The sequence below is a fragment of the Equus przewalskii genome, chromosome 1 (genome assembly GCF_037783145.1).
Source record: "Equus przewalskii isolate Varuska chromosome 1, EquPr2, whole genome shotgun sequence".
NCBI lineage: Eukaryota > Metazoa > Chordata > Mammalia > Perissodactyla > Equidae > Equus > Equus przewalskii.
The window spans coordinates 34,805,277-35,381,992 of NC_091831.1; the positions used below are offsets into that span (position 1 = coordinate 34,805,277).

At 41.4% G+C, this 576,716-nt stretch overlaps 4 protein-coding genes and 1 pseudogene across 16 annotated transcripts; 2 read left to right on the plus strand and 3 right to left on the minus strand.

Moving 5' to 3' along the window:
• The first annotated feature begins 22,442 nt into the window (after nt 1–22,442).
• NOC3L (NOC3 like DNA replication regulator) lies at nt 22,443–60,097 on the plus strand. Of its 3 annotated transcripts, none has more exons than XM_008532825.2 (21): nt 22,443–22,602; nt 23,635–23,842; nt 27,815–27,947; nt 28,710–28,867; nt 29,443–29,496; nt 30,292–30,422; nt 32,108–32,269; nt 32,456–32,549; nt 35,279–35,454; nt 35,871–35,999; nt 40,656–40,787; nt 42,756–42,836; nt 43,144–43,244; nt 45,811–45,883; nt 45,964–46,027; nt 46,112–46,183; nt 46,533–46,714; nt 48,007–48,135; nt 49,093–49,190; nt 51,410–51,494; nt 58,493–60,097. In XM_008532825.2, the coding sequence occupies exons 1-21, from the start codon at nt 22,594–22,596 to the stop codon at nt 58,619–58,621; spliced, it is 2,400 nt and encodes a 799-aa protein (XP_008531047.2). In that variant the 5' UTR covers nt 22,443–22,593; the 3' UTR covers nt 58,622–60,097. The 3 variants fall into 3 exon arrangements, 2 of the variants coding, with proteins under 2 accessions (XP_008531047.2, XP_070465893.1); XR_011537390.1 differs by having other exon boundaries at nt 22,453–22,602; nt 48,764–49,190; nt 58,493–59,073; XM_070609792.1 differs by lacking the exons at nt 49,093–49,190; nt 51,410–51,494; nt 58,493–60,097 and adding an exon at nt 48,759–49,038 and having other exon boundaries at nt 22,453–22,602.
• A 3,088-nt stretch (nt 60,098–63,185) lies between these two features.
• PLCE1 (phospholipase C epsilon 1) lies at nt 63,186–357,801 on the minus strand. 9 transcript variants are annotated; one of them, XM_070609747.1, is made up of 34 exons: nt 357,542–357,801; nt 322,793–324,338; nt 227,280–227,568; nt 194,275–194,591; nt 148,137–148,282; nt 142,430–142,688; nt 140,621–140,826; nt 130,731–131,406; nt 123,219–123,401; nt 121,677–121,794; nt 120,970–121,078; nt 117,984–118,106; nt 117,763–117,899; nt 115,404–115,642; nt 113,774–113,835; nt 113,527–113,692; nt 110,504–110,611; nt 109,021–109,137; nt 106,587–106,745; nt 98,495–98,624; nt 95,499–95,537; nt 94,466–94,587; nt 93,432–93,549; nt 88,837–88,968; nt 87,285–87,575; nt 82,191–82,354; nt 80,453–80,714; nt 78,306–78,424; nt 74,420–74,548; nt 73,114–73,323; nt 68,854–69,012; nt 67,186–67,404; nt 66,641–66,853; nt 63,186–64,607 (listed from the first exon to the last, which is right to left on the minus strand). In XM_070609747.1, exons 2-33 carry the CDS (start codon nt 323,984–323,986, stop codon nt 66,665–66,667), a joined length of 6,891 nt encoding a protein of 2,296 aa, XP_070465848.1. In that variant the 5' UTR covers nt 323,987–324,338; nt 357,542–357,801; the 3' UTR covers nt 63,186–64,607; nt 66,641–66,664. The 9 variants fall into 9 exon arrangements, with proteins under 9 accessions (XP_070465848.1, XP_070465840.1, XP_070465822.1 ...); XM_070609739.1 differs by having other exon boundaries at nt 95,499–95,540; XM_070609721.1 differs by having other exon boundaries at nt 120,922–121,078.
• Nucleotides 184,887–185,490, plus strand: LOC103559299 (phospholipase A and acyltransferase 1 pseudogene; annotated as a pseudogene).
• A 76,801-nt stretch (nt 357,802–434,602) lies between the features above and the next one.
• On the minus strand, nt 434,603–445,198 carry SLC35G1 (solute carrier family 35 member G1). 2 transcript variants are annotated; one of them, XM_008520683.2, is made up of 3 exons: nt 444,715–445,198; nt 440,183–440,363; nt 434,603–437,881 (listed from the first exon to the last, which is right to left on the minus strand). In XM_008520683.2, the coding sequence occupies exons 1-3, from the start codon at nt 444,890–444,892 to the stop codon at nt 437,143–437,145; spliced, it is 1,098 nt and encodes a 365-aa protein (XP_008518905.2). In that variant the 5' UTR covers nt 444,893–445,198; the 3' UTR covers nt 434,603–437,142. The 2 variants fall into 2 exon arrangements, with proteins under 2 accessions (XP_008518905.2, XP_070465489.1); XM_070609388.1 differs by having other exon boundaries at nt 440,183–440,360; nt 444,715–445,130.
• Nucleotides 445,199–515,220: 70,022 nt separating this feature from the next.
• On the minus strand, nt 515,221–552,612 carry LGI1 (leucine rich glioma inactivated 1). 2 transcript variants are annotated; one of them, XM_008520680.2, is made up of 8 exons: nt 551,726–552,612; nt 551,248–551,319; nt 533,358–533,429; nt 533,192–533,263; nt 522,388–522,459; nt 519,439–519,608; nt 519,003–519,167; nt 515,221–516,412 (listed from the first exon to the last, which is right to left on the minus strand). In XM_008520680.2, exons 1-8 carry the CDS (start codon nt 552,190–552,192, stop codon nt 515,577–515,579), a joined length of 1,926 nt encoding a protein of 641 aa, XP_008518902.2. In that variant the 5' UTR covers nt 552,193–552,612; the 3' UTR covers nt 515,221–515,576. The 2 variants fall into 2 exon arrangements, with proteins under 2 accessions (XP_008518902.2, XP_070465496.1); XM_070609395.1 differs by lacking the exon at nt 551,248–551,319 and having other exon boundaries at nt 551,726–552,478.
• Nucleotides 552,613–576,716: the final 24,104 nt, after the last annotated feature.

Consider the following 576,716-nt stretch of genomic DNA (forward strand, 5'->3'; position numbering starts at 1 on the left):
AAATAATATCATATCCTATTTAACAAAGAAAAAAATCTACTTTCAACGTGTAGTATATCCTTTTTGCGGTCCTTAAGAGTTTAACATTAAAAACTTTTGATACCATGTTACATTTCTACAACTTTAGGCATAAATAATATATCCTGGTATTCCTATAAATCAGATGAAATTATTATGATGAGAAAGGATATTCTCAGTCTCTGCTGTAAAATATTAATTAACTTAGTTAAAATATGGAAAACTATTGGTATACTTGGGTGCTTACATTTTCTAAGAAAATGTGACTTTCACAGAAATTCTCAAAATATGTATAATTGGTTATATTCTACGTGTATGACCCAATCCTCATTATTGAAGGGTGAAATATGGTACCATTACCCCATGTTATCATTTTGCTACAATTATACTCAATGAGAGTACAAATGCCTAAAACAAAAAGCCTCAAAACTCCTCCTCACATCTTTCTTTAATCCTCATCCTTTTCCTTGTTATACTGGGTTTCCAAAAAGCATTAAAATGTGCTTTACCTTCTATCGTGTTAAATCACCACCATCACCACCCACACACATACCCTTAGAGCCATGCTGTGGCAGCGGCTCACATAGAAGAACTAGAAGGATTTACAACCAGAATATACAACTATGTACTGGGGCTTCAGGGAGGGAAAAAAAAAAAAAGAGCAAGATTGGCAACAGATGTTAGCTCAGGGCGAATTTTCCCAACAACAACAACAACAACAACAAAAGCTACTCAAGTAATTCTAATTTACAGCCATGGTTGAGAAATACTACCTTATAGCTACAACCTTATCTCTCTGCTTCCCTGAACAAGCAAGCCTCTTTAAAAAGATGTTTACACATTGTATACCTCCAGATGCAATACCCTGAGAAGGACACAATGTGGCCAAGAATGTATAACCTCAATCTAATCGCACAAAATCATCAGGAACTCAAAATGAGGAAAATTCTATTTCAAAAAATGAAGTGGGAAGACTCTATTCTTCAAAAAATGCACATATCATAAAAGGCAAAGAAAAGCTGTGGATATGTTCAAGATTAAATAAGATTAAAACAATATGAAAATTCTACCCAATACTTGCACCTAAACTGGATTTCATACTAGAGAAAAGAAAAGCATTCTATGAAGGACATTATTACACCAGCTGACACAGTTGTCATATGCACAGTGAATTAAAAAAAGGTGTTGATGTAAATATTGATATTTACAATTGATAATTGCTGTATCAGTTCTATAAGAAAATACTTCCATTCTTAGGAAATGCATACATAAATGCATATTTAGGATACAGGGCCATAATATATGTAATATGCCCTCAAACGATTCAGAGATAAAAATTATGCATGCACACACATACACATAGAGCAAGTGATAGAGTAAATGGAATAAAATGTTGACAGTAGGGAAATCTGGGAAGGATGTATGGGGTGTTCCTGTACTATTTTTATGTTTGCAACTTTTTGTTAGTGTAAGATTATTTCCAAAAAGAAATTTTTTTAATGTCTCCATTTTCTCTCCTCCCATTTACTCCACTCTAGCTTCTGTCTGCAGTTCTTTACTCTCATTAATGACTTCCTTGTCCCTAATCCAAGAGAGAGTTTTCAGTCTCCATCTTGCTTGATTTTTCAACAGAATTTATACTGTTGATCACTTCCTCCACTTTGAAACATTCTTTCCCCTAGGTTTCAACCTTTTAAAAGAAACTTTTTCCTTAGTTTTCATTGCTCTGTTGTCTCTGTTTTTCTCTCGTACATTTTTGGCTGTTTTTTCTATGTACTCTTTGGGAAGGTTCTTCTTCCGTAATCCAAGTGTAGTGGCTTCCTATTCTCTTAAAGACAGAAACAAAATCTTTTTTGTGACCTAAAAAGCTCTTCATGGTCTGTCTACCTGTCTAGCCTCCTCTCCCACTTCTCTTCCAGACTCCCCGAACTTCAGTCAGATTGGTCTTCTTTTCATCCTAGCTGCTACAAAGCTCCTTCTGCAAGCATCTGTATCTAGGATATTCTCCATGCTGACCTGGGTCTTTGTTATACTGACTTTTATCTACCTCTCCAGCCTCATTTCACATTTCTCTTCTCCTCACTCACCGTGTTTCAGATACATCACTCTTTTCTCTGTTTCTGAAATTATGTGCTACGCCTCTTCTCCGTAAGGGTCTTCATGCGTGTTGGTTCCCCTGCCTAGAGGGCTCTTCCCCACTTTGTTAACCTAGCAAACTCCTACTCTTTCTTCAGAACTCAGTTTTAACATCACCTCCTCAGAGAAGCCTTCTCTGACCTCCCCTCCAATTGCTTAGACTGCAGTTATATAGTTTCATAATACTCTTTTTCTTTGTAGTCAGTCTCTTAGCTGTAATTTTATAGCTTTTTGGGCAGGCGTTTGTACACACACACACACACACACACACACACACACTACACTGGAGGCTCTGTAAGGAGAGGGAGTATGTCTGTTTTGTTCACCTTCTTAGCAATAGTATATAGCACAGTGCCAAGCACATAGTAGTTGTTCAGTAAATGTTTATTCAAGGACTACATGAATAAATGGGTGAATAAAACTACTATCAAAATACCTGTCTAGTCCCCAGGAAATTCCCAACTCAACAGAGTAAGCATATCTATAATCCTCAAGACCATGATTCAGAAACTGCTGTATGCTTATTCCTATTTATACTCTTGAACTCATGTAATTTCATCATTAATGGATGTATGTTTAACCTAAAGATGGTTTGTTTTGTATGAGTATGCACTAGGGAAACCTAAAATATCTGCAGATTGTCCTCACTATATACACATCTGAAAGCTCTGGATCTTTGATGATGAACTAATTAAACAAAAACGTGGTCAATATATCCATTCTAAAATTGTTTGACAAGACATGGAAGAAATTTGGCATCAAAATCCAAAAGAAAGTTCTGTAAAGCAGTGGGAATGGACAATCTTCTGTAGGACTATGCGACTTGGATTGCTACTGAAATCATCTTCAACTTCCACAAATGGTTTAAATTCCATGCATGCCTGATAAAGCCTCAGCTGGTCAGAGAGGGTGACTAGGACTAAGGTTGTGGATTATTGTTAGAAAACCAGTATTGAAAGGATGTGTATTGCAGATTAACTCAGCAGGGTGAGATATGTGTGGGAAATGAATGATAGTAAGATCACAAAGCAGCTGCCGTTTGGTAGACCACAGCAGGACAGCCACAAACCAAGAGACAGATGAAATGCTTTAGAAATGCACACTGATCCTTTGGGGAAGCAAACTGATGCCACACATCAAGAGGCACTGTATTCCTACTCCCTGGGATCTGTCAAAGGAAAATCATTCAAAAGAATAAAATAAAAGCTGTACACAGCTGTTTATAGCAAAGTGTTTAATTGTTAAAAATTAGAAATACCTAAATTGTCAATAATATGGGAAGTGTAGGGAAAACTAGGTATATCGGTGAAATAATATGAAGATATTCAGATGATATAAATGCAGAAAAATGGGGAAATTATTCAAAATGTTAAATAAAATGTAGAAATACACGATTGCATATCATCATTTATACAATGATGTATAAAACTGCATATCTAGCTTGATAAAGGTCACAAAGTTTAGACATGAAAGAAGAATAATGGAGTTTTTTGATTTTTATAGTTGCCCTTTTTATATCTTAAAAATTAAGTAAATAGCTCTTTAAAAGAATGCTCTGAAAAGTATTTTCAAATATGTGTCATAGCTATGAATTGTGAAGAAATAAAAGTTGCAAAATTGGTCTATGCTGCAAAAGGGTATTTAGCTACATTTGGAGGAAAAAGCATCTATAAGCCTACATTTAGCAAGTATAGACAGACTTTCAAAAACAATGACGATTCTGCAAATAGTTACTACTGCTAAAATCAAATGAGAGTTTTTACATAAATTCAGCATAAGGAGGACTAAAGTTTGTCAAGTGTAAGTATTTTCAAAAGCTTTTGGGGCAGACCTGAAGCAAGTTAATATTTTTTTCAGTGATCTCTTTATTTTGATTGCAAAAACATAACAGGAAGCCATTTTGCAAGAGAACAGAATATAGGCATTTTTTAAAAAAACTAAAATCCCGTCACCCCAAAATAATCAACTTTAATTTTAATTGTATATTAATTGATACTCTTTTACAGATGATTTAATTTGCTGTGTTGTTTCCGATTCTGCGGATGAAATAAAGTATATTTAACCACTCCCATTACTGGACATTTTGATGGTTTCACCTGTTACTGTTATAAACACTGTTGCAATTTAATTCCTTGTATATAAATATTTGTACATATCTTTGGTTATTTTCTCAGGAAAATTTACTAGAAATGGAACTGATAGGGGAAATGATATAAACATATATTTTATTTTTTTATTGGACTTGAAAGCCAAATATTTTGCATTGCTTTACATGTTTTCTTCCTATGTCTAATTAACTCTCCCTTCTGCAAATTTAATTCTCATTCATCCTCCAAAAGCCAGTTTTAAGCTTTATTTTCCATATAATTTCGGTGAATCCTGCAATGATCATTGATCTCCCACATCTTTTATTACGTTTTTATTTGTAATTTTAAAATAATTTGAGACTTAGAAAAATTTGCAGAAACAGTACAAACTATTTCCATATTCTCTTTATTTATATTTATTTATCCATAATCTTTATATTATTGACAAATATTATCTAACATAACCACAATAGAATTATCAGAATAATGAAATTTACATTGATATAATACTATCATCTAATCTACAGATTTTATTCAAATTTCTCATTTTGTCCCCCTAATGTCCTTGATCTGGTGCAGGATCAAGCATTCTTTTTAGTGTTCATGTCTCCTACCCCTCCAATGCAGGACAGTTTCTCAGTCTTTTTTTGTCTTTCATAACCTCAGAGCCAGCTTCATGGGCTTCTGGTCACACAAGAGTCTGCACATTTGATTTAATGTTCTGCTGTTGCTGTCTTAATATTCTTAATCATTTTTGAAGAATGAACGTCACAGTTTAATTTGAACTGGGCTCTGTAAATTATGTAGCTGATCCTGAATGACCTTGATGCTCCTGAAGAACATTGGCCAGTTATTTTGTGAGATGTCTCTCAGTTTAGGTTAGTTTAATGTTTTCTCATCATTAAATTCAGGTTATGCATTTTTGTAAGAATATCACAGAAGTGAGTGACATCAGCAACATGGCCACGTGAGCTCACCCGGGACTCTCTCCCCTCCAAAGTACAACCAAAAAGAGCAACTGCTTTCCAACCAAAAAATCAACTCTAATAACAGAAATCGTCAGAGACCCACAGCAGCCAAACGAGGAGGGTGGAGAGGGTGGAGAGGCTGGAGCTGCCCTCAGAGGAGCTGGAACCCGTAGGGGAGAACTTTGCTCCTGCCCCTAGAGACTGGGATTGCTGTAGCAGTGCAGGAAGGAGCAGGGGAGGGGCCGCGCATTGGGGGATCATCCAAAACTCCCACCACCCGTGCAGCGAAACCCTCTAACAGGGGAAAGCTTTCGCATGGGGGAGCCCCAGCAAGCCAGGGCCTGGGGAGACCAGAGAGTGAGAGCTGCTCCAATACGCGCGTTGGTGTGAATGAAAGTGCCCCTCCTCCCCCAACCCAAGCTGGGCGCCGCCATCTTGGCTGAAGGTGCAGGGCTCAGAAAACAAGCCTCTCGACCCCCCATCTAGTGGCGACAGGCTGTAATTGCAGCCGAATAATAGCATCATGTGCAAAAACCGCTCCTCTACCATCCAGCAGTTTATAAAAGCTCCAGTCCAAAAGGAAAACAATAAAAATACAGAAGTAGGTCTTGAGGGCTTGGAAATGAGTAAACTAAGTGAAGAGGACTTCAAAATAGCTATCCTCAAAATATTCAATGAGGTAAAGGGAAATATAGAGAAACAAGTCAACAAGTTCTGGAGTTACTTCACAAAAGAGATTGAAATTATAAGGAAGAATCAATTAGAAACACTAGAGATGAAAAATACAATGGATCAGATAAAACAGAATACGGATTCCCTGAATGCCACTGTAGACACCATAGAGGCGCAAATTAGCATAGTCGAAGATAGACAGGCTGAATGGCTCCACACAGAGGAAGAAAGAGAACTAAGAATTCAAAAAACTGAAGAAAATCTCAAAGAAATAGCTGACTCAATGAGAAAATGCAACTTAAGAATCATCAGAATTCCTGAGGGCGTGGGAAAGGAAAATGGAGCAGAAAGTGTGCTCAACGAAATAATAGAAGAGAACTTCCCAAATCTAGGGATTGAGAGAGAAATGTGTATGGAGGAAGCTTTCAGATCTCCTAGATTTGTCAATGTAAAAAGACCTACTGCAAGGCACATAGCAGTAAAAATGGCAAAAATGAAGGACAAAGAAAGAATACTCAGGGCAGCAAGGCAGAAGAAAATAACCTACAAAGGAACCCCCATCAGACTTTCAGTGGATTTCTCTACAGAAACCTTACAAGCTAGGAGAGATTGGAGTGACATATTCAAAACTTTAAAGGATAAAAATCTTCAGCCAAGAATACTCTATCCAGCAAAAATATCCTTCAGATATGAGGGAGAAATTAAATCTTTTCCAGACAAACAAAAGCTGAGGGACTTCGTAGTCACACGACCTCCACTACAAGATATCCTCAAGAAGGCTCTCATACCTGAAAAAAGAAAAAAAGGGAGTAAGGGGTCACAAAACACAGAGTAGGGAGACAAATAGATAGAATCTGAATAGGATAGCAAGTATTCAACTATAGCATTAGGATAAAGGGAAGGAAATCACAAAAGCAGAGACAATCTTATCACTCTAACCACAAACTCACAACACAAGTTGGAATAAGAGATGCAAATAATAATTTAGGAGGGGAGGAGGAAAGAGACTGAAACAGTCTAGGCTAAGGAAGTAAGAGACCACCAGAAAATGGACTATATTATACACAAGATTCTGAATACAAACTTCAAGGTAGCCACTAAACTAAAAAACAGAACAGAGACACAAAACATAAATAAGGAAAAGTCTAAGAAACCCAGCATAAGAAGTTGCAGAAGTCAATGGGTAGGCTAAAACACACAGATGAGAAACAAAGGAAACACAGGAAAACTGGAAAACGAGCAACAGAATGACAGCATTAAGCCCTCATGCATCAATACTCACCCACAATGTAAACGGATTGAACTCTCCAATAAAAAGACACAGAGTGGCAAAAGGGGTTAAAGAACAAGATCCAACAATTTGTTGCCTCCAGGAAACACACCTCACCTCCAAGGACAAACACAGGCTCAGAGTGAAGGGGTGGAAGACAATACTCCAAGCTAATAGCAAACAAAAAAAGCCAGTGTCACAATACTTATATCAGACAAAACAGACTTCAAGATAAAGCAGGTAAAGAGAGACACAGAGGGCCAATATATAATGATCAAAGGGACACTTCCTCAAGAAGAAATAACGCTTACAAATATCTATGCACCCAACACAGGAGCACCAAAGTTCCTAAATCAACTATTAACAAACTTAACAGAAGATATCAAAAATAACACAATAATAGTAGGGGACCTCAACACCCCACTCACGTCAATGGACAGATCATCTAGACAGAAAATCAACAAGGAAACAGTGGAGCTAAATGAAAAGCTAAAACAGTTGGACTTAATAGACATATATAGAACACTTCATCCAAAAACAGCAGAATACACATTCTTCTCAAGCGTGCATGGAACATTCTCAAGGATAGACCATATGTTGGGAAACAAGGCAAGCCTCTACAAATTTAAAAAAATTGAAATAATAACAAGCATCTTCTCTGATCATAATACTGTAAAGCCATAAATTAATTACAAGAAAAAAGCTGAGAAAGGCACAAGGATGTGGAGACTAAACAATATGCTATTGAACAAGCAGTGGATTGTTGAAGAAATTAAGGAAGAAATCAAAAAATACCTGGAGGCAAATGAAAATGATAACATGCCATAACAACTCATATGAGATGCAGCAAAAGCTGTATTAAGAGGAAAATTCATCGCAATTCAGGCACATCTTAACAAACAAGAAAAATCCCAAATCAGCAATCTTAAACTACACCTAACTGAATTAGAGAAAGAAGAACAAACAAAGCCCAAAGTCAGCAGGAGAGAAATAATAAAAATCAGAGCAGAAATAAATGCTATTGAAACAAAAAAGGCAGTAGAAAGGATCAATGAAACAAAGAGCTGGTTCTTTGAGAAGATAAAATTGGCAAACCCCTAGCCAGACTTACAAAGAAAAAAAGAGAGAAAGCTCAAATAAACAAAATGAGAAATGAAAGAGGAGAAATAACAAGAGACTCTGCAGAAATACAACGGATTATAAGAGAATACTACGAAAAACCATATGCCTGCAAAATGTATAACCTAGGGGAAATGGATAAATTCTTGGACTCCTACAATCTCCAAAAGCTCACTCAAGAAGAAGCGGACAATTTGAACAGACCAATCACAAGGAAAGAGATTGAAACAGCCATCAAAAGCATCCCAAAGAATAAAACCCCAGGACCAGATGGCTTTCCTGGGGAATTCTACCAAACTTTCAGAGAGGATTTAATACCTATCCTTTTCAAGCTATGCCAAAAAATTAGGGAGGATGGAACACTTCCTAATACATTCTACGAGGCCAACATCATGCTGATACCAAAACCTGACAAGGACAGCACGAAAAAGGAGAACTACAGGCCAATATTGCTGATGAACATAGATGCAAAAATTCTCAACAAAATTTTGGCAACCTGAATACAGCAATTCATCAAAAGGATCATACATCATGATCAAGTGGGATTCATACCAGGGATGCAGGGATGGTTCAACATCCACAAATCAATCAACATGATACACCACATCAACAAACTGAGGAATAAAAACCACATGATCATCTCAATAGACGCAGAGAAAGCATTTGACAAGACCCAACAGCCATTTATGATGAAAACTCTGAACAAAATGGGGATAGAAGGGAACTACCTCAACATAATAAAGGCCATATATGACAAACCCACAGCCAACATCATTCTCAATGGGCAAAAACTGAGCGCCATCCCCCTGAGAACAGGAACAAGACAAGGATGCCCTCTATCACCACTCTTATTTAACATAGTTCTGGAGGTCCTGGCCAGAGCAATCAGGCAAGAAAAAGGAATAAAAGGAATCCAAATGGGGTGGAAGAAGTGAAACTCTCACTGTTTGCAGACGACATGATCTTATATATAGAAAACCCCAAAGAATCCATTGGAAAACTTTTAGAAGTAATCAACAACTACAGCAAAGTTGCAGGGTATAAAATCAATTTACATAAATCAGTAGCATTTCTATACTCTAGTAACAAATTAACAGAAAAAGAACTCAAGAACACAATACCATTCACAATTGCAACAAAAAGAATAAAATACCTCGGGATGAATTTAACTAAGGAAGTGAAAGACCTATACAATGAAAATTACAAGGCTTTTCTGAAAGAAATGGATGATGACATAAATAGATGGAAAGACTTTCCATGCACATAGATTGGAAGAATAAACGTAGTTAAAATGTCCATTCTACCTAAAGCAATCTACAGATTCAATGCCATCCCAATCAGAATCCCAATGACATTCTTTACAGAAATAGAACAAAGAATCCTAAAATTCATATGAATCATCCTAATTCAACAAAAGACCCCGAATTGCTAAAGCAATCCTGAGAAAGGAGAACAAAACGGGAGGCATCACAATCCCTGACTTCAAAACATACTACAAAGCTACAGTAATCAAAACAGCATGGTACTGGTACAAAAACAGGTGCACAGATCAATGGAACAGAATTGAAAGCCCAGAAATAAAACCACACATCTATGGACAGCTTATCTTTGACAAAGGAGCTGAGGGCATACAATGGAGAAAAGAAAGTCTTTTCAACAAATGGTGCTGGGAAAACTGGAAAGCCACATGTAAAAGGATGAAAATTGACCATTCTTTTTCACCATTCACCAAAATAAACTCAAAATGGATCAAAGACCTAAAGGTGAGACCTGAAACCATAAGGCTTCTCGAAGAAAATGTAGGCAGTACACTCTTTGACATCAGTATTAAAAGGATCTTTTCAGACACCATGCCTTCTCAGAGAAGGGAAACAATAGAAAGAATAAACAAATGGGAATTCATCAGATTAAAGAGCTTCTTCAAGGCAAGGGAAAACAGGATTGAAACAAAAAAACAACCCACTAACTGGGAAAAAATATTTGCAAGTAATACATCCGACAAAGGCTTAATATCCATAATATATAAAGAACTCACACAAGTCAACAACAAAAAATTAAACAACCTGATCAAAAATGGGCAGGAGACATGAACAGACATTTCTCCAAAGAAGATGTACGGATGGCCAATAGGCACACAAAGAGATGTTCATCATTGCTGATCATCAGGGAAATGCAAATCAAAACTACACTAAGATATCACCTTACACCCATTAGAATGACAAAAATAATGAAAAAAATAGTAACAAATGTTGGAGAGGTTGTGGAGAAAAAGGAACCCTCATACACTGCTGGTGGGAATGCAAACTGGTGCAGCCACTATGGAAAACAGTATGGAGATTCCTTAAAAAATTAAAAATAGAACTACCATATGATCCAGCTATTCCACTACTGGGTATCTATCCAGAGAGCTTGAAGTCAGCAATTCCAAAAGTCCTATGCACCCCAATGTTTATTGCAGCATTATTTACAATTGCCAAGATGTGGAAGCAACATAAGTGCCCATCAACTGATGATTGGATAAAGAAGATATGGTATATATATATATATATATATATATATATATATATATATATATATATATACAATGGAATACTACTCACCCATAAAAAAGAACAAAATCATCCCATTTGCAACAACATGGATGGATCTTGAGGGAATTATGTTAAATGAAATAAGCCAGATAGAAAAGTACAATCTCTGTATGACTCCACTCATATGAGGACTTTAAACCTGTGGACAAAGAGAACAGATTAGTGGCTACCAGGGGAAAGGGGGGGGGTGGGGGGTGGGCACAAAGGGTGAAGGGTTGCACCTACAACACGACTGACAGACAACAATATACAACTGAAATGTCACAAGATTGTAACCTATCATTAACTCAATAAAAAATTAAAAAAAAATCAGAACAAGAATTCAATTGGCAAATAAACACAAAGCATAAACTAAAAAAAAAAAAAAAAAGAGTATCACAGAAGTGATGTTGTATCCTTCTCAATGCATCGTATCAGTAGGCACATAATGTTGGTTTATCCCAATACTGGTGATACTAACTTTAATACTTCATCAAGACGATGCCTGCCAGGTTTCTGCACTGTAAAGTTCCTATTTTGTCCTTTAATACGCATTTTCAAATTTCTCTCCAGAAAGGTTGTACAAGTGTACATTCCCCACCAGTACTGTATGAAAGTGCCCATCTTTCTGAACTCTCACCAAAGATAAGCTATATCTCTTTTAAAAACAATTTTATATGAGCAGAAGTCTTCTCTTAACTATTTCAAATTACTTTCCTTTGATTACTAATGCAACTGAACCTCCCCCACACCCCACTCCACTCCCATATTACTTAGCCATTTATATTTCTTTTTTTTTAAAGATTTTTTAAAATTTTTTCCTTTCTCTCCCCAAAGCCCCCCGATACATAGTTGTATATTCTTCTAGTTGTGGCATGTGGGACGCTGCCTCAGCGTGGTTTTGATGAGCACTCGGCCACGGGGCCAGCCCCTAGACACATTCACTTTTTATTTTTCTGCTTTCACTTTTGTTTCCTTCTCTTCTAGGTTCAATTAGGGATTGAGTTATGGCTCATTTCTCATCTGGCTGTGTCATTCCAAATTCTCTTCTTTCTCCTCCTTCCCGTTTCTCCCCTCCCTCTTCCTTTCCTTTAGACCTTCAGATGTACTGTCTATGTAAGCTACTTATCATCTACCTCTCTACGATCAATCGTCTATCAATCTATCATCTATCTATCTATCTATATTTCTTCTTTTGAGACTAAGTAAAAAATTTCTTTGATCCAACCTGCTTCCAATCCACCGTAGTGACTAGATAATCCTAAGAAATATTTGTGAATTGAAAGGGGCCTATGGAGAAATGTATAAATTATGAGCTAAAAGATAATCTCACAGTACTTTAAACATTTAGGATAAGACAACAGAAACCTCCTTCAGAAGATAGTGATTATCTTTATTATATATCTGTGTGTAGTGAATTCCTGAAGGGGATATGGAAAACTGGCTCTGGATCCAGGCTTCTAGGGGAGAACAAAACTCTGGAGGCTTGCTTACACTGGATTTGTGAAGTATAAAGAGGCTAAGTGAAAAAACAATTGAAAACAAGAATCCAGGATGCTCTGTGGGAGAGCAGTGGGGATGAGTTAACCATATCACAGAAAATCTCTGATAACTGCAGCTAGCATGACTTAGCTGGCCCAGCTGGCATGACTTAGTCCAAGTCCATGACTTGGGCCATGACTTAGGCCCAGCTGGCATGACTTAGTCAAATCAAGTGCACGCATAAACTGTGAACCAGCAATTCCACTCCTGGTTATGCCCTTCAAAGAATTTTCTCACAGTCTCTAAGAGGATATCTTAGAGGATGTTCATTAAAGTGTGCAGGTGGTGTTGTTGTTTGAAGTGGAATGGGATTGGAGGAAATCCAGAATTGAAGTTAAATACAGAAGAAATGGTAGATGAACCATGATGGAGAACTATGCAACAATTAGAAACAACAGATTAGATATACACAGAGCAACTTGAATGGATATTTAAAACATAGTGCCAAGGGGCATGCTCATCAGCATGGCCTAATGAGTGGTGCCATGTCTGTGCCGAAGATTCGAACCAGCGAAACCCTGGGCCACCACGGTGGAGCGCGAGAACTTAACCACTCGACCACGGGGCCAGCCTCACAAATAAATTTTTCAAATCTACATTAAGTCCATTAAAATAGTTGCCCATGGAAGAGAGGAGAAAGGAATGGCTGAAAGGGGATAAAACTGAATATAGTGACAAATAAAAAATGCAACAGAGTCTTTGCACGGATGAATGGCATTAATGTGTCAAGAACTGAGGAACGTGTTAACAACTCTCTGCATTCAAGGAGAAAGAAAGAAATGAAAGAAGGAGGGACAGAGAGGAGGAAGGAGAGGAGGGGGGAAGGAAGAGGGAGAAAGTGAGCAAGAAGAAAACTCTGACTAGTAATAAGCCTGAGCTCCCTTTAACCACAGGGCTTTGCACACTGTTCCTTCTGCTAGAAGTTCTAATCACCGCCACACACACACACACACACACACACACACACACACAGAGTTAACTCCTGTTTCCTTTGTAGCTCAGCTCAGTCATCAATCCTTCAGGAAAAGCCTTCTATGACCTCTCTGATGAGGCCATATCCTCTTATTATGATAGATCTTAACACCATATACTCTCTCCTTTTTGGCACTAATTACAACTAAAATTTTTAAAATTTGAAAAATTTTACATCTATTTGAATGCTTCTTTGATAAATATCTGCTTCCCACTACTAGACTATAAGCTTAACAAGGGCAGGAATAGTATCGTTTTCTTTTTCTGAGCCACTGACATGGTGGCTCATATAGAATAAGTGACCAATTAATATTTGTTGAATAAGTGTGTTCATAAAAGGATAAATGAATAAACTGAGGACAATAAGGAAAGGAAAAGAGAATCAAAGTGGGAGGGCTGTGCAAATAGCCTCACAGAAGGTCTTGAAAGTACGTGCCAGAAAGAGGAGGGGAATGTTGCTCAAGTTTACTACCCCTTTGCATGCCAGGTGCTACATATAGATTATCTCACTCATGGGTAGGCATTGTTATCCCCATTTTAAAAATTAGTAGGGGGCTGGCCCCGTGGCTGAGTGGTTAAGTTTTCACACTCTGCTGCAGGCAGCCCAGTGTTTCATTGGTTCGAATCCTGGGCACAGACGTGGCACTGCTCATTGAGCCATGCTGAGGTGGCATCCCACATGCCACAACTAGAAGGACCCACAGCTAAGAATATACAACTATGTACCAGGGGGCTTTGTGGAGAAAAAGGAAAAAAAAATAAAATCTTAAAAAAAATAAATATATAAAATAAAAATTAGTAAAACTAAGTCTTTCTGCCCTCAATGTTCATGCTTTTTTCCATATACCATTCAGGACGCAGGGATGGAGAGAAGTAGGAAAGGGAGATTCTTCACCAAGATTACTGACTAGGAAGGAAAGGTAAGAAGAGACAGAAAAAAAGGGTTTAGGAGAATGCAGTGGACACTAAACTGAAGAGGGAGATGTTTAGGTCAAAACAGTGCTTTTGACTTAAAGCCAAAAGTGATCTAAAGGAAACAGCTCACCCTTGGGATGGAGATTATTTTCCAATCTCCATTGGATGGATTTTCCATCCAGTCCTGTGTGATTAGAAAATAATTTGTATTTGAATTCCAGTGCCTACCCAGGTCCAAATAAAGATGCTGAGTAAAGGTTCGTTGAACCCAACACTGATGGTTTTTAAATATGTCCGCAAATTCTTTGATACTCCTCCCTTCAAAAAGTGAGCTCTAATTTCCCTATCTTTAAGTGTGGTCGGAATTAAGTGACTCACATCTAACAAACTGAATAGCAGAAGTGCTGACTTCCAAGACTAGCTCTTAAATGGCATCAGAGCTTTCCCCTTGCTCTCTCTTGGATAACTTGCTCTGGGAGAAGCCAGCTGTTGTGTCATGAAGACACTCAAGCAAGCAGCCCTACGGAGAGGTTCATATAGTGAGAAACTGAAGCTTCCTGCCAACAGCCAGTACGGAACTGAGGACTCTCGCCAAGAGCCATATGAGTGACCCATCTTAGAATTGAATCTTTTAGCCTCAGTAAAGTCTTCAGATGACTGCAGCCTTGACTGACATCCAGACTGCAACTTCCAGAACCAGAACCACCCTGCTAAGCCACTCCTAAATTCCAGACCCACAGAAACTGTGTGAAATAATAAATGTTTATTATTGTTTTAAGATTCTAGGTTTTAAGGTAACTTGCAAACAGAAATAGATAACTCATATACACACTGAAACTATCATTATATTATGATATACACATGCATCATTATGTGTATTATGTTTAAAAGCTAGCTGTTTTGGAGCCTGTCTCTTTCACTTACATCCTTCCTGTCCTCCCCTTCCCATTTTTGCCACCTCCAGAAACCACCAATTCCCCTTTTTTCTGGATGTTAAAAAGTCCTAAATAGGGGCCAGCCCCGTGGCCAAATGGTTAAGTTTGCTCGCTCTGCTTCAGCGGCCCGGGGTTTCGCTGGTTCGAATCATGGGGGCGGAAATGGTACCACTCGTCAGGCCATGCTGAGGCGGCATCCCACATGCCACAACTATAAGGATCCACAACTAAAAATACACAACTATGTACTGGGGGGGCTTTGGGAGAAAAAGGAAAAATAAAATCTTGAAAGAAAAAAAGTCCTAAGTAGAATATTAAAAAGTCCTTTTTCCCCTAGTGGGCCCAAGAAAGAGATTCCTTAGAGACAGAGCTTTATCTTCTTTCTGGTGTGACAGATATAAGAGGAGATATTTTGGATCATCCAGGCTTCTCATCAATCTATTCATAGATAACCACTTTTTTCCCTTACGTATCCATTTCTTCACCCAAGTGGATTTTAATTATAATCATCAGCAGCAGCCTGGAAAATGAAGGACAGCAATCAGAAGCATAAATGCTAAGCAGGTCTTCAGAGTGTATGTGGATATGCCCGGGCGCAGAAGTATTTCCAAACTTGTAACTAGAGGAAGGACTTGAGCTTTGGTGAGAGGTGGTGTAGAGAATATTAGAATAAGCAGGGGCGGCACTGTGGGAGATGTGAGAATGATATACATGACACCTTAGATGTTAGTTTCATTCTATGGTCTCTTCCCTGCTCAGCACATTTCCAAACAGCTTTAGAAGAGAGGCCTAGAGACAATGCGTCCTTGTTTTACAGAACATTTTTCCACAGAGAACTCCTGGCGGAGTCTGGTACAGAGAGGAGAGTGAGGAGCTATTGCTGCCAAAGGGACTATCAGAAAATGTACATGACATTGTGCCTGGAATCTACTTCCCCTTCCCTAGGGATTTTTAGAAAGCAATGAATAAATAAAGAACGGCTCTGAACAGCGGATACAAATAAAGACGAAACGTCATGTCTTACAAGTTTAAGTTATCAACAAAAACCTTAAATAGAAAAGAACGAATATCACAATCCTAGGAAAATTCCTCTTTAATTTTTTCCTGAGCTATACTATTGCATATTAGGAAAAGAGTTTAAGGCATTTGATCCCATTTGCTGAAAACCACTCTCACTGGTGGGACTGGCATCTTAATACATTTCCCACCTGGTGTAAACATAAGCTTTGCTGCACTATAATATCTAATTCTTAGATTCATTAACTTTAAAATGGAGCTAATATTTATCTCATAAGATTATTAAAGATAAAGAATAATTATACTTAGGGCAAGATAAAAAGCGCTAACTAAGTGATAACTGTCCTAGGTTGGGGTCCCCTGAATTTGACCCTGAGTGAAGGTGTTACGGGATGAACTGTGTGCCCTGCAAAAGATGTTAAAATCCTAACCTACGGTACCTATGAATGTGACCTTATTTGGAAACAGGGTCTTTGCAAACACAATCAAGTTGAGATGAGGTCATTAAGGTGGGCCTTTAATCCAGTATAACTGGTGTCCTTATATAAGGGTGACAAATAAAAATGGCAAGCAATAGGATATATTGGAGAATATGAGGAAGCCATTTGGTATAAACCTAATTCGGCCTGACCTTGTCTTTCCAAAAGGGCCTGACCGTGGCCGTTGAGCATGCATTGTATGTCTGCTTTACAGATTCCCTACGGCAAGAGCAAAAGTCCCTTGAGATAAAGGTGCAACTTCCCTCCCCCTCCCAACGTTGGCATCTCCTTAAGGATTAAGCATCTTTCCTTAGGCTAGAAACTGATTGCTGCGCTCACCTGTGACTGCCCAGCTCGAGACAATAGACTTGCCTCCTGCTACGCCCTATGAGATAGCAGACCCACTACCTGCTGTGTCCATCAAGCGCTGAGCTGACAGGGTAATCTTGTGACTATTGTGGGAGGGACATTTCAATCATATGTGAAACGTCCTGTTTGGGGGTATATAACCACTCTGTATACCTCACTTCTTCGGTGCCCTTTCTTGCTTTGGGAAGAAAGGCCCTGGGCCATGGTCCTCAGATTTCAGCTCAGAATAAATTCACCCAAATTTTCACTTATAGATTGGTTATGGATTATTTTCATTGACAGGGGGAAGATGGCCATGTGAAGACACAGAAACACAGAGAGAATGCTATGTAAAGATGGAGGCAGAGATTGGAGTGATGCATCCACAAACTCAAGAATGCCATGGATTGCCAGCCGTCACCAGGAGCTTGGAGAGAAGCACGGAACACGTTCTCTCTCAGAGCCCTAAAAAGGAATGAATGTGCCAACAGCTTTATTTCCAACTTCTAGCCTCCAGAAGTGTGAGAGAATAATACATTTCTGTTGTTTTAAGCTATGCAATTTGTGGTACTTTGGTATGGCAGCCCCAGGGAGCTAATACACAAGGATTTGAACACAAGTGGTTTGTTTTGAAGGAGAGTCCAGGAACCACTGATAAGAGTGGGGAAGTGAAACTGGGAGAAGGATAGTAGCAGAGAGAGCTGGTGAGTAGGCTACCCCTGCAGGTGGGGCTCAATCATTTTGTAGACTTCTGTGAGACAATGTGGAAGACGCTTCAGAGTTGTCCTACCTCTGAGGAGTGAGGACCCTGTAGAAATATTGGTGTATTAGTGTTCTATGGCTGCTGTAACAAACGACCACAAATTTGGTGGCTGAAAATAACAGAAACTTATTCTCTCACAGGTCTAGAGGCCAGGAGTCCGAAATCATTATCACGGGAATCATATGGTTCTTAGGGCCCCATTCCCTCCAGAGGCTGAAGGGGAGAATCTGTTTCTTGCCTCTTCCCTCTTCTGGTGGCTGTTTGCATTCCTTTTCTTGTGGCTACATCACTACAATCTCTGCCTCTGTGGTCACATTGCCTGCTTCTCTCCTATATGTGTGAAATCTCCCCCTGTCCAGCTCTTATAAGAACACATGTGATTGCATTTATGGCCCACCTGACAGTCTAGGATAATCTCCCCATCTCAAGATCCTTAACTTAATCACACCTTTGGCCCTTTAACATAATATTCACAGGTTTCAAGGATTAGGGCTTGATATTTTCAGAGGACATTTTTCAGCCTATCATAATTGGTATATTTATTCTTTGACTACTGTTTGTCATTGGTTGAAGGCTGCTCTCAGGGGTGAAAATTCCTTGGCACTTCTGGTATGCTCTTCAGGGGTGGAGAAAAAGCCCTCAGGTGAAAAGTTGCAAGCGTTTGCAGAGGACTTTTTCTGGCAAGTATGGAATGAAAAGTGCGGAGAGGATGTCGATGGGACAGCAGCATCATCTGCTACATGATTATTTTATTTTTTGTTATAAATTTTGGTTTCCTGTTAACTTTAATTGAATAATTAATCATTAGTTACAATTATTGTTATTAGCTATTTTAACCTAATTTCCAGATGAACCACAATATAAATTATTTGCACTACCTGTGTGATCTTGCTTAGAAAACATTACCCCACCTATTTGAACTTTGTCCTTTCTATAAGGGTCCATTTAAGTATACATTATTCTGTCATTTCCTCCAAAGCAGCTTTCTTTTATCTTTTTTAGCACCTATGCAATCTCTTTTATTAACCCCTATTTGGTCATGCATAATTATCTTTCTCAACTATATATATATTTTTCTCAACTATATTTTAACATTGTTAAAGGTAGAGGCCATGACACAAGTATTTTCAAATTCCCGATGTTGGGATTTTGGAGATTTACATTTATAATCTGGCACTATTTATCAATTTTTCATAAGGCAATTTGAGGCGTCCACTTTGAACCTATTATTTGCTTTCAGTTTCTTCAAGGTCTCTTGTTGTAATTTATATAAATTATCTTGTGGGAAGAGAATACCAGAAGCCTTATTATACCATGTCTACTTAGTGACAGTTTTCAAACCAGCTTGTTTATAGAAAACAAAAGAATTGTAATATGGTGAATGGTCAAGGAAGTCCCGCCTTGTTTCCAAAGATCTCCAGAATATCGGGATTCTGGCTGTGGGTAAATGAGTGAAATAGGGTATATTGGAAGAGGGACAATGAAAAAAATAGTTTAGTTTTGAACACAGTTATTTTAAATTACATAGTTACCATATGGAACTGTCCAGAAGGAGGTGGCTACAAAACTGAAGCTTGAGGGAGAGGCATGGACTGCACAAGAGATTTGAGAATCGCTTTGCAAAATAGGTAGATGGACGACATCATACTGGAAGAGCAAGTAGAATGAGAAGAGAAGTAGAAAAGTGGGCCAAGAGTAGAACCCTGAGAATCACCTGTATTGAGGCACGAGGAAGAAAGAGTGGAGGTAGGACAAGAACCTGGGGAAGAGGCTGTTAGGAAAGCCAAGGAAGACAACATTCTAACGTGAGAGAAGAAAAATGTGTAGCATCATATACAGTGGAGAGATCTAGAGAGGTGAAAAAAAGGGGAAAAGAAATGATGTAACTCAGTGTACACTTAAAAAAGAAAAACTCAGGGGCTGGCCCCGTGGCCGAGTGGTTAAGTTTGCGCGCTCCGCTGCAGGCGGCCCAGTGTTTCGTCGGTTCGAATCCTGGGCGTGGACATGGCACTGCTCATCAAACCACACTGAGGCAGTGTCCCACATGCCACAACTAGAAGGACCCACAACGAAGAATATACAACTATGTACCAGGGGGCTTTGGGGAGAAAAAGGAAAAAAATAAAATCTTAAAAAAAAAAAGAAAAACTCAGAATGATTTGGAGGTTCTTGGTGACTTTAATGAGAGCAGTTTCAGTGGAATGTTATGGGCAGAGCCAGATGGGTTCTTAACAGACCTCTCAAAAGGTTCATAGGAATCTCTGGGTACAATCCCTGTGAAGCTGGTTTTGGGGAGCCCAGTGACCCCTTTCGAGCCCAAGTGTCCAGGAAAGCCTTGGAGGATCCAAGAGGATCTAGAGCCCAAAGTGAGCTGAGCAGTGGATTGAGTGAAGAGGAAATGACACAAAGCTGGAGACCTCGGAATTGACAAGTCAGTAAGATTAAATTAGTAGGAATCACGTAAACTCCCATTTCTAAGTTTGCGTTCAAATAAGAGACTGCTCAAATTCAAGATGGAAGAGATTTAGCTTGGCAACAATTGCTTAAAAATGATCCAGAGATTTTAGTTGATCGTAAACTTAAAATGGGCCAAGCCTATGACTTAATTCCTAAAAAACCTAGTACAGGCTTGTGCTCTGATAATAGAGAAGAGGAAGTGGAGACACCAGGAGGATATTAGTTTTTTTGGAAGGACACGCAGGGAGGCAGGAAAATAAAACAGCAGTTAAAAAGAGACAAGGTCGTTAGAAAAGAAATTTAAGGATGGAAGAGATTTGAATATGTTTACAGGCTGAGCGGAAGGATCCTTTAGGGAGGGAAAGAACACAGGGGAGAAGGGATAATTAGCCAGCCATACAGGAGTATGATGAAGTTGGGAGAAGTTGGTTTTGAACTGAAATGGCGATGCCTCACCCTTGGAGAGACAAGAGGGAAGGCTTGAGGATGGGAGTGACCACAAATAACTTGCTATTTCGGAAGGAATTCAGGCACTTGGGAAGAGCACAGGCTAATGTTTTCAATTTGTTTGATGAAGTAATACTCCAGTGGGACAGGCTTTGCCGTTTCTGAGAGTGTGTGTGTTTAAGGAGAAAGAGCAATGGGGAAATTAGGGAATTGGAAAGGAGGGAAAGAAGAATTCCAGATAGAACTGGATTCTTGGATTTGAAGTGGGATACAGAAAATGGCAGGTTTCTTCTCAGTCTCTTTAACATGAACACTCACTAGGGAGCTCAGAATCTTTCGAATCTCTCCTGGCTTAGGACTGAGAGGTCAGGACTCAAGGATGTGCTCAAGAATCATGACTTTTTTTTTTTTTTAATAAACTGAAATAGAATTCTTAAATTTACTCAAGAAAAAAGTCTTTGAGAGACAGCATTTTGAAAAACATATTCTTACTCTTACAATGCCCTAAATCTTCCTGTTAAAATTAATGACTTTGGCAGAATTACTAAGCAGACAGTAGAATTTACACAAAGGTAACATTTGTAAAATAGTGAAATGCAGATGAGACGCACTGATATACTGATGCGGGGTCGGTGAGCCGAGGAGTCGAAACAAAGATTTCTTGGACTCTCAAGATCTGGCAGTAGTGCTCTTTTATTTAGAGAATAGTGTGGAACAGCATGGGGACAGGACCCATGGGCAGTCAGGCTGCTGCGTGGGGACAGGGCCCACGAGCAGGAGGAGCCGCTGCTGCTGCCGCCCCTGCTGCTGCTGCCCCTGCTACTGCTGCCATGGGGACAGGACCCATGCGCATGCAGAGCTGCTGCGTGGGGACAGGACCCACGGGCAGGAGGAGCTGCTGCTGCTGCTTCTGCTGCAACACGGCTGGAGAGCAAGGTACCTCTTTATCAAACAACGTTTGAAATTAAGGCAAAAAGTGTTTCAAAATAAAACATCAAGAACTATAGGCTTTCAGGCAGGCCCCGGCCAAGTGGTCAAGTTCACATGCTCTGATTCGGCAGCCCAGGGTTTCGCCAGTTCGGATCCTGGGCGCAGACATAACACCGCTCCTCCGGCCATGCTGGGCCGGTGTCCCACAGGCCACTCACAACTAGAATATACAACTATGTCCTTGAGAGCTTCGGGGAGAAGGAAAAGAAAAAAAGGATTGGGAACAGATGTTAGCTCAGCTGCCAATCTAAAAAAATAAATTAATTTTTAAAAAAATTATAGGCTTTTGAGTGCAGGAAGATCATTCCACAAACATGCCCAAAGATCCCATGGAGGTCCACGTGAGAGGCGAGCATTACACAAAAGAAATAAGCTTTTCTCTGCCCTCAAGACTTTACCAAGGAAAACAGTACAAAAATCAGTAATTATCACAGAAAGATGAGATAAGCTAACAGTGGAGAGGCATCAAATGCAGTAACGTGATTGAAAAAGATTAAGTCCTTTCGTCCTGAGAGGAGGAACCCGATTTCCTCTAGACTTTAAAGCAAATCCGCCGAAAGTCAAAAGACTCAGAAACAAGGGCAAGCCTCCCCAGCACCAACCGATTTGGCCTTGGCCGTTCTAGAATGCGTGCCTGGCAAGGCGCGCGCACGCCGGGTCACCGGTCGGCCCAGGACCGCGAGACCGTCACCGCGAGAGGGCGCGCGCCGGGGCCTGTATGCGGAAGTCCCGCCCCCATTTCCGACGGCGGAGGATGGGGAGGGGCTAGCTGCAGCTTCCGGCTTGCGCCGTGTCGTGGGTTCGGCACGTGTGTCATTCTGTCGGGATTCCTGGATTACTCCTGTACCTGGTGAACTTTTGGGGCTAGGACTCCCTTCAGGCTTAAGGATGAAGGCGGTAAGTGTTCTCAGAAACCGGTCCCCGCGGCTTAGGACCCCTTTGCCTGACAGAGTCGCTGCCTGGTGCAGCTTTTCGGAGGGTTTTCGCTGTTGTGTAGGGGGCGGTGGCCTAGATTCCGGGCTCCTTCCTGTCTCTGTGAGCTGTCAGCCTCCTGACTGTTCCTTCATCGCCCACTGTACGCGCGCTTGGCTTCAGGGGGCCTCGATAATACAGTCACCAAGCCTTGTATCCATCGGATGCCGGACGTTGACGAGTTCTTCAAGATCATCTTTTGAGCCCTTTATTTTAAACATGATAAGCAGGGTCCTACCCTCGGTGAGTTTATGAGTCATAGGACTCGAGAGAAGTCCATTTTTTCCCCCCCGAAAGAATAAGAAGATAAGAAAGTAAGTGATTTGCTCCGGTTCTCACTGAAAATTAGAGCTGGAATTTGGATTTCTGAATGAGGGGTCACCAGCAAGAATTGGAATCCAAAGAGTGGAATTCACTTTTGCCCTCCTTAATTTAGGGATCTTTGACAAGTCACAATCTCTCTGAGCCTTAGCTTCTTTATCAGTAATGTGAGAGTAACAGCAATTACTGCTTCACTAGGCTGTTGGAGGTAACAAGGATATTGGAGCATTTTGTAAACACTAAAGAACTATATAAATGTCACTTGTTATTTTAACGACAGGCAGCATTTTGCTCTGAATATGCCAAACTACAGGTGTTAAGCTAGGCTTGAATAACCATTTACCGCTAGATCAGTGGTTCGTAACCTTTTTTTGGGTTCTTAGACCCTTTTTGAGCAGCTGTGGATTCTGGTCACAGGAAGACTCTTAGTTGAATAACTGATACTCTAGTGCCATTCTGTAGGATTAATGCTATAGTTTGGCTTTAGCTCTTATATGCAAGATCCACGGCTATGAGATATTAAAATTGTAGAATTGGTTTAACAAAATTTATAATCAATGCTCTTTAACCTGAGTTTAAAAATAACATCATTTATGTTTCTGGGTATGCAGTGCTCCTTCTGTTGTTGTTTTCTAGAGAAGAAATAAAAAACAGATCCCAAGCTTTCGGAAGTTGCTAAAAACTAGTAAAGTCAAACTTGAAAACAAGCTAAAAAATAAGCAATTTAAACAACAAAGCACTCTCAAGAAGTACCGAAAAGAACAAAGGAAACTAAGACAAGCTGTAAAAGATGCTGTGTCTAAGAGACCGATTCCATTGGAGGACCCAAAGGGAAAACGACCAGGTACTTTTGAAAGCATTCATGGAAATGCTCTAGTTTCCGTTGATTTGTTCCGAAATGTTCTTCATGAAATAACATTGCTTTCTAGTAACCACTCTTCTTGTTCTCAGATCTTCCTAAGGGTAGGTAAGGATAGTAGTCCTATATGCTTTATCACAGTCATAAAGGAAACATTTCAATATAGCATTCATTGTGAGAAAGAGCTAGCCTCTGCTTTTAGTTTATCTAGAAAGCAAATCTGAAGATTTAATACTTGGGAAAATAAACCCAAAGTAGCCATATAAATACGTGTTGGGCAGCATGCTAGTGCTGCCACTTTCCCACTCACTGGCACTTAGCAAAGGTAAGAACATGGCTTTTTTCTGGTGCATTCTTCACAGTGTTGCCAAGGTTCACTTAGTTTTCTAAACTTCTGGCTTTCTTTTCAGTTGGAAACTTGAAGTGAAATTGGGCTGTAATTGTCAGGGTTATTCGTTTGTAAACCATCCAAAAACTCCAAGTACTCAAAACAAGTAAGGGATGTGACCATTTTGAGTCAAACCAGTTCTTTTACAATGTTACTAGTCCTTTCAGGGTATTCGTATTTGACTATATGTGACTAGTCAGTCTTCCCATGTCCATCTCATTCTCTTAATCCTGACCTGTTTACTTTGATCCCTTGGCAGCATATTATCGTGACATATAAAAGGTCACTGGACTGGAAGTCAGGAAACTTGGACTTTTCTCTCTCGTTTGTTGCTTTTGTTACTTACTAGCATGTGGCCTTAGTTGGTCACTTAATCTCCAGGTACTTCCTCTGTAAAAAAATGTGATGGCAGCTGCCCAGTGGTGTAGCGGTTAAGTTCATGCACTCTGCTTTAGCAGCCCAGGGTTCACAGGTTTAGATCCCAGGCACGGACCTAGCACCGCTTCTCAAGCCACACTGTGGTGACATCCACATAAAAGAGAGGCAGATTGGTACAGATGTTAACTCAGCAAGAATCTTCCTCAAGCAAAACGAGGAAGATTGGCAACAGGTGTTAACTCAGGGCCAATCTTCCTCACCAAAAAAAAAAAAAAAAAAGATATAGTTGAGTTAGATGCTTTTTTAAAGATCTCTTCCATGTAAATTTAAGTAGAATTTAAAAAGCGTGCTGTGTTAATAACTACATATTAAAGGCAAAAGATTTCTTCATTCTTACATCTTGAGCATCTAAATGCAGTCTATCAGGCAGTTGGGTGTAAGAGTATAAGGTTCAAGTGAAAGATCTAGGTTAGAGAGATTAGTTTTGGGAGTTATCAGCGTGTATATGGTAATTGAAGCCTTAGACTTAGGTGAAATCACTATTGAGACTGTAGCATGAGAATAAGAGAACTTAGAACAGAATTTTAAGAAACCCCAGCATTTAGGGAATGGGTAGAGGAAGAAAAACCTATAATGGCGTTTGAGGAGGAGCCTGAGAATTGGGAAGAAACCAGAATTGTACAGTGTCTTAGAAGTCAAAAGAAAAGTGTTTCAAGAAAGAAGGAAACTCTTTATGTTCTAACATGAACTAGTCTACAAAATAAATTGTTAGTCTTAAAAAACAAGGTGGAAAGTAGTGTGTATTGAAGCTTTCACTCACTTGAAATTATAGGCTATCACCACATGTATGATGTACTTTACACTATTTGAGTAAAAAAGGAAAAAATATATATTTATAAACTCATATAAGTTATCACAGGAGGGATTAAAAAAAAAAGAAATAGACTTTCCTTTGATCCAACAATCCTACTGCTAAGAATTCATCCTATAATTATATTTGGAAAAATTTCCAGGAATATATATATATGCCCAAGCATGTTTATTGCAACACTATGATAGCTTAAAAAAACCTCAAAAAAACACCACCACCACCATCAAAACCTGAAAATAATCGAAATGCCCATCACCAAGGATTTATTTTTTCCCCCTGAGGTAGATTTGCCCTAAGCTAACATCTGTTGGCAATCTGCCTTCTTTTGCTTGAGGAAGATTCGCCCTGAGCTAATATCTATGCCAGTCTTCCTCTGTTTTGTATGTGGATCACCATCACAGCATGGCCTCCAATGAGTGGTGTAGGTCTGTGCCCAGAAACCAAACCTGGGCCGCCGAAGGAGAGTGCACCAAAGTTAACCACTAGGCCATGAGGCCAGCCTAGGAATTATTAAATAATATAAATGTTGTATACATATGGTGAAATACTATACAGCTGTTAAGACTGAGGTAGAGCTATCTTCTGTCTCTATGATTACAAGGTCTGTGCAGCAAATGATACGATTATCATCATTTCCTACTTTCTTCAGGGTTTTTTTTTTTGGCAGCTGCATATTTTCCCCTTGAATGGAAGTTTATTTAACCAGTAATAGAATGCATTTTAAGTTTTGGTAAGATATTGACAAATTACCCGCTGGAAAATGACTTGACCATCTTAAAATGCTAATATGAAGAAGTCAGTAGATTGGAGAGTTTAAAGATACAGGGGAGAGTGGGCTGAAATGATAGAACAAGGCAAGAGAAGCCAAGAGTTTTTGGTATCCAGAGCACAGGAGGAGAGGCACCCCTTCCAATGTTATGAGAGGGAAAAAGGAAAAAATAGATGCAAATACTGTTGAATTCAGTGGGGGAATTGAAGGAGTTTCTAGTTTATAGCTTTTCTTTTCTCAGTGATACACGAAACTAGGTCCTCTGATGATTATGAAGTGAGGTAGGTGATGAGGTTGGAAGTGTGATGGTGGATAAAAGATTTGAAAAGGGGCCGGCCCAGTGGTGCAGCAGTTAAGTGCACACGTTCCGCGTCGGCAGCCTGGGATTCGCCGGTTTGGATCCCGGGTGTGGACATGACACCGCTTGGCAAGCCATACCGTGGTAGGCGTCCCACATATAAACTAGAGGAAGATGGGCATGGATGTTAGCTCAGGGCCAGTCTTCCTCAGCAAAAAGAGGAGGATTGGCAGTAGTTAGCTCAGGGCTAATCTTCCTCAAAAAAAAAAAAAAAGATTTGAAAAGGTACTCTAGGGAAGAGAGGAAGTTGCCCAGGGAAATAACCAAATGCTGGTCAGTTTTGAGAAATAGCAGGCTGATTTAAAGTAGATAGAAATTCCATTCTATGCAGTGTGTACATTTATATAGCAATGCTTACGAGTGTTTTTGGAGTCAAGGAGAATTCTAACTTCTGATAGGGAAGATGCTGAGGTTCTCTTGTTCATTGTTGAATCCTTAGCACTTAGGATGTGCTTGGCGCTTAATTGGTGTTCATTTTTTAATTAAAGAAGAGAAAGAGACAGAGAAGAGAAAGAGCAAGGGACAGAGAGAGAAATTATAATGATTAGTAGTTGGGGTTTTGTTGAATGTGAGTGCCAGACCTGTAGAAGGGAAAGGAGTTGAGGATATTGGCAAGAGGGTGGTTGAAGTGATAACCATGCAATTTAAGTGAGGGAGTGAAGGTAGAACATGTTGGTAAATAGAAAGTAGAGTGGTCAAAGGATTAAAGGCCTATATATTTGGTCAAAGCAGTGCAGTGGAAGTAACTGAATGAGAGGTGGAAGGACAGAACGTTGTGGTAGGAGAATGGGGTGAGCACCAAGGTTTGGGATGTGGCCCTTGGAGGGAGTGGCTGAAGTGGAGTGGAAGTGAAAGTCATTGGAGATCAGAAGGAGCTAAGGGGCTAAGCCATTGGTTCTCAAATGCTCGGAAAGACATTGCGGAATGTGTGGAGATACTGATTTTTTGGTTGTTTCAGTGACCTGGGAAGGCTCCTGGCATTTAATTTCAGAGGTCGGAGATGCTAGCATTTTGTTTATCTCAGGACACCCCAGTCCCACAAACAGTTGTTTAGCTCAACATGTCAGTAGTGCTCCCATTTAGAAACACTGGGCTAAGGTATTAGAAAAACACAGGCTTTTCCTATTATAGACATAAAAGTGCAGAGCTCTATATCGCTAATACTTGTTGCTGATATCTTTCTGATGGAACAGGTAAAAGGATTGAGAGGGAAGAGGAGGAAGAAGAGGAAGCCCTTCCTTTAGATATGATGGATGAAGATGACTTACAGTTAATGAAGGATTTAGGACAAAGAGCATCTTTTCTAACAAGAGATCTTTCTTCAAGGTACTACTTCATTTAGATTATAGTGATTCACATCCTTTCAGTGTTAAAAACTTTGTTGTGAATGTTACTTGGGTGGTTAGTGCAAGACGTTCAGCTGTGAAAGCAGCGTTAACAAAGAGTAAACCCTGTTATTCAGTTTATCGTCTAAATAAAGGAAGTTCATGAATAAAACAAGCTGATTTTATTTAGCGTCCATCTTTATTTCTTTTGAGTCTGAACAGTGAAGTGGAGTGCATGGGGGAAGAATGCTGTTCTCTGGAGAATTGGCAGAACAGTCCTGAGTTCTTTATGGCTGTGATCTCAATCCTTGTTCCCCTATTAAGTAGGTATTATTCCCATTTACAGAGAGGAAACTGATGCTTCCCCACAATCACAAGTAGTGAATCTGAAATTTAAACTTAGATCTTTTTAACTCCTGAATTCATACTATGCTCTGAAGGTTTTTGAGAAGGTAAAGTAGCATGATGTCACCCTTGGGTCTCTGGAATATTCTTTAAAAAGAATCTGCTTTAACTTTCACCTTTATTTTGCATCTAAAGGGAAAACTAGATGAAGCCATAGTTTGGTTCTTTGTGGTAGATGATACAATTCATTTGTTTACTTACTGTTTGAGTGCCTGCTATGTGCCTGGTCTAGGTGCTAGAATCTATATACCTATTGGAGGTTTGGCTAGGAGTTAATTTTTATGTACTTTTAAATGATAGGTCTCTAGGTTCCTTTTTAAATATATTAAAACTGAAAATTAAATTTCTTTTTTTGCAGTGAGCCTGTTCACGTCAAGAAACGAAAGCGTGAGCACGTTATAGAAAAATATGAAAAAATACCAAGAGCTCTGCAAACTGCACCAGAGAAGGAATTGATTCACTTGCTTCCTATCAAAGATAAAAGTGGTATAATCCCACAGACCAGGGAGAAGCCAGGTGAATCTAATCAGCCTGTGTATTGGTTAAAATTTTAGCTCCTTACTAATGTCACATTTTTTTCCATTGAAAATTTAATTTTATTTTGACTTTTAGCCATATCTACAAAATAGGGGTAGCCGCAGTTAGTCATATAGCAAACTTGATGATTTTGGCCAGAAAAACAGATGATTATCTCAAGTGTCCATTGTACTGCGAGTGCAGACTGAAGCCTATGATGTTAATGTGATTTTCTTTTACCAAATTCTCTTGTTTCTAAAATTAGGGCATCTTAGTCATCCTTTTTTAGCGTTTTTTTCTTAACATATATCTTTTTTCTTATGAAATAAAACACACAGAAAAGTCCAGAAGTCAAAGATTTCAAGTTACATGGTTTATCACAAAAAACACACCCAGAAATAAATACTGCCAGCACCCAGAAACTTGCTTTGTGCTCCCCTCAATCACTGATTTGCTCCCTCCTCATAGAAGTAACTACTTTCCCAAGTTTTATGGTAATGATGTCCCTGCTTTTCTTTGTAGTTTTGCCACTAAAATGTACTGTCACATTTTTAATAGATATATTTTTTATATAGTGATTGACAGTAACCAAGATGAAGAGGATCAAGAAGAGGTGGAACTTGAAGAAGGTAATGCGATACATCTTTATAGTTACTAAATTGTTAATTGAGAATTACATTTTTTTGCATTTTGTGGTATGAAATAATTTTGATTCTTTCTTAGAGCTTTTATACTTTATATATATTTTAGATAATTGGATGCTGGTTTCTAATAGCTAGAACAGTTCTAATCTAAGTTAAGCTTGTTCTTTTGTTTGAAATTATATTGGTTTAGAGTCTGTGATAGAATAAGATGGTTAAATTTTAGTTTGGCTTAGCAAACCTCATTAATAGTGTAGATGAGATTATAGTTCAGCTGTTTAACTGTTTTTGGTCATCCTTCGTAGGCTCATTATGGATTATGCTTGTGTGTTTATTAATCTAGTTCCTTATAAATTTCTTAAAGTGGAAATATTTTGTGTAGTTCAAAGGCCTGTATAGAGTTGAAAACAAATGAGAATATTCTGTACTTTTTAAAAAATTAAATTAGATTGCCTTTCCTCTTAATTAATAGGAATTATTCTGGTTTTACCAGCATAGTGGTTGCCTCAGTTTGAATCTCCTATCTGCCAGGTTTTGAACTTAGGGAAGTACTTTTCCTTTGTCTCAGTTTCTTTATCTACAGAGTGAGGCTAATGGTGGTACCTGTCTCAGATGATTTTCGAGAGGACAATAAGTAGTAATCTTGGCCCATGGCAAGTGCTCAGTAAAAGTTACCTATCATTGTTATTATCTATTACTACAAGAAAATTATTTTATTAATTAAAGTTCTTGGATACTTGTAAATAAAGGAACATTTAAGAGGGGAAACCTAATCTGTTTCAGAGATAATTGAAGATCCTGTTCGAGAGCTGACATTAGAAGAACATTTAACTGAAAGAAAGAAAAAACTACAAGAGAAGAAAATGCATATTGCAGCCTTGGCATCTGCCATATTATCAGATCCTGAAAGTAATGTAAGTAGTATTAATTTCTTTAGGCTCTTTATATTAGATATGGTGTACATGTCTAATATTTTAAGATTCTCTTGTTACTTACAATTCTCTTGTTACTTACTTACTACTTACAAGCACACACAAAAAGGAAAAGCATTAACAAAACATAGTAACTGAGTTAGAATAAGAGAGTAGACAGAATCTTAGCCTAATCCTATGTCTGAACTTAATTTCTTCTGTGATCTTAGAAGTCACTTAAACTCTGAGTCTTATTTTCTTCATCTCTAAATGAAGAAATTGGGTTTACTGTTGTAACTCTAAAAGTGGTAAGTGTGAAAATTAATTGTACTTGGGAAGAGGAACCTACTTACAAATTTGCTTGACTGATCTATAGAATTTTTAATAAAGAACATGCTACACAAAAGTCAATGAGATTAGTTCAGGAATGCTTGTAAGTGGAAAACATTTTAAGTGAAATAGACCAGAGAGTTATAATGAATTACCAATGGGCCATAGGTACAGTGGTGAAGGTGGTGATAGTTATAACATGGACTCAAGGAACCTGAGGTTCAGTCTTGGCTCCGCTAAGTACTATCTGTTAGACTTGGGTAAGTTTTACCTAGGGCTCATTTTCTTCATCTCTAAAAGAGGTAGGTACCTATTTTAAAACTTTGTTATGAGGATTAAATGGTAAAATATACATGAAGTCATATAAAGTGGTACTAATATTCTTGTTATATTGGTGTCCCCAGCATCCTAGTGTGACAAATATTTATTTATTGAATGATGAAATAGATTATTTACATTTGTAGAAAAAATTTCATGGAGTATGTTTTGGAGTAGTATTTGTCCTTTTCTAATAAAATGAGAGGAAGATCTGGAGCAGGATTGGGGAGGGGAATTTGGAATGTTTCTCACCTGTATTATCTCATTTAATCATTGTACAATCATAGAGACAAATGCTATTGATCTCTTTTTACACCTGAAAAATTGAGCCTTAAAAAAGTCAAGGCATTTGTTCTAGATTTTAATAGCCACTAGGTTGGAACCCAGGTCTTCTAACTCTGGAGCCTCTTGCTTATTTCATTCAAGTTAGAGATGGCAAATAGGTGGTGGCCTATTTGTCCTATTCCCTACTGTGGCCAACATTGCTAACCAACCAGAGCATTGCTTGTTAAGATATTGCTTCAGCAGGCAATAGTAGTTCATCAAAGCAAGCACATTTGTTGAAACCAATTTTTCACTTCTACATTACATCATACAAATGATTTTGTATGAGTCTTGTTGAAGCTAAAAGTTATGTGGATACATTATATTTAATTCCTGATTAATTCATGTATATGTGATTAATACATTTGATTGGTGTATATAATATATTTCAGAAAGTATTTTAGGGAAATAGGACACACAAGCTTTAAGAAAACCCAATGAGAAAAGAATTTCTAAAAATAGATAAATTAACAAATTTAAACTGTTTTTCTAAATCTTTATTTTTTATAACTACTTATTTAACAAAATATGATTAACTTATAACTTTAGTGATATATATGTTGGTAATGTGAGAAGTATCTAAATTGTGTGTAGCTTGACTAGACTCTGAGTCATTTCATGAATTCTGTTTATTATACGAGATATGAGGCTGTTGTCTTTTGTTCATAATTGTTTTGCCATAGTTTCTCTAGCCTTACAAGTTATTTCTTTAACAGATTAAAAAATTGAAAGAATTACGTTCCATGTTGATGGAACAGGATCCTGATGTGGCTGTTACTGTTCGAAAGCTGGTGATAGTTTCTCTGATGGAGTTATTTAAAGACATCACTCCTTCATATAAAATACGACCCCTCACAGAAGCAGAAAAATCTACCAAGGTAATGCTAGATATAAATACTATACAAAATAAACTGAAAATTTGGAGAGCTAGAGATGGGAGAAATAGAGTTTTTTTGTTTGTTTTTATAAGACTGAGCATATACTAGGCACTCCCATTCTGTGCTAATTTAAGGATTTCAATGTTTTGATTTTAAAATATGACTGATCTTTTTTGTCTTTTTCAGATACGCAAAGAAACCCAAAAGTTAAGAGAATTTGAGGAAGGCCTGGTTAGCCAATATAAATTTTATTTGGAAAATCTGGAGCAAATGGTTAAAGGTATATTAAACATATCTTAAAAGTATGTAACATACTTAGTTTTGGTCAGGAAGGTGAATTCTATATTCTGTGCTGTGTATTGAGAGTCAGTATGGTGTATGTCAAGAGCAAGTCTAGAGTCAGACTTCCTGGTTCAAATCCTGGCTCACCACTTAATACCTATGTGATGGGCAAATCACTTAATCTCTCTGTGCCTCCTTTTTTCTGTCTATAAAATGAGAATAGTAATAGTACTTATCTCATAAGATTATTGTTAGAAGTAATTTATAATATAAAGCACTTAGAACTGTGCCCAGCTTGTACTAGGTACTATATTTTATCAGCTCTTAGTAGTATTGTTGCAGTCCTTTATCTAGTAAGTAGTTGTATGTTTCTTGAATTCATCAGTAGTTGAAATTTATTCTACTTTATTTTTATTCGGAAGGGCTAGTCAGGAGAGAAGGATAACTTGAAATGGATGTAATGAGTGCCTTGAAAATGGACTTATGAGTCAGTCATTCAGGATGATAACCTCTTCTATCAAACTCTTGTTCTCTTTCTCTTTGTTCAGAAAAAGAAGGGCATACAGAAAATTTGGGCATGAAAGGGGAAGAGAGTCAATTGCCTAGGCCAGGTGCTTTCACTTGACTCAGTTGGGCTCCTTTACTTAGTGCTGGGCTTAACGATTACCCAGCTGCCATCTCAGCTGGAACAGGACTGCTGAATCTTTTGGCCCAATAAGAGCATAAAGGTGGTGGAGTGTAGTGGACGTGCAGGTGGATGGCTTGGATATTGATTCTATGCTCTGGCATCTCAACTGTAACACACTTACTAGCATTTATTCTAAGGCCTGGGAGCTTTATGTAGACTGGCACTATCCAATAGTACTGTAACATGAGACACATACGTATGTCATTTAAAAAAATGTAACCACACCAAAAAAAAGTAAAAAGCAATGAAATTAATTTTAATAGTAAATTATATATATATCCAAATTATTATTTCAACATATAATCAATTCTAAAAATTAGTGAGATAGCTTATGTTCTTTTTTTGTACTAGGTTCTAGATCTGGTATGTATTTCACGCAGCACATCTAAATTTGGGTTAGCCACATTTCAAGTGCTCAATTGCCACATGTGGCTAGTGGCCTCTGTATTGGATCATGCAGGTGTAGGCCTTTTCTAAGCAGATTGAGCCATTACAAAGTCTTTAAGTTTTAAAAGAAATCATAGTAAAATATATATATAACACAAAATTTATCATTTTAACTATTATAAGTGTACAGTTCTGTGGCATTAAGTAAATCCGGCGTTAATACAACCATCATCACCATCCATCTCCAGAACCTTTTCTTCCTCAACTGAAATTCTATAACTATTAAACATTAACAGATATAAATACTATTATATTTAATAGTATTTAATAGTAACGCCTCATCCCGTCCTTTCCCCAGCCTGTGGCATCCACTATTCTACTAATTTGAATTAAATAGGAATTCGACTGCTCTGGGAACCTCATATTATAAGTGGAATCATACAATATTTGTCCTTTTGTAACTAGTTTATCTTACTTAGCATAATGTCGTCAGGATTCATCTTTGTTGTAGCATGTGTCAAAATTTCTTTCCTTTTTAAAACTGAATAATATTCCATTGTATGTATATACCACCTTTTGTTTATCCATTCATCTGTCCAATTTGAAGTCTTGTTAACTTTAAGTAAATAGAAGATATGGTTCTTTCTTATAGTGAATACAGTCTGTTTGGGGAAAAATCATATATATGAGAATCAATTTTAAAATAAAGATACTATCATCCATACTCTCTCATCTCTGGCGGGGTGATGCAGAGGGAGGTGTTGAACTTTAGAAAAACCAGCATATTTTCATAATCAAGATGCTGTGTTATGGTAACACTATGTATGTAGAAATTTCTAGAAAAGAGTTACTGTGAATCTTTGGTTATTTTGAAGGAGAATTTAAATCTCTTCTGGACCTCCTGGGTAAAGATACCACAGTGAACATCAGCTAGAAGTCAGGAGAAATGATATTTTAGATTCTTGGGATTTTTGAAATAAAGGAGAAACTGGAGCTCAGAGAGTTTAGAACTTATTTATGTTCACCAGCCAATTAATGGATGACTAGGATTTGAACCCAGGCTTCTTATAATCTAGTGTTTTGGGGAAAGCCTTGGTAGAGCCCAGCCCAAGGATTCCTTTAAGGTATCCACTCCCTGACACCCCCCCCCCCCCGCCCTTTCTTACCCCACAGACCCTTTTCATTGATTGATATAACTTCTATTTATTTATTTATTTACGTTTGCTGAGGAAGATTTGCCCTGAACCAACATCTGTTACCAATCTCCCTCTTTTTGTATGTGAGCCACTGCCACAATGTGGCCACTGACAGAATAGTGCAGGTCTGCACCCAGGAGCCAAACATGGGCCACCAAGGCAGAGTGTGCTGAACTTAACCACTTGGCTACTGGGGCTGGCCCATAATGATATATCTTTTCAAATATATGGAAAGCCAAGATTCTTGTAATTGTGGTTAGAGTCAAGAGGGTGGAGATGGTAGACAAATTTCAAAGACAACATTTGTACTTGTGTCAACAGTAGACACAACTCATATTTAAGAATTTGCGTTGCGTATTGAATTTTCATATCATTGCATATTACTGTAAAAGAAAGCTAATTAGTTGAAGTTTTCACCAATGAATAAAAGAATAACTACTGTTATCTTTTGATTAGACTGGAAGCAAAGGAAGCTGAAGAAAAGTAATGTAATTTCCTTAAAGGCATACAAAGGACTGGCAGAAGTGGCTGTGAAGAGCCTCTGTGAGCTGTTGGTGGCACTACCTCATTTCAACTTTCACAACAACATCATTGTATTGATTGTCCCTCTCATGAATGATGTGTCAAAATTGGTGGGTTGCTCTAAATGATTGTTGCTGTTGTCCTTAACAGAAATTATAGACCATGTGATTATTTTTTTTCTCTCAAAATTCTTTTAGAGCTATTATTTATTGCTGAAATAGGGTCACTTCATTGAATACTCTCTCTAAGAAAAATTATTTGAACATGAGTTTAGTGTGGTGGTTCTGAGCAGGAGGCACTTTTGCCCTCCAGGGACTGTTAGGCTGTGTCTGCACACGTTTTTGATTGTCATGACTGTGGTAATGGGGGAGTGTTACTACTGGCATCTAGTGGGTAAAGGCCAGGGGGCCTCCTAAACATCCTACAATGCACAGGACAGCCCCCCACAACAAAGTAGGATCTGACCCAAAATGTCAGTGTGCTGAGGTTGAGAAACACTGGTTTAGTGTAACATTTTATTTTTCAGATATCTGAAATGTGTTGTGAGGCAGTAAAGAAACTCTTCAAACAAGATAAATTAGGCCAAGCTTCCCTTGGTGTAATTAAAGTGATTTCTGGTTTTGTGAAGGGCAGAAATTATGAAGTTAGGCCAGAGGTAAGCCTTTCCTTTCTTACTTTACATTTTATTTGTTTTTAAATTACAAAGTGAATTTTCAGTTGTTATGAGGAATTTATTCTTTATTGATGTATATAAAGTAGAAAGTGAAAGTACTCACCTACCCAAATGTAACCACTCTTATCACTTTGGTGTATATCCTTCTAGATATTTTCTGTGCAGATGTAGAAATATATGCTTGTTTATATATTAAAATAAAAAATGAGTTTATACTATGGAAACTATTCTGGAGCTGTTTTCATTTTATATATTGTGGGCTTATGTGGAGGACTATCCTATTCTTTTTAATGTCTGCCATCCTATTCCATTATGTGAATATATGGCCCCCAATTGATGGATAGCTTAGTTGTTTTTATATTTCTGCTGTTATAGTCAGCAAGGAAGAGAACATTTTGGCTCTATTATTTTTTCATACTTGTGTGAATATTCTGTGAGTTAAATTTCTAAAGTGTGGATACTAGGTCCAGCAGTACACACATTTAAAAACTTGAGAGATAATGCCAAATTGTCCTTCAAAAACATTTTATCACTTATGTTCCCACTAGTGATAGGACTGTCATTTCCCTACAACCTACCCCAAACTGAATATTTTTTACTATTTAATTTTTGTTAGTCTGGTAGGTAAAAAATTATGTATTATATGTGTATTTTTTGTTTTCACATCTTTATTAGTGAGGTTTTACTTTCATGCATTTAGTAGTCATTTGAACTTTTTACCTTGTATTGTTTGCCAGATTTTCTCCTCAGGTATTTGTCTTTCTTTAATGACTTGTAATAATTTTTTTATATTTATTCATTTCGATAAATTTGGCTGTGTACTAGGTACTGTTCTAGGTCCTGGGGACAACATAGTGAACAAAAGAAACAGCAGCTGTGTGTGGGTCTTCACGTCACATTGCGTCCTGAGGAGATTAAGTCTGATATGTAACTTGCAAATATTTGTTTGTTGTTCTATCTTTTAATTTTGTATTGTGGTCTTTTTGCTTTATAGAAGTTTTACATTTTAGTCTGCTGTCACGTTTTTTCCACTTTTATGTGAGGCTGTATTTTTGTCGTTCATAGAACTGCCTCAATCCTAAGAATTATAGATTCTTTCCTTGCAGAAGAGTTTTAGTTATATTTAAATATTTATATTTAATATTATATTTAAATATTTAATCCATTTGACATCTTTTTGTTTGTGTATGGTATGAGTGCAAAGCTAATAATAGATACTTTTTAAAGTGGGTAATTTGTTATTTCAATACCATCTTCTTTTTGCTGCTGATTTGAAATGCTGCCTTTATTATATGCTAAATTCCAACACAAAATTTTATTTTTGAGCTCTTCTGTTGATTTAGTTAGTTCCCTAAAATATACTATTTTAATTATTGTAGCCTTATATCTGTAGAATACAGTATATCTGTAGTATATTTGGATATCTGGTAGGATGATGCTGATCAAAATGGAGATAACTGATAAAAGCTATGGACCATTCTTTTTTTTTCCTCCAATATATTTTAAATTATTTTTGTATATATTATTCCAGAAGGAATTTAGAATCAAAATTTACTTCCCCATCCCCAAATAGTACACACAGAGAATCTAACTGGCATTGATTCAATGTATAGGTTAATGTGGGAGAATTAAAATATTTACAGAATTGATTTTTTTCTACTTAAGAATATCATACATCTTGCTTTTTGTTTAAGGCTTCTTTTACGTTCTTAAGTGAAGTTTTATAATTTTCTTCATTTGGGTCTTAGATATTTTTATTAACTTTAGTTTTGGTCATATAGTTTTGATTGTTAAGGTGATATTTTCTACTCTGTTTTGTTTCCTAACTTCAAAGTCTTTCTTTGCCATCAAATCCCTTTCATTCCTCAAAGCTGATAATTTCAGTTGAACCACTAAAATGATAAATGTTGGGTTTAAGTAAGAGAATATATTTAGTGTCTTTACTCAGAATTGTAGAGTGGTCAGATAATAAGGCTTAAACATGAAACTGAGCCATAGAGAAACTTTCATTTTAGTGAAGCTGGAATATAAACTGTGTTCTTTAATATGTTGGGGATTTTTTTGAATACATATTTAGGTTGTACAATGTAATTTTTTTAAAAAGAATATAATGTGATGATTTTGTATATACATTATGAAATGATTACCACAGTAAAGTTAATTAACACATCCATCACCTTACATAGTTACCTGTTTTTGTGTGTGGTGAGAATATTTAAAATTTCAAGTACACAATATCTTGGGTACTGTGAATAATGCTGCAGTGGACATGGGTGCAGATATCTCTTTGAGGCAGTGATTTATTTTCCTTTGGATAAATAGCCAGAAGTGGGAATTCTGGATCATATGGTAGTTCTATTTTTAATTTTTTGAGGAACTTCCATACTGTTTTTCATAATGGCTGCACCAATTTAGAGTCCCACCAACACTGTACAGGATTCCTTTCTTTTCACACCCTCATAAACAACTTATCTCTTATCTTTTTTATAATGACCCTCTTAACAGGTGTGAGATACTATCTCGTGATTTTGATTTGTATTTCTCTGATGATTAGTGCTGTTGAGCACCTTTTCATATACCTGTTGGCCGTTCGGATGTCTTTGGGAAAGGTCTGTTCAGGTCCTTTGCCCATTTTTTCTTTTTTTTTTTTGAGGAAGATTAGCCCTGAGCTAGCATCTGCTGCCAGTCTCCCTCTTTTTGCTGAGGAAGGCTGGCCCTGAGCTAACATCCGTGCCCATCTTCCTCTACTTTTTATGTGGGACGCCTGCCACAGCATGGCTTGTCAAGTGGTGCCATGTCTGCACCCAGGATCCGAACTGGTGAACTGTGGGCTACCAAAGTGGAATGTGTACACTTAACTGCTGCGCCACTGGGCCAGCCCCTGCCCGTTTTTTAATCAGATTCTTTGTTTTTTGCTATTGAGTTGTGTGAGTTCCTTATTTATTTTGGATATTAACCCCTTATTGGATGTATGGTTTGCAAATATCTCCTCCCATTCTGTTGCCTTTTCATTTTGTTGGCGGTTTCTTTTGCTCTGCAGAAGCTTTTTAGTTTAATGTAGTCTCACTTGTTTATTTTTGCCTCTGTTGCCTGTTTTTGATGTCATATCCACAAAAATCATTGCTGAGACCAATGTCCAACAGCTTTTCCATATGGTTTCTTCTAGGAGTTTTACAGTTTCAGGTGTTATTTTTAAGTTTTTAATCCATTTCGAGATAATTTTTGTGAGTGGTATAAGATAAGGGTCCAACTTTCGTTCTTCTGCATGTAGATAGCCAGTTTTCCCAGTCCATTTATCGAAGAGACTACTTTTCCTCGTTGTGTATTCTTGGTTTGCTTGCCAAGGATTAGTGGACCAAATGCCACATTCTTTAATTTGGAATTATTTTTCATTTATGGGTAATATTTTATGAGCATACAGAATACCTACAAAATATTCGTAATTGCTCTTTCTGATACCTAGGATGACTTCACGTTCACTATGTATGCTTTTAGTTCTTCCTTCCTCCTTGTTTTCGTTCTGTGCTTTAAGCCCTCTAATCTGAAATACTCAGCTTTCTTCCATACGTACATATTGGAAGATGAAGCTGTAGTCCTGATTTTTTTTCCAGGAATGCTGCTGTGACTGCAGGAAGTCAGTAGAGTGATTTCTTCCAGAGAAAATACTGAATTTTAAACCTCTTTTGTCTGTATGTGTGGATGGTTGCTGTAACACACAAAACACCAATTTCCAAATTAGTATCTGAATTTGTGAGTGGCTTAAGCAATAGTTTTCATTGTGGTCCCTGGACCACGTGGGAGTTAGAACTATAAATTCTGGGGCCCCACTCCAGACCTACTGAATCAGAACCTGGGGATGGGGCTCAGCTATTTGTGTTTTAACAAGTCTTCCAGGTGATTCTGATGTTTACTAAAGTTGGAGAACTATGGCTTAAAGGAAAATAAGTTGTCTTAAAATTAATAACACTAGTGTTCATGTTATTTTTTTACTGGTAAGAAGAGATAAAGATTGGAACTGTTGGGGCCAGCCCCGTGGCCGAGTAGTTAAGTTTGCACGCTCCGCTTCAGCAGTCCAGGATTTCGCTGGTTCGGATCCTGGGTGTTTGGGTACTGAGGCAGCATCCCACATGCCACAACTAGAAGGACCCACAACTAAAAATATACAACTATGTACTGGAGGGCTTTGGGGAGAAAAAGGAAAAATAAAATCTGTAAAAAAAAAAATTAGAGCTGTTAACTGAAAAACTGAAGCTGGTTTGGTAAATTGAAGCTGGTTTACAATTACCTAATTTATATCCTTTCCTCCCATTCTGGTCCAAACCTTTTTCTGGTCTGTCTACTCTTTCTCATCCTACCTACCAATGCCAAGTGATATGTTCTCTCTTTCTATACTCATTAAACTGCAAAATAACATTATGTGTATTTAACCAAATAATGGTGTTCTTTCATAGATACAAATTATGAAATATGTTCAGCAAAAAAATGTGGAACTTTGTGTAAAATGTGATAAAAGATGTTTTACAGCCTTTTTTTCCCTGAAGGAAAGGAATAACATTGTTAAATGCTTATTTTTCCGTATAAAGTTTTTGAGGGCAATATAAATGTGAAGCTTTGTATTTGTGTTTTCTTCAATATTAGATGTTAAAAACATTCTTGTGCCTAAGAATCAAGGAAATAGAAGTGAAAAAAGATACAGAGGACATTAATAAACCAAAAAAGTTCATGACTTTCAAGGAAAAGAGAAAAACTCTATCAAGAATGCAGAGAAAGGTTTGATTTATTTCCTTTTTTGTTTTATTTGGTTTTAGAATAAAATCATATTATGTGCACAGGTGAAAAATCATAGTTAAATCATAAATATAAATATTGTAACATCTAACATTTAGAGAATTTTATTTTTCTCAGTTACTGCAAAGAAATATTTTAATGAATTAGGGGCCAGCCTAGTGGCATAGTGGTTAACTTTGTGTGCTCCACTTTGCCGGCCTTTTGTTCGTGGGTTCCTTTCCTGGGGCCAGACCTACACACGGCTCATCAAGCCATGCTGAGGCAACATCCCACATACGAAAAATAGAGGAAGATTGGCAGAGATGTTAGCTCAGTGACAATCTTCCTCAAGCAAAACGAGGAAGATTGGCAACAGATGTTAGCTCAGGACCAATCTTTCTCACCAAAAAAAAGAAAAGAAAAAAATATTTTTTTTTTATTGAGTTATTGATAGGTTACAATCTTGTCAAATTTCAATTGTACATTAATGTTTGTCAGTCATGTTGTAGGTGCACCACTTCACCCTTTGTGCCCACCCCCCACCCCACCTTTCCCCTGGTATCCACTAAACTGTTCTTGGTCCATAGTTTTAAATTCCTCATATGAGTGGAGTCATACACAGATTATCTAAGAAAAATATTTTAATGAATCAGTTTAAACTGATAATTCATTGGCAAAGAGAGCAATAGATAAAATGACTTACAATCATCTTAGATTCATTGTGATACACAGATTCTGTCCTTAACAGAAAGGATGTATTCATGTGAAGTTGGCAACAAAGTGGGTGGTTGTTAATTGAATCATATTTCTTTATTGGTTTGCCTTTGAAACCTAGGTTGAAATTCCCGGCCTTTGTTTATTTACTATGAGACTTTGGAAACTTTTTTTTATTTTGAGAAATGGAGCTAATAATAGCACCTACTTCGTAGGGTCATTGTGCGTTTTACATGAGATGATATATGCAAAGCACTTAGCAGAGCACATAACACTGTGTGTGCTTTGTAAACATTAGTTGTCATCACCACCATCATTATTATTATCACTTGTCAAAACTTTTCTAGACAGTTTATTAGGGTTATCAAATTGCATATAAAAAAAAACGAAAAATAATTTCCAGGAATATCTGTCTTTGAATGTCTAATAAATGTTGAAAACATGACAGAAGTATCAAAATAGACTTAATAGTTGTAAACAAATGAAGGTAAACATTTTAATTATTTGTACCATACTGTCCTAGTAGAAGTTGGACAAGCCTGTTAGGAGCAGCATGTATGTAGCTATGGTGGGGAAACAGAGACTCAGTAAACAGCAGCTCTTTAACAGCTTCAGATGAGGGAAGGAAACTGTTCCTCAGTCCTCTGTGTCTCAGGCAGATTAGCAACCATTGTGTGCTTATTATTCCTTACAGCATAAGGAAGTGTAAAAAAATTAACATTTTGTTGAATTTCTACATGGAATCTGGTTTCATGCATTGTATGTAAATGGGTTTAGGAAGTATTGTTAATGAGTGGTTTCCATGTTATAGATGATTTAACAATAAGAATTATTTCTGCATTCAGCATGTTCTTCTGTTTTCTCTTTTTTGAAAATTTTAAATTTAATTTATGGAAAACTGCAGAGAATGATATAGCATATCCCGTGTACCCACCATTCAGAGTGAGCAAATATTAGTAGACTTATTTCACTTTTTTCCTTGAGAAGAAAGAAACCATTGGTGATAGAGTTGGAATCCCCTTTGTGCCTCTCCCTGCTCTTATTCTTCTGCCTTCCTCCTAGGAGGCAACCACTGTTACAAGTTTTGTGTACACTGCTTATCTGTGTTTTTTTTTGCTTTTGCTTATATTTGTATTCATAGACAATCTATGGTATTAGTCTGTGTGTTTCATAATATTTGCATATTAGGCCTCTCTGAAGCTTGCTTTTTTTATTCGGTGATATGTCCTCTTACTTTTTTTTCCACTCTCTTTTCAGTGGAAGAAAGCAGAAGAGAAACTCGAGCGAGAGCTTCGGGAGGCAGAAGCTTCAGAGAGTACTGAGAAAAAACTTAAACTGGTAGGCAGGTTCACATTCTCTTATGCTTGCAAAATGTTTTGTTAAATGATTTTAACTAGAGATTTATTGTTTCAACTTGTGGTTGTATAATTCTGCTTTATTTCATAAGGCTTATTTGTGCCAGAAACTGATGTGATCAATGCTACTTTTATGAAATCACAGGATGTACATCTTCATTCTGTTTTGTTGAAGCTCCTAACACTGAGGTTGAGCTTTAAAAGGTTGACTTTGAAAGTCATGGTTATGGTAACTCAGGAGAAAGTATATGAGGTTATACTAAAGTCGTTTTGTCTATTTCTTCTGCCAGCACACGGAGACTTTGAATATTGTGTTTGTAACCTACTTCAGAATATTGAAGAAGGCCCAGAGGTCACCTCTCCTGCCAGCAGTTCTAGAAGGTCTTGCCAAGTAAGGGCTGTGTAGGTTGACACCTTTTAGATTCTTTCTATATAGATAAGACCGAAGTAACGATGAATTTTAAACAGAGTTCATGAATGATGACCTAGTGTCCTTCTCAGTTCTCATTCCTTTTTTATTTGTCACAAGCCTTTTCTTGAAACTGTTCATAACACTGTGCTTTTTTGTTTTTCTCATCTCAAACCTTTTATTTTTTAAATCTCCTTCACTAACTCTTTGCTTCTGCTTGGTAAATTTTAGGTGTCCCTAGGGTTTATTTCTCAGTTCTTGGTTCTTTTTGCACTGTAGTTGGTTACCCACTATCACAGTTTGAGTGGTTCATGCAGGGGACTCTAAAGTCTGTTCTAACCCAGTTCACACATTGTTTCTTTAGTCCTAGTAATCTGCTCCTGTTAAGATAGATTTTTTTGTATATTTTATCAACACTAATGAACCTTTTCGGAGATCTGAGCTAGAATAATGGTTGTCATGATAGTTTTGCACAATTATTTGAGGTAGTATCCTATAGAACAGTGCTATCCAATAGAAATGTAATATGAACTACATATGTAATTTAAAATTTTCTGTTAGGCAAATGGAAAAAGTGAAAACAAATAGGTGAAATTATTACATTTTATTAAATTCTGTTTATCTAAAATATTTTGACATACAATCAATATTAAACATTAAAGAGATAATTGGCATTCTTTTTTTCATAACATGTCTTCCAAAACTGATGTATATTTTACACCTGGAGCACATCTCAATTTGGACTAGCCACATTTCAAGCACCACTAGCAACATGTGGCTATTGGCTACCATTGTTTGACAGCACAGCTTTAGAAATAGGACTAGTGGCTGATAGAGAGAAGGCAAGTTCTGTTCCATATAAGAAATTACTTTCTAATGACTGGAGCTATTTGGCGATAGGATGCTTTTCTTTATAAACTAATGTGGTCCTTGTCAGTGAAAGTATTCAAAGAGAGGTTGGTCAGAGGTTCAAAGAGAAAGGGTTGTTCCTACATTGGGCAGGACCTGGTGTGTTTTTGTTTGTTTTTTGTGGGGAAAGATCCACCATGAGCTAACATCTGTTGCCAGTCTTCCTCTTTTTTTTTTTCCTCCCCAAAGTCCCAGTACATGGTTATATGTCCTAGCTGTAAGTCCTCCTAGTTCTTCTATGTGAGCCATGGCCACAGCATGGCAACTGACAGATGGGTGGTGTAATTCCGTGACTAGGAAACAAACCCGGGCTGCTGAAGCAGTAAGAATGTTGAACTTTAAGCACTAGATTGTCAGGGCTGGCTCATGGTGTTTGTTTTTTTAATGACCAATTCCTTTATTTAAACAAGTTTTTAATAATATACACTCATTTAAAAAATTCAGATAATGCTATTAAAAATTTAAAAATTGCGAGTTCCTCTCCTATATATGTATGTAAGTATCTTCCTGCCTTCTTTCACACAAATGGAATTGTGCTATGTATGCTGTTTGGTAACTTACTTTTTTTTGATATTTACTCTGAGTGCCTTGTCATGTTAGCACGCATAAGTCCACTTTTTTTGTTTTTAAGTTCATAATACTCCATTTTATAGATATATAATACTTTATTTGGTCAGTCCCCTGTGTTGCACTGGAATATTGCCATGCATTTGTGTGTGTGTATTGCCAGGTCAAAGGTTATGCTCATTTTAAATTTTGATAAATATTGCTAAATTGCTTCCCAAAATGATTGTACTAACACATGGGAAATGTATCACTTCTAAGGTCCCTTCTTGTTATGAGATTTACAAAATGTCAAAGGCTCTTGCACTAATATTGAAGAGATATACTGACTTTAACTACCTCAGTGCCTAATATTTTGTAGTGTTGAGTGCTCTTTAGACAGAAATCAAAATACGATGATGTACACCTGAAATTTGTATGATGTTATAAACCAATGTTACCGCAATTAAAAAAAAAATGGGTGCTCTGACATTTAGTAGCTCAAGTGATTCTTTCTCTTTAATTCTATTGAGTGACCTCAGTTATTTGCAGAAATAGAGCCCCAGGACAGTCAAGTGACTCACCTAGGATGATATAGGTAATTCATTGCAGAGCTTGAACTAGACTCCAGGTCCAGTATTCTTTCCATTTTATTTTTAAAGCTTTCATAGTGTCCATATTCTTATAAATAGCAGATTTATACCCCTTTTTCCTCTGCCCGCCACCCTTCTTCCTAGAAGCTTATGATGCTGGCTCCTTTATGACTTAGAGCAGATCTGGACACCTGATAAACTTTCCTTGGGGGAAGTTGCTTGCTCTTAGCAACTTCTTCCTTAGGGCAGAAGTATTTTTGAAATATTTTTAGTTCGTTTAGTGCCTCATATATTCCTGCTGAATTTAGTGTCCAACTGTGGATGAATTGTCAAAAAGGCCAATCTGAATTAATGAAAAGTATCAATAATCAACATCATCCCCATCATAGCTAACATTTTGAAATAAGGAATATTAAAAATATGGTTTTAAAGTCAAGCTTAATTTTTAGCTGCTTTATTTCTGTTTTTAGGTTACCTTTTAACTAAGTTTTGTTTGATTCTAGGTTTGCTCACCTTATAAACGTGGAATTTTTTGATGATTTATTAGTAGTCCTACATACTCTGATTGAATCTGGTGTAAGTAACTATTAATGAATTACTTTTTAAGATGTAAATGATAATTATTCTTAATATCAATTTTTTCCCTTTTTTTAAAGGACTTAAGCTATCAAGAAAGTCTTCACTGTGTCCAGACTGCTTTTCATATTCTTTCTGGGCAAGGTAAGCTATTTTCTTCATCAAGTTTTGTTCGCTTTACCTTTGGAGGCTGAACATACCTAAGTGGTGTTTGTTGTCATTTCACAGGTGATGTTCTGAATATTGATCCAATGAAATTCTATACACATCTTTACAAAACGTTGTTCAAGTTACATGCAGGTATGTGTGTTAGATAATATGTCTTTGATTAAAATTTATCTTTTAAGAATATGTTGTGGCCAGAATTATAGTGAATGAAAAATGAGGACTAGGAGCTGGTCTATGAGATGCTGGCCTGCCAGTGCCACCCATCTGTATTTAACCCCATATAAGACTTGGAGAGAGAACTTCTGGAACTGCCTGGAGATGTGCAACCCAGTCCATGCCTCGAGCAGTAGTGCTGCTTTGTTGGGTAGGGAAGTGACTTGGGGCAGGGGCGGCAGTTCATCTTGGGTTTTTCTGGAGTCAGTGAAGTTACGTAATGAAAAAGTAGGAAGAACAGCCCTGAAGGGTATGTCTCCTGTTGTAGGTGCTACCAATGAAGGTGTTGAGATTGTCCTCCAGTGCCTTGATATCATGCTGACTAAGCGAAGAAAGCAAGTGTCTCAGCAGCGAGCCCTTGCCTTCATCAAGCGTCTTTGTACCCTCGCTCTTCATGTTCTTCCAAATTCAAGCATTGGCATTTTAGCGATTAACAGAATATTAATGCATGTAAGTAGTGAACAGAGCTAAGTTCTTGCTGTACAACAGTGGTTTGATTGATTTGTGTCTTTTCTCCCCATTTATGTTATTATTTTAATTATAAAAGTAGTTCATACTTGTAACAAAATCAGGTGGAGACAGAAAGTACATAAAATAACAAAGCATTCCACCCCAGTTGACCTTTTCCAGAAGTAACCGTTTTAATCATTTGGTGGATGTCCTTCCAGCAGACTTTTTTTTTTCCCAGTGAGGAAGATGGTGCTGAGCTAACATCTGCTGCCAATCCTCCTCTTTTTGCTTGAGGAAGAGTGGCCCCGAGCTAGCATCCATGCCAGTCTTCCTCTGTTTTGTCTGTGGGACTCCACCGCAACATGGCTTGATGAGTGGTGTAGGTCCATGCCTAGGATCCAAACCCGCAAACCCCCGGCCACCGAAGCAGAGCACGTGACTTAACCACTATGCCACTGGGCTGTCCCCCAGCAGACTTTTTAAAATTCATATATAAATGCATACACCAAACACCCACAAGCAACACAATTTTCTTTTTCAATGGAAAGGAAATTGAGGGGATTATGATATACATTATTGTTCTACAGTTTTTTTTAACACTTGATGGTGAACACATTTTTGTGTTAGTATAAATATAACTACTTTATCTCTTTAATGACTGTATAAGGTTATGTGTCTAACAAACACATATAGTTCTTACTGAGTGCCTGCCACTGCTTTGAAAAGTTAACTCATCTAATTTTCATAACAACTCTGTGAAGTGGCTACTATTATTATTCCCATTTTACTGATGGGGAAAATTGAAGTCCAGAGAAAATAAGTAACTTGCCTAAAGTGACACTGTTAGTCAGTGGCAGAGGTGGGATTCAAATTTAGGCAGTCTGGCCTTTACACTTCTTTGCATTTTTCTTTTGGTGGACATATAGGTTGTTTCGTTTTTTGCTGTTATAAATGATGCTGTAGTGAATATCCTTATATGTGTATCTAATGTAATTATTTCTATAGAAAAGATTCCTAAAAGTGGGATTGCTGGGTGAAGAGAATATTCTGTTTTCTTTTGCAAAATAAATCCTTTTCAAAGTGAGCCAAGATAAAATATTTTGCAATTGTTCTCTTATGGTATAACCTTAAATTTTAAAAATTAAAACTAGGTATAAAGTTCATGTGCTCATAATCCTTATATAACCATAGACTCAAATTTAAATATGAATAAAAGTACAGAACCCACTAACATTTTTTAAATTAACAATAGTAGTTTAATTAATTCTTCTTTTTACCTGACATTTTTGCAGACATTCCCCAAAACAGATCTGTTGCTTGACAATGAATCTCAGGGAAGTGGGGTTTTCCTTCCTGAGCTGGATGAACCCGAGTACTGTAATGCTCAGAACACTGCTCTTTGGGAATTGCATGCACTACGGGTAAGAGTGGCCTCCCACCCTTTCTTTTGGTGAGCAATTTTTTCTAGTTTTCCCCAAAGTAGTTTGCCAGAGTACCTAGTATATTTTGATCTGGTATAATTCCTCTTTCAGTAGTCTACGTTTCACTTTGCTCTTACTGTTCTTTAAGATGTTGAGATACATTTTCTAAGGAGGCAGAAAATGATGATAGTTTCATGGATAAAATTTATCGAACTCTTTCCCTAACACTGTTCACAATGGAAGATTTGTTATCAGGCTCATTTGTATTAGGTCCTGTCCAAGGAGACTTCGATATGCCTGCTCAATTTCAGGAGGGTTTCACCTATGTCATTATCCTACAGTGTGGGCAGAGTTAGAGTGAGACTCGGAGAAAATGTGTTTCAGGAAACCTCTTGTAAGCTAACTTTTTTCACTCTGAAAGAGGAATTGCTTTTTTGACTTTTCCTTTTCATATTATAAAATCAAGACTAAGCTACATCACTGGAAACTTGGTCATCAAACAGATTTGTGTTGTAATCCTGTGAGCAAAGATAGTATTTTTTCTGTAGGTATGTGGTTCTTATGAATTTCATATACATATATATTTTATTTTATTTTTTATTTTTTATTTTTTTTTGAGGAAGATTAGCCCTCAGCTAACTACTGCCAGTCCTCCTCTTTTTGCTGAGGAAGCCTGGCCCTGAGCTAACATCGTGCCCATCTTCCTCTACTTCCTATGTGGGATGCCTGCCACAGCATGGCGTGCCAAGTGATGACATGTCCGCACCCGGGATCCGAACCGGCGAACCCTGGGCCGCTGAGAAGCAGAACGTGCGAACTTAACCACTGCACCACCGGGGCGGCCCCCTCATCTACATATATATATTTTAAAATAGTGTTTATTAAAGGAAATCTGTGCTGTAACTAGTGTTTTATAATGACCTTGTGCAAAATGTGGGTGTCGTGTTTTCTCTTCAGAGACATTACCATCCCATAGTGCAGAGATTTGCAGCCCACTTGATGGCTGGAGCACCTTCTGAGGGTTCTGAAGCACTCAAACCAGAGTTGAGCCGAAGGTAGTATTTAGCATTGCCTTGTTATAAAACTGCAAATTTCAGCTGATAGCTGTTTACTATGAGAAGTCTGTTTTATAAAGTAATAGATTTTAAAATGTAAAGTGCTAGTTGGTTATCTGGATTTGGTCTCACTTCATATTCCTGAATTGTTCTAAAGAGAAAATATGCTGACTGTGCTTTTGTTAGTTTGCTTTGGGTAATGTAACATTTTTCTTTTTTTGGTCATAAAAGGTTTTATTATATGTATAAGTAGAAAGAATAGTGCATTCCCATATGCCTATGACTCAGGTTCGACAATTAATAATATAATGCCATATTTGCTTTATGTGAGGATCTATGAATCCAACCACAGTGATATTCCTTTATTTTTTATTTTTTATTTTGAGGAAGATTAGCCCTGAGCTAACATCTGCTGCTAACATCAGCAATCCTCCTGTTTTTGCTGAGGAAGGCTGGCCCTGAGCTCTAACATCTGTGCCCATCTTCCTCTACTTTATATGTGGGATGCCTACCACAGCATGGCTTGCCAAGCAGTGCCATGTCTGCACCTGGGATCTGAACTGGTAAACCCCAGGCCACCAAAGCAGAACGTGTGCACTTAACCACTGTGCCACTGGGCCAGCCCCTCCTTTTTTTAATTTTAATTTTAATTTTTTCTGGAATGGTCCTGCCAGGGCCAGAAAGGGAGAAATGAGGAGAGAGAGAAAGTGCTCTGGAGTACTGCCACCCAGAAGGGCAGCAGTTTCTCTACTTGGTCCTCACAGCCATCTCTGTACAGCATCTCTTGACTAACAAGAAGCTTGGACTGCTACTTCCAGCATTCACCTTACACTCTTCCAGATGGGGAAAAGGATCCTCCTAAAAGAACGTTCTTTTCCCCCAACTTTTTATTCTGAAAAATTTCAAAAGTACAGAAAAGTTGAAAAAACAATAATTACTTCCCCCCCCCCCCAAAATCAGTTAGGAAATACTTGAGTGGTAGAGAAAATGTAGTATAAAAGACAACCTTGTACCCACCACATACCCACCACTCAGAATTAAATTCACTGTAGCCTTTTCTCCTTCTTTGCAAGCCCACTGGTTTCTTTAATTCAGAGACCACAGATACGTGATCTGTAGGCTACCAGCTTGATTTTGTGGCCTCTTAAGAGTTTGAACAAAAATTGAATTGGTTGCTATCTTTTAAATATTGGAAGAATTCACCTAAAAATCACATTTCCAGCTTTTCTTTAAATACTGGGAGATTTGGCAAAGTGGGTCTATATTTTTAGATATATTTTAGATAGTCAACTGCCTCCCCCTCTAAATGAGGCATCAACTCTGTTGTTTTCTGTAAACCCTTTTCCTTCTGGGTAGGCTGGAGATAACTTTTAGTCTTATTAAATAATAAAATGACCATTTACTTCTTTCCTTCCCTCATACTCCCCACCTGTCCCCTAGCCTTGTTTTTTAAAAGGGAAAAAAAGGAGAAAACAATTCTTTGTCACTTTTCTTTTTTACGATCCTTTTCTGGCATGTTTTCATCAGCGATCTTGAACATTTGCCTCATTTTTGCCAGAGGTTTCCTTTTCTGGAGGAAGATGAAGAATGGGTTTAATCCTAAAGGCTTGAGAAAGGAGACTCATGATGATCTTCCCTGGAGAATGGAGCTTGGAATGTGAGCCTAATCACAACCCTTGCAGGCCCTTGCCCATCTCCTTTGGCAAATGTGAACCAACCCCAATTCATTAGGGATTCATTTACACACCATGTGTATAAACCTTTGTTCTCTCCTGAATGGCGTCTTCTTGCTTTTAATCAGGCCAGCAACTGAAGGGTTGAGCTGTTTGAAATTCATAGGGGATAACTCCATGCTTCACTCCTCTGGCTCCCATGAATAAGTTAAGCTTAGTTGTGGATCATTCGTGTTACTGGTTGAGTTGGGATATGATTCCATTGAGCTTGAGGTCTTTTGCTCAGCCTTTTCTCTATCGAGGCCTGTATTTCTAAATGTATACCAGACCTCTCTGAGGTGGATTTAGTTGGATAATGTTACCATTACATAGGAATTTAGGTTTTATTTTACATGTGTGTGTTGATTTGTTGGTTTCAAAAGAGGGATTAGGTTGTACCTTAATATAGAGGTTTAGAATACTGAGTCATTCTTTGGATATGATCTAATTATTTTCAAGTTATACAGATATGGTGATGTCTTTGCATTCTTATATTTGTGATTATAGGTCTGCTACAGAACTTTTTGAGACTTACAGCATGGCAGCAATGACATTCAATCCTCCTGTTGAATCTTCCAACTCTAAAAGGAAGGTATGTCATTTTTTTAATTTAATTATTTTATTAAGGTCATATTAGCTTATAACATTGTGTAATTTCATGTGTACATTATTATTTATCAGTTTCTGTATAAACTGCATCATGTTCATCACCAATAGTCCAGTTTTTATCAGTCACCATACGTATGTGCCCCTTTACCGCTTTTGCCTTCCCCTCACTCCCTTCCCTTCTGGTAACCACTAATCTGTTCTCCTTATCAGTGTTTATTTATCTTCTGTATATGAGCGAAATCATACAGAGTTTGTCTTTCTCTGTCTGGCTTATTTCACTTAGCATAATACCCTCAAGGTCCATCAGTATTGTTGCAAATGGCATGATTTTGTCTTTTTCTATGGCTAAGTAGTACTCCGTTGTATGTATATACCACATCTTCTTTAACCATGCATCTGTTGATGGGCACTTGGGTTGCTTCCATGCCTTGGCTATTGTGAATAATGCTGAGATGAACATAGGGATGCATAAATCTCTTTGAATTGTTAATTTCATGTTCTTCGGATATATACCCAGTAGTGGGATAGCTGGGTTGTATGGTATTTCTATTTTTAATTTTTTGAGAAATCTCCATACAGTTTTCCACAGTGGCTGCACCAGTTTGCATTGCCACCAACAGTGCATGAGGGTTCCCTTTTCTCCACATCTTCTCCAACATTTGTTATTTCTTGTCTTGTTAATTATAGCCATTCTGACAGGAGCAAGGTGATATCCCATTGTCGTTTTGATTTGCATTTCCCTACTAATTAGTGATGTTGAACACCTTTTCATGTGCTTGTTGGGCATCTGTATATCTTCTTTGGAAAAATGTCTGTTCATATTCTTTGCCCATTTTTTGATCGAGTTGTTTGTTTTTTTTGTTGTTGAGTTGTATGAGTTTTGTATATATTTTGGAAGTTAACCCCTTGTTGGATGTATGATTTGCAAATACTTTCTCCCAGTTGGTGGGTTGTCTTTTCATTTGGTTCATGGTTCCTTTGCCTTGCAGAACCTTTTTAGTCTGATGTAGTCCCATTTGTTTAAGTTTTTCTTTTGTGTTTCTCTTGCCTGAGTAGACATGGTATTTGAAAAGATACTGCTAAGACCAGTGTCAGAGTATACTGCCTGTATTTTCTCCCAGGAGTTTTATGGTTTCAGGTCTTACATTGAAGACTTTAATCCATTTTGCGTTAAGTTTTGTGTATGGTGTGAGATAATGGTCTACTTTCATTCTTTGGCACATGGCTGTCCCCTTTCCCCAACACCATTTATTGAAGAGACTTTCCTTTCTCCATTGTATGTTCCTAGCTGCTTTTTCAAAGCTTAGCTGTCCATAGATGTGTGGTTTCATTTCTGGGCTTCAATTCTGTTCCATTGGTCTGTGTGTCTGTTTTTCTGCCAGTACCATGAAGTTTTGATTACTGTAGCTTTGTAGTATATTTTGAAGTTAGGGATTGTGATAACTTCCAGCTTTGTTCTTTTTTCCCAGGATTGCTTTGGCTATTGGGGGTCTTGTGTTGTTCCTTATAAATTTTAGAATTCTTTGTTTTATTTCTGTGAAGAATGTCACTGAGATGCTGATTGGGATTGCATTGAATCTTCAGATTGCTTTATGTAATATGGACATTTTAACTACGTTTATTCTTCCAATCCATGAGAATGGAATATCTTTACATTTCTTTATGTCTTCTTCGATTTCTTTCATTAATGTCCTATAGTTTTCAGTGTACAGGTTTTTCACCTCCTTGGTTAAATTTATTCCTAGATATTTTATTCTTTTTGTTGTGATTGTAAATAGGATTGTATTCTTGACTTCTCTTTCTGCTAGTTTGTTATCGGGGTATAGAATTGCAACTGATTTTTGTATGTTGATTTTGTACCCTGCAACTTTGCTGTAGTTGTTGATTATTTCTAATAGTTTTCTGGTGAATTCTTCGGGATTTTCTGTGTATAGCATCATGTCATCCACAAACAGTGAGAGTTTTTCTTCTTTCTGTCCAATTCAGATCTGTTTTATTTCTTTTTCTTGAATTGCTCTGGCCAAAACTTCCAGTACTATGTTGAGTAAGAGTGGTGAGATTGGGCACCCTTGTGTTTTTCCTATTCTCAGAGAGATGGCTTTCAGGTTGGCTGTGGGTTTGTCTTATTTGGCCTTTATTATGAGGTACTTTCCTTCTATACCCATTTTATTGAGAGTTTTTTTTTTATCATAAACGGATGTTGGATCTTGTCAAATTCTTTCTCTGCATTTATTGAGATGATCATGTGATTTTTATTTCTCATTTTGTTAATGTGGTGTATCACATTGATTGATTTGCAGATGTTGAACTATCTCTGTATCTCTGGAATAAATCCCACTTGTTCGTGGTGTGTGATCCTTTTAATGCCTTGCTGTATTTGCTTTGCGAATATTTGTTAAGGATTTTTGCATCTATGTTAATCAGTGATATTCACCTGTAATTTTGCTTTTTTGTGTTGTACTTGTCTGGATTTGGTATTAGGGTAATGTTGGCCTCATAGAATTAGGAAGTCTCTTATCTTCCTTTTTTTCAGAGCAGTTTGAGAAAGATGTGTATTAAATCTTTGAATGTTTGGTAGAGTTCACCAGAGAAGCCATCTGGTCTGGACCTTTTTTGGGGGAAGGTTTTTGATTACCGTTTCAATCTCTTTACTTGTGCTTGGTCTATTCAGATTCTCTATTTCTTCTTGAATCATTTTTGGGAGGTTGTATGAGTCTTAAGAATTTATTCATTTCTTCAAGGTTATCCAATTTGTTGGCATATAGTTTTTCATAGTATTCTCTTATAATCCTTTGTATTTCTGTGGTATCTGTTGTAATGTCTTCTCTTTCATTTCTAATTTTGTTTATTTGTGGCTTCTCTCTTTTTTTCTTCGTGAGTCTAGCTAAAGGTTTGTCAATTTTGTTTATCTTCTCAAAGAACCAGCTCTGTTTCATTTATCCTTCTTCTGTTTTTTTAGTCTCTATTTCATTTATTTCTGTTCTAATTTTTATTATTTCCCTCCTTCTGCTGACTTTGAGCTTTATTTGTTTCTCTTTCTCTAGTTCTTTTAGTTGTAGTTTAAGATTACTTATTTGAAATTTTTCTTGTTTGTTGAGGTAGGCCTATATTGCTATAAATTTCCCTCTTAGTACCACTTTTGCTGCATCCCATAAGAGTTGGTATGTTGTGTTTTCATGTTCATTTTTCTCCAGGTAGTTTTTGATTTCTCTTTTGATTTCTTCATTGATCCAATCGTCATTCAGTAGCATGTTGTTTACTTTGCACATATTTGTGTCTCTCCCAGCTTTTTTGTTGTAGTTGATTTCTAGTTTCATAGTATAGTGGTCAGAAAAGATGCTTGATATGATTTCAGTCTTATTAAATTTATTGAGACTTGCCTTGTTTCCCAACATATGGTCTGTCTTTGAGAATGTTCCATGTGCACTTGAGAAGAATGTGTAATCTGCTGTTTTGGGATGGAATGTTCTATATATATCTATTAAGTCCATCTGGTCTCTTGTTTCATTTAAGGCCACTATTTCCTTGTTGACGTTCTGTCTGGATGATCTATCCATTGTTGTAAGTGGGGTGTTGAGGTCCCCTACTATTATTGTGTTGCTGTCACTTTCTCCCTTTAGGTCTGTTACTAGTTGCTTTATATCTGTTGGTGCTCCTGGGTTAGGTGCATATATATTAATAAATATCATGTCCTCTTGGTGAAATGTCCCTTTTATCATTATATACTGCCTCTCTTTGTCTCTCATTATCTTTTTTATATTGAAGTCTGCTTTGTCTAATATAACCATGGCTTCACCTACTTTCTTTTGCTTGCCATTTGCTTGGTGTATCCTCTTTTATCCCTTTACTCTGAGCCTGTGTTTGTCTTTAGAGCTGAGATGTGTTTCCTGGAGGTGGCATATTGTTGGTTCTTGTTTTTTAACCCATCCCTCCACTCTGTGTCTTTTGATTGGTGAATTCAGTACATTTACATTTAGAGTGGTTATTGATATGGGAGGATTTAATACTGCCATTTTTCTCCTGTCTTCCAGTTGTTCATTTCTGTTGTTTCTTTTTCCTTGTATTTCTTTCTGCCATTTCAGTTTGGTGGTTTTCTGTGATGGTTTTCTCAGTTTTCTCTTTATTTATCATTTGTAACTACTCTGTGCCAATTTTTTGTTTAGTGGTTACCATGAGGTTTGTGTAAAAGATCTTATAGATGAGATAATCCATTTTCTGATAGCCTCTTATCTCCATTAGCCTAAGCAGGTTCCATCCCTTTCCTCTTCTCCTTCTGTGTAATTGTTGTCACAAATTATTCTTTTCTGTGTTGTGAGTCTGTGTCTAAATTGAAGTGTTTTTAGTTACTTTTGATGCTTTCTTTCCCATTATCTTTTATGTTATAATTGTTTGCTAACCTATTATGGTAAAGAACTGCAATTTTCTGACTTCGTTTATCTCCTTGCTCAAAGCTTTGTCAGTCTTTGCCGTTTTGTTTCAGGTAGGTGGGCTCTCTTCATCATTTCTTGTAAGGCAGGTCTAGTCATGCTGTATCCCCTCAGCTTTTGTTTACCTGGGCTTTTATTTCTCCATCATATCTGAAAGATAATTTCACTGGATAGAGTATTCTTTGCTGATGGCTGATAATTTTTTCTTTCAGAATTTTTTTTTTTTTTTGCTTGAGGAAGATTGTCTCTGAGCTAACGTCTGTGCCAGTCTTTCTCTTTTTGTTTGTGGGATGCTGCCTTGGTGTGGCTTGATGAGCGGTGTGTAGGTCTGTGCCCAGGATCTGAACCTGGGAACTGCAGCCCGCCAAAGCGGAGCACACGAACTTAACCATTATGCCGCTGGGCTGGCCCCATGTCTTTCAGTATTTTGAATATATCATTTCATTCTCTCCAAACCTCATAAGGTTTCTGCTGAGAAATCCACTGAAAGCCTGTTTGGGGTTTCTTTGTAGATTATTTTCTTCTGCTTACTGCCCTTAATATTTTTTCTTTGTCGTTGATGTTTGACAGTTTTAATTGTATGCCTTGGAGAAGGTCTTTTCGCATTGATGTAATTAGGAGTTCGCTTCATGTATTTGTAAGTCCAGTTTCTTCCCCGGGTTTGGGAAGTTCTCCACTACTATTTCTTTAAACAAATTGCTCCTTTCTCCCTCTCTTCACCCTCTGGGATACCTATAATTCTTATGTTACTTTTCCTAATTGAACTGGATGTTTCTTGAATAATTTCTTTCTTTTTTTTTTACATCTTAGTTCTCTATCCTCCACCTGAAGCATTTCTAGATTTCTATCTTCCAGATCACTAATTTTCTCCTCCATAAGGTCTGCTCTACTTTTATGCTTTCCACATTATTTTTTGTCTCATTAATTGTGTTCTTCATATCCAGAATTTCTGTATGGCTTTTCTTTTTTATAGCTTCAATCTCTTTTGTGAAGTATTTCTTCTGTTCATTAATTTTATTCCTGAGCTCATTGAACTTGCTGTGTTTTCTTGTAACATGTTGAGTTTCTTTATAACAGCTATTTTGAATTTTCCGTTAATTAGATTGTAATCTTCTGTCACTTCAGGTTTGTTTTCTGGAGATTTGTCATTTTCCTTCTGTGGTGTTACTGTAGTTCTTCATAGTGTTTGATGAATTGATCCTCTGCTGGCACATTTGTGGTAGTGATCACCTTTTCTTATTTGGGTACAGCTTTGCTTACTTTAGTTCTGATCACCTGGGTCTTGTGCTCCTCCACTGGGTCTCTGTGGGCTTGGATGCTGCTGTCCTGTGCACCACTTATGCTGCTGTTCCTGGGTTGTCTTGGGGTGCTGGTTGTGCCACTGTCAGGGGTGCTGGGTTCACAGGTGTCACTGTAGCTGGCAGGGACATGGGGACCCGTGGACTTGTATACAGTCCCTGCTGCTGGTAGAGCTGGTGTCGGGGTTGGCAGCACTGGGGGCTGGGTTATGCCTTCTGCTGTGATTCCTGTTGCTTCTGGTCACAGATTCCACCTGGCGCCACTAGGGGGATGCAGGGGCTTTTTTTTCTGCTCCTGCCCAGTCTACTTGCAGTTGTGCTGGTTGAGTCACTCTCTGTTCATGCAGGATGGCCACAGGTACTTGGCAGTTTGTGCTCATGTGAGCAAGGCTGCTGTGCTCAGTGGGTGGGTCACAGCTTAGCTGCTGTGCTTGGCGGGTGGGTGGGTTGCGCTCGTGTGGGCTGGGCACCTTCAAGTGGGCCTGGCTGCTGTGTTCAGCAGGTGCATCCAGCTGGGCTGTGGTGCTCAGTAGGTGGGGTGCCTGTGCTGAGCCACTGTGACTTCGTGAGGAGCATTTGTGCAGGTAGGGACACCATGGTAGGTGGGTGCTCCCGTGCGTTGGGTTACTACTACAAAAGCATTCACATGCAGGCCGGGCTGTCTCCACATGCACTCACAGTCACGCTGGCCTCTGTGTGAGGGTCTGTGACGTGGATTGCTGCTCCTGGTGAGTGGGAAGAGTCTGCTCCTGTAGTTCCACTGCTTTCCGGGGTCCAGTCCACCCACCTTCAGATGTATAGCTACGTGGATCTCTCAGGCATCTTGTTGTGTAGGGAATCCTCTGTTGGTTAATGGATGTTTGTTTAGTTATTACTTAGAGGGGAGAGACGAAGGGAACAACTTACTCTGCCATGATGCTGATGTTACCTCATTATTTTTTTTAAGATGAAATAAAAACTAAAATGTCTCTTAATAACTGATTTGAACTTGCTTAATTGTTTTATAGGTGGACTTGTTTCATGTTCAAGGTTGATGGTAGGATGCAACTCTGGGGTTGGAATTCTGTAGACAGTCACGATACTCTTTTGTTCAGCATAGGATATGTGTGAGACCTGACCCAGCACAAACATAATAATGTGTATTATGTTTCACATGTTGGTTTGGTGTCAGCTGTTGCCATCTTCAGCTTTGTTCATAGCTTAGCTTTTGCTTATGGCACAAGAACTTTCAACTCATACTTTTAACTTTTTTTCAGGATAAAGTTATACAAGGGGATTCATTTTTGAATGAAGATTTAAATGAGCTAATCAAAAGACATTGCAATGAAGTTGGTACTCACTTGCCTCTGGATTTCACCAAATATTTGCAGTCATCACTACGGTAGTAGAAGAAAGAAGTGTCAGTGGACTTTCTTGTATATTTGCACGTGTGGGTGCAGATGCACATAAAGATATATTGTTAATTTAGGACCTTCTTTTTTTATACAAGGGAAATTTCCTAAGAAAATTAGCAGAGGAAGAAGAATTTCCCTTTGGGTGGTGCAGGTTCTGCCCTAATTTTGAAAATGTCATTTCATTAAGAAAGGGAATCTAGGGGCTGGCTCCATGGTCGACTGGTTAAGTTCGCACGCTCTGCTTCGGCAGCCCAGGGTTTTGCCAGTTTAGATCCTGGGTGCGGACATGGCACCATTCATCAAACCATGCTGAGGTGGCATCCCACATGCCACAACTAGAAGGACCCGCAACTAAAAATACACAACTATGTACCAGGGGGCTTTGGGGAGAAAAAGGAAAAATAAAATAAATAAACAAATTAAATAAAATGTTAAAAAAAAAAGGGGGAATCTAAAGCCTTTAACCCCTGCACCCACTATTTGGAAATTTCTTTCTTAATGATGTTGCCTTTTTAAAACTCCCTATGCATATTAAATTATAGTTTTTAGAAAATCTGTTCACTGAACTTATTGAAATGCAGTTGCTGGATTAAAATGAGAGCATAGAGCACAGAAAAATCAAGACCGTAAGGTTGCTTTTAACCATGTGGCTATTCTTTATAACCAAATACACTTTATAACCAAATAAATCTGTTTTTATTGCAGCACCATAGGTAGAAGTGAGAAAAATTTTAAATTTGAGTGAGTATATTTTTATGAAGATTTTTGATTTAAAAAAATAGTTTGAAATGAGATACCAGGTTCATTGGCTCTTGCTGGATGATGTACTTCAAGAAGTAAGGTAATTTGGCCTTTTTAAAAAGAGTAAGGGGCCAGCCTGGTGGTGTAGTAGTTAAGTTCACACACTCCACTTTGGCGGCTCAGGGTTTGCAGGTTCGGATCCTGGGCATGGACCTAGCACTGCTTGTCAAGCCACGCTGTGGCAGCATCTCACATAAAATAGAGGAAGATTGACATAGATTTTAGCTCAAGGACAATATTCCTCAAGCAAAATGGGGGAAGATTGGCAACAGATGTTAGGTCAGGGCCAGTCTTTCTCACACACACACAAAAAGAATGAGAGTGACTACTTTCAAAGAAAGTTTGAATGTGATTCTAGTCTCCAAAGTTCTTTGCATTTTCTGACATATTCTGGAGAGTGATGGGGGAAGCAGTGCTCCCAAGTGGAAAAACCAAGTCTGATATTTTACCATCCTGTTTTAAGGATAAAGGCTACCCAGTGAAGGGCTTTTTTTAAAAACACAGATAAAATGCCAATTCTTATGAATGTAATTAAAAAGCAGTATTTTATGTAACAGCCATTGCCATATTCTAGGAATGGCCTATGAATTATGTGTTTGACTGCCTAGGTTATAAATATTTCTACTGTGAACAGTTGAATAAAACAGCTGCTTTTTTTCTCCCTCCTATTCTTGTCAAGTGAGTATTAAAAAAAATGCACAGCAGTCCAACTAAATAGATCTGTGATTTCTTCAAAGCTATATAAGTCAATTCTTTTGATCTAAGAGCCTAAACCTCTTTTTTTCTCGTGAAGTAAGTGAAAATAGAAAGTTCCTCTATCAGTCCAGCAGAGTGGTGGCTATCAGCTCAACCGTGCATGTAAGTCTTTCAGCATATTCTGATATCTGATTTGAAAAAGTGTTTCTAAGATGAATTTTTTTAGGCTTGATTATTTAATGATGAGAAATGTATGATTCAAAATATAATATTGGCTTTTAACCCACCTTTTAGATATAAAACAAAGTCCAGGAATGTGATGAATAGTTATTTGGATGACTGGAGGGTTCCCCATCAGAGCATGAGTGACCAATACATGTCACAAATCATTTATTTTCCAAACATATACAGATACGTTTATGTTTCACTTTGGCAGAAGAAACTGTAGTTTAGGTGAAAAATCAGTTTTAAAATAGAAATTCATCAACTATTTCACACCTGTATTATGCTTTTAACCTTCTTGTTACACATATAGGGAATTGCAGTGGGACCAAAAATTATATATCTAGTATTTGAATATCCTATATGAATTTGAGAATGAAATGCCTTTGTGCCTTGTATTGATGAGTTTCATTTTCCGAACTAAATATTGTAGTCATTAATAATAATACACACACACCCTGAGGCTATACTAAGCTACAGCCTTAATATTTCTTTAACTAGACAAATATTCAGCACCTACTATGTGCTTAGCCCTGTAATTGGCACTTAAAAGTGAAGTGGGGTAATAACATAGCCTCTGTCTTCCATTATCTTGCATGCTGAGTCCGTTCAGTCACACATTTTTTAAAGATGGGACATTACCCAATTCAGTGTCAGAGTGAGTTGTTTCAAAGTTCAGAGACCTGTGTCATCTAAAATAGGGAAGGTTTCAGAGGCCTGCTTGTTGGCAGGTTTGAGCATAGTTGTGTTTTGGATCCAAGAGATGTACATGAATAGCTGGGTAATCCTGGCGATTCAGTGAGTATTTCAACAACATTCATTTCAGGTATTCCCATTTCAAAATCCTTAGCCATCAGCCAAGGATTGCTTTTAGGAAGTTGATACATAGAGATGGCAGAGGACACATAGATTGTTAACAATGCACTGTATTGTGGAAAGGTTGATCCGAGTATGGACTTTGTGTAAGAGGCAATCTCCCTTTTCTACTAACTTTTTGGAGGGCCCAGGTATTCACCTCTTCTTGCCTTGCTGCTGATGTGAGAGAAGCATTTGAAAGGGATCAGAGGCAGCCATCTAGAGAGCACTTTCCCTGTAGGCTGCCTCTCACTCTGCTAAGTATAAGATCACACACCAGCCAGGAAAATCCTACTTTTCTATTGGCATGGGAGCAGAGTTGTGGAGCTTTGTGTTTTAGAGTTAATTCAGTTTTACCAGACCAGTATGCAAGCTCCTGTTACTTTTCAGAATTAAGCAAGGCCTGTGGGTGTCCATCCAGATTGGGGAGGAGAGGTCTACAGAGATATTGGAAGCGGAGAGGACAGAGAAGGGGAAGATGTAGTTTTTAAAAAAACAACAGTACATGTGTAACAATAGGGGAGGCCCACTTTCATTAGTGAGCCTCAAGTGTCTCCAGAGCCATCCCCAAACTGTGTTAAAAACAAGGCACCTGACATGTACTTTTGTTGAGTCTAGACTCCATATTTACCCCAACTGCAGAATTTATAAATAATTTTTACTTGCTAAGGATGACATGAAAAGAGGCCTTCCCTCAAGAGGGCGCTTTCTGCCCACATGGTATTATTACGTCCTACAGAGTAATCCTCACACTTATCCTTAATTCCTTGACGCCCTCTTGTCATCTTAGATTATTTGTAAAACCGCCGGGTCCAGATGAACGGGTGACTGAGAGGAAGTTAATCTATTTCTTCCCGCGTCACACATCACACAGGATTCTGACTCCAAGCCTTTCTTGCCAGCCGTAGGTATTCTTAAAAGTTGGCCACTACCTAACAAGGTGACAGAATTCATGTTCCTTGTTTTTAGTGAAGCAGCTTAAAATATTTTTCCTCAGAATCTTGTAATAAACCCAGCTTGCATATTGAGATTCTTTTCCATATCAGCTTTACTGATAAACGTTTGCTACCTGGGTTTTTAGTAGTCTGAAAAGTATGAAGTGAAGTGGTGATGGGTATAGTTTGGGTGGCTGTTTTAGATACATTCTAAATAATAGGATAATTTCTTTCATTTGGTATACTAATATAGCTGTATAATGCAGATAAGCTATAAATAAAAATTTCATGTTTTTGGCAAACATGGGGTTGTGCTGGTTAGTTGTAATAGAAGAGCGGGACCTTTTACATTTTTGAGCAACGTATCCTTCCTAAAACCCCAAGAACTCAATACAATAGAATGGAATGAATAGCCTCAAAATGGAATGGCCAACCAAGTTGGGTTGCAACAGAGGCAAATAGGCTGTTGTTAAAACACTCACTTACTAAAACCTAGTGTCACGTTCAGTCTCCCGGCAAGCTTCAGATTTTGTTCTGTGGCCGAATCAGCTATGTTAAAGGCTGTGGGGTCAGGTGGGGAGGAGCTTGGAAAGAGTCAAGGCCAGATGATAAACCTGGAGAGACCCTTCTTGCTGTGCATCTCGTTACTCTGCATAGTTTTCATTTTGACTCTAGCCAGTTAGACCAGTAACTTGCTTTTCAATAGATAGTATGCCAAACCAGAGGAAAAAATGCCTCTGAGTTTATAGAAGCTTGATACAGTGTCTCTGGAATATTTTTAAAAATGGGGCAGCATTGTGCATTTGTTATACACTGATTGCTTTAAAGAAACCTGTAGCAGTGTACAAAATACATCAAACTGGAATAGCCTGCATTCTATCAACAAGCAAATGGTGCTTCTTCCAGCATTAAGACTTTGAGTCAGTAAGAACTTCCATAACATGAAAGCTGTGTGTGCTGTATTTTTAACACTTCTGTTTTTAGAATTGCAAAGAACTAGGGAATTGTTTACTTATTTTTATAATTGGCAAAAAACTTCTCAAAGCAAAGGTTAAGATTTTTACTGTGTTTTATAATTTGAAGAAAAATGTCTTGAATTTTAATAGAAAGATAAAATTTAGATTTTACTTCAGAGGAACACATTTCATTTTAAGTCTTAATTTGCTTCATACAAAGAATAAGAATCCTTTACACTTACATGATAGTTTTATACAGCAAGATTTTAAAAATAATTTACATTAAATGGCAAGTATGACTTGAATCAATAGCTCTTCAATTAATCAGAAATGCAAATGAAGCTTTTTTCACATGAAATTCTGGCCCATTTCAGGTATTCAGAGCATACATTTTCTTTTTTAGGAGATTTGTCTTCAAATAGTGAGACAGAACCACTAATATTTCTAATCCATAAGCAATACCAAGAAAGCTATGTATAATAAATATATAAGTACAGTGTCAGTACAAACTTTGAAAAATAAATAAACACCAACTCAGTCTACTTTTGCTTTAAAAAACAGGTTAAGTTTCTTGTTAAGATGTCACAACTCAGTAGATATTACATTATACATCATTCTAAACCCATTTTGTGAAAAACAAAAGTGGAATACTCTGTGAATATATAAGCAATAAACTTAAAAAAAAACCAACCCAGTATTATTCTGTATGTAAAAAGAATTCCTAAAGAAGAGTTCACTATGGTACACAATACAGAAACTACATTGAATTACTTTTAATGAATCTTACAGGACATATTTACATTTGCAATGCCCAAAAGCTTCCAATTCTCAGCCATAAAATGTGCAGCTAAACTAGCTTGCTTGTTTTCAGACCCCTGTGCCTCTTGTTCCCAATTTTCTAAGTCAGGTCAGCAAACTATGGCCCTTTGGCCAAATCCAGCCTGCCACCTGTTTTACTATGGCTCTTGAACTAAAAATAGTTTTCAAATGTTTTTAAATGATTGGAAAAAAAAAACAGAAGAGGATTTGTGACGTCAAGATTATATGAAATTCTAATTTCAGTGCCTGTAAAGTTTTATTGGAACAGAGCCATGCTCATTCGTGTATATATTGTCTGTGGCTGCTTTTGCGCTACAACAGCTGAGTTGAATAGTTGCAACAGAGACCATATGGCCAGTAAGCCTAAAATATTTACTATCTGGCCCTTTACAGACAAAGTTTGCTGACCCTTGGTCTAAGTCAATTATTGCTAGCTTAGCAATTGTTTTTTCCAACTGTTGACATTTGTAAAATGGCAATCTCCTGGGTTTCTTTGCTTCATTCATCAGGAAATTGGTTGGCAGCTAGCCCTGTGCCATTTTGCTTTTCCTCAGTGTAGACCTCACATCATGTGTGAAGAAGCCTTCAGTTCAGAAATCATCAATTTCCAGTTTAAGTCTAATGAAAATAAAGAAATTACATTTGTTTCCACCATGTTCGCTCTTGACTTTAACTTCTTGCCAAAGATATCACCTGTAAAGTTGTATACATAGACTTATTAGTACATTTAAAATGAAGGAGCAGAAACATTTACAGTGTAGCAAGAGTTTAGTGTTGTTCACCCAGCAGAAACCCACAGCTCTGGTGACTGCGTTTGGGGGAGAGACTATTTCTTATAAACTCACAAGGTTATAACATGATGTTCCAGGAGGTGGAAAGTTAGGCTATTTCTGCCCTGGAACACCACATTTTTAGAAAGATTTTTTTTAAAGCACAATCAAATAAACCGTTCAGCTTTTTAAAAAAGATGGAATTCCTTCAACAACTGTATTTATTACTTCAGATAACAGTAAGGTAGATAATTACTTGTTCAGAAATTCTTCGGTTATTAAGGGGTAACCCTTGAAACTTTAGAGGTGAAAATTTTAGAACAAATAACATGAAATATGTCACTCAGAAAGCAATAAAAATACTAAACTTGCTTTCTTATGAGCATACACAGAAAGGCCCTTGGTTTTTCACAAGTGCTCTTTCTTGGAAACACCATTTGTAAAGGAGTTCATAACATGGGATATATATTCCTATAGTTGCACCAATGGATATTTTTAAAGAGAAGCTTCCCAAGTTTAAGCCAAGCTGAGGTCAGCTGAATGCTTCCCAATGTCTGCTTGCTGTGGGAAAACTGAGTGCAAAGGCACTCATCTAGATCACCACCTCCCTCCCTACTCACCTAAAATTTAAGCAATTAGTAATGCTCATTATAGCAAGCATATTATTTTTAAGTCAAATTTCTAGTGGAGTTGTATTCTTATGTACTTAATGTAATCTGGTAGCACAATGAGGGCTCCTTAATGTGCAGTGTAATTTCACTTTATCATTATGGAGGTTATAATATAGAGGTGTGTATAACATTATCACACTTGTGATTTATTTGATGCTAAGCTCTTGATATAGAAGACAATACTTTAAATTTCTTTCTGATGAGTCTTTACATGTAGAACCTAAACAAGCTCGAATCTCTCAGAATAGCAGGATATGCAGACGAAAGGGGCGGTTTCCTGTGTTTGGCCTTGTCTGTTGTTTTGAAAGAGCTTTGTAAGTATAGTATGGAACACCAATTATTTTAGGAGTCCCTCCTTAAATGTAGAAACACGGGCTCGATGTATTAGGTCTTCTTTGGGTCTGTTACAAACCAAATTTGGCCTTGTCAGGAGGTATCAATTAATTCTTTAATTGTGAGCTTCTACAAGTCTATGTAAGGAATTCCTGATTTGTCGTGAAGACAGATGATGAAGCTCTGCAGAATAAGCAGCAAGGTCTCCCTATGCTGTTGGTCTCTTGTGAACTTTACATCTTAGAACTACAGAGAAACAGGTGAAAAGTCAGCTTTAATAATCCCTTGGGTTCGTTAAGAAACTAAGTGAACAGAAGAAATCTAGGTTCGGTTTCCTCAAAATTTTTTTTCTTTTTTAATTCAGCTTCCATATAAATAATTTGTTTTAAGATAGAATGAAATTTTCTCGGTACCAAGCAGTAGCTTGGCAACCAAAGGCCTCATTTACTGCAGTTTCAAGATCGAGGCTATGTTATTTTGCTTTTTTATTTTGTTTTTAACCAACACAGCCTGAATACCAGATTTTTATTTTTTAATTATGGCAGAAGAAGTTGAGGTTGTTGAGGCTAAATCAAACCTAAATTAAAATAACATAAAACTAGAAATCCAAAGGAACGAAAGCTGAATGACACAAAGCAGCCCTTCAAGAATGTTCATGTGAGTTGTAATTAAGCTAGGTCTATGTCTGTGAAATAAGGCTCTTGTAGTAGTTTGGTCAAGTTGGTTGTCCTCTTGGGGCCTTTGTTTAGTTATCTATAAAATAAGGAGGTCTAAAATGATAATGCTGAAGGTACATATGTCTTCAGAGCCCTTTTCCTGGTTTAAGGTACCATTCCTACTTGCCTTCAGGGGACATCCTCCTCTTGGAAAGACAAAAGATACTGTACAAACTATGCCTTGCGAAGTAGTTAAGTGGACCTGTTTTGGAATGGTGCAATGACTCAGTATATACCTGGGTAAAACACGCCACCCTTGGTCACTGTCGATAGTCTGTCGTGTCACTGGAGGACAAGCTGCCCACAGGCTTCTCCTCCTTGTTTTGGACACTTTCTGAGGCCAAGACCTGAGAAGGCGATGTGAGTCCTCGGGGCTGTTTAGTTGACTTGGTGAGCTTCTTGAATTCACTGGCAAAAGATATGCCTTTTCTTTTGTCTTCTCGGGATGCCTGTGGGAAAAAAGAACCTTCCACTGGTATCAGGTTAAAGCCAGAGTCCTCAATCACATGACCCTATATCAGAAAGAGCCCTTTCTTCTTCCCTCTCTAGTACGTAGAGCTTTGGAAAGAAGGGCTGATGGACACTCATCTCAGGACTCCTTAACCACGGAGGGGAATGCATTTCTTTTCACATAGTGAAAACAAAGCCAGACAGTTTTCTCCCAGCTAAATTCCTTGACTCAGAAACCTTCTAGATTTCACTAACTCCCACATTTGATTACACAGTGTAGTCATGAATATCAAATTATTTGTGAAGAGAGTGAAATAACCTTGAACTTTACCTGTACCTGCTCCTTTAGCTTAAGGATGAATTTTCCTGCACCTTTCCACTTGCTTTGTGCTTGAAACACACACTCCTGATCCAAAAGGACCCGCTGGGAGGACTTCGGGGTAGAAGACTTCTTGTTGGTCGTGTCTTTCACTACCTCTTCCAAAAGCACATAGTCACTTGGGTTGGGGTTGCTCAGGATGCTATAGGAATATTTGGCTTTGCATAAGGTCTGAAAGATAAGTTATGATCAACTGAATAAAGACAGTATCTCCAATATTTGGATTCATTCTCAATGAAACTTTAAGGGGGAAAAATGTCACCGACTTTTAGAGAAGGAGGGGATCTTTCAGGTCACTTCATCTCCTCCTCTTAGATTTGCATAGTTGTATCTTATAATGTACTTTCCCACGTTACTGCATTTAGCTTCACACCAGTCCATGATTTAGGTATTATCCCCATTTTCAGACAAGGAAACTTAAGCTTATAGAAGTTAGGCAGATTCCAGAGGATGCGCAGTTAATAAGTAATAGAATAAAGACTTGAAGTGGATTTTCTGCATGCCCCAAAGCTCAGACATGAAGGTCATGCAGACAGTGAGGGACGGAATCCTGACCCTCAGGAGTCTCTGTGCCACTTCATCAGTGTTGGATGTTGAAAGCATTTTAGAACTTACCTGGTCTCACTGCTCATTGAGTACAAGATTATCTTTCATTTGTGCATTTATTCACTCATCAAATGTTTAGTAAGAACCTAGTATGTCCCAGATATTGTATTAGACTTTGGAGAGACAAAGATGAACAAAGGCAACATATTTCTGGGCCTTCTTGGAGTTCAAAGTCTATTACTAGGCTAATATTAACCAAATTATCATGTAATAAGAATAGCAAATAGCACTTAAGTAGTCACCATATGCTAGGCATTGTGCACCTTACATATATTTACTTACTTAATCTTCACAACAACTCTGTGAAGAAAGTACTATTACAGTATTTCCATGTTATCTATGTGGTAACGTACCACATTCTAGTATGCTGGAGCCAACTGGAATGGGCTAGTGAAATCAGACGTGGTGGGAGTATTTGCACAACAGAAATTGGCAAATGCTACAAATCAGGGCTTCTTTTTCTTTTTTTAAAGAGAGCCAGTTTACCAGCTAACCACTGTTACTAAGGCACAGATGGTTAAACGACTTGCCCCAGATCTCGGAGCTAGTAAGTAGACCTGGGACTTGAACCTGCAGCAAGCTGCTCTAGAGTCTGTGCTGTTAAGCATTATGATATACCACTTCTCAAACGGGTGTTTAATGGATGCCAACCAGGACAAGGCTTCGAAGGAGGGCAGTACAGTTCTCTGAAACCATGTACACAAAGAAGCATGAGCTGGAGGAGGGGAGAGTATCAGAGTAGGCTTCCTGCATGTCCTCTGAAGGACTCTTGAGAGATCATTGGTCAATAATCATTAGGTATTGGCTTAGGCATTTCTGGGACAATGAAATTACTACTCTGCAGAGCCGTCTCATTAAGTCCATTATTATCAGTGCTTCATAGGTAGTCAGACTCATAGTAGTTCCTAGGTAAGTGAAGGAATGAACTAATGAGCTGTCAGCGCATAGACATAGGATCTGTCCCAATTGTTTCCACTGAGGAAAGGACTGAGGTGAGGAGGGCGAGGCCTTCACCTGCTGAATGACGTCCTGCGCCGTGCTGACTCGAGGCGCTTTGATGACTGTTCGAGGTTGCTCCGGAGAAACGTCGTGCACTTGGACAAAGAAGCTCTCCTCCTCCGAGCTCAGGATCACCTCCTTGTCCTCTGGAACAATGTTTTTCTCTTCTAGGTTCTATGTTAGAAAAGATTAAAAGTCTGAGTAAATGGCAAGATCATATAGAATAAGGAAAGAAAACTCTAGCAAAAATTTGAGATGGATCTTGGCAATGTGGGAACAACTTCTTAGCTTTAAATTTCATACGCTAGTTAATATTTCATAAACTATTTTAAAAGGCTTTACATGTCTTCTGAGAGCAAGAAAGGACTGTAAGTATTTCTGCTGATGTTGACAGGCTGATAAAGTCTGGCCCAGAACAAGCCAGTAGATCTCCTATTAGCTGTGAATTTTGTGTCCAAGTCAGCTGTAGATAAATTTGTAAGAAGATAACATACCATTTTGCCAATTACCAAAAGTCAAATAAGAACACAGTAAATTACATTTAAGAGAAATCCCACCCAGTCCCACACAAACCTTGAGTACTTAAGAAATGCTAGACATCTGAAATGTGAAACATGCAAAATTGACATTTCAAAACCTACAGTGAAAAGGCTAAAACAATGACTGGAGGTAAGTAACACTGAAATAAATATTGAAAAAATTCTCAATAGTTATGAGAATTGGTCATCAGGTTAAGTGGCTGTTGGCTTTTAGTGAATTTTACATATATAATTATACATATTATATATTTAGTTAGATATATCTATAGATACGTTCTTATTAAAAATTTTCAAACAGTAAAGAAATATATCAATAAAAAGGCAAACTTTCCCCCAGTCTCACCATTTTTCCTTCTCTCTCCCATCTTACTCTTCACAAAAAACCCACTGTTACTAGGTTATATATCGTAAACATCTGCTATGGATATATAAGTGTATTTTTGTGTATGTGAAGAAATATATACAATGATACCCAGTTCTTTGTTAGGTCCATTCTCAAATGAGGGTATTACAGTTGTCTTCTCCAAGGGGGAGGCATGAAGGGGAAGGAGAGGCAAGGCAAGTAAACAATAGGCAGCCTCAGCTCAGGAAGTGAGCATTTTGGCAGGAACATCCTCCGATCCCTAGCATTCTCCTAGCCTAATCTCAGATCAGGCCACTGAAAGGTGCTAACTACCCAGAAAAATCCAAGAATTGCTGTCCTATCCTGGAGGTTCCAACCAGCCACAGGACTCAGAATTGTCCCCATTGATATTAAAGGCAGAATGGATAACTGCCACCAGGTGGCGCCAAACTGCAGCCAGCACCGGAAAGAACTGGCTCCTGGAGCTTGCCAACCAGCTGCACAGGCTCGCCCCAATCATTTCATCAATCTTGTAATCATGGTCCCTACAATTTACATGACTGAAGTTTTTGGACCTCATTCATTATATTATGGGTTGGAGGGAGAGTTATTGTCTATTACATAAAATGAGATCATACTCTACTGCATATACTGTTCTACAACTTGTTTGTTCTCCCCAGTTAAAAGACTGTGGTGTTCATTTCATGTCAATTCCTGGAGATTCTGCAGCATAATATGTCACTGCACCGATCATCATATATTTAACCAATCAGAGAGTGGGGTTGGGTGGTAACTCACATGACGTAATATATAATCTCAGAGTCCTGAAAACCAGGAAGCAAGCAAGCAAGAAAAAAGCAAGAAAGGTTCTAAGTTGCCACATAAAATATCCCAACCCCCATGCACTAAGCATTACTTCTCAGAGCTCTTTAGAGCCTCACTCAGAGCTTATTTATTTTTAAGGAGTTTTCAGCTGCAATAGAAGCCACATATTATCATGACCATAACAACTCTTACTTGCATTGTCCTTTATAACTTACTAAGTATTTTTCTACGTTTTGTCTACATGTTTGGCATGAGTCTCACGATCATCTTTTTGAATCAAGCAGGGTAGTTTCCATTATAGATTTATGAATTAGGGACATTTACAGAAGTCAGATGAGCTGTCCAGGATCATCTAATTTGTGGCAGAGCCAGGTTTGTCTGATTTCAAGGCCAGCAGGTATCAGAGGGGGCATAGTGACTGTGGGAAGAAGTGATACCTGACAGCCTGAGAGCCCAGGAGACAAGAAAACTACAAAAAGAGGGCAGGAGAGATCAGAGGTCACAGATAGCAGTTTGGGGACTTTTAACACATGAGCAAGCTGCTTACATTATCTTACTAGTTCCACAGAGTAAAATGATGGAAATACATATAGTCCAAATCTATCAGCTATGCTAGTGTCTGCTAACATACAATAATTACTGAATTCATTTATTCAAGCAGTAAACAGTTATTGTGTGTTACTATGCACCAGGGAAACCTAGATGCATTAAATGTGGTTGGGTATCTTTTGAGCTATAGTTCAGTCATTTAAAAAATCTCCTCCCAACAAAGGCATATCAAAGAGAACTTGCTATATTCTACACATCAGAAAATTCTTGTTAGCCTTCCCTTCTAATTTGCTTTCCTTTTTCTCAAAAGTCTTCTCTTCCACCAGTTTTATTAGACATTTATTCCTGACGTCTCTACTGCCCATTGTCATGTACATTTAGAACTGCATATGGGCATCCCTCACCTCCCAAGGCCTTCCAACCATACGATGAAGTCCCTTTGTGACACTCAATAGCTGGCTTGTCTTTCCTCTTGCCCACTGCCTGGGTGCGGATGATCCACGAAGACTGACACCACTCCAGCCTGGGCAGCACAGGATGGTGGAAAGAACACTCACCTGGAAGCCATAAGACGAGTTCTTTCTACTACTGACCGTGTCACAATTTAACCTCTCTGAACCTCAGTTTCCTTACGTGCAAATGGTTTCCATTACTTCACGAGATCATTCAAAATAGTGAGTGAGGGAGAGCTTTAAACACTGTAAATCATTACGCAAACATATGGTTTAAAAAATTCACTTATTCACTGAGATTTTCCCATACTTTTTATACAGGTGCAAAAGACAATTATAAATAGGAAAAAAATTTAGAGAGAAATTAAAGATGGCTTCAAAAGTCCAGCTAAGCCCTCTGATATCTTCTCATAAAGCTATTATTACTGGAACTGCTTTTTCTCTGTCTTAGCAATTTGTATGTCTGATAGGGAGAGAAGGCTGGGGAGACACTTACATTTCTTTGCTTAAATGAAGTGTCCTTTTATGGCCTAAGACAAGGTTAGAAGGGAAGGCAGTGGCTCTGGTTCCCAGAGGAGATGTCGGAGTTCTGTAGAGGCTGCAGGCCATGTTCACAGTTAAGTAGAGAGTGAAAAAGTAACATGATGCTGAAAATAGGCTCTTTATCGTCTGTATTGTGTCCCAGCAAGCATAGGCCACCGATGGAAATTTTACCACTCAGGCTCTCTTACATGCCCAAAAGGAGCAGATCATGTGCCCAGAACAGGGCCCGGCACAGATGAGGTGCTCAATAAATATTCGTTTAATCAGACTGTTGAGCTGACTCAATTGCGTCACTATTGACATATCATGAGGCATGACTGTCTATGCTGGAACGATGACCTTATATGTCATTTTCAAAAATGGCACTAAGGGTGTTCTTATCAGTTTATTAAGAAAAAAAAAGTGCCCCATCAACAAACCCCAACAGGAGCCAACCCATCTGGAGCTGACAGGGCAGTTGTCGTATTGTTTCCTTTATGGGAAGGATCACAGGAATATTGGTGAACATTATAATTTTTTACAACTTCTGACAAAAGCTGAGAATGAGTCTTACTTTGTGTGAAGTTATGGAATGTTTTCAAAGAACTACTCTTATTTTACTTATAAGCACAGAACGTTTCATTAACTAAAACTTAAACAGGCACTAACAGGAAGACATCCGATCCCAAAATGCAAAATGCCTACAGGCTTTCCATCCCACGGTACTGTGGCCCGCACCACGAGGTCTTCTCACGCGCACAGACAAAATGCTGACCCAGCGCTGACGACATGCACGAGGAATCCTTTGAGTTCTTGCTCCCTTTGTTTTATAGGGGATGATTTTTAGACGGAATTTCTTTAACTTAGAGACAACATTCTGAATATGTGCAGAAAAATAAAATCATTCCTCCACATTCATTTAAGATGCATAATATAAACCAAGTTGCAATTACAAGGAATTCTGAATTTGAGGGAGGTGGCCAGTGGTGAGGCGGTTAATTACAAACCGAGCGTTACTGTGTAGGCTGCGCCAGGACACACTTACTTCCTGCTGGGTTTTCAAGACAATCCTGCCAACATATCCTTCTTCTGGAAACCAGCTGCTTAAAATCTGCATGATCTCTTCTTCTGGACCAATGGCTCTCTGGAAGGGTTGTTTCCTGCATTCATTCTTTTCTTTAGATATGAAATATTTTTCTTCCATCAAAAAATAGTCTGTGGCAATAGGTTTGGTGTCTTGTTCAGTGGCCAGAATCTAAAGAAAAATCAAAGGCAAATTTAGGCGCACCTCTGAGGAGTGGGCAAAACTTTAATTCAAAACAAGTCTACTGGGGCCGGCCCCGTGGCCGAGTGGTTAAGTTCGCATGCTCCAGTCAGCAGCCCAGGGTTTTGCTGGTTTGGATCCTGGGTGTGGACATGGTGCCGCTCATCAGGCCATGCTGACGTGGCATCCCACATAGCACAACCAGAGGCACTCACAGCTAGAATATACAGCTATGTACTGGGGGACTTTGGGGAGAAGAAGAAGGAAAAAAAAGAAGATTGGCAACAGATGTTAGCTCAGGTGCCAATCTTAAAAAAAAAAAGTCCACTTCCACAGTGTTCAGATAGGTTTGATGTGCAATTTATAAATGAAACCTACTCTGCAGTGTTGCATAATTCTTTTGGAAGATTGAAGAATTCTCTTATGTCCAAAAAGGATTGTTTATGTCCATTCTGGGCAACGACACAATTTATTCACAATCCCCAGACAGCATAACTATTTTTCCCAGTGCTGGAATGAGAGCTCCTACTGAATTAAAAACTTTAGATCTTTCAATCTATGAATTTAGCTCTTTGTAATCTTGCAACATAGGACTGAGGGCAAAGAACCTAGTCCAACTTTTACGAAAATAATCTCTTTTTCTTATGTTGGAAATAATCATCTTCGAATCTCATCTGATCTAAGTTCCTGAGAATTCTCCTTTCAATAAACTCTTGAAGTATGCCTAGAGGCCTGTTTTCTTTGTTGGCTACTGACGCTGGGCCGTCAAACAGAGTAGCTGAGACAAGGCTCAGGAGCCAGACAGATTTGGGGCTGAGGTCTGCTTTTAACACTTATTGGCTGTGAAGTGTTGGGTAAGATATTTAACCACTTGGAGACTCAGTTCCCCCAGCTATAAAATGGGAACAGTAAGACTAACAACTTCTTAATTTTGTTTTGTTTTATGATTGAGGCTCTGGTTATAAAGTATAACACGGTCACATTACAAGACTCAATAAACACTAGCTGTCATTATAGTTACTCTTACTGATGTATTCTTTCACACTCAGATTGTACAGGTTACTGACAAAAGGCTTAGTGGACTTACTTGCTGGAGAAGCTGCTTTGCCTTTGTGCCTCCATTTATAGAGAAAACAGTAAAGGGCTCTGGACCAGGGACCCCATGCACCGTGACTCTGTGAGTCTGCAAACATTTTCTTTCTTCTGTATTAAACATCTGTCAAGGAAGATCACATGGTTTCTCATTCATCCTCATTCTCAGATTATCTCTAGGCTATATTCAATACAGAGGTGTTAGTTCTTAGAAGTATGTACAGGGACATGTAAATGCAAAAGAATGGCATCCTTTTATAGCCTGATGCATCTTTTTGTGATTGAAGAGGCAATGGTGCGTCTTCCTTCATGGCCTACTGAGGATATTTAGTAGCATACCACCAAAATATTAATTTATTTTAAATAACAATGTCTCTTTCCATCATAATTAGGGGACATATTATCTGAAATGTATGTTGGTCCTTATTTGTTAACTGATATTCAGCAGTGTCTATTGAGTTCCATCTTTCTTCAGGGCATGGGGCTAGAATTTTGGATGGTAAGATGATAAATAAAATATTCTGGCCTTAGGGAGCTCACTGTCAAAGCACACAAATAATTATAATACACAAAGCATTTCCAGTAGGAAGAACTGGGGAGGTGTGTAACTCACAACTATTTGAGCATTTTGTATCTTAAGATACAGTCATTCATTCAAAACACAGTCATGTGTAGCTTAACAACAGGGGTACACTCTGAGAAATGTCTCATCAGGCAATTTCATCATTGTGAGAACATCATAGAGTGCACTTACACAAACCTAGATGGTATAGACTACTACACAGCGAGGCTATATGGTACTAATCTTATGGAACCAATGTCATATATATAGTCGGTTGTTGACCGAAACATCATTATGTGGCATGTGACCATAAAAAATAATTTATGGAGGGCTGATAGTGAATCCAGCATTATGCCTGGCCCTGGGGATTCAGAGAGAAATGGGACTTAAGGACTCTCAGTTGAAAGAAACAGCTAGAAGAGAAAGTGGACAATTGTAAGAAGCATGGAAGGTCCTTGGGAACCCAGAGAAGGGGTTCTATCCCAGGTTTGGAGGAAGTCAGAGTGCTTCCTGAAAATGGTATCATCTGAACTAAATCTTCAAGGTCCAGGGTGACTTGGCAGATGAAGAGTGGGACAAGAACATCCCAAATACTGGTGTAGCCTGTGTGCAAAGACTTAGAGGGAGCCTACAGCAGAGCATTCTGGGAACCTCAGTGAGTTCTGTGACTGAAGTGTGGGAGAGGAAAAGGCTGGAGATGCAAGCAAGAGCACAATCATGTATGTCTTTTTTTTCTAACTGGCTAGAAAATTTAGATAGAAATGGGCAAAATGGTCTAAGTGTTTTGTTTATCATACATTTTATTTTTACTTGGAGGGTGGGAGAAGAGGTTTGCTGTTTTGTTATGCTTGCACAATCTATTTTTATTATTTAATCAATTTTATTGAGATATGACTTGAATACCATAAAATGCACACATTTTACTTGTATGGTTTAGCCTGCATTATATTTTTAAAAAGTTGAAATAGTTGCGAACATTTACATAAATCCAGATGTCCTGACTCTCTGGAAAACCAAAAGATCTGGTGATGCTGCATGGCAACAAGCTGCTGGAAGTGAGAGCAGGGTAGCAGCTGCCCCTTTAAACAACCCATGAGCTCTCTGCTTTCCCAGTCTCTTCCAAGCCCACTTACTTATAAACTTTATCCTGAAAGCAATGGAGAACCAAAAAAGGTTTTTTAATAGACAAGTGACATCAGCAGATTAAGTTTGGGGTAAATCTGTCTAGGGGGCCCTAAAGGAGGACAGAGGGAGATTAGCTCAGAAGGGAGCGAGACCAGTTAAGAACCCACTGCCACAAACCAGGTGAGAATGAATGAGGGCCAAGGCAGTAGGGTTGGATAGACATGAATGGATTTGAAAGATACTAAGGAGACAGAATTACCAAGTCTTAAGTGGGGTGATGAGAGGGAGAGAGAGAAGTCTAGGATGATCTTCAGTTTTTGGCTTGAACAATGAAGGGTGATGACTTTCAATGTCAAAGACCACATGTTTACTAAGCATATATAATCCTGCCTGGGATATACCAAGGATGGCATGGTGTGATATAATAAAAAATAAATATTTGGTCTTTGTGGTTCCTGGCACACGTCTCCTAAAACCATTGGAATCTCTGGAGTGATGAGTGTTTTCTGTATGCTAATGAGATGACTGATGGCTGGAGGCCCCTAGGTAGCTCTAGGATGAGACCTGGTCACCAGAGAGACCATGGTTGGAATGTTCAGCCCCACCTCCCGATTTCCAGGGAGGGGAAAGGAGCTGGGGATTGAGTTAAGCACCAATGGCCAATGATGTACTCAATCATGCCTAGGCAATGAACTCTTCATATAAACCCCCAAAAGATGGGGTTCTGAGAGCTTCTGGGTTGGTGAACACATGGAGATGCTGCGAGGGTGGTAGGCCCAGGGAAGGCATGGAGGCTCTGAGCCCCCTCTCCCCCATACCTCGCCCTATGTAGCTCTTCCATTTGGCTGTTTCTGAGTTGTATCCTTTATAATAAATCAGTAATGGTAAGTAAAGCACTTTCCTAAGTTCTGTGAGTCATTCTACAAATTACTGAACCTGAGAAGGGGGTTGTGGGAACCTCTTGAATATATAGCTGATCTGTCAGAAGTACCAGGGATAACCTGGGACTTGCAACTGGCACCTGAAGCAGGGTCAGTCTTGTGAGACTGAGCCCTTAACTTGTGGGATCTAAGGTAGGACACTGAGCTGGTGGCAGAGAGTCAGAGAAGTAGTGTATGAACAGACATCACACGTTTGGTGTCAGAAGTGTTGTGAGGAAGAATGATTCATTCACAGCATGTGTAGAATCTTCAGCCCTATTAGGTACTGAGGGCAACCATCCCAGAATTGGGCAGTAAACCCTTTGTTGCCCTTCTGAAGACATCTGATTCCTGCTCTTAGGTACCAGGCACCCCGTGCCTACTTCCCTGTCCTCTGCACAAGGTGGAGGCAATACCTCCCTCCACCTTGGCCAAAGTGCCCTTCTCAACCTTGGCCAAGCATTGAAGGAAAAAAGAGGAGAACCTAAGAAAACAAGGTCAGGGACAGAGAGAGAAGAAACTGACAAGGTAAGTGAAAGAGAAGCAGAAAAGACAGCAGGGCTATTTAGAGGCAGCAGTGGCAGTGGTCAAGCCAGCACCACTTTGAGCATATAAGGCGCCTTTTCAAGGGTTGTTAGGACTACGTTGAAGCATAAGGTTGACACAACAGTGATCAGACGATCAAACATGTAAAGAGGTAACCCAAGAGCACAGACTCTGCCTCTCCCCACGTGCCGGGGTGCAAGGTACGTATCCCCAGCAGCACCTGGCTGCTCACCCCAACACTGCTCACCTGTGACATCTGCCCCTGGACCACTGAAGAAGCAAAGGATTTTCCTGGTCCAACCTGAAGTTTCCAGAAGTATCAAGATGCTTCCCAGAAGGCTTTGCTTAATTAGCCTTTTCCCCGTGTTGTTATTTTGCCTCACTTCCCTGGCAGACACTGTACTGTTCCTGTTAAGAGTATGGGCTTTGGCACTAGATGAACTTGGGTTTACAGCTATGTGACGTCAGATGTACTCAGCTCTTACCTTCCTCATCTGTGAAGTGGAGATGATACTAATAGCTATTTCATGAAGTTATTGAGAGGATTAAGTGAGTCAGTATATATGTAAAGAACTTAGAAAGTGTCAAGTGTCAGCCATTATTATTATGATTATATCCATAGCTACCTAATTAGTGACTCTAACTGACCATGTTCCTGTACCACCAGAAAGCCTACCTCCAGCGTAGCAATCCTCGCCAACATATTGAGTGAAATAGAACTTAATTACCAAAGAGGACGGCACAGTATTGCTGGAGGAATTTTCTTCCATCCTTCTGCTGTTTATGAATAAACTGGAGATCTCCAAGATTTCATTGTGGAGGTTTCGTAGCTGAAGATGTCGATATCCTGGAATAATGCAGAATTGGGAAAAGTTTGTTAGCCATGCACTGCAGAACTCTGCAAAGAAGATACCCCAGGGAGGTCGATAAATGACAGGCAGAAATAAGACCTTAAGGGGGGGCGGGGGTGGCAACAGGCATGCAGCCAACACATACATGCCTTTTCACCAGGAGAATGTTGCCCCTGGGGACAGTATTGGCCACCTAGTGGTAATTAACATCTTCAGGTACTGTTTCTAACTTAGGCTCAAACATAAAATCTTAAATTCAAACAAAATATAGTTAGAAAACCTGATCATTTTTGTATCAAGGCATCTCTACAGTCACTGTTTTACAAAATTCCATCTTAGAATAGCTTTAGTGATAATAAAGTATTCCAACTGCAGAGAGTTGGCAAAATAAGTTCCAGTGTCCGTGTTTGTACAAGTATAAAATGGAATAATATGCACCCAGTAAAAGTGATAATGAAGATATACAGCTATTAACATGAAAAGTTGTTCACTACATACATACATAGTGAAGTGAAAACCAGTAAGTTGCAAAACATTAAGATTAGTAGGAAGCCTATTTGTTAAAAATTTTTACTATGTGCTAATATGTATATACATGGGCAGAGAAATAAAGCTGCAAAAGATCTACACCAAAAGGGATTATTTTGGAGAGATGGAAAAATGGATAATTAAAAAAAATTGGTTTTGCTTCTCTCTACTTCCTCATATTTCTGTAATAACTGTTGTAACCTGAACTGTGGCCTCCTAAGATTCATGTGTTGAAGTCCTAACTCCCAGTACACCAGAATGTGACTGTATCTGGACACAGGGCCTTTAAAGAAGTAATGAAGTTAAAACGGGCCATTAGGGTGGGCCTCACTCCAATACGACTGATATCCTTAGAAGAAGAGACTAGCACACAGAGAGAGACACTGGTTGCCGTGCACACAGACTGAGGGGTGACCGTGTGAGAACGCAGTGAGTCGGTGGCCATCTGCAAGCCAAGGGGAGAGGCCTCAGGAGAAACCAAACCTGCTGACACCCTGATCCTGGACTTCCACCCTCCAGAACTGTGAGAAAATAAATTTCTGTTGTCTAAGCCACCTGGTCTGTGCTATTTTGTTATAGCAGCCCGAGCATACTTAGACAGTGACCATGTGCTACTTGCACAGTGGAGAAGAGAAACAGGAAAAGAAGAAAACATAGGGGACTAGAAGGTGCTTGTGGTGCTCAGAGGATGGCAGTCTAGGTGTGGTTGTGGGAGGAAGTACGCACTAGGACTCTAGTACTCAAAGCAGATGGGCAGGGTCAGCATCCCTGGGAGCTTGTTAGAGAGCAGAACCTGAAGCCCTACTCCAGACCTACTGCATCAGCATCTGCATCTTACTACCAAGAGCCCAGGTGACTCCACTGCACATCAACATTTGAGGAGCAATGCACAGACATTCTGGACAGGTGTGACAGGCTGAAGTTCCTGGAGGGCCACAGCAAAGCCAATCCGAGGTACTGACAATGTCCCTTATGAAGGACGGATCTGCCAGGCCAACAGCTCGGGCCTCTGCTCAGGGTTCTCTGCACCCAACACCCATCCTCAGCTTTCGACACTGGACTTCTGCCGGGTCCCGACTCCAACCTCGGCCCACTTATGCCACTACCACCCCCAACCCTCCCTCCTCTCCGTTTCCTCTCCTTCCTTCAGTTGCTGCTTTAAAAATGCTAGGGGTGTGGCGGGTGCTGCTTGGGAAGGGACGTGTGGGAATGAGAGCACAAGAACCCCTGCCTCGGACATCAGCAGTGGTGGGAGAGGCCATCTCTCCTAAGGGATGTCCTCTATACCTCAGATTTTAGAATAACGTAAAAGAAAAACCTCTTTCAAGACGTGCTTAAGCAGTATTCAAATTTGTATTATTTCTCCCTACCTCATTTAAATTTTTCGATATGAAAATTTCAAACATACCCAAAAGTAGAGAGAAGAGTATAATGAATTCTGGGGCATCCATCACTTAGCTACAAGAATTATTAAGATTTTGACAACTTTATTCTACCTCGTTTTAAAGCCTTGAGTGGAATGACCCTCTGAGCAGTTACCGCCGAGCTATTGTTTTCCACAACTGCAAAACGGAGAAATACGAGATCTTCAAAGTGAACCCGGAAGAGAAACTGTTCGTTCCACATGGGGTTCAGGGTATTTCGATGGATGGGCTTCGTGCGGAAGTGGCAGCTGTCCAGGGGCATGCCCAGGACGTCAACTTCAATACACGGGCTTCCCGTGCTGTTACTCGGGCACACGTTTTGACCAGAGACAATCTGAGGGGCGAAGAAAAGATCAAAGTCACTGAAGATGCAAAAGTAACAAAGGCAGCTCTGCACTGCACCTCCACGAAGAAACACAACGCTGGGTTGGATGAGGTGAATGATTAACAAAGCTGCTTTAGCTTTATTAAGAAGTAAACGATTGTGATCAGGGAATCGCGTGACTGGAATCAGGTGAGTCTTTTATCAACAGCATTCGCCTAACTATAACCTTTCAACTGTCAAAATGTTCAAGTATCTTCAAACAAGCAGTTAAGAGGAAATTAAGTTTCTCAAGAAGGCTCGAGAAAAGAAGACCTTAGAGATGTCATCACAGATTTGTTACGTTCTGTTCAAAATGTTTTAGGTGTATATTTTTTTTGTTTTGTTTTCGTGAGGAAGATTGTCCCTGAGCCAAGCTGTGCCACTCTTCCTCTATTTTACGTGGGACGCTGCCACAGAGCGACTTGATGAGCAGTGCTAGGTCCGTGCCCAGGATCCGAACCTGAGAACCCTGGGCCGCCGAAGTGGAGGGTGCGAATTTTAACAACTACACCACCGGGCCAGCCCCAAAATGTTTTAGGTGTGTATTTTACAACTTCAAAGTCTTTTTCTTGAATTGTGTAGTTTTGGAGCAAGTCACAGGGAATATTGTTAAAAATTAATTCATAGCCTCTGTAAACATGAAGCTATACTCGAGTCTAGCTAAAAGGGTCAGAGAGAAAAGGCACTACTGCCTTAGTCTTAGGGAAAGAGAAAAAGCAGTTTGGGTGGTAGGGAAATCTGTGAGTGAGGTTCTTCCAGGGGTTTGAGGTGTCATGGGCAGAGGCAGCTCGACATTCTTCCTTTGGAGGTAAACGAGCAAGATCTAAAGATGGACAGAAGAGATAACTTTGTCCCTCGCGTCTTTCCTATCACCCATCGGGCGTTTTTTGTGTGTCAGCTTAAGGGGGAGTGAAAGAACAGGGAAATAAAGTTGGATGATGAGCTACTGGGGCTCAGTTGTTAAGGGCAGCCTGTGGAGTTTTGACAATCAGTTAATTAGGCAATAAAAGGAGTAAGGCAAGGCCCAGGAATGATGAAAGTTAACTGTAAGGAGGAAAGATATTTAATTGATTTCTATTTTGATGCCTGTTTGCCTGATCTTATGAAAGCTGGTCAGAGGTTAAGTTGACCTGCTCCAAGAAGGAGCTCCCCTTCTATGGGATACACTCATAGTCATGATTCTGAGAGGCCTGGAAGACAGAATTACCAGCATCAGTATGTAGGTGATGCAGGGAGCTCCTAACCCCAGCTGTGGGCTCTGGCAAACACGGTGCCAGGTGACAGCGTACCTAAACCGTAGCCACTTCTGAGAGGTAGAGAAATTCTTTTGGGAACTAAATCTGCATGAACAAAACTGTGACATGAGAACTTTGTAATACCTTGAATTCAAAACCAGTTCATATTCAGGAAGGCTTACTGTACTCTGACACTGGGGGCCACACTCACAGATAAAGAATAGACAGCAGGCTCCATGTTGTCCAGGTCTCTTTCCAAGGGAGAAAACTTCTGATACATGGGACAGTTCTTGTCCCACAGAACTGGGGGTTTCAAAACATAACCACAGCCACCGTTGGCCTCAAACATGGCAGCATTTAAATGCAAAGGGAGATCTGCAAAATAAACAAAGTCAATATTGCTTGTTACTTTGTCACTGAAATGTCATCTTATAAGTTTACTGTAAAGTTCAAAAGAAGTTTGGATTGATTTTCCCTAGGCTTCAGCATGAAGAAGAGATAACAATTCATTTATTCCATAGATTGATTGAGTGCCTACTATGTGCCAGGTTATATTAGGCACCAGAGATACAGCAGGTAACAAGGCACAAAATCCCTGTCTCTACGGGGCTCATAGTCTACAGGATACACCCAGTTCCTACTCCAGCCCAGGTTCTGCCACTTAAGGACTCCTCTTACAAATAAAAATTTACAACATCCATCTAAAAAAATCTTTGAAAGACCTCATTTTGTACTGAATTTTAGAAAAGAATAATGGCATTTTCTTAGCCCCATAAGCCAAACCATTCAGACAATGGTATAACCAATTCTTGCTTTTTCGAATGTAAATCTTAATAATCTAAGAAAGACAAGGAGAATAGCCAGAAGAACATATCTTTTCCTTGAAATCTCAATTTCAACCTATAAATTGAAATACTTCTACCTCTTTTTTTATTGTAGTTAAATACGAAAAAAAATCGTTATCCCATGTGATTCACATCATGTGCACAATCCCCTCATCCTAACTTCTGGAACCCTCACAACGGCTTCCAGTCTTTTGAGGCCAAATTTTATCTGGCACAGAGTTTTGATGAATGATTGGATTCCTGCACTGTTTTTAGGCTGTTCCACACTCAAATGCTCCTCTGATGGCGCAAGTCTGTATAAAAGTTGTCCAGATGAGCAAAAAGTTTATGAGATACACCTGACAAATGTTCCCTCCGATCGATTCCTTCCATGTGCAGAGTGAACTTCGCTACATGGACTAGCATCAAGGAAAAGTGTGGTAAGCACCACGGAGCCATGAGAAGCTGGCCTCTGCTTGTCTCCTGTGTAAAATTATTCCGTGTATGTGGGGTTGGCAGGGACCATGTGCAGGAATTCCTGGGGTAAGATGTCTTAGACATATCAAAGCTCCTTGGGCCTCAGTCTGCTTATCTATAAAATTAGTGTGCTGGACCCCATCTCTCAGGTCCCTTGCAGCTCCTACATGACTGATTCAAAGAGGTCAGCTGTCTTGCCTGCAATGGGAGAAAATTCTCTTCCCAGGCCACTCTGTGACAGAGGAGCACAGACATGGGCTAGGATGGCTAAGAGAGTGAAGCAGGCTAGCTCAGACAGTGTGGGTAAGGGTGAAACGGATATGTATTACTGACAAAATTATAGCAGCTCACGCTTACTGCCCTTTTACTATGTACCAGGCCCCAGTCTAAGCACTTTACGTGCATCGGTGTCTCCCAATAACCCATGAGGTAAATTCTGTTAGGATCCTCATTTTTATAGATGAGGAAATTAAGGCACGTGAAGTGACAAAACCCAAGGCACATAGCTAGTAAGTGGTGGATGCTAGCATTCAAACCCAGACAGCCTGACCCATAGTTCCCAATCTTAACTACTGAGCCACATAATGTAGATCGCACAGGGATGTCATAAAGATCAATGAGATAATGTGGGAAAGTCCCTACCTCAGCATTTGGCACATAGAAGGTGCTCAATAAGCAGAAGCTATTAAATTATGATTATGATAATGCTCATTTGGGTTTGAAGTCTGATTTCATTAGCATTGTGTCTATCCTTGTAGCTTTGTAAAACTTTAAAGCACTTTTTCTTAATTAAAATCTCATTTCATGATGCCATATGTAAAACAGATCCATATGGAGCTGCTCAGTTTGGAATAAAGGTGGGACCTCAAATTTAGCCCTCCTACTGTCCCCCAGGGGTGCTCCCAGAACTTCATCTAGGGCTATAGTTTTGAAACCCCTGTTCTAACCAAGTGCAAGAGTGTGCATGGGGGCCGGCTCCATGGTGTAATGGTTAAGTTCAGCACGCTCTGCTTCGGCGGCCCAGGTTCACGGGTTTGGATCCCAGGTGTGGGACCTACACCACTGGTCAAACCATACTGTGGCGGCATCACACATACATACTAGAGGAAGACTGGCACAGCTGTTAGCTTAGGGCTAAGCTTCCTCAAGCAAAAATATAAAAATAAAAAAAAGTGTGCATGAATCTGTGTACCCCACCGCCCCTCTAGTCAATGCATGTGATGCAGATCAAGCATGTCGTTAGCTTTATGATCTTCTATTCATTTCAAAACGCTGCATTCAGTAGACACCATTCTCACAATAATTATCCCTATATTTGGGGGCTGAGAAAGTCATCACAAAGAGTGTGACAATTATTCAAGAAAGCATGATAAATATTAATAGGAGCTTTTCTTTTGACTGGGGCTGTGTGTCTACTTACTTGTTGGCCTGGGACATGAGGCAGGAATCATTCTACCCCAGGAGGAAAGAACTTTGAGGGACTGTCGCCGGCAGTAACCAGAGTCTGCATGCCACGCTCAAGTGAGATTCCAAACTCAAGAGCTGGTTTTATTGAGTGTAGACCTGGGCTACTCCTGGTTCCAGATCACTGCAGACCTTCTGGGAGTGATGGAACCATTGGAAATCCTGGGATGAGATGACCCTAAATCCAGGAACACCCCTTTGGGGCATCAGGGTCCCCTGAAATTCAGGAAGTGGTAAGGCAGATGACCCATGGAACATATTTGGAGGCTACAGGGACATTGGAAAGGGGTTCTCTGTTATTTGGTTGGGATGTTTTATGGAAAATCAATCTCTCCCTAACCTGGGAATTCTTTTCAAAAATTTAAAATTGACTCCAACCTTGACCCTTATCTGTCTATTTGGACTTGCAATTCACAGAGAAGTACCTAGAAGAGATCTAGATAAAAAATCAAGAACCACAGGTTCCACTTGCAGTGGGGACAATCTGTTTCAGCTCAGTGCAGCATGCATTTATTGAGCATCTACTGTGTGCAAGGTACTGACCAGGTTCTACGCTCAGTTTGTGGGAATGAAGACCATTTTTACAGACGAACACACTGAAACTGCATGTCGCTTGTGCTTTGTCCAGGGGAGATGTTTAATCACTGCTTGCTGCATTGAATCAAGAGAGGTTATATGGCAGCCCTCCCTCCTGGGTTGAAAGGTTGTAGAGAAACTTGAGGATGAAGCACACAACACAGCCATCTGCCTCCCTTGAGTGGGGCACTTGAACAGGCATGCCCGGCTTGATTGGGAGAGAGGCAAAGGCTTTAGGGGCGAATGGAGGTCAAGCTGCAGCCTCAGTGTGCACTTCTGGATGGTGGGGTGGCCCAAGGAGGGGCAATTCCCTTGTCCCCTTCAGCTGTGCCTCCCATTGCCATCAGTGGAGCCAGTGTGTCTGCACCAGCCTCGGCACTTCAGGAGAAAGGGCACATCCAAAACCAAATGCATTTCCATTTCCTTGAGAAAACCATTTTGCTAGTTATTTCACTTTACTTAAAATATTTTGGTATCATAATAACCAAGGGCGCCAGCGGACACAGGGCTACAGACAGGGCCAGAGATGTGAACCCACAAGTCACTTGGGACATATTGAAAAGGAATTTTTACAACTTTGAAAATATTTCATTATTATTTCCACTTGTGAGTCCAAATCATACTGTTTTCATAACTTATCAAAAACACTTAATGACAGTTAACGTTTGTGGAACGCTTTCTATGTGCCAGGCACTAGGTTAAGTATGCTACTTCACCTGCATTATCTTATTTAATTTCAATTGAAAGAAGCAAATATAACAAGGGCAAAAAAATATGACTGCTATCTCTAACCACACGTCTGCAGAGTCAGCCACAAATGGGTGCTGCTGGCGCCAGTACCAGGTGGCCAGCTGGTCCCAGAGCTAAAGCTGTGGTTTGACCTTGGCTGGAGGCGGGGCTCTGCTGTGGTCGGTGGGTCAGCACAGTTAGTTAGGATCTGGTTGAGTTCACGTGAGTGGAATGGGAGGCTGCTTGATTGTTCAAAGGAAAGACTGTTGTTTTTGAATGAGATTCTAGGAAACGTTCCTCATCATCTTCTGCAGCTCCCCTCCTCTCATAACCAAGTGGAAACAGAAAGCTTTATCCTCTAAACTCCCAGAGTCCTTGAATTCATTATTAAAATTTATTATTTTTAATATTATTATTAAATTTATTATTAGTATTATAATTTATTATTATTCTGTGGCCTTGAGCAAATTAATTGCTCTGTGGCTTGGTTTGCTCATCTGAGAAAAGGGGATCATAAAGGCACCACCTCAGGGTTGTTGCCAAGATTAAGTGAGATACCATGGGTCAAGAATTCTGCATGGGGCCTGGCACACAGAGCATGCAATAAATGGGACCTCTTCTCCTGGACTTTTAGGCCTCCTCAGTTACCCCTGTTATGAGCGTCTCATCGACCACAGAGAAACACCACTACTTTCCCTGTTCGGGGAATTCACGTCCTCGTTTTCTTTGTGTTGGCTACTCACAGAGAACTGAGTGCTGACCGTTACTCTCCATTTTAGTCTCAAAGGGATGAGAAGAAGCTAAAAAGGTTTTAACTTGCAAAATGTTTGGAGCGACACTACTTTTTGACTGCGAGAACAGTAGCTTAGCAAGACTAAGTGGTATTAGGCAATCTCTGCCCCAAAAGGTCTTTAAAAACAAACTGGACACAGCCCTATCCAGAGATGTCTTATGTTTAAAAAGTGCATTAAAAAGGGAGCGGGAACAAGAGCCTCTTAGGGAATCCGTCAAGGTTTTTTCTATCGCCTCAACTCTGAAACATCAAGGGCACAATTCAGTATCAAATTCACTTCTGCTTTCTGTCATCTGTATTTTTACCCTCACATATGGTGTACCCCAGTCTGGAATCCTGACCCTTTTAAAAAAACGTGGTTTGTTGAACTACGTTTACTGAAACATAAGACACAAAGGAGAGAGGGGAGGAGGGACCCGCGTGGGTGGAGCAGGCCCATTACCATCTGTCTGGTAGTTGAGGGCCACAAGCTGTATCCCATGGAGCCAGAACATGAGAGGATTGGGGTTGGACGAGTCGATGCGGGTGGCGGCCGGGTAAGTCCTCAGCAGCTGACAGGCGGTGTGCTGGATCAGTTTCTGGGAATACCTGCGACACAGACGCTTGGCGGCATTTTCATTCAGCGACGAGATATGGTAACATTTGGGAGTTCTAATGATAGCGCTGAGGGACGTGGTTGGGTTGAGGGGGGAAGATGATTCCTCCCAGGCCTGTCGCATTCCTTCATAGGAACCTAAACCCCCCAAAAGATTAGCCTCAGATTAGTGCAGAAAACGTTAAATATTTTAGAAAGATAAACCTGAACGACATCCCAGTAAACAATCATAAACAGAACACATCAGAAAACATCTGGAGTGTTACTTGTGAGCGAGTCCGCTGCCTTGAAACAAAATGATAGCTAGAGAATTTTCAAATGAGAATAGCAACACTAACTTAAATGACTGAAGTCCTTCGCCTCAGTACCTCATCTGTCCTGTGGATATATTTGCACAAATACACAACAATGTACGTACAAGGGTCTTCACTCTAGCATTGTTTTTTACAGCAAAAAAAAAAAAGAAAAGCAGGGCTGACCCTGTGGTATAGCAGTTAAGTTCGCACATTCTGCTTTGGCAGCCCGGGGTTCACCGGTTCGGATCCCGGGTGCAGTCTCAGGCACTGCTTTATATGTGGCAGGCATCCCGCATATAATGTAGAGGAAGATGGGCACGGATGTTAGCTCAGGGCCGGTCTTCCTCAGCAAAACGAGGAGGATTGGCGGTGGATGTTAGCTCAGGGCTAATCGTCCTCAAAAAAAAAAAAAAAGAAGAAAAAGAGAAAAGCAACAAAAAACCCAGGAAGCAACCCAAACTTTCTACCAGTGAGGAAGTAGTTAAATAAATGACGATATACCACACAATGGAGTACACAGAGGCATTAAGGAGAACGAGGTCGATATATGTGCAGAAAGCTATGTGAAAAGTTATAGCAAGTATAAAAGTTATCCAAGTATGTTGAGTTATATCCCATTTGGATTATCTTAAAAAGGATCTCATTTTTCTTGAACAAAACACAATAAACTTAGCAGTGGTTACCTCCGGGGAGTAGAACCGGGACATTGAGAATGGAAAGGAATTTTAATAATACTCTGTATTGTTTGAGTTTTTAACTATGAGTATTTATTACTTTTATAATAAAAAGTAATTAGAAATAAAATGGATATATCTTCTGGAGTTATAATGGTGAACAGGGCAGTTCCAAGAACCACTAGAATTTTCCAAGGTGGCTCCAATTTTTACCTTAGAGGCAAACACTGTTAGAACGTCTTCAGTGAAATGCCATTTTTTAGGATGTGAAAAGTGTAAACTGATAATATTTATATCATACAGATAATATGAACATTCACGAGAACAAAAAACGAATTAAAAAGTTCAAAGGAAGTGCTTAGACAGTAAAATATGGGAATCATCCAGCATGCAGAATCAAGCAAAGATACTGTCAGAAGGTGACTTTACTTTTTCCAGATGTTTTGTTAAACGATGCTGTCTCTCCAGGGCTCATTCTGCCCGGATTGTTGCCAAAAATGGACTTCCTGCTTTTCCTTTCTTTTCCTCTGCTAGAGCCAGATGCATTTAGAGTTGACAGGCCTGTTCCCATAAAATGAAAATAAATAAGCCAAAAACTACAGGCAAGGGAACTCAACATTTTCCATCCCTGTTAATGTTTATTTTGAAGTCCTACTACTCCGTCGTAACCTCATACAGAAGACCTACTAGCATTTTTAGCACCGATAATAATAGCATTGTAGGCAATTATAGCAAAGTTTTTAATCTCTGTAGGCAAATATGACAAGAACTGCATAATTAGGATGGAATGACCACAGAATCACCCACTTAATTGTGCACCAGAAAGATTTAGAAAAATTACATGAAGAGAAAGTGCTGCTGTCTATATGTAATTATCAGCCTCATTACTCAATTTGGAGAGATGAAAGAAAGGTTAAGCGCCTGAGCTTTAGGGTCATATTGTCTGGGTTCCATTCCTGCCAGCAGGAGCTTTGACTCAACATCTACCCTGTCTGTCCTCAGTTTCCTTACCTACAAAATGGGTCTAGTGATGGGAACTCACTCACAGGGTTGGTCTGAGGATAAAATGGGAAATATATTATGATGCTAATGATGTTTGACGGCTTCTCTTTCTCACTCCTAGTCCAGCCACTCCCTGGATCCTTCCTGTCTGGCACAGTGCCTGGTGCACAGCAGGAACTTCATAGATATTTGCCGAATGAGGAAATGAATGCATACCACGCAGGCCTGGCTCCGGTGCAGGGGGAGCGATTTAAAGGCACCAGGGAAGCCAGAGTTGTCTCCAGCCACTCCCACTGTCTACAATTGTACCATTAGAGTATTTTCTTCATCTGAAGCAGCATTCAGGGGGTCCTCTTTGAGATGAAAATACACCTTCCGAGAACATCATCAGGGAAGACAGGATAACAGAGTGTTTAATAAGAATGGAAAATTTGGGGTTTAAACCCTGCTCCTAGAGGTGCGCCCTCACACAAGTTACTTAGCCTCTATGAACCACTCCTTCCTCATCTGCAAAAGGGTTATGGTTCGGATTAAATGAGAGAATGCATATATATACATACTTCAGAGAGTATCTTGTTCAGAGAAAGTGCTGAGTTCATAGCAGCTGTGGGGCTTCTAAATTTTTTTTCTCTGAAGCATCTGAAACCATGAAGACATACAAACTTGGACTGGTCAGTTCTCATGCTTTATCTTAAGATTTTGTGTGAATTCTGCCCACTACACAATGAGGTAACAATGGATTTTCTCCCAGGTAAAACGAATGAGGGGCCAGAGTGTGGGGCTGCGATCCTTCTGGGGTTTCTGCACACATCATGGCACATGTCCACATCCCCCAGGGGTATGTGGGCCCTCCTGTGAAGAGCCTGGTTGCTTTCTTAGGGTGAGGCAAGGACGCAACAAAACAAGGGCTGGGTGATCAGGAAAGCGGAAGGAATCGGCAGAGGCCCAGAGAAGTAACCGAAGGAGCAACCAAGAACCTTCATCCGCCCCACAGGCCTGTTTACCAAGGACGATGACAACCATCACCATTTCCGGAGAGCCAACTGGTTCCAGATAGTGTGCTAATTACAGTCTCTACTTTACGGCTAATTTTTACAACAACTTTGCAAGTTGGGACTGTTATGTCTGTTTTACAGATAAGGAATGTGAAGAGCAGAGAAGTTATATAACTGCCCTAGTCAAGGTCACTGAGGAGTCAAGGCCACTGCCGCAGGTTCGTGATCTTGGGGAATTTACTTTACTTCTGGGGGAGGTCCTGCCACGTGATCTTCGCGGTGCCTCACCGCTGTGAAGACTTTTTTGCATGTGGCTCCTTGGAAGGGAACTGGGTTGGTGAAAGGTCAGCTAACGGTGATGACGCAGCAGACGTAAAATCAATAGCGTAGCAAAATGCACATTTTATAGTATTTTCTTCATGAGTGTCAAAACAAAGCATAATAATAAATATTTAGAAGGTATTATAACAATGATTCTGGCAACAGAATTTAGTTATTCTGAGAAAGGAAATAAATTTGGGGAAAGAAAAATGTAAGAAATTTCAATTACTAAAAAAAAAAATTAAAATATACCTATAAAGAATGTGTGCTATATAAACACTTCTGAAAAACAGCATGCTTGGAATTTTAAAAACAAGCCAGACAAGCCCCTGCTTAGCCTGCGCCTCAGATCAGAAGCTGGGCCAAATGACCTTTTGACGCTTCCACCATTCTCTATCGGTACAGAAACTTTATCTTTCATGGTGACTTCAACTATCTTTGGGAATTCGTGCTCTTTATTTACTCGGTGCTTGAGAAGAAAAGACAAAGCCAGCAAAATGGTTTGGGTACAGCTTCGGCTGAATTGATAAAGAACGAGAGAGGCAGCGTGTGAGTCTTGACGAGCGGTCCTCACGTTTGTTCCCATGATGGAGGACATGCAGGCCATGAGACTGACAGGAAGAGGATTCTACTCCATCCTAAGGACAGTTTCACTGGCTGCAAATAGGGTCATATTGTACTCGTGTGACAGAAAGTCACAATCTGTGAAACTAAACCTAAACGGCTAGGTTTTTGCGCTGCTTTGAAATCGCTGCTTGCTGCTTACTCATTCGCGTCCTCCGCAACAGAATCTGCTAGCAGATAAACAGCAGCAGCTGCCAAAAGTTTCAAAAGAATTCACAGGAGAAAATTTCAAATTGAGACAGTTCTATCTATGATGTTTTCACTTGGTGTGTGGAAAGATGACTATTACCTAGTTTTTAATAGCCCGACACCTCTGTCCTGTTTGCAGGGCAGAGTGTGAGAAATGGTGCTTAAGATAAGCCTCTGGAAGCCAGGAGCTGTTCAGACCATCTTGAAAAAAATGAGGGTTGGTATTTTAACTCCCCTCTTGAGGCCAAATTTATATACCCTGTTTACTAACATTTAGACAGATCTCCCAATTCCAGCTGTTTTCCTGTCCTCAGAAATCTTATGCAGGGGAATCCTTGTTCTTAGTATGAGATGAATTTTTCTGACTTCCATAGATTTATGGCTTTCCTGTCTGCCCTCCACCTCTCACTGTCCCATCTGTGGGACACGCAATCGGGTTAGCTCATTGAAGCACCCCTAACAAGAGAGGCAGGGTAGTGCAATGGTTAAGGGCAGGCAGGACTTTGGAGATAGAGAGGCTCTGGAATCATAGTTCTACCACTTAGTAACTGAAATGCACATTTTGGGGAGGAAGTGGTTTATCAGCATAAGTTCACTGTACTTTGTTATTAGTGCCATGGAGTGAATTCCAAGTCCTAGCGACCCTGCGGACAGCAGAGCAGAACCCTGCCTGGTCTTTTGCGTCATCCCTCATCTTCCAGTGCTCTGTCAGACAGTGCTCTGCTGCTATTCGTAGCCTTTTTATGGCCAATTTTATTGGAAATGAGTGGCCAGGTCCTTCTTCCTAGTCTGTTTTAGTCTGGAAGGTCCACTGAAACCTGTCCACCCTGGGTGACCCTGCTGGTATTTGAAATATCAGTGGCATAGCTTTCAGCATCACAGCAACACACAGCCGCCACAGTATGACAGCTCCCAGATGGGTGGTGCGGTTCCCTGACTGGGAAACAAACCTGGACCATGGTGGCGAGAGCTCTGAATCTTAACCACTAGGCCACCTTGTACTTCTAGAAATTGGGGAAATCTTCTCTCCCACTGAAACCCCATTCTTGGTCCTTGTGGTTTGAGTGGAGCTTCGCTACCCAGCTCAGGGATGGGACATGTGACATAGGCCCCAGACTGTCAGAGCACTGCATGCCCCTGGCCACAGGGCTGGTTCAGAGATGGGCAAAGGACCCACAAAAAACAATGAAACTGCTGCTGAAAGTTCTGGAAGAGACTCTTACACTGAAGCTGAATCTGGAAACACATAGTGCCAGCCTGCTGTGGCCACCTTGCAACCACAAAGGGAATAAAGCTAACACAGTGGAGGCAAAGTAAGAAGTGGGGAGAGAGGAAAGCCCTGGATCAAGCTGTACCTGAAACCTGTGTATCTCTTCATGTTTCAACACATGAGCCAATAAATTTTCTCTTTAAGTCCATTTCTGCCACTTTCAAACAAAAGAGTCTTAACTGATATACTCTGAAACCTTGGGGCAATTACTTCATCTCTCTCAGACTTTGTTTTATTTAAAAATGGGGATAAATCCACATACCTCATAGAATTATTATAAAGTCAATAAGATAATGTATGTAAAATACTTAGCACAAATCCTGGTATTTAACTGCTTAATAAATTTCAGCTATTAGATATTTGAATATTATTATCATTATTATTAACTGTTATGAAAATACATGATATGACCTGGAAAAATGAACATTTTATAGTATTTTCCTCATAGGCATCAATGCAAATAATAATAATAAATAAATAAATATTTAGAAGGTATTGTAACAATGATTTCAGCAACAGAATTTAGGTATTTTAAGAGCATTCACAATGCCCGATTAAATAAATAGCATATTTTTTATCTTTTGCTATCTTTAAATGTCATAGATGATATTGCCTACTCTTACCTGGAAATTTTACTGCTTGGCAATAGATGACCAGGTCAGAAAGCTCTGGTGCAATCTGTCTGCTTTCCTTTTTATTCTGAGGAAGATAAAATTCTTCTCCCAGTTCCATGTCATAAACCTATTAAGGGAAAAACGATACCAGTTTACACGGAAGGTGTATGCCACCCACCTCTGAATCCCCAAAGCTCTTTATCTGTTCCCCTCTCATGTCATCTGGGTGTTTCACCTTGCTCTATATTTGTCCTTACACATGTCGGAACACCTACCCTAGAACAAAAGCTTTCTGAGCAAGAGATGAGTCTAACTCACCCTTCATCTTCCCTCAGGGCATAGGCCAGTGTCTTAAATGTGGAACAGTCAAAGCATGTTTGTTGAATGAATAGATGATTGATTATGTATCTTCTGTGGCTCAAATTTTTGAGATATTTTATTATTTTGTTCTTCAACAGTGTCACTGTAATTATGTCTGTAGATTTGCTCAGAGTCTATATAATGTGAGGCACTTGAGAACAGGGTCTGGGTATTTCATTTCTCTTTCTATTCTCAGTGTCATTCCTCTGTTAACACTTCACAAGCTGGGCCCTGTTTATCTTCTTGGTCATCCCAAACAACTTTAAAACTTCTAGCAATTCCGTGAACGTACCACGCTGTCCTCTTGGCCTGAATGCCTTGTTTTTGTCTGCTTGGCCATATCTTCCTTCTCCAACATCATCTTCCCTGATGCTCGAATGACACTGTGTAATCATGCTCTTTGTACTTATCTACAAGCACTGTTTACATCTTTGTCTCCATCACCAAACCACCTCCTGCGCCACCTCAGTGCCTGCCACACAATGTACCTTCAGTAGGTATTGGTTGGATGAATCAATGACTAACCTTCTACAAATGGCAGGTGGGTGTCCCATATCATCACCATGTGGGCTTTGGCATCTAAGGGAAAGTGAGGGGAAAGGTGAAGGGAAGGGACAGGGAGGGAGTGAAACCTACAAGAGTACCGTGGTCCAAGTGTAATTTATCAGAAACCATTCACCTACCTTTCCTTTGTTGCAAGCAGAGTTATCTGCTTTCTTTATCCTCTTGGGGATTTCTTCATTATACTCAAACTGAAGCTTGTCATTACATGATTTATTTTCAGGTCTGTCTTCTAGAATGTTGTCTGAAAATGAGTTGGCAGGCTTCAGTGAACAAGAACCAAATGCTTCACTTAAGGGCTACGCCTACATCATTGCAAGGATACCCAGACACTCGTGCTTATCTGTCAGATGGAAGCTCTGGCTACATGTTACCAAAAGGATGGCTTAAAGTATAATTTTTTAAATTTGTTAAATGATATGTTTATTTTTTATTGAACGGACTCATTTACTGGTAGTTTTGGTACCATACAGACATAATGTAAAGGTGAAGGCTCATTTGCATACAGATGATTGGAACTGTGCCAACGTTCTGGAAGACACCCTGTGTCCGGAAGCTCTCAGCACACGAGTCTGGGAAGGATTTAGTGGTTGAAGCACTTCTGGATGGTGCATACATGATTTAATCACTCACTTTAAAATGAACCTATCAGCTTCCTTTATCTCTAGAAATGTCAAAACCAGGGGAAAAGAGACATTGTTATCTGCAATGCAATTATACTTAACTGGCAAGTAAAGTTTTCATAATTGTTTATCGATTTATTAAGTGAAAATCTTAAGGATAGGAATTAAAATATATCTAAAAAAACCCTAAAGGATGACAGATAATCTTATACTTTGCTCTTATTTTGATATTTCTATTCAAAAGTACTTTAAAGGTGTTAGAGCTATATTAGGATTATGTTCTTTTAAAATGGAAAACAAGAAAGCTCATTTCTCACCCAAGATTTACTATCTCCTAAGACCACAAACGCTTAGACCACAGTGTCCTTCTGTCACATCAGGGCATGCAGACTGCCAAGAAGTAAATGAGACCAATCATTTTTTTACATGTTTATTCACATAAGTGTCACAACTTCATGCTAATCAGGCCTAAGAAAATGGAAACAGAACACCGACATTCATGCAGTTAAAATGCCAGTTCAAATGGCTTTACCTTCCTGACTGTTAGGAGCAGGAGAAGCAGTAAGGACATCTGCTACAGAAAAACAGAATCAGAAAGGGATGAAAGTAAGGAAAATAAGACAAAACGCCAGGTAAATTAAACTAAGGTACAAAGCAAAGCACAAATAACAACAGCTTAGATTATAAAGTAAATGAAACAAGAAATCTTCCATCAATTTAACATTTTGACTATTAAGAGATGCAAGGGCTAGCTATAAAAGAAGTGCACACATACTAATGTTAATCAGGCAGCCACATTCACGTTACATACTTGCAGTTACTGACTGTCGTAATACTCCCAGTAATACATTATGTCAAATGCATAGAAATTGATTAATTTGTTAGAATCATGCAGTCTTATCATAGAATATGTCTATATTAAGTTGAAAATTCAAATCTATATTCCAGTGCATGTTCAAAGCTAGTTAGGATAAACAGCAAGATTGGGAAAAATTAATCTATATTTCTTTAATGAAATTTAATTAAATATTCATTAAGAACTTCTTGGCCAAAAAAGCAAGAGCAGCAGTTTCTGAAATACATGAGCCTCATTTGCAACTTACTTTAGATTTTCTGGAACTAAATTTGTGGTTAGAAATCATCACATTTTATAGCCAAAAGAGGCTTTAGACGAATTCTCTCATTTCATAGATGTGAAAACGGAGGACTAGAGCTTTCACAGAGATAAACTGGGACACCCAGATTCTAGAGACGGGTTTTTAATCTGAGATGCCTGCGAGGGCCTCAGAAGGTCTGTGAAAACCCCTGCAATTTTATGCAGAAATTTGAGACCATGTGTATTTCTCTGATCACAGCTTCCGTCTCATCCTCAAAGGGACCCATCATTACAAGAAGCTTAGAAACATTTGAGGTCTCCCTAAGAAGCTGGCAATGGTCCTACCCACAGCAGGTAGGTTGCTATTTTCTTCTCATCTCAGTTGCAGAAAGTGAAGATGGTAGAGGGAAGCAGAGATGAGTGAGGCACCACAAACCACAACCAAAAGTCAAGATTGAAAGGGCATTTAACAGTAGCATAAGGAAGCCTTAATACAACGAGCTTAAACAAGTCATGGCATAACTACAAGGCCTGTTTGGGAATCAGCCAGTCAGAGGAATCCTTCAATGAAATGGGAGATAATCATGTGGTGGTAGTGGATTTAAGTTATCACAGATCATAAATGTTAGTGCTAGAAGAAGGGAGACTATCAGTCAACGTGTAACAGAACCTGTTCATTACACATCTGAGGGACCTAAGGCATAGAGTGGTGACAGGACATTGCCTAAGGTCTCACGGTCCACTGGAGCAGAACCTGGTGGGAACCCTTACCATGTACCTCACCCCAGCACATACGGGTTTTAAAAAAGCATGCAACTATTAGAGAAATTCAGTGGAGGAGGGTTTAAATCTTACTCTGCTAACTGAAAATAAGTCAGAAAGATCCTTCCTCTACCTGTTCATTTTATTTGCATATCAAAAACTCCTATAATAATGCTACTAATAATTAAGAAAAGCCTTCACCTTTCTGTTCTCAAAAGTACAGAAAAAAACACAGGGGTACTTTATGATAGAGTGAGTTTATCTCCCACTGTACGAACTTCTTACAGGGGCAATGACATCTGGATAGATTCATTTCTTAAGTGTGGTTTTCATTTCTGATCTGAATGAATTTGTTCCTCTATGGGACAACATCACCACGACTGTAGTTGAGATTCACAGGGAAGAATAAGTCAGTATAAAAATATTCATATTCCCATAACTTTTCAGGAATAGGATACAAGAAATTATCGTGACTCTTCTTCATTTTCTTCCTCTCTCTAACTCCCCATTAGAGAATATGCCCCTTGTATTATGTGACAGGATTTCAAGTCAAGTAAATTAGCTTTTAGTTGATGGTATGACGCAATCAACTATTACTAAGGACGCATATTAAATGGACATAGACTAGTATCGTATTTGGGGGCGGAGAGAGACCGGACAGTAACTGCTGCCATGATGGCGGCTCGTGGAACTGAACATGACTAGGAGACCGTCCTGGAAGGTGAGAAGCAGAGAGTTGGAGGAGGGTAGCTTGGCTGTCTTAATGCCAATGGCAAATGATTGCTGGTCTGAGCATATTAGCATATTAGCAAAACAATTATCCTACACAGAAGTAATATTTCCTACAAATATAATGTTTATGCAAATACAAACTTTGGCATTTTTCATTACTACATTGTTTTCTTTTAGAAGTTGCCAAAATGAAACAGGCTATCATTAGTAATAGTACCTGAGAAAACATTTTGCAATCTATAAGAAACGACACTAATTTAGTGCAAACGAAACACACCTGAAACCTAATTCTCCTTCACCTATATTCTGCAGATAACATCATTCATGTGATTTTTTTGTATTGCACCATTAGCCAACACCCATGTTTTGTCCCTTTGGTGGGGCCAAAGGGAGATGCCTGGTTGGCTTAGCAATATGAGAACCAGGAAGGTGGGGGGTGGGAGAGGGAAATGATGCTCTTTCTTTTCCATACTCCTAGAAAGCAGATGTGAACACGGTGAAAGGGGGGGGCAGACAGCTCAGAAACGTGACGCTGCCCCCTGCAGGTGGTGCAGGAGAAAGAAAAGATTCACCACAGTCTACAATTCCTGCCAAGAGCATCAGGCATGCCAGAAACTGAAAAGGTGAGAATGGGGTCTCTCGGCTGTAATTCCACCTCTTCCTCTAGAAACTCACTTAGGGTGACCCCTGTGTTGCATCCCGCACCCTCCTCTTCTTTCCTTGAGTGGTGGCTGTAGTGGCTAACAGAATCCCTTTCCTTGCTTGGTCCTTCTCGCTAACTGGCAGGATTCAGAAACTCTTGGACAATATTACAACAATTTGTATTGTTAGTCTATGGAATGCCAGACATTTTTGAAAAAAAACATGACACCAATGAAACCACCAGAAAATCATCCAGGCATTTCCCTGTGCATAGCATAGGGTTCTGTTTCTCTTACCATCAGAGAGGGATTCATAGTCATAATCATATTCGTCCTCTTCATCTTCCTCTTCCTCATTATTAGCAGGTGGAGGGTTGGCATTCCCGCCATTATATGCCTGAGCTTGCATGGATGCTAACTGATGAGCCTGTAAGGTATATCAATAATTAAAGACTGCAGATGCTAAGCTACTGACCTTTCATTTATAGCTTTCAAATGACCATCGAATGCTTACCACAGTCATTAAAAGTGGCTTATCCTATTTTGATTCATTTGGGAAAGGAAATAAAAATCTAAATTCACCTGAAGTACAAGGTTAATACTTGGGTGAAAGTTAACATTCTTACAGGAGGAATCCTGGAGCTTTTAGAAACAATCACAAGGAATCACGTGTGGTGCCCAGCCAGCTGGGTTCCCTGGGGCAAACCCTCCAGGAGAACCCTTGGTGCTTCAGAGAACCACCACCAATCCCACATGATGAAGAAGTGAATTGGCCCATCAATTTTGAAAAGTAAATCTCAGCTAGGAAACAGTTTTTTCTTTCCTTCTTAAAATAATATCTAAAGGCCCCTGACCTTGAGAAAAATGTTAGAATCCCTATGGACAAAGAGACCAAAAGAATAGTTGGTTTAAATAAAGTTTTTCAACAGACTTCATCTAAACCATAAATCAGATGAACAAAATAGGCTTAGAAACTTCCAAAAACTTGATGTGTGCTGCCAGGGAGATCATGTGCCTCTGCATCCGACTAGAATTACTGTGACGGGATATCACAGGACACAAGAATAAATATAGGTCTGGGAACCTAGCTTAAGGAAATAATCTGAAATATACAAACGTTCCTTGCCTGAATTAAAAACAGGAAACAATTCAAAAGTTCAACAGTAGAGGAGTGGACTTAGTAAACTATGGTATATCTGCTTCAGAGAATGAGCCATGAAAAAAGAATTGTGATATATATTTACTGAACAAAGGCTCCAGAATTGTGTGTGTAAATATAATATTAGGCTCCAGAATTGTGTGTGTAAATATAATATTTATACATGTAGATATATACATATATACATGTATCTATGTAAATATATATACCATTCTATATTCTTTGTTCAGTATCTATATATATCTCTCTATGTATAATGATTGTACTAATATAAAATGACATGCTTCAAAAGGCTGGATATTAAATGTTAATATAGCAGGGATTCTTGTTTTTTTTTTACAGATTGGCACCTGAGCTAACAACTGTTGCCAATCTTCTTTTTTTTTGTCTCCCCCCTGCTTTTCTCCCCAAATCCCCCCAGTACATAGTTGTATATTTTAGTTGCGGGTCCTTCTAGTTGTGGCATGTGGGACGCTGCCTCAGCATGGCCTGATGAGTGGTGCCATGTCCGTGCCCAGGATCTGAACCCTCGAAACCCTGGGCTGCCGAAGCGGAGTGTGCGAACTTAACCACTTGGCCACGGGCCGGCCCCACAGCTGGGATTCTTGACCTGTTTTTGTGGCAGACCCCTCTGGCAATCTGGTGAGGCAGGATCCCTTCTCAGAATGACGTTTTAAATACATAAAATACATAAGATTACAAAGGAAAAAAGAATGTTGAATACAGTTATCAAATGTTGGAAAAAATGAATTTGTGCTATGGGAATATATGTTCCTTTATTAACACAGTAAAAAATGTATAATGGTAGGTCAAGTAATGTTTTTGAAATAGTGATTAACATAAATAATTCTCGGAAATATTAGCAACTACTGTGATATAATATGAAAAAGCTGTGATTTCTATTGGTGACAAAGACATAGATGGGTGCTGCCAACATTACTGTGGTTTGCTCCCTACATCTATAATCAGAAGAAATGCTAAATTTCAGAGAGAGGCTGGCGAAAATGAAGATGTAACTTTTTTTGTATCTAAGTTCATGGACCCCCTGAATTCTTTCTGTGGATATTACCAAGGCTAAGAATCCCTGAAATATAGGTTGTGTTTGGTCTTGGAATTATGTATGTTTTAAAATAATTCTCTGTTCCCTAAATTTCCTGAAATGTGGTTATATTACCTTTACAATAAAAATGTACACATAAGGAAGATACAATTTAGGCTATGTCTACAGCCAGATAAATATTTGACCATGCAGTCCACTCCAGATAACTGAGCATTGTCTAGGCTGGGATTTCTCAAAGTGGGGTTTATGGAACACTATCTCCATGGGTGTTAATAGCTGTTATGTAAAAAATGACAAAGTAACCACAAAACACAATGGAAGTTTGGAAACAGCAGCTTAAACAAACTGAAGCGCATTCCTACTACAGCGTTTCACATAGCCTTCATTTAATATGCTAAAGCACATCATGATTCTTCAAAGATCTCAGCGCAGCATTTCCCACGCTTATTGAACCAGGGAATTTTCTTTTCTTTTTTCAGAGTGTCTCATAGGATTAGCATTCTTCAAAAGTCTGGGAAATCTGCTCTAGGCACAAGTGAGCCACAAAAGCAAGGCTATTTGTCATGGACAAGAGAAAGTCCTTGACGTAGCGAGCATTCAAGGTAGGCCGAGTGCTGGGAATGATGATGCAAAGAGCTTGGTAGGCCCACTGGCAGAAAAGTGTGAGAACTGTATGCTAGGCGTGGTGCCATTCAAAGACTCACAGACTAGCAATGTCAGAAAGTGGAGTGCCAAGGTCTGTTAGGTGCTCAAATCCTTCCACCAGTGCAGGAAGTATGGAAGTATGGGGGAAGTGGCCAAATGAACAGCCAGGAGCTGACATCCTTATTCTTTGCAATATCCTATTTATTCTGAGGCAGAAAAACAGGACCCCAGCTCTGAATAGAAGCAATTCAGATATAAGTCAGGGGGTTAGAGTGAGGGGTCAGATGAGGAGACTGGCTCACATGGGTCTAGACAGGAGCCATGTCTTACTCTGCTCTGTTCCCCCAGCACGTAGCACAGTGCCTGTGATCTGGTGTGAACTGTTTGAATCTAGCAGAGTGGAAGTAGGGAGACCAAGGTGAGAATACTGGAGACCTGGTGGAGTATAGTTAGGGAGCATCTGTAAGAGCCTCAGCACTAGCCTGAGGCAGATGAAGGGCTTCAGAAATCCCGATCTGAGTCAGTCCAGCCTTGCTGAGGGGGAGTTCCCTGTGTGGAAATGACCCAGGCCTTCTAAGTTAGGGGTTCCGTCTGTGCACACCCAGCCTCATGTGAACTAACATCACTAGGTCCAGACCCACAACCTGCCAGGCAACTAAAAGGTCTTACAGATACGACTGTCAGTCCAGAGAGGAAATCATGGGGATTGGAAGTGATCTTAAACAAGCATCTGGAAATGGCATTACATTGTCCCATTTTTCCAGAAAGAGGAAGAGGTAAGTTGTGGAAATCATAAAGGAGGAAGTATCAAGGTGATATTGGGCAAAATTTCAGAATGAATTAATTAGTTGGTTGTGAGAACACAGAAAAAGAGGTGGTTAGCGGGAGTTAGCATGAGTTTACTAAGAACAAATCTATCCAGTAACCTATTTAGACTTTTTGGTTAAGGTAACTCACTTTGTGGGAAACAACAGATAAGCGGTCTTTCCAAACTTCCAGGATGATTAGAAGTATTTTTAAATAAACAGATTGCCAGGCCTTCCTTGTGGAAATTCTCATTGAGTTGGGCAGATTTGGGACCCAAGAATCTATGTTTTCAGAAGTGTCCCCGTAATTCCTATTAATGTATTCTGAAACCTGTGTTGCCTTTGAAAATGTCTTTCCTGAAGGTCTGAATCTGCCACTATGAGCTGGGTGGCTTTGAGAAAGTCACATAAGTGGCCAGATCTCAGTTTTCTATTTTATACCTAAAGAATTTGAAGTGGACTCTGGAGAAATGGGGGCTGTGAGAGAGCAGAGCAGTAGACAGGAGGGCTCATCACTTAAACTCCAGGGACACTCTATAAGAAGGGCCACAGGGCTCTCCACTTAGCTGCCTGGCTCAAGGGCACCTTGGGATGAAGGCACAATTTGAAAAAATGCAAATACACACATCAAAAATCAAAATTCACAAAGAACACTGTATGCTGCAATAACGTACCAAAACCAAGAAGAGCAAATATAACAGAGATAAATATGAGGCTCCTGCGCACAGAAGGTTAAAACTCAGTGTAGACCTGGGACAATGAGGAGACTAGACATAAGAACAGTCCATGTGAAAATAACTGAATACTTTTTGTTTTCCACAAACTCGACATGAACCTGGTGTGTGTTACAGAATTTTAAAAGTGGTAATAGTCCTAGGCTGCATTAACTGAGGTATAAAGTTCAAACTAAAAGAGGTGATGGTTTCACTGTCCTCATGCTGTCACAGACCCTGTCTGGAGCATTGACTTAGTTCTGGAAATCATGTTTTAAGATTGACAAATCCATGAATATCCACAAATTTAAGAATATCAAAATATTTTTAATGGAAAGTGAAAAGTCTTAGCAGCCACATCCTTTGAGGAACAGTTGACACAACAAGAATGTTTAGCTTGGAGAAGAGAAAAGCTGGTGGGGAGACACATGCTAGCTCTCTAGATACAGAATTAGTCTGTGCAGCTGCAGAGGGAAGAAGCAGTGCCAAAGAGTAGGAGGAAGAGGAAGGAAGATTTGGGCTCAACATAAAGGAGACTTCTGTCACAACACGATCTATTCATTAGTGGAAGGGAGGCTGCAGAAGTAACTGTGAATAACTATGAAAGGAATGGGAAAGGCAACAGCTATGAGAACTTCAAACACATCTGGAAGACCACAGAGGTATGCAAAGGGAAGCTCTATCTTCTTGGCAGTGAGGAGTGGGCAGTAGTTGCTGGATAAAGAAAACAGCACGGAGGAACAGTGTGGTAGAAGAAAGAGTGCCCAATGGGCAGGCAGTTACTGATGCAGCACTTCAGGAGGGCCAGGCATTAGGGAACACATGCTAATATTTTAGTCAAATGACTTCATAACACAGCCCATAACCATAGGTCTCATGGCCTCTGGAACCTAAGTAAATGCCAGGCCTTCTGCAGCAGCTTTGAGCGTACAGATTTGGACAAAGGTAGACCTAGCTGAGGCCTCAAACTGGAGGTCCTTGGGACTGACCACTTCCAGGCCAGACTAGTTTGGCTGGTGTCGTGTTTTAAAAAGAATTTAATTAGAGCTGTTCATTTATGAGGGCATGCACGCTCCACTCATGTCCTCACCACTTCCAACTGTCATATATCCAGCTGGCTCCTCATATTTATGTTTCCTGCTTGGCCCCTGAAGGTGACTGATTTTGTAACTCGTGGCATAGAGCTGTGTGTGATCTTCAAATGGGTCATGTGTACCTACAGGGTATGCAAAGACTTCTGGGGATGTGCAGGTTCATATATTTTTAAAGGAGTCAATTTCTAGACTCAAGATTTTCCACATCTATGTGTACTTTTCTAGAAATAATCCTGCCTGAGAACAAGCTTATGGTCAGCTGGTTCTCCCTTCGCATCTTTTCATAATTGCTCTTCTCCTATTTTACAAAGGAAATCATAACTCTCACTATCAATCAACAATCTTATTGTGATGCATGAGATGAAGTGAAAAAGCACCCAAGGCAGCAAAAGGACAGTTAAGAATGTAGAGCTCCTGGGGGCCAGCCCCGTGGCCGAGTGGTTGGGTTCTTGTGCTCTGCTTCAGCGGCCCAGGATTTCGCCAGTTCGGATCCTGGGCGCGGACATGGCGCCGCTCATCAGGCCATGCTCAGGCGGCGTCCCACATGCCACAACTAGAAGGACCCACAACTAAAAATGCACAACTATGTACTGGGGGGCTTTGGGCAGAAAAAGGAAAAATTAAAAAAAAAAATCTTAAAAAAAAAAAAGAATGTAGAGTTCCTGACAGACAGTCTTGAGAAACTAAAGATGGGAGCATTTAATTTCATCCAGGCACCAAACATGTGCAAGGCTCCATGCCTTATCTGTCTGTCTGTCTATCTATCACCTATCTATCTATATATCTTTCTTCCTTTCCCTTCCTTCTTTCCACTGTCTGTCCATCCATCCATCTATCTTAGAATTAAAATTAAAAATTGAGATGGTCATCATAGGGATTATAATACAATGTTTATAAATTGAAAAAATAAAGTCAGACTTTTTCTGACCAAAGGTAAGTCTAGCTGACTGGACTGATTTATTTATAAGGACTGTTTTTTTGTATATTATGTTTGTATGTAATTTCTGTTATCTATGATATATTTGTGTATAATAAATAATATGTTTGAAAAAATGTCCTTTGTAACTATTTAAACTTGTGATAAGATTTTTCATGTCACCTTAAAAATGTATAAGGGGGAAAAATGTATGAGAAAGGTACATGGTTTTTCAAAATTCTTTGAAAGGATCCTTGAGCAAAAAAAGTTTGATAAGCCTGAGGTACTCTAGTTAGGGCAAACCTGATCATAGGAATCTGCTGGGCTGAATGGGTTCAGGGTCCCTTCTGTAAATATCTGCTTTTCTGCTCAGAAGCGTAGGTCTCAAGATGATGGAACCTCTGGCCTCCCCTTCATTCTCCACTCTAGGGCATCTGAAGTAATCCGGGCTTTTGGTGAATCACCAGGGTTACTAAGTGATATAACATAAGCCCCTAACACTCGCCTGGACTTTGGGCCACCTGGAATCCTGCCGTGGGTGAGCCGGACAATCTGGGAATTCCCTGGTTCTTACTAGAACAGCAGATGACAAGATGCTCCAAAGGGCCTCTCAGAGAAGCAGTAATGTTCTAGAATGGCAAGAAACACTGGAACTAGAGCCAGAGAAGTGGGATAATATAATGTTTACAGAGTGGTCTGCAATTCTGACAGGGGTCTCACAATTCATCTCGGGAGAGATATTGTGAGATTTTAGCGTCAGAAGGGTTCTTTGAGGCTAGTTACCTTAACATTCCCATTTCATAGATGGAGAAATGGAAGCCCAGAAAGACTGACTGGCCCATGGTCACATGGCAGGTTTGTGACAGAGTAAGTGGCTAGAACCTGGCATCTTAGCTCCACACCTAATGCTCTTTCTCCAATATCACACTATATATCCTTTGGCTTTAAACTCAGGCCCTACCCGAGATTTCTATAAATTAGAGCTTTTAGACAATTTGATGATTGTTCCAAATTGACTACTCAACTAGGTCAAACGCTTGACTCAATTCAATGTGACATTTTTATTAATGACTTAGGGCAAAGGTTCCTAATATCTTGGGCTCATAGAATCCCTCTGCTGCCTTCTCTTTTCTCTGGGGACCACTAAAGCAGGACTGGAGCAGGGCCTGGAGGCTTAGAGGTGATGGCAAAGAGAGAAATTAAAAGTTATAGGATGCCACCTAGTTTTTCCTCTGGACTGTTCTGTGTCTGGAGCTGCACCATTCTACCCCTGAAGGGTGCTGAGGTTCATGCAGCTTGCTGTAAGCTTCAAAAGTGGTGTTTTACGGCCAACAGTGCCCTCTTAAATAGGACAAAGAGTTTTAGCAGTTGCCATTCTGGGGGATAAGTAAGTGCAACCTGGCATGTGGACTTGTGGTCCTGGACCTAAACTTTTTCAGGGATCCTTGGGCTGAGGGCCATCCTACATAAGTGGGTTTGTGGTGCTTGAGGTGCAGATCTCCATAGGTGAGGCAGGTATGGGAGTGCCTTGGAGTCCACCTGCCACAGTGATACACTCTGCCACCTTCCATGCTGGGACCACAGGGCTGCTGCTATTGGGGTTCCACCAACGACCACAGGAGTCACAGCCCCATGTCCAAGTCTCTCCCCACAGGGGGCTCTCCCTACAGGGCACTATAGCAACCACTGTGGGATTGACAGCCAGGAACCCAGGTCCAGAGACAAGAGTCACACATTATCCTGCTCAGAGTAAATTAAATAACAGAAGTACATTCTACGTGGGAAGTCAATTCCACAAAATAAAATTTAAGGTGAGTGGGATGAGAATATTTACTGGTCTATTAAATGAAAAGCCAAAAATCAAATGTATCATTCAAGGAAACTCAATCTTCAAACACTAGTTTCCCACCAGGTGATCCAAAAGCTTAGAATGACATTAATTTCTTTGTTCTGTGCACACAGCCTACCCCTAGCCGCTTTAATAACAGGAGAGTACCTTTTGCTTTAAGATATCCACTGGGGTCTGATGGGCTTTCAGCTTCTTATTTTTAAGAAGCACTTTTCTTCTAAGTTGGTCAGGTGAGGGAAGCATTGGATCATCTGAGAAATCACTCTCAAATAAGAATTTAGCCACCAGTTTTTCTCCAAAAACAGTCTAAAAAGAATAAAGAAAAACACATAAGCAATGCCTTTTATCTATAATTCAACTAGATACTTCAGCACAGTTGAATTGTTTAAAAAATCCTAGGAAGCGGGCTGGCCCCGTGGCCGAGTGGTTAAGTTTGCACGCTCCACTGCAGGCGGCCCAGTGTTTCGTTGGTTCGAATCCTGGGCGCGGACATGGCACTGCTCATCAAACCACGCTGAGGCAGCGTCCCACATACCACAACTAGAAGGACCCACAACGAAGAAAATACAACTATGTACCCGGGGGCTTTGGGGAGAAAAAGGAAAAAAATAAAATCTTTAAAAAAAAAAATCCTAGGAAGAAGAAGGAGGAAAGAAGCCGTCCCTAAGCCACCAGGGGGAACGTCCTGATGCCCAGGGACCGACAGTGCGTCCCTCCCAGCTTAGTTTGCTACCAGCTGATTGAGATGATTGCAGTCTAGGTGCCACAGGACGTCACCACTGTGGTTAATTTCATAAAAAGACTTTTCTCGAAACTATTCTATTTCATAAAGAGATGAAAAGTGACTATGAAAATCTCTTACACCGCACAGAAGTTCACACTTTATATCATGAAAAAGTAGTTAAAGGAGTATTTCTAAGTTACACATTTTTCTTTAAAAAAAAAAGTGTCCTAAAATTTCTGAATTATTCTGCGTTTGCAGTGGTAGCAATACTTCGTTCTTACCAGATAATAATAATACTGCAAATAATAAAATTACATTTAATCTGGTCTTGTATGATAAGGGTAATGTTCTAACATTCAGTGAGAAATTAATTGCTTTTTAGACAAAATTTGTGTTCTGGAAGGAGTATTTTAAAAGCAGATGTCTAAAAATATTCCCATTGTGATATGATTTTGTTGTAGGAAACAATGTATGTTAACATAAAAACTCTCATATATGCACACTTAAGAAACATGGAAGCAGACTTTCTAATGGTTAAAAAATCTTACAAATGAAGGGTTTTTGTGGAGTTTGAATTCATTTGTTAAAAATATAAAAGGCAACACCTTTTCAATAAGTTTCTAAGAAAAACTGATTGATACCAGGAAACATACAAACTGTCTAGCCAAATTTCAACAAAAACCTTCGCATCATTAATGGATTTGAGAAATGAGTACCATGATTTGGCAAGCACAGCTAATGACGCCCCTTTTCCATCTGGATACACGTATCTTTGTAAGGTATCTTAATCAGCTACTGTAGCTAGTAAAACCAAATACCAAAATGACAAACTAAACTTACCCCCAGACACCCAAGTCATTGATCACAAAGTTTAAACAAAAATTTCAAAAATAAAAAAGCATATTCAATCATATTACTCCCACTAAAAATTTAAGTAATAAATCAACAATAAATTTACTTCAATTTTTTTTGTGAGAGCAAAAAGGGTTTTGTACCATTAATAAATAATAGTATTAAAAATAATTCTTTACTTCATCTTTTCTATGCTATTCACTTTTATATTCTATTTTTTCATGTTTTAATAAATGTATAAAATATGTTAAGTAGGATATGTATATAATTTATAAATAAGTCAATAAATGTATAATAAGAATACATGCTATAGTATTTTACTGGCAGGGGTATACAATAAAAAAGGTTTAGTAAATGATGGCAAAGGAAAGACAATATGAAAGGCTAATTAGTTTTGTTGGCATTAGTATTTGAGGACACCTTCCCCTGGCAGTGCCCTCCCTCCCACTGAGAGCCATAGGTCTATAAATGCCTCTACCAGAGGGAGGGGGAAGTTCAAAGGAATACCTGCTCCTGCATCTGTCTGCATATAGTTCCCTTGTGTCAGGAAGGGCCGAGGTTAACACAGCAACTGTGCTGGCCAGTCTAAGGTCTTTGCCAATGTGGATCCCTCATCTGTAGTGTGGGCACAAGAAGATTTGACTTATTTGTCCTGGGATATTTTTAGCTTTCCTACATAAAACTGACAGGTGACATCCTGGCACCCCTGATTTGTGGTACCAGAAATGTTGGAGAGTTGGTCTGTCCTTATCTCCTAAGGCTTTCTGGAAATGGTCAGGAGACCACAGAACAATGCTCCTATCACTCCAGCTAAAAAGGTGGACCATTTGAGAGAGCCCAAGCTCCCAGAGCATCTCCATTTCTCAGGTCTGAGAGACCCTAATTGTATGTGCTTCATGGCTGAGGTCCAGCTGTGGTGTGGTCCACGGTGGCTCCATATAAAACTCAACAACAGCTGCAAGACAAAGGCCACGATGCCAAGATACATCTTAGTTAAAAGCTTACCTTGAAAATTTCTGCCATTTTTCGTTGCTGAGGCAATGAACAGTGGTTCTCAATTGATATGATGATTGGCAGGTCAGAGGTGATGAAGGCACTTCGATCAATGGCTTCAACCACTTCCTATGAGAGCCAAAACAGCTCATCAGAATTCAAGTATCTGTCCAGTGTGTCAGAAGGCAAGGTACTTATAGCCACAGAAAGCATCTAATTTGTTGTTTTCAGAAGACTCTGGCCAAAGCGGTTTTTACCCTTTTCAAACATATTTTCAAATTAAGCAAGAGAACAAGGCTATTTTCTATAAAGACATTAAACTGTTCATATTGAGTTTTGCTCACATACTATAAGGAACAGCTATCAGTATGCTGAATTTAACAAATCAACATATATATATTCAGTATACTATAGGTAAAAGACACTGGTTTAGTTACAGCATGAAAAATAATGAGGCATAAGATATTTTCCTACTTTCAAGCAGTGTATAATCTTCTTGGGGCAATAAGGCATATATTTATGTGTATATGTAAACCAGTTATCAACTCCCTCCCTCTATCTAGAGTACAAGAGATTTAACAGGGCTGCATAGAAAACTGAGTTCAAGAGAAAATGTATTTTAGCCACCATCTTCACAAATAAGACAGAAATAATAGTATGCCTTCCCAGCCCCACCACAGTTCAGAGAAAAATGATGTTACACAGCCAAAGACCCTCTGAAAGAGGGTAGTACAACGAATTAATAAACTACCTAGCATCTGAAACAATAATCCAATAAGACCAGTCTTCCTGGGTGACCAATTTCCCCGACGTGGAACTAATTCTCATTATTTTATAATTTTAATTATTTAATCATCTTCTAACAGGTGATGTTGGCCTTTGTCAGCAGGAAACCAGGACAAATGACCCTTAATTCCTATAACAAGAGAACAGCCCCTGCTGTTTTTGTTTTTTTTGAGGAAGATTAGGCCTGAGCTAACATCTGCTGCCAATCTTCCTCTTTTTGCTGAGGAAGACTGGCCCTGAGCTAACATCCATGCCCATCTTCCTTTACTTTATATGTGGGACGCCTACCACAGCATGGCTTGCCAAGTGGTGCTGTGTCTGCACCCGGGACCCGAACCAGCGAACCTTGGGCCGCCAAAGTGGAACGTGTGAACTTAACTGCTGCACCACCCGGCCGGCCCCAGCCCTTGCCTTTTATATGTCATCTTATGACATATGGCAACAACCCCATTACATGATAACTAATTTAAGGTAAGAGTTACTAAACTTTGGTTGGAGGAGAATCTAATGAGAGTTCTATAAATCAACTTCCAGAAAAATGAATATGTGCATATCCTACACAATCAATACTGCAAACAATCTCAGGAAGTCTTCAGACCCAGGATAGGAACACTTGACCTAAGGTATAATTTGATAGAATCACTGATTTAAACGATGAATGAAAACAATGACTTCATGATTTGATTTAAAGAAAGTTATGAAGTATTACCTTGAAGGGGATCTTGGTTGTCAGGGTATGTCCATGATAAATGATGGGCATCCCATCATCTCCATCCCAGCAGTCCAACTCTATGCTCCTACAGCCTTGCAGGAGGACCTGTGTGATCAATGAATGAATCCACCTCACATGACCAAATGGAGATAAAGCCTCAAATTAAACCCAGCACATGCTTCAACATATCAGTGTTCACATTCAGGGCTAACACAGAAGGGCATAAGATCTAAAAAAAAAATGCTGCATTTTGGCCACAGGCCACAATTAATCAGGGTAGAGAGAACAGATTCAGGTGGAAAGAGTGCTTATGGGAGCTGAATACTATTGGAAGGTAAAATTTGATAGCAAAAATATCTGACCATTTCCCCAGCAACTTTCGTCCCTCAAGGGACCTATACATGGCATATCCTGAAATGAGAGAGCCAGGCTAGTACTCTATCTGGGCAGATGTCAGTGGAGGTCAAGTTGCTGATGCTGCAGCCCAGAGGAAATGAGGCCACTGATTCCTAAATGAACTGGCCAAACATTTACATGAAGCCAGTCAGGATAAAATCCCCTCCATTTAGATCCAAACTCTGCCACCAGCTAATCCCCTTGCTATGACCATGTAGCATTTAAGAAGAGTAGAAACAAGGAGTTATCAAGGATTTGCTTTGCTGTCTAATCCCAGAACAGCATCCAGAGCAGAGATGGCAAATAATCCATAAACACCCCTCTCCCATTCACATAGCAGACGTCAGTAATCAATCACAGCACACCTGCCCCTAAGCTTTGATATATTCTCTCATGAACTCTTCAGCATAGTGCTCCAGGAAACACCACCAATGAATCAGATGGGATGATACCTATTTGCTATCCTAGATCTAGAGTTGGAAGCAGAGCTCCTGACACAACGTGCTTGGGTTGCAGCTTTGTAATGTTTGCTTGGAGCAATGTCTTCCTCCACAGAATCTATCTGTAAAAGATTCTGCATAGTGAAAGGGTAACTCAAGCCAAGAGGCGGATATATCTGTGAATGGGCTGACTCACTGATTTAAGAATCCACATAACTATTTCCATGAGACAGCAATCTAATACTAAGGGCTGGTGGCCACCGGACTTACTGCCACAAAACTCAGACAGTGGCATCCCTCTTATTTTAATATTTTTGATGAGATACTTGCTAGATTCTTCCCATTGCACAGTATGCAGCATCCAATGTTCCTGGGTGACCAATCTTCCCAGGTGGACTGATTCTCTCGTCTAGAATCCCAAGGCTATCTATCAGCTTCTTTCATCAGCTGGAGTATCTACAGGTATATTGCTTTGGCCTGGAGATTGTTGTGTAATATGACAGCTGGAACATGAGGCTGCTTCATCTCTATAGTGAGCCTGCCATACTGGAAAGAACATTCACTGACTGGAGGCAGATTGGATGGTTCTCCAGCATGAAAAGACCAAAGGTCTTTATCAAAGTCTGCATGACTTTAAGACCTCCATATATGGATAGAAAAGGGAAACCAGGGCTGAAACTTCTGGGTGAAAACAGGGTTTTTTCTCACTTCCCATTCTGCCCTACAGAGTAATGTTAGGAGGTAATTAGGAGGGCAGAGGGAGGGTGATAAGAAATAAAAGAAAAGGATCTTCATACTAGGTTTAATCATGTCTGAGTCTCTTTGAGGGGTTCTTGTGCCTTATTCAAAGGCTATGACAATCTCTACTTGGGATGTAATGTTAATGAGTTAAAAAAAAAACTCTTTGAAGTCATATAGGAAAGTGAAGTAGGAATGAAAGCGAGGACATTGGTCCTTGCTTATTTTCTTGGGAGCAACACATGCATGCATGCACACACACACACACTTCATTTCTTTCCCCTAGAACAATGGATTTCAAATTACTTTTAACCTTGGAATTCTCTGTGCAAATGCAAGGCCAATATGTACAGCACCTAAAAAAGCAGGCCTGCAGCTGCGGTGGGGGTAGGGTAAGGGACCCTTCCTACTCTACTGCTTGATCATCTCAGCATCAGCAACTAAGTCCCCTTGACAGAAGTCCTCTTTTGAAAATCATAACTACTCTAAGGACACATCATCATTTCATAATAAAAGTACCTTATATTTTAAATTTAAAAATATACATTCCATTATAGATACATATTCCATACTAGATTTGGGAAAGAAATTTGACCCATGCTTTGAGGGACATCTGGACTAACCTGGAGAACAAACGAACTTCAAGTCTGATGGGTTTGCGAAAACAATACAATTATCATTTTCACACTTGGACTCACACACACATTCACACATTTATATTCCCTAGACCTAGCCTAGTTCCTTCCCAATTAACTCTTCTTGTAGGAGTTCAGAAAACAGGCAGCGTAGACCAGGAAGTTGCAGAAAATATAATAGAGAGTCAACTGACATGCAGATCATTGAGAGTTGGATGTTTAGGTCAAAAGGATGTGCTTTTTCCAGTCCAGAGAACCTACTGAGTTCCCAAGGACATTCCCATGAATTTAAGCGTGAAGAAACACGCCTACATTCTGTGCAGAATTTTTTCTTGAGTTCGTTACCATAGGGAGGGATTGATTTTCTAAGAAATTGCAAAGCAAAACAAACAATATTTTGGGAATAACTTTGTAGAAAGTTGGATTTCCTACTATGCCTTCCCACTACAATATATTGATTTATTTAGCATTTAGGGAAACAATCAGAAAATCTTCCCATGGGAAAATCTAATTTTAGTAGGAGTAGGTCAGACTAACTTGGGTCTAAAAGCTATGAGTTTCAAACAAATGCTTTTTTTTTTGTTGTTGCCTAGAATAAAGGTTAAGTATAGATAGAGGGGGAAACAAGAAAACAAAAAGAAGTAAAGAAAACAACTGGAGGTATAGGCAGTTTTCCCACACGTCATGTGTCCTCACATTTCACATGTAATAGTTTATAAGTTCTTCAGAGTCTGGGGTCAGGTTTTTGTGACTTTGGGGGTTACATAAATAAGGCTTAATGGAAACCACATTCCAAGTGGAATCTTAGTACCTGGCTGTAGAGTTCTACTGAGGATTCTCCTTTGAGCTGATGGCCTGTGAGGTAGGTATTGTGTGAAGATTCAATGTAGTAGTAGGAGAGGGGCAGCTGCAATTCTCTACTGTTCTCCTGTGACTCGTCATTTTTTGAGGCAAAATTATCTTTATCCATCAGAAACCTAGAGGAAACAAATTTTCTTAGACTGCCTGGGGAAAAGAGACACAGTTAAATGATAGGCAAAAGACATTTTAAGAGTTACCTTGCAAATCCTTCAAACGACATTAGGCCCTGATGACACATACTAACGCTGGGCTCGAACTTCTGCAAGGGATCCAAAAAGAGTGTTATTTAGGTAAAGGAAACTAAGGGGAAAAAACCACCACATCATTTTTTAAAGCTGTTCTGTTTTCATCAGGAAACATCTAAACCAAATATTTGAACTAATTCAGTTATGTAGTGGTAAGATGTAGTTTTTTAGTCCAAAAGAAAACATTTATTATGTGTGAGTTTATTATACGAAGCATATTTATTTAAGAGAAAAAAGGAGAGCGAGAGAAAAGAATAAGATTGATTTATACGAAAACAAACTGTATCAGTTTATACAGGTGAAAATGGGGATAGTAATAGCAGCTACCAGAGAGTTGGTGGGAGGTGAAATGGGAGGATTTGCACAGAACACTTAGTACGGTGCTCGTACTCGATAACGCTATAGTGCGCACACAATCATGTGATCATAATCTTACATCTTTAGCATTTCCAGTGATCCAATCCAATTGCTGGACAGCTAAGCCACTGATTTCCAATCAGGTGACAAGGGAGGTTGAAAACCTAGACTATTTCTGTTCCATGTGCCGCAGCCACAATGGACGGTCTCACCCCCCTATCTCTTGCCACCCTCTAGTTGAAGCCATCACCTTCTCTAGCCTGGATTACTGTGAAAGCTTCCTGCCCATCTCTCTGCTTCTATTCCTTCCCCAGCACTGTTTATTCCTGCTTATTCTCCCATGGGGCCAGAGTGACCTCTTAAAAAACATAAATCAAATCATATTACTCCCCTGCTCAAAAGTTTCCAATAGCTTCCATTTCACACAGACTAAAGTCAAACTCCTTACCATGGCCTAAAATGCCTAGAGGATTCGGCCCCTGCCTCCCTGTGTGGAATCAGATCTACCATTGTCCCTCTGGTTCATGGGGCTTCCCTCACACCAGCCTTTTCGTTGTTCCTCATAAACCCGGAGCTGGCTCCTGCCTCGATCTTTGAGCTTGCTATACCCTGTCTGCAATGCTCTTTCCTTAGCCCTTCACAGGGCTTCTTCATTCAGGGCTCAGCCCATGTGTCACCTCCTCAGAGTGGCTTTTGCTTACTCCTCACAGCCCTCCTGCATCACTCCATCCCCTCACTTTGCTAGATTTTTTTGAGAACTCATTATTATCTGAAATTACATCTTTATTTGTTTATTGTCTGCCTCACCCACTAGAATATAAGCTGCTTTGAGGGCCAGAACTTGATTTTATTTACTGTTGTACTTCCAGGTCCTGGAACAGAGCCAGGCTCATAGTATGAGCTAATAAATATTTGTTAAAATATCAAAGAGGTCGGAAACCTAGACGACCAATCCTATTGCATGTGCTAGAACAACAAGAAGGAATCATGTACCGATTCCCTCTAATAGTCACTGAGTAAGAGAAGGATTGGGACCCACGTTAATTATATGTTAAATAAGAACACATAAATTTGATATTTCAAAAGAAAGCCCCCAAAACCCTTTATTTCTGCCCCAGACTTAAAGGCTTTGGAAAGAAGTGTAGAAAGAGTAAATGTTTAGCAGAGAATAATTAGAATAGTCAGAGGCTTTACACATACATGTGCACAGGAAAGGGGTACAAACCTGGATGATGCTGAGGATTTCATCGTAAGTGCAATGTTCTCCTTGGCAATTCACTAGGAAGTCATTGAGCTGGAGTATGCCTACCCCAAATATGCCCAGGGACGTGCTCTCGATCCCAGTGCCGTTTGTCACGATACTTGCAGCAGCAATGGCATCGGATATCTGCCTCTGGTTGTCTGACAGCTGCTGTTTACTCTTAATGAACAACCCCAAATCCGAGACATTTCTGGTCAACAAATCTGAAACAGAATCACCCACAGAACATGGACAAGCTAGCCAGCATCTTTCACAAAGTTTATTTTGGAGATATTATTTTATTATATTATTTTGTGGAATTATTAATTATTAACTCTTCACTAATTTGTCTAAACAAGCGATCAAACTCAGTGCTTATCCTGGCTTCGCACAATTGAAGGAATAAAATAGCGAATCAATGACTAAATAAAAGAAAGTAAGGAAGAGCCAGGTCGATGATCTTGAAAGCCCACAAGCTGTGGTATTAGATGGGAACTAAATGTACATTTAATTGGGGACTTGAGGCTGAATTCAGAGTCTGGTTTTCGAGAATAGCTACTTCTACATTCTTATGTTTGCAAAGACTGAAGATGTACCCTTAAAATTAGAGTTTTTCTGCACTTTAAAAGTGTAATTATAAACATAGTGTGCAGGTTTCTGAGTGAATACAAGTTTTCAACTCATTTGGGTAAACACCAAGGAGTACAATTTCTGGATCGTATGGTAAGAGTATGTTTAGTTTTGTAAGAAACTGCCAGACTCTCTTCCGAAACGGCTCTTCCATTTTCTTACCAACAGAGTCCTAGTTGCTCTGCATTACACCAACTTTGATACGGCCAGTCATTTTAATTCCAAGCACTTTGGAAGACAGTCTGGCATTTTCTTTCAGAACTAAACGTAGGCTTACCATATGATCCAGTAATTGTATTCCTAGGTGTTTATCTACATGAGTTTAAAACTTATGTCCACACAAAACCTGCACACAAATATTTAAAGCAGCTTTATTCATAATTGCCAAAACTTGGAAGCTACCAAGATGTCCTTCAAAAGGTGAGTGGAAAAACAAACTGTGATACAGCCATACAATGGAATATTACTCAGCAATAAAAAGAAATACGCTGTCAAGCCATGAATAGACATGGAGGAACCTTAAATGCATATGGCCAAGTGCAAGAAGCCAGTCTGAAAAGGCTACATACTGTATGATTCCAACTATATGACATTTTAGAAAAGGCAAAACTATGGAGATGGTAAAGAGATCAGTGGTTGCCTGGGGTTCAGACAGAGGGTGGGAGGAATGAAAAGCTCGAAGACAAGGGATTTTTAGGGCAGTGAAACTATTCTGTATAATACTGTAACGGTGGATACATGTTATTACACTTTTCTCAAAACCCATAGGATGTACAACACAGTGAACACTAATGTAAACTGTTGACTTCAGTTAATAATAACATATCAATACTGGCTCAATTATAACACTATACCACACTAATGCAAGATATTAATAATAGGGGAAACTGTATGTATGTGGGAGAAGGGTATTTGGGAAACTCTCTGTACTTTGCATTCATTTTTTTCTGTAAACTTAAAACTGCTCTAAAAAATTAAAGTCTAGTAATTTTTAAAAAGTGCAACTACTTGATTAATCCATAATTATGCACATTTTATGACTAAAGTTGAAAAAGGTTAATATTCTTAGCTTAAGAACAATATAAGTTTTTAAATAATTAGAAAGCCACTGCATACAAGAGGACAGTTTTTTTTGGTTTTTGCTTTTTTGTCTTTATAGTTTCCCACAAGAGCAGAGGAGAAAAATAATAGGCTTAAAATGCATGGGTGGTGATGGTAATGGTGGTGGTGTGAGTGGGACCGAAGAATTAGACATTCTGGTTTACATATTAGGAAAAATATCCTGGATAGGACAGGAATGCTCTGTTGAGGTCACTAAAGATTTTCCTTGTCAAAGGACAGACAGCTCCCACCCTGGGGTTGAGCACCCATCTGCCTGAAGAAGGCAGAGAAGAGACTGATTGTTCTCATCTGGGACACACCACACACCCAGTGGACATCTGGAAATGGGTGGGAAAGGGTTTTGGTTGTCAGAATGACTGGAGGGCTCTATTGATTAAATATTCTGAAATACACGGACAGACCCACACAATGATGAATTTCCTTGCCTCAAATGCCAATAGTACCTGTCCCCATGACACCATGAAATCATTCTCTAAGTGTTTCACCAGCCTCCAGGTAACAGCATGCCACGTGGGACAGGCTGAGGGTTTGTGCGATTGGATCACATGTTTAGATAGAAAGATCTCACAGCGAAATAAATTGTTATACAAACCTAGGTCAGGCTGAAGACCGCTGGTGTTTTCATCGATTGTGAGGTTGGTGTAGAGCGGGGCCGACTCGGAGCCGGCTCGGTTGCATGGCACAGCATAGATGTCAAAGAGATCCTTCAGGTCCTTGCGGCTCCGTACACTGCGAGGAATGGAAAAGACCTCACATTGAGTATTGTTATAAAAATGTGGAGCTGAGAAAGGGTGAGAAGAAAGCACGCCATACCTGAATGATTTGAACAGCTCAACAAATTCAATGAAACTCATGTTACTGTCTGAAACCATGAAGCTCTGAAAGCCCTTCATTCCTCCTTTGATCCGCCCGTGCCAGCTGCTGCTGCTCCAAGCACTGCAACAAAGACACGGCCTTAATGGGCAAAACTGGGGCCAGCCTGGTCATTCTGCCCCAACAGACGTTCTCTGATTAGCAATACGAGCAAAAAGAGGATTGCAAGTCATTTAAGGTTTAGGGTATTTTCTAGATTCCCTTTTCATTTCTCTCAAAATTAGTCTATATTGTGTTAGAGGTAATAAAATATATTAGATATTGAAACCACTTCATGTTTGCAGCCTATTTAATAAGGCCACAAGGCTGAGGTTAATATTCCTCTACTAATCAAAACAGTTCTTTGAAGTCACAGGTCAATGGGGGAAGAAAAACATAAATTCAGTGTTTTTGAAGAAAAGTCATCTAAAAAAAGTTCAAAATTAATCATAATCTGTGGAAAATTATGCAGGTTCTTTCTTCTATTCTAAATTATAGAAACACATTTAAGAAGAAAGTCTTGAACGTATCAGTGTCTTCTTTTCCAGTTAGATGAAAACAGGGAAGAGCTTTTAATATTAATGGAAAATGTGAGTCAGAAAAATATTAGGAATGGAAAGAAGCCAACTCTGCCTAGGATTCTATTTGCACCTGCCAAGGCTGTCTCCAGTCAACATAAAAATATCAGTCAACGCTGTCAAAAATGTGTGACACCATTTCTTATTTTCTACCCTGGTTCCCTGACGGGATAGTATGAGAAATGTTTCGACTATGGGGTTTTTATCAGTGAACAGGATCTTTCTTTTCATCTTTGTTTTTGTAATTTATTTTTCCCTTTAGAAATATTTCAAATATAAAAGCAAGTATAGAGAATATTGTAATGAATAAACAGTTTACCCTAATGCTGCTAACAATGTTTACTCATGGAAAATTGTTTTGTGTGGACATCTGAAGGTCACCTTGGTTACGGGAAGAGTATTACAGACGGATAGGTTTATTTTACTTGGAGGCATAGGATGTTGATGCCCAGTGCGGTGTGGGAAAGTGGGCAGAGGTTCGGGAAGAGGAAAAAGGTCATTTAAAGAGGCTTTATCACTTACATTTAAACATGTACATTCCCTGTCTGCCTTCTGTTCCGGCCTCAGCTGCTGGCTGCAGGCACCCATCTCCCTCTGACTTTAGGAAACTATTTGTCCACTCTTTCCCCTTCTAGGGCTCAGTCTTGCTTTCTCCCTGAACAGCATTCGGGCTGGTTCTTCTCCCCCTGCCTTGTCTTTTTCTTCTGTTTTAGAATACTTGCGGGGCATGGACCCCCGTCCTCCTGTGATGGGGCCCTGTGATCTTACATTTGGAGTGTTAGTTTCTCCACTTCTACCTCTTTGAGAAGATTTTCCTCTTACTCTGTCCTTCCTTTTCCTGCTCATGAGTGACTGAAACAAAGGGAAAGGCCACTTAACCCAAGTTTTCCGGCGATTTTATTTACCTGGGATGCTATACAGGCTGAAATATAATGTAAAGAATTCTGATTCTTTGTAGCTTTTAATTACATTACAAACCTAAACCTACAGAAAAGTTTCAAGAGTGTACAAACAGTTCCCATGTACCCTTGATTCACTTTCGCCAAGTGTAGACATCTGAATGTATAAAGCCTAAATTATGTTCATTATTCCCATTGTGAAAGAATGCTTCCTTATAAAAGATGAGTCACTGTAGGGCTCTTATCAATAGCAAGCTTTCTTGAGAGAGAGAGAGAGATTATATGTGTGTGTGTGTGTAATTAATGTTTCCAAAGCCACTGTCCGCACAGACCCATTTCCTCCTCCCACTCCTCTGTTTGATAAAGTAAAGAATGCTGCTTTATCTTGGTTCTGTCTGGAACCTCTGCATTTCTTAAACCTTAGTGTTGGGTCGAGGGAGATGGTGTAGTGTTCTGATTCCTTTAGAAGAGTTTCATTTTAATATTTCTTCTGAGAGGGCAGATGTTTCAAATCTGCAATTTGCATGGACCTTATAGAATAATTTACTATAGTGGTAGCTTTAGAATTATATCTAAACATACCCAACTTGCTGTAATACATTCATTTCTCTAGGCATGTATATGTTATATGTGAGAAGAGTATTAAATATATTTCACTCATTAGCAAAGGGTCAAGCAAATTACATTAAAACAATTTATTCTTCAATTTCGAGCTACGCAATGATAGAAATGTTCTATAGGGGGCCGGCCCTGTGGCCAAGTGGTTAAGTTTGCGCACTCTGCTTCGGTGGCCCAGGGTTTCACTGGTTCAGATCCTGGGCGCAGACATGGCACCACTCATCAGGCCATGCTGAGGCGGCGTCCCACATGCCACAACTAGAGGGACCCACAACTAAAATACACAACCATGTACCGGGGGGCTTTGCGGAGAAAAAGGAAAAATAAAATCTTAACAAAAAAAGAAAAGAAAAGTTCTATATCTGCAATGTTCAGTACAGTAGCCTCCAGCCACATGGAGCTATGGAACACTTTTAATGTGGCTAGTGTGACTGAGGAACTGAATCTTAAATTTTATTTAATTTTAATTTATTAAAATTTGAATTTAAATAGTTACTTCTTTTTTTTTTTTTCTTCCCTGTGGCTAGTGGCTACTATATTGGGCAGTGCAGATTTAGAGAGTCACTGCTTGCATTTTATTATTGCTACTGACCTTTGAAGAGTTGGTCTGTCAAATAATTAGGAGCAATTATAGTAATGTGAGAAGGTAGAAGAACAAAATCAGGAAAATTAGGAGTATTTAAGAATTTGGGGTTCTTCAGTTTTTAATGGAAGTGTTTTCCATAGAGCACTGGAAGAGGACGCCCTTCTACACAACGTGAATGCTGTGAAGGGTCCTTCTGTTTTATCATGTTAAGGCCCCACCTGGACGGGCTCTTGTTTGAAGAAGACAGCACAGGGGAGGACACTGGCCTGATGGGAGATGACGTCCCGGAAGCCAAGTTAGGGGACCCAGCCGTGGTCAAAGAGTGGGCTCTTCTGGAAGGGAGAGGGTTCGGAGGGCTCGTGATGGCATTCGCCTCTGTCAAAGTGAAAGGCAGAAGAGATAATAAGTCTGGTTATACTTTCCCTCAGAAATCAAATGAAAACCAAAGATGCCTCTGAATGTCTGAGCAAATCAATCTATGTAGGCAATTTCCATACAACAAGAATCAAAATATTCTGATGAATGGACTAATCCGGTGGACTCTCAACCCTTGCTACACATTAGAATCATCTGGGGAGCTTAAAAAGTATATAGATTTCCAGGTCCCAGCCAGAGGGTGTCCGAATTGGCTGGCCTGGGGTGTGGCCAGGGCGTCCAGATATTTTTTTAAAAGCTCTAATATCCAGCTGGGGTTGAGAATCACTGGTCTAATCCATCAAATTGTATCTTGTATACCTAATACCCCCTGTCAATAATGGCAAGGTAATTAATGAAACTTTCTCCCAAGTACTGTGCTTGCAGAAATATCTCTTGGGTTACACCATCTAATTAAAAACAAAGGTAAGTATATTTAACACGATAAAGAGTTTTGTTAAGGATGCCTACAATACTTAAGTCACAATTTAAAAGAAAACGCATATTTCTTCCATAAAATTAAAAAGAAAAACCTGTCAGATGTGAATATCCTGCTTACCTGATTCCTCTGGTTCGTTAGCATCTTGAGGGTCAGAACCGCTCCGGCTCCGACACTCTTTGTGCACTTTGACCTTGCGGGTGGCCATCTCATCGTCGGTTGCCTCTCCACTCTCACCCTGGGAACACGAGACTCACAATGTTTCTCACTCTGTATTTCTCTCCCAGCATGGCTCTAGTTCAGGCAGGTCTCTTCTTGCAGACTGAGCCACCTTCACACTGCCTCCCCCTGGTGAAGGCTGATCAACTCTGCTTACATGACATTATCCATTTGTTCTTCCCTATAAAGCAGCACTCCTCAGGGGAGGGGGCCGCCAAGGGGAGGCATACGATCCCTGGGATCTCCGGGTAGAGACAGAATCATGAAGCAGACGAAGGTCAACCTAGGCATCAATAGCCTTCCATATATAAAGAGTGGGAATTTTTCTAGATAACCAGGGAGAACATATATTAACATGTAATAATGATAACTTATAGAGTGCAATATATAATATACGGTCATAACATATTCATTATAGTGAAAAACACATAACATAAAATTTACCATCTTAATCGTTTTTAAGTGTACAGTAGAACTGTGGTAACTATATGTACCTTGGTGTACAACGCTTCTCTAGAACTTTTTCACCTTGCAAAACTGAAACTCTACGCCCCTCGAACATCAACTCCCCTTCTTCCTCTCCCCCGAGCCCCCAGCAACCACCATTCCACTTTCTGTTTCTAGGAGTTTGACTATTCTAGGTGCCTCACATAAGTGGAACCATGCAGCACTGGTCCTTCTGTGACTGGCTTATTTCACATAGGATGCCCTCAAGGTTCATCCACAGTGTAACACACGATAGGATTTCCTTATTTTTTTAAGGCTGAATAATATTCCATCGTATGTATATACCACACTCTTTATCCTCCATTTGTGGATGGGCATTTAGGTTGCTTCCAGTGATGATATATTTTAGACTGTGTCCTACATCTAGTATTTTCGCCCTCTAAAACCTTCATAACCTGATCCTCTTCCTTTCGAGTCCTTTCTCGGCCACCACAGAGCCCATGCTCCAGCTTGGGGCATGACCCCAGAACTACATGTGCTTCCTAGAACAAACCAAATCTTTCATGCCTCTCTGCTGCCTCCTTTGCCAGGGGCATTTTCCCTTGGGTTTTCTGTCTGGTAAACTCCTACATATCCTTCAAGACCCATCTGTCAACTTCTCTGTGAAGCCTTCCCTGCTTGCCCCTCAGCCCTATATTTGCCTTCTTTCTGCTGCCACAGCACTCTGTAGGCAGCTTGGCGATGACTCTTATTTAGATCTCACTGTGTTTGTTAACATGTCTGTGTCCCTCTTCGGACCCTGACTTTTTCCTGGTGTTGATTCAGCATTCGGCCTGGTTCCTAGCATTGGACCTGCCACACAGGAAGCACTTGGTAAGCCCTTGAATTTCATTTGTTTTATATCTCATCTTGTCCCTAACCCAAATGACCTAAGTAGACCACACCATGGTCCTGGATAGATTGGGTCTGATGCTTAGTAAACAAGCAACACTCTACCCTCATCAGGATTTTCTTCTTTTTCTTGGTGGTACTTATGCCCAAGGTGTTGTTTCTCTGCACGTTGGGCTTCTCGGCACTCTTTGCTGATGTCCCAGGGCTGGGGTTTCGAGTACTCCATCGTCTGCCACCAAACAACTCCACAGCATGAGCCAAAGTTGGGCCTTCATACCGTCCATCTTCCTGCAAAAGAACCACATGCTGAACACATAAGGGAACAGCAAGCAATGGGGAAGTTAATAGATTAATGACTTCCAGTAAATTCCCAGAGGTGGAAGAGCAAAGGCAGCCACCAAGGAATAATGATCTGGCCACCCAAGTGGCTCTGTTTTCTATCAGGACTCTCTGTTGGGGATTTCATCATGTCCTCTGCAGTCCTGGTCACATCCCTGCTGAGTTCCAGTGATGTGCTTTCATAGGGCCAAATTCAACTTAAACAAAAAAAATTTCCCATCCCAGTTTCAAAGATTATCTTCCAGAATTACCACTGTAGGAAAATTCATTAAAATGTACTTTGCAAATTAGGGCTTTGGAGGACTTGAGGGGTGTATGTGTGTATGTGTGTGTGAGTCTATTTAAGTAAAATCAAGTTCTATTTGTTATTGCATCATTCCAGGTAGATTTTCATCTATGTTATGCTTAGGATAGTCTGACTTGAAATATAGGGTATGCGGCATACATGAAATTCACTTGGGAGAGCTCTGGGGAGCAACTGAAATAGTTGGGCTGCCATCCTCTTGAGTGACTGGTATCCAAGGATAGAGAGCCCAGGGGACTCAGAACACCATGCATATTATGATGCTGTGAGCAAAAACACATGCAAGGGGCAGGTTATGGTTTACAATATAGCTGTTTCTCATAAGGCAACTCCATGTTACATGCGTTGAGCAGCAGTAGGCATTTATTAATTAAACAAAGGCCAGTGATTCTCCCAATATGTCAGGAAAGCCAGTTAATAAAACTACAAAAAGTCGAATATAAGTTAAAGACAATATTGATATTTCATAGGTTGTATAAAAGGGCCCTTTAAAATTAATTTCCATTTACTGTCTTTACTTTCTGCAAAACTTTAAGGCTGGTCTTTCTTTGCAGTTCCAAAGAAGTGCTTGTAAATAGATTTTGCTTTGTTGTAGATAATATGCAAATAATAAAGAGGCTCTGTGTATCTGTGCTTGCTCCTTTATCCTAATGTTCAATGAGTGTCTGATTTTATGATGAGTTGTGACCTCCCACTTCCTGCATCCTGTTACGGATCCCAAGATGCTGAGTAACTTGGATACTGGATGTGGGAAACTTTTTGGTGATCTCTGGTAGTGGATATTTACCACTTATTCCTGTCCATTAATTATTTCTCTCTTCTCTAACCATACCCCAATTTTACTTTATCTTTTTTCCACTGGATACAGTCTTGGGTCTGTCAATCAAGGAGGAACATCCTCCCTTGACCAATGGTTGGCACAGGATCCAAATAAGCCAATCAGAATCTCCCTCTCTGGAAAATGAATCTTGACTGCAGAGATACAGAGAATGAAAACAGTTGGAGATCATTCCACTTGACGCAGGCGAACTGAAGAAAGTCCCCTAACAAGTCACTATGATTGACTCCAACATGGAATAAACATTTCACGACACTGTTTCATAAATGGGTTTTAACTACCTTACTGAATAACATACTCTGAATCTGAAAGAAACTTTGTAAAATTTTATCTATGGATTTTAACCAACATATCTTTAAAAATTTAATAGACTCCTTCATTAAAATTTAAAACTTTTGCTCTGTGAAAGATGCTATCAAGAGGATAAGAAGACAAGCCAAAGACTCGGAGAAAATGTTTGCAAAAGAAACATCTGACAACGAACCGTTGTCCAAAATATACAAAGGATGCTTAAAACTCAACAACAAGAAAACAACCTGATTAAAAAATGGGCCAAAGACCTTAACAGACACCTCACCAAAGAAGACATACAGATGGCAAACAAGCATATGAAAAGATGCTCTACATCATATGTTACCAGGGAATGCAAATTAAAACAACGAGATAACACTACACACGTATTAGAATGGCCAAAATCCAAAACACTGACAACAACAAATGCTGGCGAGGATGTGGAGCAACAGGAGCTCTCATCCATTGCTGGTGGGCAGGCAAAATGGACAGCCACTTCAGAAGACAATTTGGCAGTTTCCCACAAAACTAAATATACCTTTACCATACGATCCAGCAATTGGGCTTCTTGGTATTTAACCAAAAGAGTTGAAAACTTAGGTCCACACAAAAATCTGCACATGGATGTTTATAGCAGCTTTGTTTATAATTGCCAAAACTTGGAAGCAACCAAGATGGCCCTCAGGGGGTGAGTGGATAAACTGTGGTCCATCCAGACAATGCAATATTATTTAGCAATAAAAAGAAATGAGGGGCCAGCCCTGTGGCTGAGTGGTTAAATTTGTGTGCTCCACTTTGGGGGCCCAGGATTTCACTGGTTCAGATCCTGGGCGGGGACCTAGCACTGCTCGTCAGGCCATGCTCAGGTGGCGTCCCACATAGCACAACTAGAAGGACCTGCAGCAAGAATATACAACTATGTACTGGGGGGCTTTGGGGAGAAGAAGAAGAAGAAGAAAAAAAAAAGATTGGCAACAGATGTTAGCACAGGTGTCAATCTTTAAAAAAAACAAAAAAGGAAAAAAGAAATGCGCTGTTGAACCATGAGAGGACATAGAGGAAAGTTAAATGCATATTACTAAGTGAAAGAAGCCAATCTGAAAAGGTTACATACTGTATGATCCCAACTATATGACATTCTGGAAAATGCAAAACTACGGAGACAATAAAAAAACCAGCGGCTGCAGGGGGCGAGGGAAAAGGGTGGGGTAGGGTGGGGGAAGAGATGAACAGGCAGAGCAAAGATGATTTTTAGGGCAGTGAAAATACTCCATATGATATTACAATAATGGATATATGTTGTTATAACTTTGTACAAACCCAAAGAATGAACAAAACCAAGAGTGAACTCTAAGGTAAACTACGCTCTTTGGGTGATTACAATACGTCAGTGTGGGTGCAGAAGCAGGGGGTTTATGGGAAATCTCTGTACTTTCCTTTCAACTTTACTGTAAACCTAAAACTGCTCTAAAAAAATAAAATCTTTTTTTTTTTTTTTTTTTTTTGGTGAGGAAGATTGTCACTGAGCTAATAACTGTGCCGCTTGATGAGCAGTGTGCAGGTCCATGCCTGGGATCTGAACCCTCGAATCCCAGGACCACCAAAGTGAAGGATGTGAGCTTAACCACTATGTCACAGGCCAGCCCCACAAAATAAAATCTTTTTTTTTTTAAATTAAAAATTTTTTTTTTTTTGAGGAAGGTTAGCCCTGAGCTAACTACTGCCAGTCCTCCTCTTTTTTGCTGAGGAAGCCTGGCCTTGAGCTAACATCCGTGCCCATCTTCCTCTACTTTATATGTGGGACACCCACCACAACATGGCTTGCCACGCGGTGCCCTGTTCGTACCTGGGATCTGAACTGGTGAACCCCAGGCCACTGTAGCGGAAATTGCAAACTTAACCGCTGCACCACCGGGCTAGGCCCAAAATAAAATCTTTAACAAACATTTTTAATAGACCTGTTGCCATGTACACATAAAAGAACCAGCACCATTCACCTCCACTGCTCTGATTTTTCTAAATTCAGAACATCCCAACATGGGGAAAGCTTTACTCTTAACGGAAATATTTTAGGTCTGGAAAAGGCAGGATGCCTTTGCTTAATCTTTAAAGGAGACTTTCTGGGAACTAAAATGTACTTTGAATCGTTCATTTTATATAAAACAATAAACTTGTTTGGTATGGGTGAAGGATATACCTTCTATTTTTAATTTGGGAGAAGGACTATTGTGAGTGAAGACACATTCTCAGTTTTAGAGAACAGCTCATGTGGAAGATGAGGATTAGAAAATTGATTCCTTAGAAAATATTCGTGCACTTTTGCCTCTTGGCATATCTCTGCAAATGATATCTTGAAGACTGTTAAACTAATCTAATCCTTTGAATAAATCCTTTTTCTCCTTTGAAGACAGATAGAATCTGTTTCTGTTGCTTACAACCATAGAAGTTTATCTGCTAATCCTGTATTTAGCCTTTTCAGCTTCCCAGGGATCTTTCCAAATACCCAGGATTAGGGGTTCTCAGCTCTGCCCCCGAGAAGCTCGAGTCAAAGCTCAGGACACCAGTCTTTCCTCCACAGCCCACATCAAATCTCAGCACAGTTTACTTTCTTTTATTTTCCTGTATTCCTAGGCTTTGTTACAAACGTCACTGTTTCTTCTTGTCTTTGCTTTATCTCCTGATACTATTTCCATTGGATTGATTTATCTTTACCAGTATAAAATACTTGCACTTGAAAGTAACTTCACATACATTCATCACACAAGGGGGCTCTGACATCACAAAGATTACTTTCTATATAAGCACTTAAACTGGAGATAAAAAAATATTGTTATAGAGCTCCTAATAGAAATTTGGAAGAACCCAAGACTTCTCATAAATGTCTTTAACTTATAGATATATTTCAATTGTTTTCTTTTGTACTTTAGGATTTCTCAGAGTCTTGAACATGCTAAGCTGCATTCTAAGTCACCAAGAAGGGCATTTAGCATGATGCCTGTTTGACCTTTTGTTCTCCAAGTACCAAATTAGCATCCTTTGGACGTTCCCTGAGACAGTTTGGGAACTGGTCCATATGATGGGAAACGATAAGTCCACTGACATTTTTCACTTTTTTGGGGGGGAGCTAACACCTGTTGCCAATCTTTCTCTTTTTGCTTGAGGAAGAGTGGCCCTGAGCTAACATCTGTGCCAATCTTCCTCTACCTTGTATATGGGATGCTGCCATAGCATGGCTTGATGAGCGGTGTGTAGGTCCACACCCAGGATCCGAACCCGTGAACCCTGGGCTGCTGAAGCAGACTACACAAACTTAACCCCTACGCCCTCAGGCCAGCCCTTCACTTTTTTTTAAAGAAAGAAATGGAGTGTGTTTCTAAGACACGTTTCCTGTCTTCCCGGGCGGCTCATGTAGAACAACGTCTTGAGGAAGAACATCACCCATGTTTTCAGAAGTGACTGGGGTACACGGAGCTGCTGTGCCTTTACAGTGTGAGGCTTGGTTCCTCTCAGAGGAGGAGGGCTGGGGGCTGGGGGCAGGGAGGCACGTAGCTGTGCTTGTAACTGGGCAGGACTGAGTCTGCTAAGGTCACTTCCTCTGGCTCTGCTTCAGCAGCACCTCTTACCTCTTCCCATCTGCTGGTTATGGTCTCACCTGGTGCCTCCTTCAGCAAACACTGAGGGTTGCCAGGGGAAACGAGAAATCAAGGACACCTTATGTGTTAATTCAGTTACTTTATGCTATAAGATTGGGAAGGAAACACATGGAACAAATACACCACGCAGGCTTTATGACAGGGATTGTAATTGAGCTCAAAGACTTTGCTTTACATCCAGGTTGAATGAATTTTCATCATTCTAGAAGACTGAGGAATGGCTGTAATTAAAAAACAATATTCTCAGAACTTACAACTAGAATATACAATTATGTACTGGGGCTTTAGGGAGGAAAAAAAATCAATATTCATAATAGCTCTGAAAATCTTTCTTCCAAGCAGTTGACTGCACTGAAAGCTCCCTGTGGAGCAGACAGGAAGCAGGTATTTTGGTTTCTGTTTTCGATGAGTTAACTAAAACTGGCTTGGTGTTGTGCAGCATTAGCAAAGTTGTGTCTATAGGCCTACGTGCTTATTAATTAATTACTCAAGTTAGTGACTCAGGATATGATCTCTACCCATAGTTATTGCATGGATGTGGGGACAGGAGAAAAAGGAGGCATTATATGTGCTTCTACTAACACCCCAGAGGGAAAAATGTTTTTAATTGTCAGAAACATGTTAGAACTGTAAAAAGCACAGGAAATCAGTCATTTGAGTATTAAGTCATCGTTCTATTTCTTCTGTGACACTAGTAAAAAAGATAATTTTTTCCCCAAAAGATCAAAAAGTATAACAAACAAAAGCTGAATATTTTCATACAACTCATTTGACAGTGCCATTTCAACAGTGTGGCAGGGTCTGCGACTCAGTTTCCAAGCAATCCCTGCCCTCCTTCCCCCACAGCATGCCACTCTGTCTCTCTCACTGTCTCATTCAGCCCAGTTCCGCACCACCCCTAGCTAGGCTATTAAAGTACCTGAACATTTAGGGTTAATAAGAAACTCACTCAGTTAAAGCAGCCCACTGTGAGAACTGCCCCCTAAAGGCTGCCGCCACTACAAACCTGGTTAGGAAGAGCTCCATGTATGAGTTCTCCCACATTCGGGTAAGCATCTTCTTTTTTTTCTTTTTAAAGATTGGCACCTGAGCTAACAACTGTTGCCAATCTTTTTTTTTTTTTCCTGCTTTTTTCTGCCCGAACCCCCCAGTATATAATTGTATATCTTAGTTGCAGGTCCTTCTGGTTGTGACATGTGGGACACCGCCTCAGCGTGGACTGATGAGTGGTGCCATGTCCGCGCCCAGGATCTGAACCAGCGAAACCCTGGGCCACTGAAGCAGAGTGCTCGAACTTAACCACTCGGCCACGGGGCCAGCCCCCTTGGGTAAGCTTCTTTTAATCTTAGTAGTTCTACAGTTAGGCAGCAATACCATTAAGTGAAGTACTATCCGTATTTAACACACATGCTCTGAGAGTCATGTAGCATATTAGGCAATGAATCGGAATTTCAATTTCCAAAGTGAAGGTTCCTAATGTATCAGCTAGTCCCTAATTAACAATAAAAGCATTCGGATTACAACACTTTCACCTGAAACCTGGAGTAAGTGAAAATGCTTCTATGAACTGGTTTCTTTCCAGAAGTGAGAAGTACAATGACCGCAGTCACTATTTTCATACAAAATAATAATAAGACACACTATGAGCCAGATACTATTCTTTATACATATGAATTTGCATTATGGCTTTACACATATTAACTCAGTTAAACATCACAGCTACCCTAGGAATAGGTATTGTTATTATTATTTTATTTTTGCTGAGGAAGATTTGCCCTGAGCTAAGATCCATTGCCAATCCTCTTTTTTTTTTTTTTCGCTTGAGGAAGATTAGCCCTGAGCTAACATCTGTGCCAACCTTCCCGTATTTTTTTGTATGTGGGACACCTCCACAGTGTGGTTGGTGAGTAGAGCAGGTCTGCATCTGGGGTCCAACCTGCGAACGCAGCCTGCCAAAGTGGAGTGTGTGGAACTTTAACCACTCATCCATGGGGCCAGGCCCTATTACTCCCATTTTATAGATAAGAAGCTGAGGCACAGAGGTTAGGTAAAAGCTGCCTAATATCACTCAGGTAGTGAGTGACAGAGCTAGGAGAATGAACTCTGATGGTCTAGTTGCCAAGCGTGTGTTTACAAGATCTGTATCTTGAGAATTATGTCACTGAGAAGAGAGGGAAGGCTGTACCCCTTACCTGATAGAGGCTGACGTATTGTTTCCGCAGCCACTGCTGTCTTTGGTCAGGGAACTTCCTCATCTTTCTTACAGCTTTCGTGAGTTCCAACAATCCGCTGAAGAGCATTTTAGCTGTGTGCTTTGGTGCCACAAAGTGCAATAACCTATTGTCCGTGGTCTGAAGCCCATAGAGCAGCGTTACACCAGTCTCTGAGAGAAGCATGCTACCCAGTTTGTTCTGAACACACACAGTGTGTATATCAATGCTAGGGTGTCCCATGTACACAGCCTTTGCTGAAAACAGATCCAAGACCCCCTCCACCAGGCTGCTTAATCCAGCACTGCCCAGTAACGGGAATTTACCAGGCTCAGACGTGTTACTAAGTACACCAAGTTTCGCTTTAGCACTGGCTGGGGAGGCAGTGGTGGGCTTCATCCAGGTCAAGGTGCTATTGTCAGGCTGAAGCCGGAGGAAGCAGCGGGCAGAGAGGTGCATGTCCTGGTCGTAGTGGATGACCGTGGCCCCCTGCAACAGGAACTGGTGCACATCAGCTTGGATAGACAGCACGTACCACGGGATGAGCTCTGTCCCATGGTCAAACGCCTTCTGTGGCTCTTCTGATCCATGAGGGTCCCATTCTTTGGGCTGCTCAAAGATGTCATTTTCAGAATCTAGCAAATCTCCAATTATAAACCTGATGGAAAAAGATACAAATTTGGTCTGTTTAATAATCAGAAGTGAGAACAACACAAATCCTTTCACTAGCTCTGGACATCATTTTTCATTCCACAGTGAATTCAAATTAGCATAGGAAACATAAAATGCTAAAAGTCAGAGAGTAATTTTTTATAGCTGTATTCTAAAACCTTATATACAGCAGTGTGTCTGACCACAGGCATAAGGAAAGGAACCATTAGATCAGTTATTGTATTTTTAATACCAAATACAATAATCTTCATTACGTATTTAGTTTTCCCTCTTGTGTCAGGAACTGTGTTAAATACTTTACATACATTTCCGCACTTAATTTGAGCTACTTGTGAAGTAAGTTTTCTTACTCTTTTTTGTCTATGAGGAAAGTGAAGTTCAGAAGGGGTGAATCACTTGCTCCAGGTTACCCAGCTCAGAAGAGGCCTACCCAACGCAGGACTCTCGTCTGTCTGACTCTTTAGCCTGAGATCTTTATCACTAGGTTCATCTGCGTTCTACTTGATCATAAACAAGAGTCAGGAACTGAATACAACAGGGCTAAAACAGGCAAAACAAGACTTAAGACTGCGTTGGGTAGGCCTCTTCTGAGCTGGGTAACCTGGAGCAAGTGATTCACCCCTTCTGAACTTCACTTTCCTCATAGACAAAAAAGAGTAAGAAAACTTACTTCACAAGTAGCTCAAATTAAGTGCGGAAATGTACGTAAAGTATTTAACACAGTTCCTGACACAAGAGGGAAAACTAAATACGTAATGAAGATTATTGTATTTGGTATTAAAAATACAATAACTGATCTAATGGTTCCTTTCCTTATTTTTCCTTATAAGTTGGCCTGAGAAGTGCCTCTGTTAAAAATAAAAAATGATTAGGGCAAAGACACTCATTGGGAAATACTGTCACGGTAGCCAGGCAAGCGAGACCAGCTCTCCTTGACTCAACCTTAGATTTTCATTGTGTGTGTGTGTGTGCATGTGCAAGCACATGTGCACATAAAGGACTTGTTTGCTTAGAAATTTAGCAAGTTGTCTTCCCTGAGTCAGGAAGCTGGATTATTAGGCCAGGAGGGTCTGAGGAGAAGGCTAGGAGACTTTATTGCTTCCTTTCTATCTGGCCACCTTGATAGAAATGTGCCCAAGAGACACTCACGCTCTTGGAAGCACGTAGAATTGTTAGTGGGATCAAGGTTTCTGCTGTTTGATCCATAGACATCACTAGCAAAGTGGTGGATAAAACTGAGAAGGAGCTGGTCCGTGCATCTCTGGGAAGGAACGCTCCCATCATCTGGAGGCACGTGGCGGCCTACTGCCTCTTGGCGAGGCATGAGCAGCAGCACTGGGCTGCTTGGACTCTGAGTCCAGATCCCCGTCCCGGAGCAAGAGCCCACTCCTGCTTTCAAACAGCAGGTTCTTCCTCCTTGCCTCCATAAGTAACATTCTTAAAAGAGAAATCTACAAGAGATCTCACAAATCTGATGGTCAGGATATCCTTTTCAGATAACCCACACTGGAAACAACCCAAATGTCCAGCAATATACAATAAAATGTATAAATAAAATTTGATGTATTCATACAATGTAATTCTGCAGAGCAATGAAAATGAACATGCAATAGCTAACTACGTGCAACAATATGGACAAATCTTAAGCAACAGACACAAGAACACTCGCTGTATGATCGCATCTACGTAAATGTAAATTCCAAAACCAGACAAAACTACACTACAGTGTTTAGAAATGTATAATAGTGGTAAACTTATAAAGAAAAGTAGGATGTATTATCATGAAATTCACAGTAGCAAATTTTTCTCTGCGGGAAAGGGAGTCACAGAATCGAGAAGGGAAACAAGGGGTTTACGGGTGCGGACAATGTTTTCACTGTGGGTGGCAGTTACACATGTATTCACTTGATGAATATTCAAATACATTAGTTTTTAAAAAAACTTCTAATTTTAGAATACAGCAGGTTTAGATTTGTAGAGAAATTGCAAAGACAGTATACCCCACATCCAGTTTTCCCTATTATTAACCTCTTACATTGGGATGGTGTATTTGACACAATTCATGAACCAATACTGATACGTTATTATGAAAGTCCATCCACTATTTAGATTGTCTTAGTTTTTCCCCGTGTGCTTTTTCCGCTCCAGGATCCCGTCCGGATACCATATTACATTTAGCCATCAGGCTTCTTTAGCCTCCTCTTAAACATGACGGTTTCTCAAACTTTCCTTGTTTTTGTTATCTTGACGGTTTTGAGGAGCACAGGTCAGGCATTTTTTAGAATGTCTCTCAATTAGAATTTGCCTGACATTTTTCTCATAATTCCACTGCAGTTCTGGGTTTTGGGGAGGAAGACCACAGAGGCAGAGTGCCATTCTCATCACACCCTGTCAAGGGAGCACCCTACCAACGTGACACATCCCTGTTGACAGTGACTGGCTGAGGCAGTGTTGGTCATGTCCACTGTAAAGTTACTCTTTTTTTTTTTTTTAACCCCTTTCTAGAGTGTCCTCTTTGGAAGGAAGTCACTACATGCAACCCACCCAAGGAGTAAGGAGTTACGTTCTACCTGCTGGAGGGCAGAGTATCTAAAGTACTTCTAAATTATTAAATTAGTTGGAATTCTTCTGCACGGGAAGAATTTGTTTATTTATCATTTAAGTGTGTGGACTCACGGACATTTATTCAATACTTCAGGTGATAATTTCATAGCACTGAGGCTATTTAAATTGTTCCAGCTTTGCGAGCTCTTTCAGTTGGCTGTTGTGTTCCTCTGACATAACCTCATTATTGTGTGTGTGTGTGTGTGTGTTTTAAATGTTTCTTTAATTTCTGGCACAAGATGCTCCGGGCTCATCTTGTGTATTCCCTGCCCCAGTCCTGGAATCAGCCATTTCTCCAAGGAGCTTTGCTTTCTTTTATTGAAGAATGTTATTAGAAATCAAGATCTGGGTGCTATGTGCAATTACATTCTATTTTACACACTTTTCTTAAAACTACATTTCACCTCAAGATGTGTAGAAAGAAAGAAAAAGAAAGAAAATCCTTATGTCTAATTTAGCTCCATCCCGTTGAAATTACTCTCAGTAACAGTGGAAACTCAACACTTATGTCCACTTATATGATACTTCTGTCCACATTTTATATATAAAACATGGTAGTTAGGAACATGCCTTCTGGAGTCACCCTGGGTTTAATGTTCAGTTCCGTCACCTCTTTGCTGTGTGACCTAGTCAAATCACTCACTTTACTTTACTTTACGGAGCCTCACTTTACTTAGCTATTAATGGAAAAAAGAGAATACCCATTTCAGAGAGTAATGGTGAAGCTCAAATAAGATAATACTTGTAAAGCACTCAGCACAGCCTTGGGCTCAGGAAAGTAAATGACTATAATTAAAGATAGGAAGGTGGAGGCTTCATCCCTGCCTCTTCTCCTTCCCCGCCTCCTTTGCACCAGGCTAAATCCGCCCAGCTGTTCCTCCGGAGGGGCTTTCTTCAGGGCCACATCCAAGCCCTTTAATCTTTTTATTTCCTTTCTCTGGGACCATGTCCACATTCTCCATGTCACACTTGTTGTTTTAAGAGCAAAAATGATTCAATTGGGAAGTGTCAGTATCCATGAAATACAGCACATGTTAATTTGGACAAAGAACTTCTGATTTTAATTTATAGCAAGAGAAATGGTGTTTCCCATATTCCATTTAATTTGACTTCTGAGCTCAATTAAGTATTTGCCAGTGAAAAACGACAGGCATTATAAATAATAGTGCCTGAAAAGAAAAATTATGAGGCTTTTCTGGAGCCCATTTCTGCTGCTGAGACATGAAGTAAGCTGGGATGGAAGGGACCCTGTCTTTCTTAGTATCAGTTTCTATTCTGGAACACCAGAACAACTAATGCTGGTGTTAACAATTCCAGTAAAAAGCATTCTTCCAGGGACCAATGCCCGAGATAAAACTGACTGTTTTTGTAGTGAAATGAGTTCATTTCAAAAAGGAAACTAATAGCTTTGTCTCTCAGATCATATAATGAATTTTATGCACTTTTGTGCTGGATTCTCTCCGGAGACACATTTCTGGGAGTTTACAAGAAGGAATATGGTGAAACTTAAAGGATTATTTAGGAACCAAATAACATTAACCAAGGATCAAAGATGTGGTTTACCAGCAAAGCAACTACCTTGTCAAACGTAGGTCATATGCCGAGAGGACCAAAGAGAAAAGAGAAGGAGGGTTTGTATCTGACCCCTGAAAAAGTTCTCCAGCATCCTTTAGTTAGAAAACATAAATTGACAGATAAACATTTTTCTAATGTTCCGTGAGGAAAATCTTATATTAGGGGACAAGTGGGCTATTTGTCAACCTGGTTATATATTTTTTTAATAAATGGTTCATTACTTCCTACAAATTTAATATGACTACATGAACATGATTCATCAAGTGATAAAAAAGCTCTAATTTAATTTTGTAAGATAGAAGAAAATGCACACCTTTTCCAAAGGACTACCTACAGCTGTTCCTTGTAATAAAATTTAGAGTTTTAAGCTTGCTTCTGGCAAATTCTTGCTTTTAATTAACCTAGCACTTTCCTTAACTACAGGCAGCTTCTAAATTACATCTGGGAGTATGTGGACGTTGGAGCCGGCCTGCCTGAGGTTAAATCTTGGCTCTGCAAGGTGTGAGATCCTGAGTAAAATGAACCTGCTGTGAGGATTAAATCATTTAATGTATGCAAAGTATTTAGGACAGTGTTTGTTTAAAAGTAGGCTCTTCTTAAATAATAGCATGTTAAATATTACTAACATCATTATTGTCTGACTTGTATTTGCAAAGTCAATATTTCTAGAACATAGCCACCCACACATTGCTTTTCTGTGAAAATGGTGTTCCAGTTTCAAGTCTGGATTCGAGCAATAAACAAGCTTAAACTGAATGTAGCACAGACAGTGGGAAAATGGCTTTCTTTGATACAGGTCACAGAAGGAGGACTGGGTCGTGGGTGTTGGCCAAGGAGACAGGAAGAGAGAGAAATAGAGAGTCCCAGGTATCCCCAGTCCCAGTTCCCTTCAGCAAAGCTGGCGAGGGTGGAGACCACGTTAAGGTTTGGGCTGAAGCAGGAAGCTAGCTGTGCCTGAGGCGGGTGTCTGTAAGGTTGGGACTTGTCTGCACCATCGTCTGTGGAGAATAACTGATCGGTTTCCTATCATTTTATTATCTTGTGCGTGCATGTGCATGTGTGTGTGTGTGTGAGACGAATCCTGGTAACTATTATCTTTTCTTAGATACGCTCCTTCCTTATGCATAGCTTTCTTACTTTCTACCCTTGTGGGGTTGGATTACTGTCCAGACAAGTCTCTAAGGAGGCTGTTGGGGTAGGAGGGCGCAGAAAACAGCTCTCTCCAGTAAGAAAGGGGAGTGTGACGGAGGGGAGCTCCTAAAATGATGACTGCTGCCAGGGGTGCCCACACCTAAGTGCTCGAGCCTCCAGATGCCTCAGCCTGGCATTCACAGGTGTGACGTCAGACATTAATTACAAGAGTCACCATTTATATGGCATTTGCGATGTAAAATTGCTTATTTTATATATATCATCTCACATAATCCTCATAACAACCCTATAAAGCATCACGATTGTCCCCATTTTATAGATGACAAAGCCAAGGCTTAGTAAAATTAAGTCACCTATCCCGGTGACACAAATAGCAAGTGGGAGTGGTAAGATTCAGTCCCAGGCAATGTGACAGCAAGGTCTGAGCTCGTAACTGGTTCAAGCAGCCTCCATTCTAAGGTGCTGTCTGTATTCATTATCTACGTATATCCAATTTCTCCAAATGTACAAATCCTTCTTAAGCCGCAGCATCTTAAAGAGGGTCAACAGAGTTGAAAATAAAACTTGCAGCTCTTCTATGATCCAACACTCTTCTCTACATACCTTAATATTCTTAATTTCCATTTTCCAACAATAGTGTCATATGCTATTCTTATGCCGCCATGACTTAAACACACTCACACAGGCAAAGCTCATTTATTCTTCACGCTGTTAAATTTAAAAAGTCATTGTTAAGGAGCTTTATTGGTCATAGGAAATGTAACTAGAATGTTTTTAGAACTCAGATATTCCTAATCTACAGGTACTAGAAATAAAAAGAAGCTGAGTTAGTCCCTGTACCGGGACAAGAAATGCCTTAAACGTCGCCGGAGAAAAGATCCTGCCCTGAGGCTGAACACGCGCTTGGGCTTACACTCCAGCTCTGCTGGGCGACACTTAGGCACGTGACTTCACCTCTCTGGGCATCACTTCTTCATCCGTGCTGGGGAAGCCAGACGAAATGACCTTAAGATCCCACTGACATATTGAGATTCTCTCAACCCTATTCCTTTCCTGTTGAGGTCTTGAACTTTTTATGGTCACTTCTCTGGGGTTTCTGTGAGTGCTTTGAATGAGTCTTTTTGGCAGGAGTAGCTGAGAGGTTTGAGAAAAATTGTAAGAGTGCCCTGCAGGCTGGGTGAACCAAAGGACATGAGATTGTCCCTTCTTTCTTTGATGTGATTTTCACAGGGCTGGTGGCTGCCACAGGGACAGGGGCTAGAGGTTATTGTTTATGGAGTCTTGGTTTTAGCCATATCAACAACAAAGCACGGTTCTTAGGGGTTTTGGGATCTGGAAATCCCCTTGCCGCCCACAACCCTGTGCTGGATATTTTCACATGAGGCTCTGAATCAGGAACAGGTTCCCAAGTCCTGGCAGATGGTCTCGGAAACAGTGCTGGCTGCTCTGGTTTCAGTGGATTCTATTAAACACTCCACCCCCATCTTTTGTGTGCAGTGGTTCTTTCCAGAGTAGCAGACACTTGGGGTAAGGAAACTATTCCTGGAACTGAGGTACATAGGTTTCAGTGTGAGGGTTTCAACAGGAATTCACAGGTTTGTAAAAGAAATATTTGCATTCTTGTGCTTTTTTCCCTTCTAAGAGTGCTCACAAGCAGGAACTGGAAAATGGAAGTGGAAGGGCAATGTTCTTAGGTTGTCAATGGTAACATGTTTAGAAAGAGGACAAGAGAATAAGCAGAAAATTGGAAATAAAAATTTCATGAGAGGTGAAGTGATGAGGTAAGAAACATATCACTTGAAGGAATCCCAGGCAAGAGAGAAGGATGGTAAAGGTAAAGCTCAGAGTCTGGTCTCTGAGGCTCAATGAAAGGTAGCATTCCTAAAAGCATTTTAGCTTTTCTAAAATGACAATGAAGTTGACATCTTCAAGGTACGCTCCCATACCCACAAACACACACTTGGCCCCCAGTGAAGGTTGTTATGAGAGACAGCCATGTGAAATTCATGATTTCATCTATTCAGGGATGGTGTATCCCTTATAGTAGGATTTAGGAAAGGAATTTGGCCAGATCTCAGTATAAGGAAAAGGCATGCTTTTCCCAAACACCTGTCCCACTTTTCTTACAAATACTGTGAAACTTGTCATGAATCATGATTCCCTTTTTCCTTTGGCCACTAAGAATTCTCAGAACGAAATTTACTCACTGTAAAGACTGTATGGTATACACTTCAGTATGTTTCATTTTTTCCTATCCTTTTTGCCTTTTTCCTTAAGATCCTCAATTATTTATGTCTATTCTTATAAACATCAACAAAATCTTTTGTGGAAGGAGGTAGATATACGCAGATGGGTAGATACAGGTAGCTATAGATTAACTATTTAAATGGCTATGAGATGCTTCTTGTGTAGACATGTACTTATTTGTACATGATCCTCTCTCTCTAGATGGATTGCCACTAACATCAGCAAGCTGCTAGTCAGAAAACTTTCAAATAATCTTTAATTCGAGGTAAATTAAAAAAAAAAAGACACCAATTGTAGAAGTTACTTGTGAGACATTTGAGCTTTAGGGCTGAGACATTGTGGGGAGGGTAGTACCAGTTAATCTTTGAGCACCTGGGTCCTCCATGGGGATGAATGAGGAAGTGAGGTTTGGAAGAAAGCCCAAAGACTTGGGAGAAACCTGCAATAGAGGTTTACCTCCTTAAAACATAATAGCATTAGGGATTCAGACACAAGGTGTTCATTTCTGTGTTCGCACCAATTCTAAGGATCTAGCACTACAATTTCAAAGAAACTATTTGCTGAGAACACTGTCACCCTTCCCAGTGTAGGCTCACACACACACAGAGACAACCAGGAAAGGCTTTTGCAAAACAAATAGCAATGTCTTACAAACGTACACATGTGTGCATAAGGACTACAAGACAACTGCAAGGTATGACTCAGGAACACTGATCACAAATAAAACCATTCGTGGCTCTTTGCAGACCTCACAGTTTAGGATGGCGCCAAGGGATTCCTCCAGCTGGGCCAGGCTCTACCATTTGAGTTAGGCTTGACCATGAGTAAGTGGCCTTGAAGAGATGCGACGCACACCCCAAGACCCCTGATTTCTGAACTTCTCATTTGGTTGTGGGTAAGCCTGTCTGGCTAGACTGCAATGTCTGCTGATAAAGCAGCAACTGGAACAACTGAAGAACTACAAAGCTGCGGATGCCACCTCACAGAGCTAAGATTCTGAAAGTGAGATCCTTGAACCACCTGACTTAGAATCACCCAGAGTTTTGGGGGGAGCTGCTAAAAACACTGATTTCTGGGGGCCGGCCCTGTGGCTGAGTGGTTAAGTTCGCATGCTCTGTTTCAGTTGCCCAGCCTTTTGCTGGTTCAGACCCTGGGTGCGGACATGGCACTGCTCATCAAGCCATGCAGAGGTGGCGTCCCACATAGCAGAACTATAAGGACCCACAACTAGAATATACAACTATGTACTGGGGGCTTTTGGGGAGAAGAAGAAGAAGAAGGAAAAAAAGAGAAGTTTGGCAAAAGATGTTAGCTCAGGTGCTAATCTTTAAAAAAACACACACACACAAAAACCCACTGATTTCTGGGTATCACTCCAGCCCTACTAAATCAGTATATGTGATTTAAAAATATTTTAGTACTTGTCCCCGTGCCCCACTCAGTGATTAATAAAAACTATTTTTAAAGAAGCTATGAAATAAATAAAATATCATGGTCTGATCCTGAAATTTAATTTGTTGAGTTTTTAGAAATCGCAGGATAGCTTTAATTTTCTTTTCTTTTCTTTTTTTAAGAGATAGAAAGAAGAAATGAGCATCCTTCTTTTTAAATGTGAAACTTACTGCCATCTGGCTTTATCCTTCAAGGAATTTTTCCTAGAGCTGTTCCCTTCACTGGGGCTGTCCTCCTCCTCGGTCTCGAGACTTCGACTACAGCTTCTGATGATCTGAAAGATGCTGTTGACTGTGGACTCCTTCTCTGAATTCTTTAAGCCATTTTGTCCCACACGTTGTAAGAAATTATCTTGTCCACTATAATCAGCTACAAACTACAGAAAAATATATCGAGGATTTGTTATCACAACTTCCCATACTACATCTAAATAACATACTTGGCTGGGGAAACGAAATCATAATAGTCGTAAATAATGGCATTTGTGCCTATTTTATTGCAAAGCAAAAAAAAGAACCTCCAGGAAAAACATTTTTTCGTTTCACCACAAGAAATACCAAAACTCACTCTTATTTCCACTAAGGCAACTTTAGTCCCCCTAGGAATCAGCACTCCACTTCGAATTTACAACACAAAAAGCAATATTATTGCAAGGTTCCCTAGGGAGAAGATTAGCCACTTTACAGAGGAAGGGCAGGGTTATTTTATCCTTGTAGTGAGAACTGAGAAAAACCATGACGAAGTCTATTATTCTATGGAACTGGCTAAAATTACTGGAGCCCAAGGAAAACATTGAGAGGGGGTGACGTTTTTCTTAATTTCCCATATATCCTATGGTGACACAGAGGCTTCCTGGTGGTTTTTAAGTGCTTATTGTCTACATTCATGATCAGGAAGTTTCTCCCACCAGAGGTAAGAGCTGTAGCCAGGCAGCAAGATGTGGCGTTCCTTCCTTCCAAGACATGAGGGGCCGGTGTGGGTGCAACTTGGAGGGCTTGCTTTAAGCTTTCTCCTCCATTTCTTGCCCTTTTATCCCCCTCATAAGCCAGAGAGATGCAAGCTGGCAATGTTGCCTCTACCCGTCAGGAGCTCTTAAGTCTCCCTGACACCATGTGATGCCTTTGTTCCCAGGTGACACAGAAGAGGCTGAAGTTCTAGGGAAAATCTTCCCACTGCCACCGAGAAGGGGTGTATGTGAGTGTGTGAGAGAGAGAGTGTGTGTGCATGTGTGTGTGTAAGATCAGTAGTGGGTGCTGTTACCATGGTTGAGAATGAGTCTAGATTTGGGTTTGGGACTTCCAGGTATGGGACTCCTCAAAATTCTCCATAAAGTTCCCCCCATTTTAGTCTCTTCTTTCATTTATCAACACCACATAGGGAGTTTCCTTATCTTCTTTCAGTTTCTCAATGCCCCTTCTCTCCAATGCCCAAGCCCTGAGTCAGAGCTTACACGGTCCTCTCCACTCTGGGAGTCAGGAATGAGAATCGATAGACCTGGGAAGACTGAGGCAGCCTTGATCAGGACCCTAGAGCCTGTCTTTAGATGAGGCACCAGCATCTCCAGCGGCCTCTCAGTAAGGATCAAAGGAGGGCAGCACTGACTCCCCCCCCATTCTTTCCTCCGTTGATTCAGAAAAGTTAATACTCTCGCTTGACTTCCCTTATCCCTTGCATCCAGACATTCCCACCCAATAAGAGAGAAGAAAACCCTATCAACCCTTAAAAAAAATCAGAACACAACACCCATTTCCACTTGTATTTACATATTGTCCCATTAAAGGCTAACTTCACAATGTTAAGCCCCAAAGAGGGCTAGTTGGCACTTTTCTTTGGAACTTTCAAAGACCTCACTGTTATCCAACACAACAGTAATGACTGATAATCCTGGGTTCAAGAAGTTATCTCTTCTCACTTTAGTGAGTGATGAGCCAGGCGGCAACAACAACTCTTCAGATCATGAGGATTTGGAAAGGCCTCACCTCTAGAGTTTCTTCCTGGGAATTGTACCTCGGGCAAAGCTTCATGAGGCCGGAGGCTCCGTCGAGCGCTTCACACAGCTCCTTCAGAAACACCCCACAGAACGGAACCACCTTACAGCCGGGGATGTGCAGTGCCCGCGTCACCACCTTCCTGTACTCACAGGAAGATTCGTGCTGAGCCATGGCATCCTTCAGGCTCCTCATGGTCTCCAGGTCAGACTGGTCCATGAACTGCCACATTTTTAAAACTTTTCTTGACCTATGGCAAGTAAACAACATTTCTTTAGACAGAAGGAGAATAACATAGTTTATAGTTTACAGTAAATAGCCTAAATCCCATACAAATTCATTCTTTTTTGTCTAAGTTTCCTTTATGTTTTAATACTTATTTAGGATACATATCTCTACCTACTTTGCCAGGTACATATCTCTACCTACTTCCCTAAATGATGTGATTATTACTTTTATAAATTGAAAAACAAAATTAAATAGGACAGATACAAACAAAAACACATGTGGAAGGAGTTAATTTCGGAAGGTAGGCAATGAACTTAGGTTTAAGCTTGTCTGACAGCTATAGCCAAAAGGGAAAACTAATGGATAGCATGGTTTATACAAATATTTATGTAGGATTGCCTGCAGAAACACTGTCCGTTCATTCCTCTTGATCTTGCAAGCGCTGTCCTTGGATCAAGCCAGTCCCTCAGTGATACACATGAAGTCTGTTATGGCTTTTGTGGAACTGCTATTGCTGAATCCAGCTTTGACATTAAACCACTGGTCCATCCTGAGGGGTATTATTTTCAAGTATTATTTGCATAACAGGATGTTGAATGGACTTTTCCTATTTTGAAATGGCTGCTGAGAACAACAGGTGACAGTGTACCCCATCTTCTAAAGAGAGGCACCAGGCCGTCACAAGGGGTGTCCTAACTGCCCTGCCCTCAGTGAGCTCTAACCCTCCATCTGCTCATGCAGAGGAACTGGAGCTGAGGGGCAGCTAGGGAGTGTTTCTTTGGAGAGAGTTGTCAGAGCACTAAATGTAGAACGAGAAAAGCCACTCCAAGTGCAGGGGGCTTGAAGTCAACTCCACGGAGAGGGTGACCTGTGTCCTGGGCAGTGTGTTGATCACATAGACTGGTGTTGACTCTTGCCTACGAAAGCCTAGGCAAGATGAGAGGCTGCCAGGAGCTGCCCGAAGGCAACATGAGGGAGAAGGTTCCTGTGGGCACGTCTTGCATGTGCAGTCTGGGAGGGCAAAGCGCTCAGTGCTTCCTGTGAGTCAGGAGTGGACACTGTGAGAGGCAGCTGGACCTGAGCTATCTTGAAAGGCCTGCCTGCCACATGAGGTGGCCCTAGTGGAAAGAGTCTGTGAGGGCAGCACTTCCAGAGTTGGGTCCTGGGGATGGAGGGTGCATTGCCTCTTGCCAGGTAATGGTGCACTGGGAGGTACCTATTGGACAGGGGCTGGGGGAAGATGGAGGGAGTAATTAGGAAGAAACCCTATAAGCACCCCACACTGCTCTCTGTGGGAGCATCTAGGCCAGATTACAACTGTCCCAGTCAAGTAAGACCTTCATACCGTTTACCCTCCTCCCTTCGCCTCTCCTGCTCACTTTTTCTGCAGGGACCTTGAGCTGGAGGGAGAGGGAGAGAAAAGATAAACCATATCTTCCCGTCCTACTGCAGGTTTCTGAGACTAGCTGGGCTGCAAAGTGTGGGGAAAAGGAGAAGCTTTAAATTAAATGAGAGATTGAAATTTTGATTTAGATCAGACTGGCTGAAAAAAATCATTATGTAATATATAAGATATCCAAAAGACATGAAGAAGTACAACATGACAAACACCCATGCCCCAACCGCTCAGTTTGAAAAATAAAACACTGATAATACTGTTGAGGCCCCAGTGGACTCCTCCATGGGCACATACTCCTCCCTCCTTCACCAAAGGGGACCACAACTCTGATTTCAGGGTTCTCGTTCCCTTACAATTCTTTATACTCTTCCAACATGTGTATATATCGCCTAGCAGTTTGTAGAACTGTTAGTGTGCTTTTCAACTGTATGTAAATGGTGTCACACTATAGGTACTCTTAAGGCAACCTGCTTTTTTGCTCAGCCTTGTGTTTCTGAGATTCATTCATGCTCATGTGCTGAGACAGCTTATTAACCACACAAGTGACTGGGAAAGCTACAGGATCTCCCAAGGTATAATCCAGAATCAGGGGAGGGACAGCCAATTGGGCATGTGTAAAAGACAGTGAGGTCAGAAAAATAAAATTGTTTCCTGATTTCACCCCACTAAGTCCAGCTTGTCCTACAACTGTTTTCTTATAAGGTGGTGAGAATCACTTTTTGGGCATGAAATGGAGGTATAAATAAATAAAGTGAATAAATACATGAGCTATGGTTCTCATTATTTGATCATCCTTCTTTTCATGAGTAATGGAGTAGTCCTGGTACAATTGGGAGCAAAAGATAAACATCAGCAAAGATCAAAGATTTTTTGTTAGATTGAGAATTGACACTATTTTAAAACTTTTATTTCTTTTGTGATTATAAAGGTACTAGATGCTCATTGTAGAAAATCTGGAAAATACCAAAAATTTAGAAAATCCACCCACAGTTCTACCATTCACAGACAACATTAGGCATAGTTCCTTCCAGTATTCTATTTGTATCTGTCTGGTATAAATATTTTATAAATTTTGTTGTATAAATATTGCTGAGGGTATTAAGTATTGACAGCTTTATTCCCAGATGTTTTTATGCCTTATATACTACTTGTTTTCCAATGGTATTAAAAATTTTTCATAAACATAATTTTGGGTGGCTAAATAATCTTCCATTGTATGAATGCATTACATTATTTTCTTCATTTTTCCATTCTTGTTCATTTGGGTTATTTTAAATTGACACCATGATTATGTGAAATGAATAATGGAAGCTTCAGCTAAATTGGAGTCAGGAACGCCTATAGGGGGAGCTCTCACCTCCTATTGTACATAGTCAATTACTTCAAACAGGAAGAGATGTAGCTTGCATCTTAGACAGGAAGGCGTTTGTTACTTCACTCTACAGCAGGAGGAAGATTTCTCTCCCTGCCCAGCAACAGCTCAGCCAATGAGAAGCACCACAGCTAAGCCAGTGAGAAGCTGTCACCACCCTGAACTCTCACTTTACTCCAATGAACTTTCTTTTAGAACAGTCCCTCCCTTTTCCTCTCCCCCTTTTGCTCTATAAAAGTAAGCCCCTTCCTTTGTTTCTCTGGATTTGCCTGTGGTCCACCCATAACACATACATCCCAAATTGCAATTCTTTTGGCTCTTCCTGAATAAACTTGTTGTACGGGTAAAACAATTGGATAATGTACTGTTTAAGTTGACAAGTAAACATTGTTATATGTAAATCTTCATATTTCTAATCATTTCCTTTAGACAGTTGAGAATTTAGTTTAAGGAAGCAAAATGTAAAATGTCCATAGAAAACTAAAGTCATTTAACAGTGTTTGCTCCCCCTTCACATGTACTTGCTTCAAAAAATGAAAAACTTTAGTTATCTTGATGTAGTTAAATTACTTATAATCGAAATATTTTCAAGCCTGAAATTGTACACACAAGCTCTGCCTCTACAATCATTCTATCATAAGAACATCTAGAAACTTATCTTGTGTATATTGTTCCAGCAAAAGAGCTATTAAACACGGTACTTTTACCCACATATTTGTAAAGATCAGTTTTAAGCCAAATATAGGAGCATGACTAGGTGGCAATAGGTCTGGGGTGTAAGACAAAACGCACAGGAATTACTGGTAAGGTTTAGCCTGGTCTGAGGTTATTCCTCATTTAAGGGAGAATCACCTGGCTCTGCGGTCTTCTTGGATTTTGAATCCAAACTTGGATCCAAACAAAGTTGGGTTTGAAAGTCACATTCACTCAAGGTCTTCATGGGTCATTGAGGCCATTCTTGTATCAAGAGAATCTAATACATGGTACGTGGCAGCCAGCCTCCAAGATGGCGCCCAATGATCCACACCTCCTGGTGTAGTATAGTCCTATCTACAATGAACCAGTGCTGGTGCTAAGTGACCAGTACAATATGGCAGAAGTGACAGTGTGTGACTTCTGAGGCTAGGACATAAAAGGCACTGCAGCTTCTGCCTTGCTCGCTTGGATGGTTCACTTTGGAGGGAGCCAGCCACCATGCTGTGAGGACAGAAGAGAGGAAGTGAGGTCCCCAGCCAACAGCCAGCACCAACTTGCCAGTCAAACACAGAAGGATAATCATTACTAAAACAGAACTATTTTTATCATAATATGATCATTCTTCTTTTTTTAAAAAAAAATAGAAAAGTAGCAGGTTCTTTGTAGAAAATTTATCACAAAGAGAATCAAATCATCTGAATATAGCCTTTTGTTCTCCCAGTATTTTCTCTATTTTTATCTTCTTTTGAGCCATGCCTGGTACATTTGTGTGATCATTTTAAATGCCAATGACATGATTATTTGAGTTTATTCTTAGTTAAGAAAACTCAAAAAGGACAAAAAAATTTCCACCTCTGAGAATTTTCCTCTCCTCCCTCAATCCTGCATCCCTATGTAGGGACATGGAGAATCAAAGAAAAATCTTGATAACGTTATAAAGCAGGATCTATTTATAGTGAGAACCCTCACTGGGAAGGTCAACAGACAACAGTAAGAATAACAGTAATAGGTTCTCTTTATGAAGTCTTACTATATGCCAGCCACTTTACATTATCTCACTAAATCCTACATGAAGAGATAGGTGCTTTTTTATTATAATCTCCATTTTGCAGATGAAGAAACTGAGACTCGGTGAGGTCAAGCCATTTGTCCAGATTACACAGGCATTCTGTGGGGGAGCCAGGATTTGATTCCCTGTTATTCTGACTCAACAGCTCATGCCCTTCTTCCTCACCCCACAATGCCTCCCACAAGAGTGAAGGGCAGCTACTTTATGCCAGGTAACTGAGGCTGCAAGGGAATAAGGCAGGAGACTTTATTGACAGCATGGTGATCTTATTATTAGGTTGATGGAGAAGACATGAGAGCAGCATATCACAGAGGTGAAGGGCCGGGCTCTGAAATCAAGGCTGCCTGCATTCATGTCCCACCCATACCACGTGACCTTGGGTGAATGACTTAACCTCTCCTACCTTTAGTTTCTTCTTTTGTATAATGCAGTAATAATAATAGCATCTACCTCAAAATATTGTTCAGAGAATTAAAAGATTTAACGCATGGAACATGCTTAGCCCAATGCTTGACACCCAGTAGGTGTTCAATAAAAATGAGAGCTAACATTACTGAATGCTTATTATCAATGTTAGCCACTGTCATGTTGGGAGCTTACAGTGCTGGGGCAATTCATAAGGCAGAGCTGGGAAGAGATAGAAGACAGTGCGATTTACAGGGCAGGAAGGGGAAGAGTGGGACCAGTAAAGGGGCTGATGGAGTGATGCAATCAGGTAATTTTACTCAGCTTGGCCAAGACACAGCTAATTCAGATGCTGAATTCTGCAGCATCTTTGAGGGACGGAGCTAGCAGAGGATAATATATTTCCTGAAATAATCACTACCAATTACCTGGTTTGGGTAAGTGTGGTTACCAGGGCAATTAATTCAGCGTCATTCAGCTGGTTAAGAGGAAACTGTGCCCAGATAATCATATTCCCCACCACCTGTACCTGAGGCCAGCCAAGAACTCCATGACAGCATTGTAGTTGCCCATGTTCCAGCAGCATTTGGCCACATGCACCAAATATGAGAAGACTTCCCGCTTCTCCTCCATGGAGCCCGCGGTGAGGATCAGCCACGTTACCCAGGAGCTCACCTGGAAAATGCAAAGAGGGGCATCCACTGAAACTTTGTCCCAGAAGCTTGGTAAATATTTTTTTTTACAAGAAAACGGTTTTTCTCTTTTTAAAAATCAGTGTAGGGTTAGGAAATGAAGGACTCAGCCAAGAGATTGACATGAAGCTCAGCTCCGTCACTGCTTTGCAGTGGGATTCTGGGAAACCACTTCACCTCTCTGTACTCCTCATCTTCATCTTTCAAATACGAAGGCTGAAAGGTAATTCATAAAATCCCTCTTGATCTATAAAATTCCACGAGATTAAGTCCTAAGGATAATCTTGATTTAAATATATTTGATTGATGGACAGCAAGATTAAATGCAATCAATGCACTTAGCACAAACGAAAGACCATTTATCAAGTAGTAAAATACATGAGATCATATATTACGTATTATGATACATAATATTATAATATCATATATGTAAAAAGGCAGAAATACATGTATTTTTGAACCGTCTTTTACAAATGCATTCTCTATTATGTTCCTCAAATGACTAAATAATAATGAGGGGAACAAACACTTATATAGCACTATGTGCCAGGAACTGTTCTAAGCACTTTACATAAGTTAACTCACTTATGTCTCACAACAATCCTAAGAGTCAGGGACTATTATTCTCCTCATTTTGTAGAGGAGGCAACTGAGGCACAGAAGGCCTAAGAGACTTGCTCAAGGTCCCCAACCAAAAGGTGGCAAAACGTGCATTGGAACTGAGGTGTGTGTCCCCGAGGTGGCACTATTCACCACTCACTCAATGCCTAAAGTGTATATGCCACCTCTACTGTCCTCCAGCTCTAGGCTTAACTTATTCTAATGTGACTTGTTTTTTCTACCACACAGACTGGAGTATGATATTAATAATAATCTACTACTACAGTCCCCCCTTTATGATCTGCAGCCTCAAAATCCTCTGCTGAACCTCTAAGGTTATTTTGCTGCTACCTAGACTTTGGTGCGTGGACACTCGTGTTCACTTAAGTTACTTTCTTTGGCTAATGTCTGGGCACATTTGTTAACAAACCAAAGCTTTGGTTTCAACCCCACATGGCCATTAGCTGCGTTTAGTTCAGCAACAGTGCTGAAACCCGGGGAACAACTCATTTCCCCGGCCTGAGCGTGGGTGAGGCCTGAACGCAGAGGTCATGGTGACCCATGACAAATGCAGGAAGAAAAGAGTTCAAGGTCTATGGCAGGCTGCCCCTCCTCCCCCAGTCAATAAAATGATAGGAATGAATGGTATTTAGTGTTGGCAGAGGGCAGTCCAACCCCACTTTTTCCAGATCAGGAATCTATGGCTCATGGGAGAGTGACTTTCCAAGGTCACAATTCTAATTGATGTCAAAACTAGGACTCCCACTCTGGTGCTCTTTCATCTGATGAAGGATGACAGTTTCTTTAAATTTGGCACTGCTTAGGTCCTTCTAAGCACTCAATAAGGGCTTCACATTTGAAGACAGAGCTGGAATAAAAGGAGAAGATACCGAGAAGAGTACCAAAAAATGATTAAAGTAGTGAAAAAAGCCGAACAGAAGAGACTGAAGCTGAACACCTCTTTCCTCTCCCCACCCAGAAACAAATAGGGAAATAGTAGCCACAGGGAGTTTCAGCGATAAAACAGCTTCCTACTCTGGTACCAGCCAGCAGCACTGCAGTAATAATCTGCCTCTTCCCTTCTGAAATCGGCTAAAGCAAAATGTGATGGGCTGCCTGCCACCCCTGAGGCCAGCCCCAGCCCAGTGGGCTCCAAGCACACACCTCTGATCTCTGCCGGCTCTGAACTTTGCTGGGCCCTCAGGCAAAACCAGGAGAAGAGGTCTGGACTCAGCTCCCTAGGATGAGCCCTGGTCCAGATACCCTGCAAGGAATTCAGAGCCTTTGGGGAAGATAACCATCAGTTCCGATCTCCTGTGACTGCTTTGAGTACACAGGAACCCTTGGGATTCCCAGAGCCAGCCGCTCTCGAAGCTATGGGCAGTCCCTTGCTCAGTGTCTCCATGCCTTGTCCTCTTACCCAGTTTACCCAGTAAACAGTCACCTCCGTGAAACTCTGGCTCACTAGAGCAAGACATTATTTGGCCAATAGCGACTGAGTGCCGTTAGTGCTTCTGTCCGAGTCTTCCTTTAGTGTGATCCGCTTTTGGTGAGCCCTATCATGCTGCAGGAAATCACCAGTGAACACTTAGAATCATAAAATCATCGACTCTTTGAGCTAGAAATTCAAACCCATCTCTTAACAACAACAATAACAAAAGAAATCTTGGAAAGTTCAAGTGGTTACTCAAAGATACCCAATTCATGAGTTCTTAAGGCCTATGGCTAGATTCTTTCTATGTCTTTAGCTCTTTTTCTGTTGAAATTGACGGCAAATCAGTGTCTCTGGAGTCATTGTTCGTTCAGGCTATCCTGGCACCACACAGTAACTTATTAGTCCAGGGGCCTGAAAGGGTTAAGTCATCGTGGCCTGGACAGGCCTGCGTCACAGAGCAGGTGCAGACCACCACATGTTTTGTGCCTCCATCCTGACCATGCATCCAGATTTATTTCCTATCAGTCAAACCATTTTCCATATACTTTCCCACAATGCTAGGAAAAAAATAGCGATACCGTATTTCACATGGAAACCTAATTTAAACCAACTGTTCCATCTCCGAGCGTGAGTCCCCAGGGCCTGGTTGTTGAGATCATGTAAGCACTCTTATCATAAACATAAACACACACACACACAGCGCCCAACATCTGCTTACCGACTTCAGGGACAATTCTCATCACAGCCTAATATTAGTCATAATTTCACAGGTATTAAACGATCAGAGTGTCATCACTAATTACGGAAAATAAAAGACACAAAAACGAAACAAGGATTCAGCGATGATGTAAAATGTTGCCTGAAGCATAAAGGGTGGTCACATTTACTAAGTAGAAAATGGGGTGTGTTGCCAATCCAGAAAGAATTTCAGGACACTGAAATCACACAGGAAAACAAAAATCGCATACATATAAAGTCCTACGACTCAGTCATAGGGAGCACCCCCAGAGTAGAAAGGTGTTAGATGTAACAGATTATCTTGATTTATTTCAACGGTCAGTACACAATAAAGAGAGAACCTGGCCCCCAACCTAAGTCTTCCAGAGTTCCTCTCAGAGGCTCTGTGCTCACCCTGACGACCCTGACCCCTTGGTACATGCCTATAACTCCTCCACAACTTCTGCCCCCAAATGTTTTTGCCTTCCTTCACTTGTCTTTCTCAGGACTCTTAGGCCTCGCCAAATGGAACAGCTTGCTCTCTCTCTCACATCAAATACCTTATTGGCAACACACAAGCTCAGTTTGGAAGGAACGTTCTTGCTCCGTGTAAAATGACCTTTCCTTGCTCCACCGTGTCTTGCCCGTGTCCTGTGTAAAGCTGAATTCTTACTTGGCCCACCAGGGCCCTGTCTGTCCTCCAACTTCACCTTGGCTCTCCCCACCATCCCTGCTTTTAGCGGGTGTCCAAGGCTTTTTCCCAACTCAGGGATCTTGTACTGGTTGTTCCTTCTATGAAGGCTTCCTCTACTCCCCCACCTTTGATTTAGCCAATGCCTACTTATCCTTTAGGCAGAACTGCCCTTAGACGCAGAAATCAGGATCCCTGCCCGGGACCCAGTGCTCTAGAAGGCCCACGCTGGCTCATTCAGCTATGCCCCTCTCCAGAGTGAGAAGCCTGTGTGGTGCGGGGAACATGTCTGCCCAGCGGCTGTGCTCCCCCTTCCAGATCATTCAGCCCTTTAGACTCAGGACTCCCAAATTCCCTCTCCAAACAGCCCCAAGCCCACATCTTAGCCTGCGAGGGGACTTTCATCTGGATCATTCCTCGTAGATCATAATTCTAGGCCTGAAGGCTGGCCAAGGGGCAGTTGTGTGTAGATGGAGTTTGAACTTGAGACCTGAGGAGTCCACACACAGGCATATGAGCCAGGACGGAAAGAGAAGGTGGGCAGGCCATGGGCTGGGGCCTCCTTTGTACTTCGTCCCAGCTCCTCTAAAGTCAAGGGCAGGGCTGTCTTTAGGGATCTGATGAAAGCATCACTTTCTTGAGTAGGCCTGCTCTGACATCCCACCTAGACTAGGTCCTTATGCTGTGCATTATGTGATGCCCCTATGTCTCCTTGACCGCAGACCTCCTGAACAGTTAGCCTTGTGTTCCCTAAAAGGCAGATATCTGTTCTGCTGTGCTCACCAGCAGCAGTATCCACTGCCAGTGCTTAATGAGATTTGGTGAATGAGTGGATGTGACCTCCCCTAGGAAGGCTTTTCCGATCGCTCACCTAGCACCTCCCATTCGACTTCTTCTGTTTCTCTTTGACTTAATGTTAGACCTTGAGTCCAACATTCCGTCTGCACTTGGATTCTCACTGCTGCATGGATTTGTGTCTGGTTTATTTTTGTTACATTTGTGTGCCTGACTCTTTCACATGGATCTGTTCTGTCTACCCCACCATCCTTACGTCCTCAAGGACAGAGACCATCTTTCCCACATCTCCAGTGTGGGGATGCTCAGTGGCTCTGACCGACAGGCAGGCCACCCAGAGTCCCAGGAGGCCATGGGCAGAGAGGATTCTCAGTCCCCAGATGGTCAGGGATTATATTTGGGAAAAGGCCTGAATGCTTCCTACTACTGTTCCCAAGTCCAGAAAAACGGGACAAATGACTTTCTGCCAAAAAGTTTTTTTTTGACTATGCTAAGCAGAAGTTGTCCTAGAAAGATGATCCTTTTAATGGGTATCTGGTCACCCTAACTGCAAAGGCTGGGCTCAAATGGTGAAATCTAAAGAAGACAGTGGTAGTCTAGACAAAGCGACTCTGAAGTAGTTTATGTGAGTACACATCTACACCTGCCCTCCATGGGGCTTTACTAAAACAACCCGTGAACTAGAGTGTGTGGGCATGCACATGCACACAACACATTGGCAGCCACACACACCCACCCCCGCCCCCCGCCCAGGCAGCACTCCACAACGTGGAGCACGGGCACCAGAATCTCTGGTGGTGGTAGAGTGTTTGTGCAAATGCAGATTCCGAGGTCTCACCCAGACCTGGAAACCAGACTAAGAGCGGGGCCCAAGAATCTGCATTTTTAGATGACTCCCTGGTATTTCTGACTCACACTTAAATGAGAAGTATCCCAGGGGTTCAGCGTCCCTTTCTGTACCCTGAGCCTCAAGTCCGAGCTCAGGCATCATGTCTGTCGTACCAGGCCAACACTGTAAGTCACCGGCTCTGTAACTGCACTGGAGACTGGGGTTGTGACCCGTGTGGAACTAGGAAGAGAAGCCAGAGGAAGGCAGCACCGCACAGCGGTGGAGAACACAGGCACCGGAGTTGAGAGAACCTGTGTTTAGCTTGGGTTCCACTGTTGCCTTGTGCATGTCCCTGAGGCAAGCCACCCAACCCATCAGTCTTAACTCCCTCTTCAGTAAAATGGGAATAATAATATTTTCCTCAACAAATTATCGTGGGGGAGAAACTGCAGACTGTTATCTAAAGATCTCAACATGATGCTTGGTGTGTGGTTAGGGGCTCAATAAATGTTTACTATTGTGACTGCTGCTGCTGCTACTACTATTAACAGTGTTACCTGAATTGTAAAGGAGCTGAATTCCAGGAAACAGAATACAGAAATCCAGAAGAAAGGAATGTCTAAGCACCAATTCTAACCTCGACAAGGCTGGACCAGGAAGAATCTGTGATTGCCTTGAGAAGGGTTTGTGCCCTGAGCACAGCCTTTCCTAACAGAAGGGTAACACACATTTCCTTTTCTTTTCATTGGAATCATAAACTGCAAAGATATGAGCCTGGAGCTATCAACAGCTGTCTTTGCCACAATATCAAGAGAGCTAACGTGAGAATGAAGCCAACACAAAAGAAAGATGAAGATGGATTCCTGAGGACATTAGTCAGATTCCTAGATCCAGCCATACTTGAAGCCCTCTGAAGATGCCATGTATATAAACCAAAAAATTTCCTTTTTTTCTGTTTGAGCAGGTTTGAATTGAGTTGCTGTTACCTCGCAACTGAAAAAAAGAGCCTTGACAAATATATCTTGGCTTGAGATGACCCTCTCTCTTCTAACAAACACTTACTGAGTAACTACTACATACTGTACACCATGCTGGATACTAATAAACAAGACAGACACGGTCTCTGCCCCTGGAGAGCTTGGAGCCTCATGGAGGAAAATAACATAAGTAATTAAATAGTAGTATGGTTGATATTATGATTGGGTAAGTACCAGGTCAACTTTACCCATTTATATCCTACCATCTTTGGAAGTCCGGTCTTTCTACCACTCCTTGGTCCCAGTTGCCTTCCCAAAGCACTTATTTATAACTCTATAACAGTGTTTATTCTTTCCACAAACAGTTACTGCATGACTAGGAATTTGCCAGGAACTATGCTAGGCATGGGGGCAGGAAGGCTGGGAGTAAGTATAAGAAAAGGAAGAGCATGCTCTGCCTTGCAGTGAAGTCAGTTGCATATATGTCCACCTTCTCTAAACTGTCAGCTCCTGAGGATAGAGTCCATAGTATTTGGCCACCTTTCTACTTTTTGCAAAATGTCTTGCCCATAGTTTGCAAAAAATACTTGTTTATTCTCAAATTCTTCAACTATAAATTCCCTAAATACTTGGAAATCAGGTTCTAAATTCACTGGAATTATTTACTGTTTTCAAATCAACTGGGGGAAATATTTTGACTTAGGTATGCAAACACCATTTCTAGTTAAATGGACTGCAGAGAATTGCCAACAGCCATATCTTCCACTCTCTTATCGTACTCAACTGAATGGATCATTCATTCTGGTATTCAAGAGTAAGCCTTGGGGCAAGCCTGGTGGCACAGAGGTTAGGTTAAGTGCAGGGCGGGCCCGGGGTTTGCAGGTTCGGATCCATGGCACCGCTTGGCAAGCCATGCTGTGGTAGGCGTCCCACATATAAAGCGGAGGAAGATGGGCACGGATGTGAGCTCGGGCCAGTCTTCCTCAGAAAAGAGAGGAGGATTGGCAGCAGTTAGCTCAGGGCTAATCTTCCTCAAAAAAAAAAAAAAAAAAGAAAGAAAGAAAGAGTAAGCCTCATTTCATGCATATCCTCCCCTTTTGTCAAAGTACTTATTGATAGCCCTAGAATAGAGTCTTTGTTATTTCATCCCATTTTAAGAATGGCATTAAAACCCATGGCTAGGAGTTTATATAAAAAATCTTGATAGAAGTGAGCTGTTAGCTCCAAACTATCGTGATGTGATTGTGGGGCCATTTATGAATGAATTTCTTTTTCTCTCTGCCTGATTTTAATAGTCCTTATCACAACAACAGCTTCCAAGTATCAGGCATGGAGTTGTGAGAGGGACACTGCTTATCCCATTTGATCCTCCCAGCCCTACACGGCTGGTACTAATCCTGTTCCCATTCTACAGATGAGGAAGCGGCTAATCCAACTTGTCCAAGGTTACACCACTAGGAATGGACCAAATCAAAAGCTTGTGCTTTTAAACTACCATGCTTTACCACCTTCCATTTTCTCTTGTGGGCATTAGACCAAAGAATGAATTAATTACAGCTTTTAGCCCTGATAGCTACCCTGATCTACTGAGCAAAGAAGTGCCTCGGTAAAGACTATGGGGAGCCCAGCTCAAAGGTCTGAGAGATGAGCAGAGTCACATCCCCTTTAGAAGCAGAATGTCAGCATCCTGAGAGGTCACAGAGAATGTGGAGTAGGTGCTTGCCGGTTCTGTCGCTCAGCTAAAATTCTAAGTTTTCTATGACATGCAAATAGGACCGAGTCCTCCTGAATTAGAGTCTGGAAATAGAAGGCATGTATGGGAGAAGACTATGAGAGATTCCATCCCTGTGGCTCTGTCATGGAGATAGCCAGGTTTCCCAGGCAGAGGTTTGAGAGAGAGTCAGGAGATGCCCCCAAGAAACCTGCTTCTCGAGCTGCTGCCACCGCTGGAGTGGTCTACCCGCTTCCCTTGGGCCCTGCAGCCTCTATGCTCCAGCTAAGCTGTGGGACCTTCAGCAAATATATACTCGTGAGCAGATCTTTATTGAGTGCCCACCCTCAAGGAGCTCACACTCCAGTGGGCGCTGCTCTGGACACTGGGGCACGCAGTTAGCAAGGCAGACACTGTTCCTGACTCCCAGGAGATGTTGGCATCTTCACCGCCCAGCACGACCGGTCCCTTCTTGTCCCAGCTGTGTCCGGCTTCCATGGGGGCTCTCCTTCACCTCTCCTCCCTGGAGATCTCAACTGGACAGTGCCAGTGGGCAATGAGAGGCTGACTCTGTCATAGGCTGTGTTTGCCCTTTTCTGACATCAGAAAGAATAATAATATCAAATGCTCTTATACAGTCTACTTAAACAGACTGTTTTAAGTACTTAATGTGTTAACTCATTTAATCCTACAACAACTCAATGAGGTATATGTCATTACAACCCCATTTTATAGATGAAAGGGAAGCACAGAGAGGTTTAGTCACCCACCCAATGTCAACAGCTACTAAGTTGTGGAGGTGGGATCCCCCAACCCAGGCAGCCCAGCCCCAGAGCCCATGCTCACAATATTGTCCTCTGCTGTCACAAGCTGGTTCTTGAATGCTGGTGTTTCTTGGGGCTCTTGGTTCTTCTTAGATTTCTTCTTGTGCTACATTCTCTCCCTAGATAATTTCCTTCATGTACTGAAGTTTTACCCACCTCTCTGCTGCTGTCTCTGAATATCCACCTATTGTCCTGTATATCCAAGAATTAACTGGACATTTCCACCTAGAGGGCCCAAAGGCTCTGAAAGCTCACCCCGACCCCAATCCTTGACTACTGCTTTACCTTCTGTTCCCACATCTGATTGGTTGTCAAGTAGCCCAGATGTCACGTCCTCCAGGAAGCCTTTCTTGAACCCTCATTTGGCTAACCAGTCCTCTTCTCTAACATAACTTTATCATTGCACTGTGACCACTTTCCCCCAGGGCCCAGCCACTGGAGTTTGAGCTCCTTCAAGGCAGGCATTGTTTTACTCATTCATTTCCCAGCACAGCTTCCAGCATGAGGGCTAGGTGCTCAATAACTTTTTTTTTGAGTCACATACAGAGGACAGCAGCCAACTCCCTGTTGCTGCTGCCCTTCTCAGAAGAGTGTCCACGCATCTGAGTGCCCGGGGCATACGGGGGCTGTCATAGAAGAAGTGAGGCTGACACCCCCATTCGATAATCATCTGCCAGCTTGCTCTTCACCCAAGAGGCTCAAGAGACTAGTGCTGGGGAAGGACATCCAGGGAGCCATGACATAGAAGGCCTGTGGGTAATTTAGCCAATGTCTGGAAGATTCCACTTTCCCTGAGATAATTGGGCGTCAGAGGATGAGGGTAGTGGTGGCCTTCTCATCTGCTCTGGAATGGGTTGGGCCCATTCTGAGGTACCCTGAATGATGGACAGGTGAGGTACCCTGAGTGATGGACAGGAAATGGCCTCCCTGGTGACTCAAGTCTCCTGGATGGGGAAGCCACTGGCCACAAGCCACATTGCTTGGGAAAAGGGGAAGAGTAAAGGTTGTCTTCCAGGGCCGAGCAGGTCCAGTAGGTTCTGAGACATGCCGTGAATCACTCTGGGCCCCAGCGCAGGTGGATGCCGGTCACAGGAAAGTATAAGTGAGCCCAGCAAGTCACTAATTTACTCAGAGAGCCCAATGGCAAATGTGTGCTGACTGCAATGCAGATGGTGAGCGGGTAACAGGGGACTAACAAGTAAACCAACACTAATGATCAAGCAGGAAGGAGAGAATGCATGGAAATAAAATGCTTTGCGTGTGTTGGCATACGGTCCCCTGAAGACAAATATCTGTGCAGAAACAAAGCATACTGGCACCCCATCAAGATCAATTACATCCTGGCCCTGCTGGACACTGGTAGATGTCATAGATCATTAAGAAGAAGATAATGAAATCTGCTGTCTGTGCAGTACACGTGCGGGGGGGGGGTGAGCTTCTGGGAATGAATCTTCTAGGGGAGAAATCTGATGAAAACCAGAATTCTGTCTCTTCAACTTCTCTGTTCCAACAGGAAGTGGTGGGAGGAGGGCATGTCATGGTGAGAACACAGGATTTGGAGCCAAATAAATGCAGGTTCTTTTCTTGGCATCGCTTTTCACTATTTCTGTGACCTTGAGCACGTTTCTTACCTTCTCTGAGACTCAATTTCTTACCCATAAAAATGGGAACAATAAATGTCCTAAATGTCCTGTATCCTAAGGGGTGTGGTGACTAACAAGAGAGACAATACATGGGAAGGGCCCCAGTGCTCAGAGCAGAGTACAAACTCAATAAATGTCAACTGATATGGATAACTAAAAAAAATAATAATAAGCAGCTCCTTCTCCAAGAGGCAGTCTTCGTAGAAGAGGTGGGTCTTTTTATCACAGTGCCAGCTGCCCTTCTCTGTTTAGCAGGGAGAGACTTACCGTAGACTAAACCCTCAGAAAGAATGATCCTTCATTTCTTTTAAAGAGGCCAGAAAGGAGAGGCAGAGGGAAGGTGGTAAAAGGAAAAGAAAAAATTCAGAAAAAACATTTCAATAGAAAGCCTAAGCAAAATTGGTGGGGAGGGGTGAGAATAGGACATGAGGAAGGAGGGCCTGGTGAGGCCTGAGGAAGCGGGGACATGTGGGGATGGTTTGCTAGAAGGGACGTGCTTGGAAAAATAGTAGTGAGTCATAAATAGGTTCTAAAAGGGCAGTTGCCCTGAGAACCTGGGGCCCTCTGTCCACGAAATGTCAGGTGTACTAGGCTGCAATTACATTTGACCAAGAGTAGGATTAAATGGCAGCATGTGACATCAGCCATTTTGACATCTTTCTCACTTTGTGAAAAGGAGGTCATCTTTTTTGGGGAAAGAATAGATCCCAATTCTGAATAAAACCCAACAGGGCTGTACATGTAAGGGAAAAATTCTAGGATGCCTCACTAACTACCTAATCTATAAAAATAAACGAGTGTCCTGTGATGATATCACATAACTGGTTGAATGGTAACTGCCCTGGTGGAGCAAAGCAAAGAGCTTGAGACTGACAGTTGAGAGCACAGAAATTCAATTCGGGAAGTCAAACAACTGCCCAGTGGCCTGGCTCCAGCACTGCCAAGCTGTTCTTGATACTTCATTTGTCTTGCTTGCCGACTGGCATGCTTATTCGTGTGTGCCAGCCCCTCAGCAGCTTTAGATTTTGAAATCTTGACTTGCAAGTGTTGATGTGCCAATTTTGAATTATTCCCATGTGTTCTGCATACCATGGGTGCTCGATAAATATTCCAGCAGCTGTCATTATCCCTTTCGGCTCTGAAGACCCAGATAGAGATAGATCAGCAATGTTTTGTGGTAATGTTTCCCAAACTGTGTTCCAGGCACATCTTCTACCAGATGTTAACTATTTTGTGAAGCAAGTGTCTGGGGCCATAAGAGTTTGGGGAATGCTGAGATAAATTAAGATTTCTTCACTGGCAGGATTTCTTGAAGCTTTAAACATGCTAATGTGCATGGTAAATCTCCAAGAAAGAGCTAACATTCAGAGTTCCCCAAATTCTTGTGACCATGTGATACATTTTTCAAAGGAACACTAACATCTAGAAAGACCCTGGAATATTGGCTCTGGGTCTCTCCAAGCTCCTTTAGCCTGGAGTGGATATAGCCAGAGGCTCATCTCCACTGGCAATTCTGGAGACCTTTTCCTGCATCTGCCAGACCTGAGAACACATCTCTTCATCTCTAGGAACTGCACAGCGGGAGTGGACTTTGAGAGGTGGACATAGTCAGAACGGCAGCATATGGTTTTATAACTGGTGGCATAAATTCAGAGTTTATATATCATTGGGGGAATTCTAAAACCAAGACACAAGGAAGATTTTCCTTATAATCCAAAATGAAGAGAGTAAGGCAGATAGGCAACTGCTATTTCATAGCCAAGGCTGTCATGAGGAAAAAGCCTCAGAGAGCAGCAGCTTTTAGCCATGTGGTTTTACTATATAATGTGACAAGTGACAAATCAAAGGACCTTAGAGGTTATTTAGCCCATTTCCATTATTCTATAGATGAAGAAAACAAGAATCAGAGAGGTTAGGTGACTTGTTCCAGGTCATCCAGGTGGTCAGTGGCAGTGCCAGGGCTAGACACCAGGTCCCTTGACCTCAGGACATCCTAAAGTCACAACCTGCTGGGCTTCTGTTATCTCCGTGAAGAGGATTTGATGCACTGCGGCCCCTCCTGCCCTCCTTCTCTGTGGGTCCTCAGAGGCAGGCTCACCTGGGTGAACAGGTGGTGCAAGCCAGGAAGGAGCTAACCTGGTCTGATGGTGAGAAGGAGGAGGAGGGCTGGGAGCTGTACGAATTGCCAAAGACACTAACTCAGGTAGCCTAAGAGAGGGTGGCAGTGGGTCCTAGTTGGGCAAAACCCGAGGAACAAAAGGGAGAAGAGCCAGGCAATGAAAATGAGAGTGCCCAGCATGGGGTCTGCCACGTCACAGCCCCAACAGGCAGCTGACCTGCCTGCAGCATTTCAGACAGGCTGGGGCTTGAGCTTTTCCTCCAGCTTCAGCCAGAGAGGGGACTCCAGCTGTGCCCTGCAGACCAGGTTACAGAAGGGAAAGGGCCCAGGAGCATGGAGATTTGGGGCAGAATTCTAGAAGGGAGGCTGGAAGAAAAATAGGGGAGAAATAAATAAAAGAAGTCAGTGCAGTTACTATTTGTCTTTATTAGGGATGGCGAGAGAAGTCAAAGGAAGAAGAAAGAAACCTCTTCTGCTTCCGTGAGGACAGGAGGCAGGCAGAAAGAGCCCTTCCAGGAAAATTTCTGCCAGGATCTGTGTTTCTGGAAAGGAGAGAGCAGCTGCTCACTGGTGGCAGCAGCGGATTAGAGGCTGGGGACCCTGATGATCAGCTCCATGGTCACAAACCCAAGGCTAGGAGCTGCAGAAATTCACAGCTTTGGACGTGGGGAGCTGAAGTGAGCTTCAGACCAGCAGAGGAGCGGGATTGACCCTGCAGACTGCGCCATGCGGCCGGCCGGGCTTGGCAGGGATTTTGCTGAGTGGGCTGAAGTCAAGGCTGCTGCTCTTCTTCAAGAGAATCAGTTAAAGAAGTTTGGGGGTGTTGACAGTTTTTGAGGGTGCATTGACAGTTCCTGTAAAAGTGACAGACCTGTCTGGGGTCTGGAAGCTGGTTATTTAAAGGTTACACCGAGCCACGGCAAGAGGAGACAGGGGCCAAACACCAGCCTTGCTTCTCCTGTAGCAAGAGGGTGAGTTCTAACCCCAGAGGGGTAAAGACATGTTTGATATCTGGCTCAAGAAATCTCTTTCGAGGAGTATTTACTTGGAACATGCTTAGGGTATAGATGACAGAGACTGAAAAGTGAAAAACACCGTTCAAGCATTAGAAAGTGACACACCTTATACCAAAAAACCCCCCAAACCAAACCAAAACAAGACCGTGTTTTTGGGCTGTTGATTGACAAATACTCCTTACTAGATGCAGTGAGGGGGAAGCCCACGTTTGAAGTCAGAGGTGCTGGATTCAAGCGTCAGCTTTAACATTCACTGACTGTGTGACACTGGGCCAAGAACTTAATCTCTCTCCTACTCCTTTACTTTATCGCAGGCCTATGAGCAACATCTTCCCTCCAGAATGGTAGGAATAAGGAAATAAGGTGGAAGTGCCTTATATACTTCTAAGCACAGTAGAAAGGTTAGCCAGTTTGACTAATGGGCACATATTCAATGAGATCGAGATATGGCATTTGGTTTAGCGAAGCACCTACATTTAACGTGGTATTTCTTTGAACTTAGAAATTATAGTTTTTTATTAACATCTAAAATGTTTCCCTTGCTGTTCCACTGTACAGCCGCTCCCTGACTCTCTGCTCCACGGTGGGACAGGAGAGCATCACGTCTGAGACTCGTGCATAGAATGTGCCTCCATTACATACAGCTTCAGTCTTTAAATTCTATATTTTTATATCTTTCCTAGGGCAGGGAAGAAATTAGTAAAGGAAGGTGCTTTTTATGTCCATGAGGTACTACAGATAAACTGACAGATGCTAACAAGAAAGCAAAAGCAAATTTTGGTATGAGTTGAAGAAAGCTGAGTTAAAGAATATCTGAAAACGAGATATTTTCATATAAAGTTGACTAAAAGATTTCTTCCTATTTTTTTCCTAATTTTCTAAGTACTGGAATACAGTCAAAAACTTAAATGTTTTAGTCAGATATTTTTCTTTCTTTTTTTTTCTTATCTTTTCTTTTTTTTTTTTGAGGAAGATTAGCCCTGAGCTAACTACTGCCAGTCCTCCTCTTTTTTGCTGAGGAAAACTGGCCCTGAGCTAACATCCGTGCCCATCTTCCTCTATTTTATACGTGGGACGCCTACCACAGCATGGCTTGCCAAACAGTGTCCGCACCCGGGATCTGAACCAGCGAACCCCGGGGCCACAGGGAAGCGGAACATGCAAATTTAACCGCTGCGCCACCGGGCCAGCCCCTAGATATTTTTCTGAAACAAAGTTGGTATGCATAATTTTTTTTCTTTTAACTCTAAATGAATAGACTGCAGCCTTTGATCAAATATATCCAACACCTGTAGTGTATAAACTCAGGCCCAATTTCCTAAAAATGCTGGACATGTTTTAGTATTTTAATGATAAAACCCAGATGTCTTGTTTTACATGCCCTGGAAGAAAAGAAACATACAACCTTACAAAGAACACTCACCATTTTAAATCTGATTAAACTCTATGCCAAACAAGGACTGGAAAGAGTATGATGTTTGTACAAACAATCTTTTAAAAAGTATTTTTCAAATCCACTTAAATGTTCTGGAAAACTCCTGAAATGTGAACCAGCAATATTTATTTACATTCCACTGCCGCACTGGAGTATTAGTTTGGGGTCACGTCCTGGTGCTCAGAGTCCTGGGGATGATTAGCTTGAGTCTCCATCTGTGTTTCACGGCCCACGTAGAATGAACCCTGCTTTGGTCATTTACACTTATGACAATACCATTTAGAGCCTGTGGTTCCTAAACGTGGCTTGGTATCAGAACCACTAGCAAGAGTTTCTTAAAAAATACCTAAATGCAGGGGGCTGGCCCCATGGCACAGTGATTAAAGTTTGGCGTGCTCCACTTTGGTGGCCCATGTTTGTGGGTTCAGATCCCAGGTGCAGACCTACAGCACTTGTCAGTCTCACTGTGGTGGTGACCCACACACAAAGCAGAGGAAGACTGGCACAGATGTTAGCTCAGGGCTAATCTTCCTCAAGTGAAAAAAGAGGGAGATTGGCAAAAGACGTTAGCTCAGGACCAGTCTTCCTCAGCAAAACAAAAACAAAAACAAAAAGCAAAAAACCCCACCTAATTGCAGATTTCACTGTTTAGTGTCTAATTCAGCAAATTGGGTTGAGGGGGGTATACGAATCTGTCCTTTTAAAAAGTATTCCTAAGTGATTCTGATAAAGCCTTCTATTTGGGAACTGCTGATCTGAGGCCCTGGCCATTCTCAAACTTAACTGTGCATAGGAATTATTGGGGAATTTGGCAAAATGCAGGTTCTGATTCAGCAGGTCTGGGATGGCAGTCTGGGCGGAAGGTTCTGCATTTCTAACAAGTTCTCAGATGATGCTGAGGTGCTGGTCTGGGGAACCACAAATTAGATCTCATCCTCAGGTCTCTTCAGTCTGTTCCAATCTGGAATAGTTCTTCCATGGTTCCCTGTCTTTCATGTCCTTGAAGTTTGAAAGATTGCAGGCCTTACATTATGTAGGATGGCACTCAACCCGGGTACGTCAGATATTTCCTCACAACCAGACTTAGGAGATGCTGTTTTGGCAGGAGTGCCCCAGAGTGAAGCTGGTCTTGGCTGGGCGCAGCACGTCAGAGGGCACAGGATGTCAACACTTCACACCACTGGTAATATGACCCTTGATCATGTGGGCAGTTTGGAGTCTACCAGGTGCCTCTACCAGAAAGTCACCATTTGCCCCTTATAATTGATTAGTATTTTGTGGGGAGATAACTTGAAGCCTGCACCAAAAGCCTGCTCCTCATCAACTGTCCGTCCACCTGCCTTCCGTTGATGACTGCGGCCTGGATCAACCACCTAGCTCTACAACAGTGCCCAATGCTGATTCCTATTTCCACATTCCTTCTAGATGGATTCATTTCATGCTTCAGTAAGAATTAGCTTTCCCTTCTCCCCCATTTATGTATTCATTTACTTAAAAAATCAGCATAGACTCATGGATTGTAATTTTTTTCACTATATTAGAATCCATGACTAGCATAATAAAGCTCAAATTGTCCCAAAGTGGCTCCTGGGTCCTTTTGACATGTTTCCTACATCATTTGAGCATTTCCTTATTTTCTAGCATAAGATGTTTCAGACTTATCTTTAATTTCCCCTGCCCCAAACGTGGAATCAGCCATTTCTCCAAGAAGCCCTGGTTTCCTTTTCGTGGAGACGGTATTTAGAATCTAATATCTGTGTGCTTAATGTGTTCATTGCTCCTGGACTGTCATGCTTCTAAGTTCCCTAAGCACACAGAGCTAGATAAACACACACAACTATTTCCATATTTATTTGTGTATATATATTTAAAAGCATAAGTTTGTAAAGAAATCTACATTTCCAATCTAAATACCTTGAGGTTTTTTCTAGCCTTCCTTCTTTCTAGGTTTTTAAGTATCTTTTCCAACAGTGGTAAACTTGGCTTTCCTATATTTATCCTAAACATATTTACTTATTTACTCGATCAGTTTAGTTATTTGCTCAGAGTAACCAATCTCCCAACCATCCAGGCCTTTCTTCTGTAGACAGCCTACGGGGCCCTTCACCACCCTGCATCCTTTGACACGCATTCGATGCGCCTCTGCGTGACTCTCACGGCTGTCACCTCACCTCCAATGAGGCAGGTCTCCTCCCAACTCCTCCACGCTGGGAAACAAAGGGAAGACCATTCATCCTTTATAAAGGATTCAACAGTGTCTTACATTCAAGCTACAATAGTTAGTAAATTCATAATTGTGAAAGCAATGTTTTTTACGAAAACATTTACTAATGAAAAAGTAAACATTAAAATAGTTTAAACACAGTGTGTGTGTGTGTGTGTGTGTGTGACAGCTGAACTTTAAAGTTGTAAAGAACTTTAGAGGTCACTTAATCAAATGGTTTCAAATTTGGGGGCCCCAAGACTTCGGGGGGATGCCTGGGACACGACACTGAGTAAGCAGAGCCGGTCTGGACGAAGAAAGGCTGCGAGAAGAACCGGGCAGCGTCTCTTCAAGAATATTCCCAGGGGTTCCTCAGCACAACACTTCAACACCACCAGCCTACTGCAGCCCCTCAACCTCTAACTAGGAGATGGCAGGCTTTACTGACTACTTTGCTATCTGCTAACAGCACTTCAAATTTTTGGCCACATAGATTTGACTACTGTCCGCCATTGATACATGGCCAGGAACTACCCACGGGGCTAAGCCGTTTATCTCAACAGATTCCAGGATTCTCACGTTCCTTCTGAATCATTAGGAAGCTAGATCAGAAGATTGCATTGCATGGGACTGGCCTGTCAATAGCACAAATTCAGCTGTTCACAGGAAAAGCAGGATGGCTTAGATCCATATTTCTTAACTTATCCCCAAATCATTTAAGTATGGCATTGAGATGAACAGGATATATTCCCCTCCCCGACTCCCCATAATTGCAATAGAAACAGACATATCTACGTGATGATAAAAAAAAAAAAAAAAAGGAGGGAGAAACAACTGTTTTTCAATGGTAGAAGGATAAAGAGTACCCCATAGAATATAGAGCAATGAAAATGAATCAATCATAGCTACATATATCAACATGCATAAATTTCAGAAACAAGCTTTAGTGAAAGAACAAGTCAGAAAAGAATACAGACAATTTGGTCAAAACCTTCCAGAGACTTCCATATCTTCTGGGTAAAACGGACAGCCCTTACAAAGCTGTATACCATCAGGCCATCTGACCTCACCTCCAATTTCTCCCCTCAATCCCCCATGGCTTACTCCACCCCAGCCATGCTGACCTCCTTACTGCCCCTTGAATGTGCCAGGCATGTGTGTCCCCCTCAACTCCCACAGGAGTCAAAGGCCACATGGCATTTGCACTTACTGTTCCCTCTGCCTGGATGGCTCTTCCACCAGATGTCCAGCTAGCTCACTCCCTCAATCCTTCCTGTCTTGACTTAAACATGAGTGTCTCAGTGAGCCCTTCCCTCTCCATCCTACTTAAGGTTACAATGGCCACCCCTTCCCAACACTCCCCATCCCTCTTCCCTGCTTTATTTTTCTCCCTAACACTTATCCTGCCATATGTTTTACTGTCTCCACCTAACTAGAATGCAATCCCTGTGGCTACAGATTTTGTCTGCTTTCTCATTGTAGCGTCTCCAGAGCCTAGAACAGTTCCTGGCACATAGTAGGCACTCAGGCAATATTTCTGGATAAATGACTGAATGAACAAATGAATGATATTCCAAGGGTGACCTCAAGAAGCAAACAAAAGTGCTGGCTGACTGATGACAGGAAGAAGAGCTCACTTCCAATTATGCTGGATCAGAAGAGTCATTTTTGGCAGCCTGCCTCTGACACATAATTCTAGTTGAAAGATGAACCCATTTAGGAATCTGCGGGATCCATTTTGGGGCTGCTCATCCTGGAAAGGGTGTTAGGATGCTGCCCTACTTACGACAAAATGCTTTAAAGAAGCCATAGTAATTTGTTTCCTAATCGAGAAGGCCAACTGGCCACTTCGTCTCCAGACTCTTGCTGGCTGGACCTCTCTTCTATGTTCTATTTATTTAGTCATTCAACAAATATTTATGGAGCAATGTCTGAGTGACAGCACTGCACTAGGGCTTCATGTGCATACTTTATTCTTTTTGTGGAACAGATCTTTTCAAATTTATTTGCACGCAACTGTATTTCACCTTCGTTCTCTCTCCCTCCCACTTTTCCTTCTCTTTCTCCCCTCTGACCGGGTCCCTGGTTTAACCTTTGTTATTTTAAGCAATATTGTACCTGTGTGTTATAAAAAGAAAGCCCAACAATATAGCATTCTATACAGCAGAAAAGGAACCCCCCTTCCTTCCTCCCTCACTTTGGGTCACCATAATAATAAACTTTATAGGTGAGAGAACTCTGGGGCCTAGACAGGTGGTGAAAGGGGGAACTTTCACAAATCTGAATTACTTTTATCTATAAAGGGACTTGCCAAGAATCTGAATTTTCAAAGGTCTGTAGCATGTCACTCTTGTCAAAAGCTCGGTTGAGGCAACTGGTATTTGAGAAAGACATCCTAAGGGTCATACCAGGCATTCATTCCTTAGATTTTCTAAGCTTTATCCCTGTGCCTAAGGGATATCTAAGACTGTCAGTGAGCAACACACCTGAACTAGATTTTCTTAGCTCTCTACATGCTTATCTTTGGAGAGCTATGCTTTTTAATTACGTCCTTTTATTGAGGGTCAATAGAAAATATGGCCAGAGAGAGACTGTTTCTGCAAATGTTTTTGTCCTCAAAAATGCTCCTGAAAATTGTCCCTTTTCTGTAGGACACATACAAAAATTCCTCCCTGAGTTTAACTTGAATTTTCTGACGATCTGGTGTGTTGTTGCTTCTTTGCCTTCTTCCTCTCCTTTCTCTTTTTTTCCCTCCTCTCTGCACTCCATCTTTCTCAGTTAATGAAAACAATATAACCCATCATATCTCTCTTCTTGCCTATGCTACCAGGAAGCTCTGACCAACTGTTGAATCAATGGCATCAGTTTCCTTTTGCCTAGGCATTCTTGCTCACTTCATGCTAGCCTTTCTTGCATGATTCTAGCTTTTTCACTCCACTGTTTTTAAAAGCTTTTTGAGATCTTTTTTTCCCCTTTTTTGCAAGGAGGAGGGAACTTGAACAATACATTAACAAACAGTCCAATGCTGACATTTTACAATTTACAGGTAAGGAGCAGAAGGCCCACAGAGGCTGCCTTTGCTAAGAGCCACAAACAGCTGGTTAGAGGAAGCTTTCACACCAAAACCCAAGGTCCCCCCCCCTTTCCACCATCCTATATTGTTTCATGTTAAAGAGTAATATTTCATCTGCCTTCATATGTTGTAGATATTCACTCAGCTTGACTTCCTTTGTGTTCTCCATCTGGGGAGAGAAGCCAAGGCTGTGGTCTATATGATCTCTCCCCCACTCATCACCATCAATGCACAAAGTTGACAGGGTCCAGGAGGGAGGGAGATGTCTTCTCACATCTTCTCTGCTTATGGAGGCCCACCTCCAGCAATGGCCATATGGTCAAAATATCTTTAGGAAACGAGGTATTTCTGAGTATGACATTTTTGTTGTGAAGTGTGGGGTCACCAAAAAGAAGGACACAATGAGTTTAATGCAAGCTGCAGAACTCTGTATTTTGAAGTTTAAAATATGGTTGTTTATACTCCCAAAGCAAGAGTGATTGATTGGATTTAAAATAACTGCCACCTAAACCATTAATATGAAGTAAAAATTCTTATTTGTACTTTTATGTTTCCTCATATGGAAAAATATGGCCAGTCTAAAGATGTATCTAGGAGTGCTAAGTTGGACAAACATTCAGAGTAGACTGACATGCGTCCATAAGTGCTTTGAGGAGGGGGCACAAGTCGAGGGAGCAGAGAGGGTGACGGAGCCCTGATGTGACTGGAGTGGCACTCCATGTGGGGCTCTGGAGGCACAGAGATGGCCCAGAATCCCAGCTCTCCCAGGGGCTAGATGTGTGAACTCTGACGTGTTTTCTAAGTCCTTTGAGCTTCAGTGTTCCCATCTATAAAATGGGAACAACAGTAGCTATTCCCTACGACTGTGCAGAGAATTTAGAAGGTCACACGTGTGAAGCACACAGTGTCGTGTCAACTTGTTTAAGTGCTCAGCTAACTGTAGCTAGTGCAATTACTAAATCAGGTTAGAGCGACTATCGTAGCCAGTCAGTAACTCTTTCACTTAACCAACTAGGCAAGAATCATAAAGAAAACCCTGAGAGGACACAGTGGTCACAGACGTATTGAAGAGACGCTGGGTACATCTAGCTGAGGATAGACTTCACTCCCGGGGAGGGAGGGAGCTGCAGAGATGACAGTTTTCAGACTGAAATTGTGGCGAGCCAGACTTATGTTAGGATAAATGAAATCAATGAATAAACTCCGTACCTGGTAACTGTCTAACTCTGCTGGACTTTTATAGCTTGCAGCCAAGAGGCCAAGCTTCCTTCACATTGTCATCAAGTCATAAATGGCCAGCTAAGCAGACAATGGGCAGAGTGCCCCTGGAGAGTAATAACGGGGAAACACTACAGGCCCAAGGTCAGAGCCCAAGGAGAAGAAACCCTCACAAATTGAGTGGTTGGCAGCCCGGAGTCTTAGGGGTTGGGGTTGGGGGGCATCAGCTCCTATGGGGGGGGGGGGGTGTGCGTGTGTGAAAATTTTGACTCAGTTTTGTCACAGACAGTGATTTGGATCTGAATGTAAAAACATCTTGCCGGAAACCTTCTGTTACAAGAAGCTCACCAGAAAGCAATGAAAGCTTAAACTACAACATATCCTTTAAAGGCATTACAACTATCTTAGAGAAGGGGGAAAGGGATAAAAAGAATATGGGAATTTCCCATTGCTATAAAACATCTTGATTGACTGACCTAGATGGTCTAGATGTTTGTATGTGGACATATTCTACAAGTTGTGTCATAATATAAAATATTGGGTTCTACAGCATATGTACATTGATCTTATTTGTACACTTGCTCTTGTTACTTTGAAAAGCAATCTAAATAACACTTTAGAGAACAAACGAAAACCAAGCTGGATTTTGTTTTTAACTTGGCAGAATGAGTGGCCTTTGATTTTGTGCCTGATGTTCTGAATAATTATCTGCTGGATTTTTCTTTTTTCTTTTTTTCCAATTCCTTCTCCATATTTCTTTAAGTTTTTGAAAGGAAATGCCCCCCAAATATCTACAGTCATCTTTCTCTTCGGATGTCTCAATGAGCAACATCAAAAAAATCATAATAAATGTTTCATTTGAAGCTCACATAATTCATGTCACAAAAACTTTGAAAGAACACATCTTGTTTAAAATTTCATCAAGATTAAACTGAAATTCTTCAGAGAATATCTTTCAGTGGGGCAAAGTGTTCTATTAAAACAAATGAAATTTTAGGTCTTTCTAGTCCTTCTTACTTTGTGAGGAGACATTTTTAAAAAGTAAACTTTTTATGTTAGAATATTTTTAGATTCACAGAAAAACAACAGGATAGTACAGAGAATTTACATAGACCCAGCACCCAATTTCCCTTTTCATTAACATCTTAGCTTAGTATGGTACATTTGTTTTGACATACCCCATCACTGCGGTGTTTTTGACCACTTCCTTATATTCTAGCACTACCAGATGCTCCAGGTTCACCTTGTGTATTTCTTGCCCCAATTTTAGAATCAACCCTTTCCCCAAGGAGCCCTGGTTCCTTATATCAGAGAATGATATTAGAAACCAAGATCTGGGGACTAGTACGCTTGTTGCTACTGGGGTGTCAGTTTCTTCTTTCTAGACTCTCTCAGATACTACAGCAAGGAAATAGATGTGTGTATAATGACCCATGAATTCGTACATATCTATACATATTTCTACATGTAACCATCTGTATATTATACTAAACATTAGTGCAAACTGATGTCAAGGAGGAAATCTTTCACTAGTTGTTTCTTACACCTTTCTACCACAGAAGAAAGTAAATTTCAAAATTTGCAAAAAGTAAGTTAAAATGATTACTTTTATTGTCAGCTTCCCACCTTCCCCTCCCACCCCACTGTAATAAGACATTTTAGACAGTCAGTCCTCTTAACAGCTGCCGTCGTCCTATACCTCACCCTGGGGACACTGCCCAGCTAGGCCTGCACTTATTTCTCCCACAGCGCGTCACACCGTCTGTCCTGCTGACTCTGCTCCTGCGGACTTCCATCACATAGGGTCATTTTTCTTTATCAAATTGACTCACACTTGATGATTTACATCTTGGTCATTTATCTGCTTCTGTGAAAAATTTAAAAACTGGAGCCAAAACAAACTCCAGAATGCATCTAAGGCAAAGCCTCTCACTGCTTTAGACCTGCTATAACTCGCTCTGCCAAGACGTAGGGGAAAAAAATGAAACATTCAGCTCATGTGGGAAACAAATTTGACATATAAGTGGGCGTGATCATTATCATCGTAAGCAGCAGCATTTCTTACCTGGGTATAGCACTTTACAGTTTACAAAGCACTTCTGCTTATGCTGCTCACTTTTATTTCTAGATCCTGATAGAGTAGTCAGGCAGGGATTGCTGCTCCATTTACGGATGAAAAAACTGAGGTTCATGACAACAGGTGACAGTGAGGATGTGGAACAACTGGAACTCTCACATATTATTGTTGGGAATGCCAAATGATACAGACACTTTGCAAAACATTTTAGTATTTATCCAAGAGAAATGAAAATCTATATTCACCTGTTTGAGAATATTTTCAATGGCTTAATTCACAATCGCCAAAAAAAAAAAAAAAGAAAAGAAAAGAACCCAAATGTCCTTCAACCGATGAATGGATAAATAAACTATGATAGGTATACATACAATGGAATACTACTCAGAACAAATTATTGATATGCGCAATAACAATGATGAATTTCCAATGCATTACCCTTAGTGAAAAAAGCCAAGCTCAAAAGGCTATAAGATTCCATTTGTGTGACATTCTGAAAAAGGCAAAAGGATAAAGAGAGGAATGAGATCAGTAATTCCTAGAGGTTTGCAATAGGGTGAAGAGATGGACTACATGGGGTAAAGGGAACTTTTGGAATGAGAGAAGTCTTCTCTCTCTTAATTGTGGTGGTCATCATACAACTGTATGCGTTTGTCAAAACTCAAACTGTACACCAAAAAGGGTGAATTCTACTGTATGTACATTATACTTCAATTTAAAAAGGGAAAAATGATCATGGAAACGGGGGATTGGAAAGGCAGGTTTAAAGAAGCTAACTTACCTACTAAGCAACTTGTTCATTGTCACCAAGCAGAACCAGGAATTCAACCCAGGCCTCCTACCTTCCAGTGCAGAGTTTTTCTGCTGAGAATGCACACTTGTCTAGAAAACAAGTGATTTTCTGTCTTCCCTGCTTATAGACATAATCCCTGTCAGAGTAGGAATCCTAAGCACTGACTCTCTTCTTGTCCACACTCCGGAAGTAGAGCCCTCACTTTCCCTACCCAGGACACCCATTCATACTCAAGGACTGAGAATGACAACAGTCTACACATGAAGGATGAGACTCTATCTTAATTTCATGCTTCATTGTCACAAATGTTGCAAGAAAGGATTTGAATGGGGATTTCTCCAAAAAAGATAAATATAAGTGCATGAAAAGATACTCAATATCATTAACCATTTAGGGAAATAAAATCAAAAGCACAATGAGCTACCATTTGACACCCACTAGGATGGCTAAAATAAACAAAGACAGAGAATAGTAAGTCTTGACAAGAATGTGAAGAAATCAGAACCCTCACGTGTTACCGGTGGGAATGTAAAACGGTGCAGCCACTTTGGAACACAGTTTGGCAATTCCTTAAAATGCTAAAAATTGAGTTACTATATAACCCAGCAGTCTCAATCCTAGGTATATACTCAAGAGAAATGAAAACATATATCCACACAAAAATTTCTACATGAATGTTGACAGTAACATTATTTACAATAACCAAAAGGTGGAAACAACCCAAATGTCCATTAACTGATGAATGAATAAACAACATGAGGTATATCCATACAATGGAATATTAATCAACAACAAAAAAGAATGAAGCACTGATACATGCTACAACGTAGATGAACCTTGAAAACATTACGCTAAGTGAAAGAAGCTACACACAAAAGACCACATACTGTATGATTCGTTTATGTGAAATGCCCCAAATAGGCAAATCCATAGGGACAGAAAGTATATTATAGTGGTTTCTAGGGGCTAGGGAGGAATAGGGAGTGACTGCCACTGCATTTGGGGTTTCTTTCTGGAGTGACAAACATGTTTTCCAAAATTGATTGTGGTGAAGTACAACTCTACGAATATTCTAAAAAAATCACTGAACCATGTACCTGAAATGTGTGTATTGTATGGCATATGAATTACATATCAATAAAGCTGTCACAAAAATCATACTGAAAACAACAAACAAAAAGTGTTGCCAGGAGTAGAGAAAGCAGATGAGAAGAGGCATTGGGTATTCTGGGCAGAGCAGTCCCCCCTTATTATGCCTGAGTGGGGCCCTTTCTCCTTAAGTCTCTCCCGTGAGAGGTAGGCCATTTATCCTCCCCTCTTATCCTAACAAGTTTCCCATAACTCTAAGCTGGGGGTGAGCTGCTTCTCCTCTGGGGGCTCTCCCCAGCTCTAACAACCAGGCTGACAGCAGATCAGACGAGAAATCCCTACCTGAAAAGAATGACCAGGAGAACGCTCCATCCTAAAATATACATATTGTAGCAATAGCAGAACCCTCACTGTTACCCCCGTCCCGTAGAACCCAAGCCCCTGAGCCCAGGCCAGGGCTTTGGCTGTTGACTGGTAGACTTGGTTCCTCTCTCTTCCTCTCCTGCAAATAGGGGTATAGCAAGTGGGTAGTGCTTATAGGATATTCTAGATTCAGTATTACATACAATTCACCTTACATATTAAGCATCAGAGGATTGTAATAACAACAGACAGCATCTATTGATCATAACGACTCTACCTATAAGGAAGTATTATCCTCATTTGACAAATGGGCAAAGGGAGGCTTAGAAAGACTTAGTAACTTAGATCACATAAACAATGCAGCTGCGATTCAAACTTGGGGAGGTCAGACTCTAGAGTTCAAGTTCTATGGGGCGTTGAGGGTCATCTGGTCTAATCCTTTGTCTTACTGGGCAGGAACTGATGCCCAGATGCTAAAGGATTTGTTCACATGGCCAGCTAGCAGCAAAATGAAGATTCCAGACTCATGATCTTGTTAAAAGTTTCTTTGGCCTTTTTTAGATTCATGGTAGAGAAGGAAGAAATCCCCTGAAATCAAGATCTCACACTCATAGTCCTGCTGTCTAACTTGAGTCCTAAAACTATCTTACACAGATGGGTATGTATTGTTTTCTTAAGAATTTCTAAGAAAGAAGTTTTTGAAATCTTCAAGGAGTTATATTGTTGATAGAATGTCTTTTTTCCCCACCTCCTAAGTAGTCTCAAATTCCCAAGAGAAAGGGAACCACTGGGTGTCGTGGTATCCTCCTCAAATGTGTCATGTCATGATATGTCACTCTTCTTTAAAAAAACGCCCAATTCTTAGAGTGACATTCCCGGACCCGAACTTCTGTTCCCATGTCATCTCATTGTGTCCCTTTACACACGGACTTCTTTCTTGTCAGGAGGAATACTTAGATCTCCAGAGTTCGGACACTTGGTCCCTAAATCATAAAATTCTAAAACTAGAAGAGCCATGTTAGAGGTCAAGTGGAATCTGGAGCAGCCCACCAGTCTTTCTCTTTGACCACAACTCTCACCTTGGGGAGGAGGGTGATGACTGTCTTGGCCAAGGTTGGAGCAGGGCAGACAGGGGAGATGGGAACCTGTAATATTTTTAAAATGTATATTCAGCATTACAAATGCTTTTATTCATACTATCAACTATATTTTGAAATTTCAAACCACATTAAATGTGGATATGAGGTGTTCTTTATTTTATTTTTATTTTTTTGAGGAAGATTAGCCCTGAACTAACTGCCGCCAATCTTCCTCTTTTTGCTGAGGAAGGCTGGCCCTGAGCTAACATCCGTGCCCATCTTCCTCTGCTTTATATGTGGGATGCCTGCCTCAGCATGGCTTGTCAAGTGGTGCCATGTCCGCACCCGGGATCCAAACCGGTGAACCCTGGGCCACCAAGGCGGAACGTGCACACTTAACCGCTGCGCCACCGGGCCGGCTCCCATTTTTTTTTAACATTCTGAAAGAAGGCATGGGTTAAAAATGTTAGAAAATTTTATGTTAGATGCAGTCTCTCTATTCTGTGAATCCAGATACAGACAGTGGAACCAACCCTAACATCAGTAGCTCTATCTACCTACCACCTTTGTTATCATTCAAACAGCCCACATAGGTGTGCTGTACTATTCAAAATGGTGACCTCCACTTTCCCAGACGTCTTGATAGCTTGTAAATGGTGATCTTAAAATGTTATAATATTGGAAGCAAAGAAAACTTTCTTATCTATTCTAAAATTAAGTGATCCAGATTTATTAGTTTTCTAGAATCATTATCTTCATCACTAGTTATTTATTGAGTTCTTGAGTCTAGGTCAATTACTGTGGCAAACACATTCCCCTAAATTATCTCTTTTGATTCTTGCAACAACCCTATTTGTTAGGTGGGTATTATTAGCACTATTTTATAGATGAGGAGACTAAAGTATAGAATGGTTAAGAAACTTGCCTGGGGTCACACAGTTAAATGGTGGAATTGGGATTTGAATTCAGATTTCACAGCCAGTGCTCTCATCCAGAGCTGCTGTTTTGTGCCCTACGTGAATGGTGCCCTCTGGAATTGTGCTGGGTCTCTGTCACTTTCCACAGAGTGTGACAATGAGTCATCCAAGCTGATAGATGTGAAAGAGGCATGAGAGATTAATGGGGGAGAAAACTGGACAGGTACTTTGTAGAGCTTCTTGAATGTGGCTAAAATGCTGAAACACTATTTGGTTGGCAACAAGGAGCTACTAAAAAATGAAGAGCAGAGAGATTTTGTTACTGAACCAAAGTGGGTTCGCCTCCTGGCAAATTAAAACCAGACTCTCCAACAGCAGTAGTTGTTACACAAAGTAGAGCCTATTTGCAGCAAATAGGAGGGCATGCGGAATCACTTCCAAAGTCGCGGCTGTCCCCGAGCACAGGAAAGCAGGGGCTTTTTATGTCGGATGGGGAATAAATATTCAAAAGGGAGGGGTGGGCATTCGCTGGTGCAGGCTTATTTGGCACCTCCCGGATCACCTGCACAGCTGATGCTCTCCCAATAGGGCTCAGTCTGGTTCAGGGTGGTTGGTGATCGCATCACTTGACAAAAACAACAAAAAACAATTTGGAGAAACAGTTAAATGCTTCCGAAACCACCCTTGAATTTCTTGGGGTAATTAGTCAGTGACATTATCTCTTGGTATGGTCCCAGGGGCAAGGAATGAATGCGAAAACCAAAAGATGAATGTAGCTGCTTGTTAACAGCTGTCACCTAATTCCCCTGGGAAAGGATGGCAAAACTATTAGCCAAAGTAGGATATTTGGTTCTGTGTGGATTTTTATAAGCAGAATATCTGGTTGCCTCATTGGCACAAATCACAAACATTACTTATATTGGACTACATAATAGGTATCTTGCTTTGTTTGGACAAAGAACAGTAACTAAGTTCCCGTGTCTGGTGTGAAATTCTACTTGAATACCATTATGCTTCAAGAGTATGAAGTAAACATTTTTGTGACAGTTATGAGATGTTAAGAAGGAAGTCACACTGTAAGAAGCAATAAAAAATTTGCTTTTTAAAAAAGTCAGTTTCATACCACACTTCCCCTGGATTTATCCTGCTTATCTCATCCATTGGTTGGGGACCAAGCTTTGGAGAGCCCAGCAGGGAAGCCCGCCTCGTGTTTACGCAGCAGTAGAGAGAATCAGTTTCATCTCACTTGCAGAAGTGGATTTCAGAGGAAAGGATCTGACAAAGTTGTTCAACCCAATGGAGGCAGAAGAGGAAAGCTGGGCTGATTATGTATCTGAGCACTGTCATTTTGAAACTCATTTTGGCCCCCAGAGTATAAATACACTTCAGTATTTTTGTTAGGATTGCCAGAAAATCAGCAAGTGTTCACTTCTTTTGGCCAACAAAAGCATGACTCTCTGTGCAAAAATTTTCTGCACATTTATAAACAAGAACATTTAGAAAATCCCCTCTTGCTGAGGGATATGACAACAGATATATTTAACTGAGCCATAAAATAAAGCAGATACTAAGAATACCGTTGGGTTCATCAAGCACAGGAAGAGTTTTTATGTCTCTCTTTTGACACAAACTCACAGTACACGTCTTCCTCTCCCTCCTAAACTACCTTTCCTGTCCAGTGCTGGTCTGACAAGCCGCCGCCCGTTTTTACCTTTGTTTTCTGTCAGACTTCTCACACAAGTATTCCCAATCCATTATCTACATTTTCTCACCACTGCACCCTGGTTGTCTATCCCTGCAGACTATTGCGATGGTGGTTTCCAAGCGATCCGTGACCTTCTACCCAAATCTAAAGCAAAAACTTTTCTCCCTCATAGAATCTCCCAGTTGAAAAAAGGCCACCGGATGATCTCAAACTTTTTGGCAAAGTTCCTCTGGAAAGAGCCAGATGATAAATATTTTAGGCTTTATGAGCCATTCATTCTTTGTTGCAACTATTCAGCCCTACCACTGTAGTGCAAAGCCAGCCATAGACGGTACGTAAACGAATGAGCATGGCTGTGTTCCAATACAATTTTATTTATGGACACTGAAATTTGAATTTCATACTATCCTCACCTATTGCAAAATCTTCTTTTTTTGATCTTTAGAAACCATTTAAAAATGTAAGAGCCATTCTTGGCTTCCAAGCTGTACAAAAACAGGTGGTGGGACAGATTTGGCCCATAGGCCATAGTTTGAGCTAGGCCTGACCCAAACCAGGAGATTCTTCCTAGCTTTGCAGCCAGGCAGCCAGGCTCTGGGTGAAATATCTCCAGTTATAAGAAGCTCACTACCTCAGAGGGCAGCCTGTTCTAAGGCCAAGATGAAATGGCTGGACTTAGTTCTGCCTGCTAAAGTCACAAAAAATAGCTCAACTTCGTCTTCATGGCAACCCTTCAAATACTAAAATGTACCTATCCTGACCACATTAGAAGTCTGCCTTCTTGGTAAAATAGTTGAAGTTTCTTCAATTGTTGACTGTTCACCATGTTTTTTAGCATCCTCTGTGCTCCAGTCTGTAGAAATCCTGCAAATTTGGCCTCAGAATACAACTCTCCAGATGTGGGCTCAATTTAGGGGATAGGAGAGTAAGGCTACATCATTCTGTGATCTGTTCGCCACTCTGGACTCTTTGATCAGTGCACTTCTCAACTTCCCTGACTCAGGATAATGTGATATTCATCTTGGAAGTTCTTCCCCCTTCATCACCCACACTACCAGATTCTCTTGTGATGCCCACCTTCTCCTTATCAACGGACCCTTCTATCTGCCATGACAGTGAGTGTTACCAAAGCTTGATCTTTGGAGCCTGTGATCTCTCTCGTACTTGATGTCTTAGAAAACAGACTAATTCTCATGGTTCAGCCATCCCTTCTATAGGCATTATCCTAAATTGTACCTGAGATCTCAATCTCTAGTACATGAGCTCCAGATTCCTACCTCTCACTGCCTAGAGGGCATCCACTTAAAGATCTTAGTTTACTCTCACTCTAAAACCTGCATGCCCCAACTTGAATATCTTCTCACAAGATGATGATGATGATGATGATAGTAATAATAGAAATAACAATTACCATTTGTTGAGTACCTAAACTCCATGCTAGGCACTATCCTGAGCTAAGGATTCATTATCTTACTTAAACTTTACAATGACCTATAAGGAAACTACGCTTGCTCCCTTTTACAGCTGGGGAAATAAGCTCACAGAAGTAAAGCAATTTGGCCAAATCTACTGTGCTAACAGGGTCAGAATTGGAAGCCTCGTCTATCTGAATCAAAACATGTGCTCTTGACCACCTCGGATGGTTTTTGTAACTAACTGCACAGATGCTATCGCAGGTGCCCCATGTGTTCCAAACACCCTGCCTGGAATGCCTGAAGTCAGTCTTGACCCTTCTCTACCATTCAGCCTTCCTACCCAATCAGTCATTGCACTACTGGGTTTCTTTTTTCTAAACAATCAGGAGCAATTTTCCCCTTTTATTCTCACCAGTATCCTATACGAGGCCCCTTGTCACTTCCTGTTCATTCCAACTCTCTCCTGATGGGTCTTCCTGTACCCAGGCTCCCTCTTCAATCCATCATGCATGATCCTGCCGAGAATATGTTTGATCGAGCTGGTTCTCTCATTTGAAATGTCCTCCTTGCCATCCAGCTCTTTGTCATTCATTCATTTCACCCACCTTGGAACTGTCCAGCCCTGACTGACCTGGAGCCCTCATCCTAAGGGGGAGGAGAGGAGGAAGGCCGAAATTGTGTTAGATTTCACATGTGTATCTTTTGTTTCTTAATATGTTTTGTTTTTGGTACTTTCAAGAACAGTGTTCAGCAAAACTAGAGAAAGAGAAGGAACATACAGGTCCAGGCGAAATATATTTGAAAAATGCTGGTGAATTAAGTGTCTTTATTGCTAGACTTCTCGAGCCTTCCATATGCTAATGTGCATTTGGACTATCAATACACAAGGGGAAAAGGGCTGCAAAGGTGTTTCTGAAAGGTGTTAAGCCATGACTCTTTTTTTTTTCCCTTTCTGTTCCAGAGCAGGTTGAGAAACCAGGGTTCTACAGAACAATTTTCAGGAAAAGCTACTCCAGGAGTATCTATCAAAGTGCTAGGTACACAGCAGGAGTGAAAGGCAGCAGTGATGGAGGGGGAGAACACTGAACTTGGAGTCAGAGGAACATATTGGAGCCCCAGATCCAAATTAGAGCGGCCTATAAGGATTAAATGAGATAACGCATGTAAAGAGCTCTGCATAAGTGTAAGGCACAGTATAAATGTGTCCATTATTTGCTTAAGGGTTTTAATTTAAGTATACCTTAAAAATTTTCCCCAGGATTGGCTGTTGGTTTCTCCAGCTTAAGATTAAGAAATCATATTTTAAGTAAGCAAAGAAAGCTTCTTAGAAAGTATCAGATTGAAGGACTATAAATATACAGATTTTTTCCCCTCTACTTCTAGGGAGTATCTGTTGTATTAATGTATTTGATTGATCCAAATAAAGAACTCCCACAAATATATGATGATTTTGCTTTTCATTGAAGACAATATTTTACAAATCACAAAGTGACTCATAACAACAAATTTAAAGCGTCTCTATTGCTGGACTGCTTGAGGTTTCGCTTGAACATGAATTGGGGTAGTTAAGAGGGACCTGGGAGTCTCATGGCAGCTGTGAGGACCCAGAGAAGAGGGTGAGGGGATAGAAAACAGAAGAGACGGGTGTGGTGGCTGGAAATGCCCACAAACTTCTTGGCTGAATTTTTCAAGGCCAGTCTTGTGTGTTTTCTACCCTAACAATTTATACATAATTTTAGTGTCTGTATAATTTTTAAAGTATGAAGTGTAATGATGAAAGAATGGAACTTGTGTTTGACTGAGGCTTATGATATCCAAATCATGAGATTAAGTTCTCATCTTGCAAGTCTATGTGGCCCAGACCCGTGCGCCAGGACAGGAGGGACCCAGGCCTCATCTTCCACAGAAACTGCCCTGCTTTGAACTAGATTTGAATCCTCACTTTCTTCCCTGCTCCTTCTCCAGCTCTTGAGGGATTCACGGCCAAGCTGCTTAGGGAGGCGAAGGCATTAAGGCCCAGATTCAGATCCACCTTCTCCCTATATGACAGCCCCCTACCCCCCCTACATGACACAGTTTCCCAAAGCATGTTTCGTAACATTTACTGGGCCTACAGGCACTCAGTACTCAAGTATGTTTGTGAACTGCTGCGTTTTGAGAGAGTCTGAATGTACATTAGCATAGTAAATGACCTGAGAAATCCTGCAATGAAAAAAACCCCACTTAGTTATCATTGTTTTTCTAGCATGTAGCATACGTGTTAGACCATGGGGCGCTATTTTTCCACAGAATGCATGCTGACATCCCACACAACTCACTTTGGGAGATGCTGCTCTGGTCTTATTTGGTTATCACCCAAATCCCTCAAACAAACCAGCATTTTGTGCTCTCATTTCTTTACTCATGGTATTTCCCATGGCAAATATTTATTGTGCAACTAGACGCATAGTTCTAAATGTATAGCAATATGACAAAGAGTTTGGGCTTTGGGGTCACAAAAGCCTGAGTTTCATCTTGGCTTAGCCACTTTCTAACTATGTGATATCAGGCAAATTATGTAGCCTTTCTGAATCTCAGTTTCCTTATTTGTAAAATAAAGCAATGATTCCCATCTTTCAGGGCTGTGTGAAAGCTAAATGTGATTAGATATGCAAAGTCTTTGGCACAGCGCCCAGCATAAGGCACAAAATTAACAGTGGCTACATTGTTAATTTCTCTATCATCATCATCTAAGTCAATAGAAGAAAAATTAGACATTCTCAAGCAGCTGATTGTCAACTTAACCAAACTTTTTCTTTCCTTTTGAGAGGATAATTTGACTTAGATATCAAGGATGTGTCTTGGTTTTAGGAAATTATTTCACAGTCTATCTCAAATTACACCTAGAGACAAAATGAGAAACATCTGTTGGATGATCGTGGCATTAAGGAAATTCACATCTAGCTTAAAAGACCTAGCAAAGAGGGAATTAATGGTTCAAGGCCAACCTGATAAGCAGTCACTAGTGATGTGCCATAGGGCTTTCTATTAATTCCTATTTGGTTTGACATTTTTACCAACAATTTGAATAAATATACACGAGACACATTTACAAAACCTGAATATTAAAAAAATCAGGAATGGCAGCTAATTCAATACATAACTGACTTAAGATTCAAGATTATTTTGATGGGCTTGAATGTCCAAAAAGATAAAATTTAGTAGATTTAAATATAAAATATTACATCCATGTAAGAAAACAACAAACAGAACAATCTATGCACCGAGAAAAGATGAGCTCCATAGCCATTTGCCTAGGGGTTTCAGTTGACCTTTAGCTAAATAAATAGAAACAGCTGACAGAAGAAAATAATCAAATTAGTAGGCATTAAGAGCAAGACAATGACCCAACTGCAAGAAGGGAGAGTCTCAGAACAGACAAGGAGCCCTCATCTTTAAGAGGGATATTGAAAAATGATCTAAGTTTCAACAATATGGGAAATGTCTAGTCTCAAGAAAACAAAACCAAAGAAGACAAAATTTCTGTTAAAGACAACTTCAACATGAAAGATAACTTTAACACCTGGCACTTTGCAAAGAACCAGATATATATTATGTTGAGCTTCATCAACATAATAGGCTTATTGAAATGGAGTGAACTGCCTTTAAAAATTTGGGCAAAAATCTGCAAGGAATCTACATTTGGTGGATGATAGGAGTACATAACATAACCTCTGAAACCTCATCAATGATAGTTCATAATTGTGTCTGGCAAAAGCCTTTCCAACCTCCAAGGCTCCAAAGTCTTTGCTCATCCTCAAGGGCAATGTGCCCGTGTGGTGTCTCTCTTCCACTCTCATGGCGTGTACAGTCGTCGACTCTCATCTGACATGGATCACACTAACTACCATTTATTGAACACCTATCCTGTGCTAGGTGCCTTTCTATACATTATCTTGCTCAAACGTCCCAATAACCATGTGAACTTGATAAAATTATCCCATTTTGCAGGTGAGAAATATGAAGCTGAAATCAGCTTATGTCCTTACTTGCCTAGAGTCACATAGTGAGTAAGTGGTAGAACCTGGACTCAAATCCAGACTTAGCAACAGAACCATGCTCTTTCCACTAACCCATGGCACTTCTCTAACCATGGTCTCTCACATGATAGTTAACGCATTGCTTTTTTTAATGTGTATATTTATTCAATATTTTATGTCTTATATGCCTTGAACTAGATTGTAAATTCCTTGAACAAAGGACATCTTGCTTTTCTTTGTATCTCTAATAGCAACTATTTCAATAAACAATTATTAACATCAATTAGCATTATTCATTCATTAAATACTTATTTACTGAGCATCTACTATATAGTTGGCACTTTGTGAAGAACCACATATATAGCAATGAACAAGTTAAAGAAGTTTCTAAGGAAAAAAGTAAACAAGTCAATGGCTTCCTTGACTTTTGAGCTGAGACATGACCAAAAGAAGACAGCAGCTGTGGTATGACCTGGGGGAAGAAGGTTTTAGGCAGAGGGAACAGGAAGTGCAAAGTCTGTGTGGAGAAAATAGGCTCGGCATGTTCAGGAACAGAAGGAAGTTCAGTGTGGCTGGAACAGAGCCAGAGAGACGGGTAAGTGGTATAAAGTTAGGCTAGAGAAGTAGACAGGCGCAAAATCATGCAGGGTCTTGGCATTTTGGATTTCACTCCAAATGCAAAGGGAAGCCATTGGGGGATTTTCAGCAGAGGTGTGACCTGGTCTGCTAATTTGTTTATAAAAGATCACTCTGGCTCCTGGGTGGAGAATGGATTACAGGTTACGCAAGCAGGAAAGCAGTACTGGAGATGAGAGCAATGGTGGCTGGCTCCAAGGTCATGGCAGGTGAAATGCTAAGGAGTGGTCCAATTCAGGATGCATTTTGTGAGTAGAGCAAACGGACTTACTGGACTTAGGGTTTGGATGTTGGGGGTTCGGCAACGAAGAGTAAATCAAGGATAACTCCTAGGTTGTTAGCCAGAGCACCTGGGTAGATGCTGCGATGGGGAGGATGGCGTGGGGTTAGTGGGGTAGATACCGGATGGTATGGGAATGGGGGAGGGAGAAGTCAGTAGTTCCATTTTGGCTATATGTGAGATGTCTCTTAGACATCATTAGAACTGAAGCTCTGTGAGGGCAGGGGCTCTGTCCATCTTATTCTGTGCTGTATCCCCAGTGCACAAAACAGCACTTAGTATGTATGCTGGAACTCCATAAAATCTTGTTGAATGAAGAAAGCCAAGGGGAGGCATTGAGAAGGCAATTGGATTTATGAATGTTTAAATCTCTTGTGCGAATGTAGGTTCTTGGCAAAGCATAAATACACTCCTCCTTGGCTCCTACATGTGCAGTACAGATCTCTAAGAGAGTAGTTTTTCGAAGAGCTGGATTAAACATCCTAATAGGGTCAGTTAGTGTAGTCCTGGAGGGAGGCTCGAAATCCCAGTCTCCGATTAAAGCATCCCAGGTCTTTCCCACAGTGTCATTTAAGTGACATGTCTGATGGCAAAGAACACTGGGCCTTGAGGAGCTGCTGCCCTGCTTCTCCGAGTCATGTTTACTATTTCTATCAACAACTACAATAATATTTCTCAGGTATGTAAAAATTGCTATTTGTTAATTTCCATTGGATTAATTTTTATTTCTATCAGTCCCAGGATTGAAGTGTTGACTTGATGCCTGCTTTAAACAGAATAAAACAGGCCTCCAATGGGTCAATGGCTTTGGCAGTTCTTTCTCCAGGTTGGTTAAATCCGAGAGACCTGATGTACGCTTCAAGAAGGGTAACTAAGAGGGTAGTCAGCTGGGGCTGCCTTGATCTCCCCCGGGAGCAGATGGAGTTGGCCCATGGTGGCTAGCACGAAGGGCAACAGATGGGAGGCCAGGGTTACCCCAGGAACCCACCCAGCTGCCACCAGTGAAGGAAGACCACCTGGGTTTAAGAGTGAGTGGGCGTTTAATGATTGCTTTAGTTTGAACTACCCTGGCAACCCCCTGCCAGGGGACTTGATTGAGTGTTTTGTCCTGGCTGTCAGCACTGGGCACTGTACCTGGGTGATGGTTATGTTATCAACATAGCACCTCTAAAGGAGGGCATTCCTGCAGCATTTACAAGCGCCAAGCCTGTATTCAGCAGAAAGGCCCCGGTGAAGATGCAGCTCTCGAAGCATGTTGTGGGAAATGACACATATAGAATAAACAATACAATGAAACATATGCCCCTTTCCCCGTGGAACAAGTCATACAATGGTCAGAGTTTGTTATTGGACAGGAGGTGGAGTATGACATATTTGTCAACAACTGTGAGCGTTTTGTGACTTTGTTTTGCTATGGAGAAGGAGTTTCAGAGCAGGCCAACCAAGCAATAAGTTCCATTGGGTTTGTGACAGCTGCTGCTGGTGCCTTATTCCTGGGCTTATTTCCAAAAAGGCAAAGAGCAAAATACTATTAACAATTTACCAAAGAGATAATGGAACTGAAGGAATTTGTGAGGAGGGGAAAAAAACCACCTGGGATGAATACTTATTTTGAATGCATCATTACTGTTCCAAATTCCAATGATGGATGGCAGGCTCTTTAATAGAGCGCTTACTGATATCATCTCAAAAAAAAAAAGGAACTCAGAGAATAAAAATATCCACTCATAGTAACAAAATAGTTTGAATAGTTAAGATTTTAAAACCAAGTCCTCCACTGCAGCATAAGGACCACAGAATAAAACAAAAATACAGAAATAAGGAAGGAAAGAGAAAGAAAAAGAAAAGAAAAGAAAAGGAAGGAGGGGAGGGAGGGAGGAAGGAAGGAAAAAAAGCAAGCAAGCCACCACATTTACTTAACTTTGGACAATTCCTACCTATCTGCACTAATGGAGGACCCCAATGATAGGAATAATTTCTTCGTATTTGCTTTGGGATACAGCTTTGTTCTTCTATTTGAATACTGGTGTGTCTGATGGTCTACGGCAGTGATTACCAACCATTGGTAGCATCAGAATTTTCTAGCGGAGCTTTTTAAAGATACAGATCCTGAGGCCACTATGTATCCACTGAGCTAGAATCTCCTGGGGGCAGGGTCCAGGCATGTGTATATTTAAAAAATAGTCTGATGCCCATCGCCTTCATTCTGCTGATCAGTGAAGACCACTCTTCCAGGAAATCTCGTTAGACATTTAAGGAATGAGCACAGGCGTGGAGGCCCTGATTCACACGGTGCTTGGCAGCCCTTCTCCATCACCTTCTCTTGCTGCCCCACCACTGAGCAGAGCCTTCATTCCTTCCAGTACTTCAAGGAGTACAGATAGGACTGAAGATTTTGAATTTCAAAAGCCATCCCTGTTGGGGGTGTAGGTTTCACACAAAATAGAAATACAGTCACGTATCGCTTAACGACAGGGATATGTTCTGAGAAACGCATCGTTGGGTGATTTCATCATTGTGTGAACATCATAGCGTGTACTTACACAAATCTATATGGTATAGCCTACTATACACCTGGGCTATATGGTACTAATCTTATGGGACCACAAAGTACACATAGTACAAAGTTGACCAAAATGTCATTATTCAGAGCATGACTGTAAACAGAGAGGGAGGAGGAAAAATACAACAGCGACAGTGCAGTCAGGAGAAGAAGATAAAGACACAAAATAAAGTAAAATTTGGATTTTTTTGGCATCCTACATTCTCAGGCATCCAGTACTTAAGGAAAACTCAAAACCAAGAAGGGAACTTTAAAAGCCAAAGACCTGAAATCCCCCTCTGCCTGCTGTGTGCAAATGACAACTTATCCTAATGCTCTTCTGGGACAATATTCACAGACACCTTGAGATGCCATTGTCCTCCCCATTTCAAGGACCATCGTCTCCCAGTTCAAAGGAGATGCCACATGTTCAATATCAAGAACTGAGCACACGGGTTAAAGTCAACTAGAAGGTCAACAGTATTACACATGTTGAAATCCTAAACAATATTTTGAATCCTGTCGTGAAGCAAATGGTTTTATTCAGAGTAAGAGAACAAAGTCAAGGAAAAAAGGCTCCTTCAGCTTTTGATTAAATAGCACAAGGTAGATGAGCCAAGAACATTGGCTCTGGAAGCCAGACCACCTGGGCTCAAATGCTAGCTCTGAAATCATAGGTCATTTACTTAGCCTCTCTGAGCCTCAGTTTTTTCATCTGTTAAGTAGGGGAATAATAATAAAAAATAGGATCTCTTATTAGCTATAGTAAAAATGCAGTTATTTTAGTGTTGTTTCGCTTTTTGTAACAAACATTGAACCATGACTGTGTCTTGCATCCTCTCTAAATGCTTTACACATGTCATCCCCCTGAATACTCATATAAACCATTTGTTTATATGAGTGGGTGGGTGCTATTATTTTCCCTATCTAAAGACGAGAGATTAGGTAGCTGGCTTGAGGTTACCCACGTGAGAATGGTGGATTAGAACCCAGGCAGGCCTGAATGATGATGTGCCGTGATGCCCCTCCTCATTCTCAGCCCCGCCGTTTACAGAGTGTTACTGTGAGCAAGTAGAAGCCTGTGGGTGCTGATGGCCAAGAACCTCCGAACATGATCCACTGTCAGTCGGCTCCAGGGCAGAGGAGACCCCTACAAATAACCTTGCTCTCAGAACACTGCTCCACACAGCTGAGTCGATGTGGTTTAATTGCCTACTGTATTTTTTAGTCCAGAAATTCCTGGACTAAAATTTCTGTTAATTCTGTTTGGGAATGTGCAGTGAAATGTTCTGGGGAATGAATACAATGTCTGCTCTGAGAGGTGTGCCTCTGGGGAGCCGTGCTTTCCCAAGGAGAAAGCTGGTTTTCCAAAGTGAGCTGAAACTTCCCGTACCCTGAGGGGTTATTGACAATTTACCCCACGAGTGTTCAGAAATGAGGAAGAAAGTTGGTACAGCAGCCCTGAACAGACAATTTGCTTGCCTGTCTGCATAAAAGAGGAAAAAAGTTTTCACAGGAAACTTTTCTAACATGGTTGAATGTACCACTCCAAAACCAATATTTTTTCCAAAATATTTCAAATGAAGGAATACATTTGGACATGAGGACACTCCCCCCGCCCCCTCCCCAGCCCTCTGCCGTTATTACATGTCATGCTTTTTCCTTACTGTGCTGAAATGGTCTTTCCTTGGTATGACCAGACAGACTTTTAGATGCTGGACTTTGCCAAAGAGATCATCACCACTTATGAAGGATATAAGGGATTCTGGCTAAAAGGACTCAGGTTCAATCAGCTGTTCTCTGGCCAGATGGCTTACTTATTCCTACAATTCTTTCCCCGGGAGTTAAGCCTGCACCTTGGTATTCTTTATAGGGGGGTGGCCTTTAAACTGTTGAACTGACATGTGATGAAACCTACCAAGATGGAAGGAACAAGCAACACTGAGTGTCAGTTTAGGCCGCCCACATTTGTGTAGCTAGAGGAGCAGGTTGATGATTGCTTAGGCTGAGCAACCAGAAGGGGGTGGGGAAAGGTCACGGGGGCAAAGAGCCAGGTGGAATCCCTCAAGAGTCTTCTGAGGTCTCAGTAAAACTGTGGGCTCAACCTTGGGCTCATGATCTGCCCTTGGACCAGCTGGTCCAAAAGAGGAGCCCAGAGAATGGTCTTTCTAAGAACTACTCAACAAGCAAAAACTGCCCTCTCAGGGCACAGGAAAAAGTTAACCTGTTAATGGTTTCTTGAAGCTGAAAACCAGTCCTCAGTCAGAGAAATCAATTATCTTTTATACAAAAGAGCTTCTGGCAGTGGTGTGGGCAGTGGTAAATTATGGGGCCAAAAATTCACCCTGTTGAGAGATCCTGAGGACCAGTTGTAGATGCAGACCATGATGAGTTCAAACCCCAAAGTCCTCAGTGGGTGAACAGGACAGGAACAGAGGCCATATTGAGGAGGCATAAGGTTTGAGAACTAGTGACTCAGAACTGTCATCCCAGAATACCACCCACCACGTTCTACCACAGTCCTTCCTTAGAAAAGGCGTGAAAGTGAAGGGAACAAGGACGAACTCCAATCTCTATTTGCCTCTCATCATTTCTCAACTGCATGTCCTAGAGGACGTGATCTCTTTGGTGAAGTTATCTACAAAAAAATGCCTTTCTGTCTCCTCTGGAAAAGAAAAATGGCCCTGGCATTTATTCTAAGAGGAATTAAAAAACAGTAAGATCAAAAGGAATGTGGGCTAGAGGTAGAGGCTGGATAGAAAAAGAAAAAGGGAAAAAACCAGAACAATATGATTTGAGACCGTCAAAGCAAGAGACTCTGTGGGTGGTCAGGAAGGGAGGTTGCTCAGCCTAAAGGAGAAAGAACGCTGGCTTCTTGGAGCTTTAGATCAAGAATATGACAACAGAGAAGGTGTCCAGATCAAAAGAGTTCTGGAAGATCTGTTTCCCAAGCAAGCAAAGCAGGACCGAGCCTACCCCCAGCACAGATCTCAACTACCCCTGGCTTGAACGCTGACCCATTGCACGTGCTTCTGTTTACTTGCAAGGACAAAGAGATGACCGCCTTTAAGAAGTTACTCTAGTGTGCATCAGTCTTGACATCGGGCAGGAGAAGAGAGAATGGGCAGAAACATTGCTTCCAAGCTACAATCTAAATTGATTTAAAATGATTTTATCTCTTGGCCTTCCTTAATGTAAGCCAAATCCTTTCAGTTGTTTCATGATTGTACTTTGAATTGCATTTTAACCATATTTTCCTAAGAATGAACGTTATGCAACATTGCCCCGAAAGGCATCAGGGATTTTCTTCCCTTTCCCCACATTACAGTTAAGCCATTGTGTAAAGAGCTGTTAGAATTCGAGAGACTTCCAGCTTATGATCACGTTCTACTGACAATCAGGCACAAGCCGCCTCGTAGACCATGAGTCTTGCTCACGACAAGAACTGATTGTCTCTTGTCTGGAATGTCCTCCCTTCCCCGTGATGTTCCCCTCCATCACAGCCATCCCTTGAGGCCCGGCTCCAAGCCCCAGAGCTGAGCAGAGAGAGCTCTGATCACCCATCTAGACACCTCAGCTCCCACCGACTGTGCCACTCACACTGCACTCACTTTCTGCCTTTTTTGGTAGTGATTCGTGCCTGCGCCTGACTACAATTTAAGACTGGTAGCTTCTGGCAGCTGCAGACCGTTACTCACTTTCCTTAGTGTGTATCCACCATAGTGTCCTGCTTCTGAGAAGTGCTGAATAAACGTTAACTGAGTGACTGAATAAACGCATGCGCCTCTCCCCTAAGTGAGTGGCACTCCTGTGATGGAGCTAATATTCTCTCTCTTGTCTTTGAGATTCTCCAGTCTTCCAATGAATATATACCTTCCTAGCACTGAGGAAAATGCATTTATTTTGTGCATCCAATTTTGACAGAACCAAAGTATGGGCTTATAATGTTGTAAATTTTCATCATATATTGCTAATTTCTTCTTTAAAAGAATGTTTCACGCACCAGTAAAAAAAGGGAAGAAAGCTATAGCATAGAGGTGCTCAACAAATAAGTCTTGAGTGAATGAATGAATGAGTGAGTGATAATAGGACACTGGATAAAAACGGAAACAGAAAGAGGAGTAGAAAAAAGATAGATGTGCAGCAGATTTAGAAAAGAAGTAGAAAGAAGGGGGGGGTAAGAGGAAAAGGAGACACAGGCTAATTAAATTCTAAATCAGCAATTCTGGTTTTAATACAAACTTGAACTTGATAATTTATCAAGTAGAGAGGTCAGGCAGTCGGGTGAGAAGAGAACAGATTTTGAAGACAGACATCTGGATTCTGACATTCACTCAGCCACTGTGTGACCTTGGACAAGTGACTCAACCTCTCTGAGCTTCACTATTTTTTTGAAACTTTATTCTGAGGTAATTTTAGATTTACAGAAAAGTCGCAAAAATAGTACAGTGATTTCCTGTATATAGTTCACCCAGATTCTCCTAATGTTAGCATCTTTCATAATCACAGTGCCATTATCCCAACCAGAAAACTAACATTGATACATTAATACTAATTAAACTACATGCCTTATTAGAATTTTACCAGTTTTCCCACTGATATTCTTTTTCTAGTCCAGGATCTAATAGGATCCTACACTGCATTTAGCTGTCTTGTCTCCTCTACTCTTTGACAGTTGCTCAGTCTTTCCTTACCTTTCATGACACTTTTGAAGAGCAGAATGTCCCCAATGTGGGGTCGTCTAATTTTTTTTTCTCATGATTAGATTTAGGTTATGCATTTATTTTTTTGGCAAGAATGCCACAGAGATGATGTCATGTCCTTCTTAGTGCATCATATCAGAAGATACTTGTCAACATGTCTTATTACTGGTCATGCTGAGCTTGAGCACTTGCTTAAGGGGATATCTAATAGGTTTCTCTACTGTTTTATTTTTTCTTTTGTAATTAATAAATATTTTGTGGAGAGATACTCTGAGATTAGGCAAATATCTCGTTTCTCATCATACTTTTGCCCAATACTTTTAGCATTCATCCGTGGTTCTGGCCTGTAACAATTTATTACTGGGGTGTCCTAGTGGGGATTTCCTACTTCCCTCATTCTTTCTACATTTATTAATTGGAATTCTTTTATAAGTAAGAGCTGTACCTTCCCCTCCCCTCCCACTGATTTATTTATTCAATTATTTATTTATATGAGTATGGATTCATGAATATTTATTTTATTCTATGGACCACAATCCAATACTATCATTATTTATTTTGCTGTTTAAGCTTCACTTTCTTCATAATGGTAAGTGCCTTACACAACTGTCAGAAGGATTAAATGGGATTAAAAAATGTGAAAATGGCCAGTCCAGAGCACCTAGTCAATAAATGCTAGCTCCTTTCCTTCCTTTTTGTTTCAGAAAGTAAAGCCATGCTAATTTGGAGGCAAGACATTCTAAATAGGTGAAAATCTGAATTTAAGAATTTTCTTGTAACGTAATGCAGCTTTTCTACCATAAGCTATGTGGAGCAGCTAGAACTTAGTTCTCCCAGCGTTACGTAGTGGAGGTCATTTGGAATCTGCCTGTAACGACTATATAAGACTGATTTTTAATCAGCATACCCATAATTTGTATGAAAATAGATGCTTGAGAATACTTGAAAACAGTCTGTTCTCTTAAGTAGTTTAAGTGTTTTCCCAGAAATCTTGTTTATGTTCTGAAGTTGCTTAGCTAAACTATTTTCAGAGACAGTCCAAAGCACGCCTCAGTCCAGCTGTGGTGCAGCTCATCACTAACTCTGAATTAGTGAACTCACTGGTTCATCTTTGATTCCCAAGGTTATGGTACTGAATGGAAGAAATCCAAGTTTTCTTCCTCCAACATTAATTTACAATTAGATTTTAAAAGTTTAGGCAAGTCACTTGTAAGTTGAGGTAGAATTGAAAACAAAAACAACAACAACAAAGGATGAGGATACAGGCCTAAGGATGTGAGAGTGAGTAGATCTGGAAGTTTAGAATAATTCACCAAATACAGTAAAATCCACTAACAAAGTCACTCAGTTGACTGGAACTTTCATTTTCCACCCTGTTTTTATCAGCAAGGAAAATCAAGAACATCAGGAGATTTATTTTATAAAGCAACTTTGGGGCAGTGTAATTCACAAGCTCTCATGTGGACTCCCAGAGAGTCTGTCTTATTCAATTAGGGGTGGGGCTAGGAATCTGTATTTATCAGGTGCTACAGCCAACCCAAGCCTGAAACAGACAAGAGGCAGGGTCCTGTTCAAAGCCCAGACTCTAGGGCCTGATTGTGTGGGTTGGAATCTCACTGTTGTCATCTACCACCTACATAAACTTGCACAAATGACTTCGTCTCCTCGTGCCTCAGTTTCCCCACTGGTAAGATGGAGCCATTGACAGTCTCTGTCTCTTAGAGTTGTTGTAAGGAACAAATAAGTGGTACATGTAAAATGATTAGCATGACAGGGCCAGACGGAGATCAGCGATCCCCTGGGTAATGGATCTCCCTTTGAGGAGTGGGCTTCAGAACATGTCTAGACACAGAATTGCTTGAGCTCAGCCTCTAACGCTTTCTGCATCCACTAAGCCTCATGGTCACTGACACAGAACTATCATCAGGTTCACGACTGACAGGCTATGGAGGCTGTAAGGAGCTGCTATGGTTAGAAAGTGTTTAAGCAACAAAGGCTGATGGATCCTCTGTCAATCAGAGACATACAGGACCCAGAAGGGGAGCATCTTCTTAGCATTCCAGTAGTTTAAGAGATGACTAAAATAGAAAATTACTATATTCGTGAAGTTCAACCAACCAACAACCAACAAGCGCACAGATTGAGATGATGTGTTTTAATATTCAAGGCAAAAGAAATTAAGTCTAAATGAAATAAAACGTAGAACAGAAAACTCTGGGTGTGGGGTTGTACTATGGTGAGAAATGTTCTTTCAGCCCAAGAACACAGTATCCCCTGACCCCAGCACTGTATGGAAACCTGCCTCTCGTTCCTGTCCCTCATCCTGCTCCAGGTCACAGGCTGTCAGCCATTGGCTCTTTTCCTCCCAGCAAGGCCCGAGACCTCTCACAGTGCCTCCCTCTTAAAAGTGTTCCCAGACTCCAGTCACAACTGTCCTCTTTAGAACTGGCTTCTGGTAAGGTCTCGGAGGCCTTGGAGGAAATTTCTGGGCTGAGGATTTTGACGGGATGCAGAAAGCAGGAGCGTGGTGATTCATCATCCCTCAAGCTCACGGTCCTCCTCGCTCTCCTGACCCAGGTGTGTTGGTGTTTAGTTTTTGCCGAGAAGGCCTGATAAGGGAGGAGGGAGCGGGCTAGACAGATCCCATAGTCAGGGATCATGTTGTCAAAACTCAAAAATGAGACATCTTAATAAAAAATGAAGTCTTAAAAGCACCTGTAGGAACAAGGGGGAGAATATTTGAAAACGGGCCCAGGGAGAACATTTTGGCAAGGGAGGGGAGAAAATGCAGGGCCTGGTTGACCAAAGGGAAAAGGCTTGCGGACTTGGTAGAGATATGGGGCAGAGAAAGGATCAATTAGGCTTCAGGATAGGTTGGTGTGAAGTAAGAGGGAAGATGACAGCGTGTTGTCTATCTGCTTACTTGGAAAGAAAGCAGCCATCATGGAAGTGGCAAGACAGACAGGTAGCTGAGATATCAGGTGTCAGTAACAGACAAACCTAAAAGGAGAAATACACTTAGAAAACATTTACTAGCTTTTCAATTACAAAAACATCCCAAAGTGGCTTCTTACCTCATTAAATCTCATCAGGAGATCTTCAAGGGCATTGTGTTCTCCGTTCTGGGAGGTAAGAATTGATGCTGAGATGGACGCTTTGAGGCAGGGCAGAGACCTCTGGCATTCCGGAGTGCCCAAGTCCCGGGTCAAGAAGCAAAGATAGTCAACTGGCAAGACCCTTCGGTAAATATTCTGCTCCTGCTCCATCAGGATGCTGGCGACCTCTTCTGGGAACTGGATGAGGGGCTGCAGATCAATCAGTTCCTTGCTGATCCCAGCGGAACTTGAAGGGAGGGCACTGGAATTGGCCATAGAGGTGCCCGGTTGGCGTTCTGAAATAAAGAAACAAAAGCCATGGTTACACCAAGGTTGGGATCCTCTACAACAGATGTTTACTTGGGAGCCATTCAGAATCTGACAGGTTTCTTAACCAAAGTTTTTGCTTGCTGAATAGTTCTATATCATCTTCCTCGTTATGGAAACCTTTCTGCTGTCTATCCTGTCTCCCCGTTCCTGCCCCCCAGGGGGTGGGGGAAGTCTTAGTTTCCCATTTTCAGAAGCAGAATTGACACTGCAGAGTAGTAGAAAAGTAAAATGTACCCTTTGCTTCCTCATCCTACAGTGCTAAGCATCAGAGTGAAAAGAAATGCAGGAAGGGGTGGGCACAGCAATTGGAATGGAAGAGGAAAGAAGGCTGCGGGCGGGCATGCACTTGTATAGGCACATTGTTTGTACACATGCAGGAGACGCAGGGAGCCTCTGCATACAAGGGTTCAAAACTGCATGGTCTACTCGCCAACACTCCACCCTCCAAGACTCTGATTCCCCTGAGACCCATGTGCAGGTCTGCAGGGACAGACCCACCTATAAAAGTAAGGAAGGAATAGGTCATAAGGAGATGAATCCAAATAAATAAATAAATAAATCTTATTCCCTGCTCCACAACTGGCAGTACGAAGGTGGCAGTGGGAGAGAAAGTGGTGAGTGCGTTAGCTAGAAGTACCAAGTGCATTCGTAGGCTCAAAATTATTCCCTTAGCTCAGATTCTCTTTATTTTGACTACTCCTCCCCAATCTGTCTCTTAACTTCCTGACTTTAACTCATTCGTTCATTCATGTATCTACTTAACCATTCATCCAACCATTCACTCAAAAAACTTTGAAAATATATGATGAACCCTAGAAAAGAATTTCCCAAAGTGTGATCACTTTTGTGGCCAGCTCAGTTGGGGAAATGTTACATACTCATGTTACAAATTCTCTTCCTGAGAAGACATTATGCACACGGGTACACCGTAAAGGCTCTAAGGGGTCTTACAATAAAGAAATCCATTTACATTACTTAACCCAGTGTTTCTCCAGAGTCATACTTTATACAACACCTACTACACCATTCTGTGTGACCAGTGGAACCACTTCAGGAAATGCTGTTTTGAGGGTCAAACTGCTTTTGCTCTCCATCCAATTCACATCTTTTCCTTCCCAGCCATCCCTCCGTGGCCAGCCCTCCTTCACACTTCTCATAGTACTTCCTGAGGGCACCACATTCTATTTTTCCAGAATTTTTCTTACATTTCTGATTTCTTAAAACACCCTTACCGACCCTTTGGCAGAATAAAACCCATGTGTCTTCTGACAACACCGTATTCCTCACCACTCAGTGTCATCTGGCCTGGACACTGGACAATAGCAAAGTTCATAAGGAAGACTTCCTCAACCTTCAGACCTTAGTATTCTTGACTCTTTTTTGTCTCTATTGGAGAAAAGTTTGGAATCATCACTCCAAGTGCTGTCTCTGTATTATTGAACTCTGAAGTCATCATCTCTGAGTTTGACCTCCTTTTCCCTTCTACTCTTTGTACTAAACGTTTTCTGTCCTTCCACACTTCCAGTTCCTCGCTCTGGGTGCATGGTCAGCATTTTTTTTTTTTTTTTTTTGAGGAAGATTAGCCCTGAGCTAACATCTGCTGCCAATCCTCTTTTTGCTGAGGAAGACTGGCCCTGAGCTAACATCTGTGCCCATCTTCCTCCACTTTATACGTGGGACGACTACCACAGCATGGCTTGCCGAGCGGTGCCATGTCCGTACCCGGGATCTGAACCAGTGAACCCCATGCTGCCGAAGTGGAACATGCAAACTTAACCGCTGCGTCACTGGGCCAGCCCCAAGGTCAGCATTTTAACATGGCACCCACCAACACTCAGGATTCCCTCACAAGTCACCTTGGCATGCACCAGCTGCCCTTCCCAATTGTCAAACCCAGGCAACTCAGCCATCCATCCTTGGCTTCCGGGCCACTATATATATGATGACACTGACAACTATGCTACTTAGTGATGGGACCCTTGCTAATTTGTGTTATCTAACTTCAGCTAGGCCCTCAGGGTGACGTCAAACTTAACATGAATTTATTTATTTTTCCCTAAATAACTCACCGTCTTCTTTACCTCAGCAATGTAGCTTTTCTATTCTTCTCACACACCCAAACCCACTTCTATTTTCCTTACATTTGTTTGGTCATTTCTTAACTTACTACACTGTGGTAATTGCCAAGTGTCAGGAACTCCTTCAATTAGTTCAAATGCTTCTATTTCTTCCATCTTCTCCTCCTTCTCTGAGAATGGTGTGTGCTTTCTCCTCTCCAAGGCCCCCCTAGGTTTGCGATGAAGTCTATTCAATCTGCCTCATGGTTATCTCTGCCTTCAGTCCCTTTCTTTCCACTGACTTTTCTTTGCATACATAAATGTTCAGTTTCCTTTATCCTTAAAACAAATCAATAAAACTTCCCTGCTCCCTTAAACTCCAGATCCTCTCTGCCGTCCCTTCATTGTGTACCTTCTCTAAAGGGTAGTCTACATTCCCTGATTCCTTCCTCTGTAAGCATGGTGACCAGATCTTCTGACCCAAAAATCAGGCCACACAGCCTGTCCAAATTAATAAACCACTAAAGGTGTGGAAGAGAAAAACAGAAACCAGGTCCTGGGGGCTCCTAGTGCTTAGGTCAGCAAGTTGACGCGGCATCTCTATTGATGATCTGGGCTCTGATGTTCTTCTCTCAACTCATCCTCTTCTAAGCAGCCCACCTTGGAAGCCTAGCTCAGGAAAGGTTCTCGGTGGCATTTCCTATTTAATTAAGTGAGTTGCTCCCCTTTTGGAGAAATGCTTTCAGTGACAATCTAAAAAAACACAGTGAGGAGAAAGCTTTCAAGTTTGAGCTACACTGCTCTCCACTGATGCAGCCTGGATTTGTTTTAAATAGATTCTAATAGGGACTTTGTTTTGTCTTCCATATAAAAACCGCAGTATCCAAATAGTCATTTCTCTTTGATTCTAAAAGGCGAGCAGGTGAGTAAGGAGTACAATGATTTATTCTAACCATTTTTACCCATCTTTTAGACCAAACAAACTACCAAAAATTGACGGCAGCAAAAAATGAAGACTACCAAATTATATTTGGTTCTCTCTAAGCTCATATTTGAAAATAATTAAAATAAGGCAGGTGCTCAACTGTAGCCTGCACGACCTCACTCTTCAAATTGCTGAATAGTTTAGAAAGAGACTGGATTTCCTGAAAATTGAGTCAGAACGTGGCCTGATGACAGAGGCAGTTTTTGGATACTGATAACTTATGTACAGTGGAATTAGCCATATATAGAAAGTCTTCCCAGAAGTAACCAACTCTAACACATGATTTCAAAGTACAGCTCTCTGTGAAGGAAATAAAGGCAATTCCCAAATCTTCTGAAACCACTTATCTAAAATGTTGAGATAACATAATACAATATGCAAATAGCATAAGGTAAGATGATATATTGTAAACTTGAGGTATGAATCACATGCTATTACAATGAATGAAGAGTCTAGTGACTGGTGGGAAATAGCAATAAAGGAGACAAAAAAATTGAATAAAAGAAGAAAAAGAAGCCTGGTCAGTGTAACCCTAACAAATGTAGTGGCCCCATGTGTCTCAGTACAAGAGTGACATCACACTCCAAGGAAACACAAATCCGATGTTAGAAACCTTGAAACATAATGCAGACTTTCAGTGTAGGTTTCCTTAAAGCAGGATTATTTAGGGATTTTATATCATGCACCACGAAGAAATATTCCAGAAATTTTCTTGGGACATAATTTTCTGTCCCCCAAATTCCACACTTTTAGCAGTTCTTAAAAATAATTCCCCCTTTCTCTCATTCTGGTTGAACTCTCTTTATCATCTCCTCCTTCCCTTCCCAGGCCACAGTGCCCCAAACTCAGCTGTAAGTCACCAACACATCTTCCTGTCTGCAACATGGGCAACTCGACGGCGGATTAAAGAGCCAGGAACTCTGTGACCTCTGATCCTTCCTCATTATTTGTGGAGCAAAGTTCCCAGAAAACCCACTGGAAACTGTAATTCTTCTCTTGTGAAAAAATTTTTAGAAAGTTTCTGGTGAATAAAATTACTCACCTCACTTACAGTCAATGTCTGCTCTCAGCCCCACGTTCTTCAGTTAATAATTATTCTACAGTAGAACAGGGCTGTATCTCCAGACATGATCACAGCCTAGAAATAGTGACCATGAGACACACTATTTTCAAGGTCCGATGTCCTGCTCAAGCAGTAGCTTCCTGTACTGAGTGCTGTATATGGATTAATTCAGGAGGCAGATAGTATTATGTGAGGCTCACATAAGGTCACGTAAATAGTAAGCCAGGGAGCTGGGATTTGAATCAGAGTCTATTTGACTCCAGAGCTCACGCTTCTGATCACTCAGTGTATTGCCTCATATAGCAACAGAATGGCACATGGGCATTCTGGATTTTAGATGCATCTCAAGTGATTTTAGTTAGTATAAATCAACTTCTTCTGCTTGTTTACATGGAGTGGGCTGATAAAATGAACTCTTCAAACTCCACAGTTAAGGATTTGACCCCAGAGGGTGGACAGTTCCCCTCCTTGGGCAGCCGGGAACCATCACATCAACCACTACATTACAACTACATTAGAATGTAGTGCACAGAAACTTAAAAGTTCCCTCTCTTTTCTTTCTTACCAGTTCATAAGAATGTTCTCAAGCTTTAAACAAGTATTTTCCAAAGGGTATTACACTAAATTTATGCAAAACACATTTCCTTGGTTAATAATTTAGAGACATATTGGGTTAAACAAAGTTAACAAACTTTTTTTAAAAAAATTTTAACTGCAGGACTTCTCAGAGCCTTTAGTAATTCCCACTAGGGGACTATATTATCACAACACACAGCAGCTTTCCTCAACCTCGTTGTCTGTCTCTATATCACTTACCTGGGAATTACAGTCCCTTCAAAACTTTTCTCATCACGCTCAGTGGTTCTCAATGGAGGAATGGAGCCTAAGGTTTTGGTGAGGTTAGTTGGTTTGCAAGGAAGCTTAATCTGTCATGTTGGTGGGACTCTATGGAAAGGTTTAAGGGTGACAGAGACTGTGGCTTATTTAGAAAACTGCAAGTTATTCCTATGGCTGAAGCATATATTAAGAGAGAGAGAGAGCATCACTGTAGCAAACGAGGGAGGAAGCTTCATTTTCCAGAAGGCACTAGAGAACAGATGTGGCTCATGAAGGAACGATGGGGGTATGGGAAACAAAAAACCTACATGTGCAGAAATATCACCCTAGACTTTTGGGTCTCCGGGTGGATCTAGGCAATCACCCTGCCTAGAGGGAGAGGAGTCCGGGAATCCTCCCATGAGGAATGCTGCCCTGAAAGGCATCCTCTCCTGCCATCCCCATAGAGTCCTTTCATTCCTTTCTGGTGATCAGAAAGTCCCTGATCTTGTCTCTAAGCTGCCATTCCCAGGGGCTGTGCACAAACCGTGCAGCCAGAAACAGCCCAGAAAAGCCTCTAAGCCTGGTGAGCATTTTCTCTTGACAGTCGTTTACCCAATGCTCTGGGGTACAGCGCTTTGGGGACCTCCCTCCCCCAGAATCCCGTCCCCCGCTCAGAGTTAGCACTTATGCTAGTTTAGGTCCAAGCCCAACGTAGAGCCTCGGGCTTGGGCTAGGGCCCAGCAAAACGTGCCACTTCCCATTCATTCCTCTTTTTTGCTTTTTGGTCCCTATCAAAATTAAAAGCATTTAGTCTTTCTTGCCATGCCTCAGATGACAATCTAGAATTTATGAAATAATCTCCTGCACAACCTGAGGGAATCGTGACAGGTAGGCATTGCTAATCTTATTTTTTATAAAGCTTGAGTCAAGTTACATGACTTGCCCAAGAATCCAGCTTGTGAACACTCAGCCCTGGAACTGGCAAAAGCTGAGAGAGAAACGGAAGATTCTGGCTCCTGGCCCAGTACTCTGCATCACCCAAGCCAAGGCTGAGTTATCTTGGGTGTGTATGGTGTCCAGAGGCCAGCCTTATTAGCTGCCGATATGTCTGAATGGGTTTAAGAAGGGCTAAGTAGAAACGCATTCGTTCATCTGAGTGCCTTCTACTTGCCAGGCTTTGTTTCAGGCTACACTGATGTTGGGATTTAGCAGAACAAGAAGAGATCCTTGTTCATATAGAACATTCTAGGAGTCGAGACAGATAAACAATAATATAATGTAAGTTGGTGTGGGGGAGATGGTGGAAGGGGTGAAAGTGCAGTATTACAAAGCATATATTAACTAGAATGTTAGCAATTTCTTCAAGTTTTTCTGAAAAAGTTTTCAAAGTTTTACCATCCAGGATGTTCTTGGCTTGGTCATCCGAATCCTTTTCTAGCAACTCAACAATCTCACCTAGCTCTTGCTCCTCACCATTTATTAGTTCTTTGCATCAAGTGACTCATTTAATTCTCACAAAGAACTCTGTAAGGCAAGTGGGATTATCCCCATCCTACAGATGACAAAATAGAGGTCAGAAATGTTAAGCAATTTGCTTAAAGACACCAGCCACTAAGAGATGAGCTGGAACCAAAATCCAGTTCTGCCTCCAAAGGCCCACCCTCTATTATATTCAGCATTTTGAAGGGTCTTCTTCAGAGGAGACAGGTTTCCCTGACTTCCTGCTGAGTCTGTCTGTCTGTCTGTCTCGTTCTCTCTCTCTCTCTATACACACACACACACACACACACACACACACACACACACACATTCCTTCTGAAACTCTATCTTCCATTCTCATTCTCTGTGAGGGGTGGTGAAATGGGCATAAGCTTTCTTGGAAGGTAAAACAAAATTTTAAACATACATACCCTTTGTCCTAGCAATTCCACTTTTAGCAATTTATCCAACAGAAATTCTTCCAAAAACACAAAGTGAGGGAAATTTGCATGTACTGAAATTGAAAATTTTTCATGATAAATTTAGGTAAAAAGAAAGCAAGCTGGAAACAATGGAATATGGTCCTATTGGAAGAAAATGAATTTTATAAATGTGGGTATATGTTTGCATATCTGTCTAGTATACACTGAACTAATAATACTGTTTACATATTGCACAGTTCTGTTTTAACTCTTTTCTAATGTAAGTGTGACAGTATTTCAAAAAAACATATCAAAATGATATCTGAAAAATTTATCCAGAGAACAAAATCTCAAACTTCTCATGAGCACAAACTGGTTGGGCATTTAAGCTGTCCAGATTGTTTCCAATAAATACTACAATATTGCTTTTGAAAAGTTACTTCAAATTACAACTAGGGAAGAAAGCAGGAAAAAATTTGTTGTATCCACTCTATCCATTTTTTCTTTGATTCGAATTAATTTTTTAGACAGTCCCTTTATTTTTTAAAGATAAGCATCAGATTCATCAACTGCACATTTAACAGTCTTCGAGCGCTGCAATTCCAATTATATAAAATAAGACAAGAGAGAAAGGATGTTGATTTCTTTTTATAAAAGATTCAGAGTTGGCTTCAGGGCACTAAATCTCAGGAAGAGTTGAAAATTGCTTTCCAAAGGGGAGTCATGGATTTACAGAAAGGTTAGTTAATTGGTGATTCTTTCTCATTATCTGTTATTGGTTTTCAGAGTAACAAATCGATCTTGCCACAAATGTGTCTGGCCTGTCCTCAATATTACATGAAAAGGATGAGTTCACAAAATCAATGAAGTCCATTATTTCTAAGTCAGTACTTTAAAAAAAAAAGCAATATGCCTCGATTGAGAATTAAGCCATATTCAGATAAAACAGCTTACTGGACTGAAGAGCCTCATAGGAAAACATTTGACAGAATTCCTATTAATAAAAAATAACTTCCGCACTCTGATTTCCAAAAAAAAAAATACGAAAGTATAGAAAATTTAAAGAAGTATAAAGAAGAAAATTAATCAGTAATCTCATAACCAGACATGATTCCTGCTAAGATTTTTGTTGCAGCACTCATGTTTCTTCTATAAATGCATACAAGATTTACAAAATTAGAATCAGAACATATACTTTTTCTACCTTTTTTTAGAAAACATACTCTATGGTGCATAATTCCCCAAATCTAAAACTAGTTTTCTGGGGCCGGCCCCGTGGCCAAGTGGTTAAATTCACGCACTCTGCTACCGCGGGCCAGGGTTTCACCAGCCCAGATCCTGGGTGTGGACCCAGCACCACTCATCAGGCCATGCTGAGGCGGCATCCCACATGCCACAACTAGAAGGATCCACAACTGAAAATACACAACTATGTACTGGGGGCTTTGGGGAGAATAAGGAAAAATAAAATCTTAAAAAAAAATAATAAAACTAGTTTTCTAATATTTTATTTTAATGGCTCTTTAGTAGTCAGTGTTACATTTACCATTTTTTTACCATTATAAATAACACTGTGATAGAGGGCATTGTAAATATATCATTATATGTGATTACTATATTATCTAACGACATTGAAAGAGAAAAATTCTCCACCCACATTGGGAAATTTCCAGAAAGCGGTAGTTTCTTTTCTTTTTGTGGCACATTAAATAACTGTTTTCTCAGTATCTCTCATTGATCATCTATTTCTGATTACTTTGGGTAAACAAAATAAAGTGAGTCAAACTTCATACAGTAAGCTATAATAATGTACTGTGCTGTGTAGAGGAAAATTGCATTAGTGACTCAAAGTTAACAGGAAGGAAACTCTGGAGTGTTGGTGACAATCTAATGCCCTTTACCCAGCAGTACACTCCTGAGGGACGGCTGACCCAGCAGACGTGGACAGTTCTACAACTGAGCCCAGGAAGGCCACCTGAACTCCAGAGTCCAACCGGGCTGAGCTACTTAAACATACACTAATTACCCTTAAGGGATTCTGTGTCTCTATTTTATAATTTTAACCCTCAATTATAATAATCAGAAATTATAATATTATTAAATAAACCACCACTTACTATGTGCTAGGGAATAGCACTGAGCTCTCTACAACGATCTCACTCAGTCCTTGCAACCACTCTATGCAGACGGCATAGCACTGGATGCTGTGATCATCCCCATTTTAGCAGACGGGGACAGAGGTTAAGTAACTTGCTCAATACCACATGAGATTAGCAACGGAACCAGCACCACATCCGTCTGACACTAAAGCCCAGGTTCCCCAAATCACCACCCTCCACTGACTCGAAGGTTTCATTCCTCTTAGTGTCTCTATATACAACTGACAATCAGATGTTTTCTTAGTGATAGGTAAATGAGGCAGGACTTGGACTGAATACTTGAGAGCTGGAAGGAACTACAGGGAGAGTTGGGATGAATTTTCCACGCTTTACAAATCAGGAAGCTATGCATCTGAGAAATCAAAGTTACAGAGCTGATTAGTGGCAAAGCCAGACTAGAACTCAGTGCCCCGACTTCGAGTGCAGAGCATTTCCTCTCTACTCTAATGCCTCCCCTACTTAGGTGTGGTTAGAATCTTAGGTGCTATAAGCTCTTGGGGGGAATCTCCCCCTGAGGGAGAAAGCAGGGAAACCGAGAGTATAATCCCGTGGTTATGAGTGAGGTCTTGGGAGTCAGAGAGATGTGGGATCGCAGCCCAGCTCAATCTGACTTGCTGCATGGTCTTGGGTAAGTTCTCTACAACTATGTCATAGTGATGACAGGGAAATTAAAATGAGAAAATGCACATAAAATGTTTATTACATATTCATCTCTCAGGAGTGAGCCATTTTTATCATCATCAATTTATCATTTGAAAGAGGAAGAAGGAATTCTGGGGCCTTTCATCTTAGAAGCCAGATGGTGAGATTTAGTCATATATCAAACCATTTCAGGCTATGGAAACTTTTGCTTTGTTTTTATAACCTGCAACTTGGACCCTCTGGCGTAGTGTCCACCATAATCAAAAATATTTTAAAGATGCCCAGTGATACCTCATTTATTCATAGGAAAAGAAATATTCATAACATCTTGCCATATATACTACATCCATAATAATGGATTCCCCAATTAAAAAAAAAAGACCCTCCTCCTCTTCCCAGTCTGCTGTTCTTAACTGTGCAGCTCTTCCCCCTATGAAGAGAACAGTCACATCCCTTCCAGCTTGGCATTATCAGCAAACTCCATCAAGATGTCAGAGCAGTCTCAGAGTTAAATCTTTCCAGGCTAAAATATTGCTGAGCTATTTATGTCCCTTCCTTTTTTTTATATTGAGATATAATTCACATACCAGAAAATTCATTTTTGAAAGTGCATAATTCAATGGGTTTTAGTATATTCATAGAGTTGTACAATCATCGCCATAATCAATTTTAGAACCTTTTTATCAGCCCTCTTACACATTAGCACTCATTCTCCATAGCCCCCCTCACATCAGCCCCTGTCAACCACTAATCTACCTTCTACCTCGATAGGGTTGCCTATTTCGTACATTTCATATAACTGAATTATACAATACGTGGCCTTTTGTGTCTGGCTTCTTTCACTTATAATGTTTTCCAGGTTCATCAATGTTATAGTATGAATCAGTACTTCATTTCTTTTTATGGCTGAATAATGTTCCATTTTATATATATAACAAATTTTGTTTGTCTATTCATCAGTTGATGGACATTGGGTTGTTTCCACCTTTTGGCTATCATTAATAATACTATTATGAACATTTCTGCAAAAACTTTTGTGTGAACATATGTTTTCATTTCTCTTGGGTAAATACCTAGGAATGGAACTGCTGGATCATACAGTAATTCTATGTTTAGCATTTTTTTTAAGAATGCCCAAGTTGTTTTCCACAGTAGCTGCACCCATTTCCACTCCCATCAGCAATGTACAGGGCTCCAATTTCTCCAAATCCAGGTCAACGCTTGTTTTCCTTCATTTTTAAAAAAAATTATTTCCATCCTAGTGGGTGTGAAGTGGTGTCTTATGGTTTTGATTTGCATATCCCTAATGCAAACTAATAAGGCTGAGCATCTTCTCACATTCCTATTGGCCATTTGTATATCTTCTTTTGAGAAATATCTATTCAAGTCCTTTGCCCATTTTTGAATTGGGTTGTTTGTTTTTTATTGTTGTTGTTAATTTTATATATACATTGGATATTAATCTCTTATCATATATGTGATTTGCAATATTTTATCCCATTCTGTGGGTTGACTTTTTACTCCATTGATAGTGTTCTTTGATGCACAAAAGTTACAATTTTTTTCATCCTCACAAATAATATTTATTATTCATCTAGGCAGAAGGAAAACAAATCTTCTCATTCTGATAAAATATCTTAAGCAACATTAGGTTGAAGTCTGTATTACCACCTAAGAACACCAGGGCCACACACCTTTAACAAATAAGTTTTTTTTCATTGATGTATGATTGACATACAAAATTCTATTAGTTTTACGTGTACATCATAGTGATTCAATATTTATATACATTACAAAATGATCACCACAATAAGTCTAGTTACAAAGTTCTTACAATATTATTGACTATTATTCCCTATGCTGTACATTACAACACCATGACTTACTTATTAAGGGAATAAGTTTGTCCCTCTAATAAGGAGGAAGTTTGTACCTCTTAATCCTTTAAAAGTTTTAAATTTTGATGAAGTCCAATTTGTCTTTTTTTTCTTTTGTTGCCCGTGCCTTTGGTGTCATATCCAAGAAATCACTGCCAAATCCAATGTCATGAAGCTCCCCTATGTTTCATAGTTCTTAGGTCTTAGACTTAGGTCTTTGATCCATTTTGAGTTAATTTTTGTATAAGGTGTAAAGTAAGAATCCAAATTCATTTTTTCATGTGGATATACAATTTTCCTAGCATTATTGGTCGAAAAGACTGTTCTTTCCTCCACTGAATGGTCTTGGCATCCTTGTCAAAAATTATTTGACCATATATGCGAGGGCTTATGTCTGGGCTCTCTAGTCTATTCCATTGGTCTATGTCTGTCCTTATGCCAATATCACACTGTTTTGACTACTGTAACTTGGCAGTAAGTTTAGAAATTGGAATTGTAAGTCTTCCACTTTATTCTTCCTTTAAAAAATTATTTTGGCAATTCTGAGTCCCTTGAAAGTCCATATGAAATTTAGAATATGAAATTTGTTAATTTCTGCCAAAGTGGACACTGGAATTTTAATAGAGATTGCACTGAATCAGTAGATTGCTTTTGGGAGTAGTGCCATCTTGACAATCTTAAGTCTTTTAACCCATGAATACAGGCCATCTTCCCATTTATTTAGGTCTCTTAAAATTTCTTTCAACAATGTTTTTCAGTTTTTAGTATACAAGTCTTGTATTTCTTTTGTTGAATTTATTCCTCAGTATTTATTATTCTCTTTGATGCTGTTGTATATGGAATTGTTTTCTTAACTTCACTTTTGGATTGTTGTTGGCTAGTGTACGGAAATACAAGTGACTTTGTATTTTGCAACCTTGCTGAACTCATTTGCCAGTTCTACTAGTGTTTTAGTGGATTCCGCAGGATTGCCTACGTATAAGATCATGTTGTCTCTAAGAGAGATAGTTTTTGTTCTTCCTTTCCAATCTGAACGCCTTTTATTTCTTTTCCTTGCCTAATTTCCCTGGCTGGAATCACCAGTACAATGTTAAATGGAAGTGGTAAGAATGGCTACCTGTGTCTGGTTCCTGATTTGAGGTGGAAAGCTTCCAGTCTTCCACCATTACGCATTCTTCTAGCTCTGGGTTTTTCATAGACGCGCTTTATCCGGTTGGAGATATTTGTTTCCATTCCTATCTAGTTGAGTGTTTTTATCCTGAAAGGGTGTTGGATTTTGTCAAATGCTTTTCATGCATTTATTGAGAGGATCATGTGGTGTTATTCATTATTCTATTAATATAGTGTATTACTATGATTGATTTTTGTATGTTTAAGTGTACATTCATTTTTATATTAATATATTACATGTTAAAGGAAGTCTAACTGAGAAGAGTTTTGTACGAGATCAACACACATTTACTGTCTATTTGCAATTCTGGCCCTAACTTGGACCTGTACGTTGGACAAGAACAGATGGCAAACTAGGACGTGACTGTAACCATGACTTCAAATCACAAACACTCTGATATTTTTAAAAATTGTTTTTTTAAGAAAAGAAATATATGTTTTTAAAATTCATGTTGAACATGCACTCTTTATTGTTGTTTGTTATTATAATCACATTTTCAACCCCTGACGACATGAGTATCAATTAAAATAGCTCTTGACTTAAAAGAAAACTGGTGCATGCTATTTCTGATTTAGAATATACTATTGCAGAAATGACCTGTACCAGACGTTGAGTAGGTCAAAGTCACTTAATAAGAAAAACACATATGGACCTGGAATTTTTTTTTTTTTTTGCCCATAAAAGGCAATAATAATGGTACTGATAGCATTGCTTGCTAACTTTTTATTAAGCACCTCCTTTAGTCCTACTAGCAACTCTGTGGCCTAAGCACAATTAGTATTCCATTTTACAGCTGAGGAAACTCAGAGAGGTTAGTACCTTGCCTAAATATTCACAGGAGGTAAGTAGTGAGGCCAGGATTTTGACTCAGAACCATTTGACTCCAAAGTTCATGCTCTTTACCATTTCTTGTACTTTAGGTACCAGAGTTTAATTTGTGCACAAACTCAAAAATGTTCGTTTCCCCCTTTTTGATTCAAATGGGACCAAAACCTGGAAAGTCATACGATTCCCAGTGTCCCACTTGTTGACCAGTTCTGTCTCAAGTCAAGTACTCATTGAGTATTTAGCATGTGAATTCAGCCTATGTGATGTATCTAATCTAGTAGTGGACAAAGCTGTACAGGAACTGTTTTGTATTTAATTGTGCAGTTAATGGCTTTTTAACTATGTTTGATGATTTAAGTAGAAGATCTTTACTGACAAAGTCAAACCCACCTTTAACAGCAAAAAAATAGCTATGCCAAAGTGGCTAATGAGAGATTTGAGGACATTATGACTTGGTGCATTAAAATCACCATAGAGCTGTTATTTAGAGGGAGCCTGGTAATGTACAACATAATGTCCAAGCACCATGGACCTACCATGAGTCCTGGCTCAGGACACTACACTTTCTTGGCTTTCTTAACTCTCCAGCCATGGCAGTAGTTTCTGGGCCTCCTTGCAGACCCTCAGCCTGAAATCTACAGGTCTCAGTTCTCTGCTTGTCTCTCTCTCTCCTCCTAGGAAAGCTCATCTCAGCTGTAACCATCACAACTAAGCAGATGACTTGCAAATGTGTAATTCCAGTTCTGACCTCTCAGTCAGATCCAATCCTGATGCTTCTATTGGGAGTGTCTACTGAACATCCCAGTATCTCAAAGTCAAGGTAATCCCAACTGGATCTAACTTTTCACTTTATTTTTAATGGTACCACCTTCATTCCCACAGGTCCAAAATCTTGGAGGCATTTGTTATTCCTCCATGTCCTGGGCTGTTTGCATTCATTCATTCACCAGTTGCCTCGAGAAATGCTCCCTTTCAGCCCATTCTCATTACTTCCTCTCAACTTCTACTTGCATCAATATCTGCAACAGCATCCTAACTGTCCTCTGCTAGGAGAGATCAAGAGGGATCCTTACAAAACCCTTCTAAGGCCAACATCTAGGGGGTTGGAAAGCCTATTTGGCCCTGTGAGGTGATGTCCATAATGACAGTGGGAGGTGGGAGAAGGGTGCAGGAAGCCCAATAGAATGGATAAAGAAAACACATATGGTTTATATACAGGTCTGGGAGAGACCTACACTTCCTTCTTGAGGTCAGTTCCTCTCTGATTTGGTATAAAACAGTCATAGGACCTGGAAGAATAGCTGTCGGTCTCTCTCTGATGAGCCTGAGGTCATTAGGAGGTGCTGGTGCCCACTGCTAGACATGGACAGCCAGACTGCCCAGCATCTGGCATCTGTGACCCTCCTGCTGGACTGCTGCTAGCTCTCACTGTGTAAACCAGGGCTGCATGCCTGAGAGCCTTGGGCATCTTCATTCATGTGCCTTTTACCAGAGGCAATGGGTAAGGATGTGGTGAAGGAGGAGGCCTGGACCCCAGACACAATATGGGAGAGTGCTCAGGTATCTGGACCCTGAAGTGGGGTGAAACCAGGTTCAAATTTCTGCACAGCCACTCTGGTTGCTTAACTCTGTAATTAATCTCTCAGAGCAGAGCAGGCCATCCACTCAGCTTCCTGTGAACTCCCAGCTGGAAGGAGTACAAAACATCCCTGAAGATACGAGGAGATGGAGAAAATCAATTTTCCTAAACTCCTCACAAGTAAATATCATACGTGGAACAAATACTTTGGCAAACTTCTGAGGTTACAAGAAGTTGGGATCACCGTGAGGTCCCCTAAACACCTTCTAAAGCAGGGGCACCCGCTTAGCCTAACCACAGGGCCTTGGGTTTGTGGACTGTAGCAGGAAAGTTCGGGGCCAGGAGGAAATAGCTCAGGACAACAGGGGGTAAAGCCACCAGCTATCTGCCCCATCTCGATCTCCTTCTTAAATAATTGAATTTGTAGGGAAATCAACTTATAGGCTGTAAGCCTCAGTTTTCTCATCTTTGAAATGGGGGTCATAATGCTACCTCACTAGGTTGTTTTGGGAACTACATGGGACATACACAAAACTTCACTCAGCATAGTGGCTGGGCCACTAATGGAAGGCCTGCTTGTTTCCACATGGACTCCAGCCAGGTTGTCATATGCACTGGGAGTGTTAATATTTACTTGTTTGTAAGCACATGAGAGTTAGTGAAGAGGGAAATAGGTCATTAACACACAAAAGACATATGGCTCCTTCACTCTGTTGAAGGCCCAGTTGCTTATTGGTCTGTTATTTCTTTCAGGGTGACTTCCTTTTTGTCTACAGTTATAGACAATAATATAAATAATACAGGGAGATTACATTTTAGGACAGGTGGTGGATCACATCTAATTGTTCCATAATCTTGTCACCTGAAGGGACCCCGCTGGCCAGCTCCTGCTCTCTCTGAAGGAATAATCATAAACCAGAGCTTCCCTCTGGCCACTCTGAGTGGGTCTCACAGTTGTTGACCACCAATCCTGGGCAGCAAAGAGAACTCTCAAACTTCTTTATCAATGGAAGGGACTTGGGGTATTTTTAAGTTGACCTTGAAACTGAAGGAGACCAAGGGAACAAAGATGGAAGGCAGGGGAGAAAAGATTAAGGTTGCATGATCAATAAGTGGCATGGCTGGGATTTAAACCCAGGTTTTTACCCAGGAATTTTGGTGTTTAAAAAAATGTGGATCCTGACCCATGAAGTCTCAGGTGGGGTCTGAGATTTTTTTTTTGGTGCTGGGACGACACTTTCAGTTTCAATAGGGTCGGTGTTGGTAAGGCACTTAGAGCAGTTTATGGCATGTAGTTCCTGATTCAATAAATCGTAGTTATTATTACTGCTGTTGTTTCTATTACTTGCACTGATTGAGCTGCACGTAGCTCTTAGAAATTGGGAAAGTGCATTTGGGTTTAGAAGTCAGTTTTCTGTGAACTTGATTGGCTCAGATCAGCACCTAGGGTTCAAAGACTGATTCAAGTAGGCTGGGTGAACTGACTACACCAAACTTTGAAGATACCTTCAGAGCTGAGGATTAGACCTCAAGGCAGAGAGGAACAAACATACTGGAGAACATGATAGCTGCCTCCTGTGTGTGGCAGCAGGACCGGGATCTGGTTTCAAGACCAGGTATGGGCCTGGCATGGAAGCTCTGGGCCCTCAGAGGATGAGTTAGTTCTCCTCAGGCAAAGGTGGGTGACACAGAAGCCGTGAGACACAGAGAGGTCCCCTGAGATAATCTAGAGTTTTGCTACTCAACATCAGGGCCTTGAGCAATAGCAGCTGCACCATGTGGGAATGCCCTGAAAATTCAGACTCTCAGTCCCCATTCTAGACCTAGTAAATCCAAACGTGCATTTCAACAAGATCCCCAGGAGACTCATATGCACATTACAGATTGAGAAGCACGGCTCTGAAGGAGTTTCATTACAAGTGGGACCACCACAGGGAAAGGAGCATCAAGATACAGCAGAGAATGAGCCCACTGTCTTCACAAACCACACCCACACAACAGCCACAGCCATTATCTATCATCACAATTATTAACAACAGTAGCACTAGCAGCTTACATTGGTAGGATGGCTTACAGTCAACAAATTGAATGTCTCTACATTCCTTTGGTTTATAGGACAAGCCTGTTATTTCCACTTTGTGGATACAGAAAACTAAGGCCTGAAGAGGTTGAACAATCAAATCTGGGGTCCCTCAGGACCTTTGAAACTGCTCCTAACAAGCTTATTTTCAACATAGAAGCCTAAATCAAAGATATTTTATTATATCATTGGTCATGTCATAAATACATGGTTTTTCATTAATTTGCAGTCTTAATAACAGTATTAATGATTTTGTTAACCATGCAGGCTTTTTGCTTTTAATTCCAAAGTGATAAAGGTCTAAGAATGATATATATATATTTTTAAATCAAAACCACCAGAATTTAGGTCCAAGTAAGCACTAAATGGTCCCTTTGGGTACCATATACGTAATACAAAGGTGTTCCGGGTGGCCCTGGGTCCTTTATCGGTGCTGTTTCAGAGTCTGTAGCAATGCCGTTTCAACCTCCTATTCTTTCCATTGCTATCTCCAACACCCGGCAGAGAGGAGAGCCAGTAAGTGTCACCTAATGAATAGATGGAGAGATTGATAAACACAAAGGAATGTGACATAGCCCAGAGCCAAAGAGATCCAAGACCTGGGGACCTCTGTGGAGAGGTCAGAAGGTTCTAGAAGGGATGTGGCAACCAGGTCAACAGACTCTTCCCCAGATAGCTGGTTTAATCTCTCCAAGTCCAGACTCAAGGCAGAAGCAAGGAAGAGAAGAACAGGAAGTCCTAAAAGGGACCATTAGCGAGGCTGCTCTGTGACCCACCTTTGATAAATGAGGTATCTAAGTCGGCTTTGCTGCACGTCTGTTTCAGTGCATTTGCATATCCTTCCCTTCCCTTCCTCTGTCGTTTCTCTCCCTTTCCGTTCTCCCATCTCATTTCTCCTCGCTCCCTTCCTTCCATCTTTTCTCTCTTTTTCTTTTGAAAGGAAAAGTTTGCACTAAAAAATTCCAACTTTCTTACAGCTGAGGTAGAGGAGGAGAAAAGGGATGTGCCTGTGCACCACCCAACTGAGCGAGCTAGGAAGACAAGAGAGGCCTTGAGGCAGTGAGTGCTGTCTGCAGCTGAGGCGACTAGGAATCGCGGAAAGGAGGGGGGCTGGATGGGAGGAAGGAGCTCTGAAGGCTAGAGCCAGGAAGAGCTGCTGTCCGGGTCCCTGCCCTCCTGAGGTCTGCCTTGACCCAAGGCCCAGCCGCAGCTCCAGGCGACCTCCAGACCATGGCACCCTTCCCAGCTCCACTTCCCACAATCCCCTGCATGTTCCCTCTCTCCTGCCGAACCTGGCCCCTTGCTAGGACCCTCTACTAGCTACACCTTTGTTCATGCTGTTTCTTGAATGTCTTCTTTGCTCCATCTCTAGCTTATTTTGCCTTTTTTAGACAGTGTGCTAATCACGTTATATTCATTAGATTCATTTATTTTATCCCATTATAATTCTGAGGCAAGAATCTGCATTGTTCCCAATTTACAGGCACGATGATGAAATCTAGGAACAGCAAAGTTAAGTAATCTGCCCCAGGTCACACAGCATGTATGTCATAGATCTGGAATTTAGGTCTGTCTGTAACCAAAGCGCACACTCTTAATCACTAATCTTTGCCTCGTATGTGTCACAGTACAGTATAATCACATGTTCATGTCAGTCTCTCTGTCAACTAAATCACCAACTCCTAAAGATTAACAACACTGCTTTTTTTCATTCCTGGCTAGAACAAAGCCATGTAAATGTTTTCCACTTTGTGCTACATGACATTATATTTCCTAGAGGTAGATGAGAGACAGGGTAAGAGCCTGAGTGGAGGTCGAGACCAGCTCACATCATGCTTCTGTGACCTCTGGATTTGTGACCTTCTAGAGCTTGGTTCTTAGATGCTCTGTGTCTCAGTTTCCTATCTCTACCTTTTAATAGATTGTGGAGATCAGGAGTTAGGGGAATTTTTTCTTCTTCTTCAGTCCATCCCCCTCCACTGTCCCCAAACAGTGCCTAACAAAGTGTCCAGCCCACAGTAGGCACTACGCTGACTACTTAGTGAGTGAATGAACATTCATAATTCTCTATGAATCTGCCTCCCCCATTTTTTAAAAAACTGGGATCAAGAAGGAAAATATGCCACTTAACTGTCATGGGGAGAGAGACACAAAGTTACACTATGCTATGCGTATAGAAAACTAACTAAACTATTGGGCTGGAAAGAGTGACAAAGGATATTGAAAATAGAAATGGAGGTTGGGAAGTTACCAAAACCCTGTCTATGGAAAATGTGAATGCTCTCTGGAGCTTTTCCAACCCAATTCCTGAATGTGTAACACACTTACAGAAGATCTAACTTGGGCTTTAACATCTCATTAGCAGAAAAAAAAAGTACTGTATATATTATAGGTGCAGAACGCAATCCATTTGTGGGTTTGCAACCGAGGTGCTGAGACACGTCAAAAAAGGACGAAGACTGAAGCGCACACAGTCTCATCAGACTGGAGCGAAGCAGCTGAAACAAGACATTAACCAACTCAAAGACCCTGAGGCCTTCAGCCTTTCCCCTTGGATAACTCTGAAAGGCGTCCAGCAAGTTCCAATTTGGGCAGGGGTTTGTTTATTCTGCTTGGTTCAAATCAGGGCTTTGGATCCCTAATGGTTTTCACGTCCCCAAAGGTTTTCCACATTTGGGCAAGATCTACGCTTCTTTATGGAAGCCCGAGGAGGCCCTGCTCCCAGCCCTCCGGCTGCGCAGGCTGCGCCAAGAGCGCTCGAATGCCCCGACTCCCGGGGAAGTTGAGCGGCATCTGCTCCTTGGCACGAGCTTGGAGATCTCCACAATGGTGCTGTGTGTAGTAAAAATGCCTCCATTCTTAACCAACTGCAATTTTTATTACATTTCATTTTTCTCCCGGTGAGGCTAAATTTTCAAGACTAGTCTTTTTCCTATAACCACGGCCCTGTGCCAACGAAAACTACATGGGCTCACACCGGCTTCTGTCTCTTTATTTTGAGGGCACCATTCCTAATCTGCGAAGCACCATCCAGGTTTGTAATTGCCACTCGCCTTCCAACAGAGGGTGACCCTGCCTCCAGACCCTAACATGTCACTGTGGGTCTGACCTTCCTAAAATTCAACCTGTTTAAGAGCCTGCCATGGCTCTCTAACACTTTAGGTCCAAATTTTCACTTCTGCTTTCCGAATTGTAACCATACCTACCAAGTTAACCTTCTTTCTCTGATCTACCCTCTAGACTGTTGATGAAAATCATTTCCTCTTTGCTTCCCAGGCACTGCATTCACTCCCACCCTGGCACTTTATCTCACCCGCTTTTCCTGTCAGGAAAAACTACTGTAGCTCCCAGGGAGAGCCCCCAACCAGGAGCCGGTACAAGGATGACTTTCCTGTGTTTACAGCCCTTCGTCCCAACTTCCAGCCCAGCCTCCTAAACCCATGAACTGAAATCCTCGATAGCATCTGTGAATCCAGAAAACCATCCAGGGGTCCCAAATGTGGATGCCTGCAGGACCATGCAGGTGAGAAAATGAGACGGGAGCTGGGAGGAAGACGACCTGGGAGGTGCGGCCAGGTGTAGCCTGGGAGGAGGATGGAGCCGGTGTGTCTAATCTAGAGGGTTAGTGTGGGTCAGGGCCAGCCCAGGGGGGCCAGAGAAGCCGGAACTCTACGTCTTAATGCAAAATTTGCCAATTTTTAAAATACTGCAGCTGTCAAAGAAAACCCCACATATCCTGGATTTGGCCCATGAGGGAGTTTTTGCTGGCCTGGTCTAAGTAAGACACTTCTAGGACTCATAGCACTCAGCGAATTTGCTGTGGGTAAGGGGAGCGTTAGTAGTCCCCCCAGGCCTGGAGGGGGAGTGCCTTCATTCCCTCTCTCTGGTTCACATCACAAGACCCTCTTCTCCGCTTTTTGAAATACAGTCCCCAGAGAGTAGGCAGAGCTGGGTGACTAGGCCATGTCTCCTTTTCCCACCTCCTTACAACAGCTGCAGCACTTCAGCTAATGCTATCTGGGTCTCTATGTCAGAATAATCATTTATCTTCAAATTTACTATCTGTGACAGTGCTAAATGTAAACATTTTAATTTTGGGTACAAAGAGGGCTGGAAGGGGCCGTGCAGGTGGGTCATCGCTAGTTTATTTTTATCAGAATCGTCCTTTCGAAAGATAAATCTTACTGTGTCACTTCTGCTTAAATCCTCTGATGGCTTCCCACTAATCCTAGGGATAAAGACAAGGGCCCTTAATAAGAGCTTGTATTATCTATAGCAATTTGTTTTGCCTCTCTGTGGCTTAGTTTCTTCATATGTAAAAAATGTGAGTTTTAAATTAGGAAACACTTTTAAAAACACTGTCACAATGCCTGGCACACAGTGAGCACCTGATACCTGTTAGACTTCATCATTCTAACTTCTCTAGACTTTATTGATGAACCTTCCAGTTCTCTACTCTCCATCCAAACCTCAAGCTTGCCATACTCTCTTTTGCCACTGGGCCTCTGCACCTACTTCTGTCTAGACCACACTTCCAACTCTACCTATTGGACCCTTAGCCCTCAGCTAAAACATCAAACATCCAGGTCTCAGCCTGTGTACTATGGCTACAATTTGTCATTTGTTTTTGGAATTGCTTGATTCCTTACAGGTCTTTAAGCTCCATGTGGGTAAGGAAAATGTCTGTTTTACTCTTGGTATCTGAGAGTGCAAGTATTTAATAACAGTTGTAAGGTGAATGAATTTCCACCACCAGTAGCCTGTTCTCGGTGTGCTGGGGTATGATAACCACAGGCAGGAGGGCCTTCCGCAAAGATACAGAGGAAATGGGGACTTCTTTCCTGGCTTGAGGGCCGGAGAGTGCAGGTGCCCTCACCTCTCTGCTCATGGAAGAGACCCCAGGCACTCCAAAGCAGACCTAATGCAGAAACTTAGGGCCACTTCCTTCCTTCTTTTCCTTTTCTTTTCTCCACAACAGTGTGGGCCCACTTTATAGAGATAAGACCCTCAGGAGAACTTGCCAACTGGCCTAGGGGTGTGAAGGCACATGGGCAATGACAGAAACAGACCAGAGAGAAATCATGCCATGGCTGTCCTCTCTGTGGGCCAGTTATTACCTCCCAACTGGGCAGGACCCTCCTGCTCAGAGGCCGATGAGGACCAAAGGTTTAAATATGCCTCGTATGGCTCTCAGACGTTCTGTCTTCTGCCACCTACCTTCAGTCAGGAACTGGGCAGGGCTGGAACCAGCCCAGATGATTGTTGTAAATGATGCTTGAAAAACAGTACTGCCGGTAAATTAACTTTGGATGTTGGTGATGCTCACAGGATCGAACCAGATAGCTTCAAATATACGTTTCTGGTTTTAGTACAGATAACTGTGTGTTAGCCTAGACTCATGTGCACGTGTTCATTTACTCATTCATTCACTCAACAAATATTTTCTGAGCCCCGCCCATGTGCCAGGCACCACGTGGCTTCTTTTGTAGAGAGGAACACATTTGCTTGGTCCATTAGCTAATAGAAATCCCTTTTCCCATTCAGTTGATTCTGTGCTATGACTACTTAACTGTAGATGGGAAGACCCCCCATCTACCTTCATAGCTGCCCATATCAAAGAATGCTTGAGATATCCTTGAAGTTCTTTGAGCTCTCTAGGTCAAGGAGGCAGCAGGTATACAGCAAAATGATCAATTTTGTGGTCAGATGGACCTGTGTTCAAATTGGGGGTTCCATGTTGTACTTATATATGTACATACACACACACGGCTCAGGACACAGGCTGAGACCTGAGTGGGAGATAAAACTGGAGGGTTTCCTAGTGGTTAAGAACTTGGATATGGGAATCAGACAGGCTTGGGATCAAATGCTGGCTTTGCCCCTGCTGGCTGATCAATCCCAGTTAAAGGATTTGGTTCTAGACTTTCTGGTCTATAAGCCCAGACCCTGTGAGGTGCCAGGGTGTCTGAAACTTTTTGCACTCTCTGTTCCCCTTGATGTTCCCAGACCATCCACAACACGATCTGTTTGAAATAGATTTTAGACGAGTCTGCTTATTAGTGCAAAAATGTGATTCCGGGTATAAACAAGGGTAAAATACCTCCTGCTGCTACCAAGGGTGTTTCCGGGGACCATAAAACTCACAGGGAGAGCCTCAGGGGGGTTGAAGTTCAGGCCCTCATGGAATCACCTGTGGGATTCATATTATAAACATCATTTTTTGAAAAGTTTGTTGTCATAATGAAATACAGAGTTAAAAGATTTAAAAAACCTAATATGCGTTTCCAGTTGGCAAACATTTTAGACTTTCTTGAAGATAACAAAATATCTTCTGGTAGAATTCAGCCCATAGTAAACTAAACACTCTTAAAATGCCCTCTTACTGCTTTAACCATACTACTAATTTCTTTATGATTTCTTAGTTTTAAAATTCAATTCCAACAGAAGTTTAAAGAATGACTCAGACTATCTTGAGATCTTCTTTTTCCTCTTAAATATTTGCTACAGACCCCATGTTATTATAAACAAATTATAAGCATATTCCATTATGTTCTATAAATGTTCCCATGGACAAGAATTTTCATAGTTCATTTAAATGAGTTTTTGTTCTTTAAAAGAATAAACAATTTAAAAACACTCAAAAGGATTAGTTACATGTGCTGAAAAATCTCATTTAATTTTATTGTAATGAGTAATGCATCGTCATAAAAATGTACAAATTTTAACTTGAGCAGTAAATTTTGTACCAACCATAGACTTTTAGACACTGCTCCCAACCCCAGGAATAAACACTTAGCATCTTTTCCGCTATGGGGGGAAGAGAGATGATCTCAGCAGAGACTGAAGTAGAAACAGAAGCTTCATAATACAGGTAGGGGAGTGTTTTCCTTGGTTTAACAGGTGTTCCCATTTCTCCAGGCTCTTAAGTGGTCTTAGAAACCTCAGACTTCACTCAGTGTGGTATAGGGACTTCCCTCTGAGCCCCGACAGCCTGTGCTTATCTCAACTATAAAATTTATACCATCCTAAAATTGCATGCTTATCTGTCCATCTCCTCCACTAGCAGGCGAATTCCTTCAAAGTTAAAACGATATCTTATTCACCGTTTTATCCTCAGGGCCTAGCACAGTGCTTGGCACACAGCAGATGCTCAACAAATCTTCGTTAAATGAATGAACGAATGAATGAATGGCCTGATGCATGGGCCCTAAGGAAAACCTAACTGAAGACTGTATATAGGGGCGGCCTCCAGCACCCTACCAGGAACATGCCTTAGCAGCAGCCTCCCAAATGCCTCCAGTTCTCACAGCCCTGTCCCCCCATCCACCTTCCACACTAAGCTTACTCACCTGAAGTATCAGAGACTCTGAGTAGGTCTGGGGGGTGAAGCCCAGAAAGTTATATTTTGAACACCCACGCTGGACGATTCTGATGCAGGTGGGCTAAGGATGATACTCTGAGAAGCGCCATCCCACACTGCAGCCAGATGGATCTTTCTAAAGACTCAATCTGATCATGTCACACCCTTCCTTAGAACCTGTTAGTGCCTCTCATTACTTACAAAGTAAAATCCAAGCTCTCATGAAAGACAGCCCCCTGGAGACCGATTTTCTCCCGCAGCCCCAGCCCCATGCCTCCCTGCTTTCCCTCTGTACTCCCCAAGCTTTGGCCAGAACAGCCTCGTAAACCAGCAGTTCCCTGAACACATCTTGCCTTTTCCCGTCTCATACCTTTGCACCTGTGTGCCCCATTCCCTCTGCCAGTTACCGTCAGCTCCTCCATGGGTCCCTAGCCCTCCAGAGGGAGCTTCCCTCATCACTCGACACTCCAGGTCTCTATTCTAACCCATCAGGTCACTCTCTTCACAAAGCCCGGCTGGGACCCACTGCAGCGAGAACATGAGATTATGTTTTCACATGGCAGCGAGGGAGGAGTGGATGGGCTGGTACAGTTAGGAGGGCTCTGGATCCCTTGAGGTGGCAGGCACCTGGAAGGAGGGGAGGGGAGTTCACACAAGGAGTAAGGAAGGCCCCAGAGATAACCCTGCAACCATTCCAGGACCCTGGTGCTGATAACAGCTTTTGAGACATTGAAAATTGGCTTTTGTGCCCAGTTGGAAACGTCCTGAATATATTTGCATTTTCATCTTGTATGAGTTTGATATGCTAGTACCTACAGTATAAATTAGTGTTTTATTTATATATTTAGTATTATTTATATATATAGTATTTATAAGTATAAACCTACAGTATAAATTAGTGTTCTCTTTCTTTGGGTGTAAAATTATCTTATTCAATTAAGTGTTATCAAAGAGCAAGGATTATATGTTCCCTGATTCTGTGAACATACCTGCCATTCAATTCCGTGAAGGTTTATGGACTGTCTGTTCTGTGCCTCGTCCTGTGCCAGGCAAGGTGTGTGTGAGAGGAGGATGAGCATTAGAGCTTGGGACTAGAAAAACCCAAAAACAACTAAAACAAGGCAAAAATGGACAGTGCCATTGGAGAGCTGCAAACACATCTCCATCATAGCTGTGATGACAGATGAGCCTTGGAGAAGCTTGGTCTGGACTGTCTGCACAAACTTACTGGTTGTGTGACCTTGGGCAAGTCATTTAACCTCTCTGAGCTTCAGTTTCCTGGTGTTAATAATTTCTTCCTCATAGGATTATGAAAAGGACTTAGTTTCCTAGTGTCACTGTAACAAATTACCACTACTGGGATGGTTTAAAACAAAAGAAATTTATTCTTGCACAGTTCTAGAGGCTAGAAGTCCAAAATCAAGGTGTTGGCAGGGCTATGCTCCCTCTGAGACTCTGGTTAGAATCTTTCCTTGCCTCTTCCTAGCTTCTGGTGGTGGCCCCAAGTCCCCGACATCTCTTGGCTTGCAGGTGCATCACTCCAATCTCTGCCTCCATTATCACATGATGTTCACTCCAACATGGATCTGTCTCTATGTCTCTTCTCTTCTTCTAATAAAGGCAACTGGTTGGTAGGTTTATGGCTCACTCTAACCTAACTTGATTACATCTGCAAAGATCTTTTTTCCAAGTAAGGTCACATTCAGATGTACTGGGGGTTGGGAGTTCAACATATCTCTTTCAGGGAACACAAGTCAATGCACAACAAGGATGAAATGAAATAATGCACATAAGGGTTTGGTGCATTGCCTGGAACACAGTAAGTGCTCAACAGGCTGCCTGGGTTCAAATACTGACTCTATCATTGACTACCTGTGCACCCTTGGGCAAGTTTCTTAATGTCTCTGGGCCTCAATTTTCTCATTAGTAAACAGTACCTCGCTCATTGGTATATTGAATGATTTTCAATGAAATCATGCATGCAAAGTACTTAGAGCACTACATGGCACCCAGCAAGAAATAAAAAAATGTTAACAAGTATTACTACAATTCTACCCAACTCTAAACCTCTCCTACACCCAATTTTCTCTTTCTAGATGCATGAGTTTAAATTTTCAGGGGTAACAGTAATGGGGATGTCATCTTGAAAAAATTCAAAAAAATACATAATTCTTCTACTTGGCCCTCCTTCCCCCCTCCAAAAACACATAATTGCTTTGACTCAAGAAGCATTGCATCTCCAGTAATATTTGAGATAGCAACTTTGCTCTCCCCTGGCCCTTTCGAGAAACTCCCCCTGGTTATAAGCAGGGGTGTGGAGACACACTCCTCAGTCACACCTGAGCATCTTTAGGTCACACCTAGACATGGAGCCACATTCCTTGGCCATACCTGGGCATGAAGTCACTCTCCTAGATGACACCTGACCACCTGTGGCCCGAAGGCAGAAGGCTTCTGTCCTGTGCCCACCAAACTTCCTGGCCCCGTGCGCTACAGACCCCACTATCAACTGAGTAGCCCAGCATTTATGACTCTCTTGGGGGTAGTAAGGGCTGCTCAGTAGACCTGAAACCTAATATTACATTTTCTGTGGAGTGAGAAACATTACTTTACAAGTTGAAGTCTGAAGACCTCCAGATGTGATCTTTTGCATTCTTCCCAGAGGTGACACACAACTAGGCCTTAGTGGGCAGCAAACAAATACTTTTTAGTTGATTAACTGGCAGAGAAACATACCCCAGATTACATTAAAGCATACTTTTAACCATCGAGAAAATAATTTCAAGGTCACAAAACTAGTTAAGTCAGAGGATTTCTTTAAATAAACTTAAATCTTGGAATTAGAATTATGCATATGCCTTTCTCTGCTTGGTAGGCATGTGTAGGGTAACTGTTTTGATTATGAGGAAGTCAACAAAGACAGCCTTTATAAATAAAATTATTTATGAGGTACAGTCACATAGTTCAAATGTGTGTGTGCATTCCTATTACGACTTCTTTTTTTTATACTCAAAGGTATAACTTTAGAGAAGACACAAATAGAATATTCTTATTGCAGTAAAAGAAAATAAGTTGAAAATTTATTAGACCTCTCTATCAGAAACAAAATATTCCCTATTTTCTAAGTACATTAAATACGTGGGCGTTTTTTGTTTTCATATTATTATTCTATTTGTGGTTTATATATGACCAATAACTTTAATATACCTATTCTATACATACACATACACACACTTAAGCTGGTTAAAAATGAATGGTGGAGTTTTCTTTTCTACGACATAATCTAAATACGGGTAACAGCTTTGCCCTGGTTATACGTAAATATTTAATCTTTGAGTTGACAAACTTATTTAGCAACTATTTGAGAAGGAAAAATTGAGTTTAATGTACTAAATTTATATATTAGCTGATAGAATATGTACACTTTACCACCTTATATTGAAAAATCTTCTTCCTTATCACTATTTATTTTTCCAATTTTGCTATTCCAGTGCTTTACATTACTATCAATTATCTCACTCTCTTCTCTCCCTTTTAACTTGATCTTGCTTTTATAATTTTCAGTTGGTAGTACATTGGAAAAAAAGAAACAAAAGCAGGTGATGGTTTTAGACAATGTCTTCCCAAATATTGAAGTCAATAATTCTTTTGACTGCCACTGCTCTATGCAGTTGGTCCGGAGATTCAAGCAAGGTTAACGGAGAGGGGGAGAAGGGAACCCAGACAGAAAGTAGAAAGATCTTACTTGTTAAACCCGTGGAAGTTGCTGAAAGCATGGTGTGAGCTCTCCATTTTCCATTTTGAGATCGCACACCTTCGTAAAGAAGGGCACACCCTTGCTGATCAATGCCTCATATCAGAAAATGTTTCTCCTTATTTGACAGAATTTCAACTTAGTAGATAGACCATGCTTGGTGGTCCTGAAGGCAGGAAAACCAGGAATGTTTGTTTACTGTTCGCTGTCTTTCTAAAGCCGTCTGTACCATTGGGGGTGTGCAAGCTCATGGAGATGCTGAAGAGCTAGCAGACCCCTGCCAACAGTGGGAACGCTGCAAGGCTGCAGAACCTTGATCAATCAATCCCTGAGTTACCAATTCCTGACCTGTGATTGCCCTGGGAATAACGAACAACTTTTTGGACATTTCTGCTCCTATCTCACCTACTGCAGGCTGCTCCAACCCTCATCTTGTAATCGTAACCACTTCAAAAGACAAGTTGACCTGGTCCACCCAGAGGTCACATGAAAAACTGTCTTCGTATTTCTTTTTCACAACCTCAGTTCTTTCTAACATCTTAAAAGACTTGAGACCAAAGACCCACATAACTTGTTCCTCCTCTTTAAAATTTTTTTGTGTGTGTATGTGAGGAAGATTGGCCCTGAGCTAACATCTATTGCCAATCTTCCTCTTTTTACTTGAAGAAGATTGTCCCTGAGCTAACATCTGTGACAATCTTCCTCTATTTTGTATGTGGGATGCTGCCAAAGCCTGGCTCGATGAGCGGTGTGTAGGTCTGTGCCCAGGATCTGAACCCACGAACCCTGGGCCGCCAAAGTGGAGAGCGTGAACTTAACCACTAGGCCACTGGGCCGGCCCCTCCTTTTTAAATTTTTTGATTGATTTTTCTTGTGTGTGTGGTAAAATACATAAAAGATAAAATTTAGCATCTTAACCATTTTTACAGTTCAGTGGTATTAAGTACATTCATATTGTTGTGCAACCATCACCACCATCCATCTCCAGAACTCTTTTCATCTTGCAAAACTGAAATGCTATATCTATTAAACAATAACTCCCCATTCCCCCTCCCTTACCAGCCCCAGCAACCACCTTTCGACTTTCTGTCTCTATGAGTCTGACTATTCCAAATGCCTCATATAAATGGAATCATACAGTATTTGTCTTTTTCCCTCCTCCGACTCCATTTAATCTGCTTCAGACATGATCTCTCTCATGGAAGAGGTCACTCTTTTTGACCCTCCTCCCTGCTCTTTCTCTCTGAGAAAAAGAATTTTAAACCTTCCCTCCTCTCTCTTCCCTTCTTCTTTCCCTTTATAAGCCTCTCATAAAAAATAGTTCCTGAGATAGTAATTTTCTGATTTTTTCATATTGGTATGAGTTTCAAAACGTAACTAACCTTAACACAAAAACTACAGATGCCAGCATCTAAAATCTTTAAAATGGCCCAAAGTTCTTTTCAAAATCTCCATAAAAGTTTTAAAGTCTCTACACATCTTAATTAAAATTATTTCCCCTGAGGGGCTGGCCCCGTGGCCGAGTGGTTAAGTTCGCGCGCTCCGCTGCAGGCGGCCCAGTGTTTCGTTGGTTCGAATCCTGGGCGCGGACATGGCACTGCTCATCAAACCACGCTGAGGCAGCGTCCCACATGCCACAACTAGGAGGACCCACAACGAAGAATATACAACTATGTACCGGGAGGCTTTGGGGAGAAAAAGGAAAAAAAAAATAAAATCTTTAAAATTATTTCCCCTGAAAAAGAAACGTCTTTTAACTAACTTTTTAGTTAAAATTTTTAGTTAAAAATTGCTTTTTTCTTGGAGGCTGATTATCAGCATTCTAATAATCGTGTTTTTCTCTGTATTACATGGGAAGTGTGCAGATTTCAACTGTGTTATGGGTTAAAGAGCTTTTTGAGGACTAGAGTCTGGGAACCAAATCACAATGTTTAATACTCTTTCTCCAGGAAAGTGTTCTAAGTTCCACACAGCTCCTGGAAGATGAACTTCTGGAGTGCAAGCCACTTATAAACTGGGGACTGAGTGTGTATTATTCACTTCCCATAGATTTTCATTAGTGATACAGAGCTGAAAGCTGTTGGCCAACTCAATGCCCTAGGACAAGAGAGCAATAAAAGAAGACAAACAAGTCACAGCAGGCAGCATGTCCTCCAGACCCCCTGCCGGAGTATATGGCCAACAAAGCTCAAGATCCAACCAGTCAACATGCTGACCCTATAGATTCTATAAATATTCCATGACTTCAAACACCCATATGGTCTTTTGATGCATTTTCTTCCACGACATGTTGAAGAACATATGTTTCATTACAGCACATATAGACTTTGAAAACCATATAGACTTTAGAGAGGACACTGAAATTGAGAAAGAGAGACAGAGAGCAAGCTACAGACGTAAGCCTGGAGCAGAAGCCAACCAGCTAATTGTGTTATCCAGCAGAAGCTACTTACAGCGGGATATCAGAAACCAACGAAGAGCTGCAAAACAGAAAGTTAAAGAAACACCCAACTCTTGCACAAAACACCTATTCAAAGATAACAGATGAACTGATGGTCCAATGAGTCTCAGAGCTGGGAACAGTGACCTACAAAGTTCTGATATGAACAGGGAGGTGCAAATAGCAATTGAGAACAAGTTCCTATCAGGGCAACAGATGCACTAACCAGAAGCCTCCTTTTTTCTCCTCAAAGATCTGTGTAAGACTGGAGGCAGCCTGCCTTGGTCAGGCTGGAGATCTGTTCCTTTGCAATTGATGGAGAAGAAAGAAAGTGGCTTTTATTGACTTTTTTTTGTTTGTTTGAGGCCTCATGTTTCAGGCCAAGCCATTTGTCACTCCCTCTCCAAACTCTTTGAACACTTACAGCCACTTCCACATTATTCGGCACTTAAATCTCTGCAGTCTCATATGATGCTTTGAATACTTGGTGCAGGCATACCTGGCCTCCTCATTAATAACTCCTAAATAACTTAAAGGCAAGAAAATTGACTTGTATTTCTTAGGATCTCTCATAACACCTACACACTTTTGGGCACAGAGCGTGTATCTGATAACTCACAGGATGAGGTCTTCACGTAGAGTCACAAGCACTGAACCAATGCCAACTCCACATGCCGATCTCAGCCCAACTTCCCAGGAATAGTACTGATGGAGAATGTAAGCTTGGCAGTCACCAGGAGCCACATCAGAGTAGAGAAATCTTGAATCCTGTGCATAGGGGAAATTGTTTACCACCTAGAGACTAGAAGCCCCATGAGGTGAGGAACTACGTTCTGTTCCCTACCCAGCACCTAGCACTAGTAGGGGCTCAAAAAACATATGTTAAATGGATGAAAAACATTTGAAACCAAGTTTCTCTCTTTTATTCTCTTGGATTAGTGTTCCCAAATCTTGTTTTCCTTCATTAACCATTTATAACGAATCCACAAAAGTTTGGGTGACTCCAGAAAAAAACCCAACATGGTACCCACGTGGTACACAGGGATGTGTGCACCTGCTCTTTGGCCTGTGTAGGGTGTGTGTGTGGCGGGGTGGTAGTGGGGGAGGCTGAAGATCAAGGAGGAAGGTCACTGGCCCACCAGCTGCAGGTCTGGGGCTTGCTGTGCAGGGACAACAGCTGCCCTCCTTGAGAGAAATGGCTGGATGTCAGAGCAAGCTCTTGGCAGTTCCCAGGCAGCGGAACGCTGCTCGGCATGGTCCTGGTCTAGCTGGCAACTTCCTGCCAGGGAAGGTTGCCAAATGGATTGTGACAGCTGTGCAGTGCACAGATCTCCGAGGTTCTCTGGTGCCCTGCCATTTCTGACCTGCTTGTCTGCTACTCGTGGCAAGTAGCTGGGAAGTTCCAATGCTGGAACTCCATTTTCCACTGACTTTCATTTTTCAGCAGGATGCCTGACTATCTTGTCTTTCAAGATGGGAGCCATTGGAAGATGGCCTTTAGCTTTTCTGCTCAACATGAACCTATTGATTCTGTGGAGGAAGGAGAACTAAATTCTACTCTGTTCCTGTCCACCGTTGGTTTTCACTGTGACCATATGACTACACTTGTTTACAGGCATCTTATCACAGGAATTGACATCTGTCATGGACTACCACTAGGATAAACCACCTGTCTGAATAATTTTTTTAAAAATTAAACATAGCCTTTTAACCATTTACTTCTTTTGAAATTCAAAATCTTAACGTTTATTACATGGAATGTTTACACCTTAAGGAATTTTGATAAAGAACTACCTTTTATCTTCTCTTAAAGCAGCTACCATTATTTAAAGTTGCTGAGAAGTGAACTCAATTTTCCATCAAGAGATGCATAAATGTTAACTTAGATTCTTTTCTGCACTCAAAGAGGAAAAGTTAAAAGTGAAATTTCAGACATTACCTTTCATCATCATTCGTCCAGTGGATCCTCCAAAAGTATTGAGAAGGCCACTTCGTGCTCCTAAAGATGTGGTTGCTTCTAGGAGAGAACCGGTGATGTACTGCGATATGGAAGTCCTTTGGAGGGTGGCACGATACTCACACACGGTGTCTCGGACACATTGCTTTAAGCACGGACCAATGCTAATCCTTTCATGGGCTCTCTCAGAGGCTGGGAGCTCTGTGAAGACATGGAGAAGAGATCCAATTGTATCTTCTGTTCCTTCTCCCCTTCTCACTGCAGTGTAGATCTGTGAATAACACAAAGTACAGGAAGTATTAATCTAGTTTCTTAGAAAAGCAAGTTAACTTGTTGACAAAATGCCAAGATGACTTATTAAGAAAGAAGGCTCAGTCGCTCTAAGCACAAACACTCTTCAGCACTGGACTCATGCATTAACCTGAACATTCTACAGACACCATTTATTTGGAAAAGCTATGTGTAGTTATGAACTGGGCCATTCAAACAACCCTGCTATCAAACAGAGTACTTACAAGTTGTACCAACCAAAAATCTATTCAGCTCAAACTTTTCCTCCTCCTCCTCAGCACAGCAAAGCTCTTGTGCAGAGGGACAAAGGCAAACTTTTCCTTTCTGTCTTCTCAGGCTCTCCTGAGTGATCGTCCCAGGTCTGTCTGCCTCCAAGGAACACTTTAGCCTGACATTCATGAGGAATCTTTTCTCCACGCTCAAACTGAAGGGAGGATGGGAGCGTCATGGGGAAGGAGAAATTCTATATTTTTCTCTTGGGCGTAATCCTTCAACCCATCAGCTTCGATCAAAGTCTCTGAATCCTTTTTCCTCTTCCTCCTTTCTCACCTCTCTCATCCAATGAGTAGACAGATCCTGCCCACTCTTCCTGCTCTGTCTCTGTCACTATCCTGATTTTCTCTTCCCTTATCACCTGAATTCACCAAGAATTATCTCAAGAAGACTGGACTATTAGGACAGGTTCCCAATCATAATTCCAGTCCATTGCAATGCAATCACTCAACATGCATTTATATAGATCTGGCTCTGTGTGAGGCACGGTGTTGAAAGATGTGGGGCATGCATAAAGAGTAACACACACACCTCTTGTGCTGCAGGATTTCACAATCTAATTTAGAAGATGAAGCTTGAAAATTATGAGGTTTGACATTATTGCAGAGAGGTTGGGATTCTGTCAAGGTCTCTGGGAAGTCAGAGACTTCTGGGTAGTGTATAAACAACAGGGAAGTTAATGGGTGACTTGGGGTGAGTTAATCTAGCTTTTTAATGGTGGAATAACATTGTGTTGTCTCCATCATGCCACCTTGAGCACCTTGCCTCGGTTGACTTGTGATTCATTTATCAAATCAACAAATAGTTATTATGTGTTTAGACAGTCCCCGACTTATGATGGTTTGACTTACGATTTTTTGACTATGATGGTGCAAAAGCAATATGCATTCAGTAGAAACTGTACTTTGAATTCTGATCTTTTCCCAGGCTAGCAATATGCAGTACAACACTCTCTCCTGATTCTCAGCAGTGAGCCGCGGCTCCCAGTCAGCCATGTGATCACGAAAGTAAACAGCTGATATACCTGCCACTATTCTGTACCCATATAACCATTCTGTTTGTCACTCTCAGTACAGTCTCCAATAAATTACATGAGATATTCAATATTTTATTGTAAAATAGGTTTTGTGTTAGATGATTTTGCCCAATTGTAGGCTAATTTTAAGTGTTCTGAGCATGTTAAAGGTAGGCTAGGGTAAACTATGATATTTGTTTCGGTAGTTTAGGTGTATTAAATGCATTTTTGACTTCAATATTTTCAATTTATCATGGCTTTATCAGGGCATAATCCCCTTGTAAGTCAAGGAAGATCTGTACCAGTCATGGGTCAGGCCTGGGTAAATAAGATAGCTTCTCCCCTCAAAGAGTTCACAATCTAGTAAGGGAGAAAGACAGATAAGCAAAGAGCTCACAATAGGGTGCAAATAGAGGTCACCCCCTCTGGTGACATCACTAAGTGTCTAGGGAAAAGAAGACCCCTGCATGCCCTCCAGGCCATGCAGGCTGCTCCATGACGCTGCACACTCCAAATCCCACCTTAACCAGGGCCCACGAGCACTCAAAAGGACCCCTAGTGAATGGTGCTAGGTCCTTAGGAGATCCTAGAATGTACCCCAAACCCCCCTGATATTCAAAGTGCACTGACCATAACTAGATTTCTATTCTCCCTTCCTTTGCCTACTGTTATATACTTGCCACTTGAAGGCAGAGTGTGAATTCTTAGCTTTAATTCTCTGTCATTAAATTTCTGGTGGCCAATGTGGCCAGGAGATGGTGTGCTGGGACAGAAAGAGCCCAGATTTTGAGGTCAGGTGTGTAGAGCTGTATACCTGGCTCTACGTTGACCAGCTAGAGAGCTGCTCATGAGCAAGAGCATGAGCAAGCTGACTTGAATGTTTTGAGACAGCTTCCTCTTCTGTAAAATGCAGATAATAACACCTATTCTTAGGGATGTTGTGGGATTCACCAAGATAATACATGTAAGGTGATCAGCCTAGTGTCTAGAAATGGCACCTATTACTATTGAGAAAGAAGAGAACGAACTCTTCTATCCTCAAGAAAAAGCAAGTGGCTGTAGAACAACAGAGCATAGTCTATGAAATTCACCTGCTCTTACATGCTGCTGGACAATATCATCCTAACCTTATTTGGGTCTATTGTGAAGGCAAACAGGATAGAGAGCTGTAGAGCTCAGAACATGCATTTCTTCTCTCAGCTCCAAGTCATACAAGCAATCTCCAACACACTGAATCTCAAATGAATCCTTCAGAAGTAAATGCTCTAGATGTTCAGAGAAAAGAACCCATTGAGAGGTTTGATGGCCAAGGAAGGCTTCAGAGGAAAGGAAGATCTGAGACTTGGAAAAGAGGCACAGCTCCACTTGGAGCAGCTTGCGGAGGCACATGGTAAGCATGGGTGAAGGAGTTGGAAAACAGTGAACTCATCCTAAGGACAGTGAGCAGAGCAGGGTATTTAGAGCAGAGAGTGAGTGTAGAGCATAAATGGGAAATTAGAAAGGTCAGTTGGCCTGATAAAGGAGAGGCTTGAATGTCAAGCAAAGAGGTTTAATCCATCAGAGGTGGGGAACCCTTCACTTTTTCTGTTTTTTTGTTTGTTTTTAGCTGAGGAATGATGCTAAAAACGTTTTATTTTACAAAAATCAAGATGCTGACAATTCTTAGGTACTAATGGGTTGACCTACTTTCTTTACTTGCCAAGCTGCTCCATTGGCTCATTATGCCCTCACTCATTATCTTATGCATTCCAGTTTCCACATCATGCCTTCAGAGCTTCCTAATGTCTCATCCAGTCCCTTATCCAGCTTTCCCAAAGTGTTTTCCTCAAATCATTAGATCTAGAGGGATTACATGAAACAGGGACATCTTGATCATGGAAGTTTGAAAAACTCAGTGCATATTTCTTCTTCTGAAGATTTACATTGCGTGTTAGAATATTAAAGACAATTAAACAGGTCAGAGTAAAGAAATCCATTTTATTTTGATTAACTGAGTGTTTGAGTATTTCTCATGTTATTTGATCATGGATTTTATTTTATTTTTTTAAGAACACAGCCTGTGAACGCAATGTTGTATGAAATAATTTGCTCTAATCAAATGGCCTTTTCTTATTCTCATTTCCTTGACCTTTGTGAAATCTCTGAAACAGACAATCACCCATCTTTCTGGGGGGTCCTTCCTCTCTTATCATCTCACTGCCCCATCTCTGCCTTATTCTGTGCCTCCCATTCCTCCTCAGGCCTTCAGGACAGTTGTAATGCAATATAGAGGTGCCAAGGAGTACCTAACGTAGGGGGTCACAAATGCGCTAGCTACGGGCCAGATTTACTCAAAAGACCTGCTTCATGTGACACACAGTGTTTTTCTTGAAATCAGGAAAGTTTACATACACGTCTGATATTATAGCATCTCCTGAGAAATGGAACAATCTGGCACCACTGAACATTCCCATGTGGTGTCAAACGGCTAGACCTTCCCCCTGTTGGATGGGGCACAAGTTCTCCAGCTGGTACCAGTTCCCACCACTCTCTAGTGATCACACCTGGCCAATCTGGTCACCATCAGTATGTGTGCTTGTGAGCCTTGCCTTAGTGGGATATGGACATGGCTGCAGATACACACAATAAACATGTACTGAGCTCCTCCAATGTGCCCTTTGTGTGCTCTTCCTTGTGCTAGTTGCCGAGGATACAGAGAGAAAGCCATGTCTCTGCTCTCAATGTATAAAAATGTTATGTATATATTAGGTAATCATTTAGCATTGCTATCAGCTACTCATTTCCAAGTCCTCAAATTTGTTTGAAGAAATAAGAGCTGAATAGCTCTAAGAATAAAGTTCTGAGCTGCCATTACCATTGCTAACAGCCCATCCACAAAGAACCAGAAAGAGATCAACAGCTTCTTTTAAGTTCTGGACTAACACATGCTAGTCATACTAATACCAGATGAGCTGAATTCAACGTACTTCTTGGAAAAATGCTAAAAGGTGAATGAAGCAGTGGAAGATATGGCAGTGCTCAGGGAACATGTTAACATCAGGCCATAACATCTTGTTAGATCATCCACTTAAAAAGAAAGCAATCATGTAAAATCCCACATATACAGAATGGGAAGAGGAGAGAGTATAGAATGGTTATTATGAGTGTGGTTTTGGAGTGTTGGTTTGAACCCTAGCTGCCTGGCTTCCCAGCTATGTGACCTTGGATAAGTTGCTTTGCCATTCTGTGCCTCGGTTTTCTTTTCTCCAAATATGGAGATATAACAGTATCTGCCTCATAGGGTTGTGGTAAGAAAGACAAGCTTTGATAAATGTTATATGAATAGAACAGCACCTACCACTTAGTAAACACTCAACAAACATTGTTTTTTACAATGATGGTGACAACGATGACTGTGGTAGACTACAAAAATGGCCACATGTTATTTCCTTCCCAGATTCTGGGCCAGCCTTGTGATTTGCTTAACCAATGGGAATTTAGCAAATGTGACGCAAACAAAATCTTGAAAAATACTTGTATGTTGGAGCTTGCTCTCCCTTGCTGCTTTTGGGAGATCTGCAACAACTACCATGTGGCGAACCCAGAGCTAGTTTGCTGGAGGAGAGAGACCATGGCCCAGTCACTCCTGTCACCTTGGCTGATAGCCTGCCAACAATCAGACACGTGGTGAGCCCATCCTAGATCCTAGGTCATCCAATGGCCCGTCCAACTGCCATCACAAATAGATGAGAAAGCCCAGCAAAGATGAGTTGATCCAGACTAGGAGCACCGCCCAGCCAATTCACAGAAACAGGAGCTAAATAAATAATTGTTGTGAAATGTCACTAAGTTTTGGGAGTGCTTTGTTACAAAGCAAAAGTTAACTGACACAATGATGAAGTGTTGGGCACAATGATAAGTATTTACTTGCATGAGATTTGAATCCACATACTAACCCTGTGAGGTTGATGCAATTTGCAGATGGGGACAGTAAGCTAGAGAGGTGGAGAAATACAGTCAATTTTACACAGCTAGTAAGATGCTGAGCCCGGATTAAAATCTGGGTTTGTCCAACCCTGTGGTTCAGCTCGATCCATTGCGCTAAACACGGTCACACCCAAAGCCCAAACAGTGGGATTCAAGAAAACATCATTATTTGGCAAGAGGGTTCAATGATGTTTACATGGCTATTGTTATTGTTTTTATTCATGATAATTCCTTTCATGGTCATCCTAAATTACTTTTTTTTTTAAAGATTGGTACCTGAGCTAACAACTGTTGTCAATCTTCTTTTTTTTTCTGCTTTTTCTCCCCAAATCCCCCCAGTACATAGTTGTATATTTTAATTGTGGGTCCTTCTAGTTGTGGCATGTGGGACGCCACCTCAGCATGGCCTAATGAGAGATGCCATGTCCGCGCCCTGGATCCAAACGGGCGAAAGCCTGGGCTACCGAAGCCGAGCGCGTGAACTTAACCACTTGGCCATGGCGCTGGCCCCCTAAATTACTTTTGAAAATAGCCAACTTATGACTAATGAATGGTCAAATATGTTTCCTTTATATGGGGATTTATAGTTTCACTAGGTGAAAAAATTATATAACCTCTATCTCACTTGATTAATGTGGTAATAGAACATGCTGAAAACTAGACAGACTACTGCCCTGTAAGGGTCAATATCTTTTTTGAGATAAAATAAACATGTTACAACATGGCGTCTAAGCTTGCTAAACAGGTATGTATCCGCTCATTCATTCAACAATTGATTTATATTCATTAAGCATACATGTTGTGTTAAGGCCAATTGCTGGGGATCCAATAGTGTGCAAGAAGAGCTTCACTTTAGTGGGGAAGGCAGACAATAAATAAGTGGACCAAATAAGTTAATTAAAAATTACAGGCGGGCCGGCCTGGTAGCGCAGTGGTTAAGTTCGCATGTTCTGCTTCAGTGGCCCAGGGTTCGCCAGTTCGGATCCCGGGTGCAGACCTACATACCCCTTGGCAAGTCACGCTGTGGCAGGCATCCCACATATAAAATAGAGGGAGATGGGCATGGATGTTAGCTCAGGGCCAGTCTTCCTCAGCAAAAAGAGGAGGATTGGCGGCAGATGTTAGCTCAGGGCTAATCTCCTTAAAAAAAAAAAAAATTTGCAGGGGCCGGACCATGGCCAAATGGTAAGTTCATGCACTCTGCTTCAGCAGCCCAGGGTTTCACAGGTTCAGATCCTGGGCACGGACCTAGCACTGCTCATCAAGCCACACTGAGGCGGTATCCCACATAGCAGAACTAAAAGGACCTACAACTAGAATATACAACTATGTACTGGGGGGCTGTGGAGAGAAGAAGAAAAAAAAAACATAAAGATTGGCAACAGATGTTAGCTCAGGGCCAATCTTTGTTTTTTTTTTTTTTAGGAAGATTAGCCCTGAGCTAACTGCTGCCAATCCTCCTCTTTTTGCTGAGGAAGACTGGCCCTGAGCTAACATCCACGTCCATCATCCTCTACTTTATATGTGGGATGCCTACCACAGCATGGCTTGCCAAGCAGTGCCATGTCCGCACTGGGTATCCAAACCAGCAAACCCTGGGTGGCCAAAGGAAAATGTGCGAACTTAACCAGTGTGCCACCGGGCCAGCCTGAGGGCCCATCTTTAAAAAAAAAATTGCAGACTGTTCTATATAGTCAAGATATATTTTGGATATAGATTCCACAGGACTTGTTGAAGTTCTTGGGAATGAGGAAAGGAAAGGAGTCAAGCTTTCTACATTTGGTCATAATTCTTAGAGATTTAAGATTTATATAGAGAGCTATAGATTAGTGTTGCCAACAGTGCCCCTTATGGCTCCTATGTTTAACAACCACTGGGAACTGTGAGAGGATCCTCCCCATGGAATTACGCTACTCCCATTATGGCAAATGCTGCATTTGAGCAGAATAACCTTGATATTATGAAGTTACTTGCAGAAAAGCAAACAGTGCTTAGACAACACTTAAGAAAACATTTGCAGTTTCTTGTGACTCAAGAAAGAGGGATGCCTTGTAGAAACCAGCCCTGAGACATGGAGTTCAGACCCAAAACAAAATAAAACAAACATCCAAGGCTGAAGAGACCTGGAGTAATTCATATGGAGGCAAAGCCAAAGACTTCAGTGCACCGAAAAACATGAAGCAGCCAGACACAGCATGTGCACAGCTCTCACCCAGGAGGAAAGCTTCCGCCTCTATACAGCCAGAACGGGCTTTGTCTTAACTTGGCTTGTACTGGGATCAAAGAGGGTACTTGTCAAGAGGCATCAATTTTTTCCTTGCTCTGTTTCAAAAGCCGTCTTTCTGGGATCAGGGTTACGGGAAATTATGATGTTCCAAGATTTGATGGCACATCGTCTGAAATCTTTGAACAAGAAGGAGGCTTGTTACTTAGGTGTCCACTGGCTCTTAATACTTGCAATCACTGCAACATTTATTGAGTGCTTAAAACGAAGTAGGCACTGAGCACTGAGACATGATTTCACCGAAACTTCAGAACAGCTCTAGGAAGAGGTCCTACTATTACCACCACTTAAAAATAAGGAGCTAACGTGCACACAGCTAGGACTTAGCATCAGGACTCACCATCTCTAGGCCAGTGCTGCTAACCACCAAATGGAAGTAGGGAATTCTATACTACAGTCACCAAAGAAACCACTTTTAGGAAGCGGGTAATTGTAGTAATGATCCTTCCATCTCTCTTTGTTTATGGTCTGTCTCCTCCCACTAGAACGTCAGCTTCATGAAGACTTAATTTCTTTTTTCATTGCGTATCTCTAGTGTCTAGAAGTGTCTGGCATTACAGCTTCTCAACAAATAGTTCTTGATTGAATTAACGTCTCTATTCTATATCTTTGCCAAGAACTTGGCTAGAATCCTCCAATTTTTTGGTCAAGAATTTATAGGATTCATCTGAACTACAGGTGACATTGTATTCTCACCAGCATTTGCTGAGAATCAGATAGAGAAATCACATGAAATGGCATCAAGTCTTTACAAAGTATTCAGAATAGCCGTAGCCAAATGAGGCTCTAACTGCTACTAGCCAAACATGGCCTGTCCTGAAATTTACCAATAGTTTAGCATTATTTCATTTTCATTTGCCAATTGGCTTAGAGTTGAGAATGCTTAATCAGATCTATTCTCCATCCTGACCTTTCAGGAAAACGATGATTTGTAAGGATCATAGGGCTTAAAAAAACAGGATATGGATTCATATATTAGCTCTCAATTTAATTTACTTCAACAACTGTGGAGTTGTAGTTACAGAGACAATGACAGATGCTTGAGAATGATGATTTATTTTTATAAGGACAAAATCTGCCCTGTGTCTGAAACCTACCCCTCCCTCCCAGTTTTCTTATCTTTTTTTTTTTGAGGAAGATTAGCCCTGAGCTAACATCTGCCACCAATCCTCCTCTTTTTTAGCTGAGGAAGATTGGCCCTGCACTAACATCTGTGCCCATCTTCCTCTACTTTATATGTGGGACACCTGCCACAGCATGGCTTGTTAATCGGTGCATAGGTTCGCACCTGGGATCCTAACCAGCTAACCCAGGGCCACCGAAGAGGAACATGCAAACTTAACCACTGTACCACTGGGCTGGCCCCCTAGTTTTCTCATCTTTAACATGAAGCGGTCAGCCAACATTATCTCCAACAATGTTACTGTTTGATGACCTATACTTCCTAGCCTTCTTAAATAGCAGATAGAGGACATTAATTCACCTTAATTTCAATCATCATTATTCTCTAAGATGATGTATAGTTAGAATCTCATATTTCACTCTCTATTCCCAGTATTCTCCTTCACTTTTCTCACTAGTGACATATATCTACTCTTTTTTTTAATATTATTTTTTTAAATCTTTTGTGTGTGTGTGTGCTTTTTCTCCCCGAATCCCCCCAGTACATAGTTGTATATTTTAGTTGTGGGTCCTTCCAGTTGTGGCATGTGGGACGCCGCCTCAACATGGTCTGATGAGTGGTGTCATGCCCACGCCCAGGATCCGAACCGGGGAAACCCTGGGCTGCCAAAGCAGAGAGCGCGAACTTAACCACTCGGCCACATGGCTGGCCCCTATATATCTACTTTTAAGAGCACCCTTATCCTCCCTAGAATGGGATCCTTAAAGTAGCCTGAGCTAGAAAAACAAATAATCACATTTATTTGAACTATGTGTTAACTGAGAGTTAACAGCCTGGGTAACAATGCAGAATCTCCCTCATGGAATCAAGTGTAAGAGCTGTGGTTTGGAAACCCCTTTTACTGGTCTCATGGGCCCTTTTCCTAACTTCTGGAATCTAGAAGCAGTGTTCTAGAAGGCTGAAGATGATGGAAGTTTGATTTCTGATGGGTGTGTGTGCCTAAACAAAATGCAATGATATAAGAACTACCAAATTTCCTAAAGAGTCAACAAAAACAGTGAGGCTGTTGTAGGGGGTGGTAGCTGAGGCAGCTTGGAGACCTGAGTGCCAGGGATGGGGAATAGGATTTTGGTAGCAGGCTGTTGCTTCCTCTGCTCTCGATTCCACATTCCATTCAAGTGCTTGTGCAGAGAATTCCATTCTACTGAGAATATTCAGACCATGCACGAGACGCTGACCAAACAGAGCCCCAGAGAGCCAAAAATAAAGGCTTTGCTGAGGCCAGGCCAATTAACCAGAGCGATGCCACCAGCTTCTACAGGAAGTCAAACCTTTATTACTACAGGAAACATCTAAGGAGTGTGAGAGGATGTCTGAGGACCTTTCATAATCCGGGAACTTAACATCTGGAAACGCCCTTCCACATAACTTCTTTCATTCCACATTTCACCCTTGCATTCAAATTTTGCCTCCTCCACGCAGCCTTCCCTGGACTCCAACAAGAAATGAACATCTTCTTTTCTGTGTTCCAACTGCCCCCATGCAAAACTCTACAGCGGCACTTTGTATAAAATATGGAAGCCACTGTTTACACCCCTTCTTCCAGGCTGTGAGTTCCCAGAGGGGCAGGGGCCATGTCTTATTTGACATTTTGTCTCCAGCACAGAGCACACTGCTTAGCATGCTGCAGGCAATGGAGAGAGCAGGCAATGGAGCAATAACTGAAGGCTTAGAGCCAGGTCCTTAAAGCGTGGTCTCCAGACCAGCAGCAGCAGCACCACCTGGGAACTTGTTAGAAATGCAAATTCTTGGGCCCCACCCCAGATTTACTGAATCAGGGACTCTGGGGCTGGGGCCCAGAAATCTATGTTGTAACAAGCCCCCTAGGTGATCTTGACTCCTGCTAAAGTTCGAGAACCGCTACCTGAGACTTGAAGGAGAACACATTACCTTTCACCTCTGACTGCACTTCTCACATCATCTACTCCACAAACACTCACAACCATGTCATCTTCCTTCTAGAATGGGGGCTCCTAAGGTGAGAGGGGAAGTCCTATGATCTCTCTATTTCCCAAAACCCCTAGCTCAGAGTTCAGCACAGGGCAAACTCGACAAATGCTGGCTGAATGAAGGGGCATCTCTTGCAGAAATTCCCTGTGGCTGTGAATGTAACAGGCTTTCTGAAATGATGCTTCCAGCTTAATATTTCCAAAGATGAATCATGTCTGAGATACTCATTCTACTGGGAATTACCATACAGATGAATCATATTGTAATGAGAAAACCTGGCTGCCAAGGAGCCCTCTTGAAAAGAAAAAATCAAATCAGGACAAATGGATTATGTTGTGAGGCTTGTGATGCTGGGCTGTGAATTAGGCGGACAGAAGGGATTTAATGGCCTGAACTACCAGGCTCCCCGCAGCTCTAAGGAGTAACGGGTCAGTTAATGAATCACATGGGGACAAAGCCCCTGCAAGACAAAAACAAACTTTCACAAATCGCATAGACCGTGATGCCCTGGCTCAGAGGCTCAAGGGCAGCGTTCTTGCTAAGCTGTGCGCATGTGAAGCTGTGAGGGACAGAAAGTTCATGAAGTCCTGTGGCTCCAGGCTGCTGTGTGTCCACAACAGGTGGAGGGGACCAAGGCCAACCTAGAGGGCCATGTTGTTTGCTTCCTGTGCTCCAACTGAATTCCTACTCACCTCATCCCAGCTTTTAACCTCCAGCCCTCTGCCCAGCTAGAAGGGATCAGTGTTGCTGTCTGTCTTCATGGCACCCAGAGGCCCCTTCCCGCCTGGGTCATCACTTCTGCAACAACTAACACTACATTTCCTTCCTCTACTCCTTGCCTGAAGACTGCCTGAGGCTGACCTCCTGGAAGATATTGCTCTGCCCACAAAAAAACTTGTGTTTTTTTAATGGAGATTATCACAGGGTTGTTATAAACCAGGGTTAAATGAGATAAGATAGCTGTGAGTTCTTTGTCTCCAGCTACGCAGCCCTTGAGCATCCAAGTGGTCATAACAGTATCAGTGCCTGAATCTGTAGGGCTCCAAGGCCATGCCCGCTTTCCTGCAGAAGCTGAGACAACTTCCCACCCTCAAAAGCCATCACCCCCCACCCCACCTAGTTATTCGCTGTTGTTCCCAAGGCTGTGGAGCGTCTCCTACGCTCAGGAGTAAGTTTGTCCAGCCTCCTGCATAAGAACTCACGCAGAGACGTCTGCGTGTTTTCTGGTCCACAGCTCTGCAAACAGCCACACTCTGAATTCAATTTTGGGCTAGTGCACCCACAAAGGCAAGCACTTAGTACAGTGGTTGGGACATATGTGGCATTTAATAAATGGGAGCTTACTAATCCTCTTGATTAATACGGAAGTTATAGCATGAATCCTCTCTCTCACCCAAGGTCTCTTCCTCTCTCGCCCAAGGTCTCTTCCTCTCTCACTTCTCTGCTCTCTTCTTGCTTTCTAGGTTGCTCCTGGAGATGTTTTCTCCAACTTTCCTTGGGTCTCTATGGTTTCTTCACTCAATTTTTTTTCCTCCCACTTTGATATCCCCCATTTTGCTTTCTTTTTACTCTCGTCTCATTTCTTCTTGCTCTGTCCTGATCTTTCTATCTTCCTCACTCTCTCTTTGTCTTCCTTTTATTCCCACTGCCCATCTCTCTCCTCCACTCATTTCTTTTCACCTCCTTTTGATCTGGATCCTTTGAGCTTCAGTTCCAGGGGCAAAGGAAGAGGCTAGGAATAGGTGAGGAGTGTTGACTAGGAGGGTCTGTAAGCAGAGACCCTCCTCTAATCCTTAGCGGATAGTTGTTTGTCCTTACTGAATGCACTGTGTTTCTTCTACTGGAATACTTCAGTGCTTTAAATTCTTGAAAGTCTCTCCTCTGGTGGGAGCCAAGTAAATGGTCACTAGAGAGGAGCTAGGGACAGTCCTCCCCCAAACCCCAAGGAACAGGAACTTAGTAGTTGAGCCAACACTGGACCCACCCTCAGAAATAGGGCCCAATGTAAGTTAGCTTCTGGCCTGGCTAATTGAGCTGGCTGCAGGCAGGAGTACCCGCTTCAGAGCCTCATGCTACCAGTAAGACTTGAGAGCTGTTTAGAACAAGCAGCACAGACTCTCAGGTTTCATCCAAGGGTAGAATAAAGCTTAACAAGCAGTTAGTGAACACGCTTCAGGCAAAGCAAATGGAACAGGTAGTGATGGGTGAACAGAGACCACCAGGTTTCCAGGAGCCAGAGTGGTCAATGAGCTCAGACAGGCCAGGAGGACACAGAGCCTGGGAAAGGAATTTCCACCTCTAGAAGGGAAAAGGCATCAGGGGCCTGGACAGGATGGATTGTTGAGGAAGAGTATAGAACAGCAGTATAGCCCAGCCTGATGGGGAAATCCTGGAGCCTACATCCAGAGAAGAGGAGCCTCTGAGAGGGCCTAAGCAACAGCCAGGCCCCAGACAAGGGTGCAAACCCAGGGGAATCCTCTGAGAAGCTTGGACTGCTGTCCAGGGCAGACATGGACAAAGTCTCTGGCCACACTTTAATTTCTGAAGGAGAAGGAATGTAAGAATACAAATGCCTTCCTTCTTTGGACTCCAATCATTCATTCACTCAATAAATATTTACTGAATGTCTACTTTGTGCCAAACAGTGTGCCAGAATCTGGAGACAAAATGATGAATAAAACAGTTTTTGTCTCAAGAAAGTTATCAAGTATCTGGGGAGGTAGGCCAGAAAATGGGCAGTTCTATTAGAGCATGCAATTCTGCAATGGTGTGAGCACAAACTGCTTCAGGAACACAGAAGAGGTAACATCCAGACACAACCTAAAGACAACAAGAGTTAGCCGGGCAAAGGTGAGGGCAAAGTAAGATAAGACAGAGGAAAATGTTGTAAACAGAGGGAACAGCATGTGCAAAGTGGCTCCCTATGGTTGAAGCTAAGAGAGTGAGCAATGAGTCTGGGGAGAAAAGCAGCATCCTTCTGGGTCCTTACCAATGGATGCAATTCAGCCCAGAACTATTTCCTTTCTCAAATATTTTCTAAGCTAACTACCATGGAAGTACCTTCAGTACCAAAAAAAAAAAAAAAAAATAGTTTACAGCTGGAAGGTTATATCTCCTACATCTGGGGACACCCATTGCCCTACTAGGGGTATCATGCTAAATACTGAGGATGCAACATCAAACAAGACCCAGTCTTGGCTCTTAGGCATCAGTGGGATAGAGATGATCACTTCTAAGATTTCTTATAACTTGATGGTTTCTTGTTATTAACAAAAACCAACAGGAAGAGACAAACTGCCCAACATTACCTACCAGCTTGGAATAGCAAAAAGACCATCGACTTCATTCACACCCACAGTGTAACAATGAAAAAGGCATCCCACAGGGTGGGCAGCAATTTAGGACTTTTCCTGTCTACTTGAAGGTATAGAGCCAGAAAGAGACGGGAAGGTTCTGAAGGAAACATTACCTTCCTCTCTACCTTTGGAAGATGGCAGTGGAAAGGTAAGCCTTCAAGAAACTTCCAAAATATTGGGGATTACAAAAAATAAACAGGTTATGGTATTAGAATTGCACTCAAGTTCAAGGAGAAGATTCAGGGACTGTCTATCCCAAGAAAGAGAACTTCTGTCCCGTTACAGAGGCTCTCAGCTACATGTGTGTATGAGAACATACGTTCAGGGCTAGAATCATGTGAAGAGATTGAAGGTCAAAGACAACATGTGCAGAGGGCTCAGGAGTGTGGGAAAGTTATCACCTTCCATCTCAGATACCCACTCTGTAGTCACATAAGAAAGATATGGTCACTGTGAGCTGTATTCCAAAGAACTCAATGAATATCATTAAAAAAAACCTCCTAAAGTTGATCAAAACTGCAGGATACAGTCATATTAAAAAAAAAAGTTTCTAATTTACATTCCAAAAATAAGACATTTTAGGCTCTTAACATTTTGTCATTGAAAAAGCCTGTTCTGTTGTCTCTACTGAGCTTACGGTTTTTCTTGGCTATCAAAACAAAGAAGTCTTTTGTTGACAGAAACAGGCGACAGTGTTTTGGTAAAAAGATTATATACAGAATAATGGTATGAAGCTCTATTGTGTAAAAAGTAGACTTAAGAGCATTCCCTGTCTCCAGATTCTCTGGGTTTCTTGCAACAAAGTAAAATATACATGTCCTTCACTTGGTGGGAACCCTAAACAAGTGGACGCGGTCATTATTTTCTAAGAGCTTATAAAGGACACTATGCTGATATGACTATACGTAATTAAAGGCTATGTCAACAACAGTGTATATACTAACTACAGCTGTGACCAACTGCATTGGGATCAACCACTTGTAGGTGTGCCAAAGATTTCTCTCCTTTGTACGCTCCATGATCCAGTGATCCATGGTATGTTGTATTGCATGCAGCTGGAACTCATGAAATATTCCCTGAATTGATTTCACCTGGCTCTTGGCATCTGTACTTACTAGACATTATCAGTAATGTCAAAGGTGGGGGTGAACGAAGACGATGCAGCCAGCATTTGGCATATGAGTCCACCATCAGGTGGGCTAGAAGGAGGAGTGGGGTCACTGAGGTTCACTTCTGGCAGAGCAGCTAGGAGCTAAAGGAGAGATAGTGAATGTGGTGCTGAGCTGGAATAAGGGGCCTTTCAATGGGCCACTCCTCTTTGTAAATCCCAGTCATTTCTGCAGCTTCTTCTTGGGCATCAATGGGAGCTTTTGCAGGAGGAAGTGAGGGTTCAACTGGAGAGTTCTATCATCCATGGCCCAAAAGTCAGGCCACCTTTTGTTCATGGAGAAGCTTACCACCTGTGCTGTTTCTTCTCTCAAAGTCTTGTGCCTTCACTACAACCCCGACCATGTGGCCGTTCACTTAATGTGCGTGAAGGAAAGAGGAAGGGAGCTCTACTTGTGCTCTTGGTGGGAGGAGAAGCAGCACATATGGGGACCTTGCATGGGGCCACACTGATGAACAGGTCACAGACGATTCTCTCAACTCTTGCTTATTTGTGATCTGGTAATGACCATGATGTGTTACAAAATAGGAGGCAGAGGCAGTGGGAATGGAGAGGGAACAGGCTCTGAAAAACAGGCTCTATATGAAAAAGAGGCATGATAGTTCTTTCTTTTCTTTTGATGTCCTCCCTCCAAATTGCTCCTTTTCAACTCTTTACCTTGCAGCCATGGAGAAGCAAACGCAATCTCTTTTAGGAGGTAGAGCATATTCTGTTAGGAAGGAGGGCATGGCTGTCCCTGCGTGGGCTAATTCTGGCTTCCATCAGTCCGCTCCAACAGGTTTCATCATCAGCCCTTCCATGTTTTGCCCTCTGCATATTCCTAAGAATTCTTAAGACAGACTTGGCAACCTTTTCCTATCGAAGTCATGGATCCTTTCACCATTTCCAAAATCAGAGGCCACACACAAAAAGTTAAAAAGAAAATCATAGCATTATTTTCAGACACAAAACATAGAAAATCAGAAAAGTCAAGAGCTGTATGTATAGCAAAAGTGAGGATAAATGAGATCGACATGGTGAGCAGCTAAGGAACTAAGGTGTGTGTGGGTGGGGAGGAATTTGGGGAGGAGAAAATCACAGAAAGATAAAATTTTGAAGCTAGACATGGAAAGAGGGAGGCAGGGGCAGGAGGAAGAGAAGTGAGGACAGTGTCTGAGATGAGTGTGCTCCGGAGACCTGCTGTTTGCCCTGGTTTTGGATATCAGAACAATTATCGCCCTTCCTCCCTACCCTGTGAAGTGCTCACTGAGCAATCAATGACTCACCCCTGCTTCATTGAGTGTCTCTTACATGACCAGGGATGGTTGAAAGGAAGGGAAAGTTAACTAATAGGACAAGACAGGAGATAATAAGTGAGAAGAGAGAGGTTCAGGCAACTGGGAACAGCTGACTTCACTGGATGTGAGCAGCTACCGTGTGCCTGGAATCATGCAACAGCAAAAAATCAGGGTGTAGCAGAACTAACCTATTGCGAGGTCTGGAGATGAATAAATAAGGAAAGAATAGCGGTGCTGTGAACTCTCATCTGGGGTATTGTGGAGATCATAACAGCAAGCAAAGCTACCTATAAGTGAGGTGCTGTGAGGCTTGGTGTAAAAATCCAAAAATGACAGGAAGTCAGACCAGGGAGAGATCATGGAAAGGCCTCCCTGAACGAACTAAGCCCTGAGCTGGACAAAGCTGGGCTAGAAGGTTGAGGGGAATGTGTTCCCGGGGATGAAAAGTTACTGGCTCTGAAGTGCAGGTTCCGACTGGAGATCAGACTGTCAGCCTGAGATGCCAGATGTTCTTCCTTCTCTGCCCGTTAGCCATGTTACTGTCCGTCCCTGTCTGTCTCAGCGGTGAGACAGGCTGGAAGGGAAAGGCTGGGAAACTCAACTTGCTCCACCTTTGGGGAGAGTAGGGGTCAAAGGAGAACAATCTTGTCCTTCCCCTTTGGAGGGTTTGCCTTTCAGTCCAGGAGGCTTGACACCAAATTTCCTGAGCATTCTGGGCTCGGGGAGTCCCCTGGGCTGGGACTTTGCCATCAAGGCAAGGAATTTAAGGTTCTAGAGCAGGTTCTATGGAGGCCCTGCAGTTCCCACAGGTCATTGTGGCTTCTCTTTTGGTGGCTGCTCCCCAGTGGCCAGGTCACAGGGCCAGATGGGTGAGCAAGTCCTGTCGTGTGCCCATCCATACACCAGGTGAGATGCAGGGGACAGGATGGTGCTCCAGACAATATACTCACAGCTTCTTTTAAATAGACCCAGAGATCCCCCCATGCAGACACACATGCCTGTGCCTTGAGAAGACTGAACATGGCCTTCTTACACCTTGCTTTGAGTCAATCATCTTCAATGGTGCCCACCCACTGCATCTTGAGATGCAGTCATGAGGGCATCTCAGTAACCTCTCCCTGTCCATCTTTCTGGCCTCAGCCTCAATTATTACCCTATAGGGACCCACGGCTCCTGCCAAACCAAGCTGCTTACTATCCATCCCCTTAGCACACCCAAGCTTTCCTGCCATAGCATCACCCCAGATGCCTTTATCATCATATTCCTATCAGAATCCTACCTGCTCCTTAAGGCAGTCTTAATGTCACTACTTGACCAGTATATGACCTTGGGTCAGTTACCTTCTCTGTACCTCAGTTCACTGTGATAAAATGGAGATAACTGTGTGGTGATTAAGTGACCTAGTACAGGTAAGCACTTAGAGCAGTGCCTGGGACACAGTGAGGTCCATGAAACATCTTGTCTTTTTCTCACCCACTGGATGTACCAGGACATCTGCATGGCTTCAGCCCATCTTCTCCTCTGAACACTTAGGTGCTATCTGAAATAGAGGTGATAATTACATGCCTCCAAGCAGGATTTACTTTATTGTGCTCTCAGCTATTGTCCCCATTTTAAACTCTGTCGATTTTGAAAGGACTAGGTGTACAGCACTAGTTTCTTCTCTGCTGTTTCTAACTCACTGATTCAGTGTTAAGTCCTCCCAGAAAAGGACAACCTTGGCTTTTTTTTTTAACAGCAACTTTATTGAGATGTAACTCACATACCATACAATTCACCCATTTGACGTACAGTCATGCCTTGCTTAATGACAGGGATATGTTCTGAGAAATGCATCATCAGGTGATTTTGTCGTTGTGCAAACATTATAGAGTGTACTTACACAAACCTAGACGGTACAGCCTGCTGCACTAAGCTATATGGTACCAATCTTATGGGACCACCGTCGTGCATGCAGTCTGTTGTTGACTGAAATGTCACTATGCAGCACATGACTGTAAACAAGTCAATGTTTTTTGGTATATTCACAGTTGCATAATCATCACTATAGTCAATTTTGGATCATTTTCATTACCCCAAAAAGAAGCCCTATTCCCATTAGCAGCCACTCCCCGTTTACCCCCAACTTCCCCAGGCCTACGCAACCATTAACCTACTTTCTATGTCTATAGATTTGCCTAGTGGGGACATTTCATAGAATCCCCTGGCTTTTTAAAGCGGCCAAACTCTTCATCATTAACCTATTTCCCCAGAATACCCAGCCATAGGACACGGCACATATGTCCTGTTGAATGAAAACCAAAACATGAGTTCCATCAAGTTAAACATTTATTTTTGTCACATTTCATCTTTGGATTTTGATTTTCCAAAACAAGTCTGGGAAATCGACCAGGAGCAGGGTTGTGTTTTTGTCTTTCTAAGGCACAGAAAAGCTCTGTTGAGACTCCTCAAAGTGAAATTCTAGTGCAGAGGTTCTCAAACCTGGCTGTAGCTTAGTGTCACCTGGGGAACAGAAAGTACGGAGCATGAGACTGCCCCTCCCCACCCCACCTCCAAGGTTCTGATTTATCAGTCCAGGATGGGCCCTGTCAGTATCTTTTAAATGTTCCCCAATTTTAAATATGATTCCGTGAACGGCCAGGGTTGAGAACTTTTGTTCCAATGGAAACAATCATTCTAAGCAAGAATAATTTTTGAATTCCAGCCATCCTCAGCATGATACACAGCCAAAGTTTTCAACTCTGTCTTCAGGGAAATGAATCTCTGAATTTTTAAGAAAGCAATAAAAACCAGAAAATTCATTTCACAGAAATTTTCTTTAAAGCCAATATTACTATTAGATTGAACCATATGAAATTGCTGATATTTGACTGTTTTGAACTATAAACGGAAATTTCACATCATTCAAACCAATTGAATGCATTTATCTCATGAAATAGAAAATACATATAATACTCAGTCTGAATCACCATCTTACTTAATCCACCTATTCATCTTCCTTGTGCTTCACACACTTTTTATAAAGATTTCAAGCCTTATTAAATATATATTTCCAGTAGAGGAGGAAAAATAAATTAGCCATTAAGGAAGACAAAAGCATGAAAATTCATAAACAGATAAAACAAACACCAACTTTATAGACAACTTTCACTTTTTGCCACACATCATTTCTGGAAAGCATGTCATAAAGTAGACTGTTATAAAGCAAGTTATATTTTCCCATAGAAAAAAAATTTATGATTAGGGATTGTGTTCCTGACTAGACATCATATAAATCAGAGATATGATCATCAACAGGTCATGAAAGCCAAGATGCAATAGCTATAAACCTCTATAAACATTTAAAATAATAAATTTATTATTCAAGCACCATAAAATGCCAAAATTATATTTTACCCATTGACCATTATACTGTCATTTTGAAAGGTAATTTAACACTACTCATCAAAATTCAAAAGGGGACATTCTTTGGTTCACTTCTGGTGATCAGTTTTCTATAGGAAAACTGGCTCTGTCTCTTTCTCGCCTTACAAGACCACGTACAAATGTCTCAGTCTAGACCTCATACCCTGCACACTCTCACTTCCAACTGGGCAGTGTCCTCAGGGCTCTCTCCCATCCCTCCACCTCCTCATCTGAGGCTCTGCTCCTTCTACTTGCAAGCTGTATGCTGCCCCATGATCTGAGGACAATCCTGTTCGAAGTCAAGAGAAATTTAAGGAGCTTTAGTTCCCTGGTGCAGCCTCCACAATGTCTAGTCAAGTGCATTTCTGCTCTCGTTCCGCTCTCAGTCTTGGAAGTTGGGTTTCCACTGCCTTCCTGTAACCAGAACTGCTCATATCTCAGTCCTTCTGAGCTTTGTTACCTGCCAGACTTGTTCCTCACTCCACCTCTGCCTGCAAGGGGCTGAAGTCCTCTCTTTGAATACCACCCTGTCACTGGAAGGAATCCTGCTACCTACTGACACACTTTTTCTGATGGCAAACACCTCTCTGACAAACAAGTGTTTCATGAATGAATGAATTCCTAGATTTCTCCATTACTGTGCACAACTGAACAGACAATGCTACCTCTTGGTAGGTCTCCCTGAGCCCGGTGGCCCTTGGACTGCTGGTTACCATGGCTTCTTTGTGAAAGCCATGTGCTCACTGGGAACACCAGCTCTGCCTTCCTGGCTGTGCTGGCACCTGCCTCCCCTTGGAAGGGTCTCCAGGACCCCTCCCCACTCTCTCCCTTCTTCCTTATCACACTGACCTAAGGCCTTACAAGCTCCAGGCACAACTCGGTCACCAAAACCCTCCAGATTAATCTCCTGACATTCTCTTTCCTGCTCCCCATCTCTCTGGTCTCTCATGCACTGCACGGGAGAGTGGGCTTTTGGGAAAGTATCAGCATATGATTCTAGAACAGAGATTGTCAACCAGAGGCCATTTTGCCCCCGAGGGGACATCTGGCAATTGGTGGAGACATTCTGGGTGACACATTTGAGGACATGCTGCTGGCATCTAATGGGTAGGGGCCAATGGGCAGCTCCCACAATAATTATTCAACCCCAAACTGGCTGAGGATGAGAAACACTGTTCTAGAGAAATCAAAGAAACCTTCTGCAGCACTACAAGACAAATCAAACTGAAAATTACCAACACAGAAGCATAATGCTTCTGTTTTCAGTAAAAAAAAATTTCCCTCCAAATATCAAAATTCATGCTCATTATGGAAAAATGAGAAAATAAAGAGAAGAGAAAGATCACACATGATACCAACATCATTATATATTTTTACATAGTTGTGATCATATTATATACAATTTATAGTCTGCTTTTCCTACATAACATGACAATCAAGCTTTCTCCCATATTAAAAGTCATTACTTGTTATGTGAGAGCTACCCCATGATCAAACCACAGTGTAATTAACCATTCTCTTCTTAGTGTAAATTTAAGTTGTTTCCAGATTTTCGCTATCATAAAAGCTGTTGTGATGTACATATTTGTGCATAAAAACTTTTCCACATGGCCAGTTATTTCCTAGACAAACCTTAGAAAGGGTCTATACTCCTGACATAATTCTTGAAAGGCAAATAGGATTTGCCAAGGGATTCTAACATGAAAACTCATGTGACATACTCCAAACCCACAACTTAAAGTGTCTCCATTTAGGGAACATCAAAGGAGCCAGAAAAATAAAAAAATCCATCCCAGAACTTTCTGAATAGAGTGCGGCAGTGGATCATGAGAACAAGAATAAAAGGTCTTGTGATTTTTGGCACAGGGAGACATAACTAATATGCCCTTAAGACGGCAGGATTTGCAGGTTACAGAGGCAAAATGATTTTGATTAGAATGTCTTTCTTAGAAGAATAATGCCATTTTCTGTTCATTAAAGCAGTTTGGCTACTTTTGTTATTTTTTAGTCATATTTTCTTTTTATCTCAGGTATTTATTTAGGCCTTTGGGAGAGCAATAATTTTGACAAACATCTCGACAGCTGTTTGTTGGTATAAATTCAGAACATTTTGAAACAAGAATAGGTCAAAGGCAAAATTTTTTTTCATTAACACTCAAACCGTTTTCCTAAGTTTTAGCAGCTGATTACAGTATGGCTAGAGAGAAGTAAAAGCTAGACTCTCACTTTCTTCCTGCTGCCAGATTCAAGGGGAAATCTACAAGTATATATAAATCAAAGCAAAACAGCATGTTTTGATGCATAAACTCTACAATGGCAGGGAACAGTAAGAAGATGGGAATCAGAGGACCTGGGTTTCTACTTCTCTATGCCACTAGCAAGCCCCTGGCTTTGCCACTGATATTTGAAGCACTCAATTTCAAAAAAGACTGTCAAATACGAAACAGCATATGTGAAGTGCTTTTGTAGATACAGTGCACTTCTCTAAATTCAGTAAGAGTACAAAGAGAGTTGTTATTGTGTATTCCTGTGTATCATGTACTGTCCTTTATGATATCAACCCAAGTATGGTCAAGGACAGAAAGGTCAGTACTGATCACGTGAGCCATGGGACTAGAAAGAAGCAGGCAGACGTCTGGGTGGGGCATTGGTGATTCAGAAGACCGTACCCCGGCAGGAATCAAAAGTCCCTCCCAAGTCACAGGTCTGGGAATCGGAAGTTAGCAATGATGGTGCGAGACACAAAAACAACAGAACGTCAGCAGAAACTACAGCCACCATTTATTGAGGATTTACCACGTTGTAGCCACTCTGCTAAGTGTTTTACTTGCATGATCTCAGTCAATCTTCATAACCGTCCAACAGGAGTTGCTACAGAAACAGACGAGACCGAGGCTTAGAGAGAGGTTCAGAGTAATATAAAATCTTACAGATGCAAAACAGCCAGGAAGAGATTTCAATCCCTGTTTTCTGACTCAGAGCCCAAGGGAAAGCCCAGGCACGAGTAGGAGTTAAATAAAAAGCTCAGTGACAGCCCTGGGAAGAGAGAACCTATGGGCCAGGCTGAGGCTCCCAGCTCTGAGAAGCTCAGACTTCGCCCGAGGCAGGGTGGGGTGGGGGTCAGGAGGTCTTACAAGTGGACTGGGATTGTCCTTCCACTAACAGGGAACAGTTCTTGCTGCTGCACTTGCCCTCTCTTCCCCTCCCTCCCCCATGATGAGGGTCAGGAATGGACAAGGAGGCTTGCAGGCTCTAGCCTGTACTACGGAAGTCAGAGGAGCCACGGGGCAGCCTTGCTCCACAGGTAAACTGCCACAGTGGGTTAGACATGCAGTCCGTTCAGCCCAGGACTCGTCTCCAACAGTGAAATCAAACAACTAATGCAATGGTTTGTAGACATTTTTTTTCTTTTAATAACAAAAAATTGTTTTCAAGAGAAATCTCATGTGAAAGCCCAGAACTTACAAGAGATAAGAAGTAGAGAGATTCTGGTTTAAAGAAAGGTGAAGGAAGACCAGAATGCACACCCCCCCAATACCTTCATGGACCCTAGGGCTGGGTAGGCATGGTTAAGTCACCTGACATCAACAGGAATGGCTAAGGACCCTAAGTATCCTACCTCTCCTTAGAAATCCAGGGGCAATCCATTATCATGCAGTTTTCTAAAACCTTAAAAATCTAAGTTTTCCATCTGCACCACACTTTTGGCTACAAAGTCCACTATTTACGAGCCACTTTCAGAAGTACTTTACTTTTGTCCTAGATTTGCTCTGCTCTAACTTCAAGGGGTCTCTTCTCCGTAGTAGTTACATTAGAACTATTTATGACATTAGCTACTTTGTTCGCATCCTCCTCCTCTTTCCAGACAGAACATTCCTAATCTGTTTAGTCTGTTCTCACTGGAGGATTAAATGGAATAATGTATGTAAAGTACCAAGCAAAAGAGGTGGCACAAAGGAGAGGTTCAGCCAGCACGACGCCTCTGTCCTTCCCTTTCCGTCTCCTTCAGCATCGAACAGGCTCTTCTCTCCTTTGCCTTCCATTGTAACCCCTTGTTCCTTTCTTAATCACACTCATTTGCTGCGCCCAAATAAGAGGGACAAGATGATGGGGTCTTTTTACCAATATAGGCAAACACCAATACTGCAAGAAGATGAGCATCAACCCCAACCAGCACCAAGAAAAGCATCATCACAGCCAGGAACACAGAGTTCACTCTTCTCAAAGTAGCCTCCAGGTGCCCTTGACAAGAAACCTTGGCCTGAATGAGGCTCTCCATTATGTTTTTGCATAACTGAGGGAGGGGAGAGAGAGTGAGAGAAAGAGAGAGAAAGGCACAAGTGAGTGAACAGGGGGGATGTGATATAGCCAAGCAACGTGGGAAGAAGAAATAAGTTTCCTCTGTAGAAAGAGAAGCATGAGAAGCAGACAACACGCGCTTCTCTGGGACGGTCAGGAAGGGAGCTAGTGTTCACTTCCTGAACTTGTACACAAAGGAAAAGAAAATCCCAGGGAATTCAAGACACTACTGGCAGGAGGATAAGTGGGTACGACATTTTGAGAGGACTATTTATCAACATTCATCACAGTTTTAAGTGTATATACCCTAAGATTCAGCAATCCCATTTTTAGGAATCTAAACTTATAGAAATATTAACATTGTACAGAGAGAGATGTACAGTGATGTTCCCTCCAGTGCTGTTTCTGAGGGAACCGCCTAAGTGTTCAAGAGCAGGGACTGATCAAATATATTATGGTGTATCTATACAGTGGAACACTAGGCAACAGTGAAAAAGAATGAGCTGGCGATACATATACTAACATGAAAAGATCTCAAAAATACAGTAAGTGGAAAAGGCAAGCTGTAATATGTATAATATGAGCCAATTTTTGTTTTAAAATTATATAAATATTCATGAAAACATAAGAAAACCATATAGAAGGATTTACATTGATTATTTCAAATTTTTTTTTGTAGGGGTGGAGAACTGTCACTTTTTACTTTATAGACTTCTAGACTGTTGAATTCTGTAATTAAAAATAAATTAGGGGAGCATCTCGGTGCCTAGGGCCCTGGCACTTGCCAAGGCCAACACACATGCGGTGGTGCAGAAGCTCAGGGTCCCCAAGGGCACCAGGCCAGGGGTGCAGAGGAGGGCCACTCTACAGTGAGGTGGCAACGCACGCCCAGCGGCCCCAGGAAACATTGGAGGATGCTCTGCAGCAGGCAGCGTCACTGCTGACCAAAGCCCTGGGAGGCCGGGCCCCTACGAGGACAAGGACTTGGTAGATGGAACCCAGACGAGACCACCCTGCCGAGTGGACTGGGGCCGTGACTGCTGTGCCCCTGCCTGCCTGTTGCTCCACGTGGGCACCTGTACTGCAGACAGCCATTGCTCTGCTGTGTGAAGTGTTGGGGATGGGAACACTGGGCCTTCATCAAAAGAAAAGTTTCTCAGAGTGGGAAGAAAAATAAATAAATACAAATTAATTATAGGAGAGCTACCTGTAGCACAGTGGTTATGTGCATGGGCTGTGAAGTCACCCTACCTGAGTTTGAATCCAAGCTCTGCCTTGTCCTAGAAGTGACAGGTAGTTTATCCTTTCTGTGACTCAGTTTCCCCATTGGTAAAATACTAATAATGATAGTACCAACCTTATAGGGTTGTTTTGCCACTTAAGTGAGTTAATACACATAAAGAGGTTAGATAGGCCCTGGCCTATAGTAAACACCCAATAAATTGTTAGTCTAAAAAAAGAATAATTAGGATTTTTTCTTAATTAGCAAAGGATAGAAGGGGGAAAGTGGGAAAAGATTAGTGCCAGATGGTAAAGGGCCTTGAACACCAGGGTAAGGAGTGACAATTCATTTATGCAGTGGGAAATAAGGAGCTATTTATTCATTCAACAAACATTTATTGAGTGTCTTCTATGGGCCTGACGCTGTTCTAGATGATTGGGACACATCAGTGAATGAAATGGACAACAGCATTTTGAAAAAGGACCAATGCAATCAAGACTGGCCTTTTGGGTATGATGGGTGTGTGTCAAAGTGTTTTGTGTGTGTTTGTGGGGAGATGAGCAGCAAGACTGTGGGCTGTCAGTCAGGAGGCCCTTGTATTGTTCTGAAGAAGAGGGCCTGATACTTGAAAGGACTCCAGGCCAGAAGTCCTGAAGAGATGTCTGAGATAACAGACAGGCGATCCCTAGTGTGGGCAAGGTGGTTGAGGAGGTGTCAGGCAGGGAGCTACAGTGGGCCAGAGAACCTCGGAACACCAGCTTTTCAGCATTCATCCCAGCGTCAGCCAACTCAGTTGGCCTGCAGTCAGGCAATCTGGTTCTAGGTCCATGTTCACCACCAATGGATTCGAGGGGCCCCAGAGAACCGAACTTCTCTGGCATCGGAATCCTCTTATAAAATGAGAGGGTCACCTGTGACGATCTCCAGGGCCCCTGTCAGCTCTAACATTCTACAGTTTTCACATCATCATGAAGAGGTGAATGAACAGGACTTCCTTTCCCATTATCAACATATATACTAGAGTCAAAAGAGAAACCATTGAAACACAGGAATCAGATGTGCAGGATAATGTACAAGAAGATTGTTTACATTCATTTCCTTTTTGAGAAAGTGCATATTGAGTTTTAAACCAAATGTATGTGTCAAGGTCTGAAAATGGGTTACTCAGATAATTTCCTTCCATACATGCAGCTGTTCGAAAGCATAAACCACACTCATCCAGTAAAACCATCATCTGTCCTACGAAGAATACGAGCATTCATCTGGCCCTTATTTTTAGAGTAAGAGGTCAAACGCACAAAGGGTGAAATGTAGTCGACTTCACTGTGCCAGAGGCAGACAGGCAGAGGAGGGCCAATTATAAATGGTAATATCTGAATTTGTGGGCATTTAAATTAGATGGCTTAGAAGATCATGAGAAATAAATCATGGAATATCGGAGTGGCAAAGAGAAGCTGCCAAAAGCCCACGTTTCATTCGCTCATTCATTCAACAAATCGCTCTCACAAAATAAATCCCCAAAATAAACACACACTGACTCATTTCCCATTGCTTGTTGGAGTTTGGTTCTTTCTTCCCCGCAAGGTCATGGAATGCGTGAACTTCAGGCTTACTCTTGTGTGTGAGAAAAGTCCTGCATGAAGATAATGAACGCTATGTTAGAAGAAACTGTAACTTTCCACTGCCCACGAGTATCGGGCACTGAAGCCAGGCTACCAGCTCTGCCACTCACCAGCTAAGTGACTTTGGGCAAGTTACTTAGCTTCGTTCTGCCTCAGTTTCCCCCTCATAGGTTTGTGATGAAGATGTTACTATTTCCACATTGTTCTGAACAGCGCCTGCTGTACGGTCAGCACTATATATGTGTTTATAAAATAAATCTTAGGTGTTAGAGGCAGCACAGGGGAGAGAGCGGCCACACATTGATTCCCTTAAAGGATCTTTCCTCTCCGCTCATCCTACTCACTCATAAAAGTACCACGGAAAACCATATATTAGATAAGGATCAGCTGTTCCTCATTTTAACTTAGGAAGGCCTGGGAGGAATTTATACTGAAAAACCTCCTGCCAGGATTGCTGAAATCAAAATGACTCTTCTCTTTAAAAAGGAGATACGAGTTTCTCAGTAGAGATGAAATTAGAATGCCCTGGCACGGTGCCCACTGGCCTCAGAGTCTGTAATTTCAACCAACTGTTTGCTTGAGTTATTTGAACCCATTTTATTCTTAGCTGTTCTGGCGTGTGAGTGATTGAGTTGTGTTGTGTGTGTGTGTGTGTGTGTTTGTGTGTGTGTACGCACACACATGGTGGGTGCAAAGGGTGATAGCCCAGGTGGAGGCATGATGCTTGAACCCTTGAGCCTGGGTCATTTCAGCTCCAACACTGAGAGTGGTTACCTAGGACAAATCACCTAATTTCTTGAACCTCAAGTACAATAACTGAAAACTGGTCTTGACAAGTGGTCTCTTGGGGCTCTTTTCTAGACCAATACCTATTATTCAGTAGGTTTGTTTTGTTTTCATAATGATTGCCCCTCTGCAGGCCAGCCAGAGGGCTGCTGACAATCCACTGGCTAAGACTCAGGGTGTCTGGTAACATAAGTAATTGAGAGCACAAACACAGGGTTCAGGGCCTATGTTCAAGCCCCAGCTTTGTCACTTAAAATATCTTGTGACCTAAAAAAATATCAGAACCTCTCTAAGCCTCAGTTTGTCTATCTATAAAATGGTGATAATGATAATAACAGCATCTATCTTATCAGGTGGTTGCAAGGAATAAATGAGAATACTCAAGAAGCACCTAGCATGATACCCAACAGTCAGTGCTCGTTACACAGTGGATTTCACAGTAACGGCTATTCTTGCCCCTAAGTGCCTTAGTGAGCTCTTAGGTGTACTCATCTTTGGATTGTGATGGGCAGTTTATTAGCTGGTTTTTATATTAGCTTTTAAAATCCCCAGTGAGAACTCTTTTAAAACAGGCCATCTGCCTCTTCCAATGTTTTTCTTCTTTGTATTTTTTTTTTAATTTCAAAACAAACCAGCTATTTTAAAGTATGTCTGAATGGTTGCCTATTATTCATCAGAAGAGATTCCAGGGCTTTTTGTAGAAGGATTTCATGTCAGGATGCTTTGGTCCAGGAGCTGCCTGTCCTGTTCTTTCTTCCCCATGGACAGCCCTCCACATTAGCGGGGTTTCAGTACCTCCCCCTGAGGTGTCAGGATGAGGGGGGCTGGGAGCTCAGCCCAGGGCAGCAGCAAGGAGGAGTCAGTCAGGAGAGCCCGTGGAGAGTTTTGGCCTCGGCCCTTCCAATGACTGGCTGTGTGACTTTAGACAGGTCACTTAAACTCAGCTGCATTGTCTTCATTTGTGACAAGAGTGGGCTAGCAATGGGCAAAAAACCAGAAGGACAAATAGTAAATACATGGTTCCCTTCACTAGTTATCAAAGAATTGGAAGTTATAGCAATAAAAGACATCACTTCTATGTTCATTAAAATAAAAATTTGAAAACAATGTTGCTTTTCTTTTGCATTACTGGGAGCACTGGCAAATTTCTATAACTGCTTGGGACTGGAAAACACAATTCACATTGTGTCCCATGAAAGAGAAGGAGGTAAACTTTGTATGAATCTTCATCTCTGCAACTCAGTAGATTTGAGGCTGAACCTTTTTGAGACTCCATTCATTTCCTCATTGGAGGAAAAATGGGTAAAATGGGGATAATAAAAATCATGCCCACTTGGTGGGTTGTTGTGTAAATAATGGACCTAGCCTAATGTTTGGCACATAACAGATACTTATTGTTGCTGTTGTGAAGATGACGATGATGCTTGATTCTGCCTGGTTCTATAATATTATAATGCCACTGGAGAGAAAACCCATTCTCCCCTCCTTTCTCGGATTCCATGTGGGAATCTGGCTTCTGCTCAGCAAGCAGAGCAGACAACCGCTCAGCTGCAGCCCCACTCATCCAGTTTCCTAAGGGATTCTGATCCATGGCCTCAGAGGTCCCCAGGCAACATCAAGTACGTGCCCCACACAAACACGTCCTACGACACTCACACCACCATACGTCACCACACGCACACCACCACACGTCAGATGCCAGTCCTACCCTGCCCAGCTGGCACTAACTCAGCTCTGCAAACAGACTTCTGGTCTCTCGGGCCAGACCCCTCCAGTGCCTGCACACAGAGCAGGGAGCGAATGTCCTCCCTGTGCCCCACAACCTCTGCCCGCATCTCTCTCTAAGCAAACACAAGCCAGCCCCTCCCGAGAGCTCAAGCTCTCTGATGCATGTCTGCTGCTGCCACCGCCCTGCACATCTCCTGTGCCAGCCACTGGCCTCCATATTTACCAAGTAACTCACCACACCCGGGGGAAACCCTCAGTCACTTGTTTTCAAATGCCCATTTGCTTCTGAGGAGAGTTTTTCTCTTCTTTCTCAGATTTCTCCTGCGATTCACCTCTTGTTTTTTGGTAATTCGAGCTCAGCATTGACTTGAATTGCCATGGATTCTTTATCTACTCAATATCAAAGATGTCTCTTCTCAAATGTTTCCTTGAATTCTTTCTCAATACCAGGTTCTGTTTCTGTTCCCACTTTGCAACCTAATAAGGACTGAAATCTGTTTTCAGTAGTTACTTGATTTTTTTTTTTCTCAGCTTTAAAAATAATTTCAGAGAGCCATGGAACTGAGGAACTGAAAGGAACTCATGGAGTCTTGACTTCATTCATGACAAAAATGAGGGCCCTAGGGGTGAGCTTTGTGGTGATCACACAGTGGTGAGGTACTCAGAAGCGGGAAGGCAGACCATGGATTCCTAGGAAGCGCTCCTTCTACCTCCCAGCCTGTCACATGCCCCACGTCCTTGTTACACCAGGCTCAGGTTCTACATGGCAGGGCTTCCGGCAATGACTGCACTGCCCTCTGTGGAGAGATCTGAGGGGCCTGGCAGCCCTGCAGAAACAGCTCTCCAGGTGTCCCAAATCCATCACGGACTCATTCGTCTCTCTTCCAGGCTTTTGTAAATGCTGTTTCCTCTTCCTGGTAAATCTGGCTAAGTCACATTCATTCTCTAGGTGCTTTCTCCAGGAAGCCCAGCTGAGTCTCCAATTCCGGGCAGGAAAATCTCCCATGTTTCCCCAGCAGTGCCTTCCACGCCCTCTCTCCAAGGTGGGTATTGCTCATCAGTCTTGCAACAAATCATTACCTGTTTGCATCCATCGCCTTGAGGTCTGCACGGAGCATGAGGGCAGAGCAGCAGACACAGTCACCTCATACCAAAACGTTAGTGACCTTTAAAATCTCTGCTACCTACAGAGACCCCGGTGCTGAGCACTTGAAGAAGGGAAGAGTCCCAAGGGCGGTCAAAAGTCCAAGGACAAATGACTTCACAATTTTAGACTGAAGGACTCTCCTCTAAATTTTTCAGGAAATTGGGAATAAACTTCTTATCCAAGCAAATAAGGGGAGCAGAACAATTAACCAGGCCCAGATGAGCACCCGCAAGCGCCCACCTCTTGATTCACACCCTTTCTTATCCAGGACTGTGTTTCTGCAGAAAGAAATGAGCCTTTGAGAACATCCTCACCCTATTGCTTTAGCAGCCTGGCCTTTGACCCAGGGTAACCCAGAGTCCTGGCTGCCCTTCAGGGGGTGAAGGGAAAGGAAGACTAGACCCTAAGAGAGGGAGAAAGGGATGGGGAGGTGGGAATGGAATAAATCTGGGTCTCGACTTCTCTGGATTGTTGTCCCACATTATCTCATAAAATTCCACAAACAAGCCTAAGATGTAGTCCTTTAGGGTCTCCATTTCACTGAGGGAGAAACAATGAGATGCAAAGTTCAGTAACCAGCTGAGATCACAGACAGATGGGTCAGACATTGTGCTGAGACTCACCCAGAGCATGAGGCTCTCAACCGTTGCTTCTTTTTGTAATTTCCTACAAACTTTTCTCAAAGGGGCCAGGGATGCATAGGTGTGTTCTCTCTGACCATTTAAACATTCACTTGTACGAAGAGGACAACTAGGAAGTTCAAAGCAGGTATTTTTAATACTCTTTTCTGTCAAGTTTCTCTGCTTGGCCTGTTCCCCCATCCTGAAAGGCCCTGAAATGTACTTTTACCTCCTGTGATGGTCAAATATCCACTGGGTCCTACCTGACTCCTCCCTCGCCATAGAGGCTTCAACCCGAGTTCATGTCTCCATTCTCCATACTCCTATTACATTTATAGATGGCTCTGCACAATGTAGTATTTCATAAAATTGTCCAACTACTGGTATAACAATTTATTATTTTATAACTCCCATGAAAAGAAATATTTTTGAGCATTTGCCATCTGCTGAATATATTTTCCCTATTTAATTCTCATGATAATTCCATAAAATGGATACAACATCTCCCTCCTTACAAACAAGGATACTGAGCCCTGATGAACCTGTTTGGCAAAAGTAATACATCCCAGCAGTTAGAGGGTGAGCTCTGTATTAGCCTGCCTGGGTTGAATCCCAGGTCCCTAAGTAGGGAAATGTGCACAAACTGCTTCTCTAAGCCTCAGTTTTGTGACCTATAAAATGGAGTTGCTGAGAGGCCTAACATGAGGTCATGCACATGAAGCGCTGAGCACAGGACTGGCACAGAGTACACTGCCCAGCGACTGTGAACACTTAACATTATTAGGAAGAAGCAGAGCTTAGAGACAACTCTCGACTGTGTTACTCCAGGGCCCATGCTGCCTGCTTTTCCCATAATTCTGAAATAGGTAGAATTTATTGTCCCTATTTTAAAGAAGAGGAATTAGGTTCAGATAGGCGAAGTGACTTGTTCACGATCACAGAGCTGTTAAGTGTCAAGGCTGAAGTCTGAGCCAAGTGCAGCTTTCCTTGACTTCCTGACACCATGCTGTCTGTGTTAATCTGTCAGTTTCATGTAATCCTCTTCCCTCCAACTGAGCGCTAAACTCCTCAGAGCCAAGCAAAGGCACTTCCACTTTCCCTGCATTTCCCAAATGTCCTGGCACAGCATCACACATGCTGTGCTCTCAATGCACCACTGGTCCAGAAAATACTTGTTGCCCTTGCTCAGCCTGGCACCCAGCTTGCTCTTCCAAACCATGAGCAGCATCACTCATGATGATGAAGACTCCGGAGACAGAAGGAACACAGAAAGATAATTCCAGAATCACCTAACAATTTATGCCCATTATTTTGAAAAGAAGTGAATCTAAAATAGTAATTCAAGGTGCTCTAAAAAAACCTGAATGTTCTACAGGACAAGTGCCACAGCTTCTCAATAAGTAAATGGTGTATAAAAGGAGAGGGATCTGTTAGAGATGAAAAGACTCAAGAGACGAGTCAGTCAAATGTAACATTTGGACCCCATCTGATCCCTGACTTCAAAAATCAAATATTAAAAGCCATTTTGAGGACAATCAGGGAAATTTGAATATAGGCTCATTATTAAATAATAACTTGGAATTATTTATTTGTTTAGATATAATACTGAAGTTATGTTTTTAAAAAGTCTTTATCTGTAAAAACGTATAATTAAGTATTAATGGATAAAATGATATAAATCTGAGGTTTACTTTACTCCCACGAGAGGGAAAAGTACTCCTGGGAGGAGGTTGACAAAGCAATATTGGCAAATGTTGTCAAATGTTGAAGCAACGTAATGGGCACATGGAGGTTTATTGTACTATTCTCAGTATTTTTGTGTTTGTTTGAAAACTTGCACAATAAGAATTTTTTTTTAAAAAAAAAAGAAAGAATGAATGGTGAATCCCCAGCAACCTTCTGTTTTGCTCTTCAACTACTTTCCTTCCTAGAGAGTTCAGCTTCCTTGATGATACAAGAAATCATCCTCTTCCTAAGGTCCCCGAAGGTACTCATCCAAGTGAGGTCAAACATCTGTTGCGATGACCGCTCACCTGGACCACTCTGCCACCCCTTCCCAATCACCCTGCCCCAACTGCCCTTGTCACCTTCCATCAAGCAAACTCACTGTCTTTGCCACCCCAGCTCTCCATTGCTACTATGTCCTTCCACTCTTCTAGCAAGAAACCTCAGCATCACCTTTGCCTCTTTCCTCCCCTTCACCCTCCAGGTGAGGCAGCCAATGATACTTTGGAACATGACTCAGTGGACACCCTTCCTCTCCATTCTGGCTGCACAGCTCCGTCTAAAGGCTCAGCACCCACACTCAGATTCTCGCAGTAGCCTCCTAGCAGGTCTGCCTCCTTTGACCTTTCTCCCTTTCTGTGCAAACCACTGGATTTCCTAAAACTCCAGACTGCCATGCTTGATGCTTTTACTTGGAATTGCCCATTTTGAAGCCACCGGTTATGTCCCTGTCCTCTAACACAGTCCTCTCAGGAGCTTTTATGGTTGAGCTCCATCTTATTACCTTTAGCAGCTCACTGTATACCTTCTCCAGCCATTTTAGAATGAGTCTGGTTACAGACAGACCAGAAGCTCCTTCGGGGCAGGGCTTGTCTGCCCACTACTATATCCCAGCACTTAGCTCAGCACTCAGCATACAATGGTGGGTGCTCAGTAAATATTGGTTGAGTGAATGAATAGGTTCATTAATGAACAAACACTATGAAAAAAATCATTGACTCCACTTTTCCCTCCATGTATGCCTAACTATGAAGTCCTCTCTTCAGCACAGGTCATAATCTCATTTACTCCAATCCCATGATGATTAAATCTTTAAGAACCTTTCCTGGGACACCTTATCAAAAGTTATTTGAAAATCCCAAATAAAAGATATTCTAGGGTTTCTGTTTTTCCACATACCCACAGTCTAAACAGACCTTAACTGATAGGTCAAATAATCTTAGCTTTACCTCTGAGTACATGTGAACCTAATCTAGCCACCAATGTTTCCGATCCTCAGTTTCATCATCCAGCAAAGGAGGGGGTGGTTGGGTAATTGGTGGGATCCTGCCAGTTATAATCTTCTTGGTACCTTCTTTTATAGAAGCCATAATGCCTTGTGCCTAATATGTTATATTAACTAAGTGTTCAGAAAACTTCCCTTTTATTATAGGTTCCAGCTGCTTGACTGACAGGAAAATTAGACTCGCTGATACGAAGTTCCTCTCTGGAACTCACCTCCTGATGGAGTTTCTTTCATTCCTTTGTTCAATACACATCTATTAAGTTCCTACTATGAGCCAATTCAGTTTGTCCTTCCTGTCGCTGACACAGTACCTCTTGAAAATGGTAAGTTATGCATCTTTTCAGTCTGCCTTTATAACCATTATGTTATTCCATACCCAGGGCCACCAGTGGAGACAATGGGTAGGTTTTACGGTTGGCTCATCATTTTGCAAATAAGACTGGATAAGCAACACATTCAAGGGCAAACAGCAAGGGAAAGGCAGAGGTACCTAGAATCTAGGTCTCCTAAGGCCTGGTCCAGGACTCTTCAGCATCATTCCATACTGCCCATGGGAGCAGTAAGCAGGTCAGCTGGAAGGGTAAAGAGAACTGGGGTCCAGCTTGTGAAGCCAGCTCAGCAATCTGTGGACGATCAATGAACCAATGGCCCAAATGAGGATGAATCTGGATCACAAGAAGCCCCAGGAACAGCTGGAGACGACAGCCTCACTTTCAGTCCTGGAGGTCACTCAACTCCAGATCTGCCTTGCAGCCTAAGAAGACCCCTGTCAATCTGTCCTAGTGGCATGGGAGCTGGGCCATAGCAAGGCCCAGGGGTCTGGGTAGTTCCTCCAGAATACAGAAGTAGAAGGACCATGAGCTCAGTCTTAACAGGTGGGCTCAAATCCCACCTGTGCCCCTTAGCAGCTGTGTGAAATCAGGCCCATTATTCATCTGTAAAATGAGGGTGATACCACCCACTGGGGAGGGTTTTCTGAGAGGATTAGATGAACTATCTCACATGAAAGCAGTTTGGATGGTGTTAGACCTGATTATTTCACTTTTCCCCACCTTCCAGTGCCTCTGTCTCCTCTCCTACGCAGCCCTGTGGTGGCACACAGCAGGTTCTCAGTGTCAGCTATTGTTATTAAGGAACAGAAGGGTCCACGAGGTACAATAGAGAGTAAGGAGCCCACAAGAGAGGCGTGCTGCACATGGGAACCTGCCATAGCAAAGACACAGAGTGCATCTTCCCCAAATGGTTCATCGTTGGTGAGCCCTGAGGTTGGCCCAGCATGTAGCTCACAGCTCTTTCCTGGCAGAAATAAAACCAGTCTCTCTAGAAAAGAGTCAGTAAAAGGAGTAGAGGGGAAAGAGAGGCATTTTAAAGGTAATTGAAACACATACTTTGTTAAACAGATGCCAAAACAGCCTGTAGTTACCAGCAATTGGAAACAATTCCTGGGGCAGCCATGCGAGAAAAGAAGTTTTTTCTAAGAAGTTTGAATCTTGCTCTAATTTGATTAGATTTAGTTAATCAAAAATAGACTTTAGCGCTGAAAGAGGCAGTCAGGCAGAATTCCACTTCTATGGAAAATTCACCAAGAAGGGGACTGAACATCTACTTCTTCCCTTGTACTCGTGACCACTAGGCTAAGCATCTCTAGACCCATGTCACTCCTCATCTGGTGGCAGCTGGGTGCATGTAGGTACAGCACCCAAAAGGCATTGGACTCTGGGTGTGAAACGCTGCCTCTTGGGGATTGATAAAGTTGTGCACTAAAAGGAGTGTCCATCACCCATGAGTAACCACCCACCTGGCCTAGGGCTTCCTCCCCCTGGTCTCCAGGCCTGGCTGTTGCCTCAGCCTGGAGCACTTCCCTTCCTCTACTCTCATCCACCATACTTTTATCTGGGGGCTACTCATCCAGCAGGCCTCCTCTTAGCTAGGACTTCCTCCAGGAAGCCTCCCCTCCTGGCCAGGTCTGGGTTAAGGAGACGTGCAAGGAGTTCCCAGAGTCACCTGTTCTTTCTCCATTCAGGCACTTATCACATCCTCCTGCTGGGATTCTCAACCGGGAAGATTTTGCTTCCAGGGGACATTTGGCAATATCTGCAAACATTTTTGGTTGTCACAACTGCGTGTGAGAGAGAATGCTACTAGCATCTAATGCGTGGAGTTCAGGGATGCTGCTAAACATCCTGAAATGCACAGACAGCCCCCATAACGAAGGAGTATCCAGCCCAAAATGTCACTAGTGGTGAGGTTGAGAAACGCTACTCAAGTGTAGTTGTTTACTGGTTTATCTTTCTCACAGTGGCTGTCTCATTCATATTTGTACCCCCAGGACAATGCCTAGCACATTCTAGGTGCTCAGAAAAGATCTGTTAAAGCACTGCATGACCTTCACCTCATCTCCTGTTTACTCCTGCTTGCTTTGATGCTGACCAACTCCCTGTACTGGCCTCTCTGTCTCACCCAGCACAAATTCGGTGTTCTGACTCTGGCCAGGCCTCCCATTCTACTCCTGCTCTATGCACTGCAGGCCATGGGTGACAGAGAGCTAGGGCCGCCTGCAGTAAAGCAGAGAACAAGGTGTCTGGACCAGTCGATTGAGCAGGGCCAGACGAAGTCAAGACTATGAGAAAGGGAAGAAGGCCTGAGCCAGCTGGGAGCAGGGCCAGGCCACCAGGCAAATCGGGCAGCTGGACTGTGCAGTTAGGGATCACAAGCTGATTAGTTTTCAAATCCTCCACATGCCTTTTATTTAATTAATGGACAGTGAATGTCCATTTCCGAGGCTGCAGGAGTCTTCTCTTCCTTTAGTGAAGCAGCACTGTATGATGAATACTTTCTCGAAATACTCAGTCACTGCCCATTTGCTTCTTTGTGCTTTTGCTACTAAGTTCACGTGACTAATTACAATTACGTGATCATAAGGGGCTGGGTAATTCTTAGCAATTTCAAGAATGAAACGTTCACAAAGACTTTCAAGATTGTGACACCACAGGGTTGGGAATTCAAAATCACTGCTGTCTAAAACCTATTTTCTTATTTGATTTATTATATTTCATGTTTTACATATATATTATAATTTATGTTCAAATGATGTAGTGCAGAGAGATGGAGCCAGGCAATTTTACCAGACAATGAAAGTTTAGGGGGTTGCCGGAGTTTCGAAGGTAAAAATTAGTTGCTTTAACCAACAGCCCCAAGATTTCACCCTTGAATTCCTTTAGAATCCTTGGATGAATGCCAAAATGTCTCCATGATTTATTCACATCCAGTTTGTCAACCAGGTCTAGAACATTCTGTGCATCTACTCCTACTTGATCTAATATCTCTACTTCTAAAGATGATTTAAGAATGATATTCATTTTGATATATTTGTCTGAAAAGATCAAGGCAAATAATTTATCATGCCTGCTGGCTCCTTTTCATAGATCCAAAGGAGTCTTCTGATAATCTACAAAGGTTCCACTGGGTCTTTGGCTGGCTCCTTCATTCTAATCACTTTCAAAAGCTCTCTTATTTTTGCTTTAATATCTGTTCCTTATAGGATGCTCCTTAAATTATATGTGGATCTTTTTCGTGGGTTTCCTAGGTGAGTTTCTCTGTTTTTCCAATGAAATTTCCATTTTTTTCCCCCAAGGTGTCTGTTTCTTGGGAATATGTTTTTGCCTTGATCAATCCTCTCTGAGCTGCATCTGGAAATTGTGATTATTATCCCAACCTCCATGGCTCTGAGGGTCAAAAGAAGTAAGGCACATAGAGGGTTTTGCCCGATGCCTGGCACAAAGCAAGTGCTTAGCAAATGGTTATTTATTCTTATTGTTTTGGCCAGAGAAGCTGGGGTAGGAAAAGGAAGCTAGTTGTTCCAACCTCACCCCCTAAAATGCTTTTTTGAATCTTGTCACACTTTGTGCTTCCCAAAAGTTGTTTGGTAATGCTTTTTAAAAATTAGTTGGCAAAATTTTTGAGTTATTGACAATTTTTTCATAATTACCATTCATGTTTTTTTAGTTCACCTGTTATGTACACATTACCTTGGTTTTCTGTTCTTGCACCAGACCGTTCATCGTAAACTTATTAGCCTCATTAAATTACAGTGGTCACAGACGGATACTCCCTGCACCTTCTACAGCGCTTCTCTTCCTTTTCTTCTGTAAAATCATTAGCACAGGAAATGATCATTTGTCCTAATTCATCCCAGGGAGGTATTTTGCCAATCTACAAACGAGTAAACACCCTCATTATTACTAATTGGCCTGATTTTTTAGCTTGGCCAGTCCTATTCCAGTTTCCAGCTCAATCTCATTATCCTTGTCAGGTGGCCCATAACCCCTTTCCACTGCCATATTTTCATCAACTGTTGGCTATTTCCACTCACTGGGCATTTCCTGACAGCATTTTTATGCTGGGGCTCCTTGGATTTCTCCACTACTCTGAGAATCTGTTTCATGACCCTGGTTTCTGACCCTTCTTTGCCAGAATCTGTTTCATGACCCTGGTTTCTGACCCTTCTTTGCCAGCTGTCTCAGGAGAGCCTTTGGTTCCTGAGAAACTCAACAGCCCTGTTTCCTGCTTTCACTAGGACTCTCAAATTCCACCTGTTTCATGGGTGCTACGTACCACAGCTAATTAAACTATATACATACATATATATATGTATATAAAATAGACTATAACTCAGCAACGACCACAAAAGGTTGTCATCTTCAGCCTCTTTCTCAGCTTCCCAAATTACCCTTGAGAACCTTCCTATTGTATGCTCCCAAATCGTGGTACTGGGTCCAAAGGGGAGAGTTGGGCATGTTATCCCTGGGACATGTATGGAACCACTTCTATCCTATTGATTTCCTTCCTGGGTTCTCATCATTTTCACCAGATGGTCTTTACCCAATTAGTGCCAGCATGCAACTCCCTTTGCCAACTCTTGCAAACATGGAGTCACTGTTCTGGAATGCCCTAAAGCTCCCCTGTGTCCTGCACCTGCCTAAGCCTGCAGTGGTTGCCACAGTTCTTTCCTCATGGGTACGATTTGCAGCCCCCACTGGATTCCTAAGTTGGACTGACCCCAATGGAGAAATCACTGAACATACAGAGTCTCTGGCAAAACCCCTCTCCACTCCACAACACACATGCACACCTGCTGCTTCTCTGTATGTCCCTATGTGGCAGGTGAGAACACGGAAATTAGTATTAGATGTCTAAGTAGTTCAAATTCAACTGGCAGCTATGGCAGAGCATGGAAGGGTGTGAAATGAACAGTAAATAAAACTCGGTAGGTGTTTGACCTTTCTGTTCTTCTTGTAGCAACAGCTCATTTGGGAAGTGTCAGAAGTGGGTGCCAGAGACAAGTGCTTATATTTTATTATCCAACCCATGTCACATTGTCACTGAGTGGACTGGGGATCACAATGTATGGGGAAGCTGTCTGTGATGGTACAGTGCTGGAGTGTAGGACTTGTACCACCTGCCCCTGAATGGCAAACTCCTTGAGGACAAGAGCTATGTTTTACTCTCCAGGTATGCCCTATAGTCCTAATATTATGACTTGCACTGAGTAACTGTTTAATTCAACTGAACATGAACTAGAAGGGATCCATCCATACAACCAGTCATTTACTAAGCACCCACCACATGCATCATACATTATGGTCCTCCCTTTCTCTCCCTTCTCTATCCCCATGCTGGGCTACTCGCCTCTCTTCCCAAGAATCTCTACTATACCTGAAGCTTCATAAGAGCAGTGACCATATCTGTATCTCAGGGCATGGCAATGTGTGGCACCTAAGGTCCCCAGTCAGCATTTACTGAGCCAATAAATCAATGAGAATAAACCTGTTTCCAACTCGGGCTGGTTTCATGGGAAACATTCTACCTAGTACTAAAGTGTGACCAATGTTCATCTGTGTCAAGCAGATCCACGTGGGTCACTTGCTATAGGACTGAGCACATGCGGTTACACTCATGGGGAAGTGGAAGTAAAAGGGGGCAGAGACAGGGTTATTTTTCCAGCACACATGTGCATGTACATATATGTATAATTACAGTAAACATTTTCAACATTACAACCTATTAAAAGAGATTTTTAATGGAGGCTCTGCTCACTTTAGTTAATGGCATCATTTCAGACTGTAATCAAGGCTAGAACTTACAGTGACCAATTGTAAGGCAATGCCCTTCATTCAGTGTGTGAACATTGCATGCCGTAGGTTTTCAAACAGAATACCTTCCCCATCACTACCCCTTTCTCCATCCAACTTCTGATTACAGATATGTGATTCATTGGCCACTAGTCTTCTTCCAGTGGGTTCCTATGGCTATTAATATCAGCAGAAGTCATTCTGAAAACTTGGAGAAGAGAAAGTGAAAAATGGATGCAGAAGGAGGCCTTCCCTTTAAACCAACGCCGTTCAAAGTGTGGTCCCGACAAGCAGCATCAGTGCCTGGAAAACTGCTGGAAATGCAAATTCTGGGGTCCAATAGCAGTCTTCTAGAATCAGAATTTCCCGCATGGAACCCACGAAGTTGTGTTTTAACCCACTGTGCGGGGGTTGCTTATGCATACTAAAGTTTGAGAAGCACCGTTCTAAAGCCGTGTTTACTTCTTTTCAAACTTCCCTCAGACACTGTCTAGGGGAGAACCGAGTGTCTGGGACCCACGGAGGAGCCTTCTCACAATTCATCTTTTTGTACTATTTGAATTTTTTTCAGCCACTCCCAAGTCTTGCAATTTCAATAGATATAAAAACAACAAATAAATAAAACCTTTATCAAGAGCACATTAAGAAGGAAAGGATGATTCCTGGCAACAGCTACTGGATGTTCCTGGCAACTATTCCTTAACTGATTTCTTGGACAATTTCCCTCTCTCCAGATGACAGGTAAGGAGGAAGAAGACAAAATGAGGACAAGGTAATACGTTGACAAAATTATATTTTGTTTTGGCCTTCTAAAAATATCAGAGGACTAAGGATATCCCTTAAGAAGATATCAATATGACAAGTAAAGTCTGGGCAACATCAGGGTTTATCATTTCCACACTATACGGCATGATTTTTTTTTTTAAAGCTCAATTATGGAGAGCATTTGTAACAACAGCTTGTCTAGATCCCTCAATAATCCAAAGAGAATGGACACAGCACAATTAAGAGTTTGCATGCTTTAACCCTTGGTATGATTTTCTCTTCCTAAAGATTACAGCTGCTCTCACACCTTCTCAAACTGAGCGTCAGGTCTGCCGCCTTATTAGCCATCTACTAAAAGGAAACACAACGGCTAAAATGCTCCATTAAAGTAATACAAAATGTAAGAGACTGTATTGCCAGTCTGTTTTCCAAAGCCGAAACAGAAGACAGCATGAACTAAAAGGGCACGTCAAACAAAAACAGTAAGAACAACTGGATGCACAAACTTCCTCTCACCCAACCCCCCAAAGTTGTAGGGTTGGAGTCCCCTACACTTAACGGAAACATTTTGTTTTCAGTAAGTAACAGGGATCAGGAGTCCCCGCATCTATCCATCTGCCACAACAACCATAGGCATTCTCTCTTACCAAGACACCCCACACCCTCACTGTAATGAGGGGTACAAATGCCCCTTGCCTCCCTTTGATAACTCAACCACTACTGTGGACACAGGAAAAATGAACTTGTGTCAAGAAATTGACAGCATTTCTCATGTCATTTTCTTTGAGTTGTTATCCATCTCCTAGGGCTGTAGAAGGAATGAACGCTTAATTGAAAATTTTAATCCTAATACTCCTCAAACATCATATGCTCTAGAAAAGGGTCATAGAAATTCGCAGATAGAATTGTGTGAGCCATTTCAAGAGTAATCTTCATAGTTTGAATTCCTTAAACACAGTACTTTGCAATAAAGTTAGCCAAATACAGAGAAACAAAACAGTTTTCAAGTTTTATTCTGGGTTATTTTTAACTTCAGATTTTTTTTTTTTTTTTACGAAAAGGAACAGAATTTGGAATTGAGTTGGTGGTGAGCAGAAAACCACTCTTCCAACATCTCTTCTTGAGCTAATCTTATCCAACGTCTAAATTGCTTTTAATGCTTGTGAATAAATAGCTTAACCACACAGATAAGCTGCGTCACCTTTCCCAGAACCATGAGCATTTACACTGAAAATTTCATTTAATAAAGTCTATTTGAAGCATCAAAAGACATGTAGCTCATTTCAACCAGGGATGCTATCAAATATGTTTGCAGTGAAATCCCAAGTATACTTTTTTCTTCTTATAATTAGTTATACTTAAGGATAGTCCTTACCAGTATCGCATTCACAAAAGCCAAAAGATAAAAAGGAAAAAAACCATCAAATCTGCATAAAGAAGATCAACTTATTCAAAAGCTAGCATTCTAAAGAATATCATGAACTAGAAGTTTTCCTGAAACTAGATGTGGATACATAACACACAGGCCATTGTGAAAGGAAGGAAAACAAACATCTAATAAACCCTCAGGATTCTTTTCAAAATCTCCTAGATTAAAATGCAAAGAAGTCATCTCAAAACTGTGATTACCAAGAAAGAAAAATTTGCATCCCTATAGTTAAGTATTTGGGGTTAAAACATTTTAGAAACTTTCTTAACTAGGAAAGAAACTTCCCTGATCCTCTTTGTGAAATGTCTCAGAGGAATTGTGTTTGGCTAACGCTGCCCAGCAGTGTGAGTGAAGGAGCAGCCCCCAGGATTCCATGCATTAAGAGCATCGGGGGACTTCTTGGAAAAACGAGAACCCTTACCTGGTCTTCTCTAAGCCTCCAGCATCCACATCCATCCTTTAATAAGGTAAAATTGGGTACTGCAGAGAGAGGGAAGAGCCAACCAACCCTCAAGGCAGGCTGAAAGCGTGCAAAGCCCCAGCTGACAGCCTGCCTCCCTCTCCTGAGGCGCTCTGCCTCAGAGGCTGCACAGAAACCAAGCCCGGTGCCAAATCTTAATCCCTTTGCAGAATCTCACATGGAGCTGCCTCACCTCTTCCATTCCCGCAAAACCTCTTCCTGCTGCATTTCCTTCTGAAACTATCAATCACCGCAACCGACCCACGGAGTGAAGCCCAATCTCAAACAGTACTGAAAAATCCTGCAACACGCAGGGTGATGAGTGTTTACATTAGCCGAAATGAAATGATGTAATGGCCAGAATCAAGGGAGGGCCCCATCCAGAGTCAGGGCATGGTAAGAACTGCTGTGAAATACAACTTTTCTAGATGAAAAAAAAAAAAAACAACCAACATGCACCCTTGGGTTTTATTAATCTGGCTTCTGTAATTTTAAGGTTATTGGGATTGTTCTGATCTCATTAAGAGTATCACAGGATCATGTTTTCCAAGTAGAACTTCAGACCTTCTCAAATACCCATAGTTTTAACCAAGAGGGAAAAAAGTTAGCAAACAGAACCCAAAGTGCATTTGTGTGCAAAGAACCTGGTGTCTAGTGGGTAACGGCACCAATCCAGGGATGTGGGAACCTGCCGTATTGCAGGATGCCAGAGGTGTGAATGCCTCCAAAGTAAAGGCAACTCCCAAGAAAAGCGGTGTTTCTTTAAGCCAGAAGTCCATTTTTCTTCCCATAACTTTTGAGGAATAAGAAAGCCCAGAGGTTCCCAAAACCATTCCTGATGGGCAACTGCCGTTTATTACTTTCGGATCTCATGGTCCCTGATTTGGTGTCCCTGCGATGTCGCTACTGGATGAGAAGGGTGTTAGGGGAGGAGAAGGGGTTTATCAACAGCACCTGCTTAGGAGAGAGACCAGAGAAGTTTTCACAACTGATCAGAGGTGAGCTTGGGACTGGTGGGCATGCCAGAGGTAGACTCTTTGTTTTTCGATGTGTTACTGATCATAATATGAAATTTAAAAAAGTATTTACCTGTGCCAGGCACTGTGCTAAGCACTTTATATACATATCTCAGTTAACCCTCACAAGAACTCTATGAAGTAGATACTAATATTGTTCCTGTTCTGCAAATGAGAACTGAAGCTCAGAGAGGTTGAGTAGTGGTAAACTGATAAGTAGTGGTACCAGGTTTGTCTGAAACCCTCCCTAATCACCGATCTATTGCTCCCATCAGTTTCAGAAGTTGCACAGGCACATGATCATAAGCATGCTCTGCACTCTGCAAAGTGAAAGTGTTCCTACACAAAGATGTGGGAAGCACGTGCTTGCAGCTCCCCAAATGCAAATAGCAAACTATTGGCTGTTACTGCCCAGGAGTGCCAGGCCCCAGAGCTCCAAGGGCTTGCAAGGACCTTGGAAAGAAGGGGTAACCTCCAAATGCAGGGGGCAAAAATCAAATGCCACATAAAAGGAACACTGGCTTGGCCCAGGTCATTCATGAACAAGTTGTGTGACCTTAGTCAATCCACTTCCCTTTCTGGAGCTCAGTAAAATCAGGAAGGTGGACTTTGATGGGCTCTCAGGTTCCTTCCAGTATGAAATTTCTATGACATAAGATATTAAATGATGTGAACACTGAGTGAATTATTATTATTATTGTTATTATTATTGGTGAGGAAGATGGTCCCTGAGCTAACATCTGTGCCAATCTTCCTCTATTTTGTATGTGGGGAGCTGCCACAGCATGGCTTGATGAGCAGTGAGTAGGTGCGCATCCAGGATCTGAACCTGTGAACCCCGGGCCACTGAAGCAGAGTGCGTGAACTTAACCACTACACCACCAGGCTGGCCCTGAGTTATTATTTTTCAAAATCCAGAATTTATGCATCCAAATAAGAATTCACTCGAAAATGGCAATAATTATAATAATCATTCCCACTTACTTAGTATACTATGCAATAGGCACAATGCTTAGGGTACTACATGAATATTCTCACTTGTCCTTATAAAAGCCCCCTGAGGGAGTATTATTATTCCCATTCCACGTAGAAGTGGAGGCTCAGAGGGAAGGAATGATTTGTGTAGGGCCAGCTGCACAGCTGGTAAAGGGGACGATCAAGGATTGGAGCCAGGCCTGACAGATTCCAGAGCCCAGATATATTGTCTACACCACATTGTCCATTGTTCCAATGACACTCTTATCATTCAGAGCAATTCTGGAACACCACTTTGGAAACTTCTTTCAGAACCTGTACATTCCATTTTAGTAAATATACATTTTTGAACTTCTGCTCCATGTGGAGCACTGCAGAGGGTATACACAAATAGTATACTGGCCTTTCAAAGGCTTCCAACCTTAGTAGGGGAAATGGAGGCAGACGGAGCTTAGTGTTACAACAGAGGCACCGAAGATGATGGGAGTTTGGGCAAGTGAGACGTTATTTCGAAATTATCCAAATTACTGCTAATATGCTCAGTGGTGGTAAATATCTATCCTTAGAGGGTGGATGTAATTTTGGCTCACAGGCAAGTCAATTAGAGCCAAGTCTGGGGAATAAAGTGGGTCATCAAGCTGGGCAATACCATTTTTGGTCACAAGCTAGGTGTGGCTATAAAATAGTGAGATGCATTTTCCTGTGTGGCCCAGACTAGCTCTGAAGGCAGTTCCTAAAGAGCAGTTCCAAAAACGTTTGGAGCAATGATACCATCTCCAGATTAAAGGGAGAGCCGCCCAACCGATTTCAAACGACAAGGCTTCCTGAGCACAGCACTCGACCACACCAGAGGCAACAGCCTGCAGAATCGTTGCTGCGTGCGCTCCCTATCAGCAGGCCCAGATCAGCTTTCTTGCTGCTGTGCCCCCAGCATCTGGCACAGTGCTTGGTACAGGGAAGGCTCAATAAACATTTGTCGATCGATTGAATGAGAGAGAATTTTGAAAGTAAAAATTCTGGATTATTTGCTTTTAAAAACTGTCATTATTTGATAAAACTTGGACATTTGCATATTTACTCCAAATTTACATATTAATCCAAATTAAGATTGGGTTTACCCAGTCTGTCTGCCCTAGGTGGTCAGCCTGACCATGACCGGCCACAATAATTTCCCATCCGATCCCTACTTGTGGCCATTCTTGTATTCAGTGTGAGGAGGAGTGAGCGCAAGGCACTAAAGATGCCACCACACAGGATCTGCTTAGGGCTTGTGGCCAAATGAGGTGACTGATTCCTCATTTAGCGACAGCTCTGAAAGTCAGGCAACCACTGGAAAATACCTCTAGAACCCCATCAGGGGTGGGCAGGGCACTTCAATGGACTTGTAGAGCATCCCACAGCCAAGCTGGCCTCCCAAAGGACCTAAGTCTGGGGGAACCCGGGCTGCCCCAGGAACCATCCCCCAACCACAGCCCTACCCCATACACATTCCAGAAAATGGGTTGACATCTCTGGGACTGTGGGTTCTCAAATCAATAGGACCAACTAGGGTTCAGAATAGACCTCAGGATAGTCAGAAGCCAGAGAGGTTTCTCCAGTCTTCTGTGGTCATCAGTTCTCCCCTTCCCCTCCTTGTCTTTATCCCTGTTTTCAGTTTGTTTGTGGTTGGCTTACTAATCATGCACATAAACAAGCCAATACCAGCTGGGCCAAGGCCTCTCTGCCACTAGGACTCCCAAGGCCAAAGGAATTCTTTGGGTCTAACATCCACCACTCGTGAAGGAAGGGGTGGTCTCTCACTAGCTGTGAGACTCTGCTCAGCTACTTAACCTTTTGGTGCCTCACTTTCCTCATCTTTAAATAAAAATAATAGTACTCCCAAACACAAGGTTTTTGAACGAGAAAACACATACAAAGGACTTAGAATAGTGCCCAGTCCGAAGTGGGTCCTAACTACATGTCAGTTGTTATTGTTGTTGTTTCAGACTCGCTGAGAGTGGGGAAGGAGCCAGATGATGGAGAAGTCACGTATTTCTCCACCTATTTATTATGTCTTTCTGCACGAATGATTTAAAGCCACAAAAGGATGTGGTGTGGTTTCTATATTAAAGTACATAAAATCAGACAACAACAACATCCAGTTCTAAGAAGGATTTAGAGACCGAAGTTGTCTGAGGGAAGCTGCTACTGCTAACCACTGCATTTAGCTCTGAGCTTCTCGGCAAATGGAGTCATAAGAGAAACACACTGAGAGGGTATCACAGATGTCATCCAATCAGAAAAAATAGAAGGGTTCGAGCAGAGAGACAAATGCTTTCCTGGCTCCAAATTTCAAGAGGAATTTATAAGCTGGGATGTAGGGCACTGGGTAACAGAGGACAGTGCCTTCCCCAGGACTCACACAAAAGATACGGAGACATTATTCCAAGGGGCCAGACTTACAAGGCCCCTCCAGAAAAGCCGAGGGCTCACATTAAACTGTAGATCGAAGGAGGCGTCTACGGTTTCGCAGAGTGTCAGTACTGGAATGGCCTGTCGTCCACTGTCCTGGTTTTATGGACGTAGAAATAGCGGCTGGGAAGTTGAAGGGACAGCTGGCCGAGGACCCAGACTCAGAGCTCCTAGTCAAGTGCCTCTTTTCCTCCCTGAACTCTCGCCCTCTCCCTCATTTCTTCCACCAGCAAAAAGAAGCTTCCCTCAGTCCTTTTCCCTGTGGGAAATGACAAAGCTGTGTAGCCTCTTTCACACTGTGGGAATCCCTTTTCTTTATGTTTGGTTAAAAATAAATATGAAAATGTTTAAATTTTCAGAGTCTGGGCTGGAGAGCTGCCAGGTGGCCTCAGGAGTCTGCAGACCAAAGCCGCTCTCAGCGTTAAACTGTTGGCTGCCTCTGCTGGTTGTGGAGACGCACTCCATGCCGTGGGATCCAGTTTTAAAAGGTTGTGTGTTTTAGCAGCCACTAGTCTTAAAAGCTTTCTAAGCGCCCCACGGTGTGCTAAGTGCCCTAACTGATAGCCTCATTTGATCCTTCCAGCAACACCAAGAGGAAAGTTCTATTATTAAACCAGGACTTGAGCTGTATTGGTTGCCTCCAGAGCCCAAGGTCTTAACTACAAACTCTCAGTTACATTTACAGAATGGGAGTCTTTGCTAGGCAGGAACAAAGTCTGGCAACCATGCTTCTGTCCAGCCCCCTGTTTAAGCAACAAATTTTCTGAGGCCAACACTTGGAGAACGTCATACAAACTGTAGCTGGTTATCCTGAAGTTGTAGGAGACTCTTCTGGAAAGACGGCCGCATAATTGGGACAATTCTTTAATTGTGGCATCTTGGGAGCAACATCAAAACAAGGCCCCCAAATACATCCACACGCCATCCCTAACAGGGAAATTTACTTCTAGCCAATCACAGGAAACGGGTGTTTACTATCATTGAGCTAGAAGTAACTGGGGGCAACAGAGTCGGGTGGCTGAGTGCACAGGCTGCACAGTTCCCAAACCCGGGTGTAGTTTCTGGCTCTGTCACATTCTAGTGTGTGACCCTAGGCAAGTGGCTTAACCTCTCTAGGCCGCAGTTTCCTCTTCTGTAAAAGGAAATAATAAGAGCAGTACCTCCTTTATAGAGATGTGGCCATTACATGAGATAATATCAGGAAAGGTTAATGTGTGTGGGCATTAGAGGAGATAACATCAGTAACGTTGTTTAGAAAAGTGGCAGCACATACTCTGGGCTCAATAAAAATTAGCCAGTGACAGCAGACACATGATTCAAGGCAGGTATCAGAGTACAGATTAATGGTTGAAATCTGTAATATAAGGGCCCTTAATACGAATTAGATGCTGCTAAACATCTGAGGCAGTTTCCCATTTTCCATATACATCTTGATTTTATTTTACCCAACAGACACCTTTCTAATTCACAAAGCAATTATGGCACCATATTTTATGGGTTCACCTAACTTCCTAGCAGCAAATTGGCAACACGTAATATATGTACTTCTAATACTTGACTGAGAATGTAAACTCCAATTCTGTGCTGTACCTTCTTACCAGGAGCTTGATTGTAAAAAGTAATAATCATAGAGAATTGCACCAAAAGTATGATTGGCCCATCTGTTCCTCTTAAAATTTTAAATTATAGTCTTCCTTCAAATCAAATCATCAGAAAGCCACATATCTAAAATATCAATATTTTTACTTCACATAAAATTGCTTTTAATAAATTTGCTCCAGTGTTTTGCCATTGGCTTTTCAATAATGTTCTATAGTTTTCAGTGCACAAGTCTTGCACCACTTTTCTTACATTTATTCCTAAGTATTTAATTATTTTTGATGATAATAAGAATGAAATTGTTTTCTTAATTTGATTTTGGAATTGTTCATTGCTAGTGTAAAGAAATACAACTGATTTTTGCATATTGACCTTGTATCTAGCCATTGGCTTTTATTGATGGATATTACAAATAAATTCATTCATTCATTCAAAAAATACATTACGAGCACCTAATTTGTGTCAGGCATTGTGCTGGGCACTGGTATATAATGAAGATTGAAGTAGATATGGTGCCTGCCCCCTCAAGGAGCTTGGGGTCGAGTAGGGGAACCAGGTCCAGGAAAGGTACACTTCCTCATTACCGAGAAGAAACTGATGAACTCTGCCCACATCATCACAGAAGGTCCCCATGTGAGGGCCACGGCAGAAGTTCCTCTCCAGTCTCAGAATTAAAAAACACTGTGTCTCCCCTTAGCAACAGTCTAGTTTGATCCCATGCCCACTGTGAATTGTGTAGCTGGACAGGTTTTCTCTGCTTCAGTTGCTAGGAGGCTTAGGGCTATGTTGTGGCCAAATTCTAACAAATGACACTAGAGCAAGAACTATTTTTTATTTTATTTTATCTTTGCCCTGATTTTCTCATCTTCTTATTTTATCTGGTTTTGGGTAGATCTTTGTAAGCTACCTCAGATCTTTTATGGATAGAGGCTGGGAAGGAAGGAAGGACAGAAGGATGGAAGGGAAGAAGGAAGGAAGGAAGAAGGAAGGATATTTTAGTTACCTGTTAATATTCCTGAGAATGTTAACTTACTATGAAGATCTACTCCCCACTTCTGAAGTTCCTCCAAGATGTGATTTTATTACCTGAGTGAATGCTCATACCATCTGGAATAAGAACTGTTTCATACTTATAAGTTCTTTTAATCTGCTTTTGGCAGGTCTAAACTAAACAAAGTCTATTAGTTTTGTTCAGACACACTGGGAGTGCTTTTCTGGCATCACTTCAAAAAAATTTTCTTTCCTCATTAGACACAGAGGAGCTGGGCAAGAGCATGCAAGGTGGAAGGGGATATCTTTACCCCAAGTCATCTGTGACCAAGAGGCAGCATAAGCAGTTTAATTTTGAAGCCACTCAGACCTGGGTTTGAATACTGATTCTGATATATTTACTAGCTGTGTGATTCTGGAAAGGTTATTTATTTTCTCCAAGTTTCTGTTACTTCACCTATAAAGTTGAGATAACACCTACACTATTGACTATTGGTGTAATCCAATTAAATGGGATTTAGCATATGGCTGAGGACACATCTATTTAATACTGCACTGGAAGTACTAGGCAGTGTAATAAGACAAGAAAAACAAACAAAAGGTATAAAGATGGCAAAGGAAGAAATGTACCCAACTGTATGTGGCAGCTTGGTTAAAATAAATTATATTTCGACCCAATTACAAAAAAAATTCCAGATGAATGAAAAATCATAATGTGAAAAGCAAAATATTTAAAACATTTTGAGGAGAATATCTTTATGATCACAGGGTAGGGAAGGATTTCTTAGTTAACATATAAAAAGCAGAAATCACAAAGGAAATTGTTAATTGGATCACGTTAAATTCTAAAATTTCTATAGGACACATGATAATATAAACAAAGACATAAGTCATGGACTAGTAGAAGGTATTTGCAACATATATAACAGGCAAAGGAATAATCCAACATACAGGGAACTTTACAAACCAATAAGAAAAACGCAAACAACCAAAGAGATACACGGCAAGAGATATAAACAGGTAACTCACAGCAGCCTCAGGAGCCAATAAACATTGAAAATGTCCAAGCTTTCTAATAATCAGGGAAATATAAATGAAAACAAGAGTGAGATAATATTTCCCATCCGTAAGACTAGCCAAAATGTCAAATTTTCTGTTTTCCTCCACTTGCATGCCTTCCGATGACTGGTTTGACAATTGTCCACATAGTGGTTACCACTGAGGGAAGAAGATGGGGTGGAGAATGGGGCCCACCATTGTCTCTGTAACATTTTATTTCTTAAAAAAACTCTGAGGCAAACATGACAAATGTTGACACTTGCAACTCTGGGCAGTGGGTACACGGCTATTTGCCATCAGTTCCTCTGTGCTCTCCTGTACGCTTGAAATAGCCATAATAAACACAAGTAAGCAACCTATATCTGAAACAGCCTGTTGACATGGAGGACGACAACAGAACAGGAAAGTGCCCACATAAGCCCGTTTCTGAGCGGGCTGGCTGGGCCCAGAAGGGAACTGGCGAGAGATGTGAAGAAATATGCACATTTTAGAGAAAACGTTAGTTCAGAAAGTAAAGTCTAAAAGCAGAGAAGCTGCTTCTCTGGGAATCCAGAGAAGTCTAGGCCTCGCTTCTCCACCCATTGCAGAAATATTGATTGCACTGGACTATTTTACCTGGTCCCTGACCTAATACTAGGTAACGTCTCATGTTAGAGAGAGACTCATGAAATAATCAGAACTAATGGTTAATCTTGGCTAGGGGAAGGGGTGTGGTGGTCTAGGAAGGCTTCTTGGAGCACAAGAACTGAAGCTAACCGCCAGGTACAAAGAGGTAGTAGGTAGAAGAGTGTGTCCCAGGTAGAGAATCCAGCATGTACAAAGGCCCTGAGGCAGAAAGGAATCTGGGCCTGTGAGGTGTTACTGCAGAATCTAAAGAAACCTCCATGAAAGATTCTGGGTGCTGTGAGGAAGGGCATTGCGATGAAGGATCAAGGGGAGTGTACCTATGTCTTCCTCAGACACCAAAGAACCAGAAAGAACTCACCCAGGGTGAAGGACTGTGTATAAAAAGTTGAAAGACATCTAAAAGCAACAATAAAAGCTGGGCAGGAAGAGGAATAACAGGAGTACTTAACTGTTCTGTATACAGTTCACACCCTGATATTCCCTTTCACTGAAGTAAAATCAATTATAAACTTGACACTTTAAAACAAGGCAGCAGGCTGAGCTGCAGAGGATCCAGCGGAAAGGCGCACTGAGGAATGGGAAGGCTCCTTGCATATTAATTTTGTTGAGAAACTCCTAGAGCCCGGAGGCAGCAAAGTGAATCATGTCAGTGGCAGCTAAAACAACCAACCTAGGACCACCCTTCTCGGACGCTCCCTCAGCCTAAGCTTGTCACACACAAAAAATTCAGGAATCAGAAATTCCAGCTAGCTTGGGGCAGGTATTTCTCCTGAGGGCGCTTGGATTGGCTTTGCTAGAGAGAACAGAAGATATTTTTTACACCTGCAATTTTCATAACGAAAACCGACATCTTCTTGGGATTAAACCAAGAGAAATAAATACAACTGAAAGCTTAGCCCTAATATCATATCAAATCCAGGCTCCAGGGAGGACATTAACATTTGCTCATTTCAAACAACGCTCGGTGCTAGAGTTCTTCGGTGGGAGGGCGCGTGACCTCAGCTTTGCTCCAACGACTTTCTCTCAACGTTGTGGTGAAAATATCTACCTGACTTCAGTGATATTCACCTATTTGCCGTCAAGTCCAGGTAGCTGCAGCCCCTCGAGAGAAAAAGCAACTTGGGGCTAATTTTTTTTCTCAAAAGTTTTTTAATGGCCACCAACGTGGAAATATGAAAACTCCATTCACATGGCGGAAAGTGAATTGGAATAACAGAATAACACTGGGGAGGGATAAAGCACATACCACTGCAGGCTTGGGTTCTGCCTCTTCCCAAAGGTGTTGCCTTGCCCAAGTCACCAACTTGCTGAAGCCCATTCCCCTAAGTATAGATGAAGGTAAAAGTCCACCTCCTAGAGGGGTTATTGTGAAAGTCAGACTTGGTCATGTTTGCTAAGCATGAAGTACAGTAAGCACTCAATTATGGTAGCTATTGTTAATATTTTCAATGGTGTTCACAAATAGCAAGGCAAAAAGCACTTCTCAAGGTCATGCTTGATGTTTTCTGATGGGCTGATTTACATGGAAAACCACAAGGCACTGGCAAGAATGATGACCTGAAAAAATTCAACTTTTCTTTATAGGCTCAAAATCACCTTTGGGGGGGGGGGGCTTTTAGGGGCTGGTTCTGTGGCCTAGTGGTTGGGTTCAGTGTGCCCTGCTTCAGTGGCCTGGGTTCGCAGGTTTTGTTCCCAGGCACAGACCTATGCCACTTGTCAGCCATGCTGTGGTAGCAACCCATATACAAAGTGGAGGAAGAGTGGCACAGATGTTAGCTCAGGGCAAATCTTCCTCAGCAAAAAAAAAAAAAAAAAAAAACAAGGGAGGGGGCGCATCTAGAGGCTGAAAACAAAATCATCAGTTTTCACTCTCTGCTCATTCCAACACATGCAGATTATAGGCAGTAAATGCTGCACATTGCTACAATACTTACGAAAAAGTTAAAAGGGCTTTGGAATTCAATTTTTTTTCAGATTAAAAAAATCAATGAGGTGCTTATACCATATATTATGTAACATCCTTATCACACACTGAGGCAGCATTTCATAATCACAAAACGTCTAAATATTCACATTAAATGGAATAAATAGACTATAACTAGCCTCACGCCAGTTCAAGTCAGATTTTGCCACCAAATCAGCTTGCTGTGAATTCAAGAAAAAACTTTCAGTTTTTAGGGTCTTTTACTTGTAAAACAAAGTCCCTATACTCAGACATTTTACTTTTGTATCTTTATCTTGCAGAAATGAAATCTCGCAGTGCACAAAGATGTAAAACAATGTTCAGTGCAACACCACTTCTAACATAAAGAGTTGGAATAGCCTTAAATAACTGCCAGTAGGAAGATCGATCAATACAGATGGGAAATCCACAGTGTAGACTACTATATACACATTACAGAGGATGAGGTTCTCTAGAGAAGGCTTTCTCAACCTTGGCACGATTGACACTAGAGGCCAGGTAATTCCTTGTGGGGGGGCTGTCCTGTGCATTGTAGGATGTTTAGCAGCATTCCTGTCCTCTACAGACTAGATGCCAGTAGCACCCCACTCTCTACCCTAGCTGTGATAACCAAAAATGCCTCCAGTCACTGCCAACAGTCACCTGGGAGGCCAAATTGCCCCCAGTTGAAAACCAACCACTGTTCTAGAGATAATCACATACATAGGGAGGCTTATCAATACACTGATAAGTGAAAAAAGCCAAGATGCAGAATAACACATTTCATGATTCTAATTTTATTTAAATGGAGATATACAATTGTATACATATAGAAAAATGTCTGGATATCTATGCGACAAATTGTTGGTGAACACCTTGGGAATGTGGGGGGACCACGGGCAGGAGACTTTCCTCTTCTATTTTATCCATTTACGCACTGTTTCAATTTGACCAATTTTTACTTCAGAAATGTAGTTTCTGAAAAAAAAAATCATGATGCACAATTTGACAGTAAGTACAAAGGTTTAAAACTGGGAATAAAAGTCTTGGAAAAGGACGTGTGGCCAGGACAGGAAAAAACCCCCACTCGTGGTAGGTGTCCAGCTGGGCTCACAGGAGACCCACAGTTGCCAGTGGCTGCTTCTAGCACCCTGGCCTTGTAAGAGGCTAAAACCATTATCTGACCATCAGACTGGAAATATTCCAGTCTGACTGCAGAATAACAATCCTCTAACTGCACACGCCGAACTTCTCCTGAGGGCTTTTTTGTTGTTGTTCTTTTGAGGCAGAAATTAAAGTAATCCTGCCAGGATTCAGCTGAAAGGGCAAGTGCTGAAAGATTCTGTTCTATTTCCACCTACTGGTAGGAAAAAAGACAACAATGCAGAGTTCAGAAAAGGCAACACAACCTTCAAGCATCAATTCACATTGACCCCCTCCAGCCCTAATAAAGACCTTTGTCCCCTGAAGTCCTACTGCAATGGACCAAAGTCTCAGAAATTGCCTAACAGTATTATAAGCTTAATTGGAGACAAAAGATTGAGTTATCAAGCAAATCAACCACTGTACAGTTCATACGGTATCTGTCTTTACTCCAGGCTGAGAGCTCTCTCAAGAACATACATAATATTACCTTCATTAACTTCCTACTGAACACTCTCTCTAATAGGGATATCCCTGACCTCTGCTATTCATTTAGCTCTTTTACGAGACTCTCCAAAGCTCCCACAGAGGCAGCCCAGCATGGAGGTAAAAAAAAAAAACCCACAGGCTCAATGGTCAGAAAGACCTGGATTCGAGTTGCAGACTTTTCCATTTACTAGTGGTTGATCTTGAGCAAGGTCAACATTTTTCTGTCCTGTAAACTGAGGATCCTAATGTTATCACCTCATAGGGCTGTTGTTAGGATTAGATGAGCTCTCGTATTCAACACAGTACTTGACTCAGAGGAAAAAAGTGCTAGCTATTTTTATTACACAATAATTCCACTGACTTCCACCCATTTCCCATATGAAAAACTGAGGCAAAGGGTGATGCTCAAGAGGAAGGGAACTCTGAACATCGAGACATTCTGAATGTTACTGCCTCACCCAGGTCACGGTGCAGGCCTTCCCCAAATCGCTGGTTTTCCCATTTGACTCAGGAAGAGAATACCATCTGTTGTCATAACAGAAATGCTGGCATATTTGTCTCATGACATGCATGTTTCCAGTCATATGATCCAAATATATTCCCTTCACTCACACAAAGGTAGGCTCAGCTTGAGACAGTTAGACATCAATACCAATGCCTGTACCCCATGGCACTTTCATTACAAAAACCAGAAAGCCAGCAGTTTATCAGTAGAAAAAGTATTCAGTCTTCCAAGGTGAATGACTCCCCAAACCCACATTTCTGGATTTGTCACTTAATTTTACATCGATCTTGCTTTCTCCAGCAAACCAGCACCAACAGTAATACATCTGAACAAAATGAAAATTCTACTAGCCTAGTACTTTAAAATGATTTTATTGCTGAAACCAAAAAATAAAGATGCATCTGGTGCCTACGTTGTGTTTGGTGACAGGGAGGGGAAGGTGAGGCACATGGCTGTCCTCAAAAAGCTCCAAGTTCAGCTGGAGAGGTGGGCATGCCCCAAGCTAACCAGCCATTCTGCTAACAGTGCAAAAACGAAGTGCTATGGAATGGAGAAAAGAGAGACTTTTTTTTTTTTTTTAAGGAAGATTAGCCCTGAGCTAACTGCTGCCAATCCTCCTCTTTTTGCTGAGGAAGACTGGCCTTGAGCTAACATCCATGCCCATCTTCCTCTACTTTATCCATGGGATGCCTACCACAGCATGGCTTTTGCTAAGCGGTGCCATGTCGCACTCAGGATCCGGGCCAGCGAACCCCGGGCCGCCGAGAAGCGGAACGTGTGCGCTTAACCGCTGCGCCACCAGGCCGGCCCCAAGAGAGAGACTAGTTCTGATGGTGGATGTGATAGTTCAGGAAAGATCTAACAGGAAAGATGATTCTTGAGCCAGTTCTTAGATAATAAGAAGTAAACGCCAAGAGGAGAAGAGGAAGAAGGGAGGCAGTGAAGGGAACCCACGGAGGCCCAGGCACTTGAAATCCTACTGTCTTTGTGGAAAACTTCGCATAGATCCACGTTGTCTAGGCATAAATTGTCTATTTGATAAGAAAGGAGTACAACTTACTAATATAGCTGCTCCACTTGGTATTATAAAAATTATTCTTAAAAAAACCAGTACCAAGCTCTGGGAAATGGATCAATGCCAAAGCGAAACCTGAGGAAATAAAGCTCTTAACATCAGTAACTGGACCAACGTCACCTTCTAAAAGCAAACGGATTTAAGCATCAGTTAAAAGGGCTTTGTACATCTCTATGAAATTTATATCCTAGCAAGACAGTATCATAGTGTATTTGGACAATTATATTAATGCTGTTACAAATGGATATTTATATTTCTCACCTAATAAAGTTATTCTAAATACAGTCCCATTTAGGGACAAAAATCATCGGTTTGACTAAAACTGGGACACAAAGAGCAAACAGATTTCATATTACATGCAACTGTAGAAGTGCTTAGGATGTTTCATCATGAAGGATATTTAGGCTATGCCTGGATTCCTCAAAGAAAAGTGTAATGATGATTAGTAACATCTGATATTGCCCAGTGGGCAGATAGCAGCCTACGTGCCCAGCATTGCATCCCTGACTCAAAACATTAAAGAAGCTGAAGGGATGGGGAAACAAATTGAATCATTCCATTGGCTTCTATTTATTGAGTAGTAAAAACTCTGCCAATGTGTTTCATCCCCTCTGCAACTCTTGACTGTCCCCTGTCCATTCTGCTTCCGAGTCTTCACTCCCCCACCTGGAATGTCTCCCTTCCTGAACTCCTTCTAAACATCCCTTAAGGTCTAACTCAAGACCCACTTTCCATGAAGCCATGCCTGACCATTTCCAGTCCTCACTGAGCTTCATACGACTTTAAATATATCAGTTACAAGTCTATAAGTCAGTCATTTGGAATTCAGGACACGTTGCCCCATAGAAAAGGTGATATAAATATTGACTGATATCCTAAGCTAGTCTATAAAAATGTAAGTTATGACATAGAAAAAATGTATTTTCCAGAATGTTTAAAGATAAACTGTTGAGCTGCTTGGGGTGGGAGGGTGGGTGGCATTACACTCTAAGAAAGTGTCCAAAGATTGGGATGGGAATCTGATATGGAAGGATGAAGAGAGGAGCCCGGAGAGCTGGATGTTCCCTGGGGGAGGAGGTGGGGGTCAGAGAGAAGGAAACAAGAACTCCCGGCGCTGCCTGGTAGAGAAGACTTTGCAGCTGGAGATGCCAGAGGAGGAGTCCAAGCTGTTGCTGGGGGAAAGTGATGTCAACCCTCTCCTCAGTAAGCCTGCCTCCACGTCTCTCCCAAAATGCTTCTGTGTGGGGAGCGGATGCTTCTGGGGAGAGCTCAAAGAGTAGGGCCACCTGATGACATCAGGTGACATTCATTTAACCCTCGTCAATACATAAAAAAATGAGAACACAGGGGCTGGCCCCGTGGCCGAGTGGTTAAGTTCGCGCGCTCCGCTGCAGGCGGCCCAGTGTTTCGTTGGTTCAAATCCTGGGCGCAGACATGGCACGGCTCATCAAACCACGCTGAGGCAGTGTCCCTCATGCCACAACTAGAAGGACCCACAACAAAGAATATCCAACTATGTACCGGGGGGCTTTGGGGAGAAAAAGGAAAAAATAAAATCTTAAAAAAAAAAAAATGAGAACAGAAAAGTCTTATTGCAAGTCTCGGAATCAAATGTAATAATAATAAAAAAAATAACATATGTCATTGTCGATGCTTGAGAGAAAAATGGTTTATTTGTGGGAGAATAAAGAAAAAATGAAAAATTCGGAATAAATAGAAACAAATGGAGACATTCTGAGTAGTTTCTAAGCTTTGGTCTGTATCTATCGCAAACTCAAATATCTACAGGAGTCAAGCAGACAAATGAAATGGGTAACATGGGCAAAGTGGTGGAAATAGGGAAGGTAACATGTAGGGACAATGGGCCCCTGTCTAAGAACATTCAAATTCAAATTCAAATAATAATGATACGAATAGCCAAACACTAAAGGAGTAGCACATTTCAGCCTCAATAACTTCTCTCATGCCCATTTGATAGATGAAGAAATTGAGGAAGGGAGATTCGACCGTTTGTCCAAAGTAAGAAAGCAGTAGAGCTGGGAGCCAAATCCAGGCAGAATGACTCCCACCACCCTCAACAGCGCCCAGGACCACAGCTTTCTTAATCAGCCACCATCCAGGTATTTTTTTAGCTCCAAAGAAAGGAAATGGATGAAAGAGAAACAGAAGTAAAAGAGGGACAGAAACAAGAAGATGAGTTAACATAAAGGTGAAAGGAGAGGGCAACAATAGGAGCGCCGACAAACAGAGGGAGCGGGGTGATGGGGTGGCAAAGAAAGAGGAAGAGTTTCCAATGTAACTAGACAAAGAGTGAAAGAGAGGTAGAAAGAGAGAGAAGGAGGTTTAAGAAGACATGTGTGTTTGTACCTCAGGAAACACTGCTGAGGTGGAATGGAAGGCAGTGGGAGAGGAAGGAGCTGTGTAATGGACGCCTTTCCCAGAGGAGGGAGAAAGAGGAAGAACCAGGAGCCAAGCTCAAGGGACTGCCAGTGGCCCAGAGGAGGGCCTCGAGGTGTGAGAGGAGCCAGGAAGCAGGATGCAAGCAGGACGCTCCTGCCGCCCTTTGAGTCTGCACGGGACATGCCCAAGCTGAAGGGACTTACCCTGAATGAAAGGTGTTAGCTTCACAGAACTGACAGTAAATCCAAGACCGGGCTTGAATCCCAGCTCCAGCACTTAGCAGTTATCTGAGCTTGAGCAAACTGCTCAGCCTCACTGAGCTTCACTTTGTTCACCTCTGAAATGGGGCTAGTAATGTCTCCTCCCAGATTTGTTGGCAAGATTAAGAGTGTCAACGGGTGTAAAGTATTTAGCACAGTGCCTGGCACATGGCATGTACAAGGTCACATCAGGAGGGAAGAATTAACACCGGCCAATACAGTCAAAGAAGTCTTTATACATAAGGAGGAACCTAAAAAATAGGATTTGATGAAAAGAGAGAAAAGAGAATTGAGGCTGGGGTGAAAGAGGGGATGGTGGGAATTGGAGATTTGGGGGATGGTGGTGGGAATTGAGGAGACATTGCTTGAAGGCAGAGAAGCTACAATGAGCCCAGAGCTTCTGTCTGTGATGACCAGGGTGAAAACTTTCCCAATTAAAGTGAATGGCAGAAATAGTAAGGAAAAATGTTTAATGTGCGTTGGATTGTGGAAAGGCTTGGAAGTTTTGCTCAAGAACAGCGTATCTCCATGCCAAGGAGTAATCTGTCAAAATACCTTGGAGGCAACTGCCCTAGCAATTGAGCAATTAGAGCCTGGACTGAGATAAGGGAAGAGAGAGCGGGGCAGACTAATAGGACTAGAAGGAGAACTAACTGGCCTGTGCTGGGGGATCAACATTTCTGGTGAAGGGAGGAAGTCCAGCTCTTCCTCTGTAGGATGAAGCCATTAACAGAGGGTGTGAGTTCAGAGGAGGAATACCAGACATTTGGGCATCCCTTACACTGATGTTCTTCACATATTTGCTCCATATTTACTTGTTAGAGCAAGGACAAAAATTATTCTTCTATTAATAAGAAAATATATACCTCATTCTTTATGTTAAAAAAAAGGGATTTATTACAACGATTGATGGCATGTGTTCTTTTTTTCTAAGCCCAGTATCTTAACTGTTTAAAATTTAGATAGTAAGTCAGTATCACGCCAAGCATTATTCAGTTTCAGAAGTGGTTGATGGTACCTGCTGATGACATCTGGCCATTCGGTGGGTTGATGCTGATGCCTGTGGCTGCAGTTACAGCCTGCACACTCGCTCACTCCTTGGAGAGTGGACAGCACTGGTGGGCATGCCTTAAAATAGCTTTTACTTGACGGTAAGAGACTTCCATGAGACAGGACAAAGTCTTACTTCCCCAGCCATTTCAGGAGTTCACTATGGAAAGCTAACTAGCAAGTTATTTCCAATATATTCTAGTAATATTTTAGTACCTCTTATAGAACTGGAGCCTTCAGAGAGCTCTCCTGTGGACCTGGCTTTGGTCAAACCCCACCCAACTCCTTGTCAGACACATTCCTTAAATCATGGTCATGCTTGTCTCTTTACTCAAGTCTTGATTCAAAAAGAGGCAGGATTGTATTGGAACTCTGCTTCCAGAACTGTGGTTCTTAAATTCCAACTCTTTGGATATTACCTTGAAACCTGACCTAGAACTTTCTCCCCGTCCCATATCCCTAATTCCATCACCCAGTGTGAGTTTATTCCTGAGTAGAGTTTCTGCTTTGGGTCTCGACTTCAAGTGGCATTCAATTTCCTTTGAGTTATCCGAGTTATGCCAGTTCCATAAAATGAACAAGGTGGCTTGCCATGTTTTTGTTTGGGGACAATTGTATAGCATTAAAGTTTTGTATTCCTCTTGAAAGTAACCTGATATGATGGGGGAAAAACATGGCCTTTGTAGTCAGACAGACCTGGAGTGAAATTATAGCATATGCTATGAAAGTAAAAGTTCCTTAGCTTCTCTGAGTTGCAGCCTTCTGAATTGTAAAGAGGGAGTGTTCACAAAAGATTCCTTTGCCTTCACTCCTCACTCATTCCCTTCATTCATCATCTATTAAATATCTTCTATTTGCCAAATTCTGTGCTAAGCATTGGGGTAAGGCAAGGGGGTAGTGAGGAAGATAAAAAAAACACTATCCTATCCTTGGTGAGTTTATGGTTTAGTAGAGGAAGACAGACCTGTAAATAAATGAATGTTGTCAGGTGGTGCTGGTGCCACAAGGCTCTATGGCAGAGTGGTTAGCAGTTAGAGCCGGAGGGTTTGGCTTCAAATCCTGGCTCCATCAATTATTACCTGGGTGATCTAGTGCAATTTTACTTAACCACTCTGTGCCTCAGTTTACTCATCTATAAAATGGGGGTATTCAATTTGTTATGAGGATTTAATTAGCTAACACATGCAAACTTCTCAGTGTCTGGCACATAGTAAGCACTCCTTACTATAGTTAACACACATTAACTATTATGATGATGGAATAAGTGTGGAGCAAAAAAGAAGGACTGGCCAACACTACCTGGTGAGGAGGCTGAAGAAAGCCTTCAGAGGATGGTATCACTTGAGTTTCCTTTTGCAGAAAGTTTGGCAGTTGTTAAGTGGACAAGAACAAAATGGGCATTCCACGCCAAGGAGGTTACAGGAGCAAAGACACAGAGCAAAGGAATAACCTGGGACTTCCCAGAGCCCCTGTAATCTATAGAGGCTGCAGGGGAGGATGGGAGGCAGCAGGAGGCAGCCTGATGGAAGAGGACATTATGAGGGTTTGGTCCCTATCCTAGGAGCACTGATTAGAAACCTCTGCTAGATAACTTCTGTTTGTGTGCCCTGCCTCTCTACCTCCCCAAAATCCATTCTCCTCCCTTCTCTACCATGCTCCAGGCCCTGGAGGCTAACCAATATAGACTGCACCTCCAGCTCCCTTTCCCTCATCCAGTGGGGAACACTGGCAATAATTCAGAGGGAGGAAGGAGAGGGAGGAGGAATATTTATTTTCCTTTCTCATTTCCTGTTGCTGCTGCAGGTTGGAAGCACTTTTCTACTAATTACAGCTCAGGTCAGGCAGCCCTCTCTTTCTGGACAAGTAACCACTCCCTCCCCTTACCCTTTCAGGGCCCCTGTTGCTAGCCCTGAGGTACTGCACTAAGCCTCTTCACTGTCGTTAAATTCTCTTCAAATTACCCACTTTGAGTGTACCACGTGCATCCTGCCCTGACCCTGACTTATTTAAAAAAACTCCTGAGGGGCATTTCACAGGGAATGACGTGATCAGATCTGTATTTCAGAGAGGTCTGTCTGGCTCTTGGGTGGAAGAGGGGCAGCAAGAATAAAGGCAGAGCTTTTAATAGTGCTTCCCAACTCAGGAATACTTGTTAAAAATATAGATCTCAGGGCGCCACCACAGAAGACTCTGATTCAGTTGTCCTGGAATAGGGTCTCTGAATCTATATCTTTAAATAAGAACTCCATGTGACTCTGATGGAACCTCATAGTTGTCCAGGAATACTGACTAGCAGGTTGGGCAGGATCCAGTAAAGATCCAGAGGAGGGAAGAAGACAGCTGATGCAACAAGGTCTGGTCCTAGAGGACCTGAAGGGATGGGGAGGGAAATGAGCAACAAAAGTAGGGGGATTTGTTCTGAGAAGATCAAAGGACACCTTTTCTTTTGAGGGCAGGCAAAGCAAAGTGAGTGTAAAAAGGAAGGTAAAGGAATTTTCACCTTGTAACTTCAATTTCTCACAGAAGTAGGAGGCAGAGTCACCCACTAAGACTGAAAGAACAGGCAAAGGTGTGAGGGGCTAGAGTGATGTAGGTTTGGAATAGCCATTGTGGGGCATGGGGTAGAGAGTGATGACAAGGAACGTTTAGGACTGCTTGGTGGAGCTCAGACAAGAGACCATAAATTTGTATGTCATCCAAGGGCTTGGATTTGTTATTTCTGTCCAGCAGCACTCGGCAGTCCATGTCTAGAAATGCAGAAGGCAGTAGTTGGATTGATCCCAGTTGGGAGGGTTGCAAACCACGTGTAATGGAAAGACAAGGGTCCCATGATGTTGAAATCGCAAACAAGCAAGGGAGGAGCAGCACTAAAATGCGAGGGGGAGCGTCCAAAGGATGCTGTCCTTGGTGCTGAACTAGCATTGCACACTAGGGCAGAGTCATTCCAGTTTGAAGTTGGAGGTGGGTTGCTGCATGTCCCCCTGCTCCTCCATAACACCCCACCATACAAGACTCATGATGTCAAAACCTTGTGCTTCTAGCCCCATAATACTGTGGATGCTGTGAATACAGAGCCTACAGTCTGGGTATGATCATTTGTTGAAGATACAGTTCCAATATTTAAGGAATTACTTCAACAAATATTTATTGAGAGCATCCCATGTGCCAGACATTATGTTGCGCACAAGGGATAGAGCAACAGAAAACGCAGTTGAAGTTTATTAACAAGTCAAATCCTCTATTTGCTTTTCTTAAAGAACATCAGGGGGGCCCATTCACACCTTCCCTTTCCTTTTCACCTTTCAGCAGCTGCTGAATGCTCTTTACAAAATGGCCTCCCCCAAGCTTTCTCTCTCTCCACACAGTTCTTTGTGATTTCTGTTCTTCTCCTCCGCCCCCTTGGGTGACCATTATTTTATAGATGAACTTAGCTTCTCTCTCAGCCAGTCAGAAGTCTACCACTTTTGGAAGAGGGAACAAATGGAACCCTGAAAAAGCAAACACAGACTTATCTTTAGAGGCTAGAAAAGGAGGAAAGGCTGTGAACATCCATGCACTAATTTTTGTGCTATATTGGTATCTAGTAAGTCCTCCCCAAGCAGAGAGGAAGGCCACCTCACTGAATACCAGCTGACCATGAAATCCTCCCCCACATAGTTTGAAGCTGACCATACCATCTCTGGAATTGTCCCAAGGTCCCTGCTGCCCTCCATCAGCCAATGCTCCTATTCCTCCCTGATGCCGCCCGTTGACCCTAGTTTTTCTGGCAGGGTGACAATTTCCAATTAATTTTGAAAAATCATTAAGTAAAGGTCTTCTTTTATTTTCCAGGACCTGAATTAAATGCTGGGAACACAGAGATAATTAAGGACAATTGCTGTCTTCAGAGATTTCATAACTTAATGGGGCAAGCAAACATGATGCAATAAGTTCTATGTCTGCGACCTGAGCAAAGTACAGAAAGAATGAGCCATACAGAGGTGAATTCTGTTTTCAGTATGTTGAGCCAGAACTGATGGTGGGAATCCAAAGGTCAGGTCTCCCATTTAGGAATAAATAAAGGCAGAGATAGCATGAGGTTTTACACATAGGGAGTAAGGCCAAGAGAAGGCTGGACAAGCGTTCTGGGTCTAGGAATACAGGGTTTAAGTTTTCCCAGATGGCAGGTGTCAGAAGTGAGCCTTAGCCCAAGAGCCAGGATATCAAAGGGAGGAAAAATAATACATGCTGTCACCTATCCAGTGCAATCCAAGAGTCTGGGACCAGATTAATGGATAGTTGAAACAAGACAATCAGATCTCAGTGACCAGGGCAGACAAAGGTCCAGAACCCAGGACAGGTAGAGGCAGGGGATGAGTGAGCAGCTAGTGTGGGGAGTAACAGAGACAAGATAGAAGAAGATCTAAGAACAGAGAGTTTCCCTAAGGAATGCTGAGTGAGACGCAGAGACCAGGACTAAACATGGATGTCAAATGTTCTTGAGAGAACAAAGAATGAAAAAGAAGTCTTTGGCTCACACCCTAAGAAAGCAGTTGCAGAACAAAACACCAAAAAAAACGGAACTCTCACCCAGTTATTACGCAGGGCTCTGCTGAGAAAGGTCCAGAAGCTGCAGAAAAAGGGCTGGGTGACTGTTTCCTATGGCACAGGGGCTCTAAATGCCCCTCAACCTTCAACAAGCACAGCCATGTAATGAGCAATTAGTATGACCCAACTTCTATGCTCAGTGCTTTTACTGCATTCATTGATTTAATCTTTACCAACTCCATGTGCTAAAGATTATCATCCTCATTTTCAGATGAGAGAATGGAAGCTCAGAGAGGTTAAGTAAATTGCCCAAGATCACCCAGCTGCTAGGTGACAAAGCTAAAATCTGAGCCACAGCTCTGCCTGATTGCAAGGCTCATGCCCTTAATCATCAAACTGGCCCAGATTACCATGATTAACCTGTACCAGATCTCGTCACTGTGATCACTCTGAGTGGGAGATAAGGCAAAAAGGGTTTTTATAGGGATAAAAATGTACCATGTGTAGAAACACGCAGGGCAAGGAAGCACTTGTCCGGATTTGACAGCCATGAAGTTAAGGACTATCAAGGGTCATCAAAATGAATGCTGAAGCCCCAGGCCTGGCCCTTGCCCACCTCTCACTATCTTTAGCTGCCACCCCCACTCCTGTTCCTGTGCCTCTGGTCTTCCTTCAGCCCCTTCCACGTATGCTGTGCTTCTTCCCATCTCAGGGCCTTTGCACATGCTACTCCCTCTGCCTGGAACACTCTTTCCTCCTCCTCCCACCTACCTTGACCTAACCAATTACTATTCCCACTCCTAGTACACAACTGAACCTCACTTTCTTACAAAAACCTTTACTGACCACCCTATTCCTCACTAGGTTAGATCTCAGAGAACCCTGCACTTTTTCTTCAAACAATTATCACAACTCTAATTTATTTATTTAAGCAATATATCTTCCTCTCACTAAATGGCATGTCTTGAGAGAAAAGACCACATCTTCTTATTCATCACTGTATCCGCAGTAGTGAACCAGCCCTAGCATCTCCATAAATATCTATTGAGTCAATGAATATATAATGATAAGAAATGGGGTCAGGGTAGGCAAAAAATGTGCCAGTTGATAAAACTTCTTAGCAAGAATCAATCATTCATTCACAAATTCATTCAGTTCACTCAACACATATTAGAACACCTACTCTGTGCCAGGCTCTGTTCTGGAGGTCCAGCCTGGGATTACGGAAATGAGATGTGGCCGTGCTACAGCAAGGACCTCAGAAAGATGATATGAACATCCTATGGGTCAAGAAGAAGGTGGAAGTTCAATGTCTACTCCCAGCACGGGGCAATGAGAAAGCTGAATCCTCTCTTCCCCACATAGAAGGTGAGGCTTCCACGTGTAAAGACAGCAGAGTATGTGATGTCTTCAGTTAAGAATGAAACTGCTGTAAACAGACGAATGGATAAAGAAGATGTGGTACATATATACAATGGAATACTACTCAGCTGCAAAACAGAACAAAATCATTCCATTTGCAATAACATGGATGGACCTTGAGAGAATTATGTTAAGTGAAATAAGCCAGCGAGAGAAAGATAATCTGTGTATGACTCCACTCATATGAGGAATTTAAAATTATGGACCAAGAACAGTTTAGTGGATACCAGGGGAAAGGTGGGGTGGGGGGTGGGCACAAAGGGTGAAGTGGTGCACCTACAACATGACTGACAAACATTAATGTACAACTGAAATTTCACCAGATTGTAACCTATCAATAACTCAATAAAAAAAAAAAGAATGAAACTGCTGTAAAGGAAAGGACAGGAGGGAGAGTGGCAAACAAGGCAGAGATACAGAGTCTGCTACAGCAGAGTTCTGAAGAGAGCAGGAGGAAGAGGGAGCAGGAAGGAAGCAGGTGGAAGAGAGCCCAGGTGAGAAAGGGCTGGATATGTTTTGGGGATTGGGCCAAAGGCAGCAGGAGGGGAGGGGGCCTGGAGTGGTGGGCATGAACCCAGGAAGGAGAAAGCAGTGGAAGTAGGTCCCAGTGGCTGACATGAGTAAATGAAAAGACGTAAGAAAATCAGTGAAGAAGGATCCTTAGGAGAACTGCTAAGAGAATCACATGTTTTTTCATGAAATTCAGAAGTACAGAGTCGAGAGCCCTGTGATGATTCATGTTCTTTCCTGGAACCTGATGTGTTGCCAAGATTGGCTATAGAACACTGTGGTCTGGAGAGTGAATTCAGAAAGACAACAATTGACTCTGTTGTTCAGGGGCCAACATAGAATCTGGGAAGGAGCTTCCAGCAATGGAAGGTGGAGATAAGCCCCCACAGCTCTCACTCTGAGATTTTTCTAATTTTCTGCTTAAGGGCTAAAAACGTTGTCTTTGAAATCTGAAGACAAGAAAAATCAAGAAACCAATAGCTAACACTTACTGAGTATTTACTATTTACCAGGCAGTGTGTGAATCATGAAGTGCTTTGTAAATTTAATTGTCACATCAGTCCCATAATGTAGGAACCATTAGCATAATCATTTAACAACTATAAAGACTATGAAAAGTTAGCACTTTGTCTAAGGTCAGCTCACAAGCAGGAGAGTCCATCTGGGTCCAGAGCCCCCTCTCTTTAACCACCAAGTTATCAAAATAACGATAGCTAACTCATGCCTAGTGCTCACTCTGTAAGTCAGGTACTTTTGGTAACATCATGCATTTATTAACTCTTTTCATTCTTACCCCTCTTGAGGTAGACACTGCTATTCTGCCATTTTAGAGATGAGGAAACTGAGGCACAAAGAGGTCAAGAAACTTGCCCAAAGGTACATAGCTATGAAGAGGTAAACTTGGACTCAAAATCGGGCAATCTGGCTCAAGAGCCTTTGTTCTCCATCACCACACTGCCTGCTCCCATGAGCTGTCCCTCCAAATGGTATCATTGGAGGCAGGAAAAAACAAAAACTAACTTTTGTACTTGAGCTTCATTGTGCTACAATTTAGATACCATTGGTTAAGCTCTCACTTCCTTACTAGAATGAACAAAGAGTAGAAAATCCTGGGGGATAATGTCTTGATCGCAAAAGTATAAAAGGCAATTTCTCTTCGGCTAAAGGCATGCACCTCGTAAGAAATCCAGCTACTGTTTTGTGCGAAGTTAATCACTGCTTTCCATTTGTCCTGGGTACCTTATTTAAGGGTGTGGTCTTTAATACACTTTAGTTCCCATCCACAGAGACATGGTGTTGGCTTGCTGTGGTCTTTTCCATTTCCATGGACTCCTGGAGAACTACCGTTTAGAGATCACCCGCTGAAGCTAATCTTTTGATCTCCAGTAAAGGAACTTCATTTTCAGCATAACCTGTTATAATCTTCCTACACAACTGGTTTCTCCAGCTTGTCTCAGTGAGAAAAATGTTTTGTGGAAAGTTTTCTCAGACCAGAAAAAAAGCAAAACAGGTTTTGCCTGACACTTACCACGCTGAGCATCCAGTGCCCTTGTCCCAGAGCTTCTTCCTCGCTGAACATTGTGGAGGCACGTTCTCTGCCATTTCCTTAGTCTCACAATCAAGAAACACAGACAGGTTTCATAAAAATTGAAAAAGGGCAGGGAAAAAAATCTAAGTCCAGTCATTGTGCCTGTGTTCATGCAAACGTTAACGCATCACAGCTGCAAAAAATATTCCTACTTTGCAATCAGAGTCCAGGAGTTCAATATAAATGCACTAATCCTTGTAATTTTCTTGTAAGGCAAGCCACAAGAGTACTCATTTCTTCAAGGCACAGAGAAGGAAAGTCTTGCCAAGCTTACAAAACTAAGAAACAGACATTTAGAGCAAGCTAAACTTATTTCTCATTTTCTCCTTTATTTTTATGTATTTATTCTTTTCTATATAATTATACTTTCTAACCAGTTCTATTAGCTGTAGATCTCACATAGTTCCATTGCTAATAATAAAAATAATAATTATAGTAGTCCCTGTTTATTGAGTACTTACTAGGTGCCAGGCACCATGCTAAGCCTTTATACGTAGCAACTCATTTGAGTGTTACAACTACATTAGCAAGTAAGTAGTAGGATTATTTCCATTTTACAGTGGAGAAAGCTGAAGCTTATAGGAGGAAAGTAACTTCACCAAGACCCGGCACATAGCAAGCCTTCATTTCAAAGCCACACTTCCTCTCATACCACCCGAGCCCTGACCTACATACCACACACCATTAAAATCATGAAACTTAAAGAAGTGTCCATATGGATATTGTTTTTAGCTGTCTTTTTATTTTAATAAGGCAAACAAAAAAACACAAATAATGCTTCCACTATAACTTGATGTAATTTAACAAGGTGCCAAGTTTAATCAAACCCAGGCACTTCTTCAAAAGCCACGATGGAAATGAACCAGAAAAAAGAAAAAAGCCATCAGGAGCAGGAAGAGAATGCCAAGTACTTGTGTTGAATCAGGACCACTCAAAACATAAAGAAATAAAAAATGGAGCTTGAAAAGTAGTATAAATGTCAAATGTTTTGAAGCACTGTAATAAATTTACCCTAAAACAAGGTAAAAAGATGTGTTAAATGGAATTCAAAGGTACATTCCCAGTGCAATAGTACATGAGTAAATAAGATTAGCATGTAACATAAATATTTCTGATAAGCGGAGAAACAGAGTTACTTTTTCTCAGTCCCACTTCCCAGTGGGCTCCCCTGCCCTGCTAGCTGCCCAGCTCTGTGGAGCTGCCTCACTACCTCTCCAGATCCCAATGTATCATTTTACCTCTAAATCACTATTTCTGCACACCTTCCCTGTCACTGCCAATGGCACTACTTCCTCTTCTGAGATCTCCACCCTAGTGACCACTGGTTCCTCCTTCTCCCCCAACAGTGAGACCTTATGAGTCATCATGTTCCAACAACCCTTTGTCTACATTGCTCTAGTCCTTACCTGGCACAGCCCCATCTCTGCCCACAAAGTTACCGCCAAGGCCTCAGTCCTGGTCTTTGCAGCAATTCTCTCTTCTGCTCTATCCTGTGCATCACAGCCTAAGCAATTGGTCTAAATCACACCTTTCATAATGTTATTTCTATACTCAGGAACTACCGGGGGCTTTTTACTAGCCCCATGCCATTCAGGGCTCTCAGTGCATTCCTTTTTATATATCCAGTTCTCTCACTTTCCACCATGAATGTGTCTGTTCAGCCAAACCTCTTTTCTGCCTTTCCCTTTCATATTGTCATCACCCTGCGGATCTGAAATATGGCAGCCTATACCTGAACCTGTTATTTAGACAGATCAACACAAGCAATATGCCAATATGAGCACATGTTCATACTATGGGACTTGCAAAAATTCATGAGGAAAGATTCCCATGATCCAATCGTTTCTCAGAGGTCCAGCAGATGACTTTAATTTTTTTGTTTTGGTATGGTTTTTATTATTTTATTTTTGGTAAAGCTGTGTTTATGAGAAGTTTTTCCTTTATACTTTTATAACAAAGTAAATGATAGAATCCCATAACATTAAAATGGAGACTTTCAAGTGTAATTAATCCCCTTCTCTCATTTTACCAAGGAGGAACTAGCATGCTAGACAGGTTAGGTGATTTGTTCTAGATTCCCAGAACTTACTCTTTTGGGCTCCTGGCCATCATCCAAGTTTTAGAGGACCACTCAACTCTGGTTACCCTCATTAATGAAGAGAGCGAGATGCATAAAGCAGCATTGCCTGAGGCATGCTCATTCCATGGCCAAGGAAAACTTGGTTTAGTAATTCAAACAAGTACTCTACTGAAGAACTTCTTGAATGTTTATGCGTAGTATGACCTTCCAGAGAAAGAAAGGGGAAAGTAGAAATATAAAATGCAATGTTTCCCAAACTTGGTCATCATGGTTAACACATCTTGGCTCAAAAAAATACTTTGCAGGGCTGGAGTTCCACAGAACACGTTTGCAAAAAAGGCTGTTATAATTATTGACATCGCTGCCATGGAAGTTTCTGATTCCAGAGACAGGTAAAATCCTAAAAAGAGAAGAGAGCTGAGAGACTGTGCTGAGCTTATTATTATAACAATAACAACAACGAACATTTATGTAGCACTTGACAACTTTGAAAAACATTTTAACACATAGTAACACACAAAAGGAGCGTTAATTCTCCATTAAAAAATGTCTCTTTGTCACTGTTAATTGGAGGGATCCTCTGAAAGGCTGTGTTACACCAATTCAGTACAGCTAGGTTCTTGTTGCAGAAAGATAGCCAAATGGTAAAATACTATAATTAGAAGAGTCTTAAAATTAAACTAATCTACTGATTCTCAGACTTCATACCTGGAGAAAATAGGTGTTCAACTACTAATAGTGAATAGCAGTGTGCCTTTTCTCAATTCAAAGAAAAAGTAACGTAACGAATAGGAAGCCTGAGAAGGAAATGAATTCTACCAACAATCAATGAGCTTGGAAGAAACCCCTGAGCCCCAAATGAGAGTGGCAGCGCTGGTTGACACCTCGATTTTAGCCAAGTAAAACCTTGAACAGAGAATATAGCCACACCACACCAGACTTCTGCTCTACAGAAACTGAGAAGATAAAGCCATGTTGTTTAAAGGCACTACACTTGTGGTAATTTGCTATGCAGCAATAGAAATACAGATTCTTGCTAGGTTCTCATCAGAAAAATGGGGAAAGGACATGACAAAGGCCATGCGACAGTTTGGTGGAAGTGTAGGTTGCTAATCCTTCTTAGAGGAAAATCTCACACTAAGTATTAAGGGTTTTAAATATGTCTATACCCTTTTAACCAGTCACTCCACCTCTGGGAATTTACTCTAAAAAAAATAGAGATACATACAAACAACGTCACTGTATCATTATTTATAACAATAATAATAATAATAATAATAAATGTCTAACATTAGGAAAATGGTTGACATAATTATTGTGTAACCATATGATAGAATATAGGTCAGCTATTAAAAATAATCTTTTCAAATAAAATTTAGTGACTCATGCAAATGATTGTGATGTAACGCTAGATAAAAAAAGCACCCTTTAAAACATGATGAAAATGGTGCAGTCATTTTGGAAAATAGTTTGGTGATTTCTCAAAATTTTAAACATAGAATTACCATATGACCCAGCGTTTCTACTACTAGCTATATAAACAAGGGAAATGAAAAAATGCCCACATGACAACTTGCACAGGAATATTCACAGCAGCATTATTTATAATAGCCAAAAGGTAGAAACAATCCAAATGTCTAACAGTTCCTGAACGGACAGGTAAAAAGTGGTATATCCATACAATGGAAGGTTGTTCAGCTGAGAAGGAATGAAGTACTGAAACATGCTACACATGGATGAACCTTGAAAACATCACGCTAAGTGAAAAAGGCCAGGCACAGAAGGCCACATATTGTATGACTTCATTTATATGAAATGTCCAGAAAAAGCATAGAGATAGGAAGTAGAATACTGGTTTTCAGGGTCTGGGGGAGGGGAAAATGGAGAGTGAGTGCTAACAGGTACAGAGTTTCTCTTTGGAGTGATAAAAATGTTCTAAAATTGATTATGGTGATGGTTGGACAACTCCTCTGTGAATATACTAAATTGCACATATTAAAAGGGTATATTTTATGCTATGTAAATTATATCTTAATGAATCTATTCTTTAAAAAAGGCTAAGAAAAAATATTATTTATGATATGACTCAAAATTTGTGAAAAGAAACTATGTGCATAGAATAAAGATTGGAAGGAAATTTACCAAATAATAACACTGGCCATTCTTTGGCAGTTCAATGCCAGAAAATTTTTTTCTTTTTCTCTTTTTTGTATTCTCAGTTTTGTAGAATAAATACATAAATATTCAGATCTGAAAATTGATTATGTTAAACATTTTTTATACTACCTAGCACAGTCTATCCCACAATCTAAAATAAGAAGATATTTCATTTAGTATGTAACACTATTCCTAGTTACTTAATGTTTCATAAAACAGAATTTCATGGTGTTTGACAAAGAGAATAATAAATTCTGGGTGATCTTCCAACCCTATTTAAAAACCAATTATTTAGTCCAACCCTCTATCTCTCTTTTTTCAATACCCTCTTTTTAATGTTGATAGAATCCAAGAGTAATTAGTATAAATTTAAGCACATGGTGCTGCTTTTCCAAAATGAAGCCAAAAGAATGAATCTTTAGTTTTCAGAAATTCATACCTACTGAGGTAGGAAAGAGTTTGCTAAAAAATATAATCCTGCTGCACAGATATCCATAGAATAGCCAAGCTACAGACATCCAACGGATGTAGACTATTGAGGCGGGCAGCGCCTCAGAATGTATTCAAAGGTCCTTTGATAATTCAAACTGGTATGTGGCCACAACAGTGATACAACCATTCATATTCACATGAAATCACATAATGCCTTGCACCATTGTTTAACTCTGTGTGTATCTCTTACCCTCCTAAATGATAGCAAGGTCTCTATGAACAGGGATCACAGAGTATCCCCATGGAGCCCAACATAGTGATAGCTCATGGTAAGAGATGCTCTAAAACAGCTTGAAGAGAAAGGCCATATATTTGTTACAAACTGCATAGGCACTGAAGAGGGATCCATAAATTATCTCATTATTCCTCACAATAACTCTATGAGGTATGTATTATTTGCATCCTTACTTTATAGGTGGGGAAATTGAAGCTCAGAGAGGTTAAGTAACCCGCCCAGGTTACAATAAGAAAGAGGCAGAGCTGGGATCTGAACCCAGGAAGCAGAACTCAAAAGTAAGACAATAAAAACAATAAACATTTACTACAATTCAAGCAATGTTCTATGTTTTATTAATTTATGTATATAATTATTAGCCCACTGACAATATAACATTACTCAATCCTCAGAACAACCCTATGAAATAGGACCAATTATTATTCCCATTATTATACTGTCTGCTTTCATAATAAAATGATTCATATTCCTCTTTCGGATCACAGCTCTCAAATTTCAGCTCTTCAGAAGTGACTCTGTAATCTATTAGGCTCTCCCTGTATTCTCTGATTGAGCGGAACTTTAATTTCACCTCAATAATTTGTGTGGTCATTTAATTTTTGTCTGTTCACCCAATAGACTAAAAACACTAGAAGAGAATATTATTAATGACTAAGGTAATTCTGACTACTGTAAAAGAGAAACCCTGAACTCTCAGAGGCTTCAAGAGGAGTTCACTTCACACTCACACAGTCACCTTAACGGGTGCTCGGCAGGAATATTTCTACACCGTGATTCAGGAAGCAGCCTCCTCGCATCTCACCCTCCACCTCTCCCGGGCCTCTAACCCTTCACCTTGAGCAGGTGGGTGGGAAAAGATGGACAGTAAAGAGGATCAACTAGGAGGTTTTGTTAATGGGCCCAGCCTAGACATGGTATACTTCACTTCTATCCACATTCCATTGGCCAAAACACAAGCACATGGATACACCTAACTGCAAGGGAGTCTGGGAATGTGGTCTAGCTGGGAGCTAAAGAAGAAGGGAAAACGGGTTTGCCAAACAGCTAACCTGTCTCCTTCACAGAACAGACCATCACATATGTACCTTCCCCTCTTGCGCTATTATAAGAGGCTGTGCAGAAATGAGGGGCTATCCACCCTTCCATGTGACCTCTTGTTTCACCCAATGGTGTGTCCCCACCCCTCACGTTGTAAGACTTTCTTAATGACATCCTGAGACTCTCAGACTTGCATTTATCCCTAGACGATCTGATCATTGGTACTGACGCTCCTACTGCCTGTTTCTTCAACTTGGATTCTGGCAACTTACAAATCTGAATCTCAAGTTCTGACCATTTACTTTTTATAAATTAAAATATTTACTAGAAAAAAACATAATAGAAACTCATCTGGCCACCCTGTAAAAGGGACTAGCTTCTATTTTCCAAATTTGCTCTACTTTTCGACTTCATTCAGAGACTGGAAGGCTGGCTCCTACTATGGTGACTAGCACCTTGGCAGCTCCATTTCCTGGTTGGAATGCAAAATCCCAAATCTCTATCCCAGCCTTCATTCAACAACTGAGAGGATATTTCTAAGACAGAGACCTCACTCTGGAGCAGGCTGGAACCCAGCCCTCCACGTATAACTTGCCAATGCAATTCAATAAACCTTTCTTGAGGACCTGCTCGATGCAAGCCACCCTGAGAGTCAGCGGCAGATGCGAAGGTTAATATATGAGTGGGTCAGGAGGTGGACAATCTAGGAGGGCCAACGGACTATAAACAATTACCATTTGGCAGAGAAAAATGTCATGCATGCTAAATAAGATACTGGTGACGTGCACAATATTTGCTCAGATATAGATGGCGCATTCCCCTACTACAGAACTTCACAATTCGTTGTTACTAGTAGTAATAGTTATAGAGATCATAATCATAATGGCAGCTGCTAAAATTTGTTGGAACAATTGCAATGTGCTATGTTTAGTGCTTTTTCAGCTATCCAATCCTCACAACTCTCTGCATTAGGTGTTATTTTCATTATTCTCATTTTACAGGTAAGAAAACGGAGGCTTAGGGAGATCAAGTAAATTGCTGAAGGCTCCATGGCGAGTTAACAGTGGAGCCGGGACTATTTCCAGAGGCCAACTCTTAACTGCTCGCTCGGCTGCCTGTATAACACATTCCACTATTATGAAAACTCAAAGAAATGGAGGTCCTTCCAAAAGTTTTCCCTTCAGAAAGTACTCCTGGAGACAGGACACTTCAGGTTCACCAGGAGGATTTAAAAGCATATCCGTGGCAATTAATCAGGAATGGCAAATGGCTTATTGCAACCCAGACTTTTTCAATTTGCAAGCACCAAATACACGTTTAGTCATGGAGTTGGAAGATAATAAAATAAAAATGAAACCTTGGGGAAATAATATGAATCACACCTTAAGACTATATTTTTTTAGTCTTCCAAAGTCATTGTTCTTTATATTTAAGGGCAACTACTGGTTAACTAGGAAGGAGACAGGATGCTTACTACCTTTATTTCCAAAGCAGAATTAATTTTTCAGTCCAGGTAGGAAAAAGTACTTTGGACTTTCCTTATGCCTTCTCTTTTAGTTAAAAAGAAAAGAAAAAGAAAGAGAGAGAGAGAGAAAAAAAAAAGAGTTCCCTGCTCTTATGCTTAAGGAAATAAAATACAATATGTTTAAAATTGCAATGTGGAGTCTAGATCTGTTTTTACCAGCATAATTTCAGCTTTCTCCAAAAACATCTGTAAAAGAAATTACGAGGAAAAAGACTCCGCAGCAGATTTTAGAGTCAGGTGATACAAAGTAACAGATTTATCTACTGCAGGGTCCCTCTCCTGTGTCCCCAACCTCCCTTTCTATGTGTTCTTCACTCTCCGAGGAGGAGGTGGAACAGGGAACCACATTTCTTTTCCCAAGGTCTTGTTTATTATCTCTTCATGATTTTGTATTAAAGGGGAAGAAGGAGGTAGAAAAATGGCAATCAGAGTGTTCCTTCAAAGATTATTAGTGATATTTCTGTCAAATGCAAATGAATCGAACTTTGGAAACAATGATTTGGTTTCTCATAAGCCTCTAGGTTTCCATTTGGGCATTCTCCTTCCCCATCTCTTTTTAATTGGCCATCAGTCAAATAAATGTGTCCCGAGAATCTGTTTTAAGCAAAGCACCCTTCTAGGCAGAAAGGATTACAAAGTTAAATAAGAAAGCCAAGCCCTCCAGAAGCTTAAAACCTATAGAGAATCCATAGGAAAAGGTTTGGAACCAGAACCAACAATTTGTTAACCTGGAGGTGGCATTACGATGGGGGGAGATTGGAGAAGGAAGAATAGATTGCTTTAAAAATTTTACACACGTAGTTTTCTTTACAAGGAACATGTATTACTTTAGTATTTTTTTTTTAATTTAAAGCCTAGTTAGAGAGATAAGATATAAAAATACAAACAAAGGCATCTAAGAGGTGAGTCAGAGGACTGAAAGCCTGCCCATGGGTCTGTGGAAGGTTTGCTTGGTACTGTTCGATTTTAATCATGTTTGATAAAGGTATCAACGTCCGGCATGCTTAGGTATCCTCAAGCATCATGGACTGTATTCAGTCCCAGCAAATCTCAATTCTGAATCCAGGTTTATTTTACTAATGGTGACTTTAAGTTTCAATTTTAGTGCTGTCGTGACAAAGAATGTACTTTCATAACGCCCACTGGTCTCCAACAATGCCCAGTGTTTGACCACATAATCAGAAATTTCTGGCTAATTTTGGGACGCATATACTTATCTCCAAAATTTATGGAATGATGTATTCTTTTGATGAGCACAGCTTCCTTTCAGATGGATCAGTTTCCTTAAAAATGAGCTACAATGGGGGCCGGCCCGGTGGCGCAGCGGTTAAGTTCGCACGTTCCGCTTCTCGGCAGCCCGGGGTTCGCTGGTTCGGATCCCGGGTGAGGACATGGCGCCGCTTGGCAGCCATGCTGTGGTAAGCGTCCCACGTATAAACTAGAGGAAGATGGGCACGGATGTTAGCTCAGAGCCAGGATTCCTCAGCAAAAAGAGGAGGACTGGCAGTAGTTAGCTGAGGGCTAATCTTCCTCCAAAAAAAAAAAAAGAGCTACAATGATGAAGCAGATGTTTGATTATCCAGATACACCAAGGTGGCTGGCAAAATCTTAAAACATTATTCTTATACATGAAACACTGTGAATCTCTTCTGCAATTATGATTTCAGTTTCTTCTAAGTAACTCTGCAAGTGCATGAGCTTAGGAATGTTTATAAATGAGAGAATTATGCATTCCTCCCATGCCTCTCAATAAAATATTATCTCATCAGATAATTCTTCTCTTATCTCTTATTAATATAGCATCTCTTTTCCCTTTATCCTCTATTTCTGTACCCTGCTTTATTTGTCACATCACCATCTGACTGTATAATATCTAGGTATTTGTTTATTGTCTATCGTGTTTTTCCCTCTACTAGAATGTGGCAAAGACTAGTCATCCTCCAGGATCCATTCTCCCAGGGATATAGAGCCCTTGAATTTATCTGTGTATATGATCTTTCAGAATCAAAACTCTATTTCCCAGCTTCTGTTAGGGCTAGGCAGTGACCATGTAACAAAACTCGGGCTAATGGAATATTTTGGAAAGCGATGTGGACAACTTTTGGGGTGTGTCCTTTAAAAGGAGTGGGCACGCCATTTCTTACCCCTTTCCTTCTGCCTGTAGTTGGGAACATGGATGCAATGTTGAGCCATCTTGGACCAAGTGGATGAGAAATATACCAGATGGAGCCTGGGTCCCTGGATGATGTTGTAGGACAGAACTTCTAAACAACCATGGGCTACTCTTAAGTGACAAAGAATTATGCTTCTATCTTAATTTAAACCACTCTTATTTTTGGTCCCTGCTAAAGATGACAGAAGCTATATCCCAGCTACTACATTTCAAGATTCCAGGAATGTTTCTGTCTTGTTCACTATTATTTCTCTAGTTCATTAATAGTACTTGGCACATAGTAACAGGTGCTGGATAAATAATTGTTGAATGAATCAATGAATGCTCAAATGCTATGTCCAATCTGAGTCTGAGTATCTTTACTTGTTTGAACAAATCAGCATTACACTTATTTTTGTTTGGTTTGGATTTTGTTTTTACCTTAACATCTTCTAATTCAATGTCTTCAAATGTCTTGTCCCATTAGTAGGCAAATGATGCATTTCAAACCACTAATTCACAGGACCTTTTGGTTTCCCAAAGTCCTTAATCTGAAAAACGTTGTTGAAGAGAGTTTTTCAATAAGTTTCCACTGCCTAGCCATCTGACAGCATTAAAATAAACTAAATATTAATACTCTGCCTCAACTTCTTCCAAGTATCCCATTCCATAAACCGGCCATAGTTAAGGGCAGAAACACTTAAGTCATTAACAACCTCAATCATTTTCTCCATCACATCATGCTAGGAACCTGCCCTACACTTTCTCCTGAAGAAGGATGAAATGGAGCTTGGTTATCCCAATCATCTCTTCAACTTATACAAACTCTTGGAAGCCTTGTACTCCCTCCTTTCTTTGCATATCACTAAAAGTGAACTCAGTGTCTACATGTTTATAAAAAACTTCTCAAAATCCTCGGCAAGTAGTTAGATCCTTTTAGTCATATTTGCTAGATACTAATTATTTTGTAAAACCTTCTTTTTTGTTGTTTTGCAAAAAAACTTTCCAAGATAGCACTTAGGATTCAACACATGGGCTATAAGGTTAGATGCCCTGACAGAGAATAACTTGGTATATTGGGGTAGCCTACAAAAGGTTCACAAAAGGGATGAGATATACTTACCAAGTCTTTGTAAAATGGCCAGCATCTTAAGTAGTGGAGTGAATGGGGGCATGACAGGAAGAGGGAACCAGCTCAGGCAAGGGCTTGGAGGCTGGCAGGGGACAGAATAGCACTATTCATAACAGCTTCAAATTGGGAACAATCCAAATAACTGTTAACAGTGGAATGGATAAAGAGTAGGATAGTCATGAAATGGAATGGAATAGTAAATAGCAATGAGAATGCACAAACTACAACTACACACAACAACATGAATGAATCTCACAGATAAAATGTTGGGTAAAAGAAGACATACAAAATAGTACCTACTATGAATTCCTTTACATAAAGTTCAAAAATAGAGCAAATGAATGTATGGTGTTAGAAGACAGGATTGGTTCCTTTTGGGGAAGGGGGAGAGAGAGAGAGAAAGACTGGAAGAGGATACAAGGAAGTTGTCTAAAATGCTAATGCTCCATTTGTTGATTTTGGTGCTGGTTACATCTCTGTGTCCACCTTGTGAAATATATGGAGCAGTATACTTTGTACGGTCTGCGTATTTCTCTGTAGGTATGTTATACTTCAATCATCATCAACATCATCATTGTAAAGAGAAAAGGGCCAAGAATAGTAAGGATACTTCTAAAAAGAAGTTGTTAAGCCTTCCTAATGTTATTGGCACAGTGATGAATAAATTAACCAACACACTAGATCAGAGGCTCAGAGAGGACCTATGCATACATGGAACTTTGGGATATGAGAAGGGTGGCATGTCAGCTTAGAAATAGAAAATGGATATTGCAATGGAAATAGATTAAAATGAGATCTTGCCTCACATCTTATACAATATCAAGGATTTAAATGGATTAGGGATTAAATGTCAAAAACAAAACTTTAAAACTCTTAGTAGAATATACAAGTGAATATCTTTTAGGCTTCAGGTAGAGACACATTTCTTTAAAACAAAAAGCACTGACCATAAAATAAAACTTCAACAAATTTGACTATAAAAATTAAGAGTTTTGTTTACCAAAAGAAATATTACAAAAAAGAAAAAAAATTTAAAATTGTGAAAATATGAGCAATACACATAAACAAAAAAGAATAATATCAGGAATATATAAAGAACTCCTACAAATCAATCAGAAGCACTAGCAACCCAATAGAAAATGGGCAAAAGATTTGAGGCATTTCACAAAAAAAGAAGCCATATGGCCAATGACAATACAAAGATCTGGTTAACATCATTAGTGATCAGGAAAATGCAAAATTAACCACGGAAATATATTTTTAAACCTGCTTGATTGGCAAAAATAACAAATTGAAAAATGTCAAGTATTAGAGAGGAAGGTTGATCCAGAGAATCTTTTATACATCACTGGGGGCAGGGGGCATGGAGTCTAAAAGGTGCAGGCACTTTAGAAAACAGTTTACCCTTATCTCCCAAAATGAATATGCACGTATCCTAGGTTTCAGCCATTCCACTTCTAGGTATATATCCAAAAGAAAATTTGGGAAATGTATAACAAGCAACATATACAAAAATGGTCATGGAAGCACTGTTTAAAATACTAAAAATGTGAAAACACTCTAAATGTCCATCAACTGGAGAACACATGCACAAACTATGATATAGTTACACCGAGGAATATTATACAGCAATAAAAACAAAGGAACTACAGCGACATACAACAGTATATATGAAACAGAAACAATGTTATGTAAAAAAATTCTCAAAAGATTACACATAGTATACCTTTATGTAAAGTTCAAAACAACTAAAATGTAATACATATAGTTTTCTTATTGAGGTGAAATTCACATAACATACAATTAAGGAACTATTTTAAAGGGTACAATTCAGTGGCACTTATTAAAAATGTATAGTTCTTAAAAATACATGTAGACGCAACAACACTGTATACAAAGGGGAGTCAAGGAATGACGGACATGGGGGATACACGATGATGGTACGGTGGTGGAGGGGACAGGAAGAGGTGTGGAATGGCCAAAAGAAGGGACTCATACAGCTAGATATAGGGGTTTTCAAGGTCTCAGCTCTAGTTTTGGCTGGAAGGTTTATGAGTGTTTTATTATTGAAAATGACCAAATACATAAACAAACAAATAAATAAACAAACTGGTCCTCTTTGCCCCCTCATATCAACAGATGCCATCAACAACTTTCTGCAAAATATAGGAGGCAATATTCACAATAGTTGTTTTGAAAACAAAACAAGAAAATTCCTATTCTATTGAGAAAAATTACATCACTTTAAAATTTTAGAGGTAGTAATTTCTTTGGGGAAAAAAATGGTTACGGCGAAATGGCAAAAAGCCTCTGAAATTAGCATTATATTTGGAATATATTTGGAATAAGTCACATGGACTCCTGCAAGGGAGAAAGGTGGTCAGTTTTCTTATGATGGAACATTTTGCCTTCTCACTCCTGGCAGGACACAGCTGATATCCCACCTCCTCCGGGAAGCCTTCTCGGACTATACAAATCCTCCTGCTGCTCTTGCAGCACTTAGAGACTATATCTCACAATTCAGAGTTATTCTGTCAGGGTCCCTAGAGAAAAATCTGTATTTTCAGGGAAATAATACAGAATTTTGGTTAAAAATCAAAGCTTAAGAATCAAAGAGAAACAACAGCAGTAGTGCCAGGTACCGTTCTAAACGCTTTAAAATTAAGAACATTTTTCTTAACATTTAACATATAACAACCTCTTTTTCTTAACATTTAACATATAACAATCTCTTAATCTTTACAACAACTCAAAGAAGGTTAAATTATTATCCTCACTTTAGAGGTGAGGAGACAGCAGCACAGAGAGCTTAAGTAACTTTCATGAGGTCACAGTGCTGGTAAGGACAGGGTCAGACTTGAATCCAGGCAGTCTGGCTCCCACGCTCGCTTAGCCACTATGGAGCCTTAAGCCTTCAATAACTTAACTGTTGTGATAGAATCGGTTCAACGACACACCTCTAGGTCAGAAATACTGTTTGGCCTCTGGCAGAGGGCAGGAGAGTAGGCTCAAGAGCCACCTGGGTTCCAGGCCTGGTTCTGAAACTGATGCCTGAGCAGACCTAGGCAAGGCCACTGCTTCTCTTTGAGCCTCAGTTTTCCTCTCCGTAAAATGAAGGGTTAGATCTGATGGTCTCCAGGGCCCTTCCAGCGCTGATATTTCATGAGCCTGGGATTCCTGGCTTGATTCCTTGCAGCATTGGCCATACTGGCTCTTCCCAGGCCAGGTCCGGCCCCTCCTGCTGGGCTCAGTGTCTCACATTTGGCTCCACTTCCCATAAATAAGAGAAAAAGAACAAGGGAAAAAATATCCTCCTGAGAGACTGGGAGGGATCCCACGGCTGCTCCGACGTATGCTTTGAAGAACTTACAGTCATTAACTAGAGAGAGCTACCTGCCAAGTGAAGGATGGAAAGAAACTAGCCTAAGGGGAGAGATGAACTCACAAAACTTGGCTACATGCAAATTAAAAGGACATCTCTGAGTACTTAAAGAACTGACAATGTTATTGCAACAAGATGAGCCAGCTTCTTAAAGAAGTGAAGACAGGATAAGCCATGAAAACTTGAATGGACCAGAGAACACAGGAAAAACCTGAAAAACTATGCACAAATCAGTTATGTACAATCTTGGAAAACACAGGAATAAATCAAAGATAGCATGGGCATGTCTGCCTCCAGCATCTCACCATGAACTCCTCCAGGGCAAGTGCTGCATCAGGAATCTCTGAATCCCAGGAACCCTGAAGGCAGTGGGGTTCAGAATGAGCTGACATTAACAGAGCATCTACTATGTGACAGGCTGTATCGTGTATTTTTATACTATTTTAGAGATGAGGAGACAGAGTCTATAGAGATCCAGATTTCAGTTCTGTCTTCTGTCATTAGCTACACGAACCTGGTTGAGCAACTTCACCTGTCGAGGCCTTGGCTACTTTATCCACAAAACGAGGGGCTGAATAAGGTTACAGAAGATGGGCCTTCGAGATCAAGAATTCCACAGTTCATAAAATTATCAGATACTTATTTTATATTCACCTAGAAAAGCATTCATGCTGGACCAGTTTAATTTGTTTGTATTTCAGACCATTGGAACTCAATGGACTCCACTGTGCAATATACGAATCCAAGAGAAAAACAATTGCAGCTTTGGGTTTGAGTAGCTCTTCTGATTCTGTTCCACATGGTCCTACCCAGGATCACCATGTATGGCTGAGCATGTTGCGCCCTGTATAAGGGCACCTGGCCAAGATGGGCGGGAGAGATGAAATTTCAATCTGGCATGAGCTTTGTGCCCACAAGGCTGAGTCCAAACCAAAGGTACATATGGGTTTGTGCGTTCCTCGGAACTATCCATTAGACACTGAAGGAAAGTAGTGAGCAAGACTGGGAAGCAATGGCCAAGTTTATGTTCCAGTTTATGCTGTATGCAGAACTTAGAATTTTACCTTTGCTCAAAACATTTCCAGACACCTTCCATCTTCAGTCAGTTTGTAAGACCCGTGATAAAACCAATCCTACGCTTCATAGACACACATCAATATTGACCTAAACCAGCATTAGCGAGGATGCTTGATGCACTGTTTCTAAAATCTCAATCCAAGCTCAAGGGATTAAGATGTTATGCATAATGGCAGCATAAATGGAAAATGGAGACAGCCTTTCAAGGTGATTCCTTGGAAAGAAACAACACTTATTTAGCTGAACGTGTCCAGGTATTTAAAATAAATCTATTTCATTACCCTCGTATTTCCAAAGCACGGCAGCTACCAAATAGTTGGCAAAAAGACAAAAAACACAAAAACTTTGAGAAAAACACTTGCTGGATTCCATTTTGGGCTTCTAACGTGTTGGCTTTACATGTGGACATTTCTTTACCACCATTATCAAGTCATTCATTTTGAGCTTCTGATTTTCCTAGCAACAAATTAGATTTGTCCTAGTTCACTCACATTCTTTTTCCTTCATATTGTGATCAAGAGCTACCAAGCCCGTTCATTCTGGATGTCCTGGGCCAGTCTCCATTTCAAATATTCTGCCCCTCTCTTCTCTCAATAAAAAGTTCCCAACTTTTTTATTTGGAAAATATGGTCGCCACAATAATGACATTACCCTCCCAAAATATCAGTCATGCCAAAGTCAGACCATCATTACAGTGCCTTTATTTGGTTTGTGGCCATCAAAAGGAGAAGCGGCTGGTCCATCCAGGGCCTGAGACTATTTTCTTGGCCTCATTAAGGAGAAAAATAATGCATTTGCTACTAAACAAGTTTTACATTCACCAATTTAGAACTCAAATGAACTTTTCCCATTTTCTAGAAAAGAGTTTTTCAAGGCTAAGAAATGACTATTTGATGGAAGGGTACACTATCTGGAAAAACTGAAGCCATGGGGCTTTCCAACTGCCAAACTCCCACACGCTGGCTCTCAAGGCACATCTACACTCACTGTTCAAGTGTCACCGTTTATAATTTGGTGCTAAATCTTTCTGAAACTGGGCTACTCAACATGACCCACGGACAAATTGATTCCTTATTCTGTTAAAACACAGGGATAAGACGAAGTAGGTGTCAGAGGTAAAAGTTACCTAATCTCAAGTTGAAAACGAAGTGATTAAAACTAGGCCAGCATCAAGAAACAGAAACCAAAGGGTCGGGTTTCGGCGAGCAGGTTACCCTCTGCTTGCAGCATTTATGAAAGGAAACAGCAGACTCGGGTTTTGTTGTGCTGCGTCCACAGTGGGTTTTGAGCCTCCTTTCTTCCCAGGTCTCTTATTCCGAATCCTCAGCAGAGAGTAAGAGGAGAAAAGTTACAACTGCAGGGACATTTAAGAACCATTTAGCAAGCATTTGAATACACAACCAGCTTAATTTTTCCTGCAGCCTCACAACCTTGTGAAGTAGGTGAACACTTCATATTAATGGTGTGACTATGGAAAGAAATGTTACTGAGTAATGTTTTTCATACTCAGCTCAGTTGGTCAGAACCCTTGAAGATCACAGAAAACTTTAAATTAAAATGGAAAAATACTAAATTATGTTCCCGCTCGTTTTGGTCATTTCAGCATGATCATGAATAAGCTATAGATTCTGAGTCAGATGTGCAGTTTGCTTTGGACTTTGTTCTTGCTTACTTACTTATAAAACTTTTAAAACGTACTTCTAAATTACAGCAATTCAGTAAAAAATTCAAACCTTCGGGCTTGGTTTCCTCCCCCTAGCAGGCTGAGTCATAAAAATAAATCTTAGCTATTTCAATAGCCAACACACCCCTCACATTAAAAATTGGTATTGTTCCCCATGTCTCCCATTTCATCCAAAGGTCACACCCAGCTCCCATTTGAAGGCAGAAACAGCTCCAGGACTCATCCAGCTCAACATTTGCACATTTAATAAGAGAACAGAACCTCTGCCAAGTTATAGGGGTGAGTTACATCAGAATCTTCCAGAGGAACTTCTGAGGAGTGGCTATAAGCCTGGGCTTTGGGGGGAGCCAGACCTGGGTTCGAGTCCTGACACTGTGTGACCTTGGTCATGTTACTGATTAATGAGCATGAAATGGGGGTGTTCACAGCATCGACCTCATAGACAGCTGCTATGAGAATGAAAGGAGGGAAAAGACGTCTGGGAAGCTCAACGCGTGGCACACAATAGGAGTTCACTAAGTGCTTGCCGTTTTACTGCTGCCGGCATTTCAGGGCTTAGCCAATGATGAAGGAGCATCTCTCCACGTGCTGGAGGAGTGACAAGGTTCCCCCCCAATCAAACCTCCAGCAGGCACTGCTGAGGGAGGTAGAATATTCACTCAACCCAAAATCCAGGGTCAGGACTTAAATCAGGAAGTCATAGACTGCTGGGCTTTAAGAGTTAAGAGGAAACGTGCAACTTACAACTCGTCAAGTTAATATATGCAAATTATATACACAGTGTCTGACACACAGCAGGCAATGAATACATCTGCGCTCATTTTCTTTTCCCCCCAAAGGCACTAAAATCCCAGACCTTAAAGTGACTTGCTTAAGGTCACACAACCAGTTAATGGCAAAGCAGGAACTGGTAATGGATGTTTTTTTTTGGCGGGGGGAGTGGAGTGCTGCCTCAAGTCTATTATGGAGGGTATTGTGGGTCAGATGGTTTGAAGGAACTGGCCCAACACATTCCAAACTCCAAGAATGATCTCTCCAACCAACAAACACAGCATGCCATCCCATCCATTTTACCACCAACCCCATCCCTGACCACCAGTGAGAAAGAGAAGCTGGATTCCCTATGGTCCATGGCGGAAATCCCTACCTGTAAGGATTGGGTTCTAAAGGGCAGGGATAGAGCTCCGGGGTCTTGAGAGGAGGTGGCTTTCTTTCCTTGCTGGCCCACTGCAGATCACACCAGTCTCAGGTGCCCCCTTATAAACACACAACGTTTGGAAACTTTCCCAAGGGTTTTTACAGCCAGTTGAAACGTGGGGCCAGGGACAAGGAGGTCCAAATATGTCCCTTCTTTGTCCTCAAGGCCAAGTCTTTGGAGGTGAAAAGCATGGATTTCTGGATTCACAGGACAGAAAAAGACCCTTTTGAATGTCAATGGAAAATTCTGATTCTGTCCTAGGTATTGCACAAAGAAATTGGTTCCAAGCTCTGAGGGTCATGGGGAGGACAGCTAACAAGTCTGCGCTGGGTCTGGGGAAGGAGAGAAGGAGACATCAGGAGCAGGTGGAAAATGCTTTTCTTTATTTATAATACAGGCAGTCATTCAAGAAGTATGTATTGAACACTGACTGTCAGAAAATCTGGGCTGGGGTCCATGGTGGGAGAAGGGGCTGGCAGGGAAGACCATGGAGAGGACATGAAATCCAAGTTCAGGACTGAAAGATAAGTAGGAATTAGCCAGGTAGAGAGGGGTGTTCTAAGCCAGGAGTAGACAAACTTTTGCAGTAAAGGACCAGACAAGAAATATTTCAGTTTCTACAGGTCACACAGTCTTGATTGCAGCCACTCGACTCTGCTGTTAAACAGGGAGAAAGGGGCTACAGAAAATACACAAAGGAATGACTGTGGTTGTGTTCCAGTAATCGTCACTTGTGAACAGTGAAATTTGAATTTCATATAATTTTCACATGTCATGAAACATTCTACTTCTTTTGACTTTTTTAACCCTTTAAAAATGAGTAAACATTCTTAGCTTACATCTTAAGAATATCTGAGGTATTAAGGTATATGGGGTTTAGTCAATGTCATTCCTGAACTGGGAAGATGATATGCATTTCTAAACCATAGATTATCTCTTAGACTGTCATACCCAGGGCTGGGACTAGGGTGAGACAAGTGAGGTGCCTAGGGCTCAAAATTTAAGGAGGCACTCACTAACAAGTAGAGGATTGGCCCCTGCGAGATTCTGAGAGTGAGTGCCTCCTTAAATTCTCTACCTTAGGTACCTCAATGTCTCACCCTAGGCCTGGCCCTGCCCACACTTGTGGATAATGGAGTACCTTAATGTGAAGTGCTGACCTCAATCATCACTGCCTCGGATGCCTTTTTGTGATGCACAAATTTTCAGATGACAATCTGGTTCCCAACCAGATTCTGGAATGCAGAATTGGATAATAAGAAAAACAACCTACATAATAAAAAGTTTAGGCAGAAGAGGAGGGAGAAACTATGCCGATTGGATTTTGGAGTAAATGTAGGGGAGAACGAAGACAAAAAATTTTACTTGAAAGTTGTTGCTGGTGGGTTAGTGTGAGAAAGACTGAGAATGAGATCAATGTCCAAAGAAAATGTTTAACAAGTTTCCCTGTGCATTAAAATTGTAAACCTTATTTGCCATTCTCTTGACTGTCATCCATTATACCTACACCTATATCTATATCTAGATATTGCAAATCATACATCTGATAATGGACTTACATGCAGAGTATATAAAGAACCCAATAATAAAAAAAACTTAATTAAAATATGAGCAAAGGATTTGAATAGGCATTTCTCCAAAGATATACAAATGGCCAATAAGTTGAAAAGACGTTCAATATCATTAGCCATCAGGAAAATACAATACAATATGATATCACTTCATACCCACTAGGATGATTATAAGTGAAAAGATGGACACTAGGAAATGTTGGTCAGAATGTGGAGAAATTGCAGCCCGTCACACACCACTGGTGGGAATGTAAAATGGTCCAGCTGCTTTGGAAAACAGTCTGGCAGTTCCTCAAAAGGTTAAACACAATCATATGACCCAGCAATTCCATTCCTAGATATATACCCCAAAGAAATGAAAACACATGTCCACACAAAAACTTGCAGATGGATGTTCATAGTAGCATTATGCATAATAGCCAAAAAGTAGAAACAACCCAATGACCAACAACTGATGAATGGATAAACAAAATGTGGTATTTTCATACAATGGAATATTATTCAGCAGTAAAAAGTAACAAAGTACCAATACATGCTACAACAGAGATGAACCTCAAACCTTGAAAATATTATGCTAAGTGAAAGAAGCCAGTCAAAAGGACCACATACTATGTGAGTTCATTCATATAAAGTCCAGAACAGGGAAATCTATAGACACAGAAAGTAGATCAGTGGATGCTTAGGGCTGGGGGAGGAGGAAGGGCTGGGGGAACGGAGGGTGATTCCTAAAGGGTATGGGGTTTCTTTTTGAGGTGATGAAAATGTTCTAAAATTATGGTGACGGTTGCACATATCTGTGAACATACCCAAACCAATAAATTACATACTTCAAATAGGTGAACTGTATGGTACGTGAATGATATCTCAATAAAGCTGTTAAAAAAAAGAAGAAATCAAAGCATTTCTCTTGCCCTCTAAGGAGACCTGCTATTGGGTTTCAAAGTATGGGCTCTCCTCACACTTGAAAGAGGATCGTGTCTTCGTGTTGCTGAAGGCTGAGGTGGTTTTCTGCTAAGCTCTCTCCAAAGGGCTTGAGGGGTGATGGCCTAAACCAGAGGGAACGGGCTGGGGCTCAAGGGCCAAGTGTTGGGGTTAGGGGCTGGGATGCTGAACTCCGCAGGACCCACATTTAATCTGAGGCTCTGAATGTGTCCGGGCCAGCCGCTAGAACAAAGAACCACTGGCACCATTTTGGCGTCATGGGGCTCTTCAGGGCCAGAAAATGACCCCAGCACTACTGTCCGAGAACAGCTTTTCAGGGAGGGCTCTGTCTGAGCCACAAGTTATTCTAGTCATGGAGGGGTTGGGGGATGGTCACCCCTCACCCCCGATGATGCTTCAGTCCTTGAAGGCGGAATCATTTGGTCACCAGGAGAGAAAGCTCTGCACCACTCTAGGAGGCCTACCAACCCCAGGGGTACTGCTGTATTTGAATCGGCACCCAGGGAGGGATCAAGGGGAGAGGGACACTCCTATCGCTTATGATCGTGGGGAAGTCATTCTATGGGCAGCCTGAGTGCCTACTGTGTAAAACTGCAGCGTGTGGATCAGATCAGAGCTCCACCTGATGGACTCATCCTTGCCCACAGGTTTTGATTCTTTTCAGGTCACAGTCTAACCAGGGCCCATTTCCGGGGATGGGGCCTCTCCAGCTGCTATGCAGGACATCTGGGGAAAAGGATTAAACAAAAAAACTCTCATGCTGACACTGTCCCAAGGCTACTATGAGCAAAACAGTGGCCATGAATACATTCACTTTAAACTAGAGTCCAGGGTCAGTGTTCTTCATTCCATTTTTTGCCAAATCCTAGCCAAAGAGCTGGTGTAACTACAGAGATGTGGAAGTAAATTTATCGTAAACTGCCTCAATGCAGCTTAGAAGGGAAAGTCATCCAATCATCACAGAGCTGGCCTCTGACAGCCCGTCACATTTTCCACTGATGCGCTGGACGTGACTATGCTGCACAGGAGTTTACTGTGGGAGCTGGATTCCCTTTCACTGTGCTCAGCAGGAAGGGGCCAGCATCATCCTATACCCATGTCATGAACCTGACATACCCTTAGTAATGGAAGAGGAGGCCTGGCATGTCACCAAGCACAAGCTTTCAGCTTAGCCTGCACACCCTGTGAAATTTTAATTATTACAAGGTCCAAATTGTACCCAAGGTGCAGGGAGACCGAATTTCCAGACAAGAAAACAAGACACGTTGCTATTTCAACAGCCATCAGTCACAACACTGGACAGCAGGGCTCAGTGGATATCTGATCATCCATAAAAGTTACAACTTAGAAGATGAATTTATTATCAGTCGGTCCCTTAGCATTTAACACAGAAAATTTAGAATCAAGGACATACATACTGACAAAGATATTTATGCTAAACACAAAAAATTTTCATTGCGTCTCAAGTTTAACTTTCTCTGCTAGAAAGTAGAATAAATGTGAAGAAAGACACATTTTAGAGGAAGAAAGGAGCTAGCAACATAGAAGCTGGTTTTGACCTTCCTTTTAAATTTACAGTTTTTCTAGTCTGATTTTTAAAAAAAATAAAACTTCATTTTTTCTATTTTGCTGTACATATTCTTGTACGGTAAATCCTCTCGTGGATTCAAGGCAGGGAAATAAATGAAACGATAATACAGGAGCTGGTGGACTGTCTGCCCCAGTCACCCTCACTTTCTCCACGTTCCATCACTCGGGGCACGCGGAACTCAGGTTACGTGAATGATGCCAGCAGAGGCAGGAACTTCTTGTACTTCATATTCAGGATAACTCTAGGGACCTAAACTCCCCAAAATTTAGGCAGGAAGAGAATTTTTTGAAAGGAAAAACACCCGTAACCAACTTCTAACCTGGAGACTTTAGCCAAAATATGCTGTCGAAAGCAGGAGAGAGGGAGGGTGGCTGTAACTGGGTAAGGAGTAGGGTTTTAATTCTTCACAAGCAGAGGGAGGAGGATACCAAGATGGTTAGTCAGTCAACAAACATTAATCCTCATTAATGTCTCCCATGCAAATCCATTCTCCTCTGCCCAGCTGTGCAAATATAAATTAACTGGGGCGTTTTGATGAAGGGATACAAGAAAAAAATTTTTCATGTGAGGCAAAGGAACTAAATGGACAAATAAGACATACTTTAAACGCGTGGGAAGGATTGTTCAAGCTACCACATCATAGACTGAAGGACATACACTCAAACTCACACCACCGGAAACGTCCCTGTGTGAGCAGCTACCAAAGAGAAGAAGGAGGAGATGGGGCCATGTTCACAACAAAGCATGCAATAAACCGCCAGAGGGAAAAGAGCGGCACTCACTCCCGCCAGGCACGATGCTGATGACTTTATAGTGGCATTTCTCACTTTACACATAAGGTAATTGGGGACAAAGACATTAAACAAATTGCCTGAGTCATTTTCAGTTCAGGCCTACCGACTCCACACACCATGTTTCTAAGCATGACGTTGTCCTGTTTTCTATATACTTAGCCTTATGCTTGCATTATGGAGAGCAGAAAAAAGCTAGGGCCATTTCTTGCCCTTAACAAATTTACAACCTGACTGGGGAACCAGGATGGACACGTGGAATAATCAGAAAATAGGACCAGGAGCATAGCACTAGGGTCTGCCTTTTTTAGGTGAAGGGAACAATTTATAGGAGCTGGGGCGAAGTGGCTATAATTCATCTGTGCAACTTTTGAGAATGATTTCCAGCAGAGTCTAAACTAAAAAACAAGATACAGGGGCCAGCCCGGTGGCTCAGCGGTTAACTGTGCACGTTCCACTTTGGTGGCCCAGGGTTCGCCGGTTCGGATCCCGGGTGCACACCTATGCACTGCTTGTCAAGCCATGCTGTGGTAGGTGTCCCACATATAAAGTAGAGGAAGATGGGCATGAATGTTAGCTCAGGGCCAGTCTTCGTCAGCAAAAAGAGAAGGATTGGTGGCAGATGTTAGCTCTGGGCAATCTTCCTCAAAAAAAAAAAAAAAAACCAAGATATAGACAGAAGACCATACTTTAGAAAATACTGATTCATTCCTGCCATAGTATGGTTTAAATGTTCAAAAAGGACTCTCCCTTTCAGAAAGCTCTGTTAAGAAAGGACAGGAGGATGGTCAGCCCATCCCCCAGCTTCATTTACGGGTTAATAAAAATGCTCCTGGAAACCCAGTCACAACAGAGGAGAGAGAAGTTCCTGAGCTCACTGTGACAGTGGTGTGACAACTCCCCCCAGGCTACAGAGAATAGGAAGCAGGGAGGAAATGATTTGCATGATCTTTTCAGTTCTTTTCATTGGAAATTCCCCATGCTGGGCCTCTGACTAAAAGGAGCAGGTTTGAGCCAGGGACCTGTGAACATTCTCAGAAAAGAGCAAGGCTCCAGAAACAGGAAGAATGAGCACAGGTATGCCATAAATTCTTCTGAAATTTACTCCAGATTCATGACCCTCATGCCTGTATAAGTGTGTGGGGAACTATAATAATTGTTCTCAAGCAATCTACTTCCATTCACTTTGCTATATTTAAATCTCTGTTGTGTTCTTAATCTTCCATTTCAAGTGTACATGAGTTTAAAAATCACTGCACTTTTAAGTGGGATGATGTGTTGCTGTGGTGGGGGAAAGTCATAGATGAGTCATCATAGTGCAGGCAGGACACGAGTGCCTGTGATGAGCACCTTTCTCCCTGCTGGATAAAATTCAGTCTGAAGAGCTGGGGAGCAGCTGGGTGGCTGACACTGCCTCCTGACTCAGGTTTCATGAGGGATCAGGTAAAGATTCAAAAACAAATCTGTGACATTGCTGGGGTGAATGGTCGGTCAAATGTACAGAGGGAAGGGCGGGCAGGCTCACTTTTCAGGCAGGCTCCCAGGTCAGCCTTGACACTCCTGAGAGCCCAAACAGCATCAAAGTCTTTGGGACAGAGTGAACAGTCCCAAGATGTCCTGACCAAAAAGCAAAGAGCTCAGTTTAAGCTCCCAGTCAGTGTGGTCAACTCTACAGAATCATAGAATCACCAGGGCAACCTTGAAAAAAATATCCATGCTGTGCCCTACCCTAGCCATTCTGATTCAGAGGGTCTGGGGTGGGAGGTGGACACTGTAATCCTAACACATAACCAGGGTTAGAACCATCTTACTGACCACGGCCATGTCTGAGATGCCACATGCATCAGGGAGTGAGGCTACTCAATCAACAGATGCTGAGATGAACAGAATTCTTCGGTTCCTTTAAAAGCTTACCCTAAAATTTATTTCTTTGTGGATCTTAAGAAACTAAGAGTGTGGGCTGCCTGGATTACAATCCTAGTTATACGACTTCTAAGCAACCCTGGACAAATTACATGACTTCCCTGACATTCCGTTTTCTAAGCAATACAACGGGGTTAATAATCAAACCAATATCACAGGGTAGTTGAGGTGCCTGCACAAAATCAAGAACGTAAATTATTTCGCCCAATGCTTGGCACATGTAAAATGCTCAGTAAATTATAGCTACCACGATTGATGATGAGGAAAGTAAAAATATACTAGCTACATTTCAATAAAAAGGATGTTTTTCTAGCTTGGGAGTTTATTTATAGGGCCAGGTTTCAAGGAATTGTGAAAAACCGGAACATGAGAGTTTCAGAAACAGTTCCCCATCAAGCACAGTTGAAGGAAGCAGGGCTATTTAGCCAGGAGAAGAAAAAGCCAAGAGTATACATGGTGCTGGCTTCAGATGCAAGGATCAGGTCGAAGATGGGGCAGCCCGATAGTGAGCATCTCTAGAGGAGGACTCTTAACTTAAAGAGGGGGGACCATGGATAGAATTCAGAGAGCCCAGAAACTTAGATTAAAAAAAAATATTTTTATTAATCTCAAACAGAAATTTAGCATTTCATTCAATTATTAATAGGGGCAACAGACATTTCTATATATTACAGTCATGGCAGAGACCCTAAAATAGTATTTATATTTAGGATGACATAGTGCCCATAGGTTTGCCCAGGACTGAGGAGTGTCCAAGGACACGGGACTTGTAGCGCTAAAACTGGGAAAGTCCCAGGCAAACCATTCCCTCCTTACATTGATCACTACTTAGAAATTACTGTAGTTATCACGTTGCTGGATGCTATTAGCTAGTGTGTTAATAAAGAAGCACCTGCCTTCTTAATGACAATTTCAAAAAATATCTTGATAAACATACATCCACATAATCCGTGTCCTTTATAATGCTTTGTATTTCATTTGATGCACTTTAAAGCACTCTTCTGAGTCCACAGGCTTCATCAAATTGTGTCCATGGCACAAAAAACGTTAAGAGGAAAGAAACTGGGAGCACTGAGTGAAAAACGGAGGAAACCAGATTTAAGTTCCTTTAGGCCTTACAATCTAAAAACAAGGATAAGCTACACGGTAGAAGAGGACAGAGGCGTGTATCCCCAAAGGACACTAGATAATCAGCTGACGGAACCATTTTCCCACTGCCAAGAGTCTCTTTCTTGTAATCCCACATGGAGTAACCACGCAATCTCCCTAGTTTCCCCACTCCTGATGACACAGTATGTGTCTTTTGTTATTATATTGCAGACTTATCTCAATCTTGACAGCTATCAATTGGAGAATCTGTTAGGTCTACCAGATTCCAATAACTACAAATACTTCCCCTAAGAATCATAATTTCACAGAACGTAAAATTTTCCATGAATTAAGACAATGGAAATTTGGATTTTAAAAGATCAAGTTGAAAGAAATTATCAAAAGAGACTTTAACTCTTACCGGATACCACTGGGCTTCTGACAGACACCGGCTCCCATCTTGCCCAGTCACCACTGTTGACAGCCGTTCCGTTACTCTCCCACAGGGCAACAAGAGACCATTTCTCTTCTGATCAATGTAACTCCAAGCTCCCAGCCCAATGTGACCAGAAGGCAGAGTTCTCACAATTGCCCTTGTCCCAGTGTACACAGATTTCTTAACTTCCCTGTCATTTTTACAAAATCTCCTCACTAACAAAGTGGATCGCTCCTTTTTGCTTTTGAAAAAATCTTCTTCTACATCTTCACAATTATCAGGGAAGTCTTCCAAATGGCTCAGAAAGGTCTTCGCAGGAGGACTGTCAGTAAAATCCTCCTTGCAAAAGCTGTCGCTTGAACATACCACATTGGCCTTCTGGCAAGAACCTTCAAAGCACAAGTATTTGTCATTCAAGGTGTCACAATGATCACACTGCAGCTGTCCATTCTTATTATCACAGTTTTTTGCCAATTCCATCAGTTTACAAGTATACGCCATGTAATTTTTCTTTTGCTCTCCACCAACACCAGGCAGTGGTACACAGTTTCCACAATCATCCAAAATCAAGTTATCTGACAGGGTACAGAAAGTGTCTGACATTCCTCTGTCAACTTCATAGTGAAAGTGAAATACCGCCATGTTGCTGTCAGAGCGTGCCCTGCTGGTATCCATGATCGCTGATTGATTTCCTAAGGGACTAACGTCCTTGGGAGGTCCGTCTATTTCCAGTTGAATTCCAGGGAACACCTTTCTTTCCAGTGAAGAAGGGATTCCAGTTTCCATACACAGGCCTTCCTCTGTGACAGAATCACATGTTTCATAAAACTGGCTCTGAGGAAGGTTTTTCAATATGTTGTTACAGTTAATGTTAAGGTTTTTCACAGAATCTGGCATGGTTTTCTCCCAGCACTTTTCATTACTGTTCTCGTCACTCATTATTTTCTCCCTTGCTATGGAGAAAATCTTGGGCAAGTTGCTTCCAGAAGATTCTTCTTTAAGTGTGTTCAGTTGTGAGATGGCATGAGAAGTTGGCCCACTCTGTCTGATAGTATGCACTTTTGGAACACTGATGTCTGAGACCTTTTCACTACTTTCATCAACAGCCCCTTGAACAGATATCACTTTTCTCTGAGTCACAGGTATGAGAACAGAAGCTGCCATTTCTTCAGAAGTCATCTTGACCAACACACAGGTTTTAGCTACTGCTCTGTTTCTCTTTCCTGGTGATCATGTCAAGATTTTCATAAAACGACTGATTATTAAAATAATCTCAGATATACAAGTCTTCTGAGAAAGAGTGACAATTTCTTTCATTCAGGTACCTTAACAGCCAAATAAATTTCCCCAGTTACAACTTCCTATCATGAGCAATATGTTTTTCTAGATAAGGGTTTTAAGGTGGTAGATCAATTTTCTTTCCCCTGTTATTTGAAGCAATTCTTTCAAAGACTTTTATTCGGGATGGCATTCTGCACCTTCTGATCCATCGCTGACTTACAATGATTTAAAAATCCAGTTTGAATGTTTCCTGTAAGAAAAAGGGATAATGTCAAACACTGTGGCATTAAACAAATTTTTTAAATGAAATCATAATTCTCAGCTAATGCAAAATATGAACCAATTTTGAGGAAGGAGTTTTGCAATCAGAAGTTAGTTTTAATGTCTTAAGTACTTATTTCCCCGATTTCATATTTCAGAAGTTGTTCTTCTAGCCAAGACGGAGTAACAGGGAACAGACTTATCCTCCTGCCTTAAACAACTGGAAAAAAAAGCAGAAAAAAAATGAAATAATGCTTTCCAGATACTGAACAACAGGCAACACAAAACAGTGACCCCTGAAGGAAGAAAAAAAACCAAATGAAGTGAACTCAACAAACGCCCTAGCTTCCAGCTTGAGAGTTTCTAGGCTACAGAAGAGGGAAGAGGAATTCAGGTAGAACCCAAGGCTGTGCCTGATTTAAAGAGAGAAGTTTGAGAGTTTAATGAGGCCAAGGAAGCTGGAGAAAGAAGACACATTAAGCAGAGAGGAGCAAAGATAAGGATGATAGCAGGCTTCTCATGAGAAACAACACAAGTCAGAAGAGAGTGGGGTAAATCTTCAAAGTACTAAAGGCAAAAATACTTCCAACTTAGAATTCTATGCCCAGCAAAAATATCTTCTGAAAACAAAAATGAAATAAAGACTTTTCAGACACATGAAAGCTGAAAGAATGCATCACTAGTAAACTTGCATATAAGATATGGTAAAGGCAGTCCTTTAGGCAGAAGGAAAATGACACCAGGTAGAAATCCGGATCCACGCAAAGGAATAAAAGGGTATAGAAAATGTTAAACACGTGGGTGAATATATTTTTTTCTTACTTTTTAAATCATTTAAGATAATTGACCATTTAAAGCAAAAATAATAACAATGTATTGCGGGGTTTCTAACAAATGCAGAAGTAAAATGTATGACATCAATAGACAAAGGTCACAGAGGGGAAATGGAAGAATATTGTTATAGGGTTATTTTCTAAATGAATTGGTATAGCATTTATTAAAGGCAGGCAGTCATAAGTTAAAGGTATATATACTATAAACCCCAATGCAAACACTTTAAAAAGAGATATAGGTAATAAGTCAAGAAATCAGAATCATAAAGAAATTTCCATTAATAAAAAAGAAGGCAGAAAAAGAGGAAAAGGTGAACAAAGAATAGATGTGAAAAATGGGAAAGAAATGGTAGATTTAAACTGCATCTTTAGGCAACATTTCTAGTTTTTTCTCATAAAATATAAAAATTTTTAACTCCCTCTGTTTAATTCAAATAAGAAATTATTCAGCTGAATATCAGTAGGCATAAAAATTTTCAATTTATGAGTGGCACTATTTAAAAAAATAATTTAGCCTGTCCTTATTCTCTAAATTATTGAACCCTGCTCTATGTTGGGAACTGTGTAATGGGCTAGATAGATAGCCAGTTCCTGCTTGCAAGACTATTGAGAGAGAGAAGGAACTGAACCAACTTCAAACTGATGTGGCAAGTGCAATTATAAAGCTTATACAAGGTACTGTGGGCTCATAGGGTGCCCATCATAAGCATACGATTCCTTTGTAGGCAAAGATGTTCTTCCAAAGGCAACTGATGAGCATTTATGCTCTGCTGTCAACACCAGATTTGCCCTGTCCTTGCCCTCTGCCACACAGATATTTCTCTCCCCTTTGCTTCTCCCTTTTCCACTTTCCCCAAAGAGTCATCAATTACCCTTTCTTCCCTTACGTATACGTCCCCTCAAGCACAACCACAAATTCTTACCTGCTTCCAGCACATGCAGGTTTTCACAACTACCTTGAAGGATCAGAGGACACCCTATCAAGCAGGGACTTTGCAGGGAATAAACCAGCCCACACAGAGCAGCAATGTCCTGGTTCAACATCCTGACCCTTTCTACCTTTCATGTACACCTTCCAACTTGGTTTCATTTTATTTTCTTTGGAAAATGCCTCTATTATTTTTGTAGATATATGCTCACTCTAAAACAATTCAAACAATGCAGAAAAATACAAACGACAAAAAATTTTTTTTAAACTTAACATAAATCCTACCACCCAGAGATAATCACTACTAATACTTTAAGGAATCTCTTTCTGGAATGCTCCCTATGCCTCAATATACAGAGAGAGTTATATGTACATAATTACACAAATAGCAGATCATATTGTACATGCTGTTCTATACTTGCTTTTTAAAATTCAAAACATGAACAGGTTTTTATGTCAAGAACTATACAGACCAATTAAAAAACAGGCATAGGATCCGAACAGATGTTTTTCCAAAGAAGATATACATATAGCCAACAGGCACATGAAAAGATGTTCAACATCACTAATTATGAGGGAAATGCAAATCAAAACCACGATGAGATACCACCTCACACACCTCAGCATGACTATTATTAAAGAGAGAAGAAATAAGTGTTGGAGAGGATGTGGAGAGAAGGGAACCCTCGTACACTGCTGGTGGGAATGTTAATTGATGCAGCCACTATGGAAAACAGTATAGAGATTCCTCAAAATATTAAAAATAGAACGACCATATGATCCAGCTATTCCACTTTTGGGTATATATCCAAAGAACATGAAAACAGTAACTCAAAAAGATATATGCACCCCTATGTTCATTGCAGCATTATTCACGATAGCTAAGACTTGGAAACAACCTAAGTGTCCATCAATGGATGAATGGATAAGGAAGATGCAGTATATATATATATACAATGGAAAGCTATCCTGTAATAAAAAAAAGATGAAATCTTGCCTTTTGTGACAACATGGATGGACCTAGAGGTTATTACATGAAGTGAAATAATTCAGATGGAGAAAGCCAAATACTATATGATTTCACTCATATGTGGAAGATAAAACAACAACAACTAGAGACATACATACAGAGAATAGACTGGTGGTTACCAGGAGGGAAGGGGGTAGGGGGAGGGTGAAAGTGATAAAGGGACACACTTGTATGATGATGTGTGGCAACTAGACCTTTGGTGGTGAACACCATATAGTCTACAGAGAAGTCGAAATATAATGATGCACACCTGAAATTTATATAATGTTATAAACCAATGTTACTGCAATAAAAAAATAACAAAATAATAAAAAACAGAACTATAGATAACTTTAATGGCTTATGGCACTAAATTGATTTCAATATCTTTACTCTATTTTTTAGAGAATTTCTTTAAACCAAAGCCTTCAGACTGACAGCTAATTCGACCATTATCACTTATGAGGAAGGTAACTCAAGGGAGGGGAGGAGGAAAACATTTTTGGTGCCTATGTCCTTTTCTAGGCACTTTGCAATTGTTATCTCATGTAATGCTCATTAATCTCTACAGGATAGCGTGATGGTTTTAAAATACATCCACAAATTCTTTGATATTCCTCCCTTCAAAAGGTGGAGCTTAATTCTCCTCCCTTGAAAGTGGTCTGTACTCAGCAACTTCCTTCTAACTTATAGAATGTGGTGAAAGTAACTCTATGACTTCTGAGAATAGGTCATAAAGTCATTGGGGATTCCTCCCTGCTCGTCCTCTGGAAGAAGTCAGCTGCCATGTTGTAAGGAGAGTTCCCTGTGCCAACAACTGAGGTCTCCTGTCAACAGCCACGTGAGTGAGCCATCTTGGAAGGGGATCCTCCAACCGCAGTCAAGGCTTCAGATGACTGCAGCCACAGTCTACATCTTGACTGCAACCTCATGAGTGACCCTGAGCCAGAAACACTCAGCTTAGCCTCTTCCAAATTCCTGACACGCAAAAAGTGTGAGATAACAAATGTGTATTGTTTTGAGGCACTAAAATTTGGGGTAATCTGTTGCACAGCAATAGATGACTAATAACAGATAAATTCTATCATCATCCACATTTGACTGATTAGCAACCAAAGCATAGAAAAGCTGTCACTTGCCAAAGATCAAACTGCTGGAAAATGATGGAGTCAGGATTCAAACCCAGGAAGCCTGACTCTAGAACCTGTGCTCTTCACCATAGATTATACTGCTTTCTTTGCTATCTAGTCTGGAACTCCATGGGTTTGAATTTCTGATGTCCCCGGGCTGCAGAGATTCACGGCTTCTGGGAGGAGTCTCTTTTGTTTGAGTCCGTCTCTGGAAGGCTGAGGTCTCTGTTTTGCCTCCAGCTGTAATCAGGAACGAGCAACATCACAGAGCGCTGACTCCCTGGAGCACTGATTCGGCTTCATCGCAGGTCATCGCTTTATTCAACAAGTTTTTGAGTGCAAGATTAAATAAGGCAGGGATTTTGCCCTTGATTTCCTTAGAAGTGCATAAATCATCGGTTAAGATACAGTGCAAATAGAGCTACAATCTGGGTTAACACAGAGGAGCAGCATCTACGTCAGAAGGTGGGGACAAGGTGGAGGTGACTGCCAGGGAGAGTTTCCTGGAGAAGATGATGATCCAATGGGGTTTTGAAAGACACGGAGGAGTTAGCCAGAGAAAGAGGTGGGATAAACTTTTCAGAAGAGCAAATGTGGACTCTCACAGAGAGAATCAGTCAAACATTGGGACCCAGCACTTCAGGCAAATATTTAACCACTTTGGAGTTTGACTTCCTCTCCTGTAAAATAGAAATAAAATCACCTACTCCATAAGATTGTAAAAGAAACGGTTTGAAAACCAAAATCTCAGGGCAAATATTTGTTCTTCTATGCTTTGTAAATGTCTTGATGAGAGAGGATAACCAAAGTGCAGCAGCTCTGTTCTATCAGTGACTTGGTGTTGAACTTACTTTCGCCAGATGCACACATATCCTCCACTCACCAGGTCCACTCAAATTGGAATTTCAGTTCTATAACGGCAATCAACACCTTGAATTTCCACTGCATGACTGTGAGCTGGTTAAATTATCAATCTTGAGTTACACTTTCCACATCTATAACATCGGGATGAATCACACATACTTTATATGCCAGCAGTGCCTGGCCCATCAATAAATGTTAATTTTCTACCTACCTCCTCTTGGGCAGCCTTAGGTTGTCTTTGAGGGAAGTTGGGTTAGATTAGGGTTATAGTTAGCTTTAGACTGTTGGTTGAAGAAAATCTGAAGCACTGAACGAAAATCACAGTCTAACAAGTTTGAAGAAGAAAAGGATAGAAAAAGAGATTCTTCTTTTCATAGTGTGGACAGGTCTGCGGGGAAGACTGAAGAAGGGGCAGCCTGGGGGAGGTCAAAGGATATGCGGGCTAAGAATATGGCAGAACAAGAGGGGACTCGTCAAGGCAGCGTTTCCGAGCTCGAGATGAACTGGGATGGATAACATGTCTAGGGAAATGATTGGCTGGGAAGCAGAGCTATGGAGATGCTGGGGGTGCTGAAAATTGTAGCCAAAGTAGCAAGATAAGAAAAAGAAGTGCAAGGTGCAAGAACAATTAGGAGTGACATAAAGTAAGCTTTCAGCTTCAGGACAAGGGAATATTAGTCACAAATAACCTTGTTGATGAATTTCCATGGGCTAAATCAGGGGCTGGCAAACTACAGCCTGAGGCCCAAATCTGGCCTGCTGTCTGCTTTTGTAAATAAAATTTTATTGGAATACTGCCGCCTCCATTCATTTACGTAATGTCTATGGCTGCACTTGCATTACCATGGTACAGTTCAAAAGCTGTGATAGAGCCACACGGCCCACAAAGCCAGAAAGATTTACCATCTGCCTCTTTACAGAAAGTTTGCCAAACAGCCTTAGATAAATGAGTTAATGAAATGGCTGTTTAGAGCAAGAAAACCAAGCGAGAGGTTTAATAGCAATCTTCATATATTTGAAGAACTGAGATGAGGAAATAGGGTTGTTTCATAATGTTTCCAAAGGTAGGATCAAGGCCAAGAGGAATGAATTCTTGGGGAGGAATGCTTTGGCTTAATCCAATAAAGAATTCCCTAACTTTTAGAGCTGTTAACAAAGGACAAGCTATCTTGGATGGTAGTCTTCTCCTAATGGTTAATAGAGGATTTAAACAGAGGGAGGCACAGTATCAGCACAGAAGGTGTTCAATATGTTTGAACAAATAATAGAGTGAATGGATGACTGCTATCACGATTAATTATACAAACAAGGCTAATACTCATTCAGCATATATCATGTCAGGCATCTTCTAAGCACAATGTATGCATTATCTCATTTACTCTTTAAGATAACTGTATCAGTAGGGTGGCAGAGACTGCTAATTTCCCCCCCAAAATCTGTACCCACTTTCCAGAATAATAGAACCTCTGAATTTTAGCCAAGCATATGGCCATCCCTTTATCAGCTTCCCTTACAGCTAGATGTGGCCATGTGACTAAGTTACTGATAATGAGATATAAGCTGAAGTAGTTTGCAACTTCTGGTAAGCGTCCTTGAAGAGAGATGTGTGCCCTTCTCTTCCTACTCTTTCTCCTTTCTGCTGGCAAGAAGGAAAGCATGATGGCTGGATCTGGAGCAGCCATATTAGACCATGAGGTAAACATGAGAATGTGTGCCTTGCATAGTAAAGAAACAAGATAGAAGCCTGGGGGCCTGTTTCCTGGATTTTGGGGAGAGAAAAATAAAATTCTATCTTGTTTAAACCGTAACTATTTTTGTTTTTCTGCCACTTGCATTTAAACATTTTCCTAACTAATACAGGTGAGTACTAATATCATCCCCATTTTATAGATGAGGCTCAGAATATTTGAATGACTTATCTAAAAGTACAGCTATGTGATATAACAAGGAAGCTGTATAGAAACTGCATCGAAGGGAAAGTCATATTCATTAATTCCTAATATGTTTCCAATTTTATGCTCCTAAACCAGATGAAATCCTCTGTCATAAACAATAATTAAATTAGAAAAATATTAAATACAAGCATATTGTCTCTTCTTTTTTTTTTTTTTTTGAGGAAGATTAGCCCTGAGTTAACTGCCGCCAATCCTCCTCCTTTTACTGAGGAAGACTAGCCGTGAGCTAACAGCCATGCCCATCTTCCTCTACTTTATATGTGGGATGCCTGCCACAGCATGGCTTGCCAAGAAGTGCCATGTCCACACCTGGGATCCGAACCGAACCGGCAAACCCTGGGCTGCGGAAGTGGAACGTGCACACTTAACCGCTGTGCCACCGAGCCAGCCCCCATATTGTCTCTTCCGATTATAGGTGTTGGAAGGGGAGGGGCTTAACAACAACAAAAACTAATTTATCAGACAAGTGTCAATTATTTATTCTGCACCTGTTATAATCGAGAGTTCTGAAGGCAAGATGGCCATGGATCAGGAGATCAGTAAAGCTCTGATGGAGGGGCATTTGAGCTAGAACTTTACAGAAAGGTAGCAATTACTTGTATCCACCGAGGCAAAAAGAGACTTCAGGTAGAAAGAACAGTGCATAACCACGAACTCATCTGAAGTTCACAGGAGAATATTTCATCCAGTCAAAGAAAGTGCAAGTTGCTCAGGAATTTCACCCTCATGGTAAAGAAATACTAGGTAACTGTCAAAACTGGTAACAGAAGTTAATAGTCCTATTTGCGCCTTTAAACTTAAAGGGTTTTAGGGTTTTACAGAGTCCCTTTGAGTATTGCGTGTATGAGAAACAACGATGCTACACTCACTTTTTTATGTGTTCTCTTCCCCAAAACCCACTCTGCATAGAGATTAAAGAAAATATTTTGTCTACACGCGCCTTCCCTCCCTTTCTCCCTAGCACAAGTACATGGTGTGCACAGTCGTAGTGTACGCACAGCCCCACCCCCAAATCCTACAGGACGTTAGTCAGCCTCCACTTTCTTCTCCACTGAAGGTCGGCGACTCCGCTCCCTCTTGACCTCCTCTCCCTGAACTAGTATGATGGAAAGTCCAAACTCACAAGGAAACAAAGCTTTTTAACGTTCCCTGAAGGCACTGGTGTACCAACCCAGGGCCTCTTCAAAGACCCCAAAGATTTAACGCTTCATGACTTCCACTCTCTTTATTAGAAAACTCAAATCTTACTCTAATCCTCAAGAATATCATCTATTTCCTTGTAAATAATTCCTGCAGGGACTTTGATTGGGATTGGCTTGAATCAATATATCAATTTGGAGAGAAATAACATGTTAACAATATCGAGGCTTCTATTCCATAAACATGATATAGCTAGACAGCACTAGTGCTCTCTGTCTCTCTCCATATACATATATATATGAATATATGTATGTATGTGTGAATATATGTATCTATGGGTAGATTTTTTGCAATTTCATAACTATTTGATTGCGATTTAAAAGCTTTGCATAGGGGCCAGCCGGTGGTGCAGTGGTTAAGTTCATACGCTCCACTTCAGTGGCCCAGGGTTCACAGGTTCAGATCCCTGGCACAGACCTACACACCACTCATCAAGCCATGCTGTGGCAGCATCCCACACACAAAACAGAGGAAGACTGGCACAGATGCTAGGTCAGTGACAATCTTCCTCAAGCAAAAGAAGAGGTAGATTAGCAACAGATGTTAGCTCAGGGCTAATCTTCCTCACCAAAAAAAGAAGGAAGAAGCTTTGCATAAAATAATACCTGATACCTTCAGAGCTTATATTTAAGTTGAAATACCTTTACATTAAAACCGCTATGGACATCAAATAGCATTTTTCAAATAAAATACTGGGAGCAAGATGCATCTTAGAATTAAACTGGTTTTAAACTGTGTTTAGGTAAAATAAAGACTGTGTTTATTATTTTTATTTATATGACATATTGTGTGATAGCTGGGCCTAGCAGCTCTCTCAATTGTGGGTTATATTTATACAAGAGCAAACTTAAAAAAACCAAAACTCTGCAGATCCCAAGGAGATAGGGAACTCTCTTGACTATTTTCTGCATGCCATGGATGAAAGAGCTGCTGCATGGTCAGGCTGTTTTCAGAACGTGTGTGTCGTTTATTGAATGTCACACAGCCAGAGTGCGTGTGCTCACAGGAGGCAGAGGATGGCGGGTGTGTAAATTGGCCATGGCGTGTAGAGGTGGTGGCAGAGGCAACCACACGGCCCCCTGGCATCTACACAGGAAGATCAAGTTCGCACATGGTATTGTTGTCTGAGTATGAACTCTTAATAGATTATAAAATAAGGGATTTTCTCATGGTTCCTCAACAATATTTGGTTCATCGGGAACCTTTCCTGAAGGCGCTGGAGAGCTACCAAGGCAGCTGCAACCTGAGAAGCCGTGATCCTGGAGCGCAGGGATGCCCAGAGAAGAGACTCTGATGTTGCTGCCACTTTGTTCCACAAACAATTTGTTGCTTTGAAAGCAATGGCTGAGAGGCTGAGACACAGATTACCCACTTATAATATAAACAGCTATAACTCAGGAACTGCCAGATGGAATAGATGCACAGGGCAAGGTATGGGGAAAGATGAGGAACTTCCATGCTCTCTTCGACTGCACCACTCTCTCCAGATCTCCACGTGTTCACCAACCTGGAAGCTCCACGTATATTTTCCTTGATTCATCTCAGTAATATTTTGTATTTATCTGCATAGAGGTCTTGCATAGCTTTCGTTAAATAAGTTCCTATGTTAGTGCTGCTGTAGTAAATGGAATTATTTAACATTTCAGTTTTTAGTTGTTTTCTGAAATGCAGAAATAGAATTTATTATTGTGTGTAGACATTATAATTTATACCCTTGCTAAATTCAATCATTACTTCCAGCAGATATTTTTCAGGTGACTTAGAATTTTCTACATAGACATCCATGTCATCTCAAAGAAAAGAGAGTTTTACTTATTCCTTTCCAAAATGGATACCTTTTATTTATTTTCTTGCCTGACTGCACTGGCTAGGATCTCCAATTATGATGCTAATACAAGTATAAAGAGCACAAATCCTTGCCTTATTCTTAGTCTTAGAGGGAGAATATTCAATACATCACTATTTAATATAATGTTAGCTGTAGGTGTCTTATAAATACCCTTTACTAAACTGAGGATGTTCCCTTGTATTCCTAGTTTGCTGGAAGTTTGCTATCACAAATGAGTTTTGCCCAATGTTTTTAATGCATTTATTGACATAACTGTATGATATTTCTCCACTAACGGGTTCACATGGTAAACTATACTAATTAATTTTCAAGTATCGAAACAATTTTGCAAATTTGTGGAAAATGTAAATGACCTAGGGTAGCCAAATAATTGTTAAAGGGAAAACCAATTGGAGAACTTACACAACCTGATTTCAAGACTACTACAAAGCTACAGTTATCTTGACAGTGTGTTATTGGCATAAGGATGGAAATTTAGGTTAGTGGAATAGAATAGAATCAAGAAACAGACCTACACATACAGTCAATTTTCTTTTTAATGAAGGTGCAAAGGTAATTCAATGGGGAAAGGACAGTCAATAAATGGTGCTGGATCCAGATAGAAAAATAATGAACATCAACGCCTACACCAAACTATATACAATAATTAATTTGAAATGGATTATAGAGCTAAACATAAAATCTAAAAGTATAAAACTTCTGGAAGAAAACAGAAAAAATCTTCATGACCTTGGGATATGAAAAACTTCTTAGACAGGACACAAAAAGTACTACCCATAAAAGAAAAAAAAAAGGTAAAATGGACTTAACCAAAATTTCAAAGTTCTGCTCTTCAAAAAAATACACTATTAAGAAATAAAAAGGCAAGCCACAGTTTGGGAGAAAATATTCACAATACTTATCCCTGAAAAAATTCTAGCATCCAGGATATATATTAAAAAAAACTCTTATAACTCAATAATAAGCAGATAACAATCTAATTTTTTTAAATAGCAAAAAACTTGAACAGACACTTCATAAAATATGTGAATAACCTATAAGCAAATTGTAATGGATCAACAAAATTTCTGTATGAAAAAAAAATGACCTCAATCCCTTCCTCATACCACACACAAAAGTTAACTCAACACGGATCAGAGTCCTAAATGTAAAAACTAAAATTATAAGACTTCTGAAAGAAAACATAGGAGAAAAACTTTATAACCACTGGAGTAAGCAGAAATTTCTTATACTGAACACAAAAGCACAACCACAAAAAAAAAAGTTGATAAAGTGAACTGCATCACAATGAAACATATCTGCTCTTCAAAAGGCAACCCATAGCACGGCAGAAAATAATTGCAATATAAATATCTAACAAAGGATTTGCATCCAGAATACATAAAGGACTCCAACATCTCAATAATAAACAGACAAATAACCTATTTGAAAAAATGGTTTGGGGCCAGCCCCATGGTGTAGTGGTTAAGTTTGGCACGCTCCACTTTGGCAGCCCAGGTTCATGGGTTTGGATTCCAGGTGTGGACCTACACCACTTGTCAGCCATGCTGTGGCAGAGACCCACATACAAAGTGGAGAAAGACTGGCACAGATGTTAGCTCGGGGAGTGCCGGTGGGATTGAAATGCAGCCTGTAGTACGCTTGAAAAACTGGTATGGGGTAAAATATACAGTTGGATGAGTACACTCCCATGTAGCTTCTACCCAAATCAAGATGCCCTCAAGAATAAAAAAAAGAGGGAGATTGGCAACAGATGTTACTTCAGGGCTAATCTTCCTCAGCAAAACAAAAAAAAAAGCAAAAGTTTGAATAAGCACTTTACGAAAGAAGAAATACAAATGACCTACAAGCACATGAAAAGATGTTTAACATTATTAGTCATGGGGGAAATACCAATTAAAATCACAATGAGATAGCACTTCAAACCCACTAGAACACCTAAAATTAAAATAACTGGTCATACCAAAGTTGGTAAGAATGTAGAATAACTGGAATATTGTGGGGGAATGTAAAAATGGTACAGCCACTTTGGAAAACATTTGGCAGTTTCTTACAAAGCTAAACATATATTTACCATATGACTTGAAAACTGCACATGAAGCAGAAGAATGAAAGCATACATCCACAAATAGACTTGTATGCACATGTTTATAGCAGTTTTATTCATAAAAGCTCCAAACTGGAAACAACCCAAAAATCTATCAACAGATGAATAAATAACCTGTGGTATATTCATACAATAGAATACTGCTTAGCAATAAAAGGAATGATCTCCTGATTATGTAATCAACATGGATGAATCTCAAAAACACTAGTTTGCGTGCAAGAAGCCAGACATTGAATGATTCCATTTATTTGAAGTTCCAGACCTGTTCTGTCCAATATAGTAGCTACTAGCCACATGCGGCTATTTAAGTTTAAGTAAAATATTAATTGAAATTAAGTAGAATTAAAAATTCAGTTCCTAAAGCTGCACTAGCCACATTTCCAGTGCTCGGTAGTCCCATGTGGCTGGTGGCAACTATGCTGGACAGTACAGATGTACAGAACACTTCCATCACCACATAAAGTTCTATAGGACAGTGCTGTTCTAAAACATGCAAAATTAAACTGTGGACACAGAATCAGATCAATGGTTGCTGGGGGCCAGTGGCAGTGGGGTGTGGACGAGTGAAAGACTATAAAATGGCACAAAGGCACTTTCTGAGAACGATGGAAATGTTCCACATCTTGATTTGGGTAGAAGCTACATGGGAGTGTACTCATCCAACTGTATATTTTACCCCATACCAGTTTTTCAAGCATACTACAGGCTGCATTTCAATCCCACCGGCACTCTTAGCCAGTAAACTCTGAGCAGTGAACAAGCTGCTCAACTGTACAATGCTGAAAATTTCAGATGACCGCATAGCACCAGGACAGTAGAATCAATCATTCTGAATTTGGACCCTGCCTCCACTACTTAATAGGTTAGCCTTAGACAACTCATTTAACCTTACTAAGGCTTAGTTTCTACAGCTGTAAAATGGGGGAAAATAGGGGCTGGCCCCGTGGCCGAGTGGTTAAGTTCGCGCGCTCCGCTGCAGGCAGCCCAGTGTTTCGTTGGTTCGAATCCTGGGCGCGGACATGGCACTGCTCATCAGACCACGCTGAGGCAGCGTCCCACATGCCACAACTAGAAGAACCCACAACGAAGAATACACAACTATGTACCGGGGGGCTTTGGGGAGAAAAAGGAAAAAATAAAATCTTTAAAAAAAAAAAAAAAAAAAAAGAAAACTGAGGTTTAGGGAGATTAAGCAGCTTGCCTAGAGTTATTCAGCTAGCCACTGTGGAGGAGATATTCAAATCCAGGCAGCCACCTCCCCATAGCAAGCCTTGTCTGCGCTGGCTAATATTCCTCCTCACGTGTTCTTCCCAGGAGGCTGAAACCAGCAACTCTCACGTTTACACCAGCATCAGAATCACATGCGGGACTTGGTAAAAACACACTCGCTTGGGCACTAGCCTAAAGATTCTGATTCAGGAAGGAGAGGGGAGCTTTGCATTTTAAAAGGCATTTCCCTCACCTCCCCCCAACCAGGTCCTTCTGGTGCCAGTTGTCTTCAGACAACACTGCGAGATAAACACTCACCTTGTGCATTAAACACAAGGAAACTAAACCCATGATGGGGAGAGGCTTTTGTAAAACACCATTCATTTCCTCCTTGCCCATGATCCATCAGGGCTTTAAAAACAGTGGCCAGGAGTCATTACTGAATGGGCACAGAGTGTCAGGTTGGGATGATGAAAAAGTTCTGGAGATGGATGGTGGTGATGGCTGCACAACAGTGTGAAAGTACTTAATGCCCCTAACCTATACACTCAAAAAGGGTTAATTTTATCTTATGCATATTTTACCTCAATAAAAAAAAAATGTGGCAGGATGCTAACCTCTGAGTTGCCTTGTGGAAGGTACTCTGACACCCTCCTGCTGACCTGGAAAGAGGTGAGGTTTGGTCCCAAGGGATCCCTTGAAAAAGGGACCACTAGAGACAAAAGGTGAAGAAAGTTGGCCCTCAGGAGGCCCCTCTTCAGCTCTGGGCTGGCTGTGCACACTCAAAGTCGAGACAGCGGGGCCCGCGCTCGGTGAGAGTCCCAGCACACGGAAGCACACCTATCCCCTGCCTGTCCTCTGCTTTCCCTGCCATACTCAAGGGTGTCCATGGACATGATAAAGAGGGAAGCACAGAGCTCAAGGGATGCCGGGAAAGCGCCTGCTTAAGGGCTCCAGTGCCAGCTCCACCCTCGGACTTTCAGCAAGTCACCCCACTTCCCTCAGGCCCAACCGACCTGTTCCTTCTCACCTTTCAGACTTCAGCTCAAATGTCATCCCCTTAGAAAGGCTTTACGTGCTCTAAAGCAGCCCCTCTTCTCTCCCACTCATGGCCTTTTGTAATACTACCCTGCCTGATTGTCTTCTGAGGATTTACCACCACTGTAAATTATATTTATTATTTATTTGTACACTAGGCACTTGTTGGCATCCCCTGACGAGAACGAGAACTTCCTGAGAGCTGGGAAGGTGCTGATTCTGCTTACTGCCATATTCCCAAGGCCTTACCAGAGACACAGTAGGAACTCAATCGATATTTGTAGGACAAATAAATGAATCATCCTCATTTGTGTCACTGCGTATAATCAGTTCCTTCTACCTCCCAAGGTGATTTGTAAGAAAGGTCAGATGAGATGGGGTGTGCCAAGGTGCTTTGTAAAAGGATAAGACTCCACACATAGGTGGAGTTAGCATGTGTGGGAGGAAGGGCAGGTCGTGAGGCCCTGAGCACCTCAAGGGGCCTCCTCCGTGACTGTGGCACAGTGGTGGTGCCCCTCCTCTGCTCTCCACTCCTCCTTGGCAGAGACTTGTCTGGAATCTAAAAATGATGATGCTCCACCCTGCAGACCATCCAAACAGAATGCAACCAAATTATTTATTATAAGGTGAGGCTGCTCAGTGAGTTTTCTCACCAACGGGGCTCAAATAACAAGATGCTACTGGGGCAGTCAGGGACCTGCCAGGAGGGCAACCCTAGAAGAACCCAAGATGCTCCTTGCCCCAGGTCAGTCAGGTTCAACGAACATGAACTGAGTGCCCAGTATGTTCTAGGTCCTGGGCTCTGCCCCAGGGACAGAGAGGTGACTGAGACTGTCACAGTGGAGTGGGGGACATAGACACTAAAGCGAAAACTCAGTCAGCGAGGTAAATCCGGCCGGGGGGAGTCAGGGAAGGCTTTCTAGAGTGATTGACACCTAAACTGAATTAAAAAGACAGAGGAAAGAGGGTGGGAAGGGTGAGGAGCCCAAGGTAAGGCCCAGAATGGAAAGACCAGATACTGTATTAGGGGGCTCCGAGCAGTGAAAGCATCAGGTATTTATTGCTGAAGTGTCCAGGGTGCCGGGGACAGGTGGGGGACAAAGAGGGAAAAGGGGCTGGGAGATGTACCCAGAGAAGTAGGGAGTGACCACTCTCCCGCAGGCTGCAGATCAGAGTCATGTTTCAGACACACGCCCCGTGGAGGCCGTGTGAAGAGCCCACTCATTGGTCGAGTAGCCCAGAGGGCCAGTCTGGCTTGGCTGGGAGTAGATACCAGTGAAACGAAAAAGATGATCCAGACTTCACTGTGCTGCAAGCAGGGAAGACCAGGAAGGACTTGAGTTGGGAAAGGCTAGGGGCAAGTTGAGAGATACCACAGGAAGAAATTCTCCAGCCAGACTTGTTGCACACGCTGGAGGACACCAGCTGCCTATGTCGTTGATTCGGGACTGCCTGTGAAACCCTGCTCTGGGCAGTCTCGCTCCGGGATGGTGCAGCTTCTCAACAGCCTGGCAGAGCCACGCAGCAGCTGAGTCAGTGCTCAACAGAGGGAAGAGGAGAAAGAACAGGGTGACTCCCTGCGTTTTAGCCCAAAGTGGAACCTCCTCTGAGCCCTGAGTGAAGGCAGCAGAAATGAAGAAAAGGAAAATTACAGCATTGGTGTTTTGCATAAAATACTTATGCCCCAAATTTGCTCATGAGATATGATATGATTGAGAGCACCAAAGGCAGGAAAACCAGAGAGAGAAAGAGACAGAGAAGAAGAAGGAGAGGGAGAGAGAGGGGATGGTTGGGTGGGATAAAGGAAATATAGAAGAGGGCTCCCCTTCCTCTCCTTTCCCAGCTCTCCTTACACTGGAGCTGTTTTAATCTCATGTGCTCAACAGAAAAGGGAACAATGTATCATTCTCTCAAAGAGGGTTATACTTTCAGGGGCTCCCAAGTGAGAATTTAAAACTTTGTATATTCATTTTGATGATATCTGTAAAAAGAAAAATGTTCTCAAACCCAACCTACCCCTCCCCAAATCAATCATCCGAACTTTGGCTTGGACCTGGGGGTAGAGGTGAAAGCCTCCACCTCATTAGCATACAGTCACCTTTGTCCCCACTACTTCCAGCTCCTCCAGCTTAAGGCACTGAGAGGCTCCCGGCAAGGTTGAACACAGCGGGCGGGCGGCTGAAACTGACAGAGAAATTCCCTGTCACAAGGTCAACAGCATATTAGTGGTTGACCTCTGTGGCGTGATGGGACTAGGGCACTAAGGGGCAATAGAGTCCACCTCAATCACCCATCCGTGTTTCCATGCTGCAAAACCTAGACGAACAGCTCAGCCTCTCCCATCTACTTCTGCATCCCCACAGTGAACAAGGTCTTCTTCCCCTGAGCCACCACAGCATGTGGCAATATTAAGAAGTGGCATATGTTGCCTGGCTTCCTCCTTATGTGCTTCTCATTGCCCCTGATAGCTTACGGCTTACTCTTTACCAACACATCCCAGTGTCTGCTGGGAGTCTCCTACACACTGCAAGCAATAAATGTCTGTAGGATGCACAGACGCAAAAGTTGGAAACAACGTACATTCCATCAATTAGGGAATGATTAAACAAAATATGGTACATTCATAGCCAGGAAGCAGATATTTTTGTTTTTATGACATAGAACTAGATAAACTTACCTGGAAAGAGTTTCAGAACATAGTGTTTCATTTTTAAAAAATAAAAATAAAGAACAAAACATATTACGAGCTCACTTACATAAAACAAAACCACACACACAAAAACAAAAGTACATCTTTAGGTATGTGTGTGTATATAACTATATAAATGCATAGAAAAAAGTTTGTAAGAACATCAACCAAACTAGCAACAGTGCTTTACTTCTGAAAAAGAAAGTAGAATTGGGGGCTGGCCCCGTGGCCGAGTGGTTAAGTTCGCGCGCTCCGCTGCAGGCGGCCCAGTGTTTCGTTGGTTCGAATCCTGGGCGTGGACATGGCACTGCTCATCAGACCACGCTGAGGCAGCGTCCCACATGCCACAACTAGAAGGACCCACAACGAAGAATATACAACTATGTACTGGGGGGCTTTGGGGAGAAAAAGGAAAAAATAAAATCTTAAAAAAAAAAAAAATAAATAAATAAATAAAAAGAAAAAGAAAAAGAAAAAAAAGAAAAGAAAGTAGAATTGGAGAGGGATTAATGGGCGCTTTTACCTTATCTGTAGTGTTCACATTCTTTACAAGCAAGAATGCATTCACATTTTACTGGTGTAATTAAAAATAAACCAAAAATATAATTTTTTAAAATCTGAAATTATTATATGAGATTTTTTTCATCCTGTAGAACTTTGCTTTAATGAGTTAAAGAGCCCGAGGAAGGCAGTAGAACTAATTCCCACTTGGGCAAGGGTTTGTTTATCCTGCTTATCTCAAGTTAGAGCCAACAATGCTAATGATTCTGAATAGCACTGGCCACTCCTTGGCCATCCCATCCCCTCCCACACACGGCTTCAACTATCACCTCTATGTGGATGGTTTCCAAATGCCTCTTTCCAGACATAGCCTCTCCCATGAGCTACAGTCCTGGCTTTCCAACTTCCTGTTGGGTAGGACCAACACTTCCTGTACAAAATCAGACTCCTGACCTCTCTCCTCTCCCTAATTCAATTCTTCCACCTAACTTCCTCCTTGCTGTTCACCGGCTCCTCCTTTTTCCTAGGAACCCAGAAAGGAAACTTCCCAGTCAGCTCTAGCCCTCTTTATCCACACTTCCACCCAGTTAGTTGTCATATTCTAGCGATTTTTCTAAAAAGTTTTTCCTAACTGTTAACTCCCTCCTGTTGCCACTGACACCACCCCAGTTCAGATCCTCTTTGTGCATCACCTGGACTAGTGGAATGGCTTTCTAAATGGTCTCCATGCCTCCGAATGCTTTGATCCACCTGCTAGATTCCTGGCTTTCCTTTTGGTGAAGGCCCAACATTCCAGCCTATTGAGGGCACTCTGAACCTCCATTCCATCACCTACTGTATTAGCTATCCTCCCAACTTTGAGTCATCTGCAAATTTGGGAAACAAGGCTTTATGCCTGCATCCAAGTGTCTGACAAAAACGTTAAACTGGGCTGAGCCAAAGACAAGCCTCTGGACTACAGATCTCTTTCCAAGGGAACCCAGAGCTTATCGCTGGAGGAAAGAAAGTAACTTAAAAAAAAAATCATCAGTGTCAGATGCTTTTCCTATACCACCTCATTTATACACTACAGCAATGCCTGGTACGAGGTATTGTTATCCTAACTTTAGAGGTTTAAAACTGAAGTTGAGAATGGCTAGGAAACTTGTGAAAAGGCCCATAGCTATTAAGTGGTAGAATTTTGATTTGAGCCCATGTCTGTTTATTCCAGAATTCAAGGCTTTTCCATCACGCAGTTGGACCCTTTCATGAATCCTCAACTTCTAAAAGATAAAGCACACACTTCTTAATCCACGTTGATGGCCTTCCACCATCTAGCTGCAAACCCACCTTTGTAACAGTAGAGACTATATCCATGTCAAACACCGTATTAATCTTTCACATGCTTTATTTCATTTAATCCGCTGCAAATCTATGAGGTAGCCACTATATGCTCGTTTTACAGATTCAGAAACTGATGCATAATGAGATTAAAAGTAGTTTAATCTGTACATCAAAATCATCTCAAAATAAATTTTTACAGAATAGCTCAATCAAGGTTACCCGGCTGGTAAACAGCAAAGCTGGATTTCAAACTGGGTTCTGCGAGACTAGAGAGATATTTAGGGGGCAGGATGGACAGGAAGTTCAATTCATACAGTCAATCAACATGTATTTATTAAGCACCTTTGTCACAGCCTCAATGTTGTGCTGGGCTAGAGATAAGAGAAGTGAACACTGAGAAGGGTCCCTGCCCCTGGCTTCAGGGAGCATGTGCTTTATTGGGAAAGACAGATGCTAAAATGGAAGGTAGCAGAGTGCATTGAGTACTGGGAAGGAAAAGCTCCCAGTGCTAAGAGAGCATGGATTCAGAGGGGATGGCCTCAGAGAGTTGAGGCTTCTGGTCTCGGTACGTGGGTGGATAAAGGTTGTACTCACTGCGATGGGGAACATGAGAGAAACAGGTTTGGGAAAAGACTGAGTTCAATTTGAGACAGGAGTTACAGGGACATGTCACACAGGCAGCTGGATATGTAGGTCTGGAGCTCAGGAGTGAGGAGTGGGCCACAGAACTATCTGGAACAATTGATGAAAAGGTGAAACTCAACTCACAGAAGTGAATTTACTCTAAGGAACTCCAACATACATGTGGGGTGAACAAGCAAACAGAACACCTCAAAGGAGACCCTGCCCACTTGGCCAATTGATGCTCTCCTGTGGACAAGCTTTCTAAGGACTGCCTCACCTCTTCCCAAGGAGGAATACCTTTCCATCCTTTCCATTAAGCCACAACCTGCCTTTCAAGCCCTGGCTGTGCACCAGAAAACTCCAGCCAGAGCTCCCTCTCCTGGATTCAAGCCATTTAACAGCTGGCCCGGGACTCAGGCATTTCTTGGTAAGGACATTGAAAATTTCAGGTATTTGTGCCCTGTCTCCCTAACTGGACTGAAAGATCTTTGATGGCAAATCCTGGATATAAAAATAGGAACGCAGTCAGCATCCTTTTACAGAACCAACCAATAGTACTCAATTTCAAAAAGTGTAATAAAGCAAGAAATCAACAGCAGACCATTTATGTGAACTAGTTACTCCAGATGAAGCTGAGTGCCTTCCTCAGCACAACAGCAACCAATGTCCTGGGCACTCTCCCAAGTTTTCCCCTGAGCCTCTGCCCCGAAGAAAGCCGGTCACAAGGTGAGCATTCGCTGCCCCTCCCTGTGCATTCTAGTCTATTCCTTGGAACGTGCCGCCTCCTTCAGTGCCAGCAGCTCTTGCTTCCAGAATTCTTCAAGTTGAAAAGAAATTTCTTCAGAAAGGAAGAAACAAGGATGAAAATGTTTTACTTGAGAAAACACCAAGTAGTAGCAATAGAAGCCTCTTTCCCATGAGTCAGGTCACAGAGTTTTAATCGAGCCCCTTTAATAAGATATTGTCAAACTTTACAACTTATAAATGATTCCTCATTCATGATGTTTTATAATTACCCTTTCATAAATTAAAAAAAAAGTCTGCAATATTGAGAAAGGGAGAGAGTTAGTAACATCTTGTTTCACAATTACAGAAATTGGCAGGTTCTCACCTGCATTCTTACCTGGGTCAGGTAAGCTCAGGTGGGCAGTAGCCATGGGGACCTTGCTCACCAGCATGCCCCCTCAGTCAGCACAGTGCCTGACACATAGGAGTGACTCAAAGTGACTGCTGACTGAAGGAGTGTTAAAGGGATGAGAAAACAAGACTGGGAAAAAACAAAATTGTAGAAAAACGCGAGGAGACAGGGACTAAGGGGCAACATGGAAACAGCAAGAGTGTGAAGCAGGCTAAGGTGAAGACACAACCAACTACCTGCTTCCTTCTGAGGCTCAGATTCTCCTCAATTTCTCCCAAAGACACCCGCACAGCAGCTAAATCTTTGAGTCAGTTTCTCAGTTCTACCAGCTGTCAAAGGCACACAAAATATTCGCCATTTAATATTTTTAAGTTTTGTAACTGCTTTCTCTTCTCTCTTCCGTTCTATATACCTTAGGAACACTTTTCTTTTAACTCTTCGCCTAAACTTCAGACTTGGCATTGAGTTCGACTACCAGTAGATTCTAAGGCAAAGATGTGGCCCAAGCTTGTCTTTCAGGTTTGCTGCTCTGCTAGTTAACATCCCACCACTCCAGCCAAGGAGGTCCACATTCGGCCTCTGGAATCCTCAAGGGGGATGCCTAACCTAATAGCAGAGTTCTAATTCGGCCTGTCTTATGAGGAGAGCAAAGAAATGAGAGTGTCCTACTTTAAAAAAAAAGGTGGACAATGTATTTCCATCTCATAGGAAGAGCCCCAATTAACGCATCTGTGGTGTGCACTTCATGCTCCTTACTCTCTCCCACATAAACTGTCTCCAGCTCCTCACCACATCTGAAGCTGCCCCTGTCACCCTCAGGAAAGTACAGGGGGTCTCCTGGAATTCGGTCTATGTACACTCAGGAGGAGCAAGCTAATTTTAACACCAGCCTTTGATGACCACGGCTAAAATAAAGCTAATGAAAAAAATCCCAAAGTAAAATCTAAACGGGTTCTAGATTAACCTTTATTTTAGAGACATAATTCATTAACACGATGATAATAAACTGCCACAACAAGAATGTAAACATGGTTTAAGGATAGGAAATTTGTTAGTATAATATAACATATCAGTAGGTCAAATGCGGAAAAGCATACAATCATCTCAAAGATTACCTTTTTGGCATTTGATAAAATTCAACTCCTCATTTTTTAAAAAAATTAATGAATATAAAACTACTTCCTCAAAGTGATTTAAACTATTTAAACCAAAAGCCAACAGCATACTTGTGAATATGAGAAGCCTTTCCATTAAAATCAGGAATAAAATAAAGAGGTTTATTATCCTCACTCTTAGTTATTTATATTCTGCAAGTTCTGATTTAAGAGAGAAACAATCATTATTTGTGGATATACAATTCTCTACCTAGAAAGCCAGGAGAATCAAGTAAAAAATTAAGTTGATTAAAAAAAAAACATAAAACTTTTTTTAAAAATAAGAAAAATATTAATGTGAAGACTACTACAAAACTTAACTGAGAGCTACAAAAGCATTTGAATAAATTAAGAAACATAGCAGTATGGAATGACTAAATACTGTAAACATATTAATTCTTCCTGAATTAATGTATAGGTTTATTATAATCCCACTCAGAATCTCAATTAATTTTGGAGGTTTTGTCAAAAAGTCTCAAAATTTAATTTGCAAGAATAAGCAAGAAAAAAATAAGGAAAATTTGAATAACTATAATGAAAGAAAACTTGCTCCATGTGATATTAATATATATCATAAGCCTAACATAACTGAAACAGTGTGGTATTCATTCAAGAATTTACACATAGAGGGGCCGGCCCAGTGGCATAGCGGTTAAGTGCACATGTTCCACTTCGGCGGCCCAGGGTTCGCCAGTTCAGATCCCAGGTGCGGACATGGCACCGCAGGGCAAAAGCCATGCTGTGGTAGGTGACCCACGTATAAAGTAGAGGAAGATGGGCACAGATGTTAGCTCAGGGCCAGTCTTCCTCAGCAAAAAGAGGAGGATTGGCAGTAGTTAGCTCAGGGCTAATCTTCCTCAAAAAAACAAAAAGAATTTACACATAGATATCTTAGGCCTAAAACTGACTTTAGGATACACAAAACACGATTAGTAATTTTCTAGGATTATCCAATAAATATATTGTTTAAGGAAATTATATAAGGAATATAAAAATATATATATGAAAATAAATATATTATTAAGAAAAATTAATTATTTAGAAAACAGGTTAGGTCTTCAACTCATAATACATACAAAAAACTGATTCCAAATAAAAAGGTGAATGCAACTAAAAGCCTAAAATGCTAAAAAGTATGGTTAATCACAGAAAGTAGACAAATACTACAAATTTAAAGGCCATGGAAATTAGGGAGGACACAGACCTACATGGCCATACAGAAATTAAAATTTTCTGTACATGAAAAAACATGATAAACATTTCAAAAAATGATATCATTAATATTTATATATAGTACCCCATCGTAGGGATAAACACAATATGCTTAATTATTATTAACAAATTTAGGTGAAAAAGCAAATTGTAAAACATGAGGGGGCTGGCCCCCTGCATGGCCTAGTGGTTAAGTTCAGCACGCTCTGTTTCAACGGCCCAGGTCTGGTTCCCCAGTGCAGATCTACACCACTAGTCAGTGACCGTGCTGTGGCAGCAACCCACATACAGAAAAAAGATTGGCACAAACGTTAGCTCAGGGCGAATCTTCCTCAGCAAAAAACAAACAAACAAACAAAAACAGGAAAGGGTGTTCTCAATTTGGGAAAAAACAAACAAACAAAAAACTCTAGAAAGCCATGCACCAAATGTTAGTAATTACTCTAGATGGTAGAACTGCAGGTGATTTGGGGCTTTTTCTTTATTGTGCTTTTCTCTATTTCCTAAATTATTCAAAATTAACTTGTATTATTTTTTAATCAGAAAAAATTGCTAGTTGAAAAAAATAGCATCAAATGACAAAGACAGGAAAATCCTGCAAAAAATATGATAAAGGGATATTCTATTCTTTTTTTTTTAAAGATTTTTTTAATTTTTTTTCGTTTTTCTTCCCAAAGCCCCCTGGTACATAGTTGTATATTCTCCGTTGTGGGTCCTTCTAGTTGTGGCATGTGGGACGCTGCTTCAGTGTGGTCTGATGAGCAGTGCCATGTCCGCGCCCAGGATTCGAACCAACGAAACACTGGGCCGCCGGCAGCGGAGCACGAGAACTTAACCACTCGGCCACGCGGCCAGCCCCAGGGATATTCTGTTCTTAATTATCACAATTTTATAAGCCAATATGACCTCAATAAGTTAAAAAAAAGTCATCTCAAGTAAAAAACACACACACATGGGCAAAGAACACCATTAAATAATTAACCAAGAGATGGTGAGCACAATGCAGTCTACAGAGAAACTGATATTTAATAATGTACATCTGAAATTACACAATGTTATAAACCAATATGACCTCAATAAAATAATCGAAAAAAAATTAACCAAGAGCAAGCACATTGATGATAAATATAAAGAAGTGTTTTCCTTTCTAGTAAACAAACAAATGCATATTCAAACTATGAAATACCAAGTTTTGTTTATCAAACTAGCAAAAATGAAGAATAAAAAATGAGAGATACCACAAAACTAGTATCTCTCGCTGTCAGCCCTGGAAAGACCACTCCAGGACATTATTCATAGAGTGCAAACTGGTTCAATCTTTTTGGAGAGCATTTGGCAGTACGTATAAGGAGCCTTTAAAAAAAGTTCTACACTTTGACCCAGTAATTCCGCTTCTGGGACTCTGTGCTGAAGAAAGAATTAGAGATCTGGACAACGGAGAATTATTTAAATAGAAAACCATCAAGGATCGGCAACTAAAGGTCCAACAACAGGGGAAATGGGTCAGCCCTCCACAGGACCACACGATAGAGTAAGACACAGCCCCTGAAATCAAGGTTTGGAAACACCTAATGGCGTGGGAACATCCTAATGATGGAAGTTAAGCAAAGAAACCAGGATCCAAAATTGTGTGTTGTATATCTACAGTATGATCTTAATTTTATTTGAAGCAAATGAAAGTCCCAGTTCTGCCACTCCCGAGCGAGGCGGCTTTGGTCAAATCCTTGAGTCTCTTGGGAGACCAATTCCTTCAACTCTAAAAGCCAAAGGTGAACACTTGGATCCTCTCCTTTCTAGCCCTCAATTTTCACTATTGGATGACATAGCATTAATAAAAAAGTAATAAACCAATCATAAACAGATGCATAATGTCTGCATTAATAATTAATTTTAATTATTTTGGATTAAAGAGTCTTTTTTTAAAAAACGAATATCTCCTAAATAGATGACATACTTTAGACCTGGGCGCTTAGATAGTGCTAATTCATTAGAAATCTGCAGCATGCCTAGAAGCCAGCTCACTCCCTTATCCTCTGTAACTAATCTGATCTGGGCTTGCCTGCCTGGGTCGGGAACGCACTTCACCTGTTGTCAGCCGTCCCCTGACTTGGCACTGGGGAGGCCTGGCCCCTTCTCAGTCAGCACAGGGCAGTCAACAACCTAGATCCAGGAGATGTCACAGAAGAACCCACAAGGCTGTCTGACTGCTACGTTGCACCGATGGCACGGGAAAGTCACTTTTTGTAGCTCTCTTTGTAAATTTATATAGCCTCTAAGCATAGCTCAAGAGGTTCTTGCTTAGATTGTAAGAATAATTGAGCATATTCCTTTTACAACTGCCTTGAGCCTTCCAATCCCTCCCATTGTGAATTTTCAAACCACGCCTGGAGGCATGAGGACGGACAAACCTCAAGCACAGGAAACCAGGCTGAGCTACAGACTAATTAGCCCGCTGAGTAGCAGAGAAGTGGATCTGAATTTGCTCAGACTCCAGCAGTCAACAAAACGGCAGCCTGAGTGAGCCTCACGCTCTGTCCTTGTCATCCAAATTCATTCTGCCTTTTGGGGGAAAAAAGGAGTACAATTTCACGCCAAAAAGTATTTAACTTCTGTGAATTTTATCCACGGCTCTGAGATTGACAAACCAGACTCTAGAGAGTTCTTCAGTTCTTTCATGTGAACTTTTCAAGGTGAAAATATGCTCATCAATGAAATCTGAGTTCCTGTTATTAATAATAACAAAGGAATTGAAACTTTCTTTAGAAATGACAGCCAGTTGAACCAACTCCAGTGATATCCAAATTAAACTGTGTTACATGATATTTTAATCCCAGATGTGTATAGTATGCACTTAGTCACATGTGTTTTTCCCAATGATTTTTTTCCATTCCCTGGATTTTCCATATTCAGTGATATTATATAGTTTAAACCTAAAATGAAGTCATCAAAACAGAGTCTCTCCTTGCTTCTCTCTCTTCCTTAATTCTGAATTATAGTGGCCTTACTGTTTTATTCTTATAACGTAGCTGTTCATACATAGCAATAAAAATACATACATGCTCGCTGCATTTTGTTATCGCTCTGGACTTGTATGTACATGCAATCAGCCCCATGAAGGAGAGCTTCTAGGATTTTTATACATGGAGCACAATTCTCTGGGGCCACCACATAGCAGATCACTCCACAGAGCCAGCAGCAATGCCACCACTAAGTAGATAATGGCACTGGCCAGCAGTGTTTGACCAATAACCTTGTCAAGCTTAGCCACAGGTTATATTGTGTATATATTTATATTATTAAAAATATGTATATAAATATCCCACATTTTTATATTTCCTTAAGCCCTAAGGGTAGAGGGGAAAGGATTCAAGAGTATTAAGTCTGTATTACAGACCAAATGTCAGCAGGGAGAAGACGGGAGTTTCCCTCTGCCCCTCCCATCCCAGCCCCGACAGCTGGTGCACAGAAGAGGAAAGGAGAAATGTCCTGCAGGTCCTGAAAGCAGAAGGGACCCTGCTTCCTGACAGAGACAGTGAGACCTCAGGGAGGCACAGCTGCTGCACCCATGAGAATCGGCCCAATGTCACTGCATCTTAAGTCACCTGTGGTCAGGAACCACAAGCATTTCAGCAGCAACTAGCCAGAGAGAGAGGGCCAATGCAAGTAAGACCCCTAGCCACAGCACCACTGGCGGGCAGAGCCCCCTGCAGAGACGAGGTTAGATTTTTCTGCCATTCCATTGGGAAACTCACTAATAATAAAAATGATCATAAGAGCTAGTGTTTGTTGAATTCTTATTTTATATCAGGCACTGCCCTGAGTCCCTTACATGAATGCTCTCATTTATCAGGTAGGTCCTGCTAGTACCCCTCCCATTATGTAGATAAGGAAGTTTAGACCTCAGTAGGCCAAGTATTTTGCACAAGGTCATACAGATTGTACATAAGTAGTGGAGCCAGGACGTAAACAAATCGAAGCAACCTGGCTCCAGATCCCAAACCTGTGAAACACAATTAGAGAAAATTTAGAGTTATATTTTTTGCACATCCAAGTCTTTGGGCTAAAGATCATACCTATAGTGCCTTAACTTTGGGTTTAGTTCTTCTCAAACTCCTCTCTCTGTCTCTCGAGCAATAGAACATCCTTTCATGCCAAATCTCAGGCAGAAGCCCAACAGACCATATGAACAAGAGCAGGGCTGCATGGCAGAAGCAGGGGGAATGGCTGAGGTCTTCATCTCCTGCCATCCTCTCACCTGGCAGAGGCTCCAAACACTCCTGGAACACAGCTTGAAAACAACCGGTCCAAACCAATATCACTCTGAATTATGTGCTGGCGAAATCAAAGAGGCACAGCTAGAAAACCAACAACAGCCAGCTCAACCAAAGGAAAATGGTAAAAATGCCCCCCCACCAGCTGAGGTACCTCACACACCAGGCCCTGACTCTAACCATCTCAAGTTTGAGCATTTGAGGGGCCAGAAGGAGGTGGAATTCAGGGCTGGAGCAGAGAGGCAGGAATGAGGCAAGCCCAATAAACAGGCAGAGGTGGGAAGCAGAGCCAACAGGACGCCAGGGCCAGCGGTCTGTGGTGAGCGAGCGAGGCTGCTGTAGGAACAGAGGTGGGAGCGGGAGAGGGAGGCCAGCAAAGGAACTGCTCCCAGAGCCAGCGTCCTCCGGCTTCAAGCTGTCCACACACATTATGTGAGACAGCAATAGCAAAAACTTACCAGGCACTTCAATACCAGTTGTTGTTCTTTTTTTTTGGCGGGGGACACTACATCGGCCTGTCTCTTGCTGATTCAAATACCGCCTTTTCCTTCCATACAGTAACATACCACTCAGTGGCTGATACTGTCAGACTTAGCAGACAGAAACGCCTGCTTTGGGGAGCAGAGTGGGAAATAGTTAAGAGTGCCAGACTGCTTGGGTTCACATCCCAGCTCTACCCAATACTTGCTGTGTAACCTTGGGTAAGTGACTCAACCTCTCAGTGCCTCAGATTTCTCTTCTGTGATATGCAAATAAAAATATCTACCCAGGAAGGTTGCTGTGAGGATGACAGGTTAATACATATAAAGTATTTAGAACAGTACCTAGCAAAGTTCACACTAAACGCTGGCTATTATTCTCTTATTTCGACAGCTTTCACTCCTCTCCTGACTTCCACATCATATTAGTTTCCTATTGCTGCTATGACAAATTATCACAAACTTAGTGGCTTAAACAGCATAAATTTGTTATCTTACAGTTCTGGAGTTCCGAAGTCTAAAATGGGTTGGCAGGGCCGCATTCCTTGTGGAGGCCCTAGGGAAGAATCCATTTTCTTGCCTCTTCCAGCCTGTAAAGGCAGCCTGCATTCCTTGGCTGGTGTTCCCCTCCTCACATTACCCCGTCCTCCGACTAGGGACTCAGATCCTCTTGCCTCCCTCTCATAAGGACCCTTTTGATTAGACTGAGCCCACACAGATAATCCAGGACAACCTTATCTTAAAATCTTTAATTATATCTGCAAATCCACATTTTGTCATGTAGAGTAATACATTGACAGGTTCCAGGAATCAAGATCTGGACACCTCTGGGAGGCCACTGCCATTATAGTCATGCATTACTTAAGGAGGTATAAGGGATGCTTTCTGAGAAATGCATTGTCACGCAATTTCATCATTGTGCAAACATCATAGCGCGTACTTACACAAACCTAAATGGTATAGCCTATTACACACCTAGGCTACATGGTACCAATCTTACAGGACCACCGTTGTGTAGGCACAGGGTTATTGACTGAAATGTCGCTATGTGGTGCATGACTGTATTCAGCCTACCACACATGCCTCTCCAAAGTCTAAAATTTCAGACTAGAAAGACTTAGGTAAGCCTAGAGGGAAAAAACCACACTAACAGTAGCTAGCTTTTTGAGCACTGACTATGTGTCTGGCACTATGCAAAATGCTTTAGGTGAATTATACTTAGGCCTCATAGCAACCCTATAAAATTACCATCTTACAGAAAGGCTAATTGCTTGTCTAAGGTTGTACAGGTAGTAGGGAAAGCCTATGTAAACCCAGGTAAGTTTGATTCCAGAGCCCTTGTGTTTCACCAATAGAGTGCCTTGTCCCTACACTTTAAGCCATTATAACTGGAGCCACCACAGTTATTAGGGGTCTCAAAGACTGTGCCACAAGAGGTACGCATGCTCCCTGGATACAGAGAGATGGGGGTTGTGCAGAGCCCTTAGTAAAAGATCTGCACAGATGATGGAGCATCCAGAACATTTTCTCATACTTAAAGGAGAAACCTTGTGGTTACTCAAGAATTTCTTCAAATGCAGGTTTGAACCAAAAAGCCAAGAAGAGACCACTTAGGCTTGCCACTACTTGAAGAGGGAAAGGGAAAAGTCTGTCTTGACCCCAGACCCCTCCTGCAGTTCCAGGTGCCTTCCCAGAAGAAAAGAGGAACTCACAGTCTCCCCTGGAGGGACTTTCAACTGAGTCAGATTGATCCAGACCCTCTGAAACCATACCAGGAAGCCTCAGAATCTGGCAGGCCACCAGAATGGCCCTACCCACAGTTCAATAGTTGGTATACACCAGGACTAAACCACTCCCTGCCTTCTACCTCACAGCAGTTCTAAGTGTATAAGCCCCCATGTGCTACAGGTTTCAACGAAGGGCCCACGATGAATGACCTCTTTCCCTACCAGTTCTTACTGAGCAAATGGCTCAAAACCAAGTGCGACAGGCACAAGGTTGGGAAAGGGGCAGGCTAAACAATTGTGAAGCATGCCTATCACGGTGGTTTAACTAGGGATAGCATCTCAAAATCTCAACTGCTAAACCAGTTAGCCACAGCCCTACCTGAAACTTTCTAATGAACTGAGTTAAAGCTCTTTGGTTTCACCCACCCAGCCAAAAAAGGTCAGTCATTTGGGTGATGAGCCCAGAGGCCGATGGAGGATAGCACAGTGGTCAAGGGAATGGACTCTGGAGCTGGTTTGCTCTGACTGAATCTTGACTCTGGCACCTTCCTACTGTGACTTTATGCAAGTTACCTAACCTTTCAGTTCCTCAGTTTTCCCATCTTCAAAACTGGCATCATAATGGAGCTCCATACTTCTTTATCCAAACTCTGAGGAGCTAAGTGTGATCCAAAAGTTTTTTGCCTTTTGTAACAGGAAGACAGCACATACGCCACCTATTACATAACACTGTCAGTGGGGTCTGCAGCAAACAAACATGTCCATTATTTCTGAAGTAAAAATGTATGAATAGTTCTCAACAGGTGAGAAAAATAAAGATTATAACAACCTCAAGTCATTCAGACTAAGTTTTGTAGCCAAACTTATGAAAACCACAGCTTTCAGAACATTTTTGATTTTGGAATTGCAGCTAAGGGATAACAGATCTCTCGCACTTCCTGCTTAATGTTGTTCTAAGGATTAAATGAGTTAATAGATGTAAGTGCTTAGAACACTCCTGGCATGTGGTAGAGTAAGCACTATACAAGTGTTACCAACAATAGTCACTACTATTATTTTCATCTATTAATCTATTTTTAGACTTTCCAGGAGACTATAAACAGTAAATTTTTAATTTATGAATAAATTTGGTTTGGAAATCAGTACCTTGGAGATTAGCAGGCATTAATCCTTTAGAACAATACTCCAGGACAGGACTTTCTGAGATGATGGAAATGTTCTATATCTTCATTGTCTAGTATGGCAGCAACTAGCCACATGTAGCTATTGAGCGCTTGAAATGCGGTTAATTTCATTTAATACTAATTTAAATTTAAATGCAAGCAGCCATATGTGGCTTGTGGCTACCATACTGGACAGCACAGCTCTAGAGGGCTGAGTTCCCAATTTGGCTCATGAAAACCTGTTTAAGGCATAGCACAGACAAATTACAGCATTAATAAAAACAAGGCTGAGTTCGGTACCCTGGGAGCAGAGAGGACCACAGGATGCTGGAGTTTTCTCTTCCTTTCTAGGCCCTGTGGTTGGCCCACAGCAAAGTGTATCTTTGGTATCTTCTTCTTTCTCTACTCCCCACTCCCTCATCCCCAACCTTCCTCTTGGGGGCCCCATGTAACTGGGCCACAAGCTTTCCTAAGCCCCCATCAATACCTTCCAGACCTCCAGAAGCACCATCCTCCCCAGTCACCTTCCTTTCCTCTCCCCAAACAAATGCCTACTTGCTCAATGCCAAAGATCTCAATAAAACATCAGGAGGAAAGCAACCTGATCAAACAGATTCACACTCTAAGCTGTTACTGTTTTTTCTGGCTTCTTCCCTGCCTCTCCTTCTGAACTCAGAAGCTCTAAATTGTTGTGTTCCCATGCACCGACCCTCCTCCCCAGCAGAGGTAGCCCAGGCAGAGAGAAGGAGCCCAGACTGAAGCAGTTGTTGTCTTCTATGGGCGGCTTGCCAGCCAGGTGTGTAGAAGGCAGGGCCTGCCAACACACACACGTGCAGCGCAGCCTGGCTCTGTGCAAACACCTCCTCTTGACCAGGCATGGGAAACACTCCCTGCTCTCTGCTTTAGAAGACTGATCCATCACGCACAGTTCTTTTCAATCTTCCTTTATTCATTTAGAAATTTGTAGGTGACAAATTGCACATCAAATGATTTTTTAAAGTATACAACAAAAGCCCAGAGAAGACCGTGACTAGGAATGGTTGCAAATAGAAAAAGAAAACCAGCTACCTTCGCTGGAATCTAGCTTCACCACAACCCACTTGAGCATGGAATTTTTAATGACACAGGTCAACCTTGGAGCACATCCAAGTTGCTAATGTTACTAGAAGGACTGGAAGAACGTCCCTCCAGCTCAATCTCCCCTCTTACTTGGTTCCAAGGCATGGACCAAAGATGATTATTATGCATGGCTCCTTATAAAGAAACTTTCCCCTGTGGGGCTGTAAATGGAGGACAATGTGAATGGTAAATATTACGCTTTTCTCTAAATCCTTTCGGGTATATTACCTCCTCCAAAGTAGAGATGTGTTGAAGAACCAAAGTCGTAACATTTAATAATGGCCTGCAATTATTTCTAGAGGGCCTTCTAGGTGCAAGCACTACGCCAAGAAAGCCACAGTAAATGCCTTCAGTAGGGAAAATGAGACGTCTACAGAAATAACTCTCATGGAAGGCAGGGGCGAAAGGCCGGGAAGGTAAAATGCTGTAGGAATCAGAGCAGGGGAAGGCTGAGTATTTGGGGCCGGGGTATCAGAGAAGGCGTCACAGCAGCAACAAAATTCAGTTTGAAGGATCATAAGGATTTAGAGTGGTAAAAATGAGGAAGGAAGGGCCATCGGGAAGAGGAAAGAATGTTCTAGATGACAGCAACGTCAGGCATTCTTCAGAAAGTATTTGGGAAGACATGGCTGCAAATAGCATCCAAAGATAATTTACCTGCCCTTCTCCCCAAATAACAACTGGGCCCCTGTACAGGCATCTGTGGGGTCACCTGCATCCACCTCCCAAGACAAGCTCTCCAAAATTCTCCCTAATGGGGTCCAGCATTCTTGGCCTGCGCTGTGCGGTTTCAATGGCAGCGGCCGCACCCTATCCCTACCAGGGGTTCCTGCAAGAAATACATGGAAACGCACTAACTTTGCAGGGATCTCAATGACCTCCCAGCAAATTTCACATAATGCAACTAAAATCATGAACCCTGTGCAAATAAAACTTTTCCATGAAGTGAATCCTATTAACATCTATTTAGGGAGCTATTTAAAATAACGCTGATAAATCTTTAAAAAATGAATCTTTCTTACACAGAATAATTGGTTGAGTCAGCTGAACCAAGTGTCTCATGGCTTAAATACCAGGCAGGCGGAGGGAAAACATAAATCTACACTGTGCATTTAACATCAGCCACGAGGGAGGACTTGCAGCTCTAGGTTATTCGTTATGACAGCATTAGAAGACTTTCAGAGGAAAAAAAAAAAGACGCAGCCATCCTTCTAATTACCAGTTAAAGTGGGACCAGGTCCAATATTGTATTTTCTAGGACTTGATGTAGATAAGTCTCTCCAGGAATAATCTCTTGAGCACCTTCCTTGAAATACTGTTGCTAGGTACCGTCACAAAAAGAGCTTCTATTTTTCTTCTTTGTACTGGCCACCTCCACACTGTACACACAAAATGAAGTGGGGACCCGAGGCAAATCTGAATGAGTGAAGGAAGAACTTACAGGGTGTTCTCCAGCCCATGTGATGGCTGGCCTGCATTCCCTCGGGACTCGCCTGCCTCAGCTCTCCCCTGGGTTGGGGGGTGTGGGGACTCTTCTGCCAGGGACGCGGGGATAGGCAGCTGCCCTGGGTGGATCTACTGGATTCAGAGACTTAAAAAAAAAAAAAAAAAGCCCCTCTCTCCCCTTCTCCAAGCCTCAGGAACCGAGCCACACAGAGTCGCCTCCTCACCTTTCCTCTTCTGGCCGGTCGCGCCGGAGTCCCCAAGTGCAGCGTCCCCCTGGGACGCGCCTGTCGCTAGAGGCGTCGGGCGTCCCCGCTACCGTGTGTCAGCTGCAGAGCGGATGCCAGGAGCGCGCAGGAACCAGGCAATTGCCCGGGAGGCAGAGCCCGGGGCGCGCCGCCCGCGAGCCCGCCGGGGTCCGCGGCCGCCCGGGTACCGTGCGCGGCCCGCCGGGCGCCGCTGCCTCGCTCCGCGCCCGCCGAGCTCTGCGCGCTGCCCGGACGGCGGCGCGGGCGGCAGCGGGCCCCCGCCCTGGGCCGGGCTTTCCCAGAACTCGCCCGCCCCGGGTGAGAGGCCGCGAGCGCCGCCGCGGGCCGCCGGGCGGCCGGGGGAGCGGCCTGAAGCGGGCCCGCCCCCGGCCTCGGGCGGCGCGGGGAAGGCGGGCGCGAGGGGCGGACCCGGCCGCCGCCGCCCGCAGCGCGACCCCCGCGGCGCCCCGCCTCGGGCCCCGGGGGCCAGCCTTCGCCCAGGCGCGGGCGGGAGCTGGCGAGAGCAATGCCGGGTCTCTGCGCTCCGGGGAGGGCGGGAACCTCGGGCCGCGGGAATTTAATCCCACACCTACCCCCAGGGGACCATCTCCGGTTGACAGATATGGAAACTGAGGCTCCTGCGGATAGATGACTTGACCAAGGTTACTCTAGTAAATGGCAGCACCAAATCTGGAATCCATTAGGTCATTCATTCATTTAACAAATGTATACTGAGTGCCATAATGTGCCCAGCGTTGTGCCAGGCTCTGGAGACGCTCCTTTTGCTACTAACAGTGGCCCTGCAGGTCTGCAGACTCCAATCCAGTGCTCTTTCATTGCTGAAACAAGAGGTTCACAGCTGCCAGAAGCTACAGGCTCTGCACGGAGCCTTTATACCCAGTTGGCAGTCTTAGGAGAGCCAGGGACCTGAAGAAGAATCAAGTCATCATCCTTCTCCTTTTCCCCTAAATCTTTTCCTCCTCCCTCTATAGCTGTTCTGATGGACGAATGGCCCTTCCATAGGTCTGACTCCTCCTACATTCAATCAGGGCGAATTCCTGTGGCCCGTATCCCCTCCCATCTGTCCTCTCCTTGGACTGAATCATTCTTCACACCACAGCCTATTATTCTTCCTCGTCTACAACTTCAAAATGCATTGAAATCTTCATTGGCTCCCTACTGCCTTCCAAATTAACTCCCCATGACAGTAGGAACCCAACATGTCCTATTTCATGTGGACCACCCACCACGATGTCTCTCCCACTCCAGCACTGTACCTGCACTCAGGCTGAACCTCTGCCTGGAGCATCACCACCTCCTCCCACATACTTTCCATCTGCTCAAGTTTGACCCTTTCTTTCAGATCACTCTTAAAAGAGGCTCCTTTGAGCCTCCAGGGCACAGAAAAGGTTGGAACAGGAATGCACAGGAGGGCACCAAAGAATTCTGCCTATAAGTAAAGTATGCCAGCCTGTCCTTAAACTGTTTTGCTGTTTTCTCACCAGTACGATTTTAATGAAAATCAACATTACCTCCTCCCTTGAGAGCTAGTTTCGGAAAGGTCTCTGCAGTGGGCTCTGAGGAAATTCTTTGTTCATTAAGAGCTTGAGATCTTACTGCTAGAGCAATCAGGAGTGGTCGTGTACTGCAGTCCCTGAGCCTACACTGTCCTGGACAGGTGAATGGAGGAGCCAGGAAAAAGGAAGCATTGCTGACAATAAACAGGTAGGCTATTTATTTAATATACAGTTTTGTATTATCGTTTTATAATGCATTTAATGAATCTAGTAATATCAGACATCATCGATCACCTGGAGCCCCCAAAGACTTGTCTTTTATTTTTTTTTTAATTAAGCACATAGAAATTAGATTGTTACAAACTGGTGGATGAACAAGCAGTTAACCTTGGATCTTCCAAATGAGTCATTGCACCATTAGTAACCAAGGGAAGTCTAGATCTGTTGGGCAGGAAAGTTATCTGAGTGTGATAATCAATATCACCCCATCTTTGGAAAAGGGCACCTTCCCTAAATCTTTGCAAAGAGAGCAGGTCCAGATCAATGTCCTTTGCTCGCCCCCTCGCTCCCTCTCTAAATGAGACTGGAGGGAGCTGTGGCCCTGAGGCTGCCTCACCGCATTGGAATGTCTGAGCTAACAGAGCTTCCAGAGGGTTCATTGCTCCTCTGAACAGCACTGCCCAGACTTTCTGGAGATTTTAATTCACTCCCCAACCTCGCCAACAGTTGCACACAAGGTGCCTTTTTTACACCCTGCTCTCTGTTCAGTGAAACACACAGACCATCTCAGGGGAACAATGGCTCCATTCAAGACTTTTGCAAAAGTACAGCATATAACCTCCACGCTGTGGGTTGCTGCCAGCCATTATCTGGGGGAAGAAAGACTGTCAGATAAAGTGCCTGTGAATTGGGGGAGTGCTGGATAATTTCCATGGAGAATTCAGCTTCAGTAAAAGAAGTTATGCATCTTTGTATACAAAACCATTCTACATTGTCAAAAACAACAACAAAAACAAAAGCCCCAAGAAATAATGCTGTGGAAACTTTATTTAAAATAAGACGTCTGTGTTTGAAGTTTCAGAAGAAAGCGCACGTCTCTTTGAACTTGTTACATAATAGTCTCCATTCGATGGAAATTGATTTAAATAAGCGATAAACATTGGGACTAGGGAATTTAATTCGTAAAATCATTTTAAGAATTGGAATCATGTCCCTACTTATTTTCTTCCTGTCCCATCCTGTAATTTTTCAGATGGGGGGGTTGGTCTCTGACTTCATGGTTGTTTCCGCCAACAGGGGGCCCTACATCCCCTACTGCACATCTTACAGAAAAAAAGATTGGCCCTTTGCCACATTCAACAAGCCAGCCATCAGTTAACCCATTTATAAACAAACCCTAAGGTTGGGAACTGAGAAGTCAGCACAGGCACCCTTGATACATGTATTGATCTTTTAAACGGAAGCTAATTGTGAAGCAGAGGAATTTGCTAACAGGGGTACGACAACAAGGGGTGGTCTTGAAAGCCAAGGAAGAACTGAAGGAACGAGCCAGCCCTTAGTTTAGGAGTTGCCATTTCCTCCCGTTTGAAGTCACTGCATCAGATTGTAGCAGGGTTACCAGCTGTCTGCAAATAGGCTAGTGAGTTCAGACAGTGGGGAGAGAGCCAAAAACAAGCTTTCCAGAGTTATCTCATATGTGACGGTAGAAGCGCTCAGGCAGTCTGAGGCTGGTGGAAAACAGCAAGCTTGTTAAAGCAGAGGGTAGCTCTGCTTCTGTGAGGCGGTTAGGAGTGACGGTGGAGATCTGGTGGGAACAGTGAGGGGAGAGGGAGAGACAATCCTGAGCATTCTCCCTCAACACAGCGAGTATGAGGGGCGCAGACTCTGGTGTGGGATTGCTTGAGTTGAAATCCCAGATCCACCCCTGAGGTGTGAGCTCTTGGCAAGTTACTTACCTCTCTGTGCCTCATTTTCCTCTTCGGTAAACTACACCAACCGCTCAGCGTTGTTTTCAGGATTAAATGAGTTAATCTGTGGGAAGCACTTAGAACACATAAAGCTTTGTTAATTAAATAAATGAAACCTAGAAATTTACTTCCATTTATACTTAGAGTATTTAAAAACCATGATCTCCTTTGAATATGACAAATATCCTCTTAATGTTCCGACAGAAAATTCATCTATCATTTTTCCTTGAAACATTCCAGAATCTCACTGTCATATCTGGTTCAGAGTTGCTATCAGCAAAAGGTAGGTCCAGCTCAAATTGGCTCAAGAAGCCATAACTAAAAGTTATAAAAGTACAATTAAAAAAAAAGTTTCAGCTATGCTAGAATCCCAAAGCATAGACTTTGGAGCTGAAGACTTCTCTAAATGTGGTTTTTAAGGTTTCATGTTGTTCTTAGTGGCCAAAATGTTCCTTAGAGGAAGAGAGCTCTGATTATGATGATGGAGCTCAAAGGAAAATAACATTTGCTTGAAAAGCCTCTTTTCTACACACTTTTCTGGAAGTCTGATAGGAAAATGGCTATGGCTCCTGGGTGACCCTAAGTGCCGTGAATTGTGGGTAATCAGACTGGCCACGAGGGGAGGGTGGAGAACCTGGAGGCGCGTTTGCACAGGCCAGTTTGTTCACTGATTCTCCAGCTGGAAACTTGGTGCTCATTAGTTCTGCAAACCCCTAAGGAGCTCGTTCTTTGGTTTCTCTGCCACTTCTCCTTTACTAATGTCAATATGTCACTATCTGCTAGCCTTCCCAGATTTTTTAATTAACAATTACCCTCCTAAGCACATCCTTACCTCAACCACTCCTTCTGCCTGCAAATGATAATAATGATAACAGTAACTGTAACTGAGTGCTTACTGTTGTGCCATTCTTTTATTCTTTCATTCAAAAAATATGTATTGAATACCTACTGTGTGTCAAAGATTGTTCTAGGTGCCAGAGGTACAGCAGCGATTGCCCACTGCTTTCGCAGCCTGTCTTGCATCTAGACTAAATTCATGGCTAAGTTTCAGCCGATGGCATATGAACAGAAAATAAGTGGGCAACATCCAGTAGCACCCTTAAAGTTGAGGCTGCTGGCCTTTTTTTAAATTTTTATTTATTTTTATTTTTTTTATTGAGTTATTGATAGGTTACAATCTTGTGAAATTTCAACTGTACATTAATGTTTGTCAGTCATGTTGTAGGTGCACCACTTCACCCTTTGTGCCCACCCCCCACCCCACCTTTCCCCTGGTATCCACTAAACTGTTCTTGGTCCATAGTTTTAAATTCCTCATATGAGTGGAGTCATACACAGATTATCTTTCTCTCGCTGGCTTATTTCACTTAACATAATTCTCTCAAGGTCCATCCATGTTATTGCAAGTGGAATGATTTTGTTCTGTTTTGCAGCTGAGTAGTATTCCATTGTATATATGTACCACATCTTCTTTATCCATTCGTCTGTTGATGGGCACTTAGGTTGCTTCGAGGCTGCTGGCCTTTGATTTCTTTTCTCCCTTCCCATTATGTGAGAATTGGCAAGACCTGGAGCCACTGTCTTAGCCTGGAGATGGAAGCCCTGGGTGGAGAAAGCTGAGTCGCCACAGCAGCCCTGGACCACTCACTTGGGGACTGTTATGTGAAATTGAGGGAGGCTTTTTCTTCCTGTGGGAAAAATGCTATTATGTTGCTATGTTGATAGGACTGAGCCAGTAGAGAGAGAAAAATGGATAATGAGGAAGAAAGAGGCAAGAATTCCAGGAAAAATGTCCTTGAGTGGGTGAAGGGCGATGGGGCCTAGTGCTCAAGTGGAGGGGCTGGCCTTGGACAGGAGTACGGGCAGTTCATTTAAAGAAACAGGAGAGAAGGCAGATTGTATTTTTCAAAAGTGGCCACAGCAGTATTTCCAGTCCTACATACTTTTCCAGGACTTTGCCACTGATAACAGGTGAAGTCTAATGCCCCTCCTCTTGAGCAGGGGGCAGCCTCAGTGACTTCCCCACTTCTTAACCAATAGAATGTGGTGAAGTGGCGCTGCGTGGCTACAGAGGCTAGGTCATGAAAGTTGAGACAGCTTCCACTAGCCTATCTCTCTCCAGAACTCTCACGATAGGTACACGGACCTATGTTGTGAGGGAGCCTGGGCCACATGGAGAGGCCATGTGTAATGTTTCAGCTGATGGTCCCAGCTAGGATCGCACACATGAGTGAGCACGCCTTCAGGGGATCGCCATCCCTAGCCTTCAAGCCGTCTCCATGAGAGCGAGAAGAGCAGACGAAAGCTATCCCTGCCACGTCCTGCCCAAATTGCAGGTTTGTGAGCAAAATAAATGTTGTCAGTTTTTTAAGCCACAAACATTGGGGTTAATTGTTACGTAGCTTTAGTAACTGGAACAATAGGTGTGGGTGTTGGTAGGTGGGTAAAGTTGGTAGAAGCTTGTAAGAGTTTTCTTCTGCTTGCTTCTATGTTCTCAAGGAAATGGTAAATAATGTCATCCGGAGGAGAGTAAAGATAAGGTAGGAGGTGCAAAAAGTTTGAGAGAGATTGTATGAAATGCTCATTTAGGAAAGTGGGAGAGTGAATGGAATAAGGAAATATAATGTCAGGCATTAAGTGTTCAACTGTGGCCATAAACGTAAAGTGAGCCTGGTCATTATGATCGTACATTTTTCTTCACACAGGTTTAGCCGCATGGGTACATGAGAAGAAAAACTGGACACTTGGGTTTAACTGGTATCATTAACAACACAAGAAAGGAGCAAAGATTTAGCATGCATGCAAAGAAGTGTGTATAATGATTGACCATAAAATTAAACCAGCAAAGGAGACATGAGGCTGGTGAGAATGAGTGAGGATGAAGGCTTCCCGTGCACTGTGCTAAATGTTTTATATGCAGCATATCTTGTATTTATCTTCACAGAAAACCTATGAGTAGGCACCCTTATCATTTCCATTTTAGAGATAGGGAAATCCAAAACTCAGAAAGGTTAAGTAACTTGCCCAAAATTACACAGATGTCTAGATTTGGTTCTAGAGCCACACTCTTACCCTAGCCTTCCCAGGACGCCTGAATTAGCTCCATCCACGCTAAGCTCTCCTTGCTGGCCCCCAGCACCGTGTTATCCCCGGAAGCCCTCTACAGTGAAGGCCACATTTTCTCCCTCAGTTAACATGGCAGAAGGAGGAAGGGCTGCCTACTTCCTACCACCCCACTGCCACTTCTCTCACTGTCTTCCCTCAGCAGTCTTTCTTCTTTCAGAATTTATGCTGCTGGCATGTTCCGATTTCTTCCCATCTTCACCAAAACCTTCTCTCTATCTCTTACCTTCCTCTCCAGCTATTTCTGTCATTATCCTGGAGGAGTTCTGCTTCCATGCTCCCTTCCAATATTGGGAACCAATGGTGCCCTCTGTGAAGGCAGGGCACGTGCACACGGTATCTACAGCATGGAAAACCATACCTAAAAATGATAGGTTCTCAGTCAGTCCAGGAACCTCCTCACCTCAGTGTTCTCCAACGCTGCTCAAATTCAGCTGTTTGCAGGCCGGGTCACACCTTGATGCTCTGAAGTCCCACCTCTGAAATGCGCTTCTCTGATCACAGTCTTCTCTTCTTCCTCTTCCATCTTTAGACTGACACTGCCTTTTCTCCATTCTTATTTTCCAGAAGTAGCGTCTCAATTTATGCTATCTGTCTCACCCTGACAAAGACATTGCAAGCAGAGTGTGAAAGAATGTCTCCATCCACCAGCGCTCAACACACCTGAGATGTGTCCCAAACCTGCCCTCCTGAGTGACTGTATCTTGATCTAAAGTCTGTATTTCTCTTCTCACTCCTCCTCTCCCCTCTGCTCACCTCTCCTCGTACCCTCCCAGTCCTTCCGATGGTCTTTTGATCTCTTTTCTTTTCCCAGATCACTGTCTGTCCCACCAACATGGCTTGTTCATGTGACTGGTTTTTATAACAATCCTGTTGGACTGATTTTATTCATTATTTTAGCATAGATTTTACTAATGAAAAAAGCTAAGAAACAAAGTCTAAATTACCCTTTACAGGCTTTACAGTCTGCACATAAAGAACCTAGCTTCTCTTCAGAGTTCCACGGACATTTACAAAAATGGGTCAAGAAAATCTCAAATAATTCCAGGAAGTATATAGACCATGTTGTCTGATTAAAATGCAAGAAAACTAGAAATTAATATGAAATATTTTATGTCAAAAAGCATCAACTGCTCAACTATTAAAACGTGTTCTCCTAAATGACGATTGAGTCACAAAAGACATCCAAATTATAGTTATAGATTTTTGGGGGAACATAACTAAAATGAAGATGTTATATAATCTGAATTTATGAGATGTGACTAAAGCGGTAATCAGAGGCAAATGTGCATCTTTCAATGTTTTTATTATTAAACAAGGAAGAGTAAAAACATGTGAACTGAGAATTCAAATAAAAAGTACCAAAAAATGCTAAGAAAAACAAAACTAAAACTAAAAAAAAAAATAGTAAAGATGAAAGCCCTAACCAACTGGAATGTTATGTTCTTTGAAAACATAAAATGCCTTTTTCGGGGGGAGGTAGGGATATGAAAAAGAGTAACACTTCTCGAAAATATAATCAAGAATGAAAACACTGGGTCCCGCCCCGTGGCTGAGTGGGTAAGTTCCTGCGCTCTGCTTTGGCGGCCCAGGATTTCGCTGTTTCGGATCCTGGGCGCGGACGTGGCACCACTCGTCAGGCCATGCTGAGGCGGCGTCCCACATGCCACAACTAGAGGGACCCACAACTAGAATATACAGCTATGTACTGGAGGGATTTGGGGAGAAAAAACAGGAAAAAAAAAAAAAAAAGAAGATTGGCAACAGTTGTTAGCTCAGATGCCAATCTTTAAAAAAAAAAGAACATTAACAAAATTATAAAAGGGAAAGAATATGCTATAATAAGTAGATAACACTTTTTTTTTTAAGATTGACATCTGAGCTAACAACTGTTGCCAATCTTTTTTTTTCCTCTGCTTTTTCTCCCCAAATCCCCCCAGTACATAGCTGTATATTTTAGTTGTGGGTCCTTCCAGTTGTGGCATGTGGGACGCCACATCAACATGGCCTGAGAAGTGGTGCCATGTCCATGCCCAGGAACCAAACTGGTGAAACCCTGGGCTGCCGAAGCAGAGTGCGTGAACTTAACCACTCGGCCACAGGGCTGGCCGCCAACACTTTTAATTATAAAAGAATACTATGATAAAGTCTAAGCTTAAGATTAAAAATCTGGATGAAATTGATAATATTCTGAATAATTTTATTACCACAATTTATTTAAGAAGTAGAAAAGTCGGTATTTCCTTTGGAACACTATTGCTGGGTTTGGAGAATTTCTTCCTTACAATTCTCATCTTCCCAAGTTACTAGCCATAAACTGCATTTGCCCAGCCTCCTTCGCAGCTGGGGCGGTGACAGGTTATCTAGCACCATCAGCCAGGCATTCCTGTGTGAGACTTAGATTCAGAAGTGAACAGTTTGAAGGAGGCTCTTGTGAGAACGACAGCAGACACTCAGCTTTTGGAGGTGACCATAAAGCTAGATTCTTGATGCCAAAGTGGCTTCAGTGCTGGTAGCAGGTGAAGTTCCAGAAAAGTTGCATTCCTGGCAGCAGTGCTGAATCATAGCCTGCAGTGCCTGGGGAATGGTTTGGGCATTATTCTTGGAAGTCTAGCGTTGAGGCTAATTCTCCAGCCCTCTCAACAGCTCTGTGAGCTGTTCAAATTCCTTTTGGTAAATTGCTTTCATGCCGAAGTTAGATTCTGTAACTTTAACTGAGAATCCTGACTGACCCAATAATCGTGAAAGAAATGAAAATAGTTAATTCATTGATTAACCATTTACTGAGTGACTGTTAGAGTAGAAATTGTGTAAAGTACTAGGAAAACAGCAATAACCCAGAGGGACTGACCGTAATCCCTGCCTTCATGAAGTTTATAGTCTTATGGAGTGTTTATCAGAGAATCGTCACCCAAAAAGTTTTAGCATGGTATTCACAAAGTATTTTCACCCAATACTAGTTCATCAATGTAAAGAGGCTCTGTGACCAAATAAGTTTGAAAATGCTGGAGGCTTACAATGCAAATTGACATGTTAAAGACTATGAGAACTCCTAGAACAAATAATTAGGTGACTCTATTTAACCCAGAGATTTCCTAGTTTACAAAACATTGTGCACAACTCTTGCTGTGAAATGCTGCCCATGGGCCAGATAATTTTGCCATTCAAGTCTTTCAGACTTTCAGTAGAGGTAAGTCAAATGCTTATAAAATATTTTCTAAAGCAAAGAAAATATAATAAATTATCACTTCATGAATCTAGACATGAAAATCTTAAATAGAATGCCATCAAACCAAATTCAGTAGCATGTTATCAAATCATCTACTCTGACTCACCAGGATTTATCACAGGATTTAAAGATACTTGAATATTAGGTAATCTATTAATAAAAGAATTCATATCAATACCTCGAAGGTATCAAATTATCATCTCAATAAATAAGCAAAAGGCATTTCATAAAATTAAACACCGCTTTCTGACTGATTAAACATCTTTTTAAGACAAATAATAGAAGTGCATATTCTTAAAAGAATTACAGTGTCTTTCACAAATAACATCCATCATCATGCAAATGGTGAACTACTTAGAGGCATATGTATGAAAATTTATACCAAACAAAAATGCCTAATTATGACTGCTGTTATTCAATATAGTCCGGATGTTTTATTCAATATAGTAAGATACAAAACAGAAAATAGACATATATCTCTTGAACAGGAGGAGATAAAAATATGATTACCTGCAGAAAATGTGATTTTGTACTTAAATAATCCAAGACAATAACTACAAAATACGTAGAATTAATGAGAGCTTACTAGAGTGGCTGAGTACAAGACAAATATTCAACAGCTTTTCTATATAATATTAATATCTACTTGGAGATATATTGGGGTGATTTCATTCACAATAGCAACGAAAACATAAAAATATGGAAATTAGGAATATTCTTAATGTTATACATACATGTATATACATGCTTGTATATTATTATTTGGGAGAAATTAGAGAGATTTGAATAAATAGAGAGAGACACAATATTCCTTCATGCTAAGACTTAAAGATTAAAAATGCCAATTTCTACTAAGTTAATATTTAGGTGTTTTTTTTGGGGGGGGGAAGATTAGCCCTGAGCTAACATCTGCTGCCAGTCCTCCTCTTTTTTGCTGAGGAAGACTGGCTGTGAGCTAACATCCATGCCCGTCTTCCTCTACTTTTTATATGTGGGACACCTGCCACAGCATGGCTTGCCAAGCGGTGCCATGTCCGCACCCAGGATCTGAATCGGTGAACCCCAGACCACTGAAGTGGAATGAGTGAACTTAACTGCTGCGCCACCCGGCTGGCCCCTAATATTTAACATTTAACAAAATCCCAGTGGAATTTTTAAAAACTTGCCAGAAAATGCTGATAATTGCTGAAACTAAAGTGATTATCACATTGGATTTCATTATAATATTCTCTCTACTTCTGCTTTTGTTTAAAATTTTCCCTATTAGGAAGTTTTTAAAAACCTGACTGAAAGTTTCAAAAAATCATTAAAAAAAATGATTAGCTAAAAGAATGTCGTAAAAGAAGGACAATAAGGCGGGAGTAGAGGTGACTTTTCAGCACCAGCACTGACTGTCCATAGGCAGAGGCCATATGGCAGCAGTGAGTGTCCAGTGGAGAAACACCAGCAAGTGGTCCTAAGCTGATTGTTCCTGCCGCGTGAGCTTGGCTGTGTCTTGCTAGCTATGGTTCCAGCCATTTTCTGAGCCTGGTTCTCCAGCCTTCCCAGTGATTCTGATAGTAATCATTCTTTTTCTCTTAAACTAGCTAGAGTTGGTTTTTGTTGTTTGCAACCAAGAAATCTGACTTGAACTAGAAAAGAAAAAATGTACTTCTAAATAACTTGTAGGCTAAAGAAAAGATTCATAACAGAAATTCTGAAATATTTAGAACTGAATGACAATTTTTAAAAACCCAGCAAACTACGCACTAAAGCTTGTCATTTACAACTAAAGCAATACTGAAGGGAAATTTATAACTTTCAAATGCATTTGTGGGAAAACAAGAAATGTGTAAAATGAATTGCTTAAGCATTCCACCCAAGAAACTAGTCGGAGAACATGAGAGAAAACCCCAAAGAAGAAATAAGACATATAAAAGGAATTATTTAAATAAAAAACGAAAAAACAAAAGCTGAATTTTTTGAAAAGACTAATAAACTAGGTAAACTTCTAGCAAGACTAACTAAGATAAAAGAAAACACAAACTTATAATGTAAGAATAGTAGTAAAGTTTATATTTATTGAAAAGTTATTTAGTATCAGATAAAATCTTCTAAGTACTTGACATGAGTCATTTAATCCTCACAACAGACACTGAAATAAATACAATTAAAATTCCTGTTTACACAATAGGAAACTGAGGCATAGAGGCGTTAAGGGATTTGCTGGAATTTCATGACCATTTGTAAAAGAGCCTAGGCAGTCTGGCTGCAGAGTCTCTGTTCACCATTATACTGAAGAAGGTGAAAGTAACTAGAGATATAATAGAAAGTAAATGACTACATGACAGTTCTATGCAAAATTGTATGCCATTAGTTCAAAAAAGAAATGTACGATTTTTAATCTGTTAGGTTTTTGTTCATTTTAAAAGCAAATCTATTTATTTAATAGCTACCACAAGCAATGCGAGTCCTCTAACTTTGTTCTTCTTTTTCAAGGTTATTTTGGCTATTCTGGGTCCCTTGCATTTCCATATGAATTTTTTAAGTTCTGCTTGTCAATTTCTGCAAAAAAGGCAGCTGAGATTTTAAGAGGGATTGCATTGAATCTGTAGGTCAATTTGAATCAGTTTGTATCTGTAGATCAAGGAACACGGGTAAAAATGCAAAAGGTGTGAAAAGTAAGTTTCTCCCTCTTTATCCTCTGCCACCCATTTCTCTGACCCGGACAAATCACTTAGGTATCCTCCCAGGGCTGTTCTATGCATATTCAAGCATTTATTTGGACCTTCTTATTTTAAAAAATGTATTGATAACGTGCTATGTATGTATGTATGTATGTACCTTGACTTTTTCACCTAACAGTGTCTTTCGGAGACTTTCCCATAACAGGACATAGCGTACTGTCTCGTTGATGAACAGTTGTGCTGCAGTACGTAGCCATCCCATTATTTACTTACCCAGGCTTCCCTTGATGGACATCTAAGTTGCTTCCCAACTTTCGCTATTACGGAAGGGGCTGCAGTGAATAGCTGTGTATATACATCATTTCACTCACATATGAGTAATGTTTCTATAGGAGAAATTGCTAGAAGTTGAACTGCTGGGTTTCAAAAGTCTTAAATTTAAAAACTACTGCCAGATTAACCGTGATAGAGGCCGTAACAATTTATATTCCCACTGGCAATGGAGGTGAGTGCTTGTTTTCCGCCCCTTCCAAGAAAGTGCTTTTCAGACTTTTTGAGGCTCTTCCAACTTGAGATTGTTGAATTTCCCTTCAGGGTGTGTCACTTCCTATGGCGTCTTGCCTCCTGTGTGAGAGGTTTGCAGCCTTGGGTGTCTTCTTTAAGGACCTTCCCCCACCTGTTTAGTCTTCACTGCGTTTGGCATCCTTTCATAGTGTATTTAAGAGACATCCGAGGCCAATCTTGACTTATTTCTTCTTTGAGATGAGGTGATCACTTTCCTGGGTACCTAAAAGACTGTTTTGTTTCCTTTGATATCTGACATACAAGAGCCAAGAAGACTCTGGGACAGTAGATAAAGGAAAGGGACATACCCTGACTCGTACAAACACTTCATATCTTTTAGACAAAACTATAGGATAATATCTCTATGGTCTCAGAGTAGAAAAGAAGTTCTTAGATGAGGTTCTTTAAAAAGCTAAAGAATAAGAGAAAATTGGTAAATTTGGCTTTAATAATCTAATCTGTATAACCATAGGTATCATTAGCAAAGTTGAAAGAAAATCCAAAGACTGGGAGAAGAAAATTGCAACTTACATAACAGACAAATCCTTAGTGTGCTTTGAAGAATGTCTCAAAAATCAGTAGGAAAAATAGAAAATGGGCAAATGATATTAACGTATCATATCATTTCTAATTTATAGAAAAAATAAACCAAAAGGACAATAAACATACTAAACTTCATTTATAATCTGGGAAAAATTTAAAAATTTTGAAATGAGATCGTTTTTTATACAAGCTACTTGGCCAAAAACTTTTTGAGTCTGGCAATAACAAATGTTAGAATTAGAGGACATGAGAATTCGTTTACTGTTGGTGGGCATGTAAATCAGGACAGCCACTTGGAAGAGCAGTGAGGTCATATCTAGTGAAGTTGAAGATAGCCTTACGCTACAAGCTCCAGTTCAACATCTGTATCTGGACAGAGAGGAATTTCTGCATGTATACATAAAGAGACATACTGTAAGTTCTTTGCAGCTTTGTTGGTTAATTGCCCACTCCCCAAAAAAGACTGAAACAAGCCTGGATGTTTATCTACTGAAGAATGCATTAACTGGTTTGTTTTGTTTACTCATGTGACTGAATGCTTATACAATAGTTTAAGTGAATATGTTTGATTTGTAAGGATCAACATGGATATACCTCAAAAATATACAGTAGTTCCCCCTTATCTGTGGTTTTGTTTTCTGTGGTTTCAGTTACCTGCGGTTGAGCCTCATCTGAAAATATTAAGTGGAAAATTCCAGAAATAAACATTCATAAATTTTAAATTGCTTGATGTTCTGAGTAGCGTGATGAAATCTCTTTCCGCCTTGCTCCCTCCCGGCCGGGACATGAATCATCCCTTTGTCCGGCATATCCACGCTGTATACACTACCCTCCTGTTAGTCACTGTGTAGCCATCTGGGTGATCAGATTGACTGTTACAGTATAGCAGTGCTTGTGTTCAAGCAACCCTTATTTTACTTAATAATGGCCTCAAAGTGTAAGAGTAGTGAGGCTGGCAATTCAGATATGCCAAAGAGAAGTTATTTCTGTTAACTCTTACGGTGCCTGATTTGTAAATTAAATTCGATCATGGCTATGTATGTATAGGAAAAAACATAGTATATATAGGGTTCAGTACTATCTGTAGTTTCAGGCATCCACTGGGGTCTTGGAACCTGTGGAAAAGGGGGGACTACTGTGATGTTGAATGAAAAAGAAACATTGCAGAATGACATGTGCAGTATGATTCCATTGCTGTAAATTTTAAAAACAAACAACATAAGGTTAAATGTGACTCATGGGTACATATGAAATGCAAGTGTCAAAATATGGGCAGGATGTGTGCACATGAACTTCATGATAGTGATTTGCCTCTAGACGGTTAAGAAAATGAAAGGAAGGGGTACAAAATCACTTGAATTTGTCTGTAATGTTTTTGGTCTTTAAAAATATCTGAAGCTGAACATCATTAAAATTGAAAACTTCCGCTCTGTCAAGAAAATGAGAAGTCAAGTCACAGACTGAAAGAAAATGTTTGCAAAAGACACATCTGATAAAGGACTGTTATCCAGAATATCCAAAGAACTCTTAAAACTCAACAATAAGAACACAAACAATCTAATTGAAAAATGGGCCAAAGACCTTAACAGACACCTCACCAAAGAAGATGGATAGATGGCAAGTAAGCTTATGAAAAGATGATCCCCATCGTATGTCATTAGGAAATTACAAATTAAAACAATGAGATACCACTACACACCTATCAGAATAACCAAAATCCAAACCACTGACAACATCAAATGCTGACAAGGATGTGGAGCAACAGAAACTCTCATTCATCGCTGGTGGGAATGCAAAATGGTATTTGGAAGATAGTTTGGCAGTTTCGAAACACTAAACGTGCTTTTACCATGCAATCCAGCAATCACCCTCCTTGGTATATGCCAAAATGAACTGAAAACTTATATCCACATAAAAACTTGCATACTGATGTTTATTCATAATTCGTAATTGCCAAAACTTGGAAGCAACCAAGATGTCATTCAGCAGGTGAATGAATAAATGAACTGTGGTACATCCAGACAATGTAATATTATCCGGTGCTAAAAAGAAACGACCTATCAAGCCATGAACAGACATGGAGGAATCTTAAATGCATATTAGTAAGTGGAAGAAGTCAATCTGAAAAGGCTAAACACTATATGATTCCAACTGTATGACATTCTGCAAAAGGCACGACTACGGAGACAGTAAAAAGATCAGTGTTGTCAGGGTTTAGGTGGGAGGAAGGGATAAACAGTTGGAGCACAGAGGACGTTTAGGGCAGCTAAATTATTCTGCATGATACTACAATGGTGGATACATGTCATTATACATTTGTCAAAACCCACGGACCACCCCCAAGGGTGAACCCTGATGTAAACTATGGACTTTGGAAGATAAGGATGTGTCAGTGTAGATTCACCAGTTGTAACAAATGTACCCCTGTGGGGCAGGATGTTGATAAGGGAGGAGGCTGTGCATGTGTGGGGACAGGGAATATATGTGAATTCTCTGTACTTTCTGTTCGATTTTGCTGTGAACCTAAAACTGCTCTAAAAAAATTGTTTATTAATTTAAAAAATCTGAAACAAATTTAATATTTGTTAATTCTGAGGGGTGGGTACATAGTGTTTATTACTTTCTGCACTTTTCCGTGTTTGAAAAATTTCCCAGCACTACAAAAACAAGAAACAAATGATATGATCACAAGAATAAACTAAACAAAATAATAGAGAAGATGGATTTAAAAATAATCCAAATACCCACACATATGTATGTATAATATACATGGATATACTAAATGATAAAATAAATGTGTCGAGCCAATGGGAAAGGGATGGCTTATTAAACAAGGACACTGGAAAAATTGGCTATTTGGAAAAATATCAAGTAAGAACCTCACTTCACTCACACACACATCAAATAAATTTCAGAGGAATAAATAGGTAACGTTAAAATGAAACCATTAACATAAAAAAGTAAAATAAAATGGAGGTGAATATTTAACTTGTCTAATTGTGCCAAGTGGCTTTCCAAGTCTAAAAGCAATATAAGGAATTTGCATTAATCTTTAAAATGCATAAATATTTAAAACTTCTGCATGTTAAAGCATCATAAACAATTAAAAATGCAAAAACCAAACTGCATAGTGAGCAGGCATGATTTTTATAGTCAAAATAAAAGTAAAACTGGGGCTGGCCCCGTGGCCGAGTGGTTGGGTTCGAGCGCTCCGCTGCAGGCGGCCCAGTGTTTCGTTGGTTCGAATCCTGGGCGCCGACATGGCACTGCTCATTAAGCCACGCTGGGGCAGCGTCCCACATGCCACAACTAGAGGGACCCACAACAAAGAATATACAACTATGTACTGGGGGGCTTTGGGGAGAAAAAGGAAAAAATAAAATCTTTAAAAAAAAATAAAATAAAATAAAAAAATAAAAGTAAAACTGAAGCCATGTACCAAACCTTAAGGTAGCTCCTGGTTAGCCTTCTCCTCTCTCCTCACCCAATTCATGTCACTGCACAATTTTTTCTAATTACCAGGCTTAAAATTCCCAGGACTCTTTAACTCCCCAAACTCTTTCTCTTTACCCCCATCAGTAAACTGGCAAAAGTATGTTTAACTGCCATTTATTGAATATGCACTACGTATCAAGTACTGTATCAGGTGCTTTCCATACTATATCTTACTCAATCCCCAACTCTACAGCATTGGCATCATCTCCTCTTCATAGATATTAAATCTAAAGTTCAGAAATATGAAGTAATTTTTCTCTAGTTCACCTGTGGATGCAACTCATTAATGGGTCACAAGGTCAATTTAGTGGCCATGACTAGCAAGCAGCTCTAAGAAATGAAATAAAATAGAAGAGACAATATCAGAATACATCATGCATGCTAAGGGTACGAACTGTTTCATTAACCTTTGACTCAGGAGTGTGTGTTCTGGGACACAAGCAAAACATTTTTCTTACTGTGTGTCATATTCAGAAAAGTTTGAATGCCGCTGCCTAACTTAGCATGAGATGGAGCTGGGATTCATACCCAAGCTGTGGGTCTCTAAAGCCTATGGCCTGGCTATTTCACCACTAACTGTTCAACCTGGCATTCAAGGCTCTCCACCACCTTCCCCTTCCTATCTTTTCAATCTTTTTTTTTCTTTTGCTGAGGAATATTGGCACTGAGCTAATATCTGTTGCCAATCTTTCTCTTTTTGCTCAAAGAAGACTGTCCCTGAGCTAACATCTGTGCCAATCTTTTTCTGTTTTGTATGTGGGATGCTGCCACAGCATGGCTTGATGAGCAGTGTGTAGGTCCACGCCTGGGATCCAAACCCATGAACCCCAGGCCACTGAAGTGGAGCACGCGAACCCAACCACTATGCAACCAGGCCGGCCCCCCTATCTTTTCAATCTTATTCTGCACTTCTTTTACCCCAGCCGTGGACTACTATCTTTCCACACCATTTTCTCAGGATGTCCTATGGTCAAGCCTTGGATCAGACTGTTTCTACCACTTGTAACCTATCGCATCCACTGAGTAAAAAACCTTCAGCGAGTCACCATGTCATCTTTTACACAAGACACACATCCACACATTTTTGCGTTTTGATTTTAGAGAAGGATTCATTCTTATAAATAAGATTTATAAAGTGCATGACTTCCTGTTGCATTATACCTTGGTGGAAAGTTAGGCACCTCTGATGTTTTAAGGTCACTACGATGCCATTGAGTAAATCTGTGATGATCGACCAAGAGTGGCCCCAGTAGTGGCAAACATTTATTTCCTATGTGCCAGGTCCTGAGCTAAGCTCTTTACAGGCATTACCTCATTGGATCATTGGCCCCATTTTATAGATGGGAAGGCTGAGACTTAGAGCAGCTGATTTGCCCAGCTTTGTGTAACTAGTAAGAGGGAGATCACTTTTCATAGCCAGGCTGTGATTTTCTGGAAAATGCTTGGTTAACCCCTATTACTATACTGCCTTTAGGCTCATTTTTCTGATAAACACTCTCTGAATGCTTAATTTTCAAAGTCATGAACTAGTGTAGGGAAAGCCTAGGGGCTGGGAGCTGTTCATGGGGGTGGTGCCTGGGGAAAAAGCTGCTTTAGAGGTTTGAAGGTAACTTGGAGGGGAGTTTATCTGATGTGAGGCAGAGTACAGCTCTGGAGAACAAGAATTGTTGAAATATCCAGGGTCATTGACGGGAAAGCAATCTTGAAGGTCAAATCGGAAGCTAAAAGCAAGAATCAGAATGGAAGGGTGAGCAGCCAGCAGAGGTGATTCAGAGCTAAGGCAGCAAACAGTGAGCTCATGTATAGGGAGCTCCCTGCTTATACTTGGGGACAAGGGACTTGAAGGTCGCCACCAGTCATGGGGCAGTGTCTCCCCTGTGCCTTGCTGGGGGAACACTGGAGGCCTTTTCTGCCAAGCAGCTCACAAATGCCAAGCAGATGCCCTGGGGCCAGGCAGGTGAATATGTGCAGTGGCATTCCTCAGAGGAGGGAACACTGCCGTTTGTCATTGCAGCGAGCCCTGGTGTGGGACTCAGATGACCTTCCCAATCACCTGTCCTCTAACCACGAATACTTGGAACAGACCATTGCCCTGGTAAGTGAGACTAATTGCTGTGTATTTGTAACTTCACCTGCTTGGTGAACTCAGAACACCATGGTAGGCTGGGCATTGACAAATAATAAAAAATAATAATATACATTTATTATGTGTCTGCTATGTGATGATTTTTTAACCCATTCCTCTCTTTTGCCATAGAAAAAAATCAAACAAGTTAGTCTTTAGAGTTATGGGGGAAAAAACACTCCAGGCTCCACCCAGTTCCTCTCTGAGCTATGCCAAGTCTTCACAGATGGAAAGGCACTTCTCAAGACACCTTCCCATACATGGATCATCATAGGGTGATTAGCAATGAGTTTTTAAGGCTTATTTCAATTTTACCACATGACTCTATTTTAGTTTCTTGATAGATGTTTTTGTAACAGGCTGATATATTTTCCTGTTTACTTGTTTATTGTCTGGTTCCACTCATTATCATGCTGTTTTCCTAGCTCCTATCACACAGGCTGGCACTAAACGGCATCTCCACAAATCTGGTTGAAAAGATGAGTGCGTCAATGAGCAAGGATCATAAGTGAAATCTATAATTTGAAGATAAAGCTCAATACAGATATGCTTCGAATTAAACAAAATCACTTCAAAAAGATTCATTGTAGGATATTTTTCTTTTTTTAAAGATTTTATTTTTCCTTTTTCTCCCCAAAGCCCCCCGGTACATAGTTGTATATTCTTCGTTGTGGGTCCTTCTAGTTGTGGCATGCGGGATGCTGCCTCAGCGTGGTTTGATGAGCAGTGCCATGTCGGCGCCCAGGATTCGAACCAACGAAACACTGGGCCGCCTGCAGCGGAGCGCGCGAACTTAAGCACTCGGCCACGGGGCCAGCCCCCATTGTAGGATATTTTTAAACAGTTAGTCCCACCAATACCTAAAAACGTATGACAAGTATAAAAAAAATGAGTTATTTCACAAAACATTGATGTACACTTTTTTCCCATGGAATAGAGCTACTGCATAGATGATCATACCGTTGGAGATATTATGAATACATAATTTCCTTTGTTTAATCAGTGACGCTTTTGGACTATGGCTCCAGAATATGGATCCCTTACTACAGGATCTAATCAATGGGTAAAGTAACGCAAGTATCATCCTCTGTGACTGAAGCGGCCAGAAACATGCACCATGGATCTCAATAGCTGCTTGCCCAAAACTCCTGGAAATAGCCATCTGACAGAGTTCTTTGGACAGAACTTACTGGACACATTTGGGAGACTTACTCTGTGTTATGAGGAAGTGTCACCCCCAGAGGTAAAATGGAAGTACTGATACCTCGCTGAGTTGTGAGGACTGTATTCATTTCCCAGTGCTGCTATAACAAATCACCACAGATGGTGATGGCTTGAAAACAACACAAATTTATTATCTTACAGTTCTAGAGGTTAGAAGTCCAAGTTCAGTCTCAGTGGGTTAAAGAAAAGGTATGAACAGGGCTGGATCCTTCAGGAGGCTCTAGGGGAGAATTTTTCTTGCCTTTTCCAACTTCTAGAGGCTGCTTGTATTCCTTGACTTGTGGCCTCAATCTGATCCTTGTTTCTGTTGTCACATCTCCTCCTCTGATTGTCTTGTCTCCCTCTTATGAGGACCCTTGTGTTGATCTTGGGCTCACCTGGATAATCCAGAACAATCTTCTCATCTCAAGATCGTTAACTTAATCTACAAAATCCCTTCTGTCATGTGAGTAGTGTATTCACAGGCTCTGGAGACTAGGATGTGGATATTGTTGGGAGTCCACTATTCACGCAGATCTTAACCAGAAAGAATTTAGTGTTGGGGGCCTCACCTTGTAAAATACTAGATTCTTTTCCAGTCTGATCCCTTGGTAGCTGTCATGATTTACCTTATTTTTGTTCTCCCTTTAGCTATGATATTATTATCATATAATAACAAATATGCCAGGCACTATTTTATGTACTTCTTACATTTTAACTCATTTAATGTAGACACCAAAAGATTAATTAATTTACCCCAGCTAGTAAGTAGCAGAATCAGGATTTGAACCCAGGCAGTTGCTCCCTAGAGTTAATATCTACACTGTCATGATCTTCAATGACCCAGCTTCCTGCTGAGCACCCTGATGTTGAGCATGGCATCTCAGTTAAGCCACTTGACATTCACAACATCCTCTTCAGACTCTGGCCCCCTCAAGGATATGCCAACATGGCTTCTGCTTTGGGCCACATACCTCCTCAGTCAGGCCAGGAGCCTCCTTAAGCCTCTGAGGAGTTCTGGGTCAACAATCAAATTAAATCTCTGACCCCTCAAAGCCAGAGACCAGGCCTTGACCATGGTAACTGCACAGAGGATCAGTCCTTGAGGTCTAGCTGGACTCATTCTTACAGCCTTTACTACAGTATTGAAAAGTATTACTTTTAGAATTGGGAATGTGACTCATTCTTCTGTTTTTTTATTGAGTACATGGAAGCAACAGTTAATGCAATTTGGTCTGAACTCTGAGCATAATTTCACTGTTGGAAGAGCAGCCATGCTCAGATTTATTAGAGGCTGGAGGCTCTGCCATAGTTCATTAAAGTTTTTCATTTTTCATCTATGTTAAGCTAAATGCATTCTGGTAAGTCAGCCAACACAGAGCCGTTGCTCTGAGTAGATACTTTCCTTAACCCAGGAGTTCCTAATCTGAGAACACGGATACTTCAAGTAGCCTGTGGATGCCCTCATTGGTCAGCAATGGGTTTCTGAGAGTCAAGAGCCACCAGGAAACAAGAAGGAGGCTCAGTTATGTGCTCTCAAGATGGCGTTCATTTCTCACCACCTGCACTGGCCAGAGCCACGGTCGCCTTTCACTTGCACAACTGCCAGCAGTCACCTATCAGGTCTATCTGCTTCTGCTCTTGACTCCTACCATCTACTTTCCACACCGCAGCCAGAATAATTCTTTTAAAATGCGAGTCAGTCACATTTTATGAGTGAATCACCTCACTATTCTACTCAAAAGCATCCAGTGGCTCCTGTCTCCCTCAGAAGTCCTTCCTCAGCCTGCGAGGCCCTGCACCATCTGTCTCCCTGACATCTCTCTCACCTCTTCCCTTCCACCTTCGCTCTCCATCCTATTTACCTTCTTGCCATTTTTGAACATGAGGAGCATTTTTCTACTTGAGGGACTTTGTACTTGTTTTCCCCCAAACATTTCCATGACTTCATCCCTCGCTTCCTTCAGGTCTGTGCTCAAATGTGGCCTAATCAATGTGTTCTTCCCTGACAAACTGATTATAAAATAGCAACCTCCACTCCGCAGCGTTCTGTATCCTCCTTACCCCAGGTTGTTTTTCTCCATAGTGTTTATCTCCAACAGACATATTATATGTCGAAAGAGTTAAAAATATGGCAGGATACTTTTCCGGACTGAAAGAAAGCAGAGAGATGTGACAAACAAGTGCAATATGTGAACCTTGATTGAATCCTAGATTTTAAAAAGCAGCTTTTATTTATTTATTTATTTATTTTTTAAAGATTGGCGCCCAAGCTAACATCTGTTACCAATCTTTTTTTTTTTTTCTTCTTCTTCTCCCTAAAGCCCCCCAGTACATAGTTGTGTATTCTGGTTGTGCTGTGTAGGAAGCCACCTCAGCGTGGCCTAGAGCAGTGCATAGGTCAGTGCCCAGGATCTGAACCAGTGAAACCCAGGGCCGCCAAAGCAGAGCGTACCAACTTAACCACTCTGCCTCAGGGCTGGCCCCCAAGAGAAGATTTAAAAGACATTTTGGGATTATTGGAGAAACTTACTTATATATTGTATATCGGATACTGTCTTGACTCAATGTTAAATTTCTTGTGAATGATAATGGTATTTTGGTTACATAGGAGACACATGATAGAATATTTAGGAATAAGGTGTTATGATATCTGCAACTTTCAAATGGTTCAGCAAAAGAAATTGTGTGTGTGTGTGTGTGTGTGTGTTGAGAGAAAAAAAGAGAAAAAGCAAATGTGGCAAATTGTTTTTTTTTTTTTGAGGAAGATCAACGCTGAGCTAACATCTGCCGCCAATCCTCCTCTTTTTGCTGAAGAAGACTGGCCCTGAGCTAACATCCATGCCCATCTTCCTCTACTTTATATGTGGGATGCCTGCCACAGCATGGCTTGATGAGCAGTGCCATGTCCACACCTGGGATCCGAACCAGCGGACCCCGGGCCTCCGAGAAGCGGAACGTAGGAACTTAACCACTGCGCCACTGGGCCGGCCCCTAGCAAAATATTGACAATAGGTGAATCTGGGTGATAGGAGGTATGAAGTGCAATATATTACTCTTTCAACTTCTCTGTAAGTTTAAAATTTTTCTGTATAAGAAGTTGGAGAAAAAAATAATAGAAAAATAAACTATTCAAGAAAAACAAATACCATTTTATGCCTATTAAACCAGTTCCTCTCACTCACTGTGCTTTGTTTTTTAAAATAACATCCAGTACTGCCAAGGTTGTGGGAAGCTGTTACAGTTGAATTGCCAGTGGAATGACCATAGGCTCAACCTATGTGGACTAGAATATAGCAATGTTTATCAAGCATTGGAACACATCCATACTGGTCAAGGCAGTCATTGCCCTGAGACTTCGTTTCCAGGAATTGGGTTGACAAAGTTACATGCTATGCCTGAAAATTGGAAATGGAAATGTCTAACAATAAGGGTTAGCTTTATGAAATTATGCTCTGCCACTACGTGGAATATTATGCAAGTATTAGACAGCGGTTTCAAGACTTTCTAAAATGAAAAATTATGGTTAGCATTTAGTTCTTTAAAAAAAAAGGAATGCAAAATTGTGTGATTTCAATTTTGAAAAGAAAAGAAACATGAAGGTATATGAACCAAGATAACAGGCTAATATGCAAACATTAAATTCACTGTATTATAGTGTCAGAATTATGGATTTTTTCTTTAAAGTCATTTAAAGCTTGCGTATTTCAATAAAGAAAAAAATAATCTCAACAAAGTTAAATTTGTTTCTATATAAACTTTCATGTAATGGCAAATAAAGGCACCATACCTTAGTGTATCCTGGTTGTGTGGGTATTCTAAAGATCAAATGACAAATTAATTAACCTTGCAAAAACTATGTATGCCGAGGGTATGCCCTGAAAGGAAAGGAGAAAACTCAAAACTATGTGCCAATGTGGTACGATCATGAATGTTTTTATGTCTCTTGATATTGCTGTTTTTATCAGCACATTAAAAAGTAATTTAAACAAGAAACAAAGAATGAAACCCATAGTTATCATTCATCCAACACTTACTTTAGATATTTTGCGTCTTTTAAGCTATAGACCCACTCTTTAAAGTAGGTTGGCTACAGGGGCTGCCTCCCTCATCTCTCCCCTGGCTGCCTTCTTTACCTTCATTAGGAGGCTCTTGTTGATTTGGTTCTAGCATCCTTCCTCCCTCCACTGGTAGTAGTACCTCAAATCTTGCTTTGGAGGAATCATCCCTCTCTCTCTCTTAGCCTTCCGCTTTATTTGGTGGCGTTAGCTCTATATAGCGCTCCTTAGCTAATAAAGTGTGGTGGAAGTGATTTTCTGGGACTTCCAAGACTAGCTCATAAGAAACCTTACAGCTTTTGCCTGGGTCTCTTGGAACACTCTTGGAGCTCAAAGATGCCATGTATGAAGTCCAGCTATCCTTCTGGAAGATCACAGGGAGAGGCCCTGAGACTGCATGCAGAGAAAGGCCTGGCCTTCCAGCTGTTTCCACGAAAGTGCTGGAAATATGAGTAAAGCCTTCTTAAACCCATCCAGACCAATCCAGCTTAAGTAGAATACCACCTAGGAATCCCTAGCTTCCTGATATCAATAGCATAGCTCAATCCTCACTTCAGCTGTACGAGGTAGATCCTGTTATCTGCCCCACTTTACACATTGGGAAACTGAGATACAAAGACCTTCTCACCAGAGCTACTTTAAATGACTTTAAATGACTTTATGGCCTAGATGCCATAAAGAGCTGAAGAATCACCCAACAGAGACCTGCCCATGCTTCAGCTTCTTCCACTGACTGTAGAGATATTGTGATTAAAGTGTTTGTTCCACTTACTTAGTGGCTTAAAACAACACAATTTTATTGTCTTACAGTTCTGAAGGTCCAACCCAAAGTGGGTCTCACTGGGCTAAAAACAAGGTGTTCCAGTGCTGTATTCCTTCCAGAGGCTCTAGAAGGAAATCCATTCCCTTATCTTTTCCAGATTTTAGAGGCTGCCTACATTCCTTTGCTCGTGGCTCCTTCCTCTATCTTCAAAGCCAGTAGTGTTGCATCTTCAAATCTCTATCTGACTCTGTTCCCATTATCACATCTCTTCTCTGACCCTCCTGTCTCCCTCTTTCCCTTATAACGACCCTTATGATTTCATTGGGCCCACCCAGATAATCCAGGATTGTCTCCCTTTGTTAAAATCCTTAATTTAATCACATCTGCAAAGCCTCTTTTTCTCTGTAAGGTAACAGATTCATAGGTTGCAGGGATTAGAACATGGATATATTTGAGAGGCCATTATTCTGCCTACCACTTGCCACAGAGGAATATTTTGGAAGGACACTGCGTTCTCTCATGAAAGCCATGGAGAAGTTGAATCACCAAGCTGTAGGGAGGGCAGCAGCCTCATCATCTCTAGGGACTTGAGCACCAGGAATTAATAACAGTGTTAATAAACGGTCACACTTAGGAAGTTCTTACTATGCATCAGTCACTGCCCTAAGAACTCCACGTGTATTAACTCATTCAATCCTCACTTCAGCTGTACGAGGTAGATCCTGTTATCTGCCCCACTTTACACATTGGGAAACTGAGATACAAAGACCTTCTCACCAGAGCTATGCTATTGATATCAGGAAGCTCCACAGGCTTTCCAGCCTCTGTCTTTTGGCTCACAATTCCAAATTCCTGGGACAGATCAGCCACCTTGGATCAGAAGACCAACCTGGACTATGGATGCTGACAGGGTCTGATGGCACAGACATGGCCATCGGGTGCCGCTATCAGAGAAAGGATTTGTATGAGCCATATAGCCATCTCAGGAAGTGTCCACTGCAAAAGTAAAGATTGCTCTAGAGGCCTTCTTTGGTAATGAAAAAATTGTGTATGATTAACCCAAGTTAAATTTGACACATACAGCGATCCGTGGAAATCTGTAGGAAAAAGAATGTTTTTACCACCTTCAATGCTAGATAACTTGATTTTGCAACTGTTTAGCCAATTAGGAAGTAAGAAATTTGGGCTTAAATGTTGCTTGAAAACTGATAGAATGATTTATTACTCCCTTGTAAATTGAGCAATAGTTTCCAGATAGTGGAGAACAAGATTTCTGTGGTCAAAAGTTTGGGAAATGTGACATTTCTCAGAAATTTATGTCTCATATTAGTGTATTAAAGATTAACTCAAACAAAGCTGTCTTGCTCTGTTTATTGGTTAAATCAACATTTTCTTAGCACAACTATTAACACATTGTCCTCTGTAATATTTTCTTCTTGACACCAATTTGGGTAGCTCCAAGGTGGAGCACAGATAAACTGAAATACTTGTGGATTTTCACCTTTTCTTATCATGGCAGCCAAAATTTAAATTCTATTCAAGTACAATTTTGTTTCTTTGTTAATAACGTATTGATTTTTAAATGCATAGACCAGTAATTCTCAAAGTGTGGTCTTGGGACCAGCAGCAGAAGCATCACTTGGGAACTTGTTAGAATGCGAATTCTCAGGCTCCACCTCAGACCTACTGAACCAGAAACTCTGGGGGAGGGGTTCCGCAGTCTGTTTTAAGAAGCCCTCCAGGTGATTCTGAGGTAGGCTAAAGTGTGAAAGCTGCCATAAGAGACTCTTCAAAGGCCATGCCTGATAGCGCTTAACTCAGACGGGCCTCTCATAGCCCAGGAGTCCTGAAGAAAAACAGCTTAGAGTGACCAACAGTTCTGGCTTGCCTGAGACTAGCAGGTTTTCTAAGACGCAAGAGTTTCAGCTTACAGTGGGGCCATCCCTGGCAAGCTGGGATGGTTGATCACCCTCTTCCAGTCTGTCTCTCCCCATTTTACAGATAAGGAAATAGAAGCTAAGGGACTCACTGAAGTCCTAGAGGTAGGGCATTGTAGAGGTAGGACTCACATGCAGAAAGTTTAGTTTAGAGACTAGGCTCTTATCCATCACGCTACACCTCCTACTAACTGGGTGAGAGCCCATAGCTGCTCACTGCTCCGTGACAGAGTGGTGGCCAGCTGGAGTTAGCTTCTCAGAGCCCAGGCCCTGAATGTGGCTCCATTTGAGGGACACTCCCTCTTGGGGTTGAAAAAAAGTTCCATTCATGGAGATCAGAAAAAGACAACCTCTTCTCCATCCCCCACCAATAGTATAGTATAGTACAGTATAGTATAGTATAGTATAGTATAGAATAATATAGTATAGTGACAAAGGCCTGGCTTTGAATCCTAGCTGCATTTGCTTGCCCTGTGACCTTGGCCAAACAATAGCCTCTACATCTCAGTTTCCCTATTCATAAAATGGGGATAAAGATGGTACCAGGACCAAAGGTTTAACTGTGTGAATGCACATAAAGCCTTAAGCACAGTGCTTGGCACACAGTGAGCAGTCAGTGCTGGTAAGGAGAATAATGAAGGAGACTACTCTTGTCCTTTCTAGTCAGGCCTTGGTACCCAATCCACCTCGCAAACTCTCTTTCCCAATGCACTGCAGAAGATGGCAAGAACCAAGGGATGGGGCCATTCAGCAAACACTATATGCTGATTAGCTGCAGCACACTACACAGTTTCTAGCACACAGTTGGTGCCCAATACATATTTTTGAATGAATGAAATGCCTGCTATAAGCCAAGTATGATATAGGGTCTTGAGGATACAGAGATAAACATGAAAACCCAGATCCTGTAGAAACAATCTAGTAGGAGAGACAGATTTTTTGAAGAAAAGATAATAACAGAGTACAATAGTCATCGTAATGGGAGGATACAAACAGAATTGGGTGGACACTAGAGGAGCACTGAGGAAGAACCTAATGGAGACTGCAGGTGAGGGGGACTGGGAAAGCCTTCCCAAGAGGACAGCACAAGCTGAGTCTAGAAGGGCAGGTTGGGAGTCAGTCTTGAGAGAAGTGAGGGTGGATGTTCCAGTAGAGCAATGTATGGAACAAGGATAAAAGTGAGAAGACCACCATGGCTTCGTGAAACAAACAGAAGATGAACATACTCTGTTGATTGTTAGAGACCATTCGACCCAGCATGTCCAGGGTAGGGTGGGAAGGAGTCTATGTTCTCCCCGCTCCCAGCACATACGTGCACTGGGTCTTCTGGTACAGACATGGCTGAGTAGCGGGAAAATCAGACAGGAGAGTGAAGGCCCTTGTTTTGCTTCGGGGAAAATTTCTTCTTGATTCATTTTTGTTCTCTAGCGCCAAGTTCAAGCTTCTGCAAAGACTGGGTGTTCCCCAAATGCTTCAGACAGACTGGCGGAGCAGCGACACAGGCAGCCAAAACTGTGAACAGGCTCCCCAATTGTTCTGGGGCCTTGCTGTTCTCCAGCCCTTTACCCTAAGGGGCCCTGGAGGCTGGGATGTGCAGGCCTGGTATTATCCACGTTGACAGAAATAGACTCCCAGGCCTGGAAAGCAAGGCGCACAAAGAGAGATATATACCCAGCTATATGGGTGTGTACCCCTGGATGCATTTTTACCCCTAAAGTAGAGATTGGATATTTCTGACTCTTTTCTACAAAGCTGAACTTGGACAAAGCTGCATATAAACAAATTCGTTTCTCCAAATCAACGTCTTTCATCATTTCACAATTAGATCGCAATTTATTGGTTTCTAGAATTAGATTAGAGCAGTCGGTAGGCAATGACTCTTATTAAAATAATATCTGCCAAAAAGAAAGGCTCCAAGTTGATTTGAACTCCAAATGATTCAGAATATAATATCCACATCTTCTCTCTAACCTCCCTTTTCTAATCCTATTGAACTCTATCTGAGTTTTGTATAACGTTTATTTGTCCTGATCAGATGCTTAATAGACTGAAACGGAATTACCATACTTAAGATATATGGCTCTGAAGGGGGCTAAAACTTGTTTTCTTCCTTAAATTTATAATAAAGTCAATTCCAGCTCAATTGACTTAACTTCAATAACCATTTTTTTCTTTTCTGGGGAAGTCGAGTGAGTTTCAATTGCAGAGAAGTAAACAAAAGTGATCTCTTTCATTAAGAATGCATAACGTTAACAAAATTAAAGCAAACCATGTCTTTTGAATTGATGTCTCAGAACAAACCAACATATTCCTAAATGACTACAACAATTTACAAATGGTTGTTTTAACCTCTCCCCCATCTACAGTAGCAGACAAATGGAAGAACTTGTAGAAATAAACTAGGCATAAATATAACCAGAAAAGGGAGGCAGGATGGTTTAACAGGCTCCAATCTCAGCTCTAGTCTCTTAAGAAACCTTAAGAAGCTGCAAGAATCTCTAGATCTCCTTTTCCTGGCCTCTAAATGGGGAAAGAAAGCACCAGTGCTGAAAGTGGATTAATGGTTACTAAGGGCTGGGGGAAGGAGGGACTGGGGAGTGACTTGCAATGGGGATGGGGTTGTCCTCTTGGGATGATGAAATTTTCTGGAATTAGATGGTGGTGATGGTTGCACACCTTGTGAATGCACTAAAAACCACTGAATTGGTTTAAAATGGTGAATTTTATGGTACGAGAATTATATCTCAATGTAAAAATATATACATGTGCTACTTCACAGGGCTATCATTAGGAGGCGGAGATAAAGTATACACAAAACCTTTGTGATACTACAAAGTGTCATTTTTAGTGAGGATCAGTTGTATGAGCTGGGAGTTTTTGTTTGTTTGTTTTTTGGTTGCAAATAACAGAAACCAAACTTAAGACTACTGATTCACATAACCAAACCCCAGATGTCACAGGCCCCGGAATTAGAGACTCCACTGGGCGGCATTCTCTCCACCTCTCATTTTGGCTTTTCTGAACGTCACCTTCATTCCCTCACTTGTGGCAGGGGACTAAGTGTCTGTCGCCGCCAGACAGGCAACTTTCGTTTTGTTACCAGAGAAGGGTCAGAGTCTTTGGTTCTCTGGCCTGAAGTGCAAAACGGCTCCAGTTGGCGCAGTTTGGGTAAGAGATACAACCTTAGACAGGTCACAGTGGCCTGGGAGATGACTTCTGCAGGAAGGCTGGCAGCTCCCATCACACTCACGTGGGTAGAGGTCAACTTCCCAGAAGACATGGACAGAATGCTGCCTGCAGTAGACAAAATAACAGATGTCCCACAGTAGACCAATGATCTGGGCTTCCCCATGTTAGAGTCAGAAGGGACTTTACACGTCTCAGAGGTCATGAGTCCAAGCTTCCACTTCGTAGAGGAGGGACCTATGTTCAGAGAACTAGTTAGCAGAACCAAGGCTAGCTCCCCAGTCATTTAACTGCCAACCCAGTGAACACAGGTTGGTGATTCCCAAATCCGTACCATAGCACAAACTGGGGAACTTGTTAAAAACACAGACTGCACAGCTCTCACTTGAGACCTAAATAAGAATTGGGTGCCTGGGGTATGTGAGTCTGGATTCAATTATAAGTGCCCCAGGGATTCTGATGTTTGGGATCCACCACTTAGAAAAGAAATACTGATACCTAGAGCCTCACCTTGAGATGCCCATGTGTTGAGGAGCTGTGGGGGTCTCTATGCACAGCTAAGGTTGAGAACCAGTAACTTAAAATAAGGGATATTAGGGGGCTGACCTGGTAGTCTAGTAGTTAATTTCACATGCTCAGCTTTGGCTGCCTGGGATTCACATGTTCGGTTCCTGGGCACGGACCTAGCACTGCTTGTCAAGCCACGCTGCGGCAGCATCCCATAAACAATAGAGGAAAACTGGCATAGCTGTTAGCTCAGGGCCAATCTTCCTCACACACACAAAGGCACATTAGAATCACTGGGGAAGCTTCAGTAAGACTTCAAATGCCTGGGCCCAAACCCTAGAGATTCTAATTTAATTGGTCTGGGTCTCAGGGCATTGATATTTTTCAAAATCTGACCAGGTAGTTCTCAGGTTTGGCCAAGGTTGAGAACCATTGACTCAGATCTTACTGCCTTCCTTACACAGGAGTTGTGAATGAGACACGGATGTGGAAAGTTATGTCAGCTCATGTGTTTTAAAGTGTGATGATGACAAGGATGAAGATATTTCTTGAGTGCTTACTATGTATGAGGCACTATGCTAAGCATTTTGTGAGCATAATCTCATTTAATCTTCAACAACATTAGCCTGCCAGGGTTATGTTCCCTTTCCCTTGATTGTAACATGTCATCAGTTGACAACTATTTAATAACAGTTACTAGAGAGTGTTTTTTGTTAGTTAACAAGAAAATATGGAAATTTCATCAGTCCTCCAGAGATAAAGGTTTGCTTTACGTAGAATAAATGTAAATGTATTATTATTCAAGATGAAATACAAATAAACATGTGTAGTGCTGTCAAATGTAAATAACACATCTGAAGTGCTATGAAATGAACAGATACCTTCTATAGAAGCTGCTAAGTTCTTCTATATGAGACAAATGACAGTTATGTCCCATACCAGGGCATCCATACTAGGCCTAGAAACTGGCAGATTTATTTAGACGCATCCCATTTCAGGAATAATAAAATGTGCGAAAGTGTGTAGATCTTAGGGTTTTGAAACGTGGTATTACCCTTATTTTCAGATGAGGTTTTAAAAGATTAAGTGACTAACCCAAATTAACATGGTTCATTATATGGCCAAGCTAGAAAGATAACCCAGCCCCGCTGATGCTGGAGTTCTCCAGAAACTCCTCTACTAACGAACTGTCCATGACAAGAACAAAGTAGTTTGTCAGAATAAAATTGTGTTAGCACTGCCTGCAGCCAGCAGTTGGCATTAGGAGTCCCCAGGGCTTGCAAACGAATGGACACAGCAGCCAGCTTTCAAGACCTAACCAATCCCTAGAGTAGGGTTGGTATTTGGTATGTCTTTCAATGTAATGAGTCCTCTCTGCACCAGCAGAGAAGAACAAAGAGTGTGTCATCTTTTCCAGTGGCTTTGGATCTGATTTATATAATTTACATGTGATATATATAATTTTAAAGTATTTTAAAGCAGGTACAATAACTGAAAATTCAGAGTCCAACAAGACATAAATGCACTTATCTTTGAAAACAATAATTTAAAAAAGTCAAGACCATTAAAAAAGGGAACCAGATTGGGACTATAAGAAAGAATGAAAATGGTCAGTTGGATCAGTTCTGTGCTTTGAATAGGCCACTGTCAAATGGTCACCATGACCAAGTTTACCTGACATTGTTTGGTTTCTTTTCTTTCTTTTAACATTACTATTTAGTTATAAGAAAACAATACCAATTTAAAAAAAGAAAGCAACAAAGAACAATTCAGAAAGAAAAAGAGTGACCATTAATCTCCCTCCCTACTTGCTGAGGAGATAATCAGTTTGGTGCATATTTTTCCACAATATGCATCACTAAAACGATTTTCCTTTATTAAAGTTGGATCATATATGTGTAGTTTTTAACTTGCTTTTTCTCCATTTAACAATGTATAGTAGCCATCTTACATTATTTTAACTAGAAGGTAAATTAAACAATGTACTACAAGCACACTGAACCCCTTTTGGAGCTCTGGCGTTACAGAAATATCCTTCAATGTAGCCCTACTCTCTCAGCTTTAGTAAAACTCAATTTATACACCAGATCCAAAGTCTCTGGACAAGATGGCACATACTTTGTTCTTCTCTGCTGGTGCAGAGAAGACTCGATTTGTGGCTTCCAACATTTGCAGGTGCTAAGCAACAAGATCCCTCCCAAATTCCTCACACCTAGGTCAGCAGTGTGCTGGTGAACCGCCTCTGGGTGGGAGCGAGGAGTGAGCCCTGATTCGTAGGGTTTGTTGATTTCCATGGTGTAAATACTCTCAGTATGGACACTTTCAAGGATCGACAGTTTAACAATTGGCTCACAAAATTCCTGAATATTTAGCACTCATAGGACCTGAGTGTCAGGCCACTCAATGATCAATTGTGGCACCCAAAGGATATTTTAACCTTGATATAACACTACTGCAGGCTGATTTCCTACATATAGTTACTGCACCTAGAAGAAAGTTGGATGTAATGGAACAAATGACCAAAAACTGAAAATGGGAGGAAAAAAAATGAATCAGGGAAACACCCCTCTCGTATTTCTTTATTAACTTGGAATTTGTAGAATACAGCTTCCAAGTATAATGAGGTTCTTTTGTAGATGTATAGGTATAATTTTATTATACTAATATTTTTTCTTTTCCCAGATAAAAATAAAGTACCCCACAAGTCTGGTTTTATGTGCCATTAGAGGTTCTTTGCAATTTTCCCTTTCACAGCTGTTAAATAGCTTATACCTCCAATATTTTTCCTGCATAATGATTTTTGTGGAAATGAATGTAGTAAGCATTTTAAAGTCTTACCAGTTGTGACAATAAAATAATGGGACTTTTAAAATCCAACCATGCATTTGGAAAGGTAGGAAAATGGTGCATTTATTTCTTGAGAAATCACGTGCCTATTCTGATGGGGATGCCATTGCTCAAAGTGTTTTGGAAATCCCCTCTTTGAATCTTTAGTTTTTAGCACAAGATAATGAAGAATGGAGGAAAATTAGCTGGGTTGCCCTATAGTACTGCTACACATGTTTTAAATTAAAAATAGAACCTCTAATATAGTGTAAAAGCGATGGATTTGGAATCGGATCCAGATGCAAGTCCAGCCTCTGTTTTGTAACTCTACATATCCCTTAACTTCCCTAACCTCACTTTCTTCCTCAGCAATTTAAGAATAAAAGTGTGTACACCAGGGGTTGTCCTAAAGATTAAATGAAACAAAGTATTGTTACAGCACCTTGTGAAATGAAACACCACTATCCAAATGTAAGTTATTATTGGCCCAGCTTGATTAGAATTGAATGGGCTCAGCTATTTCCAACATTCAGATGTAACCACTGAAAGAATAAATGTTCCATCACTGGAAAAGTATTCAAACAAATATGGGAGAGGCTCTGATACCTCAGGTCAGTTTGTGGAACCCAAATGAGAACTCGGCTGGGATCCTAAGAAACTGTATCCTGTGCTAAAGCTGTCCTCACTCTCCAGATCTTTAGCATTCTCATTTCTTTCTGATCCTCTGCTTCCCAGCACCGGTTCCACCGGATGAAAGTAGGAAATGCTGGCTAAATACAGGGCATTTATGAAAATGAGATTTGAAAGGATCCTGGCTGAGCTTTTGACGAGAACATCATCATGCCTTTTGCCTCTAGCAGCCTGGGCCAGCCAGTCCTCCTCCTTTGAAATGGCTGAATAGTGCTGCTATTCTCACCATTTTAAGACAGACTTGATCTGAGGGACAGGACCGTAAATTCACAGTGGAGCACAGGGCATGCGGAGGTTGTTCTGTAGAGTCTGAGGCTATGAGTGAGAAATTAAGCCCAAGCCCAGCCAAGCCACAGCCACTAGCACCACTAAGCAGATCCCAACCATCCCACTCCCAACCTGCTCGGTCACGTGAATGGAATATTTAGCAGGTTACCCCAAGTTTCTTGCTGAAAAATGAATCCTTTGTGGTCTGCTGGAGCAATTACTGCTGTCTGTCATCTGCAATCCTCCTTTCAAACCTAAAAGTGTTCTCTCTTTTCATTTTCATGTTAATCAGAAAAATAAACAGCAGTCACTTAGGTATTCCAACAATGCTCTACACCATATAGTCTGCAAAATAGAACAACGGATGAACACATATCAGTTGCCTGCATTCTGTATCACTTTTTTTCTTCTTCGTTTTAGTTTTAAAAGTGTGCTTTGTTTATAAGAAAATAGGTAGGGAAAACTGCTTAACATTCTGAGGGGAAAAGAAAACCTCTCATAAGTGGCTGTAAAGTTTTCATTTATGGTGACCAGTTGTCCTGTATCATAACAACCTTATTAGCCAAGGTTTTACCGTGGGCACCCTCTCAAGAATCCACTCTGTCAGTGCAGGGTCTTGTAATTAGCACAAGTAGAGTATGAAGTGCCTCAAAAAAAAAAAAAAAAAAAGCTTACACAAATCCAATAATATTTGAAATAGTTTATAAGATACAACTGTTCCAGTGACAGATGAAATGCAATGAATAATCTGATCAAGATTTGGTTATTCTTGGTTAGAGTCAACAAACATTACTAAAAAAAAAAGAAAACAAAACTCAGCTTCTTTTTAGGAATTCCTTGAGGTAGAGGAGTCTTAACGTGATACCTCCTTTAGTATTCTGTAACCATCAACTTAGAAGCTGTCTGAGTATTCGATGTTTGAAGGTAAATTAGATACTGAAGCAGCAGATCAAATATTAAGATGCCTCCATACGACAGTAATCAGTACCTCGGCCCCATTTTGTAAAGCATTCATTTATATATTTTGTTTGCTGTTGCTGCCTGTAAACATTTGCAAAACATACACAATTGCTCCTGGTAATTATTAGTCTCTCAAACTCAAACGGAACTTGCGAGGTCTTGGTAGCAGTGTTAAACTACTCAATTGGGAAATATTTAAGCAATGATGAGATTAAGCATTCTTTTTTTTCTTCTACTGGAGACCTAATAGTCCTTCCGATGAGTGTTTTAAAAATATATTATTTTAGCTTTAAAAGTAATTAATGTTCACTGTTGAAAAATACAAAAATGGGGGGGGGGGGCCAGCCCAGTGGTGTAGTGGTTGGGTTCCCGTGTTCTGCTTCAGTGGCTTGGGGTTTGTGGTTTTGGATCCCAGGCACAGACCTACACACCAGTCATCAGGACATGCTGTGGCAGTGTCCCACATACAAAATAGAGGAAGAGTGGAACAGATGTTAGCTCAGGGACAATCTTTCTTAAGCAAAAATAGGGAGATTGGCAACAGATGTTAGCTCAGGGTGAATCTTCCTCACCAAACAAACAAACAAACAAATGGAGATAAAAAAAATGAAGAAAAAAAGTCACCTGTAGTTTCACCACCAAAAGAACAACTTAACATTTTGTTGTATACTCTTTGAGAAAAATTATATTTCAATTGAAAATATATTGTGTTTAATATATGCCCAGAACTGTTCTTGGTGCTGAGAGAAAAAGAGATGAATGAGTCCTCAGGGACTCACAAAGAGGGCATTTGAGTTATTCATCAGAGCTGGCTTGTTGATGGAAGGGTTAGTTGACATTTGATACTTTTCCATGTTTTGCATATTTACAGTTGTAAGCCTAATTGAAAACAGTTCTCCCCCAAGGATATCAAAGTCTACTACAACTTCATTTTAACGTACTAACTTTTGTGTCTTGTTCATTTGTCCCTAATTGTAATAAATGGATTTGATGGTATCCAGACATGTCTATCAATTTAAGTTGTTATACTAATTCCTCTAAAGAAACATCCATTTCTCACTGTTCTGGATGTTAGTTCCTTGGGATATAGTTAAATGTTATGTAAGGAAATAGATTTCATGGCCAAAAATATTTGGGAAATCCTGGGTTAAACAGCCACACAAAATACAAAATCAACTTTTGATGGGTGATCAACCTGAACACGGAAATTAAAAGTATAAAGCTTCTGGAGGAAAATATGTGAAAATATTTTCATGACCTTGAGGTAGGCAAAGATTTCTTGGCAGAATATCAAAAAATTGACAAATTTGACTTCAACAAAATGAAAAAACCAACTAATCAAAAGACGCAATTTTTTTTTTTAAAAGGAAATAGTTAAGAAAGGGAAAAGGTAATTCACAGACTGGGAGAAAATATTGACAATACATACATCTGACAAAGGACTCATATCCAGAATATATAAAGAACTCGTACAAATCAATAATAAAAAGACAGAAAATTAACAAAGACAAACCTGAAAAAGATTAGGCAAAAGACTTGAAGAAATACTTCACAAAAGAAGATATGTAAATGGTCAATAAACACATGAAAAGGTACTTAACATCATCAGTCACTGAGGAAATGCAAATTAAAACTGTAATAGGCTACCACTTCACATCAACTACAATACAAAAAAGATTTAAATGCCAAGCATCAGCAAAGATATGGACCAGCTGTGATACAAAGCTGGTATGGATATAAAATGTACAACTACTTTGGAAAACAGTTTACCACCAAACAGACAGCTAATGACAGCAACAATTCCACTCCTGGATGGACTTCTGAGCATGTGTGTGTGTGTGTGTGTGTGTGTGTATTCTGATACAGGCACACACTGCATGACCTCACAGACTTATTTACAATGAAGTCCTTTTTTCAGTGAAAACGTTGCTGTACCAAACAGGAATGAAGGTACATATCTATGGAAAGACTGGTATAAGAATGTTCATAGCAGCTTTAGTTATAATAGGAACGAACTACTCATTCACACAACAAGTATATGGACCTCACAAACATGAACTACTGATTCACAAAACAGTAGAAACCTCATGCCAAGGGAAAGAAGCAAGCGCAAATTAGTACATACTGCGTGATTCCATTTATATAAAATACCAGAACAGGCAAAACTAACCTATGGTGACAGAAATCATTTAGAATAACGATGCCTCTGAGGAGGATCTAGGGGTGACTGGAAAGGAGCACAAGGAAATTCTGGGGGTCATAGTATCTCAATTTGGGTGATGGTAACATACATGTATAGTTTTTTGTAACTTTTAATTTTGATATGATTTTTAACTTACAGAAAAGTTGCAAGGCTAGTACAGGGAGCTTCCATATTCCTTTTATCCAGATCACTCCTTGGGTCTAGATGTTTATTGATTCATTGAACTGCATGCTTAGTAGCTGTGCGTTTAACTGTTTGTAAATTTTGCCTTTAGTATAAACAGAGAATAAGGCTATTTTATGGAAAAAACTTCTCAGAATTTGCTAAATCTTCAAAATAATGTTATATATTTTATACATTACTTCCTAAATTTTTTTGGATGTGAAGCGCATCTTTCAATGAAAACCTGCTGCACCAGCATTCTGGGGAAAGCTCACGGGGACCCAATGCTCTAGGGTAACAGTTCTCAGCCCTGACTACACATTGGAATCACCCCAGCTTTGAAAAATTCTAATGTCCAGGCTGTGCGCCAGACTAACTAAACTGGACTCTCTATTGGTGGAACCCAGGCATCAGCTTATACAGAAGATTCCAGGTAATTCCAGTGTGCAGCCATCATTGAGAACCATGGTCCTATGGAAACAGCATCTCTCTTTTAACCATCTGTACTTGCCCAATTAGAAGATGGCTCATATTTGATAAACATCACCACCAAGTCCAAGGACCTGTGTCCTCACTTGGAGGGTATCACTGGGAGCAGAGATCTATCTTACTAGCTAGTGCCCACCCAGCTGGCTCTCTTAACTCTGGGGCTCTGATTCCAAGCCTTTAGACCCCCAGGTCTTGCCTGCTCAGGACCAGGTGCCCACATCCACCTATGGTATTTTCCCATTTTCTTCCAGCCCAACTCTGACTACTAAGTGATTTGATTGATTCCTGAGGCCCCTGCCATGTGGCCAGCACCCAAAGGGAACAAAGCTTTGGTCCCTTGGGCTGTGCAGTCTATATCCTGAACTTTCTCAAGCCATCCCACTTCCTCTGTGTTTCCAGACCTGTTTCTGATCTCAGCTCCTGGTCTCTCACCTCTTTCTTGACCACAGTCTCAACTGACCTCTTGGATTTGACAGCTGACATTGCTCCTTTGGCTCCAGTCCTTGACTCCAAATGTGACTGCACGCTATGCATCTATCACAGTAATCTCCTCTACCCTCTCTGGTACTAGCACCTTCCAGTGCAAAGCAGGACTCCTCTCTAGTGCCAGCTGGGTGAACCTCAGCCTAAAAAAGGGAATAGGGCAGTTTCTCCCTGCTTCAGGTAACATCCTTGGTCTCATCTAAATGTGCGGTTTGGGCCTGACCACTCTGTCTTGGCTGGTCTGACCCTCTGACCCAGCCTGGCCATCTTTATTCTGTAGGACATCATAAAGAATTGAAATTAAATAAAAGCAAATGCCTGGACACACATTAGGCTAAAGCCGTTGTATCAGGTTTCTGTGTGCTTCGGAGGGGCTGGTGTCTGCCCTGCATTCCATTCCACTGACCATGTGGTACATTCTCAGTGCAGGCGGCTGGATGAAGTGCATATCAGAAAATACAGCTGCTCTCCCCTCAGAACTCCAAGTGCCCTCTCCTGTCACTCGCCTTCCCCGGCTCCAGCCTGCCCCTTCCTGGCCTGGGCCATAGCTTTAATCCAGGGTTTATCCTCATGTCTATTCATGGCTCGTATCTGTCCTTAGCCTCAAACTCATGTCACAGATCCCTCTGAGGGGATGGAGAGGCCAAACCCCTGACATCAGGTTCATGGACATCTGTTGTTTTTGCCTGCCCAGCCTCCATTCCCTTCTTCTGGTAACAGCACCCAACTTTTGCTTGGGGGAGCCTATGCTCACCTCCAACTGGAAATAACATAGATCCATCATGCGTATGAAATGCCCTTCCCCTGGCCAAGGCACGGGTATAAGTCCAAACTAAGTCATACAGATGGTCTCTGTCTGAAACTTGAATGAAGCAGAGCAGCAAAAGCTTTACAAAATAGTCAAACCTACTGATCTCGAAGGTAATTTTTTTTTGTTTCTATCACCTACAGCCTCTGACCTCCCTGGTTTCTACTCTTTTCTGAGCTTCCTTCTGCAGCTTTTTCTTCAATTCCCAGAGTTCCCTTGTTATTATTGTTATCTTTTACAGTAGCAAGAGCTAGTTCTGCTGTTTGTGACCAACAGATACAGCTAGTTTATGGCCAACTTTTTTTTTCTTTTCCTATGATTTTACAGAATTATTCTAAGAGAATGATTAGAATCCTAGGGTCACACGAAAGGGCCATAGAGCAGAACTGGCCTACAGATCTTCCCATATAGCCCTCACATCATGCAGATGAGAAAGCTGAGACCTTAGGAACCGAAGTAACATGCAGTGTCCCAGCCAACTACTTACTGACTTTATTGTGGGGAACTATCCATTAATCACTTCTGGATGGATGGAGAGGTGGAGCATTTATTTAACATTTAGAGCCCCCCATGCAAAATGTGAATAATTCATTCACCTAAATTTTCTTGAAAACAGCATCTGAGAGCTCCCAAATTTCACTACAGTTTTTTTCTTTAAAAGAGATGCTCTATGACTTATATTTGGTACTTAAAAATAAAGGAATTTGCTCAGATTGTTCAATTTTCCACAAAATTCTCCAGTTACAGGAGGATAGAATATCCTCTTTTTGGGTTCTGAAAGGAATTGTTGTAATTATTAGCATCTGTTATCTCCAACACATACTGCACACTTCATATGTGAAGTTTATATTCTAGATCCCCCATGAATGTAAAATGTGCAATCGCAGTGGTTTTTACAGAGTAAAAAGAGAGTCAAGTCTTCAGGCGCCCACAGACTTTGTCTATTACCTGTACGACGCTAGCCAAGCTCACTGTTTCACATCTCAGAGCCCCAGTCTCCTCATTTGTAAAACAGAGTGAGCCAGTGATAGCTATCTCATGGAGACCCAGTGCAGACTGGATGAGAAAGCGTTAACCATCTCCTGCTTGCAGCCTAGCGCATCAGAGGCAAGCAAACATTTGTTGAGTGAGGCATTTGTATCATTCCCAGGTCCACTTTGCTCTCCCAAAATGCTTTCTTAAAGTTATGCAGTAGGTAAATGATGTAAAACTGTCCCTGGGACTTAATCATGGAAAATACTCTGACCAAGTCCATTTTGGGATATTTGGTCAAGGAACAGAGCCAGCGATTTTGCAAGCAGATCTTTCCAGCAGAGACAAGGCCTTTATACAACAGAACCTCATACTCCTTTAGCTTCTTGACTACTTTACATTGCTCTACTGCTACAGATGGCCAGATCCAACCTGGAAGAAACTGAAGTCTAAACTCTAAATCCACTGTCTTATCGGAGAGGAAACCGAGGTATGAGGGAGACAAAGTGTGTGGCCTGCCCATTCACACAATGTTAATAGCAGTAGAGAAAGTCTTTTTGACTCTTTTATTTCCTCTGCACCCCCCCACCCCAGAATTTGAGAATGATGCTAAGTCAAGGAATAAACTGCCTGCATAAAGGAATGATAGAGAAGTTTGTCTCATTTCAGGCAAACCTTCAGTCTACAAACACTATGAAAGGCACAAAAAGAGGTGGGAACGGCTGACGGTGAGCACTCAGAACACAAACTGGAGTTCCGCACAGCAAAAGCCACAGCCAATGAGTCTGACAGAGTTTTTTTTCTACCCACTGTATTTACTCCTCTCTGTTTCTGTTGAAGGATGCATTTTGTATCTTTGTGTAACTGGAAGACACTAAAACAAGAAACAATAATAAATGTCACTACTGATTTTTTTTTTTTTGGTCTTCCAGTTTCTGCCTCTGTCCTAGAAACTTAAAATAATTGAGAGATACTTTTCATTTTTTAAAGCCCAACTCGGCTGTATTTGTTGAAACAAAAAAATGAGGAAAAAAAAAGAAAAGAAACTTAAATCAGTGAAGGTGTATAATTATTGTCCAAATAGACTGTAAATGTTGATATGCCAAATAAGATACCTGAATAGTGTCTGGCTCATGAAAGCATTTGATATATATTGAATGAATGAAAGATAAGTACTTGTATGAGTAAATCAAGTCACTTGTTAATTTTTGTGTTAGATTATGGAATATGGAGCTGGAAGGAGCGGCAACACTGGTCCAATGCTGACATTTTACAGGGGAGGGAATGAGGCCAAAGAGAGGTCATTTGACTAAGTGCAGGCTGGTGGCAACTCTGGAAATTTTCCTACTTCCCTGCAAGTTGTCACGCCAAACCTCTTCCCACGAGTTAACTTTTAGTGTGTACACAATCAGCTTACTGACTTAATAGGTTTTCCCCCTTCAGTTTGCCTTAATAATTTAGCATTCTTTCATTCATACAACATATATTTATCGTATGCTACTATGTGCCAGGCAGTTTTCTAAGCAGTGAACAAAACAGACCAAAATCCTGACTTCAGGGAGCTTATAGTCTAGATCAGAGCCCTAAAAAAGAAAGAAAGTAAATACATAACATATCAGATGGTAATACGTGCTCAAATAAAGCAGAATAAAAATGATGGGGATCCATTCCTATGTGTATGCTCAAGAGAAATGACAATATATGTCCACACAAAAACTTGTACACAAATGTTCTTAACAGCATTACTGTATTCATAATAGCCAAGAAGTGGAAACAACCCAAATATCCATCAACTGATGAGTGGAGCAAAAAAATGTGGTACAATGTGGATGAACCTCAAAAGCATTACGCTAAGAAGCCAGTCACAAAGGACTACATATTGTACGTATATGAAAAGTCCACTTATGTGAAAAGTCCAGAATAGGCAAATGTATAGAGACAGAAAGTAGATTAGTGGTTGCCTAAGGCTGAGGAGTTGGGGCGATTGGGAGTGATGGCTAAAGGGTGCAGAATTCTTTTTGGAGTGATGGAAAAGTTCTAGAATTGATAGTGGTGATGGATGCACAACTCTGTGAATACACTAGAAGTCACTGAATTGTACACTTCAAATGGGTGAATTGCATGGTATGTGAATTGCATCTCAAAAAAACTGTTTAAAAAATGATGGGGAGTAATATTAGGGTGGGAGTGGGCTCCTGCTGTTTTAGGAAGGACGGTCAATGATGGTCTTGCTGATAATGCGATGTTTGAGCAGAGACCTCAAGGAAGTGAGGCAATGAGGCTGTGGCTATCTGAGGGAACAGCATTCCTGGCAGAGGGGACAGTAAGTGCAAAGACCATGTGGTGAGTAAAAGATTGAAATGCTGGAGGAACAGCAAGAAGATCACGTGGCTGGTGGAGCGAGCAAGGGGGAGGTGGTAAAAGAGGAGGTTAAACAGTTGATGGGGTGGGTGGGGACGTGTTGGTGGGACTTGTTGACCCCTGAAGAACTGTGGCTTTATTCTGAGTGAGATGGGCCAGCACTGGAGGCTTTTGTGCAGAGGCATGGCATGGTTTTTGAACAAATCACTCTCCTACCCTTATAATAGATCAGAAAATTAACGGACTTCATAACAGTATTCAAAGGAACTTCTGCCTTCACTTCTGGGCTTAAAGTGTAGAACGTAAGTGGAATCAGGGCAGGGGTCTCCCTTACCCAGCCCTGCTGAGAGCATTGCTCAGTCTTCACCGTGGGAATTAGTGACTCGGAGCTCTGAGCCTAGATCTGACATAATTCCAGCTGGTTGTATAAAAACTTTCTTTATGAGAGGAGACAGCCATCAGATTAACCAGTAATTGTATTTGATGATAAGAATGCCAGTCTGTAAAAGGATCCTCTGATATAACCGGAAGGCCAGTGACAGAGATGGGCAGTAGAGGCTGACTTCTGAGTGGCTGCCTAAATCAAAGGGTAGACGGAGGGAAGATAAGTTACTGAGTTCACAGACTTCAGAATCTGTTTATCTGTCCTTTACTGTTGCTCTCTGTATGTGCTTTTCACAAGAGACACTGCGGAATCAATGGGGGCCAGAAGTGGTGGTGGGAGGAAGGAAGTGCTGAAGTTTATTGACTTTATTGATGACTTAATTCCTTATTGTTTTTCAGAACTAATTTTTAATATTTTTTCCTTCCTCTATATTTCATATCAAACTATTAAAAAAAATACACACATTCTAAAGCATCCTATTTCTGTGGGTGAAGTTTAAGGAATAGATTTTTTTTCCTCTAAGATTTTTACTCTGCTTAGATAACGTCACTATCTACAACTTGTATTTACTTAAATAAAAGAAATAAGGGAGCTGCGTACAGGATATTTTGAACGGAATAGCTAGCAGTCTGGGTACTAGAGAATTAGGTTGTAGGAGGTGGGAAATGCCCCCTTGAGTCAGTCATTCTCAGCATCTCAGATGACATTCAACAGGAAATCAGGAAATGTTAGTTGAGTGAATGAATTTATAAAGCGCTAGGTATGTATTTTTTGTTGACTCCTAAGAATGAGCTAACCAAAATGAAACCAATACCATCCTACACACTCTAGACAGAGATCTAGAAAATGAATCCCTGTTGTAGGGAGATTTCTACTCTGAGTATGCTTATTGTTTTTGAGGGGATTGAGACATGTCTTGGGAAAGAGGATGCTGTGGCTGGTTTTATCAGGGCATCCCAGGGGTTGGATCCACAGCATTGGGGACCAAACTGAATAGACTAAATGTGTTGGAGGCTCATGGGGCCAGGCTGAGGAGATGTGGCGTTTGCACAGTTAGGATGTAAGATGAGTTTAGGCACCAAGGTTGCTGGGAGCTTAGGGAGTGGTCTGAACAAGGAGTCAGTTCTAGCTTTTCCCTTCCCATCTTTGAGTACACTTCCCTCTCCATTAACCCTCTTTCCTTGTTCCCTCTCTCTTTTATCCCTTTTCCTGCCATCTTATTTTCTCTGTCTCATCTCCATTATTATTATACTAAACTGAAGCTGGTTTTTATTGATTATTGTATATCCTGAATAAAGTTTTATTTTACGTTCCTGTGTTTATTTTTTCATTCATTCTCTTGCAGATTGCCTGAGAAAGGAAAACAAACAAACAAACAAAGGAGAGTAAGCTCTATACTTACTTTTTAAAGTGGCCAACTTTTCTAATAAGTGGATTCTTTCCTTTTATTGGGTCAACAGGTTTTGACTGGGGAAAAAAACCTTCCCCCATTGATTCCAAATCTACACAAAAGTGCTCAAAAAGATTCCTTTGGTCAAGAAGAAAAGTGGTGAATTAGAAAGAGGGAAAGGCCATCCTATTTATGCACGTTAGAAAATAGATAGAAATTGATTTTTGATAAGGGAGTAAGCAGCTGCTGCAAATACTGAAGTTCGGCTTTCATGAGAAATGGTTGCTCTATTTTAGGGTTCCTGCCAAAGCTGGAACAGGTGCTGACTTTTTTTTTCTTTTTTAATCACACATAGCTCACAGGGGTTTAACTGGCTAGAAGGGGGCCCACACTCGATGGACTTATGCCCAAATGGGCTGTTGTTCAGGCAGCACAATGCTCTGACCAGCCCAATGCTCTGATACAATTCCCAAAGCCCTTCCAGAATCGTCGGCTAGGCAGACTCCCACCCATATTAAAATTAGAATCGCACCTGCCACATCCAGCATGTGTCAAGTTTCTGAAAATACTGGAGAAGGAAGATGGCAAAAATATTCATAGCCATGTCCTTCAAGAGACTGTAGTTGTAGGACATTGTGAGTGGGGATGAAAGGGAAGGGGGTGGGAATAATCAATGGCCTTTGCTTCTAGTCTTCTAATTAATGCAGGACCATGGGAATTCTTTGAGGCAAATTGTGGTAAAATATTTGTTTCCACCTCTTTATTTCATAATTTTCAAACATAAGCTTAGTTTTTCCAAACTTATGAGTCTCTTTTACATCTTTACCTTATTTGTTTGGTGAGGAAGATTCGCCCTGAGCTAAGATCTGTTGCCAATCTTCCCCCTTTTTGTATGTGAGCTGCCATCACAGCATGGCCACTGACAGACGAGTGGTGTAGGTCCATGCCCTGGAACCGAACCCCAAAGCAGAGCGCACCAAAGTTAACCACTAGGCCATGGGGCCGGCCCCCTTTTATGTCTTAAAAAATTTTTTTAAAAATATTTCTTAAAATTTTGCTGATAACAGAAGACAACACAGAAAGATGCAAAGAGAAAGGTGGCGAGACCAAGAGGGGCTGAGGAAGGAGGCGCTAAGTGGGTTTTCAGAGATAACTGTGTGGAATTCACAGTTCAGTTATGCTTGTCACGACCTCAAATGCCTATAGAGCCCACAGGTCATGTAAATGAGAGCCACGGCCCGGCTGTAAGGTATTGGGAGTGGTGGGGCTGTGGTGAACTGAGGAGGAATGTGCTCTCTGAAGGCTCCTTGGCACCAGCCACTTGTTGCCATATGAGAACATGGCTTCAGTGTTGCCAGCTATTCTGAGTTTTCAAGAGAAGCCAGGAATCTGGATGCTATATAAGATTTCCCAATTTTTAAAACACTGGGGAGGTCAAACAAAACACATCTGCCAGCTTTTTAGCCTGTGGGCTGCTGATCTGTGAGCACCGCCCTGTACAGCTTCTTACCTCTGTACCACCTGCTGCTCACTCTGCCCCACTCTGTGCCTGTGTGAATCGTCACTTCCAGTGTGGCCCGGCTTTGCCCATCCTGCCAGCTGCCCCGTGTCTTGTCAGGCCTGGAGTGTGTCTCCATCCTCCCTAAAGCCCTTTCCTGCCGCCATGCCTCCTGGTGAAGTCTTACGCAGCCTTCACTTTTCCTCCCTCTTTCCCTGATGGCTTTTCTGGGCTTCCTCAAAGCATTCTTTCACTGAACACATATTTATTGATGCCTATTATGTGCCAGGCACTCTTCTGGGCATGCGGGCATATCAGTGAGTAGGGCAGGAAAAATCCCTACCCTTGTTGAGTCCACCTTCTAACCTTCCTTGATCTCTACTTGTCCTAAAATCCACAGAACGTGCCAGGAACTCGAAGTTTCACCACCCTTCTGGCACTCAGGCACTGTATAGATCCTTAGTGAATGTCTCCAGCATGTAAATTCTCCCCTTGACTACAGTGAGAGTTTCTTGATAGCAGAGACCGTGTTTTCTGCTTCTTGGAATCTCGCGCACGCCCCCATGTGATCTTGAACCAAGTGTCTAACAAGGTCCACTGTTCGATTGATTAAACTGATTTTACGGTAACCAATGGAATAAGCACATTAAAGGAAGTGGTCATTTCTCATCACTGTTCCTCAAAAAGGAGATTAAAGGAACTTTCTTTACTTTGACTTTCAAATTACAGCATTTTGTGTGGAAGCGTAGGTTAATCAACCTCGGGGAATAAATAGCTTGGACTTTGGGGATTCACTTTGGAAACGTTGGGGTGTCTCTCAATTTCGTGCCATGAGGCTCAGAGAGATGCTGATCAAAGGGGACAAGTGGAGAAGGGAGAACCTGCCCACACTCCTCTCGGGGAGATGTTCCAAGACTCTGCATGACTTCGTCTTTGGGCTTTGAAGGATTTAAGGCTGCTCATTCCACAAGGTATGTAGGTCACCCTTGAGGACGCTGTCCCCTCAGGGCTTCCTTACAGGGTGAAATTAAGTGAAGAGCAGGTCTGGGCTGGGAGTTAGTGATTGTTCACCTTTGATATGGCCTTTGAGCCTGACCCAAGATTGCTCAGAAGAGCGATGGGAGTGTTTGGTTTCTCTCGTCTTGAATCACACAGTGATTCAGAGTGGGCATCTGTGGGTTTTGCTGGTCCAGCATCCAATACCCTTTCTTCTGGAACAGCACCCTGATTTTTCTTAAAGAACTAACCTTACCCTCCTCTTATCCATGTGGTTTGGGTGGGGTCTCAAGTCTCAGATCTGCCCATCAGCATTTTCATCCTCTCTGACCACTCAAGTTGGTTAATAAGATTAGTAGTGGAAGTGTATGGAACAGCTGGACAAAAGTATCTTTATTTCTGCTGAACTAGAGAGCTATGTGGGGCCACCGCATGGAGAGTTGGCTTAAGAGAGAGAGTAAACCCAACACAGAGGAGAATAGAGCTGAGAGATAGAAGGAGGGAGAGAGAGAGAGAGATCAGATCCTGATGACATTGATTGAACCCCTGTACCCAGCTATGCCTGAAGCAAGACACCCTTTGACTTTACAGATAAATGTACTGACTTCCTTTGTCATTCAGACAGTTTGAACTGGACATCTTATCACTTATAATTCAAAGAGTTCTGATTGGACTATGTCATTTAATTTAAGCATTTAATAAACATAGATTGAGCACCTACTGTGTTCCAGAGGTTATGCTAGGAAGTGCTGGGGATACAGAGTTGAGCGAGATGATTTCTTTTCCTTATAAATTAAAATTTTGAAAACTTTACCTTTTATTAGTAATTTGATACATATATACTTTCTCTCATGCATGCACACACACATTCTTTTTCTTTTTTTCAAATTAAACCCTTGAGAGTAAATTGAAGAGATCAAGAATCTTTACCACTAATATGTATCTCCTTAGAATTAGGACAGTGTCTTATTATCAAATTCAGGAAATTTAACATTGATTCAATATTATTATCTAATATACAGTCCATATTAAAATTTTGCTGACTGTTCCAACATTGAATGTGACAATATTTTTCTTCTCCAATCCAGGATCACACGTTGCACTTAGTTGCCGTGTCTCTTTAGTTTCCTTTAATCTGCAATGCTTTGTCAGCCTTTCACTGTTTTTCATGACATAAACATTTTAAAAGCGTACTTGCCTATTGTTTTATAGAATGTCCCTCACTTTAGGTATATCTGAGTGCCTTCTTATGACTTCATTCTGATAATGCATTCTTGGCAGGAATCAACATAAATGATATACGTATCCCATCATTAGTGATGTTAATTTTGATCACTTGGCTAAAGTATCGTCTACCAGATTTTGCTAAAGGTACCATTTCCTCCTTTGCAGTTAATAAGTGACATGTAAGAAGATGTTTTGAGTCTATATAAGTATTCTGTTCCCCAACAAATTTTCACCCAATAATTTGAACTTCTATTGATGATTCTTGCCTGAATCAATTAAAAACATGGAGGTTGGAAAATGATGATTTTTATAACTTTATTTTTCCTCATATATTTTTCAGTTGGCATTCTTCTCTAAATAAGAACCTCCGCTCTCCCCCTATTCCATTATTTATATTTGTTTGTTTTTAGTATAAGTGTGGACTTTTCATTTTTGAAATAAATTCAAACTTAAAGAAAAGGTGCAAAAGTAGAGCAAAGAGATTTCCCCCTGAAGCATTTGAGGGAAAGTTGCTAACCTAATGTCTGTTACCCCTGAATAGTTTAGAATTCCTTTAAACGAGGACATTCTCCTATGTAACCACAAACAACTTTTAAAATCAGGAAATTAACATTGATAGTTATTATCATCTAATCCATAGACCCAGTTCATGTTTCTCCAATTGTTCCATGAATGTCCTTTGTCACAAAAGGATGCAATCCAGGAATACATGTTGCATTTAATTGCCACATCTGTTTATCTTCCCTTGACTGTTATGACCTTGACACTCTTGAAGTTCAGTTATTTTGTAGAATGCCCCTCAATTTGACTTTGCCTTATGTTTCTTTGTGATTAGATTCAGGTTTTGCATTTCGGCAGGGATATCTCAGAAGGGATGCTGTGTGTCCTCTGGGCATCCTATGAGGTGGTTTACAATTTCAATTTGTCTTATCACGGTGATGTTAGCCTTCATTACTTGATTAAAGTGGTATCTGCTGCAAGGTTTCTCTACTACAGTTACTCTCTTTTGCTTTGTATTCAATAAGTATTTTGTGGAGAGTTATTTTGAGAACATGCGAGTATTTTGCTCCTGATCAAGCATTCACCCACTAATTTAAACATTCATCGATATTTATTATTACTGTGATGGTTGCCAAATAGTGATTTTCTAATTCCATCATTCTAACCACATTCATTCACCAACTGACTTTCCAATGTAAGGAGGTTTTCTTTCTATTAATCAATCTATCTATCTATCTACCATCTATCTATCTATGTCTATCTATAATTTATGTCAGTATGGGCTCATGGATTCCTGTGTTATTTAACACATTGAAATCTATTACTAATGATATTTATGTTCATGCTCAAATTGTCCCTGATTTGGCCAGCAGGAACCCCTTCAAGATGGCTTCTGAAAACTTTTGACATGTCCTCATCATTCTTTGAACTCTTCTTTACACAACAAAATTATCATTTTTTACCCATTAGCAGTCACTCACCATTCCCCCTAATTCCACCAACCCTTAGAAACCACCAATCTATTTTCTGTCTCTGTAACTTTGCTTATTCTGGACCTTTCATGTAAATGGAATCATACAATGTGTAGTCCTTTGGGACTGCCCTCTTTCACCTATCACAGTGTTTTCAAGGTTCATCTATATTGTATCATGTATCAATGCTTCATTTCTTTTTATTGTCAAATAATATTCCATTGTATAAGTACACCACGTTTTGTTGCTCCACTCTTCATTTAATGGACACTTGAGTAGTTTCCACTTTTTGGCTGTGATGAATAATGCTGCTATGAACATTCATGTACAAGCTTTTGAATGGACAAATGTTTTCAGTTCTCTTGGCTATGTACCTAGGAGTGGAATTGCTGGATCATATAGTAACTCTATGTTTAATTTTTTTGAGGAGTTGCCAGACTGTTTTCCACAGCAGCTGCACCATTTTAGCATCTCACCAGTAATGTATGAGAGTTCAGATTTCTCCACATTCTTGCCAACACTTGTTATTATCTGACTTTTTGACCACAGCTATTCTGGTGAGTGTAGGTGGTATCTCCTTGTGGCTTTGATTTTCATACCCCTGATACCTGATGGTTCCTTGTTGTCTTTGACTGCAGCGTGGTGCTTCTTTGTGTGGGTGCACCATAATGAGCAAGGCATTGTCTTGCAGTCTTTTGCCCTCTGGAGAGCTCATTGACCAGTAGGAGAGACAGACTATTAAACTAATAGTTAGAACACATCACTGGTACAATTAGTTAAGTATGAATAAGGCACTCCACAAGTAGAAAAGGGGGAGAAACTCATTCTAACTGGGAAGTGAAAGGCTTAAAAGAGGGGTGAATCTGAAAAGATAACTTGGAGGTGGGAGAAGAGCCTTTGAAAAGGCAGAGAAGCTTCAAAGGGCTCATGTCCTTAAGGAGATACACTTTTCTTCCTCTAGTTTCACTATTCTTACTACATTACATGTAAGCTACTTATGAAAGTGAATCTTTTTTTTCCTGTACAGCTAGTTTTTATTTTTCCTAACAATACAAGAGGTCAGTGGAGGACTCAGAGGAACTTAGTATTTTCTGTGGTCATGTTGGCATGTCAATAATTAAAGGCATAATGAAACAAAACATTGAATGCCATGTTATGTCTAAATTATAATTAAATACCTTGCAATCCATGCCAGGTTGTTCCCTTTGTGGGTTTAAATACATAATGATAATCTAGATTTATTTTGCTGGCATCTGGCCACGATGAAGTAAACTTGGATTGCTTTCATTTCCTTAAGCAGCTTCCAAATACCTGCTAGGTAAGTCGCAAGTTGGTTGATATGTCTATGGGAAGAAGAGTAGAGTCCTGACTTATTCCCAGTTTGCATGAGGCTGGCTTAGCTAGGGGAATCCTGCATCTCCTATCTTTCTTCTCAAGGGATCTGCCTTGGGTCCAGATCTGGGCCATTCAGTGCTGAGTTCATTCTGCCACCATCCCAGGTATCTGGTTGTGATGGAAGAGATCTGCTTCCTAGTCTTGTTTCCGGGCCTTGCTCCGTGGATGCTCTGGGCCTTTGTCCAATTTATGATGGTCCTCTGCTTATCTCTACCCAGGGACTCTGGGGATGGGTGAGATAAGGGGTAAACAGAAAAGTTTATCCCCATCCCTCTGGCCCTGCTGGCACTTTTGACCGTGGTCTGCTCATTTACTCTAGAATTCCATTTTCAAATTCTGCTAGGATGATGTCTGCTAATTCCTAGTGCTAACCCTGGCCTTAACCAGGAGGACACAAAACCCTCTTTTTCCCTTTGCTTCAGCATATCCTGACTCCAGACTTAACAAACACTTGGATGAGATTGTTCCGTTCAAAACCACCTCCAGTGGAGATGACTCCAAAAGGCCCCAAACCAGTAGTTAAAATGGAGCAGAGAACTGGGATTGGAGGTGTTTGGGAACAAAAAACTTACTGTTTCATTTCTCTGAACCGTGCGATTTTCTCCCTTTACCAAGTATAAATATGACTTTCATAAAAAAGAAGACAAAATAAATTCACTGTGAATTCCAGCCCAGAAATGAAGCTCTTCCTTCAGATCAGGTTAGCATCAAATCCCCTCTGGGTGGCTTTCCTCAGAGGCCAGAAGCAGGGTCTTTCCTCTGACTGTTAAGTCTTGCCTTTCTTTGTACTTAACTTTAAGACGTTCTTCCCTTTTCCATGCACATTTCAGAAAAAAAGAAAAATAGATATGATGGGGGCATCTTCCTGCTGGGAATGGACACTCACTGTAGAGTGAGGTGTCCGTCCTGCAGTGAAGTGATGAGAGCACAGTATGTAGCGGTTAGGCAGATGAGACAAGGAGATCCTGACAAGCTACGTGTGGCTCAGCAAGACCTCAGAGCAGAGCATGCTTCACGTTGGCCCCAGGTGGCTCTTGCTTCTCTTTTGTTTAAAGCAATAATAATCCTTAATGCTTATTCAGCATTAGGCATTGTGCCAAACTCTTTGCCTCCGTGATCTCATGTAATTCTTGCAATATCCCTGTTGTTTGGGGACTAATAAACCCATTTCACAGATGAAGAAAGGTTCAGAAAGGTGATGTTACTTGCTCAAGGTCATCTAGCTAATGAGGAAGCTAGGATTCAAACCAGGGTTGACCTGACTCCAGAGTTGGAGCTATTAACTGCCATGCTATACTGTTCTTTGTTTAGCATTATACACTTTTCAGATGTATATTGTAACATTATGAAATGTTCAACCAAGACATTATGAAAATATTCAGATAGCCAGTACCTAAGTCAGTCAAGCATTTACTTAAAGTTTCAAAACCATCGCATTTCATTTGTTTTATAGGTCAAATAAAAGAATATTATATGTAAAATTTCACCCCTGGAATTTTATTTGCATTTAAAGTTGGTGCAATTGTGTTTTGGCATTGCCAAATTGAGGTTGGTTAGCTCAATTTGAAGCTATTAAAAAGTCCTGTTTTTAATTGGACTTACTAAGTAATTTTATGTTGTGCATGTATCCATGTTTCTCTCTCATCTATCTATTTGACTTCTAGTTCTTAGAAATAAGTCCTTACTTGGGGCTGGCCCCGTGGCCGAGTGGTTAAGTTCGCGCACTCTGCTGCAGGCCGCCCAGTGTTTTCGTTGGTTTGAATCCTGGGCACGGACATGGCACTGCTCATCAAACCACGCTGAGACAGCGTCCCACATGCCACAACTAGAAGGACCCACATCGAAGAATATACAACTGTGTACTGGGGGGCTTTGGGGAGAAAAAGGAAAAAAATAAAATCTTTAAAAAAAAAATAAGTACTTACTTCACTTCTAACCAAAATATGATAACATTTATAAAATTAAAAGCTAAACCATATGTGTCCAAAACTTGTAAAAACTCTAGTATAAGTATAGAGAGTTAGACAGATAGGACATCAAAATTATAAGAGCTAAACCTATATATAACACAGTATAATCATGGTAAGGCAGCTGGTACGTTCTCCTGTTATTGCACAGTTTATAATTCTGATGTGGTGAGCACCTGTGCGAAGAAGATGGCCCTGCACCTTGCTGGACACTTAATGGAGGGCAGCTCCCCGGGGCGCGGAAGCACGCTTGCTTGGACAATTTCGTGTGAGTGGTCCTGAACAGTTCCCGCATTTTTTTGAACAGTATGGAGCTACAACCTCCATAATTAGTTTGTAATAAGTTTGAATAATTGCTCCAAGATGGCAGAAGTTTCATTCCACATTGTTCACAAAAATGATTTAACCTGGCAGTTCAAATTAACATATTAGTGGTCTTTAATATAAGCTGCTTTTATGATAGCTTTCAAATGAGTGAGGTACATCGTTATGGTCTGACATGGAAATGCTCATGCTATACTGTCTGGACAGAAGCTGCAGGACAGTGTGCATAATATTTCATTTTCGTAAAAATCAATCAATCAAACAAAAAATCTATATCTATTTATATAAAAAAGAATCCAATGTACTACTTAGCATCTAGGGAGGTAAATTGGGGAGTTGAGCTTTTCATTTATATTTTACACATTTCTGTGTTGTTGAATTTTTAAAGTATCGCTTTTGAAAGAGAAAAGAGGTATACATTTTTTTAAATAAAAATATTTCGAAGCATGTTCCCCAGGACACTTGACAGCCGCAAGAAATCTTGACCATCTAGATCCACAAGGGGGTGCTGTTGGACTTTGGCTGAGGCACTTCACAGGCGCCTCAGTTTCCTCCTCCGTAGAATGAAGATACCCACCGCACAGAGGGTGGTGAGGATGTAGCCTTGAGAGTTATTGGGTGTGTCCTGGGAGCCTGCTTTTAATTTTCCTAAATCTGAAGAGGGGTTGAGGGAAGATGAGACCAAGAATCCTTTTTTTTTTGTGTGAGAAAGATTCGCCCTGAGCTAACATCCATTGCCAATCTTCTCTTTTTTTGCTTGAGGAAGATTTAGCCCTGAGCTAACACCTGTGCCAGTCTTCCTCAATTTTTCATATGTGGGATGCCTCCACAGTGTGGCTGATGAGTGGAGTAGGTCTGAGCCTGGGATCCGAACCTGCGACCCAGGCTGCTGAAGCAGAGTACGCAGAACTTTAACCACTTGGCCATGGGGTGGTGCTGGTGTCCAGAATCCTTCTTACTGACTCTATAAAACCAGAACAAAGAATTTAAAGCTTAATTTCCTCCTTTGAGCTAAGCCTCTTCTCACACTCATGATCAGAGTGCTGGAGTGGAAGGAAGCTTTGAAGTCAGTTTTCTTGGGTCACCCTCTCCTTAAAGACTCTGATGAAAGTTATGCATCTTAATCCCAGAAAACTGCACAGAAGGCTGAGTTGTCAACACAGTTCCTGGAGATTTCCAGGCCTAGATTAAGAACCTTTCATTGATTTAATTCACTCACTTGCTTTTACTCAGGAGGAAAATATGGCCCAGAGAAATCAAGGCCACTGAGCCCATAGGGAGGGTTCAACCCGGTTTCCTCACTCCTGGTTTTCTACACATCTGCAACCTGTTCCCACCAAAGCAGGTGGAGACAGTGGACGGTGCTTATCCAGGGAGGGGACACTCTCTAAGCTGAGTTTCTGCTTTGCAGCTGCTTCCCCACTGGAAGAGTCAGATTTATGTATGGATTTAAAATTAGATGTGGTCTTTAAAACTTGGTAGCTAGTTAACATTAAGAAAAGCTACTGGTCCTTGACGGGTCTTGTGGGGCCACGACAGTGACCTCATTTAATCCCTCACAACGGCCCTAGGTGATTCAGTAGACACAAAAGGGCCAGCCCCGATCCCCTTTGCTGTTGCACCCAGTGCCCGCCCGGCTGCTGTGAACGTGTCTGTTAATGGCTCACTGATTCCACCCTGCCCCCCCAGCCCCCGACTGCCCTTGGGATGGGAACCACCTACAATGCTGTCGTGGGTTTATGCTCCAGAGCACTCCTGGGATCCGGCCAAGACTAGACTTTATCGGAAACCACATCCTTACTTGCCCCTTTCCCCCTCCCTAGTCTGTTTCTCTCACATCCCCGCAGGCTTTTCCTGAAGAGCATGCCCCCAGTAAATCACACACACCCCACTCCCTTTCTCAGGCTCTGCTTCTTACCTAATACAAGTCGCAAGTGTCACTGACATCATTCTGTAGCTTCTAGAAAGGGATGACTTACGTGATGACAATACATTGGTAAGACTCACTTTATAGAACCACAATGGGGACCTCAGAGATCTTCTAGTCATTTTACAGAAAAGACATGTATGTGTATATATCTATATGTATGTATATACTTTATATGTGTTTATATATATATTTACTTATATATATGTTTATTCTCTTGCTTAGTCTCATACTCATATCACAATCATTTTCCTTCTATCTTTATAAACATAATTGTGAGACGATGCATAAAATTAAAATTATAATCTATGAATGTAGCTTTTTTAAAAAACCTAATATACTCAAATGGGGAAATAGTTACATTTTTATTATTATAAATTATAAAAAGGACTATCTCCTTATAAAGGTTTTCTTCTGTCTTCAGATTGTTTTCTTTAGGAAAGAGTCTTAGAAATGGAATTTTTGGGCCACAGCGTATGATATGTATTGAAACTTTATTTTCAAAAAGATTTTATCAGTTTATACTCCAACTGTAGTGCCATCCAGCAATTTGAACCCTCTTGCCAATATTGAGTATTACTGTTAAAAAAATAAAACAACCCCAAACCAAAACTTTAACTTAAAATGAAAAGAACTTATTGCTCTGTTCATGTACTTTTCTTTATTTGTAGTAAGGCTGACATTTTTCATGTATTTATTATCCATTTGTGTGTCCTGTTTTGCACCCCCCCCCCCCACCCAGGGCTTTGACAATGAGTTTATACAGTTTTTGAAGGCCACTCTCGAAAAATATACTGGTTATGGACTTGCTTATTAAGACTTTGATTTAGAGATATTTGTCGTGTAATTTCTGCAGAGCAACTTTTCTACCCGTTCCGAGGCAAACTGCATGGGGGAAGATTTGAGTCTGAAGAAATTCCATTAGTAATTAACACTCAACAAGATTTACCTCCCTTGCTAGAAGCAAGATGGAATGTCTCATCGAGAGAATTTCTAAACATAAAATGCAATGAGATAATTTAACAAAATATTTTAAGTGGAATGGAGGCAGAAATGAAAACATCCTGGTGGGGCCAGAATATGGCTACACGTTTATGAAGATACACAAAGCAGGCAGATGACATTGTTCAAAACGCAAGGATTAGGGCAATAAACCTGCGTCCTTTGAAGATACAAGTATAAACGTCGCTAAATGTTAGGTCTGTCTTATGATTTCAACTTGTGGTTTTGAAAACGTTTCTTACGTGGCTCTTTCCTTATTTCAGAAATGAGGTGACATTAAGAAGTATCAAGTTGAATAGACAATCAACACTGAAAATCAAGTAAGTGTTTCAGCCTCCTTCTTAACGTAGTGTTATCAATTATCAGTTTTTGGGATAAAAAAATCTTAAGTGCTGACACATTTTCAAGAGACAAGACTAAATTCTGTACTGAAATTCTTCAAGCTTGAGTTCTAGACAGAGGTGAACTTTGTTTTGGAAAATCTGAGAAAATAAGCTCAATTAATTTTGAGGAGTAGAAAGAAGGAGCTGAAATACCCCTCGCTTCTCCAGACATGTTATTTAACCTAGCACATTCCTTGCAGCAGCTGTTCCAAATCCTCTCCACTTTCCCCAAACCCTCCTAAGCTGTGCGGAGCGGTCAGAGGCTGGGTGACCTTCTTCATTCAAGCTCCTCCCTATCTCCAAACACCCCGTGTCTACTCCCACTCAATTAGAAGTTCTCCGAGGACACTCAGCTTTTGTACCCTTATATTCCCCTCTCCTGGCACAAAGCAGAGTGCCTTGTTGTTAGGCATGGTTCAATAATTAAGATTTTTTAAATGAGTGACTGGGGTATAGTCAACTTTGTTTTTTAATTGAGATATAACTGACATATAACATTATATTAGTTTCAGGTGTACAACATAATAATTCAATATTTGTATATATTGCAAAGTGATCACCGCAATGAGTCTAGTTAACATCCATCACCACATATAGTTACACGTATTTTTTTTCTTGTGATGAAAACTCTTAACATCTACTCTCTTAGTAACTTTCAAATATGCAATACAGTATTATTCACTATAGTTACCATGCTGTACATTATAACCCAGGACTTATTTATTTTATAACTGGAAGTTTGTATCTTTTGACCCCCTGCACTCATTTTGCCAACCCCCAACTCTCCACCTTTGGCAACCACCAGTCTGTTCCCTGTACCTATGAGTTCAGTTAAAAAAAATTTTTTTTTAGATTCCACACATAGTGAGATCATACAGTATTTGTGTTTCTCTGTCTGACTTATTTCACTTAGCATAATGCCCTTGAAGTCCATCCATGTTGTCACAAATGGCAAGATTTCCTTCTTTTTTATAGAATATTCCATTATATATATATATACCACACCTTTATGCATTCATCAATCAATTGATGGACACTTAGGTTGCTTTCATTTCTTGGCTATTGTCAGTAATGCTGCTATGAACATGGGGGTGCATATATCTTTTAGTGTTTTTGTTTCCTTTGGATAAATACCCAGAATTAGAATTGCTAGATCTTACAGTAGTGCTATTTTTAACTTTTTGAGGAAACTCCATACTGATTTTCACAGTGGCTGCACCAATTTACATTCCCACCAACCGTGCAAAAGGGTCCCCTTTTGTCCACATCCTCACCAACAGTTGTTATTATCTTGTCTTTGTGATAACAGCCATTCTAACAGGAGTGAGGTGATATCTTATTGTGGTTTTGATTTGCATTTCCCTGATGATTAATGATGTCAAGCACCTCTTCATGTACCTGTTGGCCATCTGTATGTCTTTGGAAAAATGTCTATTCAGGTCATCTGCCCATTTTTAATCAGATTTTTTTTGCTGGTGAGTTGTGTGAGTTCTTTATATATTTTGGATATTAACTCTTTATCCGATATATGATTTGCAAATATTTTCTTCCATTCAGTGGGTTGCCTTTTCATTTTGTTGATTTCCTTTGCTGTGCAGGGCTTTTTACTTTGATTAGGCCCACTGGTTTACTTTTGCTTTTGTTGCCTTTGCATTTGGTGTCAAGTCAAAAAAATCATCGCCAAGATTAATGTCAAGATGCTTACCACCTATGTTTTCCTCTAGGAATTTTATGGTTTCAGGTCTTAGGTGCAAGTCTTTAATCTATTTTCAGTTAATTTTTGTGTATGGTGTAAGATAGTGGCCTAGTTTCATTCTTTTGCATGTGGATATCCAGTTTTCCCAACGCCATTTATTGAAGAGACTGTCCTTTCCCCATTGTGTATTCTTGGCTCCTTTGTGGTAAATTAATAGACCATATATGCATGGGTTTATTTCTGGGGAGGTAAAGTCAACTTAACATTTACTGCACATTTTATCTTTGGTCAGACTTTGACTAGAGCCTGTTGTCTTGGAATAACGAACTAAGAAAGAGCATCAGAGAGTGCTTTACACAGGGCTAGGTTTGAATCTGGTTCTACCATTTGCTACTGGGTGATCTTGGACAAGTTGTTTAACTGTTCAACGCTCAACCCCCTTCAGTATCGGAAGTATTTTTCAAATATTGAATCTGTAAAAATGAGGATAATAAAAATTCCTGCCTCCCAGAACTTTCGGGAGGATTAAATCAGATAAAGGACTTGGCACAAGCGCTCAAAATGGGTATACTATGCATTGTCGTGTAGAATCAGTATCAAACCTCGGAGTAATTTGCCGGTTTCGTAAGCTGTTTTCCTCAACACTTCATGTCACATGCAGGCGAACCTCAGTTAAAGAAAGGAAAGTGGGTGTTGAAGGAGAGCTAGTGGGAATTGTTTCGTGGCCCCTGCTTCCAGATTTCAGAACTTGTGTCTGTCTCTGGTGCCAGAAGGATCTGCCCCTTCCCCATTTCGTGGATGAAGGACAAGTGGCCTCTGCTTCACTTTCCCCTGGCGCTCTAGGCATCACGTCTCCCTCTGTTTCCAGTAGAACCCAGCTCAGTGCAACACGGGACGGTCGCATTTAATGTCTGCGGAATCCAATCGCTTGAATTCTCATGTCCCTTCTCATGAACGGACTCTAGACAAGTTGTTTTCTTCTCAACTTGTTTGCTCATATCTCAGAGATCATTTTTATTCTGCAAATTCTAAAGCTTTTCCTCTGACATTCCTATCAAAACATAACTCAATCACAAAGATTTTAAGGCAGAATAATTAATAGAGGTTGATTGTTCATTAACTTAGCAAACCTTTACTAGATGCCTATTGTGTTTTCTTAAAAAGAAGAGCACATGTTTAGATATGGAACAGCGTGTTTGCTTTTCCCCATCGCTATCCTTTAAACACTAAGGAGGACTTTGTTTTTCTAAAATAGTGTCTGACTATAGCGACATCTACTGGTAAACGGAGCTCTAAACCAAGGGGAGTGTATCGCCTCAAAGGCATTTTGACAATTCTTTTTTCCCTAAAGTGTAGTCCAGGCAGATGTCCAAATCAGCGTTCTTTGATAATGGGAACTCCTAAACCACTTCATTAAAATCACTTTCATGTAAATGATTTCTGAATCTTAAAATCTTTTTTGTTTAAAATACTAACGCTGTCTTTGCTGAAAAATCCTAGACCAAGCTGCTGAGCAGCCTTTTGAGAATGTGCACAGAACCTTAGAAAAATATTGCATTAAAGTAACTCACATTGAATTGAAAGGCTGGGAACCATGACTAACATAGCATTGCTGTTAACTGATGGATGCCAGGGCATTCCAGCTCATAAATGAATTGTTATTGAAAAGTTAATTAGCATGCCAAGTTTGAATTTTGTCTTACTTCTGATGCTATATCCACTGGTTAAATTCTTAAAGTATCCATCAGTAGCATATTTTACAAACATAACTGAACTACTGTGCATTTGCAAAAAAAAAAAAGGAAAAAAAGAAGGGGAAATAAGAAATAATGCTTTTATCATATTAGTAAATAATTAGGATGTTTAAAAATTGAAAGATAAAGTTTTTAAATAATGGATTTTTTATTACCTTGAATTCTGCAAGGAGAAATGACTGCACAATTGTCTAATAAATGGTTGCTAGCTTGCAAAATGTTAACTGCCCCTCGTAGTGCTGCTGAGTTTTACTAGTAAGGATAACTTTGGCTACATGTCCTCATGGTTGCAAGAGGCTGCAGTGGCTCCAAGCATCACCTCTTTATGAAGCAGAAAATGTTCTTATCAGAAGCCTCATTGTGAGAACAAAAAATCTTTCCCAGAGGTGTTGCCTGTAGACTTCCTTTATCATCTCATTAACCAGAATTGGTTTCTTTGCCACTTTCTCCGTCAATCACTGGCAAATGGATTAGAATCATCATGGGGATTAAAATTCACTCCTGCCTTAGCCCCTCTCCTGAGGTTGGGTTGGGGTCACCTTCCCTGAGGAACTAAACAAAATTGGGCATATTCAAACAAGGAAAACGGAAGTGGATAGATTTGGGGTCTATTATAATTGAGGAGTGAATGGGAGGGGAAGAAAATGAGACAGGTGTGGGTGATTCTAGAGGTCTGGGTTTGACGGGAAGAACTAGGATAACAGCAAAAGAGAAAGGTTGGAATTAGAGAAGGGTTTGTTTGCTTTTGTTTCGCTTGAAGATGGGAGAGACCTGAACATATTTGTTTGGAGAAGAAGAGCCAGTAGAAGTAGAGAGTTTGGAAATTAGAAAAAGAAGTTCCTGGAACATGTGAGAAAGGATGGAATCTCCAGCCAGGTACCAAACTTCGGGATATAAAAGATAAAATTCCAAAAAATGAGTGAGTACATTAGGGAATTGCCAACTTTTTATTTCCTCAGTTAGAAGAATTAAAAAAAATCAACAATCATGTCATTAAAATTACCTTCTTGGTAGCAGTTTCTGATTTTTAAACATTTTTCTTGTTGACTTTGGAACTATGTAGATTATGTTTTTTGGCTATTGGTAAAATTGGTAAAATCTGAATAAGGTCAGTGTATTAGATATTAGCATTCTATTGATGTCAATTTCCTGATTTTACTGTGGTTGTTGAGAGGCTATCCTTTTAAAAGAAATATATATTGCAAGCTTTTAGGGGTTGTGATTTTATGTGTCAACTTGGCTAGACTATGATACTCAGTCGTTTGGTGAAACACCCATCTACATGCTGGTATGAAGGTATTTTTTTTATTGAATTCATAATAGTTTACATCAATGTGAGATTTCAGTTGTACATTCTTTCTTGACTGTCACCACATAAGTGCTCCCCTTCACCCCCTGCGCCCAACCCCCACTCTCCTTCCCCTGGTAACCACTGAACTGTTTTCGCTGTCCATGTATTTGTTTATATTCCACATATGAGTGAAATCATCTGGTGTTTGTCTTTCTCAGACTGACTTATTTCACTTAGCATGATTCCCTCTAGGTCCTTCCATGTTATTGCTAATGGGATGAATTTGTCTTTTTTTCTGGCTGAGTAGTATTCCATTGTATATATATACCACATCTTCTTTATCCAATCATCGGTCAGTGGGCACTTGGGTTGCTTCCACGTCTTGACTATTGTGAATAGTGCTGCAATGAACATAGGAGTACATATGTTATATTGGATTGTTGATTTCAAATTGTTTGGGTAGATACCCGGTAGTGGGATAGCTGGGTCATATGATAGTTCTGTTTTTAGTTTTTTTTGAGGAATATCCATACTGTTTTCCATAGTGGCTACACCAGTTTGCATTCCTACCAGCAGTGTATGAGGGTTCCCTTCTCTCCACACCCTTTCCAACATTTGTTATTTTTAGTCTCAGTGATTATAGCCATTTTAACAGGTGTAAGGTGGTATCTTAGTGTAGTTTTGATTTGCATTTCCCTGATGATTAGTGATGTTGAACATCTTTTCATGTGTTTATTGGCCATCTGTATATCTTCTTTGGAAAAATGTCTGTTCATCTCCTCTGCCCACTTTTTGATTGGGTTATTCGTTTTTTTATTGTTCAGTTGTGTGAGTTCCTTATATATTATGGAGATTAACCCCTTGTCAGATATATTATTTGCAAAAATTTTCCCCCAATTGGTGGGTTGGCTCTTTGTTTTGATTCTAGTTTCTCTTACCTCACAGAAGCTCTTTAGTCTGATGAATTCCCACTTGTTTATTTTTTTTGTTTGTTTCCCTTGTCTGAGAGGACACGGTATTTGAAAAGATCCTTTTTAGTTCCATGTCAAAGAGTGTACTACCGATATTATCTTCTAGGAGTTTTATAGTTTCAGGATGTATCTTCAAGTCTTTGATCCATTTTGAGTTTATTTTTGTGTACGGCATAAGATAGTGGTCTACCTTCATTCTTTGGATATGGCTGTCCAGTTTTCACAATGCCATTTATCCAAGAGACTATCTTTTCTGCATTGTATGTTCTTGGCAACTTTGTCGAAGATTGGCTGTCTGTAGATGTGTGGTTTTATTTCTGGGCTTTCAGTTCTGATCCATTGATCTGTGTGCCTATTTTTGTACGAGTACCATGCCATTTTGATCACTAAGGTTTTGTAGTACGTTTTGAAGTCAGGGATTGTGATACCTCCAGGTTTGTTCTTTTTTTCTCAGGATTGCCTTAGCAATTTGGGGTCTTTGATTGCCCCATATGAATTTTAGGATTCTTTGCTCTATTTCCAGGAAGAATGTCATTGGGATTCTGATAGGGATTGCATTGAATCCGTAGATTGCTTTGGGTAGTATGGACATTTTAACTATGTTTATTCTTGCAATCCATGAGCAAGGAATCTCTTTCCATCTCTTTATGTCATTATCAATTTCTTTCAGTAATGTCTTATAGTTTTCATTGTATAAGTCCTTCACTTCCTTGGTTAAATTTATTCCTAGGTACTTTAGTCTTTTAGTTGCGATTGCAAATGGAATTGTATTCTTGAATTCTCTTTCTGTAAATTCATTATTGGAGTATAGAAAAGCAACTGATTTTTGTAAGTTGATTCGGTACCCTGCAACTTTACTGTAGTTGTTAACTATTTCTATTAGTTTTCCAATGGATTTTTGGGGGTTTTCTATAAATAAGATCGTGTCGTCTGCAAACAGCGAGAGTTTCACTTCTTCACTCTCTATTTGGATTTCTTTTATTCCTTTATCTTGCCTAATTGCTCTGGCCAAAACCTCCAGTACTATGTTGAATAAGAGTGGTGATAAGGGGCATCCTTGTCTTGTTCCTGTTCTCAGGGAGATGGCACTCAGTTTTTGCCCATTCAGTGTGATGTTGGCTGTGGGTTTGTCATATATGGCCTTTATTATGTTGAGATAATTTCCTTCTATCCCCATTTTGTTAAGAGTTTTTATCATAAATGTCTGTTGGATCTTTTCAAATGCTTTCTCTCCATCTATTGAGATGATCATGTGTTTTTTATTCCTTATTTTGTTAATGTGGCATATCACATTATTGATTTGCAGATGTTGAACCATCCCTGTGTCCCTGGTATGAATCCCACTTGATCATGATGTATGATCCTTTTGATGTATTGCCAAATTCAGGTTGCCAAAATTTTGTTGAGGATTTTTGCATCTCTATTCATCAGTGATATTGACCTGTAGTTCTTTTTTGTGCTGTCCTTGTCAGGCTTTTGTATCAGAGTGATTTTGGCCTCATAGAATGTGTTAGGAAGTGTTCCACCTTCCCTAATTTTTTGGAATAGCTTAAGAAGGATAGGTATTAAATCCTCTCTGAAAGTCTGGTAAAATTCCTCAGGAAAGCCATCTGGTCCTTTCCTGAGTCTGGTTTTATTCTTTGGGATGCTTTTGATTACTGTTTCAATCTCTTTCCTTGTGATTGGTCTATTCAAATTGTCTGTTTCTTCTTGACTCAGCATTGGGAGGTTGTAAGAGTCTAAGAATTTATCCATTTCCTCTAGGTTATCCATGTTGTTGACATATAATTTTTCATAGTATTCTCTTATAATCCATTGTATTTCTGTGGAGTCTGTTGTTATTTCTCCTCTTTCATTTCTGATTTAGTTTATTTGAGCTTTCTCTCTTTTTCTCTTTGTAAGTCTGGCTAGGGGTTTGCCAATTTTATTTACCTTCTCAAAGAACCAGCTCTTTGTTTCATTGATCTTTTCTACTGCTTTTTTTGTTTCCATAGCATTTATTTCTGCTCTGATTTTTATTATTTCTCTCCTTCTACTGACTTTGGGCTTTGTTTGTTCTTCTTTTTCTAATTCAGTTAGGTGTAATTTGAGATTGCTTATTTAAGATTTTTCTTATTTGTTAAGGTGTGCCTTTATTGCAATGAATTTCCTTCTTAATACGGTTCTTGCTGCATCCTATATGAGTTGGTATGGTATGTTATCATTTTCATTTGTCTCCAGATATTTTTTGATTTCTCCTTTAACTTCTTCAATGATCCATTTGTTGTTCAATAGCATGTTGTTTAGTCTCCACATCCTTGTGCCTTTCTCAGCTTTTTTCTTGTAATTAATTTCTAGCTTTATAGCATTATGATCAGGAAAGATGCTTGTTATTATTTCAATGTTTTAAAATTTATAGAGGCTTGCTTTGTTTCCCAACATATGGTCTATCCTTGAGAATGTTCCATGCGTACTTGAGAAGAATGTGTATTCTGCATATTTTGGATGGAGTGTTCTACATATGTCTATTAAGTTCAACTGGTTTAGCTTTCATTTAATTCCACTGTTTCCTTGTTGATTTTCTGTCTGGATGATCTATCCATTGATGTGAGGGGGGTGTTGAGGTCCCCTACTATTATTGTGTTATTTTTAATTTCTTCTTTTAGATTTGTTAATAGTTGCTTTATGAACTTTGGTGGTCCTGGGTTGGATGTATAGATATTTATAAGCATTATTTCTTCTTGCTGGAATGTCCCTTTGAACATTATATACTGCTCCGCTTTGTCTCTCTTTACCTGCCTTATGTTGAAGTCCACTTTGTCTGATATAAGTATTGTGATATCTGCTTTCTTTTGTTGGCCATTAGCTTGGAGTATCATCTTCCACCCCTTCACTCTGAGCCTATGTTTGTGATTGGGGCTGAGATGCGTTTCCTGGAGGCAGCAAATTGTTGGATTTGGTTCTTTAATCCATCTTGCCAGTCTGTGTCTTTTTATTGGAGAAATCAATCCATTTACATTTAGGGTGATTATTGACATATGAGGGCTTAATGGTGTCATTATATCACTCATTTTCTGGTTTTCCTACATTTCTTTTGTTTCTTGTCCTGTGTTTTTTGGTCTACCCATTGAATTATGTAGTTTTTAGTGATATGTTTCTTTGTTTTTTCCTTATTTATGTTTTGTGTCTCTGTTTTGCTTTTTAGTTTAGTGGCTACCCTGAAGGTTGTATTCAGAATCTTGTGTATAAGATAGTCCCTTTTCTGATGGCCTCTTATTTCCTTAGTCTAAACCGATTCAGTCTCTTTCCTCTTCCCCTCCTAAGCTGTTTTTCTCATATCTTATTCCAACTTGTGTTGTGAGTTTGTGGTTAAAGTGAGAAGATTGTCTTTGTTCTTGGTGTTTTCCTTCCCTTTAGCCTAATGCTATAGTTGAATATTTGCTATCCTATTCTGATTCTGTCTACCTATTTATCTCCTTACTCTGTGTTTTATGACCCCTTTCTCCCTTTTTTTGTTTTTTCACGTATGAGGGCCTTCTTGAGGATTTCTTGTGAGTGGGGGTGTCTCATGGCTACAAAGGTCCTTAGCTTTTGTTTGTCTGGGAAAGATTTAATTTCTCCCTCATATCTGAAGGATTCTTTTGATAGATAGAGTATTCTTGGCTGAAGACTGTTGTCTTTTAAAGTTTTGAATATGTCATTCCAATCTCTTCTAGCTTGTAAGGTTTCTGTAGAGAAATCTGCTGAAAGTCTGATAGGGGTTCCTTTGTAGGTTATTTTATTCTGCCTTCCTGCCCTGAGTATTCTTTCTTTGCCATTCATTTTTATCAATTTTACTACTATATGCCTTGCAGTAGGTCTTTTTACATTGACAAATCTAGGAGAACTGGAAGCTTCTTCCACACATAGTTCCCTCTCTTTCCCTAGATTTTGGAAGTTCTCTGCTATTATTTCTTTGAACACACTTTCTGCTCCATTCTCCTTCTCTTCACCTTCTTGAATACCTATAATTCTTATGTTGCATTTCCTCATTGAGTCGGATATTTCTTGGAGACTTTCTTCCTTTCTTTTTAGGCTTAGTTCTCTCTCCCCCTCTGCCTGGAGCATTTCAACATGTCTATCTTCGATTATGCTGATTCACTCCTTTATGATGTCCACTAGAGCATTCAGGGAATCCGTATTTTATTTTATCTCTTCCATTGTGTCTTTCATCTCTAGTATTTCTGGTTGATTCTTCTTTATAGTTTTAATCTCTTGTGAAGTAGCTCCTGAGTTCGTTGAATTGTTTCTGTATATTCTCTTTTACCTCGTTGAGTTTTTTGATGATAGCTATTTTGAATTCCTTGTTGATTAGTTTACATATTTCTGTGTCCTCAGGACTGAGTTCTGGGTGCTTATCGTTTTTTCTCTCTGGTCTGGAGATTTGAAGTAGTGTCTGATGTTGGAAGGTTGGTGCTTTCTTATTCTGATATTATTTGGTTGCAGTTACAGCCTATCGCCACTGGATGGGGGTCAAGAGCCATGTATTCTGAGTGCTCTGCATTCAGCCAAAATGGGATGGTGTGCGAGGGGGGAGGGGCGCTTTCTCTTGCATGTAGTCTGGGATTTCTTGATCAGCTCTCACTATCTAGTCTCCCGGGGTCATGGTTTGATGAGGCCACCCTGTGCGAAAGCTGTCATCCCCTTGGAGGGCTTCCCTCTAGGCTGCAAGGGCCCGTGGGAGTCCTGGGTGATCCCGCGAATGAGTGACCCCACTCCGGCTCCTTCCTTCATGGATCCTCCACCAGCAGCAATCTCAGTCTTTAGGGGAGGGAGCAAAGTTCTCTTTTACCCCGTTCCAGCTCCTCCAAGGGGGGCTCCAGCCTCTCCATCCTCCATGTCATTGTGTGTCTCTCTGAGGTTTTTGTGTTGTTAGGATGTCATCTGTTGGAATATGGTTGCCCCTTTTTGTTGTATGTTGGAGTGGAGAGAGTCCCAGGCAAGTTCACTCCACTATGACTCCGATGTCACTCTTGGTATGAAGGTATTTTTAAGATGCGATTAACATTCAAATCAGCAACTGAGTAAATCAGATTATGCTTCATAATGTGGATGGGCTTCATCCATCCAGTTGAAGGCCTTAAGAGCAAAGACTCAGGTTTCCCAAAGAAGAAGGGATTCTCCTCAACACTGCAACACAGAAAGGGTCCCTGAATTTCTAACCTGTTGCCCTGTGGAATTCGGACTCAAGACTGAAATATCAACTTTTACCTGAATTTCCAGCCTGCTGGGCTGCCCTACAGATTTCAAACTTGTCAGCCTCTGCAATTGCATGAGCCAGTTCCTTAAAATACATCTCTCTCTCTCTCTTTCTCTCTTGAGATATGTGTATCTGTATCTCCTATTGGTTTGTTTCTCTGGAGAACCCTGAATAATACAAGGGGTAAATGGCATCATGTCTACAACTTGCTCTCAAATGTTCACTCTTGGGGAATCTGGGTGAAAGGTAGTGGGAATTATATCCACAATTCTTGCAACATTTTGTAATTCTGAAATTAAGTCAAAATAAAAAGATAGAAAAATAGAGCATTTTTGAAAACCAGTTTGGAACATGCCTTTCTCTTATACACAAGCATATGAACTTGCTAAGTTGCCAAGGTAGCTGACAAAGGACTATTTAACACCTAATGTAGCTGAAATATTGGGTCCTCCATAGGTGATTAAATAGGCAGAAGGCAATTTTATAGTAATAGTGATTCAACCAGAAGGGCAAACATTACAACTGAATAATAGATTTTAATTAATATTTATTTTTGTGGAGAAACTGTTGCACAGTTATTTAATATTTGATTGCCAGTGCGAAAACTTTGGGGGGGACAAACAGTTGGGGAGTTGAAGAAACAATGATAAAGAAGAAACAGGAGCTCAGGTATACCTAGAGAAGAAGGGAAGAGAGTTTAAGGAAGCTCTCACTTAATTTGGTTTAATTGGAAGAAATTCGGGCATATTTCTGTGCTGAGGGGATGGAGCTAGGGTGGAGGGAGTAGTTGAAATTAGACCAGAGTGAAGCAAAATCCAATACACAAGAGAAAGGATGGAATCGTAAGCAGTGTTTTTTTGATTTTACATACCAGTGAAATTTTTAAAAAAATAATAAACCTAGAGGACCAATAAAGTTGTCAACTCCTATATTTGCCAAATGAGGACATTTTTAAAAAGGCAGAAAAAGCCATCCAAACAATGGTTATCCATTGTTACCATCATTTCATAAGTAAAAGGCACTTAAGCTTTAAATATAGAAAAGGCAGAAGGTAAGATTTAATAAATTTAGCATGAGTTCTCATTTCATTGAGGACTGTTTATGTGGACTCTACCTTTTGGTGCTAGTCTTGGCTCAGCACATACGAGCAGCTGCACCTGCCCTGGTAGCCCGATCAGAACTGGCCAGAACGACTTGCTCTAACAGCGCGCCTTGGATGATCGCACGTCCTTGTCTCCTCCATTGAGACCTTGGCTCTTCCTTTGACTTGCTTCCCACAGGCCATCCAGCTAACCCCTGACCTGGCTCTAGACTGATTCTTGCTCCTCACAACGGCAACCTTACAGATGGGACCTGTGGCACCCACTTCCCCTTGCTGTATTGAAATTGCATGTTTATCTGCCCAGGTTATGGTTATTTTTATATCACCAACTCTGCCCTTTGTTAATATTCAAACTCACTTATCCCTTTCTGGTTAGTGTAGCTTTCCTTCTATTTACATCTTGTTCATTCCCATAACATTGCTTCTCACAGGATTTTTTTCGGCTGGGGAGGTTTATTAGCATCTTGTTTCTGCTCCTCTAATTAGCATAGTAGGTGCCTCTTGCCTTCACAAGGAATGGCCAGTTGAGTTGCACACCTTACTGATGGTATTAGTGGTGTTCTTCTGACCTTTGTTTAGGCGTTTCCCTGCTTTATGACCTTTGGGGTGAAGTCCAGAGCAATTCATCTCTTCATGGGAAACATGAGATAAATTAGAAAGACCTGTGTATGACCTGCTCAGTCCTCTGTCCTTTGCTGACTATGTGATTTTACATGAGTCTCTTAAACTCTCTAAGTCTTATCTTTCTCATTCGTGAAATAGAGAAAAGAATCAGTCTCACAGGTTATTTCAGGGATCAAATGAGAGAAATATGTAAGGAGCTTTGACATGTGCTGGCACGTGGCAGGGCTCAAGAAACGGTGGCTGTTATTGTAACCCCTCCCTTCCTGCCAGCACTTTCTAGGACTGGACTTTCAAACATGGTAACCATTAGCTACACGTGGCCATTGAGTGCCTGAAATGTGGCTTGTCTCAGTTGAGATGTGCTGTAAGTGTAAAATATACACCACGCTTTGAAGGCTTAGTATGGCAGAAAGAATGTACGATATCTCACTAATAATTTTTTATATTGATAACATGTCGAAATGGCAATATTTTGGATACATTCTGTTGAGTAAACTATATTATTAAAATTAATTTCACCTATTTCTTTTTTCATTGTTTAATGAGGTCACCAGAAAATTCAAAATTACTTATTGTTATTGTCAGCTCAGGCTGCTATTACAAAATGCCACAGACTGGGGGCTTAAACAACAGACGTTTATTTCTCACCATTCTGGAGGCTGGAAGCCTGAGATCAAGGAGCTGGCAGTTCCGGTTCCTGGTGAGGACCCTTTCCTGGCTTGTAGACGGCCAGCTTCTTGCTGTGTCTTTACATGGTGGAGAGAGAGCGAGGGCTCTGTTCTCTTCCTCTTTATAAGGACACTAATCCCATAATGGCAGCCCCATCTTCATGACGTCATCTAAACCTAATTACCTTCCAAAGGCTCTACCTCTTAATACCATCATATTGGGAGTTAGGGCTTCAAATATGAATGTTAGGGGGACACAAGCATTCAGTGCTTGCATTATATTTCTCTTGGACTGTGCCACTGTGGAGGTGTGATTTTTGTCTGTGATATAGAAAAGGCTGACAAATTGTCGTCTGGGATCTTTCTTTAGAGGTCGCTCCTGGCTATGACTCCATTGCCCACTTGACATCCCTGCTGAGGATGTCACATTGTCTTTACCACTTATTTAGTCTTAAACATCTGCTTTTCATTGTTAATTTCTTTTCTTATGTGCATGGAAGATCAAAGACAGCAAGTAAGGAGATAGGTGTCACCTGGAAAAGACTGATCAGACACTGCATCAGATCCACATGGGGAGGCACCACCTCAGTGAAATTATCACAGTTCAGGGTCAAGTCATGAGGAAATGAAAATCTGGTTGGTTAGCATATAGGTAGCAAATATTGGGTGTTGACTAAGGTGTTTTGGGGGCAAGTAATAGAAAGTAAGTCTAACTAAATCACCAATAGGGGATTAATTGGAATGATAGTGGTGAGCTCAGTCTTGACAAAAGAGCTGGACAACTGGGCATTAGGAGGGACAGGACCCAGTGTAACAGCAAGAGTTCTGTAGCCAGCACCCATGGCCCACCTCTCTGGACGTTGTCATCACACAACTCAACTATGTGCCTTCTGCTCTTGTGACTCTGCTCAATATTCAAGTGACCAGGAGAGAGAAACTTCTTTTTGTTGAGCTCAGGTCTTGTCACCCATTCCTTAGGCCATTGTGGGTGGGATTCTATATTTTCAGCTCACTGAACTGTGGGGATTCGGTTCAGATGGTTTTCCAAAGGGAGTGGGTTGTGGCAGAGATAATGCTACGTGTTCACCAAATTCTCTTATCTTTTCCCCTTCCTGGATACAAAGGAAAACCTTATTTCCTACCTTCCTTTTCAGTTAGGTTAAGGTCAGTGGGATGTGGGTGGAAGTGAGGTTCTCCATGTCCAAGCCTGTGTGGCCACAAAATCTGCAGCAAGCTTGGAGACTACATGTTTAAGAAGTCAGGATCATAGAATGGAAGGAGCCTAGTGGCCTGAGCCACCACTTAAAGGAGAGACTACAGAGAGCTTACAGTTCACATCAGACTGTGATGTAATTAAGAAATAAGACTTTATTGGCACATCTCTGAGATTTTGGGGTTGTTTATTATAGCAGCTAGCCTAGTTGCCCTGAGTAACATATGAATATTATCTTATTAGAAAGGGGATGAGGGATGCTGGGAGTACAATATGTCTTTCTGGGAAGACTCACAATAACCAAGTACATGGAGACTGATATGTGGAACACTGATAATTTTATTAATATACAATGAGAAATATAACAGTTTAGGGAAGCAAGTGCTCAATCCTTTGCTTAGTCCATTCTCTTCTGGACTTAAAGTATATGAGAAACCAAATCATAATCACATGGATACTTGATAGCATGGATATACAAAGAGTAAGAGGTGTTGATTTATAATTGTAGCATTCAGTAGCAAGAGGACTTGACTGCTTAATCATTGGGTCATGTTTCTTGTTTTCGTTTTGCTGAGGAAGATTCACCCTGAGCTAACATCTGTGCCAGTCTTTCTCTATTTTGTATGTGGGTCGCCACCACAGCATGGCCACCAATGAGTGGTATAGGTCCACGCCCAGAAACCAAACCTGGACCACTGAAGTGGAGCATGCCGAACTTAACCACTAGGCCATGGGGCCGGCCCCTCAGTCATGTTTCTTAAAATGGAGTTCAAGAGTTCCTTGGGCTATACTGCAGGGTGCCAGGGGGTCAACAAGACCCAGGATAAACTTGGCACATCTTCCTAGTATACCAAAGATTTGGAAGATAAAAAGTTAAATAACTGAATTGGTAATTTAAAATAATATCTTTACACCAAAACACACAGATATTATATTAATTAGGATGCAAAAAATTACATGAATTTTTTAAAAAGCATGAAGCCTCAAAGAAGTTGAAGCTTGAAATGGGCAACTTCGGGCTTAGAGTGAGCAGTAAAGCCTTGAAGTCGAGAGCATAGTCTTTCTTGGAGTTTGACAGACGAGGGTTTTAAGACCCAGGCTCTGCCACTTACTAGCTATGTGACTTTGGACAAGTCACTTAACTTCTCCAAGCTTCTGTATCCTCAACAATGAAATGAAGACAATAAAGAGCTTTCTTAAAAGAGCTGTAAGACTCAATAAGCCAGAGCACAAGAAGCAGTTAGGGCAGTAGCTGACATGATGAAGGGTAGTTGTTATTGTTGAAGGGTTTATAGCTATGCTTCCAGATTCTTCTCAACTGTTAGGTACACTTGAGGGAGAAAAACTGAGAACTCACCATCTTGGTGCATCCCAGCCCTGTGATGGGAATATGCCTGCCACAGCCACCCTCCTTTCCTGCTTCTGGGGCTGGTCGATCCTTCTGACTGGTATGTTACACCGTTAGAAATGTTTTTAGTACATCCAGAGACATTATGGCTGAATGTGGCTGGCCCAGGGTTCAATTCTGTATATTTAGGTGGCATTGTATAGCTATGTTCTTCCCTGGTGTGACACCTCAGGAGGCTCTCTCGTTTCCCGGTCCTTGGGCAGCATCTTGCTGTAGCCCAGGCATACTGATTACATAGTGTATGTATGTCATGTCATGTTTGCCTTTAGTTTTGACCTTTTTGAGGGCTTGACAATATTTGATGTTCTCTTATATTGACTGAGATTGCATATGGCTACTGCTCAATAAATATTGATTAATAGATTGGAAGAAATAAAACAGAAATATACACAATGTTGTCATCCCCTTCTATTCTCTCACATCCAGCTCTTGCTATGTGAGGGGGAAGGAGATAGGAGGAGGACATACATACCTCTAAATCCCAAAGAAACAATACTTTTATCACAGTGACAAACACCACAGTGTCTCCCTGACCTGCATTCTACCCCAGCGAGGTAAGTGACATGGGTGTTGGAAAGGTCAAGGTCTTTGGGATCAGGCAGACTTAGGGTAGTGGTCCAGCTTCATAATTTACTAACGAGGGCACTGGAATTTACTAGGTAGGTGAGCCCATTCATCCTCTTGAACTTCAATTTCCCAATCAGCCTATCTATCTCCCAGAGTTGGCAAGGATTGAATGAGACAAAGATCAAGAAGCTCAGGGCCCGGGTGGGACATATTCAATAAATGTTAGTTTCGTTTCCAAGTAAAAATGGTTTGGGTGCTGTGGAAAGGCGGATATTTGGCTCAGGGCTGGGGAATGCTTTTTGGGATCTTGGAGGATGTATTTCTATTTAAAAGCTGAAATTCAGTTTTTCCTTTTGTATTTTCTTCAATCATGGAGCATGTGGGAATTTAAGTCTGGTTTGTAGACTGGATGAGGAAAAGAGGAGAAAGCAAAAAGAAGTCAGTAATGGTGAGCCAGGGTGATAGCTCAGATTAGAGCAGTCCACATTTCTCTATATGCATGCGTGTATATATGTACGTATATCTCTCTCTCTCTCTTTTACCCCCTCCTTTCTTTTCTCCTTTTCTGTCTATCATCTGTTTGTTTTTGCTCCATCAATTTTTAATTTTATTTTTTGACTTAGGTTATATATCCACATGGTTCAAAATTTAAAAGTTATAAAAGGGGATTCAGTGAAAATTCTCCCTCTCACCCTCTCCTTCAGCCGACAGATTCTCTTCTCTAAAGGCAGCCAATGCTAAGTTTCTTATGTATCCCCTGGGAATATTCTGTTTACCCACTTTTTATACAAATGATCACATACTGAACTGTACTACTATCTGAATCTTGCTTTTTTCACTTCATAATCTTGAAGATTATTCCACACTCATACATAGGATGCTCCCTTGCTCTTCCTTAATTTATTTTTAATTGCATTATATTTTATTTTATGTATGTACCTATACTTACCTAACTAGTACCCTATTGAGGAACATTCAGGCTAGTTCTTTTTCTTTTTTTTTGCTATTACAAGTAATGCTATAATCGGTAATCTTATACATACCATTTTGCAATAGGAAGTATATCTATAAGATAAATTCTTGAAATGGAATTGGAATTTCTGGATGAAAAAATATGTGCATTTGTAAATTGATAGATGCTGCCAAATTGCTCTTTATAGAAGTTGTACCAACGCACATACTCACCTGCAAAGCATCAAAGTCTTCTGACTTCTCCAAAATGCACACACAAAGGAACCAAATCACTTATATGGGAAGTGACAGAGACAATTTGGTATGACCTATGACCAGGGGCCAATTGGATTGCATGGTGCTCTTTTGCTCCCTCTTGAGTAGATAATTTGGATCTCTTATATGGATTTAGAATTGTTTAACTTCATAATTCTAAAATGGAACACCACATTAAAGATGTTTCTAATTTACAAGCTGTTATTTAGCTGCATTTCAGACTGTCACAACCTTATGAAGAAATTAGGAGATTTGATGATGGGTTTACTCTTGTTTTTTAAGGTTGCAAATTTGATAACTCTATTTATTAAATCTGCAGTTCTGAAACGTCCTGGTTTTGTAGCCCTTTACTCTCTTAAATATTATTGAGGACTCCAAAGAGCTTCTGTTTATATGGGCTAAATATATAGATATTTACCATATTTGAAAGCAAAACCAAAAAAAATTAAAAATATTTATTAAAAATGATTCTCTTATATGTTAACATAAATAACACTCTTATGAAAAAATAACTATTTCAAAATTAGTGAGAAGAATAGCATTGCTTTAAATTGTTGCAAACCTGACTTTCTAGATGACAGCTGGCATGGTACCTTGGGGAATCCAGTGGAACATTTTCCTGTGGACTAGACTTCTATGGTACATTTCCTGCCCTGCCTGGACACCTATAAACCCCATCCCGTTTCCAGGAAATGATGGGTAGTGCCAAGCTTCAGGGGTTTTCTGATTTTGTTTTGCAAGTCCAGCACCGAACCTAGTGTTCAAATAGGCTAAAAGGGGATGAGTCTTTCTTTGTGGATCACAGAGAGCCCCTGATAGGGCATCTTGCAGAATTCTAAGTGAATATGGTAGCTGTATTAGATTTGATGTAAGGGACCAAGGGGCCATATAACAGTGTGCTTGGGATAGTGCCCAGGTTTCACATGCCCAACTTATATCCTAATAACCAAATTCTAACGCTCAGTACTGACCATGGCTCTATGCACCTAGACCAGAGGCCAGCATGCTATCGAGGACATCTGGCTCTCTTCCCACTAGATTACTCTCAAGAGACTAACTATGCTTATTGGGTGAACATATAAGAGGCTAGAAGAGCTATGCTGAGTATAGAGAAGGGTGCATGTGAAACACACAGAGAATCAGGCTCATGCCCCCAGCCAGAGCCAAGCATAATACTCACAGAAGACCAGAGCTAAATCCAGAACTGTAAAGGTGGCAATACCTAAGCATATGATAAAAAGACTGGTGACCCTTGGCAGCCCTACACGGGCAGATCAGCCAGGAAATGAGCTGTCCGACAGTAGAATTTTGTGCTAGCAGAAGGGAGCCAAATGAGGTCTGTAATCTAGAAGACTTCCTACAGTTCTTGGTGAGACTGCTTAGGAGTGAAGACCCTGGGGTAGGCATCATTTTGAAGAGCGGGAGAGTAAATGCTCAACTCTACAGTATTACCCATAGTTCAATACTTAGTGTTTTTGTTCTCCTTTATGTCAATAAGTCCTTCTATGGCACTCACTTGTAATGTGGGTTGGGCAAGTAATATGATCCTATTTAATAAACGAGGGAAACAGGCTCAGGTATGTTAAGTGACTTGCCCAGCTGAACAGAGATAAAACCACAATCAGATCCTAATCCATGCTTTATCCACTCTTCCAAGGTAGACCAGTGTGGGTGGGAGAAGCTGGAGATAGTGGAAGAAACAAAGAGCCCAAGCTGAGCCATCGGAGGCTAAGAGGCTTTAGAGGGAAAAGAGAAGGCAAAGAAAGCAGGGAAAACACAGAGGCAGGAATCTCTTGGCACATGTGGGAGTTGGTGGGAAGATTGGTCCGAGTATCAAATTTGTGTTGGGACATGGGAAATCAGGCTGGATAAGTGGGAATAGAGCCAGAGGAATCATTTGGATGTGATGTGGCATGCAAAGGCATCATCATGGTTTCATGACAACCAGAGTAACAATGAAAGCAGGGCTTCAGGAAGATTAGTCTCACAAGGATCTGAGTGGAAGAGTCTAGAAGCAGGTTACCCAATTAGGATACCATTGTGGTAACTCAGGTCTGAGGTGGTAAGTCTCAGACTAAGATGGCAGCAGTGGAAACAGTGAGGAAAGAATGAATCCACAAGACAATAAGAAGATAGACACACCAGGACTTAGTAACAGATTAGCTATGAGAACAGAAAGTACAGCATTCAAAGCTGCTCCAAGGAAGGGTCTAGAACAATGAAGGCCTCACTGGAACAAAAGATTAGGTCCTTTATTTCAGAGATATTGGAGTAGATGTGAGAGTATCAGAGGGACAGATAAACAGTTTGAAACTTCAGGTTACATCACAATTAAATGGCTGGAGGCCAATCTCCTTTATGAAATGAATTTTGAAACACATGATTGAAAAAGGAAATAAGTTATATTAGCTAGTACATTTGCTATAATCATAAAAACCAAAATATAGCTTTCTTTCATATTAATTTTATTAGTACTTATAAAAACAATTCATGAAAATATTTTCCTTTTCAAGATAAACTATAATTTTTGTAAAATAAACACACCCATAATTGTTACAATACATATCCTTGTATATACTTGGACATTATAAAAGTGTTTAAGAATCGTGCCTTGTAAAAGTTGGCAGAAGAAACATTTTCTCCAACCTTGGTCAGATATTGTGACATTCAAGTACTTAAACCACACCATTGAAATAAAACACGTCTCTAGTGTACAGGCCCAAAGGGATTTAACTTTCAAAGTCCCATAGGTTCTTTTATTGTGCAAGGTGAAGAACCAGGACAGGGTTCCCTGAGAGTTAATTTACCTTCTGTAGCTCAAGCGGTGGTTGGCTTTCCATACTTTATCATGGAACTAAGGGAGGGGAGAAGGCCATAGAAACCCATTTTGGGCAGGTCCCCTCCTTTACAGCCCTATCTGTGGAGCATGGCTCCTACAAGAGGATTTCTAACCTTTGAACTCTAAATGCTCCGATTCTGTAATTATCTAAGATACTCGCAAAATGATGCTTTTGCAACTCTAACTCCCATGTTGTGGATTAGGCTAAAGTTATAATGATAGTGTGACTCCCCTACGTAGACTTCATTTAGGATTTGTCAAGTGGGAAGCATTTGGGAAGATCAGCAAGTCAAAAATTTTCTCTTGGAACTATTGGAAAAGATCCTTTCTCACCAAGGCATAAACCTCAGAAGCCAAGATCTTTCTTACTTTGGAAGAATTGTGATGAAAGGGTGGGAGAGAGTCTATAATCTTTCAAATTCGCAGGCTTAAGATAATAATAGATGCGAGGTCTGACACAGTAAGAGCTGGAGACCATCAAAGCCTCACCAATAAAGGGTTCATTGTAACAAAGAATCATTTGCATCTACACCCTGCTTCCTGAGCAACCTCCCAAGCTTTTCTAAATATTAAATTCTCTCTTTAACTGCAGAGTACTGGCCTGATGAAGTTCCAGATATAAAATATGTTGTCTGCATTCATCATGTTAGTATAACGGTGCAGCAGTGACGTTTAATATCTTACTGTATAATATGCTTACTATACTAGAATTTAACTGTGATTTTTTTTTTCTATTCAAGAAACTACAAAAGCCAATCAACCGTGGACTCATGGGTCTTTAAATTTAACATATGATATGAAGCATTATTACATATAACTTCAAAGGGAAAAAGACTATAAAAATAAGTTTAATAGGATTACTGTATTTTAAAAAGTTGTATTCAAAACATATATTCCAAAGTCCTCTAAGTATTTGGTTTAGAGGGTAAAGGAGGTATCTATTAGGGTAAACCATAAGAAACTTTGGTTTTTTTAAGTTAAAAAGGTAAAATCTCGGCAATTTCATATAGCTCAACCTAATGAAATCCTGAGAAAATTTTATTTGGCATCACACTATAAATTCAAAGAGAATTTATAGAAAAGCACATTTCTAGTGAAGGGGAAAACACTTCAGGATGAAAGTGTGCACATTGGCCATGCCAAGAATCCCTCTTGTGATTTAAAGACCTGAAATCTTAGAAAGTTAGCAAAAATTTGGTGCAATTTCCAAAAAACAGAGGACAATTAAAATTACAGAATGATAGCTACAGTTGCTAATGACACTGAAAGAGAAAACTATTAGCCAAATTTGGTGATTTAAAGACTTTTTTAAAAGTTTACATAGAAAAATTCCAGCATTAAAATGAAAAGGCACAAATATGGGTTAAAAGAATGATAACCATTTATAAAAGCCTTGAAAATAAGGCTAATTCATTTGCATTATTAACACCACTAAGGAGGCACCAATTCCAAGTTTCAGCTTTGGCCTCCTACATGGAATTATGTTTCAAATGAATTATCAACATAATACTAATTATAGCAGCATTATTATCACTAAGTTTCTTACCTCTATACTGCTAAAAACACATCTAAAATTTCCTCGCCACCTAACTCCCATCGGTACCAAAAAGTACACTTTAAGAAACTACCTATATTTATACTAGAGTCATAAACAATCTTGTAGTTTTTCTCTAGTGATTTGTCCTCTTACCAACACCACCTCAACAACAAAAAAAAAACCAAAATATAATTGCTGAAAAAATAATTGCTAGACCAACTGACTGGCTAGTCTTAGCTAATTAAAGACATACTAAATTCAAAAATGGTACTTTAATTATGAAATTTATTTAATATCAATGAAGTAATGCAGATTTTCCAGGTGTGTGCGTGTGTGGTGTGTCTGAACGGGGTGACGGTGACCTTGAAAAAAAGAGACATTTTGGCAATGATGCTTCATTTGGAACTCTGGCACCATTTACGAATGGCCGCTCCGGTACTACTGGCTACTACGCAGAGAGCGCCACCCACCGTCCACCACGTTGGCACATCGTTAAAGAAAATAATCTGAAAGATAAAAGCAAAGACCACATCCATAGTCCTCATTATTGCTACTGGCCCTGCTTTTTCTATTTGAATTCCTTTCGTGAGAAACACCTGACCCCCCAAACCGAACAGCCCAATTAGTATGAGATATAGCCTGTCCAACCCACAGTATGGCAGACTCCATTCTCCTAATATAAAGAGGACGATGATACCCTCGATGAGGCCAAGTGCTACATAATACCAAATGCTCAAAAAGTAGTCCACAGATTTCCCCATTTTTCTTAGGATAACCAGAGTCATGGCAGCAAACACGGCATGTCCGATTGCCGCGAACGTGCCCTTCAGGTGAACCGAATAGCTTTCATTTATCTCCATAGTGTCGGAACCAAACAAAAATGGTGGCCTCACGATCAAGATCACTCCGACGATTGTGAAGGCGGTGAAGAGAGCATCCCAAGGGCTGTATTTTTCCTTGAGAAATATACAAGCGAATATGGACGTAAACACTGGACAGGTAAACGAGATAACCGTGGCGTCAGCGAGGGACGTCGTCTGGAAAGCGTAGTATGCAAACATCATGGAGGCAGAACCAAGGAAACCTCTGAGAACCAGGAAGATGCGTTGACCTTTGGGGCCTAGAAACCCACTTCTGTAAATTCAAACGGAGGAATGTAGATTAAATGAACTTGGTATCTGTTTTTAAATTACAATTTTTTTTTTAAAGATTGGCACCTGAGCTAGCAACTGTTGCCAATCTCCTTTGTTTTTTTTTTTTCCTTTTTCTCCCCAAATCCCCTCAGTACATAGTTGTATATTTCAGTTGTGGGTCCTTCTAGTTGTGGCATGTGGGATGGCGCTTCAGTGTGGCCTGACAATCAGTGACATGTCTGCACCCAGGATCTGAACCGGTGAAGCCTCGGCAACTGAAGCAGAGAGCACGAACTTAACCACTCAGCCACGGGGCAGGCCCCTAAATTACAATTTTTAATTAAACATTATTTTAAAAGTCCTACCAAAAAATAAGGGCATAGAGTAAACTAATTATGATAATGTCCACAACTATTATACGCCTCTTAAAATGTTTTCGAAGCATAGCTAATGACATTTAAATGTTCACAATATAAGCAAAAATAGAAGAGAACTACATAAATAGTATAATTATAATTCAGTAAATATAGATATTTCCCATATACATATATATATATATATGCTTTCAAAAAAACCAAAAAGGAAAATCTACTGAAATGTTCTTGTGGTTATACCTTATTAGATGGACTCATAGGTAACTTTCCTTCTTTATGTTTATTTTCCCCAAATTTTCTACAATGAAGGTGTGTGATTTTTATAATAAATACAATTTCAAGATTTAGCTGCCCCATATAAGAAAACTTAGTCCTGGCTAGTGTGCTTTCCCAGTCTTAGAAGTTTTTCTGTAACAGCTGAAGCAATGCTAAAATTTATTTTAGCCATCGAATGCGAGGCAACTTTTTCATTGTTCTCAGCAGGAAAAGAGTTTAAAGACACCAAAAAAGAACCTGTAGCATTCAGGTAAGTATAATAACTGCTACTCAAATTTTTTCAATTAAATATTTACTAAGCAGAGTACTGTGTAAGTTCCTGACTAGGCGTATCTCGCTGATCCGTATCAGGGCTGAACATCTTTAGGGCAGCATCTGGCTTGACATGGGGACCCCTGGGTCTCTGGAGTTAGAAATGAAAGTGTGGTCACCTTTGGCCCATATTTTGAGAAGCTAAGAGTCTTCCTTGATAGTGAACCATAAAATGGATCAAAGCAGATTAGTGCCAAGAATTTAAGAAAATTCTTCTAGTGGCTTCCCGTCAATACTTTTATTCCAAAATGGAGAAGATGCCTCTGTTAGTAGCATCAGTAGTCTGTTGCCAACCTTAGAAATTTTTGAAGTCTTCCCATCATTTCCTAAAATACTGTGACTTGTCCACACCGACACAGGAATTTCTGACAATACTGACCTTAGCAGATTTTCACCAAATCCTTGCAATATGGAGCGAAACTATTCTAATGAATCTGTCCCACATTGCAGATATAAGGAGACTTCAGTGGCAAGTGACTGAAGCTTTTAATTTGGGGTTTAAGCATCTTTGCCCAAGGAGAGAAAGAGCCAGGCAGCCACCAGGAACCCAAGCGGTCTGTCCTCCTGGGGTTCTAAGCACACAGGGGTGTGTAAAGGTTCTAACAGTGTGGAGGAGGCATAATTTTAACCTGGGGAGGGTGAGTGAGGGGCTTCCATATGGAAGGGGAAGAGGGGCTTGGTGGGGAGAGAACAGTAAGGATGAGGAATAAAGATAGTTTTCATATACTTTCATATACAAAGTGCTCTCCCCTATAATAAATTTTGACCCTTGCAACCACCATGCAGATTGGAGGACAAAGAATACCATTCCTTCCACATTACAGATGAGGATGCTGACATGAAAGTAGTTAAAAAGGGCTTGCTCGAGATACCTTTCCCCTTTCCCACTGCGCCCCAGGGGGAAGAGCTAAGTATTATTACTGTGACCTTCTGTCTGCCCTGGTAAGAGAGCAGCCTGTTCGACTTAAACTTCTGACACTCAGAGACACGACCACTTCCGCTCATTTACTTTTTTCTTCCAAATACTAGTTATGCCAAAGGAAAGAAGGGATGGTGGTACAAGATGGCGGGAATTATACAAGGATAGCTTTGTTCTCACAATGAGGAGTGCAGAATAACTGAATCTCTTTCTCCCTCTTTGTTGGGCATGCAGTTTGTGCTTATGAGAGAATCTTCTGTAGTGGATCCTTGTGACTTCATTACTCAGAGCCAGAGAGGGTAGGAACTGGTAAATCTATGAGAAGCATAAAGCAGATACTATAGAGTAAATGATTTAAGCAGGTCAAAAGATTTACAAACATTTATTAATACCTTCTCCTTTGCAGGTAAGAAATACTTACTTTCTGTATATTAAGCAAGGGATAACAACTATCATTTGGAACACACATCGGAATGCACTAATTTCTACAGCATGGACGTCTTCCACTTTTTTAACCAGTGAAGAGGCCAACGCGAAAAGGAAGGCAGAAAATAATGTGTAAAACAAGCCAAGTCCAGGACAGGGTGCTTTCTTCTTGGCTTCTGAAAAAGATTAAATTCTAGTTAGTCCTCACTTCCAAGTGTATGTTTTCTCATTTTCACTTAGAAATAGAGGAAAACGGAACAGTGTCAATGGCTAATGGTCTACAAATACTACCTCCTCAGCATATCCATTCTCTGGACCGGAAACATTTTCCCCACCAAGAATGAACTACCACGGTCAAAGGCAACAATGTAAGCCTGTGTTTTTCTAAATGCAGTTTCACCCTATAAAATGGATTTCCTTTGGCTCACTGAAAAATCATCCCTCACTTATAAGTCAAAAAGAAGGAAAAAGCTTGCCAAGACGGTGAGAGAAAGCGTTAAGAAACACTTGTCAAGATGGCTGGAGAAAAGTACTTCCAAATGCTATCTTACAGCATCTCACTGGTGAACTGGGCTTTATGAAGAGTGTTCTTTTCTGGAAAACAGTTTATAACTGTATTATATGGCTACTTGTTGATTATTTGCCTTTTCCCACAAGCCTGTGAGCTCCCCCAGGGCTGGGACCTCAGCTGTCTTGTGCATACCCGGCACACCCTGAATAAATATTTGCTGAATGAAAGAATATGAAAGAACTTCATGGAGAGATGCAGAGTCTAACAACACAGGCAACAACATAATCTGGGAAGGCTCTCTGTTTTGTTATTTTGAACCATTAAGCAAATCTTTAGTGAACTTTTCATGGTTTATGACTTATCTCCCATTTAGAGCATAAACCTCTTTGAGGGCAGGGGCTGGGTTATCTACTCCTCTAACCCCAAAGTGTGTGTGTGTGTGTTTTTTTAAGTTTTGTATTAGAATTGCCATCTAATACCAACTTCTTGGCTTGGTCTGAACTAAGAAACTTCTGCTTTCTCCAGGGCATCAAGTATTCAATCTATTAATGCCAATCTGTATGAGCAGCCACTTCCTCTGTCTTAGATGCCTAAGACAGGAGTGGAACCTGCTTTCCATCTCATCCCCTGGCATTCAGAGGGGAGCAAAATAGAGCAGGGTAAGCAGAGAACTCCCTAAAAGGCCACACATTGAGGTCACACATATATATATTTTTAAGATTTTATTTTTCCTTTTTCTCCCCAAAGCCCCCCGGGTACATAGTTGTGTATTTTTAGTTGTGGGTCCTTGTAGTTGTGGCATGTGGGATGCCACCTCAGCATGGCTTGGTGAGTGGTGCCATGTCCGTGCCCAGGATCCGAACTGGTGAAACCCCAGGCCGCTGAAGCGGAGCGTGCGAACTTAACCACTCGGCCACGGGGCTGGCCCCAGTTCTCTTTTGAAACTAACACAAAAACAATGAGAGAATAAGAAGGAAACACTACTGGCACTCATCAGCTAAGAGCACAGCAGAGCTGAAGGATGTGTGGACACATGCAATTTGTAGTAAAATTAGCATTATCATTCCAATCTAGGAATTTACAATGTGTTATTCACCTATTGAAAAGTATTGCACAATAATTTTTTTTTTTAAATGCCCTTCTCTGATAAGTGCAAGCACCAGGTAATACATTTCAACATCCTCATGTTAGCTAGGTACCTTTGCCCACAAGTGACCCTTTGCAAATTGGGACCAAAGTGTGGTGATGTAGTCTTTCTAGGGACATTCTGCAGCCTGACCTTTGTAGTAAAAGATGCCACTCTGGTCATAGGCCTCCACCTCTTCCTGGTCTAGATGTGCAACTGAAGAGAATAATTTGAAGCTGGCAGTCCTCATGTTATAGGTTATATATGTGCCAGACTCCTCCACAGTCTGTTCTGGACTGTGTGCTGAGATACAGCAGAAACAAACTGTACATACTGTACACTCAGTACTCAAACACTCAGCCCATGAGAAAGAAGCTTTACAAGACTTCCAAGTTAAGCACCACAAAATACATGTCTTGGCTGTGGTCAGCCTGAGTTCAGCTTCTGAAATTTCAGAATTCAGGTCCAAATAAAATAGTTTGTCTTAAAAGAAACCCAACCCATACATAGAACCTACACCCTCAGACAGAACGGGAAGATCAAGGACAGAAAACATCTCCCTTGTCTATATTTTAAGGATCTCCTCCAACCTTAGCTTTTAAATTTTTCTCCAAGAACATTTTAACTTAACATGATATTTTAACTCTTTTAAGACTAATTTTACACCCTTGGCTCTGATGATCTTTTTCCTTAAAACACATACACTCACATATTTTCTTGCTTATAAACACTTAAGGCCCGAGCTTCCTGATTGGGACAGAACAGCTGTTACAGGGCCCGGCTGACTCTGATTATTTGTTAAGGAGGGTGAGCACTGATTCCACTCAGGCAAAGCTCAGTCTCTTACTGAATAATAACTTCACTTCTGTCAATGGAGATGAGCAAGACAGTAGCATAATCCAAAGAGGCATTTGCTTATGTAATATGCTTCCATGTTCATATCCCACCACAAGCATATCTAATAATTGGGCAAGTCTAAATAATTCAAATTAAGTGGCCACAGTGCCATTTCCTGAGTTAGCAGACAACTGAAAAGTTGCTCAGTTTCTCTCTCCTCTGCTTTAAACTGGTGATTCACAGCCTGGTTGGGAATTAGAATCAACTGAGTAACTTGTTAAACTTCAATTCCCAAGCCCTACCCTAAACCCATGGAAACAGGATCTTTAACTGTAAAAAGCTCCACTAGTTTGAGAACCACTGCTACGCTAGAGAACTCGCACGCTCAGGGGGATGTGAGCCACAGACCGAAGACAACGTCTTCTCCTTGCTTCAGTCTAAGATTCACACTGTCCCTCAAGAAAAGAAATAGATGTCTTAGGATAGCTGTATGCTGTCTGTGAAGGTTATCCAAGGATGTAAGAAAAAAGGGTCACAGTTTCAACCTGAACTTGAAAGTGAGCTTTGCTGAGATAACCAGTTGGATCAAGAGGCTAAAATGATACTGTCACAAAGTTCAGTGGCAACAGTACAGTGGTTTAAAGTGTTTCTATGGCAATCCTGTTTGGGGGATATTATCTAGTCACCTTACAATAACTATTACTAAGTCTTATTGTTAGCAACTGTCTTTGAAGTGAAAAGACCCCACAAGATTCTTAGGTGCAAACTGTTTATACAGGCTTGTCATTTTGCCACATGCTACCTGAGCATATATTCCTCTTCAGTTCACAAACAGGGGAAACATTTAAGAGTCTGTAAGGACTGATTCGGCATTCCACTAGAATGACATTCAGCCATAGGGTGATAAGGTGAGAAACTGACCTCTTCAAAGGCTGCAACCCAGCTTGGGGTAACCCCTGCTCAAGAGGCTCTAGCTTATGCATAAATGATTGTTAGCATTTAGGAGAAAAATGGGGCAAAAGTCATCTTCCTGGGGTTTAGCTCTCTGAATTGGAGAAAGTGCATACAGGGAGGAGGGAAAAGTGGGGTGAGGTAGGAGGCACAGAAATGCCAGGACACACTTAGAGGAGATGACCCAGAGGATGAGGTGGTGCAGACTGTGTAACTTCGTCTTGAAAGGAGATCTGCCTATTTCCTTCTTCTTCCAGAAAGCTGCTCCAAGTGGGTGGTGAAGTTCAAGGAGGAATGTGTTTGTGGCCAGTAGAAAAGGCCTTGGGCTGGGTCTCTGGCAAGCTGAGATCCTAACCCTGGTGCTGCCTGGACCCGCGCCCTGTCTCGCCCACACATGCCAATTCTTGGGGAAAATAAAACAAACAAAAAACCCCCAAAGCCCTCATCTCCCTGGGCCTCACTTTCCTCATTTGTGGAAAGAAGAGGTTGAACAAGATCAAAGGTTTTCCACACAAGGTCCTTGGCTTTGGGGATGGGTCAGTGAACCTCTTAACCATGTAAGTAAGTTCCTGCCTCTGTTTGGTTTTGCATCAGTTGCAAAAAAAAGTCCTCCCAACCGAAAAAGTTTCAGAACCAGTGGTCCCACTCAACTCTGCCTTCCCAAGATTCTAAGACTCTGGGACAAACATTTTCTATACTGGATGCTTTTCAACTTCCTCTTTGGGGGACACAGTTCACAGCGAGATCCGTTTTCATGGTTAGCCCCCAACCTCCGACCTCCAGCAGGGCGCACGGAACTGCAACCTGACTCCATGGCCCTGCCGGCAACACTTTAATTATAGGAACAGTTTTCGAATCCCAAATGGTTTCCAAGCACAATCAGAAACTTCTCCGGTCTTTGCGCCGGCAGGGGCGCAGGGGGCTTCTGCTTCGCAGCCCCCCCAGGTGACAGCTCGAGGGTTTTCCCGAGCCCTGGGCAGGGTGGGGATAAGGGCGCGGCCAGCACTGCGCCCCCGGCCGCAGCTGCGGGGACCCCGCCCGCTGGCGCCCGCCGGGCCCCCCACGAGTGAGACCCGCGCCCGGGTCCGCACCCCGCACTCACCCGGCTGCGCGCACGAGCCGCACGGCGAGGAGCGGCACAGCCAGCACCTGCCGGGAGCGGCCGTCTCCGCTGCCTCGGCGGCCGCAGGCTCCTCACTCGCGCCCGGGGGCGCATCGTCCGTCAGCGCGAGCCCGGCCTCCGGCAGCTCGGCGGCCCCGGTACCGTCCAGGGGCCGCATCCTGCGGCCAGCGCTCTCTCCGCGGCCGCCGCGGCGTCTGGCGCCGACAGCAGCGGCTGGGCTGCTCGGCTCTTCCGGCCGCGGCGGCGGCGGCAGGGCGCATGCGCGCGCGGTCCCCCCCACGCGGTTCGCGCTCGTCCTCTGCTGCCCTCGTACCTACAGCTCCCCGAGCCTCCTGCGCAGGGGGAGGCGGCCGCCTCTCTGGTCAGGCTGCGGTGCCCACAGCTGGCCCGAAGGCGTCCAGCCCTCTGCTGCGGTCCGGCTAGACTGGCCGGGGGTTTGGAGTCATCCTTCCCAAGGCACACTGGACCCTTTCTGTCACTGCAGAGTGGGAGGGACGCCCGCGGGTCCCGTGGCCTCCTCTTGGGACAAGCCGTCAGGAGGTCAGGAGGGTGTGCCGTTATTGATTGGTGTGGCGCCGCATTCAGCTCTTTTGGGATATTCTGGAGAGCTTGCCAACCGCTGTGCCTGTCCTTAAGGATCTTGGGTTTCCCCCTGTTGTCTCGTTGCCACTTATCCAAGGAGGGTACAATCTTATTGGTTTTAGGTTTAAAAAAAAAAGATTAGCATGTAACCATAGGGAGAATATATCTATAAGACTGGGCCGGAGCCTATTTATATATTCTTTGTAAAGGTGGGCGTTCATTGTTGATCTTCTCTGCCTGCCTTCCTCCTTCCTTCCTTCCTTCCGGATGTTAACTGAGACATCTTAATTTGGTTAGATGTAAGATTCCAATAATCGGATGTAATTACACGTGGTATAATCAAAGATGTATGTCATTTGGCCCCAGGATTTGCTAATAGCCTCTTCATGTTTACATAATTCTTCTTTCATCTCTTTCCTTGTTTTAATGTGGAAGGACAGTCTCTGGGCAAGGAAGAACCTATCTAAATTCGTCAAGGGCCAAGCTCAAGCAGATTACCAAACAGGAGAAGGAAGTTTGCCTTTATTCAGACATTTGCACGGAGTGGTCCACAGCTGAACAATATTGAACTTGAAGTCAGAAGTCCTGGGTTCTGGCTCTGGTTCTGTCCCTGAGTGTGTGACCTCGGACAGTCACCATCTGTACTACTTGGAACCTTGGTTATTTCATTTAATTAATAGAGGTAAAATGTTTTTCTCCCAAATTTGCAGAGTTATTCAAATAAAGTGCAATAATGTGGTCAAGAGCACAGCATCACTTAGAAAGCACTTTACTGGAAAATCAAGGTGTATTTTTAACTAGAGTGAACGTATAATTTATCCTCTAAATTGGAACCCTGTTTCTTCGTTTTTAATTTTAGTATTTATTTTTTTGCCCTCTCCCACTTCTCCGCCCTCCTCACAGGAACCAGGGCCCTCTCTACTCCAGCACTTCTCCACTCCTTTGCTTTTAGAGTGAAACCAGGAGCTCTTCTAAAAGTTATGCAGGGCAATAGGCATAACCTGGGACTGTCCTAGGCAAACTGGGACAAATGACTACCTGAATTCTAACTTGATTAACATACCTTCGTCTCGTCTTGAAAAGAATTTAGTGCTGCTTACAAAAATATATGCAACTGATTTTATTGTTGTTGATGGTGATGTTTTAGTGAGGAAATTGTAGGGAGGGCTGGTGAGGGTGGCAGAACATGATCATAAAGCAAGAACTAGGAAGCTTCTCCAAACATCTGGAAATCAATTGCAGTTTCACAATTGTGTTCTGAGATTTAGATGTGCAGAAGGTTTGAAGAGTCCTCCTCTTCAAATGGTGACCATGGTGGCTAGGAAGTGTAAGGAAGAAAGAAGTACCTTGGGCAAGAAGTGCCTGGACTACATCACTTCCAACACCATCCTCAAAGGAGAGAAGAGAGGGAGAAGAAAATGCGCACCACACCAGCCTTGACTCAGGTGACTAAAGGGTGATGGGATGATTTTGGTCTTGCAGTTTATTCCCTTTAACTTCCTTTCCCTCTGCTGCTGACTTTCATATATTAATGATATCTTCTGATTTGCTAAACAAACAAGAGCCATGCAAATATAAAAAGCAAGAGGAAAAGAAAGTGTGGACCAGGCTAGAAGCAAGCAGACACGGCTCTGTTGCAGCTCCATCCAGCACAGGTGTGGAGTGGTGAAGTTCTTTTCTGAGCATCGTTATTTCAAGACTCTGGTGACAGTGACATTGAGCTGGTGAGAACTGGATTTCTCCCATTGTGCGAAGGGTGGGGAGAACTCCTGAGTGTGCAAGAGGTCAGCTCAGATCCTGTTGCGGTGGTCCAGGTGAGTTTCTAAACCAAGGCAGAGGAGGCAGGGAGCGAGGGTTGATTTTGAGGTAGCTGGGAGATGGAGTGGACACAGACTTGTTGGCTAGATAGAAAAGAGCACTGCTTCTGTTTGCAAAATCATGCAGTATTCCAACTGAAATTCTTCTGCTTCTGAAGGGGTTCAATCCTCCAGTGAGAACAGGAGCTCTCACTATGATGCCAGGTAACCACAACGCGGGGGACAGGGCACGCCCCATAGTTCTGGGGTCAAGAAAGAAGAAGGAAGATGAAAGTAGAAGAGAGGTGGTTTCTAGCTGTCCCGTTAACAAGAGAGAGTCCAAGATCTCCATCATCTCAGTGGTGGCAGATGGTGACCTCCAGGGGCTCTGATTTCCACTACAGTTTGCAGTGCAGAGATGCTCTTAAGGGAGACGTTTGTAGATCAGGAACCCTCTTTTCCTACCTGATTCATACCAGGCTGGTATCTTGGTACTGATTTGAAAGACTGCTTTTTTTCCCCCCAAAAAAGTTAGTTTCTTACTGTTTTAACTAATACACCTTATGATTTGGAAAATGGTAGTTTGTTCCAAGGAGTGAGGTCCAATTTTTGTGCTTTGGGGAAAATCACTGCAGTGGCACATAAGATCATAATTCTGAATAGCTTGGTAAATGAAAGAGGGAACAAGCAAGGAGAGGTGGTTTAGCATGAATGTAGATAGTACGTCGGAGAGACAAAATAAACTGTTCAAATAGATGATAAGAACTGACTCTGGAAATATAACAGGAAAAAAAATGCCAGGGTCAGTTCCTTAAAAAAATTAAGCATAGAGTTACCTTATGATCCAGCAATTCCTCTTCTGAAAGCAGGATCTTGAACAGATATTTGCCCACCCATGTTCATAGAAGCATTGTTCACAATAGCCAAAAGGTAGGAACAACCCGTGTCTACCAGGATGAATGGATAAAGACAATGTGATATATACATTCAATGGAATATTATTCAGCCTTAAAAAGGAATGAAATTCTGACATATGCTACAACATGGATGAACCTTGAAGACATTATGGTAAGTGAAATAAGCCAAACATAAAAGGACAAATACTGTATGATTCCACTTAAATGAGGGACCTTGAATAGTCAAATGTATAGAGACAGAAAATAGAATGGTGGTTTCCAGGACCTGATGGGAGGATGGGGAGTTGTTGTTGAATGGGTACAGAGCGTCAGTTTGGGATAATGAATGAGTTCCATGGATGGATAGTGGTGATGGTTGCACATCAATGTGAATTCACTTAATGCCACTGAACTCTACATTTAAAAATGGTTAAAATTGTAAATTTTATGTTGCATATATTTTACCACAATAAAAAAAAAGTTTAAAAAGATGCCAGGGAAAATCCTTCTGAGAGTGTGCAACAGAGAGCTAATAAATCGGCAGTGTAGATCCAAAGTTGAAATAAACTGAGTCTATATACAAACTGATACAGATATTTTCCCCGGCACTGGCCACGCCCTCTCTTCAGTTCTGGTTCATAATTATATACGGAGAATGAGCATGCATAAAAAAGGAAATAACAGGAAAAGAGATAGCATGGTATAGTGTTTTCCGGGCTTTTTTCCATCCAAGTATCCCTTACAGCTAAAAAGTGTGAACTTGGAACTCTAAACTTCCATTTCTGGAGACAGAGTTTAAAGCCCTTATCAGAAATGGGAAAATTCTGTGAAGTTCCATGTCCCACCTTAAAAATTTATGTCAATTTTCCATTCTATTCCTTAAAATGTTTATGTTAATAACAGTTTTCGTGTAACTCAATCAACTAATGTTGTTTGAGGGCTTAGACTGGACCGTTTACAATTCTTAGCAGAGGTATAGAAGGGGACAAAGGAGACAAGGCTGCTGTCCCCAAAGGGATGTGGTGAGGGATGATGAAGGAATAAAATATGGCGCTAGCGTTACTTAGCATTGTGCAAAAACGATGCCCCAGCTGAGTGTGTCTTGTTTAGCTTCCTGTTCCCTCCCAGCTTGACACACACTGGCCTGGGAGTCAGAACACTGGGTTCTGTGTGGTCTGGACAAATCCACTCAGCTCTCTCAACCTCCATTTCCTCAGCGTGGAGGTCACATGGCTGGATTCAGGCAGTCACTGTCGGGTGGAGGAACACCCTGCAGGCCTTGATATGGCTGGGACTTTCTCCAGTGATTGCTTTCCTACTCTAATCTGTTTCACGCTGCAAAAGGCAGCTCCTGTATAAATGATTTCTGGCACCATGGGGACCCGGCATCCTCCTGTGGGAACTTGCTTCTGTTTACTGATTCTCGGAGAGTGAGGGTGCCTGAACTTTAGACTTGGCCCTAGATGATAAAAGTACAACCTAATCTACTTTAACCCCAAACTTATTATTTGGGATTTGACTTCCACTCAGTTCACATTTTAATAATTACCGTTTATTAAATGCTCAGAATATGCCAAGCACTATTAAATGCATAAGGTTAAAAGCAGGACTCTGGAATCAGACTGCCCGGCTCCTATCCTGGCTGCCTTACCAGCTGTGTAACTTCAGACAAGTGACTTAGCCTCATTCTGAGTCTCTATTTTCACTTCCACTATTTTCCCTCCACCCTCTTGCTCCATTTCTCTTTTCCCATTACTGGATCTTCTTCTAACTTTTCATGCTGTCAAACGAAAAGGAGAAAATATTAATTTTTAGAAATAAGAGACCTCAACGAGGAAGAAGGCTTATGCAGTGTCAGTGAGCAGAGAAGTCCAATTTTTTTGTTGTTTTTGTTGGGAAAGATTCACCCTGAGCTAATATCTGTTGCCAATCTTCCTCTCTCTTTTTTTTCCTTCCCAAAGCCCCACTGCCTGGTTGTATGTCCTAGTTGTAAGTCATTCTAGTTCTTCTGTGTGAGCCACCACCACAACATGGCAACTGACAGACGGGTGATGTGGTTCTGTGACTGGGAAATGAACCCAGGCTGCTGAAGTGGTGAATGCCAAACTTTAACCACTAGGCCATCAGGGCTGGTTCAAGAATTCCAATATTAAACATAAAGCATTAGTTACTTTACAGACAAACAGATGTATGGATGGGTGCACACGCACACACATGCACACACACACACACACGCAGATGCACACACACAGCTCTTGGCCAGCACGAGGCTTCTGAAGCAGCAACAGTTTGGCCTTCAGTGGCAGTAAGGATAGAAAGCACTCGAGAAGTTCCATTTTGATACAAATCCAGGTATGTTTGTTTAACCTTTCTGCTTGTTCCATATATTCTTTTCAAATTATGGAACTGGGTTTTGAAGTTTCACGCAATATTTAATGCATGATAAATTTTTTAACAGTACAAAAGGGTATACCATGAATAATAACATCTTTCTCTCTTCCCCCATCCCACTTCTCAGAGGCAATCACTCTAAACAATTTCTGTTTTTAACTCTTCTGGTGGTTGTCATTATACTCTTACACATTCCTAGGTCTCTAGGTACTGATTTATCAACTTCAGATGATTTCCTTTACTCTACTTTGGAAGATGAAGAATTTTAGTGCCCTTTACCACCTCCTACTTTCCCTGTTCCTGCCACATTGTTTTGATCAACAGGTGTAGGCCAAGTTGAAATCTGGCAAGATGGGGACATGTTTGACTTGAGGATAATATTGGTTGCCCTTTCTCGAATCTTTATTCTTGCCAAGTAGGCAATGTACTAACACTTTGTATATGATATTTTAATTAATCTTCACACCCACACAGTAAATAGGCACTGCCTCCATTTTATGGATAGGAAAATTGGGGTTTTTCCTGGTTACGTAATTTTCTAGAGTCCTATAGTTAATAACTGGTAGAGCTGGACTTAACCTGGACTCTCTAACACCCAAGCCCACATTCTGAACTATTACCGCCCTACAATAACAAATGCCTTAAGGCCTGTCTAGTTCTGCCAAGATGAATATTTCCTTCATCCTGCAAGTTGTGTGTGTGTACATGCATAGGCATGTGCATGTGTATCCACATTTATAATGTGTCAAAATAAAATGTATGACAATGATATCTTAAAGAACAGAAGAGGAGAAATGGAATGTTATAAGGTCCTTCGTATATAGACACACATTATTTTGTTCAAGACAGTCAACTATCTTTTAAAGAGATTAAAACTGAGAAAAATCTTTTATATATTCTCCAATATCTACCATTTCTAACACACTTTATTCCTTTGTGCACGTCAAAGTTTCTTTATGGCATCATTTTGCTTCAGCCTGAGGAGCTTTTAAAAACATTTTCTGCTGGCAACTAATTCTCTCAGTCTTTGTTTGTCTGAAACATGTCTTTATTTCTCTTTTGTGTTAGAGGAATATTTTTGTTGGATATATAATTATAGGTTAACAATTTTTTTCTTTCATTCATTTAAAGATCTTGTTCCATTTTCTTCTGACTTGAATTGTCTCTAATGAGTAGTCAGTTAAATTCTTATCTTTGTTTCCTGTTTTCTCTGGCAACTTTTTATTATTGATTTTCATCAATATGCATTGGTGTAATTAGTAGTTTTCTCTGTGTTTATCCTGCTTGAGGATCACTGAGCTGCTTGGATCTCCAGGTTGATATTTTTCATCAATGGAAAATTAGCAGCCATTATTTCCTCCAACATTTCCTCTCTCCCCTTGCCCCCCTAATTTTTGAGACTCTGATTATATAAATGTTAGACTGTTTGATTTTGTTTCACAGGTCACTGAGATTATTCACTTTTTAATCCTCTTTTCTCTCTGTGCTTTGGTTTAGATAGTTTCTATTTCCTGTCTTCAAGTTTACTTGTCTTTCTGCTGTAGTGTCCAAATTGACGTCAAGTCTAGCTAATGAATTTTTCTTCTCAGGTATTATATTTTCAACTCTAGAAGTACCATTTGGATCTTTTTTATAGTTTTCATTTTCCCCTCATTATGTTCATATTTTCATTTAAGTCCTTGGACATATTTATAACAGTTTTAAAATCCTTACCTGCTAATTCCGTTATCTCTGTCATTTCTGGTCTCTATATTGACTAACTTTTCTCTTTGTTATAGGTCGCATTTTTCTCCTTCTTTTCATGTCTAGTGCGTTTTTTTATGGGATGCTGGACAGAGTCTAGATTTTGTTGCCTTCCTTTAATGAGTGTTGAGCTTTGTTCTGGCCTATAGTTAATTTAGTTGTGGATCAGCTTGTCCTTTCAAAGTTTGACTTTAAGCTCTTCTAGAATGGGTTTAGAGTAGCTTTAACTCTGTGGCTAGATTATTTTTATTCATGAGACCCGGACTTTCTGGGATCTCTAATGAATGTCCTGGATGTTTAATGAGATCTCTTCACTCTGGTTGATCAGAACTCAAAAGTGTCCTAAAACTTTGTGAGCTTCACAGTTCAGTTCATAGCTCCCTGGAAGTTGTTCTTTCCCTAGTGTTTTTTTTTTTCCTAGACTGTGTGAAGATTTCTGAATTTTTCTCTTCATGGTGTCCTCCTGTGTCATACTTTCTCTGCAAATTCCAGCTGTTTTAGTCTCATCAAACTAATATCTCTGTCTCCTCAACTGAGCAAGGCTATTATGCTTTGCTTGGGTTCTCCCTCTCTGTGCCAGAAGCTAAGTGCCTTTACACCTAAAGCAGGGGCAATTGCAGGACTTACCTCATTTGTTTCCCTTCTCTCAGAGATTACAGCCTTGTACAGCCTGTTGTTCAGTGTCTTAATATTTTGTCCATATTTATCTATTCTTTATTTATGGAAGGGGGCTGGGATAATATCAGTTACTCCATCACAGCCTGAACTGGAAGTCCTCTATCCCCAGAGTTTTGATCTAATGGAATGAAGATCCCTTTGGTGACAGTTGTACTGAAAGCTCAGAAATTGAGATGGTCTTATCAAATAGTAAGGACACTTTGGATTTTGATCCCATGCAGATATGCAGTTACTGACAACCCCCTGAGTCTTCAGCCAATAACCAACCAAGTCTCCCACACCTTCTGAAACCCACTGTCTTTTTCCTTTCACTCTCCTTTCTTATTGGCTGATTAGTGTAATTTCAACTACTTGCTTGCTTTAGTTGTAGAGATTATTCTTTAATGTTATTAATTATCATGAAGTATCATGTACCATAATTATTTTTGTAAAGTGATATTTTATTGAAGTATAAGTCTTACAGAAAAATGCACAAATAATAAGTGTACAGCTCAAGGAATGATCACAAATTTAATGCACTCATGAAAATAACACTCAGATCGAGAAATAGAATATAACCAGTTCTCCAAAAGTCCTCCTTGTGCCTCCTCCCCATCACTACACTCCCTTCAAAGATAACTACTATCGAGATTTCTAAAACTATACATTAGTTTTGTTTGTTTTTAAACTTCATATGATTGGAATTCGACAGTATGCACTTATTTTTATGTGACCTCTTTCACTCAATATCATATTTGTGAGATTCATCCTTGTTACAGTATGTAGTTTTACTTGATTCATTATCTTTACTGTATGACATTATATTTTATGAATATATCATGCATCATTATCAATGTTGACTATTAGGAGGGGCACTGCCACATTTAGAACTATAGTATCTCTGCCCATTTAACATATTTCCATTGCAAAGCCTTGGAGAGACTACCGGACCTGAGTTCCAAAAAGAGTTATACTCTGTATATATTGAACTTTAAAACTCAAATTCATATTAATTCACAAATATTTATCGATTGTGTACTATGTGCCAGGTACCAGGCTAGACACTAGGGCTGGGGACCTTTGAGGATTTCACAGCCTAGTGAGAAGGGGTGCGTATATAAGTAGATAATCACAATATACTGCAGTAACATGTTAGCAAGAGCCATAACTATGACTTTGTTAAAATTACTTAAATGAGATAATTTTTTAAATGTTCATTTTTCACAAAAGGCCTCAGCCTGTATTAAGGGACCAATTTTGTGGAATTCCCAGAGTGCCTTTACAGATAATTTAGACAGATTTAGAAAGATTAAAGAGAGTCATTTTTTTCAAAGAATCTCAATGTTCAGTCAATTGAGAAGATCCTATATGCATCGAAGAAATGCCAGTGTCATTCCCACAGGCTTTCCTTCCTCCATGTTCCCCCTAAATGACCTTGGCCCTTTTCATTTCTCACTTAAATTCTCTCTCAACAAGCTCATCCATTCCCTGGGTTTTAGCTACTGCTTGGATCTCTCCATGTACCCCGTGTCTTTAACTCTACTCCGGTTCTCTCTCTGAACCCTGTGTAACTACCTTGGTGTTTAACTACTTTTCAGATACTGACACCTCCACTGGCACATCAGTTCAACAGGTGTTGAAGAACTCCTCCTGTCTTCATGGTCTTCTCTTCCTCTCTTTCCTGTCCTAGTGGATCCACTAAAATTCACTCACCCTGGGAGCCATTTTAGATTCTTTCTCCTCCTCCATTCTCCACATTCAATTTTTCAATGCCTTATTAATTCTACCTTATAACTATATCTTGAGTCTGTCCATTCTCTTTATTTCTATGGCCACTATTCTGACTTAAGCTGTTGCTATTTCTTTCTGGATTATTGCCATTGCCTCCTCACAGATCTTCTTGACTTCAGTCTTATTCTTCATACTGATTTATCTTCCAAACCATGATTTAGAATGCAAATCTTATCATATTATTTCCTAGCTTCAAAATCTTCAGTGATAATCCATTAACCATAGTAAAGCTTCCCAAAACATGTAGGTAATTGTGTGCTGTGATGGATTAAGATACGCCAGTAGTGGCCGAGGTTGGGCCAGGTGTGTTGCCAGTCACAAGAGGCCTCAGCTTTTTACCCCAATGTGCCATAATGTGTTTTCATTTCCCATATATGACACGAATGGAAGGGTTAGAAAGGACTGGCTACAAGGTCCAAACTGCAGACACTTGCTAACTTCTCTAGTCCAATCTCCAGCACTCATCACCTCACACCTTATTATCTAATTGATTGCCATTTCCTGTCACATGCCAAACTATTTCATGCTATATCATTGCACAGAGGGCAAGCTCTTCCATCAAACTGAAATGAGTCGCTCCCTTTCTCTAGCTGGCAAATTTCTACACATCTTTTAAAACATAATTCAAGCTTTGCCTTCTTGGGTAGACTTCTCCAAGTTTCCAGGATGGAATTGGCCATTCCAGCCTTTGTGCTTCCACTGTAACTCATCATCTACCTCTATTATGGCACCATCACACTGAAGAGCATCTTTTGTTTAATATGTTATTAATATGTTTATCTCTCTTGCTAGTCTGTAAGCTGTTTGAGGCTTTTCGTCTTTGTTTCTCAGTGTTTGGCACAAAGGAGGCTTAAGAAAGAATCAGGTGAACTAAATGCAATATCGTAGTTTATATCAGTCAGAACAGGCAAGATTATGTTGCTAAAACAAATGACAACACAGTAAAAGTTTATTTCTCAGTCATGCTGTAATCATTCAGGTTGATGGATATTCCATATCAACTCATGGTCACCCTGGAGAATTATGCATGCTCTCTCTCTCTCTCTCATATATATATACATGCACACATATACATATATATTCATTTTTTTAAAACATCATATAGCACACATAACATAAAATTTGCTATTTTAACTGAAGTATGCAATTGAGTCACATTAACTATATTCACAATGTTGTGAAATCATCACTACTATGTAGTTCCAGAACTTTTTCACCACTCCAAATGGAAGTCTGGCACCCATTAAGCAGTCACTCTCCATTCTCTACCCCTACCCTCCCCCAGCCCCTGGCAATCCCTAATCTGCTATTTTTATTTGTCTATTCTGGTTATGCATATAAATGGAATTATACAGTATGTGGCCTTTTGCATATGATTTCTTTCACTTAGCATAATGTTTTCGGGGTTCATCAATGTTGTAGCATGTATCAGTGCTTCATTTCTACTTATGGCTGAATAATATCCCATTATGTGTATATATGATATTTTGTTTATTTGTTCATCAATTGATGGACATTTGGGTTGTTTCCACCCTTGGCAATTGTGAGTAGAGCTGCTATGGACATTCATGTACAAGTTTTGTTGAAACACCCATTTTCAATTCTTCTGGGTATATACCTAGCAGCAGAATTGCTGGGTCATATGGTAATTCTATGTTCAATTTGTTGAGAAACCACCAAACGGTTTTCCACAGCAGCTACACCATTTTACATTTCTTCCAGAAATATATGAGGGTTCTAATTTTTCCACATTTTCGTCAACACTTGTTATTTCCATTATTATTATTGTTATTGCCTTCCATGCTCTTAATACATTCACATCACTCTGCTCATATTTTATTGGCCAAGCCAGGTCATGTGATCATGGTTGGCTTCAAGGGGAATGAGAAGTGCAGTCCTATCATGTGCCAGAAACAGGACCGCCAGCATATTTGTGAGCAGTCCTGATGAGAGATTAGATCCAAATAGATCTGTCGTCTCTCTGCAAGTTCGTATGCACAAATCAGGGCATTATCTCTTACTCAAATATTATAAAGCTTCCAGAAGGAAAATGAACAGAGAACCGCTGAGAGTGTATAAAGGTGAGCCTAAAGTAGAGGAGGGAGGAATAAAGGTCAGAAGGAAAGAAGAACAAAAACAAATGAAAAACTTCTAAAGCAGAATATTTTGTTAATTAATTATAAACACATTTTTGGAAAACATACAAAAGCCTGTCACTCTGAAGAAAAGTAGGTCTCTTCTTTTTGGTACAAAATATAATGTAGCCAAATACCACCCAAACTCCAGTAATTAAACTTTGGTACCGGAGTCGAGTCACCTCTCAATGGCTTCACGAGGAACTGTGGCAGCACTCGGTTAAACAGAATAACCAAGTGATCCTTTTTCTGATGAAGCTACAAAATCAATCTGAAAAATGTGGAAATAAAAATCTGCATGGAAGGGTTTTCCTAAAAAGGAGCACTTCATGTCAACAAGCTTCTCCTGTCACCTAGCAACTGCTCCTCTGGAGGTCCCTTTAATGGGGTGATTTCAGCCGGCAGCTGGTGCAACCTTGAAAGGATCCTGTTTGTTTTCCTGCTCCCCAATGTGCAGAGGTCACCGCTGATGATAATGTGGTTGCTATTCATTATTATCTGGAGTGTGATAACATGGCAGAATTGCCTCGAAATGCTCTTTTTTTTATCTTGACATTGACTCTGCGTGTACAGTTGGGTCACACTAGATGCACTTTTCAAAGCCTGAGGATATTTACATTTTAGAAATAAAAATGACCAACATGGGTGGTGGGGTAGGGGGGAAGCATTGTTGTACTTTGTCCAATTTGTAGCCGTTCAATCAATAAAGAAACATTCATTATTCAAACTGCCTGGGTTTGAATCCCAGCTTCACCACTACTAAGTGTGTGTTCATAGCATGCTTATTAATCCCTCTATGATGTGCTTAAATCTTCTGTACAATGGGGCTAATAACAGTACTCACCACACAGACTTGTGAGGATTAAGTGAGCTCATACATGTAAAGTTCTTAGAAGGATGTCTGGCACACAAGAGCTCTATGTAATCAATGGCTTTGATTGTTTTGGGACTGTGTTCCCTCTTGACAGATCACTCTTCCTCTTTCACCCCTCCCTGACTGGGTTAGGCACCCGTGCCACGTGTCTCTCTGGCATGCTGTACTTCCCCATGGCCAAACGGCACTTAGAAGGAATTATGATTGTGTGTTTAATTACCTGTGTCCCGCAATAGCTAGAAGTGCTGGGTGAGTAGAGACCTGGTCCCTCTAGTTCACCACTGCATCTCTGTGTGTTAGATGAGTTACTTACCTGTTGTGCCCCGAGCAGGGTCATGTGAGGATGCAGAAGCAGCCGACCTAAGTTATTACTGGGGAACAAGGGGAGGGCAGCAGTTGGCTGAGATTTACCAGGACTCGCAGAGACTCGAGAAGAAAACTGCTGAGTCATAGGGATGCATTTGGAGCAGGGAATCATCTTAATTTGAGGTCTTGCCACATTGCTGCTTGGGCAAGTAGCAGCTATTGACTGCCTCACCAGAAAACAAAGGCACAAAATATTTATTATCTTCTATTTGAACCCTTTCTTGCAAGTAATGGGATTAACTGGAACTAGCTTCAGAAAGGATGGGTGGAGGGGGAGGTAATGTATGTAAGGATATACAGGATGTGTCTCAGAACCCAAAGGCAGGATTGCAACTGGATCTCCTGCAGGACTGCCATCAGGACCTAAGGCACCCTCTCTCAGATGCCTGTCTCTTTCTCTCTGGAGCCAGGTGATTCTTTGATGATAGATCTCCCTGCCTATCTGCTTCTTTCTTCTCTTTCTTCACTTCTCTGTTCAGTGGAAGAAAAGTCTCTCAGTTCCTGGGGTTGTGTGTCTCTCAGTTCCAGCTGCGTCCTTTGAATTACCGGCTGTTGCTTAGCTGCTAAACTTAGTTTCCAGGGGAGAATCTGATCTCCCCTCCATGGATAGTCTCCCTCCATCTAATTCATAATTGCCCAGGATCATCTATTACAAACAAAGTTGCCAGGAGTCCACTTTCATGGGTGAGCGATTCATTGTGAACGAGGTCACTGAGAATTGGGCAGATACTCCAGTAGGTTTCTGCTGAAACAATATAGTTCAAAATAGTCCTCAATGTTATGTGAGGTTGGGTAAGGAAAATAACGTCATGGAGTAGAAAATACATCCTAGCTAACCAGAATCCACTGGGTTTCGGTAGCTTTTGAGAGCTATCCCTTTAATGGCATTAAAAATATACAAACAGAAATTCTTTTAGATGGGACTTTATTCAAAATGAACCACATAGTTCTCTGAAAACAAGAGGACACATGCTCCTCCCTTTGCCTGGAACTTTCTTTTTCTCCTTCTGCATTCGACTGATCCCTAATCCCCAGCCATCTGTCAGATCTCTGTTTTACACATTCCCCAGGTCGAGCATATGTGGGTTTTTCCCCCAAGGAATTTATTTGGGCAGACCTGGGGATGGAGAGAGCCCTGCATCTAAAAGAAGGTGTTGAGCCTCTCGATGGTGAAGGGTGGCTTGTGCTGTTCACACAGGACCCAGTGGGGTAGCGAGAACTTGATTTTGGAGTCATAGAGCTGCTTGACTGCTTGTCAGCAGCACTTTGCTGGCCCCAATCTCTCGACCTTCATGATCTGGATCCAGTGGGCCTGGGCGCAGTGCCGGGTGCCAGGTCATGGTAGCACTGGGTGACGGCAACTGTGGTGGTCAGGTCCCTGTACTCCTCATACATTTGCAAACTATTTTACGAAAGTCCAGGTGGAGGATATGTTTGATGCACAAACTCAGGTATGCAAATATGAGCACTTAGTTTTCTATAAATGAGCTTGATTATGTTATGAGCCCCTACTCTGATTTGAGTGGTAGCCATTTAATCTTAATCTCTCAGGAATTCCCCGCTTCCTCAGTGTTGCATCACAAATCTCATATCTAGTGTTAAAGTTCAGGAGGCGGTGTTGGGGAGGGGCAAGTGGAATGCCTGGTCTGTTTGCTGGCATCTGCTAGGAAGTCCTCATTCTCACCTGGTCTTTAGTTGTTAATCCACCCAGGTCCTAGCTGAGTCATCCCTCCTTAGGTCTGGGTCCCTCTCTTAGGTCTGGGGCTCTCTCAGCGCACTGGGTGCCTTCTCAAGAGCCTGGTGTTTCACATCATGCTAGGCGCACAGGAACCCCATGAGCTGGTTGCTGCCCTTCACTACACCTGGGTTGTATTCAAAGGAATCATCTACTTGCCCCATACTTAGTTGGGTACTCTAGTGAAAATCTCTCAGGCCCATTTGCCCAGGCCACCACAGTCATTCCTAGTCTGAGATCTTGCCTCCAGTCCTCTCTGAGCTCAGAACCCCAAACCTGTTTAGAGTTTCTGTTGTTTTGCCCCTTGCGAGTTCTACTGGAGAGCAGCTCAAGACCCCTCTGCATTTAGAATTCTAAAACTAATCCGGGAGTTCTGTTCTTCCTTTCTTTCATGTCCGGGGGGAAGCAGGGTGAAATGTTACTCTCTTAGAACCAAGTAGAACCTAGCCAAGACCAGAGAAACTGGGGATGGCAGATAGAGGAAGAGGTGGGATGGGAGAAGGGAGGGAATAGAAATAAACAAGAAACAAATGCAGGAATGAACAAAATAAAGTTTTAAATGGCTTCCCATGCCTTTATCCATGGCAAAATTCTAGAAGGGTCCATTTAATGAATCTTTACCCACTTGGGAAAGCAGTGATCACTGGGAGTCAGCAAGAATTCACCAGCTAAGTTAATCTTATTCTTTTTCGGTGATTTACAAATCTGAAAGATCAAGGCATGCTGAAGGCAGTGTTACTGGATTTCAGCAAGGCAGGTGGCAAAGCAGTGGTCACTGGGGGTCAGCAAGAATCCTTAGCATTATTAGGTACTTTTACATCTGTTATTTCATTTAATCCTAAAAATAACCCAATGAGTGGAAGAAATTTAAATATATACTGAATGTCAATTACAGCCCTTGTATAGCTGAAGAAACTGAATTGTAGGCAGATATTACAGTTTCTCTAAGGTTATATGGCTGGTGTATTAGTTATGTCTATGCAAATAATCTATAACCAATCTATAACTCAAATTGAGGTGAGTTTATTATGAGCCAAATGAGAGGACCATATAGCCTGGGAGAGTCTTTCCACAGAGGAACAGAGCACTCCAAAGAAGTGGGGGTATACAGAGTGGTTCTACACTGTCAAAAAGTATGTATCACATGTGATTGAAATGTCTCTTTTACATTAGTCACAAGATTACCCTGTCTGGCACAGTGATTGATGGACACAGCAGGTAGTAGATCTGCTGTCTTGGTGGGCACAGCAGGAAGCAGGTCTGTTGTCTTGCGCTGGGTGGTCACAGGGTGAATGCAGCAATTAATTCCTAGCCTAGGGAGAGATGCTGATCCTTAGGGAAATGCTAATGTGGGGGAAGTTGGACCTTTATCTTATGGCCATTTGTTCTTGCCTTTGGGACATAGCAAATGCTTAAAGTAGATATACAATGCAAGTTCAACAGCCATGTCAGGCCCTTTTGGGGGAAAAAAAAAATACCTTTAGGCCGAATCAGCTTTATACTAAATGGCTTCCTCATATACTCCAATATAGCCTATTGCTTGCCATTTTTATCAGTTAGTACCCTCTCAGTTGCAAATGATACCTGAATCCTACTCAAACAATGTTTTAACTATTTATTGCTGTGTAATATATGACTCCATAACTTAGAGGCTTAAAACAAGCATTCTATTTATCTGCAATGTAACAGGGCTCAGTGGAGAAAGCTTATCACTTGGGGCTGGAGCATCTATCCAAGATGGCTCACTCACATGGCTGGCAAGTTTGTGCTGGCCTTCAGCTAGGAGCTTCAGTTCTTACTGTCAGCTGGTGTGATGGTTAATGTTATGAGTCAACATGACTGGGCTAAGGGATGTCCAGATAAGTGGTAAAATATTATTTCTAGACGTGTCTATGAGAGTGTTTCTGGCAGAGATTAGCATTTGAACTGGTAGACTGAGTAAAGAAGATCTGCCCTCACCAAGGTGGGAGGGCATCGTTCCATCCACTGAGGGCCTGAGTAGAACAAAAAGGTAGAGGAAGGGCAAATTTGCTCTCGGTTTGAGCTGGGACATCCATCTTCTCCTGCCCTTGGATATTGGCACTCCTGGTTCTTGGGCCTTCAGACTCAGACTGGGACTTATACCCTTGGCTCCTCTGCTTCTCCAGTCTTTGAGTTTGGATTGGGGCTACACCACCAGCTTTCCTGAGCCTCTAGCTTACAGATGGCAGATCATGGGACTTCTCAGCCTCCATAATCACGTGAGCCAATCCCTCGTAATAAATTTCTTTCTGTATTTCTCTATATATCCTGTTGGTTCTGTTTACCTGGAGAACGCTGACTAACACTGCTAGGTTCCTCAGTTCTCTTCCCTATGGCTCTTCCACATGGTTAGCTTGGGCTTCCTCACAGCATGATAGTCTCAGGATAGTTGGACTTCTTTTACAGTGGCTGGTTTCCAAGAGTGCAATAGCTGAAATCCTAAGGCTTAGGCCCAGAATTTTCACACTGTCATTTTCACATTGGTTAAAGTAAGGCAGAGGGCCAGCCCAGATTCAAGGAGTGAGACTACACAAGGTATAAATACTGGGAGGCATGGTTCATTGAGAGTTATTAAAGTATTAGTCTAACCTGGGCTAGGGGTTTTATTGGGTCACATTACTGGCAGGTCCAAGAAGTATAGCTGACTTAAGCATGTCAGTAACAAGCCACTCAAGTGAGGTCAACAGGAATATGCTTCTCTTTGCCTCTCACCTCTGCTTCCTCTGTGTCAACACTATTCTCAGGCAGAGTCCTTGCTAATGGAGGCAAGATGGCCATAGTATTTCTGACTTTCAAGGATTCACGTGGGATCCTGTATCCATCCATCCATGCACCTATCCTGTGACTGGGAGGATGGAATATGCTAATTGTTAGTCTGGGTCATGTGCTCACTTATCATGTGCACATGTTAATGATTAGCGATGTACCCCACAGTGTTTCCCAGCTCTCTTCTCCATTGACTGAGAGTCTGAAAAAGCCAAATACTCAATTTCTCAGCTTCCCTTCCAGCTAGGGGTGTCATGTGGTTGAGACTGGCCAATGAAGTGAAAGGGGAGGTGATCTTTCAGACCTCCAGGGGTTTTTGTTGAGAGTTTAGCTAAGCTACTCCATGGTATTGTTACTTCGGCATCCGTTTTGCTTGGCCAAGCGATCTTCAGGGGCCTTAAAACTAGCAGTAGCCCCTCGTGCAAACTCATGCCCTAGATAACAGCCCACAGAGTCACAAGTAAATGTAAGTTCCTGTTATGACTTCCCCAACAGCCTTTCTGATATCGTCTCCCTCACCTCCCAGGGCCTTCCCCTTGTGTCCTCCCCATTAGACAAGACCCCTGTGGACCTTGCCAAAACTCTGCTCTTTTTGGTTTGAACTGAACAGATTAGCCTTAGCCTAGGAGCCCCAAGCACTCCACCCACAGATCCTGATAAATGCATGTTCCCCAGGTCCTGCCCGTCTCTCTGCCGGCACCCTGCCTGGACTTTCCCGTGTGGCCCCTGGAGAATGCACTGTACTTCCTCCAGTACCTGTGAGTAATAAGCCTCTCATTTCAGTTCCTCTTGTGGCCTTTTGCTGAACCCCAACTCACCATCCAGCATCCCAGGGGTCTATGTAATAAACATGAATTTAACAATGTCATCATAGTTTTCTTCCCTGATTAAAGGAGAAACTAGTCTTCCTATACGTATACTCTCCACCCCATCCAGCAACTTCCTCCTTTGACACTAATTAGTGGGAATGAAAAGACTGGAGTTTGACAATGAGGAGAAGGCCAAGAGAATCTCAGAGATGCAGACCTAGAGTCTGACATTGTTCAACCTCTAGCCTAATCCAGAAACCTTCTACACCTCTAATAAACAGCTCTATAGTTTAAAGTCACTTATAATTGACTTTTCCCTTGCATCATAATTAAACCCCATTCCTGGGGCTTGGGGAGGTGGGTTCAGGCTTGCTGAACCATTTGGACTGAGCATGTAGAAGGCCTGGTTCCCAAAAGAAACTAGTACTGTTGCCAGAAGAAGAGGGGACAAGTAGATCCTGGGCAGGTGAAAAATGTCCCTTTTGGCTGGTAAGTCCTGGGTCTAGAATCAGGTCTCAGACTGGTCTGCCCTCAGAGTCCCATGAAATCAGCATTATTATACTCAGCTTGCACATGAAGAAACAGAAGCAGAAGAAGATTCATAGGCTTTTTCGTTGTCACTCAACTAGTTAGTGGCAGATCTGGGACCACCACCCAGTTTCTTGGATTTTGATTTTATTGCTCCTTCCATGAAGCAGCACAAAGCAATAGGGATAACTAATTAACTTGAAAGACAATTAAACTCCAAAGGATTTTGACAGGATGAAACAATAGGCTAAATCTTAGCAGATATGAGAGAAAAAGACTTAGGGATATTAACTGACTGTAAAGTCAACATGAATCAATAGGGCAACCTGACAGCCACAAACTCCATGTGAAGGATGGATATTCAATTATTATCCTTTGGTTACTATATTAATTGTCTATAGCTGCATAACCAATTATACTCACAATTTAGCAGCTTAAAACAGTGTTTATTATCTCATAGTTTCTGTGAGTCAGGAATTTAGGACTGGTTTTGCTGGGTATTTCTGGCTCAGGGTCTCTCATGAGGTTGTAGCAAAACTTTTGGCCAGGGCTATGGTCACTTGAAGGCTTGAATGAGGCTGGAGAATCCACTTCCAAGATTGCTCACATAGCTGGACGTCTCAGGTCCTCACCACATGGGCCTCCTTCACAGGGCGTTTTGAGTTTCCTCATGACTTGGAAGCTGGCTTTCCCCAGAACAAGTGATCCAAGAGGGAGAGAACAAGCAGGAAACTGCAGCGTCTATGAACTAGTCTCCAGAGTGATATTCGGTCGCTTCTACTTTTTTTCTATTCATTAGAAGCAAGTCACAAGTCCAGCTCATGCTCAAGGGGAGGGTTCCAACTTTTCAAGGCAGTGTCAAAGAACCTGTGGGCATGTTTAAAGCACCCACCGTTATCATTGTCAAGACCAACACGAGGCATTTTACATGATCTGGGCACTGAAATTTAAGAGAAATATATAACCCTGTTATTTTTCTTCATTATACATCCTAGTTGTGATCTTTTTGTGTGGTTATCTATATGATATCTGCCTCTCCTCCTGGATTGCAAACTCGATTGGGGCAGGAAAGTAATCTGTTTTTCTCACCATCTTCTTCCCAAGGTCTAGTTTACTGCTTGACACAAAAAAAGTGCACAATAAACATTTGTTGAATGTTGAGAAAGTTCACCGGACAAAAGTCCAAGGGGATTTAATCTCCATGCCACGTGATAAATAGTGGGAGTAAATTGAGACTTAGCCTGAGAATAAAAGACTCACTGGGGAACATGAGAGCTCTTTTCAAACCTGCGAAATGGAAGTGATTCATTATGGACACCCCACGGGTGGGAGTTGCCATCAGCTGGTGGTGGCTCCAAGGCGGCAGATTTTACTTAACTTTAAGGAACAACTTTGTAACAAGTAGGCACATTTTACAATGGAATAGAGTGCTTAAGGAGGCAGTAAATTGTTTGAGTGCCTGCTGGAAGATCAGTTACTGGGAATATTATGGAAATGATGAATGTATTAGACAGAGGTTGGAATCAGATGACTTTTATGGAACTCTGAGATTATGAGATTCTGTGAACTCAGATTTATACTATTGACCTAAGTTTAAAATGTCAAAACAAACAAACAAAAAACTCAGCTGATTCCCTGTGGTAGGCATCAGTAGCTTTATTTATCCAGCATGAGTTCCCAATTTCTTTTGTAAATGTAACCTCTTTTTGTTTTGAGGGACTGCTCCTGCTGCCAACCTTGTGATTTTAGTGGGTGCTGCTAATCAGAAAACCTTTCCTCTTCCCTCCAACTAAAGTAGACATGTGACCCCACAGATCCATCAGAATGTTCCCTGGGAATTTCCTAATTGAAACTAAGGAAGCAAGTTCTGTGATCTCTAGTGTCAGAGTGGGGAGGATGCAAGCCTGAGAGATGCTGGCAGATGTAGTCCAGCTTCACGAATGAGATGAACCCAGAGAGAAGGAAAGAGACGCAGATGGAGAGTGAGATGAACTTTGAGCTCCTGCTGCCAAATGTTTTTGAGACTCCATATCATTCCTGCCTTTCTGTGGTTTGTTTTCATGAGCCAGTAAAGTCTCTATTTTGCCCATAAAAGTTCAAACTGCATTTTGGTCACTGGCGATCAAAATCCTGACCAGCCGCCTCCCCTCTCCTGCCTTCTTTATTCCTGTTAATGATACTCTTACTTATTAAGCTGTGAAACTGCCAAGACTTCTTTTCCTTGCCTCTACAAGCCCCATCAGTACCATGTCCTGTGAATTCATCCTTCACCCAGCCGTGAAGCTAACTGTCCATAAACACTGCTTTGGACAAGTTACTTGCTCCAAAACCTCCAAGAATATACCTTATTCAAATTCTGCTCCAACTACGGAATGATAGAGTGAAAGTTTTCACAGGATGTCATCAAACTATTTTACTAAGTTTTTCTAATATACGAGGAGTTTCCTCGTCCTTGGATGTCCTTCTGCCCACTGCCTACATGAATCTCACACTTCCTTCCAAGCCAGGGTTAGGTCCCACCTTCTTTATAAGCATCCACCCCAAGTCAAAATAATCTCTTCTCCTTCTGGACTTTTGAAATATTTTGTCTCCTCCAGTCGGATTATATCCAATTTAATTATATACAAATCTTCTATTATTGTCTTTTTTTTTTTAAACTGAAGCGTGAACGCTCTTTTCTGTTATCCAAGACTGCTAATAGCTCCCTTCATGAAAGGAGATGAAGCAAGAAGTCATTCACTTTATTTTTTAAATTTGTTTTTATATATTTTTAAGATTGACCCTGAACTAACACGTGTTGACAATCTTCCTATTTTTTTCTCCCCAAAGCCCCAGTACGTAGTTGTATATCCTAGTTGTAAGTCCTTCTAGTTCTTCTCTGTGGGCTGCGGCCACAGCATGGCTTGATGAGTGGTGTGTAGGTCCACGCCCAGGATCCGAACCAGCAAACCCCAGGCCACTGAAGCAGAGCACGCCGACTTAACCACTATGCCACTGGGCTGGCCCCTGTTGTCTTTGTCTTTGTGTCCTATTTCTGTAATTACCTTGAGAGCTCCAAACACGAGGGTGGTGCCTTATGCATCCCTGCACCGCCCCCCACAATTGCTAATAGGGCACCACATTGCTCACAATAAGCTCATTCATTCATTTAGCAAATATTTGTTGGGTATCTGCTACGGGTCAGGAACTATTCTCAGCTCTGGAGACGTAAATGTACATAAAACAGGTGGAAAAATTCTCCCCTTGGTAAACTTACATGTTAGTAGAACAGAAACAGAAGATAAGTTCTCATGAACAATTACGTTAAAAATTGTAACTATGGGGACTGGCCAGGTGGCACAGTGGTTAAGTTCACATGCTCCGCTTCGCTGGCCCAAGGTTCGTGGGTTCAGATCCTGGATGTAGACTTTCATACTGTTACAGGCTCTGAACATCAGCCCTGATATCAGTTCCCCCACATTGAACCCAGCGTATATGGGGTTAAAAGTAAAACCCACCACCCCATTTCCTGCTTCTCTAGCTCCACTCACATGTAAATACCTGTTTCTTTAAACTTTGACTCTTGGAGCTTTACAACTAAATGGGAGTTACAAATTGTGAAAAGCCCAGGTGGCCTGGAGTTGGAGGCACACTGAAGTTTAGCTAATCATGTGTCCTTGAAGTTTGCCAGGAAAGCCGCTGTCTCAAGAATATCAAGGAGCGGAGGCTTCCCAGACCTCAACTCCTCACTGTCGGGCGCTCGAACCTGCCTCAAACAGGAGGACGAGACGACGGCGAAGGACGCCCACCTGCCATCCTCCTATCTCACCCACCCTCCCGCCTTGATGCAAGCAGCCTCTCAAGGCCAAACGCAGGCTGGTGGGAAAATGCTGAACTGCACAAGCTACATGCGCCCCCTCCCCTACCCAAAACCCCAAATAAAAATCCCTACCCATTCCTCATCGGGGAGATAGCAATTTTTGAGGCATGAGCCCTTGCTTTGCTCCCTGTGCCTGGCATAGTAAAAACCTTTCCTCTTCCACTCAAGACTCTGTTCTCGTTATTTGGATTGGCATCGGGTTCAGAGACCAAACTTTCGGTTGACAATACCACTTATCAAGCCCTGCTGTGGCAGCATCCCATGTACAAAATAGAGGAAGATTAGCACAAATGTTAGCCCAGAGTGACTCTTCCTCACCAAAAAAAAAAAAAAAAAAAAAGAAAGAAAGAAAGAAAAGAAAAAAGTAACTGTGTTTATTTGAGCTATAATCAATAATTATATACAACATATGTAAATAAATATAATAAATAACTGAAGTTGTAGTATGTTAAACAGTGGTAAGTGCTGTGGAAAAACAAAGCAGGGATTGGATTGGGCAGGGTGGGGAGTGTTACAAGTGCCCAATAAATATGTATATTGATTGATCTTTTCCCCTCAGATTTATTTAAATTACTTTACCAACCTCTCAAATTTATTTGAAGTTGAACCTCCCTTTCCATAACACCGTGGAATTGGTTCATTTTCAAATGTTTCCTCTATTCATTTTAAACTTATTTTTTAAAGCTATAGTGAATCATTTCTTTGACATTTTATTAAACGCATCCTTAAAGATGGCCCTAAAGTTCCAAAGAGCCAGGGTGGCAAATCTGAACGCTCTCGGGACCAGGCTGTCGGGGAACAAGGAGTAGGGGGGAGATTTATTTTGTTGCCAGGCAGGATTCTAGGCCCAGTATTTTCCAAGTGAAACCAGAAATCAGGTGTTTAAATCTGTCAGCTAATCACATTTTAAAACATATTGTGCGGGCCAAGCAGGACAACTCTCTTCGGAGTCTGGCCTACAGGCTCCCCACTGGTAACTTCTGCTTGGAGAACATTGCCTCCCCTCACCACTTCCACATCAATCATTCCTGCTTTTCTGGGACACTTGCCTCAGTCAAAACGCTAGATTCGGTCAGTATTATTATGCACGCATCTGGCATTAACTTGCAGTAACTCATATATGGACATACTAGCTAGAATAACTTAACCAACTTGTGTTTTCTGTTAACACGTTTCGTATTCCTCAGTCCAATTCCTTTTCACGGAATTAAAGAGTCAGAAGGGAGCTTGCAGGAGCGGGGCTGGGGACTGGGGTAGGGTGTGGGGGTGTCCTCCCTTTCAGCCCCCCACCTTTCTTTGGCATCCTTGCAGGTGGTCGTTCAGGCTCATCATGAGCGTTGCCACAGGCAGGCAGCTCTGTTGGTAGCAGCCCGCCCACAGTGGGTCCACCCCTGAACAGGTCTCTGTGTATCACTTGCAACTCACAGGCAGTGATCTTGAGCTTGTTCTGAGCAGCACAAAATAAGTCTACTCTCAGTCAGAATCACAAAGAAAAAATTGGATGGTGCCTGCCAGGGGCTGGCGGGAGCAGGGAATGAGGAGTTAGTGTTTAAGGAGTATACAGTTTCATTTTGGGAAGGTAAAATTCTAGAGATGGATGGTGGTGATGGTTGCACAACAATGTGAATGCACTTAATGCCGCAGAACTGCACACTTAAAAACGGTTAAAATGGTAAATTTTGTGGTATGTATATGTCACCACAATAAAAACAAATGGCTGCTATGAATGAGCAAAATAGGCTCCTATCCACGTGATGCTCTTTCGGAGTTCAGTAAGTTATTTTATCTGAGACCTGCCCTATTACAATGCTAATACTCCTAAAATAAAATAAAATGAAATGAAATAAAATAAAATTTAAAAAATACTCTCTCTTTCATGTACCATGATGATCTGTAAATGATCGACAAGTAATGAGATACCAGACCTGGGAAAGTAGGTTTGTAGTGGTGCCATGTTTCAGATGCAAGACAGGAAAACAGGAAAAGCAGAAGCATGGACTAGAGGAAGGAGAAAAGGGGAAGAAGTGAATTGGCCAGGTGTGTGAGACGCTGGGGAATTTAGCTCACACTGAGGTAGAAAGAGGCTTATAAGAGTTCACTGGGGCAAGTTTCTTAGGAGCAAAGGATGCAAGATAAAGGGAGAGGACAGAGAAGCTGGACTTGTTAGAAAGACCAGACCTAGGAGTGAGAGTCAGATTAGTCAGGACAGCCTTGGAGAGATGCAATTTGCAACCATGAAAATCAGCCTTTATAAACTAAACCAAATCAGACTGGACTAGTGAAGGGAGCCATGCAGCTATAATTCTCTCCTGCATGCCATACGGAGCCAGGAGTTCCTCATTCTGTAGCAAAGTTGCTGTGCATATGCTGATGTAGCATGCTATTATGAAAAACTAGGGCACCAGAAAGATGTATGGGGGAAAGGCTAAGGTTTAAATCTCAATATAATAGGGCCCCCTAAAGAGAGTTTCATAAAAGGATGCTATAGGGAACTGTGTCAATCTAAGGTGTTTGTCAGAGTTCTGGCAGGAAACAGATGGTATATTAATCTGCCATGTGAGGATTAAGAGAATCAACAGGGGACTAACAATACTGGAAAGCCATTATTACCGCTAGGCCATTATTACCGAAGGGCAGAGAAGGAGTGGTGTTAGTGGATACCAGTAGGAGAGGGGCCAGCAGGCAGGCTGTGGCTGTGGGTAGAGGAACATCCCAGCTGCTAAACCAGAGCCTGGCAAAGAGAGAACTGGGGGAGTAAATACCCTGACTTCTCTCTCCTCCCATCCTCCAACACCACTGGCTGAACCAAATGGTAAGTGAGGGCATGCAGGCAGATGTGTTGCAGCTTGTAGAGAACGGAATTCCAGGACCTACCTACATCAGGAGAGTGAACGGGAAGAATGGATCTGGAGGGGCAAATGGAGACTGTCCAACATAATATTAACATAACAAGGTATTTAAGATGCCAGAAGCCCGGCTGTCTGCATTTGAATGCAGGCACCACCACTTAGTAGTGATATGACCTTATCAAGTGATTTATCCTCTGTAAGAAGCGACAGATACAGCTTACCGGCTGATCCAACAGTCGTTTCCAACTCCCTTCTTCCTTGCTGCCTTCTACTATAGCCTGGAAAAGTTAAACACCCACTTTCCCACGCTCCTTTCCGGCCAAAAGTGGTTGAGTGAAACAGTTCTGGCTAATGGGACGTAAGTAGAAGTGAAGGGCAAATTTCTGGGAATGTTTTTGCTTTTCTTTTAAAAGGGCAGATGGAACCAGTGCCCCAGCTTCCTTCCCTATCCGCATTCTTCTTACTGAACAGACATGATGTCTGGAACTGGGGTAATCATCTTGTGACCATGAGGGAAAGGTCTAAATAACCTCTAAGACACTGGTCTTGGCATCATTGAACCATGAGCCAGCAGCTACTTATCTCTGAATTGCTTGTTATTAGAGAGAGAGAGAGAGAAAGAGAGCGAAAGCGAGAGAGAGAGAACTTTATTTAAGCCACTGTTACTTGGGCTTTCTGCTTTTTGAAGCTGAAAGCATTTCCAACTCATACACTAAGGCTCAGTTTCCTAATTTTAAAAAGAACTATTTCAGAGCATTATTGTAAAGATCAAGAAAGGTAACAATAACTAACATTAGTATAGCACTTGGGTTGTACCAGGCCTTGTTTTGAGCACTTTACATATGTGAACTCTTTAAAACCTCACAAGAACTCTATGTGGTAGGCATTATTGTTATCTCCATTTTAGAGATAAGGAGAGAGAAATTCAGTCATTTGACCAAAGTCACATAACTTGTAAATGGCAGAGCCGGTATTGGAACCCAGGTCGCCTGACCCCAGGATCTGTCCACTTACAAAGCATTTAGCACGGTAGCACGAACTAAACCTCCACAACATGTCACCAATAGTACATGGTGATGGCCAGGTGCCACAGGAATGCCCAGAAAGGATGCAAGGGCACTTCTGTTTGGTGACTTGGAGAGTGATTATTTTCCAAAGTCTACTTTGAAAATGAAACTATGCACCTGGAGTAAGATCTCTTAGAACATCAAGTGAAAAACTCAAGGAGAGGAAAGGCTCAAGATGGGCAAATCAGGAGTTCTGGGGTCCATCGATGACGTTTCAGAAGCTACCCCATAACTCTTTTCCTTGGGTCTCTTCTCACCTTGAGTCTCCATTTCCCAGTGTCTACACTCCCATCTTCCTGGAGCCAGGATTTTTCTCCCCTTCCCCTTCTAAACTTGACTCTCTGAGAACCGGAAACATGTCTTTCTTCCTTTTTTGGATCAAAACATATCAAGCATTTAATATCAAATTTGGCCAGTAGGTGTCAGCACCAACCACAAAATGAGCTTAGGCCGTCTTTGTATTTAAACTCAAAGATTCAAATTATGTAAAACAAATTGGTTTCCTACTTTATTAATGCTTAGGAGGCTGTAATTCCATTTCAAACTTCCGTTTTGCTGAACATATAGAAATTACATTTTAAACATTAAAAAAATGTAGGGAAAAGTTTGAGGATAGGAGCTGCTTGCTTGATGAAAAGATTACAAAAATAATTTTCATATAAAATCATTCATTCTTTGACCCATCAGTCACTTTTAAACAACCCTACTCTGTGTATTCAATGATAAAGAAGAAGTCAAGAGTCCTGTAGGGTAGAATCTTGCGTGCTATAGGATACTGAAGTTTAAAATGAGGTATTCTGACTGCTGGTGCTCTTTTTGGTAGATGTTTGCCTTAGTTCTGGTGTCCTCCCCCCACCCCCTCCATCTGTAAGTATTCTGCACAACACACAAGTGTGTCCCATTTTAGAAAATGGAGCACGTGAAAATCCGGTGTACTAAACAGCTCAGTGTCATTGGACTAATATATCCACTGAGCACCTAGCTTCTGTTCCTTAATGACAGCTTGAGCAGATCCCAAAGCTTCCTAGTCCCACTCGGGTATTAAAAAGTCTAGGCTAGCCCAGTCCAATGCAATGAGAAGTTTCAGTTTCACATCCAACTCAATGCTCACCTCTGTCCCACTTCCCTAGCTTAGGTATGACTCAGGGGCCCACACCAGGTAGGGGGGACACGGTCTACTCTCACTCTTTCCCACTCTGCTTCTGCGTTCGCTAGGGCTGGAGAAGGCAGAGGAGCGACTGAAGAAAGAAGACAAAACCTCTGTAGGGAAAGAGGCTCTGCATGTTTTCTGTACTGCATAGATGCTGCACACATCAGCCAGAACTTAGCACATCTAGGTGCAGGGGGATGGGAAACGGAGTCTATTCTGAATGACCGTGCACCCAAGGCCGGGTGACCACTTCCAGCATAACCTTTTCTGGCCAGCCCCTTCTGGGCCGGGGTCCTCTCACCAGCAGGCAGCTGCTTACTCAGTGCTTACCAGCGAGAAGGCTCAAGCTCTGCTCATTTTTGTGGAGTCAGTTGCATCAAATGAAATGCAGATCCTTGCTTGAGAAGCCTGAGCACCTCTCCTCTCGGGTATTTTTACTACTCTGGGAATATTTCAACTCTTGATTTAGGTTGTGGGGAATGATGACATAACAGCAGCAGGACCTATTGGGTTCCCCTTAGTCCTAAGGATGTGCTTAGCACCTGTTTCCTCCAGCTTTATGGCTTTATTGACAATTCCTAGAAAACAGCGTAAGTTCCATTTGATATCCTGTGACCCAAGGTCTATAGGTAACTATCAGATGTGGAAATAAATGAAGACCAACCAAATGAGCAAAGCAAAGGCTCTTTATTCAGAGCCGGCTTTAGTAACGGAGTCAGCCACCATCATTTGGTACTTTGGCAGAGACTCAAAGGCAGGCAGAGGAGTGGGAAAGGTTTGTAGTGGAAAAAAAGGAGGTATCCAGGTGTTCTCTGATTGAAGGCTGTTGGCATGAGGAAGCTGCAGGCTGGCTAACTAGAAGAAGAACATCTTATTTCTTGGTTAGGGGTGCATATTTGTTTTTTTCTGATTGGTCCTAAATTAGACATGGGGATAAAAATTAGGGAAGCTGTCAGTTATTAATTAACTCTTGGCCGTTTTGGGCTGATTGTTACAGAGGTTATTGCTTAGCTTCCTGGATTGTCACTACAGATAGCAAACTGGCTTCTTGCAAATCTGACTTATAGCAGGCTGGGTTCTTAGGCTGTTTATTATAGATAAGGAGTTGGTTTCTTGGGCAGGTTGCTGCAGGTGTGGGTCAAAGTTCTCATCTTTTTTTTTTTTTTCTTTTTGGTGAGGAAGATTTTCCCTGAGCTAACATCCACTGCCAATCTTCCTATACTTTGTATGCGGGATCCCTCCACAGCATGGCTGATGAGCGGAGTAGGTCCATGCCAGGGATCCGAATCCATAAACCTGGGCTGCTGAAGTGGAGCACATGGAACTTTAACCACTTAAACTTCCGGCCCCTCAAAGTTCTGTTTTTACATATGGCTTTGCCATTTGCATGTTCATATATTCAGTCTCTTGGTAGCAAGGAGTAAACTTTCCTTCGCTTTATTAGCTGTGAGAGTACCTCACGTTTATACCATCTTTTACAAGTTATAAAGTGAATTTATGTGTATCTCCCAGAGTAACAAGTCTAAACATCCTGCAGAGCATTGTAATCTTCACTGTGAAGCTGAGAAATAGGCTCAGAAAGGTTAAATTGATGGGGATCAAGGCTGCCCCAGGGAGAGAAGCCCAAGGTGACCTGTCCTACATACTGATCTGTATCATCCTCCAGGAAGCATAGGACGTGCTGATTTAATCCGATCTGATTCTTATCTGAAGTTATAGGACCACCCAATAACCAGACCCCACCTGCACCCATACCATTTTAACGATTTTTTTCATCATCTTTCCTTTGTCTTATAAAGAAATAACTCACATACCCACGCCTTTTATAGCTCTAACCCTCAACACGTTGCAGCTCTTACTGCTCATGGGTCCTGTGCCATGCTATTCCGTGCTGTCCTCTGAATAAAAGAGCACTACTGCCAGATCTTGAGAGTCCAAGATATCTTTCTTTCGACTCCTCGACTCACGGAGCCCGCATCAAAATGACTTTGCACTGTCACAAAGCTGCTCCTTAGAGCCAAGTAGTGTGGTAACCATGCATCCTGATTTTCCTGACTGTTCCTCTTTTGTCCATGTAACCATGGGCCCTTCTAGGAGCAGTTCAAACTGACCCCATCTTATCAACAGAGTGATGAAGAGTTGGTTTTCAGGGACAATGAGAAAAAAAAAAAAGCCAGTCATGTAACCAGAGCATGGACAGGGGAGAAAATCTTGACCTGAAATAATACCTGGAACCAAGGTTCTCCCCCCATGGAACCAAAGGACCAGTATACAACCAGAACTTGAAAGTCGGGCTCTTACCAGAAGAGAAGGGTCCGTTGTCCAGGAAGATCCAGTGTTAGAGCTCCTCCCACACGTTGCCAGAAATGTTTAAAACCCTCCAACGGAAGCTGCCCTGCCAGCATTTCTGTGTACCAGCCTGTTCTCCCTAACCTCTTCAATTTCGCCCCAAGCCCTGAATCGGGTAGATTTGAGTGTTGCCTCCTGTCACCTTGCTAGTTGACCTCACAATAAAGCCTTTTCTTTTCTCAAAAGCTGATGGTGTAGTTATTGGATTTTTATGCGCATCAGGCAGAGAACCCCTTTTTGTGCGGTAACATCCTGAGCCCCCCCCCCCCCAAGTAAGCACCTCCTTTTACTCTCAAAAGTGCCCTGGTTTGAACAATAAATCATCTGATGACCTTATCTGACCAAGCAGGGACTTGAACTTATGACTTCTGAGTTCCAAGCCCACTGCTCTGTTTACTGACTTTATTAGTCCCTGGCTGCCTCGTCACCATCTCTCCCACCTCCAGGCCTTTGCCAGAGTGTGCCAGTGAGCGGACTCCAGTCCAGTGATTTGTTTAAACAAAAGTTCTCTTTGAAATCTGCCGCATTGCCAACTGGTTGATGAAGGGAAATCACAAAAGCTTTCTGTTAAGAGATAATTAGCAAAATGAAAATAGAAATATGAAAATAAGACTTGGCATTTAATAGTTCAGTGTCCCTTAATGAGGTCCCATTAAGCATCCGCAGCTGCTTGGTTGTTTGAAATAAACACAAGAAGAGGACGATGTGCATTTGCGTCAATGTTTAATGTCTCACCCAGGGCAGTTTTTACTAAACCAAGACCCCTGAACTTCTAAAGCTCACTGAATCCTTTAAAATTACAAAAATTGTGTAAATGAACCAATTACAAACCCATTCAAGGTTATTTCCCTTCAACAGAACTTGGAGCAGAATGTCAGTTTATTTTCTGCAGTCAATTAATTCTGCCTTTCTTAAGCAGAATGTCTGATTGCCTTAAGCAACCCTACAGGGAGGCTTTTTTTTTCCTAGAACAAAAAATCCTCTGCATGGTTTATGTTAATGCAAACCTGCAGGTGGCAAATGACTGCTCTTTGGCATGAAAGCAACTGGCTACTTTGAGACTATTCAGATGCAATAGGGCTCTTGATTTGCAAGAAAGGAAACAATGCAGCAAGAATAAATTGGTCACCCTGTGGTCCCTTTGTGAACCTTGGGTTCTTGATCCCAGCCAGTCTCACAGCCCTTAGCCATCTCCCCATCCCATCCCACTCCCCCTTCACCTCTCTGCTGTGATCCTTGAAGTGATAAACTCCTCTGGGAAGGAGGATCCTTTAAATCAGTGTCAAACCACCCCCACTCCCAAAACTTTTCAAAAATCATTCAACTCAGGAATTTTTCACAGCATGAAACGAACCTCTTGGAGCTCAACTTTAATTTTACATCACTGTCGGGATTGCAAGAGACGATCTGGTGCGTTCTCCTAATCTCTGGCAAGGAAGATACTAAAGGTGGTACACCCATTTTATTGATGAGTTATCTGAGTCTTTGTAGATGAGATGAGTGGCAAAGCTTGGACTAGAACCCCAATCTCCTAGGGCAGTATTTGCTCCACTGCACCCCTATAACCACGGGCCCTTTTACAGCCGTTCAAACAGATCTCATCTCTTATCAACAAAGTGATTAAGGATTACCTTTCAGAAAAACTGCAAATTCACGGAGCACAAAAGAAATCATGACCTGAAAGGAACACAGAACTGTGGAGTATCAGAATTGGCCACCTCAAAATGTGTTTCTTTGGCTTGATTAGTTTTAAGAACAAAAGACTCTGAAAGAAACTTTGACCTTCCCCCAACTGCCTAAAAGAATTTAAAATAAGAGGTTTGTCCCCAGGACAGGCAATCATCATAGATAACTCTGGGTATCGCTAGAGTGTGAGGGTCCTTGCTAAGCCCATCCTTATCAAAGTTCTGTCTAGCAAACATTTGCTTCTCCATTTCCATGTGAATTGCCTTCCTCCCCTCTGAAGCCCCAAGCCACTACCCCAACATCCTCCTTTCTCTTTGGCTGAAGATGGCATTTAAGGTGGAGGCTTTGGCCATTCTGGCGAGTTGCTCAGTTTTCCTGGGTTTCTCCCATGTATACAAGTTATAAAGCTTTGTTTGATTTTCGCCTGTTGTTCTGTCTTACGTCAATTTAATTCGTAGACAAGCCAGAAGGACCTGGAGGGTAGATTCGTCTTCTTCCCCTACAGAACCAAAGATCCTGCTTCCTATGGAACCCAAGGACGGGACACAACTGGAACCTGGAAGATGGACTCTTACCAGAAGCGAGGGGTCCCTCATTCAGGAAGATTTCATGTTAAAATTCCCCACCTCATGCAAAAATGTTTAGAACCCTGTCATAAATGTTTAACACCTTACTATAAATGCTTGAAGCCCACCAATCCAGACCAGTCCCACCAGCGTTTCAACGTGCCAGCCTGTTCTCCCTAACCTCTTAAATTTTGCCCCAAATCCTGAATCAGGGAGACAGATCTGAGGGCACATGACCCCTTGCCTCCCTGCAGATTGATCTCACAGAATAAAAGCTGATATTTTTTCCCAAAGGATGATGCTGTAATTAATTGACTATTTTATGCGCATTGGGCAGAAAACCCCAATTTTGTGCAGTAACAGTCCCTTTGCCACTAGCTAAAGGGTGTAGAGACAGGCTAGCTCTAGCTTGCAAACAGCATAATGTTCTGAAGGTTCATTTGTGTGTCCCTTGTTTGGAACTTGGGGCACATTTTCTCCCGGAATATGTTTGTTTAAATGTTGACTGGGTTCTCTACCCAGTTAAAAACTTACTTTAACCCATATCACTGTTGCAATCCTTGAAGCAGCCCTAAAACTCAGCTGCTGGTCCTGACGCTCGTCCCTAAGTCTTGCTCTTTCTGAGGGCTAATCCTCAAGGTCTTGGGGATCCCCAAATGGGCCAGGATGTAGGGAAAGAGAATGAGGCTGATGGAGGAACCAAGATTGGGGCATCTCTTGGAGGCATAGGGGAAGACTAGCAGAGAAGGAGTCAGTTTGGGAGCTTTGTCCACTGTAGAAGGGGGATAGGGAGAAGAAACTTCAAGGATGGGAATAGTCCAGTAATGAGGCATGGGAGGCCAGTGTAGGGAAGGAAGAACATTTCCTTTACCCACTCTAGGTTCTTCTGGCCAGGCTGAGAATTAAATTGACATGAGACAGAATAAGGAGAAAATCAAACAAAGCTTTATAACATGTATACATGGGAGAGACTCAGGAAAACTGAACAACTTGCCAAAATGCCAGAGGCTCTTTTCTTAAATATCATCTTCAGCTAAAGACAAAGGAGGATGTTGGGGGTGGGGGGAGTCATTTATGGGAGATTACCAGAAAAGCACAGTAAACAAGAGTTATGGGATTTAAGTACTTGCCTTCTGCACTGATAAGAGTTTCTAGAGATAAGGTCGTCCCCCCTTCTTCCTGGTAGAGAGAGGGAGACACCTTTAAAGATGGAGATTTTCCTTACAAATATAAATGTCTCTTGCAAAGGGTAAATTTCTGCTTTTCAAAGCTTCTCCCCTGTCTACAGTTTTTGAAAGTGTGGGGACCTGGAATTGGCCACCCCAAGATATGTCTCTTTGGATCAGGACTATTTGAGGTTGATTGCTTTTGATAAACTGGGACAGGGAAGGAGGCTCTGAGGAATGGAACTTGCCCTTTGTTAGGACATATTTACATTTGTAAGGTAAATCTCTACCTGTAAAATGTGCCTCCCTCTCTGTACCAGGAAGAAAAAAGGAGATGACGTTCTCTCTAAAAACTCTTAATCAATACCAAAGGCAATGACTTAAAATCTGCATTTTATTGTGGTAGTGTGGTAACCTCCTGTAACTGACTTCCCTCCCCCTCCCAACGTTGGCATCTCCTTAAGGATTAAGCATCTTTCTTTAGGCTGGGAACCGATTGTGGCGCTCATCTGTGACCCAACCCCCCCCCCCCCCCCCAGCCCAGGCAACACACCTGCCACCCTGCGGCGATTTGGGAGGATGTTTCTCTTTTTATATTAAAAGAAGTGCCAGGAGCTCCCATAAAATACTCCTGTAGAGGGGTAAATCACTGAATTTAGTGTATCATCTGAAGGCAGCTTCCTCACAAGATAGCTATGGGTACCCAGGGTGGCCAATGCCAGACCTCAGACTTCCCCTAGGCAGACTTGCCCCCAGGAGGTGCCTGGATATATGAAGTGAAAATGCTAAGCATCTGCCCTCTTGGCAGCCCAGGTGTGGGGCACCATTAGTTGAATAGGGCTCTGACTCCAGGATTTCCTACAGTCTTGATAGAATCTGGAACACACTGGCAACATGGCAGCAGGGGACCAGCATGGCCTCCTGGACTTTATAAGACTTGTTTTCAATACTGATGTCCTTAGCAGGGAAAAGCCATAGTTTGCTGGACTCGCTAGATTCTGGAACAGTTTTAAAAATGTAAGTTTTATTATCATTTAGGAATGGTGAGACCAACAGATAAGGAGACAATTGGCAGTAAAAAGATAGTTTGTTACTCACAGTTTCCAAGAGGAGTGGGGCATGACATACCACAGTGTGGGGACCACATGGGGAAGTACCAGGGTGGGTTAGAGGCAAAGGGAACTTGGGGAAAATGTGGGCAAGAGTCTTTATTGTGGTTTCTGCAGGAAGAAACAGGCGAAGCAGAGTAAGCAGGATGAGGATTGGCTAGATTGAATAATTTCAGTGGGCTCTGGGGTGTGGGGGCTATCTCTAGTTGTCTGGTACCTGGTCCTGAGGTGATTAGGGCACAGGAATAGTGGCCCTGAGTGTGAGAGGCTGATGAGGATGTAGCAGAGGGTGGGCCCTGGATTGGTTAGTTTGCATATGAAAGATGCATACCAAGCAAGTCTTTGCTATTGTGGGGGCCTGGAATTGGCCACCCCAAGATATGTCTCTTTGGCATGATGATTATTTGGGGCTAATTGCTTTTAATAAACTGGGACAGGGAAGGAGGCTCTGAGGGGTGGAACTTGCTTGCCCTTTGTTAGGAGACATTTACATTGTAAAGGAAATCTCCATCTGTAAAGATATCTCCCTCTCTACCAGGAAGAAGGGGGGAGGACCTTACCTCTAGAAACTCTTAATCAATACCAAAGGCAAGGACTTAAATCTGCATAATAATCTTATTTCTATTTCTGGTAACCTCCTGTAACTGACTCCTCCCACCCCCAACATCCTCCTTTGTCTTTAGCTGGATATGATATTTAAGGTGGGGGCTTCAGCCATTTTGGCAAGTTGCTCAGCTTGCCTGCCCTCTCCCATGTGTACATGTTATAAAGCTTTGTTTAATTTTCTCCTGTTATTCTATCTCGTGTGAATTTAATTTGTTCTCCTGCTAGACGAACCCAGAGAGGATAGAGGAAATGTCTTCCTCCCCTACATTATCTCTAGGAATTGGCTAGCCCTGGGTGGAGGGGCAGTCAATCCAGGGTCAGCAAGCCCCAAGATGTCAAAGCACTGGAAATGAAGAGAATAAAGAGACATGATTAATACAGCTGCTCCCCCTTACAGCAGGAGTGCGGAAGCTGGACTGATTTCCTCTTTGACTGAAGCGAGATGCCTCCATCCCTACTCACCACTCTCCTCCCATGATTCTTGAATAATTCAGGGAGGGAGATACCATGCTTGCCCCTAGTAAGGCAAAAGAGGCCTCAAGCAATAATTAGAAAAATGGCCGAGATGTGACCATGTTTGATCTCTGACGTGCAGCATTCCCTGACAGTTAAAATAGTCAATTAGGCTCAAACATACAGGAAAAATTTTAAGGCACTTCCATTTCAAAACTTCACCCAACTGTCATTATTCTAATAAAGTGAAAGCAAAAGGGAAATGGATGAATATTTAAATCAATTTAAAATGTATTAACCTGGGTAGACATATGGAACTTTGGGTAATTTCTCAGGCACTGCACTTTCAGAGAATTACAATTTCATGGGGATTAAAACCCCCATAAACAAATGAAGGGTAACAGTATATGCCCTCCCAAAATGTCTCTTTGGCAACATATGGATTATTTTGAGCTAAAAGCCATTGAGAGCCAGCAGGTACCGGAAGAGCTCTTTACCTCTCCCTAACTGTCTAATATATGAAGGAATTTTCCATAGAAAGATGTCTCCACACCAGGAAGAGAGCTGCTCCCAGAGAAAACTCTTATCACCTGAAAGACTCTTTTTGGCATCAGACAACCCTAATTTGCCATGCATTTCCTCTCTTCCCCTTCCCACAACTTACCTCCTTTGCCCAAAAGCCCCAACCCCTTTTCCTTTGTTTAGTCTATGATGGTATATAAGCCTCAATCATCTGGCTACTTCCTTGAACTACAATTTTCTTTGTGAACTCTCGTGCATAGATATGTAGTTAAAATGGTTTTTTCTGATGATACTGTTTTATTAGTTTGATTCATTGAATCTAGGAGAACAGAGAGAAAAGACTTTTCCTTCCCTACACGTATATGACCAAATACTGGGAGATTTTAAATACGTATATATTGCAGCCCAAGGAGGGCCCTCTGCTCGCCACAAGACATGCCAATAGTCAGGAGGCAAGGTGGTAGGAGAGAAAGAGTTTCTTTATCGCAGCTTGCTAGCAAGAGGGAAGATGGCTGACTCGTGTCCGAAAGAACCGGCTCCCAGAACAAAGACTATAGGCCAGTTTTATACTGGGCTGGTCTCCAGGTGGGGGAGGTGGTTGGTCTCTGGATGGGGCCTCCATCTGGTCTCTGGGTAGGGCAGACATCTGGTCCCGGTTCTTGATAGTCCTTTGTTTTACTGGATATGCATCAGAGAATGGAGCAGCGCCCTAGCCCTGTATCCTGATCTTTCAGTTGTCATTGATGATGGCTATCAGTATAGGCTCTCTGCCGGGGGGTCATCACATTCCTAAGGAACTCAAAAGAACAAACTTATCATCTTAAAGCAGCTGGGAGGGACTACAAAATCTATAGGGTACGTCTTGGCTAGTTAATCAGAGGTTATTTAAAGTTACAACATGGTTTCTTTTCTACAACATGGCTTCCCTCATGTCAAGCATGTGTTAAGCCGGTATCATATATATATATATATCTCCACCCTTCTGTGCATATGAAGCTACATGCTTATTCCCTAACCTAATTCTCATTTATTTTCCTCAAGGAATTTCTGGGCAATGCCTCCTGAGATACTGTCCTCCAGTATCTGATTTACCATTGGATAAATGTCACGTTATTGAATGAGCAGAGGTTAACACAGAGGTTACAACAATGACTAAGCCACACGCCTTGTTCTAAAGGAGCTCCTGAACTAGAGATGAATGATCCTTAATGTTTTCTGGGTCACAGATCCTTGATCTTCCCTGTAGAGGTCCGTAGATTGCAAATTAAAAACCTTGCTTTATCAGGAAAGGCAGGCAAGTAAATTATGCTAGAGGGTGTTTGACACAATAGAAGTCTGTACAACAATGATTCTTAACCTTGGCTGCAAATCGAAACATCTAGGGGCCTCTTTAAAAACATCAGTGCCCTGGTGCCACACCGAAAGGTCCTGACTTAATTGGTCTGGGGAGCTGCCTGGGTATCCGCAGGAGATTTTACTTCTAACCCCTGGCAAGTTTCTACAGAAGCACAGTGAGGGAGAGGTCAGCTCTAGCCCTCCCCTGAGCTGAAGTGTCCCCCACCTGCCACCATCAGGACCCAGAGACACGTAGCTGAATAGGCGAGAAGCTATCCTCATCACAGGAAAAACCATCAAGAATAAAATGTGAAGAGAGAAGCAGGACCACATCTTGGAGAACAATGTGGGGGCAGGCTGGCGAAGCGGTTCAGAACTCCATTTCTGAACGGAGAGGGAGCACTGAGGCGCTGTGTCAGACAGCATTTGGGACATGCTCTTAGGATGTGTTCGGTGGTTGATAGTGGCTGGGCAGGGCTAGACATGACCAAACTCCTGCAAAAATTTCTAGAAAAATGTTGTCAATAACAGAAAAGTTGTAGTGATAGCGAGTTTTAAGTTACTAAGAACATCCATCAGATGTTAGTCAGCACAGGAAACCCTAAGGACCAAGGCCTATAGAACAGGGCAGGAGGAAATAACAACAGGAAATTCATCAAAATGTTTATTTAGAGCTTATTATGCTTTACATGAATTATTTCACTTAATCCTCACAACCAGCCATGGAGGTAGTTAGGATGATCTCCTTTTATAGATGGGGAAATTGAGGCTCAAAATTTGAAAGATGAGATGCACGGGACAGCTAAGGAGCCGGTTTGATTCAGGCTGTTGCAGTAGGAAGAAGGTTCATTAACGAGGACCGTTCAAAGAAAGGGAAGGGGGCCTGGGGTTTTATACAAGCAGGTAAACAAGGGACGAGTCTGTGGGGCCCTAGGGAGGATGTAGACAGGTCTTATGGAATCTGCGAGGGCAGGGCTGTCCTTTGTGAGATTAGCTGTTTCCTGGAATACAAAAGGCTAGGAGGATATCTTAACCCTCGCTGTTTTCTCAGGGTTCAGGTAAAATTCAGTGTTGTCAAAGGTCCAGAAACATATTCAATGTCCATCAGCCAGTAGGTAGCCCAGCTGGATTCAGACCCAGTCTGACTGGTGTAATCTGGTCTGGATTTATGGCCAGAACATCAGTTTCTATAAAAAGAAGGACTGAGTGCCATGCAGCCAGGAAAAGCCAGGCCAGGGAAGACTCCAGAGAGCAAGATTTGAGCCCAGTTATCCTGTGAGCCTGGATGGAATCACGGAGTTGGGTTCTAATTAAAAAGCTCTGAGATCAGTCTTTGAGGAATCCAACAAACCAGGGTCCCAGACGACGGTCCCAGGCTGGGAGAGTGGGAACGAAGTTCCAGGGCCCCATAGGCCAGGAGGACAGCCAGGAACTGGACAAAGGCCCTGGGCTAGAAGCTGTCTCAGCACTCCTCCCACCTTAGACACTCCTCTGGGCTTGCATGGACAGGTGGGCAGATACGCAGAGAGCAAGAGAGAGGCTTGTTCCACTTGTGAGGAGCTCCTCAGGTGATCATAGCAGCTGACTGGCAGAGCAGCTAGGCAGCTTCACATTAACCAGCCATCATTCTCATGAACTCATTAAGCGAGTTCAAGAACATTTATTGCTTTGTTGATTGAAGGGTAAAATGAAAATGAGTTTTTTACACTTGTGCAGCTTAATAATTAAAAGGCAGAGAGATATCTGTGGTTTTTTTTTTTTTTTTGAGGAAGATTAGCTCTGAGCTAACATCTGCCACCAATCCTCTTTTTTGCTGAGGAAGATTGGCCCTGAGCTAACATCCGTGCCCATCTTCCTCTACTTTGTATGTGGGACACCTGCCACAGCGTGGCTTGCCGAGCAGTGCTAGGTCTACACCTGGGAACTGAAGTGGCGAACCCCGGGTTGCCAAAGCAGAACACATGAACTTAACCACTGCGCCACCAGGACGGCCCGGTGTCTGTGCTTTTTAACTTGTGGGGCCTCAGATAAGCTTTCTCTAGGGCTGCTAAGGCCAATATCCTCTCACTTAATAAATATTTATTGAGCATCCACAATGTGTAGCCACTGATACAAGCTGTTCAGTGAGTAAAGCAGATAAATCTCCTTCCTCTTCTGAAGCTTACAGTCTAGCAGAGTAAGGAGGTAACGACCACAGTAAGTAAGGAAACTATGGAGAATGATAGAACGTGATATGCGCTTTAGAAAAAATAGAGCAAGGTAAGGGGGCCTGAAAGTGCGAGGGCTGGAGTTTGCGTTTTAAATAGGGAGGTCAGTGCAAAGACTTGAAGGTGAGAGAGTGAGTCTCGTAGATATCTGTGGAAGGAAGTTTTGGACAGAGGGAGGAGCCGCGCAAAGGCCCTGAGGTGTTAGTGTGCCCGGTGTATTTAAAGAACACCACAAATGTCTGGCTGCAGCCAGGTAAGGAAGGAATAACATGATAGGAGAGGTCAGAGAGATGATGGGGCCGGATGGTGTAGGGCCTTACAGTCATATTTTTGCTTTCGCTCTGAATGAAATGAGGACTAGAATGAATGTCTATCATCATATTACTGTGACTAATGCTGTTTATTTGCCTACTCTTAGGGGAAGAGGCTTGGGTCCTTTCAGAGTCAATAGAGGATCCAAGAGGCCAACTAGGAAAGAGAATGCCAAAGTCTGGATGTCAGTCCAGTGTAGCGGTCAGAGAAGTTGGGGTCAGAAACAAAAACATCATCGTGATGGTGAAATTTAAGGGGAAAACAGAAGAGGTCAGAATTATAAGACATGGTCCAACTATCTCTACTTCTGGGAAGCCTTCACTAACTCATCTCCCAGGGAGAGCTGGGGACCCTTTCTTTGGGTTCCTGTAGCAGGTTGGGCCTGTCCCATCAGAGCACCAATTCATTCTGTTGTATTTTTCTGTCTGTCTGTCAACCTTTTCTCATAAACTCAGCTACTTGAGTTTAGGGTCCCTGCCTTATTTATTGTTTTTTTCCATAGTATCAAACTCAATTCTGGCTTATGATAGATACTCAGTGAATTACTGATCAAGGAATGTTCACTATCAATTACTGAGTGCTCACTGTGTGGTGGGCACCATCTATGCATTTTATATGCATTAACCCATTTAATTCACCCAGTAACTCTCAGAAATAAAGACTATTACTACCCCAATTTATTGATGAATAAATTGAGGTTCAGTGAGGTTAAATAACTTTTTCAAGGTTCCTTAGTAAGTGAAAAAGCCACGACTTCCAACCTAGTCAGTCAGGGTTCAGAGCCTGTGCTATTAGCCACTACAAGATGGGTGGATGGGTGGATGGTAGTTGGGTAGATGAGTGGGTGGATCGATGGATAGGTGAATGGGATGGGTGGATGGTAGCTGGGTGAGTGGATAGGTGGATGGATGGACAAATGGACTGATGGATGGCACATGACAGAATTATGATGGAAAGTTTGAATTACTGTTCCCAGAAATTAGCAAAGATTGGGGAAATATTAAAATGTATGTTTACTCGTTAATAACTTGATGATGTTAGTGAACAAAAGCCCAGGAGGCTGAAATTATCTGTCTGGTGTTGAAAGGAAAAAGGAGGAAGAATGTGGAATGGATAAAGAAGGTAATAATCCACCTGGATTATTATCAGATGCACTAACATCCCTCCTTTTGGCCCCTTGGCTCACTAGGAAGCTCACCCCCAGACTCTGGAACTGCCAGGCTTGATGACCAACCTCGCTAAGATGTGGGGCGAGGATGGGAGGTTGTGCTGAAAGGCTTCTGGGAGGAGGGGAGGTTTTTTTCTTTTACTTTTATTTTTTGAGGTATAATTTACCTACAGTGATAGGCACTAGTCTTAAGTGTTACAGTTCAATGGGTTTGACAGAGAAGGTAAAATTTTCAGTTGAGTCTTGGAAGAATGAACAGGAGGCTAAGGGTCAGGAGTACACAGCACATGCAGAAGCACAGAGAGCCAAAGAGAATTAAGTTCTCTGTGGCAGTAGCTTGTCCCAAAAATAACAATCTGGGTACGACCAATAGATAAGGCTGGAGAAAAGTCCACAGATATGCATGCCAGAGACAGGAAACTAGTGTACAGTGCCGAGTTTTTTGCTACTTTTGTCTGTAAAACTTTAACTCCCAATAGCAAGACCTCTGTCTTTTACTTTCTCTTTGGAATTCTTTGATTTCTTCCATTTCATCTTCTTTACTTTTGCCTGGCACTATTCCAACTAACACGGGTGGTGTTGCTTACCTTCCAGCAAGGCAAGCTATTGCGTTAACCCCTACATGTTCAGCCAGCTGGCTTTCAGCCAGTCCTGACAGTGCTGAGTCATTTATTCTTGAGGATGTGGATATGTACATTAGCTGTATTTCAGATGACTACTTATAGGCTCTGAATAAGGACACCATTCAAGAGTTATGAGAACAGACAAGGCATCTACAACGTAAACACACCAGCCCCCAAATGGACATGTCCCAAATTAACAAACATAATGAGAGCTGAGAAACCAATGGAACATGGTTCAGTTACTCAATGAGTGCTTTCTGTCTGCTGGCACGTCTTCACTACCTTCCCATCTTTACTCAAATGACATCTTCACTCCTTGAGGCCTTTTCTGGCCACGCCATCTGAAATTTCCCTCCACTCATACGCAGAATTCCTATGCACTCTTCTCTGCTTAGCTTTCTCTCTAGTACTCACCAGGATCTAGTAGAGTCCATATTTTACTTATTTATCTTATTTATTATCTGTCTTTGCCACTATGCAAGCTCCAAGAAAGCAGATGACTTTGTTTGCTGCTGTTTCTGCAGTATCTAGATCATAGCAAAGCTTAAAAATATTGGTTAAGTAAATGAACTGTGTGTTAGGTTCTGCTGGGAACCCAGAGGCTCTGAAATCGTGGCTCCTTATCTAGTGATGGACATAAGACCCATAATTCGAAGAACATTAAAAGAAAATGAATGAAAGAAGAATGAATGAAGGAAGGCAAAATGTTCACAATGAATAATAGACACCCAAATAGTCTGCTTTAAGCTAGTTAACCACCTTATAAATTGGACAGCCTTAACCAAATTCCTGAAGACTTCTTTAAAAGATACAGATAATTTAGCTGCCTCCTTTTAAAAGTAGGGCATAATTATAGCAGCATAGATTTCAGAGAGGTAAAGGATTTACAGATCCTATTTTCCTATTTTTAGAAAAATTCTACTCTGCGGATTCAAAGAAACGAATTTTTGTGACATTCAAAACATAGGAGAATTAAACCCAGAGATGCAGATAACTAAACTTTTGAATATTACAATCTTATTTATTGGGAAGTGGGGTGAGACTTCATTCAATGTGAGAGCTTTGAACATTCTATTTTTCAGTTCTTGTATCCTCGATGAAACTCTGAGTTCTTAGCGATTAATTGATTTTCATTTATTCTCCATCTAAAGTTTAACAGAATACTCCATTGTACATGCAGGTTGTGGCAAGTTTCATTTAGTTTTAAAAATAACTTTTTACTCATTAGAAAGAATTGTCCATTTTTTCTGAGATAAAATAAAATTTAAGAGGAATGCATGCATCCATCTAAAGATTTTTTCGTGCTAAAGGCCCTAAAATGTAAAGTTCCTGAGTAATTATTACTTTCTACCTTGTGGATTTATGTTGGACATAGACTGAGTTGCTGATTTTTCCCTAAATGTCAAATCAGAAAATCCTGTGCTACAATTTGATAAAGACTTCTGCAAATGCTCAACTTTTGTCTTTTTCTCCACTGAACTTGTTAGTGGCTTTTCAAATGTAGTTCAGGATTCACAAAATGGTCCACGCGGATTCTGGGGAAAGGTGCAAGCTATGGGCCCCAGTAGCATTGATGCTTCTAACATCATAGCATCTTAGCTTATGTTTCTGGTATGCATTAACAAATGTTCATGATGTCTAATGGAAAAAAACCTAAATTCACTCATTCAACAACTGCTATATCGAGTACTTACTAAATGCTAGGTGAGGGCTTACAGCTGTGAACAAAACTGATATAGAGCCAATTCGCATGGAATTTACATTCCAATGAGGGCAAAGACAACAAATAGGTAAATAAGTAAATGAGCAAAATAATTTTAAATATATGATCGGTACTGTAAACCAAATAACAGAGCGTGATGTGATGAAGAGTGACAGGGTGGGAAGGGAGTGGTTTTAGAATGGGTGCTTAGGGATGGTGTCTCAGAGGAGGTGACACACGAGCTGAGACTTGAATGACAAGAATAATATTAGTCTAGAAAGACAGTCTGAGAAGATGAACTGTAGCTCTCAGCGTTTTGTGGCTGGCAAATTACTACCAATTCTCCAACCTTATTTTTCACTCTTTTCCACCTGCACCTGCTGCTCCAGCCAGGTGTGTGTGAAGAGGGACTCCGTGGAGGTGACATATTCCTCATAAGCCCCAAGTCACTTTTCACAAACCCCAAATGTCTAGATGCCTCTTACCCATGAATCCCATTGTTCCTTAAGTGATAAAATAAAGGGGAGAGAGGAAAATTTTATGGCATTTTTTGACATCTGAGATAAAGCACTCTCCCATTCCACACTCCTTCATCCTCGGGGAATAGATTAGAGTGTTGTATGAGGGGGACTTCGCCAAAGACGTAAAACATGAATGTGAGTTTTGGACTTCAGCGTCCAGCCAACTGGGGCACCAATCCATGAACTCCTGACAGACGATCATTTAGTACGTTGTGTTATTCATTTGAGATCTGGCTAAATCCTGTAGGAAGATTCCTTTGCTTGCATCCAGAGGAACATCTGGCAGCATAAACAAAACTGTGTGTTGGAGCTGGGAAGGAATATTCCTGAACCTACCCCCCAGATCCAGAAGCAGCACTGTCACTGAGTTTCAGGAGCCTTCTAACAGTAAGTGCTGTTCCATGCCGTTCTTCTCCTGCTCCTAAGCCTATAGATTCTATTATTCTAGAATGCTCAAACCTTTCCAAGTGCTCTTGCAAACATCACACATCATTCACAGCCGTCTCTTCCCTAATGCTTTTCCCAGTGACTCTGGCTTCTCTGAGGCCTGTTGTGTTCAGCATATTATCCTCAGTCTCTGATTCTTATAACACTCTTTTCCCAGAGATTATGGTGATTAGCCTGCTCCAAGAACTTACTTTCCATCCAAGGGACACTCAAGAGTAAAGGAAAAGAGAATGGATGAATGGGAAAGAGACACTGCTGATCCCCTCCTCTCTGCAGTTCTTTGCGGACCACAGAGAGAGGCCTTCCGAGTTTGGATGAAACTGGTCTTTGTAGTTCAAGGCCACCATTCTCAGTGCAGAAGAATCACCCAGGTAGCTTGTTACCAATGCAGATTTCTAGAGATCAGCCCCAGAGCTCCTTGTTCAGTAAATCTGGCGAGGCCCGGGAATCTGCATTTGTAACAAGCACCCTCAGGTAATTGGGATGTTGCTTACCTGTGGACATTTTGAGAAACATTTGCATAATAGGAAGTAGGGGACTATTGCCCACCTCTGCTTTCTTCCTTGTGTGACAGGGCACTTTATTTTAAGACGGGATCCTAACATTCTCAGTCATCCAACAAACATTTACTTAGGCCAAGGACCATACTAGGCACGGGAAGTAGAGCCGTAACAATATTTGAGACATACTTATACTAAAAGGTTATCCATTTTTTATCTGAAATTCACACTTAACTGAGTATTCTGTGTTTTATCTGGCAATGCCAGGTGGCAGGGGATGGGAGGTGTTGTTGCAGTTCGGGTCCTCTCGTGAGCAGACTCTGAGATGGAGTTTAGTGCATAGGGTATTTATTAGGAAGTGTCCTTGAGATCAACACATGTGGAAGGGAGAAGAAGGAAGCTGGATGGGGCTGAGAAAGAGGGAGAACTGAGATGCAAGCCCAACAGCCTCAACCAACCCTACAGGCAGCTGTGGACCCAAAAGCATTGGAGCTGTCCCGCATGGAGCCTAAATGGCTAGGGCTTCATACCTCTGCTTCCAGCCTTCATTGGGTATCAGCTGCCCCAGGAGGACTGTGGCCTTAGACGAGGCGGCTCTCTGCAGCTGAGGCTGACCCTAAGGGCCTGGTAGCTGAAGGTTCTCTGTGTGCACTACAAGAGCCTGAGATCTAGCAATGTGCACAGTGGTTCCAGCCATTAAAATGTGGGCATGAACAATGAATGTGATCTTACTTTATACTTGAGAGATTGCAATACAGAGAGGTTAGATTTGTTCGGCAGGAAGCCTCTGGCCTGCAGTCACATATTACCAGTGGATTTTTGAGCTGGTTCACAGTGTGATATTTTTGTAGATACCAACTTTCATACTCCCACAGCCCAGAAAATAGAATTCTAACAAGTGAATGAGTGATTCATAGTAAAATCTCTCAAGGTTTAAGGAACAGAGCTGATGAAAAGTTGGGTTCAGTGGCTAATCATGGGGTGATGAATCTCTTTAATTCCTGTGACCCACGTGAATAGTAAAATGTGACTAGTTTACCCAACGCTGTCTAGGGTTACCTTGTCTCCTGTTCTCCATTTATTCATTTGCCCAACAAGTACTATTGATCTTGTCTATAGAAATAAGGGCTCTTATGCCCCACATAGCAGAATTTCTGAGAGCTTTTCCTTAGTTCAATTTGAGTGAAGATGGCAAGGCTGCCTTGTTACTTCTTATGTTTAGATTTTCTTACTTTTTTCATATCTTCAAATGTCTCATTTGTTTTTCCTTGAGACGGGCATCCAGCCTCTCTTTCCTCTACATCAATAATTTATTACAAAAACACTGGTTCCCATAGTAACTTCAAAGGTTAACAGCTCATCTAGGCCAGAGGAATCTTCAGAAAACTGTTTATGATAGAATTACCAGGTCTTCCAAGAAAAAAAGATGATTAAAACATTTAAAAGCTTAACACTGTGAGAGAATAAACACACACCCACCCACCCCCACACTGAGTTGGCTAACGGCATAACATGGGATTTTTCTGCCTTCTAGCACTTTATTACAGGGTAGAAATGGGGCAGAGTTCCCTGAGAGAGGTAGGTACACACCGTGCTAGGGTATGTGGGGCTAGAGGAAAGGAGTGGGCCCTAGCAATAATGAGAATAATATTTTTTCTGCTGTAAAGTTTCAAAGGGGCTTCTTAAGTCACAGAAGTTCCTCATCTCTGTCAGATGTTGGGGGAATGCTTAAGGTTTGAATGCCTCTCTGATTTTATACAGGAGGAATAAAGGCTCAGAGAAAAATGATACTTGGGAAAGCAAAGAGCCAGAAAACCAGAAAGTAGAGAAAGAGAGTTGGGTGGCCATAAAAATGTACCACTCAGACTTCCTACGGTGAAGAGCAAAATTGCCTGGCTGGCCCCAACTCCTGCCCTTAGACCCACTGCCACCATTGTGTTGAGCCCACTTCCCAGGGATGCTCCCTCCAATGACTGAGTCCCTTAGAGGAACTAAGGTGAGCCCATTCCATCAAGACGCATGTGACTTTGGCTTGAGGTCTCCATGTCTGCTTGCCTGAGACTCCCTTCCTAATCTTCCTTCTTTTCCAATTTTAAAAACTAAGTAGTCTGTCTTCTAGTTATTGAGTTATAGGAGTTCTTTACATATTCTGGATACAAGTCTTTGGTCCTATGTATGCATTGTGAATATTTCTCCCATTGCATGGCTCGACTATTTATTTTTTTAATGGTGTATTTGAAAGAGCAGAAGTTTATAATTTTGATGAAGTCCAATTTATCAATTTTCTTTTATATTTTGTGCTTTTTGTGCCCAATGTAAGAAATCTTTGCCTACCCCAGGGCCACAAATATTTTCTGCTATAAGTTTTATACTTTTAAGTATTATGTTTAGGTTTATGACTCATTTTAAATAAATTTTTATGTATGATGTAAAGTAATAGTGCAGGTTCATTTTTTTCATATGGATTTTCAGTTGTTCCAGAACCATTTGTTGAAAAGACTATACTTTCCCCATTGAGTTACCTTGGTACCTTTATAAAAAATTAATTGACCATATATGTGTGGGCCTATTTTAGGACCTTCTACTCTTTCCCACTGATCTATACGTCAATCCTTATGCCAATACCACTCTTTCTTTTTTTTAGCAGTATTTTTTTCCAGTTTTATTTAGAAATAATTGACATACATCACTGTATAAGTTTAAGGTATACAGCATGGTGATTTTGTTTACTTATATTATGAAATGATTACCACAATAGGTTTAGTTAGCATCCATCATCTCATATAGATACAAAAGAAAGAAAAAAATTCTTCTTATGATGACAACTCTTAGGATTTACTCTTGACAGGTTTCCTATATATCATACAGCAGTGTTAACTATAGTCATCATGTTGTACATTACATCCCTAGAGCTTATTTATCTTATAGCTGGAAGTTTGTACCTTTGGACGACCTTCCTCCGACTCCCCCTCTCTCCACTGCCCTACCTGTGGTAACCACAAATCTGATCTCTGCTTTGATGAGTTTGGTGGTTTTTTTTTTCTAGATTTCACATATATGTGAGATCATACAATATTTGTCTTTCTTTGCCTGACATTTCACTTAGCATAATGCCTTCAAGGTCCGTCCATGTTGTCACCAATGGTAAGATATCCTCATTTTTTTTATGGCTGAATAATATTCTGTTGTATATATGTATACTGCAACTGTTTTTATCCACTCATCCATCGAGGAACACTTAGGTTGCTTCCACTTGGCTATTGTAAATAATGCTGCTATGAATATGGGGGTGCAGATATCTTTTCAAGTTAGTGTTTTCATTTCCTTTGAATATATTCCCAGGAGTGGAATTGCTGAATTACGGTAATCCAGCTGGATTAAACATGGTAGTTCTATTTTTAATTTTTCGAGGAACCTCCATACTGTTTTCCATAGTGGCTGCACCATTTTACAATCTCACCAATGGTGCACAAGGGTTCCCTTTTTTCCACATCCATGCCAGCATTTGTTATCTCTTGTCTTTTTTGATGATGGCCACTCTAACAATGGTATCCAAGAGATATCTAAGAGTGGTATCTCATTGAATACCACTCTTTCTTGATTGTGGTTCATTTTATAGTAAGTTTTAAAATCAAGTAATGGAAGTCCTCCAACTTTGTTCTTTTCTTTCAAAATTGTTTTGGCTCGTCTAGTTTCTTTGCATTTCCCCATAAGTTTTAGAAATAGCTTATCAATTTCTACAGTAAAGTTTATTGGGATTTTGATTAGGAATCAGTCTATAGTTCAATTTGGGGAGAACTAACATCTTAACAATATTGAGTCTTGTGAAATAACAGAAAAAATATATATAAATATTAGTCTCTGTCCCTGGTTCCTGGCACAGAGCTCCTAAAACCCTTGCAATTTCCTAAGTGATAAGACCACTAGGATCACCTTTTGTTCTAATATTTGGTCTTTGATCCTGGTTCCTGACACAGAGCTCCTAAATCGCTTGGAATTTTCTGGGTGATAAGAGTGTCTTTTGTTCTGTTGAGCTGACTCTTGGTAGGTTCCTGAATAGCTTCAGGATGCCGGCTGGTCAACAGGAGGATCAAGCTGATTAGAAGCTTGGGACTTTCAGCCCCACTCCCCATCCTCTGGGAAATGGGGAGGGGCTGGAGATAGAGTTAGTGATCAATCATGTATATGCAATAAACCTTCATAAAAATCCCCGAAGTACAGTGTTCAGAGAGCTTCTGGGTTGGTGATCACATTTATGTGTCAGGAGAGTGGTGCAGCCCAACCTCACAGAGACAGAAGCTCCTGCACGTGAGACACTTCCAGACCTTGCCCTGTGTATCTCTTCATCTGGCTGTTCATCTGTACTCTTGATCATGTTCTTTATCATACAATAAACTGGTAAACTTAAGTATTTCTCTGAGTTCTGTGACCTGTTCTAGCAAATTATCAAACTTGAGGAGAGAGTCATGGGAACTCTAATTAATAGCTGTTTAGTAAGAAGCACTGGGGACAACATAGGACTCATGATTGGCATCTGAAGTGGCAACCGTCTTGCAGGACTGAGCCCTTAACTTGTGGGATCTGATGCTAACTTCAGTTGGACAGTGTCAGAACTGAACTGAACTAAGGACACCCAGCTGGTGTTGGAGAATTGGTTGGTGTGGGAATAAACCCACACATCTAGAGTCAGAAGTATTGTGAGTATGAAAGTAAAGGAGAAATGAGGGGTTTTTCCTAGACAAGTCTATGGTTCCATTTCGGAGAACTGACATCTTAACAATATTGAGTCTCCCAATATATGAACATGGTATATCTCTCCATTTCAGATTATAGGTTTCAATATAAGTTTTATTCTATTGTTTCATATGTCCTCTTCAGGGGTTCCAATTATCTTTAATTTTCTTTGTCTTCCATTTCAAAGACTTTGTCTCTGAAACTTTTTGGTTCTTTCTTTATTTCTTTTTATTTTGTTTATTTTTCTGCCTCTCCTCAATACTCTTTATTAAAATTTTACTTGAGTATATTCTCCATTGGGTACTTGTAATTTAGCCTTCATTCTTAAGATGATTTTGTCTTTTCTTTCCTGAGTTCAATCAATTGATTGATCTATCTATCTATTTATCTACCTATCATCTATTGCTTTGCCCATTTCTGTTCTTGGATTTTGAATTTCTGATTTAAGGCAGTTTCTCAAATTTCCAAATGCTTCTTTGAAGATAGTAATTTGTTGTGGAATTCTGTGTTTTGTGGATGCTTTGTAGTTGTTTTTTGGTAAGAATTTTCTCCAGCTAAGATGCTTTGATTCTCATATTTTTTCCCCTTAGAGTAACTTTGTGTAGACTTATGATACTTCGTTTCATTTCATGGATTTAGAGTAATTTGCCATTCCTAGTTCAAGATCACCCTCTTCTGTCAGTGTAGCGAAGTACAGTTCCTTTAAGGGATGGGTTTGTTTTTGTTTTAAGTTGTAGGATGGATAATTTTTTTGTCTTCTTTTTTTTTTTTTTGAGGAAGATTAGCCCTGAGCCAACTACTGCCAATCCTCCTCTTTTTGCTGAGGAAGACTGGCCCATGCCCATCTTCCTCTACTTTATATATGTGACGCCTACCATAGCATAGCTTTTGCCAAGCAGTGCCATGTCCACACCTGGGATCCGAAGTGGCAAACCCCGGGCTGCTGAGAAGCAGAACATGAGAAGTTAACCTCTGTGCCACCCGGCCAGCCCGGATGTTCTTTTTATTATTTACCTATTCCAGTTTCATAATCTCCAATTCTGATTTTATTGATGTTATCTTCTTTTATTTCCTTGATTTTAGACAGATTCATTTCAAAGTTCTTTTCAGATTCCTCTTTCATCTCTGTCACCTCAGGATATGAATATCTCCTTTGTGACTACTTTTCATTGTGCTAAGTGTATTTTTTAACTTTTCCTGGGAAGCTCATGTGGTGTGGCAATTTTCTCCCACACTTCCCTTGTCTGTGAGGCAGTTTTTCAGCTGCCTTAGCCTTGTCTCATGGGTTCACCAGACTCAACCCAGCTCAGATGTTTGCAGCTCAGCTCAGAGAGCTCCATTTCTGGAGTGACAATTCTCCACATTTCATGTGGTACAGACCAGAAGGGGACTCTGCTGTGGACACTGGCCCTGAGCAAGTAGTGTATTTCTGCCACAATTCTAGATGCCTGAATGGAGTGGTATCACCCACTGTTGTTGGGTGGGAAGCCCAGCTCGGGTTCCTGTTACAGGAGGTGCATTCAGGCCTCCCTTAGGAGGTGCCTAACAACAGCCCTGCTTGCCTGGCTCCAGTCCCGCCTTTTGTCCCTGTGGCTCTACAGTTTGCTTAATGTTTAAGTTCTACTCTCTTTTTTGAGCCACTGAGATTTTCTTCTTGTGTTTTGAGAGAAGCATACAAATATATATTTTAGTATCTTGTCTCTCATTCTTAGAGATTTGGAGCACAGCAAAGAGCATTTTGAGTGTATTTACTTTGAGAACTTTATCTAAAAGTGAGAGTGACAAGGTGTATCTGAACTAAAAAAAGTACCCTTTGATCTAGTAATTCTGCTTCTGGAACTCTTACTTGAGGAAGTAATCCAAAAGGTAGGAAAAAAGCTTCATGTACAAGATGTTTATGATTATTTTTGATTGTAAAAATCTGGATATGTTATGAATATTTCCCACCAATAGAGAAATATTTAATAAATATATCCACTCAATGTAATATTGTACAGCTGTTAAAAATAATAACTTACAAAGAATACGCAATTTAAAAAAATGCTTGCTTTATAATGTGAGGGAAAAAAATTGTCCTTAGCCATTTTTTTGTGTTTTATACAAATATTCTTTTTTTTTTTTTTTTAAAGATTTTATTTTTTCCTTTTTCTCCTCAAAGCCCCGCGGTACATAGTTGTATATTCTTTGTTGTGGGTTCTTCTAGTTGTGGCATGTGGGACGCTGCCTCAGCGTGGTTCGACGAGCAGTGTCATGTCCGCGCCCAGGATTCGAACCAACGACGAAACACTGGGCCGCCTGCAGCGGAGCGCGCGAACTTAACCACTCGGCCACGGGGCCAGCCCCTATACAAATATTCTTAAAAACAAAAGCATAGAAAAGAGAATGAAAAGAAACTACACCAAGATGCTAAAAATAAAAATAGTTGTCTCTTGGTGATTTTTTTCTTGTATTTTCTGTATTTCCCAAATTTCATGTTATGTGTGTGAATCATATTTTTGGTGCGGGGTGGGGGGGGAGATTAACCCTGAGCTAACATCTGCTGCCAATCCTCTTCTTTTTGCTGAGGAAGATTGGCCCCGAGCTAATATCTGTGCCCACCTTCCTCTATTTTGTATGTGGGATGCCTGCCACAGCGTGGCTTGCAAGCAGTCCTTAGGTCCACGCCAGGGATCTGAACCCCGTGAACCCTGGGCTGCCAAAGCGGAGCACATGAACTTAACCACTATGCCACCAGGCTGGCCCTGAATCATTTTTATACTAGAAAAAGACTTAAATAAATATATTGTCAAAAAGCTGAATGATAGAAGAATGAAATTTTAAATAGGCATGATTTCTATGATTACAGAGAATCAATTGTCATGCCACAAAGTGATTGGTTACAAAACATAGTTGTGATAGGCCACAAGCGCTAGAGGAAGCTGGCGTGTTATGGGATAACACACCATCTAAGTAGCACCAGTTGGAGACAGAAAGCAAGGAGCAGGACTAGGAGAGGATGGCAGATGGCAAGAACCTGCAGACTGCAGGCAACTGGCCAGGAGCCATCCTCCCATGACAGAAAGGGCAAACCAGGAGACGGCACCGAAGTCGGTTGGCGGGAGGCATAGTGGGGAGCTAACATTCATTGAGGAGCTGCTGAGTTTGTGCCAGGCACTGGACCCTGAAAATACAGGCAGACAACACTGGCACAGCTCTCACCTTCATGAAACTTACAGTCTAGGGCAGGGGTTGTCAAACCTTTTGTGGAAAGGGGCAGATAGTAAGTATTGTAGTTTTTGTGGGGCCATGAATCTCTGTCACAACTACTCAGCTCTGCCATTGTAGCACCAAAGCAAGCGTGGACAATGGTAAGTGAACGGCTGTGGCTGAGTTCCAATCAAACTTAATTGACAGAAACAGATGGTGGCTGCATTTGGCCAGGGGACCGTCGGTTGCCAACTCCAGATCTAGGAGGAAAGCAGACAGTAAACAAGTAAATAAATCGACACAAATGCTAGATTGTGATCATTGTCAGGAAGGAAAGAAAAAGGATGATGTGGTAGCGGATTACTGTGGGTGGCCCACTTTACACTTTTTCTCTTACTGAGGAGTGACATCCATACTGTAAAGGGCATAAATCTCAAGATGCAGAATGTTCTTAGCGTCTTGAACTGAGTCCTGAAGGATCAGAGGGATTTGTCCAACCAAGGAGCTGGGTAAACATCCAGGCAGAAGGGGAAGCAAGTGTAAGATCCTGACGCAGGAAAAGTCCTGGCATTTTCCAGGGTCAGAAAAGGGTTCCACATGGCTGGATAGCAGTGAGTGAGGAATAGAGTAAGATGTGTGGGTAGAGGAAAATCCTACACAACGTATAGGCCGTTGTGAACATTTTGCATTATATTCTAAATGTAACGAGAGAGCAATGGAGGGCTTTAAACAGATTGACATGATCTGATTGAAGTTTTAAGATGATCTGTGAACCAAATTCTTGTCTTGTTACTAGTCTTTTCTATAGTGGTGTTTGGTTAGGACCGGAGACTGGAGTTGGAGCCTGGAGCATCCAGTCTCAGCTGGAGCTGAGGTGGAATGTGTGAGAAAAATCCATCAAAGAACACCATTACCACCCACCGTGTGCTGAACCATAGACATTGATTTATTTCGTAAAATACTTCTTTGAAATATTACTCTGGCAGGATTTGTTGACACCTGTTTCAGAGCAATTACTTAGTGGATGCTTTAAGAATTGTGCATTAATCATGGACAAGGGCCTGAAAAAAGTGCCCACAGGGAGCTCAGAGGTAGGGTCAACTGGCAGGTACAGATCTGGCAGCAGCAAGAAAGGTGAGCAGTGAGGTCTACGTGGAGGCTCATGGGTGAGGCTGGAGGGGGTGTCATAAACAACAGTTAGCACCCAGGAAAAGACAGTCTGAGGTGGTAGGGACAGGAGAGGTTTGGTTTGATTGATTGCTGCTTTGTTCTGATTTGATTGTGAAGACGTATCATAGGGAATGCTTAAGGAGTATCCTATGATGGTGAAGAGAGAAGAGCAAGATGGAATGCAGTGTGGTTAGGTGATTAGAGAGAAACTAACCATTTGGGGTTCAGATCCATTCTTCCTACCTTCCTCCCTCCTTCCCTTCTTCCCTTCCTTCCTTCTTTCTTTCTCTTTTCTTTTTTAAATATACAGGGGATGAGAGAACAAGGAGAAGATATTTAATCAGTAGGCACCACCTTATTAGGGTTGTCATGGAACACAAACATATTAAAATATTACTTGCTGTTTATCTGATATTCAAGGTTAACTGGGTGTCCTGTATTTTTATTTACTAAATCTGGCTATCCTGTACCTATGGCTTTGATTTGGCCACTTCAGCCTCAGCAAGTGAATCTCCCATAAGACAGCTGCCACCAGGAGGCAGCTGGGTGCTGTGTTCTCTCACGATGACCCGGTCTCCAGGCTGCTAGGTAGCTCTGAGTCTGTCTTCCTTCCTCTTCCAACCCTTGCCACACACACCCCCAACCCAACCACAACTTTCCACTGCTCCCTCCTAATCTTGCTTTGTTAAAATAGCTGAACTCTAAAGAAACAGTTAAAACCCTTTCTAAATGTAAAGAGAATTCACAATATCACATGCATACTGCTTTCCTAATTAATTGCAATCATAAATAAATTTTCTTCCTTGAAAAATCTGAATTTAGCTTAGAAGACTCAGCTCCTGTCACATACCCCTTGATCTGGATGTCCCCACCCCTCGCTGTGTGCCCTCCTGCCCTCTGTCTGCACTGGCTCTTTGCTCCCTCTCTCTCCACCGCTTCCTCCCTCAGCTCATCACCATGGTTACATGGGGAACTGTTTCTGTGGTGCCCTTTGCCATAGCCTGCTTCTGAGGTAATTTCCCCAGTGAATTCCAACTCTTTTCAGTTATCTCTGCTCTTATCTCTTCAACAAAGAAAAAAAATCAGAGAGAGAGAGAGAGAGAGAGAGAAAGAGCACTCCAGCAGCTCAGATATTAACATTATTTCTATCTGTAACCAGGAGACTTTCTCCAGCTAATGTGACCTCTTCTTTTTCTTTTCCTTCTTGAGGAGGAAAAGCCACTCCTGACCCTATGCCTCTTACCCTGGTGTAAACCTAAATCCACATTTAACACTTAATTAACTAAGCACTTTGTGGCCTTGTGGCTATAATAACAATGAACAACTGTTTTCTTCTTTAAATGCCTCCAGTTTGGGAAGTTAAAAGGCTCCCTCTAGGACAGAAATGGAACCGAACCAAGAACACTGGCTCTGTCATGTGGCGGAGACATCAAAGTAGAAAACATCAGCCTGGCCAGTCTAGGCCACAATGAGAGGTTTTAGAGGAAGCCTGGAGCCCTGTAATGAGATGGTAAAGCCAAAAGCCCCTAGAAGAAGCAGTTTTCCAAGAGAGATGGAGTGGAAACTCCTCCAACAGTTTTCAGTGGCAAAGATTATTCTAGAAAGCTTTAGGTGTAATAACATGGAAGCAAAGATCAGAAACAGTAGAGTTTTGGGAAGTATGTGGCCTTTGGTTTGCTTAGTTTTTTTTTTTTAAAGATTTTATTTTTTTCCTTTTTCTCCCCAAAGTCCCCTGGTACGTAGCTGTTTATTCTTCCTTGTGGGTCCTTCTAGTTGTGGCATGTGGGACACTGCCTCAGCGTGGCCCGACGAGGAGTGCCATGTTGGCGCCGAGGATTTGAACCAACGAAACACTGGGCCACCTGCAGCAGAGTGCTCGAACTTAACCACTCGGCCACGGGGCCAGCCCCAGGTTTGCTTAGTTTTTGATAACTTGAGATTCTGTGAGTGAGACAATTTTCCATGCTCCTCTTGAGCTACCAGATAACCTAGCCAAATTATGCCGATGTTCATTCAAAGGAAGAGGCAGAATTATGTCAGTCTCTTCTGTAATTCTATTGAAGCTATGATTCATAAGATCCATTCTCAAAGAAGACTTGTATCAAATGAACACAGTCAAGCAACATTTTTTTTAATGTCACGAAAGGTCTGCAACCCACAGAAACACTTCTTAGAATCCCCATGTCCTTGCCCACCCGCTTCTCTTACAAAACTGCTTCTAGGCCTCTCCCTTCCAAAATGCAGATTCAGACACCCTTCTTCAGCCTAATCTGTGAGTTTCTTTGTGTTACTCTCCTCCCAATTCTGTTTCATGGGAGTCCCCAAAACAGAACTCTGCTGGGAGGACTGAAGAGCAAAAAAACTGAGTAGAAAAAGGCAGAACCTTCTTTAGCTTGTAGGGCCAGGAGAAGAGCTTAGAACACATTGATAGCAACAGTTTTGTCTGGTTAGACTTACATTTTTGATAACAAAGTTAGTCATAACTTCCTTTAGGCATCTGAGCATCTGCCCAGACCCATTGGGATAGTCATCTGAACTAGCAATAACTCTGAATGGTACTAGGTACTTGACCCTACACATGAGGCTCAATGAGTCTTGCTGTGTTCAAGGGCAGTAAAATTGAACTACACCCAGTCATCTCTAGTTTAACCAAAGAAGAACTCGAGGCAATTTATGTTGGTATGAAGCAGGCCTTCTCTTTGTGTGTACAATTCTTGCCATGCTCTCCATCACCTGAGTGAGAACATTGACCTTATGGAGAAGAAGATGGAGGGCAGATATATTGGGAAGATGAGAGCAGAGTGTTTCTATTATCCCTCTTTGTTGTGAAGGTGATGGACACTGGTGACACAGGAGATGCAATGGTGAATCTGTTGGGGCATGCAGGGGAAGATGCGTGGTTGTTTCGGGGTGAACTTAATGAATTGTTTATATCTTGGCTGTGTCATTAGGAGCTTATGTTCTAGTCTTCAGCTTTGCATGATCCAAATTTCCATTTTGACTCTTCCCCTTGGCATGACCGGGCTTTGGAGAATTCATCCAATCTCTCAGGTGGCAGGCCAGTGGACTGATCTCAGGGAAGAACCTCACCTTCAGGAGGGACAGATTTGGAGCATTGCCTTCCCATTGAGAAAGTCTGTGGAGAACGCCAAAGCAAGATGCTGGTTAAATGTTCTTCTTAGTTTCAGACTCTTCCTCTGGCCCCTGCTGCTGTCCTCATCTGGCTGAAGCAGGACTTTGGCAAAGCTTATTCAGCAAAACTGTAATTATTATTCCAGTTCTTAAACCTCGGTAGTCCCTGGACTCTGTTCTTGGAATTTCCAGAACAGCCTCGCTGGCCACTCTCTCTGGAAGGAAATCTTTTTCCCCGAACCTCCTTTCTGACTTTAGCCATACCTTTTCAAGGGACCACCCTTAGTGGTCCCAGGCTCCTGGAACACAGATATCCACAGCAGCTGCCACATGGTCACTGGGGCCCCCTGCAGGGGCAGTCTGGTTCTGCTGCCCTCTCCTGCCACGAGGGGCTTGTTCTACCTGTTAACCCTTGGGTCATGTCCTCCTCTCCCAAAAGCCTGCAATTCTTACCCTCCAACTTTCCTTCCCCAACAGTCTTCAGCAGGTACCAAACCCTCTTATTATTAAGAAGCGTGGCATGAAGCCATGTTGCATCTTCCAGGTAGAGTTTATCTAACATGCACGAGTGAATGATTCTGGCACCCATCATAATGGATAATGGATTATTTCCGGGAAGGACCCTGAAACATGGCCAGAAGATGTCTGAGCTCATCAACTATGCCCTGACTCTCATTCGATTTGTTGTCATATGGTGATATCTCTTGACCTTGCTCCCACATATTGTGATAGTTCCTATTTGGTGGCCTCTAAGCACAAAACCACTTGCTATAGCATAATAATAATTGTTATTGTTATGATTCATCTGCTATAGCATCCTTGAAGTGGTAGCTGAGCTTTGCAGAAATCTCAAATATCAGCATCAGGCTGACCCTTTAAACGGAAAGTAAAGAGGAGAAGATTTGGAAAGATGCTGACGGAGGTGAAATTGAGTATCCTGGAGATAAAGGAGACTAGGTTTAGATATTCCAATGTGCTGGGTAATTAGGGACCAGTAATTCATGCCAGATTTTATTTTATAATGCGGACTTCCTCAGAGTCTTGGACTGGCTCCTCTGCCCTTCCCAGCACACCAATGCAGGCTGGCAGTGCAGTGTCTGGGATACACTTCTGGGAGGATCCACCCACCACAGCCTTTCTTCTTCGCCATGGAGAACCTTTTAGAAGATGCGTGTGTTTAAAAGTGGTCTGCACTTTGCCCCAACACCAGTGCAAATATTGTAAACGTGAACATCTGGCTCATATCATGGATGACTAAAGGGCATACTGGCCTCAGATTAGGAGGACGAGACAGTGAAATCTTCATCAAACCAACAGTGACATCTCCGAGAGATGACTGGAGTGGGATGGGGAGGGGTCTTGGTCCCCTTTAATCTCCACTTTGGGGAAAAGATCTCTTCAAAAAAGTTATCCAAGTATTATATCAAAATATTTTTAAAAAATCAAATAAAGGAATTCCCAAAAAAATTAGTAGCAGCCAGTGCATGCTTTGTCACAGCAGTGTTTTCCCTCTGATATAGTTAACTGAGTAGTGTCCCGTATAGTGGCTATTCCGTCAATGCATGACGGTTGTGATGACTTGGAACAGTGCTCTCAGTAGCATGGATAACAAATGAGTCTTTATTAAACCAGTAGTATTTGAGTGCTACTGAAGGGTTGCTAAACAACCCTGACTATCCTGACTGACACAATCCATGTTAGTGTAGTGGTCGATCACTAAGGCTGTAATTTCAGACAGACTGGGTTTGAATCCTGGCTCTGCTATCTACTAGCTACAGGCTGTGGGTAGACTTCTGAATCTCTCTGAACTTCAGCTCCTTCCCTAGCAAATAGTGATAATAATAGTATTGTTGCAAGGGTTGAGTAACTAAATACAAGTAAAATCTTTGACACATGTCCTGCACGTAGTGAGTGCTCCATAAATGGTGGCTCTTGTTATTGCTTTCAATCATTGACAATGTTTTTAGCCTATTAAACTTTAAGTATGCAGGCCATGTAAAGATAGGAGGAATGTATGTGAGGGTTATTAAAGTAGGTGGAACACTGCCTTTTAGGAGATATAGAAAGGGGTAAATTCTTCAAGCTTTGTGGTGAAAATAAGTGCGCGTAGGACTATTTTGTCATCCTGGAGGGGAAGGGGTTTTTATATTTGGTTTTTTAAAATAGTATCTCTGCTTGTTCACACTCCATTCAGAGAACAAGCCCTCTTTACTGAACCTTGGTGAATTCTGTGCTAAAAATTTTCCATTCCCAGTTGGTGCAGTGAAATGTCATATCCATTAAACACCAACAGACCACATGCTGCTTGCAGATCTTCAACCCAGCAAACCCAAGTCAACAGGAAATTGTGATCATCCTCAGCTTGTCCATACTATTCATCTCAACAGATTATGCTGAAGGAGTATCTAAGATTTAATCGTTATCTTGGAGCTATCTTAAAATTATAAAAATAAAAAAACTCCCAGTACTCCAACCAACTCATTTTTAAAGAAAGGAAATTGTGGCCCAGGGAGTGGAAGTGATTTTTCAGGGTCACAAAGCTATAAAGATGGTGGTATTGGGCCAAAATCTCCAAACTTCCAAGCTAATTTTTTATCCATTAGAACACAGAGTTACAGAATTTTCAGAGCTGGAAGGACCTTTGGGATGGCCTGATCTAGTTCCAATATCTCACAGAGAAAATTGAGGCCAAAAGAAACTCAAATGTCTAGCCCAGGGTAATAATGCACATTCCAGAGCTTTTGGCCAAATTTTGTAACCATAGGCTCGGTGCTCTTGACATGCTGCTGGTCCATCCAATGTGGTTATTTAGAGCAGGGGCCCCCAAATCCCAGGTAGTGGACTATCAATACCAGAATCACCTAAGGGATGTTTAAAAATAAAAGTTTCAGAGCCCCATTCTTTAAAGATTCAGTTTTAGTGGGTCTGAGATGGGGTCCCAGGAATCTGTATAGCTAGTTTGCTTTCCAGGTAATTCTGGGAGACACCTAGATTAAGGAACCACTATTAACAGAAGTTAGTGTTTCACACTTCCCTCTTCTCTGCTGAGACTGGCCTATCGAAATTTCCAGCTAAGGACTGGAAAGCTAAATCAGGAAAAGTCCTGGGACACAAAGGAGACTCCAAGATTTTAATCTGCAAAGCCAACCTCAAGGCAATTCGAGCAAAGAGAGAGGACAGCTGATGCTCGCCCTTGCTGGATGCAGATGGATCTGAAATGGAAGCACATCCAGGAGAACAGAAAGTGATCTAGGAACACTTGGTCTCATCTCCCAGGGATGGGTGCCCACTAAATCAGAATTGGCAGCTTGACTTCACCGGGCAAAACATCATTTTGAAACAAAGGATTTCAGTTTAAATATTTCAAAACAATATTTGAGAGAACACCGTTTAAAAATGTATATAGAAATTCTAACAGTAAATCATCATGAATAATAGACAAAGATAGGAGATTATGTTTTGTCAAGTTTCGCCAAAATAGCTGAAAAGGATCTTTAAAACCTTTTAGTGAAGGGATTCTCGACACATTGGAGGGTGTGGCCTCTCCCCTAGCACCTCTGACTTTCTAAGTAGAGCTGTTCTCAATAGAGACCACACCTCCTGCTGATGATTTTTTTTGTTTTGCTTGTCCAGCATCCTTTCCCTCTTTCTAATAGCACTACTGTTTTACTTTAGAGAATCACTCTTACCTCACTTTCATTCCACATGGTTCTCATCCATGGGATCCAGGGGTGGGCACATGACCCAAGCTTGGCCAATCAGAGCACTCTATCCTTAGCCAAAACTGTTGCTTTAGGGGCAGGCACTGGTCAATGAGTATCAGCCCTGAATTTTTGCTAGACTTACTGGGAAAGAGGTGTTGTCTTTCTACTGTGCACGGCTCAACTGGCAAGATGTAATGTTGGAGCTGCAGGTGGGTATCTCTCTACCATGAAAGGAGGAGTTGACTTAGAAACAAGTCAACACAGAGGAAAATATAGCCAAGAGTCAGAGAAAGATAGATTTATGAAAATGTCATCTGAGTATCTGGTCCAGGCATTTCTGAAGCTAGATGCATTTTTATGTTTCAACTAGTTTAGTTGGATTTTAGCAATTTACAACTAGAAGAATCCCCACCACTATGTCTCCTCAGGGATCAGAACCTGGGGTGGAGAAATGGCCATGCGTATTTGGAAAAATCCCCATAGATAATTCTGATGCCCCTATGGAGAGTGGACAGAGTTTGGAGACAGGAAACATGAGTATGCTTCTCCTCACTAGACCACTTCTAGTTGAGGATCACTCACGCCAGTTGAGAAACTTGGCTGACATCACATAGCTACAAAACATAAACCCCTTCTGAGCTTGATTCTGTCTTCTTTTAGAAAAAAAGATAATATACTTTAAAAAAGTAAAGGCACACGCCACTTAATATAACTTTGCTGACAGAGACATGTTGTAGAATTGCTTCATCTTATCATTCAGGGATATCTGGCTTTTAGTGACTTAAAAGCCAGACAGAAATTTGAAGAGCTATTTTTCACACAATGTTCCCTCCACTGATACAAACATTGACCACATTTTAATAAAAGTAAGTTTTATCAAAACATAGGTAGTTTCCTAGAGGCCAAAGTCCCTCCATGTTCCTCAGTAAGATTGCATGCATATCACAGAGCATGCTTCCTACCACCTTCCATGCTGGAGCTGGGGAATGCTGCTGGGGTGGTCTGCTGACTTCACCCTGGCCATCTGCCTGTCCTTCTCTTTGTGGGCTTAGCTGCCTATGATGGCAGAATCACCTGGGTTTTTGGTCCACGTCTTCTTCTAGAAGTCCACAGACAACCTTGGCTCTCTCAGAGAAGGATGTGATGATGCATTGGAATCTTCTGTCTAACCTGGCTGATGATTACAGCTCCTACATGACAACACACAACTTTTGCAATATGCCACAACTTAGTGGAATGGAGTGGTCAGAAGCAGACTCCCAGGTCAGGCTTGCTGGCTGTGTTGTACAAGGGCAAGTTATTAATCTCATCAGTAAAATGAAAGTGTTAGTAGTGACTACCTCCTGGGATAGTTGAAAGGCTTATATTACAAACCCACTCTGTGATGATCATTATTCACATTTTATAGACGAGATTCATAGAGCTAGTAAGTAGCCACACTGAGACACAAACCCAGCTCTGCCTGAGTCTAAGACACACATTGTTAACCACTATGTCCACTGCCCCAAGGAGAGAAAGCTTTGTGGGCACCAGTAGGACAGACCTAACGGCAAAAAGCAGGGAAACGTGGGTCATGTTTCACTTCTCCTTTAGAAACTGTAGGGGAGGAAGACATTTCCTCTTCCCAAATGGGGGTTCGTCTGGCTGGAGAATGAATTAAATTCACATAAGACAGAATAGCAAGAGAAAATTAAACAAAGCTTTATGAGGAACCATGGCCCGGGGCCTTTCTTCCCAAAGAAGAAAGGGCACTGAAGAAGTGGGGTGCACAGAGTGGTTATATACCCCCAAACGGGGTGTTTCACATGTGATTGAAATGTCCCTCCCACAATAGTCACAAGATTGCCCTGTCGGCACAGCCCTTGATGGACACAGCAGGTAGTGGTCTGCTGTCTCAGAGGGCGTAGCTGGAGGCTAGTCGATTGTCTGGAGCTGGGCGGTCACAGGTGAGCCCAGCAGCAATCAGTTCCTAGCCTAAGGAAAGATGCTTAATCCTTAAAGAAATACCAACGTTGGGAGGGGGAGCGAAGTCAGTTACAGGAGGTTACCAGAGAAGCACAATAAAATGCAGATTTAAGTCCTTGCCTTTGGTCTTGATTAAGAGTTTTTAGAGAGAGAAGGTCATCTCCTTTCTTCTTCCTGGTACAGAGAGGGAGGCACCTTTTACAGATAGAGATTTACCTTACAAATGTAAACGTGTCCTAACAAAGGGCAAGTTCCATTCCTCCTTCCCTGTCCCAGTTTATCAAAAGCAATCAGCTTCAAATAATCCTGATGCCAAAGAGACATATCTTGGGGTGGCCAATTTCAGGTTCCCACAATGCCTATAGAACTTACTTTTGCTCTTATTTTTTTGCATGCTGCCTTTTAGAAATAAGCCCCAGTCAAGTATAAAGACTTTAAGGGTGGGGACAACTTCTTGCTCATTTTTGTTTACTTCATATCATCTACCATAGTACTTTGGACACAGTAGGTGTTCAGTAAACATCTTCAATGAAATTGAGCTTGAGCCCAAGAGTGTAAATACCAACTAATATCCCTGGGCTACTGGGGACACTTAAGGTTCCCGAGTGAGGTATCTATCTGGCAGTTTACAGAGTTCCCTAAATTTTTAATATATTTTATCTTCAAGCAATTCATAGCATGGTGCTACCAATGGATATTATCCAAATGAATCTTAACTTTGCTTCTTAACTGGCTATATGACTGTGGGGCAAGTTACTTAGCTTTTCTAAGACTCAGCTCTCTTATTTGTAGAACAATACTATCATTATAGAATCAAAGAGGATGGAATGAAAATACAGATAAAGCGCTTAGTATAGTGCCTGGATCATAGTAAGCACTCAATAAATGCCATCTATTATAATTAAATTAAAATATTAAAGAATATTTCCTTTATATTTTGGTTTTTTTCAGAATTGTTAAATATGTGTGGGTAGACAGGGTCAAGGAAATGAAGGACAAAGGACAGTTGCCCAGGGATCTGGCACTGTGAAGAGGACTGATTTCTGGGAGGCAGTTTTGCTGGGAATTACTGTTAAAAGCTTCACCTAAGGAATACGCTCTCCCTGGGGCATCTCTGAGTAGTGCTGACCACGGTTGTGGATCCCTCTCTGGGGATAAAAATTTCAAAGGGCATAAACTTTCTGAAAGTGTTAGTGTCAAGCTTCTTGCCCTTTGGGTCTCCATGGATTAATTAAATCGATTCCCATCCTTCAGCTTTGTGGATCAGGCTTTAGGTAGATATACAGTGTGTGTTTTTAATAACTCAGGAACTAAAGTGTGTCTCTTTCACCTTCCAGCCCACTCTGGTTATCCCTGGGAAGCAGGGAGTGTCTGTGCTGGCTTATTCTTTTGGGGTAATCTGCGGCCAGGATTCTTTGTGGGGCTGGGAATTTGCTGTAGGGGATGTGGCTGCTTCTCAGATATGCAAACAGGAAGGCTGAAGCAGCTGGGCTTGAAGCTATTTCATTTCCACCAACATTGTGGACTTTCTACAAAGTAGGACTGTTCTAGGAGACAGAGGGTGGGGTGGCATAGAAGAATTACAGATTCCTGAGACACAGTCCTGACCCTCAGGGATGTGTAACTTAGTGGGAGAGATGGGTATGATGAGGATTTTTAGGCTGCTTAATTTTAAAACAGTTTATGACAAAGATTTTTAGGCTGGTTACTTTTAAAACTACAGATAAGAAGCAGGCTCCGAGGAGTGGAATTTGTTTGCCCTTTGATCAGAGACAATTGCATTTGTGAAGGAAATCTCCATGCCTCCCTCTCTGCGCCAGGAGGAAGGGGGGATGACCTTATCTCTGGAAACTCTTAATGGGGAAGGCAAGAACTTAAGTTGTTTACTGTCCGGCAACCTCATGTAACTGACCCCCCACCCCAAAATCCTCCTTTGTCTTTAGTTGAAGATAATATTTGAGCGGTGACTTCTGCCATTTACTCAATCCGGTTTGATTCTTATCTAAAAGTTGTGGGACCGCCCAATGGCCGGACCCTACCGGCACTGGTACCATTTTAACTTTTTTTCCCTTTGTCTTGTAAAGAGATGACTCACATACCCATGCCTTAAATTTAGCCCTAACCCTCAACTCGGGGCAGCAGCAGGAGCTCTGACTGCCCGTGGGTCTTGTCCCCACGCACCAGCTCTGCCTGCCCATGTGTCCTGTCCCCATGCCAGCGGGGGCAGCAGCAGCGGCTCTGCCTGCCCATGGGCTCTGTCCCCATGCCAGCGGGGGCAGCAGAAGCGGCGGCAGCAGAAGCTCTGACTGCCCATGGGTCCTGTCCCCATGCTATTCTATACTATTCTCTAAATAAAAGAACACTACTGCCAGATCTTAAGAGTCTAAAGAAATCTTTCTTTCGACTCCTCGGCTCACCGACCCCGCATCAGGTATATCAACAACTAACTATAATGCAAGACAGAGTGAATTGTGAGCCTTGCTCATGGGAAAAGCCATGGGCCGAGAAAGCCGGAGAAAAGAGAAATCACATCTAACTAGTTGGATAAGAAGGACTAAAATTTCAAAAGGTGGAAAAGTGGGGAAAGGCATTGTAGGTGGTTGGGGAGCAGCCTGGGCACAGAGACGTGGAAGTGCTTAGATGAAAAGGAATGGCAAGTTGTGAGGGTACCTGGAGCGTGGGTGAAGTGGAGGATGCCGAGTGGGAGGAGAAGTCAGGGCAGACTTTGAACTCTACCTTCAGGACTTTATAGGACCATTGTAGGTCTTCCTGGGCCTGTGGTGTCCGTGGATGTCCCAATGCCCTTGATAGCAATCACATTGAAATGCATCCACATTCCACATTAAGATCGACATAGAACTATAACAGCTGAGCGGAGTGAGTTGAGCTCCCATTGACTAGTTCATTGTACCTCTAGATGTGGTCCTAGGACCAGTGCCAGTCCAGGAGAGTTTGGAATCAGTTTGGAATGTGATTAAGTACAGAACTCAGAGAAAACACTGAGAAAATTTTATAGCAATTTGACATTGCCACAATAACCAAGCATGTGATTGTTCTCCTAGTAATTCATTTTTATTCTAATTTCCAAAAATATTGGTCCACAATACAAATGGAAGTACATTGGTCTAAAATACATTGGAGATTTTTTAATTTCCATGGTCCAAATTTTTTTAAACATTGGGAATTTTTTTAAAAGTTGAGAAGCTCCAATCTAGTTGAAATAATTTGACTTTCTTAAAGAAATCTGAGGTTGGAGATAACAGAGGAAAGAGTCGGTGAACTTGAGGATAGATCAATAAAAATTATACAATTTGAATAGTAGAGAGACAAGAGATTGAAATATCTAGTACTCATCATCGTATCTACATTATAGTACATTGTGCCTAAACATTCTGACTTAGTTGAAGATAATTTTGTGGCAAAATTATCCACTAAAACTAACCTAAAACAAAACAAAATGAGCGTGTGTGTGTGTGTGTGTGTGTGGTAGGGGGTTATTATTGAGGCTACAGAGGTATCTCAAGGAATTCAAGGGCAGGAGTGCCATTGGATCTAATGAGGGATGGAGTGGGAAATGGACAATCACTAGGAATCGGAGCTGCTTCTTCCCCTCTTCCCTCTCCCACCCTTCTCTCTCTCTCTCTTTCCCTCTGCAGCGAATGCTGTGTTGCACTGCCCAGATCCTCATTCAGGAATAAAGGACTTATTCCCCCAGCTGTTGCGAGTACTACCAGAAGATGGGCCTCTGCTGTCTGCTCTCTTCGGGGGTTGCCTTGGCTAAAGAAACAGCCTCACCTAAAGCCACGCTTTCTTCCAGGGAGAGCCCATACCCAATGATTAATCGATGGGGAGGTGTAAAGGCCTGGTTCCCTCACTGCAACTTGGGACAGCTGAGAAGGGACATCTCTGCTCTAGAGCTCCCTACAGGTTGCTTTTATTGGAGCTGCATCACAGATCGGCTGCTCTCTGCCAAATGCTACTTCTTTCTCCTCCCCTCCAGGTGTTGATCTCAAGGGTACAACCTAAGAAACGTTTGCACGTTAACTTCTCTGAGTCTGGTTCTCAGGTGACCCAGCCTGGGACACTACGCCCCCCAATCTTCCTTCCACTCTCCCTCCTCCCTTCATTTTACTGTCCCTTCTCCCTCCGTCCCTTTCACTTTTCTGACCCCTCCTCTCTTCTTCCTTTGCCCCACCTCCCTCAGACTATGAAGTCTTTCACCCCTGCTTCTCTCTGAGCTCTGCTTCACTCTCTTCTCTTTTTTTAGACCAGCTTCTTCTGCTCTTCTGGTACATGGACCCTCATGACTCCTCCAAAGTGGTGTCTTCAGCACCTCAGTCACCATCACTGTGGCTTATGCTTTTGGCATCCCACCCAGAAGCCCTTTACGAAGCTGATGCACCCATCCTGCAGCTGCTGTGGGTATCAGTTAATAACTGCTCACATTTGTACCCTTCTCTGGAGGATTGCCCCTAGCCACCTGGAACCTTTTCTCCTGGAGATGCCTGAGAGGTTGTGCTCCACCCACTTTGGTCAATGACTGTGAGATGAGAGGTATGAATGTCTACCCTTCTTTCTCTCAAGGCAGGACACACTCTGTGGTACAATTCACCCTGTAGAGTTCTCGGTGAGGCCAGGCTGAAGGTAGACATCTCCTGAAATGACATCTTTGCACAGCATCTTCCCCTGCCCTATGTTCCGTTCACTGCCTTACAGATGTAGCTTGAGATCACTCCCTCAGCACATCCCTCTGCTTTGAGGGAACCTGTCTTAAAGTCATCGCCTGACAAATCTGGTGCCTGTGGTTAATGACCCAGCCTCTACTGTCCTAATTCCAAATGTCCAGGAGAGCGAACTGGATTGGCTCAGGCAGTGCACAGCCCAGTTTCTGGATTTAATCCCTGGATTGGGACTTCACTCCAGGTCCAATCATCTATGGCTGGAGAGCGGGCGGAGTGATACAATATAGATGAGGAGGAGCGGGAGAGAGGGCAACTCTCAGAAAAGGCTGGTCAATTCCTGATACATAATGAGAACAGGCGATATCCTTTAAAAACAGAATGACAGTAAGTTACATTGACAGTAAAGTAGAGCGTGACTCAAAAGCGAGCAATATGGTGGGTGTGGAACCCATTAGCAATGGCTGGCACTTGGTGAGTGCTAGTTTTTGCCAGTTCTGTGTTAAGCACTTCGAGTGCTATTCCCATTACCGCTGCAGTGTAATAGATCACCCCAAAACTTAGCGGTTTAAAATAACCATTTTATTATGCTTATAGAGTCTATGGGTTAGGAATTTGGACAGGGTACCATGAGGATGGCTTGTCTCTGCTCCATAATGTCCAGGGTTTCAGCTGGGAAGATTCATGGCTGGTGGCGACTTAGGTGAGAGCTGGAATCACCTGGAGGCATCACTCACATGACTGGTGGCTGATGTGGCTGCTGGCTGGGACCAAAACCTGGGCTTCCTCACAGGAAGGTGGCCTCAGGCTAGTAGAACTTCTTATGTGGCAGCTCAGGGTTCCAAAAGTGAGTCTCCCAGTTCACAAGGCAGAAGCCTTATTGTTTTTATGATCTAGACTCAAATGTCAAACTGCACCATTTCTACCACATTCTATTGGTTACAAGCCTGTCCAGATTTAAGGATAGGGGAATTAAGAGCCACTCATTGATTGGATGGGGGCATGGTTCTCATAGAGCACATGGGATGGGAGATATTGTGTGGCCATATATGGGAAATACAATCCACTATGTGCACATTATCTCATTTGACCCTTCCACTGTCCTTAGAGTGGGCATTATTTTCCCCTTAAAATGAAGAAACTGAGGCTCAAAGAGGTTAGGTAACTCGCCTGTGGACAAAGCCAGTACATGCCAGGAGTGGATTTAAACTCAGTCTGCATAAAGCAGATGTTCTCCAATAGCATATTTGCTGCTTATAGGAAAAGGGAATTGAAAAAAGTAAGACATTCAAAGGCCAGTTCTCCCTTTGTGCAGGATTGGGAGTGGGTGAGACTCCTTCTTCTCCATAACCCTGATGTCAGAGTTACCATCTTGCCCATGTGGTACAGGAATCTGGTTCCTGTGCATAATTCCCCAAGGAGTTGCTTCCCAGAGACTACGTAACTACTGTGTGTACCCTTGATGCCTCAAGTTCACCAGATATGCGCTGGCAGAGAGGTTGCTGTCTGCTGCCCACAGCCTCCCCCACCAAAGTTTGGCAAAAGAGTCTGGGGAACAATGAGCTGGAGGAAGCTCTGATCCCCTCTGTGAAGGCAGCACATAGAACCAATTCATGCCAGGAATATCTTTTCAGCAGTGATCCCCTTTTGAAATCATGTCTTCTCTTAAGTTCAAATAAGGATCACTTTTTCCAGGAAGTCATCTTTAACTTTCCGATGATACTTATAATGGGAATGTTCAGATAATACTTGGCACCCACTGCTTGCTCTATTGTTTCCTAACCCCCTAATTGGTGTTCAAGGCCCCGGAGGGCAAAGACCATGCCCTACTCTTCCTCAGTTCTCCTCTCCTCCATCACTGGAATGATACCCCATTCTTACTAAGTACTCAATAAATACTGTCTGATTAGATCAAAAGGCCTCATAAAGCTTATTATTGTATTATAACAGGAGGACACGTGCACCTTCAAAAGCATTTTTTGAATCTGCTATATCACAGGCATTGTGCTAGGTGCTAATGATCCATGTGATCCAGGAGCAGGAATTTAGAAAATCAAATATGAGCCCCCTAGACTTTGTAGCTTGTCAATAACGTATCAAAACTGGTGTCTAGAAGCAAAGCATCCTTGCCCAGATTAAGAGGCCTTTATATCAGGTACATTTGACGAAAGCGCTATAAGGTTACAATCTCTATTGGCTGTCAAATGATTCTAGAGTCAGACATTTAGAAAGTCCCTGAGTAGGGTTTTAAAGATCTGAAATCTTGACTTTAGCTTCTTTATAAGATGTTTGAATGATGTTTTTAGCTGGACAGGAAAGGACAGATCTTACTCTTCTTTATTTCAAATTGTCTTCTTATAATAGGCAAATCTCTCTCCCCTTCTGTTAATTTGTCTCCATTTCACCTCAAAGTGTTTCTAAAAGCGATGACCTTTGGAAACACCTTTGAATGTCCAAGACCAGCTGATAAACCTGTTCCTAAATTATGAGTAATCAATATCAATGTTTCATCTTCACTCATTATTCGCACCATAAATTCTTTATCCAAATATAACCCTATTGTATAAAACTACTTCCTCAACAAACCATCACCAAGAAGAGAACTCCTGTAAATAATCACCTTTGGGATATGAAAGAAAATGTAAACATTTTATTTGGCAGTTGTTTCTGAACACATGAATAAATAAATGGAAAAGTACATATTAATATTTCTTTTTGGAGTAACAGACACCATTAAACGCTTATTTACACGTCTTCACTTCAAAGACCAGTCACACAACTTAATTTTGTCTTATAAAAGGTAACTTCCCACACCACTGGACTGGACAGTTAAGGATGGAGATACTGGTAGTGCTTGGTACTAGCAGTCTCAAGGTTTGAAAGGCATTCATTTGCAAGTGTGATAAGAAGAGTCATCATGCATTGAGTTCATCCGGATCATGTACTGTAGAAAATTTCTGATGGCAGCCACAGCGTTTGGTGTGTCATGCGCTTAAGTCAACTATGACATGTTTGTAAATCTGTGTATTCCCCTTAAAACTGGAAGCAAAAAGAAAATTACGCTTATTAATGGACACATGTGTGAACGATCTTGGTGCCTGAACATTTAATTCCTGAAATTTCACAAATTTGGCTTTCTCTGCATCCCAGTTATATACTTGAGTGAAGGAGTAATCACTTCCAAGAATTGCATATTGATAGTTATTTATCTGAAGAGGCTGGAACACCATGGATCCTCGTGATGGCATCCTCTGAATATCCTGAAATGAGGAGCCTCCCCATTTCATTACTTTGGAATCACCAATGAATCTTGTCAAGCAAATGTACACGTCACCTTTCACTGAGAAGTGCTTAACGGCGTATACATCCTCCATGTTAGGGATGTCAGTCTGGTTAATGAATAACTGTGTTGCTTTGTTCCACTGATAAATTACAGGACGCTGGGAACTACTGGACAGGATTAAATGAGGTGTTCTGAGTGTCTGAGGCATTCTGGCTATTTCTAGATATTCCACATCAGTGTCCCTGTACCAAGCATGTAAGGATTGATGGGAGTAGAATCCATTTCCATTCCATTTGTAAATGGTAGTAAAACCAGCTTTTGAACTGTCAGCAACAACAAAGTACCAGTTGTTTTCAATCTTGAATGTTTCAATGTCATTGGGTTTTCGGATTTTGAGAATTTCAATATCCTGGATTTTTATGAATTTATTTGCAAAACTGTCGCGCTTATAGATGTGAGAGCCGCCAAATAGCTGGGCCACAATAACATAGAGCTGAGTTTCAATGACTATAGGCTTGCACACTACAGTGGACGTGCCTGGGAAAAGACAAAGGGGAGGTTAGTTGGATGGCTACCTTCTTTGGAGCATGTAAACATGCAGGCTGAGACCATACAACTTCTACCAAAATCTGCCTGAAATAAGAGATTTCCTTGGTTGATTAGGCAAGGCCAATCTCCAAGGCCAATGGCAGCAGGATCCCGAAGTTCTGTGTGCTTCATGGGGTCTTGTTACCAACAATTGAGTTGTCACGTCACATTCAACACGAACTGGATGTTCAGGACACATGGCTACAGCCTAAGTTTTCTCCTCTCCCTTCTTGCAGAAAGAAAGCATTGCTTTTCCTGACACATCATGAGTTAGTCATTGTAATTGTAGTGAAAACTGCCATTTATTGAGCATCTACTATGTGCTTTGCCAAGTCATCTCATTAAAGTTTCCCAACAATCTTAAAAGAGAAATATTATTATTCTCCCTTTTGCAGATGAGCAAACTGAAGCTCAGAAAGGTTCACAGCTGGTAGGAGAAGGCAGACTTGGCCTTCAAACCCAGGCCTATAGCATCGCTATGCTTTTAACCCAACTTGGGGCATCAGTCAGCTGTTCCAGGGCTTCCAACTTGGGCTAAGATCTCAAAAGGTTCTAGAATAACCCCACGTAGTCTTGAGCGGTTGTCTGGGCAGCCCATGGCTCTACCTGTAATTGATTTGCTCTAAGTATGAACTTCTTCTTGCTCTAAAATAATCTGACTCTCCCCTGGGAAAGGAAAAGAGACGCACTTATCATTTTTCTGAAGCTTTAGGTCACTGGTGGCAGGAGAGAAAAGAAGGAAGAGGAATCCTTGAGAAAAGTGAAAGAGGGGTACAGCTACAGGCAATGCTCTTGAAAGTTACTTTGGAAAATCTCAGAAAACAGTATGGGATCTGTCAGTGGCCTAGCTGAGTATCCTTTTGCTAAGAATTTAACATTTATCAATAGATTCTAATCTTTTAGAGGGAGCTCGGCTCTGGGAAATCCAAAGAGAGGCAGGGCAATTCTGGGCCCCAGGCCTCATCTGACTACAGCTCTAGGGCGCTGAGGCAATGAGTTCTGCACCAATTCCTTCTACTAATTGGCTCCATCCACAGGCCAAATTATTCTATTTATGACCCTTTTCAGGACTGAATCGATTGTGTGACTTTGGGAAAATCACTTAACTTCTCTGGGATTCAGTTTGCTCTTCTGTACAATGAGGGTTTGGACTAGACCAGAGGTGGCCATTAGATTTCAACCATGTATCAGTATTGATTGACTGATTGATTGTGACTGCCTGGAGAACTGTGTTGAGAAGGATTCTGTGGCCCTGTCTGCATTCTGCATGAAAGAGCACCATGATAGATTAGTGATGCTCGTCTTGGGTGAGAGAGGGGATAGCGACCACATATGTGACATATATTTGTCATCCTAGACTAGATAATGCCTCCTGAAAGTCTGAAAATATATAGCTCATTTCTCTTTCAAGTGCTCACATAAAGATTCATTCAAAGCACTTGATGGACTATACACAGGTAAGAAGAACCTGGTTTAGACTACGCAAAGGCCTGCTGAAATCCACTGGAAAACTGAGGGGGGCTTAGGAAGATGGGGGAGCATAGCCTTTCTCCACAAGAAGGAAAGAGGATTTGGGGAGGGTCTCAGTTTGGAGGGGATCCCTTCATGTGGGCACTTCACTCTCAAGCAAGCCCCAGACCTGTCTCGATCCTTTGAGCAATGGAGCTCACGACCACCATCAAAGTCTAATTATGACCCTCCCAGCCTCGTCTAATGTGTGACCTTTTATGGGGACATTTGAGTGCTCTTAGGAGCAGATATAAAGATGTTAGAAGCTAAACTTGATGTAAATATTTCAGAGGGAGCCCCATGTTCTAGTTTATCACTTAAAAATTTAAAAATGGTTGAGATGAGAAAGAAACTTCAGAGATCACCTAAGTAAAAGTTTTCATGGAAAAAAATTGGCTTTCGTGGTCAAATTAAATGCAAAAAATACTAGAAACGGTTGTTTCCTAACTGCAGGGCTTCCCAGAGCCTCTAAAGTGTATGAATCTCCAAGTGGGAGATACAGTTCACAGATTTAGGGGAACACAAAACCCTTTTTGTCACGAGGCATATATTAATATTTTGCGGAAGTAATGTTTGTGAAACAAAGTTTGAGATTCAGTGATCTAAAATAGCATCCTTATTTTATAGCTAAGAAAAAGCAGGCCCAGTGAGAGTGAGTGACTTTCCCAGTTGGTTTGTGGCAGAACCTGGATTAGAACTCATGATTCCTAGTCCAATACTTTTCCTTTGAAGAAAAATAATCCACCTTTTATTGCATATTTACTAAGCCAGGTTCTATGTTAAGTTTCTTGAATATATGATGGCATCATCTTATAACAGCCTTGTAAATTAAGTATTATTATTCCCATTTTACAAGTGAGGAAATTAAGGTTTAGGGAACAATCCCAGGTCACTTAGTAAATGGCAGAGCTGGCATTCCAACGACCCTAAGCCTGCCTAAAGCATTTCCCCACACCCACCCATTTTTTCCTGTTGTCCTTGGCCCAAGCAGCTTAACTTTCCACTCCAAATATGATCAGGCTTTTCGTACCTGTAATGTTGTCATAATTCCGGAAGGTCTTTTCTACATGGTCCCATTCAAGGAAAATGCATTTTCCAGTAAAAGGCTGAGCGATGACTACATACTCATCATTCATATAAGAAAAAGTGTCTATGGACAGTGATTGATAAGGCAGGTCCTGAGACTTTGCAAATTCTGCAAAAATAGGAAATGATGAGTAACCGTGTGCTAATGCCTTGTTCCTCGGCTGGATCTCAAATGTCCATAAGAAATAAATTTTTTTTTAGGGAAATAGTAAAATAGCAATTTTACTTTGCTTTCAAACACATGAAGTTTTAATCGTTCGTAATATTTTTAAAATTAAGTTGCTTGGTCTTTGAGATATAAAACATGTCGGTCCGTGCACATGCAAAAAATGTAGCCCCTATTTTCATTTTATGAAGTGAAATGATTTGGAATACATTACCTGTAATGATGCAATCAAAATCCTTGGAGGAGAGACTATTGATTTTGCGCTTCTTATATTCCGGGGGTCCTTCACAGTAGATGTCCTCGACAGTTGCGTTGGTGTGGCCTAGCCATTCCACCAGCCACTTCAGTTTACAGTCGCAGTTAAACGAATTCCCTCTCAGGTCCCTGAAAGACAGACTCCAACTGCTTTTGCTGTAGGTGGGCCCTGCTTACACAGATATGGCTTCTACTTCAGCCATTCGCATGTGCAGAACGAGCCATAATCATCGTGTGCGAGATGCCCCACAATCTACCTTGAACCTGACCAACTATTCACCTCGCGCTCAGACAGTTACCGCAGCAAACCCTGGAAGGCCACCCCAGCAATGGGAACTTGTAACTTACTCCCTGTTGGAGTCAAAGTTAGCTCCGTCTAGAGCTGTGCTCGCCAGAGAAATAGAAGGTGAATCACATACGTCATTTAAAATTTTCTACAGACACGTTAAAAAAGTTAAAAGAAATAGGTAAAATTAATTTTAATCATACATTTTACTTAACCTAATATATACATGCTATCATTTTGATGTGTAGTCAGTATAAAAATTATTTACATTCTTTTTTAATACTAAGTCTTTGAAGTCTAGTGTGTATTTTATACTTATGGCATGTCTCAATTTGAATGCTAAATTTTCATCAGGAACACCTGATCTATATTTAGATTTAATAAAATTTACAGTTGAAAAAAATAGATTCACACCCCAAGTTGTTCCAAACATACTTAAAAGTTTCCCAGTAATTGAACCCAGAGTCAGTTTTTAAAATTAAATTTAGCTTTTTACTTGATTTTTGTGAAATTTAAAGTTAGGTTCCTCAGTCACACTGGGAACACTTCTCAAGTGCTTAGTGACCACACGTGTGGCTACCACATTGGACAGCACAGGTCTAGAGGATAGAATGCACTGATGACTCTTTCATATTTATTTATTTATTCTTTAAAGATTTTATTTTTTCCTTTTTTCTCCCAAGGCCCCCCAGTACATAGTTGTGTATTTTAGTTGTGGGTCCTTCTAGTTGTGGCATGTGGGACGCCACCTCAGCATGGCCTGACGAGCGGTGCCATGTCCGTGCCCAGGATTCGAACTGTTGAAACCCTGGGCCGCCGAAGCGGAACACGAGAACTTAACCACTCAGCCACAGGGCCGGCCTCAACTGTTTCATATTTAATCAAATCGAGTAAGCTGTTTGCTTTTCTTCTTCCTCACAGATGTAATTAATCCTGATCCTATTCCATGGTCTACAAATTTCAATTTTAATAGGAAATGACTTCGACACAGCAGAGTTAACACAGACATACAATAGCTCATGTCCATAATAAACTATTCAGCATAGATATTTTAAATTTCCACATATGATCCCACCTCACTAAGTTCTCTGTTTATTTGCACTGCTTCTGTTCAGAAGTTCCATCTCTTTTCTAAAATCCTTTCTGGTCACACAGAACTCCTAAGATAGGTACTGCCTACTCTTCACACAGCACATGAAGAATTTTTAAACGCTGAAGCATTTAAAAATGTTTTTTAAGGGATACATTCAAGAAATCTCCTAAAAGGCAAGTTGGCATGGGTCCCCGTACTTCTTAGATAATTCTTGATTTGGGCATAACAGAGTAGGACCAAGAGGCAAATCCATTACGGGATTCCCTGGAGAGACTAAGCCAATTTCAAGTGGGGTTTTTTTGCTAGTGTGGGGCATAGGCTGACACAGAGATGGGCCAGAGGGTCCCCAAATAAGCTATATCTCCAAGTCTGCCATAGAGAATCATAAACTTCCAAGACATTCCCAGGACTGACCTCATCTCCCAAGAATACTCTGACCCAGAATAATGAGTGTCAACGCTGCTGGGCTGTCCCAAACCAGAGCGGATAACTGTGGTGTGCCCGAGACTCTCTGGGAAGCGTCCTGAGTCTGGCACTTTCTTGGAAATAAACCATCATTCAGCAATTGGGGTAATAGGCATGGAGGAGGGGCTGGGGGAATACTATAAGGAACAAAGAAAGTTTTTCATTAGCTTACTGATTGGAAGTTCAGTACTGGGTTTAGGAGAAAATACTTGACAGATTTTTTGTGATTGGAGAAAAGTTGTTTTGAATATATATTCTATAGCAAAGTACCTGATTAATAAGAAATCTTTTCTTTTCATACATCCTTTCATTTGTTCCTGTATTCTACCTTATGGCATTTAAACACCCTTCTAATGTTCTGGAAGGCACTTAATGAAGCGAAATTGCTTTGGAGAGGGTTAGGCATATATTACTCGCTTTGCTTACAGCAAAATATACAAATTCCTTACAAAGATCTTTCACTCTGAGGCTTAAAAGTCAAAGTTTGAAAGCTCTTTTGTTTGAAAAAGGGTCAAAAATAATTAAGTTCATTCCCTTTCTGGGGCTTAAGCCAAATTCCTGGGGATTAAGCCTAGAGTTGTTGTTCAGTCTAATGAGAGAAAAGGCAAACTCTCCTCCCTTCCCCCACTTCCTGCTCCATTTCTCTGTTGACTGACCAGCCCATGGGTGTAACCTTTCATCTTGACTCTGTCAGTTTCCCAGACTCCTTTATGTTTTTCCTTTGTAGCCCCATTTCCTGGACCTCATGAGAAAAAAGCATCTTGAAATTTCTATCTGGGCCTCTTCTTTCCACCGGCTGAAAGTCCCTCATCGTCACTCGCTCCCGTACAGACACACACTTTGTCAAAGGCATGCCTGGGCACTATATTTTCAGGATTTCCAGGGGTAAATACCATAGAAGATTCAAACTTCAGTCCAAGTAAATTGAAAATTTAAGCCAACTTAAAATTTAAAATTCTAATTTAATTTTAAAGCCAATTAAAAATTCTAATCACCAATACCAGGTTTCTTTGTTAATCATTGCAAACTAACGAATTAATCAGTGATTTCTTAGGTCGTCTTACACATTTGTTAAAGAATCCAGGCCTTTGAAAATGTCTTTTGGGAGTGTCTGGAGATTGTTGTTTGCAAGGCTCCTGGAAAAAAAAAAAGAATGATGTAAACTGTAGTCATAAACTAAGTAAATGCATTTTATGATAAAGCTTAATTATGAAGCCTTTTGTTCTGTCCAAAATATACCAAATTACGTGCAGTACTTTTTTTTTTTTTCTCTTCTAAGATACTACGCAGATTCCTGCTATTGTATTTTCAATTCCTGGCCTCTTTTCTTCATCACTCACTCAGTATTTATGGCACTTCGTGTATCATGGTGAAAAAACCCCAACACCCCCCAAATAGCAGCAAGAAAATGATGCCTGGGCATTGATCTTTCTATTTAGAACAGAATCTGAGATTCACACTCTCACACATTCAGTCTGGGGGATGTCTCCCAACTGGTGACAGTGTCCATCTCCAGATATCTCCAGATGCCCTCTCCCTTCACACTCAGGCTGCCCTTCTCCTCCCTCCTTCCACCTCACTTGCTCCAGGGAGCAGCTAAACCTCCAAGTGGTAGTACAAACACCTCTAGAGTTTGGGGACCTGTCTAATCTATCCCTTCATCAGCATATCCTTTCTTCTTTCCAAAGCACACTCCGTCTTTTCTATATTTGTTTCCTTTTAACTCCATTCATTCCACCTCAGAAAATACCTTTCTCACAAAGACTCATCCATCCATTCATCCTCTTTAATCACTTCCTCCTTTCCCTTTCGTCCAGTTCCTACCGTATTTTCACAGGAATTGTTTTCTCCTTCTCTTTCTATTTGTTCTTCCACATACCACTAGAATGATTCTAATTAAGGCTAATGAGGAGGAAACAGTCCTGATAGTATCAAGATAAGGGAAATATGTCCATACTGCAGAAGCATGGACATAACACAGAACAGATGCTGTCTGATGGGGAAGGTACTAGGTACTGGCAATTTTCTATTTTTAACCAGCAGTGTACATATACATATTACGTACTTTTCTTAGGAGTGTTTTTAATTTTCAGAATAAAAATTTTAAAGTAAAACAAAAGAGCCTATGCTGTCAGCCTCTAAAGTCCTTGAAAATTCTCTCAAATTCCCTTAAAAATACTCTCAAAAGTCTTCTATGTCTTTCACTTCCTCTAATTAATATGAGATTTCTCAAGTGCAAACCTTCAAGAATTTTAAAATCAATTTTAAGTTAATTACGTTGTTTTTCTGAGTTTTAGAAATCACTACTAGACTGGAAAACTTTTTCAATGAACCTTGGAACTGAGAGTAGGAACTGAATCCAAATGTCCTAGTCTCAATGAAGGTCCATTTTATAAAGAAGGGCACAGCTTTGGAGTTATTGTGAGCTCGATTTGCATCCTGACTCCACTATTTACTGGCTGTATGACTTGGTTATGTATCTTCTCTGAGGCTCAGTTTTTTCATTTTTAAGTGGATGTAATAATACTTCATATCATAAGATTGTTAGACAAAGTAAATGAGGTAACTCAGTATGGTACCTGGCATCTGGTCTACCCTCAATAAAGCGCAATGAGGAGGAGGAGCAAGGGAAAGAAGGAGAAGAGCTTCTGTGTGTCCATTGCTCAAGAAACAACATTTAGAAAACTGACCATATGAATGAACTGTTATGACTGTCCACCTACGTAGTATTAATAAAATGCTGCTAAAGAAGACTATTGAAGAGAATGCCTCCATAATTCATCTTCCTGCCTGGTAGTTGAATGAAGAGATTTCTTGGCGTCTTGGACCAGTCCAGAGTCACTGCCAAGTTATGTGTCTCAATTTATTTGCTGGCACAATGTGTCTTACAGTTCTCATGCTAACTTCTCCTAAGTGGACATCCCTTCCTCAGAAACCAGCACAAACTGCAGCTGGCTTCAGGGCACAAGCTTAGAGGAGGCTGGGTCACAGGACAGTGGGCATTAAATGATGAAACAGTCAAGTCCTGAATTACTGCTGCCCCTAGGGTTGCACAGGAAGAGGCACCATGTTTGTGTTGCTGCCAAGGTGCCAACGGGTGAATCTGGGGTTTCCACTTCCTCCCCAAAGGACAGAGCTCTAGGCCCCACATACCCAAGGTGAAGGCCAACTGCAGAAGTGGCTGGGGGGATACAGACTTGGAGCGATGGGGCTTCTGGGATAGAGAGACATCATTTTTGCACAACGAGATGGAGGACTTATAATTCAATAGAATTGCAGGATGGGGCTGATGAAGGCAGGCTGGCCTGATGGGCTGTAGAATGAGGCATTGTGTTTCCTGAGGACTTCTTGTGATAGGGAAGCTCTCATCCTAGGAACCAGAGGGTGGGGGAGGCAGAGGAACATGAGGGATGTCGGAAGGAGAAATGGTGGATGGATTTACTGCACCCAGTGTGACCCCTTCTCTGTTATACTTCCAAATTCGAGGGAATACTGACTCAGGGTACTGTTTCTGAAGGAGATGGAATGGAGCTTCATGTCTAGGTTTGGTGAGGGGCAGGCATGAGAAGGCTGCCTGGACTCTTAAAAGAAGCAGAAACAAGAGGAAGAAGGCTCAGAAATGAGAAGGAGTCTTCTGGCTGCCCAAAGCCCAGGCCAATGGGTTACATGTGGATAAAAAGAAAGCAGACACCAGGGATTTGGGCAGAGAATGTCTTAGGAAAGCAGTGCTGACAGAGCCTGGGAATTATTCTGCAAAAAGTGTAACAGGGCACTGATATAAAGCAAGCTTCCAGTGCAGGCTGATGGGTACAGGATGAAGGATGCACTGAAGACACAGAAGGGGATCAGCAGAGCCTGAAAAGTTAAGAAGAAATGTGAAATGACTCTTCACATGTCTTAGCTATGGCCAGTTGGGAGTTTTTACCAATTCCCAAGTGAAGAGAAACTGGGAATACTAGAGGCCCACTGCACAATTGGGGAAAGATATTTAATCTAGCATTGCCTAGATTAGCAAAGAATTGGAAACAACCTACATGTCCATTAATAAGGGATTGTGTAAATAAATGATGGTTCATACCTAACATGGAATATTTTCCAAGAGATTTTAAAAAATGAGGTAAATCTTTATGACTTGATATGAAATAATGCCTAAGTGAAAAAGAGGCAGTTGGAGAATAGCATGCAGAGTGTAATCCCACTCGGGGAGGAAGGATATATGTCTATAGATGCATAAAGACAGGTCTGGAAGGAGAATATAAAAACTGTTGACCAAGGTTACATCTTGAGGTAGCTGGAACCTTTCGGTTTTGCAATGGAGATGGAGACGTCTGGAGATTGTGAGAATTTTTATCATCAAGCATGTACTGTTATTTTAAATTTAGAAGAAACAAAGAATAAACTTTAATTTTTTTTTTTTTAAAGATTGGCACCTGAGCTAACAACTGTGGCCAATCTTTTTTTTTTTTTTTCTGCTTTATCTCCCCAAATCCCCCCTGGTACATAGTTGTATACCTTAGCTGCAGGTCCTTCTAGGTGTGGCATATGGGATGCCGCCTCAACGTGGCCTGACGAGCGGTGCCATGTCCACGCCCAGGATCCGAACAAGCGAAACCCTGGGCCACCGCAGCGGAGTACGCGAACTTAACCACTGGGCCACGGGGCGGGCCCCTAAAGTTGAATTTTTAAAAGGACCCCATTGCTTAGGATCTGTGTATGTAACGGTTCTGTCCAGTGAGCATTCAATCATCCTAAATCGATCACTTGGCTGCATTCATAAAGTTCCAAAGTTACAGGATATAGTGCAAATAACTGTCATGGTTAACACTTGGGTGCCTGAGTAGTCAGATGATGTCAACCTCTTTCATGAGATGGCTTCAGGATGGAGCTATCTTCTTTTCCACAAGATTCTCATATGGCTTCAGGCCCTCACTGTCTGGGGAAGTTTAGGACTATAGTCAGCCAAGCCATGGAGCCATCCATGTGGTTTCCTAGAACCAGCTGAAACTCAGCTTTGAGGAGGGCCTGGAGCCTCCAGAAACCACCATGGGCTTCTGGGAGCTTACAGGAGATTCTCTGCAGGGGAGAGCTGCTGAGGGCTTCGGGCCAGGGTTACCACGGAGGAAAAGGGGCAAGTTCCGTGATGCTCCCAGAAGCCTGCTCAGCCTTTGGTCCTCATGCAAAAGAGTGAATGAAATGAGATCTGGTGCCTAGTAGTTTGTTCAAACAGCTAGAGATATTGAAACAGCATATTGTGGGTTAGGGTTATTTTAGGGCTGATGTTAGGATTATTTGTTTCTTCAGATTCCATCTCTGCATTGAGTTTCACAGAGTAATAACTTAAAGTTATTATTCCCTTTTCCTCTATGGAAGCTCTGGTTGGAATATGTTGTGTATCTTTTGTAAAAATGGTCATAGCTCTCATTCCCTGCCTCATTTAGTGCATGTAGGAGTTCGGGTGCTGGCTTTGTCTCCAGTAGAGAGGGGATTCGATTTGCGCTTTATCACTCTCAGGGTGTGACTTTGGTCAATTTAATTTAACGTTTCTAGTTTTCTGTCTTGACATCTGCGAAACTCAGTAGAGAATACTGATTTCATTTCTTGTGAGAATTAACACAGGCAGCTGCTGATATTTTATATACACATTTGAAATGGATTCCAGGAAAAATTCTGTTTCTGCAGGTGAACTTTTAAGCCTTATGTTAGATAATCAAGACCACAAAATACATCTTTTTCTTTGTTGTTGTTGGCAAAAACAGTGATACTGAATACCTAAGCACTTTTAAATGCTCAATTCAGAAGGTTGAGATCACCTATTCTCTTTGTCTCTCTGCAGAGAGAGATGTCTCTGCCTTGGCATTCTTAAATGTCCCATCTTTTACTGAGGTATACATATATATTTTACTTATCTATATATACACACACACACACATATATATACATATCATATATGCATATATACACATATACATACATATACACATACGTAATAATTATTATTTCTTCACTTCAAGAAAATTTGGAAAGTACAAAAATTATTTTTAAAAAGGAAAAAAACAATAATCATCCTAGCCGAGGCAACCAGATTTTGTCATATTTTCTTTCAATCATTAATACAGAGCCCTTCTCATGGGGACGCTAATGTGGAAAGCAAGTGATTCTGGAGAGCCATGCTACCTGTCCCCAAGGTCTCTGGTCCTCTTCTCTCTCCTCTAGAGTGTGGTGGCATGAAAGAGTGTAGGCCTGAATTGGTGTGGCGGACATCCTTCCTCTTTTGACCGTGGGCGAGGGTCACAACAGTCCTGAATTTTAAAACTAAATATGTGTACTGTTAGGCATATGAGGAAGAAAAATTTGAAGGACAAGGGAGAGAAAGTCAAGGAGTCAGAGGTAGCCACCAGAGTTGTCAGGAAAAAGACCTTCTACATGAAATGACTGAAGGAAAACCAGGCTCCTGCCCAAGCCGACCCCTTGCCTGTCAGGCTTGTTCCGGGCTCCCTGGACTCAGCAGCAGAGTGTGGTGGACATGACATGGGCCAGGAATGGCATATATGAGTTTGAGCTCTGTTTCCTTTTCTACAAAGTGAGCGATCCCTTGGTCAGAATGATCTCCAAGTTCTGTTCGAGCTCTTAAATCACATCTTTGTACTTTTCACTATGAGAGACTTACGGTTTCATCTTTAATAATAATACAGTGATCCTAGAAGAGGCAGTACTTTAAGCCACGTAGTTAAGAGTCAATGAGCTTGACAACAGGTTTTTCTGGGTGGTAGGAGTGCTTTGGAATATCTGATGGTGGATTGAACTGATTGAGAGAGGAGTGAAGACAAGGCAATGAGAGATTAGAGAAAACATTTCATGTTAATTTTTTTTCTAGGATGATTCTGTAGTGAGTACTGGAAGGATGTTTTTCTTACCACTGTATCCCCAAGGCCTGGCACAAAGTAAGCCCTCAATAGATACTTTCAAATGAATGAATGAATGGGGCAGGCTGGAGTGGATGAGAGGAAGGGCATCAATCTGGACAAAGAAAAGAACAGAGGATGCTTCTCTCAGGCCCTTGTCAGTACCAAGACACTGAATCAGGGAGAAGGTGCAAAGCCCTGCGAATTCCATTGCTACCCACCCCCACATCACATGGGCCCGCTGCTCACAAAGTGCTCTCCTTCCTCTCAGCTTCACTGTGGGAATAACTCCAAAGCAACATGGAAACTCTTTAAAGTGCGCCTTCAGTGAAGCACCGTCCTCTGGGTCCTGATTCAGAGTCTACCCAAGAAACATTCTTTAAAACACCCAGGAAACTGCCCAACTGAACATCTAGCTGCCTTGAGACCAGCTGAGTAAGGTCAAGCATTCTCAGTGGCAGAAAGTCTTTCCTTCCCAACAGAAATGATGACCTTTCCCCCCACTTTGGTGTTTTCCTGGTTTACCTGAGAAAACCTGATTCTGACTATGGAACCTACTGGAAAGTCTTCTCTCTAAGGCAGACCAGACTGGCTCAGACAGCACGTTTGTTTCAGTGCCACTGGGCTCTGCTGCTAAGAAAGCATCGCCCACAGCCATCTGGGGAGCTCCTAGCCTCCTGCAGTGCAGATTCTCAGCTTGAGCTGGTGTCTCACTGAATTTGCGGTGCTTCAAGTGCAGTTATTTTAATTTCATACAAAATGTTTGAAGGGGATAAATACACTGCAGCATTTGGAACCCAGATCCAGGACCAACAGAGGTTAGGCAGTGAGTTTTAGTTTGTTTCCATATAGTGGAGCTTACTGTATACCAGGCTCTGTTCTAGCACTTTGTGTAGACTAATTCATTTAGTCTCGTGACAGCTTTAGGAGCTAGGAAATCTGAAGTACCTTGTTATACCCCATCCCTATTTTTACAGATTGCTATCATCACCCTCATTTTACACATAAGAAATCTGAGGCATAAAGAAGCTAAGTCCCACAGCTGGTAAGAGGCTTTGAACTCAGACAGTCTAGGGGCAAACATCACCCTCAGCCACTATATCACACTGCCTCTTTACATGCACGTCATCGCGAAGGCTGACATCTTGCCTGACTGATTGGGGACACACAGGAACCCTGAGTTTGGGGACTGCTATCTACATCTTTTCCATCCCCATAGTGCTGAGCAGCCAATAGATGCTCCAAACCACATATAGATCGATGACAATTTTCCTCAAATATTTTTAAACATGCATGCAAACCATCCTGCCTCCCCTGGGCTTTAGCCACAGTGACATTATGCGACGACCAAGGGAACCGTTAGTAAAATGCTCTTGGGTATTAACAGAAACCAATACATAATGTTTAGAGGTTTTGCCATCTTTGGCCAAAAACTATTTTTTTTTTCAATTTTCCTCTGATTTCAAAAGTAATACGTGGTCATCAGAAAAATTCAAACCTTGTTGAAATATATGAACTATTCAAACATTAAACATGTTTAACATTAGGACAGTAATTGAAAATGAAGTAACAGACAGAAGGGCCCAGGATTTGACTGGCTTTGTAAGGACTTCAATATAAGGAACTCTCCCTTTTTCGAGGGCTAGTTCAAGGGGGAGGGGGGGTATATACAGTAACTTTTAAGTTGTCTGTAAATGTCTCTTTAGAAGTTAAGTCTACTAAGATAGTTGGATAAGAAGGTGAGATAAATTCATTCCTCCTTTAGGAACTAACTGAATTTATATCAATGCTCAGGTGGGTCCCTTGGAGTAGCTTTAATGTTAGGCCAGAGTGGGAACCAGTCGGATCTATAAGTGTATGTCTAATCCCAGCTATTTGCAATCGGAGACTAAGAGCGAGGGTAGGGCTGCTGCCTTCAGGATCTTCTCTTTCTTCCCTGGCCATATTTGCTCCTCAGATCCTGCCTCATGAATCGATCCAGCCAGCTCAATAAAAGCTTTCTGGTCCCGCTACAACTGTTATGGTGGAGAGGGCACAAGACATCTTATTAAAGCCTACCGGACGCTTCAGCTTTACCGCTACCAACTGAGGAGCAGCTTAAACTCAGGGTGCGCCTCCTCGGTCTCATTGGTCAATGCGGGTAGTGCTACTGCCCTGTCTCTTTCTTATGGTCATCAGGTGCCTATAATAAAGTCAAGAATATGAAAAATCTTGGAAACTCTTCCTGCGGTATGTACACGTCAGGGAGCGAGATGATCACCCCTCACTGCTTGAACATTTGTCCTTGTTTAGGAAGAATTGGTCAGAGAAAAGTGACTTTGAAACCTAAAATCTTAAAAAGGAAATTAATGGATCAAACAAATGTCAGATTTATTTATGTGGTAAGTAATGGCAAATGAACTTGATGTACCGAGCAGTGAGAGAGACATTTGGGTTTCAAATCCTCCTATCCCATCTCTCCTTGAAAGGAAAGAAGAAAAGAAAAAAAAGGAGAAAGGAAATTAGAAAAGAGCATAATGAGAAGGAGAACAGAACTTGGGAACAAAGGCACTCAGCGAGAAAATATTTGTTTGTCTACTTCCTCTTGCTAGACTGAGCTCCTCCAGGTTGGAACTGCATCTTACTCATCTTTGCGTGGCACATCCTAGAGACTATTTAAGATGAACCAGATGGCACTGGCATTTTTGTAGCTCAAAAACAACCCAATACTGGCAATGCTGTATGAGTCAACCCAAGTGTTAGATAAAGATGCAAGAGAGCTAAGGGTCACAGTCACTCAGTCAACTTTAACCTGTTCCCTCATAACACCTCCTTGCCACCTCCAGCACCCGGTCAGAGAGGTGGGACTTCCGTTTCACTGTTTGACCCTTCAGATTCATGTTTTTCTCTTTGAAGGCTGCCTTTGGTGTTCCCTTGAGCTTGAAGATTTCTAGATATTAAGCACATGCTGTACTGGTGTCCCCTTCTTATAGTCTTTATATCTCTAAAGAAAGGGCCTCATTATGACCCAAATTTAAATTCCCATTTCATTTGATGGACATAATAGGCTCTACTCAAACAAAATAGATGCTCTTCAGTAGGGTGTTGTATAGAGATTTTTCTCTCCTCCTTTCCTCCTTCCACCTTCCTCCTTTCCTTGTCATTCCACTCCTCTCCCCTCTTTCCTTCCTTCCTCTCTCTCTCTTCCTTCCTTCCTTCCTTCTTTCTTCCTTCCCTTCCACCCTTCCATCTTTTTTCCTTTCTTCCTTCCAGATGGCTTTAGGCTGGAGAGAAGACACTTGAATGAGCCAAGGGACACAGCAAGGCTTGTATCATGGGATCCCAGAGAGGGAGCTTGGATCTTTTCAATCCTCCTTCAGCCCCTCTTGATGCTCAGCATTGGACACAGGCTATGTTAAATGGGATTTACGTCAATAAAGTAGATCTCAAGTTGAGGTCGTGAGCTTCCATTTCTCCTTCCATATATTCATTTCTTTTATTTGTTTTTGTCTGAAAAATTAGGTTTGGCAGTGTTGGTTCTGTGATAAAATGGCATAACATTCATACAACACACAGCCATTTTTTGCATCACATTATATCACTGATGTGCAGAGCAGCATTGCAAATGCTGTTTTTATTATAATGACTACATACAGAAGCCTTGAAAGGTATAATGATTTTGTAAACTACATCTGGCCATCAGTTTCCCCTTGCTTCAAATCCAAACAGCAGTAGAGGCAGGGCATGGCAGGGGCATCGTGATGACCACGTGGACACAGTAGACTGCAGCCTCAAAGGGCAGGCATTTTTGTCTGCTTTGTTCCCTGCTGCATCTTGGGGCCTAGAATAGAGCTGGGAATGAGGTATTGTGAGGGAACAGGTTAAAGCTGACAGAATGACTACAAGGCTTAGATCTCCTGCTGCTTGAGCTAAGAATAATGAGATATATCAGGTATTGGAGAAATGGTTTTTCAATGGACGAATAGCCATTGCAGTTCAACGACTGAGCTGATGTTAGCATAATTACATAACTACTTGTTCACTAGTCGTGTATCCCCTCCAAGCCTGTTTCAACATTTCTAAAATGGGGATTATTGTGCCTATCTGGCAGGACTGTTGAGAGGATTAAATGAAAATTCATGTAAAGCATAATGACCAGCATAATATTAGGCACTTAATAAATGTTAGTGCCTTTTCTTCTCATGTTCTTCTAGTTTCCTTAAAAATATCACTGTGTGTGTGTGAGTGTGTGTGTGTGTGTGTCTGAAGGAGGTGGAACAAATTATTTGGTTCATGTTGCTCAGGGTTTCTCATCCTCAGCATTATACCATTTTAGGCCGGATAATTCTTTGTCGTGAGGGCTGACCTGTGCATCATAGGATGTTTAGGGGCATCGCTGTCCTCTATCCACAAGATGCCAGTTACATCCCCCAGGTGTGACAATCAAACATGTCTGTAGATATTACTAAATGTTCCTTAGGAGGCAAAATTGCCCCCTGTTAAGAACAACTGACGTGGCTCTAACTCCTCAAGGAATAATTAAATATTTCATTGATAAATAAAGTGTGTAGGTACTGTGTAGACATTGCCTGTGGTTATAGCACATGTTTAAATGTATATAAAGTCAGGGCTTATAAAGAGAAAAGAAGAACAGCAAATATCAGATTGAGCTATATTGTCAACCCATAATTACCCATGAAGTGAGTAACGATATAGATAAGGAAAAAGTTATTTCAGTCCCACAATTTCCCTGCATTAGATTGTTTTCCTAATTATGGTTGGTTTAAGCTAATCATATTAATAGTAATCAATGTCCTGGGCACACATTGGCTGATGACAGGGAGAGATGGCAACTTTGCATGGACAGGAATTTTCTGGGTTCCTTAAATTTTCATGGATTCCCATAAGGTGGGCACTTTAACCACAGATTATCAAACTGCATTGTCCGTTGGCAAACTTAAAAAGTAATAGCAACATTCATACTTACAGGTGAATTAAAGACTTTAGTCCCCGGAAAGTGTGTCTTGAAATGGACTTGATGTTGTTGTTTTCTATGAATCTGTAACAGGTTATAATATTTTTTGTCAGACAGCTGTAGGAACCCGAGAGCACTTGTCCTGAATCACTATGCACAAAAAAGGTTTTTTACTTACAAATACTCTAGATGTGGAAGACCAATAAAAGCATCATCACTGATCACATCAAAGGAGTTCGATGTGAATAACCTGCCCAGAAAAAGCACACAATGAAAACGGTTAAACTGACAGACTGTCAAGCTTTGCTGCTTTTATCTCTCAAAGAAACAAGTGGGAGTTGTGTAAGGAAAAATGTCTGGATATCTGCTTCCACAGTGATATTTATTCAGGTAATTTTTGTAGCTTTTTTTCACCCCCGATTATCTCCTCATCAAATGCTCATCAAACGGGGGCTTCGTGCCCCACTCCTCACAGTGATGGCTGTCACATGCCCTGGGTAACATTTTGAGATGCAATCGGGCAAGTATGACAGTGGGAGACGTCAAATCAACTTTTTGCACATTTTCATGAAGAAGACACTAACAGAATCTTTCCCTCTTGCTCTAGAAACTTCTGGAACATTCTGACCAGGCCAGACAATGGTGCTTCAGGATTTTAAGCCTGGGAAACATAGAAAAATAGCTCCATTCCTGGTTGTGCTGTGATATCTCATAATAGATAAGCCATTGACACTGGCTCAATGAACAGCAACTCACCTCCTTCTTTGAAAATAGCACAGGCTGCAGATGGGACACAATGAAGCTTGGGAAGAGTCTTAGGCCCATTTTATTACTAAATAGTTGAAAGGAACTCTTTCACTTGGACAAATTTATTTGCAATTCAAAATCCAGAGGGATTTGGTTTCAAAATTGATGAAAAGGAACATGAACCAGCAGTCCCAAACTTGGTTCAACTCTTCGGAGAACTTGCCAGTTTTCTGAATGGGAGACTTAAAAGAGGTGATTATAGGCCAAATAACACAAAGTTATTTTTTTTAGAGTGAGCATTAATTTATGGAACCTATTAGACGAGGTGTTGATACAAGCTGAAAATAAGGTTTTAAATGTTCTGATGACAAATTTTTATACAGGGTCAAGTGACATTAGGTCTACACGTTAAAGTTCTTGTGTGGAGGAGGCTCCTATTCCACTTGTAACTATTGTCCAAAATGTGGCCATGGTCATGGACCCAACCAGATGTTTGACATAATTTGACAACTTATGTCGCATACATACTGTTTAATTGCACTATATAAAATCCAGTACTCTTTGTTAGTAACCTTTTTAACACTTACTTTTGAAATCTAGCAATTAAAAATAGCTGCTGCTAACTAACTTAGTGACTTCACCTCTCTGAGCCTCTTAACTAAGGGGATTAAAACTAGCAGATCCCACTTTCTGGACAATTATGAATAATTTATCTGACATCTAGGATTGCTTCAAAATAATCAGAATAGTGGGACAGCAGTGGGTTAGGGATGAGTATGAGTTGATAATTTTTGAAGCTAAAAGATGGGTACATGGAAGTGAATTTTACTATTAACTTTTATATATGCTTGAAATTTTCCATAAAAATGAGGGGAAAAACGAACCAAACAAACAAAACTAGATAATCTCTTGCGTTTATTCCCAAGCTGTCAGTCCTGGAGTGATGTTGGATTCTCTTCTCTCTCTCTTCCCTCCAATGTCACAGATTTATAGTCAAGTAATTGACTAGGTTCTGAAAAGTCAACACTAATGAATAGTGGTATGTATTAGATATCCATTGTTATTAAAATATTTTCAAAGGTTTACGATTTCAGTCAAATTTGGGCAATTGTCTCTTCTCACTTCACAGTTCTGGAAAACAACAAGACTGCTCAGCCTTACTTCAAGGTAAGCTAACATCCAAAGGTTTCCTTAGGTTCCGGATTTTCGTTTCATTCTGTATAGGCAGCGTCAAGAATAGACAGAACGGAATAAGGCAGAAATAGATAGAGAGAAATATTTCCCATGCTCACTGGTTTACAAACTGCCCCATGGTTGGACCAGCCACTTCATAATCACACACTCCAAGTTGCCAGAAGAAATAGCTTTCATCACTATTTCCCCTTATGTTGAATCAGATGCAAAACAGAGCGGAAAATGGCTATTAGTGGGCAGAACTTGCCCACACATGTCAGGGAAATAAAACAGAGGATTTCCACTAGAATTTTTATCTGTTTGTTCATTGCTTATCCCTAGCACCTGTAATAGTGTCTGTCCCACAGTGGACACTGAACAAATATTTGTTAAACAAAGAAGAATTCACTTTACATGAAATTCTGGTCCTTACTGCATTACTAGATTGAATATTCCTTACAGCAGGGACGTACCTCTATTTGCTTTTGTGTCCCCAGCCCTGGGCACAGTTCCTGGCTAAATAATGTTGTTGAACTAGATTTCAAGGATTAAAACCTCTGGCTAAAACTAAAATTACATTAAAAAATATGATGAATCTCACAAACCTAAGTCAAGGTAAAGAAGCCAGAACATAATAAAGTATATTCTATATGATTACACTTATATAAAGTACAAAACCCAGCAAAACTAACCTATGCTGGGGCAAGTCAGGGTAGTGCTTACCCGTGGAGGTGAGTAGTAATTGGAAGGAGGCACAAGGGGAGTCTTCGGGGTAACGGTAATGTTTGGTTTCTTGACCTGGGTGGTGGTTACAAGGGTGTTCACTTCATAAAAAGTCATGGTGGTGGGGAGGGAGGGATGGATAGACAGAGCATAGAGGATTTTTAGGGCAATGAAAATACTCTGTATGATACCATAATGATGGATACATGTCCTTATACATTTGTCCAAACCCATAGAATGCATAGCAGCAAGAGTGAACCTTAATGTAAACTGTGGACTCTAGATGATAATGTAGGTTCATCAATTGTAACAAATGTACCACTCTAGTGGGGGACGTGGGTAACAGGGAAGCTATGCATGTGTCAGGATGAGGGTGTATGGAAATCTCTGCCTTCTCCTCAATTTTACTGTGAACCGAAAACTGCTCTAAAAGAAATAAAATCTTAAAAAGTACAGGTGTACACTTAGGATATATGCTCTTTTATTTACTTGTATTATATTCTAACAAAAAAGTTTCTTATAAAAGGGAAAAAATATTCCTCCAGTTAAGGTAATGACTGTCTAAGTCCTTCCATTCTAAATTCAATTGCAATTTTCTGTGGACAAGGATTCCATGCACAAGGATTTGTAAAATTATACACACGTTCTAAATATAGTTGAGCAGGCTACCTATTTTATTATCTTGTATATATTTAAAAAGACTTTAAAAGGTCATATTCTATAAAGAGGATGAAATTCTGATCTTAATTCTTTACGGACTCCTCTAAATATGTTTGATTTCAACATTATGATTTGTTATTGAGCCAGATGTCTTAAAGAATCCCACAGTCCCTGTTAAGGGAAACTGTGCCACCCCGCCTCATCTTCACATACAACTGACCTGGGGGCAGACCAGGCTGGCCATGTTTTATACATGCAACCTCCCTTTCCTCCACCCCTTTCTGCAGATTATGAAGGCAAGAAGGACTCAGTTCTCATCCAGAGTGGCTGATCCTGAGGTCAGTCAGCATCCCACAGCCCAAGTAGCCTGGTTCAAAAAGGTGAGTTGAGCTGGGCTAAAGATGAGTGCCTTCCTGGGTATTTGGATCGGCAAACAGAGATGGAGCCAGCCAGCAAGAGGAGCTGAAGGAGGAAGGATGCCTTAGGGTTGAGTTAGATTTGTGGCAGGCAAAAATGTGTGCAAGGCACACTTAGGAGAGAGCAGCACTCTCTCACAAAGTGACCTCACAAAGTGACCTGGGTGTGCAGGCTGGAGCGCAGCGATGCTTGGATATGTGCTGGATCCTAAGCCAGTGCTTCTCAGTCTTGGTTGTGCTTGGAATGACCTGGGGAGCTGTAAAAATACTAATACCTGGTTCTTGCCCTCAGGGATTCTGGTTAAATTTTGCACCAGGAGTGTGGCCTGGGCATCAGGATATTTAAAAGCTCCCCAGGTGTCTCTTATATGCAGCAGGACTGCATATGGATGGTAAGCTTTCCGGTCAGTTACAATAGCCCCCCTTTACCTTTGGTGACTGAGGGGGGCCTCTGTTCCACTGCAGCAGGTCTGACTGGAGCAGTTGCTCTGGAACATAGAGATGCTGTGGACTGTCCTGTCCCTGTAACTACAGGTAGCAAGAGTCTGCAATAATATGACTCGGATTTGGCAACTGTCTTCAGGATAGCAGCACATGGAGGGGTGGGTGGGGATCAATGTACCATCAGAATGAACTTGTTGCCTTAAGCCACAAATCAGAGATCCAGACCCAGTAGATTTGCCAAGCAGCAAATGGGTTTGTACAGAGGTAGTACAGAATTTGCCCTCTGCCCCTGGTCTTGCCGGAACATTTAAGTTCTCTGCCACTTCCTCAACTCTCAGGGAGGGAAAAAGCCAAGCATTTTTCCCTAGAATTTTGGTGGAGGTGGACCCAGGGATGTGCCTTGACCTATCTGTACTCTCTCCCCACAAGGGCTATGCCATCAGCCTCACGAATTCAGTAAAAAAAGGGACTGTAGGAGGGTTAGGGAGGATTTTTTTTTCCCTCTGCAACTGAGAGAGTGCATGTTTCCCTAGCAAGAAGGAGACTTATGAAGACTGTTCGTCTCAACTATCAATCCCAGGCAGGCAATAGCTCATTTTAAAAATGATGATTGCTTCTCTCCTAATAGCCTGCATTTCATAGACTCCTGCTCAATGAGCTTATCTGGTCTTTGGAACAACTCTGTGAAAGTGGTAGAGCCGGTGTTAATATCTTTTTGACGCAAGGAAACTGAGGCCGAGAGGGCTGTTAAAGGCTTTGCCCAAGGTCATGAGGCCTAAGGCTCTTGGTCTACCACCCTTTTTCAAACACTGGATAGTCTCTCAGTATTAAGACCTGGGTCACATATTGACACAATATCCACAATCTGGCAGACAACCATAATAACACTGCTCAGCTCATATGGATTTAAGAAATCTAATTAAATAATAATCTCTTTTCAAAGGAAATAATTAATCAATATAAGTAATCTCAAAGTCACATTAAGATCATGCCAACCTGTATTTTTTTCAAGTAAAGAATTTTTAAGATTTGAATGCAGTTTGGTGTAGTCTGCTTATGAATACTATATGCTCTTTGTAGAAATCCTGGAAAACACAGAAAAGCTTAAAGAAGAAAATAAAGATCACCATAACCATACTACCCAAAGATATTAATATGCATATACATAATACGTGTATGATATGTACACATATAAATTTACAAAACTGGGATAATTTTTATACTGTTTGGTGTCCTCCTTTTCATGTACTTATTTTATCATGAACAATTTCTCATGATAATAAATTTTTAATATATAATTTTAACAGATGAGTGAGTTTTGTGTTATAGATATATCATGATTTAACTTTTACTGTTGATTCCAATTTTCACTATAATACACACTACCATAACCATCTTCATATGCAAGTATTTTTCCATATCTCTAATTATTTCCTTAGGACAGGCTTAGGATAGATTTCTAAAAGTAGCATTATTGGATTATAGATGGTTTTTAAGTCTCTAGTTCTTTACTGCTATCTTGTATCCAAGTACATGTTCAATTCTGAGTAAAGAAATGCATATTTTACCATATCTACACCAACATTTAGTATTATCATTTTTGTTTCTTTTTCTATGAAATCATGTCCTTTGACCATTTTTGTTGCTTTCAAAGTATTTTTTATTTACTAAGGACATTATCTATTCTTTTCCTCTCTTATTTGATGCGAAGAGTTTTTCCCTGCTGATTGTGACTTGCCTTTCCATTTGTGATTTTTAATATACAGAAATTTTATATTTTTAGCAAAATATATCAACTTCCATTATGTATTCTTTCTTTGCTTTAAAATTCTTTTTTCCTTTCCCCAAAGCTCCAGTACATGGTTGTGTATCCTAGTTGTAAGTCCTTCTAATTCTTCTATGTGAGCTGCCACCACAGCATGGCTACTGACAGACAAGTGGTGTGGTTCCACAACCAGGAAATGAACTTTGGCCACTAAAGCCAAGCACGCCGAACTTTAACCACTAGGCCATCAGGTCTGGCTCTTCTTTAATTCTTAAAATGTTCTTTCCTCTCTTGAGATCAAGGAAATATTACCTATGCCTTCCCTCTTTAAATTTTTTTTTTTATATTTGATTCTTCAATCTATATGCAACTTTTACTTTTATGTATACGTGAGGCAAGACAGTGCCTTGATTCCTTCCTATACATTTACCCAGATTTACCCGAAACCTGTTGTTGAATAATTAACGCTCTCCCCATTTATAAGTGCTGCTCCCTCCAAATGTCTGCTATTTTATTGGGTTTTTGTAAAAAATCTTGGATTTATTATTCCATTGCTACCTAATTTATTATTTTATCTGTTTGCATTTATTATTTGTTTTCTCTTGATTTCCTTATGATATTTATTGACTTTCATGTTCAATTCGTATGTTTTTATTCTTTCTGATTTAAAATGAAAGTATTTAGAAATATGACTTTACCTCTGTGTAAAGCATCCAGTAAGTTTTGATAGGTAATAATCTCTTAAAATTGCAAATTTGATTTCAACAAGTATTTAGAATAGTATTCTTAAAATCGCGTGTTGATGATAGGTTTTTTAAAAAAGCTTTCATAGTTTTATGATTAATATTGCATTGGGATCAGAGGATGAGATCTGTAAAATGTCTGCTAGCCCTGAGCTCCAGTTCCTCCTTCCACGGCCTGCATCCAACTGCCTGTAGGGGTGGGTCACATTTCTTTATAGCAATAAATTAACACCAAGGCCATAAAGTTGTTAGGGGGCTCCTAGCTGAACTGAAAAGCTAGGACCAGCAGCATTTAATACAAAAGGAGCAGAAAAGTGGGTGACAGGGTTAGCGTGGAGCTCAGAGTTCTGGGGTCAGCAAAACAGAGAAGTAAAGAAAGGAGCTGAGGATCACATAATGAGGATCTAACTACATTAAAAGGAGGTCAGGGCTAAGGCTGCTCAATGTCCAGCTGAGAGGCCAGAGGTGGGGGCCCACAGGAGTGAAATGACTGGGCAGGCATATGTGTTGACGCCAAGGCTCATGGGCTGCTGAAGTGGTTTCCTGCCCTGACTCCTCACCTTTTCTAGGGACTAGAAAAAGAGCACGCTGACGAGGGAATCAGCAGCCTGGGTCTTTGCGTGGCCTTGAACAAACACATCACTTCTCCTCTCTATGTTGTCAAATGAAGGGTCTAGACTAGATAATTTTTTAGATCCCTTCCAGCTTGAAAGATGCATGAGTCTGTGCTTGTAGCACTGTGAGCATCATTCATGGGACAGTAGGCATGGGCTCTGCGTGGCAAGCCGGAAGTGCTGGGGAGGCAGATCTGCAGATAGCTGAATGGGAGGCGTAACCTTGCTGAGAAAATCTCCCCTTGTCTCAAACTAGACTGCTCATCTGGTCACACCATGGTCCCCTGGCTCTAATGACACACTACTTCAGACTCTCTCTAGTCACCTGTGACATCTTGACTGCCATCAGAATCGTCTTTGGCCCAAGAGTGGCCTGCATTCTGTCTTCCAGCCCAGAGCAGATTCTCCTGGCTAGGAAGGGGCGATGATTTAGGGGGCTCTCCCATACAATCCCCCCTCGGTGAAGACTACAGAGGATAAAGAAGAGTGAGCAGCTAGCACCTGGCTGGCACTGATTAGATATAGAATAGAGAATCTCGTTTCTAGGCTTGTAGCTGCCACTTATTATGTACATGATGCATTAAGGAGGTGAATCTGTTTCATCATCTGTTAAAATAGGAATTATAACAACAAAAAGACTCCTTGGAAGATTCTAAGAATTACATGAGATAATGTATAAGAGCATGTCTCCAATGCTTCTGCAAAGAGCATAGAGATAAAATATCAGAGCTGGAAGAGCTGTTAGACCGAGGGAAGGACTGTAGTTTTATTACTAGGGAAACTGAGGCCCAGTAAGGTTGTCTCCTGCCCAACAAAACTGTTACAGACATCGTCCAGGGAATTAGGCAGCCATAGGCAGTGTGTATAAACACAAATACATATGTGTGTCTGTATGTTTATATATGCATATGTATGTAAATGAGAGCAAGATGCACACATTATAGCTGTTGGAAGGTTTGGGGGCAGGGCTGGAGGGGCTGGCCAGCTTGTTTAGAGGCAGCTTAGGTTAAATGATTCAGACCTTCTGGTTGTTACTAAGATTCTCCTTCATCCAAAAGAAGAGGGCTGGTTGAATGATAATTAATAATAGGCTGATGATTCACTTTGGTTAAATGCACACATTCTAAGTGCACCTGCCCCATGAATAATTTACATTTGAATATTTTAAATGCTTTTAAGATAGGAAAGCATTAAAATGGGCAGCTTCACACATGAGCATGTTATTTCACAGTTCTTTTTGACTCTCAGCCTTGAAAAACATTTTCAGTGTCATTCAGCTGATCCTTAAACAGACCACTACCTCCTTAATCTGGATGGATGGGGAATAACCTTAACCTTTGCTCCACATAAATCTGAGATGGGGGGCACCCCAGAGAGCTATGTAGGAAACTGAGGGCTGCAGAAGTTAAGTGACTTATCCAAGGTCACATCTTTTGTCAGCAGCAAGGCCAGGAGTAGAATGTAGGTTTTAGATTTTCAGAGACTCCCTTGGGAATATGCTTGGCACGCACGCTAGCAAAGATTTGAGTTGGACCCACTCCTTTGGTTTTGTAGCCCATTACTTCTTATCTCTGGATAGTCAAAACTTTTCCTTTCTAGGAGTCAGTGTAACTAGTCAGCAGTCCACCTCCCCGATGTTATTTATAAATTCAGTCTGCATCTTCGCAAAACGTGAAGGAAAAGAGACAAATTTTATCTAAAGCTATTCTGAGCCAAGCCTCATCTTTAGCAGCTTGCCATCTATTAACTCATTTTAATCCTCAAATGAACACTATAATGTAGGTTTTACATTCTCCACTTAAAATATAAAGAAAACCAAGGTGAGAAGTAAAGTGATTTGAAGCCAGTAACCAGCCGAGTTGCGATTGATTCTGTGCTCAGGCATGGTCTTCCCCTCGGGGCTGGTAATGGTCATGGGCAAGGCCATGCTTCCTCTTTTTAGTCCCTCAGATCTGCCCAGTATCTGCTGCAAATCGAGAACAGCCTCGCCCAGGAGCTCCCAGAGTGTATTCCCTGGAATTCAAGGCCTTTATAGGGTCGAGAGGTTTTACGTGCACCAAAAAGGCAAATAACTTTGGGAAAAGTGGATCCGTGAAGTTAATTGGGGTTCTTAATTTCATAAATCTTTCTATTCTTAAGTCAACTGAATCTCTTCAAAAGGGAATTAAATACGCGGTCTCCTAATCTTATTGATAACGGGACCCTGTTATCATTAAGCTTTACACAGAATGAATGTTCCAAGCAGCACACACAGAGAAATGCTGGTTTAGCTACATGGATTTGAGGGAAGCTGCTCCAGATAAAAACAGTGAGAGCGTCAGCTTAAGCTCAGGGGCTTTCTTCCTGTTGAATGGGTTGCCATTAACAATCTACTGTCCCTGAAAGATGGAGCATCCACGGGGAGGTCCCCAAAGAAATGGTGTGCGCCAACTGCTTGACCAGGTGGATAGGCTGGTCCCAGATTTTACACTCAATGGGTCCACACGAACAAAGTTGTCTGAGTTACTTCTTATGTGGAGATAGATGGTTTACTGTGTCCTTTAAGACGGCATTCTTCTTACCTGCCTAAGCTCTGCTAGCAGGCCTTTCTAGAACAGGCGAGGCATAAATAATTAAGCTAGTAAATCAAACGGATACCAAAGGCATAGCTTCTCAAAGTATGGTCCATAGGACCAATGTTCTATGGGAATGTTAAGAAAGGTGAAACAACATGAAATAATTCCGGAAGCTTTTCTAAGCCCAAGTGCATTGTGAACAGCCAAGCGGGGAGAGAATGTGCAGTTTCCCAAATTTATTTGAGCAAAGAACCCTTTTCTTTCAGGACAACGGTTTCACAGGACGCAAGTTTAGAAAACTTTGCTGTAAGGTGTAACTTTAAAGTAAATAAGCTCTTTTTCTTTTGCTCTTTTCTTTTTTCTCTCTCTCTCTCTCTTTTAAGGCAAGGCGACCAGAGCTTATACATACAAATGAGAGCCGAATCCTAGGGAAACTAGATGTTCTTGCCAGCTACGCTGCCGCTCTTTCAAAGGGCTTTTGAAACTCCTTTTCAGTCATTGTCTCCAGGAAGCAGGACACAGTCCCCTGAATACCCTCATTAATGGCAAAGGTTGACCCTTTGAGAGGGCATTTGATTTTGGGAACAAAACCATGCAAAGTCAAGCCCAGTGATTCCTGTTCAAGAGGAAGTCGACAGAAGTGGTTAAAGTGAGGACGTGGGTTTAAACCTTGACTCCGCCACTTATGAGGGGTAGGACATTGAGGAAGTTACCTAACCCTTCTAGGACTCAGGGCGTTGTCTGCAAAATGGAGCTAATCAAACCCTCACAGGGTTATTGTGCTGATGAAATAAAAAATGAGCTATATAAAGTGCTTAGCATCAGGCAATACAAAAATGACAAATGCCTCCTAAGAAAACTTTGCCTGGTTTTATTGCATGGCTTCCAAACTGGCAGTGAGGGCAATCCTCAAAGAAGGATCTAGAAATGTTTAACCATGGAAGCACAGCTGGGAAAAACCTATGAACACCTATGAGGAATTCTCTGCAAGTTAAGGGTTTCTTGTACATATGAATTCTAGTCTGTTTATTTTTTTTAAAAAAGGTTCATTGTTTTTTAATCACACTTTACATAGGCAAATACTTGCCACCTTGCCATGTAAATGAGCCCAACAATTTCTTTCCAATCCTTGTCCCATGGGAAGTATACTGAAACACCGTTTTATGATCAGTCACCGTGGGGAGGTCATGATAAAGTCCCGATAAAGTCCCATTGGACCTGCCTGGGAAATTGGGAATTACATTATTATTTTAATAATAGCTTTACAATAACCAATTCCATATTATGAGGCTTTTTCAATTAACAATCTAATATACTGATTTGTTAGACGATGCAATAAATTTTGTCCATTTTTTTTAGCAAGACCATTTTCTTTATTATATTAATTTAAACTAACTCTAATTATAGAATACAATACAATAGAATTTTTAGGCTAGGAAAAGACCTTAATTAATTGCATGTGAAGGTCTGAAAATGCCAATTTATGTTTTGTTCAATCTTTTTTTAAGATTTTTTTATTTTTCCTTTTTCTCCCAAAGCCCCCTGGTACATAGTTGTGCACCTTCAGTTGTGGGTCCTTCTAGTTGTGGCATATGGGATGCCTCCTCAGCATGGCCTGATGAGCGGTGCCCAGGAGTCGAACCAGTGAAACCCTGGGCTGCTGAAGCAGAGTGTGCAAATTTAACCACTCAGCCACGGGGCAGGCCCCTGTTTGGTCTTTACCCTGTTTAAAAATCTGCTTCCAGGTTTCGGCCTTCTTCTGAAAATTAGGAAAATATTGCCCCATATTCATGTACCACATTCTCATCAGCAATAATCAGTTGGAGCTGAGGATGTCATTTTTAGGTGAGACATGTCTTATCTAGTTTACCCTAGTCACTACCACTCCCTATTGTCTTATACTCAACTGTTTCCTTCATTTACCTTATCACCCCAACTCCCATTGTCATTTGAGCTTGAGAACCACAAAGTAATCCACCTCTAGTGTTTTAAAATCTGAGACCCAGGGACATTTTGTGACCAACCCAAGATCACATAGCCTCTTAGTGGCTGAACTGGATTTCAGTTCCATGTCTTCTGACTTCTAGTTTCAGGCCTCTTTCCAACCTACCACAGCACCACTCATCTGAAGACTTGTCAACGTTAGTTGTCTTAAACAAAATCTGACACGTTTTACAAAGTGTGGCGCCAGTTGTTTTTTTCATGAGGAAGAAGTAAGAGGGTTGTGCTTCCTTTCTTCCCCTCACCTCCTGGAAAGGTAAATAGTTCATGTTTCATGTGAGAAACGTTTGAAGGAAAGATTTCTTGGCAGGTTCCGATGGAGGCCTGTGTGTAGAACAATAGAATTTTAAAGCTGGGATTGTAGGAAAACCCAGTTTATACAATCGGATGCTAAGCTGACGTTGCGGTCGTTCAAGTTAAAGTGATTTTCAGATACTATAATAAAAGCTAATGTTTATTGAGTTCAGGAACTGTGCCAAGTGCTTTACATGTGTTGTTTCCCTTAATCCTTACTGTGATCCTGTGCAATAGGTACGATGGTTATTTCCCATTTTACAGATTCAGATAACGAGGTTTGATTAAACTTACCCCCAATCACACAACATTACAGTCAGCCGCAGAGTGGGGATTTGAACCCGCGTTTATCTGACCACAAAATCTGTGCTCTTTGCTACTTGCCTCATTGCCAGCTCACCAGGGATAGCCATTTCAATATCACAGCTGTCACTGTAAAGCCCTTGCAATCACTTTGTGGCTTATATCAGCCGCGGGATCAACAATTGGCAAGCATCACCACCATCACCAAGCAACCGAATACCATTTTGAACAAAACGAGAAAGCGTATCAACACTACCTCACGATACATTCAAATGTGGGCAAAATATAATTTACCTTTTAAGGCATCACCACCAGCTTGGAACTGCCATATCAGGGCAGGGAAGGAGAGATGTCACTCATCTCTGTGTCCCTCACAAAGCCCAGCGCTGTGCCTGCTGCACAGTAGAACCCCAAAACGTGTTTGCTGAAATGGGAGGCTTTTGCTTTCATTTTGTTACTGCTTGCAGCTGCACAATGAATAAACACTCGTGTTAGCTAAGCAAATATACATAAGTCAAAAAGGAAATTATCTTTGTGTTAACTAATTTTTTTCATCTTAATAATACTTAACCAACATTTCCCTTCGGATAAAGGGATATGACTAGATAAAAGAGAAATTCTATCCTTCACAAAAGAGAGAGAGAGATTAGTCAGCCTCCATAGTCAAATGAAGAACCTAAGAGCCTAAATATGATTTTTTACACATCAAAGACCAAGAGGAAGTTAGAGTGGGACAAAAGAGATTCAGGCAATGGGTCTGAGGAAAGGGTTTGGATGCTTTGCCATTTAAGTTCCAGAGCACTGGAAATCTCTGTGGAAGAAGTTTGAAGTCATAATGTCATGAACAAATATCTCCTCATATTTTTTTGGGTTCAGCTCACTTTCTAGACCTCCACACTATTAGTTCATGTGAAATCTGATAGGGTCTACCCACCATAAGAAAGAGTGTGAATATGACCAGGACTATCTACTGATAGTAAAATAGGAGTCTTTAGTATAAAGTCTACGAAAATATGAGTTGAATTTGACAAAATAGATAGTAAGCAACGTCCAGGCCTAAACATCCAGGCTGTTCTCTAGGACCTTGGCTATTGATGACCCTCTATGAGACACATGGGGCAGACACAAGCACAGATAGCTCTAATAAATGGCAGAAAGTACTAGAGACATCAGAAAAGTCTATGGAGGCTAAGCAGACAGAGGTCAGGGAATGAGGTACTTCAATCTGGTGTGGACGGAGCTTGGGAGGGGTGTGTGTGTGTGTGTTTGTGGTATCAATACTGTGAGAGATGGCCCCCAACAAATAGTCAAATTCTATTAATACCAACTCAGATTTTCAGATTTTCTTTCTTTCTAGGGAGCCATTAAAGGCTTCCAGCACAAGGCTGCCATGATGAGATCTGTGTTTCGGGATGGTGGCACTAATGGAGGTGGGCAGGATGGGAACTGGAAGCAGGAAGACCAGTGCAGAAGCTCCCACAGCAGCCTGTGAAACAGTTATTGCAGCCTGAGTGAGGGCCTTGGCCCCGGGGTGAAGAGGAGGTGGCAGAATGTCATGCCGTTTGACAGGGGACTTGTCTAGTTGGAAGTGGACAGTGAGGGAGAAGGGGCAGGTAATTCTTAAGTTTCTTGCCTGGATAATTGAGAGGATGAAATATGCTTTCAGAGAAAAAGTTGTTGTACATGGTTGGTTTGCATAGTTACAAAAATAAATTAAAAAGTTAAAATCAGAGCTATGGGTCATTGGGCCAATTGTAGACAAAACAGCCTAGATGACTGAAGCTTTTACTTCTCAGTCCATTGTGGGGGCATCAGCTGGCCACAAACCAAACCAGCTAATAATTCCTCTAAAAGCCCTCTTAGCTAATGGGTCTGGCTGGAAAAGGCATTGAGGGTTGCTAAATTTTTCTTACACTTGTAATATAAGGAAGAACAGAAAAAAGATGCCGATCATTGTAAAGGTAAGATAAGCCAGGAGTATTTTTTCCTAGACAGATAACATTTTGAAAGACTAAACAGTAAAAGCTCTGTAAGGATGGATTTAATATTTACCTTGTTCATGCTATTTGCTTTGCAACCTGTTTTTAGTTATTGATTTCTTGTGAACTATGTACGTTTATGTTGACTGTGGATTAATAAAAGACATAATGACATATTTCCCCCCAGAGGGATCTATTCCATCGCTTCAAACAAGACCGAATTTCATTGGAATAAATAGAATTTATTTTCTGGCCACATTGAGTTCTTATATATAGATTTCTCTTTTTTCAGCATGGTACTAAAACCAACACTGTAATTTACTTGCTGCAAATAGAACTCTCCTAAGAGAGTTGGAGGGATTTAGTTTATTAAAAATTTTATAAACAAATGGCAACGGGACCACATTTTACACTCTTAAATTTGAATTTAATTCTGCAATGAGCCTGTGTCATTGTTAATTCCTGTCTGCAGTGGGAAGAATAGGGCTGTAATGTGTGAAAACACATTTCTGTAAATTGCATTCACTACAAGCGCCACGCCCCATCACCAAAAGCAAACCAGAATGAATCAATCCCTCTCATTGGTTGTTTCACAACAGGTCCTATGGAAAACATGAATGAAATTGCATTTTCTTGGAAAAGGTTTTGTTGTTGTCTAAAACCATAAGTGAGATATTTTTTTAAAAATATGTTTTGTACCACTAATCTGATGAATTTTTGTTGGACAATTTTATTCTTTTACTCCTCCCTCTACAGAGTGTGGGCTTTGTTTTTCTTGCTCTCCAACACACACTGCCAGACACAGCCTACCAGGATCTTTTCCCCCAAAACACTGTATGTAACTTAAGGAGGCATTGCAACTGTTTTCCTCAGTACCCTGGGCTGACATTTCAAAAAGTACTTCTCATCATGCCTCTGCAGAAGGTCTGAAAAACCATTTGGGGCCATAATGAAATTATCAGATTTTTAGGGTGGATGATCGGAATGGGTCGTTTCTTTTCTCTTTTCAACAACAGAGCAAGAAACCAACTGCCTTTGTACATAGACCAAGCAGGACTGATTCTGAAGTTTCTCTCTTCACAGGATATGACAGATCAGTTTGGTAATCTGTGGTCTCAAATGTCGTTAGAACACCTTGCAAACCCCAAGCAATAGCTGGTGTGATCCAGGCCTGGCCTGAGGCAAAAGTCATATAAAGGCAAATTCAGGCCCCTTGGTCGTCATATTCCAATGAGGGGTTGGCAGCCCGTGTTGGGTTTTCAGGGCACTGGATGGCCCTGTCCCACGGAAGAACTCTTGTCCGTGAACCATTCATTCCCACCACTGTTATGACTATGGCACAGTTTATATTTGCAGCCTTATCATTTATTTCCTCCTCAGTGAAAATGAGCTTATTAGACCCTTTTCTGAGGACAGGAGGAAGCAGAGAACATTGGGCAGAAAGAATGGGGAGCAAAATCTTTAGGAGACAGGGTCCTGGAGATTAGAGACAAACTTTGACTCCTGAAAATTTTGAACAACGTCAGCTCTGGCACAAATCTGCCATGTTGAGGTTACCAATGTGACTTAAGTAAGGACATGCAGGGCAAGAATTACTCGTCCTTTTGTTATTTCTGAAACCTGAACTGCTTTTAGAAATAAGGCCTGGAATGTTCCATAGGAACTCAGAGCATGGGACATAGGGGCATGGCACACACTCAGTGTGGGCTATTTAAAAACCAGCTCCTTGGCTTCCCTCTGTGATTCTAAATACGTGTAATCACATTGCTCTGCAGCAGCCGGTAACTATTTCTATAGCGTTGTCCAGCGTCTGTGCTTGCCAAGGCTGGGTCCACCCAACAATAACAAAGTGGACATGTGCTAACTGGTTAGCTTGATCAGTCCAGACTCTCTGTGTCACAGCTAATCATCTAGTGTTGGAATATAAGTAGTATGTGTCGACTGACACTTCTTGAATTTCAAGGACTGATCTAGTTAACTATCCTTGGGGAGAGAGAGGCAGCTTAGCTCATCAAAAGGATGCTTTTTAAATGAGCCATTTATTTACTTAACAAATGAACAACATAAGCACAATTTATCACTTTCTCAGATACAACCAATTCTTATCCTATGGAAGGATCTTAGCACTGGAGAGTTCACTGCTTTACCTGCTAAAGACTATGTTTTTCAGATTTGTTTGATGTGCTAACACTTCCCCCAAATCACACCATTAGCCATCAATCAAACAGATAAATCCCTTAGGAATATTCTACTCAATTGTTAATCACTCAAAGACATTAGCTAGTAGAAGGACATTAGCCAACATTGTTACATAATGTCAAAACACCTGATCAGGTTTGTGAATTCAATGAAATAGTTAAACCAGTTTTGGGATTACATATAGACAGAACAATCGATTAAATGCTTTTTGAGCTTTCTGTAAAAATTTATAACTCTACCATTTGCAAAACGTGTAACCGTTTGTCATACCTTATGCCAAGCATCTTGTTTACTAAAATCTTATTTATTTCTGATAACAACCCTTCAATGTGTTATCACCTCCATTTTACAGATGAGGAGACTGAGGCTCAGAGAGATTTAGTCATGTGCACAAGGTTACATGTCTAGTTTCTAGTGACTGGTGGGGTGAGGTTTACACACGGGTCTCTCCCATTTCGAATCCATGCTGTTTGCCTCTGTGTGTATATAATCTCCAACAGCCATAACGGCCAATTAAGGCAAGAAAACAAAACAAAAAACAAACAAGCAAAAAACTTGGGTCCTGAATCATGCAGTTAAGATAACCAAAACTCAGTTGAATGACAATTGGCTAATTCCCTCCTGGACCCGGGTAACTACAAGCGCAATCTGTTGCCTGACACCCGAGTACCGGGAGACCTCTTGACCCCCACGTGGTCCTGCTCTAAGAACCAGCCCACCAACTGCCAAACATTACACATCAGAACAAATTATATGTGTGACACTATGCCTGTGGAGAGATCTGATTTCTTAGTCAAATATTATTTTTTGAGTATTTTGAGACATAGACTGAATATGTGGTTCCCTCATGGCTAACTCAAAACACACAGCAAAGATTAATCGTTTGCACTATCCTATATTAATATTTTCTTTCCCTCCTTGTAAGGGGACTAGCTATAAATTAGATGAGATTAGAAAACAGTCTCTCGAGAATTAGTATTTTAAGGAATTACCTAGAAAGAACCCAGGTTTTTTTTCCCACATGGTAAATCATACAGGGGTGCAGCCTGCCCCACATCCCCGGGAGACAACATCTTGAGTGCATATGTTATGCTGGCCTCTGTATTGACTCATTCAAAAACTCCAGGGCAAAATAACCAAAGTTCCCAAGTCAAAAATGAAAGTAAAATAGTGGAATGGAATTGAGTTCATTGTTGCAACATTCCAACAACTTCATAAATAGCCATTAAAGTAGATAGCATTACAGGTTAGCAAATGTACCATTGCAAGAATCAACCTGCACCGTTGTTGTGAAGTTGCAGACAAACCCATCTACCTCTCACTTTCCTGGTATTCTTTTCCTCTGCAGAAATGTAATCACATTTGACAAAATTAATATTGAGATGGTTTTACTAGAGGGCTTATCCAAATGCATGCTATATTAAAAATAGTCAGGATATAAATATTTCTCACAAGAGCTGCAGCGATGGTGTGAATAAAAAACTGCCTTCTGAGATTTCAGTAAAACCAGATCTCACAAAGGATCTGAAAGAAAGCAAAACCAAAAAAACAAACGGACAGACACACACAAAGAGACACAGACACACAGAACAAACCTTATGTTAATCCGGTTTAGCAAAACAGTTCACTATTTTGACACTATTTGATGAAGTATGATCCCGTTCCTTCTCAGAAGAAGGAGGAGAGATGAATCTGCTACAGGTTTCTCATAATAATGTTCAGGGGTGGGGGGTTTCTAAGCATGTTCCGTAGCAGCTAAGAAAAAAATCAAAATTTCTAAATGCAGCAAAATGTTAGCACTGTCAAATGGCCAAGCATGCAAGAGGAATCTCTCTCTCCATGCCCTTCTACCAATACATACAAAGCCCCAAATACATCGGCTGGAATTTTTAAATCGTAAATTAGATATCAAAATGCTTACGGGCCTTACAATGAGATAACATCAGGAGGAACGGTGCGTGGAATGGATCTGGCATTCTCACATAAAGCATTATCTTTGGTACAAGTACACACGGCAGGGCATTTTGGCTTCGCTGGTTTCTTCCCCTCAGTCAGCAAAAGCGCAGATAAGAGACATAGGAAATAAGCAATTCTTTTCAGGGGGATGCAGGCATTTCCCATCCTTTGGCTTCTCTCTGATTCCATGCAGTCGAAAAAATATCCCCAAACATGAACAGGGCTTCTGGAATTCAGATGGTGATTGTCTTGCTCTAAGACCAGGTCACATAGGAGTCCACCCTTTTCCTTTGCCTCTGTATCTCTGCTTTTCAAAACAGGGACCTGCAGCTGATTCGTGAGCTGCTCCTCGCTCCAGCAATGCACTGCTCGGGGAAGAGACCTGTGAGGTGCTGCGAGATGGGAGGGATCCAACTGCTGGAGGAGAGAGCCGTCTTGCATCACCACGAAAACACTGAGCACAGACCAGCCTTCGAAGGCAAAGTGAAGTGATGTAACAGAAAATAAACAGCTTTCTGCTTGCACCGGGAGGCCCTTTAATTGTTACCAAAAATAGGACGGCATTATGTCTTATTAGTGGGTGGGTGGGCGGGTGGGTGGGAGCAGTCATCTTGCATGGATCTCGGCAATCTCAGAAACCTCTGGGAATTTGCTTTTCATGTGGCAAATAACCTAGCAAGAAAAACTAGCTTTGGAGCCAGCCCTGGCTGGAAAAATGAAGTTAAATGAAACTCTCTCCCTCCACAGCATTTGGCTAAAACCTTGCTATTTCTTGCTGAGTCCACCTGACCGATGCCGTCGTTGAAAGACAAGCAAGAACACATGGAGAATGTGACTTTCAGGGAATGAATATGAATAAATACTTTTCTGACACTTATCAACACTCATGAATTATTGATTTTCATAATCCACCCCCCATGTGTGAGCCATTCCCTCCTCCCATGATGAGGGAGGGAAATAGAAGCATAGACTGCCTCTGTGTATAATCTACCCTCCTCACTTCTTGTACTCTCCCTTCGTTAGTAGGAGCACCAGAAGCCTGGAAGGATCTCCCTGCCAGCAGGAGGCAGCCAACTTTGGCTTCCAGTGCCCTGGAAAAAGTCTGGTTTAGCCTGGGAGGCTGAGATTGGGTGGGGAAAATGCTGGACTAAGAGCCAGAGACCTAGCTTTGAGGTCCCAGTTCTGCCATGAACGAGCTGATATTGTCTCTGGATCTATTCCCCTGTCTGTAAAATGGGGATGATAATATACATGTTCCGTGAACGTTAGGAACATTAAATCAAAATGGTAGGCTATGTTACGGTTGTATTTGATGGGAAAGAGGATGCACCGTTAGGGAAGAAAATTCCTTTAAAGAAGAAAAAAACAAGAGACCCTGGCAATGAGGCAAGGCAGTATAGTCCAAGAGGGTGGGAAGACTCTTAGGATGGAGAAAGAGGCGGAAAATAGACCTTGGTCCTCTCACCATGCTGAAGGTGCCCATCCCTTAATCCGGCACAGTTGGCCAGGGGGCGCCAGTCCACGATCTTTTCACTTTCAGCTTCTTAGACTGAAAGCAGTAAAAGGATTGTTTGAGCAAATTTGTGATTGTGACATACACTCATCCGACATGGGAACTTGATGCGTTGACAGTCTACCTTTTCCTTTCACAACGTGCCCCACGCTTACTCTAATCACTCGTTTAATTCTCTGTGAGCTCTATACGGTGAGGGCAGTGGCAGGCGTGTTCCTTGTTGTATTCGGTTATTGTCTGCTTACCCAGAAGACTGTAAGCTCCAGGAGGGTGAAGACCCGGCTGTGAATCTAGTGCCTGCACTGTGTCGTGCATGCATCGTGAGCAACAGAGCATAGAGGCTATTCATGGTCAGGACACGCTCATCCAAGGAAACTTCAAATCACACCTCAGACTTACAATAAAGGGATTTGACCTCGTCAAGGCAGTCAGAGGACAATTCCCTGGAGAAGTAATGATTGCGCTGAGTTCCAAGGTAAGGGGGAATGAGAGAGGGTTGGTGAGAATGTTCCAGGTGGAGTGAATAGCATTTGCCAAGGCCTGGCCATGACCCAGAGAACAATGGACACCTCTGCAGAGTTTTAGGCAGAGGAGTGATATAATCTGGTTTCTGTTTCGAAAAGACCAATAGATTAGTATCATTAAGCCAGTTTTGGAGGGTATGTAAATATGTTGTTTTTTACAGAAAAGAAAAAAACTCAGTCAAAGAGATGTAACGATTTTAGAATGGATTCTACTAACGCTTCACTGTCAAGGACTCTGTGTCGGGAGGGACTATATCCTAGCGTTTATAGAAGCCACCGTGACCTACAGGCGAGCCCCACTTGAAACAGTAAAAGTGTCACTTAAAGGTTGGCTGCAAGTCAGGTTTCTGTAAATTGAATCCTGCTTCAAATGCGTGGTGGAAACTTGCTCCATAAAATAATTATGTGGTGAAAATTTTATAGAGGAATGTTTTCATTCAAACAATCACCTACCCCCTGTTATCTGACTTGTAAATGATGCATTCTGTAACTATAAAATAAAGACCCTGAGAACTTGCAGGGACCTCAGAGTTCTCGGATCCAATCCCTGGATGTTACAGAAGGGAAAACTGAGGTGCTGAGAGGTCATACCGATGGCTGGTAGCAGAGCCAGCACTCTGCATGGGGTGACACTGGCAGATACTTGCCTAAAATGAATGGTGGAGTCAAACAGGATAATTCACTTTTTTTTTTAAAGATTTTACTTTTTCCTTTTTCTCCCCAAAGCCCCCCAGTACATAGTTGTGTATTCTTCGTTGTGGGTCCTTCTAGTTGTGGCATGTGGGATGCTGCCTCAGCGTGGTTTGATGAGCAGTGCCATGTCCGTGCCCAGGACTCGAACCAACGAAACACTGGGCCGCCTGCAGCAGAGCGCACAGACTTAACCACTCGGCCATGGGGCCAGCCCCCAGGATAATTCACTTTTAAATGTATCAGATTATCAAGATTCCTTGATAACGTCTTGGCTTTGTGCTCTGTAGACACAAAGGAAGGGTGAGCCGTCTTTCATTTCTGACTTGGTTAAGCTGGGAGGGCAAATGAATAAGGGAGAGAAATCATATCCATAACTATTCACTTTGCGGCTGTATTTATCTGGCAGTTCAACTTGCCAGTTCAAGTGGCAAAAGGACCATGGAGAGGGGCACTCTAGGACAAATTACAATGGCCATTCTGAAAAGACAGTAACTTTTTCTTTTTCTATGGCATTTAAAGCCGAGACTTGAATTCCCTATTCAATTAAAACACCCACTAAGATAGGGCAAAATTTTAACCGTGTAATACAGAATGCTGATGGTTTTTTAGGGAGGAGAAACCGCTTCCGGGCTCTGGAATTGGCTCTGAGGAGGGGGCTACGGACAGGAGGGCTGGTTGTTATATTTAAGTCTAGAGGGGTCTAGAGGGAGAGGGCTCTTTCGCTGACAAAGCTTCCCTTCCCCGTGTCTCCTCCTTTGGGAAGCTCTGGTAGGGCACAGAGAGGATGTGGGAAGTGGGAGGATGGAAGCTGAGGGGTTTCCATCAACCTGGAGGCTGTTAGATAAGGTTTGGCAACCCATCTGTGGATTACGGTGGGGGCCCTTGGGAGAGGGGCTTAGGAAGGATGAAAGCAGACCTGGGAGGAGGCCAGGGGACGGAAGGCAGCCTCACTGCCCAGACCCAGCTGTGGAAGAGTAGCTGAGTGAGCCTGGGTCTGGCTCTGTACTTTGCCCGTCGTGTGACCTTGGGCTAGTTATTCAACCTTTCCAGGCCACAATTTTTCCTCTGTAAAAGGAGGATAATGATAGTAAATATTATGTTGAGCTGTTAAGAGAATTAAATACAATAATGTATTTAAAGTGCTTAGCATGAGGTCTGATATATGGGACGGATTTGTCGTCGTCGTCATCATCATCATTGTTGCAACAGGACTTGAATTCTGAACATGTGACTCCTGTTACCTGGGAAGCAAAGCTCTCAAATATAAATGAGTTTAGCTTAAGTCTGTGTTCCCTCTAGGAAGCTGGCTCTTCTGGGCAGGATGACAGACTGTGGCCTTGCCAAGAGTCTATTCACATGAAGGAACCAAGGAGCCTCCTGGGAAAGAAAAACTCACCAGTTGCGGTGAGAGCAGGAGCACCCAAGCTCTGTTCAAGGACAAGATCCAGAGCTGGGGGAAAGAAGGTGGTTATGAACACAAGACAGACGATTTTGCAGCCCACCGCCCTTGAACTGAACGCGTGTAAGTTAGAAGGGGTAAGAGCAATCTACTTTGAGATCCCTCTAACAAAGGGTGTTGTCCCTAGTTCAGTGGGCACCATGGCATTCCAGTGGGTGCCATGAGGAACTACACACAGAGTTGTGGCACCAGGAGCAGCTGTAGAGATGTGAGACCAACAGCGTCCCCATCCAGGCCCATGGCTCAGACATCACCAAAGTCACTGGATTTTCCACCAGAAGCAGCTTGACCTTAGTGACCCAGCAGCAGTGACAGCTTACAGACATCAGAGGAACTGGCAAGTGACCCCAGCAGGGAGCTGGAGCAGAAGAGAAGGGAAAAGAGGGATACGGCGTGGTGTTTGAGAGCACATGTGCGACGTTCCCTGGGCATCCTCCGAAACTGGAAGGGTCTTTGTGGAGGGGCTGGCGATTCTGGGAGAGCCGTTGAAACCAGAGAGAGAGAGAGAGGAACAGTCTGTGCTGGGGTTCTGATCCCAGTTTTCCCCTCAGGCTGGTGTGGCCTAGGAAACACACATTGTACAAGTAAACAAATCATTATTATGAGCCTTAAAAGATCCAGCTTGGCCCTGCCTCCTTTTACAAACACTCAGACATGCAAACTGGTGTCAGTTTAAGCCGCGTTCTCAATAGAGCAGGGTTGTTGAAGCTGCAAGTCAGGTGCAAAAGCGGGTTGCAAAATCAGTCTAGTGGGTAGAAGCAGAATTTTAAAGAATGAAATAGCCTTGAATCCAAGATTGGACTATATTGCACCTATAAAAGCAACTATTGCCTTGTGAAACCTTTGTTTCACATTCTTTCTTTCCATTCTTTGGGTATGTGTGTGTGGCAGTGGGTGTAGGGTTGTGATATAAAATGTATTTCTTATAATCAGTTTACCATAAAAAAAACAAAGAAAGAAAGAAGGAAGAAAACACTGCATTAGAGGATGCTAAAGATCTTCACCCATCCCAGGAGTCTGTGAAACGGCAGAGAAATGTTGATCTCAATTCCAATAAATTTCACTTACCGATTGAGGGCAACAATTACACCTGTTGGAATATCCTTTCTGTTATTTACTAGCTGTGTGACCTTGGACAAGTTTCTTAGCTTCTCTGTGCCTCCTTTTCTACATTGATAAAGTAGAAGTAATACCATCTTTGAATTGTTGATCTGTTTTTTTTTTTTTTTTGAGGAAGATTAGCCCTGAGCTAACTACTGCCAGTCCTCCTCTTTTTTGCTGAGGAAGACTGGCCCTGAGCTAACAACCGTGCCCTTCTTCCTCTACTTTATATGTGGGACGCCTACCACAGCGTGGCGTGCCAAGCGGTGCCATGTCCACACCTGGGATTCGAACTGGCGAACCCCAGGCCGCTGAGAAGCAGAACGTGTGAACTTAACCACTGTACCACCGGGCCGGCCCATGAATTGTTGATCTTAAGATGAGTGATAATGCACCTGGAAGGCATGTCACTAAGAAGGCATTCAACCTCTGATAACTCTACCAGAACTGAAGGGGAAGAGGAGAGAGGGCAGTGGGCAAAGGACCAGATTACTTGCAAGTAGAGTGTCACTTAGGACTCTTGGGTAGAAAGTGACAGACATTGACTCTGCCAACCTACACATAAAAGGACCTTATAGCTATGGTGATAGAATGACTCGCAGAATTCAAGGAAGGTCTGTGTAAGGAGGCTTCAGAAAAGGAGAAACTTGTGGGAGTTTGGGGTCTAGGTGGCAGGAGCTAATGAGCAATGTCCTCAGGTGAATCCACTTCAACCAGTTCTTATCTTCATGTTCCTCCCCAAAGGAGAGAGTCTGAAGGGCTGAGCTGGGGTTAGGTCCCCGCCCATTTGCCATGGGAAGGTAGGGCACCTTGACTGGCAATCCTGCCAAGAGTGGACATGATGGGAGAGGGGTGTCTTCCCAAAGGAAACCAGAAGCAGAGAGGCTGAACACTGGGCAAGGCAAAACCAAGGGACATCCTCTGTGGGATGAGTGCCAGGATCTGTTAGCTAGTGTCACTTACCTCTGCCTCAGCCTATCACCCCCAAACCCAGCCTCGTGATTTTAAAGAGAAATGACCAGAGGATAATGTAGACAAACAGATATGGATAATTTCTTATAGGACAGCTAAACTTTTGTCATGACTGCAGAATCAGGGGATTTCCAACTCCTAAGGTCCAAAAGAACAGAACTTTGGCCCAGAGAGAATCTGAGAAGGCAATAATAATGAAAGATGACACAAAGAATACGTATTATGTGCTAGCTGCTGTTCTAAGCAATTTATCTATATTAATTCATTTAATCCTCATAACAATCCCATGGGATAGATGATATTATTATTACGATTATTTCCTTGATTTTTATACAAAAGGAAATGGAAGCCCAGGAGTATAGGTAGCTTGCCTGGGGTCCTCCCCTGGTAAGGAGTGGCACGGGGATTAGCTAAGGCATTCTGACTCTGATGCCCACAGTATTAGCCACTACCGGACATTGCCTCTCCAAAGGGCTGTGTGGGATGTGGGATCCTGGGTGCTGCCTTGGAGGCCCATAGGGCCTGCCTGGCTGGGCACTGATATTGTACTACAGTTCCCAGCATGCAACTGGGTTAACACCTTAACCCCTTCCTCACCAACAGTTCCCTCACTGTTTCAGGTAAAAAATTTTTTTAATGGCAAATATGGCAAAAACTGGTCTGCCTAAAGGATAATTATGCAATTGAGGCATGGATGCAGATATAAATGGGAATAGATAGAGGACAAAGTAAGAGTCTAGGCTAAACCATCCTCTGTATTCTTCATTGTTCAAAGGAAGACACTGGAGATTACCACGGAAAAGACTGTTTTTAACTTAGAAACGTGTACTGTGACAGCTTCAATAAGGGTGTTTTAATGCACCTATTCTCAAACTTGGCTGCACTTTGGAATCATCTGGGGAATTTTTAAAAATATTTAATGCTTGGGTCACAGCCCTAGAGGTTCTGATTTAATTGGTCTGGAGTGTGTGTGACCTGGACATGTAATTGGACTGGAGTGTGACCTGGACATCCAGACTTTTATAATTTTCATGAAATTCTGAAGTGCAGCAAAATTTGAGGATGCTTGTTTTAAAGAAGGGAAAGATTAATTACATTTAGGCAGGCTTATGAAGATGAATCAAATTGTGAGTGGCTCAAGGAAGCTTAGACAGAATAGACTTTAAAGCAGTGGTTCGCAGGCTGGGCTGTATGTTAGGATCTCCTGGGAAATGTTTAAAAAAACGTGGATACCTGGGCCTCACCTCAGACCAATTGACTTAAACCCTCTGGGCATGTCTTGCAGTCCTGAAGCAACCCCAAAACAGTGGTTCTCAAAGTGTGTTCCCAGACCAGCAGCATCGCCCTACCTGGGAACTTGTTAGAGATACGAATGGTTGGGCCCCACCCCAGACAAACAGAAACAAAACAGAAACAGAAACAGAAACTCTGGAGTGGTGCCCAGAAATCTGTTATCACCAGGCTTCCTGGTGATTCTGGTGCACTCTCAAGTTTTGAGAACCACTGCCTAGGACGTAGGCTCCACGGAGGCAGGACCCTGGTCTGACGTGTTCACCCGTGAGCCTAGCAAAGTGTTAGGCATGGAATTTGTGCTTTTGAGAGTCTGTTACATTAATGGCCCCCAAGGAACCACACCTCTCAGTATTCATGTCCTTTTGCTCCCTCCCCTGGGAGCTGGACCAGCCTTCTTTAACCAACAAAATGTGGCAGAAGTGATGCTGTGTCAGTTCCAGGCCAGGGTCTTAAGAAGACCGAGCAGATTCTGCTTTTGGACTTCTAGGAGTCCTGAGCCACCATGTGAGAAGTGGCCAGCCACACCAGCCACCCCAGCATTCAGGCCGAATTCAGCCTGAAACAGACCTGCCAGGTAAATGCAGCCACAAGAGTGACCACGGGCAAGACCAGCGGAAGAAACTCCTAGCTGAGCCCAGACCAGACTGAAGAGCTGTGAGCAAATAAAATAATTGTTGTTTTAAGCCAGTAAGTTTTGGGTGGTTTGTTAATGTAGCAACAGAAAAATGAAACAATAAATACTTGTTGAATTAATGGGTGAAAGTGCTATGGGGACAAGGAGTTGGAACATGGCCTCTCCCTTTTGTCAAAGGAGGAAAAACAGCAGTTAGAAAGAAAGCAGGGACATACTAGACAGTTGATGAAGAGAGTGGCTGAGAAGAGAATTTTCCGTAGGAGCTGATAATGCTGTACCCACAGCCCAGACGGCAAAGGCCCACAATGCCCAGCCAAGAACAGAAGAATGAAAGGTGCTAACTCTTGCTATCATATATTTAATACTGATTACTTGCCAGGCATATTGATAAAACATTTTTCCTATTTTAATGCTCAACAACCAATATTATATACTTGCTGTTGAGTCACTTCCGACTTCTAGCGAACCTGTGTACCGCAGAGTGGAACCCTGCCCAGTGTTTTTGCACCATCCTTTCATCTTCCAGTGCTCTATCAGACAATGCTCCACTGCTAATCACAGGGCTTTCAGGGCCAATTTTTTCAGAAGTGGATGGCAGGGTCCTTCTTCCTAATCTCTCTAGTCTGGAATCTCTGCTGAAACCTGTCCACCATGGGTGACCCTGCTGGTATTTGAAATACCAGTAGCATAGCTTTCAGCATCACAGCAACACACAGCCACCACAGTACGACAACCAGCAGATGGGTGGTGCGGTTCCCTGACAAGGAAATGAACCCGGCCGCAGTGATGAGAGCTGCTAAATCTTAACCACTAGACCACCAGGGCTGGCTATTATATACTTATAATATACATAATAAATTATACATATAGTCATATTACATATTATATTATATTATCGTATTATATATTTGAATTACATATTAATTCCTCACAACAAATTTGTATAATAGGTGCTAATATTACCCCATTTTACAGCTAAGGAAGTAAAAGATCAAAAAGGTTAAATTATTTGCCCAAAGTCAAACAGTTACTATTAATTGGAACTCAACCCATATTCATCTGATTCCCAAATTCCAGCTTTGAAGCACACAGTAGGGCCAAACTATTCAGAAAAACCGAATAGTGGTCCTGTGGGTAGCTCAGTTTTGAAGGGTGGTGGCAGAGAAGACTTACTGTCTGCCATTGGTTGTAAATAAAATGCGCCGCTTTAGCACATGAATGTATCTCCAATTTCAGGATAGGAGTCAATGGAAAAATAGATTTCACGTTACAGTTAAAGTTGGTAGATTACATCTATGTGGTAAAATACAAGAAACTAGTAGTTAATCTTAGGGCCAGCCATCTGTGATGAGGAGTAGTTAGACATTCTGAGAAACTTAGACCAAACCTCTCAGCCCCGGAAGAAGAGTTTCCTCAGCAATCAGAGTTGCTTAAGAAAAACAAGGCCAGATGCAAGCCATACGAGAGCAGCTTTTTTGGCCTTTCTCTCTCCAAAACCATACAGAAAGATTTTTTTGACCATTTCTTTTAAAACTAGTCTAACAGAAGCTCCAGTTTCTTCTGTAGGAAGCTTCTCAAAATCTCCTTCATCAATTCAGTATAGCAATGCTACATGGTGTGTCAAAGCCAAGGACAAGAGAGAGAGAGTCAGTGGTTTCCTAGGGACTTGGAACTGCTTACCTGCCCTCTTTCGATGTACTCCTGCCTGCTCTTCATTCCTTAACTGGTTCAATGTGTACTTCTGAATACTCTGTCACACTAGGCATTACGGGATGCAAAGTGCACAAGACAGAGTCTCTGTCTCCAGAGAGCTCCGTAAGCCCCATGAACTGGAAGCAAACGGAATGAATATCCAGATTACAAAATCATAGCTCCATTCTCTATTCTTTTGTGTGTGTGTGAGGAAGATTGGCCCTGAGCTAACATCTGTGCCAAACTTCCTCTATTTTAAGTGGGATGCCTCGACAGTGTGGCTTGATGAGTGGTGCTAAATCTGCACCCAAGATCTGCACCTGTGAACCCTGGGCTGCTGAAGCAGAGCACTTGAACTAACCACTGTACCGCCTGGCTGGCCTACCATTCTCCTTTCTTATTTTCTCTTTGCTTACTTGGGAGGCAGCCATAGAATTGTAGCAACTGATAGATCTGAGTTCAAATCCTGGCATTACCACCTACTGGCTGTGGGATCTTGATCAAATCATTTAACCTCTCTGGGTCTCAACTTCTTTACGTGAAATGAAATTAATAATGCTGACCTCTCAGGCCTTTGCCAAGGGCTGGATGAAATTGTGTCTGTAAGAGCGTTTCATCAACTCTAGTCTTTTATGTTTATTGAATTGAGTTCTACCCTCCCTCCCCAACTGGTTTTTGTCTCTGATTCTTCCTCCCATTTTATTTCCCTTTGTTGTAAGGGTACCCAAGATTTGTTTTAATCAGGTATGGTAAGACGCGCAGACATGGAAATGACTGTCAGGAAGGAAGAAGTTATTATACTCACAGTTTCCTGGAGTATAAAACAGAAGGCAAGGAGTGCCATGTAGGATGGCCACAGAGGGAAGCCCCTGGGTCAGCCAGGAGGCAGAAGGAGTGAGGAAAAAATGTAGACAAGAGCCGCTATTGTGCTAGTTTGAATAATCTCAGTGGGATCTGGGGCATGAGAGCTGTCCCCAGCTATCTGGTACCTGCCCTGGGATGATTAGGACAGGTGCACAGTGGCCCAGAATGTGAGAACCTATTAGAGGAGGTGGTTGGGGATATGGATACTGGGTTGGTTGATTTGCATATGAAAGATACACTCACAGGTGAGTCATTTACTCTCTCTAGGAATTGGCTAACCCTGGGAGGGGCAGTCCCTGGAGGGTCAGCAAGGCCCCAGGTGTCAAACCATCAAAATACAGAAACTGAAAGGACAGGCTTAGTACACCCTTCCACCCACTCCTCAATAGGAAGCAAATGACTGGGCTCTAAGAGGACTGGGAACAGCATGGAAGCCTGGGGAACCACCCCATTAGGAGTGCGGTCTGCAAAGAGGGGAGTTGGAGAGTCAGTGAATCCAGTAGGATTTCAGCTCTGGCCCTGTTTAGTTTATCAAGATTCTAAGCCCAGCACAGAGTGAAACCAGGGTGAACTGAATGAAAGGCAGCAAGATGTACTGCTTAAAAAACCGTCTTTGGAAGCAGGACCTGCAATTTATTTATCTTTCTATTCCTGTGATTGAATGATCATTAACTAGGAGAAACAGCTAGAATGGCCTTGTAAAAGAGAAAAGATAGTTTAGAGATGTGGGCTGGTAATTTTCTTTATTCCTAAAATAATAAATTTTGTTACCAAAGTTAAGCATGCTGAATTTATTCATTTTAATAACCGTCTTCAATGTTGAGTAGAAACTGAATTAGCCATGGATTGGAGGCCATTTCTTATGTCCCAAAGGAAGGGATCCTTCTGCCTTATGGTAGTGGGAGAAATTGGACCAGCTCTGCTTTCTTTCTCTGTTTAAATTTCCAGGGGAGGAAAAACAATGTAATTGATGATGAAGATGATGATGATGATGATGACTTGGACGACAGCAACCAACACTTAACACATGTTGACAATATGCCGGGCACCTTGTAGCTACCTTAGAACCATTACTCATGGTTCATTAGAACCATTTAATCATAACATACAAAGTTTGGCTATTATTGACTCCCAATTTATAAATGAGGAAACTGAGGCATAGAGGCTAGGCAGCTTGCCCAAGATGAGAGGTTAATCGGGCTTAAAATTGAGGCATTCCAGGGGCTGGCCCTGTGGCCGAGTGGTTAAGTTCGCGTGCTCCGCTGCAGGCGGCCCAGTGTTTCATTGGTTCGAATCCTGGGCACGGACATGGCACTGCTCATCAAACCACTCTGAAGCAGCGTCCCACATGCCACAACTAGAAGGACCCACAACGAAGAATATAGAACTATGAACCGGGGGGCTTTGGGGAGAAAAAGGAAAAAATAAAATCTTTAAAAAAAAAAAAAATTGAGGCATTCCACACTCTTAATCACTCCACAGCACTGTCTCCTTGCTTCAGAGTGGTTTCCTGGAACAAAGGTGATCTCACCTATTCACACAAGAGCAGGCAAGAAATGTGTGAGTGCAGAACCCCGATGAGGTGATGAGTATTGGCATCTTGTGCTCGTCTGGGTGTGTAACCAGGGTTGGTCCCTGGCAAAGCTGTGGTATGTGAGAAGTTTGTCTTTGGAACATGGAAGAAACAGAATGGGTCAAGATCTGGTTCTGTCATGGATGAGCTGTATGACCTTGGGTACAGCTTTTTTTTTTTTTTTTTCCTCAAGAAGATTAGCCCAGAGCTAACATCTGCTGCCAATCCTCCTCTTTTTGCTGAGGAAGGCTGGCCCTGAGCTAATATCCGTGCCCATTGTCCTCTATTTTATACATCGGACGCCTACCACAGCATGGCGTGCTAGGCAGTGCCGTGTCTGCACCCGGGATCCAGACCGGCAAACCCCGGCCCGGCAAACCGGAACGTGTGCACTTAACCCCTGCACCACGGGGCCCACCCCTTGGGCACAGATGTTAACACCTAGGCTCTGGTTTTCAAAGGAAACTCTTGGGCTGGGTGATCTCTAAGCATCCTGTACATATAAACTGCCCCTCCCAGAAATTCTATCAGACAGTAGACTATTGGAAAGTCAAGGAGAGTGTTGAGCAGGGTCTTGCCTGTCCAAAAGTAAGTTGCTAATAGCTATTTGTGTGTCCTGAGAAATTCTGAAAACATTGGGCCTGGTTACCCTCTGCTTTATGTTGCACCGTATGCCTAAAGCTGGTGAATGGATAAACACCACTCATGGTTGTAACTGCATACTCAAGAAACCTTGAAAAGAAGAAAGGAATGATTATTTAGTGAGACGAGTATTACAGAAGACCCTGGGGAGGGCAGGGGAGGAGGAAGGAGGGTGAGGACTTCTCATTGTTTTGGTCCCAGGATCCCATCAGGTGCTATGAGTATCAACTAAGGGCAGTACCGCCATCCTAGGAGCTGTTTGGAAATGCATAAGGGCGTTTCCGCTGTACCCTGGCTGCCGTTGCTGGAGTAGAGATGCTAACGTCCTGAAACTCTTGGGACCTCCACACACAACGAAGAATTGTCCTGCCCCAAATGTTCTTAGCATTCCCACTGAGAAGGAATAAAAGAAGTTCTCACAGCGGGGAACATAAAAAACGTCTTTGTGCATTTTTCTGAACATTAATCAATAATCCATTAACTCAGGGAAGCTGAATGCTCTTCATACAGAATCCAAAACAAACTGACAGACATCCTCTGGCAAGAACTGTGGCGAGGCTGAGGCCTTGGACAAGGCATTTCGTCTCCTTAGATCTCAGTTTCTCTGTCTTTATAGCACTAGCATTCTGTAACTTCCTACTTTCTCTCCTCAGAAAGGAAAAATACCCTGTAAAAAGAGAGGCCTGGAAAGACTTTGCTTTTCTCATTTTGTGTTTGGTAGATACATGTACTGCAGCTAACCAAAAGGCGTACAACAAAGTTTAAATCAAAAGTATACAGAAGCATACTTTATTGACTATATTGACTAGAGTTCATAAAACTATATTGTGTATTTAAAAGTTGCTAAAAGAGTAGATCTTAAAAGTTCTCATCACAAGAAAAAAAATTTTTTACCACTAGGTATGGTGACAAATGTTAGCTAGACTTATTGTGTGATCATTTTGCAGTATATACAAATATTGAATCATTATGTCAGTATATACAAATATTGAAACAAATATAATGTTATATGTCAATTATACCTCAATTTAAAAAAAAGTATACAGAAGCAAGTGATCCCAGAATATTTTTGATAAAATATGGTTTTAGCTATTTAGCATTTTCTCTGGAAGTATATTTGAATTTTTCAGAGTCAAACACCAAAAATATGCAGGCAAGGCCATGGTGGGCTACTTTTCCTACCGGTTAGACCTGAATAACAAAAATAGGAGATTGTTAGGGAACGAAACAAGCATAATTCTAAGTCATGGGCAAGGTGAACATAATTGAGCCAGAAAGATAATTTCAGCTGGTCCTAAGGAAAAGCAGTGGCTCTGAGAGGTGTTGCCATAGAGTGGGACTTGTTTATTGGAATATAAAGTTGAAAATATGATGAGTCTCCTTGCTGCTGCTTCTACTTTATGCCTGAATCACTCCTGAGATAGTTTTTAGCAGTGATTTTTTCTTAAAAGAGACACTCCTTCATCCTTTCAAGACCATTAACTGCTTTTTTGTTTGTTTTGGTCTAAGATTCTGAAATTACAAGGAAAAATATGCAACTAGACTGCTCATGCCTTGGAAACTTGAACTCATGGTGTTGGATCTCAGTCTTGTTGCTTTTGTCTTATCCCTGTAGAAAGGGCCTGTTTTGTTTTGTTTGGCCTTGTGCTCTCCTTCTGGAAGAACTAAGAGCTTTCCATTGCTGCCCGTGACTTGTGGCCTGTAGTACACCCATGAGTTTCAGTAGAAATGATGACCCAAGAAGCTTGGAATTTGACTGCAGAAAATGGCAAGGGAGTGATGGAACTGGTTATGACCATAGGATAGTGCCCTGCTGGTCCAGGCAGGAATGGGCGACAACAGCAGAGGAGCATCAGGCTCCCCACGAGCCCCACTCCTGGCTCCAGTTTTGGCTCTGCCTCTACTGCTCCACATGGTGGAGCAAGGAAGATGGAGGAACCGATACTTGTTGGGCCTCTTACAGGCCAGATGCTCAACTGATCATCGTACCTGCCCAGCATGTGAGGCATTATCATCCTCACGCAACAGACAAGGAAACAGAAGCTCACAGAGGTTCAACGACTTGCCCAAGACCACACAGTTTAGCTTCAAACTGACTTCTGTCTATTTTCAAAATGTTTATCACATGATTCCTTGCTTTTGATGTATATGAAATTGTGGACAGTGCTTGAGGCCTTGTCTATGTGAGCCAAGTATTGTGTAAAATGTCTATACTGTTTCACTTGTTTGTATGGTGTTTGAGGCATGGAGACAGCTGAGGTTAACCAGAGGCTCTCTGGGGATACCTGGGGACCCCTTGGGTCATCCCAGTGCAGTCGGACGCAGTCTATTGTGGCAGTTACAGCTCAAGTCCTGACTTTGCCATTTACCAGCTGAGTGACTTCGGGCAAATTTTTACACTTTCTCATTCTAGTTTTCCTCATCTGTAGAATGAAGATAACACTAGTACTCACCTCACACAATTGTTATAAAGAGGAAAGGAGATAATGCAAGGAAGTGTTTAGCGCATAGTAAGCTCTTATTATTCCAATCTGTCTCTGGATATCCCAGGTACTCTTGTAAGAGCCCCCCTCTGAAGCTGTCAGAACGACGGAGGGAGGAGGGTGAGAGGAGCACCCAGGCCTGAGGAGGGGGAGAACAGCTGGAATGGCTGCCTTCCTGACCCAGACTATACCCCTCAGCCCTGGACCTGTAAGATAGGTCCCCTCATTCTAGTCTGAGGGTAAATCACAGAACCCTGAAGGAACACAGCCCAGAGATGGCACTTCCTCCGTCTCCATCCTACAGTAGAGCCAAATTTCAAAGGGGCTCTCAAATAACAGCATCAGCCTTCTGAGCTGATTGTTAAAGTTTTTCCAGGAAAACAACACTTTGCCATTTTGTTACTCTTCTGGACCAACAGTGAAGCATGTCATGATGGACACAGGCCTTATTTAAGAGGAGTATCCACCACCCAACATTTGACTGTAATTATGTTGCTCAGATTAAACTAAGTAAACAATGGATTTTCTTTCCAGTTTTATTGAGAAATAATTAATATACATCATTGTATAAGTTGAAGGTATACACCATGATGGTTTGATTTATATATATTATGAAATGATTACGCAATAGGTTTGGCTAACATCCATCATCTCATATAGATACAATAAAAACGAAGAAAGAAGAAAAGAAAAAAGGAAAAAATATTTCTCCCTCTGATGAGACCTCACAGGAGTTACTCCCTTAACAACTTTCCCGGGGCCGGCCCCGTGGCCAAGTGGTTCAGTATGCACAGTCCACTTCGGCGGCCCAGGGTTTCACCAGTTCGGATGCTGGGTGAGGACATGGCACCACTTGTCAGGCCACCCTGAGGTGGCGTCCCACATAGTACAACCAGAAGGACCTACAGCTAGAATATACAACTATGTACTGGGAGGTTTGGGGGAGAAAAAGAAGAAGGAGAAGAAGAAGAAGAAAGAAAGAAGATTGGCAATAGATGTTAGCCCAGGTGCCAATCTTTAAAAAGAAAAAAAAATCCCAACTTTCCTATATGTCATACAGCAGTGTTAACTCCAGTCATCATGTTGTACTTCACATCCCTAATACTTATTTCTCTTATAACTGGAAGTTTGTACTTTTTGACCACATTCCTCCACTTCCCCTCCCTCCACCCTCTGTCTCTGGTAACTACAAATCTGATCTCTTTTTCTGTAAGTTTGGTGTTTTTTAGATTCCACATATAAATGAGCTCATACACTATTTGTCTTTCTCTGTCTAACATATTTCACTTAGCATAATGCCTTCAAAGTCCATCCATGTGGTGGCAAATGGTAGGATTTCCTCAATTTTTATGGCTAAATAGCCAGTATATATATATATATATATATATATTGTGTGTGTGTGTGTGTGTGTGTGTGTGTGTGTGTGTGTGTGTGTGTATATCACAACTGCTTTATTCATTCAGCAATCAGTGGACACTTAGGCTGTTTCCATGTCTTCACTACTGTAAATAATGCTGCTATGGACATGGGGGCGCAAATATCTTTTCGAGTTAGTGTTTTCATTTCCTTTGGATATATTCCCAGAAGTGGAATTGCTGAATCATATGGTAGTTCTATTGTAACTTTTTGGGTACTCCATACTGTTTTCCATAGTGGCTGTACCAATTTACAATCCCACCAACAGTGTACAGGTGTTCCCTTTTCTCCACATCCCCACCAGCGTTTGTTATCTCTTGGCTTTTTGATGATGGCCATTCTAACAGGCAGGAGGTGATATCTCACTGTGGTTTTAATTTGCACCTCCCTAATGGCTAGTGATATTGAGCATCTTTTCACGTACCTGATGGGCTTTCACATGTCTTCTTTGGATAAATGTCTATTCAGGTCCTTTGCCCATTTTTTAGTTGGATTATTTGGCTTTTTGCTATTGAGTTGTACGGGTTCTTTATATATTTTGGACATTAAGCCCCTATCAGATATATGGTTTGCAAATATTTTTTCAGATTCCAGGAGTTGTCTTTTCGCTTTGTTGATGGTTTCTTTTGCTGTGCGGAAGCTTTTTAGTTTGATATGCACAAATGAATCTTATTTCTTACTTAGGATAGCTGTCTCAGTTCATTCATTCACAAATGTGTGTTCTCCATGTGAGGCACAGTGTGGCAATGGACGTTCATTAGAGGACAAGACCCATGTAGCTCCTGCCCTCGAGTGTCACACGGTCCATGGGAGGAGATGAGAATTAAACAAGAGGAAACAAAGGGTGGGCAAAGGCTGTATTAAGAGACGATCAAGCTGGTGAAGCAGCAACAGCGGCACAGATTCCTGACTAAGGTGTCAGGAAAGTTGAAACTAAACCCCAAGGGTGCCAAATCTGCCTTGATCCAGCCTGGCAGCCTCCCCAAGGGCCCCAGCTTCTCTGTGGGTGTTAGGTGGCTGCAGCAGCAGAGAGTGTCCCACTGTGGTCCCTCTGCTCCAAAAGATATGGGAAACCTCCTTATTCCTTTGCCTTTTAATCCTCACAAAGATGGCAAGGGTTCTGAGGAATGGTTTCTAGGGAAAACTAGGGAACAAAGAGACTAATGTCAAACAAGAAAAAAAAGTACAAGAAGAAAAACTTTCCATGCCTCTGTAGGGAGGGAAAAACTTTCTCCTCTACTCTCTTGGGTTCTGTACCTGAGCCCTGCAAATTAAACTGACAAAAGTCAGATTAACAAGAGAAAAAAAAACAAGATTTAATTATATACTTATGCATAAGAGTTCACAAAGAAAAGTGACTCAAGGAGGTGGTAGAATTGGGGGCTTATATATCATCTTAACAAACGGTGCTAAAGTATGGAGAAGAGGCTAGACAAAGGAAAGGGGGTTTGGGCTTCTGGAGGGTGGGTAAGTTATGGAAAAGTGACTAGGAAATGTGTGGTAAATAAGAGTTGTCTAGTAAGAAGAGTCCTTTCAGGTGATAAAAGCTGTCTCCTGAGTAATTTTTTTCCTGGTACCAGAGAGGGAGACTCATTTACAAAAGGAAATTTATGTTACCTTTACAAAGGGAAATTGATGCCTTGCTTTTAGGCAGGAAAGGAAAGGGCAGAGAGCTAATTGTTTTCAGCTCACAACAGTCATTACACCAAAGTGACATATTTGGGGGTGACATACTCTGATCCCCTTCGCCGGGCCTTGCTTGGATATTGAGCATTGTGCTAAGAACCTTTACATGTATGCTGCATTATATCACTTATTTCTCATAACCACTCTGTGGGCTAGGTATTATTGATATGCCCATTTTTCAGATAAAGAAACTGAGGCTAGAAAGGTGAAATAAATACGTCATAAATCTAGCCAGTGGCAGAACTAGGATTTTAGTCCAGGAAAATGAGAAAATTAATTGATGATTTCTTAGTAAGGGTAATTTTTTGCAGAAATAGAGGTGAGAAACACTATCTTTCCTTAAAAGGGGACTTTAGAGAGAATCAAGAAATGGATTCTTGGTAGGAGTTGTAAATCCTCCAGCCTCTGGTAGTACCAGCCACAGGAGGAGCTCGATAAATATGAATTGAGTAACGCAGGGAGGGAGGGTGTGAAGAAGGCAGTGAGGGAATGACTGAAGCGCCTCAAATTGTCTCTCCCAACTTATCAGGACCTGTCCAGGCTTTTCTCCCACTAACCCTAGGCACAAGCCAGCTGCCTGCACCCTCTTCTCTTGCATCTTGCAGCTCCCAGGAATTTGGAGAGCTTGGTGGTTGGTTTCCCCCACTCTCTTGGGTCTCTAATAGCCTGATTCTTACAGCACTGGCTATGCCTGGGACTCAGTCTCCATGGCTTCTCCAGATGATGCTGCCTGGAAGGCAAGCCCACAGGACTTTTTCATTCCAAGGGTCAAGAAATACAACAAATAGCAAATAAAGGAATTTATAGAGGTTCTGGAACCTTCTTCCCAAGCGCCTCCACAAATGGCCTGCCTTTAGCTCCTGACTTCCTAGGACATGGTCTCCCCAGAGTCGGAAGACAGCCTTGCCACTTGCTACTTGAATGATCTTGGGCAGTTATTTAACTTCCAGACCACATCTGTAAAATGTACCCATCTCTGCAGGTTGGGGTGAGCATTCAAGAAGGTTGCGTATTTGAAAGAATTAGCACAGAGAAAGTGCTAAATAAATGTTGTCATGTGCTGAATTGTGTCTCCTTCCAAATTCACATGTTGAAGGCCTGACCCCTAATATGACTGTATTTGGAGATAGGGCCTTTCAGGAGGTAATTAAGGTTAAACGAGGTCATAAGAGCGGGGCCCTAATTCAACAGAACTAGTATACTTATAAGAAAAGGAAGAAACACCAGGGGTATATGCACAGAGAAAGGACCATGTGAGGACGCAGCAAGCAGGTGTCCATCTACAAGACAAGGAGAGAGGTCTCAGGAGAAACCAAATCTGCTGACACCTTGATCTCAGACTTTCGGCCTCCAGAACAGTAAGAAAATAAATTTCTGTTGTTTAAGTCACCCAGTATGGGATATTTTGTTCTGGCAGCCTAGCAGACTAATACAAGTGCTAATTCCACTTATTTTCTTTCCTTGTTGTTTGAACACATGCACACATTCAAAGGTCACTCAGAATATGAGCTGGAAAAGTTTTGACCTGCCTGAGCCCAGCTTGAGCCATTGGGACTCAAAACTTGGAAAGAAGTCAAAGGGACGTCAGCATGTCCTCTCAGTGTCGGAGCAGAACACTTTACAGGCTGCCCAAGGGTTCAATAACGAGCTGGGCTGAGGAGGGCACTTTTGCTTGAGTTTCTGCTTACTATTGGTCAAGGCCCACTGTAAAGTTACATCTGCACTAGTAGACTTATGCCCAAGAGAGACGGAAACGAATTCTGAAAGGCAGAAAACATAATCCTCAAGTTATGGTTCTGTTGCCTATAGCACATTAATCAATTTTGTATCTAATCCTACCGTCTTATTCCAACATTCTTTCTCCAACGCCCAAATGATTGCAGTTCCTCGCATTCTCTTTGGAATCAGCTTTACCATCCTTCATTAGCGAGTTGAATGAATCTCTGATGTGTTCATTCTATATTTGTATAAGGGTCATGCTTTTGACTTTTTGAAAAGTATTCTTTGACAAGGACAAGGAATTCTAGTATTTCTAGAACCTATCACACTTTAAGCTGGTATAAGGCCTTCTTGGATCGGTATTTGTCTTTTTTTTATTTCCAGACCTTTTCTATTTCTGTATTAGGAGCTTGAAAGCACCAATGTTCAAGAATCACAATAACGTACTAGTTACAGAAGAATCTAATTCCCTCCACTGGTAGGGCAAACCCAAAGTAAACAGTAAACTTGATTTTTATCCTTTATTCTATTCCTTCTCTCCTTCCCACTTTGCCCTACGTTGGCGGGGCCCTTTAACCCGGGTCCATTCTATCTTCTTAATTCAGGTGGTAGGAAATGACCTGATAGATTGCAAGGTATGAATGACAGCAAGTTGTTCCTCCAAGGCCATTTGCATTAAAATAGGGGACGGAGCCTTTAACCTCCAGGCTTTTAGACTGTATTTCTTGGGCTTTGCGTCTACCTCCCTGAACTTTCCCTCTCTCTGCCTCTCCTTCCTATAAATAGACTTCCGCCAGAACAACTCCACTTATACACTAAGATTCAGGTAAGGTTTCATTTGAATGGTCAATTACTTAGGAGATGCATTTAACCCACAGAAATGAAGCTTTAATAATGGCAAAGGCAATTATGCTGTAGTGGAAGGAACCCTGAAGCCAGGAGATGCAAAGAGTCCATGCTCTGCCCTTTACCAGCTGTGTGATCTTGTTCAGATCACTTGATTTCACAGAGCCTTGAGGTTCCTACATATAACCCTACCTTGCAGGTGAATTGAGAGCATTAACAGAGAACATGTAAAGTGACATGCCATTGTGAAGGATTACTGTGAACAACTTTTAAGGCATTGCCGACATGCAATGAGATATTTGGGGATCACAGGGGAGCCCCTAGAACTCCTCAGATCATGTTGATTAAGTGGCCACCTAGTCTCATGGCTGTGATTTTAACCTTAGTGCATGAGCGCTTGCTCCTTCATTACCTTAAATTCTTTTTGCCATCCATCTGCTTCTCCAGTTTCTAATTAAAATTTGGAAGTTTCATGAAAATTCGGCAGGAACAGTTTTTACAAAATGTTGTCTCCAGTGGAGCAGATTGTGCTGCTCATTCGAGTCAGTTCTCAAACTAATTTAACTCTCAGCCCTGTAGCCTTCATAAGGAAAGGCAGGGAAAGCAAAAATGGAGCTGTGATGAACTGTGCCAATTGGACTGCCTCATGCTTCTGACTCATTTCAGAACCATTATCATGTCAATAGAAGCATCCCCTCTACCCCCATATTATTTGCACGGAAATGCTATTAGTAAAGAAAGGTCTGGAGAGAAGGAGCACATTAACATTGTGCTCAGGCTTAAAAGCAAAGCAGGGATGGACATCCAGAGACGCCTTGGTTCCTGGATCAAAAGGAAGAAATAGCACTGGAAAAACAGAAATGGGAATGCATCTAAAGCAGGGCAGATATCACATAATAATAAATAGCAATTACTTACTAAACATTTACTACGTTCCTGACACTGTGCTTACAAATAAATTACCTTGTTTGATCCTCACAATTGCTGTATCAGTCAGGGAAGGCTAACTGCCATAATAAACAATTCCCAAATCTTGGTCACTTAATACAGTAAAGGCTGATTGCTTACTCATGTCCCCACCCTCCCCAGGACCTTGGAATCCTCCACTGCACTCTGCATCCTGCCAGCAGATATGGGGAGAGGGAGAAATTGCCCATGAGGAGGATCCCATGGGAGGTTTCTTATGGTCTATACCTGGATGTGGCTTGCATCTCTTCTGCCCATTGGCATTCCATTGGCCAGAACTCAGTTCCATGGCCCTCCCTAACTGCAAGGGAGGCTAGGAAATGTCCTGTAGGTGTATGATCAAGAGGAAAAGGAAACAAGGTTTGGTGAACACAAAGTTTCTGCCATAGCAACTCATCATTACCCTCATTTTACAGATGAAACTGAGTTTGGGGCAGGGCAAGTAACTTGCCTAATAGCGCGTAGTAAGTAAGTGGTAGAATTGGAATAAATTCTTAGTACAATAAGCTCTTGGTAGAGCCCAAAAACGTGACTGCAGATTATCAGGCTTTGCAACTAGAGAAGAAACTGTCACTTCTCCTGAGCACATTCCTCAAACCTGGGGATTTCCTGAAATTTGCAAGGTAACCTGTGGACATTATAGTTTTCAAAACTATAATGGAAAGCCAGTAGTGGGAACAAGATAATCCAAGGGTGGTACCTCCATTATAGTCTTGATTCTCCCCAAAGGTGCAGGTCTAGCCCCCTGATTTGCTCCCCAGGTGTTAGATGATAGAACTGAGCTCATTTCGTTAACCATTACACCCTTTCTCAAAGACTTAAGATTCCCTTATTTAATAGCATCTACTGTGATGTGGCTGCAGGGATGTCTAACACATTTTAGACAGGGAATTAGAACCTATACCACCACTTCCATGTGCCCCTGAGCAGTGGTGGCCCCAGTGTCACCTGAGGCCTCAGGTGATGCCTTCATTTCCCTGTTCTGTGTTTCAGGCATGTAGAACTGTGAATACCCCCATAAGTTCACCCTGTTCTCCACGCCTTCGTACTCGTTGTTCCTTCAGCCCACTTGGGTCTAGAATCAGTGATGTGGGCCTAGACATTGGGAATTTTTTTTTAGCTCCCTAGGTGGTTGTATTTTATGGCTAGGGAAAAGGACCATTGAAATGATTGGTCTAAGCAAATCATGGCCAATTGCATTCTCTTTGGCCAGATCAATGAATGAATGTGTTCCTTACCAATCGAGATTGATAAGATTTTGAGGAGTCCACTCTCATTATCACGATAATTTCTCTGATTGTCCTAGACTGACTTGAGTGTCTTTTCAAGGGCTCCTATAACACCTTTAACCTTTTCCTATCATAGAACTATTCCTGTTATGTGATATAGTCTAACAGTTTGGAAGATTGTCTATTCCCAATATGCTGTTGTAGCTCTCTGCAGCCTCCCTGGGGCCACCACTGCTCTGCAGGACACTGAAGTTGTGGTGTTTGATTTTGGTTCCTTGTCTCAAGTCTAAAATGTGATAGAAATAACACCTTTCCAGGGATCTTGGTGATATTCCGAGGAAAGAATGACTGTTTCTTTAAATCTTGACCCCTCTGTACTCCACCGAGCTCCCCTCATAATAGGTCCTCAAAATGGCCCTGCCTTTCTATGACATCTGCCACCTCTTGACCCCTGCATGAATTCTGTGACCAGCCAAATGAAGATTGCTGGAAGCCCTGGGTATCCTGCTACTCTGTCTTTGGTGATATTATTTGCTTTCCTGCCACGCTAATCCCCTCTTCTTCTTCCCATCCTTGAGGTTCTGCTCAAATGTTACCTCCTTGAGCTCAAGCTCAGTTTCTAGCTCTTCGGGGGGAGGAGAGTCAAGAAAAAGGTTCTGGCACAGTGTAAGGCTGATGCTGGACATGCTGATCCACCCACCCAAGCACTGTAGACATGCCTTGGGGACAAAATGGCTGTGTGTGTATGAATGTGTATAAACTGGAAGTTCTGTATCACACTAGTATTGTCACACTGGAAGCACAGACCTGTTTGGCGCAGAGGTTCCAAGGATGGGTTCCCAGAGAGAGAGAAGCACCATCTCTGGACACTCCCTAAGAATCTCTCAGCATTGTCAACAGTTGTCTGTCTTAGTGCTGTAGCAATATCTAAAATGAATAGAGGCTTGTTCTACACAGCTGAACTTCACTTCTTTTGCACTTATGTAAATCAGTACGAATAGCAGACAGCAGACCCCTTTGGTAGACTGACCAGACTTTCTGGTTTCTTCTTCTGTGAGGCAATATTAACTAATTAGCAATCAATAGGTTAATCACTTTGGACTATCTATTCCTGGAGCCCTTGCTCTTATTAATGAGACAAGGACACTAGGAAGAGTAGGACGGACTTTCCTGATTAAGAAGATGAAGCTTCAGAATCTTTATGCTTTGAGCACTGAATCAAATGTGGCCTCGTTTTACACCAAAGGCAGATGAAGCAAGACAAGCCAAGGAAGTAGATGGAACAAAGCACCTTTAATTTGATATCTCATTTTCTTCCTCCGGTCTCTGATGTGGTGAACTCATTCAATGAATGGGCATTTAGTGCTTGTTATGTGCCGGCACTCCTGTCAGCTCTGGGATGCAGCAGAGAGCAGGGTAGAGATGTCCCTGCTCTCCAAATGCTTATCTGTAGCTGGAAGTTCTTGCTCTGTTCTCAGCATTTCTCTTTTGCATGTGCCTGGCTGTGTTAGAGGGAATTCAAAAGCAGCTTTGACATTTCCCGCTGGAGACCGCAGTGGTAGCAATCAGTATGGGAAGAGAGGAACTGCTGCTTTGACACCTAAGAATTGAAGGATAGATGTCTTGGTTTTATGTCTGTTTTCTCCATGTGAGAGGCAGT

Coding starts and splice junctions, on each gene's coding strand:
- NOC3L (XM_008532825.2), top strand. Junction 43,245..45,810: donor GTTCTAGAAGGTCTTGCCAA/GTAAGGGCTGTG, acceptor GTTTGATTCTAG/GTTTGCTCACCTTATAAACG. Junction 46,028..46,111: donor TCATATTCTTTCTGGGCAAG/GTAAGCTATTTT, acceptor GTCATTTCACAG/GTGATGTTCTGAATATTGAT.
- PLCE1 (XM_070609710.1), bottom strand. CDS start 323,986: ATGACTTCTGAAGAAATGGCAGCTTCTGTTCTCATACCTGTGACTCAG. Junction 148,283..194,274: donor TCCTGATGAGATTTAATGAG/GTAAGAAGCCAC, acceptor TGCATTTTCCAG/GTGAGCTCCTGGGTAACGTG. Junction 73,324..74,419: donor CAAAGCAGCTTCTCCAGCAA/GTAAGTCCACTA, acceptor ATTTTTCTTTAG/ATTCTGGCCACTGAACAAGA.
- SLC35G1 (XM_008520683.2), bottom strand. CDS start 444,892: ATGCGGCCCCTGGACGGTACCGGGGCCGCCGAGCTGCCGGAGGCCGGG. Junction 440,364..444,714: donor CGGCTCGTGCGCGCAGCCGG/GTGAGTGCGGGG, acceptor AATCTTTTTCAG/AAGCCAAGAAGAAAGCACCC. Junction 437,882..440,182: donor CCTTGCTTAATATACAGAAA/GTAAGTATTTCT, acceptor TTGAATTTACAG/AAGTGGGTTTCTAGGCCCCA.
- LGI1 (XM_008520680.2), bottom strand. CDS start 552,192: ATGCAAGACGGCTCTCTCCTCCAGCAGTTGGATCCCTCCCATCTCGCA. Junction 551,320..551,725: donor CCTCCTGATGTTATCTCATT/GTAAGGCCCGTA, acceptor GCTTTCTTTCAG/ATCCTTTGTGAGATCTGGTT. Junction 533,430..551,247: donor ACACCATCGCTGCAGCTCTT/GTGAGAAATATT, acceptor TTTTCTGGGCAG/GTTATTCACATCGAACTCCT.